Here is a 427,562-nt window from a genome sequence, read left to right as displayed (position 1 = left end):
CTTTTCAAAATGTATTGGGGGTGCTAAGCCCAATGGAAATGACCCCTCCCTGGACACATACAAGGAATTTTCTCAATATTGGTGACTGGGCTCCAATGCATAGTACTACTACTACTACTTAACATTTCTAGAGCGCTACTAGGGTTACACAGCGCTGTACAATTTAACAGAGAGACAGTCCCTGCTCAAAGAGCTTACAATCTAATAGACAAGTGAACGGTCGGTCCGATAGGGGCAGTCAAATTGGGGCAGTCTGGATTCACCGAACGGTAAGGGTTAGGTGCCGAACGCAGCATTGAAGAGGTGGGCTTTAAGCAAAGACTTGAAGACGGGCAGGGAGGGGGCTTGGCGTAAGGGCTCAGGAAGGTTGTTCCAAGCATAGGGTGAGGCGAGGCAGAATGAGCGGAGCCTGGAGTTGGCGGTGGTGGAGAAGGGTACTGAGAGGAGGGATTTATCCTGTGAACGGAGGTTACGGGCGGGAACGTAAGGGGAGATGAGGGTAGAGAGGTAGTGAGGGGCAGCAGACTGAGTGCATTTGTAGGTAAGAAGGAGAAGCTTGAATTGAATGCGGTATCTGATCGGAAGCCAGTGAAGTGACCTGAGGAGAGGGGTGATATGAGTATATCGGTTCTGGCGGAATATGAGACGTGCAGCAGAGTTCTGAACAGACTGAAGGGGGGATAGATGGCTAAGTGGGAGGCCGGTGAGGAGTAAGTTGCAGTAGTCCAGGCGAGAGGTAATGAGAGCGTGGACGAGAGTTCGGGTGGTGTGTTCAGAGAGGAAAGGGCGAATTTTGCTGATGTTAAAGAGGAAGAAGCGACAGGTCTTGGCTATCTGATGACAGGCTGGTACCTGCGCTAGGTCCACTTTTAAAGCTCATAAAGAGACAAGAAAATAATAGGATACTGTTTGTTATTAAATTAACAGTACATTATTTCATTAGTTTTTGAAGGTAAAACCCTTCTTCAGATCAGAAATAAGCATAAATAAGTGAAACACAAACGCCTTCCACTGACAGTCTCACAGGAAGACGTTGGGGTGGATGAGAGACAAGGACAGATGGATGATAGATAACAGGTTGACAAAGGAGTAGACTTACCATATTTGCTCCCCCACCCCCACCACACCCTCACCCCTGTCACGCCCACTAAGGGTGTCCTATCCTCCCCTCCCCTTACTGTATTGCCCTGGTGGTCTAGTGCCCCCTCTTTCCTTCCCAGAGTGGCTGCAGACTGTCTTGTTGCTTCCCGTACCGGCGCCAATTCAACATGGCTGCTGAGAGTGACCATTCAAGACTTCTGCCGAAGTCTCGTGAGGCCGCTGCTTGACACTTGGCCTTGCAGTCACACGTGCAGAATAGAGATAGCACCTCTTCAAATTCTTCAAAAATTAACCTGAAATCTAAGAAGCTAGATTCAGCATGCAGCACAATACCAGAAAAACTGAAAGAAACACATTGCTGTATATTGCAAAATAAGGCAGCAGATGTCAGTTCTCAAATTGGACATATTACAAACACTAACATTAAAATATGTTTTTCTATCTTTGTTGTCTGGTGACTTTGTTTTTCTGATCATGTTGGTCCCACTCTCAGATTCTGCTACTCTCTATCTGTTCCCTTAACTCCGTTTCCAGGGCTTCCTTTCCATTTATTTCTTTATTTTCCTCCTTTCTTCTTCATTTCTTGCCCTACATCCATTGGTAAAAGCTGGGCCCTCTGCAGCCTTGACTGGAGGAGGATAGAGTATAGAGTGGATCCAGCTTTTGCCTATATTCTCCACCCATGTGTAGTTTTTCTCCTGTTTTTTTCTTTCCCTCCTCTCCATCAGTATGCATCTCCTTCCTCTTTCTTCCCTCCCTTACATCCATACTCCTTCCTCTCTCTTCCTTCTCCTCCATCCATGTCCAGCATTTCTCCTCTCTCCTCCCCTCCATCCATGTTCATCTCACTTCCTCTCTCTTCCCTCCCCTCCATCCATGTCCAGCATTTCTCCTCTCATCACTCCATCCATGTCCAGTATTTCTCCTCTCTCCCCTCCATCCATGTGCATGTCCTCCTGACTTCCCTCTCCTCCATCCAGGTCCAGCATTTCTCCTCTCACCCTTTCCCTCCATCCATGTTCATCTCCTTTCTTTCTTTCCTCCCCTCCATGTCCAGAATTTCTCCTCTCTCCCCTCCATCCATGCATCTCCTCCTCTGTCTTGCCTTCCTTCCAGCCATGTCCAGCATTTCTTCTCCATCCATGTGCATCTATTTCCTCTGTCTTCCCTTCCCTCCATCCATGTCCAGAATTTCTCCTCTCTTCCCTCCATCCATATCCTTCCTCTCTTCCCTCCCTTCCGTGTTCAGAATTTCTCCTCTCTCCCCTCCATCCATGTGCATTCCCTCCTGATGCAGGCCTAACGGCTGAAACACGACATTGTGTCGTCTTTATACCTCAATAAACATCTTTATTATTATATATCCTTTCAGTCTTTGGAATCCTTGGTCGCCCTCCCACTTTTATTTCATTCCCTTCCTTCCATCCATGTCCAGCATTTCTCCTCCATGTTCAGCATTTCTCCTCCATCCTTGTGCAACTCTCATCTCTCCCCTGCCCTCTCCTCCATCCATATCTAGCAATCTCCTCTCTCTCCTGCCCCCTCCATCCATCCAAGTCCAGCAATTCTCCTCTCGCCCTTGCCCTCCCCTCCATGTCCAGCAATTTCTCCTCTCTCCCCTCCCACCCATGTCCAGTGATTCTCCTCTGCCTTTTCCTCCCATCCACATCCAGTGGTCTCTCCTCTCTCCCCTGCCCTCCCATCCATGTCCAGCGACTTGCCCCAGCCCCCACCTGCCCTCCTTTTCAGCCCCCAAGGTCCAGTTCCAACCCCAGCACCACCTGCCCGCCTTCTTCTCCCACAACATTCCCCTTTTCCTTCCTGCCGCCCAGCGTTTAAATCTTTTACCTGAAGTCGCGGCGACAGCAGCGGCTGTGAAAGCAGGCTCGCCTCCTTCCCTCTCAGTGTCCTGCCCTTGCAGAAACAGGAAATTACATTAGAGGAGGGCAGGACACTGAAAGGGAAGGGAAGGCTGGAGGCGAGCTTGCTGCTTTCACTGCCGCCGCCGCCACCACAACAACTATGAGGTAAAATACAAATTTTAAACGCAGAGTGGCAGGAAGGAAGTTGCGCCAGCCTTGACCGTGCTGTTGCTGTGCAGGTCATGTGACCGAACTGGGAAATCTGGACCAATAATGAAAAGTGGGAAACCCACCCGAACTCCCGACAGTGCCCTCAAAAAGAGGACAAGGCCAGGGAAACCTGGACATATGATAACCCTAACAAAGGAGTAGAATTTTATGATTTATAGTGAGATAGAAAGCCTAGATCTTTGCTAAATCCTGTCTAGTGGGTGTCAAAATATTTCATAATTTTGACTTCAAAGGTCTTACGTTACTGGATTGTCTTCAACTTTCCTTTTAGTATTCTTACCATAAAATTATTTATACACTGTTCTGGTTTTGTAAAGTGCTGTCCCACAGAGGGCACTGTGATGTTTTAATATGACGTCTATGTAAATCAATTCTCATCTTTAGCATTGGGCTTGTTGCTCCAATATACCATCCTTCTTTACACATTTTGCTTTGAATGATGTATACTACATTTGAGGATGAGCATGTGAAGGATTCCCTGATGCTGAGTGTTGTTTTTTTTCCATGTGAGTGACTGTGGGATCCTGTGAAATGTGTTGGCACAGTTTGCAGTTTGGTATATTGCAGGGATGTGTGCTATTCTCTTCTTTTTCAGCGTGTATTGGGCAGAGATGGGTTTGTTACTTTTTACAAGTACTTAAGTAAAAAGTAAAAGTACTTTCTTCAAACATAATGAAGCAAGTTGGGCCACTGAATCTAGCATATTTACAAGCAAACTTCCAGGGTGTCACACAAGGTCCTTCCAATAAAAGAAACACCCCGAGCATTGCAGTGGGCAGAAGAACATTAATATACAGATTGGAAAACAAAATGAGCTGGATTAGTACAGACAAGTTCTACACAGACACTTGATTCTAACACAATACCCGGCCTTTTTCACACATGAACAGAGGTAGCCCCTCATCAAGTATAGAATAAGTAACCGCAAATTAACATAGAAATATGTAGACAAAAATTAAACTGAACCCCCAAGAAGACAAACTCTGCATATGGAGCACAACCAAAGAAACAGAGATATGTCCCTTTGTAATGTGCAAAATATAAAGAGAGCAGATGTAAATTTAAAAAGCTGACATATTCCAATTGCTACATTAAAAAATAATAAATAAAACAAGAACAGACAATAAGTGATACATTTTTATTGGACTAACTTTCTACATTTTTTAGTAATTTTTGGAAGCGAAAACCTCCTTCCTTAAGTCAGGACAATTATACTATTACAGCAATATAGTGTCCCGACCTGAAGAAATAGGTTTTGATCTCCGAAAGCTAGTAAAAATGTTTTATATAGTCCAATATAAAAGTGTCACCTTATTTTTTTTCTTTTCTTTATATTTATTAACTTTTAAAGTGGACTAATACCACTACCGTATTGCTTTATCCTAAATGAAAATGGGGTTTTTTTCTGTCTTTGTTGTCTGGCCATTTAATTTGCCTAATTTTGTTGGTCTCAATCTCTGGTTACTGCTCTCCTGTCTTTTAACTTTCTTTCCAAGGTTCTCCTGTTCATGTGTCATTTTTTTTTTTTTTATCTTCTGTCTTCACCTCTTCCACTATAACCAACTCCAACACTGATCTGTTCCAGCTCCCAATATTGAGCAAACCCTGTGTGACCAGGAAGGGGTAACTTCTATTGGGTTTAGTGTCCCCAATAATTTGAAAAGTTGACTCCTACTTATCCAGTCTTGCCCAATTTCTCTCACTCTCCCCCCCCCCCCCCCCACCTTTTATCCAGTATTGTCCTATCTCTCTGTCACTCTCTCTCTCTCCTTCCCCTCCCATCCAGTCTTTCGTAATTTCTTGTCCAATTTCTCCCTCCCCCAGTCCATAGCATCTGTTTCTCCCTCCCCTTTTATCCAGTATTGTGCCTTCTCTCTGTCACTCTGTCTTCCTCCCTACCCATCCAGTCTTACCTAATTTCTCTCTCCCCCTCCCATCCACTGCAGCCTGCAGCACAGTCTCACTCCCAGGACCCAGCTGTCTGGAGCGCCACTAGTGCTTCCTGCGCTGCGTACGTCTAGTAGCACTATAGAAATGATTAGTAGTAGTAAGTGTACATCAGAGGAGGCAGACCTGCTGCAGGACACAGTAATGGCACTGCAGAGAGCCAGGTCTCGGAAGTTCAGGCCAATCAGCTGCAAGTTGCATCTGACATCACTTGGAAATCCTGTAGAGGGGGAAATGCAGAGTGATGGAAAATACTGTGGGGGGTTTTTAAATTACTTTCCAAATGTGTTCTTTCCTCCTCGAAACTACCTGTTCCTCTGATCCTATTCCCACCCATCTACTTAACACTATCTCTCCTACTTTCATCCTATTTGTCTGTCATATCCTAAATCTTTCACTGTCCACTTCGACTGTTCCTGATGCCTTCAAACATGCCGTAGTCACACCACTCCTTTAAAAACCTTCATTGGGCCCTACCTGTCCTTCCAACTATCGCCCCATCTCCCTCCTCCCTTTCCTATCCAAGATCCTTGAATGTGCTGTTCACCGTCGTTGCCTTGACTTTCTTTCATCTCAAGCTATTCTTGATCCACTTCAATCTGGCTTTCGCCCCCTTCATTCAACTGAAACAACACTTGCTAAAGTCTCCAATGATCTGTTCCTAGCCAGATCCAAAGGTCTCTATTCTATCCTCATCCTTCTCGATCTATCTGCTGCTTTTGACACTGTTGATCACAGCCTGCTCCTTGATACGCTGTCCTCACTTGGATTTCAGGGCTCTGTTCTTTCCTGGTTTTCTTCTTATCTCTCCCAGCATACCTTTAGTGCATACTCTAGTGGATCCTCTTCTACATCTATCCCACTGTCAGTTGGTGTACCTCAGGGATCTGTCCTGGGACCTCTTCTCTTCTCCATCTATACTTCTTACCTTGGTACTCTGATCTCATCCCATGGTTTTCAGTATCATCTTTATGCTGATGACTCCCAGATCTACCTCTCCACATCAGAAATCTCAGCTGAAACCCAGGCCAAAGTATCAGCCTGCCTGTCTGACATTGCTGCCTGGATGTCTCAGCGCCCTCTGAAACTAAACATGACCAAGACTGAGCTTCTTAACTTTCCCCCTAAACCAACCTCTCCTCCTCCCCCATTCTCTATTTCTGTGGATAACACTCATCCTTCCTGTCTCATCAGCTCGTAACCTTGGGGTCATCTTCAACTCCTCCCTCTCCTTCTCTGCACATATTCAACAGACTGCTAAAACCTGTCGTTTCTTTCTCTATAATATCAGCAAAATTCGCTCTTTCCTTTCTGAGCACACTACCAGAACCCTCATCCACGCTCTTATCACCTCTCGCTCGGCTTAGACTATTGCAACTTGCTTCTCACAGGTCTCCCACTTAGCCATCTCTCTCCTCTTCAATCTGTTCAAAATTCTGCTGCACGACTAATATTCCACCAGGGTCGTTATGCTCATATTAGCCCTCTCCTCAAGTCACTTCACTGGCTTCCTATCCGTTTCCGCATACAGTTCAAACTCCTCTTATTGACCTATAAGTGCACTCACTCTGTAGCTCCTCAGTACCTCTCCACTCTCATCTCTCCCTACATTCCTCCCCGGGAACTCTGTTCACTGGGTAAATCTCTCTTATCTGCACCCTTCTCCTCCACCACTAACTCTAGACTCCGTTCCTTTTATCTTGCTGCACCATATGCCTGGAATAGACTTCCTGAGCCGGTACGTCATGCTCCATGTCTAGCCGTCTTCAAATCTAAGCTAAAAGCCCACCTTTTTGATGCTGCTTTTAACTCCTAACCCTTGTTCACTTGTTCAGAACCCTTATTTTATCATCCTCACTTTAATATTTCCTTATCTCTTGTTTGTCCTGTTTGTCTGTCCTAATTAGATTGTAAGCTCTGTCGAGCAGGGACTGTTTCTTCATGTTCAAGTGTACAGCGCTGTGTACGCCTAGTAGCGCTTTAGAAATGATAAGTAGTAGTAGTAGTAGTAGTAGTACTTTGTTACTAAGTACAAATTATAGCTTAAATGTACAAGTAAAAAGTAACTAGTTACAAGTACTGCCAGTCGTAATTAAGTACTTTGTTACTAGCCATTTCTGGTCGTGGGAGTTGGCTTTTCACTAAGTTGTGTTTCAAATGAGGGGGCTCATGAGGTCATGTGACACATCGAGAGCCAGCAGTGGCTGAAAAGTGAGGCTCCTCCTTGCTGTGCTTCCCTGCAGTTTTTCTGGCTGAATTATTTGATTAGCTGCACAGTAGTTGGACGGTGCCGACTGTACAGATACTTCTTATATATGAAATCCTGGAATGAACTTGTCATAACAAAACCCTGTAAGCCACATTGAGCCTGCAAATAGGTGGGAAAATGTGGGATACAAATGCAATAAATAATAATAATAACCTTCTAAGCGGTCACACTCTGCTATAACCCCTCATGGTGATAACAACTTTAAGAAAGGAGCAGGATAAACAGCTTCTCACTGGGGGAAGATGGTGGCTTAAAGAAGGCGACCAAAATGATAAAGGGGATGGAACTCCTCTGGTATGAGGAAAGGCTAAAGAGGTTAGGGCTCTTCAGCTTGGAAAAGAGACGGATGAGGGGGGATATGATTAAGGTCTCCAAATCCTGAGTGGTGTAGAATGAGTAGAAGTTAATCAATTTTTTACTCTTTCAAAGTACAAAGACTAGGCAGCACTGAATGAAGTTCTTAGATGTCATTTCTAGTATGTAAGCTGCCTACACGTATGCTTGATGGATGGGATAGCAAATCCTAATTATACTTGAAACTTGATATACTTTTAAAACTAAAAGGAGGAAATATATTTTCACTCAGTGAATAATTAAGCATTGGTACGCATGGCCACAGGATGTAGGAACAGCGATTAGTGTATCTGGGTTTAAAAAAAGGTTTGGACAAGTACCTGGAGGAAAAGTCCATAGTTTGTTATTGAGATGGACATAGGGGAAATAGAAGCCACTGCTTGCCCTGGGATTGGTAGCATGGAATGTTGCTACTAATTGGGTTTCTGCCAGGGCCTCTGAGTGAACCGGGCCCAGGATAACAACACTATCTCTCCTGCTGTCATCCCTTTCATCTGTCAAATCCTCAATCTTTCACTTTCCACTGCGAGTGTCCCTGATGCCTTCAAATATGCCATAGTCACCCCACTCCTCAAAAAACCTGGATCCTACCTCTCCCTCCAACTATCACCCCATCTCCCTCCACCCTTTCTTATCCAAGATTCTAGAATGTGCTGTCCACCCTCGCTGCCTCAACTTTCTTTCATCTCAATCTATTTTTGATCCACTCCAATCTGGCTTTCGTCCCCTTCATTCAACCGAAACAGCACTTGCTAAAGTCTCCAATGATCTATTCCTGGCTAAATCCAAAGGTCTCTATTCTATCCTCATCCTTCTCGATCTTTCTGCTGCTTTTGACACTGTTGATCACAGCCTACTCCTTGGCACGCTGTCCTCATTTGGATTTCCGCTTTTTCCTGGTTTTCTTCTTATCTCTCACAGCGTACCTTTAGTGTATACTCTGGTGGATCCTCCTCTTCCTCTATCCCGTTGTCAGTGGGTGTACCTCAAGGATCTGTCCTAGGACCTCTCCTTTTCTCCATCTATACTTCCTCCCTTGGTGCTCTGATCTCATCCCACGGTTTTCAGTATCATCGTTACGCTGATGACTCCCAGATCTACTTCTCCACACCAGAAATCTCGGCAGAAATCCAAACTAAGGTATCTGCCTGCCTGCCTGCCTGTCTGACATTGCTACCTGGATGTCTCACCGCCACCTGAAACTTAATATGTCCAAAACTGAGCTCCTTATCTTCCCACGTAAACCAACCTCTCCCTTTCCCTCATTCTCTATTTCTGTGGACAACACGCTTATTCTTCTGTCTCATCTGCTCGTAACCTTGGGGTCATCTTCGACTCCTCCCTCTCCTTCTCTGCACATATTCAGCAGATTGCTAAAACTTGTCGTTTCTTCCTCTATATCATCGCCAGAATTTGCCCTTTCCTTTCTGAGCACGCTACCAGAACCCTCATCCACACTCTCATCACCTCTCACTTAGACTATTGCAACTTGCCTCTTACAGTTCTCCCACTTAGCCATCTCTCTCCTCTTCAATCTGTTAAAAATTCTGCTGCACGACTAATATTCCGCCAAAGTCGCTATGCTCATATCAGCCCTCTCCTAAAGTCACTTCATTGGCTCCCTATCCGTTTCCGTATACAATTCAAGCTCCTCTTATTGAACTATAAGTGCATTCACTCTGCAGCCCCTCACTACCTCTCTACCCTACTTTCTCCCTACACACCTTCCCAGGAACTCCGTTCACTAGGTAAATCTCTCCTAACTGCAACTTTCTCCTCCACCGCTAACTCCAGACCCCATTCCTTTTATCTTGCTGCATCTTATGCCAGGAATAAACTTCCTGAGCCGCTACGTCAAGCTCCATCTCTAGCCGCCTTCAAATCTGGACTAAAGGCCTACCTGTTTGATGTTGCTTTTGACTCCTAACTTTTCACTTGTTAGTAACCTTTATCTTGTCTTCCTCTCTTCAATAGTCCCTCATCCCTATGTGTCCTATCTGTCTGTCCTACCCTTACCCTTAATTGTCCTGTCTGTCTGTCCTGATTTAGATTGTGAGCTCGAGCAGGGACGGTCTCTTCTTCATGTTCAATTATAAAGCGCTGCGTATGACTGGTAGCGCTATAGAAATGATTTGTAGTTGTAGTAGGATAGGGCCGTAACTGCTGCCCCCCCCCCCCCAGAACTGCCGCTGCTGCCCCCCTCAGGAGCAAAACCGAGCTTCTCATTTTCCCCCCCAAACCCACCTCCCCGCTCCCCCCGTTTTCTATTTCTGTTGATGGCTCTCTCATTCTCCCTGTCTCCTCAGCTCGAAACCTTGGGGTCATCTTTGACTCTTCTCTCTCCTTCTCTGCTCATATCCAGCAGACCGCCAAGACCTGTCGTTTCTTTCTTTACAACATCCGTAAAATCCGCCCCTTTCTTTCCAAGCACTCTACCAAAACCCTCATCCACACCCTTGTCACCTCTCGTTTAGACTACTGCAATCTGCTTCTTGCTGGCCTCCCACTTAGTCACCTCTCCCCTCTCCAGTCGGTTCAAAACTCTGCTGCCCGTCTCATCTTCCGCCAGGGTCGCTTTACTCATACTACCCCTCTCCTCAAGACCCTTCACTGGCTCCCTATCCGTTTTCGCATCCTGTTCAAACTTCTTCTACTAACCTATAAATGTATTCACTCTGCTGCTCCCCAGTATCTCTCCACACTCGTCCTTCCCTACACCCCTTCCCGTGCACTCCGCTCCATGGATAAATCCTTCTTATCTGTTCCCTTCTCCACTACTGCCAACTCCAGACTTCGCGCCTTCTATCTCGCTGCACCCTACGCCTGGAATAAACTTCCTGAGCCCCTACGTCTTGCCCCATCCTTGGCCACCTTTAAATCTAGACTGAAAACCCACCTCTTTAACATTGCTTTTGACTCGTAACCACTTGTAACCACTCGCCTCCACCTACCCTCCTCTCTTCCTTCCCGTTCACATTAATTGATTTGATTTGCTTACTTTATTTATTTTTTGTCTATTAGATTGTAAGCTCTTTGAGCAGGGACTGTCTTTCTTCTATGTTTGTACAGCGCTGCGTATGCCTTGTAGCGCTATAGAAATGCTAAATAGTAGTAGTAGTAGTAGTAGCTGCTGCCCCCCCCCAGGACCGCCGCATAGCCAGAACACAAAAATTTTTTTTGGGGGGGGGGCAGAGCCAAAGGGGGGTACATTTTGCCCCACCTCCCTGCCCCCCCCCCCCCCCCCCCCCACAACTCCATATACCTTGGCTGGTGGGGTTCCCTAAGCCCCACCAGCAGAAGCCTTCCTCCAGCACTGTTCTCCGCTGCATTGCCTGCCTTGCGGCTGCTTTTCTTCTCACATCGCACACAAGTGATCTGAGGGGAAAAGCAGCTGCAGGGCAGGCAATGCGGCGGAGAACAGAGCTGGAGGAAGGCTTCTGCTGGTGGGGCTTGCTTGGGGACCCCTGCCAGACAAACAAGAGGCCCCAAAGCTCTGTATCTGTTCCTCCTAAGCCTCTAAGGGGGGCCCAGCGCAGGAGTTTTCTCTCTCCTACACATGTCGGGACGTGATCACCTGGATCCTGTCAGGAGCAGAGACAGAGTCCGGCGCCAGATTCCCCTCGGAGGCTGGGCCTGGGGCAATCTTGCACCCCATGCCCCCCTCTCGGCAGCCCTAGTTTCTGCCAGGTACTTGTGACCTAGATTGGCCACTGTAGGAAACAGGATACTGAGCTAGATAGACTATTGGTCTGACCTAATAATGCTATTCCTATGTTCCACATTCTCTGTCAAGTCCCACCATCAGCTCGGCATGGTCTTCTGAGATCACTGGACTTGGACAACAAACTTAAGCAAATCTTTGACAGGGCAGAGGAGGCCCACGAGCAATTAGATGCTTTTGGTTTGGATCTTGATGCGCAGCTCCAGAAGCCCGGAGAGCTAGAAGACCAGGCCCTCACTCACTCACTCAGACCCAAAGGTAGCTGCTGGAAAGAATAGCTGAGCTAGAACAGAAGATGGATGACCTTGAGAATCGGTCGTAATGGGCCTCGTGGGCCTCCCTGAGTCCTTGGCTGGAGAGAGATCTGCAGACCTTCTTAGAGACCTGGCTGCCACAATTACAGCTCAGTAAGCATCTGGGGCCCATAAACTGTAACAGATTGCCTGTGAGCTGTTATATTTAAGGTGCTTAACTATGGACATAAGCAAGCCATTCTGCAATCTCTCAGTTCAAGAAAGGAACTTATTCGTAATGGGAAAAAGATTTCTGCATTTCCAAGACACTTCCACACTGTTTCAGTCCCAGCGCAAAGCATTTGCACCCATGTGCTCGGCTCTTCACAGTAAGCAGGTCAAGTTCGCCTTACATTACCTGCTGAAGCTACGGGCCACATACAATGGTTAAATAACCTTTGATACAATGTCCTCTGCCCAGGAGTTCTTACATTATTACATAAGTGTTGCCATACTGGGACAGACCGAAGGTCCATCAAGCCCAGTATCCTGTTTCCAACAGTGGCCAATCCAACAGTGAGTGAAGAAATATTTTCTCCAATTCGTTTTAAGTTTACTACTTTCTAGCTTTTTTGTGTGCCCCCAAGTCCTAGTATTTTTGGAAAGAGTAAACAAGCGATTCACATCTACCTGTTACACTCCACTCAGTATTTTATAGACCTCTATCATATCTCCCCTCAGCCATCTTTTCTCCAAGCTGAAAAGCCCAAGCCATTTCAAGCCTTTCCTCACAGGGAAGTCACATCCCCTTTATAATTTTTATTGCCCTTCTCTGTACCTTTTCTAATTCCACTATATCTTTTTTTGAGATGTGGCAACCAAAACTGCACACAGTATTCAAGGTGCGGTCACACCACGGAGCAATACAAAGGCATTATAACATCCTTGTTTTTATTTTCCATTCCATTCCTAATAATACCTAGCATTCTATTTGCTTTCTTTGCTGCCACAGCACACTGAGCAGAGGGTTTCAAAGTATCGTCAACGATGACACCTAGATCCTTTTCCTGGTTGGTGACTCCTAACGTGGAACCTTGCATCATGTAGCTATAGTTCGGGTTCCTCTTTCCCACATGCATCATTTTGCACTTGCTTACATTAAACATCATCTGCCATGTGGATGCCCTGTTCTTGAATGGCTTGGTGGGAAGTTCAGCAGCTACTTGATCCTGCTCAATTTGGCACGGTTTCTCATTCACCTTATGGTGGTTTGGGATATAATTTCTGGGCCTTTTGCTATGTTTCCTGCAAACTGGATGGACTGAAGGTGTGTTTGAGCCATATTTAGGATGGTGCCTTAATATACTTGAGTTTGACAACTGGCTGAGGTAGGCCTTTCAGGCTACTTGACCTGAATCATCTTTGGGAGAACCTGGTGCCAATGCAAACTTGACCAGGACTCCAAAAACGTTCAGTCCTGGCCCTCCAGAGGCAGCTGCTGTGCATGTGGCACCTTATCTCACCTGCCAGTTGATTTGCTGGAAGGACTATTCGAAGCGTTTCATAAAATAATTTTAGATTATTCTCAGGTTTTGTCACGTCTGTGGCCGTGACCACCCTCAGCCTTACCTTGTTTCTGGGGGCCAGCCTCTGTGCTGGTTTCTGTCTGTCTCTGGCTCTGTGTGCTGATTACCTCACTAGACCTCACCTGTGTGGGCTATGCCTCTTTGGGGAGCCAGCATCTAAGATAGCTGCCGCCTACTCTGTGCCAGCTTCCGAGATGGCTCCTGCTTGTCTTTCCTGTGTGTTCACTTCCTATGTGTTCCCAGCCTTCCCTTGGTGTGAGTGTGTTTCCTGCTCCTGTCCTGTGCAGGTGACATCAGTGAGGACCTTCATAAGGAAGTGCTGTGCTAGCATTCAGGGCCTTTGCATGGTGTTATGCCTTTAGGCCAGGTCAGGTTAGTTAGTGTTCTGTTGCTAGCCTTTCTCTGGGTTCTGGTCCAGCTTCTCTTTGTGTCTGTGGACTGCTAGTCCTTCTGTGTGGGCTCAGCCCTTCTGTTTGTGTCTATGGACTGCTAGTCCTTCCGTGGGGGGCTCTGCCACTTTCCCTTGGTTCATGGTGGGAGTCTGTAGCTTCAGCCTGACCTCTGCTGGGTCCTGTTGAACCCTGCTTCTGCCTAGCTAGGGCGTTTACCCTGAGTGTATATCCTGAACCCTGCTTGAATATCCTGAGTGTACATCCTGAATCCTGTCTCTGTCTAGCTAGTGTGTATTTCCTGGGTGTTTATCCTGTATCCTGCCTCTACCTAGCTAGTGGGTTCACCCTGTGGGTATTCCATGAACCCCGTTCTGCCTAGCTTGCTGCGTGCCCTAGTCCTTGCTTCTGTTACACTTTTGTTCGTCTTGTCTCCCTGGTCTGTCTTGTGTTCCTTGCTAGTGGCAGCGCAGCAGCTTTTAGTCTGAGTCTAGTAGTTAGTCTAGCTTCCTCATGTTCCCTGACCCAGGGTGGGTCCTCTGGATCTCCAGTGCCGGCCTCGTCCTGTAAGTCCTGCCGGCCACCTGCACGCTGGAGCTCAACTCCAGTGGAACGGTGGTCAAGTGCAGGTGAAGCTGTTCCTGTTCTGCTGGTTCCAGTTGCCTGCCTCAGTCCCGACTCCAGTCCAGAGGTCCAGCCCTGTCCTTCCGTGTATCCAGTTCCAGGGTGGTCTTGCCTGCCGCTGCCGCTCCTCGGCGGTGGTCCAAGGGCTTATGTATTCCGGTTCTGCCTTGAGGATCTGACAGAATGCAAAGGCCCTCGAGAACCCGACAGGTATGGTTTGGTTTGTGGATACTTAGGGTTTTGTGTTGGTTATTATTATTTGTTTTTGTTCTTTTCTCTATGTTCAAAGGTAATCAATAGTAACATAGTAAATGACGGCAGAAAAAGACCTGCATGGTCCATCCAGTCTGCCCAACAAGATAAACTCATATGGAGGCATATTTTCAAAGCACTTTGGGAGGCTAAGTTCCATAGGTTTCTATGGAACTTTGGGAGGCTAAGTGCTTTGAAAATGAGCTTGATGGTCTACTTTTTGTGTATACCTTACCTTGATTTGTACATGTCCTTTTCAGGGCAAAGACCGTGTAAGTCTGCCCAGCACTATCCCCGCCTCCCAACCACCAGCCCCGCCTCCCACCACCGGCTCTGGCACAGACCGTATTAGTCTGCCCAGCACTATCCCCGCCTCCCGCCACTGGCTCTGCCACCCAATCTCGGCTAAGCTCCTTAAGATCCATTCCTTCTGAACAGGATTCCTTTATGTTTATCCCACGCGTGTTTGAATTCCGTTACCGTTTTCATTTCCACCACCTCCTGCTGGAGGGCATTCCAAGCATCCACTACTCTCTCCATGAAAAAATACTTCCTGACATTTTTCTTGAGTCTGCCCCCCTTCAATCTCATTTCATGTCCTCTCGTTCTACCGCTTTCGCACCTCCGGAAAAGGTTCGTTTGCGGATTAATACTTTTCAAATATTTGAACGTCTGTATCATATCACCCCTGTTTCTCCTTTCTTCCAGAGTATACATGTTCAGGTCATCAAGTCTCTCCTCATACGTCTTGTAACGCAAATCCCTTATCATTCTCGTAGCTTTTCTTTGCACCACTTCAATTCTTTTTACATCCTTCGCAAGGTACGGACTCCAAAACTGAACACAATACTCCAGGTGGGGCCTCACCAACGACTTATACAGGGGCATCAACACCTCCTTTCTTCTGCTGGTCACACCTCTCTCTATACAGCCTAACAACCTTCTAGCTATGGCCACCACCTTGTCACACTGTTTCGTCGCCTTCAGATCCTCAAATACTATCACCCCAAGATCCCTCTCCCCGTCCGTACCTATCAGATTCACCCCGCCTAACACATACGTCTCCTGAGGATTTCTATTCCCTAAGTGCATCACTTTGCATTTCTTCGCATTGAATTTTAATTGCCAAACCTTAGACCATTCTTCTAGCTTCCTCAGATCCTTTTTCATGTTTTCCACTCCCTCACGGGTGTCCACTCTGTTACAGATCTTAGTATCATCCGCAAATAGGCAAACTTTACCTTCTAACCCTTCGGCAATGTCACTCACAAATATATTGAACAGAATCGGTCCCAGCACCGATCCTTGAGGCACACCACTACTCACCTTTCCCTCCTCTGAGTGAATTCCATTCACCACCACCCTCTGGCTTCTGTCCGTCAACCAGTTCCTAATCCAGTTCACCACTTCGGGTCCTATCTTCAGCCCATCCAGTTTATTTAAGAGCCTCCTGTGGGGAACCGTGTCAAAAGCTTTACTGAAATCTAAGTAGATTACGTCCATAGCTCGTCCCTGATTCAATTCTCCTGTCACCCAATCATAGAACTCAATGAGATTCGTTTGGCACGATTTCCCTTTGGTAAAACCATGTTGTCTCGGATCTTGCAACTTATTGGCTTCCAGGAAATTCACTATCCTTTCCTTCAGCATCGCTTCCATTACTTTTCCAATAATCGAAGTGAGGCTTACCGGCCTGTAGTTTCCAGCTTCTTCCCTATCACCACTCTTGTGAAGAGGGACCACCTCCGCCATTCTCCAATCCCTTGGAACCTCTCCAGTCTGAAAGAATATATTAAACAAATCTTTAAGAGGACCCACCAGAACCTCTCTGAGCTCCCTCAATATCCTGGGGTGGATTCCATCCGGTCCCATGGCTTTGTCCCATGGCTTTGTCCACCTTTAGCTTTTCAAGTTGTTCATACACACTCTCTTCCGTGAACGGTGCTCTATCCACTTCAATCTCATTTGTACTTTTTGCAGTCCATCGCAGTCCTTCTCCAGGATTTTCTTCTGTGAAAACAGAACAAAAGTATCTATTTAGCAAATTTGCTTTTTCTTCATCATTATCCACATAGAGGTGTATTTTCAAAGCACTTAGCCTTCCAAAGTTCCATAGATTACAATGTAACTTTGTAAGCCTAAGTGCTTTGAAAATACGCCTCATAGCGGTTCGCATTATCTTTTAGTCTCACAATTCCCTTTTTAGTCATTCTCCTTTCACTTATATACCTGAATAAATTTTTGTCACCCCTCCTTACATTTCTAGCCATTTGTTCTTCCGCTCGCGCTTTTGCCAGACGTATCTCTCTCTTGGCTTCTTTCAGTTTCATCCTGTATTCCTCCTCGTGTTCCTTTTCTTGAGTTTGAGTGTATTTCTGGAACGCCAACTCTTTAGCCTTTATTTTCTCAGCCACTTGCTTGGAGAACCATATCGGTTTCCTTTTTCTCTTGCTTTTATATACTTTCCTTCGTGGCCCTATTTATAGCTTCTTTCAGCCTGGACCACTGTCCTTCTACTTCTCGTATTTCCTCCCAGCCCATCATCTCCTTCCTCAGGTATTCCCCCATTTTACTAAAGTCAGCACGCTTGAAATCCAGAACTTTGAGTTTTGAGTGGCCGCTCTCCACTTTAGCTGTAATATCAAACCAAACCGTTTGATGGTCACTGCTGCCCAGGTGGGCACCCACTCGGATATTTGACACGCTATCCCCATTTGTGAGCACCAGAACCAGTGTCGCTCCCTCCCTCGTGGATTCCGTCACCATTTATCTGAGCAAATCACTTTGTAAAGCATCCACGATTTCTCTACTTCTTTCCGATTCCGCAGACGGAACCTTCCAATCTACATCCGGCAGATTGAAATCTCCCAGCAACAGCACCTCTCTCTTGTTTCCCAACTTTTGAATATCTGCGATGAGGTCTTTATCTAATTCCTCCAATTGTTTCGGAGGTCTGTAGACAACACCCACGTGTATAGAGGTTCTATCCTCTCTTTTTAAGGTGATCCATATTGCTTCTTCCTTTCCCCAGGTCCCTGTCATTTCGTTCGCCGTGATATCATTTCTCACATATAGAGCTACTCCTCCACCTTTACGACTCTCTCTATCCTTCCTAAACAGATTATAGCCTGGTATGTTTGCATCCCATTCATGGGAACCATTTAGCCACATCTCCGTGATTGCAACAATGTCTAAGTCTGCATCCAACATCAGGGCTTAAAGGTCATGAACTTTATTGCTTAGACTGCGAGCATTTGTGGCGATCGCTTTCCATGTACATTTCCTGGTATGTGCTTCAACATTTGTGATTTGGGGTTGTCTTTTCTCTTTGGGTACCTTCATATCCTTTTGTTCCAACTTCATTTCTTTCTCTTCTGCCTCAGTTCTATTTTCAGGATCATCACCATGCTGTAATGGAGCAAAAGAATTCTGTAGGGGCAACACTTGTGAGGGCGGATGCCTCTGTGTCACATAGCGAAGTCTGCCTGAGCCTACTGTGAACCATCTATTCCTAGGTGGTTTTATCCTTGGAGGCAGTGGTGTGAATTTGGCTTGATTCTGTGCTGCATAGTTTTGTGTAGTCTTAGAAGCTGCTTTAAGTGCATCTAATTCCTGTTTTACCTTACTGAGCTCCTGTTTTAAACTAGCAAGCTGATGACAGAGAGGACAAGCCTTAAGTCTCCAGATAATTGGCCTTGAAACTGAAACACCACAATTATTACAGAGAATAAAAGTCATCCTGTTTGTTGGAATGGGAATGAACAGGTATGCTATGATGGGGTTAATACTGTGCAAGATTAACTTTACTCCTCAGCCATACATAGGCAACCAGAGGCAGTTGTAATTTGGGTGGAGTTAATTTGTAATAAGTAGAATAGTTAGGAAATTTATTTAGGAAGTGTCAGACTTGGGGTGGGTGGGGCTTAAAGTTTAAAACCTGTGGAATGTGTTTGTTGTAAAACCTATCTCCAGGAAAGGAAAAAAGTTCTAATACTTGCTAGCAGTTTTGAAACCTGAAATCTCCTTTTCAGATTTACAGATATCAATAAACCAGTTAGAAACAACAACAATCAAATCACAACAGGCAGAGCAGATTAAACAAAGCACACTATATGCAGAGCAGAATGAAACAGTCAGATCACACTATTTTCAGAGCCAAACCTGCAAAAGAAAATAAGATGATACCTTTTTTATTGGACATAATACATTTCTTGATTAGCTTTCGAAGGTTGCCCTTCTTCATCAGATCGGAAATAAGCAAATGTTGGTAGATGACAGTATATATAAGTGAAACATCAAAGCATTTCAGTGACAAGTCTAACAGGATGGGGGTGGATAGGTGAGAGACAGGAAGAGGGACAGGTGAGATATGCATAGAGACAGGAGGGTGACAAAGCAGTACAATTTTATATTTTACAATGGGCTAGAAAACCCAGATTTTTGTTAAGTCCTGTCTGGTGGGTGTCAAAATATTTAATCATTCTGACTTCAAAGGTCTTATGTTCCTGTATTGTTTTAAAGTCCCCTTTTAAGATTCTTACCATGAAGTCACTGGTACAGTGTTCTGGTTTTGTAAAGTACTGCCCCACAGGCGTGACATCTTTATTAGTACTGGCATTTTTCATATGGTGTCTATGTAAATTAAATCTCTTTAGCATCTGACTGGTTTTGTTGCAGGAATTACCACTATTGTTAGCAGAATCTGTGGTACTTCAGGAGTCAAACAGCACACACCAGAATGAGAGAGAAATCTTCTTTATTTGCCAGCAAACAAAGTAGGACATCAGCTCTAGCTCTCTTCTTCTCTTTCTCAGCTCTCTGGATCCTGCGTCTTCTGTCTGTCCTCTTCAGCTCTCTTCTTCTTAGCTCTCTCCTTCTTCTTCTGACGTAAGCTGCCTCTGCTCCCAGTTATATACAGTTCTAAACCCCTCTAGCCCCCCTTACTTTCCAGATGGTAAAGAATAGATTGATTACCCTGTCTGAACCAATCATCTCTACACATATATTCAAAATATCAGTTACATAGGTTTCAAACATTTCCTAAACTGACCTATGACCTGGGGCCTCTCACACTAGACAATATGGCACCTATCTCTAGCATTTTATTATTATTCACATAATCCCAGTCATAGCTTAAACTGGGTTCATTTAGGGGCTAAGGAGCCAGTCTTGCTTAAATGGCATAGTCCTACATTTTGCTATAATCCATCAAGGAACTAAGTTGACTTTTCCTGACCTCTTTCACCTAGCTAGGACTGTGGATAATTCAAACCAGATGTTGACCTTTTCAACTGCAATCTTACTTGAAAAGTCAGGCAAAGATATAACACTGGATTGAAAAGATATTCTACATAGAATTATTAATTACACAGAATAAAACATATTCTAAAATAAGCAGAAATCAGAATTCCTTATAAGACATATTCTAAATATCAAGAACTTCTAAAATCTAACTATTTTCTTCTAACCAGCGTTCAATCTAATCCTTTAAACTACAATATGCCTTCCTTTGCTGATCCCCTCAAGATTTAATGGCCTCCAGATGTGGTAAAATAATATCTATGAACTAGCCTTAACCATCCATCACTCACAAGGGGTCAAAGAAAGTTTCTCTCTCTGACCTTTCTAACCTTTAGCCTAGCAAAAGCTAGATTTCTAAGTAATTAAAACCATATGGCATTCCTCACTTGCAGAATTGAACCAAACTTTAAACACCAAATTTCTCTGCCCAAGCTGCCTCAGTTTCTCCAATGTAGCAGCCTTTGTTGCATTTTTTACACTGAAACATCTGCATAAATTTGATCAAGTAATGGTTCTGGTTGGAGGAAACTTCAATGATGTTCTTGATCCACTTTTGGACAGGTCGTACCCTAAGGGATGGGACCTGTCTAGACAACAGCAGGGTGTTTCGCTGCTTTGCGACTCCTTGGACATGGTGGATGTGTGGCATACACTGCATCCTAAGGATAAAGACTATACATATCTGTCCCAGGCCCATTCCACCGTGTCCAGGATTAACTACCTCCTTCCTATGAAGTAGTCAATCCTGGACATGTCACTGTTATTGCTTCTATTGGGCCTATAGTAATATCAGTTCATGCCTGCCTGGGTGGAAGTGCAGCTGTGTTTTTGCAGCAATCCCGTTACAGCCCCGTAGTGGCAGTTCCCGATTAGATTTTACAAAGATGAAAAAATTGTTATCATTTTTAACATCTAAGTTTAACATCTACAAGGACAATAACCAGGCACATAGAAATACCCCTATTCTATATTGGGAGACTGCAATGGCAGTATTGAGGGGTGACACGATTGCTTATACTAGTTACCAGAAGAAAGCTCAGAGGCAGGAGATTCTGAGGTTGTAAAGGCAGGTTACCTTGAGGCGGCACTATAGTACTCATTCTACCCTCACCAATAAGGCACGGTTATTGGAGGTCCGGCAGGCATTGAATGAGTTATTGCATCAAAAAACCCTGCCCTCCTGGTACCTTTAAATTCTTTAGGTCTTCACCAGCAGCGAACAGCAACTCATTCCTCTTCGTTTGCACTGGCTCTGAGCCTTCCCTCTAATGCAACTTACTGGTCCCACAAACAGGAAGTTGCATCAAAGGGAAGGCTCGGGGCCGGTGTGAGCACAAGGAATGTGTTGCTGCTTGCTGCCGGTGAAGAACTAAACGATTTAAAGGTAAAAAGGGGGAGGGTCAAGGGAGTGGAGTTAAGTGATCCCCCACAATCTCCTAGAGGAAGAGATGCCTGGAATCTTCAGCTGGCAGGTCTTGGGGATCCCCGCCAACCACATCACTGCTGTACTTCTGCTGGGTGGGCCTGTGCCCACCTGGGCCCACCCATGGCTACACCACTGGTTCTGTCTGTTGCCAGTACTCCTTGTTACTGGAGCTCCAGCCATAGTCTTGCTCCTTGACCTGACCACTCCCTGTACCCAGATATTCTCTGCTTGCTTCTTGACCTGACCATTGCCTGAATCTGACTATTCTCTGCCCGCTGTCTGACCTGCCTACTGCCTGGACCCGGTTATTCTCTGCCTGTGGTCAGTCCTGACTATTGCCGGAACCCGGACATTCCCTGCCTGTCTGCCTTGCTTTCGCCTAGGTGCCTGGGGGCATTTCTGTATCCTGACTCCTGTTGTTCCTGCCTGCTAGTTCCAGGTCCGATTTTCCTGTAAGCCCTGCCGGCCGCCCAAACCTGAGGGCTCAACCCTCGGGGAACGGTGGCTAAGCGTAGGTGAAGCCTAGGTCCAGTGTGTTCCTGTCCAGCAGGTTCCGATCCCGTGGGTTCCAGTCCAGTGGGCTCCACTCCAGTGTGTTCCAGTCCAGCGGGCTCCACTCCAGTGCGCACCCGTCCGGTGCGTTCCAGTCCTGTGTATTCCTGTGCAGAACTCCAGTCCGGGGTTCCAGTCCAGTCTTGCCTCGTCTCTACCTTGAAGGTGACCTTGCCTGCCACTGCCGCTCCACGGTAGTGGCCCAAGGACTCACGAACCCAGTGCTCCCGGGGAAGAAGCCTGACACTATGCCAAGGTCCTCGAGAACGCGACATCATCATTGGAGATGGACACCTGAGTTTCAAGCTCCGTTGGAGCGTTGTATAAACCTGCTTTGTCCCCAATTCCCTGACCCTACCAACTTCGGGGCTGTTACCTGGTCCAGATCACGTGGCTGGCTCAGGTGGGACGCCAGCAAAGCTGTGTGCTAAAGTGCCGCCCGTAGACTCGGGGTCCGATACAGAGGATCCGGTTGAGCTTCCAGAAAGTGATGGCGAACTAACGAAACAGGACGTGGCCAGGTGGTTTAAGGAACTGAATGCGGAAATGTTGGAACTGTAGAAAATTATTCAATCGGCAGTGGCTGACATGCAGAGAGAAATGCATGAGGTTGGGAACCGTGTGGAGCAGGCGGAGGAAAAGCTTGAAAGCATAGATGGAGATGTGCAGGAGATGCGTGCAGAGCTTCATAATGTAAAACAGGAGCGAGATACCATGAAGTTGGCACTCGAGGATTTGGAGAACCGCTCTAGGCGGTGCAATTTGCACTTTAAGGGAATCCTCACATTGGAAAAGAACAATAATTGTTCCCAAATAATTTGGGAGATATGTATCAAGCTTTGGATTTTGGCATCTGGAGAGCAGTCTGGGGAACCCTGCCTGAGATTAAGCTTGATCGGGTTCATAGAAGCCTAGGGACATTGTGGTCTGCTTTCATGATTACACTGTTAAAGAAACAATATGGAAGACGGCAAGATCCTTGGGGGAGGTCCCTTGGGAAAACCATAAAATTGAAATATTTCAAGATTTGGTGAGAGGAACACTCCAGAGACAGAGGGAATTTTGAGATCTCACTAAGTATCTCTAACAGTCTAACTCCCGCTATTGTTGGCTCTATCCGTTTGGGTTGCAGTTTACAGTGGCAGGACAATCCAGGCAAGTTACCACTGTGGCGGAGTTTTGGAAAGTACTTTTAGAACTTGGTTGTAAAGACCTGCCGGCTGGTGTGCTTGCGGGGTCCCCTCCTGCAGCAGTGCAGGCAAGGAAAAAGTCCACATGGCAGAAAGTACGCTCTGGTTGGGGTCCCTCGGTGCGGTCCCAGGATTCTGGATGTGGGGCAGCGGAACAGATGACCTGAGACATTTTGTTTACTTTAAATATTTATCTGTGCCTCTTTCGATGCAAGCTGTTTAATGTTTTTTTGACTTGGCTTCACACTTTTCTGGCTATGATGCAAGCTGGGGACGGGAGCTGGGGTTGATTTTGCTTGTTGGGGATCTGATTTTCTAGTATGAATGATTGGGGGTATGAATGGTGTTGGTTTGGAGAATTGGGAGATGGGGGGAGTAGGGGGAAACTTTTTGTGGAAAAAAAGGTGTTCTGCTCTGGCAATGAGCCATGTCCTCAGGGTTTTGAGCTGGCAGGCAGTGGTGCTGTTCAGCTAGGGAGTTTTTTTTTTTTGAGGGGTATAGCTGGGTTGGGGCAGAAGGGGTTGAGTTTGGGTTCTTGGAATGTTAATGGGTTAAATTCGCCAGGTAAACGAAGCCTGGTCCACCGTGAGTTGCAACGTCTCCATTGGGACATAGTGTTTCTTCAAGAGACTCATATACAAAATAAAGATGTACATTTACTTACACACAGGGCCTATAGTGAATGCTTCGTACATTCAGATGCTGGAGGGGGGAGGTGAGAGGACTGGTTATCTATATCCGTAAAGGGGTCCCATTTGTAAAAGATACTGTATATAGAGTTGAATTAGGCAGATGCCTTGCAGTGTGTGGTTTAAGTAGCCTAGTGGTTAGTACAGTGGACTTTGATCCTGGGGGACTGAGTTCGATTCCCACTGCAGCTCCTTGTGACTCTGGGCAAGTCACTTAATCCTCTATTGCCCCGGTACAAAATAAGTACCTGAATATATGTAAACCGCTTTGAATGTAGTTGCAAAAAACTCAGAAAGGCGGTATATCAAGTCCCATTTCCCTTTATGGGCAGGCAGTTACATTTATAAATCTATATGCACCTAATGCTGAGCAGGGGGAATTTTTTGGGACAATTAGGGAGCCTCTCCTCCAATTTTAAGCAGAGATGAGTAATAATTGGGGGGGGGGGGGATTTTAATCTTTCCTCTTCTGCAATGGATCACTCTAGAGAAGTAAGTAGCTCAAGTATAACACATTGTAAGAAATTGAGATTACTAACCTCTGGTCTGGATTTATTGGATGTTTGGCGACTCCAACATCCTGGGCAGAGGTCTTACACTCTTTACTCTCACTCACAATCTGCATACACTAGAATAGATATACTGTGGTGTAATTGCCAGTTGTGGGAGCATGTGTTGGATTCAGCAATAGGTCCCATTTCCATTTCGGATCATGCCCCTGTAGAAATAGCTGTGGGAGGACTGGAGGAGGAGAGACGCCTGGTGTTTTGGAAATTGAATGGTCATATTTTAGATAACAAAAAGGTGTGTAATGAGTTAAAGGATGTAATTCAGAATTATCTTATATCTAATGACATGGGGGAGATATCTGATAGGATCTTGTGGGATGCCCTGAAGGCAGTGGTTCAGGGCCACTTAATTAAATGGGGGGGGGGGCGTAGGAAACAGGATCGTGAGAGACAGGAATAGGAGTTGAGATCCTGATTGGTGCATTTGGAGTGACTACATCAGGGGGGAGAATTTGCTGAGTTTTTTTTGGGAGTTGCTACAATGTCGTATGGAGCTTAACAAGTTGCAGGTTGGGAGGGTAGAGTATATGAGGAGATTGGTGCAACAATTTTTTTTTAAATTTTGGCAATAAATCAGGCAGAATGCTCGCTAATTATCTTCGCCATCGCCAACAGGCATCTATTATAACAAAAATTAAAGGTCCCCGGGGGACAAGTTGTACTACTGGGATAGCGACATTCAATAGCAGTTCACCCAGTTTTATCAATCTTTATATAGCAGAGGGGAAGGGTGAAAGATAACATCAATCCAAGATTTTTTGCATGGGCTGGAGTTACCAAATTTAACTAATAAGGATTTTCCAGAGCTGGAGGCCCCTTTCCATCTAGAGGAACTTATGACAGTAATAAAGGGTCTTAAGGGGGGAAATGCTCCGGGTTTAGACGGATTCTCTGCGAAATATTTCAAAATATTTGCGGGAGAGGTAGGCCCATTATTGATTAGGGTGGGGAATGCATGTTTCAATGGTCAATCTCTCCCAATCAGTATCCATGAAGCGGGTATATCTGTGCTTTTGAAGCCGGGGCAGGATCCGGCACTATGTGGATCTTACCACCCAATCTCTTTGATAAATTTGGATGTTAAAATTTTTATCTAAGGTATTGGTGGATAGGTTGGGATGGGTACTCCCCAAACTGATACATATACATAGTAACATAGTAGATGACGGCAGAAAAAGACCTCCACGGTCCATCTAGTCTGCCCACGATAAACTCATATGTGTATACCTTACCTTGATTTGTACCTGTCTTTTTCAGGGCACAGACCGTATAAGTCTGTCCAGCAGTATTTCCCGCCTCCCAACCACCAGTCCCGCCTCCCATCACCGGCTCTGGCACAGACCCCGTATGTCTGCCCTCCCCTATCCTAGCCTCTCAACCACCAACCCCTCTTCCCCCCGCCACCCAATTTCAGCTAAGCTTCTGTGGATCCATTCCTTCTGCACAGGATTCCTTTATGCCTATCCCACGCATGTTTGAATTCCGTTACCGTTTTCATGTCCACCACCTCCCGCGGGAGGGCATTCCAAGCGTTCACCACCCTCTCTGTGAAGAAATACTTCCTGACATCTTTCCTGAGTCTGCCCCCCTTCAATCTCATTTCATGTCCTCTCGTTCTACCGCCTTCCCATCTACGGAAAAGATTCGTTTGCGGATTAATACCTTTCAAATATTTGAACGTCTGTATCATATCACCCCTGTTCCTCCTTTCCTCCAGAGTATACATGTTCAGGTCAGCAAGTCTCTCTTCATACGTCTTGGAGCGCAACTCCCATACCATCCTCGTAGCTTTTCTTTGTACTGCTTCCATTTTTTTAACATCCTTCGCAAGGTATGGCCTCCAAAACTGAACACAATACTCCAGGTGGGGCCTCACCAACGTCTTATACAGGGGCATTAAAACCTCCTTTCTTCTGGTCACACCTCTCTCTATACAGCCTAGCAACCTTCTCGCTACGGCCACCTGATATAGATCAATCAGGTTTTGTAGCTCGTAGGCAAGTTGCAGATAATATTTGCCACACGCTACATGTGTTGTGGGAGGCCCAGCAGAAGGAAGTCCCTGTGGCTCTCTTGAGTACAGATGCCGAAAAAACCCCACTCTCTGTTTCCTATCCTTCAACCAGTTTTTAATCCACAATAGGACATTTCCTCCTAACCCATGATCCTCCAATTTCCTCTGTAGCCTTTCATGAGGTACCTTGTCAAATGCCTTTTGAAAATCCAGATACACAATATCAACCGGCTCCCCTTTGTCCACATGTTTGTTTACTCCTTCAAAGAATTGAAGTAAATTGGTCAGTAATCCATGTCCTCAGATGTGCTCTGTAATTTTGTTTTTGATAATAGCCTCTACCATTTTCCCCGGCACCGACGTCAGACTCACCGTTCTATAATTTCCCGGATCTCCCCTGGAACCTTTTTAAAAAATCGGCATTACATTGGCCACCCTCCAATCTTCTGGTACCATGCTTGATTTTAAGGATAAATTGCATATCACTAATAGTAGCTCCGCAAGTTCATTTTTCAGTTCTATCAGTACTCTAGGATGAATACCATCCGGTCCAGGAGATTTGCTACTCTTCAGTTTGTTGAACTGCCCCATTACGTCCTCCAGGTTTACCGTTAAGTCAGTAAGTTTCTCTGACTCGTCTGCTTGAAATACCATTTCTGACATCGGTATCCCACCCAAATCTTCCTCAGTGAAGACCGAAGTAAAGAATTCAACTGAGGCCACATAAAACTAAATTAGTATGGTAAAAATGGGAAATAAACGATCTCTTTTACCTTATTGCATGCTACAAGACTCCTTAAGTTAATATACTAGTTGGAATCTATGTAACATTTTATAGAGCATTCTATGTAGCAAATTAGTGTAAACTCACTGAATCATTGTTTAATTGAATTGTCTGATGACTCTAAGCTTTAACTACCGTTTCAAACAATATAAACATCTCATAGTATTATATTGAATTTTATGTAGCATTTTATGTAGCAAATTTAGTGTAAACTTATGGAATCATTGTATCACTGAATTGTCTGACTACTCTAAGCTATAACTGCCATCTCAAACAATTTAAACATCTCATAGTATTATACTATACATCATATATATTATACTGCGGGGATCTTACTCCACACGCAGTCAACATGAACATCAACAACCTACTCATTATAATCTACTTCCTCCCCCTAATCCACCATGCATGGACCACTCCCAATATAAACAACAATCTACCCATGGCATACAAACCTTACAGACAACCCAATAACAACTCACCAGACCAAAAGAATAATAACCAAATAAAAGGAAAAACAAATACATTCGGAAATAACCAACAGAAAGGGAAGAAAGGACACAACAAAACCAGACACCAAGACAACAGGCAACTAATAAAAATCAATACATCCACTTCCCAAACTGAACCTTACCGACCAATCCAAATAGGATACGTAAATGCCAGATCAGCAGTAAATAAAACAGAGACTATAACAGACTGGATTACTTCAGACAATCTTGACCTACTATTAATCACTGAAACCTGGATTCATGACCTCAAAGACCCCATAATCTTAGATTTATGCCCACCAGGATACAAAATTATCCACTGGACAAAAAACGGAAAAAGAGGAGGAGGAATAGCCATAATATACAAATCCGAGTTCACCATCACAGCCACAGCCGAATCCATCCTGCCACAACTTGAAATCGCCTCGGTAAGAATTAACCACCTAAATCTACAAGACCATCTTAACGCCATCCTGCTCTACCGACCGCCAGGCAATTGGCAAGATTCCCCAAACATACTTCATGGACTTTATTTCAAACACTTGTGTTTCTACCTCAAATCTTATCATAATAGGAGATATCAACCTGCACCTCGAGGATCTCAACTCAACAAACACCCAAGAATGTGAAGAGTTCCTACAACTATGGGATCTTCACAAGACAAACATGCAACCAACTCACATCAAAGGACACACACTAGACATCATCACATACAAATTCGATCCCAACTCAAACCTTATATTAACAGACACAAAATGGACACCGACACCGTGGTCTGACCACTATAAAGCAAACATTTCCCTCCAATGGCGAATGAAAAAATCACCGAATAAACTAGAACGAAAAACCTACAACAGACCCGGTAATATTCTGGCAACAGATCTACTATAACGGATGGACAATAAAAACAGATACAAGCCAATTCCTCCTAGATTGGGACGAGAGATGCAGATCCATATTAGACAATATTGCCCCAACCCAAACCAGAACCTCACACAGAAAGAACTCAATACCATGGTTCAATGAAGAACTGAAAAAAATTAACACACAAGTTAGAAGGTTAGAACGTGCATGGAATAAAAAGAAAGACAACCCCACACTTAACGCCTGGAAACAACTCCAAAGGAAATACAAATATACCATAAGACAAACTAAAAGACTATATTACAAATCTGTAATTGGACCAAACTTCAAGGACACACATAAACTCTTCCAAATCGTGAATAAACTAATAGATACTACAACAATCACAACCAACAGCAAAGATGCACCAGGAGCAGACAATCTCGCGAAATGAGAAATGAGAAAATCGTACAACTACGACTTAAGATACCTGCCAATAACATCGACTATGCTGAACTCCTTGACTGCCTAGACCCAGACCCTGGCATATGTCCAGCAGACAGAACCTGGACCAACTTCGAAACACTATCAAAGGATATCATCTCTCAAACGCTCAAAAGATTTGCCAAATCTCATTGCAAACTAGACATATCCCCAAACAACCTTATGACATCTGCTCCCCAACAATGTATAACAGACATAACGAAACACCTGAACTACATGTTACAAAACGGAATTGTCCCAAAGGAGAAAGGAAATATTCTACTCATCTCCATACCCAACGACGCAAAGAAAAACACCAGCGAACTAACCAAGTACAGACCAGTAGCATCCATTCCCTTACTAACCAAACTAATGGAAGGAATGGTGACCAAACAACTCACAAACTATCTATACAAATTCTCAATACTCCACGACTCCCAGTCAGGATTTAGGTCTAACCATAGTACTGAAACAGTATTAGGTACACTTATGACTAAATTCAAACAAACGATTGCAACTGGAAAAAACATACTACTCCTACAATTTGACATGTCAAGCGCTTTCGACATGGTCGATCATGGCATACTACTACATATCCTTGAGTACTTTGGAATCGGAGGTAACGTTCTCAATTGGTTTAAGGGTTTCCTAACCACATGATCATACCAAGTGACATCTAACTTGACTACTTCAGCCACATGGACACCTGAATGCGGAGTCCCACAGGGATCCCCCCTCTCACCGACTCTATTCAACTTAATGATGATACCCTTGGCCAAACTACTATCAAACCAAAACCTCAACTCATATATATACGCAGACGACGTAACGATCTACATCCCATTCAAACAAGATTTAAAGGAAATTTCCAATGACATTAACCAAAGCCTCCATATCATGCATTCATGGGCAGATGCATTCAAGCTGAAACGTAATGCAGAAAAAACCCAATGTCTAGTACTTACCTCTCAATATAACACGAACAAATTCACCACCATTAACACACCAAATCTGAACCTTCCAATCTTGGATACCCTAAAAATTCTTGGAGTAACCATCGACCGACACCTAACACTTGAAAACCATGCAAAAAATACAACCAAGGAGATGTTCCAATCAATGTGGAAATTAAAGAGACTAAGACCTTTCTTCCCAAGGAATGTTTTCTGCAACCTGGTACAATCAATGGTGCTTAGCCATCTAGACTACTGCAACGCACTCTATGCCGGTTGCAAAGAACAAATAATCAAAAAACTTCAGACAGCCCAGAACACTGCAGCCAGACTCGTATTCGGCAAAACAAAATATGAAAGTGCTAAACCCTTACGAGAAAAGCTACACTGGCTCCCACTTAAAGAATGCATCACATTCAAAATTTGCTCCCTTGTTCTTAAAATCATTCATGGAGAAGCACCAGCCTACATGTCAGACCTGATAGACTTACCACCCAGGAATGCTAAAAGATCATCCCGCACATTCCTTAATCTGCACTTCCCAAACTGGAAAGGCCTAAAATACAAATTAATGCATGCGTCAAATTTCACCTACTTGAGTACACAGCTATGGAACACACTGCCATGCAACATAAAAATGAGTTACGAACTAACCAACTTCCGAAAACTACTGAAGACCCATCTCTTTAATAAAGCATACCACAAAGATCAACAAATGTAAACATACACTACTTTTCACAGATATTCAGAACTGCCTTATAATATCTGCTTGTTATATTACTATCCTGTTATATCATTATCATGTTACCATGATTCTTCTGTTAACTAAATTGTCTATTTTTCTATTATATCTTCACCATTTATGATGTATTGTAAGCCACATTGAGCCTGCAAAAAGGTGGGAAAATGTGGGATACAAATGCAATAAATAAATTCATTCAATCTCTCCGCTATGTCTTTATCTTCCTTGATCGCTCCTTTTACCCCTCGGTCATCCAGCGGCCCAACCGATTCTTTTGCCGGCTTCCTGCTTTTAATATACCGAAAACATTTTTTGCTATGTTTTTTGCCTCTAATGCTATCTTTTTTTCGTAATCCCTCTTGGCCTTCTTTATCTGCGCCTTGCATTTGCTTTGACACTCCTTATGCTGCTTCTTGTTATTTTCAGATGGTTCCTTCTTCCATTTTCTGAAGGCGTTTCTTTTAGCCCTAATAGCTTCCTTCACCTCACTTTTCAACCATGCCGTCTTTTGGACTTCTGTCTTTCTTTTCTAATTTGCGGAATATGTTTGGCCTGGGCCTCCAGGATGGTATTTTTGATCAGCGTCCATGCCTGTTGTACAGTTTTTACTCTCTCAGTTGCCCCCCTAAGTTTTTTTTTTTTTTAACTGTTCTTCTCATTTTATCATAGTCTCCTTTTTTTTTTTAATATATCTTATTTATTGGCAAACCAGTATAGTCAGTAACCAACTTGAACATTTTACAGACATCATTGCTTGTAACCAATTTTACACTTTAGTGAACTTGTGCCCTTTTCAATTAAACCCCCCCCCCCCCCCTATCCTAACAGTTCAAAATTCTACTTCGTGCAACAGGTGTCAGAGTGTCCCAAAAGGGTAACCATATCTTACAAAAGTGGTCTCCCTTCTTGGAGGCCAGATCCAGGACCCCCTTTTTCTCCAGCGAGCAGCATTCCATCATGGCTCCTCTCCACTGGGCAACAGTCGGTGCCTCCGGTTTCAACCACAATTGCAGAATATTTTCCCCATCAGTGTTGTCCTTTTCAAAAATGCAGTCATGCCCTCGGGTGCATGACCCCTAATCATAAATACAAACAAATGTCCCGGAGCAGGTACTCACTTTACTGACTACATTAGAGACTCGCCTGCCTAATTCCATCCAAAAAGAGCGCACCACTTTACAGGACCAGAACATGTGGCCCAGAGTGGAACCCTCACTCTCACATTTTGGACAGTCGTCCGTCTCTCTTAGTGTCGCCCTATAGGCCCTCTCGTGATTAATTTATATTGCATTTCCCACCAAGTTGCATTTGTGGTCATTCCATAGACTGCTTTTATGCAGGCCTCGAATTGCCCAGGGTCAGGGCTCCAGTGTAGTTCTTGTTTCCATTGAGTCAGCACCACAGAGTAATCATTTTGTATCATTGAGTCTCTTAAATGTCGGTGAAAGTATTGCAACGGTATTCTTAATTGCGCTTCGAGGCCCAACAGTTAATTCAAAATGTCCCATTTTTCCTGGGTCAAGTGGCAAGAGGGCAAAGAGCTGACATAATGTCTAAGTTGAAGGTAGGCAAAGAAGTCTCTTTGATCTAAATGAAATTCAGCACACAGGGACTGAAATGATTTTGTGGTCTCCTGCTCCGTTAGGACCTGGAACAAATAGAGGATCCCCCGAGCAGTCCACCTCTGAAACAACCGGGAGGACCCTCCCTCTGGGAAGGCCAAATTGCCCCCAATCAAGAGCAATGGGGAAACCTCTTTGCTCCAGCCCAACAGTTTACTGAGCCATCACCACACTTTGCGTAGGAGATTTAGAACATATCCACAAGGACCAAGGGAAGGTAATTTGTCCGGCGGGGCCTGGAGCCAGTAAGCAAAGTGAAGTGGTGCCATCAGAGAAATCTCGATGGGCGTGCAAGAAAAGAATTCCTTTGCCCGGAACCAGTCGGACAAATGTCGTAGACAGCTAGCCACCGAGAAAAGGGTCAAATCAAGAAGGCCCAGGCCCCCCTTGGCGCGGGGCCGCATTATCTTCTTTAGCCCTATGCGCGCTCTCTTACCCTGCCATAAACAATTGAGAGATATTTGCAGCCACCGCTCTTCTCTTACACCCAGAATAATAGGAAGCATTTGTAATACAAAGGTCCACTTGGGAAAGAGGATCATATTAAATAACGTGATTCTTCCCAGCAGTGAAATGGGGAGCCCTTGCCATCCCTGTAAAAGCTTGTTCGTTTTCCTCTGAAGGGGGCCAATATTCTCCGAGCGGAGATGGGCCAAATCTGCAGGCACGTAAATCCCGAGGTATTGGATTACCCCCGTAACCCACTGGAAAGGGAAAGGGCCCTCCCACTCTGAGTGGATTTCTGTTTGGACCGGTAACGCCTTCAATTTTTGCAAATTTAATTCCAGCCCAGAGAAAAAAAAACAAACTCGTCTATTACTTCCAGTAGGCGGGGGACTGATATATGCGGATTAGTGAGGGTGAGAAACATATCGTCTGCAAAAGCCAATACCTTTGTCAAGCTCGCCCTCATCTCTACACCTCGTATGTCTGGATCTAATAGTACTGTGCGCAACAATGGTTCCAAATACAGTAGAAACAAGAGGGGGGGAAAAGGGGACATCCCTGGCGAGTTCCCTGTTCCACCCGAAAAGTCGGGGACCTAACACCCGGGCTGACATGTCTGTGTATAGGGATTTTATTGTATAGACTCCTTTTTTTAAAGTTAAGTGCTAACGTATTTGACTTCCTGTGTATAGTTACTTCAAGGTTGATATCAAATCTGATCATATTATGATCACTGTTATCAAGCGGCCCCAGTACCAAATGTCCCTCACCAGATCATGCGCTCCACTAAGGACCAAGTCTAGAATTTTTCCTTCTCTCGTTGGTTCCTGTACCAGCTGCTCCATAAAGCTGTCCTTGATTTCATCAAGGAATTGTACCTCTCTAGCATGTCCTGATGTTACATTTACCCAGTCTATATTTGGATAATTGAAGTCACCCATTATTATCACATTGCCCATTTTGTTTGTGTCTCTGATTTCTTTTATCATTTCTGCGTCTACCTGCTCATCCTGACGAGGCGGACAGTAGTACACTCCTATCACTGTCCTTTTCCCTTTTATACATGGAATTTCAACCCACAATGATTCAAAGGTGTGATTTGTGTCCTGGTGAATTTGTAATCTATCTGAGTCAAGGCTCTCGTTAATATACAATGCTACCCCTCCACCAGTCTGGTCCACCCTATCAGTACGATATACTTTGTACCCCGGTATGACAGTGTCCCACTGGTTATCCTCCTTCCACAAGGTCTCAGTAATGCGTATTATATCCAATTTTTCATTTAGTGCAATATATTCCAACTCTCCCATAAAATCTTCAAAGATGGAGAGGTAAATAATTCTTCCAAAGTAACAGTAAAGATATCTTTATATAAGATACCAATACCACCCCCTTTCTTCCCTTATCTTGATACAGATAAAAATTTATATCCCATAGGACACAAATCATTTAAAATTGGATCATTATCCGAAGTAAGCTAAATTTCTGTAAAACAAACAAGACCAGGTTGTTATTCACCAGCCCAATCACTTATTAAATTAACTTTGTTGTTCAGTGAGCAAGCATTCATATAAAAAACTGATATAGGAATTAAATCATAGACATGCAGGTTATATGGTTCCGTTAATTGACAATATTTTCTAGTTTAATGATTTATTTTACCTCTGTATGATTATTGTTTCCTATCTTTATCAGAACCTCAATGGGTTCGGACATATGGAGGGAACAATCTAACAGGGCTTGTCTATTTATAGTGTCAGCTGTAAACACATTGTTAGTAGAAAAAAATCGGAAGACCATAGGTGACTAAGAATGCTGTATCAGTGATCTCACCTATAATTAACAACACAGATAAAGAAGGCCAAGAGGGATTACGAAAAAAAGATAGCATTAAAGGCAAAAAAACATAGCAAAATTTTTTTTTTCCGTATATTAAAAGCAGGAAGCCGGCAAAAGAATCGGTTGGGCCGCTGGATGACAGAGGGGTAAAAGGGGCGATCAAGGAAGATAAAGACGTAGCGGAGAGATTGAATTAATTATTTGCTTCGGTCTTCACTGAGGAAGATTTGGGTGGGATACCAGTGTCGGAAATGGAATTTCAAGCGGATGAGTTGGAGAAACCTACTGACTTCACGGTAAACCTGGAGGACGTAATGGGGCAGTTCAGCAAACTGAAGAGTAGCAAATCTCCTGGACCGGATGGTATTCATCCTAGAGTACTGATAGAACTGAAAAATGAGCTTGCGGAGCTACTGTTAGTGATATGCAATTTATCCTTAAAATCGAGTGTGGTACCAGAAGATTGGAGGGTGGCCAATGTAATGCCGATTTTTTAAAAAGGTTCCAGGGGAGATCCGGGAAATTATAGACCGGTGAGTCTGACGTCGGTGCTGGGGAAAATGGTAGAGGCTATTATCAAAAACAAAATTACAGCGCACATCCAAGGACATGGATTACTGAAACCAAGTCAGCACGGCTTATGTGTGGGGAAATCTTGCCTGACCAATTTACTTCAATTCTTTGAAGGAGTAAACAAACATGTGGACAAAGGAGAGCCAGTTGATATCGTGTATCTGGATTTTCAAAAGGCGTTTGACAAGGTACCTCATGAAAGGCTACAGAGAAAATTGGAGGGTCATGGGATAGGAGGAAATGTCCTATTGTGGATTAAAAACAGGTTGAAGGATAGGAAACAGAGAGTGGGTTTAAATGGGCAGTATTCACAATGGAGAAGGGTAGTTAGTGGGGTTCCTCAGGGGTCTGTACAAGGACCACTGCTTTTTAATATATTTATAAATGATTTAGAGATGGGAGTAACTAGCGAGGTAATTAAATTTGCTGATAACACAAAGTTATTCAAAGTCGTTAACTTGCGACAGGATTGTGAAAAATTACAGAAGGACCTTATGACACTGGGAGGCTAAATGGCAGATGACGTTTAATGTGAGCAAGTGCAAGGTGATGCATGTGGGAAAAAAGAACCCGAATTATAGCTACGTCATGCAAGGTTCCATGTTTCACAGAGAGAGCGGTGGATGCTTGGAATGCCCTCCCGCGGGAGGTGGTGGAGATGAAAACGGTAACGGAATTCAAACATGCGTGGGATATACATAAAGGAATCCTGTGCAGAAGGATTGGATCCTCAGGAGCTTAGCCGAAATTGGATGGCAGAGCCGGTGGGGGGAAGAGGGGTTGGTGGTCAGGAGGCGAGGATAGTGGTGGGCAGACTTAAAAGGGCTGTGCCAGAGCCAGTGGTGGGAGACGGGACTGGTGGTTGGGAGGCGGGGAATAGTGCTGGGCAGACTTATACGGTCTGTGCCAGAGACGGTGGTGGGAGGTGGGGCTGGTGGTTGGGAGGAGGGGATAGTGCTGGGCAGACTTATACGGTCTGTGCCCTGAAAAAGACAGGTACAAATCAAGGTAAGGTAAACACATGTGAGTTTATCTTGTTGGGCAGACTGGATGGACCGTGCAGGTCTTTTTCTGCCGTCATCTACTATGTTACGTTAGGAGTTACGGACCAAGAAAGGGATCTGGGTGTCGTCGTCGATAATACACTGAAACCTTCTGCTCAGTGTGCTGCTGCGGCCAGGAAAGCGAATAGAATGTTGGGTATTATTAGGAAAGGTATGGAAAACAGGTGTGAGGATGTTATAATGCCATTGTATCACTCCGTGGTGCGACCGCACCTTGAGTATTGTGTTCAGTTCTGGTTGCCGCATCTCAAGAAAGATATAGTGGAATTGGAAAAGGTGCAGCGAAGGGCGACTAAAATGTTTGGCCTACTTAGTACTTTTTTCCAGTTGTTCTAGGCTGCATAGCTCTACCCATCACTATTCCAGTGGTAGATCTAAAGCCAGGCCATATATTAACATTCCCCTCTTCACCCTATCCCATAGGGTGACACCAGGGTTAACGTACCTTGGTACCATCCGTTCCAGAAGGTATTCTATGAGGCCATCAAATTATCTGAGTCTTAAGATCAACTGGTACAATTTGTTTAGTTTTCGGTTGAGACTTACTCAAACCTGTAGCGAGAAATGTTTTTATGAATGGGACTAATCCATGAGCTCATTTACAAAATCCCATGAAATATAGGTATGCGGGTAATAGCAATTTCAGGTGGATCATACTAATAGGCTGTTTAAGGTTGTAGGTATTCAGAATCCTTAAACAGGTCGGGATTCCTGGACCTTACTAGTACTCATCATTGGCATCCAATCATGAGCACTAATAAGTGGATAGCAAGTATGAGGTTGCCTCATACAGCAAAAATGGTCAATCCTAGGAAAATTTATATTAACCAAGGTCATGCATGGATCTTGACATATGCATAATGACCTGGAAGTATGGGAAGCATTGTATATATCCGTTACCCCTCTTGGAGCTTAGTCAGACCTACAGAAAGACATGCAGCTCAAGTAAGCCTACACCAAAGTTAAACAATTGCATAACAGGTTGATACTAACAGGGTTTACACCTACATTATGATATCAGAGCCAGTATTAGGGTTTGATGTTACCCTTGTATCTGAGCAATATCAACTTCAATTTAAATTACATAAACAGAAATGACGGGGAAACTCGTGGAAAAACAATTAGAACAATTAAAGGAAATAATAGGAAAATAAAAATAAAATCTTTTCAATATCTAGACAGGATTGCTGCTAAACTGAAAATAAAACATAATATGAATTTATAATGTCCATAAACAGCAACAGTAGTTCTCAAATTAAGTATCAGTTCAAAAGTTTCTTTCATCGAACATGGTCGAGGCGGTGGAAGCGTTGAAGAATCTGGACGGAGTTCTGGAAGATCTAACAGGGCTGGGTTTTCAGGCTGGCTTGCTGAAGGAAGTTGCCGGTCTTGAGATGGTTAGGCTCGTAACATCTGGTTCTGCGGCTGAGTAAACACGTATATCTTTCACATGTGGTCCAGTAGTTTGCAAGGTGTAAAGATTATTGCCACAACCTTGGGGGATCTAACAGCATTTGGACCTTAAAGACGTACTTATGGTGTACAAATTGGGATCTTTCCATGTCTTTATTCTACCATCAACTTAAAATTAAATAAAAAAAAAATTGGAATTGGGATTTGGAATTGGGATTTGCATAATATATCCCCACTTCTGGCTTGCATAATGTGCGAGACAGATTGGTAATTTTTAGAAAGACATGATCAAATAACAATGGTAAAGTATATGGAACAAAAGAGAAAAACAATTAAAATTTAGAGATGATGGTAAATGTTCAATTATTGATGTATGGAGGGCAATGCGTCGCCATTTATCGCCAATAGATATGGAATCTTCACCTACGATGACTACCATTCACCAAGGGTTGAGCCCTCAGCTGCAGGAGGCCAGCAGGACTTACGAGCTAGATGATTCAGAAAGAAGGGTAGCTTAGGAAATAGTCATATTCAGAGCAGAAGTCTAATGTGCAGGAATTTAAAATGCATAACTAGTCCAGGTGATGGAAGTATCTTCTGGAATCACGATCGCTGTCTGTTGTAATAGAGAGCTCGTATGTAAAGTGCCATGTAAGTTCTGGAAAAGATGAGCCTGCAAAAATATTTAATATAGCAGAATATTTAAGAGCATAACCGAGAAGGTCTAAATTAAGGACATCATTTGGACAAAAGAAAATTCTCATTGGAGAAGTTGGTGCTCCTTCTTCTTGTCAGAGGTCAGTTGCAGCAGAAGTACTAAACTGGAATAGAGGCGGTAGATCAGGAATTGGATTTGCAGTCTTCAGTCAACCTACAGTACTGATTAAATAGAGATGACATACGAGTAATGCCTAGTATTTAAATCTTAGTACAGGATCATTAGAAAGAAAAAATCAAAGAATGCATTGTTAGTTCCTTGGTGCACCAGTATGTGGAGTATAGACTCAATATATAATATCACAAATTACAAGTAGAAAACAAGTTTTCTCTGAAGAGTTGATGGTGCTGGCACAGGAAGTCAGCAGAGTTTGAGGAAACATTGTGGTCAAAGTCTGCTCCAGGAAAATGTAGCCTTTAATATGATATTTAGAGAGATAGAGAAAAGCCAATATCAGAAAAGAAAGATGTAAAAACTATATATTTCTATGAGGCCTCCTCACGTGACCTTTACAAGGTTTAAATAGATCAAATGAGAAGGACAGTTACCTATAGTCCTCTGTAATAGTTCAGAGCCAATTTGGAAAATAAAAATTATATTAAATTTTAAACTGATCCTTTCTATGCTTTCACAATTTGGGCCCTAAATTATGACAGCATATCAAGATTCAATAGCAACCTGAATTTCTTTAGTTCTGATTTACCAGTTAGTTATGTTATGCAAGGGTTAATCATGCAAGGGTTAATCTCCAAACCCTATTGAGAACCAGAAATGCTGGAACTCTGTCTTAAAACCATAAATCTTTAAGAGGCAGGGAAGGAAGTTTGAAAGTTGTAGATAAGACGTGAAAAGAAAAAATTAAAACAGTTAATTCATTCTTACGGAACACATCCCCAATAGAGAACCAGGAAGTGAACATCAGCACTAGTTATTTCAACCAACATCACAAAGAAACAGTGTTTTAGATGGCATATAATATAGAACCTTTCATAGGAAATATCTGAAACAATTATGCAATTTTCAAAGAACACATACACGGACATACACTTATAAAATTAAAACTAAAAAGTGCTTGTTTTTCTAATGAAAGCAATTTATCAGAAATCAAAAACAATCAGATATTTAACATCATGTCACAAATCAAACAAACATTTCTTAAATGAAATAATATACAATCCTGGAAAAAAAACACTCCTTTGAGATTTACTACCACTGCAGTTGATAGGTAATCTCGCAGAGTAACCTTAAAGCACACATTTAAAACTAAAGAAATGATTCCTTAATAAATAGCTGGTGTAATTTATGCTATTTACCACAGGACACACAGGAGCATATAGACGTAAAATTAAAACAGTAACCTAATCCTGATACGTTGAAAACTTAAAGCTCAGAAGAGGAAGCAAGATATTTTTAAATGTAGTTCAAAACCAATCATTGGAATTGTGCACAGTTAAGGAATTGTTTAGGGTTTCAAAAAACAAAAAATATAAAAATAAATATTCCAGTAGCCAATTACAAGAAAAGGAAAATTACACTCATACACATACACAGTTATTGTCCCATATACAGAGGTATTGAGGACAAAATCTTAATCCTAAATTTGGTAAAATAAAACATTTAAATTAGAGATAATCCAACAGGCCATGAAAGTATACAACGGCAAGTTCAATAGCAACACATACAATAAATGAAAATATACTCACGATTCGTGCAATGTAATTTCCAGCGCAGAAAATCAATTGAGAAAGAGGACAGCTGGCAGGATCACTATGCCCTTCCGAACTCTCGGTGGCATAGGGAGGTCAACCGCAAAATAGAAAGGTTTGTTTCGGAAAGTCCTTACCAGAGATCTGAATAGATGTCAGATCACCAGTATCTTGGTGTTGGGTGCGGAGAGGAAGATATGATATAACGGGTAGTGAACAACATCACCCAATATGTATAATAACGGGACCTAGTGAGCAAGTGGTCTATAAATAAGCTTCAGACCTGTAACATGCTATAGAACAATGAACTAGATTAGTAATATATATATTTACCAGTCCTAGAACCTGGTACAAGGTTAGTGGTTCAAAAGGCAGCTTCAGAGATAGCAGGGAGATCTAGAAATGATAATGTGCTAACAGTTTACAAAAACATGCAATGATTATCCTAATAGTAAAACATGCAGAGACATAACACAATCATACTCATGCATCTATTAATGTGCTCCAACAAAGGGATCCAAAATAAAAATTACGAATTGGCGGAAAGCTCAACGCTTTGACCGCAAGTGACATTAGGAGAAAGCAAGACAAAAGCTGTAAACAGAAATATGCCTAGCGAGACAGTACAAAAGTAAATAAATACGTAGTGTCAGCTATTATATATTTATACTACTCTATCCCAAATTAATAAAAACTACTCCCCAGAGTGTGCTTCTAAAGACAGGAATAAATCTCGGTTTCTACTGCCTGCCAAGAATTATTCCGGTTACAATTGGCCATGAGCTCCAGCCCATGATAGAGCCCCCAATAAGGGACATTGCAAACACTCCCAAAAAACTCAAAAAAAACCAGCGAATAAGGTCCTATGAGTTGAAGAGCAGCGGTCCAATGGATTTCCGCAGATTAGGAATCTTCTCTTTTACCACTAATCCCTCTAATGGACCTACAGTGGTTTGGAATGTTTCTCGTTTACAACAAAACACTGAAAAATTTATGGTGAGGAATTTTCTCTGTTGCCACTAACCCAACTAAAACATTGAAAGACTATGAATTTTCTCTGTTACAACTAGCCGTTCAAAAATATTGAATGCCCTAGTCAACCTGTATACAATCTCAACTAATGTCTTAGGCGTCCCTGTATTGCCACAGCGATCATCTATACAGGTAACCCATAGGTGGGCAATAATGCCGAAACCGCAGGCCACTCCGAAAATGGAATGGAAGTCTGACCCTAATAATTAAGATGCCGTCATCCATTGAAGGATCCCCTTCAATGCATGTAAATCCCAGACATCGGTATCAAAGTTAATTGCATGACACTAGTAGAATAAAGTAGACAGAAATATTAAGAAATAAAGGAAAAAAGGGAAAAGGAAATAATAAATATGGCATGTTCCTAGAAAGAACCTCTGAAATCTAATCCAGAAGTAGCAAGCAAAAAAAATTATTTTAAGGGGAAAAAAACATGTACGTTCTTTGGGTGAGGCACCTTAACTTTACCGTGTATACTAAGGTTGCCACACAGCAAACTATGAAAGGAAAGCTTGAAGGTGGTAGAGCAGAACAGGAAGGTATACGTAGCTTAATGTTTTCTTGTATGGCTGATAAGATTAGTGTTGAAAACATGTAAAGATTATAGATGAGCAGCGGACATATATCTAGGAAGTGAGTAATACCATTTACCGTATAAGTCATGGGGGGGCCACTAGGACAAAGAAGGAGAAAGCCGGTTTTTAAAGGGGAAAGTCAAGTAATGTATGTTTGAAGGAAAGATACCCTTTTAACACTTTGTAAGCACATGGTGTAGCACAATAAGGTCTATCAAGCTGTCAATTGCAGTACCAAAAGAAAGAAAAACCTGTCTCGGGGTTAAAATCATGGCTCAGAGACAGAATGAGAAAGCCTTTGTTTAAGGGAGATGGAATGAAATAGAGAGCAACGCCCAAAAGTCAAAGCAGTATGAGCAGTGAATTTTGGGGAGTGGGAGATAACGTCCTAATAAAATGACACAAAAGAGGAGAAAAAAGTATGCCCTGATAAAAGGAGAATGCAGAGTAAGACTAAGATACAGTGAAAGCAAAGAAATACATCCGTACATTCTTACATGCTCAGAAGTGCACTTACAACGGACTTGGCAGCATGAGGCATGAAAAGATAAGTCATTTTACAATTATGGTGCCTGCTTAAGGAACCAATTTTGAGGGGAAACCGGAGTTGAAAGATACCTGTGTAAAAGACTGTTGTACCACTTCAGCATAGAACAGGGATAAAAACGAACGGAAAAGGGGGGAAGGAAAAAAAAAATCACTTTTTGAGCTTTTAAAAGTGAACTGTAGAGCCTCCTCTGCCAAAGCAGTGCTGGACTGATAAGGCAGCTAAAGTGGGCAATCTTCCCAGATTCTCATGTCCTTGAGATAGTGAACTACAGCACTTGTTAGGGAAAACCTTTAAAAGCTACCGAAAGAAATGGCAGTTTCGGAAGCCTGGATAAGGATATTAAAAAAATGTGAGAAAAAGGGGTTTAGAACTTACAACTCCTCGGGCAAGTTTAAATAGATTTACAAAGGCAGATTCGAAGCCCAAGAGGGAGTATATATATCAAATATGACAGTTACTAGTAATGTAATAAGCTTTGTTCCGGAAAGAGAATCAAAACTGACACCACATGGGACTGAGAAGGAAAAAGAAAAGTTTTCTAGGAAATCAAAAAATAAAAAAAAATGATTTCTGGTTTGCACAAGAAGCCAAAAAGGTGTATGTAAGGTATTAAGTTACCCCAATTGGTACCGTGCGGGCCACACCCTTATAAATTTTACACGGACCACAGACATATAGTGTAGGAGTCGGTAGAGCATCAGAGAGGAGGGCAGGGAGGATTATTGTGGCAGAAAAAGGGGGACAAGAACAAAATGTTGTGGAGGAAAGGATTCAGATTGGACTTAAGGAAAGAAAAATGGATATGGGGGTGGGGTGAGAGCACAGGACTGAACAGCTGTGAAAAAGAGCAATCAGTTGAACCACGCAGTAAATAATAAAGATTTTGACAGGTGGAAATGAGAAATAAGAAAAGCAGAGACGGCAGACAGAGTGCAAAGACACACACAAAGATGCAAAAGGAAAAAGAACGGAATAAGAGATACTACGCAGTTATTCATGCTGCACTATGAAAAAGAGCCGAGAAAAGTGTGGACAGGAAGGGGGGGTGTGGGCTGAGTGGTTAGAGAGAAAGCATAGTTCAGAAGACTGAAGGAACTGATTAGATAAGAGGAAAACAGCAGTTGGACGACGGTAAGCAGCTACAAAGCTGAACACCGTAATTACTGTTTTCAGCTGAATAGGAAAGAAAGTTATAGGAAGTCCAACAGAAAGAATGAGGAGGAATCAGCACAAGATCAAAAGTATGTGTCGCACACACAGAGTGAAGGCAATAGCAGATGTGAAAAGGTGGGGGCTGTCAGGTTTGAAGAGTGATTATAAGAACAGAGAAACCAGAAGGATTTTTAGGGGAGAGCAATCTGAAAGCGTGCTGTTCCCCTAGAGTAAAGGAAATTCCCTCGATACGGGAACATACAGAAGAGAAAAGAGCAGGATTAGACCCAGGGGACTAATAGGAGAGGTAGGTAGAAGAAGTATAGATGAAGGAGAATAGGAAAAGGGTTTGGGGAGGAAAGTAAGGTCGACAGAAGAAGAAAGAACAGAATACATGATAAGAACAGGGGAACAGGGATTTGAAAAGGAGGGATTAAGACGGAACACAGGGTGGGATTGGAAGCAGAAAATGCGCAATCTCTAAGGATTGTTAAGCGAGAATTGCTAGCATAAAGACCAATCCAAAGATTTTGAACATTGAAATAAACTTACAGCAAACCCCAAATCGCAGTCGCCTGGATTCGTTGTTATGCACCATTCACACAACAAGCACAGTCTTGCGCACATCACGCAAATCAAAGAGACGGACAGGATAGAAGAAATTTAGGGAAGCAGGTGAGTTAGTTCAGCGCAGGGCATGAAGACAGCAAGAAGGTAAAAGAATATGTAAGATAGGGGTCAGAAAAAGTGTGCAAGTGTAGTGCTAAAGAAGGGAACCTGCAAAGAACAAAGGGAGAAGACAGAAAAAATAGAAAGACAGGGGTAAGAACAAGAAAATTGGACAGAACAATAGTGCCCAATACCCCTGAAGTGGGCAGTGTCCGTGATAGGGAGAAGGAGAAAAAGGAAGAGGAACAAAATGAAGGAATAACAGCAGGGAAAGATAAGAGAAAGAAAACATAGAACCTTTGAACGCACAAAATTAAGTATCCCCTCTTGCGTTCAAAAGAAGATAAAGAAGGATAGCGAGTACTGTCAGCGTTCGGGGCTCACCACTGTTTTAAATCCCCCCTCTTGTAGACCTCTTTCTGACTCCGTCACACGGGGGACTAAAGGTACTTAGTTCATATATCAGGTTCTGTATAGTTTCTCTAACCTCCATTGTCACCCAATCATAAGGGGGTCTGTTCTGGGGTGGCATTAGGAGCCGTAATTGAAAACTAATTCCCATAACTACTGCTTTCTGTCCAAAACTGAGTGTCACTTGTATGTGATCTACCTTAGGCTAAATGTTAGGTAAAGAGAAGATAGAATCAATAAAAATAGAGACAGAGATAGGTTTAGATAGATAGGTACATTTTATTTCTTACCCAAACACAAGTCTTCAAGTTGATACAAATACAGACATCAGATTCTGGGTTTATCTGCACAGCGCCCTGCCGTCTGAGAGAAGCGTTGGGGAGGAGTTCCAAACTAAGGTAAAATCTCCCCTCTTTTATACTCTATCTTCTCCATAGAAGTGAATGGTGAGAAACCTTGCTCCTAATCTTTCTCACTTTCTGAGATCATACTTTCCCACGCGGTCTGCTGTCTGATGTGCCCACCTCCTTCCGTTCTCAGCTACTGCTAATTATCAACATGTTTTGGGAAGCGTTGAGATAACAGTTTCACATCTTCCGGCTGCAATACTTTTCATACCATCTCATGAACTCTGTATTACCTCTGTATCATTGTATACCAAAACTAATAAGCTCCATTTTATTCATCTGATCTTTCATTACAGGTGCTATATTTGATTTAAAAATTGTACCAATTTGTGGCAGGACTCATTGTTCAGACCTGCTTTTTGCAGATTCTCAAATATTAAATCACTTGCTTGCTGTTTGGCCTACTTAGTACTTTTTTCCAGTTGTTCTAGGCTGCATAGCTCTACCCATCACTATTCCAGTGGTAGATCTAAAGCCAGGCCATATATTAACACTTATGAAGAAAGATTAAGGAGGCTAAGGCTATTCAGCTTGGAGAAGAGACGGCTGAAGGGAGACATGTTAGAGGTATATAAAATAATGAGTGAAGTGGAACAGGTGGATGTGAAGCATCTGTTCACGCTTTCCAAAAATACTAGGACTAGGGGGCATGCGATGAAACTACAGTGTAGTAAATTTAAAACAAATCGGAGAAAGTTTTTCTTCGCCCAACGCATAATTAAACTCTGGAATTCATTGCCGGAGAACGTGGTGAAGGCGGTTAGCTTAGCAGAGTTTAAAAAGGGGTTACACGGTTTCCTAAAGAACAAGTCCATAAACCACTACTAAATGGACTTGGGAAAAATCCACAATTCCAGGAATAACATGTATAGAATGTTTGTACGATTGGGAAGCTCGCCGGGTGCCCTTGGCCTGGATTGGCCGCTGTCGTGGACAGGATGCTGGGCTCGATGGACCCTTGGTCTTTTCCCAGTATGGCATTACTTATGTACAATAAAATAATACCAAAACTTATCCATTTTAAACGCCATGTTTCTTCCTAAGGATAAAATAATTATAACGGTATTAGTGCCGCACGTGCCTTCGACTTGCATCTTAGATGTTGTGCTATGCAGCTTGCACCTGTTTAAATCCCAGCGCACCTTATGTCAAGCGGGAATGGGTGTAGCCTAACTCCCATGCCGAAAGCCAGTTGATAATCAACATCATCCTCCATTAGGGCTAATATACTATATAGGGTTTTTATATTACAAATATGTTCTTACCTACATCTCAGCACAGCCTTTTTCATAACGCATATATACTTCTTATTGTCGTGCTATGATGCTGCCTAGTTCTCTCTTTCTGTATATATATATATATATATATATATATATATATATATATATATGTATGTTGTCAGAGCCATGTGTGTTTAGTTTTATATTATGCAACTATTATCTGTCAAGTGTATATATATATATATATATATATATATATATATATATATATATATATATGTATGTTGTCAGAGCCATGTGTGTTTAGTTTTATATTATGCAACTATTATCTGTCAAGTGTCTATTTCCTTACAATGCAATCTTCTATATTATCTACCACTCTCAGCTTTGGAGAGATTAAATAATGAAAATTCACCTTCTCCATGTGCAGAATATCTTTCAATACCAGGCCAGGTGTTTATAAGTTATAATAATTGGGTCTAATGGTCCTGGAGGGACCCATTCTGATTTCTCGCTCACTAATGATCTATCTATCCCTTCATTTCCGGTGGAAGCAAAAAACAATTTCAATTGCAATTTTATAAAAAAAATTGTTCTAAATTAGTTTTTAATAGAAAATAATCAGATTTACTATCTGGAATACATGAAAGACCAAACATATTTGGAGATTTTGATATTGCAAATTGTTTTGCTGTTCAGATCTCATGTTGTATTGTTGATGTCCCCTGTTGCTGCGTTGCCCTCTTCTTCGCTGACCTCTTCGATCTAAAAAAATCATTGATTCTGTCTGTAGTCATCACCACTAGATAAAGAATCTGAGGACAAATGAATCCTCACCATTTTCTGTTTATTCTCATTCCCTTCAGTTACTGGTTTCATCCAAATGTATACATGTCCTTCAGAACAGACCTTTTCATCGTGTCTAAATTTCTTAATTTTCTGCATTTTTAAATCAGATGGCAGAGGGCTTCCTCCTCTTCCTCCAGGACAGTCTAACCATCCCTGCCTCCCTTGTAGGCAAGGCGAGAAGACATCAGCAGCTAGAAGATGGAGGGCCACTGATGCTTATCTGCTTTAGGAAGCATATATACAAGGCCTGCAGGAATGGCCCCAGCAGCAAGGTGAATGGCACTGAAAATTGTCTTCAGAAAGATCAAGTGTTTTGATTATGGTAGCAGCACTAGAATTGGAACCTGTTTCATATGTTTCAGTCACTAGCCCTGTCACTTTTTTGCTTGCTCCTCAAGCACATACAAAAGCAGTTAGAGAATAAAACTCTGGAAAAAGAAAAGTACCATACAAATTAATTACAAAAAGTATTTTATTTCAGAGCAGCAGGTAAAAAACCCCCCCCAAAAGAAAACAAGCTCCTCCCAGACAGTTGTAAACATGTTCAGTAGAAACAATTGCAACAGGATTCTAATCTGCAGCCCCATAATAAAACACTACAAATGTGCAGATTAAAATGTTCAAACTTTAACAAAAAAACATAAAAATAATTATAGAAAATAAGGCATTACATTTTGAAAAGCTAGTGACAACTCCTTCATAGACCAGGCACTTTCAAAGCAGCCATGGGAGCTGGGAGGGGCTGCAGCCCTAGCTTTGACTCCTGTACATAAAGTGATAGGTTAACATTGAAATCAAAGGATGAACAGTACCATTATGAGCAAGAGAAATACACAGAACCGTATTAATAAATATGTAGGTTCCTTAGTGTCCTAATATAAAACAGCTTAGTATGGAATGATTAATACACAATGTTCTTTCTAAAATATGTACATGCAACAATGAGCATGTGCCAGAGAGCACACAAACTGACAAATGCAGGAACCTACATCCCAGGAGAGAAGCACAGAATTCCAATGCTGGTCTCCTGATAACTGGTGATGATGAGAAACTCCAATGTACTAAAACATGCAGGAAATCTACATTCAGGAGAGGCACAGAGATCTCCTGACCAGGGAGAGCTTGCACTTGACATTTTTAAGAAAGCTGGTGGGTGGTAGCATACAAAGTAATGTACGTGGGAACGAGAAACCCGAATTATAGCTACGTCATGCAAGGTTCCACGTTAGGATTCACGGACCAAGAAAGGGATCTAGGTGTCTTCATTGATGATATGTTGAAACCTTCTGTTCAGTGTGCTGCTGCGGCTAAGAAAGCGAATAGAATGTTAGGTATTATTAGGAAAGGAGTAGAAAACAAAAATGAGGATGCTATAATGCCTTTGTATCGCTCCATGGTGCGACCGCACCTCGAATATTGTGTTCACTTCTGGTGGCCGCATCTCAAAAAAGATATAGTGGAATTAGAAAAGGTGCAGAGAAGGGCAACGAAAATGATAAAGAGAATGGGACGACTTTCCTATGAGGAAAGGCTAAAGCGGCTAGGGCTCTTCAGCTTGGAGAAAAGGCGGCTGAGGGGAGATATGATAGAAGTCTATAAAAATAATAAGTGGAGTTGAACGGGTAGATGTGAAGCGTCTGTTTACGCTTTCCAAAAATACAATGTAGTAAATTTAAAACGAATCGGAGAATATTTTTCTTCACTCAACGTGTAATTAAACTCTGGAATTCATTGCTGTTAGCTTAGCAGAGTTTAATTGGGGTTTGGACGGCTTCCTAAAGGAAAAGTCCATAGACCATTATTAAATGGAGTAGGGGAAAAATTCACTATTTCTGGGATAAGCAGTATTGCCAGGTATTTGTGACCTGGATTGGCCACTGTTGGAAAGGGGATGCTGGGCTTGATGGACCTTTGGTCTTTCCCAGTATGGCAATACTTATGTACTTAAGTAAATCAGTATACATAAGATTATAATCCTGCATGCAGGGAAGTTTATCTGCAAAGTCCATGGAAAACACAACTACTAACCAGTCACCAGGGTGAGCACAGCAAGGCAGGAAAAAAGAGTCAAGTATTCATTGCCTTAAACAAGTGAACAAATTAAATTTCTTCTAACCCTCTGCAAGTGTGTGTGTCTTGTACCTGTGTTTTATCTGCAGATAGTTTTCAAATGTGCTAACTATCCTTCTAGTTTCTGCAAGCGAATGTAAAAATCCATAGAATCTTTAAAAAAGCCAGATAGTTATCAATCCTAACTTTCTGAGTCCTTAGCACATCTGACAAACCTCTGCTAAATTCTGATGTTTCTAGTCTGTCAATGTCTTTATCTAGTCCTGCCATTGGAAAAGACTATTAGTTGGCAGCAAATATAGCAACCAATAAGAAAGCAGTACAATTCAGTCAGAAACAACAAAGGAAATGAAATATACATCTGAATAACTTAAAATGAAGTCCAACACAGCTAGGGAATTATTTGCATCATATGTTGTGTCTGCTGAGTAGCTGGGAATGGTGGAGTAGTTGTGGGATGAGGAGAAGTTTGCAGGGGTAGATTTTGTGCATAGGTGCAGTATGCAGGAAGTAATTTTTGAGAGTAGAGACCGTTGCAGGGTGGTGAGGAAGTTGCAAAGGGTAGGTTTTGAGGTGGTATGAAAGCTGAAGGAGTATTTTTTTTTTGGGGGGGGGGGGGGCAGTATGGTAAGTTGAAAGAGTAGAGAGCAGGAAGATGTAGCTTGAAATGAACAATTCTTTAACTGTTAAAGAAGCTGGAACTCTCTCACTCACAGAAATGTACTGGGGCCATTTTTTTGTAAAGGTTCATTCCATTCAGTTAAATATTCAGAGTTATGTTGCCCCCCTAAGACATTCTAGACCAGGTGTGTGCAACCTCAGTTCTCAAGGCTCACAACCTAGTCGGGTTTTCAGGATTTCTCCAATAAATGTGCATGAGATCTATTTGCATGTCCTGCCTCCACTGTATGCAAATACATCTTATGGATATTCATTGTAGAAATCCTGAAAACCTGACTGGGTTAAGGCACGAGGTTGCCTACCCCTGTTCTAGACCCCTAATGTATAATTTGTACTAAGTTCCACTGGGTTGGAAAGAAAGAATGTAAAATAAACTAATGGGTTTACTAGAAAGCCCTTGTGGCAGCCATTTAGCTTTATTTTCAGCTTTCAGATCTATCTGCATAAGGACATTCACTGAGTCTGAGTCTTTCTCTAGCCCGAATCAATGAGTATCTTTAACAGATTTTTGAAAATTGAGTTTGGAATGAAAGGAAAGAACCCTCTATGAAATAGGACATGCTTGAGGAAAACACAACTAGGTTAAATGATAGAAAGTGCCCTAAAGACACAAAGGATGCAACAGAGCTAAGACTCGATTATGGGAGAACATGCCCCTGGAAAGGATGAAATAGGTGCAAAAGGGTCAGGAATAGCGGTAAAGAACAGCCATAACACAGAAGAGGATGGAGACAGCAGAGGTGGGAACAGCAAGTAAGACAGAAAACTGGTTGACACCTTTTTTGGGGATTTGTTATTATCCTGTTGGTCTCTGATGCTGACTTCCTCTCTCATGTACACTGATTGGTGAGTATAACTCTGGTATCGGATTACAATACTGAGCCTCTCCTTGGTTTGATCTAGAATGATTGACACGTGTAACCCTGGTTTCAGAAGACAGCACTGAGGCTCTCCCTGGTTTCCAGTATGCAAAGATAGGACTGTAGATTGCTGAGGTATTCTGGGCTGCTGCCAGAAGCACAGGAATGCAAGTTCACTGTTGTCCTCTGAATAGGAAAGGCCACGGCAGGCAAGAATCCTGCAGAACAATCTGCAGAAATATGTCTTTGAAAACTCTTGAGTTTTAAGTCATTCATCTGATTTTACGGGTCTGTAACTAAATTCAGACACTGAGGCTTTCCTCCTTCCACCTGCTAATTAGATTTTGCTGTCAGATGGGGTATCTCCAAGTGTGTTGGCTATCTCACTAAACGATGGACGGTCTTTGGGGCTGGAAGCCCAGCAGCGCTGCATTAATTTGTAGAGTTTGGATGGGCAGTCCTCTGGAGACGGCAGCTTCATCTTCCCATTCTGTAACCCTGAAAGTAAAGAACAGGTGTAGATGAGAGGTACATAATCTGTTACGTTCACATAAAGTACAAGCTGGTAGGTTCACAGTTTGTTCTTTGAACTAGGGATACTGGTGAGGGCCAGGAGGGGGGTGATGGGAGTTCTAATTGCTTCTGGTGACATCTAGTGGCTGGATGTAGGATTCTGGTGCATGGCCTAGGATAGTTGATCAGACAAAATAGGCTGGGGCTGGTACGGAGGAGGAAAGGGATAGAAAACAGAGGAAAAATATGACGGTAGTTGCACATTAAGTCTTATGGGCATAGGTACCCCATACAGGAGGCTTGGGGTGACTAAGCTTCCCCAAAGGCAATCATGACCGCCACAAGAGGACCCCCTGATTCTTATTTCACCAACTGTCCTGGGTTGCCGGCAGCTTTCCTCTCTCCCTCCTGTTCCATGTGGTCTGATTGTGCTTGCTAACCTACCTCAGTTGCTGCTAGGAGAGGCACCATGGCGATAGAAAAGTGCTGCCTCGGTCTACCCTGTGACGTGTCCTGCCCATGCGGAACAGAAAGTTGCATTGGAGGAGGCAGGATGCATCACCGGGAAGACCATGGCCCCGAGGCAGCTCCTTTCATTTACCACGGTGTCTCTGCCAGCAGTGATTGAGGCAGGTTAGCGAGCACCACTGAACCATGAGGGGAGGGAGGGAGAGAGAGATACTGGAACTGCATGGAGGTGGGAAGAAAAAGGGAGACACAATGGACTTGCAGGTGAGAGGGAGGAAGAACTAAGTGCTGCTGTGTTGGACTGGGAGGGAGGGACAGAGATTATTTATTTATTTATTGCATTTGTATCCCACATTTTCCCACCTTTTTGCGGGCTCAGTGTGGCTTACAATACATTATGAATGATGGAATTACAATTTGTTAGATTACTACTACTACTTATCATTTATAAAGCGCTACTAGACGTATGCAGCGCTGTACACTTGAACATGAAGAGACAGTCCCTGCTCGACAGAGCTTACAATTTAATTAGGACAAACAAGAGATAAGGGAATATTAAAGTGAGGATGATAAAATAAGGGTTCTGAACAAGCGAATAAGGGTTAGGAGTTAAAAGTTGCCTGGGCTTTTAGCTTAGATTTGAAGACAGCCAGAGATGGAGCTTGACGTACCGGCTCAGGAAGTCTATTCCAGGCATATGGTGCAGCAAGATAAAAGGAATGGAATCTGGAGTTAGCAGTGGAGGAGAACATAGTAACATAGTAGATGACGGCAGAAAAAGACCTGCACGGTCCATCCAGTCTGCCCAACAAGATAGACTCACATGTGCTACTTTTTGTGTATACCTTACCTTGATTTGTACCTGTCCTTTTCCAGGCACAGACCGTATAAGTCTGGCCAGCACTATCCCTGCCTCCCAACCACCAGCCCCGCCTCCCACCACCGGTTCTGGCACAGACCGTATAAGTCTGCCCAGCACTATCCCCGCTTCTTCCCTATCACCACTTTTGTGAAGAGGGACCACATCCGCCGTTCTCCAATCCCTCGGAACCTCTCCCGTCTGCAAGGATATATTAAACAAATCTTTAAGAGAACCTGCCAGAACCTCTCTGAGCTCCCTCAATATCCTAGGGTGGATCCCATCCGGTCCCATGGCTTTGTCCACCTTTAGCTTTTCAAGTTGTTCATACACACTCTCTTCCGTGAACGGTGCTCTATCCACTTCAATCTCATTTGTACTTTTGCCAGTCAATTGTGGTCCTTCTCCAGGATTTTCTTCTGTGAAAACAGAAGTATCTATTTAGCAAATTTGCTTTTTCGTCATCATTATCCACATAGCGGTTCGAAGTATCTTTTAGTCTCACAATTCCCTTTTTAGTCATTCTCCTTTCACTAATATACCTGAAGAAAATTTTGCCACCCCTCCTTACATTTCTAGCTATTTGTTCTTCCGTTTGCGCTTTCGCCAGACGTATCTCTCTCTTGGCTTCTTTCAGTTTCATCCGGTATTCCTCCTTGTGTTCCTTTTCTTTTTTTGTATTTCTGGAACGCCAACTCTTTAGCCTTTATTTTCTCAGCCACTTGCTTGGAGAACCATATCGGTTTCCTTTGTCTCTTTGCTTTTATTTACTTTCCTTACATAAAGGTTCGTGGCCCTATTTATAGCTTCTTTCAGCCTGGACCACTGTCCTTTCACTTCTTGTATTTCCTCCTATCCAATCAGCTACTTCCTCAGGTATTCCCACATTTTACTAAAGTCAGCATGCTTGAAATCCAGGACTTTGAGTTTTGAGTGGCCACCCTCCTCTTCAGCCGTCATATCAAACCAAACCGTTTGATGGTCACTGCTGCCCAGGTGGGCACCCACTCGGACATTTGACACATTATCCCCATTTGTGAGTACCAGATCTAGCGTCGCTCCCTCCCTCGTGGGTTCCGTCACCATTTGTCTGAGCAAAGCACTTTGAAAAGCATCCACAATCTCTCTACTTCTTTCCGATTCCGCAGACGGAACCTTCCAATCTACATCCGGCAGATTGAAATCTCCCAACAACTGCACCTCTCTTTTCTTCCCCAACTTTTGAATATCAGCGATCAGATCTTTATCTAATTCTTCCAATTGTGTCGGAGGTCTGTAGACAACACCCACGTGGACAGAGGTTCTATCCTTTCTTTTTACGGTGATCCATATTGCTTCTTCCTTTCCCCAGTTCCCTGTCATTTCAGTCGCTGTGATATCATTTCTCACATACAGAGCTACTCCTCCACCTTTACGCCCCTCTCTATCCTTCCTAAAAAGATTATAGCCTGGTATGTTTGCATCCCATTCATGGGAACCATTGAGCCATGTCTCTGTGATCGCAACTATGTCCAAGTCTGCCTCCAACATCAGGGCTTGAAGGTCATGAACTTTATTGCTTAGACTATGAGCATTTGTGGTCATCGCTTTCCATCTATATTTCCTAGTATGTGTTTCGGTTTTAGTGATTTGGGGGTGTCTTTTCTCTTTGGGTACCTTCATATCTTTTGTTCCACCTTCCTTGCTTTTTCTTTTTCTTCCGTCTCAGTTTTATTTTTAGGAACATCACAGTGCTGTAGTGGAGCAAAAGAATTCTGTAGGGGCAAAACTTGTGAGGGCGGATGCTTCTGCGTCACATAACGAAGCCTGCCTGAGCCTACTGTGAACCATCTATTCTTAGGTGGTATTATCCTTTGAGGCAGTGGTGAGAATTTGGTATGATTCTGTGCAGTATGATTTTGTGCAGTCCTAGAAGTTGCTTTAAGTGCATTCAATTCTTGCTTTACTTTGCTGAGCTCCTGTTTTAAACTAGCGAGCTGGGGGGGGTCATATGACGCGATGAGTGGGAGAAGACGCTAATTGCGCAACTCCTGCCTTCCCTGTGAATCTTTATCGAAAATTCGTCTTCAAAATTTGATATAATACCCCACAAACGAAGGTAATCGAAAGACTTTCAAACGAAGAATAGTTTAATACTATTTTTATTGACGAGAATGACATCTAAGATTACCAGAAAAGAGAGAGAAAAGACCCGGCCACCCAAAGACAAGATGGCGGCTCTGGCGAGCCCGGGGACATCAGCGGTGGGATCCGCGTGGGCAGCCGAGATCGTCGGGGATGTTACTCAGGCATTGAAAGCCATCCTAGAAAAAAAGCTGGGAGCGCTGGATAACAAATTGGAACAATTACATGACAGCGTAACGCAGATACAATTGGACATGGGGCAATATCAACAGCGGGCAAGCGACACGGAAGACCGTGTGGGTAAGATGGAAACAGAAGTAAGCTGCTTACAAAAGCTAATCGCTACTTACTCTGACAAGCTTGAAGACCTCGAAAATAGATCGAGGCGTAACAACCTTCGCCTCGTGGGGCTCGCAGAAGACCTGGGAGAACGAGACCTGGCCAAATACCTTGAGACATGGCTCACTAAAGAACTACAGCTGCCGATAGCGCTGGGCCCGCTGCGTATTGAAAGGGCACACTGGCTGGGCCTTAAGCAGGGAGCAGAAGGGCGGCCCAGGGTGGTTATATGCCGCATACTTAATTTTGCCCTTAAGGTAGCCATTTTGCAGGCGATGCGAAGCGGAAAAGACTTGCACAGTGGCAATCAGAAGGTCTTATGCTTTCAAGATTATTCGGCCGTGGTAGCAGCGCAACGAAAGAAATTTTCCTCAGTGTGCTCGGAACTGGTACAGCGAAAAGTTAAATTTGCATTGATGTATCCTGCGAAGCTACGAGTGAATCACCAAACGGGAAATAAAATATTTACCACAGCAGAGGAGGCGAAAGAATTTCTAGAACAACTGGAAGGAGAGAACTGAGGCGCCACTTTACTCACACGAGGGAAGTATAAAATTAGAAGAGCTAAATAACTAGAGCACCAATCGATGGCACCAGATTCAAGAATCTGAGGAAAGGGGGAATAGGAGGAGTAGGCTCTTGAACAACACTAGTAGGCCTACTAGTGTTGTTCAAGAGCCTACTCCTCCTACTCCCCCTTTCCTCAGATTCTACTTTTCGTAGGAATTTGTGTACCTCCACCCTTGTGGTGGTTTGGCTTGCTTACCAGATTCAAGAAACCTCAACTTTCACCTTAGAGTTGAAATTGGGTTAAACAAAAAATAGCAGAACTAACACTAAGATACAGAAAGGATATAATACAGCATTCAACTGTGAACATGGTCCCACTAGCTGACTCTAGTGCCCTGATGGCGAACCTATGACACGCGTGCCAGCACTGACACGCGCAGCCATTTTCGATGACACACGGCGCCGCCGCAGTGTGGTCCACCCTCCCTCCTCGCTCCCGGAAACTGACCTTGGGGCCTCCTTTCGCGTCGCAGCGGGCAGCGGCAAGGCAGGCCACTCCTTCCTTCCGTGTCCTGACCTCGCCTGACGTAACGTCCGCGAGGGTGGAGCACAGAGGGAAGGAGGAGGGGTCTGCCCTGCTGCTGCTTGCTGCGACGTGGAGGGAGGCTTTAAGGTTAGTTCCGGGCCCGGTAGCGGGTGGAGGGGGGGCCCGGCGACCTTGGGTGGGCAGCGATCTCGGGTAGAGGGGGGCCCGGGGGCGGTCCTAGTAGCAGTGATTTTTCTTGAAGTGACACACCACCCGAGTTATGCTCGGTTTTTTGGTGAATTTTGACACACCAAGCTCAAAAGGTTGCCCATCACTGCTCTAGTGTAAAAGAAGTGGGAGAGCGACCAAGGATACCAGAAACTGGAGGATGTTCGATAATGAACAGTTTTATTAATAATTTAAAGACTCGACACAACGTCATGTTTCGGCCGTCAGGCCTGCATCAGGAGTCTATAAAAACATACATTTATATAAAAAAGTGGAAAAGACAAAGTATAATACACGCAAAAAAATGTAAAACAATAAGTTTGTAAATTAAATAAACTTATAAATTTTGAAAATTTATGTGTATCAATATGGTCGAAGAATTTTTAAGGAATACACACAAATACAAGCTAAAAACATACTATATGTGAAATGGCGATGCAATAGATGTATTTCAAAAGCAAAAAACATCATGCAAAAACACACATAGAATTGAGCAAAAAATAACGAAGAAATATAAAGCACACGTGTGTTGATTAGGGGAACAAATAGTTAAAAGCCTTGATGTCATAACATAAAAACTTAGGTGCCATTATATGTACAGCATTAAAATGACATACATATTAAAACTATTTAATGTAAAATACATGTAATGTGATGTCACTGATATGAATAAGTGAATGACGAGATGCAAAGTTAATGGATAAAATTATATAGAAAAAATGGCAAATTTAGATATCTGAGATAAGGATAACATCAGACAATAAAAAATAGAAAATACAAATCAAAAAACAAAAACTCCAATATTCTATTTAAAATAACACTGACCTGCTTTGCGCAGTGCTGCGTAGCAATGGTGACGACAGACCTTTTAAAATTTTACAGCTGTCAGAAGATATGAAACATAAAATGTAAGAATGAATGACACCTGGTGATTTGATATAAAAATTGTGTGATATGTTGGGAGACACTGACCTCTAGGGCAAAATAGATAAGAAGATAATAAAAAAGGAGGAAAATACTGGTGGAAAAAATACTGATTGTATGGGTATTCGTTAAATATTGACTGTGTTAAAAAGAATGTTCATAGAAATGGCCGGTAGTCAATCTCGTTGTTTAATCCATCAGGTGTCAGGGTGTTAAGATCAAAAATAAGTTTCTGTTCTTCCTGTAGCAGTTGTCTATCCAGGTCGCCTCCTCTCCATTTCCTGATCTTGGTTTTAAGTGATTCAAGTCTAACCACTGCCCCTGTTCCCTTATATTTCTGGTAGTGTTTGAGTTCCCTGGTTTTCAACTCTCTGCATCATCTTTGTTTTTCAAGCACATTTAGTTGTGTACATATTTCTTCATTATTCTTTTCAACAGACTACAACGTTACGTCCGAAGGATTATCTTCAACGTTATTTTGCAATATTTTGCCCTAGAGGTCAGTGTCTCCCAACATATCACACAATTTTTATATCAAATCACCAGGTGTCATTCATTCTTACATTTTATGTTTCATATCTTCTGACAGACAGCTGTAAAATTTTAAAAGGTCTGTCGTCACCATTGCTACGCAGCACTGCGCAAAGCAGGTCAGTGTTATTTTAAATAGAATATTGGAGTTTTTGTTTTTTGATTTGTATTTTCTATTTTTTATTGTCTGATGTTATCCTTATCTCAGATATCTAAATTTGCCATTTTTTCTATATAATTTTATCCATTAACTTTGCATCTCATCATTCACTTATTCATATCAGTGACATCACATTACATGTATTTTACATTAAATAGTTTTAGGTTTAATAATTTTTATTGATGAATGCATCTCCAAAACAATTCCATATTAACATAACATCTCAGGCATTTAACATTGCCATCCTGCACTAATACAGCAAAACCGCTATCATCAATTTTTCTTTTCTCCCCCCCCCCCCCCACCTTCCCTCCCCCCCTCCCCTCCCTCCTCTAAATTACTGTATTAATTAACCCTGGCTTATGCAAGCAATAATGTCATAAATAGCTATTATCAACATCTCTGTCTGCGATTTCTGAAATATATCCATTAGTGATCAGAGTATTATGCAATGAGATTTGTGAACAATAAATGCAAATCCCTGATATCATTCTGTGTGCTTGGTTTTATTCATAATGTAATAAAATTTAAAAATAAATATATATCACTGATGTCGTTCTGTGTACTTAGCTTCATTCCATTACTCTATTATATCAGCCTCCGTCAGCCAGCAAGTCATCACTCCTTAGCAGGAGAATCACAGCAGTCCTGCATTATGTCAGTATCTCAAACAGGCTTTACTGGTTATAAATTAAATTGATCTGCATCTTGCATATCCAGGCTCCGCTTACCAAGCTGTTCCATTGCCATCCCATAATACACCCAGAACATCACTCTCAGAATCCTCCATTCATACCAATAGATACATATCGATACGATAATACACTCTTTCCCCCCTCATTGCATGTAACCCCCTTCCTTCAGAAATCACATTCCTTTATCTGGTCTCAGTTTCATCAATTGCAGCATAAGCCCAGCACACATCCCCCCCTTTCCCTCCCTCCTCCCTCTTCCTCCCATCACCTCACCCACCCCCCTCCCTCCCACTCCAGCCTACTCTACCCAGTCTTCTTCCTTATCCCAAGCTACAATGAGAGTGAGTTTACTAGTAAGCTGCGGGCTCTACCTGACAGGGCCTGCACATATGGCTCCCAAATCTCCCAGAATCGTTGTTTACTCCTAGGGCTTCGATGTACCTCACGCGCCTCCAGCAGCACCAAGGCATGAAGTGAATTCCTCCACTGCCAGAAAGAGGGTCCACTTTCCTGGGTCCAAAATTGCATAATACATTGCTTCCCTATTATTATAGCCTTATACATAAATATACCTTCTGTATGTTTCAGATTTAGCCCTCTCCCCCCTGGACCCAATATTAGATTTTTAGGTGCCCATCTAATTGTCTTATGAATTAATGTCTCACAAAATTTCCTAATATTATCCCAAAATTCCTTAATGTCCGGACACTCCCACAGCATATGATAAAGTGATGCTCTCTGAAAGTTACACTTGCTGCACTGTGGTGTTGTAAGTCTACCAGCATGGTAGGCCTGTACAGGGGAGAAGTATGCTCTCATAATAATTCTAAATTGAATCTCCCTATGTCGTGCACTGGTCACTTTATATACTATCTCCTTCAGAGCCTGGGCTATATCTCCGCTTCGAACCTCCACTCTCATATCCGCAGACCACCTCCGAGCAACCTCCTCATATCCACGGGGCGGGAAAATCATTCTCAGCTGTTTATAAAGTATTGAGATTGAGGTCTGTTCTCTACCTTGTGGCAGAAATAAATTCACCAATAAGTCATACATCCCTCTCTCGCATCCAGCAGAATTTAGCTGCTTAATGTAACTATGTAATTGATAATAATCATACCATGTCACATTCTCAGCTCCCACTATATTCTCTAAGGCCTCTCTAGATATAATCTTCCCCGAATCCTGCATAACATCGGCCACTAATACTATCCCTTCCCGTGCCCATTTTCTGAATCTCGGTTGTGTATTCCCAGGATCAAAGGCACTATTCCCCACCAGAGGAAGCAGATCTGTATAATGTGGATTCTTATTTAATCCCTTTAAAATATATCGCCATACCCGTCGCATTGGTTGTAACAAGAGATGCTGACTCCATCCCTTAGGTATCCACTTTCCTTGAACATGCATCATATAGTAGGGGTGATAAGGCTCAAACAGCACACACTCCGTACTCCACGCCGTATGTTCCTCTGAATCTAATATCCAGTCCGCTAAATGTCTGGTCAAACATGCCCAATTATATTGTTGGATATCAGGCATCCCTAAGCCTCCCTCTTTCCTACTCCCATACATATATTCCAGTTTAACTTTGGCCTTCTTTCCACCCCAGCAGAATCTAGTCACCATTCTCCTAAGTTTCTTTACATCCTTGATCTGTAGCAATATTGGCAGCTGTCTTAAGACATATAGCCATCTCGGGAACAGCATCATGGCATACATACCAATTCGGCCACTCAGTGTTAACGGCAGTCCTTCCCATAGATCCAATTGATTCCTTGTATAGTTTAATAACTCATCAACGTTTCTTCTATATAATCTTCTCAAGTCCCCCGTTAATTTTATACCCAAGTATTTAAATTCCTGATCCGCCCACTTCAATGGAAATGATCCCTTCCACCTCTCCCTTACCATGCTGCTAGTGGGTAGTCCTTCTGATTTTTGAAAATTTAAACTAAAGCCCGAAAAAGCCCCGTATTCTGCAAATACTTCCATCAGCACCGGCAACGTTTCCTCCGGTCTCGCCAAATGGACTAAAATGTCATCAGCAAACGCCGCAACTTTAAATTCTTGGTGTCCCAATTTAATCCCCTCTATCTCCACATTCCCCAGAATTTCTCTAATCAGGGGATCCAATGTAATGGCAAATAATAAGGGGGACAGAGGACAACCCTGTCTAGTTCCCCGATTTATTGGGAAACATCGTGAATAAGTACCATTAACCAACACCCTTGCTGTCGGGTTCTTATACAGAATGGATATCGCTTGTGTAAAAAATCCCTCAAAGCCATATGCCCTGAGCGATGCGAATAAAAACTCCCATTCAACCCGATCGAACGCCTTTTCGGCGTCGAAGCTGATCAAGAGGGATTCCCCTCCTTCTCTTCGCACTCTCTCCATCGTGGCCAATATCAACCTAATATTCTTCCCACTCTGTCTTCCCTGTATAAATCCCACCTGCGGGGGCGCCACTATATGTGTCAGCACTGTTGCCAGTCTAGCAGCCAAGATCTGAGCCAATAGTTTAGCTTCATAGCTAATAAGTGATATAGGCCTATAGGATTCTGGTAAGATCACATTTCTTCCTGGTTTCAAAAAAACCATAATATCCGCTAGACATAAGGATTGCGGTAATTCCCCCAATTCCACCGACTTGTTAAAGGCATCTGCCAGTGGATCTCCTATATCTTGCATTAAGATCTTATACAGTTCTGCCCTGAACCCATCTGGCCCCGCAGCTTTATGTAATGCACTGCCTCTAATTTCTCTCAGGACCTCTTCTACTTCTATTGGCTTGTTTAGCTCTTCTTGCTGCTGCACTGTTATCTTCGGCAGTTTAACATTCTCAAGATAAATATCTGGATCCAAATCCTCCTTTTCATTCTTAGTGTACAACTTAGCATAATAGTCATGAAATACATCTAGTATCTCTGCATCAGTATGTACCAATCCCCCTTCCTGTGTCCGAATGGCTAGCACTCTCCTCTGTCCCTTCCCCCTTTTTACTAATCCTGCCATCATCCTCCCTGTCTTATTACCAAACTTATACAATTGGTATCTGTAATACTCTGCTGATTTATTAGCACGCTGATGTAATAGCTCATTCAGAGATGTCTGCGTGGCTAATAATTGCTCACGAAGGTGGTCCGCGGATTGCTGTCCGTAAGCTCTCCTCAACCGTATCAGGCTATCTCCTAATCTTATGATCTCTTTATCTCTTCGTCTCTTTTTTCTGATGCTATACGCTATTATCTCTCCCCTTAGGACAGCCTTTCCAGCTTCCCAAAACAATATCGGGGTATGCCTGTGAGATGCGTTGTGTAATGAATATTCTTTCCACTTTGCTCTGATATAAGTCCAAAACTCCGAATCCTTATATAGATCCATAGGGAATGCCCACCTATACTGTCTATTATGTGAGGTATTATCTTGAAATTTGATATATATAGCCGCATGATCTGATATAATCGTAGGATCAATATCGGCCTCCGCTATATGTGTGAAGCTCTCTTCATCTATCAATAGATAATCAATCCTTGATTGAGTGTGATGGGCTCTTGAGTAGTGTGTATAGTCTTTAGTATTTGGATGCAATACCCTCCACACATCAACCACTCCCAATGTTTCACATAGCAGTTTTATGCCTTTACCGGCCCCCACCATCGTGCTTGCTGTCCCGTGTGATCTATCCAACATTGTGTCCGCCACCACATTAAAATCCCCTCCTATTATCTTATTTTTGACGTTGAAGTGTTGTATCTTACTAATGATTAAATGGTAAAATTTCTTACAATACACATTGGGAGCATATATATTACTAATGAGACATATATTGCCATTCACTTTTACCTGTGCTATTATATACCTCCCTTCAGGATCAACACACACCTGTTCCACCTCCACCTGTAGAGCTTTATGAAATAAAATAACAACGCCCGCTTTTTTCCCTACTGCCGGGGCCTCCAATATGGTCCCCACCCACCAAGTTCTCAGCTTCTCATGCTCCTGCTTTGATAAATGTGTTTCCTGAAGGAGCGCCACATCTGCCCTTTTCTTTTTAAGACTATGAAGGATTTTCTTTCTTTTAATGGGGGAGGAAATTCCCCCCACATTCCAGGAGTATACTTTAAGGCCCATCAACCTCCGTCATCTCTTACATGTCCCCGCTCATGCCTCTTATCCAAAAGCAGGTAGACATGGTGTCCCAGCAGCACCACCCCCACCACTCTGTGTCGCAGCCATTCAACGTTCCACTCACTCACATATCTCCATCTATCATTTTTTGGTAATCGTTCCCCTACTTCCCGCCCTCTAATCCCTCCCCCCTCCCTCCCATATGTATCCTGTCTATTCCCTATTCCCCTATCCTTCCCCCCTAGCCCTCCTGTTCCCAGAACTAGTCACGCTATAACACCTGCACTCACCCACCAACATATCACACATCCCCCCCTCCCTCCTGATTCTTCCCCCAGCTTCCCCAACTTCCCCAACATACAAAACTTTATGTGTTATATCTCTAGCATCATATCTTAATTGTCTCACACTTCCATTCCTGTGTAACTCCTCCGGTGGCCAATGTTACTTAGTTCTTATATGATCAGACCCTGTAGACTTCTGACTTCTACTTCATTTCCAAGAGCCCCAAAGCAGTTTATTTAGCTCTGCCATGTCGTCATCTCCTGCAGTCAAATGGCGTCGAGATGTGCTAGGTACATCCAGAACACTGTCTTGGGCGCACTCCAAAAACACCCGCACTCCCGAAATATATCTGTCCAATCTATCAAGAGTCCATCAGTCATGTTCTCAATCCAAAAGGTCAGGTCAATATTCTCCCAATCTGCTTTCCACTATAAAGCTATAATATAATCTCCAGCGTCCTCTTTTATGCCGCTGTTCCATCCTGCACATTACCTCTGCTTCATTTAAGCTCTCCATGTTGTTGTATATATTCTTTAGCTGCCTCCACCTGTTCAAAAAATTGAGTTACACCATTTATGGTGAGTCTGAGCTTGGCAGGGTATAGGAGTGCAAATTTTATCTTCTTGTTATATAACTCCGTGCATAATGGCGCGAAGGATTTCCTCTTCAATTGCACCTGATGTGAATAATCTTGGAAGCAAAGGATTTTTCTCCCTTCATAGGTAAGTGCTTGCCCACCTCGAAGCGCATCCAATATGTATTGTTTATGCCTGAAATTAAGAGTCTTTAGGATCACCACTCTTGGTCTGTTCCCTGACTGCCTCGTGGTCCCCACCCGATGGGCTCGCTCCACACAGAATTGTGATACTTTATCCTCTATATGTAAAGTCTTTGGCAGCCATCCTTCCAAGAAGTTGGGCAGATCCCTATCCAATAAGGATTCTGGTAGTCCAATCAGGCGCAGGTTATTGCGCCTGCTGCGATTCTCCAAATCATCCAATTTAACCTCCAGATCCTGCACTTTCTTTTCCAGTTCTTTGTTTAACTCCTTCTGTGCCTCCACGCTCTCCTCTACCTCTGATATGCGCTGCAGGCCTTCATCCAACTCTAAGCTCATGCTATCAATACGTTCATGAGCCTCCTCTGTGCGATCGTAAAGTTGTTGAAGCTTCTTGTCCAGCGCTGTCTCAACCGCTGCAGTTACCTCCGCGGTAATTTCTGCTAACCACGCGGATCCCACAGCTAGCTCTCCGATCTCACGCTGGTCGGCCATCTTGGCATCGGCCGGCTTAGTCTTGTCTCTCTCTCTGCGAACTGTTTTCGCCGCCATGCCGTGCCTCTGCGCCGTTTTATCGATCGCTATCGATTTCCGCTTCTTTCATACACCAGACAGCGCCGTTTCTCTCCTCGGGACCGTCGAATTTGCTGATTTTTGGGCGAATGTGCGCGGAGCCTAGCTATCCAGCGTCAGCCCTGCATCATGGCGTCACGTGACCCCCCATTAAATAGTTTTAATATGTATGTCATTTTAATGCTGTACATATAATGGCACCTAAGTTTTTATGTTATGACATCAAGGCTTTTAACTATTTGTTCCCCTAATCAACACACGTGTGCTTTATATTTCTTCGTTATTTTTTGCTCAATTCTATGTGTGTTTTTGCATGATGTTTTTTGCTTTTGAAATACATCTATTGCATCGCCATTTCACATATAGTATGTTTTTAGCTTGTATTTGTGTGTATTCCTTAAAACTTCTTCGACCATATTGATACACATAAATTTTCAAAATTTATAAGTTTATTTAATTTACAAACTTATTGTTTTACATTTTTTTGCGTGTATTATACTTTGTCTTTTCCACTTTTTTATATAAATGTATGTTTTTATAGACTCCTGATGCAGGCCTGACGGCCGAAACACGACGTTGTGTCGAGTCTTCAAATTATTAATAAAACTGTTCATTATCAAACATCCTCCAGTTTCTGGTATCCTTGGTCGCTCTCTCACTTCTTTTACACTATTGTTTTTACCGTGGGGCGTTTGAGTTCTCCGCTTTCCTGGTGGATTTCCTCTCCCACTAGCTGACTCTGCATTTATAGTGGACAGCATTGAGACACAGATTGAACAAGTTTGAATAGGGACCATGAAAACCACCTAGGATCACTAACTTAACCATAGCCATAAAAGACATCTTGATCTAAACTAGCAGCAGTTATTACAGAGATGAAGAAAGGTATGATGAATAACTGTGTCAAGCTGTACTGTTGTTACTTTTAAATGGAATTGCAGGATCTCAGATTAAAGATAAATATAAACTATGGTGGAGATAGCAAAACATAAGAAGAAACTTTAAAGAGAGCTATAATGTGAATGTTTGGGCTCAGATAGAATGACCCACAATATACACGTGGGACTATAATCGAAATAGTTGACTTTGCTACCAGCACAGGAACCTTGGATTACAAATGAAGCTGCAACATGGCAGCAGCGAGAAACAGATGGAATAACATTGGTTTGGGCCTGTGGAAACCATATAAGTTTATGAAGATGATCACCATAGACTTACTGAGCTAATCTAATAGTAGATAATACAGAGACGAAGAGAGGAATGTTGAGTATTCATATAACACGGTATTGATGTTCATGTTAAATTGCACTGAGTTGTTAAAGATTGAAATCTGTTACTCATCATTATAGGGGACATAAAACATATAAGAGACCCATCATTGAGTTAATACACAGAGGGAAGCAATAACAAAGTCACATAAAACAGGGGATTAACGGTATAAGGGTAGGAACTACAGGGAATGGCTAGAAGAGTATAAGGAGGGGAGGGGAAATAAAGATGATTAGAGGATGACGAATATATTAAATACAAATTAGAACAGAAAAAAAGGGAGAGGCGTTGATAGTGACCTGATTCCAATAGGAATAGAAAGGGATAGTAGGGGGGGAGAGGGGATTCACAGGGAGAGGGGAGGAACAGGGGAGGGGAAGAGGGAGGGGGGTTATAAGAGAATTTACCAGAAAACACAAATGATATCTGAAAAGAGGGATAGATTGCTCGCTCGAATGTCAAGAACAGAGGGGGAGGGGCTGGAGGCTGGGCTGGCTCCTCTCGGGCACCAAGATCACACAAAAATATGGAAATGGATGGGCAAAAACAGACGCACTAATTAAGGTTGTGACATGGAACGTGGGAGGTATCCCTTCGCCCATAAAAAGATCAAAAATCTTAAGACACCTCCAACGGCTTAGAGCTGACATAGCCTTTTTACAAGAGACACATTTATCTGAAGAAGAACATGCTAAGCTGAATAAATGGTGGGTGGGGGAATGTGTGTCAACAGCAGCGATAGGGCGAAAAAGGGGTGTGGCAATTCTCATTAGAAAAGGTATAGCAAGCCATATTCATAAGATAATCCAGGACCCAGAGGGACGATATGTGTTAGCTATTGTCACAATTAATAGACAAAAACTCTTACTGGGCAGTGTATATGCTCCAAATGTCTTAGATCTTAAACTCTACAAGAAACTTGTGGCAAAAATAGTACACTTAGAATCAATACCATAATATTGGGAGGAGACTTTAATATGACCTGGGACCCACAATTAGATCGCTCGCACCCTTCGGCAACAACCCACCGGACACAAACTAGAGGGTTACCTAAATTCTGCACCACACTAGATCTCATAGATATATGGAGGACATTGCATCCTGGGATTAGAGAGTATACACATATGTCGAGGGCCCATGGCACCTCTTCCAGGATTGATTATCTACTAGCATCAAGCACACTATTTCCCACAGTTAGAGACGCAGACATAGGACCGTGCGTAATCTCGGATCATGCGACGGTACATATGAATTGGGTGGGGGGGTCGGAAGAAGAGAAGTTTCGGGGGTGGACGTTCCCAACGTATCTAGTAAATAATGTGAAATTTCGAGAACATTTACAAACGAAATGGGCTGAGTACAAACATTTTAATGAGGAAACAGCATCAACCTCAACTAACTTTTGGGAAGCCGCAAAGGTGGTCTTGCGGGGAGAAATTATCAGTTTCACTACCCAATATAAACGTGCAAGAGATAGGGAAATTTTGCGACTTGAGAAACAATTGCGAGAAGTGAATAGACACTATGGCTTAAATCCTTGTCCTTGACTTAGACAGGAGGTGCTGGAGATACAGGCGGCTCTCAACTCCTTACTTCATGACAGGGAAGTGAAATCCCAAACATATTATCGATTTCAATTATATAAATTTGGGAATAAGGGAGGGAAATTTTTGGCAAGAATCATTGCCCCTAGATACGCTTCCAGAAATATCACTAGTTTAAAAACACAAGAGGGGAATTTGATACATTCTAATAAAGAAATCAGACAGGCATTTAAAACATATTATCAACACTTATACAGCTCCACAGAACAGGAAGGATTATCAGGCAAGCAATATCTTCAAAACCTTACGATCCCAAAGATAAACGAGCACGACCGCAATTTATTGAATGAGGAGATTAGTGAGGATGAGATCACATGGGCTATAGGACACAGTAAGAAGGGCAAAGCGCCAGGTCCCGATGGATACAAAGCAGACTTCTACAAATTAGTGGGAGAGTCGATTGTACCTACATTAACTAAAGTGTTTAATGAATGGATATCAAATGGTACACTACCTGAGCATTTAAATCTAGCACGTATAATTGTGTTTCCAAAGCCTAATCGAGATGCGCAACTAGTAACGTCGTATCGACCTATATCGCTTATTAACCATGAAGCAAAAATATTCGCAAAAATTTTAGCAAATAGACTAGGCCGTGTTCTACCAAAAATAATTCATGAAGCTCAAGTTGGCTTTGTGCAGGGCAGGTCGGTTGCCAAGAACATCCGACGAATCTTGACATCATTGGAATATCTAGGGCACACTAATGAACAAGCTTTAATGATTAGTTTTGACGCTGAAAAGGCGTTTGACAGAGTGGAATGGTCTTTCTTATATGAGGTGATGGAGGGGTATGGTATACAAGGCGAGTTTGTACAGGCGATTAGAGCTCTGTACGCAGCCCCTCGAGCGCAAGTAATGGTTAATGGGAACCTATCTGAGGAAATTCATATAGGCAGGGGAACGAGACAAGGTTGCCCGTTATCGCCCTTACTTTTTGCATTATATTTGGACCCTCTAATTAGGGATATTCGGGATTGCCCAGCGGTGCCTGGAGTAGACATACAACATCAGATGTTCAAATTGGCTGCATTTGCTAATCATTTTAAAGAACCCAAAAGAAGCGCTGGGTAATGTATTAGAAATTTTTAGTGAATTCGGAGATTACTCGGGATTCACGCTAAATCTTGACAAATCGGATGCCCATAGTTTATGGCCCATAGATTTCCCGTTAAAATGGGCAACTAAATGTTTTAAATATTTGGGCATCTTGCTTCCGGTAAATACAAGAGACCTATATGTTTTAAATGTTAGCAGACCATGCACCAGTTAGATTCCTGGCACAACCTTACGATATCTTTGGCAGGGAGGATATGTTTAGCGAGGATGGTAATAATGCCGAGGTGGCTGTATGTTTTACAGGTTTTACCACTAAGACTCAAGCAAACTGACATAAAATGCTTTTATAAAATCCTGATGAAATTCTGTTGGGCGGGGAAAAGGGCCAAACTTCAACAGAAATTCCTACTAGGCGGGTGGAGACAAGGGGGAATGGGGATTCCAAATATTAAATACTACAATATGGCTTGCTTGCTACGACAGGTTAGAGATTGGTTATTGAACACATCAGCTCATACACCACTTGAGTATGAGACAGCGTACTTTGCCCCATATAATTATATAGCGCTATTACATACTCAGAATAAAATACTCCCCCATAGATTTAAACATAGTGTATTGCTACAGCCCATCAGGGAAGCATGGAGATATATAGGGAAACTCCTGGGGGGGAGACCCATCTATCACTGAGCTACTAACTATTCGGGGCAACCCGATGTTTATGCCGGGGATGGAGAATCAAACCTTTGTCACATGGGAAAGAAATGGCATAGTAACCATGAAAGATATACTGGGGGCTGACGGGCATATCAAAGCGGTAACACAAATGCAAATTGCTGCACAATGTAGGGACCATTTTGCGCATTGCCAACTCACACATTATGTGCACACACTAAATACAGAAGAGATTAGGAAGCAATTAGGTAAGAAAGTAAGAACATTCTTTGAAGAAATAGCTGAAGAGGTCCCATCGATCTCCAGCATACATTTGAAACTGTGGGGACTGATGCCTGGGAGAGAGGTTAGCCAACTCCGTCAGAAGTGGGAAACAGATATAGGCAGGGCATTGACAGAATGGAATATTGTAAAACAAATACAGGATATACCCAGAATAGTAGGAGGGGCAGGCCTTAGGGTATGTGCGTTTCGTATTCTACATAGGGCTTATTTTACCCAGACACAATACAACGATACTGGAGACAAATAGCTGTATTTCTGTCTACAATTGTGAAATGTAACATAGCATTGAATCCCTTGTGTTTAGTATTAGATAAACATGACGCCTATCCCAGATTAAACAAAGACAAAATAATGCTGTGTCACAAATTATGTCTCATCGCAAAAAAATGTATAATGCAGCACTGGACCTCCGCACACCCTCCGACCTTCTGGCATTGGCGGAACCAGGTACACCAATTGCTAACTTGGGAAGCGAGAGAGGCAAAAGGAACATACAAGCGAAAAATGCGCTTTCTAAAGATTTGGGGAGGTTATTTGGACGGGATGACTCAAAGGGAGAAGTCGAATTCTTAATACTTTGTAATATATAAATATATATATATATATATATATATATTTTTTTTTGGATGTCAATTGTGGTAATAGAAGACTTATCTATAGGTTAATAGGGGGGGAGGGGGGGTCTATTGACCAAGTTGTAATAGGGGGTATATCATATAGCTGAGATCAAAGGGTAACAAATGAAAAACATAGGCAGTGGAGGATGATAATATTTATTTTATTATGTAAATGATGTTATAAATATATATATTATTATTTTTTTGTTTTTGTCAACAATCTTACAATAGTATGTCAGTTTATCGGAAGGGAGGGTTGGGAAGGGAGGGAGGGGGGGAAGGGAAGGGGGGGGAAATTGTTATTACAAAATATTGTTGATGTTATACTTAACTGACTGAGATGTATATGTACTAAATTTGGTATATGTATAATGATTTGGCATTATGATAATATAATAAAAAAGTTGAAACAAACTAGCGAGCTGAAGACAGATAGGACAAGCTTTAAGTCTCCACATGCTTGGCCTTGAAACTAAAGCACCACAATTATTACAGAGAATAAAAGTCATCCTGATTTGTTGAAATGGGTATGAACATCGTTGGAGGGAGCTCCATCGCCGCCGGTGCGGGAGTCTTCCTCTCGACGCTCCCACCGTGGCCATTTTCCTATGGAGTCAAGGCGGGCACGGCTTTGGACAGAAGTTCATGAACTGGTGTCCGACACCGATGGTGAGGCCTCGTGGGAAGCAGAGGAAGACATCAGATATTTCTCAGATGAGGAGTCTGACGGTCTTCCTTCTGATCCCACTCCCTCTCCTGAAAGACAGCTTTTTCATCCCGAGAGTCTATCTTTCGCCGTCTTTGTCCGGGAAATGTCTACGGCCATTCCCTTCCCTTTGGTTACGGAGGATGAGCCAAGGGCTGAAATGTTTGAGCTTTCGGTCTATCCTTCACCACCTAAGGAATCGTCCACAGTACCCATGCATCATGTCCTCAAGAAGACACTGCTGGCGAACTGGGCGAAGCCGCTAACTAATCCCCACATTTCCAAGAAGATTGAATCCCAGTATTGGATCCATGGGGACCCGGAGTTGATGCGGACTCAGTTGCCTCACAACTCTGGTGTGGTGGATCTGGCCCTTAAGAAGGTCAAGAGTTCTAGAGAGTATGCTTCGGCGCCCCTGGGCAAAGATTCTAGGACCTTGGATTCTTTTGGGAGGAAGGCCTACCATTCTGCTATGCTGATTTCCAAAATTCAGTCCTACCAGCTCTACATGAGCATTCATATGCGGAATAATGTGCGGCAGTTGGCAGACTTGGTGGACAAGCTCCCCTCTGAGCAAGCCAAGCCTTTTCAGCAGCTGAAGGCGTGTCGTAAATTCCTGGCCAGGGGTGTTTACGATACTTTTGATGTCGTGTCCAGGGCCGCTGCTCAAGGTGTGGTGATGCGCAGACTCTCATGGCTGCGCGCTTCAGACCTGGAGAATAGACTCCAGCAGCAGATAGCGGACTCTCCTTGCCGAGGGGATAATATTTTTGTAGAAAAGGTCGAACAGGTGGTAGAACAGCTCCACCAGTGGGACACCGCTTTCGACAAATTCTCCCGCCGGACGCCTTCAGCATCTACCTCAACTGGTAGACGTTTTTATGGGGGATGGCGGACTGTTACCTATTCTTCTAAGCGTAGGTACAATCCTCCTTCTCGCCAGCCTGCTGCCCAGGCCAAACCCCAGCGCGCTCGTTCTCATCAACAGCGTGCGCCTCCATAGGCCCCTGCAGCTCCCCAGAAAAAGCAAGAGATGGGCTTTTGACTGGCTCCAGCAGAGCATTGCTGCAATCAAAGTGTCTGTGCCGGACGATCTACCGGTCGGGGGGAGGTTAAAATTTTTTCACCAAAGGTGGCCTCTCATAACCTCCGACCAGAGGGTTCTTCAAATAGTCCGGCTAGGATACTCCCTCAATTTGGTCACAAAGGCTCCAAATTGCCCACCAGGAGCTCAGTCCTTCAGCTTCCAGCACAAGCAGGAACTTGCAGGGGAACTCTCCACCCTTCTCAGCGCCAATGCGGTCGAGCCCGTGCCACTGGGGCAAGAAGGGCTGGGATTCTATTCCAGGTACTTCCTTGTGGAAAGAAAACAGGGGAGATGCGTCCCATCCTAGACTTAAGTGCCCTGAACAAATATCTGGTCCGAGAAAAGTTCAGGATGCTTTCCCTGGGCACCCTTCTTCCCATGATTCAGGAAAACGATGCTTACACTCATATCCTGATACTGCCAGCTCACAGACAGTATCTTCGATTCCATCTGGGAACACGGCACTTTCAGTATTGTGTGCTACCCTTTGGTCTCGCCTCCGCGCCCAAAGTGTTCACAAAATGCTTGGCGGTAGTGCAGCATCTCTACGCAGACTGGGAGTGCACGTGTTTCCTTACCTCGACGATTGGCTTGTGAAGAACACCTCCGAGGCAGGAGCTCTACAGTCCATGCAGATGACTATTCGACTCCTGGAGCTACTAGGGTTTGTGATAAATTATCCAAAGTCCCACCTTCTTCCAGTTCAAAAACTCGAATTCATAGGAGCTCTGCTGGATTCTCAGACAGCTCGTGCCTACCTTCAGGAACAGAGGGCCGACAATCTCCTGTCCCTCGTTTCATGGGTGCGGGCGTCTCAGCAGATCACAGCTCGGCAGATGTTGAGATTGCTTGGCCACATGGCCTCCACAGTTCATGTGACTCCCATGGCCCGTCTTCACAGGCGATCAGCTCAATGGACCCTAGCTTCCCAGTGGTACCAAGGTGCTGGGAGTCTACAGGATGTAGTCCAGCTGCCCACCAGTTTTCTTCAATCCCTGCAGTGGTGGACAATTCGATCCCATTTGACTCTGGGACATCCCTTCCAAATTCCTCATCCGCAAAAAGTGCTGACGATGGATGCATCCCTCCTGGGATGGGGAGCTCATGTCGATGGACTTCACACCCAAGGAAGTTGGTCCCTCCAGGAACAAGGTCTACAGATCAATCTCCTGGAGTAACGAGCGGTCTGGAACACTCTAAGGGCTTTCAGAGATCGGCTGTCCAACCAAATTATCCAAATTCAGACAGACAACCAGGTTGCCATGTATTACATCAACAAGAAGGGGGGCACCGGATCTCGCCCTCTGTGTCAGGAGGCCGTCAGAATGTGGCTTTGGGCTCGCCGATACGGCATGTGTCTTCAGGCTACATATCTGGCAGGCATAAACAACAGTCTGGCCGACAGGTTGAGCAGGATCATGCAACCTCACGAGTGGTCGCTCAATTCCAAAGTGGTCCACGAGATCTTCCAAGCGTGGGGCACCCCCTTGGTGGATCTCTTTGCTACCCGAGCCAACCACAAGGTCCCTCAGTTCTGTTCCAGACTTCAGGCCCACGGCAGACTAGCGTCAGATGCCTTTCTCCTGGATTGGGGGGAAGGCCTCCTGTATGCTTATCCTCCCATACCTTTGGTGGGGAAGACTTTGCTGAAACTCAGGCAAGACCGAGGCACGATGATTCTGATCGCTCCTTTCTGGCCACGTCAGATCTGGTTCCCTCTTCTTCTGGAGTTGTCCTCCGAAGAACCGTGGAGATTGGAGTGTTTTCCGACCCTCGTTACTCAGAACGAGGGGGCGCTTCTGCATCCCAACTTTCGGTCTCTGGCTCTCACGGCCTGGATGTTGAGAGAGTAGATTTTGCCTCCTTGGGTGTCTCTGAGGGTGTCTCCCGGGTCTTGCTTGCTTCCAGGAAAGATTCCACTAAAAAGAGTTACTTCTTTCTATGGCGGAGTTTTGCCGTCTGGTGTGACAGCAAGGTCCTAGATCCTCGCTCTTGTCCTACACAGACCCTGCTTGAATACCTTCTGCACTTGTCTGAGTCTGGTCTTAAGACCAACTCTGTAAGAGTTCATCTTAGTGTGATTAGTGCATACCATTACCGTGTGGAAGGTAAGCCGATTTTGGGACAGCCTTTAGTTGTTCGCTTTATGAGAGGTTTGCTTTTGACAAAGCCCCCCTTCAAACCTCCTACAGTGTCATGGAATCTCAATGTCGTTCTCACCCAACTGATGAAACCTCCTTTCGAGCCACTGAATTCATGCCATCTGAAGTACTTGACCTGGAAGGTCATTTTCTTGGTGGCAGTTACTTCAGCTCGCAGAGTCAGTGAGCTTCAAGCCTTGGTAGCTCATGCTCCTTATACCAAATTTCATCATAATAGAGTAGTCCTCCGTACTCACCCTAGGTTCTTGCCGAAGGTGGTGTCGGAGCTCCATCTGAACCAGTCAATTGTCTTGCCAACATTCTTTCCCCGTCCTCATACCCGCCCTGCTGAACGCCAGCTGCACACATTGGACTGCAAATGAGCATTGGCCTTCTATCTGGAACAGACACAGCCCCACAGACAGTCCGCTCAAATGTTTGTTTCTTTTGATCCCAACAGAAGGGGAGTGGCTGCCGGGAAACGCACCATCTCTAATTGGCTAGCAGATTGCATCTCCTTCGCTTACACCCAGTCTGGGCTGACTCTTGAGGGTCATGTCACGGCTCATAGTGTTAGAGCCATGGCAGCGTCAGTGGCCCACTTGAAGTCAGTCACTATCCAAGAGATTTGCAAGGCTGCGACGTGGTCATCTGTCCACACATTCACATCGCATTACTGCCTACAGCAGGATACCCGACGCGACAGTCGGTTCGGGCAGACGGTGCTGCAGAATCTGTTCGGGGTTTAGAATCCAACTCCACCCCCCTAGGCCCATTTTTATTCTGTTCCAGGCTGCACTCTCAGTTAGTTGAATAAGTTAGGTCAATCTCAGTTATGTCCTCGCCGTTGCGAGGCCCAACTGGCCAATGTTTGTTGTTTTGAGTGAGCCTGGGGGCTATGGATACCCCATTCGTGAGAACAAGCAGCCTGCTTGTCCTTGGAGAAAGCGAAAGCTACATACCTGTAGACGGTATTCTCTGAGGACAGCAGGCTGATTGTTCTCACCAACCCGCCTGCCTCCCCTTTGGAGTTGTGTCTTCCCTTGTCTATGTCTTTGCTGTGTACTGGACTGACAAACACGAGCGCGTTCGGGCAGGAAGATGGTCTCGCGTGCGCACGCGAGGGCTAGCAAACGCTGTTGGCTAGTGACGATCTCCGATCGGAGGGGCTGACATGAACGTCACCCATTCGTGAGAACACTCAGCCTGCTGTCCTCGGAGAATACCTTCTACATGTATGTAGCTTTCGCTTTTCAGAAGGCGTTTGACAAAGTACCTCATGAAAGACTCCAGAGGAAATTGGAGAGTCATGGAATAGGCTTTTGACTCCTAATGTGTCACTTGCTCGTAACCTTTATCTTGTCTTCCTGTCTTCAATAGTCCCTTTCCCTATGTATCCTTCTGTGTGTCCTACCCTTATCCTTATTGGTCCTGTCTGTCTGTCTGTCCTGATTTAGATTGTAAGCTCTTTTGAGCAGGGACTGTCTTTTCTTCATGTTCAATTGTGAAGCGCTGCGTAAGACTGGTAGCGCTAGAGAAATGATTTATAGTAGTAGTAGTGTTCTATTGTGGATTAAAAACTGGTTAAAAGATAGAAAACAGAAAGTAGGGTTAAATGGTCAGTATTCTCAATGGAGAAAGGTAGGGGTCTGTGCTGGGACCACTGCTTTTTAACATATTTATAAATGACCTAGAGATGTGAGGAACTAGTGAGGTAATTAAATTTGCTGATGACACAAAGTTATTCAAAGTCGTTAAATCACGGGAGGATTGTGAAAAATTACAAGAGGACCTTATGAGACTGGGAGACTAGGAGTCTAAATGGCAGATGACGTTTAATGTGAGCAAGTGCAAAGTGATGCATGTGGGAAAGAGGAACCCAAACTATAGCTACATCATGCAAGGTTCCACGTTAGGAGTAACAGACCAAGAAAGGGATCTAGGTGTCGTCGTTGATGATACGTTGAAACCTTCTGCTCAGTGTGCTGCTGCGGCTAAGAAAGCAAATAGAATGTTGGGTGTTATTAGGAAAGGAATGGAAAACAAAAATGAGGATGTTATAATGCCTTTGTATCGCTCTATGGTGCGACCGCAACTTGAATATTGTGTTCAATTCTGGTCGCTGCACCTCAAAAAAGATATAGTGGAATTAGAAAAGGTGCAGAGAAGGGCGATGAAAATGATAAAGGGGATGGGACGATGTCCCTATGAGGAAAGGCTAAAGTGGCTAGGGCTCTTCAGCTTGGAGAAAAGGCAGCTGAGGGGAGATATGACAGAGGTCTATAAAATAATGAGTGGAGTTGAATGGGTAGATGTGAAGCGACTGTTTATGCTTTCCAAAAATACTAGGACTAGGGGGCATGTGATGAAGCTACAATGCAGTAAATTTAAAACGAATCTGAGAAAATGTTTCTTCACTCAACGTGTAAATAAACTCTGGAATTCGTTGCCAGAGAATGAGGTAAAGGTGGTTAGCTTAACGGAGTTTAAAAAAGGTTTGGATGGCTTCCTAAAGGAAAAGTCCATAGACCATTATTAAATGGAGTAGGGGAAAATCCACTATTTCTGGGATAAGCAGTATAAAATGTTTTGTACTTTTTTGGGATCTTGCCAGGTATTTGTGACCTGGATTGGCTACTGTTGGAAATAGGATGCTAGGCTTGATGGACATAAGTACATAAGTAATGCCATACTGGGAAAAGACCAAGGGTCCATCGAGCCCAGCATCCTGTCCACGACAGCGGCCAATCCAGGCCAAGGGCACCTGGCAAGCTTCCCAAACGTACAAACATTCTATACATGTTATTCCTGGAATTTTGGATTTTTCCAAGTCCGTTTAGTAGCGGTTTATGGACTTGTCCTTTAGGAAACCGTCTAACCCCTTTTTAAACTCTGCTAAGCTAACCGCCTTCACCACGTTCTCCGGCAACGAATTCCAGAGTTTAATTACACGTTGGGTGAAGAAAAATTTTCTCCGATTTGTTTTAAATTTACTACACTGTAGTTTCATCGCATGCCCCCTAGTCCTAGTATTTTTAGAAAGCGTGAACAGACGCTTCACATCCACCTGTTCCACTCCACTCATTATTTTATATACCTCTATCATGTCTCCCCTCAGCCGTCTCTTCTCCAAGCTGTATAGCCCTAGCCTCCTTAGTCTTTCTTCATAGGGAAGTCGTCCCATCCCCGCTATCATTTTAGTCGCCCTTCGCTGCACCTTTTCCAATTCTACTATATCTTTCTTGAGATGCGGCGACCAGAATGGAACACAATACTCAAGGTGCGGTCGCACCATGAAGCGATACAACGGCATTATAACATCCTCACTTTCCCAGTATGGTAATAATGTACTTATGTATGAAGTAAGTTTACGTTTTTCTGAGACTGAAAACAGTGGTCTTTAAGACTATGAACTGCGAGTGCTTGGCTTAGGCTAATTGTCTATTGAACCAAATTTACTAGCAAAAGACCTTGAAACCTAGGCCTCAAAGAAAGAGAGAAAGAAAATGTCTGGAGCATAGCCAAAGAAGGATGTGTGTGGGCCAACATGATATGGTGTACCCATTGATAGGGCAGAGCTAGAGAAAGGAAAAAGTGTGTTGCTTGCCAATTATGTTCTCATGCCAAAGAATGAATTTGTATTCTAAAATTTTATTTCTTCGAACACACTTTGCTATGTTTTTTTATCTACATTTTTATGCACAGACTAAGGACACTTAGTTGGTGTTGTGCCTTCAGCCTTTTAACATGTTTCATTGTTTTGTCATTATGTATGCATATTTATTGTTTGCTTTTTGTTTATAGTGCATGTGACCCCTGACGCAGGTGGCTATCCGCCAAAACATGGTCCTGTGTTGGGTCCTTTTAATGTGAGGTGTTTTATCAATAAATATTTTACATCATTCACCAGCTGCTGGAGGTCTGTTTGGTCCACCTCTACAACTCTGTGTCCATATCTATTGATGAAATAGACAGAGCCTGAGAAAGAAAAAAGTGCTTGCCAATTATGTTATCATGCCAAAGAATGAATCTATATTCTGAAATTTGCTAATAAAAGTAACTCAGTTAAAGGAGAGATCAGAGACTTATCTGGCAAAGCTGCTGGATTTTGAAGCTGCGTGATAGTCTCTCCTGAAGCTGGCTTTAGTTTTAGCTGTAACCTGTGTTGTGTATTTATTTTCTCAAACACACCTTGGGGTCTGAAATCTAAAAAACGAGGTAAGGGCAAGGAGTCCCCCAGGTTCCATCAGCCATCATGATCAGGCACTGTCACAGCCTCCTTGGAGGAGGGGGGATTGAGGAATGGGAGGATATCCAATATTTCTGCCCTAGGTTCCATCTCTAACCAAAATGAGATGGCCTGAGTCATCTCCTGAACAAAGTCAATGAAAGAGAGCTCCTCTGGCTGGGATTTGCATCTCTCATGCAGGGAGGGATCTGATGGTAGGCCTGTGGACTTCTCCTCTGAGAAGACCTCTGGTTCCTCATGGGTGTGCTTTAACTCAGAGAAAAAATCTGTCAGTGATAGCCAAGCCTCTACCTGTATTGTATGACCAACTGCTTCGTTAGGCCTTCTGAGACAATGAGGACTCTCAGTGCATCGACAAAGCTGCCTCCCCTGAGGCACTGGAAATGGACACTGGTGCAGCCGACTGACTCTGAACATCTTTGAGGCTTCAGCGCCAAGGCATTTCTTTCAGGCAAAGCATGGGTCTCAAATATCTGCTGGATCATGTCTGTCCTCAACGCTAACAATGCTGAAGCTACAGCACTGCTTGGATTTCTGCATGAGATGCTTCTCATAGGCCACCATCAACAAAGGCATGGGAATCGCATTAGGAGTGAATACGTCCTCCTGAGTTACTTGGGGTGTTATCCAAACTGGGGTTTCAGTTCCATGAAGGTTGTCATCTTTTCTGATGCAAGAATAATAAATTGTCCTGGTGTTGAGGGTGCTTTGAGGATATCGGTGACCTCAGTCCCAAAGTGCTCTAAATATCACGCTTCGACAGTGCGTGGAGACATCTTGGCCTCTGGCCAATATCTTACATCACACTCCCTTAGTGCCAATGAAGGTAAGGATAAATCCTTTCACTTCTTCAGATGAAAATTGGACAATGAGTTCCCAGTGGGATCTACTCATGTTCAATGTCGAGGATGATCGACACACGCTCTATGTCCATGCAGCTTCTGGACTCACGGAGACTGATCTTCTTAAAGTTGATGGACTGATCTTTTCTTGTTTCTTTTCTACACCATGAATCCCTCTCTGACACTTGTGAACTAAGAATACAATGAGAGGTATCATGGTTGGGTCCCAGGCATTGCAGGCATCAACAATGAATATGACCCTTTTGCATAAGGAACACATTTATAAGTGGCTGGGGATCTAAGGCCTACAGGCAGCTTAAACTGAGCTAACACAGAAAAAGAAATAAAATTTTGAAATGGATGAACTTGTAATTCAACTCTGGAATTTGTTGCCAGAAAAGGTGGTTAGCGTAGCAGAGTTCAAAAAAGGTTTGGACGGCTTCCTAAAGGAAAAGTCCATAGACCATTATTAAATTGGACTTGGGGAAAATTAACTATTTCTGGGATAAGCAGCATAAAATGTTTTGTACTTTTTTGGGGATCTTGCCAGGTATTTGTCACCTGGATTGGCCACTGTTGGAAACAGGATGCTGGGCTTGATGGACCTTTGGTCTGTCCCAATATGGCAATACTTATGTACTTATCAAACAAATTAGTGAGTGGAGGAGTGGCCTAGTGGTTAGGGTGGTGGACTTTGGTCCTGGGGAACTGAGGAACTGAGTTTGATTCCCGGCACAGGCAGCTCCTTGTGACTCTGGGCAAGTCACTAAACCCTCCATTGCCTACCACATAGAGCCTGCCATTAGTGGGAAAGCGTGGGGTACAAATGTAAAAAAAATAAAATAAAAATAAATTAAGGAGTCTTGTACACCCAAAGTAAACTTGCGTGACAGTGACAAGACTTACATAAGAAGAAAGAAAAAAAGTTTGAGAGTTGAGGTGACTGTGACACACACACAAAAGGTCCAATCAGCTCTTTGGAAAAGAGAAGACAGAAGAGGTCCTGAATGACAGTGGCAGATGGGAAAGGGCATGCATGCATGGTAAGCCTACTCAAAAGCTTCCAGAAAATGTAGCTGGAGAATTGCTTCCCACACTAGGCTCCATCAGTGATGTCACTCATGACTGAGGATTCATTAGTCCTGTTTGGACAAAAAGGCTGCCCTCTTTTCATAGTGAAGGGGTCCGCCTCTCCCAAGACAGGCTGCCTCAAATTCACAGTTTGAGATCTTATTCTCAGGACAGAGGGAAGTTTAAAGTGATGCTATTTTAGAAAGTACAGATTAAGATTCCACAGCCAATCAGACTCTTCAGAACAACTTAGAATCTTTATGGGTGATGGTCCTTAAAGCTGACTTCTAGTCTTGATTCTGTGGGGAAAATTGTGCAGACAGAGCCCTGACATATTTTTAAGTTGAACCTTCCATTCATACCTGCCAGCACCTCATCATCTTCCAGCTTAGAGTACGGCAGTTCTCCCAGGGTGAAAACCTCCCACATGAACACTCCAAAGGACCACACATCTGACTTAGTAGAGAACTCATCTTCCAGAACAGCTTCTGGGGGCATCCAGCGTAGAGGGATCCATGCTTGATGGAAGTGATAGTACTCGCTAGGGAGCAACACACATATCATTAGTAAGTCAGATCTGGAGGCTTGCCCTTTTACCTTCCCCAAACTATCCATCCCATTCACCCCTCTCCCAAATATTTGAAAGGTATTAATCTGCAAATGAACCTTTTCCGGAGAGGGGAAGGCGGTAGAACGAGAGGACATGAAATGAGATTGAAGGGGGGCAGACTCAAGAAAAATGTCAGGAAGTATTTTTTCACAGAGAGAGTGGTGGATGCTTGGAATGCCCTCCCGCGGGAGGTGGTGGAGAGGAAAACAGTAACGGAATTGAAACATGCGTGGGATAAACATAAAGGAATCCTCCTCAGAAGGAAGGGATCCCCAGAAGCTTAGCTGGCGGTGGGAAGCAGGGCTGGTGGTTGGGAGGTGGGGATAGTGCTGGGCAGACTTATACGGTCTGTGGCCTGAAAAAGACAGGTACAAATCAAGGTAAGGTATACACAAAAAATGACACGTCAGTTTATCTTGTTGGGCAGACTGGGTGGACTGTGCAGGTCTTTTTCTGCTGTCATCTACTATGTTACTATGTAGATAAAGAGTATCTGGCTTTTCTGACCTTTTTCTTTCTGTTAAACATTTCTGAATTCAGATACCATTTTTCCCTCCACACTATTTCTTTTTTTTTTTTCCAAGATTTTTTTTATTGATTTTAGTACAATGTAAATAGTACATAACATTAACCAAAAGAAATAAAGATGCATTATGGAGATATATAATGGATTATAGTGTGCCAAGGAATTATATAATTATAGTTATAATAGTAATCTAAGATAAGTAGTTATCATTTATGTAGTTTCATTTGTAATGGAATCAAGATAGGAAGCAATTGGAGACCATACAGTATTTGTTTTAATTACTGATCCTGTGAATGTGGCGGAAGCCAATTCTAGCTTGTGGTACATTAGAACAGATTGCCACCAGAAATGTTCATTTAACACTGAAGAGGTTTCCCAATTATTTAGAATCATATACATTGTGCTATAGTAACTAATATGTCAAACAATTTGTAATTATTGGGAGAGAACGTGAATTCTGGAGAACAGGATTTCAAAATTATTAATGAGGAAGTTAGTGGAATATCTGAATCAAATATTTTACTAATGATGGTCCATATTGCTTTCCAAAATTTTTGAATATGAGGGCAATCAAATAACACGTGCAGTAATGTTCCACATGTTCCATTACAATGCCAGCATAGGTTTGTGGGGGTTAGACGTGCAGAGTGTATTTTTTCACGGAGAGAGTGGTGGATGCTTGGAATGCTCTCCCACAGGAGGTGGGGGACAGGAAAACGGTAACGGAATTCAAACATGCGTGGGATAAACATAAAGGAATCCTGTTCCGAGGGAATGGATCCTCAGAAGCTTAGCCGAGATTGGGTGGCAGAGCCAGTGGTGGGAGGGGGGGCTGGTTGGGAGGCGGGGATTGTGCTGGGCAGACTTATATGGTCTGTGCCAGAGCTGGTGGTTGGGAGGCAGGGATAGTGCTGGGCAGACTTCTACGGTCTGTGCCCTGAAAATGACAGATACAAATCAAGGTAAGGTATACACAAAATGTAGCACATATGAGTTTATCTTGTTGGGCAGACTGCATGGACTGTGCAGGTCTTTTTCTGCCATCATATGGTAAAATTATGTATCATACCTGATAATTTTCTTTCCATTAATCATAGCTGATCAATCCATAGACTGGTGGTTGTGTCCATCTACCAGCAGGTGGAGATAGAGAGCAATCCTTTTGCCTCCCTATATGTGGTCATGTGCTGCCGGAAACTCCTCAGTATGTCGATATCCAAGCTCCATCCGCAGGACTCAGCACTTAGAGAATTACACCCACAAAGGGACACTCTGCCCAGCTCACCACCGCCGAAACGGGGGAGGGGAATTAACCCAGCTCATCCCCACACAAGTGGGGGAGGGGAATCCGTCCAGCTCATCCCCGCGGAGCGGGGGAGGAACACCACCCCGCCGATGCGGGGGGGATCTGGCTTATCCTGCAACCGCAACCGCGGGAGGAGCTGACTGACCCTAACACCGCCGAAGCGGGAGGGGTACAAAGCTGCCCTACAGCCGCACGAAGCGGGAGGGAGCGCCGGCAGAATTTATGTCTCAATCCAGCCCCGTAAAACGGAGGGGAGAGGAATGCAGCAGCTCACTGTAACACAAACTCGTCTCAACTCTTGAAGAATCCAATTGAAAAAACTTGAACACGAAGTCCTCCTGAACAGGAACTGAAGACTAAACTTGAATCTGAAATGCAACCAGAATATAAACAGTACAGATATCTGGGAGGGGCTATGGATTGATCAGCTATGATTAATGGAAAGAAAATGATCAGGTATGATACATAATTTTACCTTCCATATCATCATGCTGATCAATCCATAGACTGGTGGGATGTACCGAAGCAGTACTCACCCAGGGCGGGACATAGAAATCCCTGACCGCAACACTGAAGCTCCAAACCGGGCCTCCGCCCGAGCAGCCACAGTCAAGCGGTAATGCCTGGAGAAGGTATGGGCCGATGCCCAAGTTGCCGCCTTGCAAATCTCTTCCAAGGAGACGGACCCGGCCTCTGCCATCGAGGCCGCCTGAGCTCTAGCGGAGTGAGCCTTCAGCTGGATAGGCGGCACCTTCCCCTCGGCCACATAAGCCGCTGCAATGGCTTCCTTGACCCATCTTGCCACTGTAGGCTTAGCAGCCTGCAGACCCTTACGAGGACCTGCAAACAGGACAAACAGATGATCCGATTTCCGGAAATCATTGGTCACTTCCAAGTATCTGATGATGACTCGTCTCACATCCAGATATTTGAGAGCAGAGTATTCCTCTGGGTAGTCCTCCCTACGAAAGGAAGGGAGACAGAGCTGCTGATTCACATGGAAGCGAGAAACAATCTTGGGCAGGAAGGAAGGCACAGTGCGAATAGTCACTCCTGCCTCAGTGAACTGCAGAAAAGGCTCTCGACATGAGAGTGCCTGGAGCTCGGAAACTCTTCTGGCTGAAGTGATAGCCACCAAAAAGACTGCTTTCAACGTCAGGTCTTTCAGAGATGCCCTCGACAAGGGTTCAAAAGGCGGCTTCTGCAAGGCTCTTAGCACCAGGTTGAGATTCCACGCAGGCACCACTGAGTGCAGAGGAGGGCGCAGGTGATTAACTCCCTTGAGAAAACGTACCACATCTGGCTGCGAAACCAGGGAAGCACCCTTCAGGCGGCCCCTGAAGCAAGACAGCTACCTGGACTTTAAGGGAACTGAGCGACAGGCCTTTCTCCAGACCTTCTTGCAGGAACGCCAGCACTGAAGAAATTGGAGCAGTGAAGGGAGAAAGTGAGCCTGCTTCACACCACGCTGCAAAGGTACGCCAAACCCTGGCGTAAGCAGTAGAAGTAGAGCGCTTCCTCGCTCTCAGCATAGTGGCGATGACCTTGTCTGAGAAGCCCTTCTTCCTCAGACGCTGCCGCTCAATAGCCAGGCCGTAAGACCAAAGGGGGAGGGATCCTCCATCACCACGGGACCCTGATGCAACAGGCCCTGCTCCACTGGCAGCCGCAGAGGGTCGTCCACGGAGAGCCTGATCAAGTCCGCATACCAGGGACGTCTGGGCCAGTCCGGACCCACCAGGATTATCCGGCCCGGATGCTTTGCCACCCGGTCTAGTACCCTGCTCAACATGGGCCAGGGCGGGAACACATAGAGAATCTCTTCTGTCGGCCACTGTTGGAGAAGAGCACCTACTCCCAGAGATCGAGGGTCCCGTCCTCTGCTGAAAAAGAGCGGCACTTGGCAATTGGCCGATGACGCCATCAGATCTAGGCTCGGCTGGCCCCAGCGCTTCGTGATGTCCAAGAACGCCTGAGCCGATAACTGCCACTCTCCGGGATCCAAGGTATGGCGACTGAGAAAGTCCGCCTTGACATTCATGACTCCGGCAATGAGGGCCGCTGACAGCTGCTCCAGGCTCGCTTCCGCCCACTGGCATAAATTCATGGCCTCCTTGGCTACAGGGGCGCTCTTGGTACCTCCCTGGCGGTTGACATAGGCCACAGCCGTGGCATTGTCCAACAGGACCCGTACTGGCTTCAACGCCAGTACCGGGAGGAACTCCAAAAGCGCCAACCGAATGGCTCTGAGTTCCAGGAGGTTGATAGACCACTTTGCCTCTGCAGGAGACCAGAGCCCCTGCGCTGTCCTTCCCAAGCAGTGGGCTCCCCAGCCCGTCAAAGAGGCATCCGTCGTGACGACAATCCACTCCGGGGTCACAAGAGGCATCCCTGCAGACGTCTGTCTTCAGCCACCAGCTCAGCGCCTTGCGCACTGCTGGGTCCAAGGGAAGGCGCACAGCATAATCCTCCGACACCGGAGTCCAGCGCTGCAGCAGAGAGTGTTGTAGTGGTCTCATATGAGCCCTGGCCCAGGGCACATAGTCCGAAGCCCGAAGCGGAGAGGCTACTAGGAACTGGTCCACCTGAGCCTGAAGTTTGACAATCCGATTGTCCGGCAGGAACACTCTGCCCACTTGGGTGTCGATTCGAACTCCCAGATACTCCAGGGACTGAGTCGGGCGCAGCTGGCTTTTCTCCCAGTTGATGATCCACCCCAGGGAGCTCAAAAGAGCAATCACCCGGTCCACAGCTTTGCCGCACTCTGCATAAGAGTGGGCTCGGATCAACCAGTCGTCCAGATAAGGATGGACTTGTACTCCTTCCTTTCACAGGAAGGCCGCGATGACCACCATTACTTTGGAGAAGGTCCGCGGAGCAGTAGCCAACCCGAACGGGAGGGCTCTGAACTGGAAGTGTCGGCCCAGGACTGCAAAACGCAGAAAGCGTTGATGAGGAGGCCAGATGGGAATATGCAAGTACGCTTCCTTGATGTCCAAGGATGCCAGGAACTCCCCTGCCTTCACTGCCGCTATAACAGAGCGGAGAGTCTCCATGCGAAAGTGCCGAACTTTCAAGGCCCGATTGACCCCTTTGAGGTCGAGGATAGGCCGTACAGAACCTCCTTTCTTTGGTACCACAAAGTAAATGGAGTAACGTCCCTTGCCAAGCTGATTTTCTGGCACCGGAACGACCGCACCCAGGCGGATCAGATTGTCCAAGGTCTGCTGCACTGCCACAGCTTTGACCGGAGACTTGCAGGGAGAGAGTACAAACCCGTCTCTTAAGGGTCGGCAGAACTCTAGCTTGTAGCCGTCTCTGATGACTTCCAGCACCCAAGCGTCTGAAGTTACCCTGGTCCACTCGCCCAGAAACTAGGACAGGCGTCCTCCAATCTGCACTGGGCCATGGACCAGGACCCCGTCATTGGGTACGAGACCCTGGGGGAGGACCGGAGGGCGCACCTCCGGGACGGCGGTCTCTGAGAAAGGAATGCTGCTTGGGGGAGAAATTCCTCTTGAAGGAAGAGGGGGCAGAGGAGCCCGACTTGCCCGGGCGGTACCGACGGGCTTCCTGAAACCGTTCTCTGGAGATACCGGGGCGAGCACTGACCTCTGGTAACCTCTTGCCCTTAGACGTGCCGAGATCGGTCACAATTTTGTCCAGCTCGACCCCAAAGAGCAGCTTGCCTTTAAAAGGCAACTTAGCCAGGTGGGACTTAGAGGCGTGGTCAGCAGACCAATGTTTCAGCCAAAGCCACCGCCGCGCAGAGACTGTCTGAGCCATACCTTTAGCCGAGGCTCTCAAGACATCATACAGTAAGTCTGCCAAATAAGCCAAGCCCGATTCCAGGGCCGGCCAATCAGCCCTCAAGGAAGGATCCGAGGGGGAAGCCCGCTGGACAATCGTCAGGCACGCCCTGGCCACATAGGAGCCGCAAACTGAGGCCTGCAAACTTAAGGCAGCCGCCTCGAAGGACGACCTTAAGGCCGCCTCCAATCTTCTGTCTTGGGCGTCCTTTAGGGCCGTGCCACCTTCCACCGGCAACGCCGTTTTCTTAGTCACCGCAGTGATTAAAGAATCCACGGTAGGCCAAAGAAAGGCCTCACGTTCACCTTCAGGCAAAGGATAGAGGCGGGACATAGCCCTAGCCACTTTGAGGCTCGCTTCCGGGACATCCCATTGAGCCGAAATTAAGGTGTGCATGGCATCATGCACGTGGAAGGTTCTAGGCGGGCGCTTCGACCCCAGCATAATGGCGGAGCCAACAGGGGCTGAGGGAGAGACGTCCTCTGGAGAGGAAATCTTCAAAATGCTCATGGCCTGCACTAACAGGTTGGGCAAATCCTCTGAGCGAAAGATCCGCGCTGCAGAGGGGTCATCCGCTCCATCCGAGCGGGAATCCGTCTCCTCCAAGGAATCCCCAAAGGACCGTTGGGAGAACTCAGATACGCTGCCCTCATCTACATCAGAGGAAACAGAGTCCTCTAAGGCCTGGGAATCCACCCGAGGGCGTTTACTTCCGGGGGCCTCAACCCCTTTATCGGACAAGGGAGAAGGGACAGCGTTTTGCATAAGGAAGGCCTGATGCAGCAGCAAAATAAACTCGGGGGAGAAACCCCCCAGACTGTGCACTTCAGCAGCCTGGGCCACTGCCCTAGACGCACCCTCAACCGGCGCTTGCAAGAGCGGGGGAGAAACATGCTGCGCATCCAAGATGGCGTCCGGCGCGACACTCCGCGAAGGAGCCGCGCGGGAAGAACGGCGCTTAACTTTAGCCGCTTTTTTGCCGTCGCCCAAATCAAGGGCGGCCATGGCATTAATGTCTCCCAGCTCAAGGGCGGCCCAAGAAGAAGCCGTCCGAGCAGAGTGGCCGGCCAAGATGGCGGAGGCGAGCAGCGGGGGATGGGCGTTTATGGCGGGAAAAACCGCCGCACCGGAGGAAGACCCGGGACACTGACCGGCCTCCAAACTGACACCCAACAAGGGCGAATCAGACTTTAAGACCCCCGCATCCCCGCTAGAAGCGCACACGCGGTCCGGGGAGCGATTCTTCGCGCCCTCGCCCTCCGACGCCATAGGCTATGTGGAGATCGATCGGGGAACCCCCTGCCCGCTATAAAAAGGTAAAAATTACCTGCTTCTCGCTCCGAGCTCTAACGACCTGGTGTCCCAGTGAGTAGCTGCAATAAACGTTTAAATAAACGTCGAAATAAACGCCTTTAAGGACGTCCAAAAATTTTTTTTTTTTTTTAAACGGAGCCAGCGGGAGGTGGGAGAAAAGGAGTGACCTGGCGCCACCAGGTTTGCACTTGCTCAAGAAGAGCCCTCAACCCCAGGTACTCAACAAAACCTAAAAATTACGCTTGGAGACCTAGCCAGAGCTGCTGCTGTGTGTGACCACCACCTGCTGAGATAGAGAACATACTGAGGAGTTTCCGGCAGCACATGACCACATATAGGGAGGCAAAAGGATTGCTCTCTATCTCCGCCTGCTGGTAGATGGACACAACCACCATTCTATGGATTGATCAGCATGATGATATGGAAACTATGTTACTATGTTATCTGGTAAGCCCTCCTCATAACAGCTATTACTGGGTCTATATCTCTGGACAAGTAGCCTTGAAACTGGATGCAGTACTACAGATGAGATCCATATTTAGGGAATATTAAAAATACTGCAAAAAGACAGTTACTGACCTGTTGTAGACATCCTTACTGAGGCCAAGTGCTGATACTTTCACTTGCCGCTGGGCACTAACAAGACAGTTCCGAGCTGCCAAATCTTTGTGTACAAATCTGCTGTTTGACAGGTGCTCCATTCCTAGGGCCACCTGGGTACAAATAGACACCTGGAGCAAGAGGATGAACAAGAAAAGCATGAAGTCACCAAGTTCCTGCTAGTTTCAAAGAAATGCACTACAGTCATGAGGTCCATTCTACAACTATTACTAATAATAATTTCTATAGTGCTACTACAGTTACGCAGTGCTGTACATATATGTAGCTACCCGGGCAATGAAACCTGCCAAATCTCTCGCATTCAGCGGGAGACTCCTGCTTTGATGGGTCATCTCCCGCACTTCCGCCAAAGTGGGAAAGTCTCCCACTTAGACACCAGGTCAGGTGATCACTTTTTTCCCCACACTGCCACCACCGCTGCTGCTTCTCCTGATGCTTCTTCAGCTAGCGGGGCTTGAGCGGCTCTGCCAGTGATTCAACTAGTGCCACAATTATGGGATGGATTTACATTCAAAGTGGGAGGGCCTTTCGCTATTATGTCCCTGGGGAGAATAGATGCTAGTTAGGGGGTGTAATAGAGTGAACTGGAACACTCCCTCTTACCATCCCTGCTGTCACTGGTGTAAATAAAATATTTTCTGGAATGGCCATGGAATTGAGGTGTGCGAAGGTGCGGAGCCATGAGACAGAGTGGGCAGACCCAGGGGTGTGTACTAAAATCACCCTTTCAAAAATCGAGACCCCTTGGCAGCTCTGGGCAATGGAGGGTTAAGTGAGTTGCCCAGAATCACAAGGAGCTGCAGTGGGAATTTAACCCAGTTTCCCAGGATCTCAGTGCACTGCACTAAACATCAGGCTACTCCTCCAGTCCATACAATATATTATTCATCTAATCCTGGTTTAATATTTCTAATTCCATGCAAAGTACATCTGTATTCGGTGCAGGTCACCTAACACATAATGAATGTTAGTTATTTTTATGTATTTATTTTATTATTGAAAAATATAAGTGGATTATGTCAGCAATCGTTGTCTAGGGATGGTCCCGAGTTCAGTTCACAGAGGCAGTGGGTTCCCAAAGAATACATACGAGTTTGGATATATAAAGTACTAGCCGTTAAGCCCATAAAAATGGGCGAGTATTGCAGGTAATATATTGATTATGTATGTCCAGATGTCCATACACACACAGATACAGCCCTGTACCAGTTACCTGTACTATCTGTGTGTGTATGGACATCTGGACATACATAATCAATATATTACATTAAACAATCAAACAGAGGAAACAACATCAAACCACTCACAGAGTAAATTGTCAAACATATGTCAGTCCTAAAACCTAAATTATCAAATATATATTAAATAGTCAGTCCTGTCCTACTGGACAGGATGCATTATAGTTGCAATAATACATCCTGTCCAGTAACAATAGTTCTGAGCTCAGTGAAACAAAATGACAGAAAAGACCTACGTGAATAAATGTGCTTTCATTTCTTTCTAAAATTGGTCAATTAATTACCCTGAATTATTGATCTGCATAGATCACACTGATGAGTCAAACAATGTCATATGCTGAATCAGCATTTATTAAAAAAAAGGAAGAAAAAAAAAAACTTCATGTAAGGGCCTGTGATGAAACGAATAAATGCAAGAGTGAAGAGGGAGTGGAAAACATGAAAAAGGATCTGAAAAAGCTAGAAGAATGGTCTAAGGTTTGGCAATTAAAATTCAATGCGAAGAAATGCAAAGTGATGCACTTAGGGAGTAGAAATCCAAGAGAGGCGTATATATTAGGCGGGGAGAGTCTGTTAGGTAAGGACGGGGAGAGTGATCTTGGGGTGATAGTATCTGAGGATCTGAAGGCGATGAAACAGTGCGACAAGGCGGTGGCCGCAGCTAGAAGGTTGCTAGGCTGTATAGAGAGAGGTGTGACCAGCAGAAGAAAAGAGGTGTTGATGCCCATGTACAAGTCGTTGGTGAGGCCCTACCTGGAGTATTGTGTTCAGTTTTGGAGGCCATATCTTGCTAAGGATGTAAAATGAATTGAAGCGGTGCGTGCAAAGAAAAGCTACGAGGATGGTATGGGATTTGCGTTACAAGAAGTATGAGGAGAGACTTGCTGACCTGAACATGTATACCCTGGAGGAAAGGAGAAACAGGGGTGATATGATACAGACATTCAAATATTTGAAAGGTATTAATCGCCTCACCCTATGCTTGGAACAACCTTCCTGAGCCCTTACGCCAAGCCCCCTCCCTGCCCGTCTTCAAGTCTTTGCTTAAAGCCCACCTCTTCAATGCTGAGTTCGGCACCTAACCTTTACCGTTCAGTGAATCCAGACTGCCCCAATTTGACTGCCCCTATCGGACCGACCGTTCACTTGTCTATTAGATTGTAAGCTCTTTGAGCAGGGACTGTCTCTCTTTGTTAAATTGTACAGCACTGCGTAACCCTAGTAGCGCTCTAGAAATGGGAAGGCGGTAGAACTAGAGGGCACGATATGAGATTGAAGGGGGGGCAGACTCAAGAAAAATGTCAGGAAGTATTTTTTCACGGAGAGAGTGGTGGATGTTTGGAATGCTCTCCCACGGGAGGTGATGGAGAGGAAAACGGTAACGGAATTCAAACATGCGTGGGATAAACATAAAGGAATCCTATTCCGAGGGAATGGATCCTCAGAAGCTTAGCTGAGATCACGTGGCAGAGCCGGCGGTGGGAGACGGGGCTGGTGGTTGGGAGGCGAGGATATTGCTGGGCAGACTTATACGGTCTGTCCCAGAGCCGGTGGTTAGGAGGCAGGCATAGTGCTGGGCAGACTTCTACGGTCTGTGCCCTGAAAATGACAGATACAAATCAAGGTAAGGTATACACAAAAAGTAGCATATATGAGTTTATCTTGTTGGGCAGACTGGATGGACCATGCAGGTCTTTTTCTGCCGTCATCTACTATGTTACTATGTTACTGCTAGGCACTTTGGGTACAGACGCCAGACCAAAAGGCAATACGCGGTACTGAAAGTGCTGTGTTCCCAGCCGAAATCGAAGATACCGCCTGTGAGCTGGAAGTATTGAGATATGTGTGTAAGCATCCTTTTTTTGTTACATTTGTACCCCGCGCTTTCCCACTCATGGCAGGCTCAATGCAGCAGGCAATGGAGGGTTAAGTGACTTGCCCAGAGTCACAAGGAGCTGCCTGTGCCGGGAATCGAACTCAGTTCCTCAGTTCCCCAGGACCAAAGTCCACCACCCTAACCACTAGGCCACTCCTCCACTCCTTTAAGTCCAGAGAGCATAGCCAATCGTTCTCTTCAATCATGGGAAGAAGGGTGCCTAGGGAAACCATCCTGAACTTTTCTCGAACTAGGAATTTGTTCAGGGCCCTTAGGTCTAGGATAGGATGCATCCCCCCTGTCTTTTTCTGCACAAGAAAGTACCTGGAATAGAATCCCAGCCCTTCTTCCCCTGGTGGAATGGGTTCGACCACTTGGGCCTTTAGAAGGAAGGAGAGTTCCTCTGCAAGTACCTGCTTGTTCTGGGAGCTGTACGAATGAGCTCCTGGTGGGAAATTTGGAGGTTTGGATTCCAAATTGAGGGTGTATCCTAACTGGACTATTTGAAGAACCCACTGGTCGGAGGTTATGAGAGGCCACCTTTGGTGAAAAAATATCAACTTCCCCCCAACCGGCAAGTTGTCTGGCATGGACACTTTTACTGAGGCTATGCTTAACTGCAGCCAGTCAAAAGCCCGTCCCCTGCTTTTGCTGGGGAACAGCATGGGCCTTAGACGCACGCTGTTGATGAGAATGATTGTGCTGGGGCTGAGCCTGGGCAGGCTGCCGAGAAGCATAAGTGTACCTATGCCTAGGATAGGAATACGGAGCACTCGTCTTCCTTCTAAAAAACCTCCTAGATGAGGAGTTAGTAGCAGAAGACGTCCGGCGGGAGAGAGAATCCATAACATCATTATGCTTCTTGATCTGATCAACAAGATCCTCTACTTTCTCACCAATAAAGTTGTCCCCCCCCCCCCCCCCGGCAAGGAACATCCGCCATTCGCTGCTGGACAGAAAGATCCAGGTCAGAGACATGCAGCCATGAGCGTCTGCACATCACTATAGCTTGAGCTGGAATTCTGGATGCTACATCAGAAGTGTCGAACGTAGCCCTGACCAGGAACTTTCGACACGCCTTCTGCTGCCTGACCACCTGGCGAAAAGGCTCGGCTTACTCCGGAGGGAGTGCAATCAAGCTGGACAGCGGCCTCGAGTTCCGCAAGGGTACGCTCGTGAAGAGCTGGTATGATTGAATTTTGGCGGCAAGCATAGCGGCCTGATACATCTTCCTCACAAAAGAATCAAGAGTCCTAGCTTCTCTGCCTGGGGGCGCCGAAGCATAGTCTCTAGTACTCCTGGCTCTCTTGAGGGCGGAGTCCATCACCATAGAATTGTGGGGTAACTGATACCTCATCAATCCAGGTTCACCGTGGATCCAATACTGGGATTCAGCTTTCTGTGGGATCACGGGGCCAGACAGAGGGACCGACCAGTTTCGCATAAGGACTTCCTCCAGTACCTTATGCAGAGGAACTGTTACAGCCTCTTTAGGTGGCGAAGAATAGTCCAGGACTTCGACCATCTAAGCCCTGGACTCACCCTCAACCTCCACAGGGAAGGGAATAGCCGTAGCCATTTCCCGGACAAAAGAGGGAAAGGATAGACTCTCTGGTGGAGACAGTCTCCTCTCTGGTGGAGGGGAAGGTTCAGAGGGAATTCCATAGGAAGAAAAGTACCCGGGATCCTCCTCTGACTCCCACGAACATTCACGTTCAGTATTGTATAAGACCTCTCTTAAGGTACTCTGAGACTGAGCCTGCCTCGACGCGGAGGAACGACGTCCTCGATGGCGATATTGAGAGGCCGACTCCCGCTCAGACTGCAGCGAAGCGTCCTCCACCAACGTCGAAGGGGAGTCAACCTGGGTGGCAGCTGACGCCGAAGCCTTAGGCAGCACCGGGGCCCTCACTGTAGGAGAAGGGCCAGACACTGCTGCAGCAGACGGTATTGAAGGCGCAAGCAGCCCCGACACCGAAGCTGACCGATGTACAGTCCTTCCAGAAGTTTTGGAAACAAGGCTCGGATGCATTCATTAAGAGCCGCCATCAGGCGGTGTCAGAATCTGTCGAGGCTCGGGAGCAGGTAATGGGCTGCTAGAAGACCGACGCATCGGCACCTCCTGTACAGAGGGGGAGCGATCCTCTCAGTGCCGACGTTTCTTGGGTGCCGACTCTCTCGACACCCCAGAGCTCCCGGGATCCTGAGTTGAAGGAGAACGATGATGGTGCTCTTCGTCTTTGTTCGACTACTATTACTACTACTATTTAGCATTTCTATAGCGCCCGTCATCGAGACTCCTCGGTACCAATGAGGAGGACGTGGAATCCTCACATCTCCTCGGGGCCAAGTCCGATGAAGGTTGGTTCCGCGGGGCCTGAAAAACAGGAGGCCTTGCAGGTGGAGATCCACTAGACGCCTCACTGCTCCCAGCGCAAGTTGGTCTATCTGCAGCCATTACCTCTGCTCCGGACGTCGATGCTCCTTGTGATGTCGACGCCACTGACCTTGGTACTGATGTCGAAGGACCGAGCTCCAAAAAGCTTTTCTCGTTGGACTTCTCGAGACGCTTGGGTCCATTTCTTCGTATGAAGACACAGACTACAAGCGGCTGGGTTATGGTTGGGCCTAAGGCACTGGATACACCAGGCGTGGGTATCTGTAACTGAGAAGGTCGCTGGGTGTCCTCGATGACATAGAAGGAAAAACGGCTTCGGTGAAATCAAAAGACGCGATTGTGCCTTTAAAAAGAAAAAGAGGGCACAAAAGAAAGGGAAGAACCTGACCGTGCGGCCTAAAGCTGACCGTGTCAAAAAGAAAGAAAACTTAGAAAAGGACTAAAACTAAGAAAGAACTACGGGATTAGATATGTTTTTTTAGAAATGACCTAAAATAAAAGAAAATAGAAAAAGAGACTAAAAAAGTTGTCAGACTCTGTTCCTGGGCCAAAATGAGGAGAACAAGAAAAATTCTTTCACCTCATCGCGGACAAAAAAGAACTAAAGGGGCATGTCTGCGCACACGCAGTGTGTGCGATTCGCGTGCCAGAAGACTCTGGCAAAACTTTTATATATTTTTTGCTTGAAAAAATTACCGCTTCCTGGACCGGAGCGGACGTCTGCCCACATGTTACAACAAGCAGCCTGTTTGTCCTCGGAGAAATATACTAACTCACTTAGCCCTCCCATCCAATGAATCACTGTCTTCACCAGTCCCACTATCTACTAATAATCCTCCATCTACTGCACCAGTTGGCCTATAGGAGCGTTTGCTGGGCACTCCACTACTCACCTTTCCCTCCTCCGAGCGAACTCCATTCACCACCACCCTCTGGCGTCTGTCCGTCAACCAGTTCCTAATCCAGTTCACCACTTCGGGTCCTATCTTCAGGCCGTCTAGTTTATTCAAGAGCCTCCTGTGGGGAACCGTGTCAAAAGCCTTGCTGAAATCTAAGTAGATGACGTCCATAGCACGTCCTTGATTTAATTCTCCTGTCACCCAGTCAAAGAATTCAATGAGATTCGTTTGGCACGATTTCCCTTTGGTGAAACCATGTTGTCTCGGATCTTGCAACTTATTGGCTTCCAGGAAATTCACTATCCTTTCCTTCAGCATCGCTTCCATTACTTTTCCAATAACCGAAGTGAGGCTTACCGGCCTGTAGTTTCCAGCTTCTTCCCTATCACCACTTTTGTGAAGAGGGACCACCTCCGCTGTTCTCCAATCCCTCGGAACCTCTCCCGTCTCCAAGGATTTATTAAACAAGTCTTTAAGAGGACCCGCCAGAACCTCTCTGAGCTCCCTCAGTATTCTGGGGTGGATCCCGTCCAGCCCCATGGCTTTGTCCACCTTTAGCTTTCCAAGTTGTTGATACACACTCTCTTCCGTGAACGGCGCTTTATCCACCTCATTCTCAGGTGTACTTTTGCCAGTCCCTCTCGGTCCTTCCCCAGGGTTTTCTTCAGTGAAAACAGAACAAAAGTATCTATTTATCAAATTGGCTTTTTCTTCATCATTTTCCACATAGCGTTTTGTTGTATCTTTTAGTCTCACAATTCCCTTTATAGTCTTTCTCCTTTCACTAATATACCTGAAGAAGTTTTTGTCTCCCCTCCTTACATTTCTAGCCATTTGTTCTTCCGCTTGCGCCTTCGCCAGACGTACCTCTCTCTTGGCTTCTTTCAGTTTCATCCGGTATTCCTCCCCGTGTTCCTCCTCTTGAGATTTTCTATATTTCTGGAACGCTAACTCTTTAATCTTTATTTTCTCAGCCACTTGCTTTGAGAACCATATCGGTTTCCTTTTTCTCTTGCTTTTATTTACTCTCCTTACATAAAGGTCTGTGGCCCTGTTTATTACTTCTTTTAGCCTGGACCACTGTCCTTCCACTTCTCGTATGTCCTCCCAGCCCATCAGCTCCTTCCTCAGGTATTCTCCCATTTTGTACGAGACTCTAAGTCCTTCCCTCCCTCCCAGATTGCCATCTGTTTCATAGCAGCGTACCATTGGGCAACAGGCAGTGGCGCTTTGTCCACCCAATGCTGTAATATAACTTTCTTGGCAAGTACCAGGGCTAATAACACAAACCGAAAATGTAAGTTGGTTATCCCCTGTCGTGCCAGCTCTGAGTCTAATCCCAACATTAATATTTTGTAGTTCCATTCTACCAGGAAACAAATTACCTCTTCCAAATGTGCCAATACTCCCCTCCAAAATGTCTGCAACATCATACATTCTAAAAAGTGATGTACCATAGTGCCCTTGTGATTGACACATTTATCGCAATCTGCTGAGTTCCATAGACCCATTGCCTTGCCCCTGCTCCATGTAATGTAAGCACAGTGTAAAATTTTTAGCTGAGTTTCGTGACAGCTTACATTAGGAGTTATCCTATATGCCATGTCGAAGCCTTTCTGAATCTCAGCTACTGAAACTTCCATCCCCAACATGTCACTCTATTTATGCGCCAGTGAGAGTATAGGTACGTTGGGCATCTTTGTTTTGCCCAGGTGGTATCAACTAGAGAGTCTGTTACTTCCCTCTGGCATCTGCTTAAATACATCTAATGCTGTGAATGTGGGGATCTGCTTATCTTTATTTCTCACTGAGAGTAGATAATGCCTAAGCTGCAAGTACGAGAAGGACAGCGCTTTGGGTATATCCCATCTATTTTGACATTCTTCGAAGGTTGGGGCTGACACCTTCCCCACCGAGCCCATCTGCCCCACAAACCTACATCCCTTCTGGGCCCAAGTTCTAAATTGAGAGAGACCTTGCCCCGAAGGGAAGTCTGAATTATCTTGGAATTCTATGAATGGGGAGGGTCCCCTAGCTCCCCCCACTCTCTGTCTCCACCAGTCCCATGCTAAGCGAAGCGGTTTCAATAAGGGGGACAGTTTGATCCCTGCCTTCTTAGCGTGAAGGGCGTTAAAAACTGACCAAAGGTGAGCAGCGGTTTCCCAAACCTCTGGAGATGCAAATCTATAGTGCCCTGTGTAAATTTCGTGTATCCATCTAATGAGTGCACATACGTTATACATCCTGAGATCTGGTAAATTAACGCCCCCTTCCTGTCGTGCCCGGATAAGCTTCTGATATCCTATTCTGGCCCTGCGTCCCTTCCATATAAAAGACGAGATCACTCCTCTGTACCCGGCCTCATCCTTACTAGCTATCCACAGCGGCATCATTTGTAAAGCATATAGGATCTTTGGAAACAACACCAATTTAACAAGTGCCACTCTCCCCAAGACCGACACTGGGATCTCTCGCCATTTAACGCATAGTTGTTTAATCTGGTCTAATTTTTCACATACATTTTTCTTATACATGATTGCTGTGTCCAGGTGCAAATAGACCCCCAGGTATTTCAATGCCCCTTTTGTCCAAGATAAAGGAAAATTTGGAAGTCCTATTCAGACACAATTGTCAGACAGTGCCATAGCTTCCGACTTGTCAAAGTTGATGCGCAATCCCGAGAATGCTCCAAATTGCTGGATGAGGTCTATTAGTATGGGAATCCCTTTAGACACCTGCCCTAGGAATATTAGCATGTCATCCGCAAAAAGGTTAATTTTATATTCACATTTCTCCACTCTTATGCCCTTTACCTCTAGTGATTGTCGGATTTTTCTTGCCAAAGGTTCCAGGGCCAGCACAAAAAGCATGAGCTACAGGGGGCATCCCTGCCTGGTGCCTCTTTGTAGTTCAAAAGACGGAGATGTAGGCATTACATACTTTGAGAAGTAGCACGGGCGTCAGTGATTGCGCTGTTGTTGTCGACAAAGGCCTGCTGGATTTCTCCTTCACTACCTACCCGCTGCCCATTCCCTCCCTTAATATGGGTTATCACTTGTTTCACTGCTCTGTCTCTCACCATATTGGCCAATAATTTCCCCGTTTTATTTCCCCATCAATGAAGGCGATACTTATACAGTTGAATATCTCCTAAGGCCCTTTGATTAAGGATGTCATTAATCTTAGCTTTTATCTCTTTGAATTTGTTCTGAGCTTCTGCTCCCCCTCCTTGCTACTGCTTCTCTAACCTCTTGCAACTGTCTTAACTTCTCTAACAGCTCCTTTTCCCTCCTCTTGCGCGAGCTCGCTGTGTAGGCCAAGATTTTCCCTCTCAGTACCGCCTTCCCTGTTTCCCATAGTATCAGCGGATCAATTTCACGTGTTCTATTGTCTGCCAAAAATAGCTCCCACTCCTGTGATAAGTACTTCTGTTTCCTCCCTCCCCCTATGCTTATCTCCACCCATATCAGACTATGATCAGACACCACTCCCACCTCAATTTCTGTTGACCTGCTCACCGAAAACAAAGATGGAGAAATCAATATATAATCTAGTCTAGCATGGCATTTGTGTACATTTGAAAAGTAGGTGTATTCTCGTTCATCTGGGTGCAATGCCCTCCATATGTCTACCATTCCCAATTCCCGTTGTAAAATTCCTATGCCCCTCTCTTCCATTCCCTTAGGCCAACTCTTTGGTGGACTGCAGTCGATTAGGGGGTCTGCAGTTATGTTGAAATTCTCCGAGGACAAGCAGGCTGCTTGTTCTCACTGATGGGTGACGTCCACGGCAGCCCCTCCAATCGGAAACTTCACTAGCAAAGTCCTTTGCTAGTCCTCGCGCGCCCGCGCGCACCGCGCATGCGCGGCCGTCTTCCCGCCCGAAACCGGCTCGAGCCGGCCAGTCTTCTTTTGTCCGCACTCGGTACGGTCGTATTTTCGCCGTGTCGAGCCCCGGAAAGTCGACCTCGCGCGTCCAAATTGTTTTGAGCGTGTTTTTTCTTCGGAAAAGCTTTTGCTTAAGTCGGGAAGTGCTCCGGAAACCCTCCACCGGGTTTCGTGTCAATCCTCCCCGTACTTCCAGCTTTTTGCCCCGGTAAGTTTTCTTTCGTCGTCGGGGTAGGCCTCTTTTCGGCCTCGGTCGAGATTTTCTCCCTCTAAAGTTTTGGTGCTCTTTTTCCGTCATTTCGGATTTTGATTTCGCCGGCGTGATTTTTCCGCCCATGACATCGAAGCCTTCCAGCGGCTTCAAGAAGTGCACCCAGTGCGCCCGGGTTATCTCGCTCACTGATCGACACTCGTCGTGTCTTCAGTGTCTGGGGGCCGAGCACCGCCCTCAGAACTGCAGTCTGTGTTCCCTGCTTCAGAGGCGGACTCAGGTAGCGAGACTAGCCCAGTGGAACGTGTTGTTCTCGGGCTCTTCGTCGGCATCGGCACCGGGATCTTCGAGTGCATCGACGTCGTCAGCGTCCAGACCATCTTCCTCGGCCGCCCCTGCATCGAGTGCATCGAGGCATCGGGCCTCTGCATCGGCGCCGAGACATCGGATAGCTGCATCGACGTCGGTGGTACCGGGACCTCGTCTGCTGATGTCGTCGGACGGTGGTGCATCGTCAGGAGTGCAGGTGAGGGCTGTCCATTCCCCTGCTGGTGGCGGTGAGCCTTCGGGTGGGTCTCCTCCTACCCTGAGGGCTCCTGCGGTACAGCCCCCCCGAGACCGACCTCCTTCGGTCTCGGCCCCGAGGAAGCGACGGATGGATTCTACGTCCTCCTCGTCGGTGCCGGGGAGCTCCGGTGACATGCTTCGGAAGAAATCGAAGAAGCATCGACACCGGTCTCCTCCCCGTGTCGGCACCGAGAGCTCTGGGTCGCCGAGGGATTCGGCACCCAGCAGGCATCGGCACCGAGAGGACCGCTCACCCTCTGTTCAAGAGGTGTCGATGCGCTCCACTCTGGACAGCCCGGAACAGCCTCCTCGCCCGGAACAGGTTCTGACGTCGACGCCTGCATCGACCTCTCAGCCTTTTTCTGCAGCCACTCTGAACGAGAGCCTCCGGGCCGTTCTCCCAGAGATTCTGGGAGAGCTGTTGCGCCCTACCCCTCCGGTACCGGCGGTGCTTGCGCCTCCGGTACCGTCGAGCGTGGCGCCGGCTGGCCCATCGCCCAGGTTGAGGTCCCCGACGTCGGTACCGCGTGCGGTGCCGACCGCGGCCACCTCCCAGGAGGGCTCCCCGACTACGTCGGCGGAGGGAGCTTCGCCGATGCGGGCCAGGGAGTCTACCTCTCGACGCCCCCATCGTGGACGTGGCTCCACGGAGTCGAGCAGGGCGAGGTTGCAGACACAGGTCCGTGAACTTGTGTCTGACACCGAGGGTGAGGCCTCGTGGGAGGAAGAGGAAGATCCCAGATATTTCTCTGACGAGGAGTCTGAGGGTCTTCCGTCTGATCCCACTCCCTCTCCTGAGAGACAGCTTTCTCCTCCCGAGAGTCTGTCTTTTGCCTCCTTTGTCCGGGAGATGTCTACGGCCATCCCCTTCCCGGTGGTTGTGGAGGACGAGCCCAGGGCTGAAATGTTTGAGCTCCTGGACTATCCTTCTCCACCTAAGGAAGCGTCCACTGTTCCCTTGCACCATGTCCTGAAAAAGACATTGCTTGCGAACTGGACCAAGCCATTAACTAATCCCCACATTCCCAAGAAGATCGAGTCCCAGTACCGGATCCATGGGGACCCAGAGCTGATGCGCACTCAGTTGCCTCATGACTCTGGAGTTGTGGATTTGGCCCTAAAGAAGGCTAAGAGTTCTAGGGAACATGCTTCGGCGCCCCCGGGCAAGGACGCTAGAACCTTAGACTCCTTTGGGAGGAAGGCCTACCATTCCTCTATGCTCGTGTCCAAGATCCAGTCTTACCAGCTCTACACGAGCATACACATGCGGAACAATGTGCGGCAGTTGGCGGGCTTGGTTGATGCTCTTCCCCCTGAGCAAGCCAAGCCTTTTCAGGAGGTGGTCAGGCAGCTGAAGGCGTGCAGAAAATTCCTGGCCAGAGGAGTTTATGACACTTTTGATGTTGCGTCCAGGGCCGCTGCTCAAGGTGTGGTGACGCGCAGGCTCTCATGGCTGCGTGCCGCCGACCTGGAGAATAGAATCCAGCAGCGGATTGCGGACTCGCCTTGCCGTGCGGACAATATTTTTGGTGAAAAAGTCGAACAGGTGGTAGAGTCTCTCCACCAGCGGGACACCGCATTCGACAAATTCGCCCGCCGGCAGCCTTCAGCTTCTACCTCTACAGGTAGACGATTTTTCGGGGGAAGGAAGACTGTTCCCTACTCTTCTGGCAAGCGTAGGTACAATCCTCCTTCCCGACAGCCTGCGGCCCAGGCTAAGCCCCAGCGCGCTCGCTCTCGTCAGCAGCGTGCGACTCAGCAAGGCCCCGCGGCTCCCCAGCAAAAGCAAGGGGCGAGCTTTTGACTGGCTCCAGCAGAGCATAGCCGACATCCAAGTGTCCGTGCCGGGCGACCTGCCAGTCGGAGGGAGGTTGAAAGCTTTTCACCAAAGGTGGCCTCTCATAACCTCCGATCAGTGGGTTCTGCAAATAGTCCGGCAGGGGTACACCCTCAATTTGACCTCAAAACCTCCAAATTGTCCACCGGGAGCTCAGTCTTACAGCTTCCAGCACAAGCAGGTACTTGCAGAGGAACTCTCCGCCCTTCTCAGCGCCAATGCGGTCGAGCCCGTGCCATCCGGGCAAGAAGGGCTGGGATTCTATTCCAGGTACTTCCTTGTGGAAAAGAAAACAGGGGGGATGCGTCCCATCCTAGACCTAAGGGCCCTGAACAAATATCTCGAAAAAGAAAAGTTCAGGATGCTTTCCCTGGGCACCCTTCTCCCCATGATTCAGCAAAACGACTGGCTATGCTCTCTGGACTTGAAGGATGCCTACACACACATCCCGATACTGCCAGCTCACAGACAGTATCTGCGATTTCAGTTGGGCACACGCCACTTCCAGTACTGTGTGCTACCCTTTGGGCTCGCCTCTGCGCCCAGGGTGTTCACCAAGTGCCTAGCTGTGGTAGCAGCGGCGCTTCGCAGGCTGGGGGTGCACGTGTTCCCATATCTCGACGATTGGCTGGTGAAGAACACATCCGAGGCAGGAGCCCTGCAGTCCATGCAGATGACTATTCGCCTACTGGAGCTACTGGGGTTTGTGATAAATTATCCAAAGTCCCATCTTCTTCCAGTGCAGAGACTCGAATTCATAGGAGCTCTGCTGGATTCTCGGACGGCTCGCGCCTATCTCCCAGAGACGAGAGCCAACAACTTGTTGTCCCTCGTCTCGCGGGTGCGAGCGTCCCAGCAGATCACAGCTCGGCAGATGTTGAGATTGCTGGGCCACATGGCCTCCACAGTTCATGTGACTCCCATGGCCCGCCTTCACATGAGATCTGCTCAATGGACCCTAGCCTCCCAGTGGTATCAGGCCGCTGGGGGTCTGGAGGACGTGATCCACCTGTCCACGAGTTTTCTCGAATCCCTGTATTGGTGGACCATTTGCTCCAATTTGACTCTGGGACGTCCCTTCCAAATCCCTCAGCCACGGAAAGTGCTGACTACGGATGCGTCCCTCCTGGGATGGGGAGCTCATGTCGATGGGCTTCACACCCAAGGAAGCTGGTCCCTCCAGGAACGCGGTCTACAGATCAATCTCCTGGAGTTACGAGCGATCTGGAACGCTGAAGGCTTTCAGAGATCGGCTGTCCCACCAAATTATCCAAATTCAGACAGACAACCAGGTTGCCATGTACTATGTCAACAAGCAGGGGGGCACCGGATCTCGCCCCCTGTGTCAGGAAGCCGTCAGCATGTGGCTCTGGGCTCGCCGTCAAGGCATGGTGCTCCAAGCCACATATCTGGCAGGCGTAAACAACAGTCTGGCCGACAGGTTGAGCAGGATTATGCAACCTCACGAGTGGTCGCTCAACTCCCGAGTGGTGCGCCAGATCTTCCAAGCGTGGGGCACCCCCTTGGTGGATCTCTTCGCATCTCGAGTGAACCACAAAGTCCCTCAGTTCTGTTCCAGGCTTCAGGCCAACGGCAGACTGGCATCGGATGCCTTCCTCCTGGATTGGGGGGAAGGCCTGCTGTATGCTTATCCTCCCATTCCTCTGGTGGGGAAGACTTTGTTGAAACTCAAGCAAGACCGAGGCACCATGATTCTGATTGCTCCTTTTTGGCCGCGTCAGATCTGGTTCCCTCTTCTTCTGGAGTTATCCTCCGAAGAACCGTGGAGATTGGAGTGTTTTCCGACCCTCATCACGCAGGACGAAGGGGCTCTTCTGCATCCCAACCTCCAGTCTCTGGCTCTCACGGCCTGGATGTTGAGGGCGTAGACTTTGCCTCTTTGGGTCTGTCAGAGGGTGTCTCCCGCATCTTGCTTGCTTCCAGGAAAGACTCCACTAAGAGAAGTTACTTCTTTCATTGGAGGAGGTTTGCCGTCTGGTGTGACAGTAAGGCCCTAGATCCTCGCTCTTGTCCTACACAGACCCTGCTTGAATACCTTCTGCACTTGTCTGAGTCTGGTCTTAAGACCAACTCCGTAAGGGTTCACCTTAGTGCAATCAGTGCATACCATTACCAAGTGGAAGGTAAGCCGATCTCAGGACAGCCTTTAGTTGTTCGCTTCATGAGAGGTTTGCTTTTGTCAAAGCCCCCTGTCAAACCTCCTACAGTGTCATGGGATCTCAATGTCGTTCTCACCCAGCTGATGAAACCTCCTTTTGAGCCACTGAATTCCTGCCATCCGAAGTACTTGACCTGGAAGGTCATTTTCTTGGTGGCAGTTACTTCGGCTCGTAGAGTCAGTGAGCTTCAGGCCCTGGTAGCCCAGGCCCCTTACACCAAATTTCATCATAACAGAGTAGTCCTCCGCACTCACCCTAAGTTCTTGCCAAAGGTCGTGTCGGAGTTCCATCTGAACCAGTCAATTGTCTTGCCAACATTCTTTCCCCGTCCTCATTCCTGCCCTGCTGAACGTCAGCTGCACACATTGGACTGCAAGAGAGCATTGGCCTTCTATCTGGAGCGGACACAGCCCCACAGACAGTCCGCCCAATTGTTTGTTTCTTTTGATCCCAATAGGAGGGGAGTGGCTGTAGGGAAACGCACCATATCCAATTGGCTAGCAGATTGCATTTCCTTCACTTACGCCCAGGCGGGGCTGGCTCTTGAGGGTCATGTCACGGCTCATAATGTTAGAGCCATGGCTGCGTCGGTAGCCCACTTGAAGTCAGCCTCCATTGAAGAAATTTGCAAAGCTGCGACGTGGTCATCTGTCCACACATTCACATCTCATTACTGCCTGCAGCAGGATACCCGACGCGACAGTCGGTTCGGGCAGTCAGTTCTTCAGAACCTGTTTGGGCTTTAGGATCCAACTCCACCCCCCGAGGGCCCTGTTTGTTCTGTTCCAGGCTGCACTCTCAGTTAGTTGGTAAATTTTTTAGGTCAATCTCAGTTATGTCCTCGCCGTTGCGAGGCCCAATTGACCTTGGTTGTTGTTTTGAGTGAGCCTGGGGGCTAGGGATACCCCATCAGTGAGAACAAGCAGCCTGCTTGTCCTCGGAGAAAGCGAATGCTACATACCTGTAGAAGGTATTCTCCGAGGACAGCAGGCTGATTGTTCTCACAAACCCGCCCGCCTCCCCTTTGGAGTTGTGTCTTCCCTTGAAGTGTATTGTCTTGCTACATACTGGACTGGCCGGCTCGAGCCGGTTTCGGGCGGGAAGACGGCCGCGCATGCGCGGTGCGCGCGGGCGCGCGAGGACTAGCAAAGGACTTTGCTAGTGAAGTTTCCGATTGGAGGGGCTGCCGTGGACGTCACCCATCAGTGAGAACAATCAGCCTGCTGTCCTCGGAGAATACCTTCTACAGGTATGTAGCATTCGCTTTCCCCCCCCCCCCCCCCACTAGCAATTGATATTCTTGTAGCTGCGTTAAGGTCGCTAATAGATGAGAGAAGAATTTCCTCGAGTAAACATTAGGGGCTTATACCGAACAAAGTGCTACTTTCATTCCCTGAATAACCCCAGCCCATACCACGAACCTTCCCTCCGGGTCTTGAATTGTTTTATGACAGACTGTGTCGAGTCCCTTGCGCATAAGGATAGCCACTCCTCGTTGTCTACCATTGTATGATGAAAACACTATGTCTCCCACCCAGCCCTGTTTTAATTTGAGATGTTCCGGGGCAGACAAGTGGATTTTCTGTATCATAAAAACATGTTTTCATTTGCTTCCCATATTGTAATATTTTCTTCCGTTTGATCGGTGAGTGCACTCCGTCAAGATTTAGTGAGGCCACTCGCATGCTACCCATTATCCCAATTTACCAGCACGCTATCCTGAAGCCAGTAAATCTGTATGTTTATTTGGGGCTCCGTCCCAGCAACAGCGCCCCTCCTAATTTCCCAGCGAACCCCCTGGTGTGTACTAAACTTCTGTTGTAATACCATTGGTGTTTGAGTCTTTAGTCTCTTCCTGTGCAAGTCTCCTCCGTATCCCGGTCCCCACTTCACTCCCTCCCAGGCCCCCCGCCTACCCTCTGCCCTCCCTCCCCCCACTTCCCGCTGACTCAATACTGCCATCTCTCTGTCCACCTTAGAATCCCCTCATCCAATTCTCATTCATTCTGCTACACATAAACCCTCCCTCTCCAACACAACATCCCAACAATCCTACCACAACCCACATCCCCCACCCTCCTGTCCCTCCCAATCGGTTAAAGACCCCATGTCTCAACCACCTCCCTCTTATCAATAAGTGTCAGGCTCCATCCCCCCTGCCTCCCCCCTTCTACCCACTTCAATACACTCACCAGTACAGCGCAACCCTTCCTCAACTCCCACCCCCACCCTCGTATTAGAAATCTCCCACCCACAAAATACAGTTGAAGTATGCACAGCTATGATCCAAAATTACAGCATCAACCAACTAATAACACTTAATCAACTTTGTTGTATCGCTGGTATGCGTTTACCTCCATAGACTGTTAATTCTGTCCTAGAGAAACTAGTACAAGTGGGTTAAGTAGTCTCAAAAGTTAGTTAGTCACCCGCTTCTGCTACTGCCCTCCGGTGCTTCATCACTGCACAACTGAAACATCAATATCACTTCACCGGCCATCTGCCAAACTCGGGGTGGGGTGCTAGACATCCTGGCCGATCTGGATTCCTCTACCATCCAGGGTGCATGTCCAAAGTTCACATTAGGGGAACATTCTCGAGCCCAAACCCTTTCGAATTAAACCAAAAACAACTTAGAACAAACTTAAGCAGGCCCCTTCAAATCCGTTACTACTCACCACCAGGCCTCTGCCGGATTTCATCGCACTTGTCCACCTGAAACTTTATCCAAAAAAGCTCGTAACTCCTCTACTTTTGTCAACATGCAAGAGCTGTTGTTATGCGTGATCCGTACTCGAGCTGGATACTGGAAGGCAAACTTAATTCCTTTCTCATAAAGTTTAGTGCAATACGGGGCTAATAGCCTCCCCTGCTCCATTACTCTGGCTGAGAAGTCTTGGAAGAGTAAGATCTTTATACCCTCGTACTCCACCCGACGTATCTTTTTACATTTCTCCAGGAGTGTTGCTTTAACCTTATAGTTCATGAATCTGGCGATTACCAGTCTTGGCCGCCCCTCTGCTTCTCTCCTTGGCCCCACGCGATGAACTCTCTCCACTTGCCCACAGCCGAACTCTGCGCTCAATCCCAGCTGCTGTGGGAGCCAGCTTTCTGTAAGTTCTTTGAGCTCTGCATCGGTGACGGACTCAGGTATTCCCACTATGCGGATGTTATTTCTCCGCCCTCTGTTCTCTTGATCGTCTACTCGATCTCTCAGTACGGTTATTTGTGCCTCCATGTCTCTTATCCGGCCCTCTGCTGCTGTCATATGTTCTTCCTACGAGGAGATTCTTTCCTCCACTTCTTGCAGTCTGGCCGCGTGGTTATTGATGCACTCTTATTTCATCCATGCCTTCATTTAGCTTTGCCAGCTTATCATCCAACAATTGTGACGTGTTTCAAAGATATTTGTACCATATCCTCGTGCATCGGGGCCAGATTCTGGGACTGTTGCAGTGGGGTTGGTGGGCTCAGGGTGCTCGATGGGCTCAGCGTAGCCATCTTTGTTTTCAGCACGCTGCCCTTTTCTTTCCCTGATTTTGCCAATTTAATTAGCATTCCGCTCCTCCGCCGACTTTGGTAATGCGCTTTTCGCTTCTTCTTATTCTCCTGTACTGTTCAGTACCTTTTCGAGCCCAATTAGGGTCCTGTAGATACCATCAAAAATGGGGAGAGGAGCCGAGCTTGCAGACGTCCGCTCAGTCCTGCAGCATCACGTGACCCCCCCCCCCCCCCCCCTCACCATCCCTTTCCTAATAATTCCTAGCATCCTGTTTGCTTTTTTGGCCGCCACCACACACTGAGCAGAAGATTTCAGCATATTATCTACAACAAAACCCAAATCTTTTTCTTGAGTGCTGACCCCCAAAGGTGGACCCTAGCATCAGGTAACTATGATTCGAATTATTCTTCCCAATGTGCATCACCTTGCTTTTGTCCACATTAAATTTCATCTGCCATTTGGATGACCAGTCTTCCAATTTCCTAAGGTCTTCCTACAATATTTCACAGTCTGCACGTGTTTTAACAACCTTGAATAGTTTTATATAATCTGCAAACTTGATCACCTCACTCGTCGTTCTGATTTCCGTATCATTTATAAATATATTAAATATTACTGGTCCTAGTACAAATCCCTGCAGCACTCCACTGTTTGCCCTTCTCCATTGAGAGAAATAACCATTTAACCCTACCCTCTGTTTTCTGTGCAATAACCAATTCCTAATCCACATCTGAACCTTGCCTCCTATCCCATGACTCTTTAATTTTCTCAGGAATCTCTCATGAGGAACTTTATCAAAAGCTTCCTAAAAATCTAGATGCACTACATCAACTGGCTCACCTTTATCCACACGTTTATTCGCACCTTTAAAGAAATAAAGCAAATTGGCAAGGCAAGACTTCCCTTGGCTGAACCCATGCTTCTTTCAGTGATACATCTCCTTCATGCTCTTGCTTCCCACCCCTCTTACCTTTTGCTTAGTGCTGATGGGCTGTAGCTTGACCTTCTCATCTTTACTTTTGGAGATTCTCAGGTACTGCTTTAGGTCCCCCTGAGATAAAACAGAATGGCATTAGTTTCTAACATGTGAGCCTGCTCTTGGTTCACACAGCTCGTATGTGGCCATCAGAGCAAGGAAAAGGAAGCAGCTGAAAGTACAGTATGGTTGACATGGAAGATGCTGATCATGTTAAGTGTTATGACATGATGAAGAAAATGAGCAAAAAAAGAACTAGATAATAGTATAACTACACAAGGATCTCTAACATATGAGAATAAGTCCCTGTTTTGAGATCCCCAGGCAGAGGATGAAACACTATGACATTATACAATGATAATGGAAGCCTGATGGAAGCATTCAAATCGGTCTGGTACTGAAACTGGGATAAACATGATTAAGTGACTTTGCAGTAGGATGACTAGTTTGTGAGTGGCAAACAGCAAAAAAGAAGAAGAGCAGGTGAGGTAAAAGAAAAGTTATTCAACACAGGTGAATTAAAATACTCACCTACATTGAATAAATGTTTTTCTACCTCACCATGTTGGTCTGCTCTTCTTTTTTGCTGTTCTGGATCTTGCAGACCCTTTGCCTGTGTGTTTCCTGGGACCTAGTTTGTGGGTGGGCCACAAAATATATGAGTGAGATGTTATAATAGCAGCATATGAATTCTAGAATTATACATTGTCTCCTGGGTACATACAGTGATGCAGTTAGTGTGGCATTTCATGCTGTAGTTTGGCTTCTGAGTGGTGTACAGTATTCCAGAGGTGTAGCGAGATAGTTTTACATATAATGCTGGGGCTTAGTTTTTTGGGACTGTAGTGCAACAGAAGTATAGTGCCAGTGAGTAGTCAGTGTGTTTCAAACATATAAGATAATACTGTACCAGATCAACATACTCCAGGATCATGTAATGAGGTTCCACCTCACGGCACAGCCCCAGCAATCGGACTACATTGATGTGATTTAGTTTGGCAAACATTTCAAACTCTCTACGGAAGTTGAGCTGCAGCTGTTCATCTTTTGTCTGGAGGCTTTTCACCAGCACCACTGTTTCCGTCTCACCATCCTGAATGCCTTTTGCTTTTGCGAGGAACACATCTCCAAAGTCACTTTTCCCTGAAAGTACACATAATAACTTTCCTCTGAATCACTTTTCCAGCTGCCTCTCTCATATATCCATCCCTCATCTTCTTTCAGGGGCTCCCTGCTCCTGTCCCTCATCCTATTGCCCCTTTGGCATACATTTGCACCTTTCCTCCCCAGTTTTCTTCCCTAAGTTCCATCCCTCTCTCACCCAGACTGAGCCCATGGCAGCAAGAGGTCATGTGTCTTATAAATACTCCTCCTGTTCTTGGTGAGGTTGGGGGTCAGAGTGCACGGAAAGGTAATAGGACCCCCATTACACAGCTCACTGAGTAAGCCTTTTAGGACCTTGACAAATGAATCAGTATGTCAAGCTCCAGACGTCTTCAAATCTGGGCTAAAAGCCCATCTTTTTGAGGCTGCTTTTAACTCCTAGTCACTTGCTCAGTACCCATGTCTGTTTTATCATTCCCACCTTAAGTAATTCCCTTATTTGTCCTGTTTGTCTGTTTTGATTAGATTGTAAACTCTGTCAAGCAGGACTGTCTCTTACATTTTCAGTGTACAGCGCTGTGTACATCTAGTAGCGCTATAGAAATCATAAGTAGCAGTAATAATAGTAAATGTGACCATCTCTGGAAAAACATGAAAGTCATGGATCCAAAATGTTGAGTGTGATCAATTTTCACATCATGGGGTCAAATCAAAATAGAGTTAATGAACTCAGTTTCCTAACCTCTATTCTATTAGGTTGTTTCTATTCTGCCTTGAGCTATATTGGGTAGATTCTACATCAGGCGCCTAAAAAATCCATGCAGTAAACATTTCCACCTAAGTGTATTGTATAAGCAGCACCTAGATTTAGGCCTGATATATAGAATACGCTTAGTTGATATCCCAGCGCCTAAAACTATGCGCTTCTATTTACACCAATGAAAACATGGTGTAAATCCCTGTATGTAGATTTACGAGCAATGGACCATATTCTATAACTACGTGCATAAATTTGGGAACGCCCACAGAATGCCCATTTCCCCACCCATAGCTACGTCCCTTTTACACTGCGCATATTAGAATTTAGGCGCAGTTCATTACAGAATATGCTTAGTGAGTTAAGCAGGTAAATTCAAATTATTGCCAATTAGTGCTCATTATTGTTTGTTAAGTGCTGTTAAAAATGTTGATTAGCTTGTTAAGCCAGTTAAGTTACGCGCGTTGTTATAGAATATGACTGGATTTCGGCATGGATCTCTAGGTGCACTATATAGAATCCAGCAGATAGTACAAAGTGGATTACAATAAGAGACTTCTAATCAGAAGAAATTTACCAAAATCAATCATACAGTACTACAGTAGAAAAAAAAAAAAGCATAAAACCAGCATGTCAGATTACTGATTTAAGAACAAGTAAGTTTTCAATGCCTTATGAAAGGAGATATAAGGCATGACGACTCGTATTTCAACAGGAAGCTTATTCCAGATTCTAGCCTCTTGAAGTCCAAACAAGCAATCCCAATAAACCTTTGAGTTCATACTCTGTTTTATTTTATTTATCGTACATTTATACACTTTTCCCACAGTTGTACAGGCTCAAAGTGGCTTACAATGTTTCAGATCAGAGGTGATACAATTACAATCAAATCAGATAGAATGGAAGAAACAGGCAAAGAAGAAAATAGGGAAAAGAATAACAGAGTCCAAAAATGGTCCGTAGCTATGTTGTTAGGATGGGCTTCAGGCTGTATGTTGACTCCTTGGAGTAGACAGAAACTCTAGTGGCTGGAAGAGAAGAAATTCGACTGGACACCAAGATGACCTTGCAGGATGTAAACGGAGCTGAAATCTGCTCCTGTATCTGTCCACAAATTATAGTATTTTCGGTCTTATTCACCATCCCTTTTTAATAATTCCTAGCATCCTGTTTGCTTGTTTTGGCTACCACCGCACATTGAGCAGAAGATGTATTATCTACGACGACACCCAGATCTTTTTCTTGAGCACTGACCCCCAAGAAAATCCTGGAGAAGGACCATGACTGGTTGGCAAAAGTACATATGAGAATGAAATGGATATAGCACAGTTCATGGAAGAAAGTGTTTACGAACAACTTGAAAATTTGAAGGTACACAAAATCATGGGACCGGATGTAACATAGTAGATGACGGCAGAAAAAGACCTGCACGGTCCACCCAGTCTGCCCAACAAGATAAACTCACATGTGCCATTTTTTGTGTATACCTTACCTTGATTTGTACCTGTCTTTTTCAGGGCACAGACCGTATACGTCTGCCCAGCACTATCCCCGCCTCCCAACCACCCGCCCTGCTTCTCACCACTGGCTCTGGCAATGACCGTATAAGTCTGCCCAGCACTATCCCCACCTCCCAACCGCCAGCCCTGCCTGCCACCACCGGCTAAGCTTCTGAGGATCCCTTCCTTCTGAGCAGGATTCCTTTATGTTTATCCCACGCATGTTTGAATTCCGTTACCATTTTCCTCTCCACCTCCTCCCGCGGGAGGACATTCCAAGCATCCACCACTGTGATCCATCCCAGGATACTGAGGGAGCTCAGAGAGGTTTAGTAAATCCTTGGAGATTGGAGAGGTTCCATGGGATTGGAAAAGAGCAGTTGTGGTTCCTCTTCACAAAAGTGGTGACAGAGAAGAAGCTGGAAACTACAGGCTGGTAAGCTTTACTTAGGTTATTGGAAAAGTAACAGAAGCAATGCTGAAAGAAAGGATAGTGAAGTTCCGGGAATCCAATAGGTTACAAGATTCGAGACAACATGGTTTTTTTTAGTAAAGGTAAATCGTGCCAAATGTATCTGACTGAATTCTCTAAATGGGTGACCAGAGAACTGGATTGAGAACGTGCACTAGATGTAATCTACTTCGATTTCAGCAAAGCCTTTGACACAGTTCCTCATAGGAGGAGGAGTGGCCTAGTGGTTAGGGTGGTGGACTCTGGTCCTGGGGAACTGAGTTTCGATTCCCACTTCAGGCACAGGCAGCTCCCTGTGGCTCTGAGCAAGTCACTTAACCCTCCATTGCCCCAGGTTCAAATAAGTACCTATATATGTAAGCCGCATTGAGCCTGCCATGAGTGGGAAAGCGCAGGGTACAAATGTAATAAAAATAAATAAATAAATAAACTTGACAGGCTGAAGAGTCATGTGATGTCGAGCTACAGAGCAGACGTCAGTGAGAACAGCTCTTAGGCCCTGAGGATATCATCAGTCTCCCTACTGTCACATTTTTACTGGAGGAGTGCACACGAGATAGGGAAGATATCCAGACAAGGAAAGAATACAGATTGTGTTTCTGATGGTGGAGACAACCTTGAAAAATCCCTGAGCAGAGAGGCAGTGCATGAAGACCGGTAAGCCCAAAACGTCGGAGAAGGACCATGCTCTCCCTTTCTCAGAATGTTGCCCAGTTCCTACAAAACCTAAATCCTTCATCCCTGCCTACCTTTTGGGTCCTGCGTATGCAAAGATGAGCATTTCTGAAAATGCTACCCTGGAGGATCTGGATTTCAGCTTTCAACCTAAGAGCCTAAATTTATCTTCCAGAACCTCCCTCCCACATTTTCCTATGTCATTGGTAGTTGGCTCCTCCACAGCACTATCTAAAATTCTAAATAGGTGACACGTGATGTCCCCTACCTTCGCACTAGGCAGGCAAGTGACCAGGCGATCCTCATGTCCACCAGCCACCCAGCTATCTACATGCCTAATGATCAAATCACCAACTACAACAACTGTCCTCCCTTCCCTCCTGGGCAGAAGCCCCTGGAGACACATCCTCAGTGCAAGAGGATATTGCATCCCCTGGCAGGCAGGTCCTGACTACAGGATTACTTCCTACTTCACTGAGGTGGTGCTCTCCTTTAGGAGACCATTCTCCTCCAAAGTTGAGGTGGGACTTTCTCTATGTACCTCTCTGTCTCTCTCAGGCTACTCTAGTCTCAAGAGAATGGACTCATTCTCTGATAATCATACATATGACACTCAATGCAAAAGTCTGGATAAGCACTCCCTTGCTGCCGTCTGCATCTTCGTATTATTGAGTTGTTTAATTAAACTTCTTAAGGTACTAGGGATATTAGATTAAATAAAAAGCGTTATGTTTATCCTATATAATAATTCTCACCTCCAACCTTCTGTCACTGCCTGGGACCCTAGCTTCCGCCGTGGTCTGCTAGGCGCTGTAGATCAAGATGATGTCAGGAATCCCACTGACTGGCTGCGCCTCGGGTGAAGTCACCAGCCTGACATACAGCAACACAACACGACCCAGCCAGCAGCTAACAGCGACCTAGGAATCGCTCGACACTGGCTGCCAACCTCCCGACCCACCCGCGCACAATAACCGCAGTCAAATAACCGCTAACACCCTCCCTCTCCAAGTCTGGATTTGGACTGTCGGAGACGATGAAGAGGGAGGACGGCGACCGAGCGGCTGCGGCGACTGTACAATGTGGAGGAGGTGGGTGAAGGCTCAGGGCAGCGGGTCCGAATCCAGCGCAGCCGTCATCTCCGTTCACTCAACACAAAGCAAGCAAACCTATGAGATGCTGCAGGACGTTTCATATACAGGAGTGGAAGTGAGCAAAGCAAGTCTACGGTAAGCAAGGAAGCCCATTGGTTAATCTCTGTTTCCACTACCCTACGCAGCCGTCATTGGTATACACTCAAAAACCAGCAAACCTAGGAGCTGCTGCTTCACACTGTCGTTTTTTAATTGTTGTTCCATCTGAAACAAGTCTAAAGCTGTTTCAACTGGAAAGACAGTGCCTTAAAACGTGGAGGACAAAAGGAAGGAGGGAGGGAGGAAGACCCTGCAACTGGGAGGGAGGGAGACCCTGCAACTGGGAGGGAGAGAAACCCTGCAACTGGGAGGCAAGGAGAGAGGGGGGACGACGACCCTGGAACTGGGAGGGAGGGGGGACCCTGGCACATACTCTCATTCACACACACACACACTCTCGCAACCAGTCTCACTCTCTCTCTGTTACACACACAGTCACTCTTACACACACTCTCTCTCAAACATACACACGAGGAAAACCTTGCTAGCGCCCGTTTCCTTTAAAACAGAAATGGGCCTTTTTTTACTAGTATGGTATATTTTGTGATTTATTTAGTGTTTGCTTCTCAGATTACATCACTCACACGTAAGAATGTCCTCGAAGAACATGAGGCTGTTTTCTGCAGCTACAGTATATGTTAACCTGATGACACAGGTTTGAAGGAGAAAGGAGGACATAAATGACTGTTTTGCGCTCCACATTCTCTCTATAAGGCCCTTTCTTTTGACTGCCCTCCTGTGTCCGCTTATTCTTACCCTTGTTATATCACATCTTGACTACTGTAATTCCCTCCACACCGGTATCCCTTTGTATTCCCTTAAGCGCATGCAACTTGTTCAATCAACTGCTGTGAACCTCTTACACAACTCAGCTATTTGACCACATCACTCCCCTTCTTAGCATTGAACACTAGTTCCCTGTCACTGCTCACATAAAATTCAAAAATTTTCCTCTTATCTACAAGTCTTGGCTGCCCCCTGCACCCTTATCTAAACAAACTCCTTATTCCTTATACTCCCCTCCGCTGCCTCTGATCAACTGATAATAATCTTCTGCCCCTTCCTTCACTCTCTTTGCTCCATCTCAATATTTCCCAGTATCTTGGTCCCAAACTGGAACTACCTACCCCTTCACATAAGAAATCAACCAACAATCTTTGCTTTCAAACAAGCATTAAAACATTTTTCTGTGTCTTTCCCGCCATCATTCTTTTTTCTTTTCATTTTAATGTTGTAAACCGCTTGATACCTATGTGTAGGCCTATTGGCGGTATATCAAAACTGCTGAAATAAATTTAAAACAAAACGTGGAAGTGAGCAGACCAATGTGGGTCAGTTTTTAAGAAACGAAAGAGTACAAAAAGGGTAAATCTGAGTAGCTTTCATGGACCCTGGATGTTTGGGTGGGATTTGGATTAGATTTGATTATTCAGTTTTTCAAACCTGAGCTCAACGTGAATGACTCTGGAGAACTAGATCTACAAGCCTTCTTTTAGTAACCTGCATTAAGCAGTCAACATGCATTAGTACCTATAAATTGAAACTGTAAACCAATAGGTCTAGGCGGTATATAAATGCTAAAAATGAATGAAAATGAATTAGTGCACTATAGCTTGTGCTAATTCAAGTTAAGTGCACAGTTTGTACCTAAGCAAACTAAGGGTGGGGGGGGGGGGGGAGAGGGGATTAATGTTAAGTTATCCAAGGTCATAAGGAATGTCCATGGGTAAAATGTGATTTGAATCCTGGCCTTTCCTGGTTCTCAGCCTGCTGCTCTGATCACCAGGCTACTCATGGATTGAAAAAGGGAGTCTGTATGAAAAAGAGAACAGAATGAGAAAAGGGTGTATGGTGACAGGAAGCAATGAGAAAGAGAGAAAAGGGGGAGCACGTATTTCAAAAAGGACAACGGCAAGAAGATACAGTAATACTCATAGGATGCAACAAAAGACAAGGAAAGATATGCAGTAAACCAAAGGGGAATGCTACATAGATTAAATATAGGGCAGAGATTATGAACTACAGTACTGGATGAGAGTAGCAAAATTACATTAGCGAGCAGAGTAAAAGGATGTGGATTTGGAGCTGAGAGGAAAGTGTGCAGATGGTAACTATGAAGTACAGTATTTCTGTTTCACATACCGTTCAACTCTAAGGGTACAACAATAAAGTGAGGCTGGGTTAGCATTACCTCAGTGGCAATTACAAAGATTTTTCTAGGCTCTGTACTTGCTTTATAATCATACTGTAATACAATGATGTATTTTGTGTGTGACTTGTTAAGTCATCTTTTTCTTTACAAATTTTTCTCTCTTTACTAATTCTGGAAACAAGAGAGAAAGGGAGTAGAGACAGCAGGAAAAAGATCTTGGTCTTCTACTGCACACTGACAACAGCAGCTGAATTGTCCTGGATTTCTCTACAGAGCTCCCTGTTTTTCAGTTTTTCTTTTTAAGTTTTCTGGACGCGATAAGAAGCATGGTTTTAATCTGGAGGGACTCTGATACCCTGGACTACATCAGTATAACTATACCCTATCCTTTACCTACTATCAGAAATCTTTGTGTGACTTCAAACACTCAGGAGCTACTAGACCAGGGTTTTTTCAAAAGGTGTCACAACCTAGCCTGAAGTACAGAGGTGTGTCAGTTTGATGAACTTTGAAGGGATCACCGGCATCACTGAAGCCACAAAGCCTCAACCATGGGGTCATGGCACAAAAAAGTTTGGTAAGCTCTGTAACATTGTTCTTCTGCCCCCCCCCCCCCCCCCCCCCTCATTGAGCACTCAGTTACTGCAAGTGCTCCTAAGCCTCCTGGTGCATGTATACATACCCAGCATGGTAATCTTCTGTAAGTTGGCACGAGGTAAGTGCATCTTATCAGTTACACTGTGTTGCTTGTTGGCTGATGAACTGTTGCCCAGATTGGTGAGGGCCACTTCTTCCTGTATCTCAGATGTGGTTTGCCCATTCTGCAGAAGACCACCACCTAGAAAGAAAAGGAGAAATTGATTTTGATGGTGCACTAGTGACACTGTCACAATCTCAGAAATGATGCAGTCATTGCTGAAAGGCCCTGTCAGTTCTGTGGGCTGTTTGGGAGGAGGCCGTCTCTGCATTGCCTCTGACATTGCTCAAGAGTGGCAGGGTATGTCTAAAATGCTGCTGTTGGTGTTTGGGATGGGAGATCCTCTACATCATTGGTAATGCTTAGGGTAGGAGCAGGTGCTCAAGGAAGGGAGGTCTCTGCATCCCTGCTGGTGGACCTCGGATGGTATCCTCTGCAGCCCTGCAAGTGGTGATCATGGAAGTTTCTACAGTATTGTTTATAGTGCTCTTGGGGGAGAGCAGGAAGGGTTTTTGCTGTACTGCTAGTGGTTTGGCGGGAGGGGGACTACAGAACTGCTTATAATATTCTTGGGGGGGGGGGGGTCTCTGCACCACCACTGCTGTTGCTTACAAGTGGTGGTGTCTGTATCATACATGAGGTTTTCTGCATTGTCACAAAGTCTGATGCTGCTGCTGCCGCTCCTATGATGCTAGTACAGTAAAGTCTCGATTATCCGACCCAAATAGGACCAACCTGTTGTCAGATAAATGAAAAGTTGGATAATATGGAGAACAATGGTAACCCCTCAAACAATGCAGAAACAAAAGCAGCAAAAGCAGGGTCCCAGCTCACAATGGTGGTAAAATAAGGGTCCTGGGTTCAGAAAATGGAAAAAGAAGCCACGTAACATCACTGAGGGTCTGCTGGATATGCTGGATCAGTGAAGGTCAGATAAGCGAGGCTGTACTGTACTACAAATAACATATTGCTACCTCTAGTCTATGTTAACAGAAATGCAAAAAGTTTACACCACCAACATTTTGAAATAACTATATTATTGGGATAATTTCTATAGAGAATGCAGTATTTGCAGGCCCATGAATAAAGTGTTGCTATGCGCCTAAAAAGCACATTTTCAAAGGGAAATCCCTAATATGGGGAACAGTATCTCTGGAAATGTGGTAGGAAGAGGCGAGAATGCAAAGTAGGTTACTGTTTTGACACTAGTTAATAATCATTTAGCTGTAGGAAAATTTTTGAAAATTAGCTTCTGTATGATAGCCACACAGCATGATGATTCAATATTGACATATGACAGAGTAGGAGGAGTGGTTAGAATAACGGACTAGGAGGCAAGGGATTATCCATACACAGAAATATCGGCACATACATAACAGAGGTGACGTGGACAGTTCTCTTGCCATTCAAAAACCAAACCACCAAAAATATTTTCCAAACATGTACGGAACCTCCTGAGCAGCTCCTACCTCATGAAGTGCCTCCATCTTTGTACAAAGCATAGGAATCAACTCCCTAGGAAGGGGAAGGGTGTGGGTATGTGTGTCAATGGATAACCTCTGCTTTCTCTGCTACATATAGGATAATCAGCTACACAAATGGCAAATCTTGAGATAAGGGCTGCCTTACTTTCATTAGCTTTAGGTTTCATAGGGCAATCCGGACAGATATACAGTGGGGGAAATAAGTATTTGATCCCTTGCTGATTTTGTAAGTTTGCCCACTGACAAAGACATGAGCAGCCCATAATTGAAGGGTAGGTTATTGGTAACAGTGAGAGATAGCACATCACAAATTAAATCCGGAAAATCACATTGTGGAAAGTATATGAATTTATTTGCATTCTGCAGAGGGAAATAAGTATTTGATCCCCCACCAACCAGTAAGAGATCTGGCCCCTACAGACCAGGTAGATGCTCCAAATCAACTCGTTACCTGCATGACAGACAGCTGTCGGCAATGGTCACCTGTATGAAAGACACCTGTCCACAGACTCAGTGAATCAGTCAGACTCTAACCTCTACAAAATGGCCAAGAGCAAGGAGCTGTCTAAGGATGTCAGGGACAAGATCATACACCTGCACAAGGCTGGAATGGGCTACAAAACCATCAGTAAGACGCTGGGCGAGAAGGAGACAACTGTTGGTGCCATAGTAAGAAAATGGAAGAAGTACAAAATGACTGTCAATCGACAAAGATCTGGGGCTCCACGCAAAATCTCACCTCGTGGGGTATCCTTGATCATGAGGAAGGTTAGAAATCAGCCTACAACTACAAGGGGGGAACTTGTCAATGATCTCAAGGCAGCTGGGACCACTGTCACCACGAAAACCATTGGTAACACATTACGACATAACGGATTGCAATCCTGCAGTGCCCGCAAGGTCCCCCTGCTCCGGAAGGCACATGTGACGGCCCGTCTGAAGTTTGCCAGTGAACACCTGGATGATGCCGAGAGTGATTGGGAGAAGGTGCTGTGGTCAGATGAGACAAAAATTGAGCTCTTTGGCATGAACTCAACTCGCCGTGTTTGGAGGAAGAGAAATGCTGCCTATGACCCAAAGAACACCGTCCCCACTGTCAAGCATGGAGGTGGAAATGTTATGTTTTGGGGGTGTTTCTCTGCTAAGGGCACAGGACTACTTCACCGCATCAATGGGAGAATGGATGGGGCCATGTACCGTACAATTCTGAGTGACAACCTCCTTCCCTCCGCCAGGGCCTTAAAAATGGGTCGTGGCTGGGTCTTCCAGCACGACAATGACCCAAAACATACAGCCAAGGCAACAAAGGAGTGGCTCAGGAAGAAGCACATTAGGGTCATGGAGTGGCCTAGCCAGTCACCAGACCTTAATCCCATTGAAAACTTATGGAGGGAGCTGAAGCTGCGAGTTGCCAAGCGACAGCCCAGAACTCTTAATGATTTAGAGATGATCTGCAAAGAGGAGTGGACCAAAATTCCTCCTGACATGTGTGCAAACCTCATCATCAACTACAGAAGACGTCTGACCGCTGTGCTTGCCAACAAGGGTTTTGCCACCAAGTATTAGGTCTTGTTTGCCAGAGGGATCAAATACTTATTTCCCTCTGCAGAATGCAAATAAATTCATATACTTTCCACAATGTGATTTTCCGGATTTAATTTGTGATGTGCTATCTCTCACTGTTACCAATAACCTACCCTTCAATTATGGGCTGCTCATGTCTTTGTCAGTGGGCAAACTTACAAAATCAGCAAGGGATCAAATACTTATTTCCCCCACTGTATTATGGGAGGAAATTAACTATCAACTGAAAAGACCTTGTAGAACTGCGTGTCCAAAAACTCAATATCTTATTGAAACAGTTGTGAGATGTGGAGAACCATGCAGCACATCTATATATGAACAAAGACAATTGATGAACAACACCCACCATTTGCTATACTCAACTCCCCCCCCCCCCCCCCCAAAGTGCCTCCACTTCCAATCTCCCCTTGATTCTCTGCCCAGACTATGGCTGAATACTTACATGATAATGTTTATCTCAAGTTCTCTACCAGGTCACCTACATGTCCTCTTCCCCCAACTTCATCCCCAACCTTTCTTTCAAGCCCTTCCATCCATTGTTCCTTATCTAAAATCACAGAGGAGGGAAGTATACATTTTCTCTCCACCTCCAAACTCACTACCTGTTTCTTTAATTCCTACCCTACTATTCAGCTCTATCTTGCCTGCTGTCACCCCTTTCAGCTAAGGACTGAAGCTCAAAGAAGCATCTGCAAAAGTTAAGATGTTAAATCAGACATGAATATATTGTTTAAAAACAAACCAGATGTATTCCACATATTTAAAAAAGGTGGCAAAGAAGGCCAAACAACTGGCATAGTTAAAAGATGAGATGAAAGAAGGGATTAGAATCAAAACAGTTTCTTTCAAAAAATGGAAAAAAGGATTCAAATGAAATCAAGAAGCAGAACAAGCACTAGCAAGTTAGATGGGAGGCACTGATAAGGGGAGCTAAAAATAATTAGCTTGCTGCAGTGGCAACAACTCATAATAAAATCTTTTTCAGGTACATTAGAAGCAGAAAACCTGTGAGGAAGTTAAAAGGGGCACTCAGGAAGGACAAGAACACAGCGGAGAGACTACATGAATTCTTTACCTTTGGTCTTCATTGAGGGGGGGATGCAAAGGCACTATCTGTGACAGAAATGGTATTTAAGGATGACAATATAAAAGAAATGAAGCAAATCTCAGTGAACCTGGAAGATGTAATAAGCTAAATAGACAAGATAAAGAGTAGTAAACTGCCAGGACCCAATAGTATACGCTCCACAGTACTGAAAGAACTCAAAAATGAAAATGCAGATCTACCATTAGATATCTATAAACTTAGGCCCCGATGCACAAAGCTTACTGTGCTCAGAATGTCTGATTTTGACTGGTTCAACCAGTTTAGCATACACGTTATTGAGCGAGTAATGAACTAAGGGGTCCTGCATGGTTTCTATCGTTTGATGTAGCAGCCAAGAACTGTATGCAAATGTATTACAATAAACTGATTAGTATTTAAATGTGTATTCTGAGCAATGCACAGCCGTTTCCGAGTGATGCACAGAAAGGAGCGCCTACCTTTAATGAGGTAACTTTTACAGGAGGTCAGGAGTTGTCATAGCATAATGGTGGCTTCTTGGTGGAACAGTCTGCTGTCACATTTAAATAGTATTTGCACGTATGTGTGTCCCGTATGTAATAGTACTGTGAAGAAGTTGACTTGGAACAAAAAAGCACATTGTGGAGGTGTGCCCACAGCACCTGCACTTTTGAACAAAAGCTACATAAAGCTTTCATACAAGCACATATAAACAATAACCCCCCTCCCCCCCCCCCCCCGGGGGGGTGTGAAAACTGGTGCGGAACCCGACTGTTCTGTCCTCCGACAGCCTCGCACTAGTTTATAACGTGATCCTAAAATGTGTGTAATGCCTTTACTGTTATTCTCATTTCTAAGGACTTCACTGCTGCAGTCTCTCATTGTAAAGATATATGAGCAAGGCACTGTGGGTAATATAGTTCACAGGCAGTGCAACTATACTTGCTTGGTTGTGCAAGAATTGTTACCACTGGTTGTGAGGCTGCCCAGACCTCCTTTCTCTCTCTGCCAAGCTTGGCTCCTTTGTCTTCCTGCCATCATTTCCTGTTCAGTCTTACTATCTCTGTCCTGAGAGGTCAGCCAGGTATGACCTTTCCCTCCTATCTCTAGGACCACCCCTTGCTATCGATGGCAGGCTGTGTCCCCATTGGTCTCTATCCGCTCCTCCCTGTGTGAAGCCCCACCACTTCTTTGTCCTTTCAGCCAAGAGGGGCTTCTTTCACCATTCAAGCCAGGGACATGGAGCTACCGTGTTTCCCCGAAAATAAGACACTGTCTTATATTAATTTTTGCCCCCCAAAATGCGCTAGGTCTTATTTTCAGGGGCTGTCTTATTTTTCGGGGAAACATTGGGGTTGGATCGGGGTTGGCCCGCCCGCTCTCCGTCGCTCCCGGAACTAACCTTAAATGCCTCCTTTCACCTTCGCAGCAAGCAGCAGCAGGGCAAGCCACTCCTTCCTTCCATGTCCCGGCCTCGCCTGACGTAACGTCCGCAAGGGTGGGGCACGGAAGGAAGGAAGGAGAGGTCTGCCCTGCTGCTGCTTGCTGCAAAGGTGAAAGGAGGCGTTTAAGGTTAGTTCCGGGAGCGACGGAGGGTGGGTGGAGGGGGGCCTGGCGACCTTGGGTGGGGGGGGGGGGGGGGCGCCTTGTCCGGCTCTCGGCGGCCCTGCTTTCAAACAAAAATTTGTTAGGTCTTATTTTCGGGGGAGGCCTTATATCTACCAATTCAGGAAAACCTCTACTAGGTCTTATTTTCGGGGGATGTCTTACTTTCGGGGAAACAGGGTAACACCATCTTGCTCCAGACAGCTCTGTCCTGCTGAGAACTCCCTGTAAAGAACCTGGATTTTTACCCTGAGAATATCTCCTTCCAAATGAGATATCGCACATTCTAGTCACCCAGCTTTGAACTATTTCTACCTGTTCAACTACCCTCCCCACCTGCAATACAACTACCTCTCTTCAGATCTCCACCCCCAAACAGCCTCCAGATTAAGAAGTCTCTGTATCCTGAACATCTATCTGTGAGTAAATTATCTGTGATATATTAAATAAAAGAGACTTCATAAAAAGAATAGAGACTTCAGGTGATTTGATGTGCCAGGGTTATACTCCACGGCATTGAGCTTCATGTAACAAGCCTCAGTGGCCGGAAGACCGACCCCCCCAAAAAAATCCATGGCCCAGGGGGTTTATTATTTTTATTTGCATGTATGAACGCTATGTGTAGCAGTGGAATGCCGTGGAGGCATGTCCATAGCATGTGCTGTTCTGGGCATGCGCATAGCATCTCCTCAGCACTATCCAAACTCTCCAAGTCCCACTGCCACTTGGACCTATGCCCCAATTATCTCATGAAAAATGCCCCAGAACGATTCATTACAGAACTCACCACCCACTTAAATTTCCTACTTCAACAAGGCTCCTTCCCCTCCGAACACGGTAATATTCTACTTACACCAATACTGAAAAACCCCAAGAAACCAGCGAATGACATCACTAACTATCGACCTGTAGCCTCCATCCCTCTTCTAATCAAACTGATAGAAAATAGAGTGACCTCCCAACTTAACAAATTCACTCAAAAGTTCTCCATATTACATGAATCACAATCGGGTTTTCGACCAGCACAGAAACAGTGCTGCTCACCCTGATATCCAGGTTCAAACAGGACATTTCAATTGGCAACAAAATACTTTTTCTACAGTTCGACTTATCCAATGCATTTGACATGGTAGACTATAATATTCTCACAAAATTACTGGACAAACTAGGGATCGGCGGAAATATCATTAAGTGGCTAAAAAGTTTTATCACCACCAGATCATATCACCGGATGGTATTCATCCTAGAGTACTAATAGAACTGAAAAATGAGCTTGCAGAGCTACTGCTAGTGATATGCAATTTATCCTTAAAAATCGAGCGTGGTACCGGAAGATTGGAGGGTGGCAAATGTAACGCCAATTTTTAAAAAAGGTTCCAGGGGAGATCTGTGCATAGGGTTTTAGACCTTCAGGCTGTCTTGTCGGGAGTGGAGGAGTGGCCTAGTGGTTAGGGTGGTGGACTTTGGTCCTGGGGAACTGAGGAACTGAGTTCAATTCCCACTTTAGGCACAGGCAGCTCCTTGTGACTCTGGGCAAGTCACTTAACCCTCCACTGCCCCAGGTACAAATAAATACCTGTATACAATATGTAAGCCACATTGAGCCTGCCATGAGTGGAAAAGTGCGGGGTACAAATGTAACAAAAAAAAAAAAGTTACAGGGTCTGGACTGTAAGCTGGAAGGGCTGCAAAGTAATATGGTGCAGCTGAGCCAAGATCTTGTGTCCTTTCAACAACGCGCAATCCCCATACCATTTCTATAGCAGCCGATTCAATCCTTGTGTGTGTGTGTGAGTGAGACTAACAAGTTAGTTACTTCTTCCATTAAAGGCTTGGTTGAAGAGCCAAGCTTTCACCTGCTTCCTGAAGAAGAGGTAGTCTTGTATTAAGTGCAGCCTTTCAGGCAATGCATTCCAGAGTGTGGGGGCTACTCTGGAGAAGGCTCGCTTGCGGGTATCACATCATGTAATGTCTTTTGGAGAGGGTGTAGTTATTGACAGTCCTTGGGAGGACCTTAGTGTCCTTGGTGGTGTGTGGAGGATCATCCTATTCTTCAGATACTCGGGGCCATTTCCTTTCAGGGCCTTGAAGATCAGACATAGAGTTTTAAATTTAGCCCTGTATTGTACTGGTAGCCAATGAAGTTTTTGCAAACATGGTGTGATGTGGTCACATTGCTTGCAACCTTCTATGAGTCTTGCTGCTGCATTCTGAACCAACTGGAGCAGGCCCTTTGTAGTCAGACCATTGTATAGTGCCATTGCAGTAATCCAGTCTTGATGTTACCATGGCATGCACAACTGGGATAAGATTTACCATCTCGATGTAAGGCGAGAGGCAGCGTAGCTGTAGCAAATAGTAGAAGCAGTTCTTGAAGGTTGCCATTGCAGTAATCCAGTCTTGATGTTACCATGGCATGCACAACTAGGATAAGATTTACCTTCTCTATGTAAGGCGAGAGGCAGCATAGCTGTAGCAAATAGTAGAAGCAGCTCTTGAAGGTTGCTTGGATTTGGGGAATCAGAGTAAGTGTTGAATCTAACTGTATTCCAAGGTTCCTGACTTGTGATTTGAGGAGGAGTTCATACTTCACAAAAGGGATTTTGATGTCAGGTATGTATCCACTTGTGTTAGGGACCCAGAGAAGCTCGGTTTTACTTGGACTCAGGCAAAGTTTGTTGTGTTTAACCCATTCTTGAATTGATGTTAGACAAGTGATTAGTTTATTTAAGGCGGTAGGTAAGTCAGGTTCAATGGGTATGAGTAGCTGCACACCATCCGCATAGATGTAGAACTGAGTGTCCATTGACCAAATCAGTCCAGCTAGTGGCTTGAGGTAGATATTGAACAGAATAGGTGACAGTATCGATCCTTGTGGTACCCCGCAGGTCAGTGTCCATGGTGGTGATGAGTTGCTGCCAATCATTATGGATTGTTGCCTGATAGATAGGATCTGAACCAGGCAAGTACTGTTCCATTGATACCTGTTTCTGTCAGTCATGCTAGCAAGATATCATGATCCACAGTGCCAAAAGCTGCTGAGAAATCTAGCAGTACTAACATCGAGGCAAATCCCTTGTCTCGGTTTCTGTGAAGATCATCTAGCAGGGATACAAGGACTGTTTCTGTTCCATAACCGGGTCTGAATCCAGATTGGCATGGATCTAGCCAGTTACTCTTTTCTAGCCATTCATTAAGTTGAACACAGACTGTTTGCTCTATGAGTTTCCCTAGAAACTTTCAAGTTTGTCCTGGTCAAGGTTGTTTTTCTTCAGCAGAGGGTGACCCACTGCCCTTTTTAATGCTGTTGGTAGTTGCCCATTAGAAAGAGAGGTGTTCACATTTTGTGGCGCCTTCCATAGGCTTCTTTGATTGGATTTTCTTTAATTACTAGTGCTATATACTAGTGGACGGAAATGGTTTAGATATAGCCAGTTGAGGTGATTCAATATATGGTTGGTCTGACCGACTGATTCCCGGCGATGGCATGTTATAGAGAAAATTTGGTTGTGGTAAGTTGTTTGATATGTTTTTTGGACATGTATAATTTTGACAGATAGTTGATGTTAGATGTGTTTTGATTTTATATACACAGAATAACAGCTCCTGAAGACGCCTAGCGAGCGAAACACATGATTGGTACGCCAATTGTGCGAGACAAAGTGTTTGTGTCGAGCTGAAAATGAGAGCTGGAAATGAAAAGTAAAATACATTGAAGCCCATTTGAAAATCTTATAAGACAATAAGGACTTTGAGATGGAGTATTAGAGAAGAACTATGACGGATTGACTATTGGATTATAAATGTTTGAATTGTAGTTTGTGCTCTGTGGATAAAATAAAATAAGAAGTGGAAATAGAGCAGCCAGCTGGAGGTGGAATGCTGAACCCTGAATGCTGCTGAAATATTTCGGGTTTGAACCTGATGATGAACTTCCACGTGAGGATTTTGACAGACTATTTGCTTGTTCTAATTATTGGTCTTTCCATGATTAGAGAATTTTAAAGATAGGTAATGTGTGTGCGAGTATGAATGGGGGTTTTGTATTTAATTTTTATGGGTGATTTGTGATGTGTATTTATAAAATAGGTTTATTGTATACACTTTTCAGTATTTTGAATACGAATAAAAATATGTGAATTATATATGATATGTTTATATTCTCCTGATTTGTAGATATTAATATTTGGAGGGAATTTAGATTGTCGAGATGCCTATACTATTTGAATTGCCTTCTATAAGGCCCATACTTGCCTGATGCACTATCTTTGATAGGCAGGGATCGAGGGAGCAGGTAGTTGGTCGAAGGTCTCTTAGGATTTTGTCAAGGCTCTCCTCTGTCATTAGGTTAAAAGTGTTCCATCTGTCTCTGTTAGGAGGGGGCGAGTTTGTGCACCCCTGGTTGACTGGTTGGGCACTGGGTGGGACTGCCTGTAAATCCTAGTGGAGACTTTTAATTTTGTTGGCAAAGTATGCAGCAAAATCACTGCAGTTCAGTTTAGACTGGGCAGGCTGGTTTTGTTGTGGGGGTTGTAGTAGGCTGTTTACTATACTGAAAGCTGCTTGGTTGAATTGGCAGCCTGTGCAATGCATTGAGAGAAATACTGTTTTTTGGTTGCAGTTAAGGCTTGGCGGTACTTTGCCATGTGCTTCCTGCAGTTTAGCCTGTCTTCATCCAGGTGAGATTTGTGCCATCTCCTTTCTAGTTTTCGTCCTTCGCGTTTAAGGATCCGAAGTTCTGGAGAAAACCAAGGTGAGCATTTGTGAGTGAGGCATAAGACCTTTTTTAGTGGTGCTGTTTTCTCTAAGGTCTTGGTTAGGTGTGTATTCCAAATGTCAACCTGTTATGACATGTAGTTGTCTTTTCATCTATATGCAGATAGTCCAAGGCCTCTAGGAAATTCTCAGCGGTCAGCTTTTTTTTTTGTCTCTGATCTCCTTCCAAACTCTGGGAGGTGCCTTTTGTTTCAGGTGGTCACATAGGGAAAATTTAATTAGAAACGGTCTGACCATGATAGGGGTGTTATGTCAATACTGGTATCCCAGAATATCCACCCCTTTGTAGAATACCAGGTCTAGTATGTGACCCTTTTCGTGGATTGGAGAATTGATCACCTGTGTAAATCCTAGTACTGTCATCATGTCCAGAAAGGTAGCTGTGGTGGAATAGTTTTGTGTCGTCTGCAAATTTAATCACTTCACTCATCATTCCTATTTCCAGATCATTAATAAATATGTTAAATAGCACCGGTACCAGTACAGATTCCTGATGCACTCCACTATTCACCCTCCTCCACTTAGAGAACTGGCTATTTAACCCTACCCTCTGTTTTTTACCCGTCAACCAGTTCCTAATTCACATAATAACACTGCCTCCTATCCCACAGGTTTTTAATTTTCTCAGGAGTTTCTCATGAGGGACTTTGTCAAAAGCTTTCTGAAAATCTAGATAACCTACATCGACCTCACACATTTATTCACACCTTCAAAGAAATGAGGCAAATTGGTGAGGCATTTTCTAATTTGCTAAATAGATACTTTTGTTCTGTTTTCACTGAAGAAAATCCTGGGGAAGGACCACGAGGGACTGGCAAAAGTACACCTGAGAATGAAGTGGATAGAGCACCGTTCACGGAAGAGAGTGTATATGAACAACTTGGAAAGCTAAAGGTGGACAAAGCCATGGGGCCGGACGGGATCCACCCCGGAATACTGAGGGAGCTCAGAGAGGTTCTGGCGGGTCCTCTTAAAGATTTGTTTAATAAATCCTTGGAGAACGGGAGAGGTTCCGAGGGATTGGAGAACGGCGGAGGTGGTCCCTCTTCACAAAAGTGGTGATAGGGAAGAAGCTGGAAACTACAGGCCGGTAAGCCTCACTTCGGTTATTGGAAAAGTAATGGAAGTGATGCTGAAGGAAAGGATAGTGAATTTCCTGGAAGCCAATAAGTTGCAAGATCCGAGACAACATGGTTTCACCAAAGAGAAATCGTGCCAAACGAATCTCATTGAATTCTTTGACTGGGTGACAGGAGAATTAAATCAAGGACGTTCTATGGACGTCATCTACTTAGATTTCAGCAAGGCTTTTGACATGGTTCCCCACAGGAAGCTGTTGAATAAACTAGAAGGGCTGAAGATAGGACCCGAAGTGGTGAACTGGATTAGGAACTGGTTGACGGGCAGACGCCAGAGGGTGGTGGTAAATGGAGTTCGCTCAGAGGAGGGAAAGGTGAGTAGTGGAGTGCCTCAGGGATCAGTGCTGGGGCCCATTCTGTTCAATATATTTGTGAGTGACATTGCCGAAGGGTTACAAGGTAAAGTTTGCCTTTTTGCGGATGACACCAAGATTTGCAACAGAGTGGACACCCCGGAGGGAGTGGAAAACATGAAAAAAGATCTGAAGAAGCTGGAAGAATGGTCTAACATTTGGCAATTAAAATTCAATGCAAAGAAATGCAAAGTGATGCACTTAGGGAGTAGAAATCCAAGGGAGGCGTATGTGTTAGGTGGGGAGAGCCTGATAGACACAGACGGGGAGAGGGATCTTGGGGTGATAGTATCTGAGGACCTGAAGGCGATGAAACAGTGCGACAAGGCGGTGGCCGTAGCGAGAAGGTTGCTAGGCTGTATAGAGAGAGGTGTGACCAGCAGAAGAAAGGAGGTTTTAATGCCCCTGTATAAGACGTTGGTGAGGCCCCACCTGGAGTATTGTGTTCAGTTTTGGAGGCCGTACCTTGCTAAGGATGTTAAAAAAATGGAAGCGGTGCAAAGAAAAGCTACGAGGATGGTATGGGAGTTGCGTTCCAAGACGTATGAAGAGAGACTTGCTGACCTGAACATGTATACTCTGGAGGAAAGGAGGAACAGGGGTGATATGATACAGACGTTCAAATATTTGAAAGGTATTGATCCGCAAACGAATCTTTTCCGGAGATGAGAAGGCGGTAGAACGAGAGGACATGAAATGAGATTGAAGGGGGACAGACTCAGGAAAGATGTCAGGAAGTATTTCTTCACAGAGAGGGTGGTGAACGCTTGGAATGCCCTCCCGCGGGAGGTGGTGGATATGAAAACGGTAACGGAATTCAAACATGCGTGGGATAGGCATAAAGGAATCCTGTGCAGAAGGAATGGATCCACAGAAGCTTAGCTGAAATTGGGTGGCGGGGGAAGAGGGGTTGGTGGTTGAGAGGCTAGGAAAGGGGAGGGCAGACTTATACGGGGTCTGTGCCAGAGCCGGTGATGGGAGGCGGGACTGGTGGTTGGGAGGCGGGAAATACTGCTGGACAGACTTATACGGTCTGTGCCCTGAAAAAGACAGGTACAAATCAAGGTAAGGTATACACATATGAGTTTATCGTGGGCAGACTAGATGGACCGTGCAGGTCTTTTTCTGCCGTCATCTACTATGTTACTATGTTACTAAAACTTCCCTTAGCTGAATCCTTGTTGAGACTGTCCCATTAAACCATGTTTGTCTATGGGTTCAGCGATTTTATTCTTTATAATAGTTTCCACTATTTTGCCCGGCACCGACGTCAGGCTTACCGGTCTGTGGATCCCTTTCTAAAAATAAGCATTACATTGGTTACCCTTCAAGTTTCTCTTTCATGCACAGAAGTACTTCACCCCCTAAACTGTTCCCTCAGCGTTTGTAGCTCAAATGTATGACTCAGCATTTTTTAGCATTAAATCTTAGCTGGTAAATTCTGGACCGACCATTCTTCAAGTTTCGCTAAGTTCCTCCTCCTGTTAACCACCTTCAGGGGTTTCTACCTTATTGCAGATTTCAAAATCATCTGCAAAGAAGCAAAACTTACCAGATAGCCCTCCAGCAACATCGTTTACAAAAATGTTAAAGAGAACTGGCCTAAGAACAGAACCCGGGGAAGCAGAACACCACTGGAAACATTTACCACTATCACCACTCCTATTCGCACTATATATAGAGCCTCTAGCAGAACTGATACAACACCATCCAGATATTCGGGGTATCAAGGTTGGAAAGAAGGAACATTGTATCGTTTTGTTTGAAGACAATGTGCTACTTTATGGGGTGGATCCCGAGCAGACACTTCCTGCTGTCTTGCGGATCCTTCGGGAGTTTGAGAGATATGCAGGCTTACGGGTTAATATGGATAAAAGTGAATTATTAGGGATTTCTTTAACCCATAAGGAGGAAATAAGTTTGAGAGCAAAGTTTGCCTTTAAATGGGCCAAGAATAATATCTGATACCTGGGGATCCAGATACCTAGGGATCTGGGGAGGGTGTATAGCCTAAACTATGGGAAGATAGTGGACCAAATTCGGGTGGAGTTGTCTAGATGGAAGAGAGTGTGGCTATCCTGGTGGGGGACATATGGCAGTAGTGAAGATGAACGTACTGCCCAGACTGTTATTCTTATTTCAATCATTGCCGGTGACGGTCCCAAAGCAGACACTTAAACAACTACAGGGTTCCATACTGCGGTTTATCTGTGGAGGTAGACAACCCCGCCTGGCAGGACGGGTACTATGGGGGGCAATGGAGAGGGGTGGTAGAGCAATGCCTAACGTAGAGTGGTATTATTTGGCTGCTCAACTTAAGTCGATATTAGACTGGGAGCAGGGGAAATTAAAGCCAGCTAGCCAGGTGGAACAAGCGTATTATCCTGACCGCCCAATGAGCTCGTACCTATGGACCACCGAAGGAATGGGAAAGGTACAGAATCCATTTATAAGGCATCTAATGGAGTTATGGGGGGAAATGGGATTATGGGGGGAAATGCGGAACAAATGGGGACAGAGTGATAGAATTTCCTCTCTCGCATCCTTGAGATGGGAGCCAAAGTTTGGGGCTGGGAGGGAAAATGCCACATTTGCGCGATGGGAGTCAGCAGGGTTGATGTGTGTTCGTGATGTGCTACAGGGGGGCAGGATAAAACGTTTTGAGATGCTGCGCTCCATGTATGGCCTACCTGAAGGAGGTATTTTTTCCTACCTACAGGTCCAGCACTTTGTGGGTACCTTGGGGTGGAGGGGGGAGAGTCCTCAGGAGACAGAAAGCTTGGAAAACCTGTGGAGGTTATTGAAATAGGTGCCAAGACCATCTCTGCGGTGTATATATTTTTTCGGGGTTGGGATCCAAAACCATTTAGCTATCAGGGAGCATGGAAAGTAGACTTAAATTATCGCTTTAACGATCAAGAATGGGAAATAATTTGTCAGGAGGTCCAAAAGGCTTTGGTATGTGTACTGGTACAGGAAAACACATACAAAGTACTTACTCGATGGTACTATACACCTGAGAGATTGAAGCGGATGTACCAGGGGACATCAGATTTATGCTGGAGGTGTGGGTCCCAGACGGGTTCCTTCCTACACATTTGGTGGACCTGTCCTAGGGTGGTCCTTTTTTGGCAGGCTACTATGAAAGCAATAGTAACTATGACGGACACATCTTTGGTGTGCAGTCCCTTGGTTTGCCTATTGGGCTTGCACAATGAAAGGGACTCCTCCCAAGAGTCCCAGTGTTGCGCTATGAGGCACTTAGCTGCCGCTAACCCCCAGTGCATCAGTTTGCTCTTCTCCCAAGAGTCCCTTTCATTGTGCAAGAGCAAACTGATGTGATGGGGGTTGGCGGCAGCTAAGTGCCTCATAGCGCAACACTGGTAGACCCCCCCCCCCCCCCGACACTGGGTGAATGGAAGTGTAAATTGGGACAGCTTCTACATATGGAACGCCTCACGGCGTATCGTAGGGCTGGAGACATGCGACGCAAAGGGGGGGGTGGACTCAAATTCAACAATGTCTAGCAAGTATATAGGATGGGGGGGTTCTGGAAGTACGATTGGAGCTCGAAAAGAACGGGGGAGGAGGGGGGGGTGAAGGGATAAGAGGAAAGGGAGTTTGCCACCAAGAACCAGGAGCTTAGTGGAGATTGGATGGTAGAGGCGGGGCTGGTGGTTGGGAGGCGGGGTTAGTGCTGGGCAGACTTATACGGGCTGTGCCCTGAAAAAGACAGATACAATTCAAGGGGCTGGTGGTTGGGAGGCGGGGCTAGTAATTTTGAACAGATTGAAAGAGAGAGAGATGGCTTAGTGGGGGACCTGTGAGAAGCAAGTTGCAATAGTCTAAGCGAGAGATAGTAACATAGTAGATGACGGCAGAAAAAGACATGCACGGTCCATCCAGTCTGCCCAACAAGATAAACTCATATGTACTACTTTTTGTGTATACCCTACCTTGATTTGTACCTGTCCTCTTCAGGGCACAGACCATATAAGTCTGCCCAGCACTATCCCCGCCTCCCAACCACCAGCCCCACCTCCCACCACCAGCTCTGGTACAGACTGTATAAGTCTGCCCAGCACTATCCCCACCTCCCAACCACCAGCCCCGCCTCCCACCACCAGCTCTGGTACAGACCGTATAAGTCTGCCCAGCATTATCCCCGCCTCCCAACCACTAGCCCCCGCATGGACCATATAAGTCAGCCCAGCACTATCCCCGCCTCCCAACACCTGCTGGGGAGAACTTATACGGTCTGTGCCCTGAAAATGACAGATACAAATCAAGGTAAGGTATACACAAAAAGTAGCACATATGAGTTATCTTGTTGGGCAGACTGGATGGACCGTGCAGGTCTTTTTCTGCCTTCATCTACTATGTTACTATGTTGGGGATAACCATAGAAGGGGGACCAGGAGAGGGGGAAGCTTGCCAGGTGCCCTTGGCCTGGATTGGCCGCTGTCGTGGATAGGATGCTGGGCTTGATGGACCCTTGGTCTTTTCCCAGTGTGGCATTACTTATGTACTTATATACCTGCAGAGTGGATAATGTTAGGAGGGGTATGGTTAGTAAGTTCAAAGAAGAAGAGTATGCATGGGCGGTATGTATCTATTTTCATTTCGTGCAAAAATTTCAGCAATTGTTTACTTTAGTGAAGTTTATAGTGAACTAGCAGAAAAGGCCCGTTTCAGGGAGAAATGAAATGGGCGCTAGAAAGGTCCCCCCCTCCCCCAGTTCCAGACTCCCCCATCGGAGTTGCAGAGCCGTCCCTTTCGCTCCAAGTTGCAGACCCCACCTCCGTGCCTTTGTCCCTCCGCTTTCCGCCCCCCCCCCCCCGAGGTGTTGCCCCCCGTGTGGCCGTCGCGTACCTGTGGTGCCGGGGGACTCCAACCCCCGCCAGGGTTGTCTTCCGAAATGCGTGTAAACAGGAAGCGGGGCACCGCTGGCAGCCATCCGCGGCGATGTGGTGTGAGCTGTGCCTTCCGCTCCTCGTGTCGGAGCCGTGGGGCTTTTTTCGTTTTGAAGACAGCTGACATCGGAGGGAGGGAAGGTGGAGGGGCGGCGATGTGCGTGCTGTGAATCCGCTGCTGCTGCGCTCATAGCGGTGGGCGGCTTCGTTTTTAACATAGGTGACGACGGAGGGAGGGGGGTTGCGGCGGCAATGTGTGAGGTGTTCCTCGCTGCTGCTGTTGGTGCGGTGGGCTGGTTCGGTGTGAAGACAGCTGACGTCGGATACAGGGAGGGGGGAGCGATTTGCTGAGTGTCATTGCCCCGCCCACAATGTCATCACGTTGTGACGCGAGGGCTGGGCAGACACTCATGGTGAAAAAGAGACATTCCTATCTACACCACCATGCAAGAGGAAGTTGCAGCTTCACTTAGAACGTTGGGGTTGCGAATTATGTCCGGAAGGGGCGTGTCTGAGGGCGGGGCTATGAGTGAGAGTGAGTGGTGCATGAGTGAAAGTGAGTGGTTGTGACAGCCTGGCCTACCAACTGCAGGGCTTCACTGTTTCCCTGCCACAGACTGAGCTTCAGAATGTTTGAGGTGAGAATTATTTATATAGATAAGCTGTTTACCACACTTTGTGTAAGTTGTTTGCTTAAAATTATAATAAAAATTTAAAGATGAAAAAAAACCCAAACATTTACCACTATCCTCTGTTGCCTTCCAGTCAACCAGTTCCTGACCCAGTCAGGACTTTAAGGCCCATACTGAGGGAACTCAGTTTATTTATGTCACCTGTGTGGAACTGTGTGAAAAGTTTTATTAAAATCTAAGTACACCACATCTAGCCCTCTCTCTTGATCCAGGTCTCTGTTCACCGAGTCAAATAAATTAATCAGATAGGAAAACCATGCTGCCTTGGGTCTTGCAATCTATTGGATTCCAAAAACTTTACTATTCTCTGTTTTAGAAGCATTTCCACTGATTTAATTACCACAGAAGATTTGGGTGTGATCATAAATGAACAGGAGGAGAGTCTCTTTCAATTAAATGGAAGCTCAGGCATGAAGGGGCATAGGATGAAGGTGAAAGGGGCCAGACTCAGGAGTAAACTAAGGAAATACTTCTTCATGGAAATGGTGGTGAATTCATGGAATGGTGTCCCAGTGGAGGTGGAGAAGAAAACTATTTGAATTCAAGCAAATTTGGGACAATTGCGTAGGATTTCTAAGGGAAAGGAAGGGATAGTAGATGGCATGGCTAGGCCATATGGTTTTTATCTGTCTTTTTTCTCTGTTTCCATGACTTTTTGCTATTCCTCTTTATTGCCAGACACCATCCTCTCTGAAATTTTTGGCAATAATCCCTTCCATGCTCCAGATACTGCTAGAACAGTTCAGGAGTCTGATTCTTTCTACAAAGTTCCTAATTCTAATTCTTACTAAAATGCTATGAATCTCTGTTCATAATGCCATCAGTTACCCCCAGCTTTGCAATGGCACAGCTTTCTGTCGACATCTGACAACTTTAGCAGAGGACTCACCATTTAGGCACTCCATTTCTGGCTCCTCACCATCGGGGTGTTTCTGCAGTCTCCGTGCCTTTCTGCGTTTCTTGCAGTAGAACATGAGTCCCAGCACAATGATGATGTAAGCTACAGCAGCTCCGACTGACAGTCCAATGGTCTGGATCATTTTATATGGTGTGTGGCTTCCTGGTTCCACACTGTCAGCAATGGGTTTATCTGTGGAACAGGAACAAGCATCAATTAAAAAAAAAAAAAAAAGGGTATTTATGCTTTTGCTTTGAAAATTATCCTTATCCCAGGAAAAACTATGCACACACACTTATACCCAGCATTTGGGGTGCATAATTTTCTGTTTAATATACATACATGCATTTGAAATCAAAAGTATGAACGTAAGTGCAAACCCTGCCCCAACCTCCACTACCAGTAAAACCTTCTCAAGCTACAAGGAAACTTATGTGCATGCAGGCTGTACATGTGTGACTTTACCTACATAAAAGCAGGCAATTTAATAATTTACGCAGATGATGTTACAATCTACATCCCCTTCAGACATGACTTGACAGAAATAACCAATAAAATGAATGATGGCCTGAACGTCATGGACTCCTGGGAAAACTCATTCCAACTGAAACTGAACATTGAAAAAAACACATTGCCTCATCCTTTCCTCTCAACATAACACGATTCGAAAGTGCCAAACCCCTTTGAGAAAAGCTGCATTGGCTCCCAATCAAAGAACGGATCATCTTCAAAATCTGCACTTTAGTCTACAAAATTATATATGGCATAGTACCTGGATACATGATAGACCTTATAGATCTACCAGTAAGAAACAGAGTCGGATCATCAAGATCATACCTAAACCTTCACTACCCAAACTGCAAAGGACTGAAATACAAAACAACTCACGCATCCGGCTTCTCCTACATAAGCGCACAACTATGGAATGGCCTCCCGAAAGTGGTGAAAACAATCCATGATCACCTGAACTTCAGGAAATCACTAAAAACCAACCTCTTCAAAAAGGCCTACCCCAACGACCTCACATAAACTTCTTCACCCAGGAACATAACATGACTAATGATCGTACTGGAAATCACGCAATCTTCATCCATTCCGATCCTCCACATTTACCTCATTTGATCACTATACATCCTTGTATACAACCGACTGAGCAAATGTCTTTGACGGTACAATGTAAGCCACACTGAGCCTGCAAATAGGTGGGAAAATGTGGGGTACAAATGCAACAAATAAAAATAAATAAAAGCCCATTTGGACCTATAAAATGAAACATTAAACTGCAGAAATAGTTCTGAAATTTACCCTCCTCTTGACTGATATTCAAAGGGTAAAGGGCAACTACTAAAATTATCAGTGGTCTTCATCATAAAGTTAATGGGGGACAGACAAAGATCTCAATATGTATACTTTGGAAGAAAGGAAGGAGAGGGGAAATATGATGGAGGCATTTAAATACCTACGTGGCATAAATACACAGGAGGTGAGTCTCTTCCAATTAAAAGGAAGCTCTGGAACGAGGGGGCATATGATGAAGGTGAAAGACTCATAAGTAATCTGAGGACATTCTTCTTCATGGAAAGGATGCTGACTTCCTGGAATAGCCTCCCAGAGGAAGTGGTGGAGACAAAAACAGAATGTGAATTCAAAAGAACTTGGGACAAGTACATAGGATCTCCAAAGAGGGATAAGGTGAGTAGATGGCATGGATGAGCAGAATGGACAGGGCATTTGGTCTTTGTCTACATTTTTCTAGGTACGGTAGATATTTTCCTGTCACTGAAGAGCTCACAACCTAAGGTTGTATCTGAATCAGCAGAGAGTTAAGTGATTTGTCCAAGATAATAAGGAGTGGCAGTAGGATTCAAACCTGTCTTTCCTGGTTCTCAGCTTACTGCACTAACCAACCACCTACTCCTTGATACGCTGTCCTCACTTGGATTTCAGGGCTCTGTTCTTTCCTGGCTTTCTTCTTATCTCTCCCATCACACTTTTAGTTTATACTCTGGTAGATCCTCCTCCACTTCTATCCCACTATCAGTTGGTGTACCTCAAGGCTCTTCTTTTTTCCATCTATACTTCTTCCCTTAGTTTTCAGTATCACCTTTATGCTGATGACTTCCACATCTACCTCTCCAAACCAGAAATTTCATCAGGAATCCAGGACAAAGTATCAGCCTGCTGTCTGACATTGCTGCCCGGATGTCTCACCACCACCTTAAACATGACCAACACTGAGCTTCTTATCTTTCCCCCTAAACCAACCTCTCTTCTTCCCCATTCTCTATCTCTGTGGATAACACTATCACCCTCCCCGTCTCATGAGCTCGTAACCTCGGGGTTATCTTGGACTCCTCTCACTTTCTCTGCACATATCCAACAGACTGCTAAAACCTGTCATTTCTTTCTTTATAATATCACCAAAATTCATCCTTTTCTTTCAGAGCACATTACCAAAGCTTTTATCCACACTCTCATCATCTCATGTGTTAGGCGGTGAGAGTCTGATAGGTACGGATGGGGAGAGGGATCTTGGGGTGATAGTATCTGAGGATCTGAAGGCGACGAAACAGTGTGACAAGGCGGTGGCCGTAACTAGAAGGTTGCTAGGCTGTATAGAGAGAGGTGTGACACAATATTCAAGGTAAGGTAGCACCATGGAGTGATACAGAGGCATTATAATTAGAGAATAACAAGGGGATGGAGACCCGCAGTAACTACAGGGACAGGGACAGAGCAAGCAGGGACGAGGCGGGGACAGATCCCATGTGGATGGGGCGGGGATGGGGATAGAGCCCGTGAGTACAGGGACAAACTTTGTCCCCGTGTAACTTTCTACTTTGAAGCCTGTAAATGAACTAGCCTGTTATTTATGTTTGATTGATGCAGATGACAATATTTTATATTTTTTGGAAAAACAAGCAAACATGTTGGCCACAGCTAGCAAAATTTGCATGAGGGATCCTGTACATCCTGCTACCAGCACATCTTCTAAGAAAACATCTTCTAATGCAGGAGGGACTGTGGAAGACAGGAGAGCTAGACTGAATCCTGAGATTGTTGATGACTTCTTATTCATCCACAGATTTTAAAAAAATCATAACAGTGCTTCATAGGGCATATTTCTCCCCTCTAGGGTTGCATTTTGTACCCCTGGACATTTAAAGAGGATGGATTAGGAATCCATGGGGTAGTAGAAGTCATCTATTGTTGGGATTGGAAGGGTAGAGGGTGGTGGTGGTAGGGTTTATTATAGCTATCATTATTAAGAATGTTTTCTATTTGTAATTTATACACAACATTTGGCATAGCATATTGTTCCTTTTTATACTTCAATAACAAGATTTAAATATAAAATCATAAATGTTCGAGGCTTCTGTGGGTGAGAACAGAGCCCACGGGGATGGGGAGGGAACGGAGACATAGAAACATACTTAAATAGTAACATAGTAGATGACGGCAGAGAAAGACCTGCACGGTCCATCCAGTCTGCCCAACAAGATAAACTCATATGTGCTACTTTATGTGTGTACCTGACTTTGACTTGTATCTGCCATTTTCAGGGCACAGACCGTAGAAGTCTGCCCAGCACTAGCTTGCTTCCCAACCACTAGCCCCGCCTCCTGCCACCAGCTCTGCCACCCAATCTCCGCTAAGCTTGAGGAACCATTTCTTCTGAACAGGATTCCTTTATATTTATCCCACTCATTTTTTAATTCCTTTATCGTTTTCATCTCCACCACCTCCCACGGAAGGGCATTCCAAGTATCCACCACTCTCTCCGTGAAAAAAATACTTTCTGACATTTTTCTTGAGTCTGCCCCCCTTCAATCTCATTTCAAGTCCTCTAGTTCTACCGCCTTCCCATCTTCGGAAAAGGTTCGTTTGTGGATTAATACCTTTCAAATATCTGAACGTCTGTATCATATCACCCCTGTTTCTCCTTTCCTCCAGGGTATATATGTTCAGGTCAGCAAGTCTCTCCTCATACGTCTTGTAACGCAAATCCCATACCATTCTCGTAGCTTTTCTTTGCACCGCTTCAATTCTTTTTACATCCTTAGCAAGATACGGCCTCCAGAACTGAACACAATACTCCAGGTGGGGCCTCACCAACGACTTATACAGGAGCATTAAAACCTCTTTTCTTCTGCTGGTCACTCCCCTCTCTATATAGCCTAGCTACCTTCTAGCTACGGCCACCGCCTTGTCACACTGTTTCGTCGCCTTCAGATCCTATCACCCCAAGATCCCTCTCCCCGTCTGTACATAGCAGACTCTCACCGCCTAACACATACGTCTCCCGTGGATTTCTACTCCCTAAGTGCATCACTTTGCATTTCTTCACATTGAATTTTAATTGTCAAACCTTAGACCATTCTTCTAGGTTCTGCAGATCCTTTTTCATGTTTTCCACTCCCTCCTGGGTATCCACTCTGTTACAAATCTTAGTATCGTCTGCAAAAAGGCAAACTTTGCCTTCTAACCCTTCGGCAATGTCACTCACAAATATATTGAACAGAATTGGCCCCAGCACCCGATCCCTGAAGCACTCTACTGCTCACCCTTCCCTCAACCGATCGAATTCCATTTACCGCCACCCTCTGGCGTCTGTCCATCAACCAGTTCCTAATCCAGTTCACCACGTTGGGTCCTATCTTCAGCCCATCCAGTTTAAGAGCCTCCTGTGGGGAACCGTGTCAAAAGATTTGCTGAAATCTAAGTAGATTACGTCTATAGCACGTCCATGATTCAATTCTCCAGTCACCCAAAGAATTCAATGAGATTTGTTTGGCACGATTTACCCTTGGTAAAACCATGTTGTCTCGGATCTTGCACTTATTGGCTTCCAGGAAATTCACTATCCTTTCCTTCAGCATCTCTTCCATTACTTTTCCAATAACCGAAGTGGGGCTTACCAGCCTGTAGTTTCCAGCTTCTTCTCCCTATCACCACTTTTGTGAAGAGGGACCACATCCGCTGTTCTCCACTCCCACGGAACCTCTCCCATCTCCAAGGATTTATTAAACAAATCTTTAAGAGGACCCGCCAGAATCTCTCTGAACTCCCTCAATATCCTGGGGTGGATCCTGTCTGGTCCCAATGCTTTGTCCACCTTTAGATTTTCAAGTTGTTCATACACACTCTGTTCCGTGAACGGTGATCTATCCACTCCATTCTCATAAGTACTTTTGCTAGTGAATCGTGGTCCTTCTCCAAGATTTTCTTCTGTGAAAACAGAACAAAAGTATCTATTTAGCAAATTTGCATTTTCTTCATCATTATCTACATAGCGTTTCACAGCATCTTTCAGTCTCACAATTCCCTTTTTAGTCTTCTTCCTTTCACTAATATACCTGAAGAAATTTTTGTCACCCCTCCTTATATTTCTAGCCATTTGTTCTTCCGCTTTCGTCAGACCTCTCTCTCTCTTGGCTTCTTTCAGTTTCATCCAATATTCCTCTCCGTGGTCCTGTTCTTGAGTTTTTCTGTATTTCTGGAACGTCAACTCTTTAGCCTTTATTATCTCAGCCACTTGCTTGGAGAACCATATCGGTTTCCTTTGTCTCTTGATTTTATTTACTCTCCTTACATAAAGGTTTGTGGCCATATTTATAGCTTCTTTTAGCCTGGACCACTGTCCTTCGTCCTCCCAGCCCATCAGCTCCTTCCTCATGTCAGCATGCTTGAAATCCAGGACTTTGAGTTTTGAGTGGCAGCCCTCCAGTTCAGCTGTCATATCAAACCAAACTGTTTGGTGGTCACTGCTGCCCAGGTGGGCACCCACTTGGACATTTGACACATTAACCCCATTTCTGAGCACCAGATCCAGCGTCGCGCCCTCCCTCATGGGTTCCGTCACCATTTGTCTGAGCAGAGCACTTTGAAAAGCATCCACGATCTCCCTACTTCTTTCCGATTCCGCAGATGGAACCTTCCAATCTACATCCGGCAGATTGAAATCTCCCAGCAACAGCACCTCTCTCTTCTTTCCCAACTTTTGAATATCTGCGATCAGATCTTTATCTAGTTCCTCCAATTGTGTCAGAGGTCTGTAGACAACACCCACGTGGACAGAGGTTCTATCATCTCTTTTTAAGGTGATCCTTATCGCTTCTTCCTTTCCCCAGGTCCCTGTCATTTCAGTCGCTGCGATATCATTTCTCACATACAGAGCTACTCCTCCACCTTTACGACCATCTCTATCCTTCCTAAATAGATTATAGCCTGGTATGTTTGCGTCCCAACCATTGAGCCAGGTGTCCGTGATTGCAACAACGTCTAAGTCTGCCTGCAACATCAGGGCTTGAAGGTCATGAACTTCATTGCTTAGACTGCGAGCATTTGTGGTCATCGCTTTCCATCTACTGCTGTGTTGGTAAGAACTGATTTGCTAAGATTGTTGTTTTCATTGCTTTCCTTTATACTAACACATCTTGTGTTAGCTTTAGCTGGGGGTGACCACTTGAAGTGAACTGCTTCCATATGAGCCTGTGGGGGAGGGGGGGCAGGAACAGGGCCTGTGGGGACGGGATGGGGATAGAGATGGAACCCACGGGGACAGGGACAAATTTTATCCCCGTCTCATTCTCTAATTATAATAGTCTTGGTTTTGCCATCCCTTTCCTAATAATTCCTAGCATACCTGTACCTGTATATAATATGTAACCCGCATTGAACCTGCTATGAGTGGGAAAGCGCGGGTACAAATGTAACAAAAAAACAATACTGTATGATTTTTTTGGCCGCTGTCGCACACTGGGCAGAAGATTTCAGCGTATTGTCTACAATTACACCTAGATCTTTTTCTTGAGCGCTGACTCCTAAAGTGGACCCCAGTATCAGGTAACTATGATTTATATTTTTCTTCCCAATGTACATTTGTCCACATTAAATTTTATCAGCCATTTGGATGCCCAGTTTTCCAATTTCCTAAGGTCTTCCTGCAATTTTTCACAGTCCACATATGTGCTTTGACAACTCTGAATAGTTTTGTGTCACCTGCATATTTAATCATCTCACTTGTTTCCCATGTCCAGATAATTTATAAATGTTAAATAGCACCGGTCCCAGTACAGATCCCTAGGGCACTCCACTATTTATCCTCCTCCATTGAAAGAAATGGCCATTTAACCCTACCCTTTGTTTTTTGTCTAGTAACCAATTCCTAATCCACAAAAGAACATCGCCTCCTATCCCATGCCTTTTTAATTTTCTTAGGAATCTCTCATGAGGAACTTTGTCAAAAGCTTTCTGAAAATCTAGATATACTACATCAACCAGCTCACCTTTATCCACGTTTATTTACATCATAAAAGAAATGAAGTAAACTGGAAATGCAAAACTTCACTTGCCCGAATCCATGTTGACTCTGTCCCATTAAACCATGTTTTTCTACATGTTCATTAAATTTATTCTTTATTTTATTTATGACATTTATATCCCGCATTAGCCCGAGTAGAACTCAGGTTCAATGTGGCTTACATAACAATTAGAAAAGCATGAACATGTTCAAAATATATTAACAGAAAGTAAAATACATCATATAACGAAAAACTGGTTTCCACTATTTTGCCCAGCACTGAAGTCAGGCTTACTGGTTATTCAAAGTCATTAAATCATGGGAGGATTGTGAAAAATTACAAGAGGACCTTACAAGACTGGGTGTCTAAATGGCAGATGACGTTTAATGTGAGCAAGTGCAAAGTGAAGCACGTGGGAAAGAGGAACCCAAATTATAGCTACGTCATGCAAGGTTCTACGTTAGGAGTCACAGACCAAGAAAGGGATCTAGGTGTCGTCATCGATGATAGGTTGAAACCTTCTGCTCAGTGTGCTGCTGCGGCTAAGAAAGCAAATAGAATTTATTTATTTATTTGTAGCATTTGTATCCCACATTTTCCCACCAATTTGCAGGCTCAATGTGGCTTGCGGTTGCCATTTCTGGATAATAGAATTACAAGTGGTAATGCGTTAAGTTGCATACATACATGGTAACATACATTTAGCATAACCTACTACTACTACTTAACATTTCTAAAGCGCTACTAGGGTTACGCAGCGCTGTACAGTTTTACAGATAAGGATAGTCCCTGCTCAAAGGAGTTTACAATCTAAAGGACGAAATGTCAAGTTGGGGCAGTCTAGATTTCTTGAATAGAGGTATAAAGGTTAGGTGCCGAATGTGGCATTGAAGAGGTGGGTTTTGAGTAGGGATTCAAATTAGGGAGGGGGCTTGGCATATGGGCTCAGGGAGTTTATTCCAAGCATAGGGTGAAGCGAGGCAGAAAGGGCAGAGCCTGGAGTTGGCGGTGGTGGAGAAGGGTACTGAGAGGAAGGATTTGTCCTGTGAGCGGAGGTTTCGGGTAGGAACGTAAGGGGAGATGAGGGTAGAGAGGTAATGACGGTCTGCAGATTGAGTGCATTTGTAGGTTAGTTGGAGAAGCTTGAACTGTATGCGGTACCTGATCGGAAGCCAGTGAAGTGATTTGAGGAGAGGGATGATATGAGTATAATGGTCCAGACGGAAGATAAGACGCGCAGCAGAGTTCTGAACGGATTGAAGGGGGAATAGATGGCTAAGTGGGAGGCCAGTGAGGAGTAGGTTACAGTAGTCAAGGCGAGAGGTAATGAGTCAGTGGATGAGAGTTCGGGTGGTGTGCTCAGAGAGGAAGGGGTGAATTTTGCTGATGTTATAAAGAAAGAAGCGGCAGGTCTTGGCTGTCTGTTGGATATGCGCAGAGAAGGAGAGGGAGGAGTCGAAGATGACTCCGAGGTTGCAGGCAGATGAGACGGGGAGGATTAGGGTGTTATCGACTGAGATAGAGAGTGGAGGGAGAGGAGAAGTGGGTTTGGGTATAAAGACAATGAGCTCAGTCTTGGCCATGTTCAGTTTCAGGTGGCGGTTGGACATCCAGGCAGCAATGTCAGATAAGCAGGCCGATACTTTGGCCTGGGTTTCCACAATGATGTCAGGTGTGGAGAGACAGAGCTGGGTGTCATCAGCATTGAGATGATATTGGAAACCATAAGATGAGATCAGTGAGCCCAGGAAAGAGGTGTAGATTGAGAAGAAATGGGTCCAAGGACAGACCCTTGAGGAACTCCAAGAGAGAGCGGGATGTGGGTACTACTACTACTACTGTTTAGCATTTCTATAGCGCTACAAGGCGTACGCAGCGCTGCACAAACATAGAAGAAAGACAGTCCCTGCTCAAAGAGCTTACAATCTAATAGACAAAAAATAAAGTAAGCAAATCAAATCAATTAATGTGAACGGGAAGGAAGAGAGGAGGGTAGGTGGAGGCGAGTGGTTACAAGTGGTTACGAGTCAAAAGCAATGTTAAAGAGGTGGGCTTTCAGTCTAGATTTAAAGGTGGCCAAGGATGGGGCAAGATGTAGGGGCTCAGGAAGTTTATTCCAGGCGTAGGGTGCAGCGAGACAGAAGGCGCGAAGTCTGAAGTTGGCAGTAGTGGAGAAGGGAACAGATAAGAAGGATTTATCCATGGAGCGGAGTGCACGGGAAGGGGTGTAGGGAAGGACGAGTGTGGAGAGATACTGGGGAGCAGCAGAGTGAGTACATTTATAGGTTAGCAGAAGAAGTTTGAACAGGATGCAAAAACGGATAGGGAGCCAGTGAAGGGTCTTGAGGAGAGGGGTAGTATGAGTAAAGCGACCCTGGCGGAAGACGAGACGGGCAGCAGAGTTTTGAACCGACTGGAGAGGGGAGAGGTGACTAAGTGGGAGGCCAGCAAGAAGCAGATTGCAGTAGTCTAAACGAGAGGTGACAAGGGTGTGGATGAGGGTTTTGGTAGAGTGCTCGAAAGAAAGGGGCGGATTTTACGGATGTTGTAAAGAAAGAAACGACAGGTCTTGGCAATCTGCTGGATATGAGCAGAGAAGGAGAGAGAAGAGTCAAAGATGACCCCAAGGTTTCGAGCTGAGGAGACAGGGAGAATGAGAGAGCCATCAACAGAAATAGAAAACGGGGGGAGCGGGGAGGTGGGTTTGGGGGGGAAAATGAGAAGCTCGGTTTTGGTCATATTTAATTTCAGGTGGCGTTGAGACATCCAGACAGCAATGTCAGACAAACACGCTGAAACTTTGGTTTGGATGCAAGGTGAGATATCCGGGGTAGAAAGGTAGATTTGGGAGTCATCAGCATAGAGATGGTAGGAAAAGCCATGGGATTACATTAATGAACCAAGGGAAGAAGTGTAGATAGAAAAGAGGAGGGGACCAAGAACAGAACCCTGAGGTACGCCGACAGGCAGAGGGCTAGAAGTAGAAGAGGATCCACCAGAGTGAACACTAAAGGTGCGGAGGTAGAGGTAGGAAGAGAACCAGGAAAGGACAGAGCCCTGGAATCCAAGTGAGGACAGGGTATCGAGAAGTATGCTGTGATCGACAGTGTCAAAAGCAGCGGAACGATCAAGAAGAATGAGGATGGAATATTGACCTCTGGATTTAGCCAGTAATAGGTCATTGGAAACTTTAGTAAGCGCAGTTTCGGTTGAGTGGAGAGGGCGAAAACCAGATTGTAGTGGGTCAAGAATAGCATGTGAGGAGAGAAAATCAAGGCAGCGGCGGTGAACAGCACGCTCAAGTAATTTGGAGAGAAAAGGAAGGAGGGAGATGGGTCGGTAATTAGAGGGACAAGTAGGGTCGAGTGAAGGCTTCTTAAGGAGAGGTGTGACCACAGCATGTTTAAAGGCAGCAGGGACAGTCGCAGTGGAAAGTGAGAGGTTGAGAATGTGACAGATAAAAGGAATAAGAGCAGGAGAGATGGCATTAAGAAGGTGGGTGGGAATGGGATCAGAGGAACAGGTGGTACATTTTGAGGAAGAAAGGAGAAGTGTAGTTTCCTCAATAGTAACTTCAGGAAAGGAGGAAAGGGAATGAGGGGAAGGAGAGAGAGGGGAATGGACTAGTGGAGGGAGAGGTAGTGAGGTAGAGAAAGCAAGGTTTATCTTTTGAACCTTGTTGTGAAAGAATTCAGCAAGGGTCTGAGGAAGATCCATGAGAGTGAACTCTGAAGGTACGGTGGGAGAGATAAGAGGAGAACCAGGAGAGGACAGAGCCCTGGAATCCAAATGAGGATAGTGTGGTAAGGAGTAAATTGTGATTGACAGTGTCAAAAGCGGCGGACAGGTCGAGGAGGATGAGGATGGAGTAGTGAGCTTTGGATTTGGCAAGGAACAGGTCATTACAGACTTTAGTGAGTGCCGTTTCTGTCGAGTGTAGAGGGCAAAAACCGGATTGAAGCGGATCGAGGATGGCATGAGAGGAGAGAAAATCAAGGCAACGGCTGTGGATGGCGCGTTCAAGTATCTTGGAGAGGAAGGGAAGGAGGGAGATGGGACGGTAGTTGGAAGGACAGGTAGGGTCTAGTGATGGTTTTTTGAGGAGTGGTGTGACTACAGCATGTTTGAAGGTGTCGGGGACGGCTGCAGTGGAGAGAGAGATTGAGGATATGACAGATGGGGGGGGGGGTGACAGTAGGAGAGATGGTGTTTAGTAAGTTGGTGGGGATGGGATCAGAGGCACAGGTGGTACATTTCAAGGAGGAGAGAAGGTGGGCGGTTTCCTCCTCGGTAATATCAGGAAAAGAAGAGAAGGAGGCATGGGTTGGTTGGTTGAGGGAGTGGGTTAGGGGGTGAAGAGGAGGAGGTGGCTTGGTAGTAAATTCAAGGTTGATCTTCTGCACCTTGTCACGGAAATAGTCAGCCAGTGATTGAGGACATATATATCATGTGCATATACATGGTAAGGAAGAATAAATTATGGTAATACATGAAAGTTTCTGAGTAAGAAATTGGGTTGTATCATACTTTAGATCATCGGCTATGGAGTGACCATATTCAACATAAAGTTTGAAGTGGTGATGCTAATTTATTAATGGCAAAGAGGTTAATCAGTCAAGTGATAAGATTCCAGTTACGTCTATGTTGTGTAAAGTCTTATTATTTAGTATTTAAGCTGGATGTTAGGTATTATTAGGAAAGGAATGGAAAACAAAAATGAGAATGTTATAATGCCTTTGTATTGCTCCATGATGCGACCGCATCTCAAAAAATATATAGTGGAATTAGAAAATGTACAGAGAAGGGCAACAAAAATCATAAAGGGGATGGGACGACTTCCTTATGAGGAAAGGCTAAAGCGGCTAGGCCTCTTCAGCTTGAAGAAAAGGCGGCTGAGGGGACATATGATACAGATCTATAAAATAATGAGTGGAGTTGAACTGATGTACCTGAAAAAGTTGTTACTGTGAGTTTTAGCCTCTGCGGCAAGTTTCTCTTTATAGTCTCTTTTAGCCTTCTTTATTAATGCTTTGCATATGACTTGCCAGTGCTTATGTTGTTTCTTATTTTCTTAATTTGGGTCCTTTTTCCATTCTTTGAAGGACAACCTTTTGACTGTAATGGCCTCTTTTACTTCACCTTTTAACCATGCTGGATAACGTTTTCTCTTCTTTTCACCTTTGCAAATACATGGAATGCATTTGGACTGGTTTTCCAAGATGGTATTTTTGAATAACGCCCACGCCTGATTTAGTGTCATAATCTTTGCAGCTGATCCTTTTAGTTATTTTCCTCATTTAATTATAGTCGCCCTTTTGAATATTAAATGCAGCTACAGTAGATTTACTTTGCGGGTTCATCCCAGATAGTAGCTCAAACTTGATCATCTTACGATCACAGTTTCCCAGGTGAACCAACACCACCTCTCGCACTATGCCCTACAAGCTACCAAGGAACAGATCCAAATGGCTCCTCCTCCTGTCGTTTCCTGGACCAGCTGCTCCAAGAAGCATTCTTTTATTACATCTATAACTTTTATTTCCCTGGCACTCCCTGATGAAATATTTATACAGTCAATGTTGGGGTAATTGAAAATTACAAAGAAATCTTTTTTGGCGGTGGCTAGGATGCTAGGAATAATTAGGAGAGGGCTGCAAAATAAGACCAAAAATATTATAATGCCTCTGTATTGCTCCACTGTGTGATGTGATCTTGAGTATTGCGTTCAATTTTGGTCACTGTATCTCAAAAAAAGATATAGCAGAATTAGAAAAGGTTCAAAGAAGAGCAACTAAAATGATAAGAGCAGATGAAACTGCTTCCTTATGAGGAAAGGCTAAAGAGAGGGGATATGACTGAGATCTACAAAATCCAGAGTGGTGTAGAATGGGTATAAGTGAATCAATTTTTCACATTCAAAAAGTACAAAGACCAGGGGACACTCAATGGATTTGCAAGGAAATACTTTTTAAAAGAAATAGGAGGAAATATTTATCACTCAAAGAATAGTCAAGCTCTGAAACTTGTTGCCACAGGATGTGGTAATGGCAGTTAGCATATCTAGTTCCAGGAGTAAATATCCCTAGCCTGCTATTGAGATGGACATGGGGGAAGCCACTGCTTGCCCTCGGATTGGTAGCACGGAAAGGTGCTACTAATTGGGTTTCTGCCAGGAGCTTGTAACCTTGATTGGCAACTGCTGGAAGCAGGATACTGGGCTAGATAGACCATTTTCTGACCCAGTATTGCTATTCTTATGTTCCATCCACAACTTAGGAGAAAGAGAGATCCAAGGAATCAGAAATTAACATTCAAGAAAATACGGTGTCAATCAGTCAGACACAAACACCAACAACCATCCCAAGCCTGCCTCTAGTAGTGTACATACAGGATTATGTTATAAATTTGAACTCCTTTTTATCAACAAGAAATTCATCCAGCTGTTTACAGTGAAAGAAATGTAATTGTTTACCCTCATAAATTAAAAAACACATACAAGGAAACCTAAGCACAAAGTTGGCTCCCAAAGCTTGTACCCTAGGCTGAAAGGCCAGAAACATTTTGCACCACATCTATGTCTCTCTTGAAAGATCAGGAAATATGCGCTCTTTCGAACCCAACAACTGCGTAATCAAATGTCTAAAGGAAAGTTTCAGAACTATATTGTGGTATGGCTCAAAAGCAAAAATCACTACCATAAGTACATAAGTATTGCCATACTGGGAAAGACCAAAGGTCCATCAAGCCTAGCATCCTGTTTCCAACAGTGGCCAATCCAGGTCACAAATACCTGGCAAGATCCCAAAAAAGTACAAAATATTTTATACTGCTTATCCCAGAAATAGTGGATTTTCCCCAAGTCCATTTAATAATGTCTATGGACTTTTCCTTTAAGAAACCGTCCAAACCTTTTTAAAACTCCACTAAGCTAGCCGCCTTTACCACATTATCTGGCAACGATTCCAGAGTTTACTTACATGTTGAGTAAAGAAACATTTTCTCCGATTCGTTTTAAATTTACTACATTGTAGCTTCATTGCATGCCCCCTAGTCCTAGAATTTTTGGAAAGTGTGAACAGATACTTCATATCTACCCGTTCAACTCCACTCATTATTTTATAGACCTGTATCATATCTCCTCTGAGCTGCCTCTTCTCCAAGCTGAAGAGCCATAGCCGCTTTAGCCTTTCCTCATAGGGAAGTCGTCCCATTCCCTTTATGATTTTTGTTGCCCTTCTCTGCACCTTTTCTAATTCCACAATATCTTTTTTGAGATGCGGCAAACAGAATAAAACACAATATTTGAGGTGCAGTCGCACCATGGAGCGATACAAAGGCATATTAACATCATTATTTTTGTTTTCCATTCCTTTCCTAATAATACCTAACATTCTATTTGCTTTCTGAGCCGCAGCAGCACACTGAGCAGAAGGTTTCAACGTATCATCAATGACGACATCTAGATCCCTTTCTTGGTCCGTGACTCCTAACATGGAGCCTTGAATGACGTAGCTATAATTCGGGTTCCTCTTTCCCACATGCATCACTTTGCACTTGCTCACATTAAACGTCATTGCCATTTAGATGCCCAGTTCTCTCAGTCTCGTAAGGTCCTCTTGTAATTTTTCACAATCCTCCCGCGACTTAACGACTTTGAATAACTTTGTGTCATCAACAAATGTAATTACCTCACTAGTTACTCCCAACTCTAGGTCATTTATAAATATGTTAAAAGGCAGCGGTCCCAGCACAGAGCCCTGGGGAACCCCACTAACTACCCTTCTCCATTGAGAATACTGACCATTTAACCCTGCTCTCTGTTTTCTATCTTTTAATCAGTTTTTAATCCACAATAGAACACTACCTCCTATTCCATGACTCTCCAATTTCCTCTGGAGTCTTTCATGAGGTACTTTGTCAAACGCCTTCTGAAATTCCAGATACACAATATCAACCGGCTCACCTTTATCCACATGTCTGTTCACCCCTTCAAAGAAATGTAGTAGATTGGTGAGGCAAGATTTCCCTTCACTAATCCATGTTGACTTTGTCTCCATAATCCATGCTTTTGAATATGCTCTGTAATTTTGTTCTTAATAATAGTCTCTACCATTTTCCCCGGCACCGACGTCAGACTCACCGGTCTATAATTTCCCAGATCTCCTCTGGAACCTTTTTAAAAAAACGGCGTTATATTGGCCACCCTCCAATCTTCCGGTACCACGCTTGATTTTAATGATAAATTACATATTACTAACAATAGCTCCGCGAGCTCATTTTTCAGTTCTATCAGTACTCTGGGATGAATACCATCCAGTCCAGGAGATTTGCTACTCTTCAGTTTGTAGAACTGCCCCATTACATCCTCCAGCTTCGAATACCATTTCCGGTATCCCACCTATATCTTCCTCGGTGAAGACCGAAGCAAAGAATTCATTTAATCTTTCTGCTACGGCTTTGTCTTCCCTGATCACCCCTTTTACCCCTCGGTCATCTAGCAGTCTAACTGATTCTTTTGCCGGCTTCCTGCTTTAAATATACCTAAAAAAAAATTTTACTATATGTTTTTGCCTCCAACGCAATCTTTTTTCAAAGTCCCTCTTAGCCCTCCTTATCAGCGCTTTGCATTTGACTTGACATTTCTTATGCTGTTTCTTATTATTTTCAGTCAGTTCCTTTTTACATTTTCTGAAGGATTTTCTTTTAGCTGTAATAGCTTCCTTCACCTCACTTTTTAACCACGCCGGCTGTCGTTAGGTCTTCCGTCCTCCTTTTTTAATAAGCGGAATATATTTGGCCTGGGCTTCCAGGATGGTGTTTTTGAACAGCATCCAGGCCTGATGTAAATTTTTGACCTTCGCAGCCGCTCCTTTAAGTTTTTCTTTCACCGTTCTTCTCATTTTATCAGTCTCCTTTTTTAAAGTTAAACGCTAACGTATTTGATTTCCTATGTAAACTTACTTACTTCAAAGCTAATATCAAATCCGATCATATTATGATCACTATTATCAAGCGGCCCCATTACCTCACGCACCAGATCATGCGCTTCACTAAGGACTAGGTCTAGAATTTTTCCTTCTTTCTTCGGCTCCTGTACCAGCTTCTCCATAAAACTGTTCTTGATTTCATCAAGGAATTTTACCTCCCTAGCGTGCACAGATGTTATATTTAGCCAGTCAATATCGGGGTAATTGAAATCACCCATTATTATCGTGTTGCCCAGTTTGTTTGCGTCCCTAATTTCCTTTAACATTTCTGCATCCGTCTGTTCATCCTGGCCAGGTGGACGGTAGTATACCCCTATCACTCTCTTTTTCCCCTTTACACATGGAATTTCAATCCACAGTGATTCCAAGAAGTGTTTTGTTCCCTGCAGAATTTTTAATCTAATTGATTCAAGGCTCTCGTTAATTTACAATGCTACCCCTCCACCAATTCGATCCACCCTATCACCACGATATAATTTGTACCCCGGTATGACAGTGTCCCACTGGCTATCCTCCTTCCACCAGGTCTCAGAGATGCCTATTATATCTAATTTTTCATTTAGTGCAATAGATTCTAAATCTCCCATCTTATTTGTTATGCTCCTGGCATTCGCATATAGACATTTTAAACTATGTTTGTTGTTCCTATTTACATCATGCTTAGTACTTGAGAGTATTAATTTGCAATCTTTTGTCTGATTTTTATTTAAGGATACCTGGTCTACTACGGTCTCTTTGCAAACTCACTATCAGGATACCCTATCTTCCCTGTTTTGGTGATATTTTTGAAAGATACCTTATCCTGAACCGTGCGCTTTTGAGCGACTGTCGGCCTTCACCTCCCTCCCTCCCCCCCCCCCCCCCCCCCCGTTTCTAGTTTAAAAGCTGCTCTATCTCCTTTTTAAGTGCTGATCCCAGCAGCCTGGTCCCACCCTGGTTAAGGTGGAGCCCATCCTTTCGGAATAGGCTCCCCCTTCCCCAGAATGTTGCCCAGTTCCTAACAAATCTAAAACCCTCCTCCCTGCACTATCGTCTCATCCACGCATTGAGACTTCGGAGCTCTGCCTGTCTCTTGGGCCCTGTGCATGGAACGGGTAGCATTTCAGAAAATGCTATCCTAGAGGATCTGGATTTGAGCTTTCTACTTAAGAGCCTAAATTTGGCTTCCAGAACCTCTCTCCCACATTGTCCTATGTCATTGGTACCCACATGTACCAAGACAGCCGGCTCTTCCCCAACACTATCTAAAATCCTATCTAGGTGACGTGTGAGGTTCGACACCTTCGCACCAGGCAGGCAAGTCACCAGGCGATCCTCACGTCCACTAGCCACCTAGCTATCTATATGCCTAATGATCGAATCACCAACTACAACAGCTGTCTAACCTTTCCCTCCCGGGCAGCACTTGGAGACATATCCTCAGTGCGAGAGGATAGTACATTCCCTGGTGACCTGCCAATGTGTGACCTGTTGAGAGGCTCAAATTTTGGATGCGAGTGCAACAAGAGTGTTTGCTCTCGTAGCCAGAAGGTAGGCTTGAACCCTCTGTGTATCGAGATGGGCTTCTATGAATTCCAATCACTGGACAGAGCGAAGATGGGACAGGGTAGTTTAAAACAGACTAGTAGCTCAAGCACCCAAATAGTCATTCGCATGGACTCCTGAGCTCCTTCCAGAGATGTGCTCTTAACCAGAAAATCGCTGAGATATGGGAACACATGGACTCCCAGTCTGCATAGCAGTGCTGCAACTACTGCTAGACATTTGGTGAAGACCCTGGGTGCTGACGGGAGGCCAAAAGGCAACATGTGGTACTGAAAGTGATGTGATTACAGCCAAAATCGAACATACTTCCGGTGGACTGGAAGTATTGGGATGTGAGTATATGCACCTTTAAGTCCAGAGAGCACAGCCAATCGTTTTTCTGAATCACTGGGAGAAGGGTGCCCAGGGAAACCATTCTGAACTTTTCTTGGACTAGGAATTTGTTCAGGGCCCTTAGGTCTAGGATGGGACGCATCCCCCCCATCTTCTTCTGCACAAGGAAGTACCTGAAATAGAATCCCTGCCCTTCTTCCCCTGGTGGAACGGGTTCGACCTCATGAGCCTTCAGAAATTTTGGCTAGTTCCTCTGCAAGTACCTGCCAGTGCTGAGAACTTAATAAATGAACTCTTGGTGGGCAATTTGGAGGTCTTTGATACTGATACCAACTCAGTGCATATCTGAGAGAGACTATTTGAAGAACTCACCAGTCGGAGGTTATAAGGGACCACCTTTCATGGAAAACCTTCAGCTTCCCCCTGACCGGCAAGTTGTCTGGGATGGACACTTTTACTGCGGCTCTGCTGGAGCCATTCAAAAGCTCGTCTCTTGCTTTGAATGGGAAGCAGCAGGGGCCTTAGGTGCACGCTGTTGACATGATTGTTCACACTGGGGCTGAGACTGAACAGGATGGTGAGCCGAGGGGTTGTACCTACGCCTCTAATAGTAATAGGTACTTCTCCTTGGTTTGCTAAAAATCCTACTAGCTGAGGAGGCTGATGCAGAAGGCGAATGGCGGGAGAGAGGACAGAAGGTATCAGTATGTTTTTTAATTTGGTCAGTGACCTCTCTCCAAAAACGTTATGCCTCCGGCATGGGGCATCCGCCAACCTCTGCTGAACAGAATGCTCTAAGTAAGAAACACGCAGCCATGAGAGTCTGTGCACTGCTATACTCTGAGCAGATATCCTAGATGCCATGTCAAAGGTGTCATAGGCGTCCTTGGCCAAGAACTTTCTACACGCCTTCTGCTGCTTGACCTACTGGTGAAGCCTGCTCAGGAGGGAGCGTCTCAGCCAGGTACGACAATTTGCATACCATGTTTCGCAAGTGGATGCTCATAAAGAGCTGATATAATTGTATACGGGAGATGAGCACTGAAGCCTGGTACATCTTCCTCCCTAAAAAAATCCAGGGTTCTGGCTTCTCTACCTGGGGGCGCGAGGCATAGTTCCTGGAACTCTCATGGCTGCGTGTTTTCAGAGCAGACTCCACCACCATGGAATTGTAAGGCAACTGAGGCTTGTCAAAACCAGGTGCGCTGTGGATCCCACACTGGATGTCGACCTTCTTGGGCATGACTGGGACCAGCAGAGGGGACTCCTGGTTCCTAATGGGGACTTCCTGGAGTACCTCATGGAAAGGGACAGTCACAGCCACCCTAGGAGGTGATGTGTAGTCCAGGACCTCGAGCATCTTGGCCCTGGGCTAATCCTTTCTTAAACCTCCAATATCCCAATTGCAGAGGACTTAAATACAAATCAATTCATACATCTAGCTTTTCATACATCTGTACACAACGATGGAATGAATTATTATTATTATTGCATTTGTATCCCACATTTTCCCACCTATTTGCAGGCTCAATGTAGCTTACACAGTTTTGTTATGACATTGACATTCCAGGTTATCAGATACAATTAGTAATGTGCAAAGATTAAGTAAGGGAAGAAAGCAGGAAAGTGTTAGGCGGATAAGTATAGAAGGTGGACTTTCATAACTGGGTGGGTTGGTGAGGTGGATTAGTAGGGCTGTAGGTTCTCTTTGTAGGCCTTGTTGAAGAAATATGTCTTCAGAGATTTGCGAAAGTTGGTTATTTCGTTGATTGTTTTCAGGTCTGTAGGTAATGCATTCCATAGCTGCGTGCTCATGTAGAAGGTAGTGGCGTGCATCAGCTTGTATTTTAGTCCTTTACAGCTGGGGAAGTGTAGATTGAGAAATTTGCGGGATGATCTTGTGGCATTTCTGGGAGGTAGGTCCACGAGGTTTAGCATGTAGACTGGGGCGTCTGCGTGAATGATTTTGTGTACAATCGTGCAGATCTTGAATTACCAACCACTATAAGAAAAACACGCGACTTGATGACCTTCCGGAAACTACTGAAGACTTACCTGTTCAAAAAAGCGTACAAAATGGATCCCTCATAACGATCTGACTCCTAAACTACACCAGACACAATTTTATATTGGAACTCTTATTTTGCCTATTTTATTTACACCCTAATTACTGATAATCATACCCAGTCCTGATATCATTATGTTATGTTGTTATCCATTTATCCTAATTACTGACAATTATACCTTGTCCTGATATCATTATATTATGTTGTTATCCACGTACCCACTTCTTAATCAACATAATTTTCGTATGAACCTTAACAGCAATAATTCTGAATTTCTTCTCCGTTAATGTGATTGCCATAATATTCATATGCACCTTATATGTACTCTGATTCTCTATTCCATCAATGTGATTGTAGTTGTATTATATTGTAAGCCACATTGAGCCTGCAAATAGGTGGGAAAATGTGGGATATAAATGCAGCAAAATAAATAAATAAATAAATAAATCATCCACTTCCAAAGGAAAGGGAATAGCATCAGCCATTTCCTTTACAAAAGAAGGTAATGAAAGGCTCCCCGGAGGAGCTTTTCTCCTTTCAGGTGGAGGAGAGGGTTCAGGGGAAATTCCATAGGAGTCATCAGAGGAAAAGTACCTTGGTTCCTCCTCTGAATCCCATGAGTGCTACCGTTCAATGTCAGACAATACCGCCTGATGAGTGTTCAGACCAAACCTGCCTCGACATGAAGAAACCATGTCCTCAAAAACGGCATCAAGAAGTCAGTTCCTGCCTTGACTCTGGCGAAGCTTCCTCCACAGACGTCGGAGTGCCTGCTTGGGTGGCAGTCAACACTGGAGCCGCACCACAGACTGAGGACCAAGCGGGGCCGCAACGGGAGGCAAGGTAGGTGCAAGCAGGCTCAATGCTGAAGCAACCCGTTGCATGAGAGCATCCAGCAGCTCAGGAAGCAAGGACGGGATACACTGATTGAGGGCCAACACCAGGAAAGGCTTGGGTGTTGGCTCAAGTGCATGTTGCAGAACCACTGGTGTCAATGCAGGAGCAGGATCTCGGCTTCTTGGAGACAGGCACATTGGTACCTCCTGTGTGGAGGGAGAGCAATCCTCTCAGCACAGACTCTTCTCGGGTGCTGAATCTTTCGATGCCCCAGAGCTCCAGGCACCATGCATCGTGGTTGATCGATGATGATGCTTCTTGGCTGTCGTCCGAAGAACATCACCGAGGCTCCTCAGTGCGGACATCGAATCCACACATCGCCTCAGGGTCGAGTCCGACTATGGACTGTCCCTGTGGACCTTGCACAGGAGGAGGCCTCGACACAGGTTTAGACTCTCTCGATGCTTCACTGCTCCCAGTGTCTAAGGGTTTAGCAGCAGCCATGCTTACTGACTTGGCTCCAAAAATCTTCTCACATTGAGCCTCTCTGGAAATCTGGTTCCTCTTCTTCATGTGAAGACAGATAACACAGTTAGTGGGGCTATGGTCGGGCCCAAGACACTGTAGACACCAAGAATGGGTGTCTTTCCCAGAGATTGTCCGATTGCACTGGGTACAGCACTTAAAGCCACTGGGAACTTTCGTGGACATAGAAAGAAAAACTTCCTTGGCTAAATTAAACAAATCGATGGTGACTGAAAAAGGGGCAAGGAACGACAAAAAGAAAGGGAAAGTTCCCGGCCAAAGTCGAGGCCTAAAAGTGGCCCAATGATGACGAAAAATAAAGCAAACTCAAACCCGGGGAAAATGAACTAAAAAACTTAAGGGTAAACAAAGAAAGTAGGTGCCACAACAGGAACAAAATAATGAGAGACAAAAATATACGAAAAATAGCCAAAAGGCACCAAAAAGGTCTTCAGGACCAAGCGATGTGAGGAGACAGCAAAAAAAAAAAAACATGCCGCAGAAGAAAGAACTGAGACCACATTCACGCAGTGGGCGGGAAGGAACTTGCACATGTGCGGTGAAGTGTGTATCACGCTTCATAAAGTTCTATTTATGCTTTTATAAATCCTGGACTGAGCGACGCAGTTCGAAGTCACCCATTTGTGAGAATTAATAAGCCTGCTTGTCCTTGGAGAATACAAAATACAGCTGCTAGAATGATATTCTCTGCACAATCTAAGGTAAAAGCCCACCTTTTTGATGCTGCTTTTAACTCCTAACCCTTGTTCACTTGTTAAGAACCCTTATTTTATCATCCTCACTTTAATATTCCCTTATCTCTTGTTTGTCCTGTTTGTCTGTCCTAATTAGATTGTAAGCTCTGTCGAGCAGGGATTGTCTCTTCATGTTCAAGTGCACAGCGCAGCGTATGTCTAGTAGCGCTATAGAAATGATAAGTAGTAGTAGTGCACAAAAAAGGGCGAAGGTTACCTCTTTATTAGTAAATTTGCAGTCGAGGCACATATTCAGTTTAAGTTATGTATAATGATTTTTAACATTCTATATGAGAATATGCCCGCTTATATGTTGTATCTAATTTATTTCCCAGATATAAACAGAGTTGAAGTATCAATATTCGAGTCCTAAAGGTGTCCGTCTTACATCTATATTTTCATCTAATTTTCCATTTTTAGCAGCACGGATCTGAAACGATTTACCAATACAGGTTAGAACTACGATTAATAATAGTTTATACAGGAAACTCCTGAAAGCAGTTTATTTAAGAAATTTTTGCTATGTTAAGGTTTATTTTTATGTCTATTATATATGAATTTTTGTAATTTTTCTGGGAATTGTCTAGAATCTCAAAATGTTGTAGTCCGCATGGAACTCAATGGTTATTGCAGAATATAAGATTAGTAATCTGTAACTTTTCTGTACATCTGTACTTACTCTTGATCACTCCAGCTCCTACAGAAATCAATCCCTCTCACCTGTCTACCAATGTTGACAAACAATATCCCCAAGACAACAACTCTCACTTACCTACAACATACAGGAATGCATCTTTATGCTTGATGTTACAGATGTTTCCAGCAATGCAGGTATACTTTCCAGAATCCTCATTGGTGACATCATAGATCACTAAAGAACCATTAGACATGAGCTGGATCCTGTCAACAAGTCCCATAAAATATAGACTAAAGGCATATTATCAATAAACAACTTCTTGAAACAGTTATCCTAGCAGAAAGCATCACTAAAGGCAACCTTCTTCCCACTTCTCTTAAGAATAAGGTTATGACAAAAGCTGCCACCATTTTACTGTCCTATCACACACATCCCAAGACGTCAAAATGTAATTTCTTTATTCAAAAAGTGTTCTGTAAATCACAGTTGGTAAATTGAGACATCTTATTGAGCCTGATTTTAAGTCTGAAAAATGTTTATTACCAGAAAAATAATGTGGTGACATTTGTGCAGCCTGTGCTTTAGGTTTCCATAAAAAGTGCAACAATCAAATTAAAATGACTACAGAAATTCCTACCCAATCTCCTAGATTCATTTGGCTGACTCAGAATAAAAACATAAAAGACAAGGTGAATAGATGAAGATCCATTGAGTCCAGCATCTTGTCTCCAACAGTGGCTGTTTCTGGGTCACAAGAACTCAGCAGATCCCAAAAAACAGATCTATTTCTCATAGGCTATTTCCAGGATCAGCAATGACTCTCTCAAATCTATCTGGCTAATAATTATTTATGGATTTTTCCTATCCTCTTTTGAATCCTGCTATGTGAGTTGCTTGATCACATCATCTGGCAACAAATTTCACAGCTTGTGTGCACTGCATGAAAAAAACATTGCTACAGTTTCACTGGCGAAAGTTAGTTGCTTAGAAAAATATAAATATTTAAATTTCATCCGTTAGTCTGGCCAATTTTTAAAAGCTTTGATCTAATCAGCTAAGTAAAGACTTAGCTGGGTAGATCCTTTTGAATACTGAGCAAAGACCAAAATAGTCCAATCCACATGGATGAGATTTTTCTACTTTAGATAGATGAAAACACAAATTCTCATGGAACCTCTACCTTTATGGGTGTCATCTACACACCTGGGAAAAAAAGAGGAGGTGGTGTTGCTGGGAGACTTCAACCTGTTAGAAGTGAATTGGATTCAGAAACAGAAAGTACAGAGATCACGGAGGCCTATCAAAGTGCTCTGCTCAAATGGTGACAGAACCCATAAGGAAGGAGTGACACTGGATGGAGAAAGTGTGTTGAACTTTGGAGTGCTCACCTGGGCAGCAGTGATCATCACACGTTATGGTTTGATATAAGGTAAAAGGGAAGCGCAGACACGCTAAGCTTAAGAGTCCTGGAATTCAAACATGCTGACTATAGTAAAATGAGGGAGTACCTGAAGAAACAGCTGGTGGAATGAAAAGACATAGGAGAAGTGGTAACACAGTGGTCCAAGCTGAAAGGAGTTATAAAAATGGCAACAGTTCTTTATGTAAAGACAATAAACAACAAGAGAAAAAGGAAACAGAAATGGCTCTCCAAACAAATGGATGAAAAAAGAACGGCAAAAGTAGTGGTGTTCATGAAATGCAGAACACAAGAAGAGGAATGCAGAAAAAAAATTCTGGAAAAAAACTCAATGAAGAGAAGAGAAATAAGGCTGCTAAAATCATGGGCAGAGCAAAAAAATGGCTAGAGATGTAATAGAGGTGCCAAGACACGTTTTCAGGTATATTAGTGAAAGGAGGCAGGCTAGAAATGGAATTGTAAGACTGAAAGATACTGGGAACCGCTATGTGGAGCGCGATGAGGAAAAGTGGACATGAAAAAAGTTAGGGCTTTGTGAATCTCGAGTGCGTCGGCAATTAAAAAGGAGAAAGAGCAGCTTTTAAACTAGAAATGGGGGGAAGGCCGACAGTCCCTCAAAAGCGCACGGTTCGGGATAAGGTATCTTTCAAAGATCAGGTATCCTGATAGTGAGGTTGCAAAAGAGACCGTAGTAGATCAGGTGTCCTTAAATAAAAATAAAAATCAGACAAAAGATTGCAAATTAATACTCTCAAGTACTAAGCATCATGTAAATAGGAACAAACAACATAGTTTGAAATGTCTATATGCGAATGCCAGGAGCCTAAGAAATAAGATGGGAGAGTTAGAATATATTGCACTAAATGAAAAATTAGATATAATAGGCATCTCTGAGACCTGGTGGAAGGAGGATAACCAGTGGGACACTGTCATACCGGGGTACAAATTATATCGTGGTAATAGGGTGGATCGAATTGGTGGAGGGGTAGCACTGTATATTAACGAGAGCCTTGAATCAAATAGATTGAAAATTCTGCAGGAAACAAAACACTTCTTGGAAGTCTGACGTCGGTGCCAGGTAAAATGGTAGAGACTATTATTAAGAACAAAATTACAGAACATATTCAAAAGCATGGATTAATGAGACAAAGTCAACATGGATTTAGTGAAGGGAAATCTTGCCTCACCAATATACTACATTTCTTTGAAGGGGTGAACAAACATGTGGATAAAAAACATGTGGATAAAGTTGAGCCAGTTGATATTGTGTATCTGGATTTTCAGAAGGTGTTTGACAAAGTACCTCATGAAAGACTCCAGAGGAAATTGGCGAGTCATGGGATAAGAGGTGTTCTATTGTGGATTAAAACTGATTAAAAAATAGAAAACAAAGAGTAGGGTTAAATGGTCAGTATTCTCAATGGAGAAGGGTAGTTAGTGGGGTTCCCCAGGGGTCTGTGCTGGGACTGCTGCTTTATAACATACTAGTAAAAAAGGCCCGTTTCCGAAACCAATGAAACGGACGCTAGCATGTGGTTTTTTTGTGTGTGTGTGTGTATGTGTCATAGAGTTATTTTGTGTGTGTATGTGTGTGTGTGAGTGTGTGAGGGTGCGGTGTGTGTGCAGGTTGTTGATGTGTGTCTTTTTTTGTTTTGTTTTTTGCTTGGGAGTTGGGGGATGTGCTGTGCTGGCAAAGTGGGTTGGATTAGTGTGTGGCTTTGAGGGTGTGTTTCTGTTGTATTGTGTGTGTGTGGTTTTGTCTGTCAAGGAGGTTTGTAGAGGGGGGTCTTTCTGTTGGTCAAATGTAAATGTGGTTGTAGGGGGGGGGGTCAGCCTTTGTTGAGTGTTTTTTTTTTTTTTTTGTGTTGTGCTGAGGCAGCAGTGTTGTTTTAGATGTGCGGAAGGTAGAGGAGCACGTTCTTTGTCTGTCGGTATTTTTTGGCCGGAATGCTGGAAGAGAAATGTGCTGTTGGAAGCTGCGCCATCTTTTTCCATTGTGCTGGGGTTCTGGGCATCCTGGAGGTGGGTGACAGCTTGCCTGAGGACGGGGATGGTTGTTTTAAGTTGGCAGAAGGGAGAAGAGCACGGTCTTGGGCCATCGGGGGGTGATCGGGTATGTTTGGTCCATTTCAGGCCGGCTGCAGGGGAATGCTGGAACATTTATGTGCTGCAGGAATCAGCGCCGTCTTTTTCCAGGTGCTCGGGGAATCCCCGAGGTGGGAGACTGCTTGCCTGAGGCTGGGGATGTTTGGGCACGTCCTTGGCCGCTTCGGCAAAAGGGGAAGAGGAAGGGGGTGGGGAGTTACCTGCAGCCGCCTGAGAAACCATGTATTCTTTGTTTGTTTTGTATTATTAGTTTGCATTTCTGTTGAAGAAAGAGTGGATGCCTTTCAAATGATGGAGGTGGTGCGTCGGTGTGCGGTTGTTTCGTTAGTTTGGCAGCCAGTCTCCAGCGATTCCTAGGCAGGGAAGGAGTACTCCTCCCCCTTCCTTGGTCGCTGTTCGCTGCTGGCTGGGTCGCGGGTAATCCTTCCAGCTGGGCCGCAGCTTGTCCTGTTCGCCCACGTCCCAGATGGTGACGGGCACGTTGTTTTCCGGCTCCTCTGACTCCATGTCAAGCGATCCCAAATATAGTCTGTGCTATAGGCCCTCTGGCACTCTTCAGTACTGGCATTAGGCATTTAAAAATTTCTCCCCCCACCCTCCCCTGGTCTATTTTTGCACATACCCACAGCAGGAATATTCTTCTCTCGTTCCAGCGGTGGTTCTGTGCTCTCCGTGCTGCACAGATAATGAGCCATTCTGCTGGGGAATGCTCCTCCCTTATTGTCACGTAGTTTCCTCTGATTGGTCCGTCTTACGTTGCCTAGTGTTGCCTGGGAACGGTGTTGTCATGGTCCTTTGTGTTTCAGAATGTTGAGGGTGTTTTTTCTGATTGGTTCGTCATGCGAGGGCGGGGCAGAGAGACATGGTCAGTGTTATGGCTTCACCACCATGAATCCATGAACCCTTCAGTGAGTGACTGAGTGACTTCAGAACGTTGTCTTCAGAACGTTGAGGGTGAGTTTTATTATAGTAGATTTATAAATGTCCTAGAGTTGGGAGTAACTAGTGAGGTAATTAAATTTGCTGGTGACACAAAGTTTTTCAAAGTCGTTAAATCGCGGGAGGATTGTGAAAAATTACAAGAGGACCTTATGAGATTGGGAGACTAGGCGTCTATATGGTAGATTACAATTAACCTTTTAGTGTCCAATGTTCCCATCAATCTGTTCCCATATGGCTTATCACGAGGAACACTGGACACTAATTTAATGTGAGCAAGTGCAAAGTGATGCATGTGGGAAAGAGGAACCCGAATTATAGCTACGTCATGCAAGCCTCCACGTTAGGAGTCACGGACCAAGAAAGGGATCTAGGTGTCTTCACTGATGATACGTTGAAACCTTCTGCTCAGTGTGCTGCTGTGGCTAAGAAAGCAAATAGAATGTTAGGTATTATTAGGAAAGGAATGGAAAACAAAAATGAGGATGTTATAATGCCTTTCTATCACTCCATGGTGTGACTGCACCTCGAAAATTGTGTTCAATTCTGGTTGCCGCATCTCAAAAAAGATATTGTGGAATTAGAAAAGGTGCAGAGAAGAGTGAAAGAGTGACGAAAATGATAAAGGGGATGGGATGACTTCCCTATGAGGAAAGGCGGCTGAGGGGAGATATGATCGAGCTCTATAAAATAATGAGTGGAGTTGAACAGGTATATGTGAAGCGTCTGTTTGCGCTTTCCAAAAATACTAGGACTAGGGGGCATGCAATGAAGCTACAATGTAGTAAATTTAAAACAAATCAGGGAAAAGTTTTCTTCACTCAAAGTGTAATTAAACGCTGGAATTCTTTGCCGGAGAATGTGGTAAAGGCAGTTAACTTAGCAGAGTTTAAAAAAGGTTTGGCTGGCTTCTTAAAGGAAAAGTCCATAGACCATTATTAAATGAACTTGGGGAAAATCCACTATTTCTGGGATAAGCAGTATAAAATGTTTTGTACTTTTTTGGGATCTTGCCAGGTATTTGTGACCTGGATTGGACACTGTTGGAAACAGGATGCTGGGCTTGATGGACCTTTGGTCTTTCCCAGTATGGCAATACTTATGTACTTATGATGTCAAGACCAGTCCTCTAACCACTAGGACTCTCCTTTAACATTGCTTTTGACTCGTAACCAGTTGTAACCACTCGCCTCCACCTACCCTCCTCTCCCCCTTCCTGTACACATTAATTGATTTGATTACTTTATTTTTTGTCTATTAGATTGTAAGCTCTTTGAGCAGGGACTGTCTTTCTTCTATGTTTGTGCAGCACTGCGTACGCCTTGTAGCGCTATAGAAATGCTAAATAGTAGTAGTAGTAGTAGTGAAGTGGGATTACTTTTATTCATCAAACCATTGGTTATTTTTGTTGACACAATTATTGGGTTTGGTGTCTTGTATTTGGGAAGAATAGGCCTCAATTTGCCACCTCAGATTGTTAAAATGTTTGGATTTACTCTTCAGAGGGAAAGATGTTGTAATATGCTGAATCCACAGCGATATGAATTAGTATAGGCACTTTTTGAGACGGTAGAGCCCAGTTAAATACAATGAGTAGAAAGAAACTTTCAAACTATCTCTGTGACAAGAGCATGAAGTGCTGCTCCTCAGGTGGAAATGCACATGAGGATCTGATATGGTGAACACGCCTATAAGGTAAAATTATGTATCATACCTGATAATTTTCTTTCCATTAATCATAGCTGATCAATCCATAGACTGGTGGGTTGTGTCCATCTACCAGCAGGTGGAGATAGAGAGCAATCCTTTTGCCTCTCTATATGTGGTCATGTGCTGCCGGAAACTCCTCAGTATGTCGATATCCAAGCTCCATCCGCAGGACTCAGCACTTAGAGAATTGCACCCACAAAGGGACACTCTGCCCAGCTCACCACCGCCGAAACGGGGGAGGGGAATTAACCCAGCTCATCCCCAAACAAGTGGGGGAGGGGAATCCGTCCAGCTCATCCCCGCGGAGCGGGGGAGGGACACCACCCCGCCGATGCGGGGGGATCTGGCTTATCCTGCAACCGCAACCGCGGGAGGAGCTGACTGACCCTAACACCGCCGAAGCGGGAAGGGTACAAAGCTGCCCTACAGCCGCACGAAGCGGGAGGGAGCGCCGGCAGAATTTATGTCTCAATCCAGCCCCGTAAAACGGAAGGGAGAGAAATGCAGCAGCTCACTGTAACACAAACTCGTCTCAACTCTTGAAGAATCCAATTGAAAAAACTTGAACACGAAGTCCTCCTGAAGGAACTGAAGACTAAACTTGAACCTGAAATGCAACCAGAATATAAACAGTACAGATATCTGGAAGGGGCTATGGATTGATCAGCTATGATTAATGGAAAGAAAATTATCAGGTATGATACATAATTTTACCTTCCATATCATCATGCTGATCAATCCATAGACTGGTGGGATGTACCGAAGCAGTACTCACCCAGGGCGGGACATAGAAATCCACGACCGCAACACTGAAGCTCCAAACCGGGCCTCCGCCCGAGCAGCCACAGTCAAGCGGTAATGCCTGGAGAAGGTATGGGCCGATGCCCAAGTTGCCGCCTTGCATATCTCTTCCAAGGAGACGGACCCGGCCTCTGCCATCGAGGCCGCCTGAGCTCTAGTGGAGTGAGCCTTCAGCTGAATAGGCGGCACCTTCCCCGCGGCCACATAAGCTGCTGCAATGGCTTCCTTGACCCATCTTGCCACTGTAGGCTTAGCAGCCTGCAGACCCTTACGAGGACCTGCAAACAGGACAAACAGATGATCCGATTTCCGGAAATCATTGGTCACTTCCAAGTATCTGATGATGACTCGTCTCACATCCAGAAATTTGAGAGCAGAGTATTCCTCTGGGTAGTCCTCCCTACGAAAGGAAGGGAGACAGAGCTGCTGATTCACATGGAAGCGAGAAACAATCTTGGGCAGGAAGGAAGGCACTGTGCGAATAGTCACTCCTGCCTCAGTGAACTGCAGAAAAGGCTCTCGACATGAGAGTGCCTGGAGCTCGGAAACTCTTCTGGCTGAAGTGATAGCCACCAAAAAGACTGCTTTCAACGTCAGGTCTTTCAGAGATGCCCTCGACAAGGGTTCAAAAGGCGGCTTCTGCAAGGCTCTTAGCACCAGGTTGAGATTCCACACAGGCACCACTGAGTGCAGAGGAGGGCGCAGGTGATTAACTCCCTTGAGGAAACGTACCACATCTGGCTGCGAAGCCAGGGAAGCACCCTTCAGGCGGCCCCTGAAGCAAGCCAGAGCCGCTACCTGGACTTTAAGGGAACTGAGCGACAGGCCTTTCTCCAGACCTTCTTGCAGGAACGCCAGCACTGAAGAAATTGGAGCAGTGAAGGGAGAAAGTGAGCCTGCTTCACACCACGCTGCAAAGGTACGCCAAACCCTGGCGTAAGCAGTAGAAGTAGAGCGCTTCCTCGCTCTCAGCATAGTGGCGATGACCTTGTCTGAGAAGCCCTTCTTCCTCAGACGCTGCCGCTCAATAGCCAGGCCGTAAGACCAAAGGGGGAGGGATCCTCCATCACCACGGGACCCTGATGCAACAGGCCCTGCTCCACTGGTAGCCGCAGAGGGTCATCCACTAAGAGCCTGATCAAGTCCGCATACCAGGGACGTCTGGGCCAGTCCGGACCCACCAGGATTATTCGGCCCGGATGCTTTGCCACCCGATCTAATACCCTGCCCAACATGGGCCAGGGCGGGAACACATAGAGAAGCTCCTGTGTCGGCCACTGTTGGAGAAGAGCATCTACAACCAGAGATCGAGGGTCCCGTCCTCTGCTGAAAAAGCGCGGCACTTGGCCGATGACGCCATCAGATCTAGGCTCGGCTGGCCCAAGCGCTTCGTGATGTCCAAGAACGCCTGAGCCGATAACTGCCACTCTCCGGGATCCAAGGTATGGCGACTGAGAAAGTCCGCCTTGACATTCATGACTCCGGCAATGTGGGCCGCTGACAGCTGTTCCAGGTTCGCTTCCGCCCCCTGGCATAGATTCATGGCTTCCTTGGCTAGAGGGGCGCTGTTGGTACCTCCCTGGCGGTTGACATAGGCCACAGCCGTGGCATTGTCCAACAGGACCCGTACTGGCTTCAACGCCAGTACCGGGAGGAACTCCAAAAGCGCCAACCGAATGGCTCTGAGTTCCAGGAGGTTGATAGACCACTTTGCCTCTGCAGGAGACCAGAGCCCCTGCGCTGTCCTTCCCAAGCAGAGGGCTCCCCAGCCCGACAAAGAGGCGTCCGTCGTGACGACAATCCACTCCGGGGTCACAAGAGGCATCCCTGCAGACAACTTGTCTGTCTTCAGCCACCAGCTCAGCGCCTTGCGCACTTGCTGGGTCCAAGGGAAGGCGCACAGCATAATCCTCCGACACCGGAGTCCAGCGCTGCAGCAGAGAGTGTTGTAGTGGTCTCATAAGATCCCTGGCCCAGGGCACTACTTCCATCGTGGCCGTCATAGAGCCCAACAGCTGCACATAGTCCCAAGCCCGAAGCGGAGAGGCTACTAGGAACTGGTCCACCTGAGCCTGAAGTTTGACAATCCGATTGTCCGGCAGGAACACTCTGCCTACTTGGGTGTCGAATCGAACTCCCAGATACTCCAGGGACTGAGTCGGGCGCAGCTGGCTTTTCTCCCAGTTGATGATCCACCCCAGGGAGCTCAAAAGAGCAATCATCCGGTCCATAGCTTTGCCGCACTCTGCATAAGAGGGGGCTCGGATCAACCAGTCGTCCAGATAAGGATGGACTTGTACTCCTTCCTTTCGCAGGAAGGCCGCGATGACCACCATTACTTTGGAGAAGGTCCGCGGAGCAGTAGCCAACCCGAACGGGAGGGCTCTGAACTGGAAGTGTCGGCCCAGGACTGCAAAACGCAGAAAGCGTTGATGAGGAGGCCAGATGGGAATATGCAAGTACGCTTCCTTGATGTCCAAGGATGCCAGGAACTCCCCTGCCTTCACTGCCGCTATAACAGAGTGGAGAGTCTCCATGCGAAAGTGCCGAACTTTCAAGGCCCGATTGACCCCTTTGAGGTCGAGGCTAGGCTGTACAGAACCTCCTTTCTTTGGTACCACAAAGTAAATGGAGTAACGTCCCTTGCCAAGCTGATTTTCTGGCACCGGAACGACCGCACCCAGGCGGATCAGATTGTCCAAGGTCTGCTGCACTGCCACAGCTTTGACCGGAGACTTGCAGGGAGAGAGTACAAACCCGTCTCTTAAGGGTCGGCAGAACTCTAGCTTGTAGCCGTCTCTGATGACTTCCAGCACCCAAGCGTCTGAAGTTACCCTGGTCCACTCGCCCAGAAACGAGGACAGGCGTCCTCCAATCTGCACTGGGCCATGGACCAGGACCCCGTCATTGGGTACGAGACCCTGGGGGAGGACCGGAGGGCGCACCTCCGGGACGGCGGTCTCTGCGAAAGGAATGCTGCTTGGGGGAGAAGTTCCTGTTGAAGGAAGAGGGGGCAGAGGAGCCCGACTTGCCCGGGCGGTACCGACGGGCTTCCTGAAACCGTCCTCTGGAGATACCGGGGCGAGCATTGGCCCGAGCCCTGACCTCTGGTAACCTCTTGCCCTTAGACGTGCCGAGATCGGTCACAATTTTGTCGAGCTTGACCCCAAAGAGCAGCTTGCCTTTAAAAGGCAACTTAGCCAGGCGGGACTTAGAGGCGTGGTCCGCAGACCAATGTTTCAGCCAAAGCCACCGCCGCGCAGAGACTGTCTGAGCCATACCTTTAGCCGAGGCTCTCAAGACATCATACAGCAAGTCTGCCAAATAAGCCAAGCCCGATTCCAGGGCCGGCCAATCAGTCCTCAAGGAAGGATCTGAGGGGGAAGCCCGCTGCACAATCGTCAGGCACGCCCTGGCCACGTAGGAGCCGCAAACTGAGGCCTGCAAACTTAAGGCAGCCGCCTCGAAGGACGACCTTAAGGCCGCCTCCAATCTTCTGTCTTGGGCGTCCTTTAGGGCCGTGCCACCTTCCACCGGCAACGCCGTTTTCTTAGTCACCGCAGTGATTAAAGAATCCACGGTAGGCCAAAGAAAGGCCTCCCGTTCACTTTCAGGCAAAGGATAGAGGCGGGACATAGCCCTAGCCACTTTGAGGCTCGCTTCCGGGACATCCCATTGAGCCGAAATTAAGGTGTGCATGGCATCATGCACGTGGAAGGTTCTAGGCGGGCGCTTCGTCCCCAGCATAATGGCGGAGCCAACAGGGGCTGAGGGAGAGACGTCCTCTGGAGAGGAAATCTTCAAAATGCTCATGGCCTGCACTAACAGGTTGGGCAAATCCTCTGAGCGAAAGATCCGCGCTGCAGAGGGGTCATCCGCTCCATCCGAGCGGGAATCCGTCTCCTCCAAGGAATCCCCAAAGGACCGTTGGGAGAACTCAGATACGCTGCCCTCATCTACATCAGAGGAAACAGAGTCCTCTAAGGCCTGGGAATCCACCCGAGGGCGTTTACTTCCGGGGGCCTCAACCCCTTTATCGGACAAGGGAGAAGGGGCAGCGTTTTGCATAAGGAAGGCCTGATGCAGCAGCAAAATAAACTCGGGGGAGAAACCCCCCAGACTGTGCACTTCAGCAGCCTGGGCCACAGCCCTAGACGCACCCTCAACCGGCGCTCGCAAGAGCGGGGGAGAAACATGCTGCGCATCCAAAATGGCGTCCGGCGCGACACTCCGCGAAGGAGCCGCGCGGGAAGAACGGCGCTTAACTTTAGCCGCTTTTTTGCCGTCGCCCAAATCAAGGGCGGCCATGGCATTAACGTCTCCCAGCTCAAGGGCGGCCCAAGAAGAAGCCATCCGAGCAGAGTGGCCGGCCAAGATGGCGGAGGCGAGCAGCGGGGGATGGGCGTTTATGGCGGGAAAAACCGCCGCACCGGAGGAAGACCCGGGACACTGACCGGCCTCCGAACTGACACCCAAGAAGGGCGAATCAGACTTTAAGACCCCCGCATCCCCGCTAGAAGCGCACACGCGGTCCGGGGAGCGATTCTTCGCGCCCTCGCCCTCCGACGCCATAGGCCACGTGGAGATCGATCAGGGAACCCCCTGCCCGCTATAAAAAGGTAAAAATTACCTGCTTCTCGCTCCGAGCTCTAACGACCTGGTGTCCCAGTGAGTAGCTGCAATAAACGTTTTCAATAAACGTCGAAATAAACGCCTTTAAGTACGTCCAAATTTTTTTTTTTTAAACGGAGCCAGCGGGAGGGGGGAGAAAAGGAGGGACCTGGCGCCACCAGGTTTGCACTTGCTCAAGAAGAGCCCTCAACCCCAGGTACTCAACAAAACCTAAAAATTAGGCTTGGAGACCTAGCCAGAGCTGCTGCTGTGTGTGACCACCACCTGCTGAGATAGAGATCATAGTGAGGAGTTTCCGGCAGCACATGACCACATATAGGGAGGCAAAAGGATTGCTCTCTATCTCCACCTGCTGGTAGATGGACACAACCCACCAGTCTATGGATTGATCAGCATGATGATATGGAATATATTTTTTTTATAGGGCTTTCCATGATTTATACAACAGATGGGAATGCATTCTTTGGCTCTTTTCCGCTTTCCTTAGCATGGACTGTTGCTGCTTTTTGGGTTTCTACCAGGAACTTGTGACCTGGATTGGACACTGTTGGAAACAGGATTGATGGACCATTGGTCTGACCCAGTATGGCTATTCTTATGTTCTTCTGCACAAGAAAGTACCTGGAGTAGAATCCCTGCCCATTTTCCCCTGGTGGAATGGGTTTGACCGCATGGGCCTTTAGAAGGGTGAAGAGTTCCTCTGCAAGTACCTGCCTGTGCTGAGAGCTGAATGAATGAGCTCTTGGTGGGCAATTTGGAGAGCCAATTGAGGGCAAATCAGAGACAGACTATGAGGCAGATGCACCAAAGCTTAATGAGCCTTTAACGACCCTCCAACGAGGAATTTTGAGCCGTTGCATGCATCAAAGGGCTTTTACCGAGGAAGCTAGCAGCTAACGAAAACAGAGTGCAGATGAGCAATTAGTGTAAAAACCCCATTGAAACGAGATGCACTAACCTTTTCCGATTGCCTTTACGCAGAAAAAAGGCAGGAAATCTAACAAGAGGTCTGGACCTCTCGTTAGGACAGCTCTGTGCCAGGAAAAATCGTAAAGTGAAAAAACAAACAAACTTTGAGCCAATCCCAGCGCATTAGCAGAGCTAAAAGCTCTGTGATTGGTCAAAAGGACGTTGCATTACATATGTCTAAAAGAGCTGTGTTTGAGCTGTAAGAAAACTTGTCATAAAACACATCAAATTAAAAAAATTTAAAAAAGGATCGGGAGGGGGCAAGGGCGCTCATCAAGAACGTCCTGTATGGACGGCCATGCCCCCCCCCCCCCCGCTGCTCCCCACTGTCCGCCACTCCCCCCCCCCCCCCCGAAAAAGCGAAATTCTAGCAGCCCCGGTCCCTCTCCCCCTCCCTTCCTGTTCTTCTGTTTTGCAAAAGCTAGCTCCGCCTCCCATCATTCCTCCGCCCCGTGCACCCCCCCACTTTCCACCGCTTTCCCACCCACCAAGAAAAAGCGAAATTCTAGCAGCCCCGGTACCCCTCCCTTCCTGTTCTTGTGTTTTGCAAAGCTAACTCCGCCTCTCGTCATTCTTCCGCCCCGTGCCCCGCCCCTGCTGCCCCCCCTGAGGTCGACTACGCCGCTCCCCCCTCCCTATTACCGACCAGCGCCTCTCACCTCTTTCTGAAGCGCTGCACGGGCAGGAAGATCTGTTGTGTTGGTCGCAGAGTCTCCATGACGTCTCTTCTTCCCTGGCCTAGGCCCCGCCTCCTTCTGAGGAGGGCCTAGGCCAGGGAAGAAGAGACGTCATGGAGACTCTGCGACCAACACAACAGATCTTCCTGCCCGTGCAGCGCTTCAGAAAGAGGTGAGAGGCGCTGCTCGGGTCGGTAATAGGGAGGGGGGTCTCGGTGGAGGGGGGGGAGCGGCGTAGTCAACCTCAGGGGGGCAGCGGGGGCGGGGCACGGGGCGGAAGAATGACAGGAGGCGGAGTTAGCTTTTGCAAAACAGAAGAACAGGAAGGGAGGGGGACCGGGGGCTGCTAGAATTTTGCTTTTCGTGGGGGGGGGGGGGGGGGAAGCGGCGGAAAGTGGGGAGCAGCGGGGAGGGGGGGGGCAAGGCCGTCCATACAGGACGCTCCGGACGAGCGCCCTTGCCTCCTCCTGATCCTTTGTTTTTGTATTTTGCTGACCGGGTAGCCACGTGTATGTGTTGTGGCTTTTTTTTTTTGTTTTGACGTTTGCAGCATGCGCAGAGCAGCCAGCAAAACGCTTGGCTGCTCTGCGCATGATTTAGGGGCCGAATACCGACGTGTATTGTGATTCTTTGATACATTGTACGTTTCAATACCGATCTGAGCATGTGTGACTTTTTCTTTTGGTGCATTCTTCGTTTTTTTAAAATCGTTAGGGACTTTAACGATTTAGATTTTTTAACATTTGGTTGATGCATCTGCCTCTATTTGAAGAACCCATCAGTCGGAGGTTATAAGAAGCCACCTTTGATGAAAAACTTTTAGCCTCCCCCGACCGGCAAGTCGTCCAGGACAGACACTTTTGCTGCAGTTATGCTCTGCTGGAGCCAGTCAAAAGCTTGTCCTTTGCTTTGAATGGGGAGCAGCAGGGGCCTTAGGCACATGCTGTTGACGTGAATGAGCATGCTGGGGCTGAGTAGGCTGAAGGGTTGTACCTATGCCTAGTATACTAGTAGGGACTGCTCCGTGGCTTGCCAAAACACTCCTAGATGAGGAGGTGGCTGCAGAAGACGCCCGGTGGGAGAGAGAATAGATAGTATCAGTGTGTTTTTTGATTTGGTCAGCAACCTCCTCAAAACTTTCTCCAAAAAGTTTATCCCCCCAGCAAGGTGCATCTGCCAACCTGTGCTGAACAGACTGTTCCAAGTCAGAAACACGCAGCCATAAGAGTCTGCAAATTGCTATACTTTGAGCAGAGATCCTGGATGCCACATCTAAAGTGCCCCTGGCCAAGAACTTTCGATACACCTTCTGCTGCTTGACCAACTGGCGAAAAGGCTTAGTCTGCTCCGGAGGGAGCGCATCCACGAAGTCTGACAGCTGTCGCACCGAGTTTAGCAAGTAAATGCTCATGAAGACCTGGTAAGACTGTATATGGGAGATCAGAATTGAAGCCTGGTACATCTTCCTCCCAAAAGAATCCAGGGTTCTAGCGTCTCTGCCTGGGGGGTGGGGGGGGCAGGCACATTCTTTTGAGAGCGGACTCTACTACCAAGGAATCATGATGCATCTGATGCCTAACACACCCAGGTTCATTGTGGATTCGACACTGGGTGTCAATGTTCTTGGGCATGACAGGGATCGACATAGGGGACGTCCAGTTCCTGACAAGGACTTCCTTGAGTACCTCATGGAGAGGGGAAGTCACAGCCTCCTCAGGAGGAGATGTGTAGTCCAGGACCTTGAGCATCTTGGCCCTGGGCTCATTCTCCACTTCTAAAGGAAATGGAATGGCATCGGCCATTTCGTTAACAAAAGATGGGAATGAAAGGCTCTCCTTTGGAAATTGTCTCTTTTCAGGTGGTGGGGAGGGTTCAGAGGGGATCCCATTAGACTCATCTGAGGAAAAGTAACTAGGATCTGAATCCCACAAGTGCTTCTCCACGGTGTCGGAGACTATCTCCCTATGGGATGATAAAGATCAAACCTGCCTTGATACTGAAGAACCATGTCCTCGAGAGCGGTGTCGAGAAGCCGGCTCCTGTCTTGACTCCAGTGAAGTTTCCTCCACCGATGTAGAGGGGGTGGCGGTCAACACCAGGGCCACAAGCGGTGCTGGAGACCACACGCAGGCTGAGGGCCAGGCAGGGCCACAGTGGGAGGTATGGCAGGCACAAGCACCCCCGATATCGATGCACACCAGTGCATAAGGACATCCAGCAACTCATGTAGCAAGGCCTGGATACGCTCATCGAGGGCTGACACCGGAAAAAGCTAGAGTGCCAGTTGAAGTGCAGGATGCAGAACTGCTGGAGTCGATGCAGGAGCAGGATCTTGGCTCCTTGGAGACAGGCGCAACGGCACCGCCTGTATGGAAGGAGAGTGATACTCCCAAGCACAGACGCTTCTCGGGTGCTCAATCCTTCTATGCCCCAGAGCTCCCGGCACCATATCTCGAGGGTGACTGAGGACGATGCTTCTTGGCCTTCACCTGAAGCATGTCACCTAGGCTCCTCAGTGCCGTTGAATCCTCATGTCACCTTAGTGTCCAGTCCGATGTTGGACAGTCCCGGGGGGCCTGCACAGCAGAAGGCCTCGAGACAGGTGGAGACCCACTCAATGCCTCACTGCTCCCAGTGTCTAAGGGTCTTGAAGCAGCCATGATTACTGACACTCCCGATGCTGGTGCATACTTGACGTCAATGCCGTCTCCAATCTTGATGCCAATGTCGAGGAACCATATGTGGCTCCAAAACTCTTCTCTTGTTGAGCATCTCAGGAAACCTGGGTCCTCTACTTCATGCTAAGGACACAGTTAGTGGGGATATGGTTGGGCCCAAGACACTACAGAAAGCAAAAATGGGTGTCCATTCCCAAGATAGTTAAATTGCACCGGGTACAGCGCTTGAAGCCACTGGGAGTCTTTGTGGACATGGATGGGAAAACCTCATCGGCCAAATTAAATGACTCGATGGTGCCTAAAAAAGGGGCAAGGCACAGAGAAAAGGGAAGAATCCGACCGGAGTCAGGGCCCAAAAACAGCCAGATGACATTGAAAAAGAAGGCAAAATAACCTAAGCAAACTAACCCCGGCAAAAGAAAAAAAAAGAAGGGGTTTAAAAGAAGAAAATAAAAGAATCACAGTAAAAATTGAGGAAAAAAATAGTCGAACGGCACTGAAAAGCACTTTTGAACTGGGCGAGTGAAGACTGAAAAAGCGCACTCTCTCCTCACGCAAAAAAAAAAAAAGAACTGAGACTGCATTCGCTTGATGGGCGGGAAGTTCTCGTGCTCCACAAAGCTCTGTTTTTAGCTTTGGCAAAATGCCGGACCAGGTAATGCGGATTGGAGTCACCCACTTGTGAGAAGATGGAAGCTTGCTTGTCCTCCGAGTAACATGGTTTAATGGGACAGAGCCAGCATGGTTTCAGCCAATTTGTTTCATTTCTTTGAAGACGTGAATAAACATGTGGATAAAGATCAGCCGCTTGACGTAGTGTATCTACATTATCAGAAAGCTTTTGACAAAGTTGCTTATGAGAAACTCCTGAGAAAATCAGAGTCATGGAATAGGAGGCAATGCTCTGTTGTGGATTAGGAACTGGTTACTGGACAGAAAGCAAAGTGTAGGGTTCAATGACCATTTCTCTCAATGGAGGAGGGTGAATAGTGGAGTGACGTAGGGATAAGTATTGGGACAGGTGCTATTTAACATATTTATAAATGATCTGGAAATCACCGAAGAGTGAAGTGATCAAATTTGTAGATGACACAAAACTATTCAAGGTTGTTAAAACAGAAGCAGACTGTGAAAAATTGCAGGAAAAACTTAGGAAATTGGAAGACTGGGCATCCAAATGGCAGAAGAAATTTAATGCGGACAAATGCAAAGTAATGCAGACTGGGAAGAATAATTGGAATCATAGTTACCTAATGCTAGGGTCCACCTTGGGGGGTCAGCATCCAAGAAAAATATCTAGGTGTTGTTGTAGACAATACGCTGAAATCTGCTGTGTGTGTGGTGGAGGCCAAAAATGCAAACCGGATTCTAGGAATTAGGAAAGGGATGGTAAATAAGTCCGAGAATACTATAATGCCTCTGTATCACTCCATGGGTGCGACCTCATCTTGAGTATTGCACTCAGTTCTGGTCACCGTATCTCAAAAAAATATATAGCGGAATTAGAAAAGGCTCAAAGAAGAGCAACCAAAATGATAAAGGCGATGGACCTCTTCTCATATCAGGAAAGACAAAAGAGGTTAAGGAAAGGGGAAAGGGAAATGGAACTTGATATACCGACTTTCTGAGGTTTTTGCAACTACATTCAAAGCGGTTTACATATATTCAGGTACTTATTTTGTACCAGGGGCAATGGAGGATTAAGTGACTTGCCCAGAGTCACAAGGAGCTGCAGTGGGAATTGAACTCAGTTCCCCAGGATCAAAGTCCACTGCATGAACCACTAGGATAGATACTCCTCACCTCCAGGTTAGGGCTCCTCAGCTTGGAAAAGAGATCACTGAGTGGAGATATGATTGAGGTCTACAAAATCCTGAGTGGTATAGAACAAGTAGAAGTGAATCGATTTTTTATTCTTTTAAGAAGTACAAAGACTAAGGGACACTCAATGAAGTTACATGGATACACTTTTAAAACAAATAGGAGGAAATATTTTTTCACACAATGAATAGTTAAGTTATGGAATTCTTTGCAGGAAGATGTAGTAACAGCAGATAGTGTATCTGGGTTTAAAAAAAGGCTTGGACACGTTCCTGGAGGAAAAGTCCATAGTCTGCTATTGAGACAGACAAAGCCACTGGTGGAAAAAGGATACTGGGCTAGATGGACCATCGGTCTAACCCAGTATGGCTATTCTTATGTTCTTATGAGAGATAACTGCAGGCATCATGTGGGGGTTGGGGGGAGGGAGGGAATTGAGAGAGAACCACATGTACCATGGGGATGGGGGGTAATTGAAAGAGAACCACAGGCACCGGTGGGGAGAGGCAATTGAGAAAGAACCATGGGTGGGGCCAAAAGAGGAGAGAGAGCTGTTGGACTGTTCACCGGGGGGGGGGGGGGGGGGGGGGAGAGAAAGCGAAAGATACATATCTGTAGCAGGTATTCTCCGAGGACAGCAGGCTGATTGTTCTCACTGATGGGTTGATGTCCGACGGCAGCCCCAGGTCCGGAATTCTTCCTAGCAACAAAGTTTGCTACAGCCCTCGTGCGCACACCGCGAATGTGCGGCCGTCTTCCCGCCCATCGCGCGAACGTGCCCCTCAGTCAACTTACAAAGCAAGACAAGGGAAGAGACAACTTCAAAGGGGAGGAGGGCGGGTTGGTGAGAACAATCAGCCTGCTGTCTTCGGAGAATACCTGCTACAGGTATGTACCTTTCGCTTTCTCCGAGGACAAGCAGGCTGCTTGTTCTCATTGATGGGGTATCCCTAGCCCCCAGGCTCACTCAAAACAATTGGGCCTCGCAACGGTGAGGTCATAACAAGAATTGACCTATGAACCAGAACATCTAACTGAGAGTGCAGCCTGGAACAGAATAAAAATGGGCCTAGGGGGGTGGAGTTGGATTCTAAACCCCAAACAAATTCTGGAGCACCGACTGCCCGAACCGCCTGTCGCGTCGGGTATCCTGCTGAAGGAAGGCAGATAGTGCGATGTAAATGTGTGGACTGAAGACCATGTCACAGCCTTGCAAATCTCTTCGATAGTGGCTGACTTCAAGTGGGCCACTGACGCTGCCATGGCTCTGACATTATGAGCCGTCACATGGCCCTCTAGAGTCAACCCAGCTTGGGCATAAGTGAAGGATATGCAATCTGCTAGCCAATTAGAAATGGTGCGTTTCCCGACAGCCACTCCCCTTCTGTTGGGATCAAAAGAAACAAACATTTGGGCGAACTGTCTGAATGGGCTTGTCCACTCCAGATAGAAGGCCAATGCTCTTTTGCAGTCTAATGTGTGCAACTGACGCTCAACAGGGTGGGTATGAGGACAGGGAAAAAATGTTGGAAAGACAATTGACTGGTTCAGATGGAACTCCGACATCACTTGCAGGGGTAACTCGGATGGTGAATAGTGCGGAGTGACAAGAATGCCATTTCAGGACAGTGCACAGATCCTATTTCTCTCAAAAGAGGGCATTTCATGCGGGGGTAGTGGAAACAGACCAGTGTCAGAAATGTGCGCTTCTTTTTTGCATTGCATGTGGCAGTGCAGATGCATCAGACTGTTTTGGTCAGCTCGCTCCAGTTTTTTCCGTAGGGTATTAGGGTATCCAATAGTTCTCACAGTTGAGAAGGTGATGTTCAGCTATAATAACCTGTGGGGAGCGGGAACGCAAGGGGAGCAAAAAGTTTTGAGCACAGTTATGGAACGCATTGCCGCTCAACTTAAAAACTATTTATGAACTAACTAACTTTCGTAAATCTCTGAAGACCCACCTCTTCAACAAGGCATACCACAAAGATCAGCAATTGCAAATGTAACACATCTCCACCCTACCTATAATCAGAACTGTTCTTTTTCTCTTATATCTGCTTGTTTAATTTCTTGCTTAATTCAATTGTTTAATTTCTATTATGTCATCCATGTTCTCTGTGTAACACTAATTGTTATCTTCCAATCTATTATCCACCAATAACGATACATTGTAAGCCACATTGAGCCTGCATATACGTGGGAAAATGTGGGATACAAATGCAACAAATAAATAAAAATAAAAATATTAGGGAAGAAGTGCATTCTTAACCATTGGGTGTCGGACAGATCCCCCTCCTACTGGTACTGGAGGAACAAATTGCATCAGCTCATGCTGTGGGAATCTTATGGGGCACGACTTTCACCCAAAAGGCGGCAGAAATTCTTAGAAGTATGGGGAGCTTACTTAAATAAGGTATCCCCAAGGGCATGCAGTTAAGTCTTGAATAGTTTCCCGTGGGGAGTCCAATAGGATATAGAACTGGGGAACGAGGTACGCATGCAGGGTTGGGGAGAGAGGGATGGGTAAATAGGAATAATGAGATGTAGGTAGGGTGGGAGGAAGGAGGGAAGGGAAGAAAGAGGGAGATATAGGGCAATAGGGGGAGGGTTATTGGCTTTTCAATACTGGTTGAAATTTCCAAGTTTTACAGTTGCTGCTTAGTTATGAGGAACGGTTTGTAAAGAGTTACTACTACTATTACTACTACTATTTAGCATTTCTATAGCGCTACAAGGCGTACGCAGCGCTGCACAAACATAGAAGAAAGACAGTCCCTGCTCAAAGAGCTTACAATCTAATAGACAAGAAATAAAGTAAGCAAATCAAATCAATTAATGTGTACAGGAAGGAGGAGAGGAGGGTAGGTGGAGGCGAGTGGTTACAAGTGGTTACCAGTCAAAAGCAATGTTAAAGAGGTGGGCTTTCAGTCTAGATTTAAAGGTGGCCAAGGATGGGGCAAGACGTAGGGGCTCAGGAACTTGCTGCTTAGTTATGAGGAACTGTTTGTAAAGAGTTGACATTTATTAACTCCCTGTTTGCAGGGACCAGTTAAAAAAGAGAAAACATATGACCGGAGAGTCTCGGTTTTATTAAGGGAGGAAGGAGGGGGTTGGGGATTTAGGGGCTTAAGGGTCTAGTAGTTATAGGGAAGAAGAAGAGAAAGAGAATGTATTATAAAAAGTTAAGATCAAGATAGAGTATATGGGCGCAGTGAATGGCATTATGGTCAATATCTGTACAGCATTATGGTAGCATTGTGTATTGATATGTCATGCTCAATAAAAAAATTGTTAAAGTTAAAAAAGTTTTCCACTGCGTACAGCAGCCCGCAAGTGTGCAATCATTGCCAGCAAAGAAAATTACCATCCTCAATAGGATTACTTTTCCTTTATGTGCATCATGTTGTGCCTGTCCACATTAAATTTCATCTCCCAAACAGATGTCCTCCTGCAGTTCCTCATAATCCTCAGCTTTTTTAGCTACCTAATCTGTAGTTTGGATCACTACAACTCATTGGTCACTTGTCTAAATCATTAATGACCAAGTTTGACAATGCTGATCACATTACAGTAACTCAGACAATCTACTGTTTACCTCTTTGTGTTGGGAAGCTATTTAGTTTTACTCTGTTTCCTATCTTTTAATTAGATGTGAACAGAGTGGAAGCACTTGGATAGTGAATGACCTTCAAGGGGAGCTTTAATACAGAGTCTCAGATTTCAATGATGTGAGGCGACAGAGAGGCACATACCTGGGAGCATATTTGCTGGAATCCAGGATACCGTCCTTTCCCTTCCATTGTATCTGTGGTAGAGGATCTCCCATAGCCTGACAGTGCAGAACAGCTGTGTGACCCTGATAGACAGTTGTGTTCTCTGGTTCCAGCTTAAAGCTTATAAAAACTGAATAAAATAAGCAAGAAACAGTAAAAACAAAAAACATCTTAATACCATTCAGAAAACAGAGCACTACCATGCTCTCTTTCATGCTGGCAGTTGATTTTGAGGCACAGTTGACTACAAAGTACATTTAACACAGCCAGCCCTTTCCTTTCTGATCAAATACTGCATGATCTCATCATAGTCCCCCCCATCTCCACTGAATTCACACAGCATTGACTGAAGAGTCGCTACTCTATCAAAATTGAGGCTGACTGAATTTCGGTTTTGGTGCCAAAACTGGCCCAAAATCTTTTTTCTGATTGTTTTGGTCAAAAGGCTAAGGCCGTGGTTTTGTTTCTGCCAAAACAGACCGTATGTTTTTGGTAAAACCAAAAATTTGTGATTTGTCCTGTTTTCCCTCCCTCCCCCTCCCCTATCCACCTGTAGGTGCCTCCCTCAGGCCTATCTTACAATCCCTGGTGGTCTAGAGGTGTATTCAGGGCAGGAATGATCCCCAGTGACTCCTGCCCATGCTGATTCTGCTCTCAAAATGCAATCTGACAAGACTGCCGCAAGAGGTTACAGCAGCCATTTTGAGAATACAGCTGACATGGGCAAGAGTGACTAGGGATCACTCTTGCCCTGGTTACACCACTAGACTGCAAGGGACTGTAAGGTAGTCTGGGAGAGTTATAATGCGAAGTAATGTAGTTATGATCTTGCATAGTAGTTTCTATGGTAAAGAGACTGCTCCAAAAAGAAATGCTTTTCATACAGATGTTTAGTAGGAATTTAAGTCTGTAAATTTGGGATGATAAGCTCTTTAAGAATTAGGCTCTCTGTGGAGATATCACATCAGCTGTCACTCCAAATGTGGCTTTTAGTTTCAGTTTTCATTAGCTAAGATCCTTGCGTGCAGAGGCTATTTTGCTTGGAGGTAAAATATGGTCTTTCATTATTTAAATTTTTACATATATTCTGCTTGGATACTATTTAGGTGATTCTAAAGAATTTCCAGGCTCTGTTAGGTATGATGAAGATGCAGCATTTTAATCAAACTTGTGATGTGCATAGGGTTGCCAATATTTGCTCCCCCAAAAAAGTGGACAAATACCCCACACCGACACACACTACCCCGTCGCATACTGCCTCACCCAGCCCCCGTCACAGCCCCTAAGGGTGTCCTATCCTTCCCTCCCCTTACCTTACTGTACTGCCCTGGTGGTCTAGTGACCTCTTCAGGGCAGGAAAGAGCCCCCTCTTTCCTGCCCGGAATGGCTGCAGACTGTCTTGCTCCCTCCCATAGCAGCACCGATTCAAAATGGCCACCAAGAGTGACCTTGGAAGACTTCTACAGAAAGTATTTTTTCATGGAGAGGATGGTGGATATGTGGAATGCCCTCCCGCGGGAGGTGGTGGAGATGAAAACGGTAATGGAAAACATGTGTGGGATAAACACAAAGGAATTCTGTTTAGAAAGAATGGTTCCATGGAATCTTAGCGGACATTGGGTGGCGACGCCGGTAACTGGAAACAAAACGGGAGCTGGGCAGACTTCTACAGTCTACGCCCTAATCGTGACTGAATAGAGAGGGATGGGCTGGAGTGTAAATTTTAAGAGGCTTGACATTAGCTTTAGAACATAGTACATAAGTATTGCCATACTGGGACAGACCAAAAGTCCATCAAGCCCAGCATCCTGTTTCCAACAGTGGCCAATCCAGGTCACAAATACCTGGCAAGATCCCATAAAAGTACAAAACATTTTATGCTGCTTATCCCAGAAATAAGCAGTGGGTTTTACCCAAGTCCATTTTAATAATGGTCTATGGACTTTTCCTTTAGGAAGCCGTCCAAACCTTTTTAAAACCCCGCTAAGCTAACCGCCTTTACCACATTCTTTGGCAACCAATTCCAGAGTTTAATTACATGTTGACTAAAGAAAAATTTTCTCCCCTAGTCCTAGTATTTTTGAAACAGTAAACAGATTCTTCATGTCTACCCTTTCCACTCCACTCAATTTATAGACCCCTATCATATCTCCCCCCTCAGCCGTTTTTTCTCCAAGCTGAAGAGCCTTAGCGGTTTTAGCCTTTCCTCATAGGGAAGTCATCTCATCCCCTTTATCATCTTTGTCGCCCTTCTCCGCACATTTTCTAATTCCACTATATCTTTTTTGAGATGCAGTGACCAGAATTGAACACATTATTCGAGGTGCGGTCGCACCATGGAGCAATACAAACGCATTATTGAATTGCTATGGATTTACAGCCTGCCTCACTGACACAGACTGCTCAATAATTACTGTGGATTCTTTTGGATTCATATCAAGTAAATAAGACCTTTATTAGAGGAGCTAAATTCTACAATGATTAAGATATATACAACGGTTAGCACATATACAATGATTATATACAAGAAATTTCAAATGACATCAACCAAAGTCTCAATATCATGCACTCTTGGGCAGACGCATTTTGGCTAAAACTCAATACAGATAAAACCCAGTGCCTAATACTCACCTCACAACACAACAAGAAAGAATTCACCGCCATTAACACACCAACTCTAAACCTTCCTATTTCAGAAACCCTAAAAATTCTTGGAGTCACTATTGATCGACAGCTAACACTAGAGAACCACGCGAAAAACACAACTAAGAAGATGTTCCACTCAATGTGGAAATTAAAAAGAATAAGACCTTTCTTCTCAAGGAGTGTTTTCCGCCACCTGGTACAATCAATGGTGCTCAGTCATCTAGACTATTGCAATGCACTATATGCCGGCTGCAAAGAACAAATAATCAAGAAACTCCAGACAGCCCAGAACACTGCAGCTAGACTCATATTTGGCAAACCAAAGTTTGAAAGTGCCAAGCCCCTACGAGAAAAATTACACTGGCTCCCACTTAAGGAACGCATCTCGTTCAAAATATGTCTTCTAGTTCATAAAATTATCCATGGAGACGCACCAGCTTACATGTCATAGTAACATAGTAGATGACGGCAGAAAAAGACCTGCAAGGTCCATCCAGTCTGCCCAACAAGACAACTCATGTGTGCTACTTTTGTGTATACCCTACTTTGATTTGTACCTGTGCTCTTCAGGGCACAGACCGTATAAGTCTGCCCAGCACTAGCCCTGCCTCCCAACCACCGGCTCTGGCACAGACTGTATAAGTCAGACCTGATAGACCTACCACCGAGGAATGCCAAAAGATCATCCCCCACATTCCTTGATCTGCACTTCCCCAGCTGTAAAGGAATGAAATACAAAATAATGCATGCGCCAAACTTTACCTACCTGAGCACACAGTTATGGAACGCACTGCCGCGCAGCTTGAAATCGATATACGAAAGAATGAACTTCTGCATATTACTGAAGACACATCTCTTTAATAAAGCGTACCACAAAGATAAACAAATTAATATGCACAACGCGCACATCTATATTCAGAACTGTTTCATAATATCTGCTTGTATACTATGACTTCTTTATTTTGTTTGTTTTATTAACATCATGCTGACCAAGATCCTGCAATACCAAATATTTATCTACTAACATTCTTCCACTACTCATGATGTATTGTAAGCCACTTTGAGCCTGCAAAGAGGTGGGATAAGGTGGGATACAAATGCAACAAATAAATAAATAAATAAATTAATTAATTAGCTCTATACACACAAAGTGAAGATACATACCTGTAGCAGGTATTCTCTGAGGACAGCAGGCTGATTGTTCTCATGATTGGGTCGTCGCCCGCAACGGCTCAGAAGACTGGCAAACTTGCATAGCAAGCAAGAACTCTCGAGAACGCTCCGTCGCGCGGTTAGAACACAACACGCATGCGCAAACGGCTTCCCGCCCACGACGTGAGCGTGCCCTCCTCAGTTGAATAAAAAGCAAAATAGAGAACTGGAACAACTCTAAAGAGGAGGAGGGTGGGTTTGTGAGAACAATCAGCCTGCTGTCCTCGGAGAATACCTGCTACAGGTATGAATCTTCACTTTCTCCGAGGACAAGCAGGCTGCTTGTTCTCAAGACTGGGGTATCCCTAGCCTCCGGGATCACTCAAAACAATAAACACTGGTCAATGACATAACATAGATTGACCTGAAAAGAAACACAACTAAGTGAGAGTGCAGCCTGGAACAGAACATAAATGGGCCTAGGAGGGTGGAGTTGGATTCTAAACCCTGAACAGATTCTGCAGCACCAACTGCACAAACCGACTGTCGCGTCGGGTATCCTGCTTAAGGCAGTAGTGAGATATGAATGTGTGGACTGATGACCATGTTGCAGCCTTGCAAATCTCTTCAATAGAAGCTCACTTCAAGTGAGCCACTGGCGCAGCCATGGCTCTGACATTATGAGCCGTCACATGGCCCTCTAGAGTCAACCCAGCTTGGGCATAAGTAAAGGAAATGCAATCTGTTAGCCAACTGGAGATTGTGCGTTTTCCGATGGCGACTCCCTTCCTGTTGGGATCAAAAGAACCTGTAATTGGGCGGAGTGTCTGTAGGGCTTAGTCAGTTCCACGTAAAAGGCCAATGCTCTCTTACAGTCCAAGGTGTGCAACTTGTCCTCACAAGGGCGGGTGTGTGGACAGGGAAAAATGTTGGCAAGACAATTGACTGGTTCAGATGGAACTCTGACACCACCTTCGGCAAGAACTTAGGATGAGTGCGGAGGACTACTCTGTTATGATGAAATTTAATATAAGGAGCATGAACGACCAGGGCCTGGAGCTCACTGACTCTACGAGCTGAAGTAACAGCCATCAAGAAAATGACCTTCCAGGTCAAGTACTTCAGATGGCAGGAATTTAGTGGCTCAAAAGGAGGTTTCATCAGCTGGGTGAGAATGACGTTGAGATCCCATGACGCTGGTGGAGGTTTGACACGGGGCTTTGATAAAAGCAAACCTCTCATGAATCGAACAACTAAAGGCTGTCCAGAGATAGGCTGACCTTCTACATCTGATAAGCACTGATAGCACTAAGGTGAACCCTTATGGAGTTAGTCTTGAGACCAGACTCTGATAAGTGTAGAAGGTATTCAAGCAGGGTTCGTGTAGGACAAGAAAAAGGATCTAGGGCCTTGCTGTCACACCAGACGGCAAACCTCCTCCATTTAAAAGAATAACTCTTTTTCGTGGAATCTTTCCTGGAAGCAAGCAAGACTCGGGAGACACCCTCTGAAAGGCCTAAAGAGGCAACTTCTAGGTTCTCAATATCCAGACCATGAGAGCCAGAGACTGGAGGTTGGGATGTAGAAGCGACCCCTCATTCTGGGTGATGAGGGTCGGAAAACACTCCAATCTCCACGGTTCTTCGGAGGACAAGTCCAGAAGAGGAGGAAACCAGATCTGACGGGGCCAAAAAGGTGCTATCAGAATCATGGTTCCGCGCTCCTGCCTGAGTTTCAGAAGAGTCTTCCCTTTTAAAGGTAATGGAGGATACGCATACAGAAGGCCTGTCCCCCAATGTAGGAGAAAAGCATCTGACGCTAGTCTGTCATGGGCCTGAAGTCTGGAACAGAATTGAGGGACCTTGTGATTGGTCTGAGTGGCGAAGAGATCCACCGAGGGGGTGCCCCACGCTCGGAAGATCTTGCGGACAACGTCCATGTTCAGTGACCACTCGTGAGGTTGCATTATCCTGCTCAACCTGTCGGCCAGACTGTTGTCTACGCCTGCCAGATAAGTGGCTTTGAGAAACATGCTGTGATGGCGACCCCAAAGCCACATCTGGACGGCTTCCTGACACAGAGGGCGAGATCCGGTGCCCCCTGCTTGTTGGTGTAGTACATTGCAACCTGATTGTCTGTCTGAATTAGGATAATATGTTTGGACAGCCGGTCTCTGAATGCCTTTAGAGCATTCCAGATTGCTCTTAATCCCAAGAGGTTGATCTGAAGACCGGTTTCCTGAAAAGACCAAACTCCTTGAGTACGAAGTCCATCTAAATGAGCTCCCCACCCCAGGAGGGATGCATCCGTCGTCAGCACTTTTTGTGGCTGAGGAATTTGGAATGGATGTCCCAAGGTCAGACTGGAGCGAATGGTCCACCACTGAAGGGAATTGCAAAAATCGGTGGAAAGATCCCCCGTAGCCTGACACTACTGGGAAGCTGATCTCATATGTAGACGTGCCATGGAGTCACATGAACTGTGTAGGCCATGTGGCCTAGAAGCCTTAACATCTGCCAAGCTGTGATCTGTTGAAATGTTCGAGCTGAGGACACTAATGCCAGAAGATTGTCTGCCCTTGCCTGGGGGAGATAAACTAGAGATGTCCATGTGTTCAACTGAGCTCCTATGAATTCCAACTTCTGTACTGGAATCAGGTGGGACTTGGGATAATTTATGACAAACCCCAGCAGCTCGAGCAGTTGAATAGTAATTTTTTTTTTTTTGTCATATTTGTACCCCGCGCTTTTTCCCACTCATGGCAGGCTCAATGTGGCAGGCAATGGAGGGTTAAGTGACTTGCCCAGAGTCACAAGGAGCTGCCTGTGCCGGGAATCGAACTCAGTTCCTCAGTTCCCCAGGACCAAAGTCCACCACCCTAACCACTAGGCCACTCCTCCACACTCCTCTGCATGGATCGTAGAACTCCTGCCTCCGAGGTGTTCTTTACCAGCCAATTGTCGAGATAAGGGAACACATGCACTCCCAGTCTGCGTAGCGATGCTGCGACAACTGCCAAGCACTTTATAAAGACCCTGGGCGCAGATGCTAGACCGTACACAGTACTGAAAGTGCTGATTTCCCAAGCGGAATCAAAGGTACTGCCTGTGAGTTGGGAGCACCGAGATGTGAGTATAGGCGTCCTTTAAGTCCAGAGAGCATAGCCAATCGTTTTCCTGAATCATGGGAAGAAGGGTGCCTAGGGAAAGAATCCTGAACCTTTCTCGGAGCAGGAATTTGTTCAGGGCCCTTAGGTCTAGGATGGGACGCATCCCCCGTTTCTTTTGTACAAGGAAGTACCTGGAATAGAATCCCAGCCCTTCTTCCCTTGGTGGTACGGGTTCAACTGCATTGGCCTTTAGAAGGGTGGAGAGTTCCTCTGCAAGTACCTGCTTGTGCTGGGAGCTGAAGGATTGAGCTGCCGGTGGGCAATTTGGAGGTTTGGATACCAGATTGAGAGCGTATCCTAACCGGACTATTTGAAGAACCCACCTGTCGGAGGTTACAAGAGGCCACCATTGGTGAAAAAATATCAACCTCCCTCCAACAGGTAGATCGTCCGGCACAGATACTCTTACCACAGCTATGCTGCTCTGGAGCCAGTCAAAAGCTCGCCCCTTGCTTTTACTGGGGAGCGGGAGGGGACTTAGGCGCACGCCGCTGACGAGAGCGAGCCTGCAGGGAGTGAGCTTGAACAGGCTGTTGAGAGGTAGGAGTGTACCTACACCTAGTATAGGAATAGGGAGCACTCTTTCTCCCTCCAAAAAACCTCCTAGTGGAGGAGATAGTAGCAGAAGGTGTCCGGCGGGAGAGAGAATCCATTGCATCATGATGCTTCTTGAGGGTATCTACCATATCCTCAACCTTCTCTCCAAAAAGATTCCCCCCCCCCCCCCCCCGGCAAGGAACATCCGCCATTCGCTGCTGGGTCTTCTGATCCAGGTCCGAGACACGCAGCCATGAGAGTTCTGTGCATCATGATACCCTGAGCAGCTACTTGGGATGCGTCATCAAAAGAGTCGTAAGCCCCCCCGGCCAGGAATTTGCGACACGCCTTCTGCTGCCTGACCACCTGGTGAAAAGGTTCAGCAAGCTCTGGAGGGAGAGCTTTAACTAAATTGGACAGTTGCCTCACCGAGTTCCGTAAGGGTATGCTTGTGCACAGCTGGTATGTTTGGATCTTGGCAGCGAGCATTCCAGCCTGATACGTACGCCTGCCAAAAAAATCCAAGGTTCTAGACTCTCTGCCCGGGGGCACCGAGGCATAGTCTCTACTACTCTTGGCTCTTCTGAGAGCAGAGTCCACCACCATAGAATCGTGAGGAAGTTGGGCCTTCACCATCACAGGCTCACCATGGACTCTGTACTGGGACTCGGACTTCTTGTTGACAACTGAATTAGAGAAAGGCCAAGACCAATTCCCCAACATTGCTTCCCTGAGCGTATTGTGCAGGGGGGCCAGTTGCAACCTCTGCAGGTGAAGGAGGATAATCCAGGACCTCGAGCTTCTCCGCCCTGGGTTCATCTACAACCTCCATGGGAAATGGAATGTCCTTAGACATTTCCTGCACAAAAGATGAAAAAGTAAGACTCTCAGGTGGAGACTGTCTGACTTCAATAAGTGGAGTAGGATCAGAAGGAAGCCCACAGGAGTCTTCCTCCGAAAAATACCTGGGGTCTTCCTCTTCTCCCCATGAACGCTCCCCTCCTCGGTATCGGACAAAAGCTCTTGAAGAGCAGCTTGAACCCGAGCCTGTCTCGACTTCGAGGATCGACGTCCTCGTGGGGGATGTCGAGAAGTCGACCCCTGCCTGGACTCCAGCAAAGTTTCCTCCACCGACATCGAGGGAGAGTCGACCCGGGTGGCAACCAGCTCCGGTACCGTAAGCAGTACTAAGGGCGGGGACCTCCTCACAGGAGATGGGCCAGACACAGTCTCAGCAGTAGGAACGGGAGACGCAAGCACCTCCAGTACCGAAGCAGATAGACGGAGCAGTCCTTCCAGAATTTCTGGAAGAATGGTCCGAAGACGCTCATCGAGCGCTGCCATCGGAAAAGAATGTGGGGCCGGAGCAGGAGTCAGTGCCAGAATCTGAGGGGGCTCAAGAGCCAGTACCAGGCTGCCGGACGACCGATGCATCGGCACCTCCTGAATTGAGGGTGAGTGGTCCTCCCAGAGCCGACGCTTCTCGGGTGCCCTACCATGTCTGGAAGGAGATCGATGGCGATGCTTCTTAGCCTTCGCCCGACGCCCGTCATCGACACTCCTCAGTACCGATGAGGAGGACGTGGAATCCTCACGCCTCCTCGAGGCCGGGTCTGACTCAGGTCGGTCCCGTGGGGCTTGCATAGCACTAGGCCTCGAGACGGGTGGCGACCCGCTCGATGCCTCGCTGCTCCCAGCTTGAAGTGGTCTCTCGGCAGCCATTACCTGGACTCTTGGTGCTGCTTCCCTCTAAATCGACCTCAGTACCGATGCCGACGTGGAAGGACCGGACTGATCCGAAAAAAGTCTCTCGCGTTGAGCCTCTCGAGCTACCTGGGTCCTTTTCTTCATTAATTTACACAGCTTGCAAGCAGCTGGAAGATGATCGGCCCCAAGGCACTGGAGACACCACGCGTGAGGGTTGGTAGAGGAGATGGTCCGGTTGCAACGAGTACAGCGCTTGAAGCCACTGGGAGTCTTCGTTGACATGGGCGTGAAAATAGCGTCCGCGAAATCAAACAGCTCGATGGTGCCACTTAAAAAGGCACAGGTGAAAAAATAAGAAAAAACTGAAAATCAAAGGAAAAAACTACTTTTTAAAAAAAAATATTAAGTAACTATTAGAAAAAGAAAGAAAAAAAAGACTCGATACATGCGAAAAAACGATCTCCTGGGCAAATACTGACAGGGAGCAGCGAAAAACACCACCCCTTTGCAGTCGCGGAGAAAAAGAAACAGAGAAGTGCGCGGGCGTCACGGGTGGGAAGTCACTCGCGCATGCGCGGTGTGTTGTCCCCGTGCGCGCCATGCCGCTTCTGGAACTTTTGAAAGTTTTTTGTTTTGACTTCCGGTCTCCTGCGTGATGATGTCCAGCCTGCTTGTCCTCGGAGAATGTTTACGCCTGCCAGATAAGTGGCTTGGTGAAACATGACGTAACGGCACGCCCAAAGCCACATCCAGACAGCTTCGTGACACAGAGGGCAAGATCCGGTGCCCCCCTGCTTGTTGGTGTAATACATCGCAACCTGATTGTCTGCCTTGATTAGAATGATTTGATGGGACAGCCGATCTCTGAAAGCCTTGAGGGTGTTCCAGATCGTTCGTAGTTCCAGGAGGTTGATCTGAAGCCTGTTTCCCGGAAGGACAAGGCTCCTTGAGTGTGAAGTCCATCTACATGAGCTCCCCACCCCAGGAGGGATGCATCCGTCGTCAGCACTTTTTGAGGCTGAGGAATTTGGAATGGACGCCCCAAAGTCAAACTGGATCGTATGCTCCACCACTGAACGGAATGGCAAAAGTCGGTGGAGAGATGGATTACATCCTCTAGATCCCCTGTAGCTTGGCACCATTGGGAAGCTAGGGTCCATTGAGCTGATCTTATATGTAAGCGTTTGCTTTATAAATTTGACTGCTTTATAAATTTATTATTGGTTGCCTAGGTTTGCATTATTCATGTTTTATATTTGTTTATAGACTCCTGAAGAAGGCACCACGGTGCCGAAACACGGCTGTGTTGAGTCAACTTGTTGTAATAAACATTACTTTTTATTCAGTTTTGGAGGCCGTATCTAGTTAAGGATGTAAAAAGAATTGAAGCGGTGCAAAGAAAAGCTACGAGAATGGTATGGGATTTGCGTTACAAGACATATGAGGAGAGACTTGCTGAACTAAACATGTATACTCTGGAGGAAAGGAGAAACAGGGGTGATATGATACAGACATTCAAATATTTGAAAGGTATTAATCCGCAAACGAACCTTTTCCGGAGATGGGAAGGTGGTAGAACGAGAGGACATGAAATGAGATTGAAGGGGGGCAGACTCAAGAAAAATGTCAGGAAGTATTTTTTCACGGAGAGAGTAGTGGATGCTTGGAATGCCCTCCCGCGGGAGGTGGTGGAAATGAAAACGGTAACGGAATTCAAACATGCATGGAATAAGCATAAAGGAATCCTGTGCCGAAGGAATGAATCCTCAGGAACTTAGTCAAGATCGGGAGGCGGGGCTGGTGGTTGGGAGGTGGGGATAGTGCTGGGCAGACTTATACGGTCTGTGCCAGAGCTGGTGGTGGGAAGCGGGACTGGTGGTTGGGAGGCGGGGATAGTGCTGGGCAGACTTATACAGTCTGTGCCAGAGCTGGTGGTGGGAGGCGGGGTTGGTGGTTGGGAGGCGGGGATAGGGCTGGCCACACTTATACGGTCTGTGCCCTGAAGAGGACAGTACAAATAAAAAAGTAGCACATATGAATTTATCTTCTTGGGCAGACTGGATGGACCGTGCAGGTCTTTTTCTGCCGTCATCATCGTCATCTACTATGAAGACACCTAATTCCCTTTCTTGGTTGGTGACTCGTAATGTGGAACCTTGCATTACGTAGCTATAGTTCGGGTTCCTCTTTCCCACATGCATCACTTTACACCTGCTTACATTAAATGCCATCTGCCATTTAGATGCCTAGTTTCCCAGTCTCGTAAAGTCTTCTTCTAATTTTTCACAATCCTCTTGCAATTTAACAACTTTGAATAACTTCGTGTCGTCGGCAAATTAAATTGCCTCACTAGTTACTCCCATTTCTATATCATTTATAAATATGTTAAAAGAGGGAGGGTCCAAGGAAACAAAGGGGCAGACGATCTGCAAGCTCCAAGATGGAAAATATACAAAGCAGATCATTGATGGATAAAAATGATTTTAATAATAAATTAGAATATGCATACAATAGCCCGACACAGGCCGTGTTTCGCCCTATTGGGCTGCTTCAGGGGCTACAAAACAAAATAATATATAATAAATAATCAAATATAAAGTTAAAATTGAAATTAGAATTAAAAAATTCAATCTAAATCCCACAGAATTTACATGTATATAAAAGAACAGATAAATCAAAACATACATATATATATAGTAAAATATCACATAAATCAAAATATACATATATATATCGTAAATATCATATATATAAAAAAGAACAGATAGATTGAATTTTTTAATTCTAATTTCAATTTTAACTTTATATTTGATTATTTATTATATATTATTTTGTTTTGTAGCCCCTGAAGCAGCCCAGTAGGGCGAAACACGGCCTGTGTCAGGCTATTGTATGCATATTCTAATTTATTATTAAAATCATTTTTATCCATCAACGATCTGCTTTGTATATTTTTCTAAATATGTTAAAAAGCAGCATTCCACTGACAACTGCCCATGGTGCGGTGTGTCTCGCGCATCACTTGGCCACATGTTTTGGTTTTGTTGTTATACATCTAACTTGTGGTCTTGTATTCTCAATGAGATAAGGAGATGTTTGAGACAGCCTCTTCTGTTATTTGGCGCATTTGAACTCTCAAAACCCACCCTCCCAGGCATTCGTTCTTTCCTTCAGAGGGCCATTTTGATGGGGAAACGAGTTATTCTGCTCCACTGGACAGACAACAGGGCACCGCTCATAGGTGTCTGGAGGATACAAATGATAGAATTGTTGGGGAGAGGAAGTGACGTCATCAAGCAGCATGGACGCTTGAGTTAATAGCTCCGGTGGCCTCGCAGCGAAAACGACTACAATCGCAACTTAAAACAACGCTGGAGAGCTAAAATCATCAGCAGCACTAACTTGTGTAACGGCGCCACGATAGCGTATGAATCATCGTCGGACAGCAGCTGATCTTTCACGGTTCGCATTTGCGGGAGATGCGACAACGCCAAAAAACAAAATGGCGGACGCACGAAAAGTGAAAGGAACATGTTTCCGTAAGAGCAAGCGGAAGATGTTTCTTGTTTTTGCAGTTTACTGTGACCACGTACAGGGTTGCTAGTTGTTGTTAGTGTTTTTTGTTTCTCTGCTTTGTCAGGGTTATACTGGCTAGTGGAGGTTCTGCACAGGTTATATATACAGGCTTCAAAAGCTTAGTGTTTTCTCAGTCTCCCTCTGCTGGTAGGAGGACATAACCTGTGAGGGCGATATGTATCATATATGGTGGTCATGTGTACATGCACAGAGATACTGGAAGGCAATTGTGGACTATTTAAACTTAGTGACTGCCGCACACTACCAGCTGAAGGCAGAATGTTGCCTACTCCACTTCAAACCGCCGGCAATCCAAATACATGTGCATCAGTTTGCCACACAAGTGTTTGTGGCAGGTAAATTAGCGCTGGTGGCGTCCTGGAAAAAACCTAGCCTACCTAACATTTTAGTGGTACTGGAAAAACTGAAATACATACAACTGATGTCCAAGCTCACAGCGATGAATAAAGGACGAATGGCCCAACACCAGAAGATATGGGATTCATATCTCACTTGGTCGGCATCATCAGTGAACATACAAGGACATAGAGACTGCTAACAAGGAAAGAAGGGGGGGGGAAGAAGGGGGGAGGGGAGGGTGGGAGATGGAGATTAGCACAATGATGTTAATAGCTGAAGAGAACTGTAAAAAGCAATCATTCCAAAAGTTATCTAATTTGTGAAAGGTAAATGTTTAATGTTGATGTTATATGGTTATGGAAAAAATATAAATAAAAAACTAAAAAAAAACAAAAAACAAATGATAGAATTGCTGAAGCTGGAGAGGCGTGGAGTTCATGATTTGACGTCACCAGAGGGTCAGACCCTCCAAAACACGTGGGCGAACTTTTGGGACACTCTGCAACCCACAGCACGCAGTAGAATTCTAAATTAACAAATTGCAGACAAAGCAGCGATTTCCCAGAGATTGAAGTCTTGTATTGAGGGAGGGGAAAGGTGCGGGGGGAGGGGGGAGTTTAAGGAAGGGGAGGGGGGAGGGATAAGAAAGGGGAGGGGGGAGGGATTAGGAAGGGAAGAGGTCAACAACCGGTTAGATTTGCTAATTTATTTACCAGAAACCTGAAGATGTACGCCAGAGGTGCCAATCTTCGGCGAAGGATCACAAGAGTAAGGGCCTGCAACAGCTCAAGGCACTAGATGACAGGCACCTCAGGCAAAAGAACACCATGCACGCTGTCAAGGACGCTTTGCAGATAACTTTATGGACCCTTTCATAACTTGGCACTGTATTAAAAGCTTTATACTTTTGGTAACAAGGCACATGATGTTATGATAGTAGCATTTAGGGGAGTAATAGAGTTGGGGGGGGGGAGGGAAAGTAAAATGTACATGGATGTTGTTGTTGAACAGATGACTGCAGATGTACAGACGTGTCTAAATGTTTTGTAAAGTTATGTTATCTATCTGTGCAAATAAAAACAATTTAAACATAAAAAGCAGCACTCCCAGCACAGACCCCTGGGGAACCCCACTATCTACCCTTCTCTGTTGAGAACACTGACCATTTAACCCTACTCTCTGTTAACCAGTTTTTAATCCACAATAGAACACTACCTTCTATCCCATGACTCTCCAATTTCCTCTGGAGTCTTTCATGAGGAACTTTGTCAAACGACTTTTGAAAATCCAGATACATAATATCAACCGGCTCACCTTTATCCATTTGTTTGTTCACCCCTTCAACGAAATGTAATAGATTGGTGAGGCAAGATTTCCCTTCACTAAATCCATGTTGGCTTTGTCTCATTAATCCATACGAGTGGAGGAGTGGCCTAGTGGTTAGGGTGGTGGACTTTGGTCCTGGGGAACTGAGTTCAATTCCCACTTCAGGCACAGGCAGCTCCTTGTGACTCTGGGCAAGTCACTTAACCCTCCATTGCCCCATGTAAGCCGCATTGAGCCTGCCATGAGTGGGAAAGCGCGGGGTACAAATGTAACAAAAAAATATATATATAGTCTGTAATTTTGTTCTTTATAACAGTCTCTACCATTTTGCCCGGCACCAACGTCAGGCTCACCGGTCTATAATTTCCCAGATCTCCTCTGGAACTTTTTTAAAAAATCGGTGTTACATTGGCCACCCTCTAATCTTCTGGTACCATGCTCGATTTTAAAGATAAATTACATATTATTTTTATTTATTTGTTACATTTGTATCCAATAACAACTGGAGAAACAGCGGAAAAAAACACAATAAATTGTGAGATATGAATATTAATCTCAGAGGGGAAGAGGACCTCAGACTCGTGACAGTTTCTGATCAATAAGATCGTATCAATATGGTCACCTTAATGTAATCACTGATCCTCTACGACCAACTTCCTCCTAGATGTTTCATTCATGCGCTTCTAGCATCTAATGTCTATGGATGCCATACGTCACTGCTAAATGACAAAAACCACAGCTACTTAGCTTGTTTGCCGCTTTAATTACGGGCCTCCCCAACGGTCCCGTTTCGCCAACTGGGGCTTCCATCAGGGAAGAGGACCCAGCAACACCAAACTGTGGTACAAACCCAACAAGCTGTTCGTGCCGTAAAGGAAAGCAGCGTTTTCAAGGATTTTTATAAAAAGAGTAGCGTGTCACAAGAAAACTGAGCCCGATAGGCAAAAACTGATTTCATTTTCGAATTCAGCACCCGTGACTTAGCTAAGAACACCATTCACATTCTTTGTAACAAAAATGCCGTTTACCAGTGTAATGGGAGGAGATTTTAATTTGACGATATATCCCCCTTTAGACAATTCAGCGGTACAAGTGGGATATGCTAAGAAAGAGAGAGCGGTTTTGGCAGGATTCATGGCTAGGTGGGGCCTGATTGATCTGTGGAGGGTAACCCATACCAAGGAAAAGGACTATACATATTATTCTCCAACACACAATACATACTCTAGGATAGACTTCTGGTTGGAGGATGGGGTAGTGGTTAAGGCTCTGCAGAAAATACAAATTGAACCATGCACATGGTTGGACCACGCTCCAGTACTAATGAGGTTAAGGGTAGGAAGAGAAGCAGGTGGGCCACGATATTGGCGTCTAGATGAGGCAATGTTTAACGATCCGGAGAATATTGGGAGGATAGAGCAATATATAAAAGAATACCTTGAATTTAACGATGTGGGGGAAGTCCATCCAGTGAGCCTGTGGGAGGGCTTAAAGGTAGTGCTGAGGGGGCAGTTAATTGCACTCCTGCCTGCCTGCTAGCCAATCAACCAACCTGCCTGCCTGCTATCAGCCCTTCAACTTGCCTGCTTATCTGCCCATCAACAACCTGCCTGCCTCCTAGCCTGCACAACTACCTACCTGCCTCCCCGCCTGCCTCCTAGCCTGCACAACTACCTACCTGCCTCCCCTCCCGCCTCCTAGCCTGCACAACTACCTCAGTCACTACTTATGGCCCCCATACACATTCTCTTCCTTGCCCTATCCCTTCCTAAACTTTTCCCCCGCCCCCCACCGCTGTATACCGCACAAACTCACTACCCATCTATGTCCTCTCCCGTCCTGCTCACTACTGCAATACCCTACCCATCCCCGTCCCCCACCACCTCACCATCTCTATCCTCCTCCTCCTTCCTAGCTCTCAACCTTCAACACCTCCTTCCTGCCATGAACCCTTCCCCATTCCTCCTAAGCGCATCCCGCCTTCGTCGCCCTACCTCCCCCACCCTCCTCCGCACTCTCTTGCTCCTTCTCCTGCTATCCGCGGGAGACATCAATCCCAACCCAGGTCACCCACACCTGTCCTCGTCTCATCCATGCAAACGTTTCCGCGATGTCTCCAATCTCATCTCTATTCCCCTCCTCCCCCCTCCTCTTCTCGTGTGCCCTGTGGAACACCCACTCGGTCCGCAACAAACTTTCCTTCACCCATGATCTCTTCATCTCCCGCACCCTTCAATTGCTCGCCCTAACTGAAACCTGGCTCACCCCCGACTACTCTGCCTCAGTCGCGGCCCTATGCCATGCAGGTTATCTTTTCTCCCATTCTCCACGCCCAGTTGGCCGCGGTGGCGGCGTCGGGTTACTACTTTCGCCCTCCTGCAGTCTCAACCTCTTCTCCTACCGCAGTCTCACTCCTTCTCATCCTTTGAAGTTCACTCCATTCGTCTATTCTACCCGCTGCCATTCAGAGTTGCAGTCATTTACCGCCCCCCTGAGAAGTCCCTCTCTTCCTTCCTTACCGACTTCGATGCCTGGCTCTCCGTTTTTCTTGAGCCCTCATCCCCATCCCTCATTCTTGGAGACTTTAACATACACACTGATGACCCATCCGACTCTTACGCTTCTCAGTTCCTCACTCTAACCTCCTCTTTCAGGCTCCAACTTAGCTCCATCACCCCTACTCACCAATCTGGCCACTGTCTTGACCTCGTCCTCTCCTCTATCTGCTCACCCACCAATTTCTGCGCCTCAGCTCTTCCTCTCTCTGACCATCACCTGATCACCTTCACACTTCACCACCCTCCCCCAGTCCCGCCCAACACTAACCACTACTTCCAGGAATCTCCAGGCTGTCGACCCTCCCACCTTATCCTCTAGTATCTCTAATCTCCTCCCTTCCATCATTGTCCTCCGAGTCTGTCGACAAAGCTGTCTCCACTTACAATGCAACTCTCTCCTCTGCTTTGGACACCCTTGCACCATCCATCTCCCGTCCCACAAGGCATACTAATCCCCAGCCCTGGCTGACCCCTTGCACCCGATACCTTCGCTCCTGCGCCCGATCGGCTGAACGCCTCTGGAGGAAATCTCGCACCCATACTGATTTCATTCATTATAAATTCATGCTTTCCTCCTTCCAGTCCACCCTATTCCTTGCCAAACAGGACTATTACACCCAACTGACTAATTCCCTCAGCTCTAACCCTCGTCGTCTCTTCGCCACCCTTAACTCCCTCCTCAAAGTGCCCTCCGTTCCCCCCCCCCTCACTCTCTCCTCAATCACTGGCTGACTACTTCCGCGACAAGGTGCAGAAGATCAACCTCGAATTCACCACCAAGCCATCTCCTCCTCTTCACCCTATAACCCACTCCCTCAACCAACCAACCCAGGCCTCCTTCTCCTCTTTTCCTGATGTCACCGAAGAGGAAACCGCCCATCTTCCTTCCTCCTCGAAATGCACCACCTGTTCCCTCTGACCCCATCCCCACCAATTTGCTTAACACCATCTCTCCTACTGTCACCCCCCCCCCCATCTGTCATATCCTCAACCTCTCTCTCTCCACTGCAACTGTCCCTGACACCTTCAAGCATGGTGTAGTCACACCACTCCTCAAAAAACCATCACTTGACCCTACCTGTCCCTCCAACTACTGCCCCATTTCCCTCCTACTCTTCCTCTCCAAGATACTTGCCTTGATTTTCTCTCCTCTCATGCTATCCTCGATCCGCTTCAATCCGGCTTTCGCCCCCTACACTCGACAGAAATGGCACTATCTAAAGTCTTCCAACCTGATAAGTGGAGCTTGATGTGAAAATATAGTAAGTTTGGAGGTGTCCCTTTAAGGAATGGGGAACAACCTTAACAGACTTTATCTAACAAATGGAACCTCAAACCTCCAAACAAGGGACCATACCAAAGTATTCATAACACCTTGTATACACAGGAGTAAATTACTATCATAGGTTCCTACTAAGGAGGGAGAAGAGAAAAAAAGCCCAAACGCAAAAACTCATCTTAAATGAGAAAACCGTATGGGATGAAAAACTCTCCTCCCCCCTCTAGAGGTTTTCTCATTTAAGATGAGTTTTTGCGTTTGGGCTTTTTTTCTCTTCTCCCTCCTTAGTAGAAACCTATGATAGTAATTTACTCCTGTGTATACAAGGTGTTATGAATACTTTGGTATGGTCCCTTGTTTGGAAGTTTGAGGTTCCATTTGTTAGATAAAGTTTGTTAAGGTTGGAGTTTTCCCCATTCCTTAAAGGGACACCTCCAAACTTACTATATTTTCACATCAAGCTCCACTTATCAGGTTGGAATATTTTATTTAGAGCTTGAATTCTCCAGTAATTGTTAGATTATTACTATCTAAAGTCTGCAATGACCTGTTCCTTGCCAAATCCAAAGGTCACTACTCCATCCTCATCCTCCTCGACCTATCCGCCGCTTTTGACACTGTCAATCACAATTTACTTCTTGCCACACTGTCCTCATTTGGGTTCCAGGGCTCTGTCCTCTCCTGGTTCTCCTCTTATCTCTCCCACCGTACCTTCAGAGTACATTCTCATGGTTCTTCCTCCACCCCCATCCCGCTCTCTGTTGGAGTTCCTCAAGGATCTGTCCTCGGACCCCTTCTTTTTTCAATCTACACCTCCTCCATGGGCTCCCTGATCTCATCTCATGGTTTCCAATACCATCTTTATGCCGACGACACCCAGCTTTATCTCTCCACACCAGACATCACAGCGGAAACCCAGGCCAAAGTATCGGCCTGCTTATCCGACATTGCTGCCTGGATGTCCAACCACCACCTGAAACTGAACATGGCCAAGACAGAGCTTATTGTCTTCCTACCCAAACCCACTTCTCCTCTCCCTCCACTATCTTAGTTGATACCTTATCCTCCCCGTCTCATCTGCCCACAACCTCAGAGTCATCTTCGACTCCTCCCTCTCCTTCTCTGCGCATATCCAGCAAATAGCCAAGACTTGTCACTTCTTCCTCTATAACATTAGCAAAATTCGCCCTTTCAAGCGGCAATGTGATTTACAATAGTTAGCTGTTTCTCAGCAGGAGCCCCTTGTTGTTAGCAATGAATTGTATACACATCACTCTCTGATGTTGTTTGCTCCTACTACAGGGACTAAGATCAGCACCTCTATATATTTTTTTGCAGCACATGGTTTTCTTTAGACACATTATGGTTAAATCTCTGGATGTAGACTCATATACAGACGCTTTAGTAAGCACATGCTAGGTTATTTTGAACGCGACGTTTGATTTGCATGTATCAAAGATGATTCACAATTGACAGTTCTGTGAACTTGTTAGAGCATCATCGTATATTATATATAGTTTACACATTTGTTGTTGGTATTATAATGATGATTCCATCATTCACATCACTTATATATTATATTGCACATTAGTCCATAATCTATCAGTTTTTCTCATACATTTGCTTTCACTTCATTATTATTTTATTATTATTTTTTCATTATTGTTTTATTACTTTTTTATTATTACTATTTTATCATTTTTCAAAAAGAATTTCATTCTTTATTTATTATACATTTATTTATTTTTATTTTGTATTTTTTATTATTTATAATTCTTTATCATTTTTACTCATCCAGGGATATTCTATTTTATGCTGCTCATGCTGGTTTTTTATGAAGAAGGTTCCTTATATCCTTGTTTTGACATATAATTTGATAGTAAGTATTTTACATTTATTTGTTTGGCATTTTTTAATTATTATTTTTATTTTTAATTTTTTTTAATTATTCTGATTTTCTGAGCTGTTTTACTATTCCTAAATATTTGAGATAATTATGGGTGCTCTATATATTTGTTCCTTTTTCAGCTGATCTTATTTAAGAAAGATACAGACTAGGTAGGTGTCCTCAATTTTTTGGTTTTTTCCTAATGGTTTTGTTTTTTAATGGTTTATTCAATTTTTATGTTCGTGCCCTTCTTTTACTGGTATTTTGGAATATATATGTAGTACATATGTTCTTATCCTGTTGGTTTTTGACAGATTTATATATTTCTCCGAGGACAAGCAGGCTGCTTGTTCTCACTGATGGGTTGACGTCCTCGGCAGCCCCCTCCATCGGAAAGTTTACTAGCAAAGGCCTTTGCTAGTCCTCGCGCGCCCCTGCGCACCGCGCATGCGCGGCCGTCTTCCCGCCCGAAACCGGCTCGAGCCGGCCAGTCTTCTTTCGTCCGCGCTCGGTACGGTCGTGTTACGCCGTTCGTGCCCCAGAGAGTCGACCTCGCGCGTCCTTTTCGACGTGTTTTTTTGCTGTTTTTTCCTTGAAAAAGTTCGGGAAGCGCTCCGGTAGTGTTCCGGAAGACCCTTTCGGGTTTTCTGCCCTTCCCGTATTTCTCAGTTTTTGCCCCGTAAGTTTTCTTTCGTTGTAGGGGTAGGCCTCTTTTGGCCTCGGTCGAGATTTTTCTCCCTCTAAATTTTGGTGCTCCAATTTTCGCCATTTCGGCTTTTGATTTCGCCGGCGTGATTTTTCCGCCCATGACATCGAAGCCTTCCAGCGGCTTCAAGAAGTGCACCCAGTGCGCCCGGGTAATCTCGCTCACTGATAGGCACTCTGCGTGTCTTCAGTGTCTAGGGGCCCAGCACCGCCCTCAGAACTGCAGTCTGTGTTCCCTGTTACAAAGGCGGACTCAGGTAGCGAGATTAGCCCAGTGGAACGTTTTGTTCTCGGGCTCTTCGTCGGCATCGGCACCGGAGGCATCGAGTGCATCGACGTCGTCAGCGTCCGGACCATCTTCCTTGGCTGCCGCTCCATCGACTGCATCGAGGCATCGGACCTCTGCATCGGCGCCGAGGCATCGGGCGACTGCATCGACGTTGGTGGTACCGAGACTTCGTCTGCTGATGTCGTCGGACGGAGGTGCATCGTCAGGAGTGCAGGTGAGGGCTGTCCATTCCCCTGCTGGTGGCGGTGAGCCTTCGGGTGGGTCTCCTCCTACCCTGAGGGCTCCTGCGGTACAGCCCCCCCGGGATCGACCCTCTTCGGTCTCGGCCCCGAGGAAGCGACGGATGGATTCTACGTCCTCCTCGTCGGTGCCGGGGAGCTCCGGTGACATGCTTCGGAAGAAGTCGAAGAAGCATCGACACCGGTCTCCTCCCCATGTCGGCACCGAGAGCTCTGGGTCGCCGAGGGATTCGGCACCCAGCAGGCATCGGCACCGAGAGGACCGCTCACCCTCTGTTCAGGAGGTGTCGATGCGCTCCACTCTGGACAGCCCGGAACAGCCTCCTCGCCCGCAACAGGTTCTGACGTTGACGCCTGCATCGACCTCTCAGCCTTTCTCTGCAGCCGCTCTAAACGAGAGCCTCCGGGCCGTTCTCCCAGAGATTCTGGGAGAGCTGTTGCGCCCTACCCCTCCGGTACCGGCGGTGCTTGCGCCTCCGGTACCGTCGAGCGTGGCGCCGGCTGGCCCATCGCCCAGGTTGAGGTCCCCGACGTCGGTACCGCGTGCGGTGCCGACAGCGGCCACCTCCCAGGAAGGCTCCCCGACTACGTCGGCGGAGGGAGCTTCGCCGATGCGGGCGAGGGAGTCTACCTCTCGACGCCCCCATCGTGGACGTGGCTCCACAGAGTCGAGTCGGGCGAGGTTGCAGACACAGGTCCGTGAACTTGTGTCTGACACCGAGGGTGAGGCCTCGTGGGAAGAGGAAGAAGACCCCAGGTATTTCTCTGACAAGGAGTCTGAAGGTCTTCCTTCCGATCCCACTCCCTCTCCTGAGAGACAGCTTTCTCCTCCCGAGAGTCTGTCTTTTGCTTCCTTTGTCCGGGAGATGTCTACGGCCATCCCCTTCCCGGTGGTTGTGGAGGACGAGCCCAGGGCTGAAATGTTTGAGCTCCTGGACTATCCTTCTCCAACTAAGGAAGCGTCCACTGTTCCCTTGCACCATGTCCTGAAAAAGACATTGCTTGCGAACTGGACCAAGCCATTAAGTAATCCCCACATTCCCAAGAAGATTGAGTCCCAGTACCGGATCCATGGGGACCCAGAGCTGATGCGCACTCAGTTGCCTCATGACTCTGGAGTTGTGGATCTGGCCCTAAAGAAGGCTAAGAGTTCTAGGGAGCATGCTTCGGCGCCCCCGGGCAAAGACCCTAGAACCTTAGACTCCTTTGGGAGGAAGGCCTACCATTCTTCTATGCTCGTGGCCAAGATCCAGTCTTACCAGCTCTACACGAGCATACACATGCGGAACAATGTGCGGCAGTTGGCGGGCTTGGTTGATGCTCTTCCCCCTGAGCAAGCCAAGCCTTTTCAGGAGGTGGTCAGGCAGCTGAAGGCGTGCAGAAAATTCCTGGCCAGAGGAGTTTATGACACTTTTGATGTTGCGTCCAGGGCCGCTGCTCAAGGTGTGGTGATGCGCAGGCTCTCATGGCTGCGTGCCGCCGACCTGGAGAATAGACTCCAGCAGCGGATTGCGGACTCGCCTTGCCGTGCGGACAACATTTTTGGAGAAAAAGTCGAGCAGGTGGTAGAGTCTCTCCACCAGCGGGACACCGCATTCGACAAGTTCTCCCGCCGGCAGCCTTCAGCCTCTACCTCTACAGGTAGACGATTTTTCGGGGGAAGGAAGACTGGTCCCTATGCTTCTGGTAAGCGTAGGTACAATCCTCCTTCCCGACAGCCTGCGGCCCAGGCTAAGCCCCAGCGCGCTCGCTCTCGTCAGCAGCGTGCGCCTCAGCAAGGCCCCGCGGCTCCCCAGCAAAAGCAAGGGGCGAGCTTTTGACTGGCTCCAGCAGAGCATAGCCGACATCCAAGTGTCAGTGCCGGGCGACCTGCCGGTCGGGGGGAGGTTGAAAGCTTTTCACCAAAGGTGGCCTCTCATAACCTCCGATCAGTGGGTTCTCCAAATAGTCCGGCAGGGATACACCCTCAATTTGGCCTCAAAACCTCCAAATTGTCCACCGGGAGCTCAGTCTTACAGCTTCCAGCACAAGCAGGTACTTGCAGAGGAACTCTCCGCCCTTCTCAGCGCCAATGCGGTCGAGCCCGTGCCATCCGGGCAAGAAGGGCTGGGATTCTATTCCAGGTACTTCCTTGTGGAAAAGAAAACAGGGGGGATGCGTCCCATTCTAGACCTAAGGGCCCTGAACAAATATCTCGTAAAAGAAAAGTTCAGGATGCTTTCCCTGGGCACCCTTCTCCCCATGATTCAGCAAAACGATTGGCTATGCTCTCTGGACTTGAAGGATGCCTACACACACATCCCGATACTGCCAGCTCACAGACAGTATCTGCGATTTCAGTTGGGCACACGCCACTTCCAGTACTGTGTGCTACCCTTTGGGCTCGCCTCTGCGCCCAGAGTGTTCACAAAGTGCCTAGCTGTGGTAGCAGCGGCACTTCGCAGGCTGGGAGTGCACGTGTTCCCATATCTCGACGATTGGCTGGTGAAGAACACATCCGAGGCAGGAGCCCTGCAGTCCATGCAGATGACTATTCGCCTCCTGGAGCTACTGGGGTTTGTGATAAATTACCCAAAGTCCCATCTTCTCCCAGTGCAGAAACTCAAATTCATAGGAGCCCTGCTGGATTCTCGGACGGGTCGCGCCTATCTCCCAGAGGCGAGGGCCAACAACTTGTTGTCCCTCGTCTCGCGGGTGCGTGCGTCCCAGCAGATCACAGCTCGGCAGATGTTGAGATTGCTGGGCCACATGGCCTCCACAGTTCATGTGACTCCCATGGCCCGCCTTCACATGAGATCTGCTCAATGGACCCTAGCCTCCCAGTGGTATCAGGCCGCTGGGGGTCTAGAGGACGTGATCCACCTGTCCACGAGTTTTCTCAAATCCCTGTATTGGTGGACGATTTTCTCCAATTTGACTCTGGGACGTCCCTTCCAAATTCCTCAGCCACAAAAAGTGCTGACCACGGATGCGTCTCTCCTGGGATGGGGAGCTCATGTCGATGGGCTTCACACCCAAGGAAGTTGGTCCCTCCAAGAACGCGATCTACAGATCAATCTTCTGGAGTTGCGAGCGATCTGGAACGCTCTGAAGGCTTTCAGAGATCGGCTGTCCCACCAAATTATCCAAATTCAGACAGACAACCAGGTTGCCATGTACTATGTCAACAAGCAGGGGGGCACCGGATCTCGCCCCCTGTGTCAGGAAGCGGTCAGCATGTGGCTCTGGGCTCGCCGTCAAGGCATGGTGCTCCAAGCCACATATCTGGCAGGCGTAAACAACAGTCTGGCCGACAGACTGAGCAGGATTATGCAACCTCACGAATGGTCGCTCAACTCCCGAGTGGTGCGCCAGATCTTCCAAGCGTGGGGCACCCCCTTGGTGGATCTCTTCGCATCTCGAGCGAACCACAAAGTCCCTCAGTTCTGTTCCAGGCTTCAGGCCCCGGCAGACTGGCATCGGATGCCTTCCTCCTGGATTGGGGGGAGGGCCTGCTGTATGCTTATCCTCCCATTCCTCTGGTGGGGAAGACTTTGTTGAAACTCAAGCAAGACCAAGGCACCATGATTCTGATTGCTCCTTTTTGGCCGCGTCAGATCTGGTTCCCTCTTCTTCTGGAGTTATCCTCCGAAGAACCGTGGAGATTGGAGTGTTTTCCGACCCTCATCACTCAGGACGAAGGGGCTCTTCTGCATCCCAGCCTCCGGTCCCTGGCTCTCACGGCCTGGATGTTGAGGGCGTAGACTTTGCCTCTTTGGGTCTGTCAGAGGGTGTCTCCCGCATCTTGCTTGCTTCCAGGAAAGACTCCACTAAGAGAAGTTACTTCTTCCATTGGAGGAGGTTTGCCGTCTGGTGTGACAGCAAGGCCCTAGATCCTCGCTCCTGTCCTACACAGACCCTGCTTGAATACCTTCTGCACTTGTCTGAGTCTGGTCTCAAGACCAACTCTGTAAGGGTTCACCTTAGTGCAATCAGTGCATACCATTACCGTGTGGAAGGTAAGCCGATCTCAGGACAGCCTTTAGTTGTTCGCTTCATGAGAGGTTTGCTTTTGTCAAAGCCCCCTGTCAAGCCTCCTACAGTGTCATGGGATCTTAATGTCGTTCTCACCCAGCTGATGAAACCTCCTTTTGAGCCACTGAATTCCTGCCATCTGAAGTACTTGACCTGGAAGGTCATTTTCTTGGTGGCAGTTACTTCAGCTCGTAGAGTCAGTGAGCTTCAGGCCCTGGTAACCCAGGCCCCGTACACCAAATTTCATCATAACAGAGTAGTCCTCCGCACTCACCCTAAGTTCTTGCCAAAGGTTGTGTCGGAGTTCCAGCTGAACCAGTCAATTGTCTTGCCAACATTTTTTCCCCGTCCTCATTCCTGCCCTGCTGAACGTCAGCTGCACACATTGGACTGCAAGAGAGCATTGGCCTTCTACCTGGAGCGGACACAGCCCACCAGACAGTCCGCCCAATTGTTTATTTCTTTTGACCCCAATAGGAGGGGAGTGGCTGTAGGGAAACGCACCATATCCAATTGGCTAGCAGATTGCATTTCCTTCACTTACGCCCAGGCGGGGCTGGCTCTTGAGGGTCATGTCACGGCTCATAATGTTAGAGCCATGGCTGCGTCGGTAGCCCACTTGAAGTCAGACTCCATTGAAGAAATTTGCAAAGCTGCGACGTGGTCATCTGTCCACACATTCACATCTCATTACTGCCTGCAGCAGGACACCCGACGCGACAGTCGGTTCGGGCAGTCAGTTCTTCAGAACCTGTTTGGGCTTTAGGATCCAACTCCACCCCCCGAGGGCCCTGTTTGTTCTGTTCCAGGCTGCACTCTCAGTTAGTTGGTAAATTTTTTAGGTCAATCTCATTAATGTCCTCGCCGTTGCGAGGCCCAATTGACCATGGTTGTTGTTTTGAGTGAGCCTGGGGGCTAGGGATACCCCATCAGTGAGAACAAGCAGCCTGCTTGTCCTCGGAGAAATCGAATGCTACATACCTGTAGAAGGTATTCTCCGAGGACAGCAGGCTGATTGTTCTCACAAACCCTCCCGCCTCCCCTTTGGAGTTGAGTCTTCCCTTGAAGTGTATTGTCTTGCTACATACTGGACTGGCCGGCTCGAGCCGGTTTCGGGCGGGAAGACGGCCGCGCATGCGCGGTGCGCAGGGGCGTGCGAGGACTAGCAAAGGCCTTTGCTAGTAAACTTTCCGATGGAGGGGGCTGCCGAGGACGTCAACCCATCAGTGAGAACAATCAGCCTGCTGTCCTCGGAGAATACCTTCTACAGGTATGTAGCATTCGCTTTAATGCATATTCTTATATATTTTTATATTATATGTTCAAATATTAATTTGATGTCTGTTATTTTAGATGTTCACTGTATATATTGTATGCATATGTATATGTATTTTTATATTATCATAATTTTCTCTGATATATTAATGTCCAATGTTATTTTATAAAATTTTGAATTAAAAAAGCACTTTTAGTGTTTATAATTCATGTCTATGTTTTACACGTACAGTATAATTCATGTTTTATATTTTATATATATTTTATGTAATTTTATGTTTTATAATTTCACATATTTCTAATTTTATACGTTTGTTATTTATTATAGCCCCTGACGCAGCCCTATTGTTGGGCGAAACACGGCCTGTGTCGGGCATTTGTTTCATACACGGTATCCTCAATAAAGTCTTTTTGGATATTATACATCTGCTGGTTTGTTTTCCACGTTGGATTTTGCAGATCGTTTGCCTTGTTGCTTTCTGGGACCCTCATCATTAGGTACCGCATACAGTTACTACTACTACTACTTAACATTTCTAGAGCGCTACTAGGGTTACGCAGCGCTGTACAATTTAACAAAGAGAGACAGTCCCTGCTCAAAGAGCTTACAATCTAATAGATCAAGCTTCTCCTACTGACCTACAAATGCACTCGATCTGCAGCCCCTCCTTACCTCTCTACCCTCATCTCCCCTTACGTTCCTACCCGTAACCTCCGCTCTCAAGACAAATCCCTCCTTTCGTTACCCTTCTCCACCACCACCAACTCCAGGCTCCACCCTTTCTGCCTCGCCTCACCCTATGCTTGGAACAAACTCCCTGAGCCCATACGCCAGGCCCCCTCCCTGCCCATCTTCAAATCCTTGCTCAAAGCCCACCTCTTCAATGTTGCCTTCGGCACCTAACCACTATACCTCTATTCAGGAAATCTTGACTGCCCCAACTTGACATTTCGTCCTTTAGATTGTAAGCTCCTTTGAGCAGGGACTATCCTTCTTTGTTAAACTGTACTGCGCTGCGTAACCCTAGTAGCGCTCTAGAAATGTTAAGTAGAAGTAGTAGTAGATGCTCAGGAATTGAAAGTGGGGGAAAATATAAGGCAAGCACAGCGGCAACATAAAGCAGACCCCACGGATAGGAGAGCCCTGAGGGAGCGTCATAAGAATAGATTACAGCTTAATGAGTTACAGATGGCGGAGGTGGCCAGTCAGTTACAGCAAGTGCAACAGGAATATTATGAATTTGGGGAAAAAGCGAGCAGGTTGCTAGCCAACAAACTTAAAAGCAAGCCCATTGTAATTTTATCACTAGTCTTATAACCCCGCAAGGCAGGATAGTCACCCAAACAGGGGACATTCAAGCAACCTTTCATGAATTCTATTCAAACCTCTATAAATCGGAAGTGGAATCTGGCCCCGTAAATATAGAGGAGTATGTACAAGGGGTAGATGTCCCCAGGCTGTCACAGGGGGAAAGGGAAAAACTATCGGCACCAATAATGTTGGAAGAGTTCAAAGAAGCTATCAGGGATCTTCCGCAGGCCAAGGCGTCGGGTCCAGACGGGTTCCCCACTACAGTGTATAAGTTATATGTATCTATATTGGCGCCGTTATTACTAAGGTTTTTTAAGTCATTTGATCAGGCGCAAGAATTGCCTTACTCATGGCGACCGGCAGCTATAATACTACTGCTTAAACCTGGGAAGGATCCACAGCAGTGCGGATCCTATAGGCCGATATCTCTCTTAAACGTAGACTATAAAATTCTCACAAAAATTCTAGCAAAAAGGTTGCAAATAGTATTGCCTAAGCTAATCCATGAGGATCAGACGGGGTTCATATCAGGGCGCCAGGCCTTTGATAACACCAGGTGTTTGTTGCATGTGATACAACAGGTGAGGGATGAACAGGAGCCGGCTGTACTGCTATCGGTCGACACCAAAAAAGCGTTTGATCGAGTGGAATGGCCGTTCCTGTTTGCTATGGTGAGAAGAGTAGGGATAGGGGGATGCTATCTGAAATGGCTGCAACTACTATACCAGGCCCCACTAGCGATCTTAAAAATCAATGGTACGTAATCTGAGCCAATAAAGCTCCAAAGGGGAACTAGACAGGGATGTGCAGTGTCACCTTTACTGTTTGCCCTGTCTATTGAACCCCTGGCCTGTACCATTTGGGCAGATTCAGGAGTCAGAGGAGTGGTTAGAGGGAAGAGGGAGCATAAGCTGATGCTGTTCGCTGATGATATCCTGTTGACACTGACGAATCCCGAGCCTTCTGTGAGGAGAGCTGTTGAATTAATGAGGCAATATGGGGAAAGGTCGGGATTTAAGGTAAACATCAATAAGAAATAGCTACTCAATATCACGGTGCCTAGGCAGGGGTTACCACGGATGACAGCAGCGTTCCCTTTTGTGTGGGCAACTAAATCTATTAAGTTTTTGGGGGTACAGATAACTCTGAAAGTGGAGGAGCTCTCTGAGGCAAATTTTCCAACGAAGATAGCAGAGTTATTAGCAGAGCTTGATAGATGGGAGGGACTGAATATTTTGTGGATGGGGCGCATTAATGCTTCCTAAATTGCTGTATCTTTTTATGGCACTCCCCATCCCAATTCCTCAGAGCTTCTTTGCTCGCCTCAATCGAAAGGTATTTGCTTTTATCTGGGGGAAGCGCCCACCGCAGGTGAGGCGTGCCATAATGTTACAACCTCCGGCGAGGGGGGGGATGGGAGTTCCAAACTTCTTTCTATATTATCAAGCGGCCCAATTGAGAATATTGGCAGACTGGCATCCTACAGTTAACAAAAAATGGCTACACTGGGAAAGGGCCTGGCTGGGGATGCATGCAGTGGGGGATATACTGTGGATACCGGGGAAGGACCTGAGGGACATATGGCGAAGGGTGCCAATAGGAGTAAGTCATATACTGTCCACCTGGTATCAAATAAGGAAGCGATGGTTCCCAAAGCGAAAGTATTTTCTTCAGACAGCTATATGCAGGGCCCCGGGCTTTCCACTAGGGGACACTGAGTTGGTATACAGGCATTGGGCCCAAGCGGGGTTACACACATTGAGCCAGCTATGGGACAATGATAGGGTAATTGGATTTGCAGAATTGCAGGAGGAGTATGGGCTGTCGCCTAGGGATCAAGGGTTTTACTGTTGTGTGCGTAATTATATTCACTCCCAGGCACGGGAGGAATTGGGTCTGGGGGAAACTTCTTTGGATATAGCATTGAGAAAGGGTGGTGGCAGAGGGAGTGTGTCGTGCCTTTACCTGGTGCTGCTACAGCGAACAGACTCCCAGGTATATTATGTAAATAGATGGGAGATGGCCTTGCAATGCTCATTCTCAAAGGAGACCTGGAAGAGAGGCTACCGGTATCGGTTTAAACCATCCATGGCACAGGGTACGACTGAGAATGGATTTAAAATATATTACTAGTGGTATTATACACCAGATAGGCTGCAGCGCATATACCCAGAGTTATCGGCAGAGTGCTGGCGGGCATGTGGAGCCAGAGGGTCATTCATGCATATCTGGTGGGAATGCTCAAGGATACAAGATTTTTGGAGGACTGTGACTGCGCTGATCAGTAAGGTTCTTCAGCAGCCCTTTCCATGTAGAGCGGAAAACTGTCTTTTACATTTTAAGCCGGCATCAATTGCAGCAGTCCAGCATAAGTTGGCTATTCAATATCTGGTGGCGGCAAAAATAGCTATAGCCAGAGCCTGGAAACAGCAGCAGCCACCTGAGGTACAAAGAGTACTTCAAAAAGTGGACTTTATTTACCAAATGTCAAAATTGACTGCAGTAAAGAGAGGTGAAATGGGAGCCTTTAACAAAGTTTGGCAACCATATGAACAATTTCGAGAACAGAGATCAGCACCACCATGATACGGGGAGGGAGGGAAGGGGTGGAAGGAATACAGTTGGGGGTTGTATTAGCCTAGAGCATGGAATCTTAGTACTGTTGTTAGACGATATTAGGGATATCACCCCAATATTGTATACTGTAAGCTGTGGAGACTCAATACAAGTTTTTGAAAATCAAAAAAAATAATTTGTAAACCCTAGTTCTGATAGCTTGAACAATAGAATTTTATGGTCTACTGTATCAAATGCCACCGAGATGTCAAATTGCAGCAAGGCCATTTGACCACCTTTACTAAGATTACTTTTCACTTAGAGGTCAAAACAAGTAGTAGGGTCTCAATACTGTGAAAATGCCTGAATCCATATTGAGAAACCCGAAGTAGATACATTTTTCAAGGTAATCAGACATCTGAAGGCCTGCCAAAAATTCAATCAATTTTGAAAGAAAAGGTATAGTTGGTATTGTCAAAAATTTACAACCTGGGACAGATCTAGGCCAGCTGCTTTAGGAATTGGCGTCAACACAATATTGCCAATGGATGAAGAGAACCAACCAAGACTCAAGGTCAAATTTCTAAAATTAACTAACCAATTCATTACTGCCAAAGGAGGTTTTGTCCAAAAGAAAAGGAGGTCCCAGAAATAGACATAGAAGCAGACACAGTTGAAGAAATTAAAAACCTTTTTTGTAGAATCATAGTGGCCAATATTCAGACTGCGACAGTTAGCCAGGCTAGGCTGACTCTCGTGGTCAGAGCTGAGCCCAGATATTCAGTGCCGGGCCATTTCTGGTGACTGGCACTGAATATCTGGTTGATTTTTGGCCAGTTTAAACATAACTGGCCAAGTCAATATTTAGTGCTAACCGGTTGAGTTTAAACTGACCAAAGATAGACCTGCTATTTCAGCAGCCCAATTTGGCCACTAGACTTAGCTGGCAATGCGCTGAGTATTTGCGGATAGCTGGCTATATCGCATGATGTAGCCGGTTATCTGCAAAGCACTAACTGGGAATATCTGGCGGGAGATAACCGGCTCTCTCCCGCTGAATATTCCCAGATAACCAGTTAAGCGCTATTTGACTGGTCAGAAGACATTCCTGGCCAGTTAAATAGTGTTGAATATCAGGCAGATAGTTGATAATTTCTCCCCCTTCCCCTTCCTCTGTATTGAAACTGGTCTCTGACTCTTCGTGGTAGTGGACTGTCTGCTGTGGACTTCCTCCACAGCTTCCCTAATTGAAAAATGTTTTTAATATCCTTCACTGTGTCTGCTCCATGTCTACTATTTCCAAAAATACTAGGACTAGTAAATTTAAAACGAATCAGAGAAAATTTTTCTTCACTCAACGTGTAATTAAACTCTGGAAATCGTTGCCAGAGAATGTGGTAAAGGCGGTTAGCTTAACGGAGTTTAAAAAAGGTTTGGACGGCTTCCTAAAGGAAAAGTCCATAGACCATTATTAAATTGGACTTGAGGAAAATCCACTATTTCTGGGATAAGCAGTATAAAAAGTTTTGTACTTTTTTGGGATGTTGCCAGGTATTTGTCACCTGGATTGGCCACTGTTGGAAACAGGATGCTGGGCTTGATGGACCTTTGGTCTGTCCCAGTATGGCAATACTTATGTACTTATAAGCCTGCTTGTCCTCAGAGAAACCTGTCAAGATCCCTTTTTCCTTGTATAACATATGTGGGCTGTCCTAGGCCGGTGGCAAGCTTCAGTACTCACCCGCAACAATGAGCTGCACTACAGCTCTGATCTCCCCCTGCTGGCTGTTAGATGCAATGCAAGTGTAGTTGCTAGCATCGCTCCGAGTCACATTGCGGAAGTACAATATCCCTGAGTTTGGCTGAACATGAGTTGGCATGCTGCTTCCGTCTGAGAGAGAGGGAGAGAAAGAGAATATCAAGACTGGTGAAACAGATGTTCTTTTTGCTTCCCATATAGGACTTATCCTCAAGTTACAGCCTGACCTACACTTACCCAATTTTGTCCAGTAAATGGAGGGCTTTTCCTGTCCTGTGGCAGAACATAGCAATGTTGCTGGTCTCTCAAACTCCAGGCACTGCTGGGGCTGAGGGGGAGGAGTAAATTTCAGCTTCTCTAAAAGAGTACAGAAATTATTTTGCACATTGTTAACATCCAGGATGCCCTAGAGAAGAACCATACCCTAAAAAAGGATCAACATCTACAGTAACTGACAGAGGGACCAATGCAGAAAGTTTCACAGTAGAGCTGAAATTAGTGCTGCAAAATTACTGCGGCATGCTATAAGCCAGTGGTTCCCAAACCTTGCTTTAGAGGCACCTCAGTCAGGTTTTCAGGATATCCACAATGAATATTCATGAAAGATTTGCATGCACTGCCTCCACCTCATGCAAACCTATCTCATGAATATTCATTGTGGATATCCTGAAAACCTGAGTGGCTGGGGTGCCTCCAGGATCAGGTTTGGGAACCACTGCTATAAGCAAAGAACAAGTAAATTACTGTTCCGTTAGAATCATGGCACCAATCCAAAGCTCGTTCAAAATTTCACTCTTCCTGTGAGCGGTGATTGGCTCAGACACTGACAGAAACAGCAACATATAAAAACAGAAGCATACGACAGAGCCAAGCTGTCGGTATCTGCATCGTAACACTTCCTTCTGCTGAACTCCCAATACCTGGTTTCTAGCTGCATCCACCACTGACCTGACTACCCTCTGCTTCAGAAAAAAAATTCCCCCACCCAACATGGACCTCCCCCTCCCTCTTCTGACTCAAAAAACTAATCCTTGGTGTCTAGTGGCACCCCCATCCACCATGTCTCCCTTCTCTCCCGAGACACAAAAAAAAACCAATTCCATGCTATCTAGTAGCAACCTCCATTCTCTTCCTCCCAACTCAAAAAAAACTAATCCTTGGTATCTAGTGGCACCCCCACCTGCACTGCCCCTCTCCCAGGTATCCCCTTCCCCGGACATAAAAAAAACATTCCCTGTTTACTGGCATCCTTCAGTCCCTTCCTCCCAACTCAAAAAACTAATCCCCAGTATCCAGTGGTACCCCTCCCCCCACCCAATCCCTGCCCCCCCCCCCCCCCCGTCATACCTTAAGATGCAGGAGCAATGCCCACTTGCTCCTGCCTCCAAGCACTGCCATCTTTTCCCCTTGTATGGCAGACTGACCCATGGCGGAACATTCCCAGGATACACCACACAAGGCAGGGTGCCAGTTGAGAGGGTGCCACTAGACACTAAGATAGTGTTTCTCAACCCCGTCCTTGAGACACACCTAGTCTCATCAGGTTTTCAGAATTCCACAATGAATATGCAGGAGATAGATTTGCATGCACAGCCTTCTTGGTATATATTCATTGTGAATACCCTGAAAACCTGATGGGACTAGATGTGTCTCAAGGACTGGGTTGAGAAGCACTGCATTAGTTGTTCACATTTTTTTAGTCGGGGAAAGAGGCATTCGGCTGAGAAAGGGCCACTAGACTACCAAGAAAATGTTTCTGAAGTGTGGGTGAGGTGGGGGGCACTAGACTACCAGGGAAAGATTTTTGAAGTGTGCATAGGGGGGGTTGGAATGAGATAGGAGCCAATGCAAAAAAAAAAATCTGGGGCAGGGTTCAGGGGAGAGAAGGGGTGACGGTAGACACCCACTCCTCTCAACCAACCCTTCTACACTGCCCCATACCTGGTAAAAATATTCCCGTGTTGGCAGAATGGCAAAAACATTTTTTTTCTTGCATGGCCAAGGAATGGGTAATCACCACATTTACATTTGTTTTAATTCAGTGTAAGGTCAGGGTTTCCGCATGCATTAACACCCACGCTGAAACTCTTTCTGCACTGCTAACCCATGGTAATGCGAAGTTACTCAGCTGTAACAGATGTTCTTCGAGGACAGCAGGAATTCTCACATATAGGTGATGTCATTGATGGAACCCAGAATGGAGATGCTTCTCAGCTTAATTTCCAGAAGCCTTTATAAGCATGCCTTACTGCCTGTCATCACCGCATGGGACCAGGGCAGTCTAATTAAATAGCAAATAGACTTCAACTCCTAGGGGAGGTGGGCGGGTATGTGAGAGTATATGTCCTTCTGTCCTTGGAGACCATCTGCTACAAGTGAGTAACTTTACTTTCTCTGAGGACAAGCAGGACAATCTCACACTTGGGAATCCCTAGCTACCAGGCTGCCTGAAATAAAAAGGGGAGGAAAAAAAATAGGCCTGCAACATTCAAGGACTAAGATGTATTTATTTTTAATTTTATAATGATTTGAAGTTTTTTTTTTTTTTTTACAGAACCATCTGGAACAGAAAAATAATGGGCTGACAGGGAGGAGTTGGATTCTAGCCCCAAATAAATTCTGAAAGACTATTTGACCAAACTGTCTATTGCGTCAGGAATCCTGTTCTAAACAGTAATGAGATGTGAATGTGTGGACCGATGACCATGTTGCAGCCTTGCAAATCTCCTCTATGGCAGCTGATCTTAGGAGGGCTACTGATGCAGCCATAGCTCTAACTCTGTGAACTGTGATAGGACCCTCCAGTCAGCCCAGCCTGGGCATAAGTAAAGGAACAGTCCGCTAGTCAAATGGATTGTGTGCGTTTCCCACTGGCTGCTTCCATACTGTTAGGCTCAAAAGAAACAAAAAGCTGGGTGGACTGTCCATGGGAGCAATTCCCAACCCAGTCCTCAACGCACAACTAGTCCCATCGGGTTTTCAGAATATCCACAATAAATATGCATGAGATAGATTTGCAAGCACTGCCTCAATTGCATGCAAACCTATTTAAACCCCCCTTCACTTAAACTTATATGAACTCTTTACTGGAATCTTTCTTGAAAGCTAGCAGGATACAAAAGACATTCTCATGCAGTTGAAGAATCCAACTCCTAGCCTCTCAACTTCCAAGCCATGAGTACTAGGGATTGAAGGCTGGGGATGCAGAAGGGTGCAAAGAAAAGCTACGAGAATGGCATGGGATCTGCGTTACAAGACGTATGAGGAGAGACTTGTTGACCTGAACATGTATACCCCGAAGGAAAGGAGAAACAGGGTGATATGATACAGAAGTTCAAATATTTGAAAGGTATTAATCTGCAAGCGAACCTTTTCTGGAGAGGGGAAGGCGGTAGAACTAGAGATATAGGTAAAAAGTGGGATGTTTGACTACGGAAATACAAATCCTGGAGACAATATCATAAAAACTTCTTTATTGAAGAAAAGACTCGACACAACTGTTGTGTTTCGGCCTTCAGGCCTGCATCAGGAGTCTATAAAAACATAAATCAAATAAATCTTTCAAACAAATACATATACAGAATCAAATAAATACAACATTAAAATAAGTAATAAATATACAATAAGAGGTCAACATATAATAAAATACAACAATAAAAATAATGATAATAAATAATGATGAACGTAAAGTCTCTAAGTAGAACTAGAGGCCATGAAATGAGATTGAAGGGGGGAGACTCAAGAAAAATGTCAGGAAGTATTTTTTCACAGAGAGAGTGGTGGATGCTTGGAATGCCCTCCCACCTGAGGTGGTGGAGAGGAAAACGGTAAAGCGAATGCTACATACCTGTAGAAGGTATTCTCCGAGGACAGCAGGCTGATTGTTCTCACTGATGGGTGACGTCCACGGCAGCCCCTCCAATCGGAAACTTCACTAGCAAAGGCCTTTGCTAGTCCTCGCGCGCCCATGCGCACCACGCATGCGCGGCCGTCTTCCCGCCCGAACCGGCTCGTGTTCGTCAGTCCCATATGTAGCAAAAACAAAGGCAAGGGAAGACACAACTCCAAAGGGGAGGCGGGCGGGTTTGTGAGAACAATCAGCCTGCTGTCCTCGGAGAATACCTTCTACAGGTATGTAGCATTCGCTTTCTCCGAGGACAAGCAGGCTGCTTGTTCTCACTGATGGGGTATCCCTAGCCCCCAGGCTCACTCAAAACAACAACCATGGTCAATTGGGCCTCGCAACGGCGAGGACATAACTGAGATTGATCTAAAAAATTTACCAACTAACTGAGAGTGCAGCCTGGAACAGAACAAACAGGGCCCTCGGGGGGTGGAGTTGGATCCTAAAGCCCGAACAGGTTCTGAAGCACTGACTGCCCGAACCGACTGTCGCGTCGGGTATCCTGCTGCAGGCAGTAATGAGATGTGAATGTGTGGACAGATGACCACGTCGCAGCTTTGCAAATCTCTTCAATAGTAGCTGACTTCAAGTGGGCTACCGACGCTGCCATGGCTCTAACATTATGAGCCGTGACATGACCCTCAAGAGCCAGCCCAGCCTGGGCGTAAGTGAAGGAAATGCAATCTGCTAGCCAATTGGATATGGTGCGTTTTCCTACAGCCACTCCCCTCCTGTTGGGATCAAAAGAAACAAACAATTGGGCGGACTGTCTGTTGGGCTGTGTCCGCTCCAAATAGAAGGCCAATGCTCTCTTGCAGTCCAATGTGTGCAGCTGACGTTCAGCAGGGCAGGAATGAGGACGGGGAAAGAATGTTGGCAAGACAATTGACTGGTTCAGATGGAACTCCGACACAACCTTTGGCAAGAACTTAGGGTGAGTGCGGAGGACTACTCTGTTATGATGAAATTTGGTGTAAGGGGCCTGGGCTACCAGGGCCTGAAGCTCACTGACTCTATGAGCTGAAGTAACTGCCACCAAGAAAATGACCTTCCAGGTCAAGTACTTCAGATGGCAGGAATTCAGTGGCTCAAAAGGAGGCTTCAACAGCTGGGTGAGAACGACATTGAGATCCCATGACACTGTCGGAGGCTTGACAGGGGGCTTTGACAAAAGCAAACCTCTCATGAAGCGAACAACTAAAGGCTGTCCTGAGATCGGCTTACCTTCCACACGGTAATGGTATGCACTGATTGCACTAAGGTGAACCCTTACGGAGTTGGTCTTGAGACCAGACTCAGACAAGTGCAGAAGGTATTCAAGCAGGGTCTGTGTAGGACAAAAGCGAGGATTTAGGGCCTTGCTGTCACACCAGACGACAAACCTCCTCCATAGAAAGAAGTAACTCCTCTTAGTGGAATCTTTCCTGGAAGCAAGCAAGATGCGGGAGACACCCTCTGACAGACCCAAAGAGGCAAAGTCTACGCTCTCAACATCCAGGCCGTGAGAGCCAGGGACCGGAGGTTGGGATGCAGAAGCGCCCCTTCGTCCTGTGTGATGAGGGTCGGAAAACACTCCAATCTCCACGGTTCTTCGGAGGACAACTCCAGAAGAAGAGGGAACCAGATCTGACGCGGCCAAAAAGGAGCAATCAGAATCATGGTGCCTCGGTCTTGCTTGAGTTTCAACAAAGTCTTCCCCACCAGAGGTATGGGAGGATAAGCATACAGCAGACCCTCCCCCCAGTCCAGGAGGAAGGCATCCGATGCCAGTCTGCCGGGGGCCTGAAGCCTGGAACAGAACTGAGGGACTTTGTGGTTCGCTCGAGATGCGAAGAGATCTACCAAGGGGGTGCCCCACACCTGGAAGATCTGTCGCACTACACGGGAATTGAGCGACCACTCGTGAGGTTGCATAATCCTGCTCAACCTGTCGGCCAGACTGTTGTTTACGCCTGCCAGATATGTGGCTTGGAGCACCATGCTGTGACGGCGAGCCCAGAGCCACATGCTGACGGCTTCCTGACACAGGGGGTGAGATCCGGTGCCCCCCTGCTTGTTGACGTAATACATGGCAACCTGGTTGTCTGTCTGAATTTGGATAATTTGGTGGGACAGCCGATCTCTGAAAGCCTTCAGAGCGTTCCAGATCGCTCGTAACTCCAGAAGATTGATCTGCAGATCGCGTTCCTGGAGGAACCAGCTTCCTTGGGTGTGAAGCCCATCGACATGAGCTCCCCACCCCAGGAGAGACGCATCCATGGTCAGCACTTTTTGTGGCTGAGGAATTTGGAAAGGACGTCCCAGAGTCAAATTGGACCAAATCGTCCACCAATACAGGGATTTGAGAAAACTCGTGGACAGGTGGATCACGTCTTCTAGATCCCCAGCAGCCTGAAACCACTGGGAAGATAGGGTCCATTGAGCAGATCTCATGTGGAGGCGGGCCATGGGAGTCACATGAACTGTGGAGGCCATGTGGCCCAGCAATCTCAACATCTGCCGAGCTGTGATCTGCTGGGACGCTCGCACCCGCAAGACGAGGGACAACAAGTTGTTGGCTCTCGCCTCTGGGAGATAGGCGCGAGCCGTCCGAGAATCCAGCAGAGCTCCTATGAATTCGAGTTTCTGCACTGGGAGAAGATGGGACTTTGGATAATTTATCACAAACCCCAGTAGCTCCAGGAGGCGAATAGTCATCTGCATGGACTGCAGGGTTCCTGCCTCGGATGTGTTCTTCACCAGCCAATCGTCAAGATATGGGAACACGTGTACCCCCAGTCTGCGAAGTGCCGCTGCTACTACAGCCAAGCACTTTGTGAACACCCTGGGCGCAGAGGCGAGCCCAAAGGGTAGCACACAGTACTGGAAGTGACGTGTGCCCAGCTGAAATCGCAGATACTGTCTGTGAGCTGGCAGTATCGGGATGTGCGTGTAGGCGTCCTTCAAGTCCAGAGAGCATAGCCAATCGTTTTCCTGAATCATGGGAAGGAGGGTGCCCAGGGAAAGCATCCTGAACTTTTCTTTTATGAGATATTTGTTCAGGGCCCTTAGGTCTAGGATGGGACGCATCCCCCCTGTTTTCTTTTCCACAAGGAAGTACCTGGAATAGAATCCCAGCCCTTCTTGCCCGGATGGCACGGGCTCGACCGCATTGGCGCTGAGAAGGGCGGAGAGTTCCTCTGCAAGTACCTGCTTGTGCTGGAAGCTGTAAGACTGAGCTCCCGGTGGACAATTTGGAGGTTTTGAGGCCAAATTGAGGGTGTATCCTTGCCGGACTATTTGAAGAACCCACTGATCGGAGGTTATGAGAGGCCACCTTTGGTGAAAAGCTTTCAACCTCCCTCCGACCGGCAGGTCGCCCGGCACTGACACTTGGATGTCGGCTATGCTCTGCTGGAGCCAGTCAAAAGCTCGTCCCTTGCTTTTGCTGGGGAGCCGATGGGCCTTGCTGAGGCGCACGCTGCTGACGAGAGCGAGCGCGCTGGGGCTTAGCCTGGGCCGCAGGCTGTCGAGAAGGAGGATTGTACCTACGCTTGCCAGAAGAGTAGGGAACAGTCTTCCTTCCCCCGAAAAATCTTCTACCTGTAGAGGTAGATGCTGAAGGCTGCCGGCGGGAGAACTTGTCGAATGCGGTATCCCGCTGGTGGAGCTGCTCTACCACTTGTTCGACCTTCTCTCCAAAAATGTTATCCGCACGGCAAGGCGAGTCCACAATCCGCTGCTGGAGTCTATTCTCCAGGTCGGAGGCACGCAGCCATGAGAGCCTGCGCATCACCACAGCTTGAGCAGCGGCCCTGGACGCAACATCAAAGGTGTCATACACCCCTCTGGCCAGGAATTTTCTGCACGCCTTCAGCTGCCTGACCACCTCCTGAAAAGGCTTGGCTTGCTCAGGGGGGAGCGCATCCACCAAGCCCGCCAACTGCCGCACATTGTTCCGCATGTGTATGCTCGTGTAGAGCTGGTAGGACTGAATTTTGGCCACGAGCATAGAAGAATGGTAGGCCTTCCTCCCAAAGGAGTCCAAGGTTCTAGAGTCCTTGCCTGGGGGCGCCGAAGCATGCTCCCTAGAACTCTTGGCCTTCTTTAGGGCCAAATCCACAACTCCAGAGTCATGAGGCAACTGGGTGCGCATCAGCTCTGGGTCCCCATGGATCCGGTACTGGGACTCGATCTTCTTGGGAATGTGGGGATTAGTTAGAGGCTTGGTCCAGTTCGCCAGCAATGTCTTTTTTAGGACATGATGCATGGGTACTGTGGACGCTTCCTTAGGTGGAGAAGGATAGTCCAGGAGCTCAAACATTTCAGCCCTGGGCTCGTCCTCCACAACCACCGGGAAGGGGATGGCCGTAGACATCTCCCGGACAAAGGAAGCGAAAGACAGACTCTCGGGAGGAGAAAGCTGCCTTTCAGGAGAGGGAGTGGGATCAGAAGGAAGACCCTCAGACTCCTCGTCAGAGAAATATCTGACGTCTTCCTCTTCTTCCCACGAGGCCTCACCATCGGTGTCAGACACAAGTTCATGAACCTGTGTCTGCAACCGCGTCCGGCTCGACTCCGTGGAGCCACGTCCACGATGGAGGCGTCGAGAGGTAGACTCTCTCGCCCGCATCGGCGAAGCTCCCTCCGCCGAGGTAGTCGGGGAGCCTTCCTGGGAGGCGACCGCAGTCGGTACCGCACGTGGCACCGACGTCGGAGACCTCACCCCGGGCGATGGACCAGCCGGCGCCACGCTCGACGGTACCGGTGGCGCAAGCACCGCCAGTACCGGAGGGGTAGGACGCAACAGCTCTCCCAGAATCTCTGGGAGAACGGCCCGGAGGCTCTCGTTCAGAGCGGCTGCAGAAAAAGGCATGGAAGTCGACGCAGGCGTCGACGTCAGAACCTGTTCCGGGCTGTCCAGAGTGGAGCGCATCGACACCTCTTGGACAGAGGGTGAGCGGTCCTCTCGGTGCCGATGCCTGCTGGGTGCCGACTCCCTCGGCGACCCAGAGCTCTCGGTGCCGACCCGGGAAGGGGACCGGTGTCGATGCTTCTTCGATTTTTTGGAGCAAAGCACGTCACCGGCGCTTCCCGGCACCGACAAGGACGTAGAATCCAGCCGTCTCTTCCGCGGGGCCGAGACCGGAGGGTCGATCTCGGGGGGGCTGTACCGCAGGAGCCCTCAGGGTAGGGGGAGACCCACCCAAAGGCTCACCGCCACCAGCAGGGGAATGGACAGCCCTCACCTGCACTCCAGACGAAGCACCACCGTCCGACGACATCAGCAGACGAGGTCCCGGTACCACCGACGTCGATACAGTCGTCCGATGTCTCAGCGCCGATGCAGAGGGTCGATGCCTCGATACACTCGATGCACTGGCGGCCGAGGATGAAGGTCTGGACGCTGAAGACGTCGATGCACTCGATACCCCCGGTGCCGATGCCGACGAAGAGCCCGAGAACAAAATGTTCCACTGGGCTAACCTCGCTACCTGAGTCCGCTTTTGTAAAAGGGAACACAGACTACAGGCCTGAGGGCGGTGCCCAGCCCCCAGACACTGAAGACACGACGCGTGCCTGTCAGTGAGCGAGATTACCCGGGCGCACTGGGTGCACTTCTTGAAGCCGCTGGAAGGCTTCGATGTCATGGGCGGAAAAATCACGCCGGCGAGATCAAAACTCGAAATGGCGAAAATTGGCACCAGAAAAATAGAGAGAAGAAAATTTCGACCGAGGCCTAAGTAAGGCCTACCCCGACGACGAAAGAAAACTTACCGGGGCGAAAAGCTCGAAATACGGGAAGGGAAAAACCAAAAGAGGTCTTTCCGAAACACTTTCTATACTTTCTCAAAAGAAACGAGTCGAAAACAACGCGCGAGGTCAACTTTCCGGGGCACGAACGGCGAAACACGACCGTACCGAGCGCGGACAAAAGAAGACTGACGAACACGAGCCGGTTCGGCCGGGAAGACGGCCGCGCATGCGCGGTGCACATGGGCGCGCGAGGACTAGCAAAGGCCTTTGCTAGTGAAGTTTCCGATTGGAGGGGCTGCCGTGGACGTCACCCATCAGTGAGAACAAGCAGCCTGCTTGTCCTCGGAGAACGGAATTCAAACATGCGTGGGATAAACATAAAGGAATCCTGCTCAGAAAGAAGGGATCCCCAGAAACTTAGCCGGTGGTGGGAGGCAGGGCTGGTGGTTGGGAGGTGGGGATAGTGCTGGGCAGACCTATATGGTCTATGCCAGAGCCGGTGGTGGGAGGCGGAGCTAGTGGTTGGGAGGCGGGGATAGTGCTGGGCAGACTTATACGGTCTGTGCCCTGAAAAAGACAGGTACAAATCAAGGTAAGGTATACACAAAAGATGGCACATGTGAGTTTATCTTGTTGGGCAGACTGGGTGGACCGTGCAGGTCTTTTTCTGCCGTCATCTACCATGTTACTATGTTTTGAATGATGAGAGTTGGAAAACATTTCAGTCTCCACAGGTTTCTGGAGGCTAGCTCCAAAGCAGGGGGAACCAGATTTATCTCAGCTACACCCAGGCTGACACACCAGTCGTCCAGGTTGGATGCCCAACACCACATCCTCACTTCCTGACACAGGATGTATGACCCTGTGCTTGTTGACATAATACTTTGCAACCTGATTGCCCATTTGAATAAAGATAATTTGGTGATTTAGCTGATCTCTGAAAGCCTAAATGGCTTGTAGTTCCAGAAGGTCGATGTGATGTTGAATCTCCTGAGAGGGACCACCTCCCAGGGTGTGGGACCCATCTACATGAGCTCCCCAACCCAGGTTGTATGCATCTGTCATCAAAAGTCTTGTGAAGAGGAGGAATTTGGAAAGACACTCCCATGGTCAAATTGCTTCAAATTATCAACCCAGACCAAGACTTTTCAGTGATGGTATCCACTAGGTTCCCTGGGGCTTGGGACCACTGAGAAGCTAGAGTTCACTAGGCTGGCCTAAACTGGAGGTATGCCACGGGTGTGACATATACATTTGAGGCCAAGTGGCCTAACAGTCTGAACATCCTCTGAGCTGAAACCTGCTGCCTCTCAAAAAACTTGAAGTGCTACAACTCCTCCATTCGTTGTTCATTGTAGAGGAAAAGATGGGACTTGGGGTAGTTTATAATGAACCCTAGTAGCTCCAGCACCCAAATAGTTTATTGTTCTGATTTTTGAGCTCCTTCCTTTGATGTGCTCTTTATTAGCCAATCATTTAGGTAGGGAAACGCACACTCCCAGTCTGCTCAGCAATGCTCAACTTCTGCAAGCTATTTTGTGAATACTCTGGGAGCCAAGGCGAGGTTAAAAGGCAGGAGGCAGGACACAATACTGGTGGAAGTGGTGTTTCCCTATTCAGATACTTCCTGTGACTAGGATGTATCTGAATGTGGGTACAGGCATCCTTTAAGGTCAGCGCATAGCCAACCGTTTTTCTGAATCATGGGGAATCAAGGTGGGCAGGGAAATCTCATTTGGAGCCAGTCAAAAGCTCACCCCTTGCTTTGATTGGGGAGCCAGCTGGGACTTCTGAGCTCTCTATTGCTGCTGGCAGGGGTGGAAGCTCGTGGCGGAAGCTCTCAGCTGCCTGGGGTGAAGGAAAGAACCTACACTTTTGAGTACCTCCAATTGAGTACCTTACATAAGTACATAAGTACATAAGTAGTGCCATACTGGGAAAGACCAAAGGTCCATCTAGCCCAGCATCCTGTCACCGACAGTGGCCAATCCAGGTCAAGGGCACCTGGCACGCTCCCCAAACGTAAAAACATTCCAGACAAGTTATACCTAAAAATGCGGAATTTTTCCAAGTCCATTTAATAGCGGTCTATGGACTTGTCCTTTAGGAATCTATCTAACCCCTTTTTAAACTCCGTCAAGCTAACCGCCCGTACCACGTTCTCCGGCAATGAATTCCAGAGTCTAATTACACGTTGGGTGAAGAAAAATTTTCTCCGATTCGTTTTAAATTTACCACACTGTAGCTTCAACTCATGCCCTCTAGTCCTAGTATTTTTGGATAGCGTGAACAGTCGCTTCACATCCACCCGATCCATTCCACTCATTATTTTATACACTTCTATCATATCTCCCCTCAGCCGTCTCTTCTCCAAGCTGAAAAGCCCTAGCCTTCTCAGCCTCTCTTCATAGGAAAGTCGTCCCATCCCCACTATCATTTTCGTCGCCCTTCGCTGTACCTTTTCCAATTCTACTATATCTTTTTTGAGATACGGAGACCAGTACTGAACACAATACTCCAGGTGCGGTCGCACCATGGAGCGATACAACGGCATTATAACATCCGCACACCTGGACTCCATACCCTTCCTAATAACACCCAACATTCTATTCGCTTTCCTAGCCGCAGCAGCACACTGAGCAGAAGGTTTCAGCGTATCATCGACGACGACACCCAGATCCCTTTCTTGATCCGTAACTCCTAACGCGGAACCTTGCAAGACGTAGCTATAATTCGGGTTCCTCTTACCCACATGCATCACTTTGCACTTGTCAACATTGAACTTCATCTGCCACTTGCACGCCCATTCTCCCAGTCTCGCAAGGTCCTCCTGTAATCGTTCACATTCCTCCTGCGACTTGACGACCCTGAATAATTTTGTGTCATCGGCGAATTTAATTACCTCACTAGTTATTCCCATCTCTAGGTCATTTATAAATACATTAAAAAGCAACGGACCCAGCACAGACCCCTGCGGGACCCCACTAACTACCCTCCTCCACTGAGAATACTGGCCACGCAATCCTACTCTCTGCTTCCTATCTTTCAACCAGTTCTTAATCCATAATAATACCCTACCTCCGATTCCATGACTCTGCAATTTCTTCAGGAGTCTTTCGTGCGGCACTTTGTCAAACGCCTTCTGAAAATCCAGATATACAATATCAACCGGCTCCCCATTGTCCACATGTTTGCTTACCCCCTCAAAAAAATGCATTAGATTGGTGAGGCAAGACTTCCCTTCACTAAATCCGTGCTGACTTTGTCTCATCAGTCCATGTTTTTGTATATGCTCTGCAATTTTATTCTTAATAATAGCCTCCACCATCTTGCCCGGCACCGACGTCAGACCTCACCGGTCTATAATTTCCCGGATCTCCTCTGGAACCTTTCTTAAAAATCGGAGTAACATTGGCTACCCTCCAGTCTTCCGGTATTACACTCGATTTTAGGGACAGATTGCATATTTCTAACAGTAGCTCCGCAAGTTCATTTTTTAGTTCTATTAATACTCTGGGATGAATACCATCAGGTCCCGGTGATTTACTACTCTTCAGCTTGCTGAACTGACCCATTACATCCTCCAAGGTTACAGAGAATTTGTTTAGTTTCTCCGACTCCCCCGCTTCAAATATTCTTTCCGGCACCGGTGTCCCCCCCAAATCCTCCTCGGTGAAGACCGAAGCAAAGAATTCATTTAATTTCTCCGCTACGGCTTTGTCCTCCTTGATCGCCCCTTTAACACCATTTTCGTCCAGCGGCCCAACCGACTCTTTGGCCGGTTTCCTGCTTTTAATGTATCTAAAAAAGTTTTTACTATGTATTTTTGCTTCCAACGCTAATTTCTTCTCAAAGTCCTTTTTTGCCCTCCTTATCTCCGCTTTGCATTTGGCTTGGCATTCCTTATGATCTATCCTGTTACTTTCAGTTGGTTCTCTTCTCCACTTTCTGAAGGATTGTTTTTTGGCTCTAATGATTTCCTTTATCTTACTGTTTAGCCACGCCGGCTGACGTTTAGTCTTTTTTCCCTTTTTTCTAATACGTGGAATATATTTGTCCTGAACCTCCAGGATGGTGTTTTTAAACAGCATCCACGCCTGATGCAAGTTTTTTACTCTGCGAGCTGCTCCTTTCAGTCTTTTTTTCACCATTTTTCTCATTTTGTCGTAATCACCTTTTCTATAGTTAAACGCTAGCGTACTTGATTTCCTAGTTTCACTTCCTTCAATGCCAATATCAAAACCGATCATATTATGATCACTGTTATCAAGCGGCCCTCGTATCGTTACCCCCCTGCACTAGATCATGAGCACCACTAAGGACTAAGTCTAGTATTTTTCCTTCTCTTGTCGGCTCCTGAACTACCTTCTGGAAATGGAAGCCATGCTTCTTGATGAGGTCAGCAAACTCCGCCACCTTGTCAATGAAAAGATTGTCACCCCAACATGGGATGTATGCCAGCTTCTTCTGAACCAAAGGTTCCAGGTCTGTGGCACAGCGCCAGATGAGTCTGCACATCCTAATACACATGGCAGAGGACCTAGACGCTACATAAACATCACAGGTTGCCTGTGACATGTGCTTTCTACACTCCTGCTGCTTAGCTACTAGCTGGCAAAGCTCTGCAGTCTTCTCTTGGAGTACAGTGTCTGCAAACTCTGCTACACTGCATTCTAAGTTCTGCAAGAGCATGCTCAAGAAGAGCTGGTAAGAATGCATGTGGGAGACTAGCATATCCTTCTGAAACACTTTCCTCCCAAAAGTCTCCAAGGGGAACCGAAGAGTGAGTCCTGGAGCTATTGGATCTTTTGAGAGTGGATTCCACCACCATAGAGTGGTGAGGAAGCAGAAGCTTTTTGAATCTGGGAGCCCTCTGGACCCTATACATACAGCTGGCCTTCTAAAGAATAGGCTTGGGGGGGAGGGAGTCTCCCACTGCTTCATCTGTAAAGGATCCAGTGCACATGCATTGTCACAACTTCCTTTTGGGTGGGGGGTATTAAAATCAAGGACGTCCAGTTGGGCTCATCTGAAATAGGATGGACAGAGCCATCTCCTGTAAAAAAAAAAAAAAAAAAAGAGGTGAAGAAACTTTCCTCTCATGGGGAGGGGAGTGGTCCAACAGAATACCTAGGGATCCCTCCTCTAAGAGGACCTCTGGTTCCTGGTTAGACTCCCAGGATTAGTCTGAATCAGACTCATACCTGCCTCGGTCTACTGGACTGCTGCCAGGCAAAGGGTAGGAGCGCCAAAGAACAAGGGTTCTCCCGAGTCCAGAGGAATCGCCCTTCCCCCCCTCCAAAGGGACTGGACAGGAACACCTCCTCGACTGGCACTGACTCTGATGCACTGCCAAAATAATAAATTCAAAAAAGGAGGAGATATATAGAAAATATCATCAGCTCAATTTACTGACCAAAAAATACACTCAATTGATTAAGGGAGATGTTGCCTCAAGAAGCCCCCGGCTCTATTATATATGGAGCTCATGGGGGCTGGATTGCTTCATCACCAGCAACACCACCACACATATAAAGCAGCCTATACCCAACATATATTTAATTCTTTTTTTCTATTTTGTTGAATTTTTAGCTTATGATGGGCATTTGTAAAGTTAATATATAACGGCTACTTAGCTTTTACAAGGTCCGATCCCTCTTACAGTTAGTTACATCCATGACGCGACCAAGACCAACAATGGCCAGCGTTTCGTCGCCTGTGTCAGGGTCAAATGGTCTGCGTCTAACTGAAGAAGAAAAAACACAAATGTTAAAGTATAAGGACCGCCATCCAGCGCTGCATTACTTATTTCTCTCAATATTTTTCAGTTAACCACCTCCGTTGAAGGATCTAACATCTACAACGGACCAGCTCAAAGTAAAGATGGCTTCACTCATTTAAAGATTTTATTACGTCAGACGCCAATGATCAGATAGACCAATCAGCTTGTGTTTTTCACTTTACCTTCTACTTACACGGAACACAATTTGTCAAGCAGCTATTAATAATCTGAGCACACTACCTAAAAAAGTATGTTTCTAAATAGTATTATCAACTATACAGAATATCCAAATGCTCTCAAAAAAAGGATATTCAAGTTAGAAAAAATGTCCCCATTCAATTCTTGCATTTAAACCCATAGGGGTTAATGAGTTCAAACGGTATATCCACTTTTGTTCACATTGGAAAAGGATCCTTTTTCTATCAACCCCAATGCGAATTCGGGATGCTTCTATTTGTTGTAAGACAAAGCATCTTAATTCGGCAAAGGAGTGTTGTGCTGTGTTGCAATGGAGTACCAGAGGTGTAAGCATTCTTTGTGTGTTTAACACACTCCGGTGCTCAATCAATCTAACATACAGGGTCCTTGAAGTCTGTCCCACATACAGTAAACCGCATGGGCACACTAAACAATAGACAACATAGTCAGATTTACAGTTAGTGTTCACTCTCAAATCAAATTCTCGAAAAGATTTTGGATGGATAAAAGTCTCTTTCTCCAGCATTATCCCACACATGCAGCATGAACCACATTTTTTATGCCCTGCATATATAGGGAGCATATCTCCGTTGAATGGTAATACTGACGGACACAGTAATTCCTTCAGGTTTTTTGATCTGCTGTAAGCAAAGCAGATCCTCTTATTGGTGAATACTGGAAGGGTCTGTAATATCCCCCAATGGTTATTAAGGATTTTACTAACCCTATGTACATCTTTATCAAAACGTAAAACGCATGTGATAAAGTCTTCTTCATCACTAGATCTTTCATTGTTATCATTCGGGCATAGTAATGTATCTCGATGGTTAAATTTAGCTCTTCGATATGCCTGTCTCACGATATTCTTCGGGTAGCTCCTACCATGCAGTCGCTTGCTCAGTATTCTTGCTTGTGCTTGAAAATCTGAAGTATCTGAGCACAAGCGGCGATATCTCAGCATCTGCGAAAAGGGGAGACTATCTTTGAGACACTTAGGGTGACAGCTTGTATATTGTAACAAGCTGTTAACGTCAGTCTCTTTCCGGTAAATTGTAGTGACAAAAGACGTTTCAGCTTTACTGATTTGCACATCGAGATAACTGATGGTGTGTATTTCATGATGTCCTGTGAATTTAATCCTGGGATGGCATCGATTTAGAAACTCAATAAACAGTTCCAAAGTGTGTATATCGGCCTCCCAAATAAAAAATATATCATCAATAAATCTACACCACATCTTAATGTGGGACCAGAAAGTGGACTTGTATACAAATTTCTCCTCGAAGACTGACATAAATAAGTTAGCCACTGAAGGTGCTAGAGTTGCACCCATCGCTACACCCGAAATCTGCTGGAAAATCTTTCGATCAAATTGAAAATAGTTCTTCTTCATAGCCAATGTAGCTAGTTTCAGTATAAATGACGTAAGCGCCGTTCCATGTTTCTCCAATAGTGACAATTCTATCACTTCCAGAGCCTCGTCTTGAGGAATAGATGTATAGAGTGCAACCACATCTAGGGTTACTAACACAATATCCTCTAGATCTTTATTCCACATACTCAGCTTCTGCATGAAATGCGTCGAGTCTTTAATGTATGATTTGACAGCAGGGACTAATGGACGCAGAAAGGTATCTATATAAATGGAAAGAGGTTCCAGCAACGAGCACTTCCCTGAAACGATCGGGCGTCCAGGTGGATTGCATAAAGTCTTATGTACTTTAGGTAACATATAGAAAACAGGTATGTGTGGGGCATTGGAATTGAGAAATTGAAATTCTTTCTGAGTAATCAAATTATCCGCATAAGCAACACCCGTCAATTGAAAAATGACAGACTTCAACATCTCAGTGGGGTCAGTATCCAGAGGTATATAGTCATTCGCATTGTTTAATTGCCTATATACTTCATATTCATAGGCAGAACGATCTTGTATCACCACCGCACCTCCCTTATCTGCTCGTCGTATTACTAATTGAGTATTATTCTTTAGATGATTTAAAGCTTTCCATTCTTCTTTAGATAAGTTGCTTACAGCAGATCAAAAAACCTGAAGGAATTACTGTGTCCGTCAGTATTACCATTCAACGGAGATATGCTCCCTATATATGCAGGGCATAAAAAATGTGGTTCATGCTGCATGTGTGGGATAATGCTGGAGAAAGAGACTTTTATCCATCCAAAATCTTTTCGAGAATTTGATTTGAGAGTGAACACTAACTGTAAATCTGACTATGTTGTCTATTGTTTAGTGTGCCCATGCGGTTTACTGTATGTGGGACAGACTTCAAGGACCCTGTATGTTAGATTGATTGAGCACCGGAGTGTGTTAAACACACAAAGAATGCTTACACCTCTGGTACTCCATTGCAACACAGCACAACACTCCTTTGCCGAATTAAGATGCTTTGTCTTACAACAAATAGAAGCATCCCGAATTCGCATTGGGGTTGATAGAAAAAGGATCCTTTTCCAATGTGAACAAAAGTGGATATACCGTTTGAACTCATTAACCCCTATGGGTTTAAATGCAAGAATTGAATGGGGACATTTTTTCTAACTTGAATATCCTTTCTTTGAGAGCATTTGGATATTCTGTATAGTTGATAATACTATTTAGAAACATACTTTTTTAGGTAGTGTGCTCAGATTATTAATAGCTGCTTGACAAATTGTGTTCCGTGTAAGTAGAAGGTAAAGTGAAAAACACAAGCTGATTGGTCTATCTGATCATTGGCGTCTGACGTAATAAAATCTTTAAATAAGTGAAGCCATCTTTACTTTGAGCTGGTCCGTTGTAGATGTTAGATCCTTCAATGGAGGTGGTTAACTGAAAAATATTGAGAGAAATAAGTAATGCAGCGCTGGATGGCGGTCTTTATACTTTAACATTTGTGTTTTTTCTTCTTCAGTTAGACGCAGACCATTTGACCCTGACGCAGGCGACGAAACGCTGGCCATTGTTGGTCTTGGTCGCGTCATGGATGTAACTAACTGTAAGAGGGATCGGACCTTGTAAAAGCTAAGTAGCCGTTATATATTAACTTTACAAATGCCCATCATAAGCTAAAAATTCAACAAAATAGAAAAAAAGAATTAAATATATGTTGGGTATAGGCTGCTTTATATGTGTGGTGGTGTTGCCGATGATGAAGCAATCCAGCCCCCATGAGCTCCATATATAATAGAGCCGGGGGCTTCTTGAGGCAACATCTCCCTTAATCAATTGAGTGTATTTTTTGGTCAGTAAATTGAGCTGATGATATTTTCTATATATCTCCTCCTTTTTTGTATTTATTATTTTGTTGAGAAAATTAGAGGGAGATTTCCTTTTGATTATTGATTATAATTTGTCTGATGCACTGTCAACAGGCAGAGCACAGGCCGCCAGGATGGGCAGAGGTTCTACTGGATCCAACATTTAGGCCCTCGATGCCTCGGTCTTGCACTGAGCGAGAAGGTGCTCCATCTCTTCCTGAAGCAGCACCCAGACTGATCCTCGAGGTTGGCCATCAGTAAAGGATGAGACCCAGCCAGTGTGATCATGTCTGCAGAAGACATCAGACACCAGGTCCCGGCTCAGTGGAAGCTGGCATGCTGTGGATGCTTTTTAGGTATCGAGGATGTTGATACCCTGGTGCTCCTGATATTGTGCCTCGATGGGGACTGACATCGATGCTTCTTGGCTTCCGCCTAGAATGGATGTCTGTCAGCTCCAATGAGGTCAATGTTGAATCCTTACTTGTCCTCAGATTGAATTGCAGGATATATATGAATCATAGGTTAAGGACAAACTTATTCTACATAGAAGGATGGAGTTTTTAGGGAATCAATCAAGGAAAAACACCTTAAGATTTTTGAATTTCCCTAAGTCTCCCTTAGTGGCTCCTTTGGATATGGTCCCTAAATATTTGTGAGAAATTTGAAGATGCCATTGGAAACATTACCACCTTTGGTGAAAGCCTAATATTTAACAGTAGTGGGTCAAACTGATTCTGCAATTCTAGTGCAGGGTGCAGTTTCTGTAATGAATTTAGTGGAGCTTTTAGTCAACTTTGGAAATAAATTACCCAAAAGTCCACTTTGGTGGTGACATCTGCATTGGAAAAGGACCATAATGTAGTTCTTAGACTTTTTTTTTTTGCTTTATAGATTAATTATTTTTGGAATCAAAAGTTACAATATTTCTTGACTTGTCGGGACTACTACTACTACTACTAATAGCATTTATATAGCGCTACCAGACGCACGCAGCGCTAACTCAGAAGTTATAAGAAGTTCTTGGCTTAAGGAGTGGCCTAGTGGTTAGGGTGGTGGACTTTGGTCCTGTGTTCGATTCCCACTTCAGGCACAGGCAGCTCCTTGTGACTCTGGGCAAGTCACTTAACCCTCCATTGCCCCGTGTAAGCCGCATTGAGCCTGCCTTGAGTGGGAAAGTGCGGGGTACAAATGTAACAAATAAAAAATAAAAAAATAAAATAAAACAAAGGGCTTTGATAGCAACTCCAGTAGTTGGAACATGAGGACAGAGGTCTATGTCTCTGAAAGACCAGGATCAAGTATTTTATACCACATGAGTGTGACTGCTGAACAGACTGGATATACAATTCAAGTCTATCTCCCTCATCTGCTATGCTACTATGTTACTGTTGTGATCGAATTATGGAAATTAGAAAAAATAAAATAGAAAAACATTTTTACACCACTTCTCATGACTCCTAATACTTCTTTTTGCCATCTGTGAACACAGTTTACAAAAGGAGGATTATGGTCAGGCCGCAGACATGACAGGCACCAGTCATGGGTGTCTGCTAAGGACATGATCCTGCCACATCAGAAGCACTCTTAAAATCACTGGGAGTTTTCTGGGACATGTCGGGGAAGACAACCAGGGCAAAATCAAATGACTCAATTATAGAAAAAAGGTACCCAACCAGGATGCTTGAGGCTTAAAAGGGTCTAGTGATACGCGGAAAATAAAGGAAACTTCAAAAGTGCTGAAAAAACTATGGGGAAGGTGTGATATACACTAGAAGGAAAAAGAAAATTGCCTGAAAAAAAAAAATCAGAAGATAAAAGCTAAACATCTTCTTTGCTCCGAAAATGAGAAGAGACTGCCCTGGCCCCACACAGCAACAGCAATCAGGAAGGCGCACCCATATTGTGAAGAATAAGGGGCTGTCCTATCCTGGGTAGGCCACTAGGTGGTGCTGTTCCCATAGGAATGGGGGGAAATGCTTATACTTAGCTACTTAGTCACTAGCCAGTAGGGGAACATCTAGATGGAGGTCACTAGGACCTGGGAGAGTCCTGGGTTGGAAACAGGTGAAGGTTGTTATGGGCTGGGTCCTGCCTGGAATTAGGGGGAAGAGCCTAAAGGGGTGTAGAAGCTAGTCACCCATTTTATACCTGCCTGAGTTTGGAAAGGAGAAGAGAAAGGAACTGGAGAGCTGGCAGCTAAAGAGGATTCCCTGAAGGTACTGGCTGGGCTCTAGAGAGACTGTTGTGTTAATCTGTTGTATATATAACTGTGTAAGAAGACCAGGGAACTAGCAGCCAGGGGCTGGAGGACAGAAGGCTGTTAGCACTGAGCCCAGGTGTCTATGGGTGTGTGGCTCAGTGGGAAGATCTGTGAAAGAGTTTTAAGCTTGTGATAATGTTTTAAGCTGGAAGACGGACAGTGTTTATAAGCTGGAAGAAGTGTGCCCAGGGGGTTGGAATAAAGAGCTGCTTGGTGAATATGCTGTGTTGAACTTGAGTGATTTGCATCTAATCTGCATATTTCCTGCAAGCTCACCCTGAGTGAAAAAAGGGCCCAGGATCTTGAGGTTGGAGTGTTCAGGATGCTGGGAAGAGACCGGCTGGAGTCCTGCTCAGGAGCCAGTGAGGCTTGCTGGAAAGCGGGAGGAGAAGCCTGGTCTTCACAATATGCAATATAAAAGAACATAAGAGTAGCCATACTGGGTCAGACCAAAGGTCCATCCAGCCCAGTATCTTGTTTTCTAAACAGTGGCCAAGCCAGGTTGCAAGTACCTGGCAGAAACCCAAATCGTGGCAACACTCCATACTACAAATCCCAGGGATAGCAGTTGCTACTCATATCTGTCTCAATAGCAGACTATGGACTTTTCCTTCAGGAATTTGTCCAAACCTTTTTTAAACCCAGATACACTAACCGCTGTTACCACATCCTCCGGCAAAGAGTTCCAGAGCTTAACTATTCTTTGAGTGAAAAAATATTTCCTCCTATTTGTTTTAAAAGTATTTTCATATAACTTCCTCGAGTGTCCCCTAGTCTTTGTACTTTTCAAACGAGTAAAAACTCAATGTACTTCTACTCGTTCTACAGCACTCAGGATTTTGTAGACCTCAATCATATCCCCCCTCATCTGTTTCTTTTCCAAGCTGAAGAGCCCTAACCTCTTTAGCCTTTCCTCATATGAGAGGAGATCTATCCCTTTTATCATTTTGGTCACTCTTCTTTGAACCTTTTCTAATTCCGCTATATCTTTTTTGAGATACGGTGACCAGAACTGAACACAATACTCATGGTGCAGACAACCATGGAGCGATGCAAAGGCATTATAGTTTTTTCAGTCTTATTCACCATCACGCTTCCAAAGCCTTCTGGAAATTAAGCTGGGAAGCATCTACACGTTGGACTCTGTCGATGACAATATCCATATGTGAGATTATGTCCTGCTTCTTCTTTGAGAAAAAAAAAATGTTAAAGCCATGGTAAATTGTGCAGAAAGATTTTTGCATCTGCCCCCCAAAAACAAAAAGTAGGTGTAACAGAGCTAAACAAACATAACTAGGCAGGTACAAGAATACTAACAACAGAAAAGTATAGTACATCTCAGTCAACTGAGCTCCCCACATGGTATTAGAAAAAGCCTACCCAGCACAGTGACGCGTGCTTGAGCATCAATGCTTCCAGCTCGGGTGCTGCTCACACACTTATACACAGTCCCATCGTATACATCTACACTGCTGATTCGCAGTGTCCCATTCTCGAAGATGAGAAAACGTGAATCCTGCTAGAGAGAAAAGAACCAGATTCTAAACAATGAAATTCATGGTATAGCACCAAGCACCCTCCCTTTATAGAAGCTACATACTTCCCCATCCTTTGCATGGCTTTTCCTACAGGGACATCACCCCCCCCCCCCCCCTTGCATGATTCCTTTCTCTACAGCAACTCATTACTGGAAACCTGGGGATTGTTGCGTTTCTACACCGAAAACCCTACGAGTAGCCTAATGGTTAGTGCAGTGGCCTGAGAACCAGGGGAACTGGGTTTGATTCTCATTGCAGCTCCTTGTGTCTCTGGACAAGTCACTTAACCCTCCATTGTCCCAGTTACAAAATAAGTACCTGTATATAATATGTAAACCACTGTGTAACCACAGAAAGATCCCCTTTCCATGGTAGAACTATCCTTGCAGTGTTCTGCAGGAAATGGATAAATTACTCTGAGCTGATAACATTTCTCCTCCCCATCCCAAATACTCAATGAAGTGAGAACTAGGAACTAGAAACCTCAAGATTCTGCACACTTCTCCCCATCCCAGAATGCTAGCAAAAAGAAACCCCAAGCACTTGCACAATACTCAGTAAGAAGTAAAAAGGGCCCCTAAGTTTCCTCTGAGCTCTTACCCGTTTCCTCCAAACCATCTCCAACACTTAGTAAGAAGGGCTTCTTAATTCTCCTTTCATATCCACAACACAGTGCTCTACAGGAATGTGAGGAAGATTTCTGGGCTTTCGCACTCTCCATTCCCTGTGATACCACCCCACTTTTACTGCTCAGTAGGAAGAAAAATGCACCCCTTAGCTCTTGCTAAGGGTCCTTAAGCTATGCACTCTATAGGTTTGTCCCGGAGACGCAGGTCAAAACATTGAGGACTTCCACCAAAGGGAGAGAAGACCTTGGGCAGACAGAGCACAGCTGGAAGCAGGTCACCAAGACCCACAAGATCAATCCTCCAACTCCATCCTCAACTAAAGAATCGGTTCACAGCCCTGGAGGTAGAAGAGCTAGAAATATCTAAAAAAAAACAGGAGGAAACAATGACCAAAAATGCCATCAGTCAGACAATTGGCTGTCTGCCTGGTGCAAAAATTCGCGATATTGTGGAAAGATTGCCTAGACTCATCAAGCCTATGGACCACGCTCCTATGCTATTCATCCATGTTGGCACAAATGATACAGCTAAATATCCTACTGAACATATCATATGAAACTTCGTGGCTTTGGGTCAGAGGGTGAAGCATCTAGGTGCGCAGGTGGTGTTCTCATTGATCCTCCCTGTCGAAGGTAAAGGTCGAATGAGAGAAGCTTGCATCTTGGAGATACAGTAAATGTGTGGCTGCGTGGTTGGTGCCGACAAGAGTGCTTTGGTTTCGTAGACCATAGGATGATTTTCCAAGAGGTACAAAGCGGTGATGGTGTCCATCTGTCAAGGAAGGGAAGGAGTGTCTTCAGCAACAGGCTGGCTAAAGTACTAAAGAGGGCATTAAACTAAAATTGATGGGGATGGGTATAAAAGGCCACGAAGCCATAATTAACCCCAAGGAAGGTAGGACATCTAATGCCTCTATAGAAGAGAATAAAAAGAGTAAAATCTGGAAAGCCTTGTATACCAATGCCAGTAGTATGGGAAACAAACTTCAAGATCTTAAGGATACAATGATGGAAGCGGACTTGGATTCAGTGGCGGTCACGGAGACGCGGTTCACGGAGAACCATGACTGGGATGTTGCTATACCTCGCTATAATCTATTCAGGAAGGACAGAGTAGAAAAAAATGGAGGTGGTGTGGCATTATATGCTAAGAATCATATCCAAGTGACAGAACTGCAGGACGTGGGGTATAGAAGAAGCGCTGTGGGTTAAACTGGAAAGAGGGAAAGGAAAATGTATCTATATCGGAGTGATATTCAGACCACCCTCACAGTCGGAGGAAATGGACAGGGATTTAATTGAAGACATCCGCAAGATAGCTAGGAAAGGGGAAGTACTACTGATAGGTGACTTCAATATGCCGGATGTTGATTGGGGTGTCCCGACTGCGGGGTCGTCTAGAAGCAAAGAGATCTTAGATTCCCTACAGGAAGAATTGTTCCAGCAGTGGGTAACGGAACCGACGCGGGATGGAGCTCTTCTGGACCTGGTGCTTACGAATGGAGAGTACGTTTCTGACGTCAAGGTGGCAGACCATTTGGCATCTAGTGATCATCGTATGGTATGGTTCAATATTAAAACAGAAGAGAGGACTCATTCGAGATTGAAGGTCCTGGATTTCAAAGGAACTAACTTTGACGAGATGGGGGAATTTCTCAAGGAACAGTTAGCGGATGGGAACAGCTGAAGTATGTAGAACAACAATGGACGAGACTGAAAGTAGTTATATTAAAGGCAACTAACCTTAATGTTAGAGGAAAAGAAGGCTTCTCTGGTACTCGAATGTAGTAGCTGAAAAGATAAGGGGAAGGAGGCTAGCCTTTGCATGTTATAAGACGACTCAGAAAGATGAAGACAGGAGAGAATACCTAAATAAGCGAAGAGAAGCTGGAAAAGCTATCAGGAAAGCGAAGCGTCAAATGGAGGAAAAGATAGCTAATATGGTAAAATTGGGGGATAAGACCTTTTTCAGATATGTAAATAACAAGAGGAAGTGCCATAATAGCATTGTGAGGCTCAAAGCTGAGGAAGAGAAATATGTGGAAGATGATAAGGATAAAGCTGAACTGCTTAACAATTTTAGCTCTGTGTTCACGAATGAAAGACCGGGGGTAGGGCTGCAGAAAACAAAGGCTAAAGGGGTGGATGTATGGTAGACCAAGACCCGTTTACTTCGTGAGGAGCTTGCCAAACTAAAAGTAGACAGAGCGATGGGGCCTGATGGGATACACCCGAGGGTGCTTAAGGAACTCGGCTAGCTGGCTTTCGGCTATTCTTCACTGTTGAGCTGTTTTCTGTGACTGACAGATGGAAGACTGAGCGATGAGTCATTCTTCCTTTTCGATGGAGGTGTGGCCCTCCCTAGGTTGCGAAAGAGTTCAGAAGGCCTCCCGTTGGGGTATAGATGACAAGGAAAGAGACAATATAATATTATCCATTCCTTTCCTAATGAGCACAGAACTAGGTGAAAAGTTTCTGACAAAAAGGTAGGTCTTGAGCAGTTTCTTGATATAATGGTTGGGTGGTGGATTGGCTGGTTTCTAAAGTGTGTGTGTGTGGGGGGGGGGGGGGGGCAGGTCATCCCATCTGCATATAAACCGAGAACATATACAGGAGGAGTATGGAATTACGAGGGTGAATTTCCTTACTATGTTTCAACTACGCCATTATATAAGGTCTTTGCCTGATGTGGTTTTGACACCGCAGACATGGGAAGTATTTCTGACCATCCAGGTCTCTTGGCCCCAGCCTCCTCCCGTTCTTAATATTTGTGCAGGCAAGAGCTTTCTTCGCTGTGAAGTGTGGGGAAAGAGTGTTTGGAGACCTGGGAGAGACAGCCACACTGCTCTGAGAAAAAAAAAAGCGCGAACAAGCAGGGTAGCTCCTTTATCTTGTTAGGAGGTGTTGCAGCCTACAATAGCTCATTGACTGAAGAAGACAGTTGTATCTACATACTTGCTGTATGGTAAGGTGCCTCTTTTGGGAGTCAGTGCACATTCCACTAGAAAGATATCCAAGTTCTGGGCGAATGCTGGGTGGTATCACCTTTGTCAGGTGGCCATTTGGTCCATATTGCATACTTTGCCAAGCATTATAGACTGTATGTGGCCTCATGTCAGGCAGTGGTATTAGGGGCCAAAGTGCTTTAGGAAGGACTTTCTCAGACCCACCCTTCTGTCAGGCTTCTTCCCTGGAAGCACTGGGTTTATGAGCCCTTGGGGCCACTACCGTGGAGCGGCAGTGGCAGGCAAGATCACCTTCAAAGCAGAGATTTATGCTCTTTCTTATTTTCCGTATTTGGATCTGCCTTCCATGTGCAGTGTTTCTCTTTTAAAGCTAGGGGGGATAGCAGTACGAAAGGGTCACATGTGGATTGAGGAACAAAGTCATAGCTTGTATACTATTAACATACTCACATCAGAAATGCGGTTGCCATTGCGATACCATTCAACTGTTGGCTTCAAGGAGGCTTTGGTGAGACAGTGAAGATATCCTGGCTTACTCTCTTCCAGAAAGCTATCTGCAGGCATCTCCAACCATTTAGGAATTGCTGTGGAGAAATATAAACAACAGACATTTGTAGGACTCCAAATTCCTATGCTTCTGTGGTAAGGAGGTCCAATATTATTCCTGGATTTTCTGCAGTCTATATTTTATATCACACTAACATAAGAATCATCTAGAGATTAGGCTATATAAAAGTATATATAAATCTTAGTGTCATAAACAATCTGCCTATTTAACTTCTACACAAGTTGTTACTGCTGTTTTGTTCTCTTGTAAAAACTCACCTACCATGGTAACAAAGAAAAACACTTAACTACCTGTAAGAAGACAATCGGATGAAGACTGAAGCTACAGCACTTTAGAAGTGCACATCTATCTGAGGGTACTATGAGAAATCCCTCACCCATGCCACTGGCTGCTGGTTTTCTAAAATTAACTCCTAAGATGAAGAGCATGGTGACGAAACAACTTAATGATTACCTTGACAAGTTTTCTATTCTCCATGAATCCCAATCTGGCTTCCGGCCCCTTCACAGCACCGAAACCATGCTCATCACTCTACTCAATAATTTTAGGCAGGAAATAGCTCTAGGCAAAAGTATACTGTTGCTACAGTTCGACATGTCGAGTGCTTTTGACATGGTCAACCACAAAATTCTACTCAACCTTCTCGATAACATAGGGATCTGTGGAAATGTTCATAGCTGGATTAAGAGCTTTCTCTCCTCTAGATCTTATCAAGTAATCACCAACTCAGATGTATCACCACCGTGGAAAGCAGACTGTGGAGTCCCTCAAGGCTCACCTCTATCTCCCACACTCTTCAATAAAATGATGATTCCATTGACCAAGACCTTACGTAACTTAGGACTTAACTCGTTTATTTATGCTGATGATGTTACAATTTATATTCCCTTCAGATATGATTTGACCGAGATATCTAATGAAATCAATCACAGTCTGAACACGATGTACTTTTGCGCAACTTCTTTCCAACTAAAACTGAATGCTGAAAAAACGCACTGCCTTATTCTATCATCTCAACACAACAAGTTTAGACCTTCAACCTTAATCACCTCCACCCTTACCCTTCCCATCTCAGAAAGCCTAAAAATATTGGGAGTCACCCTTGACCGCAACCTTTCACTTGAAAGCCAAATAAATTCCACTACATATAAGATGTTCTTCTCGCTGTGGAAACTAAAACGGATAAAACCTTTTTTCCTGAGAGAGGTATTTCGTACCTAATAGTCAATCATTTTATGTCACTTGGATTATTGTAATGGAGTTTACGCAGGATGTAAAGTGCAACTTATTAGGAAACTGCAGACCGCCCAAAACACAGCGGCCAGATTAATCTATGGAAAATCCAAATTTGAAAGTGCCAAACCCCTTCGAGAGAAATTACATTGGCTTCCTGTCAAGGATCGAATCACCTTTAAAATTTGCTCCCTAGTCCATAAAATTCTCTATGGTGAAGTCCCGGGCTACATGACTAATCATTCTACCAAAGTATATCAAATTAGAAACTTCCCTTATTATATATGTAAAAAATTAGATCATATTCATCATACAGTGGTGTCTAATAGTGAATAGTTGTGCAGATTGCTATGCATGTAGCTCAGCCATAAAATAGCATATGACATGCCAGTGGGACCCACCATCATAGCACAAACCTTCCTCCCTGCCTATAATCATTCTACCACCCAGGAATGCATTAAGACTATCCCGTTCATACCTAAACCTTCATTACCCAAGCTGCAACGGTCTTAAGTATAAATCCACATATGCTTCATCCTTTTCCTTCATCAGCTCGCAACTATGGAATGCTCTGCCAAAAACCATAAAAACCATCCAAAACCATCTAGATTTCAAGAAATCTCCTAAGACCATCTTATTTGGTAAAGCCTACCCCAAGGACTCAGCCTGTGTCTCCTTCTTGATACACATCAATTTAATGACAATTTTGGACACATCCACTCTTCCCTCCGCTCCCCTGGTTTCCCTGTTCCTTTCGTTCCTTCCCCATTCTCGCCATTATTTCTTATGTAGGTTTTATCTTGGATTAGCTTAATTTACTATATTGGCGTCTGCCTTTGCGGTACGATGTAAGCCACATTGAGCCTGACAAAGTTGGGAAAATGTGGGGTATAAATGTGATAATAAGTAATAAATAAATAAGATGCCTTTATTCTTAAAGTTTTACTCAGAGTAACATTTCTCCTTACCGTTGACTATAAGGTACCTCTTGAAAGGCTACAGAAGAAATTGGAGGGTCATAGGATAGCAGGAAATGTCCTATTGTGGATTAAAAACTGGTTGAAGGATAGGAAACAGAGAGTGGGGTTAAATGGGCAGCATTCACAATGGAGAAGGGTAGTTAGTGGGGTTCCTCAGGGGTCAATGCTAGGACCGCTGCTTTTTAATATATTTATAAATGATTTAGAGATGGGAGTAACCAGCGACGTAATTAAATTTGCTGATGACACAAAGTTATTCAAAGTCGTTAAATCGCGAGAGGATTGTGAAAAATTACAGAAGCACCTTACGAGACTGGGCGGCTAAATGACAGATGACGTTTAATGTGAGCAAGTGCAAGGTGATGCATGTGGGAAAAAAGAACCCGAATTATAGCTACGTCATGCAAGGTTCCACGTCAGGAGTTACGGACCAAGAAAGGGATCTGGGTGTCGTCGTCGATAACACGCTGAAACCTTCTGCTCAGTGTGCTGCTGCGGCTAGGAAAGCGAATAGAATGTTGGGTATTATTAGGAAAGGTATGGAAAACAGGTGTGAGGATGTTATAATGCCGTTGTATCACTCCATGGTGCGACCGCACCTTGAGTATTATGTTCAATTCTGGTCGCCGCATCTCAAGAAAGATATAGTAGAATTGGAAAAGGTGCAGCGAAGGGCGACTAAAATGATAGCGGGGATGGGACGACTTCCCTATGAAGAAAGACTAAGGAGGCTAGGGCTATTCAGCTTGGAGAAGAGACGGCTGATGGGGAGACATGATAGAGGTATATAAAATAATGAGTGGAGTGGAACAGGTGGATGTGAAGCATCTGTTCACGCTTTCCAAAAATATTAGGACTAGGGGGCATGCGATTAAACTACAGTGTAGTAAATTTAAAACAAATCAGAGAAAATTTTTCTTCACCCAACGTGTAATTAAACTCTGGAATTCATTGCCGGAAAATGTGGTGAAGGCGGTTAGCTTAGCAGAGTTTAAAAAGGGGTTGGACGGTTTCCTAAAGGACAAGTCCATAAACCGCTACTAAACGGACTTGGAAAAATCCAAAATCCCAGGAATAACGTGTATAGAATGTTTGTACGTTTGGGAAGCTTGCCAGGTGCCCTTGGCCTGGATTGGCCGCTGTCGTTGACAAGATGCTGGGCTCGATGGACCCTTGGTCTTTTCCCAGTATGGCATTAATTATGTACTTATGTTTAATGTGAAAAAGTGCAAGGTGATGCATGTGGGAAGAAAGAACCCGAATTATAGCTACGTCATGCAAGGTTCCACGTTAGGAGTTACAGACCAACAAAGGTATCTGGGTATCGTCGCTGATAATACACTGAAACCTTCTGCTCAGTGTGCTGCTGCAGCTAGGAAAGCGAATACAATGTTGGGTATTATTAGGATAGAGAACAGATGTGAGGATGTTATAATGCCGTTGTATTGCTCCATGGTGCGACCGCACCGTGAGTATTGTGTTCAATTCTGGTCGTCACATTTCAAGAAAGATATAGTAGAACTGGAAAAGGTGCAGCGAAGGGCAACAAAAATGATAGTGAGGATGGGACGACTTCCCTATGAAGAAAGACTAAGGAGGTTAGGGCTTTTCAGCTTGGAGAAGAGATGGCTGATGGGAGACATGATAGAGGTATATAAAATAATGAGTGGAGTGGCACAGGTGGATGTGAAGCGTCTGTTTACACTTTCCAAAAATACTAGGACTAGGGGGCATGCGATGAAACTATAGTGTAGTAAATTTAAAACAAATAGGAGAAAATGTTTCTTCACCCAACACGTAATTAAACTTGGAATTCATTGCCGGAGAACGTAGTGAAGGCGGTTAGCTTGGCAGAGTTTTAAAAGGAGTTGGACGGTTTCCTAAAGGATAAGTCCATAGACCGCTACTAAATGGACTTGGGAAAAATCCACAATTTCGGGAATAATTTGTATAAAATGTTTGTACATTTGGGTAGCTTGCCAGGTGCCCTTGACCTGGATTGGCCGCTGTTGAGGACAGGATGCTGGGCTCGACGGACCTTTGGTCTTTTCCCAGTATGCAGCAAACTATCTTTAAAGCATTTTAAAACTGTAAATTAAAACATGGCTTTTCCAGCAAGCCTACTAAATTGAACTTGGGGGTGATTGTGTCTGACAACCTTAAAGCTTTCAAACAGGTAGAAAAAGCGACGGTCAAAGCCAGAAGGATGCTTGGGTACATAAAGAGAGGCATGACCAGCAGGAAAAAGGAGGTGATAGTGCAGTTGTATAAGCCTCTGGTGAGGTCTCATTTGGAGTACTGTGTGCAGTTCTGGAGACCACACCTACAGAAAGATATATACAGGATGGAGTCGGTCCAGAGGGCGGCTACGAAATTAGTAAGCGGTCTTGAATACAGAAATTATAGGGACAGGCTTATGAACCTCAACATGTACATGCTGGAAGAGAGGAGGGAGAGAGGAAACATGAGACATTTAAATATCTCAAGGTCATTTATGTACAGGAAGAGAGCCTTTTTCAAATGAAGGAGAGCTCTGGAATGAGGGGGCATATGACAAAGTTAAGAGTGAATAGGCTTAGGAGTAACCTAAGGAAGTATTATTTCGCAGAAAGGGTGGTGGAGGCGTGGAATGGCCTCCCGGTGGAGATGGTGGAGTCGAGGACTATTCCAGAATTTTAAAAGGCATGGGATAAGCATGTGGGATCGCTTAGGAACAGGAAGAATTAGGGGTAACAGAGGATGGGCAACTGGATGGGTCACGTGGCCTTAATCTGCCGTCATGTTTCTATGAAATGGATTAAGACATGCTTGACACCACCGTGTACCATCTGTTTGCTGGGATGAATGTTTGACTTTCCTGTTATACCACTTTGCCCTACTTGTTAGTTAAAGCAGTATAGCAAGTCTCGAATAAATAAAAAAAATATTAGTCACAGCTCTGGTCCCAGCTCCACATATTCCCTATCATGAGAACATCACTTTAAATCAGTGCTTCTTGTCTTCTGTTGCGTGGCTTATCAATCCTAACTAGAAAGTAAGCTTCAACAAGCAGAAACCGTTTCATGTCTTCCCATAAAATGCACAAAGCCAATGAACAGTAGAAGTGTCCCCCTAACAACGGTCCATAACACAGCAACGAAAATGAGAAGGGGGCAGACCAACGTAGTTCCAAAACAGGTGGTTTATTGAAGAAAAGCGATAAAATGACAACGCAGTCCCGCGCTTTGGCGCCACGTGCACCTGCTTCAGGAGTCAAATAAATTGTTTCAGCCACAGATGACAAAATGCAAACGTGAGAGTATAAAATTCCAAAGATACAGCATCCGAAGTGCTGAGAAACCAATTGTCAAAGTAGAGATGCATGTCTATTCACACACTTCTCTACTTCGGCACTTCATTTGTCAGCACTTCAGATGCTGTATCTTTGGAGGTTTTTGCTCTCGCATCTGCATTTTGTCATCTGTGGCTGAAACAATTTGACTCCTAAAGCAGGCACATGTGGCGCTGAATCGCAGGACTGTATCAAGTCATTTTATTGTGTTTCTTCAATAAACCACTTATTTTAGAAACACACTAGTCTGCCCCCTTCTTCTCGTTTTTGTTCACATAAAGCGCTGCACACACATTAGTGCTACACAGATAAATAGCTCCAGAGCAACCCAAAGAATTTAAACTCGGGACTCCCACCCTGTCAGACTGTCATAGTAATGCTTGAATGTTTTCACTTATATACACTGTCAGCTGGCACATTTGCTTATTTCTGATCTGAGGAAGAAGGGCGACCTTCGAAAGCTAATCAAGAAATGTATTAAGTTATGTCCAATAAAAAAGGTATCATCTTATTTTCTTTTCCATGTTTTATTTTGTTTGATTTCTATTGATAACTCGGGACTAGAAATTCAACAGTGAAAATCTACACTTATGAGTGAACTTTTTTCACTAAACTGAATCACCTCTCGGTCCCTCCTACTACTATTTTCAGAACAGCAAACAGATATCTCAGATCAACCTGCTGTTTTTACTGTGAAATTACTTCAGGAAGCATGGTGTTTTGGGGACTACCACTGACCCTTGATGCAGGCATCATGCCGACACACGTGCCGTCAGGTCCTTCAATAAAATCTGCATCTTTTGAAATTTGGACAACAACAACAATCATTTCTAAAGCGCTACTAGGGATACGCAGCGCTGTACAATTCAAACATAGAAGGACAGTCCCTGCTCAAAGAGCTTACAATCTAAAAGACAAGAGAACAATCTAGAGGACGAGTGAACAGTTAATCTGATAGGGTGGATAGATTCGGGTATTTTATATTTCTCGAGCGGTTAAGCGCCGAAGGCAGCATTGAAGAGGTGAATTTTAAGCAGAGATTTGAAGATGGGGAGGGAGGGGGCATGGCGTATGGGTAAAGGAAGATTATTCCAGGCATAGGGTGAGGCAAGGCAGAATGAGCGGAGCCTGGAGTTGGCAGTAGTGGAGAAGGGTACTGAGAGAAGGGCTTTGTCCTGTGAGCGGAGGATGCAGGCGGGAACATAGGGGGAGATGAGGGTGGAGAGGTAGTGAGGAGCCGCAGACTGAGCGCATTTGTAGGTAAGGAGGAGGAGCTTGAATTGTATGCGATATCTGATCGGAAGCCAATGAAGTGATTTAAGGAGAGGGGTGGTATGAGTATATCGGTTTTGGCGGAATATAAGACGAGCAGCAGAATTCTGAACGGATTGAAGGGGGGATAGATGGCCGAGTGGGAGGCCGGTGAGGAGTAAGTTGCAGTAATCGAGGCGAGAGGTAATGAGAGCATGGACGAGAGTTCTGGTGGTATGCTCAGAGAGGAAAGGGCGAATTTTGCTGATATTGAGGAGGAAGAAGCGACAGGTCTTGGCAGTCTGTTGGATATGTGCAGAGAAGGAGAGGGAGGAGTCGAAGGTGACTCCGAGGTTGCGGGCAGATGGGACGGGGAGGATGAGGGTGTTATCAACAGAGATAGAGAGTGGAGGAAGAGGAGAAGTGGGTTTAGGAGGAAAGACAAGGAGCTCGGTCTTGGACATGTTCAGCTTCAGGTGGCGGTTGGACATCCATGCCGCAATGTCGGATAAACAGGCCGATACCTTGGTCTGAGTCTCCGCAGTGATGTCAGGTGTGGAGAAGTATAGCTGGGTGTCATCAGCATAAAGATGATACTGAAAACCATGAGACGAGATCAGCGAGCCCAGGGAAGAGGTGTAGATTGAGAAGAGAAGGGGTCCAAGGACAGAACCCTGGGGAACTCCAACAGATAGTGGGATGGGAGTGGAGGAAGATCCATGGGAGTGTACCCTGAAGGTGCAGTGGGAGAGATAAGAGGAGAACCAGGAGAGGACAGGGCCTTGGAACCCAAAAGAGGACAGCGTGGCAAGAAGTAAGTCATGATTGACAGTGTCAAACGCGGCGGAAAGATCGAGGAGGATGAGGATGGAGTAGTGACCTCTGGATTTGGCCAGGAGCAGGTCATTGCAAACTTTAGAGAGTGCCGTTTCAGTGGAGTGCAGAGGGCGAACACCGGATTGAAGTGGATCGAGGATGGCGTGAGAGGAGAGAAAATCAAGGCAGCGGCTATGAACGGCGCGCGCTCAAGTATTTTGGAAAGGAAGGGTAAAAGAGAAATGGGGCGGTAGTTGGAGGGGCAGGTAGGGTCAAGTGAAGGTTTTTTGAGGAGAGGTGTGACAACGGCGTGCTTGAAGGTGTCGGGGACAGTTGCAGTGGAGAGAGAGAGGTTGAGGATGCGACAGATGGCGGGGGTGACGGTATGGGAGATGGTGTTGAGTAGGTTGGTGGGGATGGGATCAGAGGAACAGGTGGTGCATTTCGAGGAGGAAAGAAGGCGGGAAGTTTCATCCTCGGTGATCTCAGGGAAGGAGGAGAAAGAGACCTGGGTAGGTTGGATGGGGGAGAGGGTTAGAGGGTGAAGAGGAGGTGGTGGCTTGGTCGTGAACTCAAGGTTGATCTTTTGCACTTTGTCGCGGAAATAGTCGGTCAGTGATTGAGGAGAGAGAGAAGGGGGAGTAGGAGCGGGGGGCACTTTTAGGAGGGAGTTAAGGGTGGTGAAGAGACGACGAGGGTTGGAGCTGAGAGAATTGGTCAATTGTGTGTAATAGTCCTGTTTTGCACGGAATAGGGAGGAGTGGAGGGAGGATAGCATGAATTTGTAGTGGAGGAAGTCTGAAAGGGCACGAGATTTCCTCCAGAGGCGCTCAGCGGATCGGGTGCAGGAGCGAAGGTAACGGATGCAAGGAGTCAGCCAGGGCTGGGGATTGGTGCGTTTTGTGGGACGGGAGATTGATGGTGCAAGGGTATCCAACGCAGAGGAGAGAGCGGTATTGTAAGCGGAGACCGCTTTGTCGACAGTTGTGGAGAACGTGATGGAGGGGAGGAGATTAGAGATAGTAGATGATAAGGTGGAGGGGTCAATAGCCTGGAGGTTCATGGAGGTGGTGGTTAAAGTTGGACGGGGTGAAGGGGGGGGGGTGAAGAAGTGTGAATGTGATCAGGTGATGGTCGGAGAGAGGAAGAGCTGAGACGTGGAAATTGGAGGGTGAGCCGGAGGAGGAGAGGACGAGGTCAAGACAATGGCCGTCACGGTGAGTAGGGGTGGTGGAGCACAGCTGGAGGTTGAAGGAGGATGTTAGGGTGAGGAACTTAGAAGCATTGGGGTCAGATAGGTCATCAGCATGTACGTTAAAGTCTCCGAGAATGAGGGACGGAGATGAGGGGTCAAGAAAGACAGAGAGCCAAGCATCAAAGTCAGTAAGGAAGGAAGGGAAGGATTTATCAGGGGGGCGGTAAATGACTGCCACTCTGAGTGGTAATGGGTAGAATAGCCGAATGGAATGGGCTTCAAAGGATGAGAAGCAGTGAGACTGCAGAAGGTGGAGGGGTTGGAAACTACAGGAGGGTGAGAGTAGTAGCCCAACACCTCCACCGCGGCCAACTGGGCGGGGCATGTGGGAGAAGAGATAGCTCCCATGGCAGAGGGCTGCAACTGAGGCAGAGTCTTCCGGGGAGATCCAGGTTTCGGTTAGGGCGAGCAGTTGAAGGGAGCGAGAGATAAAGAGATCGTGGGTGAGAGGCAGTTTGTTGCAGACTGAGTGGGCATTCCACAAAGCGCATGAGAAGGGGAGGGAGGAGGGGGGAAGGAGGGGAATAGAGACGAGATTGGAGACGTCCCGGGATCGACTGCCTTTGTACCATCTTTGGGGCCACTGAACTATTTCCCTGTGCCTTTAAATGAACCAACTGTTTTTCCATTAAAGTTTTTCATAGACATTGATTATAGGTTGTCTTCATTTTTTTTTAAATATATGTAGAAATTGTTTAGAAAATAGGCACATAGATTAAGATCCTACAAAATATTTGTAGTTTCCAACGCCTAGAAGTAGTTTAACACAGCCATTTTAAAAGGTTTTGATAGTCCATCATCCAACTACATGCAACGTCTAAAATGCATCACAACCAGCTAATACAATTTATGATCTGCTCATACAAATAAATGCATGGAGCTCATGACCTAAATAGCAATGGACATGACAGCCTTCAATTTCTGAAGCAGCATTTTTTTAGGCGAGTGCTTAATGATGCAGTGACTAACAGCGATATGAGGGCACCTGCTTTCACCAGGCTCATAAATCCGGATGTTAACCAAGCACTGGTGGTGCCTTATCACTTGAAATCATCCCCAATTTCTTGCTGTAATGAACAAAGCTGTGACTGACAAAACATTTCCTTGACAGGGTTCAATGCATCTATTGCCTTTGTGGCTGCCAAAATTAGTCTGCAGTAAAGGAACTGTTCCTAGATGAAATGCCAAGTTACTTACTTGTAGGTGGTGTCCTGCTCACCAATGGTTAATGTTTCAATGGAGTCTGAAGTGGGAAAGCTTTTCTAGCTTAGATTTATCTAGACACTCTTGAGAGGCCTATTTGTTCATGAGAATCACTTCCAACTAGAAACTGGAGGAAGGCTGACAATCGCTCAAAAGCACTTGGTTCGGGATAAGGTATCTTTCAAAGATATCACCAAAACAGGGAAGGCAGGGTATCCCGATACTGAGGTTTCAAAAGAGACCACAGTAGATCAGGTGTCCTTAAATAAAAATAAAAATCAGACAAAAGATTGCAAATTAATACTGTCAAGTACGGAGCATGATGTAAATAGGAACAACAAACATACTTTGAAATGTCTATATGCGAAGGCCAGAAGCCTAAGAAATAAGATGGAAGAGTTAGAATATATTGCACTAAATGAAAAATTAGATATAATAGGCATCTCTGAGACCTGGTGGAAGGAGGATAACCAGTGGGACACTGTCATACCGGGGCACAAATTATATCATAGCAATAGGGTGGATCGAATTGGTGGACGGGTAGCATTGTGTATTAACGAGAGCCTTGAATCAAATAGATTGAAAATTCTGCAGGAAACAAAACACTTCTTGGCATCACTGTGGGAAAAGGATAGTGATAGGAGTGTACTACTGTCCGCCTGGCCAGGATGAACAGACGGATGCAGAAATGTTAAAGGAAATTAGGGATGCAAACAAACTGGGCAACACTATAATAATGGGTGATTTCAATTACCTCGATATTGACTGGGTAAATCTAACATCAGGGCACGCTAGGGAGGTAAAATTCCTTGACGAAATCAAGGATTGCTTTATGGAGCAGCTGGTAAAGGAATTGATGAGAGAAGGAAAAATTCTTGACCTAGTCCTTAGTGGAGCGCATGATTTGGTGCGGGAGGTAATGGTGCTGGGGCTGCTTGATAACAGTGATTATAATATGATCGGATTTAATATTAGCTTTGAAGTAGGTTTACATAGAAAATCAAATATGTTAGCATTTAACTTTTAAAAGGAGACTATGATAAAATGAGAAGAACAGTGAAAAAAAAACCAAAAACTTAGAGGTGCGGCTGCGAGGGTCAAAAATTTACATCAGGCATGGATGCTGTTCAAAAACACCATCCTGGAAGCCCAGGCCAAATATATTCTGCATAAAGGAGGGTGGGGACTTCCGGTTGGGCTATGGAGTAACGAAGTCACACGGGAGAGCTGCTCCAGGACACCCGAACATCTTGCACTCAAAACCCCAGAAGCTTAGCTGAGATTGGGAGGCAGAGCCGGTGGTGGGAGGCGGGGGCTAGTGCTGGGCAGACTTATACAGTCTGTGCCCTGACAATGGCAGATACAAATCAAGGTAAGGTATACACAAAAAGTAGCACACGTGAAATTATCTTGTTGGGCAGACTAGATGGACCGTGCAGGTCTTTTTCTGCCGAAATCTACTATGTTATGAAACGCCACCCTTCTCTGAAGTGCAGCAGGGAAATTAGTATATAATCTGACCACGCATTGAGAGTGTACGGCAAGGTGCTTAGTGAGGAGCTGAATGGTGACTAAAGCGACATGAAAAGACTTGAACGATAAGGCGCAAACAGGAGAAGCCAAAATGGCAGACAGAGGAGCGCCGTCTTCGCCGACCCCCAGCTCCTTATGGGCGGCCGAAATCACAGAGGAGGTCAAAGCGGCAGAGGAACAGGCAGTGGGACAAAAATTACAGCTAACACTTGATAAGTTGGATGGTATGGAAGAAAGACATGTGGCTTTGGTCACAGAGTTGAAGGCGACACAGCAGCAGCTGGGTCAAGCAGAGGAGGAAATCCAAAAGATAACGTCAGAGCAACCAAAGATGGCAGCGCGTCTTTCAGAGGTGGAAGACAAATTAGAAGACCTTGAGAACCGCTCCAGAAGAAACAACTTGAGGTTTGTGGGGCTCCCAGAGACTTTAACAGACAGAAATCTTTGCAAGTTCCTGGAGACATGGCTGCCCTCAGCATTGTCATTACCGGATCTAGTGGGAGCCCTGAAGATAGAAAGAGCTCACAGGCAGGGGCAGAGGAGAGAAGTTGTAGAGAGACCTCGAGAGGTCATATTTAAGCTTCTTAATTATGCCCATAAAATGGAGTTATTACAGTCCCTGAGAGTGGGGAAAAATCTTGAGTATAATAATTCCAAAGTCTTATGCTTCCAGGATTACTCCACGAAAGTTTCAGCAGCAAGAAAGGAGTTTGTGCCCATATGCTCTAAACTGTTCAGTCTAAAATACAGGTTCAGCCTATTGTATCTGGCGAAATTGAAGTTGATAGACAATGGGAAAGTGATCTTTTTTTATAAAGTTCAGGAAGCTAAGGCTTATGTGGAGAAGCTTGAACCGGCAGCGACAGCGTCAACTGAATGAGGATTGGAGTCAGCAGAAGAAGGACATTCACAAGGGCGTTTTTCTAAGGGAGGACAGAGGACGCTGAGGCTCCCACTGTACTGGGGGTGAGACTTTATTTGAATCGGTAAGGACTAAAAGGTATTGGTGTGATGTTAACTGGGAAAGTCAAAACTACTGGACTTCTATTGTTGGAGAACTTTGCACGGACTACTGTGGTAATAAACACAATAGATATACTACTGTTGGCGAAATATGGAGATAAAAAGGTTGGAGGGAAGGACTGAGGATTAGCTTCCTCCACATCGCTTTCGGATGTTCTGAGCTCAGAGACTGGAAGTCAGCTGCTGAGAAGCAGGCGCTGGGTAAAATGTGGGAGGAGATAGAGGGAGGTGGGGAAGGTGGTTGATATGGGGGGAAAGGAAGTTAAGGGAGGGGGGGAGGGAGGGTAGAGAAAGGTTCCTTCAGATTGAAAGGTTGTAGTGCTGCGGAGCTCTTTGCTATCAGGTGTATCAGGAAAGAGTAGTCCTATTATGGTGGGGGTACTGGAGGGGTGGAAGCTGGGACACTCCTCTGGTGTGAATGGAAGTAGCAAGTGGAATGAAGGCCTATGGTTGATTGAGGAATGACTGCTTTGAATATTGTTACTTGGAATGTAGGGGGTATACACTCTCCTATAAAGAGGCAAAAGTTGCTAAAAGTACTTAACGACCAGAATGCCACAATAGCCTTCTTGCAAGAGACACATTTATCGCATATGGAACATGAGAAATTGAAGCGATGGTGGGTGGGTGAAATTTTTGATTCGCCAGCAATGAGTGGGAAAGGAGGAGTGGTAACATTAGAGAAGGAATACATGTCCATCTGCCTCAACCTGTTCCAGTCTACTTGATCCAGCGTGTTACAGCCTGCCTGCTCCAGCTACTCCCTTACTCCAGGCCCTCTCCTCCAGCCAGCTTACTCCAGTCTGCCTGATACAGCCTGTTCCAGTCCGTCTGCTTCAGCTTGTCCCAGCCTGTTCCAGTCTGTCTGCATCAGCTTGTCCTAGTCCGCCAGCTCCTGCTTCAAACCACTCCAGCCTGCCACTCAACCTGACTACTAGCCAATCATTGACTTACCATCAATCACCTGACTGTCTACCACCCACCCTGAAACCCGCCTGCCTCCCAGCCCATCCTCCTACCAGCTCATCACTCTCCTGCCCGACTGCTTACCCTCACCTGCCTGTCTCCCAGCCCACCTACCTTCCCTTTGAACACCTCAGTCACTACCCATGGCCCCCATTCACATCCTATTCCTTGCCCTGTCCCTCCCTAATCTTTTCTCCCTCTCACCGCTGTCTTCCACACGATCTCACTACCCATCCCTGTCCTCTTCCGCCCTCCCCTACCTACCCCTGTCCCCCACCACCTCTCCATCCCTACTGTCTTCCTCCTCCTTCCTAGCTCTCAACCTTCAACACCTCCTTCCTGCCATGAACCCTTCCCCTTTCCTCCTAAGCGCATCCCGTCTTCGTCGCCCTTCCTCACCCACCCTTCTCCGCACTCTCTTGCTCCTCCTCCTGCTATCCGCGGGTGACATCAATCCCAACCCAGGTCCCCCACACCTGTCCTCGTCCTCATCTCATCTATGCAAACGATCCCGCGATATCTCCAATCTCATCCCTATTCCCCTCCTCCCTCCCCTTCTCGTGTGCCCTGTGGAACGCCCACTCAATCTGCAACAAACTTCCCTTCACCCACGATCTCTTCATCTCCCATTCCCTTCATCTGCTCGCCCTAACTGAAACCTGGCTCACCCTGGACAACTCTGCCTCAATCACAGCCCTATGCCACGGAGGTTATCTTTTCTCCCATTCGCCCCGCCCAGTCGGCCACGGTGGCGGCGTCGGACTACTACTTTCGCCCGCCTGTAGCTTCCAACCTCTCCACCTACCTCAGTCTCACAGCTTCTCATCCTTTGAAGTTCACTCCATCCGTCTATTCCACCCACTGCCACTCAGAGTTGCAGTCATTTACCGCCCCCCTGATAAATCCCTCCCATCCTTCCTTACCGACTTCGATGCCTGGCTCTCCGTCTTTCTTGAGCCCTCATCCCCATCCCTCATTCTCGGTGACCTCAACATCCACACTGATAACCCTTCCGATTCATATGTTGCTCAGTTCCTCACTCTTACCTCCTCCTTCAACCTCCAACTGAGCCCCACCACCCCTACTCACAAATCTGGCCAGTCTTGATCTCGTCCTCTCTTCTTCTTGCTCACCCTCCACTTTCTGCGTTTCACCTCTCCCTCTCTCCGACCACCACCTTATCACATTCACACTTCAGCACCCTCCCCCTCACTCTCGCCCAACACTAACTACTACGTCCAGAAATCTCCAGGCTGTTGACCCCTCCACCTTATCCTCTACTATCTCTGATCTCCTCCCTTCCATCTTGTCCTCCACATCCGTTGACAAAGCTGTCTCCACTTACAATGCCACTCTTTCTCTGCTCTAGACACCCTTGCACCGTCCACCTCCCGGCCCACAAGACGTACCAATCCCCAGCCCTGGCTGACCCCTTGCACCCGATACCTTCACTCCTGTGCCCGTTCGGCTGAACGCCTCTGGAGGAAATCTCGCACCCTTACTGACTTCATTCACTTCAAATTCATGCTATCCTCCTTCCAATCCTCCCTATTCCTCGCTAAGCAGGACTATTATATCCAATTGACCAATTCCCTTAGCTCTAACCCTCGTCGTCTATTCGCCACCCTCAACTCCCTCCTCAAAGTGCCCTCTGCTCCCACCCCCCCCCCTTCACTCTCTCCTCAATCTCTGGCCCACTACTTCCGTGACAAGGTCCAGAAGATCAACCTCGAATTCACCACTACTCCCTCTCCTCCTCTTCAGCCTATATCTCACTCTCTCATCCAACCTACCCAGCCCTCCTTCTCCTCCTTTCCTGCTATCACCGAAGAGGAAATCACCCATCTCCTCTCCTCCTCGAAAGCCACCACCTGTTCCTCTGACCCCATCCCCACCAACCTACTTAACACCATCACACCTACCATCACCCCCACCATCTGTCATATACTTAACCTCTCTCTCTCCACTGCATCTGTCCCGGACACCTTCAAACATGCTGTGGTCACTCCACTCCTCAAAAAACCATCACTTGACCCTACCTGTCCCTCCAACTACCGCCTCATTTCCCTCCTACCCTTCCTCTCCAAGATACTTGAACGCGCCGTTCACAGCCGCTGTATTTATTTTCTCTCCTCTCATGCCATCCTCGATCCGCTCCAATCCAGCTTTCGCCCCCTACACTCAACAGAAACGGCACTATCTAAAGTCTGCAATGACCTATTCCTCGCCAAATCCAAAGGTCACTACTCCATCCTCATCCTCCTCGACCTCTCCGCCGCTTTTGACACTGTCAATCACAACCTACTTCTTGACACACTGTCCTCCCTTGGGTTCCGGGGCTCTGTCCTCTCCTGGTTCTCATCTTATCTCTCCCATCGTACCTTCAGAGTGCACTCTCATGGTAAGTCCTCCTCCCCTATCCCGCTCTCTGTTGGAGTTCCTCAGGGATCTGTCCTTGGGCCCCTTCTTTTTTCAATCTACACCTCTTCCTTAGGCTCCCTGATTTCTTCTCATGGTTTCCACTATCATCTTTATGCCGACGACACCCAGTTTTATCTCTCCACACCAGAAATCACTGCGGATACCCAGGCCAAAGTCTCGGCCTGCTTATCCGACATTGCTGCCTGGATGTCCAACCGCCACCTGAAACTGAATATGTCTAAGACTGAACTTATTGTCTTCCCACCCAAACCCACTTCCCCTCTCCCTTCACTCTCTATCTCAGTTGAGAACACCCTCATCGTCCCCGTCTCATCTGCCCGCAACCTCGGTGTTATCTTTGACTCCTCCCTCTCCTTTTCTGCGCACATCCAGCAGATAGCCAAGACCTGTCGCTTCTTCCTCTATAACATCAGCAAAATTCGCCCCTTCCTCTCCGAGCACACCACCCGAACTCTCATCCACTCTCTCATTACCTCTCGCCTTGACTACTGCAACCTACTCCTGACCAGCCTCCCACGTAGCCATCTACTCCCCATTCAGTCCATCCAGAACTCTGCCGCACGTCTTATCTTCCGCCTTAACCGATATACTCATATCACCCCTCTCCTCAAGTCACTTCACTGGCTCCCAATCAGATACCGCATACAGTTCAAGCTTCTCTTACTCACCTACAAATGCACTCAATCTGCGGCCCCTCCGTACCTCTACTACTACTACTATTTAGCATTTCTATAGCGCTACAAGGCATACGCAGCGCTGCACAAACACCTCTCTACCCTAATCTCCCCCTACGTCCCTACCCGTAACCTGCGCTCTCATGACAAATCCCTCCTTTCAGTACCCTTCTCCACCACCTCCAACTCCAGGCTCTGGGGTTACAACCGAGCTTGCTTATTGAGGCATTTGAGGGATTGGATACTGGGCTCCACTACGTACACAGATGTGGCCCTTTGGTCTGTCCCAGTATGGCAACACTTATGTACCTATGTTGCTGCCACTTTGGGACTGCTTCACTACTTTAGTTCCCAGCGCAGCTCCTTGTGACTGTGGGCAAATCACTTAACCCTCCATTGCCCCAGGTACAAAATAAGTATCTGTATATATGGAAACCGCTTTGAATGTAGTTGCAAAATACCACAGAAAGGCGGTATATCAAGTCCCATTTCCCTTTCCCTTTACAATACAACTCTTCGGGAAAGAGGGTATATATGTGATGACTTTTACCCTGTTGTCCATGGAAAACACCTGCTACAGGTAAGTAACTTGAGAGCCCTTCTATTAAAATGAATTTAATTCTTGGGCTTAATGTACTATAATGCAGAATTTTAATGCATAGCAAGCCCCTGTCAAGCAGATTGTATGACATTGTTTCAAATCTAAGAGACTTTCATGAAACCAGAGAAAAAATTTCCTACAAGAACCAGATCTTTTCTTTAAAGAGGCAATATTTTCCAAAGTTGAGCTAACAGAGATTCCAAGCAATCCGGTTTAAGATGGGCTGAAGAGAGCTTCAACGGAAATTCCAGTAATTTGGAATGTGGGGACAGTGCCAGGCAGATGTTTACAGTCTTTGTCCCGCAAATGACAAGACAGATTTGGATACGGTGGAATGAGCTTTGACAGGAACTCCAGTAGGAACATAAGGACAGAGCCGGGCGGACTTCTATGGTCTATGTTCCAGATACACCAAAGAAAGACCATGATCAAGTTTATAATATCATGTTCATTGTCGATTGATGGACCATTCAGGTCTTTATCTGCCATCACTATGCTAAGTGTTTTGCATAATCTGAGGGCTAGACTCTGCCGTATCTAGAACTAAGGCTAATTCACTCAAAAACTTGGTATGTCAGAGCCTTCTCTTGGTTCTGTCCGTACCCTTTGGACACATGCAGTGGTTCGCCCAGTTCTAAAAAAGGATATAGCCCTGTCTCCAATCTGTGCTTTGTGTCTAAATTATTAGAGAAGGTTGTCATTGACCAGCTGTCCTGAAAATACCTTATCAGTATAAAATTAGATAGGAAATTATCAGACCAGGGAATCAGTAACCAATCTATATCACATATTAATACACCATGAAAGTTGCTTCTGTAAACAATATCTAAGTTTACTTATTTTTTATATAAATATTTCTCCTACACCTGTCATTTTTATGAGAGGGCTTAAATTTAGCCATTTCAATACCAAGTGATTAAAAAAAAAAGCATTTAAAATTTTAAAATCCATCACATTTGTATGTGAATTATCTTCTAAGTAAATATTTATACCTCCTAGTAATAAACATCATACTAAATATTCAATAAGATCAAATAGATCAGAATCCAAGATGGAGCCTGGAATAGGAGGACGTGTCTCTAGTCCCTCCTGACTTATGCTTTAAAAAAATAATAGTAGGGTCCGAGCTCACTTACCCACGGAGAGAGGTGAGATGGTGGACGCAGCGGTGAGTGGCTAGGAGATGCTGTTTTAGTGAGATTGACAACGGGGAGCGGCGACGATCGGGAGAGAGAAGTCGTGACTGCACGTGGCGAGCGCGGCGCGAACCCGAGAGAGTGTGGAGCGGCAGGTATGGACGGACAGGTGCGGGGAACTCTGAGAGCGGAGAACGAAGTGCCGATGAGGGTAAGACAGCCGCTGTGGAGCTTAGGAGAAGTGTGGCAACATCAGAGGGCAGTAGTCGGTGCCGCCGGAGGACTGGGGCCCGGCGGTGTTGTCTTCCCCCTAAGGGGAGGAGGTGCAGGCCCAGTTTGGACTGCAGAGAAGAGAAGAATTGCCATATTGGTGGAGTGAGAGGCTAAGACACTGCTGGGAGAGGAGTTGTGGAGTACTGAGGGCAGTGGGTTCTTTATTAAAGGACAGCATTGAAAATAATATTGCCTGGTCCAGAGCTCAGTTGTGGCATTGTGCGGAGTGAGTATACCATATAGAAGTAAGTGGCAACCTGAACTGTGCATTGAAGGGAAAGGTCCCTGAGGAACGCCACCAAAGAAGGGATTGGAGCGTTTCTGTTTATCAACGGAGAACAAAAAAAAAACTCCGATGGCGTTGAAGGGGACAGAGCAGAGCGAAGCAAAGATGGCGGCAAGTCCAGCATCGTTTGGGGAGGAGCATGCTGATGACAGCTCTGAGCTTGTTGAAGTCGTGAAAAGGGAAATGGTGACTTGGTTTCAAGACCTGAATGGCTGATTTGGCAGGGGTTTGACTGGATATACAATCTGCCCTCAGAGAAATTAGGGCTGGCATTCGCAATTTGGGAATGCGTGTTGGTGAGATGGAGGAAGGGATGGAAAATTACAAGCAGGACTTGGGGAAACTGCATAAAGTGGTCAATGAGGAGATGCGGGAATTGCAACAACTCAGGGAGCAGGTGGAAGACTTGGGAAAATAGGTCACGCCGCAATAACTTGCGATTTAAGGGAGTTCCTGAGTTGGATAGGTCCAGCAATTGTGCATCAGTGATTCAAGAATTGTGCGGGTTCATTTTGAATTCTGAAGATGGAAGTCAATTGCCGGACTTTCGTATCCAGAGAGCACACAGAGTGGCTGGCCCGCAGCGGGATTCTCGTGTTTTGCAGATTTCCCCTTGAAGGAGAAAATTTTGGCTAAAGCCAGGCAGCAAAAAGAGATTCTTTGGAAAAATTGTAAAATTGAAGTATTTCAGGATTTGGCCTGGTCTACCTTGCAAAAGCGTCTGTCCTTCCGAGAAACCAAAAAATTTATGAGATCAAAAGGGATTAAGTATAAGTGGCTCTACCCGTTTGGGATGTGGCTAACCATGGATGGCAAATCGCGTAAGACTCCGGATGAGGCGTGGTCAGCATTGCGCTCTTTGGGGTGCAGAGATGTTCCAGTTCAAACGGAGATACGGGGAACCGCTGGAGAGCTCAGAACGGATTCGGCATGGCAGAAAGTGGTGAATCGAGGGAAGACTTCTGACAAGCAAGCTTCCTGAAGGAATACAGATTTGTGTGGACTAGTGGTGAATTGCATGAATCAATGGAGGATTTGGGGGGGTGGAGTGTGGGATGTTTGAATGTAAGAAATATGGGTGTAAGTAGGGCGATGATAGGGATGAGGATTAGCGTTGGAAAGGTTAAAGTTCAGGGAGAGGGTGTGGATTCCTAGTGAGATGGTTGATTTTCTAGCAGAGAGATCAGTTACAGGGAAGGGGAGGGTAGGAGAGGATGGGCGAGAGATTGGGAGTAAAAGAGAGCAGAGGTGTGCGGGTTTGGGGCAGGGGGGAGGGCAGAGAAAGCTTGAGGGGGAGGTAAGTGGGGGGGTGGGAGGGGAGAAAGGTGATATGTTGTTGGTGGGAACATGGAATGTGAATGGGTTAAACAATCAGGGGAAACGTAGTAGAGTATTTAAGGAGTTGAGTAGGCTGACGTGGGATGTAACGTTTTTGCAAGAAATACATTTAAGGCTGAGGAACATTCAATTGCTGAGTCGTAAGCCTTTTCGGGAAGTGGTGGTACATCAGAGTATAGGGCCAAAAAAGATGGGGGGAGTGGCTATTTTGATCAGACAAACTTGTGGAATTGTGATTAAAGAGGTGTTTCGAGATACTAGTGGACGATGTGTGGGTCTTAGAGGGTGGCTACAGGGGAAGGAGTTGACATTAACATCTATGCTCCGAATGTAGGGCAGAGGGAATTTTTTCAAAAGTTAAAAGAAGAAATCCCGGGATTTGTGAGAGGGCAAGTTGTGGTAGGAGGGGATTTTAATATTGCCCCAGATGTAAGGTTAGATCATTCGACAGGAGGAGGGCAGCAGAGTGGTCCTGGGAGGAAGGCACTGCTACAATTTTTGAAGGGGTTGGAGGTGGTGGATTGTTGGAGGTTGATGAATGGGGTACTCACATGCAGCTCAGACGTACCCCCGGATAGATGGGCTATGGGTGCATCGTAATGGATGGCATATGATGGGGGCTGCTGAGATAGAGACCATTTGCATTTCTGATCAAGCGCCAATGTGGATTAAATTACTTGGGCTGGGCCAACGCGGGAGACAAGGAGTCTGGAGACTCAATGAATCATTGCTGGGGGATGAGAAAGTGCTGGAAGATATTCAGTGTACTATTCAGGAATTCCGACATTTTAATGATAATGGAGAAGTAAAGGATGGGGTGTTATGAGATGCGTTGAAAGTAGTGGTGAGGGGGTGCTTTGATTAAGTGGGGGGCACGTAAGAAAAGGGAAAAAGGACAGCTGTCATAGACCTTACAAAAGAAGTTATTGCATTTAGAACAGATGCACAAAAGGAACCCTACACCGCAGGTATGGGCAAACCTAAAACAAGTGAGAGGGGAATTAGCACAATTGCAGATGGCAGAGGTGGATTTTATGAGAGCTAAGCTCAAGCAACAATATTTTGAATTTGCTAACAAATTCACTGCAATGTTAGCCCATTATCTGCGGGCGCGAAGAGGGTGTTCCCTGATTCAGAAGTTGAGGGATGAGAGTGGAGGATGGCACTATACTGACGTAGATATAGGAAATTGTTTTGTGGAATATTATCAAAAGCCTCATATTGCGTCTGGAGAACTACAGATGGTAGATTTGGCTCGGTTTTTGGATCAGATTCGTTTACCATGTTTGGATGAAGTTGACAGAGCCCAAGCTTAGGGAGTCCATTAGATTAGGGGAAGTTCAAGGGGTGATAAAACGACTCCCTAATGGCAAGGTGCCTAGTTTAGATGGATATTCGGCAAAGGTTTTATAAATGTTTTGTGGGGGAAGTAGGTGACCTCTTGGTGCGAGTGGGAAATGGGCTAGATTGACCATTGGTCTGACCCAGTATAGCTACTCTTATGTTCTTATGATCACTGTTATCAAGAGGCCCCAGCACCATTACCTCCTGCACCAGATAATTTGCTCCACTAAGGACTAGGTCTAGAATTGTTCCTCGTCTTGTTGGCTTCTGAACCAGCTGCTCTATAAAGCAGTCCTTGATCCCATTAAGGAATTTCACCTCTGTAGCAAGCACTGATGTTACATTTATCCAGTCAATATTGGGGTAATAGCCGTCCGCCATTTTCTGTTCCAGTGAGATTTGGAGACGGAGATATTTTAAAGGCTTGGATTTGCTGTTATTTTGAAAGATTCCCCTGAAGCAGCTATATTATTTAGCGAAACAGGGTTTCCCTGTCGGGACTTTTTGAACGTCAAGAGCACATCGGATAAGGCTGGACTTTTCAAGAATTCATGAATAGAGATAAGTACTCTTGCCAACCTTTAATATATGAAAATTGTGTCTCCTATGCATCTGCTTGTTGGGATTCATGGTAATGTTTATGAGAAATTCAGTAATGTGGAGGTTTTTTTTAAGACCTATGACTGATATGGCTTCCTCGTTATATAAAAGGCTTGTCCTTTAAGAATGAGGAGTAGCCGAATGACCCGAGGTCTTTTTTTCTCTCCACTTTTTTCTTGTGTTATCTACCAGTGTGTCCCTCAAACACGTTGCATAATAGGTAGGATAGTGAAATATTATTGGTAATTGACATCACCCATTATTATTGTGTTCCCCAGTTTGTTAGCCTCCCTAATTTCTGATAACATTTCTACATCTGTCTCTTCACCCTGGCCAGGTGGAGCGGTAGTACACTCCTATCACTTCCTCTTCACACACGGAATTTCAATCCATAGGGATTCCAAGATGTGTTTCATGTCCTGCAGAATTTTTAGTCTATTCAATTCAAGGCCCTCCTTAACATACAATGCTACCCCTCCACCAATTTGATCAACCCTATCACTGCGATATAATTTGTACCCTGGTATGACAGTATCCCACTGGTTATCCTCCTTCCACCAGGACTCAGAAATGCCCATATCTATCTATTGTTTTTCATTTTCTAACTCCCATTTTATTTCTTAGGCTTCTGGCATTCGCATATAGACATTTCAGACTATGTTTGTTGTTTATATTTACATCTTGCTCAGCATTTGACAGTGATAATGTTTAATCTTGAAAATCTGTCTGCTTTTTATTTAAAGACTCCAGGTCTACTATGCTCTCTATTGCAACCTTGCTATCGGGATGCCCTAATTTGGTGATATGTTGAATGATACCTTATTCCGAACCATGCGCTTTTGAGTGACTGTCAACCTTCCTCCAGTCTCTAGTTTAAAAGTTGCTCTATCTGCTTTTTAAATACCGATGGCAGCAGCCTGGTCCCATCCTGGTTAAGGTGGAGCCCATCCTTTTCGAAATAGGCTCCACCTTCCCCAGAATGTTGCCCAGTTCCTAACAAATCTAAAACCCTCCTCCCTGCACCATCGTCTCATCCACGCATTGAGACTCCGGAGATCTGCCTGTCTCTTGGGCCCTGTGCGTGGAACAGGTAGCATTTCAGAAAATGTTACCCTAGAGGATCTGAATTTGAGCTTTCTACCTAAGAACCTAAATTTGGCTTCCAGAACCTCTCTCCCACATTTTCCTATGTCATTGGTACCCACATGTACCAAGACAACCGGCTCCTTCCCAATACTATCTAAAATCCTATGTAGGTAATGTGTGAGGTTTGCCACCTTTGTACCAGGCAGGCAAGTGACCAGGTGATTCTCAGATCCACCAGCCACCCAGCTATCTACATGCCTAATAATCGAATCACCAACTACAACAGCTGTCCTAACCCGTACCTCCTGGGCAGTAGTTCTTGGAGACACATCCTCAGTACGAGAGGAAATTGCATCCCCTGGTGGGCTGCTTCTGACTACAGGACCAGCCTACCAGGTATTCTTTGAGGACAGCAGGCCACTTATTCTTACATATAAGTGACGTCATCCAGTGCAGAAACATTGCCCAGACTACTGGAACTTTAAGAGCTTGAGGCAGCACTCCCACCACGCACGTGCAGATGCTTTCCTGCCCGACTCAAAAGCGCGGGACCAACCAGTACAATAACACAGCTTTCAAGACAACTCCAACAGGGGGTGGGAGTGTATGTGAGAGTAAGTGACTTGTCAGGGGCATGTTAAGGGTGGGATCTGGGCATTCCTAATACTTGGACGTTTTTCAGCCATAATGGAACAAAACCACCCAGGACTAAAACTTCCTGAGTTAGACCTGTTTTTATAAGGCACAAGAAGGTGCTCTAAATGACCAGATGACCACTGAAGGGAATGAGAAATGACCTCTCCTTACTGCCCCAGTGGTCACCAACCCCCCCTCCAAAAAAAATGTGATTTAAAACATTACTTGCCAGCCTCAAATATTATACTCAGGTGCATTAGAGCAGCATGCAGGTCCCTGGAGTAGTCTAGTGGTGGGTGAACTGCAGACGGTGGACCCAGGCCCATACCCCCCACTACCTGTTACAGTTGTGGAGGAAACTGTGAGCCTTCCAAAACTCACCAGAAATCCACTGTACCTACATACCCAGAATTGTCTTTACTATCTGCTTGTTATATTAATATCATGCTTCAACATTATCATGTTACCCAAGATCCTTCTATAATACTAAATGTTTATTTCTTACATATCTCCATTATTCATGATATATTGTAAGCCACATTGAGCCTGCAAAAAGATGGGAAAATGTGGGATACAAATGCAATAAATAATAATATAGGTGCCCCCTTCACTTGTAAGGGTTATAGTAGTAGTATACAGTTGGGGGTAGTGGGTTTTGGGGGACTCAGCAAACGAGATAAGGGAGCAATGGTGAAATGTGTACCTAGGAGCGTTCCACTGCAGTGTCCCCTAGGGTGCCCTATTGCTTTCCTGGGATGTCTGGGGACCAGTTTACTAAAAATGCTGGCTCTTCCTACATCCCAATGGCTTGATTTTGTATGTTTTGCACTTGGACTCTCCCCCCCCCCCCCCCCCCCAAAAAAAAAAAAAAGACCAAAAAACAAAACATCCAAACCACAAAACCTTGTTCAAAACAGTATTTTCTTTAAAAAAAAAATACGTTATTCTTTTTTCAAAATGTATTTATTTATTTTATTTATTTGTTGCATTTATACCCCGCTCTTTCCCGCTCGGTAGTAGGCTCACTGCGGCTTACATAGTATGGAATTACATAGTATCACAGAAAGAACACAGCTGTAGCAATAGTAGCGGTATGATGTAGTTGTTAGGAAATAGGTTGAGATAGGTGAAATGGGCAGGGGATGTAGGGGTAGGAGAGGTAGGAGTGCTGTAGAGTGGGTTCATAGTTAAGCGTTTTTTTGCAAAACGTCCAGGCTTAGACGTCATATTGAAAATGCCCCTCCACTTGTCATCAGTAAATTTAATTACCTCAATAGCAATCCCCATCTCTAGATCATTTATAAATATGTTAACAAGCAGCGGTCTCAGCAAAGACCCCTGGAAAACCCCACTATCTACTATTCTCCATTGAGAATGCTGACTATTTAACCCTACTCTCTGTTTTCGATCTCTTTATCAGTTTTCAATCTACAATAGGAGATTACCTCCTATCCCATGACTTTCTAATTTCCTCAGGAGACTTTCATGAGGTACTTTTGTAAAATGCCTTTTTGAAAATCCAGATACATAATATTGACCGGCTCACCTTTATCCAAATGTTAATTCACCCCTTCAAAAAAATGTAGTAGATTGGTGTGGCAAGATTTTCCTTGACTAAATCCATGTTGGCTTTGTCTCACTAATTCATGCTTATGAATATACTCTGTAATTTTGTTCTTTATAAGAGTCTATCATTTTGCCCGGCACCAATGAGCTCACTGGTCTGCAATTCCCCAATCAACTCTAAAACACTTTTTAAAGATTGGCATTACATTAACCCCCCTCCAATCTTCCAGTACCATGCTTGATTTTTTTTTAAATTTATAGAAGTCTTTATTGAGAATTGTTAAACCAGTACATTAATTTCTCATCTCAAAACATTTCAATATACCATACTTATACATAACCACCTCCATGGATAATCATATAATTAAACACCAGCAAAACAATAATGCTATCAGAAATACAATATCTACTTCAAACTTTTTCAGTTTTATGATTCATAAATCCCCTGTACCCCAATCCAAATCCCTCTCCTTGTATCGCCTCCCCCTTTCCCCTTCACCCATCCTTCCAACATATGAATGCACCTCTCATCCAGAGCATCTGGTTAAGAAAGGTTCCCACACTCTTTCCCATTTAGACAAGGTTTTTCTCTTTACTGCAGTTAATCTCTCCATCTCACATATGTATTGCACCTTTGTTATCCATCTCACCCGCGAGGGTACTAACGGTGACTTCCAATTCTGTGCTAAATTTATTCGAGCTGCGTGCAGCAGACCCTTCATCAAAGACCACTGATCAGATGTTAAGCCCTCCGGCCTCTGTCCCAACAGGAAAATTAAAGGATGTCACCGCACAGACTGGCCCAACCACATTTGCAAACGATACTGTACCCCTCTCCAATATGCCTGCGCTTTAGGACAAGACCACCATATGTGTCCCATGGAGCCTTCTGCGCCACATTTCCTCCAGCACTCCTTTGGTACCTGAGCACACATATGGTGTAGCCTTACCGGGGTTAAGTACCATCAATAGAATACCTTAACAGCATTCTCTTGCATAGCCACCGCTATTGAGGATCTCAAAATCCTCTTCTCCAGGATCGTCCAACTTGCTTCCGACAGAGAAAACTTTAGCTCCTGCTCCCATCTCTTCCTATGTAACAGGGAAGGTTTAGCAGTGGTCACCAGATGTTTATAAAGGAAAGATATCAAACCACGCTTAACCCTCAGGTCTACACACACCTCCTCCAGCGGATGGACTTCACGCCGCATGCAGCCTATATAGGCTGGCCCTTTCAGAAACTACAGCAACTGTAAATGTGCATAACGGTCCCCTGGCCTGAGCCCAAAGTCGTCCATCAGTGTTTCAAAAGGTACAAGATTCTCTCCCATATGCAACTGCCCTAACAGCTCCAATCCAGATTCTGCCCACCTGCCAAAAGTATTATTGCCTATACCCGGCTCAAACAAAGGATTATCCACTATTGGAGCCAGATCTGACACTATGGGCTGACGGGCTGGGAACATAAGGTCCCAGTAATAAAAAGTAGCCTGCACTGTTGGTGGAAACCTATCTACCCGTCCCCTGTATTTACCTACAATCCACATCAAGTGCCCAAAAGTCCTGGTTCCTATCAGGGATTGTTCAATGTCCACCCACAATTTATGATCTTCTTTCCTAAACCAATCCACCACCGCTCGCGCCTGCGCTGCACAGTAATACCAAAACAGATTGGGCACCTCCAATCCTCCCATACGCTTAGTCTTATATAGCAAAGCGCGGGGCAACCTCGGTCTTTTCTGGTTCCATACAAATCTAATCAAAATATCCTGTAGGCCAGATAAGAAAGACCGAGGCAGCCGCATTGGAAGAACCTAAAATAGGTACAAAAGACGGGGCAAAATGTTCATTTTAATCGCCGCAATCCGCCCGAACCAGGATAAGCCTGCAGACTGCCATCTAAGTCCCCCTGTATCTCCCGCTTAAGAGCCGGGTAATTTACAGCAAACAGCTCATGTATGTAAAAACAGCTCAGACAAGTCCCCTGGAATCTTCACCTCCAAATAACTCAATTCACTAGTCGTCCACTTAAAGGCAAATGACGTCTTCAGCGTATCCATCAGTCTCTGTGGAACATCTACAGCAAGTCCAACAGATTTACTAGCATTTAGTTTATAGCCCGAGATCCGGGTGTAGTTCGCAATCTCCTGCATTAAGTTAGGAAGAGAGATTAATGGATTTGTGAGGGACATAAGCACATCATTTGCAAATAATGCAATTTTATATTCCCTTGCTCCCACCCGCACTCCAGTGATACCATTATTTTCCCTAATAGCTGCCGCCAAGGGTTCCATTGCCAGATCAAAGAGCAAGGGAGACAATGGGCACTCTTGCCGAGTTCCTTGTCCTAATGTGAATGCCCCTGAATTTCCGCCATTGACTCTCACACACGCCTGCGGCGAGGAATATAATGCCCGAATCCACGTTCTAAAAACCTGTCCAACCCCCACCCTGTGCAATACCTTATCCAAATAACCCCAGTGCACCCGGTCAGATGCCTTTTCCGCATCAACCCAAGTAACACCAAGGGCCGATTTTTTGTCTGAGCTGCATAAATGAGATCCACCGTACGGCGTATATTATCCATTGCCTGTCTCCGTGTTACAAAGCCAACCTGGTCCAGGTGAACCAGGCTAGGAAGTACCTGCCCCAAACGATTTGCCAATACCTTTGCCAGTATTTTGACATCAGCATTAAGTATCGATATGGGTCTATAGGAGGCACATTCGGTTTTATCCTTTCCAGACTTTGGTATTACCGCTACCCACGCCACCATCATAGTCTTGGGAAAAGAAGCCCCTTCTCTCACTGCATTGATGATTATTGTCAAATAAGGTGCTAACTCCATCACATATGCCTTGTAAAACTCATTTGTAAACCCATCTAGCCCCGGCACCTTCCCTGCAGGTAGCTCTTTAATAGCCCGAATAACCTCATCCACCTGCACCGGCTCTTCAAGCTCCCCCCGCTGCACTTCTGATAAGACCGAGAGTCCCCTTGCCGCCAGATAATCATCAATGTCCCCAGTCTGTACAGCAGCATCCTCCTTATACAGTGTCTCATAGTATTGGGCGAAGCGCTCTCTGATCTGAACTGATTTATGTAGCAGGCCCCCCTTAGTGTTTTCTACTCTCAAAATGTGTCGGTCAGATCTCAGTTTTCTTAATTTAGTGGCTAGCAACGTTCCAGGTTTATTAGTACGTTCACAGTAAACCTGATTCAACTGTGCGTGTACAAATTTCAAACTTTCCTCATGTAAAGCTGCTATTTCTAGCCTCACTGCTTGTAGTTTTCGAAAGTCAGACACTGAGCCAGAAGCCCTGTATCTATCTTCCAAAACCCCCAGCTTTTCCACACATTGGGTCAAGCGTGTTTTGTGGAGTCGGGCCTTAATACTCGCCCACTTAATAAAGTGCCCTCTCGAAACCGCCTTAAAGGCATCCCACACTGTACCTACTGTCGGTCCCGAGTCCAGATTGAGATCAAAATATTCTTTCAAGACTGGGAGAAAACTGGCCCTGATATTTGGATCTTGCAGCAAACTACTATTAAGTGTCCATCTCTTTTCTCTAACCTCCTCCCGTATGGTAGGAATAATTGTCCAGGCCGGAGCATGGTCCGAGGTGGTAATGTGCCCTATAAAGGAGTCTCCCCCCCCCCCCCCCCCCCCGACAAGGATTTGTCAAGAAAGATATAGTCCAATCTGGAGTATGTGAGATGCACCGGGGAGTAAAAAGTATAATCCCGTACTCTAGGGTTACCCAACCTCCACACATCGTACAAACCCAATTCATCCACAAAGTTTTTCAAGGCCTGAGAAAGCTTACGATCTACCGGAGCAGGAGGAGATGACCTGTCCAAGCCAGGTTGCATGGTAGCATTGAAATCACCCGCCACCACCAGTTTACCTTTTGCAAAGGTCTGCAGCTCCCTCTGAAGACGCAAGAAAAAATGTTCCTGGTTCTCATTGGGTGAGTATACATTGACCAATGTAAACTCCTCCTGCTCCAGCATGACATTCAGAAAAAGAAATCTGCACTCCCTATCCTTCGAGTGTAAAATCTGCAACTGCACATCTTTAAGGAACATTATAGCCACACCCCTTTTTTTATAACCTGTTACATCTGAAGCACAAGCCACCTGTGGATATTGTTTCGAGGCTAGAAGCCCCTCATGTTTCCTTAAAAGATGAGTATCTTGTTAAAAAAACCACCCGTGGCTGCATCAAATGCAACTCACGCAATAGAGAATGTCTCTTGTAAAGAGAGTTCAGCCCCTTTATATTGTAAGTAAAAAACTTATAGTCTACCATTAAATATTCTCTTATCAAACTCTACTTTTGATGAAAGGTACATGGTGAGTTCTGAGTCCCTACTGTCCCCTAAATTCCCCCACCTCCCTAACCCCGCCCCCCCTCCCCACCCAACCCCCCCCCCCGTCCTTCCACCCACCAAACAACACCCTCCAGTGCTGCATGGGAAATGAGAGGAAGGGCCCCCACAGAACAAACACACTACCCAAACTTCCCCCCACACTTCACACACACCCTACCCCTTTATTACAATACTGTTGCACACCACCCTTTGCCCCCATGTAATCCCGCCATACTAGATTCTTCTTACGATCTCCTGGCATTCATCAAACAAACCGTCTCTATTCCACAGAATAGAGGAACTTAGAAAATTAACTTCATAGTCCTGTTTGTAGCTTCAGGTCTGAGCTTTCGATGTCTTTGCTTTCTGCGGAACCCTCTTCCACTTCTGCAGTCGTTCCTTAGTCGCAGAAGCCATCCCAGTGGGCAGCATCTCGGCCGTAGTCAGACCGGCCTCATATAGACACTTCCATGCGTCTGCCACCTTCCAGTTCCTGCATTTCTGTCCCTTAAGCTCAAAACAGATGGCAAATGGGAAAGCCCATCTGTAAGCAATTTTTTCCTTATTCAGAATCTCAGTCACCGGCCTCATAGCACGCCTTTGTGTCAATGTGAACACTGATAAGTCCTGGAACACAGAGACCCTTGCATCCTTGAATTCAAGAGTGGGAAGTGTTAATATGGATTGGAACTTGAGTATCCACTGGAATGGTGGTAAGCCAGGTTACAGGACTTAGGTCAGCAGAGAAGCCTTGACTAGGCCTGATGACCCACTAATGGCATAACAGTTGAGAACCTGCAAACGCAGGACCATATGATGAAGTCTTAATAAAACCTGAAACAAATTACAAATTGAATATAGCATATATGATGATAGAATAATAGACAAAAATGGTTTGTAAAATCTAGCTTGTATTTCTATAACATGGCACACAGGTCATAAGATTATATAAAAATAGATTGTGAAACTGGATGTTTCTATAAAAGATAAAGACAAGATGTTCAGGGTGACGGAAATGATGCGAGGTTTTGAAATAGCAAAAGAAAGAGATGTTTACCGGAAAAGACAGTTGGGTAGAGATGGACACCTGGCCGGAAAAAAAAAGAAATGTTTCAAAATAACTAGAACAGGAAAGAAGTTGGTACAAGATGTTACAAAAAGTACAAATGACCATCTGCCGGAAAAGGGAAAAAAATTGGTACAGAGATATTGGGCAATAAGATGAAAAAAAATTAAGATCTGTGCCTATAAAAGAGTTAACATTCAGACAGAAAAGTTAGAAGCTTCTACAGCACTTGACCGACGGCAGAGCTCTGTGCATTTGAACCCAGATGTATGTATTAAACTGAAGACTTTATCTTGGTAAGAATAAACAAGATCTTATTCCTGAAAACTATCTTTGTCTTTATTCCTACATACTGTATTATATGTACTCTTTCCTTATTATCTACTATACACAAATAAACCACACTCACTGAACTACAAAGAGTAGATTAAACCATATATATATGTGGGAACATAAATGGCCCAGAATACACCTAGATCCAGAAAGGCAAAAAGCAGTGGTTATGGGAATTAATTTAGAATTGCGGCAGTTGATGCCTCCCCAGAACAGACCCCCATGGGACGGGGTAACCCTGGAGGTTAGGGAAACAATTCAAAACCTTTTGGATGAGCTAACACTCTTTACCCCTCCGTGTAGAGGGGTCAAGAAGGGGTCTAAAAGAGGTACAGGTAAACAGTGGTGACCCGCCGATCGCTGACCGTTCCCGCAGCCCTACTTGTACGCCATTTGAACGCAAGAGGGGATACTTGATCTGTGCGTTCAATGTTCACTGTTTTCTTTCTGTCACTTTATTTTACTTTCTCTTTTTCTCTCATATTTCCCTTTTCAATGTCTTCTTCTTTCTCCTTCTGCCTCTCACGGACATTGCCCACTTGAGGGGTATTGGGCACTATTATTCTGTCCGTTCCTTTTTTTTCCTCACCCCTCACTCTAATACTCTTCTATTTTTCTGCCTTCTTCCCCTGTTCCCTGCATGCCTTATTCTCCTGCGCTGGACTGGCACTATTGTATTTTCGGTTCCTGTCCTTTTGTCATTCTGTCCATCTGATAACCACCTTATATGTCCTCTCTTCTTCCTCACCTATATACTGTCACTTTTGAGTGTTTGGTGTATGAAAGGGTATGAATGGCATCTCGGTTCTGGGCAGGGAGACCTAGCCTAGCAGATGCTGGCTGTTTTTTCTTATTTCACCACGATTGTCATTACGCGGTCTTATGCTGGCTATTCTTAGCCTAACGCCTTGACATTTCGTGTCTTTAGTTTCTGTCCTCTCTTTATTTTTTTTTTGCTATCCGGTATATGGTGAACTCTATGTTCCTTAAATTCTTTGCCATCCCTATCTGTTGCTCAGCTGTTCATTCTTCTCCCTAAAATCTTATATCTCTCCATCCTGCAATTCATTCTGGTCTGCACTATGCATTCCAACCCCCCCACTTCTTCTTGCTTACACACTTCAGCCTGTCTATTCCTCTCTGCCCTGTGAAAGTACTTCGGCTCCTTTTCTTAACGCTGCACTGAAACCTCCGCTTTGATTTTCTCCTCATGCACGCTTTAAACTCTATTGCAGTCCTTCTGTGAAAGGTTTATAGTTTCAATCATTGATTCTCTGTAATCTCTTCAACTGTTATGCACATTTCCTGGTCTTTAATAAAAACTGCGTAGTAACTCTTATTTCCCCTTTTCCACCTTGTTGTCCGTGGGCGTCTCCGCTCTCTTTTACATCTTTCTATACATCTCTTAACTCCGTCTGATTTTTCAGTGAGACTACTCGGCTCTTCTTATTTCTCATCTCAGTATGCCATAACTGTAGGAAGCACCTGTTTCTGCTCGCACTGCTTTGACTTGTGGGCGTTTCCTTCTATCTCATTTCATTTTCCCTAACACAATAGACCGACTGATAGTTTCATGCTTTTTCACTGCGTTTCTGAGGCTTGATTTAAACCCCGAGACAAGTTTTTTCCTTTTTTTTCCCTGTACGCTATAATTGACAGCTTAATAGACCTTACCATGTTCCACAACGTGCTTACAAGGTTTTATAAATGTATTTCCCCTTCAAACAGAAAATTATTGTACTGTCCCTTCAAAACCGGCTTTCTCCTTCTTTCCTCTGCCTTGGTTTACCTCTCGCATGCCCGATGATGCTTCTTTAATTTATTTTTAGTATAATGGGTAATTGATGGCACATGTACTTTATTATGTATATTTGCATGGCCCCCCCATCTCATTATGTTAATATTTTGCTTTGATACTTCATGATTTCAGTTCTGAACTGTAATAGTGTTCGTTTATTGTTGGATCTGTAACATTTATTTTGCCCTGTAGAGATACATGTCTTACTAATCCGCAAGATTGTCACATTTTTCCTTGCTATGATTGATATGCATCTATTTCCTGTAGAACGTCTAACCGATAGCGTTCCAGGATGCCCGTGGCATATTTAACCACATGTTTTGTTTTGCTGTTACGAAGCTGCCGTTTTTTTTATTAAATGATATCATATTGTGCTGATGTCCTATGAAAAAGGCTGTATAGCATTGTTTCCCAGCCACGCGTTCAACCTACTTTCCTACTTTATTCCCCTATATGCATTATGTTCTTTATTTTTAATAAGACACAAGCTCTTTCTTGAAGACACATGTGTGCTCGAATACTCTTAAGTTTTACTTTCATGATGGCAGTGCTGGTTCGCTGCTCATCTATAATCTTTCCATTTTTATAGTACTAATCTACAACTCGTTTTGCTGTAATAAAATCAGTCTATACATTTATCCTTTATTTTTATAACGTATGTTAGCTATAGAAGAAAATATTATGCTGCTTGTTTAATGTTCTACAATGTCAAGTATTTCTCAGACTTTTGCTGCTCTGCTCGTTTTGGATGATTGATTTCACACTGCTTGCCCTACCTCCCTTCCTGTCAGCTGTTCCGCTTTATTGCTTTTGAGTTTTCCTTTCATTGTTCGTTGTGTGGCAATCTTATTATATACTGTATAGTGAATGTTCCTTACCCGAAGAGCGTACATGTTTTTTTATATATAGTTTTTTTTTTAATTTTTTCCTTCTCTTCCTCTTCTCTCTTTCCACTAATTTTGCTTACTACCTCTGGCTTAGATTTCAGGGATTCTTTCTAGGAACATGCCAAAATTTTTTTTTATTGTTTTTTTCCTTCCTTTTTCCTTTCCCTTTTTTTTTTATTTTAATTTAATTATTTCCTCTACTAGTGTCATGCTATAACCATTGGTTTTGATACCGATGTCCGGGACTTACATCCATTTGAGGGCCACAAATCCTTCAATGGATGACGGTATCGCAATTACTAGGAGCAGACTTCCATTCCATTTTTCGGAGTGGCCTGCGGATTCGGCATTATTGCCCACCTAGGGGTTACCTGTATAGATGATCGCCGTGACAATAAAGGGACGCCTAAAGACATTGGTTGAGATTGTATACAGGTTGACTCGGGCATCTAAAATCTTATAAAGGTTAGTTGTAGATGAACTCCTAACCAGGGCTTTTAGGACAGTTAGTTGTAGATGAACTCCTGACTGATTTAAATTTATTAAAGGTTAGTTGTAGATGAACTCCTAACCAGGATCCAGGGGAGGTTTTAGTTGTAGATGAACTCCTAACCAGCGGAGACCCCTGAGACCCGTGTCCTCCGACTATGGGAGCCTTTCTTCCGCGTCTCCCATATTCTTTAAGGGTAGTAGCAACCCCCATTTGTTTTTTTGGGGTTCTAACATTTGCAGTCTACTTTGGAGGATAAGTAATTTGGGATAGAGTAGAATATATATAATTGCTGACACCACTCACTCTGGTACAATTTTCTTACCCTCTCCTTTCACCTCTGTGACTTTTAAGTGTCTGTTCCTTTAACCTGCGGCAAAAGCATTGAGCTTTCCGCCAATTAGTAATTTCTGTTCTAGGTTCCGCCACCGGGACGCTCTTGAAGACACGTGAGTATAAAAATGTTTTCTATATGCATGATGCATGTTTTTGTTTAGATAATTTTTCCCTGCACGTTTTTATTTGTATCCCTCAATTGCCCCTGTTATAGATTTCAGAAATTTGACTTAAACCATCTTACTTATAGATATTGCATTATATTGATTACACCTTTCTATGAGTTCCTATGTGGATTGTCTGCCCCCTATGTCTTCTTCCTCATCTCCTACTCCCCTGGAAAGAGTTCTTAACTTTTTCCCCGCTGATAGAAAAGAACTTACCCGTTTATGTCAAACCTGGCATACTGCTTGGTCCGCTAAGGATCAAGGACTGGAATGGCCATCAAAGGGCTCATTTGATCAGGGCAAACTCCAAGCTTTGGTCTGCTACAATGAGTCCCACAAAACAGGAAAATCTAGGGATAAACATTTAGCTGCCATTAATAAATTCATACTTATTGCACAAAACCAGCATGATAGAGCTCTAGGTAAGTCCGATTGCGACCAAGCCCCCTACCAAGATCCAGTAACACCTACCGCCCCACCACCTTATGACGCAGCTGCTGCCGCAAGCTCTACTAAGCTGCTACCATGTGCAGTGGGATATACCCCAATACCCCCTGGATATTGTGATAAACCTGCCACAAATCCTCACCTACAGAATTCTCAGGGATCCCAGACAGAGACCTCCTCATCTCAAGGATCACAGACGGTGACACCCCCGCTGCCTGTGGTATCTCCTGCCCCTATGATATTTGACCCACCTACCACTGTGCACATTGCTGGTGTTGTTGATCTATCTCCTCTTCCATCTCAAAAGAACCCTCTCCCTATGTCCCAGGGGTCGGCACCAACTCAGCCGCCCGTAACCCCTGCAATAATACCAGTGGCTCAGACTGTTACTCAGTCGCCCGCTGCTATAACTGCCCCAACGATGCAAGCAACTACCCAAACGCTAACTCCACAACCTCATGTCTATCGTACTATTGGAGGTTATGAGCTTGACATACCCCCCCCCCATTATTGAACATTACCCTTGTGTCCAGGACCCATCGGTTCCGGTCACTATCCATCACCCAGACATCAGTCAGATTGATGCGGCTGCCCAGACCTCCACCTGTCCTGTGCCAGGATCAGGATTGACCTCACACATGACTACTCAAACGGCTACCTACCCATACATGGGACATTCAACTCAGACATCACCTCCGCCGCCACATTTGGACTCCTCCGTCCAAACTGGTTCCTTGCCTCCCGCATCCCTGCATTACCCTATCCTGTCTCAGTTACGACAGATGGGCTTCATTCCATGTAGTCCTGCTACGCAGACACGGGCTATTTGTCAGGAACTCTATGATCGGGGTTTCATTAAAGCGCCCCCAGTTCCAGTGAACCCTTCCATGCCGACTCTAGAACCTGAGTGTTCTACTCCTCCTAGATGGGATCAATTGGGTGCGCGACCAAAGGTTAGACCCTCCCCATTAGAAGAAGCATGGGAAGTTTTAAAACAACAACTCCCAACTAAATCTGACCTACAGGATATTCGAAATGAACCTCCCCCGGTGCTAAGTTTCTCCTCCTCAGTGGAAGGAGATTCATCTCACCTTGAACTACCCAAGACCCGTCCCCTTGACACTCCCATTCCTTCAGAGGCATGTTGTATGCCACAACATGGCATCACATTGGCCAGTATGGGAGATGACCTCGCATTCGTTTCAGAAGGACTTCGTTCCTTACGTAAGTCCATTTCAGCACTCCCGGATACTACCGCATCTGCTATATCAAAATCCGACATACCCCAACAACATGATGTTATTTCTCATCATACCAGACAGCGCCACCCTCAAAGTTATCTTACTGATGAGGGATCTAGCCGCTGCCTTGCAGTCATTGACAGTCTCTGTCACCCTACAGGTCTGAATATCTGTACAGAACCTATCTTATCTGGTCCGCCTAGCACACCTGCCCAATATGTGGCATTACATGAAAATTCATGGTATTATGTTCAACCATGGATTGATAATCTTGCAGGATGGTCCGAGGCGCTTCAACCCCAGTCCGCCCTCTTCCCACGTGAAGGATCCTTGCGGTCTGACAAACTCTCACTAGTGAGAGATCTTATTTATGACCACCCTGATCCCCATTGGGATCAGAAAACAACCCTCTACCTAGTCCAAGGTCTTCAGGTTTGGAAAAAGTACGAGAATCAATTTCCCCCAACCGCATCAATCGATCTTCTTACATCTTCATTGATTAAACCCTTTGAGAAAGCAAGGGTCTTTCCCCTGCTAAATAAAATGTCAGGTGGTGTTCCTCATACGGAGTACACCCCACTTTCAGCTGTTGAATTAAATAGCCTCATACTACAACTCCCAGATATTGCAATGGGAGGCAACCGATGGTTAAAGAAATTACAAGACATTACCCTGGGTACCACTCTGTCAGTCGGCGATATGAAAGCGCTTCTAGGCAGAACCCCACACGCTAGCGTCACCGATATATTTACTCAATCAGGCTATGCTAAATTTGTAACTGACACCCAATATGATGGCAACCCATTGACAGAGATTCAGACCAAAGTATTCCAGGAAATCCGGACCATATATCCGGCCCTCAAAGATTTTTCAGTTATCACTTCTCAGAGATGGGAAATGGATTCAGAGCCTATTGAAGCTTACTTACTCAGGCTCCAAGACCTCTTTAAGGAAGAGACGGAGGAGAAATTTGACTCCGATAATGCCCTCCCAGTGTTTTACCATTTGCTTAAGGGTACCTTACCTACGGAGATTAGAAATAAGCTGGAGAACACAGTGGGTCTCCAACTTGAAAAATGGCCTAAAATTCGCGAACATATCCTTCACCATTGTAGAAGGCTTGTTAAAAGCAAACAAGATGAAGAGCAAAATCGCAAAACAATACGTACTAATCTAGACGTATTGCAGACTGAAGACCTCAAAGATAAAAGAGCCTCTAAGAGCTCTGACACTGATACCAATACCCCGGAGACCTCTCCCCCTGTTATCGTCATGTATGCCGATCAACAATATGACAATAACACCCGCAATCAGGGCACACGGCCCTACCGCCCCGACCGTAGAACAGATTATCCTGAGGAGCGAGGCCGTCGCTCCCAACCCCAGAGAGGTCCCCCAAGGGGCCCTCTTGATGATAACAGACGATCCAGAGACTATCGTTCTCGACCTAGTCCTGATCGCTATCCGGATGTCCAGTGTTATCGCTGCCAGCAGTATGGGCACTATGCTGCTCAATGCTCTCACCCCCAACGACTTATGCCTCGTCGCACGCGGCAGAGGTCTCCAGAACGGCAGTCTTTCCCTTTGTGGAACCCAGACCAACGCCGCCCACAGTGACTAGGCGTGGTCCACACTACTGCAGGATTGGACGATCCTATGATCACCTTGCTAATCTGTGATATTCCCGTCCCCTTCTTAATTGACACAGGCGCTTCTCGTTCTGTGCTGGCCCACGTTCCGCATAAACTGCAGAAACTTCTCAAAGTTTCCCCTAACAACATTACCACCACTGGATTTGATGGTGTCCCAACGGACACACCCCTGCTTGATCCCCTGCCAATTACATATGCAGATCAACAACTATCTGCTCCTTTTTTGTATGCTCCATTATGCCCTGTCAATTTACTTGGGAGAGATCTATTGACATTGTTTCACTTTGAAATTCATTTTGATTCTTCCCCTGATGAGAGTACCTCACTCATGATGGCTGTCACCTCTATGGTTGAAAAACAAATAGAGATTGCACTAAATGACCTACCAGGTTTTCTTTGGGCGACACCGGAGAAACCCTATGGTGAGGTTACCGGTCCTCCCCATCGCATCCAGCTTTTACCTGGCTGCAAAGGCCCCAAAATTGCCCAGTACCCGTTAAAACCAGAAGTTATTGCTGGAGCTCAAGAACAAATTGATTCCTTATTACAGCAAGGCATCATTGAAAAGTGTAATTCACCATACAATACTCCATTATTCCCAGTGCCAAAGAAAGAGCCTGGCGCCTTCCGTATAGTACAAGACTTACGGGCGCTAAATGACCTCACTTACGCGGTATTTCCAAACGTGGAAAACCCAACTACACTCCTCAATAGTATCTCCTTGCAGACATATCATTCCACCATTGACCTGTCCAACGCCTTCTTTTCGATCATCCTTGACCCTGTAAGCCGCCCGTTAACGGCTTTCCAATTCAATAACACAACATATCAGTGGACTCGCCTTCCCCAGGGATTCACTGACAGTCCTACCATCTTTTCCCAAACTCTAGCAGAACACATACATGAATTTAAACATGACAGGTATGTTCTCCCACCACATACTTCTATTGTTCAGTATGTGGATGACATGCTTATCACATGCCCTGACTTTGACACTTGTGTTCAAGTCACCTGTGACTTTCTAGGCTTTCTTGCTACGAAGGGCTACAAAGTTAACAGAAAGAAATTAAAAGTTGCTCAGACACATGTTACCTTCCTTGGCCATCACATTGGCCCCCGTCAGAAGGGCCTAGGTCCCGATACCCTACAACACGTTTCTTCTTTGCGTATGCCCACCACAGTTTCTGATCTCAGAGGTGTCCTTGGCATGCTAAACTTCTGTCGCCTTTGGATACCCAATTATTCCGCCCGGACTCAGCCATTTTACATGAAGCTACAAGGTAAACAGAAAGTAAAACATGAACCCTTACACTTTACAGCTCAGGAAACAGCTGATCTTATGGCCCTTGTAAAGGATGTTATGCTTTCCTCACCATTGGCAACCATTGATGTTTCTCAGGATGTGCACCTTTGGGTTGTGCATACTGAGGATACTTGGTCATGCCTAATCACACAAGAACATGATGATCTTGCATGTGGTTACCTTTCAGGAACTTTTTCACCCGTTGAAAGAGCCTTTGCAACTTGTGAGAAAGGTCTTGTTGCCGCCAGTACGGCTGTTACCAAACTTTACAGCTACATTCCTCACCTTCCGGTGATTCTCCACACGTCCCATGATGTTAAATATCTGTTGGATAAACAGATTAGTCACATGACTGTCTGCCGGTTACAAAAGTATCAAGTACTTTTGTTCAGTGTAGTGCACTCTATTCACCCATTAACTTTAACTGACCTTCAACGCCTAGATCCATTACTCACCGTAACAGAGACAGCACAGAATGCTATCTTTCCCCATGAGTGCACTACCCAATTGTCTGTACCCGCATCTCTCCATCTGCATTCAGAAATATTGCAGAGTGGCGAGGTTTGGTTTACAGATGGTTCTCAGCAAAACGGAGTTGCCGGTTTTGCCGCCCTCCGTTATACACCAGAAGAAGATATACTGGATCCTGTACAATTCAGGTTACCGGATGCATTCACAGCCCAAACCGCAGAACTTGCAGCGGTTTTGTACGTCTTATTGTTTAAAGCACTACACTCAGATTTGAGCATTGTCACCGACTCGGACTATGTTTTTGCTTCCTTGCATTCCCATGTTCGCAAATGGAACCAGAGGGGTCTGATTTCCTCTACTGGGCAACCTCTCAGTCACTTACCTTTGTGGACTGCACTTTTTGATGCGCTGGAGAAGCGCCATCAAAAAGGCCTCCGCACCAGTATCTCCTGGATAAAGGCACATCAGGAGACAGTCTTTTCTTTTGCCATTAACGGCAACCATGCTGCTGATGAACTAGCCCGTGAGGTCACTTCCCTTTCCAGTCCTCCTTCCGGAACCGCTGCCAATGCGGTACTTCCGGTCATTGTGTCCGAAGCACCACTTCTTGACACACCTCCTTCAACTCCTTCCGATTCCACACAATCTGATTCCTCCTCTCTAAGTACTCCTCCCCTTTTTCCTACTCCTCCCATCATTACCCCTCCCTTATCTCCAGCACCACAGTTTCCTCAGAACGAGCCTACTCCTCCTGTCATCTCTGAATCCCTAACTTCCGACTTCTCTTCTACCCTCACGTCCTCACTTACACAAGCAGAAATTACCTTGTGGAAGCAAGCAGGCTGTTTTCTTAATCCTAATGGTATTTGGACCCACCCCAACGGTCAATTATGTGTTTCACAGCATGTTCTTTCTCTCCTCTTGCATGCACTCCATTACCCTTTGCATTTGAATGCTAATACATTATATAATCAACTGTCTCCCAAATTATGGGCTCCCCAAATGATGCCCATGTGTCACACTGTAGTTCATAATTGTTACAAATGTTTCCTGTACACACCTAAACGAGGACCTGTCATTCCTTCAGGTCATTTGCCTGTTGTCCAGGGACCTGGCCAACATTGGTATATAGATTTCACAGATATGCAGACACCTGTTCGTGGTAAACGGTATCTGCTTGTCTGCATGGACGGTTTCTCCAAGTGGGTGGAAGCTTTCCCTTGCTCTAGAGAAACCGCACAAACGATGGCACAGTCACTGTGTAATGAGATTATTCCTCGATTTGGTATTCCTGCCAAAATTACCACAGATAATGGTACGCATTTTGTGAATGAACTTTTACAGAACCTCCTTCCTGCACTTGGCATTACTCACAGAACCGTCTGTGTTTACAAACCCACCAGTAATGGTTTGGTTGAAAGATACAATGGATTGCTTAAAACAAAATTGCGTCAGCTTATGGCAAATGGGATAAAGAATTGGCTTGATGCCCTCCCTTTGGCACTATTATCTCTCCGTGCCACCCCATCCTCTTCCCTTAAGCTGACGCCGTTCCAATTATGTACAGGTCGCCAGATGCGACTCCTACCTGGCAATCCAGACACTCAAGTGCCCGATCAATACTCAGTATATTGGGATATCTTGCAGACTATTGTAAGTTCTCTGTCCTCAATTCCACAGGCCATTTCGGACAGAAGAGGGGATTGTGATGCCAATAGATCCCCCCCTTACAAAGTGGGCGATCTAGTGCATCGGCGTTATTACACGCACAAAACCTGGCGAGACCCCATCTACGTTGGGCCCTTCAAGATAGAAGCCCTGTCAGCCACAGCTGCTAAGCTGGAGGACCACACATCCTGGGTCCATCTGAAAGATATACGAGCCTACCCGAATACCGAATCAGGCCTCCTGGATGTTTCCATTGATGTTCCCAGCACAGCAGCCACTGGAGAGACCACGAACCCCATCTCCACCGCCACTGAGCCCAAGACCACCGACCCCACACCCGACTCTCTTTAATCATCTTGATCAACTCGATCAAAGACTTAATCACTTAATCAACCAAGATCATCCATCTCCTGAATCGCACCTCCTTGATCTTGCTGATATCATCATCCAAACAATCCCTGAATCTCCAGAGTCACCACCTGAACAACCACCAGTACTCGAACCTGCATTTGAGTGGCCATCCTCACCTCCACCTTCCAGTGTTCCAGAATTCCCACTTCCCTACGTTGATCTTCGTATCCGCCTCATCAGAATCCGCAACTTTGCAGCAGATTTGGAAGAAATAGCTCCGGGTGAACCTGGCTCTATTCACTTTTCAACAGTACAGAAATTGAAGAGCAACATCGGTGAGCTGCTTGACATTCTACATTTGTATTTCCCGAATCAAGCCAGATAAATGCCACAAGTAGTTCCGCCGCTGTTCACTCCAGAAGAACTAATTCCCTTACAGACTATTTCTCTACATAAAGTTCCTATTCCTATACCACCTTTCCCTACCACTCCTGTGAAAGTTTTGATACCACCACTCTCCCCCGCTGGCAAAGTTCTCCGCAGGGAACCGACTGCTGAGAATCTTGCTGCCCTTGACGACATCAAGGAACCAGATCCTCAGAACACTGAACTTTACCCTTACCCTGTTGATAAGTGTGACTCAGAACAGTTATCTGAAACCAATTCTCATTGGTCCAACGACTTTGATGGCACTTTTCTGGAAGACGACACCGTTCCAGACGATACGGATGCCAACAGCACCCGTACAAGTGTTGTTTCAGCAGCAGTAACGGTGTTACATCAGTACACCCTCTTCTTCTGCTTTCCATCTGTTCGACTGTTTGCTGTTGGACTTGTGTGCATGATCATACTTTGTATAGGTTTGGTTTTGTTTTTCACTACCCTGTTTACCTATACTGCTGACAGTAACCTCTCAGATCTTTGGATCTCACTCACGGCCTTTCCCACTGGCAACGTTACTTTGCCCGTTGGAAACGCCACGGTACTTGCAACTACTTCGGTACTTGCAACTACCCCAGCGGTACTTGCGACTACTTCAGTACTTGCAACTACCCCTGCAGTACTTGCAACTACTTCTGTACTTGCAACTGCTACTGCTCCCCCATCTACTACAGCAGCCTACACAGAGCCCCAACAGAACACCACATTCACACGCCTGTTTAGACACACATCCTTCCAAACGATCACAAAGATCAGTCCCATTGCCACCAGTAATCCTACCCCCTGGGCAGACACATCTGCCACAACAGACTTTTCAACTGGCAATCCTACAGTGCCTATTGAAAACCCTGCGACTACTCCTGTCCTCACTAATTCTCCTGTTTTTCATGCTACAAGTGTTCCCAATAATATCAGTAGCTCGGTCCATATTGTCCCCAATCGTACCATTACTTTTGAGGATAATATTACCTTGCCTGGATTACGACCCACCCCTCCTCCTTATCATCTGGTTCCTACTAGTGACGTTCCTTCTCCCACGAATACTACCTTAGCCACTCCAAATATCACCGTCCCAGCTACTCGTCCTCCCAGATAGCTTAACATCCCAAAGGAGCTACCAATATATGTCCCGTGGAAGAGAATCTCCACCATTGTCGCCTTTCAATTTAGGTGAACAGATAATCCCTGTACCCCCAGAATACCTTCTGGATCCTCGTGAATTATTATTTCCCCATTGGGACCCCGCTCCAGAAGACAATCCCAATTGGGATCCCCTCACTCGATATCAGACACTGTGTGAACCTTTACTTGAGAATTGGACACTTGGCCCCAGTCGAACTGTTACTCACACTCTGGTATTGTTTGGAGGAAGTTTGGGTCTACAAGTGGAACAGACCGACGATCTCCTAATAAGACCAGAAACTGGTGACGTGGTAGATTTTTGGTTATTCACATACGCCGTAATTGACACTGATTGGATACCTTTTCTGTTTCTCAGAGAGGTTGGATTGGGACCTTTGGAAATATATAGTCTCTTTGAAGTACCCGATCCCATTGAAAGAGGGGCTATTAGAGTTTACCCCCCATACTCAAGTTACGCCTAATGATATATCCAGCCTTGATATATTTTGGAATACTGATTGTTGTGATAGCAGCTCTTGCTAAGACCCTAGGGATAATTTTGTTGCTTACCTTAATCATTAGCCGTCATTTACCCTTCGTACAATCTTGATACAGTGTTTGATTATGAAAACGACCAACATGAAGTGCCTGGCCCTTTTCTTGTGTGTGCTCACCATGCCCATTGTACATGGAGCACAGGATTTAGAAAAATTTCTGCAACAATTTACGACCACTTATGAAATAACATTACCCACCACAAAAGACACGACCACAATAACCCTTGATGTGTGTGCTTACACAATGTGTGGGGAACATCCTGTACAGCAATATTTGTCAGCTTTTGAGGTATACCTGTGTCCCTTCTCCAATTGCGGAAGTTGGGCACAAGTATGGTGGTACACAGGTTCATGGATTCCCTACTCAGGTAGTGAGATTCCAGATCTCAAAAAGAGCATTTCTATCATGAAATTGCGAGTGAATGGCCTCTGTCCCATGACCAAATGTAATCAAGTGGCTATCACTTTCAGAGGAGTAACGGCTGTTACCTACAGAACTTATTCCTTAGGAATTGATGCCTCAGGTAGAGACCCCGTTGGAAAATTCAAGATTGTTCCACCCCCAGCCCAACCAGAAAAGAATCCTTTGATGCCAACTAAAATCCCAGAAGTAAAGATTCCTTACCAGATTGTGCCGATTAATAATTCCAAAGATTTAGTGGCACTAGAAACAGGATTTGGGGAGACAAACCTATGGCTCGAATGGGCGCATTATACTACAAAGAGTTTGAATGTCTCTAATTGTTATTTTTGTTCCCATGCAAGAGCAGAACCAACAGTAGTTCCTTTCCCTTTAGATCTCCGCAATGATCCAGATGGGTTTTGGTGTATGTTAGAGTTATTGCAGGTAAAAGAAGAAGTCAATCAGTCTTGTCAGCATCTTGACGAGCACCACCCCTACCTACCCCCTCGGATGAGGGTCCCGCCCGCATTCAGGATCCCAGATCCTGCAACCAGATATCATACATGTCTGGAACGATATGGGGTGAAAAATACACGGTTTCTAGGAAATTTGACCAATTGTAACACAACCCTAGAAAAAGGGACTCTACGAAATCTAAATCTCACAGACTTTTCACAAGCTAGAGCAGACATATGGTGGTATTGTGGAACCCGTACTATCCACCATACACTTCACAGAAGTTGGACAGGCAGATGTGCTTTAGTCAAATTGGTAATTCCAATTGTAATAGCATCTTTGCTCCCTCCTCATAGCAGCTCTTCCTCACGAGTGAAGAGAAATGCAATGCCTGGATCTTTTGATGATCGGGTCTATATAGATGCAATTGGAGTTCCAAGAGGGGTTCCGGATGAGTTCAAAGCCAGAAACCAAATAGCTGCAGGTTTTGAATCAGCTTTCTTTTGGTGGGCTACTATAAATAAGAATTTAGACTGGATCAACTATATATATTACAACCAGCAGAGATTTGTGAACTACACTAGAGATGCAGTTCAAGGAATTGCAACACAATTAGATGCCACCAGCAGGATGACGTTGGAAAATAGATTAGTTCTTGACCAGATTCTGGCATCAGAGGGCGGAGTGTGCCGGAAAATAGGTACACAGTGTTGCACCTTTATCCCCAACAACACTGCTCCAGATGGATCAATCACCAGAGCTTTGGAAGGCTTAACCTCACTGTCACAAGAGTTGGCAGAAAACTCTGGCGTAGATACATCCTGGACAGGTTGGATGGATAGAGCTTTTGGTAAATGGAAAACATTTATCATTTCAGCAGCCACGACCATAATCATAGTGGTAGCAATTTTTGTATTAGTAGGATGTTGCATAATCCCTTGTGCTAGAGGCTTGGTAGAACGCTTAATTGAAACTGCAATAATGAAAAAGACAACAGCAGGACAATATGTCCTGTACGAAAATCTCCTTCCCAACACCACAGGAGATAACACATTGGACTATCTCCCTCTGAGAAGGACCAATCGCTATGCAAATGCTAGAGACATGGTAGAAATGTCTGCCACTGTATAATCAAATATAGCACACAGAGATACAATATAGAACGTTAAGCTTTATGAAATAATGCAATAAAAACAAAGAATATAACTATATAATCAATGCAAAACTATATATATATAACCTATAATCAGTATATAACCAAAGGAATGATTGATTGTTATGAATATATATACACACCTATATAAGAGTAAGAATAGAACCTGCATACTAATGGGTTGAGCAAAAGTATTGGTATAAAAGAAATGACTGAAGTAGTGCCTATGTTATGATCTGAATCTCAGTAATTTGACCATATCAGGTTTTAGAATAGACTCTGCAGAACAACAGTTTTACAAGGATACCTTCTGGAATGGATGGTACCATGGTACGTTAACCCTGGTGTCACCCTATGGGATAGGGTGAAGAGGGGAATGTTAATATGGATTGGAACTTGAGTATCCACTGGAATGGTGGTAAGCCAGGTTACAGGACTTAGGTCAGCAGAGAAGCCTTGACTAGGCCTGATGACCCACTAATGGCATAACAGTTGAGAACCTGCAAACGCAGGACCATATGATGAAGTCTTAATAAAACCTGAAACAAATTACAAATTGAATATAGCATATATGATGATAGAATAATAGACAAAAATGGTTTGTAAAATCTAGCTTGTATTTCTATAACATGGCACACAGGTCATAAGATTATATAAAAATAGATTGTGAAACTGGATGTTTCTATAAAAGATAAAGACAAGATGTTCAGGGTGACGGAAATGATGCGAGGTTTTGAAATAGCAAAAGAAAGAGATGTTTACCGGAAAAGACAGTTGGGTAGAGATGGACACCTGGCCGGAAAAAAAAGAAATGTTTCAAAATAACTAGAACAGGAAAGAAGTTGGTACAAGATGTTACAAAAAGTACAAATGACCATCTGCCGGAAAAGGGAAAAAAATTGGTACAGAGATATTGGGCAATAAGATGAAAAAAAATTAAGATCTGTGCCTATAAAAGAGTTAACATTCAGACAGAAAAGTTAGAAGCTTCTACAGCACTTGACCGACGGCAGAGCTCTGTGCATTTGAACCCAGATGTATGTATTAAACTGAAGACTTTATCTTGGTAAGAATAAACAAGATCTTATTCCTGAAAACTATCTTTGTCTTTATTCCTACATACTGTATTATATGTACTCTTTCCTTATTATCTACTATACACAAATAAACCACACTCACTGAACTACAAAGAGTAGATTAAACCATATATATATGTGGGAACATAAATGGCCCAGAATACACCTAGATCCAGAAAGGCAAAAAGCAGTGGTTATGGGAATTAATTTAGAATTGCGGCAGTTGATGCCTCCCCAGAACAGACCCCCATGGGACGGGGTAACCCTGGAGGTTAGGGAAACAATTCAAAACCTTTTGGATGAGCTAACACTCTTTACCCCTCCGTGTAGAGGGGTCAAGAAGGGGTCTAAAAGAGGTACAGGTAAACAGAAGCTATCTAACCTTCTGCCATACTAGTTCCTTGAATGCATAGGAAGAGAAGCGAGCAACAATGTCCCTGGGCCTGTTATCTGCTCGAGTGCCCTGCACTCTATGTGCCCGATCCATGGCCGCTTCAGCTGGGTCCCATGTCTCACCCATTATTCTGGCACACAAGGCCCGTACCACCGCCTGTACATCTTCCCCGCTGCCATTTTCTGGGATCCCGCAGAACCTCAAGTTGTGCTGCCTCCCCCTGTTTTCAAGATCGTCAAGCTTATATTTAAAGTCCTCCAATTGTTCTTGCAGCAGGGCTACCCTTTTTCCAAGCCCGCCATGTTGCTCCTCCTGCTCGTCCACGCGTTCCTCCAGGGATTCCACTCGGCCTCCCAGCTCTCTTAGATCTAGGCTTATGGCATCCACGTGTTCTAAAATTTCCACTCGGGATGCTTTAATTTCTGCTCTGATCGCTTCCAACCAGCAAGTAATATCTTTCGGCTGGCTATCCGTTGACGCGGGACAGCACGACGTCACGTGGGAGGTAGCTGAATCGGAGTCCGACATCGCCGGGGAAGCGGGGCGTGAAAGGCTCCTCGCCGTCCGTTTTCTCACCTTACTCTCGTTCCCCCAATGCTGCGACGCCGGTAGTTTGCTCATGTTAGCCCGCTGGGTTCCCTTAATGTTCCCACGATGTTTCTGACGAAAACAAACAACTATGAGCGCGGATGGTGCTGCAATCGGGTAGGGAAGTGTCAGAGCTACTAGTCTAGGCAGCCATTCGTCTCCGTGACGTCACTTCCACCACCATGCTTGATTTTAAAGATAAAATACATATTACTAAAAATACCTCTGCAAGTTCATTTTTCAATTTTATGTTTCAACATTTTTATTGGTGACGTGTTTAAATTTATAAGGTCCACATTCTGATGATACACAAGAAAAAAAAATTTTCCTATATTAAAGTACACTGCGCAATTATGTGTCATTGCTTATCGGCACCAATCTTTTAACTTTTTTATCCCCAACCCACCCCTTTTTATTATATTCCAAGCTTCTTGCAAGGACCAAATTCAAACTGCCTCCCCATCGGTATTTGCAAAGCATAACATGTAGCCAACCCTTATGGAATCCCCCTCCCCCCTTTTATCCTCCCCCCTCAACCCTCCCCTCCCTCTATTTCCCCCCTTCCTCCCCTCGAATCCCTGTCCCCGATGTCCCCCCTGGGCTTGTGTTCTGATAGCCCAGGTGAGCCCCTACCCCCCCCCCCTTGTCAACCCACTCCGTGGAGATAGATTATCACTTAACCATTAGTCCCCCATTCAGGTCTACAACATATTTAACAACAAGCTACGTCCTCGTGGGCTTAACCCTTGTATACATGGATTCCAGATCAATAAGAAGTGTTTTTTCTTTTTCGGGTTCCTTTTGCCTCCTTAGCTTCCCAGGTAGCTAGCTCGTGTATTTGGTTCCGCCAGTGCCAATACTCCAGCGGCTCTGGGGATATCCACCGCTGTAGAACATTTTTACGGACCACCAAGCATACCTTGCGACACCACATCCTAGCACCTTTAGCCTTGTTTTTAAATGCAGATTGCGTGTCTAGCACAAAGTGGTCCCAAGTTCCACTCACTGGTGCCCCTATAATTTTGGACATAAATCCCTGGATCTGGCTCCAAAAGATCCGCACCCCTGGGCAGTCCCAAAAGGCATGATGTAAGGTGTGGGGTGTATGGTCGCATTTAAACACACTTCGCCTCCCGTGTGGTGCTAGTATGGCCCCACTGCTGTCCCGACATATACGCCAGCATGATCACCCGATATCCACACTCTCTGAGTCTCTCATCTATAGTAATAGTTAGTAGCGATTTCAAGGTGGCCTGTATATCCCATCTATCTAGGGCCCTCCCCGACTCCCTTTCCCATTTATGTTTAATGCAGCTAAAAGTTTTGGAGGGGCTACGCATCACCAAGGCTTTGTATAGGGAGGACACTGTCATTCCTACTAGCTCCAAGGTTTGGAAAAAAGTCCCTATTTTATGACCTATTTTCTGTTGCAAACTAGGTTGATCCAAATGTAAAATATAATGTTTGACCTGAGCATAGGCAAAACGGCTTCCCCATGTAATCCCTAATTTCCCTTGCAGCTCTTCATAGGTTTGGAGGCCCCCATCCCTTCGAAGCAAGTGATCCACCTCAGTGATGCCACACTTCTCCCAGTGCATGAATGTGGTGTTACTCTGCCCGGGTTCAAAATTCGGATTGCCTCTAAGGGCTAGTAACTCTGACACTGTCGGCTTCCCCCCCATACTTTAAACCAACACCCGCCACACCACGCACAGTGGTTGTAGTAACGTACAACGCTTGAATTGAAGGGGGATCTGATCGTTCTCTACATGCAGCAGAGTGAGAACATCGTAAGGAGCAAAATAAGCACGCTCCGTCTCCAAAGGTGTGAATACACTAGTTTGGCCCACCCAATCTCCCACATGCCTCAGTAAGCAAGCCTGGTTGTATAAGGCTATGTCCGGAAGTCCTAATCCACCCTCTCCCCAACCTTCCAACATCATTTTAGACTGAATTTTAGGTTTCTTATTTGCCCAGCAAAACCTACTGAAGATCCCTGTGATCTGTGCTAGGTCTTTCCACAGCAAGCAAAGAGGGAGTATCTGCAGCAGATACAGCCATCTGGGGAATATCACCATTTTAATTAAGTTCACCCTGCCTCTCAGAGATATGGGAAGGCCGTCCCATTGTCTCAGCTGATTTTTTGTCCCTACCAGCAAGGCGTGGACATTCAAGGCGTAGAGCTTCTCTAAATCCATAGTCATCCAGATCCCTAAATACTTACATGACCCCTCTGCCCAACTCAATGGAAATTCCCTGTCCCATATCTTTTGTACCTCTCCAGAGGAGGCCAGAGCCTCTGATTTGGTCAAATTTAGGCGAAAACCCGCATAATCCCCATACTCCTTTATGGTCTCCATAAGCACCCCCAAAGATGTCTGTGGCGCTGTGATCATCAGTAGAAGATCATCTGCAAAAGCTGCTATTTTGAATCCCAGGTGTCCCATCTGTACCCCTTGTATTGCTGGGCTAGCTATTATATCTCAGATCAAAGGGTCCAGGGAGAGTACGAACAGCAGCGGTGACAACGGGCAACTCTGTATCGGGACCTCCTCCGATTCCATCCCATTAACCCGCACCTTCTCTTTTGGATTATAATAAAGGGCCTTGACCGCCAATACAAATCGTCCGTCAAATCCATATTTCCCTAATGCTGTAAACAGAAATGCTCACCGTACCCTGTCAAATGCTTTTTCCGCATCGAAGCTGATAAGTAGGGACGGTATGTTTCTGTGCTTCCTCATTTCCAGGGCTGCTATAATTTTCCTGAGATTTTTAGCTATAGTTCTGCCTTCTACAAAACCCACTTGCGCCTCATGTATTAGCTTGGGCAATACTTTCTTCATCCGACTGGCCATGACTTTTGCTAATAGTTTAACCTCTATATTTAATAACGATATTGGGCGGTATGATTCCGGCAGTAGTGGGTCCCTCCCTGGCTTGGGTAGTTCCACAATCTGTGCCAGGGACAAATCCCCCGGGAGTTTCTCATTGTCCACGATTTTGTTGAAATATGTAGTTAGGGTTGGCGCTATATTATCACCTAAGCTTTTATAAAATTCTATGCATAGGCCATCGGGGCCTGGTGCTTTGAGTGTCTTCCCCTGCGCTATAGCTAATCGTACTTCATCGATCTGGATTGGCTGGTTCATCTTATCTTTATCCCGGGGACTGAGAGATGGAAGGTCTATAGGTAAAGGGACTCAGATAATCCCTCGTCCGCTTCCTTTGCATACAAGGTACGATAAAATTGAGCAAAGGCCTCGCAGATCTTCCCCTCTTGCCGTTCTACCACCCCCTGGGCCCCCCGAATTTGCAGTACCAGCTTTTTGTTGCCCCGCGGATTAGCCAATCTAGCCAAAAGGCGGCCGGCTTTATTGCCAAACCTATAGAGTTGATATTTATAATACAATTGGGATTTTGATGCTCTTTGGTGTAGTAACATATTTAAGGCAGCCTGCGTCTCCAATAATCTACTGCGGTGGATATCTGTATGTGTCTGGCCATATGCCCTTCGAGCTTTGCACACTAGTGCACTCAGCCTGAGGATCTCTTGGTTTCTAGCCTTCCATACGTGATGATAGTAGCTAATGATCTCTCCCCTAAGTACAGCCTTTGCTGCCTCCCAGAATAAAAGAGAGTCGCCCTCATGTTGTTTGTTTAGGGTTGCATAGTCTTCCCATCTTTTTTTAAGGTTCTCCTTAAAGACTCCATCTCCCGACAATTCCAATGGGAATTGCCATGAATTACCCTTGGGTTTTCGAAGGCCTATGTCCCAATCCATTAGTACCCATGCATGGTCTGAAATCGTATATGGGCCGATATTCACTGCCTGCACCATCCCAAATAGAGCTTCTGAGGTAAGTATATAATCAGTTCGGGCTTGTGATGCATTTGCCCACGCATGGTGTGTATAGTCTCGTTCTCCTGGATGTAATACTCTCCATGTGTCAACTAAATCCAATATCCGTCCTATCCGTTTCAAGCCTTTGTTCGATGCTGTAGTGTCACTCCTCTTCCCTTGGGAACTGTCTACTTAAGGGTCCCACACTGTGTTAAAATCTCCTCCCATTATTATATGGGCCCCTGTGTAGTTAAGCAGGTGACCAATGATCTGGTTGTAAAACTGCTTATCATAGTGGTTGGGGACATATACATTGCATATTAATACTTGTTGACCAGAGACTTCCAACTCCACGAAAACATATCTACCCCCTGTATCCACCACATAAGGATGAACCTTTGCAAGCACTCCTTTACGAATAAGCACTGCTACTCCCCCCTTTTTTTTTTCCTTGAGCTCCTGCTGAGATGCACTCCTCCACCCACCATTTGTTCAATTTAGCATGTTCCTCTGGGGTTAAATGTGTTTCTTGTAGTAAGGCAATGTCAATTTTGTGCCGCTGTAATTGTTGTAAGATTTTTGTTCATTTTATTGGCGAATTGATCCACATTCCACGTGACCAACCTAACCATAGTCTCTAGGCAATCTAGTACGCAATTGTAACTCTACAGGATTAGTTCTTCCCCCCAAGAAGGCATCCCAGCCTATGCCCTTCCCAGGTTCTCCCACGTCTTCCATCTAGACCTCTTCCTATGAACCTTGTCTCTTCCTATGAACCTTGTCTCCCCTCGGCAAATAGGTTGACTCCCCTCCCTCCCCTCTCCCCCCTCAGCCCCGCAATCTTCCCTCCTCCCCCCCCCCCCACACTCTCCTCCCCCCATCCCCCCTTCCCAGTAACCCCGTTCTAACGCTCCCAGAATGGGAACCAGCCACATTTAACACCTCCCAATCTCTCCTCCCCTTTTAGCTATACCAAAACAGAATCCGAAACCATTCCCCCTTGATGTTCTATGGTACATATTGTTCCTTTACATATCCAGTCACACATTCATCCCGTACGCACACATCCCCTCATACAAAACAACATTACACTAACATAACACCCCTAATCTAATGTTCCTGGAGATACTAGAAGTCTTTGCCTCATTGCTTTGCCACATGTAGTTAAACTAAACTCTCATAAAGTAATATCATTTTCCGTCCATTGAGTCCCAATGCTCCCGTTAAATGTGAGATATATCTGGGCCATGCATCTCACGGTTCTCCAAGCATCCATCTGCAGCGCGAGCCTGGAACACCTGCACTCTGTCTCCCCATCCACTCAGTCTGGCAGTGCGAATTATAGCTACGTCATGCAAGGTTCCACGTTAGGAGTTACGGACCAAGAAAGGGATCTGGGTGTCGTCGTCGATAACACACTGAAACCTTCTGCTCAGTGTGCTGCTGCGGCTAAGAAAGCGAATAGAATGTTGGGTATTATTAGGAAAGGTATGGAAAACAGGTGTGAGGATGTTATAATGCCGTTGTATCGCTCCATGGTGCGACCGCACCTTGAGTATTGTGTTCAATTCTGGTCGCCGCATCTCAAGAAAGATATAGTAGAATTGGAAAAGGTGCAGCGAAGGGCGACTAAAATGATAGCAGGGATGGGACGACTTCCCTATGAAGAAAGACTAAGGAGGCTAGGGCTATACAGCTTGGAGAAGAGACGGCTGAGGGAAGACATGATAGAGGTATATAAAATAATGAGTGGAGTGGAACAGGTGGATGTGAAGCGTCTGTTCACGCTTTCCAAAAATACTAGGACTAGGGGGCATGCGATGAAACTACAGTATAGTAAATTTAAAACAAATCGGAGAAAATATTTCTTCACCCAACGTGTAATTAAACTCTGGAATTCGTTGCCGGAGAAAGTGGTGAAGGCGGTTAGCTTAGCAGAGTTTAAAAAGGGGTTGGACGGATTCCTAAAGGACAAGTCCATAAACCGCTACTAAACGGACTTGGAAAAATCCAAAATTCCAGGAATAACATGTATAGAATGTTTGTACGTTTGGGAAGCTTGCCAGGTGCCCTTGGCCTGGATTGGCCGCTGTCGTGGACAGGATGCTGGGCTCGATGGACCCTTGGTCTTTTCCCAGTATGGCATTACTTATGTACTTATATATGTCTCAACATCTGGGACTGACATAAAGCAACATTCCTTGATATTCTACTGTGCTTATATGTCCCTGTGTAATCCATTGTTACGTGAAGTTCCCATCTGCTTGGCCCCTCAGGAACCCCGTTGGCATGTGGGCTAGTACCGCAAATCCTATCAGCCATGAACTTACATGTGGCAATATTTAACTGTAAAACAACAGATTTGTTAACTTAACCCTCATAACTTGAAGCAGCGTCAGTCCCGTGCCTCCTAGACCTTATCTGGTCCTGCAAAATAGTAATGCGATTCAGTTTTTCCTCCTGCTGGGATCCTGGTCAGGTCTGTGTTGCGTTGCTTGGTCCCGCCGCGCCTTCTCTCTCCAGTTGCCGCAGAAATCCTTTCGCCTCCTCGGCCGATTCAAACACTTGTGTTGTTCCATCATGCGTGGCTTTCAGTACAGCCGGATAGATTAACGCAAAGCGTACTTTCATATTGTACAGTTGTGAGCATATCGGAGTAAAAGTCTGTCTCTTCTCCGCAACCCCTGCAGAGTAATCTTGGAAGCAGAGAATCCTCTTCTGCTCATACAAGGTATCCTCTTTCCTGGATGCCTGCAGGATCTTCTGTTTGTGAGCAAAGTTCAGTATCCGCATGATTATCACTCGTGGTTTGGTGCCTGTATCTGGGTGGGTGCCAAGGCGGTGGGCTCTTTCAATCCGCAGCGGTACCATCTTATCTGGGAAGGTTACTCTTGCTGTAAGCCAGCGTTCCAGGACGGTGACCAGGTCTCTGCCTCCCAGAGCTTCAGGGAAACAGACTAGCCTGAGGTTATTCTGTCTGGAGCGATTTTCAAGATCCTCTATCTTCTGCTCCAGTGCTGCCAGACATTTAGAGTGCTGCTTTTGTCCCTCCTCCACCATGCGGTTTTCCACCTCACTCGTGTGTATCTAAAAGGCCATGCATTCGTGGGCCAGATCTTCCATGCAAGTGTGTAGTTTTTTTAGTTTGGTGTCGATAGGGGTGACCCTTCTTTCTAACAAGTCCTCCAGGACCGTGGTTCATTTCTGCAGTGATTTCGCTTACCCACGTGGAGAAGACCGTAGCGCCTGCAGTTCCAGGTGAAGCCGCCATTTTGTAAACCGCCTGCTTTTGTCTTAAGCATTCTTTAGCGGCCGATTTCATTGCCATAGCCGCCCGCTGTTCCCGCAGTCAGCTGACCATAGGCGTAGTTTGACTGTTTCATTTGGGGGGGGGGGGGGGGGGCAAAGAATGGGCGGGGCATATTAGCATATCATTTGCATATATACATATGCAAATGAATATGCTAATATGGAGGAAGGAAATGAAATTTACAGGCAAAATATCACAGATGCACATTTCAAAAAGCTGACACATTTCAATTAATAAATTATGAATAAAATACTTTTATTTACCTTTGTTGTCTGATCATTTAGTTTTTCTATTTGCTTTGATCCCAGTGTCTTCTGTTTTATGCAGTGTCTTCTTTCCAGTAGGCTTCCTTCTGCTCCCCACCCTCCCAGTCCCATCCATCTCTTGCTCCTTCCCTCTGCTCCCCACCCTCCCAGTCCCATCCATCTCTTGCTCCTTCCCTCTGCTCCCCACCCCTCCCAGTCCCATCCATCTTCTGTTCCTTCCCTCTGCTCACCATCCCTCCGTCCCATCCATCTTCTGCTCCTTCCCTCTGCTGTGCCTGACCTCTCCCAATCCCATCCATCTCCTGGTCCATCCCTCTGCTCCCCACCCCTCCCAGTCCCATCCATCTCTTGCTCCTTCCCTCTGCTCCCCACCCCTCCCAGTCCCAACCATCTCTTGCTCCTTCCCTCTGCTCCCCACCCCTCCCAGTTCCATCCATCTTCTGTTCCTTTCCTCTGCTCACCATCCCTCCGTCCCATCCATCTTCCCTCTGCTCCCCCCCCCCCGCGAGGTCCAAGATGGTGACTCCGTTTACCCCCTCTCTTCCTCCCTCCGGCGCAGGCAGCAGTCTTTTCCAGCGTTCCTGGCAGCGGTAGCGATGTACACGCTGCCTTCGGTCTGCCCCGGAAGCCTTCTCTTCAAGTTCCTGGTCCCACCTATGCGGGAACAGGAACTTGAAGAGAAGGCTTCGGAGCAGAGCCAAAGGCAGCGTGTACAACGCTACCGCTGCCAGGAACGCTGGAAAAGACTGCTGCCTGCGCCGGAGGGAGGGAGAGGGGTAGACGGACACGCTCCTCTCCGTCCGCTTGGCTTCCCTGCCCTCTCTGTCTGCGTCCCGCCCGAAAGGAAATGACGTCAGAGGAAGGCGGGATGCAGATAGAGAGGGCAGGGAAGCCAAGCGGATGGAGAGGAGCGCATGCCTGCATGTGTTTTTTTTTTTTTTTAACTAATGGCGCGGCGGCGCCTCGCGTCGTTTGGGGGGGCATTGCCCCCCCTCGCCCCCCCCAGTCTACGCCTATGCAGCTGACAGAGCTGCAGTTGAACTTCCGATACTGTTCGACGTTGCGGTTTTGAGGGTCCAATGAGTCTGAATCTCGAGGGGAGAAGAATCGGGGCCGGAGAGCGGCTTACTTGCGACCGCTCACCAGCAGAGCGTCACGTGACCCCCTCATTTTTCAATTTTATCAGTACTCTGGGATGTATACCATCCAGTTCAGGCGATTTCCCACTCTTCAGTTTGTCAAATTGTCCCATTACATTTCCCAGGCTTACAGAGATGTTTCAGTTTCTCTGACTCATCGGTACTAAATACAGTTTCTGATATTGGTATCTCTCCCACATCTTCCTCAGTAAAAACAAAGCAAAGAATTCATTTAATCTCTCTGCGTGCCCCTTTTACCCCTCGATCATCTAGCTGTCCAACTGACAACCAAGAAAGCCAGGGTTCAAATTCTGCTGCCACTCCTCATGATTAGGCAAACAACTTAACCCTCCAATACCTCAGGTACAAGATTATATTGTAAGCCCTCTGTGGACAGGGAAATGTGTAGCATATCTGAATATAACTTTCCTCGAGCTGAGCTACTTCAGAAAAAGTATTAACTAAATCCAAATAAGTAAAAAAATATAGTCTAATATTTAAAAATATGAGATATTTTAATGCCTTTTTGCAGGATTGTTCTGGGATGGGTGTTGTTGGGGATTATCACAATTCCTGAGTTTTAAGGGAGGTCTAAGGGCACAAAAACATTTAGGTGAGGGAGACACAAGGCTGAAACTTTGCTTAGGACATCTAATACCCTTCCTGCTCTGGAACAGAGATATGATCCTGCTCCAAGAAGTAACTGACTGATCTATCAAGGAGTGTGCCCTACTCCTGAAAGATGATCTAAACTAACCCAGAAACCAGGGACCATTTATGTGGTTTTAAAAACATGATTCAGTTTTGCCTGCCAAAGCACTGTTCTTCCCTGCCAGATACGTGGCCTTGAGGCTCAGCTCCACATTACGACAGTTTCCCCAGCACAGGAGGTAGAAACCTGTTCCTCCCTGTCTGTTGATATAAAGCATCACAACTTGATTGTCAGTCTGTATTAACAATTCTGTTGGCCAAATGTTCTCTAAAAGGCTTCAGATTACTCCTTACTGCTCAATTCCAGAAAGTTTATCTGATAACATTTTTCCTAGGAAGATCATAATCCCCAAGTGTGACATGCATATATATGGGCACCCAGCAAAAGGCTGAAGTTGACATGTGAAGTAGGTTTCTCAAGAGCTTCTACATGTATCTAAGCTGGAGAAACGTTCCTGCTTAGTAACATAGTAGATGACGGCAGAAAAAGACCTGCACGGTCCATCCAGTCTGCCCAACAAGACAACTCATGTGTGCTACTTTTGTGTATACCCTACTTTGATTTGTACCTGTGCTCTTCAGGGCACAGACCGTATAAGTCTGCCCAGCACTATCCCCGCCTCCCACCACCGGCTCTGGCACAGACCGTATAAGTCTGCCCAGCGCTATCCCTGCCTCCCAGCCTCCAGTCCCGCCTCCCACCACTGGCTCTGGCACAGACCGTATAAGTCTGCCCCGCACTATCCCCGCCTCCCAACCTCCAGCCCTGCCTCCCACTACCGGCTCTGCTATCCAATCTCGGTTAAGCTCCTGAGGATCCTTTCCTTCTGAACAGGATTCCTTTATGTTTATCCCACGCATGTTTGAATTCCGTTACCGTTTTCCTCTCCACCACCTCCCGCGGGAGGGCATTCCAAGCATCCACCACTCTCTCCGTGAAGAAATACTTCCTGACATTTTTCTTGAGTCTGCCCCCCTTCAATCTCATTTCATGTCCTCTCGTTCTACCGCCTTCGTATCTCCGGAAAAGGTTCGTTTGCGGATTAATACCTTTCAAATATTTGAACGTCTGTATCATATCACCCCTTGTTTCTCCTTTCCTCCAGGGTATACATGTTCAGGTCAGCAAGTCTCTCCTTCAGGCTCTATTGTTAATAACACTCAATGGTGAGGACTTGTTACCCTGCTTTTCTTTGGAGAAGCACAGTTCACATAATTGCACAAAACCCAGCAGCTGAGTACTCTAACAACCATCCTTATTTCCTCTTCAGTAGAAACGGCAACATCTGTTTTCACTGGCATCTGGGTAAGAGGAACCCGAATTATAGCTACGTCTTGCAAGGTTCCGCGTTAGGAGTTACGGATCAAGAAAGGGATCTGGGTGTCGTCGTCGATGATACGCTGAAACCTTCTGCTCAGTGTGCTGCTGCGGCTAGGAAAGCGAATAGAATGTTGGGTGTTATTAGGAAGGGTATGGAGTCCAGGTGTGCGGATGTTATAATGCCGTTGTATCGCTCCATGGTGCGACCGCACCTGGAATATTGTGTTCAGTACTGGTCTCCGTATCTCAAAAAAGATATAGTAGAATTGGAAAAGGTACAGCGAAGGGCGATGAAAATGATAGTGGGGATGGGGCGACTTTCCTATGAAGAGAGGCTGAGAAGGCTAGGGCTTTTCAGCTTGGAGAAGAGATGGCTGAGGGGAGATATGATAGAAGTGTATAAAATAATGAGTGGAATGGATCGGGTGGATGTGAAGCGACTGTTCACGCTATCCAAAAATACTAGGACTAGAGGGCATGAGTTGAAGCTACAGTGTGGTAAATTTAAAACAAATCGGAGAAAATTTTTCTTCACCCAACGTGTAATTAGACTCTGGAATTCGTTGCCGGAGAACGTGGTACGGGCGGTTAGCTTGACGGAGTTTAAAAAGGGGTTAGATAGATTCCTAAAGGACAAGTCCATAGACCGCTATTAAATGGACTTGGAAAAATTCCGCATTTTTAGGTATAACTTGTCTGGAATGTTTTTACGTTTGGGGAGCGTGCCAGGTGCCCTTGACCTGGATTGGCCACTGTCGGTGACAGGATGCTGGGCTAGATGGACCTTTGGTCTTTCCCAGTATGGCACTACTTATGTACTTATCTTATGATCCCTACATACACAAAGGTTGTAAGTTTCAAGAAACAGGCATATAGATACAAGGGCTATACGTGCAAAAGAGAATTATGTTCCTATCTACAAAGACTGCAAGGCCCCAAGATGCTACTTACAAATTCCCATGGCCCTATGGAAGGTCTGTTCACTCCTTACTTGCCACTGTGATGTTCAAGTCTTGTTTCCTTTCTCCAGCCTTGTTTGCTGCATGACAGGTATATATTCCAGCATCCTTTTCTGCTATAAGGCTAAAAACCAGATCATTCCCATCCTGGTATACTCGGTTCCTTTGGGGGATCTTTACTCCCTTTCTTTCCCACCAAACAGTGGGCTCAGGCAGTCCCCTAGGGGGACTACAGGCTATCCGCTGTACTGTGTTTGCTGTGAACTCTTTCCCAGAGAAGGGATTCATGTCCTCAATTTCTGGAAAAAAAAAAAAAAAAAAGTTAGGTTTATTTTACATATCTATTATATATCTGTAATCTGCCAATTTACTATGTTCTCAGCAGAGTACAGCATACGTTGATAAAGCGAATGATACATACCTGTAGCAGGTGTTCTCCGAGGACAGCAGGCTGATTGTTCTCACGACTGGGTTGACGTCCATGGCAGCCCCTCAAACTGGAAGAAAAAATCTCGCGGGAGGTCCCGCACGCCCACCGCGCACGCGCGGCCATCTTCCCGCCCGTGCGCGACCGTTCCCGCTCAGTTAAATGACAAGCAAAGAAATGAGGAAAAACGCAACTCCAAAGGGGAGGAGGGAGGGTAGGTGAGAACAATCAGCCTGCTGTCCTCAGAGAACACCTGCTACAGGTATATATCATTCGCTTTCTCCGAGGACAAGCAGGCTGCTTGTTCTCACGACTGGGGTATCCCTAGATCCCAGGCTCACTCAAAACAACAAACATGGTCAATTGGGCCTCGCAACGGCGAGGGCATAACAGAAATTGACCTACGAAGAACAACTAACTGGGAGTGCAGCCTGAACAGAATAAAACCGGGTCCAGGAGGAGGGTGGAGTTACTACTACTACTACTATTTAGCATTTCTATAGCGCTACAAGGAGTTGGATTCAAACTCCAAACAGATTCTGCAGCACCGACTGCTCGAACCGACTGTCGCGTTGGGTATCCTGCTGAAGGCAGTAATGAGATGTGAATGTGTGGACAGATGACCACGTCGCAGCCTTGCAAATCTCTTCAATAGTGGCTGACTTCAAGTGGGCCACTGACGCTGCCATGGCTCTAACACTATGAGCCGTGACATGACCCTCAAGAGCCAGCCCAGCCTGGGCGTAAGTGAAGGAAATGCAATCTGCTAGCCAATTGGAGATGGTGCGTTTCCCGACAGCGACGCCCTTCCTATTGGGGTCGAAAGAAACAAACAATTGGGCGGACTGTCTGTGGGGCTGCGTCCGCTCCAGATAGAAGGTCAACGATCGCTTGCAGTCCAAATTGTGCAACTGACGTTCAGCAGGGCGGGTATGCGGCCTGGGAAAGAATTTTGACAAGACAATTGACTGGTTAAGATGGAACTCCGACACCACCTTCGGCAGGAACTTAGGGTGAGTGTGGAGGACTACTCTGTTATGATGAAATTTGGTATAAGGAGCATGAGCTACCAGGGCTTGAAGCTCACTGACTCTATGAGCTGAAGTAACTGCCACCAAGAAAATGACCTTCCAGGTCAAGTACTTCAGATGGCATGAACTCAGTGGCTCAAAAGGAGGTTTCATCAGCTGGGTGAGGACAACGTTCAGATCCCATGACACTGCAGGAGGACAACTCCATGCAAACGCTTCCGTGATGTCTCCAACCTCGTCTCTATTCCCCTCCTCCCCCCCCTCTTCCCTCCCCTTCTCATGTGCCTTGTGGAATGCCCACTCGATCGGCAACAAACTGCCCTTCACCCACGATCTCTTCATCTCTCGTTCCCTCCAACTGCTCGCCCTAACTGAAACCTGGCTCTCCCCTGACGACTCTGCCTCAGTCGCGGCCCTCTGTCATGGAGGCTATCTCTTCTCCCACACTCCTCGCCCAGATGGCCGCGGTGGAGGCGTCGGGCTACTTCTCTCACCCTCCTGTAGTTTCCAACCCCTCCTCCTACCGCAGTCTCACTGCTTCTCGTCCTTCGAAGCTCACTCCATCCGGCTATTCTACCCATTACCACTCAGAGCTGCAGTCATCTACCACCCCCCTGACAAGCCCCTCTCTTCATTCCTTACTGACTTCGACGCTTGGCTCACCGTCTTTCTTGATCCCGCATCTCCTTCCCTCATTCTTGGTGATTTTAACATTCACGTCGACAACCCATCCAATGCCTACGCTTCTAAATTCCTCACTCTGATATCCTCCTTTAACCTCCGACTATGCTCTACCACCCCTACTCACCGTGATGGCCATTGTCTCAACCTCGTTCTCGTCTCTTCCTGCTCACCTTCCAATTTCTGCACCTCAGTCCTTCCTATCTCAGATCATCACCTAATTACCCTCACACTTCATCACCTTCCCCCTCAACCTCGCCCAACTATAACCACAGCCTTCAGGAATCTCCAAGCTGTCGACCCCCCTACCCTATCCTCCCACATCTCCAATCTCTTCCCTTCCATCTCGTCTTCTGAATCTGTCGACACGGCTGTCTCCACCTACAATGAAACTCTCTCCACCGCTCTGGATACCCTAGCACCATCTGTCTCTCGCCCCACTAAGCGCACTAATCCTCAGCCCTGGTTAACCCCCTGCATCCGTTACCTTCGCTCCTGCACCCGATCTGCTGAACGACTCTGGAGGAAATCTCGCACCCTATCAGACTTCACCCATTACAAATTCATGCTATCCTCCTTCCAGTCCTCCCTATTCCTTGCCAAACAGGAATATTATTCTCAATTAACCAATTCTCTTGGCTCCAACCCTCGTCGCCTCTTCGCCACCCTCAACTCCCTACTTAAAGTACCCTCCGCTCCCACCCCCCCTCACTCTCTCCTCAATCACTAGCTGACCACTTCCGCGATAAAGTGCAGAAGATCAACCTTGAATTCACTTCCAAGCCTTCTCCTCCCTGTGACTTCTTAACCCACTCCCTCAACCAACCTAACCCGGCCTCCTTTTCCTCCTTCCCTGAGATCACCGAAGAGGAAACTGTTCACCTTCTTTCTTCCTCCAAGTGCACCACCTGTTCCTCGGATCCCATTCCCACCAATCTGCTTACCAACATCTCTCCTACAGTTAACCCCTCAATCTGTCACATCCTCAACCTCTCTCTCTCCACTGCTACTGTCCCTGACACCTTCAAGCACGCAGTAGTCACACCACTTCTCAAAAAACCATCACTTGACCCCACCTGTCCCTCCAACTACCGCCCCATCTCTCTTCTACCCTTCCCTCTCCAAATTACTTGAACGTGCTGTCCACAGCCGTTGCCTTGACTTCCTCTCCTCTCAGGCTGTCCTCGACCCGCTTCAATCTGGCTTTCGCCCACTACACTCGACAGAAACAGCACTCTCTAAAGTCTGCAATGACCTGTTCCTCGCCAAATCCAAAGGCCATTATTCCATCCTCATCCTCCTCGACCTATCCGCCGCCTTTGATACCGTCAATCATAATTTACTTCTTGACACACTGTCCTCATTTGGGTTCCAGGGCTCCGTCCTCTCCTGGTTCTCCTCGTATCTTTCCCAACGCACCTTCAGAGTATCTTCTAATGGCTCCTCTTCCACCCCCGTCCCGCTCTCTGTTGGGGTTCCCCAAGGATCTGTCCTTGGACCACTTCTCCTCTCGATATACACCTCTTCCCTAGGCTCGTTGATCTCATCTCATGGTTTCCAGTACCATCTCTATGCCGATGACACCCAGCTTTACCTCTCCACTCCCAACATCACAGTTGAAACCCAGGCCAAAGTTTCAGCCTGCCTTTCCGACATCGCTGCCTGGATGTCCAACCGGCATCTGAAACTGAACATGGCAAAGACTGAGCTCCTTATCTTTCCACCCAAACCCTCTTCTCCTCTTCCCCCACTTTCCGTCTCTGTTGACAACACCCTCATCCTCCCCGTCTCTTCAGCACGCAATCATGGAGTCATCTTCGATTCCTCCCTCTCCTTCTCTGCCCATATCCAACAGACAGCTAAGACCTGTCGCTTCTTCCTCTATAATATTAGCAAAATTCGCCCATTCCTCTCTGAACAGACCACCCGAACCCTCGTCCACTCGCTCGTTACCTCTCGTCTTGACTATTGCAACCTTCTCCTCGCTGGCCTCCCGCTTACCCACCTATCCCCCCTTCAATCTGTCCAAAAATCCGCCGCACGTCTTATCTACCGCGTGAACCGATACTCTCATATCACCCCTCTCCTCAAGTCGCTTCACTGGCTCCCAATCCACTACCGTATACAGTTCAAGCTTCTCCTATTGACCTTCAAGTGCACTCAATCTGCTGCCCCCCATTACCTATCTACCCTCCTCTCCCCGTATGTTCCCACCCGTAACCTCCGCTCTCAGGACAAATCACTCCTATCTGTACCCTTCTCCACCACCGCTAACTCCAGACTCCGCCCCTTCTGCCTCGCAGCACCTTATGCCTGGAACAGACTTCCTGAGCCCTTACGCCATGCGCCCTCCCTGCCCATCTTCAAGTCCTTACTCAAGGCCCATCTCTTCTCCCTTGCTTTTGGCGCCTAACCACCTTCCCCATTCCTGCTACCTACACTGACTACGTAGTCTGTTACTGTTAGATTGTAAGCTCTCTTGAGCAGGGACTGTCCCTCCCCGTGTTTAAACTTGTACAGCGCTGCGTAACCCTGGCAGCGCTATAGAAATGCTAAGTAGTAGTAGTAGTAGTAGTATAAGGAGCATGAGCTACCAGGGCTTGAAGCTCACTGACTCTATGAGCTGAAGTAACTGCCACCAAGAAATGACCTTCCAGGTCAAGTACTTCAGATGGCATGAACTCAGTGGCTCAAAAGGAGGTTTCATCAGCTGGGTGAGGACGACGTTCAGATCCCATGACACTGCAGGAGGCTTGACAGGGGGCTTTGACAAAAGCAAGCCTCTCATGAATCGAATGACTAAAGGCTCTCCAGAGATGGCTTTACCCTCTACACGATGATGGTAAGCACTAATTGCACTAAGGTGATTCCTTACTGAGTTGGTCTTGAGACCTGACTCTGATAAGTGTAGAAGGTATTCAAGCAAGTTCTGTGCAGGACAAGAACAAGGTTCTAAGGCCTTGCTCTCACACCAAACGACAAACCTCCTCCACTTAAAAAAGTAACTCTTTTTAGTGGAATCCTTCCTAGAGGCAAGCAAGACATGGGAGACTCCCTCAGACAGACCGAAAGAAGCGAAATCTACGCCCTCAACATCCAGGCCGTGAGAGCCAGAGACTGAAGGTTGGGGTGCAGAAGCGCTCCGTCGTTCTGCAAAATGAGAGTTGGAAAACACTCCAATCTCCAGGGTTCTTCGGAGGACAACTCCAGAAGAAGGGGGAACCAGATCTGACGGGGCCAAAAGGGTGCGATCAGAATCATGGTGCCACGGTCTTGCTTGAGCTTCAGTAAGGTCTTCCCCATCAAAGGTATGGGAGGATATGCATACAGGAGGCCCTTCCCCCAATGGAGGAGAAAGGCATCCGATGCTAGTCTGCTGTGTGCCTGAAGTCTGGAACAGAACTGAGGCAGCTTGTGATTGGTCTGGGAGGCGAAAAAGTCCACCGAGGGAGTGCCCCACACTCGGAAGATCTTGCGTACCACCCGGGAATGGAGCGACCACTTGTGCGGTTGCATGAATCTGCTCAGCCTGTCGGCCAGACTGTTGTTTACACCTGCCAGGTACGTGGCTTGGAGAAGCATGCCGTGCTGGCTTGCCCATCGCCACATCCTGACGGCCTCCTGACACAGAGGGCAAGATCCGGTGCCCCCCTGCTTGTTGATGTAATACATTGCAACCTGATTGTCTGTCCGAATTTGGATAATCTGGGAGGACAGCCGATCCCTGAAGGCCTTCAGTGCGTTCCAGACCGCTCAGAGCTCCAGGAGATTGATCTGAAGACCGTGTTCCTGGAGGGACCACACCCCTTGGGTATGGAGCCCATTGACATGAGCTCCCCACCCCAGGAGAGATGCATCTGTCATCAGCACTTTTTGCAGCTGAGGAATTTGGAAGGGACGACCCAGAGTCAAATTGGTCCGAATCGTCCACCAGCGCAGCGAATTGCGACAACTGGTGGGCAGGCGGATGGCATCTTCTAGATTCCCTGTGGCCTGGCACCACTGGGAAGCTAGGGTCCATTGAGCTGATGTCATGTGAAGATGAGCCATGGGAGTCACATGGACTGTAGAGGCCATATGCCCAGGAGTCTCAACATCAGCTGAGCTATGAGCTGCTGGGACGCTCTGGCCTGGGAGGCGAGAGACAGAAGGTTCTGAGCCCTCGCCTCGGGAAGATAGGCCTGAGCCGTTTGTGAATTCAGCAGAGCTCCTATGAATTCCAGAGATTGGACTGGCTGGAGATGGGACTCCAGCAGCTCCAGAAGTTGAACAGTGCACTGCATGGACCGAAGAGCTCCCGCCTCTGAAGTGCTCTTCACCAGCCAATCGTCGACATACAGGAACAAGTGCACCCCCAGCTTGCGCAGGTACGCCGTAACCACCACGAGACACTTCGTAAACACCCGTGGTGCAGAAGCGAGCCCAAAGGGCAGCACACAGTACTGGAAATGACATGTCCCCAGACGGAATCGCAGATACTGTCTGTGAGCTGGCAGTATCGGGATGTGAGTATAAGCATCCTTTAAATCCAAGGAACATAGTCAATCGTCCTTCTGAATCATGGGGAGAAGGGTGCCCAAGGAAAGCATCCTGAACTTTTCTCACATCAGATACTTGTTCAGGTCTCTCAGGTCTAGGATGGGGCGTATCCCCCCGTTTTCTTTTCCACAAGGAAGTACCTGGAATAGAACCCCTGCCCTTCCTGCCCGGGTGGTACGGGCTCGACCGCATTGGCGCTGAGAAGGGCGGAGAGTTCCTCTGCAAGTACCCGCTTGTGGTGGGAGCTGAAGGATTGAGCTCCCGGTGGACAATTTGGTGGGGTGGAGGCCAAATTCAGGGTGTATCCGCACCGCACTATTTGGAGAACCCACTGGTCGGAGGTTATGAGAGGCCACCTTTGGTAAAAAAAACTGTCAACCTCCCCCCCGACCGGCAGGCCGTCCGGCACGGCTACTTTGATGGCGGCTATGTTCCCATGGATCCAGTCAAAAGCCCGTCCCCTGCTTTTGCTGTGGAGGCGCAGGGGGCTGCTTAGGCGCACGCTGTTGACGGGAACGAGCGCGCTGGGACTGTCCCTGTGCCTGAGGAGGCCTTCGGGCCGGGTGGTTGTACCTACGCTTGCTGTAAACGTAAGGTGCAGCCTGCCTGGTCCGGGAAAAACATCCCCCCAGTGGGGGCGGATGCTGAAGGTGCCCGATGGGAGAGCTTGTCGAGAGTGGTTTCCCGCTGGTGTAGTTGGTCCACCAACTACTCGACCTTCTCGCCAAAAATGTTATCCCTCCGGCAAGGGACATCCGCCAGCCATTGCTTGGTGCGGTTGTCCAGGTCAGAGGCACGCAGCCATGAAAGTCTGCGCATCACTATACCCTGGGCCGTGGCTCTGGATGCCACATCACAGGTGTCATAGATACCCCTGGACAGGAATTTTCTGCACGCCTTCAGCTGCCTGACCACCTCCTGAAAGGGCCTGGACTGCTCCGGGGGGGGGGGGGGGGGGGGGGCTTATCAACCAGGTCCGCCAGTTGCCGCACATTGTTCCGCATGTGGATGCTCGTGTAGAGCTGGTATGATTGGATTCTGGTCACGAGCATGGAAGAATGGTAGGCCTTCCTCCCAAACGAGTCCAGAGTGCGAGACTCCCGCCCTGGGGGCGCCGAGGCAGTATCCCTCGAACTCCTTGCCCATTTGAGAGCAGAGTCCACGACCGCTGAGTCATGAGGCAGCTGTGGCCGCATCAACTCCGGGTCTGTGTGGACTCCCAATAGACTCCGCTTTCTTAGGGATGGTGGGATTAGATAAAGGCTTCAACCAGTTCCGAAGCAGTGTCTCCTTGAGGACATTGTGCAACGGTACTGTGGAAGACTCTCTAGGTGGTGATGGATAGTCGAGGACTTTGAGCATCTCCGCCCTCGGCTCATCCACGGTGACCACTGGGAAGGGAATGCTGATAGACATGTCCCGGACAAAAGAGGCGAAGGAGAGGCTCTCTGGAGGCGAGAGCTTCCTCTCCAGTGAAGGCGTGGGGTCGGAGGGAAGACCCGCAGACTCCTCAGAGGAGAAATATCTGGGGTCTTCCTCCTCCTCCCACGAGGCCTTCTCCTCGGTGTCGAACATAAGCTCTCTGAGCTCCGACCGCAACTGGGCCCGTCTCGACCCCGAGGAACCATGTCCTCGACGATGGTATCGAGAGGTGGACTCCCGCGCCGGTGGGGACGAAGCTCCCTCCATCGACGTTGATTCCACCTGAGTGGCAATCGAGACCGGTGTCGAAGACCGCATCACAGGGCCAGAGCCAGCCGGCGCTTCCATCAACGGCATCGCAGGCGCAAGCACCCCAGGTGCCAGCAAGGCCTGGCGCATCAGCCCCTCCAGGATCCCTGGGAGGGTGGCTCGGAGGCACTCATCTAGGCCCGCTGTCGGGAGAGGCTGGGGAGCCGGTGCGGGCGTTGGTGCTGGAAGCTGCCCGGGCCCAGGAGACGGTACTGGGGTACCCGACGACCTGCACATCAACACCTCTTCGATAGAGGGGGAGCGCTCCTCCCAGTGTTGGCGCTTCGTAGGGGTCATCTTCTCTCGACGTCCAGGAGCTGCCAGTCCCATGTGCTGTGGGCGACCAATAACGGTGCTTCTTCGCAGCTTTCTATCGATGCCCGTCATCGGCGCTCCGCAGCATGGAGGAGGAGGAGGTGGAGTGTCCCCGCCCTCTAGGGTTCGGATCCGACAGGGTTCGGTCCCGATGGCCCTAAGCAGCGAGAGCGGCTGGGGCGGACTGCCCACGCAGTCGCTCGCCGCCGCCGTCGCTGGCAGGTCGTCGGGCCAAGGGAACCTGTACTCCTGGGGTCAGTGCCATAGTCGGCGTCGAAGACGTCGACATCGGTACCGAAGACCCAGCCGTCGACACCGATGCCGCCGAGGTCGACGTCGAAGGGCCGGCGCAAGTTCCAAAAAGACAGTCCCGAAGAACTTGCCTCGCCACCTGCGTCCACTTTCTCAAGCCGAGACACAAGGTGCACGCCTTGGAATTATGCTCCGGATCGAGGCACTGGAGACACCAAGCGTGAGGATCGGTCTGCGAGATCTGCCGGCCGCACCGACCACATTTCTTGAATCCGCTCGGGACCTTCGAGGACATTGACGGAAAAATCACGCCGGCGAGGTCAAAATCGTCGATGATGGCGGTAAAAAGGAACACACAAATTAAAGAACGGACGCGCGGCCACAAGGCCGCGATGAGGCGAAACAAACAGAGAAAACTTTACGAAAAGGAAAGGAAAGTCTTTTTTTTTTAAAGGGGGCGCGCGAACGCGCGGAAAGCGAAAGAAAATAAAAGAAAATCGCGGACTAGGCCGCAAATCGGTTTTCCGGGGCTGACACGGAGAGGGACGAAGATGCGTCTCTCTCCAGCGCAGAAATCAAAAAAACTCAGCAGAAACAGTCGCGCACGGGCGGGAAGATGGCCGCGCATGCGCGGTGGGCGTGCCCCGCGTGCAGGACCTCCCGCAAGATTTTTTCTTCCGGTTTGAGGGGATGCCGTGGACGTCAACCCAGTCGTGAGAACAAGCAGCCTGCTTGTCCTCGGAGAATGAAAAATAGATAAACAGAAGACAAAACACACAATCATAGATATGTAATCAGGATACTCTCTGAACAAGGAAATAGGTCTTGGATGAGCTTTGAAGTAAACAGTCAAAAAATCCTGATAAATTAGATAAATTTAAAATGGAGCATTCAAAGAGGATGGGGATCATGGAAATAAAAATATCAGTGGCCACATCTGGATCTTCCTGTATTCTTTATGGATTTCTAGCATTGTTTCTCATATCAGCATTCTGCCACTATTCTTCATTTGGAACCAGCAGTTTCTGACTGCCGCTTTTGGATTGAGAACCTTAAGTCTTTCACTTGTAAGTACCTGGGTTTTTTTTTTACAGCGTTTGATCTGACTGATCATAAGCTTTTATTGCAGTGGCTAGGTGTGGTAGCCGTGTTAGTCTACTCTTAAGGTTATCAATAGAAATCAAACAAAATAAAACATAAAATCGCTTGGTATTACTGACACGGTCTACAGTTGGTTTTCTTAATTTCTTGATGATCGTTCATTCAGGGTTCTTCAGCCCCATTCTACTTCTCAGTCTTATTCCCTTTTGTGTGGTGTCCCACAGGGATCGGTTCTGTCTCCGCTATTGTTTAAATTATATGTAAGTCCTCTGGCATTGCTTATTCTGTCAAATAGGATTACTTACACAGATGACTTTTTACTAGTACATTACACAGATCCACTCTCCATTGACTTGACAAATGTTCAGATCTGTCTCCAGGAGGTGGTTAACTGGCATGCGGAATATCATCATCTTAAATCCAGAAAATAACAGTAGCCTCATGGATTACAGGCTCCCGTCCAATACCATTGCTAGTTCCTACTTTACTTACTTGATAGACAAACTGCACCTGTGTCTTCATTTAAATAGCTTGGAATTACCACTGATTCAGCCCTTTCCTTTAGTCCTCAGATCTCAGATGTAGTAAAGAAGTCTTTTTATTTCCTTCGTCAACTGCAATCAGTCAGAAATATGCTGGACTTGGGAGGAAGTGACGTCACCAACCTAGATGGACGCCTGAAAGGCTAGCTCCGGTCTCCCCGCGGCGGCAATGGCGAAATTAGCGTTTTTAAGCGAAGCTGGCGGGCTAAAAATACAACTCACCAGACAGTGAACACAACGAGAATCCGCATATGCAACCGCCACCCTCGGGGGTGGATCTATCCCGGTTTGCGTTCGAGGGAGCAGGATCGCAGCATACAAACAAGATGGCAGACGCGAGAAAAACGATGAGCTTAACGGAGGCGGGAAGCGCCCAACCCCAGGGCAGCCAGCTGGGGAAACAAGCAGCGGCAGAGCCATCTGAGATGGATCAACTGAGCCTGCAGCAGTGGTTACAAAACATCAGCTCCGATCTCAAAGCCCTACGGGCAGAGGTGGCGACAATGGGAGCTGATTTGAGAGGAGAGATCAGAGAGCTGGGAACACGTCTGGAAGAGACAGAAGCGCAGGTAGAGGCATAAGGTGAGGCTCTCGGGTCGCTGGACCAGCAGGTCGCGGGGCTGCAGAACGACCAACAACAGCTGCTGGACAAAGTAGAGGACTTAGAAAACAGGGGGCGCCGCAGCAACCTCAGATTCCGGGGCCTCCCTGAAACCCCAACCTACCAGGACTGTGAGAAGGTGGTACAAGAAATAGTGCGTGACTTGTACACAGCGAATGGCGAATCGGTGGAGCCTGAGTCTATCCAGATAGAAAGAGCACACAGGGCACTAGGAGCAATGCGCAACAATAAACCAAAAGATATTATTGCCTGTTTCACCAACTATAAGCAAAAAGAAAAAGTGCTGAAACTAGCACGCCAAACACAGGAATTTAAATGGGACTCATATAATATCGAAATATACCAAGATCTGGCGGCGGCGACGCTAAAGCGGAGAGGGGACTTGAAGCCATTTACGCGACATCTCAGAGATCTCAAGATCCAATACACATGGAGACATCCCTTTGCACTGGTGTTCTATAAAGATGGGAAGCAGCATCAAATTAGATCACTGATGGAAGCACAAGAACTTTTCCCGGAGACAATGACCACAGAGACTGGGCCGGACACGAGCTCCAGACCAAAGCTTGGATCTCACCCACCCCCACCGAAATGGCAACGGGTTGGAAAGGGACCGAGAAGACTGCAGCGCCAACAATCTGCAACTAGAATTACCTGAAGAAACAAGGACATTATTGTTGGTAAAGTTATAGGATGTTAAATAAGAGTTGTATTAGAGGTTAATTATGGTGAGCTGTTATCCAGTTCAGGCAATAAGAGAACGTTGGGAAGCTGTTGTTGCGGTGGGGGGACTGGATTGAGACAGGTTGTTCCTTCCTCCTAGACTAGGCATCCTCTGAGTTATAAGGGATGCCTAAACCTTATAGAGGGGAAGGGAGAGGGAAATCTGGGATGGGGGGTGGGGGGTGGGGAAGAAACAGTTTAGCATGGCATGGGATGCAGGCTGATTATAGGATAATGAATCAAAGGGAAGGGAGAAGATAAAGAAATGATTCATATATGTTAAGAGGCATGGGGGACATTAAGTGTTTGGTGCTCAATGCCAGGGGGCTAAATATACCCAGGAAAAGACAGCTGCTGTTCCAGGAACTGCAGCGCCATGGGGTGGACATAGGGTTGATACAGGAGCCCCACTTAAAAACCAAATATGAGCGACTATGCACACACAAAGCATATCCTATTATGCACTTTGCCTCGAGCACAGATAACACGAAAAGTAAAGGCGTCCTTATAGCATTTGGTAGGGGGAAGCCATGGGAGATTTAAAAAGTTATCAGGGATAAAGGGGGGCGATACTTGCTGATTGTCTTTGCTCTGGCGGGGCGAACATATACTTTAGTGAATATATATGGCCCAAATTCACAACATGGGGAATTTTTCAAAGCACTAGACCAAATACTCACCAGACACGTTGAAGGGTCCCTATTGATCGGAGGGGATTTTAATCTTACACTGAACCCACAATTAGACAATACGGTAAGAAGGATAAACTATGCAAAAAGTGATAGAAGGCAATTTCATGAATTTATAACCCACTGGCAACTACAGGACTACTGGCGGAGAGACAATCCTAACCAGAGGGCATACACATACTTTTCCACAGTACATCAATCCGCATCCCGAATTGATATGTGGTTGGGGGACTCATCTTTATTAGGAGCAATAGGAGAACATTCTATTTTGCTGCGGACCTGGTCGGACCACTCCCCGGTGCTCCTGCGTCTCCGGGGGGTGGGCCCGCCGGGGCCAAGGAGGCTATGGCGCTTGGATAACGCCCTGTTGTCAGACCCAGCAAACATAATACAGATAGAGCAACATATCCGGGAATACATCCAATTTAATGATACCGAGGAAGTCTCCCCGACCATGGTCTGGGAGGGGTTCAAAGCAGTGATCCGAGGTCATTTGATAGCGTTGCGTTCTAAATGCTGGAAGGAAAGATGCGCGAAAGATAAAGATCTACATTCGAGGTTAACACAAGTAGAAAGACAACTGCAAGAGGGGACAGCCCAAAACCCGTTACAATTAAGGGGACAGGCATATGAATTACGTACTCAGCTGCAGGAACTCGAGTTAGCCGAAATAGCGGAAAAATTACAGAGTACACGCCAAATGCATTTTGAATTTGGCGACAAACCAAGCAGGCTTTTGGCCCACAAATTAACACAACACACCAATAGGAATATGATAGGGGGACTTAGAAATGCCGGGGGGAGGGGGGGGGGATACACTCGGAACCAGAATTCCTGGAATCGGCATTCAGAAGATATTATCAAAACTTAAACAGGGCAGAGGAGGGAGGCGGAGAAGAGTAAATAAGGGAATACTTGGCGAGTGTAGACCTCCCGAAGTTACCAGAACAGGCCGCGCAAACCTTGGGCACACCCATCACATTAGAGGAGGTGGAGCAGACAATTCGAGCATTCTCCCCAGATAAGGCCCCAGGACCAGACGGGTTTACTCCCAAATTTTATAAAATTTATGTAAAGCTACTTGCCCCATTGTTACTACAAGTGTTTAACTCACTAGATAAAAACACGAGCTTGCCCTCTACATGGAATATGGCCACAATTACGGTTCTACATAAACCAGGCAAAGACCCCCAATTATGCAGTTCATATCGACCCATTTCTTTATTAGGGGTGGACTACAAAATATTTACAAAGATCATGGCCACACGACTCCAGAAAATTCTCCCACAGCTTATACATGAAGATCAGACAGGCTTTGTCCATACCCGTCAGACGTTCGATAATATCCGGAGAACACTACAGGTGATCCAAGGGGCCCATATACTTAACTCCCAATTATGTATATTATCTTTAGACGCAGAAAAGGCCTTCGATAAGTCAGCTGGCCTTTTCTTTTTGGTGTGCTCGAAAAGATGGGCATAGAAGGGAAGTTCATGGAGTGGGTACATCTTATCTACCAGACCCCATTAGCAGCAGTACGCGTCAACGGGACGCTGACGCGCCCGTTTTCTTTACAAAGAGGCACCAGACAGGGGTGCGCACTGTCGCCCTTACTGTTCGCATTGGTGATGGAACCATTGGCTATTAGAATCCGAGGGAATGGAGAGATTAGGGGCCTTCGGGGAGGGGGTATAGAAACCAAGATACTCCTCTTTGCCGATGACATTCTGCTGACGTTAAAAGATCCTCGGGTAGCCCTACCGGTGGTGGGAGAAGAGATACAAAAATATGGTGAGCTGTCGGGCTTTAAAATTAACTTTGATAAATCTGAAGCACTCGACATAAATATACCAAACTCTATCCTAACCTTTTTGAAAAAACGATTCCCCTATAAATGGGCTAATAAATATATTAGGTATCTGGGGATAAATATACCTCGTCGGGTAGAAGATCTATTTGAATACAATTTCCCTGGGAAGGTGCGAGAACTATTTCAGGAAATAGAAAGATGGGAGGGATTGACAATATCATGGGTAGGCAGAATCAATGCTATCAAGATGGTCATACTTCCGAAACTGCTTTATCTGTTTATGGCATTACCAATAGAGATACCAGATAGCTTCTTTAGGGGCTTGCAAGGCAGAGTCTTTTCCTTTATTTGGAGAAAAAGACCACCCAGGGTGAGGCGTGATACGATGTATCAACCTCGAGATAAAGGGGGTATAGGAGTCCCGTCATTTTATGATTATTACTGCGCGGCACACCTTAGACTATTAGCAACTTGGTACCAGAGCACAGAGAAGTTATGGGTTGGCATAGAACAACATTGGCTAAGTCCGTATCCACTTAGAGCAATTCTATGGTTGCCTAAACGCACACAAGGAGTTAATTAGAGGAAGCCCCTCTCTCCTACAGTGGCCTTTGGCAGTTTGGAGCAAGATCAGGGAACAGTTCTTTCCAGAACGCACTTACTTTCAACACACTTACCTTAGATTTGCCACCCAATTTGGCCTGGGCAGATACGATAGAATATACAAGGATTGGGAAGAATTGGGATTGTGTGAATTGGGACAAATGTGTAATGAAGAGACGATCCCCACATACCAGGAGTTATGTCAGGACTATGGGCTTTCCCCGCTACAGGCTTTTCATTACCATAGAGTGCAAACCTTTCTTAAACGAACAGTGGGAGAGGAACTGGAGTTAACAGAAACACAACTGGAAAAGGGGATGACGGGAGGGGGTGGTCGGGGGAGTATCACTAGAATCTATGGAGCTCTGTTGGCAAGGGAGTGTCCAGTAGAACATTATACACAAAAATGGGAGCTAGCAATCGGAACAACATATGATCCCCCACAATGGGCACAGATATTTAAGTCCCTGCTACGGGTATCGGTGTCCAGCAAGATGGTGGAAAATGGACATAAAATATTATATAGCTGGTACTATACACCCACCCACTTGGCTAAAATGTTCAGATTAAGCTCGGCAAGTTGTTGGCGAGAATGTTGGGAAGATGGGGATATGTCTCATGTTTGGTGGTCATGTATATATGCACAAAGATACTGGGCAAGCATCATAGACTTTATCAGCTCAATGACTGCTATACAATATCAACAGAAAATGGAATACTGTTTGCTGCATCTTCGGCTGCCCAAGGTACCATGGCATATACATCAATTTGCCATACAAACATTTGTGGCGGGCAAATTAGTATTAGCAGCAGCATGGAGGAAGCCAAGATTGCCAGACATATCAACCGTGTTAGAAAAGTTGGAGTACATTCAATTAATGTCTAAACTCACAGCTATGAGGACAGGACGTATGGCTAAGTACCAAAAGACTTGGGAATCTTACACAGCCTGGAGGGAAACCTCTGTGGAATCCTAATGCCACATACTCAGTAAGGGAGGGAGGGGGGAAGGTGGGAAGGGGAGGGGGGATATTAAGTGAAATACCAGAAGACATTTTATGGGTAATGAATCAGAAAATGAGACTATGTATGCGTGTTAGAATGTTGTATTTCGGAGAAAAATGATGTTTAAATCTGGTTTTGTACAATTTTGCAAAATGTATAACTAAATGATTCAAAAAAAAAAAAAATATGCTGGACTTGATTCATTGTGTACTTTATCATATGCATATATTACTACACGTTATGATTATTGCAACATTATTTATGCTGGTATTACAAAGGCCAATTTAAAATGATTACAAACTATACAGAATACTACAGCTCATAAGATTTGCCATGCCTCTAAGTACAACAAGGTCACGCCTCCTCTTCAGCACCTACATTGGATTCCCACTGAATTCCCACTGAATTTTATCGCCCCTAAACTACCATTGCTTCCTTCCAAAGTTGCAATGCCTATGCCACATTAGTACATCCCTAACGACACCTCAACTGCTTCGCTTAACCCTGCATAATCTAATCTCTAACTATCTGTAACAAATTGTATTTCCAACATTCAAATCATATTGTAAGCCACACTGAACCCGCAAAAAGGTGGGAAAATGTGGGATACAAATGCAATAAATAAATAAATACATTGGATTCCCACTGAATTCAGGATTAAATTCAAAGTCTTAACCTTAACACATAAGGCACGCCATAGTCTAAACTCCATCATATCTTGCTGCCTTAACCATTGCTGCGTTCACTTATTCACAATAGACTGGCAATACTATCTTCTTCTAAAGTGAGATCGGAATCTACACGAGCGTCAGCCTTCTATTTTTTGCCACTGGCACTATGGAACTCATTGCCACATCATTGATCCTTATCAACTACTTTCCTATCCAGTTCACCCCTCTCAGCTTATTCATGAGTCTTCTGTGAGGGACTATATCAAAGGCTTTGCTGAAATCCAAGTAGATTACATCTAGTGCATGTTCTTCATCCAGTTCTTTGGTCACCCAGTCGAAGAATTCAATATGATTCATTTGGCAGGATTTTCCTTTGGTAAAGTATTGTTGCCTCGATCCTGTAACCCGTTGGCTTCTAGAAAGTTAAGTATCCTTTTCTTCAGCAGTGACTCCATTATTTTTCCTACCACCGATGTGAGGCCTATCGGCCTCTAGATTCCCACTTCTTCACTGTCTCCGCTTTTTTTTTTTTTTTTTTTTAAAGTAATTTCTTTATTATTTTTTTAAATAAATTGTGAACATCTTTGACCTCACGGTCTAAGAAACCTCAAATACAATAACTGTGCATATTTTTACATTACAACCAGTTCACATATCCCCTCTTACTACCCCTCTACTCTTTCCATCCAATCCCCCCTCCCTCCTTCCCCTGGTGGCAACCATATTAGCTCCCTTTTCCGTTCATATGGCTCCCAGATTTTCTGGAACACTTGAATCAGACCTTTCCTCATCGTAGTCAGTTTAGACATCTGATAGATATATTCAGCTTTACATCCTACTCTTTGCATAGAGGGCATCTCCGCTTTTTTCCATGCTCAGGCCAGTTGCATTTCGGCCGCAAAAATTTGGATCACTAATTTATGTTCCTGCACCCTACTCTCTTTAGGTCATGCATGGAGTAAGCAATCTTCTATCTGTCGTGTATATCCTTCCTTTCCCAACTCATTGACCACCTCCACAATCTTTTCCCAAAACGTTTGCACCTCGGGGCATTCCCACCAAATATGCACGAATGTCCCTCTTTCCCCACACTCTCTCCAGCAGTCCCCTGAGACATTCGTGTATATCCTATGGAGCCTTTCTGGTGTATAATACCACCAATATAGAATCTTATATCCGTTTTCCACCAATGGCTGGGTGATTGAAGATTTCAGGAAAAAACCTAAAACTGCTAGCCCACCATCCTGCTGAGAAATTTTTATGTAGTGCTTTTTCCCATCTATCTGTATAGTAGCCTTGTGGTGAGGTCAGTAGCAATAGTGCCTTATATAGTCGTGTTATACACCCCTTTCCCCCTCCTCCTCTCAGTGCCCTCTCTAGTCCTGTCTCGGCCAACTCTAGCTCCTCTCTTGCCCTCCTCTGAATGAAATTCCTCAAACAATGATAATAAACAAGGTCTTTATCATCCAGCTCATATTCCTCTTTCACTGCCTCAAAACCCTTTACCTCCCCATCTTCCCACAACTGTCCCAGCATATATAATCCCTTGTTGGTCCATACCTGGTAGGTTTTTTCCTCCTCTCCCAGTGGGAAGCCTGGGGCACCACATATGGCCATTTGCAAATAGTATTGTCGCTCAGGAAAAACTTTCGTTCTTATTTGGAGCCATGTATTAAGCAGATGATTCATCCCCATCGGGAGCTTCCGTGCCTCCGCCATAACCGTTGCTTTCGGCTTCCACAATATATTTCCTAGAAAACGGGAGCCCATCCATGCCCTTTCCCAATGAAGCCATTTCTTGGTGCTACTCGGCGACCAGTCAGCCAAAATTTTTAGTTGGGCCGCTTGGTAGTATAGGTAAAAATCAGGGACCACCATACTACCCATCGCTGGTGACTGATGCATAGCCCCCCTACGGACCCTCGATGGTCTCTTTTTCCAAATATATGTAAACACTCTGCAGCGAAGATGTTGGAAAAAGGCTTGCGGAATCGGTACCGGGAGGGTCGCAAAAAGGTACAACAATTTGGGTAATATTATCATTTTTATTGCATTGCTTCTACCTGCCCATGACACTGTTAATCCCTCCCATCTGTCCAATTCTATGGGTAGTTAGCCTGATATAACTTCTCCACCTTAGGGGTAATCTGAACCCCCAAATATTTGATAAATTTTGGGGCCCACACAAATGGATATCTCGCTTTTATCTCCTGAACCTCTATTTGGGATACTGTCAAATTGAGAATTTCCGATTTTGCTAGATTAATTTTAAATCCTGACATCTGCCCATATTTTGTTATCACCTCCATCACCCCTTGCAATGATTGGCTCGGGTGTGAGAGAGTCAATAGAATATAGTCAGCAAAGAGCATAATCTTATGCTCTCATTTGCCCCTAATCACGTCCTTAATTCCTTTATATTCTCTAATTTTCCAGGCTAGGGGTTCTATAGTCAATGCAAATAACAGGGGGGAGAGAGCACCTCCCTGCCTCGTACCTCTATATAGCCGTACCAGTCTAGACTGCATACCATTGATTTTTAGGGTTGCCGTGGGCTCAGCATACAGGAGTTGGATCCATTTGTAAAATCTATCCCCCATTTCCACCCTTTTCACTAGTGAGAGCAGAAAAGTCCAGTCTACCCAGTCAAAGGCCTTCTCTGCATCTACTGAGAGCAGGAGTACCAGGTCTGTCTCTTCCTCTACCTGCTGTATCACATGCATCAGGCATCTAATATTATTGCAACCTTGGCGGCCCTCTATAAACCCAGTCTGATCATTATGTACCAAGTGTGGCATCACCCCCCTCAGCCTACGCGCCAATATTTTAGTAAAGATCTTGTAGTCGGTATTTAAATTACGTCCGTGCTCACCTCGCCCTCTGGTGGCCAGAACCGGTGGCTGCTATGAACTGCTATAGACTGTCTTGCTGTTCCTACCCGTTCCAGATTTCAGCCTACTCCGGTCCGGATCTTCCAGACTGCCAGACCTGCTTGTTTTGTTTGAACCTGCACAGCACCCTTAGTTGCCTGGTGATTGCTGCAGCTGAGCTCCAGGTGCTGCTGGGCTTATTAGCCATTTGGAACCTCTCTGCCTTGGCCTTTGCATTGCGTCTAAGGCCCTGGTATGTTGGTGCTTTTGCACTTCAGCCTGAGCTTGTTTCCTTGCTCTAGTTCTTGCCTGTTCTAGTTAGTCTATGTTTAGTTTAGAGCAGGGGCGTAGCTACGGGTGGGCCAGGCTCACCCAATTTCAGCCCAGGCCCGCCCAGCGCCAGCTCCCATTGCCGGCCACTGCTGCTTTTCCTGATGAGCAGCAGGGCCGGCGCTACAAAAAGAAGAAGCGCTCAGCTGACTGAGCTGAGCGCCAACGCGTCGCTAAGAACGAGAAAAAATGTTTTTAAAAAAACGCGGCACTGGAGCGAAGCAGGGGCAGTGACGTAAGAGACGGAAGGAGCCTGCAGAGCCAGCAGCCAATGCTTCGAGCTGCCTGCAGTGCTGCGTTTTTTTTTAAACATTTTTTCTTGTCCTTAGCGATGCGTTGGCGCTCAGCTCAGTCAGCTGAGCGCTTCTTCTTTTTGTAGCGCCAGCCCTGCTGCTCATCAGGAAAAGCAGCAGTGGCCGGCAATGGGAGCTGGGGCTGGTGGGCCTGAATGGGAGAGGGAAAATGGATGGCAGGTTGGGGAGAAAGAGGGAAAATGGAAGGATGGGGAGAGAAAGAGGGAAAACAGATGGGAGGATGGCAGAGAAAGAGGGAAAATGGAAGGATGGGGAGAGAAAGAGGGAAAACAGATGGGAGGATGGCAGAGAAAGAGGGAAAATGGAAGGATAGCAGAGAAAGAGGGAAAACAGACGGGAGGATTACAGAGAAAGAGGGAAAACAGACGGGAGGATGGCAGAGAAAGAGGGAAAATGGAAGGATGGGGAGAGAAAGAGGGAAAACAGATGGGAGGATGGCAGAGAAAGAGGGAAAACGGAGGATGGGGAGAGGGAAAACAGATGGGAGGATGGCAGAGAAAGAGGGGAGATGGATGAAAGGATGCAGAGAAAAAGGGGAGAGACTGGAAGGATGTGGAGAGAGAAGGGACACTAAACAGAAAAGGGTAGAGAGATAGACACTGGTTAGAAGGAGGGAGAGAGACATTAGATGGAAGGATCAGGAGAGATGGTAGATGGGTGGAAGGATGGGGAGAGAAAGAGGGAAGACGCTGGATGGAAGGGTAGGGAGAAAGAGGTGACACGATGGAAAGATGCAGAAAGAAAGAGGGGAGACTATTGGAAGGATGGGGAGACAGAGGGGAGAGACTGGAAGGAGGGGGAGAGAAAGAGGAGAGCTGCTGCATGGAAAGGGGGAGTAGTGAAAGATTGGAGAATAAGAGGAAGGGGCATGGGGAGAACAAGGGTGAGAAAAAGATGAAAAGCCATAAGTAGATGAAGGAAATTAAAGAATGGATAGTAAGAATGAATTAAATCTGGACACAGAGAGAGGCAGAAAAATATTGAAGAAAGCAAAGAAAAAGGAGAGAAAAATGACAAATGGCCAGGAAACCCTGGCAGAAGAGTTAAGTGAAAACAAAGGAAAGCAGAATCTAGAGACTGGGAGCAACACAATGAGAAAAAGTAAATGGCCATACAACAAAGGTAAAGAAAATAATTTTATTTTTAATTTAGGATAAAGTAATATGGTGTTAATAAAGTTTCAGAGACCAATACTTCCTTCCTTAGGTCAGGAGAGGATACCGTAACAGCATTATACTGACCTGAGGCAGGAGGTTTTGGCCTCTGAAAGCTCACTGAAAAGGATTAGGCTATTAAATAAATTGTCTGAAATCAGATGCACTGAAAAGCAGCACTTTACCCTGTGTGACAAATGCATCTGAGTGCGACTACATTTTGCTGGGGGGGGGGGGGGGGGGTAAGAGAGAAAATTTTGTGCCCACCCACTTTGGGTTCAGGCCCACCCAAAATTGGCAGTCTGGCTACATCACTGGTTTAGAGTATTGCTTGTTTCCTGTATTGCTTGTTTCCCAGTCTTGTCTCTTGTTTGTATGTCTTGCCTAGTTCTGGGTTTATCTGTGTTTGTTCCCTGCTTCAGTGGCTGCTTGCAGCTTTCAGTTCAGTCTTGTGTCTGGCTGTGTTTGTTCCCTGTTTCAGTGGCTGCTTGCAGCTTTCAATCCTGTCCTTTAGCCTATCCTTTCCCTGCCTTGCTGTCCCTGTGCTGCCTAGCTGTTAGCCAGTCCTGCCCTGTCCAGTACGTCCTGCCGGCCACCTGAAGCCTTGAGCTCAACTCTTGGTGGAAAGTGGCCAGGTGCAGGTGAAGCCTAACTGTTTGTCAGAGATCTGCCCTGTCTCTAGCGTGGGGTGGTTTTGCCTGTCACTGCCGCTCCTCGGCAGTGGTCCAAGGGCTCACAAACCGAGTTTCCAGCTTTGAAAACGTGACATTAAAAGCGATATTGGCCTATACGAACCACACTGCTGCAGGTCTTTCCCTGGTTTCAATATTAGTACTATTTCCGCTAGCCTCCAGGAACAGGGTATCTCACTCGCTTCGTTAAAGGAGGTGATCACGTTCAGCAACAAAGGGGCCAGCCACTTCCTGTATATCTTATAGAATCTCACTGGAACTCCATCCGGCCCCGGGGCCTTATGATTAGGAAGACTGGTTATTGCCTCCTCTACCTCCTCTAATGTTATTGTTGCTGAAATTCTCTCCCATTCATCCTCCAATACCCTCTGTAGTTCTATCCCCTCCACATACCTCTCCAGTTCCTTCCTAGTGGCTGCCTGCTCCCCCTTATATAATTGACTATAGAATTCCCAAAAAGGTTCTTGTATATTCTCAGTTTTAGTAAGCATCTCTCCCCCCGTGTTTTTTATTGCAGCTATAAAATTACGCTGTTCTCGTTTTTTAAGTTTGTGAGCCAACAGCCTGCTGGCTTTGCCAAATTCGAAATGATCTTGTTGCACTGACTGTAACTGAATTGCTATCTCAGCTAGCTGCATTTCATTGAGTTGTCCTCTTATCTGTTGTAGTTTCCTCTCTTTTTTACTATTGGTGGGATCAGCCTTATGGTCTCTTTCCAGCCTTTCCAGATGTCGTCTTAATTTAGATTCCTTATCCTTTTTTTACTTATTTAAGTGTGCCTGCAAGGCAATTATTTGGCCTCTTACCACTGCTTTCATTCCCTCCCATATACTCGCAGGTTGGACCTCCCCTGTATCATTAATCTTGATATATTCTTCTATGCATTTTTCAATCTCTCGTACATTTTGGGGATCCAATAATATAGTTTAATTCATACACCAATTTCTGTGCCCCCTCTGTTCTCCCCTTATAGCTAATACCAAAATCACCATACAATGATCTGTCCAGGAACAGGGCTCAATCTAGGTCTGCATTATTTTACCCCTTATGGCTCCATCACCCAGCCAATAGTCGATTCTCGAGTAGGTTTTATATTTGGGCGAATAAAACGTATATAGTCTCTCTCAGTCCCATGCAGCTCTCGCCAAACATCCACTAGACCTTCCCGTGCCATCCCACTTCTCAGTGCCCTTCTATCTTTCTGAGCATAGCCCGCTGTACCTCCCGAGTTATCCACTTGTGGGTCTAATGTGATGTTAAAGTCGCCTCCTATCAGGAGATGCCCTTTAGCTTTCTTCTGAATTATCTTTTCCAACTCTTCTATAAATCCCCTTTGTTCATCATTAGGAGCATACACGCATATCAAGTATATTGTACATTATATAAAGATGCCACTAGAATTAGATATCTCCCCTCAGGATCTCGTATCGTTTCCTGTATGATCCACGGGCACGCACTGGAAAACGCTATTAGAACCGCTTTATTTTTTTTTCCATCTCTATTGGATGCATAATATATCATGGGATATCTCTAGTGCCCTACAAGCCGTTCATGTCCTCGCTTCAAGTGCATCTCCTGGATGAACATTACATCTGCCTTCATTCGTACCATTTCTCTAAACATCTGAGAACGCTTTTGAGGAGTGTTAAGGCCTCTCACATTCAAAGTCACACAGTTAAGAGCCATCTTGTCTACTAACATACTGCCCACCTAACATGCCACTCCCCTGCACACCCAGCAGTCACATCCCCCCCTTAATCTATCTCTTCTTCCCCATCCCCTCTCCCTCCCCCTCTCCTCCCCCCCTCCCTCCCCTATTCAACATAAGCACCATTACTTTAATCAGTAGGTGCTACCCAGGTAGGAAGTGACCTCCATTCACCCCCCTGCCTCCCTTACTATAGGCTTCACATTTCCTTGATGTATTAACAACTCCATGGGGGAAATTTACCTTCCTCCCCTTATGTTTAACTCTATACATACATCCCCCCTCCCTGTCGAACTCAACAACCAGCAACAACTGTCCTCATTCCTGCTTCTTCTCTGTCTCGGTCCGCTGGAATGCTGTGCATTTCAACCCGCCTTCCGGCTTGGATACATCCGCCTCCAGAAGTTTCATGTCAGCTGGCCCGTTGATTGCTGGCGCTGCAGCCTCTTGCGCCCCACTCTCTGCCATTTTGGGTGGGTGGCCAGTGCTCCCAGTGGTCCTCTTTTGTCGCCCGCTATTGGTGTCTCCAATGGGTCTCCCTCCGGGAGCACCTCCCGCACTTCTGCCACCGATCGGACCTGGTGTATCTTTCCATCTTTATAAAACACAAGCGCAAATGGATGCCTCCATCTATATCGAAAGCCCATCTCTCGCAACTTGCTGTCACTGGCTTTAACTCTGCTCTTCTCTTTAAAGTTGCCGCTGCCAGGTCTTGATTTACCTCTATATGGTAGGTATCCCACTTAAAGTCAGCTACTTGGTGAGCCACTTGAAGGACTTTCTCCTTCATCTTATATTCCCTGAAGCAAGCGATGATGTCTTTAGGTAAGTTCTGTCGCGTCGGGCCCAGTGCCCAGTGTGCTCTCTCTAGCCTTATTTCCTCCAGTTTCACTACAGTTCCAACGCTGAGAGAAGCACACCCACCATTTTTTGTACCACTGCCTCAGCGTCCTGGTAGGCCCGAGTTTCCGGTAGGCCTCAGAATCGCAAATTACAGCGTCTGCTTCTGTTTTCCAAGTCCTCCAGTTTATCATTTATTTGCTGCTGTCCCAGTCTGACATCTGAGACCTGCATATCTAGTGAGTGCAGAGCTTCCGTTTGATCTTCCATCCGATTCTCTACCTCATCCACTCTGTGGCCCACCTCTGCGATTTCTCCTCTCAGATTGGCACCCAGAGTTGCTAGTTCAGCACGGACTGCTTTTAAATCAGAGCAGATCTCTTGAAGCCACTCGCTTAGCTCCGGTAACAGTTCCCCCAGACGATCTGTTTGTTCCTGGGAGGGAAACATCTCCCTATCAGACTCCTGCGTGTTCGGGACCATCTCTACTTGCTCCGCCATTTTTTTTTTTTGGCGCGCAGCTCTCAAATGCGAATTGGGAGAGATTTATTGCACCTCCGCTCGCCTGCATGCCTTCTCCGCCTTCCGTGCCTTTTAGCAGTGTTCCAAAGCGAGTTGCCCCCAAATTCGCCGCTGTAAGGAGGGGGGAAACGCTCTTTTTATCGCGGGTGTGCTGGAGCTCAGCGTTTAAGCGGCCATTTGCTCCGCTGACGTCACTTCCTTCCCACTGTCTCCGCTTTTTTCAAGAGGGGACCATATCAGCTCACCCTCAGGCCTAAGGAATTTCTCCAGTCTCTAAAGATCTATTAAATAAATCCTAAAGAGGTCCCGCCAGGACTTTGAGTACCCTCAGTATCCTGGGATGTATCTCATCCAGCCCCATAGCTTTGTCCACTTTCAGATTCTCAAGCTGTTTACAAATGTTTTTTTCTGTGAACGGCACAATATCCACATCATTCCTAGATACTCCCTCGACAGCTGACTGTGGACTTTTTCCAGGATTTTCTTCCGTGAACATCCAACAGAAGTATTTGTTTAGCACGTTCGCTTTATCCTCATCACTCTCCACATAGCCATTCTGAGAATTTTTCAGTCTACTATTTCCATTTCTATATTTTTCTCCTTTCTCCAAAGTTATTCTGTCTTAACATCTTTTAGCCATTTTTTTCCTTCCGCCTGCGCTTTCGCTAGCCATATTTCCATCTTTGCTTCTTTGAGTTTAATCTGATAACCTTTTCTGTGATCCTCTTGTTATGTTCTTCTGTATTTCTTGAATGAAGCCTCTTTTGCCCTTATTTTTTCTGCCACTTGTTTGGAGAACCATACAGGCTTGTTTCTCTTGTTTTTGTTTACTTTCCTTGCATAAAAATCAGTTGCGTTATTTAAAACAGCATTCAGCTTATACCACTGCATTGCTATTTCACCTTTGCCTGCCCATGCTATGAGCTCCTTCTTCAGGTATTCTTCCATTCCACCAAAATCAGTACACCTGAAATCCAGTACTTTGGAGTTTTGTGCACCTGCACTCTATTTTTGCTCTTATAACAAATCATATCGTGTGATGATCATTATTACATAGGAGGGCATCCACACGGACATTGGAAACACTTCTTCCATTTGTGAGCACTAGATCCAGCTTTGACTCTTCCCTCATGGGTTCCATCACCATTTATCTGAGCAATGAATACATCTGGTGTTCATGGTAAAATTATGCCCTACCTGCTGATAATTTTCTTTCCTTTAGTAGCAGCAGAAGAATCCAGGAACTGGTGGTTTTATCCATCTACCAGCAGGTGGAGATAGAGATTACAAAGCTGAAGACAGAGATACCAGATGGTCAGCTCCTCCTTCACTTCAGTATACGTCGCATCACCAAGCAGAATCAGACAAGAAACCAGGAAGCCTCCTTCACCAACCAAACACAACAGAAATTCATCAAGAACAACAAAGAGAAGATCCGAACACTGAAAAACATGTGACATCTGCGAATGACGGAGAACCCCCCAAACATCCAGAAGATGAAGTGCCGCATACTCTGCGTTAAAATCCCCCTCTCAAAAGGAGGGAAGAAAGAGAGGTTGATAAAGAAGAAAAGCCAAACCACAGCCGGTAAGAAAAGGAGGAATCATATGGAAGGGCACTCCATGCTTAGCAAACTGCAGAAAAGCAGATTGGCTCGGCAGCACTAAAAATTCAGACACAATGCGTACCGAAGAATTGGCAACCAAAAACATCGCTCGTGAGTAAGCTCCCAAGAGAAGGCTTCTGCAAAGAATCAAAAGGAGTCCGTAGCAATGCTTGGTAGATAAGAAGCCCTAAGCTAGGCTTGGAGAACAAGAACGAGGAGGTTTCAGGGTGAACAAGGTTGCAGCAGCAAAGGAGAAAAAGCACTCTGCAAGAAATGAACTACATCTGGGTGCGAAGACAGAGAAGAGCCCGACACTTTCTCCCAGAAGCCGGCTACCGCCACCTGCACCCTAAGCAAATTAGAGGCCAGGCCCTTCTGCAACCTGTCCTGCAGAAAGGAGTGGCCTAGTGGTTAGGGTGGTGGACTTTGGTCCTGAGGAACTGAGTTCGATTCCCGGCACAGGCAGCTCCTTGTGACTCTGGGCAAGTCACTTAACCCTCCATTGCCCGCCGCATTGAGCCTGCCATGAGTGGGAAAGCGCGGGGTACAAATGTAACAAAAAAAAAAAATCGTTCAGGAACAGACACCTGCAATGGAGACCAAGCGTGGGCCGCAACTATGGCTCAAAAATCCTCTACACCCAAGAATAAGCGGTCAAAGTGGACTGCATAAATGCTCGCAATAGAGCAGTAATCACTGTGTCCGAAGAAATCTGTTCCTCAGATTCGACATCTCAAAAAACCAAGCCATAAGACCAAAGCAAGAGGAATCCTCCACTCTTTAACAGACGCTGAAGGAAAAGCCCGGAATCAAGCAGAATCCGAAACGGAGGCACCACATCCACATACCAAGGGCAATGCGGCCAATCCGGAGCTACCAGAATGACTCGACCCCGGCAGCGAGCAATCCAAAAAGAACTCGGCCGCAGAGTGCTGGAGAAAGAGATATACTGAAGTGAAGGTATCACTGCCTTCAGCTTTGTAACCTCTATCTCCACTTGCTGATAGATGGACACAACCCACTAGTTCCTAGATTACTACTACTACTACTAACTAACATTTCTAAAGCGCTACTAGGGTTACGCAGCGCTGTACAATTTAAACATAGAAGGACAGTCCCTGCTCAAAGAGCTTACAATCTAAAAGACAAGAGAACAAACTAACAAGTGAACAATCTAGAGGACGAGTGAACAGTTAATCTGATAGGGTGGATAGATTGGGGCATTTTATATTTCTCGAGCGGTTAGGCGCCGAAGGCAGTATTGAAGAGGTGAGTTTTAAGCAGAGATTTGAAGATGGGTAGGGAGGGGGCATGGCGTATGGATAAAGGAAGATTGTTCCAGGCATAGGGTGAGGCAAGGCAGAATGAGCGGAGCCTGGAGTTGGCAGTGGTGGAGAAGGGTACTGAGAGAAGGGCTTTGTCCTGTGAGCGGAGGTTGCGGGCAGGAACATAGGGGGAGATGAGGGTGGAGAGGTAGTGAGGATCTGCAGACTGGGTGCATTTGTAGGTAAGGAGGAGGAGCTTGAATTGTATGCGATATCTGATCGGAAGCCAATGAAGTGATTTGAGGAGAGGGGTGATATGAGTATATCGGTTTTGGCGGAATATAAGATGTGCAGTAGCGTTCTGAACGGATTGAAGGGGGGATAGATGGCCGAGTGGGAGGCCGGTGAGGAGTAAGTTGCAGTAATCAAGGCGAGAGGTAATGAGAGCGTGGACGAGAGTTCTGGTGGTGTGCTCAGAGAGGAAAGGGCGAATTTTGCTGATGTTGAAGAGGAAGAAGCAACAGGTCTTGGCAGTCTGTTGGATATGCGCAGAGAAGGAGAGGGAGGAGTCGAAGATGATTCCGAGGTTGCGGGCAGATGGGACGGGGAGGATGAGGGTGTTATCAACAGAGATAGAGAGTGGAGGAAGAGGAGAAGTGGGTTTAGGAGGAAAGACAAGGAGCTCGGTCTTGGACATGTTCAGCTTCAGGTGGCGGTTGGACATCCATGCCGCAATGTCGGATAAACAGGCCGATACCTTGGTCTGAGTCTCCGCGGTGATGTCAGGTGTGGACAGGTATAGCTGGGTGTCATCAGCATAAAGATGATACTGAAAACCATGAGACGAGATCAGCGAGCCCAGGGAAGAGGTGTAGATTGAGAAGAGAAGGGGTCCAAGAACAGATCCCTGGGGAACTCAACAGATAGTGGGATGGGAGTGGAGGAAGATCCATGGGAGTGTACCCTGAAGGTGCAGTGGGAGAGATAAGAGGAGAACCAGGAGAGGACAGGGCCTTGGAACCCAAAAGAGGACAGCGTGGCAAGAAGTAAATCATGATTGACAGTGTCAAACGCGGCGGAAAGATCGAGGAGGATGAGGATGGAGTAGTGACCTCTGGATTTGGCCAGGAGCAGGTCATTGCAAACTTTAGAGAGTGCCATTTCAGTCGAGTGCAGAGGGCGAAAACCGGATTGAAGTGGATCGAGGATGGCATGAGAGGAGAGAAAATCAAGGCAGCGGCTATGAACAGCGCGCTCAAGTATTTTGGAAAGGAAGGGTAAAAGAGAGATGGGGCGGTAGTTGGAGGGGCAGGTAGGGTCAAGTGAAGGTTTTTTTGAGGAGAGGTGTGACAACGGCGTGCTTGAAGGTGTCAGGGACAGTTGCAGTGGAGAGAGAGAGGTTGAGGATGCGACAGATGGCAGGGGTGACAGTATGGGAGATGGTGTTGAGTAGGTTGGTGGGGATGGGATCAGAGGAACAGGTGGTGCATTTCGAGGAGGAAAGAAGGCGGGAAGTTTCATCCTCGGTGATCTCAGGAAAAGAGGAGAAAGAGACCTGGGTAGGTTGGATGAGGGAGAGGGTTAAAGGGTGGAGGAGGTGGTGGCTTGGTCGTGAACTCAAGGTTGATCTTTTGCACTTTGTCGCGGAAATAGTCGGCCAGTGATTGAGGAGAGAGAGAAGGGGGAGTAGGAGCGGGGGGCACTTTAGAAGGGAATTAAGGGTGGTGAAGAGACGACGAGGGTTGGAGCTGAGAGAATTGGTCAATTGGGTGTAATAGTCCTGTTTTGCACGGAATAGGGAGGAGTGGAGGGAGGATAGCATGAATTTGTAGTGGAGGAAGTCTGAAAGGGTACGAGATTTCCTCCAGAGGCGCTCAGCGGATCGGGTGCAGGAGCGAAGGTAACGGATGCAAGGAGTCAGCCAGGGCTGGGGATTGGTGCGTTTTGTGGGACGGGAGATGGATGGCGCGAGGGTGTCCAAAGCAGAGGAGAGAGCGGTATTGTAAGCGGAGACCGCTTTGTCGACAGTTGCGGAGGACGTGATGGAGGGGAGGAGATTAGAGATAGTAGATGATAAGGTGGAGGGGTCAATAGCTTGGAGGTTCCTGGAGGTGGTGGTTAAAGTTGGACGGGGTGGAGGGGGGGGGGGGTGAAGAAGTGTGAATGTGATCAGGTGATGGTCGGAGAGAGGAAGAGCTGATTCATCTGCTGCAAACGATAAGGAACTTTATTTTTTTCTGAAACAACTTTAGTCCCTGTACCAGGGTACAAAATGTAAGCCAGGTTCTTGAAGCCTGGATTGGCCACTGTCGGAGACAGGATGCTGGGCTTGATGGACCCTTGGTCTTTTCCCAGTATGGCGGTGCTTCTGTACTTATGTAGAAGCAGCTGTTAGGCTCAACCAAGCAGTGTAGCTGTGATCAGCAGAGAGGAGAGCTAGGCCAGGGGATCAGGAGCACAAGACAGTATGACCTACCATCTGCAGAGGTAGAGAAAAATACTGAACCTTTCCAGGGAGCACCACCGGTTAATACTGGTTAGGTCACTGGTAAAGATCAGTTTTTCTCTACCTCCATAAAGCTGGTAGGAGCAGATAACACCCACTTGTGCAGAACAGTGCAGCTAGATGCTAAGGAAACAGTCTTTCATTATCTAAAATACATATATTGTCTTGGATATTGCTGGATTAGCAGAGGGATGCAGACTGAAGGCTCTGACAATCCCCAGCAGCCCTCACTGGTTCCCATTTACACAACCAAACTTGCGTTTTGGCTGCAGTTTCGGTTTCAGTCAGAAGCTTTCAGATAGTTTCAGTGGCAATTTCAGTTTTGGCTGAAACTGAAAAAAGCAATTTAGCCCAGCCACTACAGCAATTGTCATTAACCAGAGGCAAAAGACCATAGCTCTTGCTACAAACCAGTAAACATGTAGCCCAACCTTGGACACCAAGTGACACTATGGTGGAAAAAAGCAGATCAATATCCCCCTCCCTCCCCAATTAGGCAAGGGTAGAAAATCAGGAACCGACCCTTGTCTTCATGGGTAGCGTGGGCAGACAGCAGAAGAGGGCAAAGGACAGTTCTTATGGGGGTAGGGGAAAAGAGCAAGCACTGTTCCCTCTTCTCTACTGAGTAGGGAGAATATGACCTTAGTTTCTTACCTGCTAGTTGCAGAGTTGCCTCAAGCACAATAGGCTTGCCTCGCTGTCCTCGACCCTCACAGCGGTAGGTTCCAGTGCGTGGTGTTTTCACAAGTAAGGAACCATTAGGAAACACAGTGAATCTGTGCACACAACAGGAGAGAATTAAGTGAGCAAAAGACAGCACTGAGGAATGATGAACAGCCATGCACATCTTTACTATCAACATCCATAAATGTAAAATGCACACAAGCCTTCAGAACATATCCCCACCATACTATAACATTTTGCTATACATTCGGTCTATAGCCCCATTAGTGGGAGCAGCACTATGGGAAAATGGAGTAAAATAAGAACCACACTCCCTAGATTTTTAAAACCCAGATGGCATTATGCTAGAGTATCCTGTCACCAGCTCTTCCCTACAGTGATTACCTCTGAGATTTCAATCCACAAGAAGATCAGACAAAGCCTTCCCCTCCTCCAAGAATGACATTTCCCTCCTCTTCCTGTCCCTTAACATTCCACCAATGTTGGGGAGGCAGTGATCAGAAAGTCATCCTGTAAGGCTTCTCAATGCAGCCCTTCCGTCTAGTTTTTATTCAAGCACCATTGTACCTAGCTCCAATAGCACCTAGTCTGCAGCAATTTTCATTTCCTCCAACATATCAGTTGGATTCACCCTTGCTAAGATACCATGCGTCATCACAGACTATCACAGACCACAGACTATCATAGACCACAGATCTTCACATATGAACCTACAGACCCTGACTCTTAAAACAGTGTCCCATCAAACAGCTCTGGGATAAGGGAGAAACCTAAAATCAGTCAGCTTCCAGGAGCCTGAGCCTGTTCTTGGAGAGATACGTACTGGGTCTCGTTGCTGATGGGAGAGTTCTCCTCCTCAAAGTACCACACCTGTAAAGGCGGTGGCATGGCTGTGAACTGACAGTGAAAGATGGCTTCCTCATTCTTATTCACAATCTGACTCTGTGGGATATTCAAAGGACGTGGGAAACTTTCATCTAAACAAAAGGAAAATGAGTCACTCAGAATAAGCAAAAGCAACCTAGCAGCACCAAGACATGTCACAATTCTCTGATTTTTAGTTCTCAGTACAAACAGATGACAACAATAAGCAGGGACACATCCGTGAAGGCCAGAAGTGGCAATGGTACAGACCACCTGTAACAGTTAAACAACTTTGCTTTCTCTATGGAGGATGACAACCTGTTCAATGTTTATTGATGGGCCATTGATAAAGAGTACTTTTCATATGCAGATGATACAGAAATTTAATTTCTCATTAGGTTCACCTTAGAAGCAGGTTACAAAACTAAGTTACTCACCTTTAGCAGGTGTTCTCTGAGGACAGCAGTCTTACATTCTCACAAATGGGTTACGTCATCCGACGGAGTCCATTGTGGACACTACCAAAGTATATTGCCACTTTAAATCTATAAGGCAGTGCCCCCACCATTCATGCGCAGGTGCCTTCCCACCCCACGCACAAGGGTAGGACCAGCAGTATAGTGTTAAAGTTAAGAAGTGTTTTTATGTACCCCTCTCTAGACCTCCGTTAGACCCGGGCCCACGGAGGTGAAGAGAGGATTTCAGAAGGCTCATTCTAAGTCTGTTCAATGAGATCTCGGTTTTCTGACTCCAAGTGCATCTTTGTGTATCTACGCTCACACATTATGGGTAATTAGGTAGGAGTTTCCTCACTTATGTGGATATCATAGAGATTAATTTTGTCTGTGTAGGTGTATTCAGAGAAATGAATATGTAGCCAAGAAATGACAAGAGAGATAAGTGGTGATAATAATTTTAATTCTTACCCAATGCAAGTTCAATCACTCTGGCACGCTCATCAGTCTAAGTCTCAGGTTGACCGACCGTAGTTCTGCCCTCTGGGCAGAGTTGGGGAAAGCTCCAAACTCCGCCTAAATTGGCAGAACTTAAATACCCTCTCCTTGCCCATTAAACCTAATGGGCACGCATTTTTTTTCATATGTGAATCATATTTTCTGACAGCTTGGCTCAACCGCAGATCGGAAGCCCATTCCTCCCTCCTTTCACCTATTTCTTCATAACTGTAACTTCCTGAGTTGTAAACAACTTTTCTAAGATACAGAGACAAGTATTCATATTTCATGAACAGGACGCCATCTTTACAAAACCAAACTCCATTTTCTTGACCTAACTTTCCAATATCCTAGCCATTTATTCCTTCATCTTGGCCCTTACACTGTATTTGGATGTCACACCAGATCCTGATAAGGCTTGCCAACCAGGCCCTGCTTCAGCAAGTACTTAGCTGCGAGGCCATCATCAGATTTCTGGCCTAGTCAGTGCTTTTTAGCAGCCTAGGCTATAGAGCTCGGCCCACCACTATTCCAGTGGAGGGGTCTCAAGTTGTAACACATATTAACATTCCCCTCTTCACCCTATCTCATAGGGTGACATTAGGGTTGTCTAGCTTGGTTCCATCTATTCCAGAAGGTATCCTGCAAAGCTATCAAATTAGAGAGTCTGAATGAAATCTGGTATGGCAAAAATTTTGGAATCCTAGTCACAACATGGATACTATCTCTGCCTCATTCTAACCCCTCTTGGGACTAACCCATATCTGCGGTTGAGCAACAAAATACAATTGCAAGGTTAATATCTTTTTAACCTATTAATATGCAGGTTTGATAATACTTTTACACACACACACACATATATATATATATATATATATATATATATATATATATATATATAAATCATCAAGCTAATTAATTCCTTGGTTATATACTGATTATACGTTTGCATTGATTACATGGTTATATTGATTATCGATTACATGCTTGCATAGCCTCCATAATTGTGTTATACAACATTGCATTCCCACGTGCTTTATCCTATTATATAGTTGCAGGTACATCTATAGCTTCTCCAGCATTTGCATAGCGATTGGTCTACCTCATAGGGAGATAGTCCAATGTATTGTCTCCTGTGGTGTTAGGAAGGAGATTCTCGTACAACACATATTGTCCTGTTGTTTTCTTCGTTATGGCAGTTTCAATTAAGCGTTCTACTAAGCCTCTTGCACATGGGATTATGCAACGTCCTACCAATATGAAAATGGCAACCACTATAATAATGGTGGTGGCTGCAGAGATGATAAATGTCTTCCATTTACCAAAAGCTTTATCCATCCAACCAGTCCAAGATGTATCAACACCCGAGTTTTCAGCCAATTCCTCTGAGAGTGAGGTGAGGCCTTTCAGGGCTCTGGTGAATGACCCATCTGGGGCACTGTTGTTGGGGATAAAAGTGCAACACTGGGTACCTATTTTCCGGCACACCCCTCCATCCGCCGCTAGCAATTGGTCAACAACAAGCCTGTTCTCAAGGGTCATTCTGCTAGTGGCATCTAACTGTGCTGCAATATCTTGAACCGCATCTCTAGTGTAATTCACAAATCTCTGTTGATTGTAATATATGTAGTTGATCCAATCTATGTTCTTGTTGATGGTAGCCCACCAAAAGAAGGCAGATTCGAATCCTGCAGCAATCTGGTTTCTGGCTTTGAATTCATCAGGGACCCCTCTCGGAACACCAATTGCATCAATATAGACCCGGTCATCAAAGGATCCGGGCACTGCATGTCTCTTCACTAGTGAGGAAGAGCTGCTATGAGGAGGAATCAAAGATGCAATAACTATTGGGATTACTAATTTGACCAAGGCACATCTGCCTGTCCAACTTCTGTGAAGTGTATGGTGGATGGTGTTGGTTCCACAATACCACCATACATCTGCTCGAGCCTGAGCAAAGTCTGTAATGTTCAGACCTCGCAGGGCCCCTTTTCCTAGAGTGGTAATGCAATTGGTCAAATTTCCCCAAAACCGTGGGTTATTAACCGCATATCGGTCCAAACATGTATGATATCTTGTGGCAGGGTCTGGAATTCTGAATGCAGGTGGCACCCTCAGCCGAGGGGGCAAGTAGGGATGATGTTTTTCAAGGTGTTGACAAGACTGATTAATGTCCTCTTTTACCTGCAATAGCTCTAGCATACACCAAAAACCATCTGGATCATTATAGAGATCTAAGGGGAAAGGAACTGCTGTAGATTCTGCCCTTGCATGTGCGCAGAAATAACAATTGGAAACATTCAAACTTGCTGTGGTATAGTGGGCCCATTCGAGCCACAAGTTAGTATCTCCAAACCCAGTTTCAAGTGCAACTAAGTCTTTGGCACTGTTAATCTGTACAACCTGGTAAGGAATCTTTTCTTCTGGGGCCTTTGTTGGCATTAGGGGGTTTCTTTCCGGTTTGGGAGGGGAGATAATAAGAAATGTGCCAATCGGATCCCTGCCTGTGATAACTATTCCAAGGAAATAGTCTCTGTACGTGACAGAGTTTACTCCTCTGAAAGTGATAGCCACCTGATTGCACTTGGTCATTGGACAATTGGTAAATACCTGTGGCTCCATAATGGAAATACTCTTCTTGAGTTCAGGAATGGCTTGACCTGAGTAGGGAACCCATGTGCCTGTGTACCACCATACCTCTGCCCAACTCCCACATGTAGAGAAGGGACACATGTATATCTCAAAGGCTGAATAATATTGTTGGTAAGGCCATTCACCACACCTCGTGTAAGCACACACATCGAGGGTTATTGTAATCGTTTCCTTGGTTGGGGCTAATACTATCTTGTATTCAATCAAGCGATCTGGTAGTTGCATTACTTGTGACTTGGAAGGTACCATGATCATGGCTAACACACACAGTAGGGGGGCAAGGCACATCATGTTGGCAGTTTTCTTGATTGAACACTGCATCAAGACTGTAGGAATGGTAATTGGTGAGCAATGAATATTGTAAGTAGCAAGATTAACCCTAGGGTTTTAACAAGAGCTGCAATTATGACAATCACTACTCCAAAATACACCAGGAACATAAGTATATAAGTACATAAGTACATAAGTAGTGCCATACTGGGAAAGACCAAAGGTCCATCTAGCCCAGCATCCTGTCACCGACAGTGGCCAATCCAGGTCAAGGGCACCTGGCACGCTCCCCAAACGTAAAAACATTCCAGACAAGTTATACCTAAAAATGCGGAATTTTTCCATTAGGCGTTGCTAGTGTAAGGGGGATAGATTCTGGTAGCTCCTGTTTCGGAGAGACTAAATACCTCCAAGGGTCTTGATCCTACTTCTCTAATGAATAGAAAGGGTGTCCAATCAGTTCTAAGCACACTGTATGTAATTAACCAGAAATCTGCTACCTCACGAGTTTCTGGTCTAACTAGGGGTACTTCGGTTTGTTCCACTTGTAAACCTAGACTTCCTCCAAACAAAGCAAGGGTGTGAATGATAGTCCGATCTGGGCCAATAGTCAAGGTGTTGAGTAAGGGTTCACACAGTGTCTGATATCGGGTCAATGAATCCCAACTGGGATCGTCTTGCGGAGCCGGGTCCCAGTGAGGATATCTTAGCTCACGGGGATCTAAAAGGTGGATCGGGGGTTTGGAAATTACTGAATCCCAGAAGTCTGAGGGTGACAATGGTGGTAAATCAAGGGAGGGTATCGTCTGTGGCGGAGAAGGCTGGTTATCTGCTCCTCTGTTGGACATGTACTTGTGTATTAAAGGTGTAAACGGAGAGCAGCGAAGGAACCCCTACCGTCTGGTGAAATACAATACTTCTCAAGGGGTCTGTTCCCGACTTTTCTCAAGAAAAGCCAAGGCAACCAATCTGTACAGTAAAGCTTATAAGTGACAATCCAAAAGATTACTTCTTCTCCTGCTTGAGGTCTAAAAAATGGGAGAGTACCTCGTGCTACTTTAACTGTAACTGCGTTATGAAGTATTGAGGAGAGGTGTTGTATGACCCTGGCGGGGCCTGGACCTGAGGCTTGCAATAAAGGTTCACACAACAGATGGTACCTATCGGTGGGATTCCAAAGGGGGCAATCGTCGGGCGCCGGATCCCAGTACCCAACACCACCTTGTTGGAGGTTACTCTGGCTCATATGGGGGTCTGTCACACTTAGTAGGGGCTTGTGGTGGAAGGGTAAGGCCAATAGATTTGCTGTAATACTCTGGCTAGATGGGAAACCTTTTGAAGGCAATAAATTAGCGAGGTGGTCTTGTGGGGCGTCTGCGTGAGCTGGTAGTTGGTACCTTCAGTATACTGGGTATTCAGGGTAATATGTGTGGAAGGAGTAGGGTCGCTAGGATGATTAGGAGGGGTGGGTTGAAGTTCAGACAAGGTAATATTATCCCCAAAAGTAGTTTCAGAAGTGGGGACAATAGTGTCCTGGCTACCACTAATATTGGGAGCACTTGTAGGATACCGGGTAGGAGGATCGGTAAGGATAGGAGTAGTCTCAGAATTTTCAACTGGCAATGTATAATTTCCAGCTGGAAATTCATTCTCAGTGGGTGTATCTGCTAACGGGGTGGTGTTCCTGGCAAAGATGGTACTAACCCCTGTGGACTTGTGGTGGGAGGTATTTTCAGGTGAGTGGCTTGGTGTGGTGTTTACTTGGGACTTAGTGTAGGCTGCAGGAGTGGTGTAGGCTGCAGGAGTGTTTGCTGCTACAGTAGCGTCTCCAACGGGTAAGGTGAGGTTACCAGTTGGAGAGGCACTGAGTGTGTGCAGATAGTCAGCAAGACTTTTGTTTCTGGTTGTGGTGAAGGCAAACAGTGCAGTAAAAAACAACACCAAACCTATGCAAAATATGATAAAACACACAAGTCCAACAACAAACAACCGAACTGACGGGAAGCAGAAGAAGAGGGTGTACTGATGTACCATCGTGACCTCTTCTGATGCAATGCTTTCAGCGATGCTTCCTTCGTCAGTGTCCTCAATGTCGTTGGACCACTGGGTGATGGTTTCGGACAACTGCTCGGAGCTACACTGATCAACAGGGTATAGTTCAGTTTTACTTGGATCAGGTTCCTTGATGTTTTCAAAGGCGGTTAGGTCAGCTGCCGTAGGTTCTTTGTGAAGTACAACTTACGAGGGAAACAGGAGGTGGCGGTACAACAGCTTGGATGCACAGAGGAGGCGGTGATGGACTTGAAACTTTCTGCAAAGGGATGGCTTCAGGCTTGGACTTTGGCTTAGATTGTTGTGGCATCTAGCTGGTCTGATTAGGGAAATATAGATGCAAAATGTCGAGCAGATCGGTAATATTGCGGTACAGATTCTGCAGTGTGGAATATTCAGCAGACTCTGGCTCACCCAGATCCAATTCTCCCGCTAAATTGCGGATTCTAATGATACGGATGCGGAGATCAACGTAAGGAAGTGGAAATTCAGGAACACTTGGAGGTGGAGGTGTGGATACCAACTCGCGAAGAGCAGGTGCAACTTGGGGTGAGAGTGGTGGTGGTGGTGACTCTGGTGTTTCTGCAATCTTCTGGACAGAGATATCGGACAGATCAAGCAACTGTGGCTCTGGGGAAGGTTGGTCGTCAAGGTGATTGAGAAGAGTTGGGTGCAGTGTTGGTGGTCTGGGGCTCAGTGGCGGCGGAGATGGGGTCTGTGATGGGGCTGGTTTCTCCAGGGGCTGCTAACATCAAGAAGGCCTGACTCGATATCCGGGTAGGCCCGTATATCTTTCAAATGGACCCAGGACGAGTGGTCCTCAAGCTTGGCAGCGGTAGCTGACAGAGCTTCGATCTTGAAGGGCCCAATATAGATGGGATCTCGCCAGGTCTTGTGCGTATAATAGCGGTGGTGCACCAGATCACCCACTTTAAAAGGGGGGGATCTGTTGTCATTAACACATATTAACAGAAGACAATTCCAAGCGGAGGTGGGCAGGTTGTAAGAATATGCGTCTGCTGCTTCAGGTGAGTAACTTACCTTTCTCAGAGGACAAGCAGGCATGATATTCTCACAAATCTGACTCACTAGCTAACAAGCTCCCTAAGGTCGACATCAAGCCGATTTACGGGACCTCTCCCATGAATCTCTCTCCGATCTATCCATATAATCTATCCTGCTCGTACCTCACTCTCCATTACCCTGCTTCTCGTGGCCTCAAATATAAGGCCATCTATGGCTCCTCTTTTCCTTATCTCAGCACTCAACTGTGGAACGGGCTGCCTCGGGAGATCAAAATCACTTCAGATCACCCAACCTTTAAGAAACGTCTCAAGACCTTCCTTTTTGGCAGAGCGTTTACCACGAGTCCTGCAGGAGCTGCAGCCTTTTAGCCCACAGCTCACTTTGTGATACCCAATCACCCACCCTCTCTTCCATTCCCTCATCAGACTTCTCTTTCCCCCTCCTGTGACTCTGTCCACTGTACTTTGTGCTATTGTGTTATGGTTTGTTTATTAACTATTGTACGTCACATTGAGCCTGCCCATGGGCGGGAATATTGTGGGATATAAATGTTGTAAATAAATAAATTAATTAATATGCTGGATTGAGGCAGGCGCAAGCACCTTGTATGCCTGTAGAGACTGTGACTGCAGTAGCCCTGAAAGCTCTTCCTTGAGCACAGCCCAGATTTTCTCATGTAGGGTAGGCGTTGGTATCAGCTCAGAAGCCAGTGTGGACGTAGCCCGAGATGTAGCCTGTGCAGGCGTAAGAGGTCTTAAGGTTCTCAATGCAAAATGAGCTGTAGAGATGGAGAGAAATCACTGCAGTATGGATGCTTCACTTGTATCGATAACAGATGCAGGGGAGGTGTGAGATGAGTGTGACATTGTTTCTCAAATACAGAGTTACTCCTCCAACTTTATGACCATCTCTATCCTTCCTAAATAGATTGTAGCCTGGTATGTTCACATCCCATTCACGGGAACCACTGAACCATGTCTCCGTGATAGCAACAATGTCTGTCTGCCTCTAATAACATCAGGGCTTGCAGATCATGAACTTTGTTGCATAGACTGTGAGCATTTGTGGTCATTGCTTTTCAACTACATTTAAGTGGCAGTCTCATCTTCTGTTTAGTTTTTTGTTTAGTCTAACTTCCTGTCGTGTTGGTAAGGAGTGATTTCACAAGACTGTTGTTTTCATTGCTTTCTTTACTACTGTCACATCATTTTTTTAAATTTTTTTTTATTAATAATAAAGTCATATATCCATATACATAGACTTAGAAATAACAGAATTAACTTTGAAGGCAAAAAAGAAAAAACCAATACTTACAGCCAAATGGTTAAAATATAACACACTAAATTTACATTTGTCCCCAATAATAGGATCAAGATACTAGGAAATATTACAATCAACAAACAGAAGAGTTAATAATTAACGGAGGGGGCAGCTCGAATATCTACAGCCAACTTAACAGCGCTTAAATTAGGGAGGCAAAGCAACAGATGATCTAACTGTTTCCTTAGATTATATGAATTGTAATAATTTTAAAGGGGAAAAAAAATATATAAGTATTTGCTTCATACATTATGAAGCATTTACAAGAAAACTTTAGCAAGAAAGTTGCACCCAAATTAATCACTCTGGTTTTATAGGATAGAAATTCCTTCCTTCTTCTTTAAGTGCTTCTTGCCAGATCTGGGAAAATTTGAATTTTTTCCCCCAAAAATACATCATTTAAATTACGAAAGTAAAGTCTTAAAACGTTATTTCTATCCAGTTCAAGAGCGAAGGAGACAATCAGCGTAGTTCTCTCTGTGACTATCTCCAAAGAAGTTTCCAGAAACTCAGTAAGATTTAAATCAGTCACAGAGACATGGCTCAATGGTTCCCATGAATGGGATGTAAACATACCAGGCTATAATCTTTTTAGGAAGGATAGAGAGGGACGTACAGGTGGAGGTGTAGCTCTGTATGTGAGAAATGATATCCCAGCGACTGAAATGACAGGGAACTGGGGAAAGGAAGAAGCGATATGGATCACCTGAAAAAGAGAGGATAGAACCTTGGTCCACGTGGGTGTTGTCTATAGACCCCCGACACAATTGGAAGAACTAGATAAAGATCTGATCGCTGATATTCAAAAGTTGGGGAAGAAAAGAGAGGTGCTGTTGTTGGGAGATTTTAATCTGCCGGATGTAGATTGGAAGGTTCCGTCTGCAAAATCGGAAAGAAGTAGAGAGATTGTGGATGCTTTCCAAAGTGCTCTGCTCAGACAAATGGTGAACGAACCCACGAGGGAGGCAGCCACGTTGGATCTGGTGCTCACAAATGGGGATAGTGTGTCAAATGTCCGAGTAGCTGCGCACCTTGGAAACAGTGACCATCAAACGGTTTGTTTTGATGTAACGGCTCATGTGGACGGCGGCCACTCTAAACTCAAAGTCCTCGATTTCAAGCGAGCTGACTTTAACAAAATGGGAGAATACCTGAGGAAGGAGCTGATGGGCTGGGAGGACATACGAGAAGTGGAAGGACAGTGGTCCAGGCTAAAAGAAGTAATAAACAGGGCTACAGACCTTTATGTAAGGACAGTAAATAAAAGCAGGAGAAAAAGGAAACCGATATGGTTCTCAAAGCAAGTGGCTGAGAAAATAAAGATTAAAGAGTTAGCGTTCCAGAAATATAGAAAATCTCAAGAGGAGGAACACGGGGAGGAATACCGGATGAAACTGAAAGAAGCCAAGAGAGAGGTACGTCTGGCGAAGGCGCAAGCGGAAGAACAAATGGCTCGAAATGTAAGGAGGGGAGACAAAAACTTCTTCAGGTATATTAGTGAAAGGAGAAAGACTATAAAGGGAATTGTGAGACTAAAAGATACAACGAAACGCTATGTAGAAAATGATGAAGAAAAAGCCAATTTGCTAAATAGATACTTTTGTTCTGTTTTCACTGAAGAAAACCCTGGGGAAGGACCAAGAGAGACTGGCAAAAGTACACCTGAAAATGAGGTGGATAGAGCGCCGTTCACGGAAGAGAGTGTGTATCAACAACTTGGAAAGCTAAAGGAGGACAAAGCCATGGGGCCGGACGGGATCCACCCCAGAATACTGAGGGAGCTCAGAGAGGTTCTGGCGGGTCCTCTTAAAGACTTGTTTAATAAATCCTTGGAGACGGGAGAGGTTCCGAGGGATTGGAGAACGGCGGAGGTGGTCCCTCTTCACAAAAGTGGGGATAGGGAAGAAGCTGGAAACTACAGGCCGGTAAGCCTCACTTCGGTTATTGGAAAAGTAATGGAAGCCATGCTGAAGGAAAGGATAGTGAATTTCCTGGAAGCCAATAAGTTGCAAGATCCGAGACAACATGGTTTCACCAAAGGGAAATCGTGCCAAACGAATCTCATTGAATTCTTTGACTGGGTGACCGGAGAATTAAATCAAGGACGTGCTATGGACGTCATCTACTTAGATTTCAGCAAGGCTTTCGACACGGTTCCCCACAGGAGGCTCTTAAATAAACTAGACGGCCTGAAAATAGGACCCGAAGTGGTGAACTGGATTAGGAACTGATTGACGGACAGACGCCAGAGGGTGGTGGTGAATGGAGTTCGCTCGGAGGAAGGAAAGGTGAGTAGTGGAGTGCCTCAGGGATCGGTGCTGGGGCCGATTCTGTTCAATATATTTGTGAGTGACATTGCCGAAGGGTTACAAGGTAAAGTTTGCCTTTTTGCGGATGACACCAAGATTTCCAACAGAGTGGACACCCCGGAGGGTGTGGAAAACATGAAAAAAGATCTGAAGAAGCTAGAAGAATGGTCTAACGTTTGGCAATTAAAATTCAATGCAAAGAAATGCAAAGTGATGCACTTAGGTAGTAGAAATCCAAGGGAGACGTATGTGTTTGGCGGGGAGAGTCTGATAGGCACGGACGGGGAGAGGGATCTTGGGGTGATAGTATCTGAGGACTTGAAGGCGACGAAACAGTGCGACAAGGCGGTGGCAGTAGCTAGAAGATTGCTAGGCTGTATAGAGAGAGGAGTGACCAGCAGAAGAAAGGAGGTTTTAATGCCCCTGTATAAGACGTTGGTGAGGCCCCACCTGGAGTATTTTCAGATTTGGAGGCCGTATCTTGCGAAGGATGTTAAAAAAATGGAAGCGGTGCAAAGAAAAGCTACGAGGATGGTATGGGATTTACGTTCCAAGACGTATGAAGAGAGGCTTGCTGACCTGAACATGTACACCCTGGAGGAAAGGAGGAACAGGGGTGATATGATACAGACGTTCAAATATTTGAAAGGTATTAATCCGCAAACGAATCTTTTCCGGAGATGGGAAGGCGGTAGAACGAGAGGACATGAAATGAGATTGAAGGGGGGCAGACTCAGGAAAGATGTCAGGAAGTATTTCTTTACGGAGAGGGTGGTGGACGCTTGGAATGCCCTCCCGCGGGAGGTGGTGGAGATGAAAACGGTAACGGAGTTCAAACATGCGTGGGATATGCATAGAGGAATCCTGTGCAGAAGGAATGGATCCTCAAAAGCTTAGCTGAAATTGGATGGCGGAGCAGTTGGGGGGAAGAGGGGGTGGAGGTTGGGAGGCGAGGATAGGGGAGGGCAGACTTATACGGTCTGTAACAGAGCCGGTGATGGGAGGCGGGAAATACTGCTGGGCAGACTTATATGGTCTGTGCCCTGAAAAGGACAGGTACAAATTCAAGGTAAGGTATACACATATGAGTTTGTCATGGGCAGACTGGATGGACCATGCAGGTCTTTTTCTGCCGTCATCTACTATGTTACTATGTAAGATTCTGTGGTTGATTTTCCCCTTTCTCAGTTCCTGAAATGTATTGAGTTCTCGTAATAGGAGGACAAGCCTCCATAGGTATCCCCAATATCTCATTAAAGTATTTTTTTTAACATATCAGTAGCTGAGATTAAGGGAGATTTAGGAAACCTCAAAAACCTGAGATTATTCCTTCTTCCGTTATTCTCCAAATATTCTATTTTTCTCTCTTGAATTTCTTTATTCTTTATCATAGTCACTGTTAAATCCTTCAATTGTTTAACTTCTTCTTCAATACCCCCAAGTTTTTGTTTATGTTCCTGAACTTCTGTAGACAAATTTTGGGAAGTCTGCTTTAATTCCTTAATTTCGCCAGTCATAGAAACATTCATCTGTAGTAACGTTTTGTTCACCTGCTGGATTGCGTCCCACAATGCTTCCATTGTCACCCGCATTGGTCTTACCAAATCTCCACTCTCTCCAGGAGGTAGTCCTCGGGGAATAGGTGCAGCGGCCTGGAACTGACCCTGCATAGTTGCTCCGTTCACCGGGATAGTAACGCTGAGAGATCCTCCATCCACAGGAGACACACACTCGAGCTGCTGTGGTATCGCCAGCATCAACTTACTTCCGGGCTGTGGAGGAGGGGTGAAATTGGGAGTACTCAACGTCGCTCCCTCAGCGCTGCACTCAGGCCCCTGCGGGGTCCAGCCCGCCGAAGTAGAAATCCGACCACCAAGAGTGCTGATTTCGAAGCTCTCAAGAGGTGCCTGCCGCGAGACTGGGGTTGACATCAAGGCCTTGGAGGTAGAAGCCTGAGTTTTCCCCTTTCTCTTCCCCATCTCGATTAAAAAGAGATGGAGTAAGAGCTTCTGTTGGCCCCACAACTCTCCTTGGATTCAGGAACTCAGCGCTCACACGACCGTTAGCGCCGCCATCTTGATCCTTTTTTCTCACTACTGTCACATCTTGTCTTTAAGATGGGGACAACCACAAGAAGTGACCTGCCTCCATATACAACTCCCACGTTCTAGTTTATATGCCTAGAAACATATTGTCTAAATTTCTCACCAAGGATTCTTTTTCCTGTCATAGTGAGATTCATCCCATTGGTACAATACAGTCTTTTGTTTTTCCATGTATTGGTTCATCCTCCTATGTATCTAAAACCTTCTGGAAGCAGTGAATGCAAATCAAGAATGCATAGTCATTGTGGAAATCTTAAGTAGAGGAGTGTGGCAGCCGTGTTAGTCCACTCTTAAGGTTATCAATAGAAATCAAACAAAATAAAACATGGAAAAGAAAATAAGATGATACCTTTTTTATTGGACATAACTTAATACATTTCTTGATTAGCTTTCGAAGGTTGCCCTTCTTCCTCAGATCGGAAATAAGCAAATGTGCTAGCTGACAGTGTAACATTCAAGCATTACTATGACAGTCTGACAGGGTGGGAGGAGGGGGGTGGGTAGGAAGTATGCATGGGGACATCAAAGCATATCATTGATATTCTATCAGGATGGGTGTGGATAGGTGAGGGGTGGGGTGATCAACAGAGACATACAGCTTTATGGTTTATAATGGGCTAGGAACCCCAGATCCTTGTTAAGTCCTTTCTGTTGGGTGTTAAAATATTCAATCATTCTGACTTCAAAGGTCTTACGTTCTTGTATGGTTTTAAAGTTACCTTTCAGGATTCTCACTGTGAAGTCACTGGTACAGTGTCCTGGTCCTGTAAAATGTTGACCAACAGGCGTGGGAACCCTGCTGGCACCAGTATTGTTCATATGATGTCTATGTAAATTGAATCTTGTCTTAAGCATCTGGCCTGTTTCTCCAATATAGCATCTTTCGTTACATTTTTTACACTGAATGATATATACCACATTGGAAGATGAGCAAGTGAAAGATCCCTTTATGTTGAATATCTTTCCTTTGTGGATGACTTTGGGGTCCTGTGAAATATTTTGGCATAGTTTGCAACTGGATAAATTACAGGGAAGTGTGCCCTTCTGTTCCTTTTCAGTCTGTGATGGAAGTTTACTTCTGATTAGCTTGTGTTTTAAATTGGGTGGCTGTCGGAAGGCCAGTACTGGTGGGGATGGGAATATCTCTTTCAGTAATTCATCCTCCTGGAGTATAGGTTGTAGATCTCTTATGATTTTCCTCAGTTTTTCCAGCTCTGGATTGTATGTCACTACAAGCGGGATTCTGTCTGTGGATTTTTTCTTTTTGTACTGTAGCAGATTCTCCCTGGGTGTTTTGAGGGAGGAGGCACTATTCTTGGAGATTATTTTGGGGTTGTAGCCCTTCTGTTTGAAAGATTCAGTCAGGCTTTTAAGGTGTCTGTCTCTGTCCCCTGGGTCAGAGCAGATATGGTGGTATCTTGTGGCTTGGCTGTAAATGATGGATCTTTTTGTATGTGAAGGATGGAAGCTGGAGTTGTGGAGGTAGCTGCATCTGTCTGTGGGTTTCTTGTATATAAATGTTTGTATACAGCCATCACTGATTGAGACCATGGTGTCCAAAAAATTGACTTTTTCTGAGGAGTAGTCAATTTTGAATCTGATTGTAGGATGGTATGTATTGAAGGCAGAATAAAATTGTTTCAGAGTTTCTTCACCCTCCGTCCAAATCATAAAAATGTCATCGATGTACCGGTAGTATTTTAGAGGTTTGGTCTGGTATGTATTCAGAAATGTCTCTTCCAGCTCAGCCATAAAAAGGTTGGCATATTGGGGTGCTGTCCTGGTGCCCATCGCAGTGCCCATTATTTGCAGATAGATATCATTGTTAAAGTGGAAGTAGTTGTGAGTTAAAATGAATTTGATTAATTTTGTAATAGTTTGGAAATCTTAAAAACCCAACTGGGTCTCGTAAGATCCTCTTGTAATTTTTCACAATCCCCTTGCTATTTAACAACTTTGAATAACTTTGTGTCATCAGCAAATTTAATTACCTCACTAATTACTCCCGTCTCTAGATCATTTATAAATATGTTAAAAAGCAGCATTCCCAGAACAGACCCCTGGGGAACCCCACTATCTACTCTTCTCCATTGAGAATACTGACTATTTAACCCTACTCTCTGTTTTCTATCTTTTAACCAGTTTTTAATCCACAATAGGACGCTACCTCCTATCCCATGACTCTCCAATTTCCTCTGGAGTCTTCCATGAAGTACTTTTGTCAAACGCCTTTTGAAAATCCAGATACACAATATCAACTGGCTCACCTTTATCCACATGTTTGTTCACCCTTTCAAAAGAAATGTAATTGACTGGTGAGGCAAGATTTCCCATTAATTAAATCCATAATGGCTTTGTCTCATTAATCCATGTTTTTGAATATGCTCTGTAATTTTGTTCCTTTTAACAGTCTCTACCATTTTGCCCAGCACCAATGTCAGGCTCACCAGTCTGTAATTTCCAAGATCTCCTCTGGAACCTTTTTTTAAAAAATCAGCGTTACATTGGCCACCCTCCAATCTTCCGGAACTATGCTTGATTTTAAAGATAAATTACATATTTCTAACAATAGTTCCGCAAGTTCATTTTTCAATTCTATAAGTACATGGGGATGAATACCATCCGGTCCAGGAGATTTGCTACTCTTCAATTTGTCAAATTGTGCCATTACATCCTCCAGGTTCATAGAGATTTTAATTCAGTTTTTCTGACTCATCAGCATTGAATACCATTTCTGGCACCGGTATCTCTCCCTAATCTTCCACGGTGAAGACCGAAAAAAAGAATTCATTTAATCTCTCCGCTATGTCTTTGTCTTCCCTGACTGCCCCTTTTACCCCTCGATTATCTAGTAGCCCAACCGATTCTTTTGCCGGCTTCTTGCTTTTAATATACTTAAAAAAAATTTTTACTATGTGTTTTTGCTTCCAACACAATCTTTTTTTCAAAGTCCCTCTTTGCCTTCCTTATCAGTGCTTTTTTTGACTTGACATTCCTTATGCTGTTTCTACATAAGTATCGCCATGCTGGGACAGGCAAGGGTCCATCGAGCCCAGCACCCTGTCACCGACAGCGGCCAAAAAAACAAGCAATTTCTCCCGCCCATCCCAGAAATAGTGGATTACTCCTCGTCCATTCAATAACATTCTATGGCCTTTTCCTCCAGGAAGCCGCCCAACCCTTCCTTAAAGTCCGCTAAGCTAACCGCCTTAATCACTTTTTCCGGCAATGAATTCCAGAGTCCAACTACGCGTTGAGTGAAGAAACATTTCCTCCGATTCGTTTTAAATTTACCACACTGCAACTTCATCGCATGCCCTCTTGTCATAGCATTTTTGGAAAGCATAAAAAGACGCTCCACATCGACCCGTTCCATTCCACTCATTATTTTATAGACCTCTATCATATCTCCCCTCAGCCGCCTCTTCTCCAAGCTGAAGAGCCCCAGCCTCTTCAGCCTTTCCTCATAGGGAAGTCATCCCATCCCCTGTATCATCTTTGTCGCCCTTCTCTGCATCTTTTCCAATCCCACTATATCTTTTTTGAGGTGCAGCGACCAGAATTGAACACAATACTCGAGGTGCGGTCGCACCATGGAGCAGAATAATATGGCAGAATAATATCCTTATTTTTGTTTTCAATCCCTTTCCTAATGATACCCAACATTCTATTTGCTTTCCTAGCCGCAGCAGCACATTGAGCAGAAGATTTCAACGTATCATCAACGATGACACCTAGATCCCTTTCTTGGTCCGTGACTCCTAATGCACCTTGCATGATGTAGCTATAGTTTGGGTTCCTCTTTCCCACATGCATCACTCTGCACTTGTTCACATTAAATGTCATCTGCCATTTAGACGCCCAGTCTCGTAAGGTCCTCTTGTAGTTTTTCACAATCTTCCTGCGATTTGACGACTTTGAATAACTTTGTGTCATCAGCAAATTTGATTACCTCACTAGTTACCCCCATCTTATTATTTTCAGTTGGATCCTACTTCCTTTTTCTGAAGAGGGGGGGGGGAAGAGGGGTTGGTGGTTGAGAGGCTAGGATAGGGGAGGGCAGACCTATACGGGGTATGTGCCAGAGCCGGTGATGGGAGGCGGGACTGTTGGTTGGGAGGCGGGAAATACTGCTGGACAGACTTATACGATCTGTGCCCTGAAAAAGACAGGTACAAATCAAGGTAAGGTATACACATATGAGTTTATCGTGGGCAGACTAGATGGACCGTGCAGGTCTTTTTCTGCCGTCATCTACTATGTTACTATGTTACTATGAAGGATTTTCTTTTAGCTCTAATAGCTTCCTTCACACCTCACTTTTTAACCTTTTGCATCGTCAGTCTCATTCTCATCTTTAGTGCCATCGGGCACCCTGCGGGCTCTTAAGTTATTTCTGCATGCCCGATTTTCTCTGTCTTCTATCTTAGTTAATAGTTCCTCATATTTAATATGACAGCCACACCACTTATAAAGATCAAGCACATCTTGGCCATGAATAATGACATGCTCCTCAAAATCATTTATCCTCTGCTCCATCTCATCAATTTTCGTGTGAAGACCTTCCACATTTTATTTATTTTATTATTGCATTTGTATCCCACATTTTCCCACCTATTTCCACATCTGCATGCAGCTCATGTTTCATGCCATAAATTGCCTCTTTAAGCTTAGAGATCCAAGTATAAAGCTCATCTTTAGTAGCGGGTGCCTGTTGCAGGATAGCGTCCCTCCACTCTCAGGCCGACCTTCCCAAGAAGCTGCATGATGCGGCTCTAATGCGGCCGCCACCACTGCTCTTTAAGGAGGCCCGATGCATTCAACGGGGTGTATAAGCAAATATCTGGAGATCAGGACACATTTTTTTGCCCACCATCAGAGTGTAGCTGAATTCCATCAAGTGATTAATGGTAAATGTCGTATTTGTGGCTAATCAGGAGTGCTTATTATATAAAACGAAACGATTGGAAGGAGCTCAAGAGCTAAGCAGCCACCCAGTTGGATGATGTCACTTCCTCCTCCCCCCCCCCCCTGGATATACGTTTACTAGTAGCGGTAGTATAGGCCAAAATATCCCCACAAAGAATTACCTGTGCAGTTTCCCAAAATAATGCACTATCTTGTACATGCTGCGCATTGAAGATGGCGTAATCAGCCCACTTTTGGGTCAAATATTGCAAGAAAGGGTCTAAGTGTAAAGGAAATCAACATCCCCTAAGTCCACTGTGTGCACCCTGCAAGTCCACATCCACCCAGATAATAGCATGGTCTGTGATTTCTATAGGTCCAATCTACTTCTACTACTTGTCATTTCTATAGCGCAGTATAGTATGCAATACTGTACACTGAACATGTAAGAGACAGACCCTGCTCGACAGAACTTACAATCTAATAAAAACAGACAAAAAGGACAAATAAGAGATAAGGGAATTACTTAAGGTGGGAATGATAAAACAGACATGGGCACTGAACAAGTGAATAAGAGTTAAAAGCAGCAGCCTCAAAAAGGTGGGCGTTTAGCTTACATTTGAAGACGGACAGAGCTGGAGCTTGACGTACTCATTCAGGAAATCTATTCCAGGTATATGGTACACCAAGATAAAAAGAACAGAGTCTGGAGTTGGCAGTGGAGAAGGGTACAGATAAGAGAGATTTACCCGATGAATCGAATTCCCGGGGAGGAGTGTAGGGAGTGATAAGATGGAGAGGTACTGATCGATGGAAAAAGTGGGAAATTAGGATGTAGACTATTCTGGAAAAGGTACCATGCGCCCTAGAGAGGTGGGTGTAGTCTCTTTCCATGGGATGTAGTATGCGCCAAGCATCCGTATGCCCCAGGGAGCAGCATAAATACGGTAGCCCTTTACCGTCGTGGAATCAGGAGTGCATTTGGACACAGATTTGTCCAAGGTCACATCAAATACTTGATTGAAATCCCCTGCCAAAACAGAGGGGACAGTTTATCCACTGCAGAACTCACTAACTTTTTGAAAGACTACACAGGAAATTGGAAAGTTATGGGAAAAGGTAGTATTTTATTGTGGATTAAAAACTGGTTAAAAGAAAGAAAACAGAGAGTAGGGTTAAATGGTCAGTATTCTCAAAGCGAAGGGTAGACAGTGGGGTTCCGCAAGGGTCTATCCTACTACTACTACTATTTAGCATTTCTATAGCGCTACAAGGCATACGCAGCGCTGTACAAACATAGAAGAAAGACAGTCCCTGCTCAAAGAGCTTACAATCTAATAGACAAAAAATAAATAAAGTAAGCAAATCAAATCAATTAATGTGAACGGGAAGGAAGAGAGGAGGGTAGGTGGAGGCGAGTGGTTACAAGTGGTTACGAGTCAAAAGCAATGTTAAAGAGGTGGGTTTTCAGTCTAGATTTAAAGGTGGCCAAGGATGGGGCAAGACGTAGGGGCTCAGGAAGTTTATTCCAGGCGTAGGGTGCAGCGAGACAGAAGGCGCGAAGTCTGGAGTTGGCAGTAGTGGAGAAGGGAACAGATAAGAAGGATTTATCCATGGAGCGGAGTGCACGGGAAGGGGTGTAGGGAAGGACGAGTGTGGAGAGATACTGGGGAGCAGCAGAGTGAGTACATTTATAGGTTAGTAGAAGAAGTTTGAACAGGATGCGAAAACGGATAGGGAGCCAGTGAAGGGTCTTGAGGAGAGGGGTAGTACGAGTAAAGCGACCCTGGCGGAAGATGAGACGGGCAGCAGAGTTTTGAACTGACTGGAGAGGGGAGAGGTGACTAAGTGGGAGGCCAGCAAGAAGCAGATTGCAGTAGTCTAAACGAGAGGTGACAAGGGTGTGGATGAGGGTTTTGGTAGAGTGCTCGGAAAGAAAGGGGCGGATTTTACGGATGTTGTAAAGAAAGAAACGACAAGTCTTGGCGGTCTGCTGGATATGAGCAGAGAAGGAGAGAGAAGAGTCAAAGATGACCCCAAGGTTTCGAGCTGAGGAGACAGGGAGAATGAGAGAGCCATCAACAGAAATAGAAAACGGGGGGAGCGGGGAGGTGGGTTTGGGGGGGAAAATGAGAAGCTCGGTTTTGGTCATATTTAATTTCAGGTGGCGTTGAGACATCCAGGCAGCAATGTCAGACAAGCACGCTGAAACTTTGGTTTGGATGCAAGGTGAGATATCAGGGGTAGAAAGGTAGATTTGGGAGTCATCAGCATAGAGGTGGTAGGAAAAGCCATGGGATGAGATTAATGAACCAAGGGAAGAAGTGTAGATAGAAAAGAGGAGGGGACCAAGAACAGAACCCTGAGGTACGCCGACAGGCAGAGGGATAGAAGTAGAAGAGGATCCACCAGAGTGAACACTAAAGGTGCGGAGGGAGAGGTAGGAAGAGAACCAGGAAAGGACAGAGCCCTGGAATCCAAGTGAGGACAGGGTATTGAGAAGTATGCTGTGATCGACAGTGTCAAAAGCAGCGGAAAGATCAAGAAGAATGAGGATGGAATATTGACCTCTGGATTTAGCCAGTAATAGGTCATTGGAGACTTTAGTAAGCGCAGTTTCGGTTGAGTGGAGAGGGCGAAAACCAGATTGTAATGGGTCAAGAATAGCATGTGAGGAGAGAAAATCAAGGCAGCAGCGGTGAACAGCACGCTCAAGTAATTTGGAGAGAAAAGGAAGGAGAACCTTTGCATTACATAACTGAGACCATTGCTTTTTTAACATATTTATAAATGGTCTAGATATGGGAATAACAAGTGAGATTATTACATTTGCTGATGACACAAAGTTATTCAAAGCTGTGCCAGAGCTGGTGGTTGGGAGGCAGGGATAGTGCTGGGCAGACTTATACGGTCTGTGCCCTGAAAATGACAGATACAAATCAAGGTAAGGTATACACAAAAAGTAGCACATATGAGTTTATCTTGTTGGGCAGACTGGATGGACCATGCAGGTCTTTTTCTGCCGTCATCTACTATGTTACTATGTAAGAGGACTGTGAAAAATTGCAAGAGGACCTTACGAGACTGGGCATCCAAATGGCAGATATTTAATGTGAGCAAGTGCAAAGTGATGCATGTAGGAAAAGAGGAACCCGAATTATAGTTATGTAATGCAAAGGTTCTGCATTATGAGTCACCGACCAGGAAAGGGACCTAGGCATCATCACTGATGATACACTGAAACCTTCTGCTCAGTGTGCTGCAGCAGCAAAGAAAGCAAATAGAACGTAAGGTATTATTAGGAAAGGAATGGAAACAAAAATGAGGACGTTATAATACCTTTGTATCGCTCCATGGTTTGACCGCACATCAAATATTGTGTTCGATTCTGGTCACCGCATCTCAAAAAAAGATATTGTGGAATTAGAAAGGTACAGAGAATGGCGATGAAAATGATAAAGGGGATTGGATGACTTCCCTATGAGGAAAGGCTGAAGACGCAAAGGCTCTTCAGCTTGGAGAAAAGACGGCTGAAAGGAGATATGATAAGAGGTCTATAAAATGAGTGAAGTGGAACGTGTAGATATGAATCGCTTGTTTACTCTTTCCAAAAATACTAGGACTAGGGGGCACGTAATACCGATACAAAGTAGTAAATTTAAAATGAATCAGAGAAAATATTTCTTCACTCAACATGTAACTAAATTCTGGAATTCGTTGACAGAGGAAGTAATAAAAGCAGTTAGCGGATCTGAATCAAGATGGCGTCAGGAGCGGAAGTCGGGACCTGCAGTGAGTTTTTAACAACACTCTGATGAAGGATTAATCTTTCCGATCCTAGGATGGGGAAGAGACAGGGGAAGAAGGCGGTTCCACCGCCAATCCCCACCTCTCGCCAGATGACTTTGGAGAGCTTTCGAGTCGGGATCCCTAGAGAACGAACACCCACTTTGATTGACTCGGCTCCTTCGAGAGTCGAGTGGAGCATTGGAGTGACGCTGAGTCCTCCATCTTACACAGCACCTCCGCGACCCAGAGGCGATTCGATACGCGTGGGGTCACAGCGTTCTGAGGCCTTGGAACTTCCTAGATCCTCAGTGCTTGTAGAAGGAGGACCCATGAGTACTTCAACCCCAGGTAAAGAGACATCGACGCAGGACTCTTTACGAGAAACTGCTTCCACTGCCCAGGAGATCGGGACCGTGGGTACCGGAGGATTAATGAGACCTGCAGTGGTGACTATGAATACATCATGGGATGCCATTCAGGGCATGAACAATACCTTACTTTTGATGAATACTTCAGTCAAGGGTGAAATAACTGATTAAAAAAAATCTAATCAGATACTGTCCGATCAAATTCAAGAGCAGAGTGTTAAAACTTAGAAAATAGAAGGAGAAATTGATAAATTACAAAATCTTACAGAGGCTTTAATTAAAGAAAGAGAAATCCATGAAAGAAAGTTAGAATTTCTTGAAAATAATGGACGCAGGAACAACTTGAGATTTTGAACTTTCCGAAATCTCCTTTGATAAATGCTTTGGATATGCTTAAGAAATATTTCAATGAAATATTGGAGATTCCAGTGGAGGGTTATCCCCCCATAACGAGAACCCAATATATAACAGGAATATCTGGACTATCTAAAGATAAACCTCAAGCTGCTCCTCCTACTAATTTAAATCTAACAGAATTCCTGGAAACCTCTCTTGAACATTTCTTTTCCATGAACTTATTTCTGAAAGAACGACATTATTGGTAACATTTGCACTTGAGCCCGATCGAAATAACATTCTTCAGTCATATTTCAGGCATATTAATGGCTCTTTCTTGGGACAAAAGATACAAGTTTTCCCCGATTTGGCACGTGTCACTCAAAAGAAAAGAAAAGAATTCCTGACATATAAGTCAAGGGTTCTAAAGTTAGGTGGTACTTTTATTTTGAAATTTTCTTGTAGATGTTGTATTTCTTTTGATTTGGTGAATTACATTTTTTTTAATCCCAAGAAACTGTTAGAGTTTATTGAATCAAAAGAAAAGGTTGCTCCGTCTCTGGAACCACTCCCGTAATTTTGAGAATGCTGTTAAATCGGCTGTGAATGTTCGTTTCTCCCATTCGCTGATAAATAGTTTAATTTATTAATATATTTCCTTTTGTTATAATTTCTCAGCTCTTGATTCAAATTATTGTGGACAAATGTAAAAGAAAATTTTCTTTATAGTAATATATATATTATTGTAATGCCTTACAATCATTTATTTCTGAGACTGCCATTACATTTATGTTTTTAGATATAAATGTAAAATGAATAAATAAGTTTTGGTGTTTTTTTATTTTTAAAGCAGTTAGCTTAGCGGGGTTTAAAAAAGATTTGGACAGCTTCCTAAAGGAAAAGTCCATAGACCATTAATAAAATGGACTTGGGGAAAATCCACTGCTTATTTCTAGAATAAGCAGCATAAAATATATTGTACTGTTTTATATCTGGCATCTTTTTTTGCAAGCAGCGCATCCAGGCCTTGAGCATCAGAGTTTAAGAAAGTACATTGTGCCTTGCAGCCTCGGGCATCTGATCACCCACATGATATTATTGCATGCTTTCTTTGCTTCCCTCAGAAGGAGTGACTACTCCAAGCAGCCCGACAAGTGGGCCATTCCACACTCTGGAATGCACTGCCTGAAAGGCTGCGCTTAACACAAGACTATCTCTACTTCAGAAAGCAGGTGAAAGCTTGGCTCCTCAACCAGGCCTTTAATGGAAGAAGTAACTAACTCGTTAGTCTCATTCACACACACAAGGAATGACTCGGGCTGCATATACTGCAGCAGGACATGTTTATCCACTCCTACCCTAGCTGAGATAATATTTAGCCATTTCTCTGACCTCATGTGCAACTTTCTTTAAATCAATCATCTTACTTTCTAACTCTTCCTACTTTCTTACCTATCTATATGTTACATCTTTGCTTTACCCTTCACTATCAATTATAATGTTCTATTACATATTGTGTTGACATTGTAAGTAGTATATTATGCCATACTTTGTATTATTTTTAAATATTTTTACCACTGTAATTGTCTATTGCTCATGTCTGATCTATTCTTACTGTACACCGTCTTGAGTGAATTCCTTCAAAAAGGTGGTAAATAAATCCTAATAAATAAATAAATATGTTGGCAGGAGCAAAGGTTGAACTCTTTGTAGATTTATCTGCCATCACTTTGCATTGGAGGTGGGAGTTCCGAGAGGTCACGTGCTGCCTCACTCAACACAAGATTCATTATTGATGGCATTACCCCTTTACCCTATCTTTTGGGCTGAATAATAAACTGATTGAAATCAGGCAACCATCAAATGTGCAGCATATGTTACAGGAGGTCAATCTGTGGCCAGATGAACCACCCCGCACCAGATCTGATCAGCTGCTGTCTCGTTTACCTACTTTCAGCGAAGGCATCGGGGAGGCCAAAAGAGGCGACTGCAGCAAAACTCGGATACCCTTTTACCTGCCACAGCTCAGCCCAATTGACTAACAAAACCATGTGCTGATTTGGTGAAGCTAGGACCTGAGCAGTTGGAGCTTGTGGTGGAGTTATTACTCTCAATTTCTTGTGCAGACTCTACCTTTGCTGGTGAGAAATTGTTGTTCTGTAATACACTGCCTCATATCTACTTGTTGTGATACTTGCTTTGCTCAACATTTGATGTATTAGTGATTCACTAGGAAAAGCACTGTGGAATGCTGGGTTTGTCATTGTTGGGGGTTGGAGGATCAAGGGGGTGGGATTGCTTTTCTCCTGACCCGATATATGGATGGCCACATTTGGCGAAGGTGGGGGGGGAATCTTGGGGTGGGCAAGGGATGGAAGGGAAGAGGATAACGCAGAGAGTTACTTATAGGGATCTTTTCTGCAGAAAGGGGGTGACATGGGAGTCTTCCATAAAGGGAATTAGAGGCTTTTGGGCTTTTTCCTATTATTTATCAGATTCTTCTAGTGCTATATGGAATCTTTATGATTATCAGTGCGCTGCTGTGGCTAAGAAAGCACATAGAATGTTAGGTATTATTAGGAAAGGAATGGAAAACAAAAATGAGAATGTTATAATGCCTTTGTATCACTCCATGGTGCGACCGCACCTCAAATATTGTGTTCAATTCTGGTTGCCGCATCTTGCTAGGTATTTGTGACCTGGATTGGCCACTGTTGGAAACAGGATGCTGGGCTTGATGGACCTTTGGTCTTTCCCAGTATGGCAATCCTTATGTACTTATCTTTCCCCTGTGGTGCATGACCCAGAGGGGAGATACCTAATGCTCAAAGTAGAACTAGGTGGATCTTTATATACTTTAAATATTTATGTGCCAAATAGTGATCAAGAGCAAGTCTTTCAGCAGCTCGGTTGGCTCTTTCTGGAGAAAGCAGAAGGCAAACTAGTGGTGCGGAGATGGGGGATTTTAATAAGACACAATACCTCATATGATAATACAGCTCAGGTAGGGGACTATGGCAAGGCAGATAGAAGACAATTGCATCTTCTGCTACAGGAGTGGGATCTTATTGATATCTGGCGATTTCAACATCCTCTGGTGAGAGATTTCACTTCCATTCAGGTGTACATGATACTTTTTCTAAGACTGATATGTGGCTAGTGGAGAAAGATATAATACCCTCGGTGAACTTCCATCGAGGCCAACATCCTGTATGCATGGTCCTACCCCTGGAGGAGGCTCCTACCAGGAGATGATTTTGGAGTCTTGCCGATAGCATCTTTTTAGATCCTTAGTTGGAGAAGGACTTAAAAGAATATTTTGAGTTTAATGAACCTTCAGATTATATCCCTGCAGTCTTCTGAGAGGCTCTAAGGGCAGTGCTCTGTGGTAAGATTATAGCCTTGAGTACATCGCAGCAGCGGCTTAAGTCGCAGCAGAGGGCTAATTTAGGTCAGCAACTATATTAATTTGAACATACCCATAAAACTTGGAGTTTGACCACTGAGCAAGCTCTAGTGATTAATAAACTCCATACTGCCCTCCAGGTGTTGGACTTGGAGGAGATTAATGCTAAGTTACAATCCTTAAGAATATTTTGAAACTGCTAATAAGTCAAGGAGGCTACTGGAGCAAAAGCTGAAAAAGCAACAACTCCGCATTTCGGTGCTAAGCGTTCGTGATACTCAAGGGCGAGATTGCACTTCCCTATCTCAGATTCAGCAGGCTTTTATGCCATTTTACAAAACCTTCTACACACCTGAACAATCCACACCTTCTTCTGTTATAACTCAATTTCTTGATTTGATCCCTTTGCCTAGTGACTAGATGAGCTATTCAGGATATGCCGCTGGGGAAGGCACCTGAGTTAGATAGTTTCACAGCCAAATTTTACAAACTTCTTAAAGCATATCTAGTGTGGCTCCTGACCAACCTGTTTAATAGCTGGGAGGAGGGGACTGTTCTCTCCGAGTCCTGGAGACTGGCGGGTGTCGCAGTGCTTTTAAAACCAGGGAAGCTCCCACATCAGTGTGGCTCTTACAGACCAATTTCACTCTTGGATATTTCTTTACCAAGATCCTCTCACATCGTCTGCAACGTTACATGCCCCAGTTAGTACATGATGATCAGTCGGGCTTCATTAGAGGTCGCCAAACATTTGATAATATTAGGAAGGTGTATCATCTCCTCTGGCAAGCAAAATAGTGGCCTGAATCTCTCTAGAGAAACTTTGTCAAAAGCTTTCTGAAAATTTAGATACACTACATCTAATCGGCTCACCATTATGTGGGACAGTGTTATAAAAAGATCATTTCCAAACACACACAAGAAAGCATACACAGCTGCCCCACCCCACCCAATACTTAGAAATGTCTTCACGTGCCAATGATCAATAAGTCCCTTCCCTCAGACCCATTATCCTTTACACTATAAAGATTCCTCCATTCAGCCCTTCACCATCCATACCAACTCTCCTGTTAGAGCCCTATCTTTTCTGCCAGTGGATCCCCCCCCCCCCCCCCAATTCCACTTTTTGCAACCCACCTGGTCTTCTTACCTTCATAGTTTTACTCATCACATCTTGACCCCTTTTTTTATCCTCTTTCACCTACCTATGATGTTAAGTGTAAAGTTGTCATTACTGCACACGGAGCCCATGGCATTACGGGCACAGCAATAATATAAGCCATTATCCTCAGGGCTCACACTCTTCAGAGTTAATGTTCGTGCCTTATTGTTGATAGAATAGTTGATGCCATCACCTGTAACCTGTGAGCCATCCCGGAACCACTGGCAGGTTGGACTACACAAAAGAGGGAGAAAAATCACAGCTTTAAATGGAGATACTGACACTGAAAAAGAAAGAAGAACTGTATACAGCTCTGTACAAAGATGCTGAAATAGAAAACAGGGAAAGAGAAATTATAACCAAGCATAAAGATGCCAATTCAGGACAGAGGGAAACAAGTTATAGAATTAAGGACAAATGTAATAAGCCATGCATTACAACAATGAAGAGATTCAGTGCACAGTGTTCTAACTCAGGTGCTGAAATGTTATTTTATTTCATTTATTTTTACGCCTGATGAAGTAAACTAATGGCATGTTACCACAATGTTTAAAAAAGGGCGCTGACATTAAAAGCAGCAAACCTCAAAGCAATAATATAAAATGTTTGATGTCTGAGCCTGCTAAACCATTTTTACCCTCTATCCCATCCAGTTTCTTCAGAACTCAGCAGCTTGCTGCCCTTATTAATTATCTTGTCTCTACCTATCTTCTCTTCTACTTGCTACTCTACACTGACTCCTGGTTAAATCTTTTTTTTTCTTTTTTACATAAGTATTGCCATAATGGGAAAGAAGAAACGTCCATCAAGCCCAGCATCCTGTTTCCAACAGTGGCCAATCCAGGTCACAAATACCTGGCAAGATCCCAAAAAGTACAAAACATTTTATATTGCTTATCCCAAACAAAAAAACAGCACCACGGGCCTTTAAAATGGAACAAAGTTCTTTAATGAATGAGCCTTGACCCGACACGGGCCGTGTTTCGGTGACTAGCACCTGCGTCAGGGGTCACAGTGATGACGTGGAAAACTTGGGGAATAACTCGAATATTTTCATCTACAATATTCCTTACCCCACGTCTCACGTAGCAAAAGTTATAAAGCACCAAGGCACCTTCACTTTCTGTATCCAAATGGATGTTTTTCATCCATTTGGATACAGAAAGTGAAGGTGCCTTGGTGCTTTCTAACTTTTGCTACGTGAGACGTGGGGTAAGGAATATTGTAGATGAAAATATTCGAGTTATTCCCCAAGTTTTCCACGTCATCACTGTGACCCCTGACGCAGGTGCTAGTCACCGAAACACGGCCCGTGTCGGGTCAAGGCTCATTCATTAAAGAACTTTGTTCCATTTTAAAGGCCCGTGGTGCTGTTTTTTTGTTTGGACTTTAGTTTGTACTTTGTTCCCTCTCTTTTGTTATACCCATATTGCTTATCCCAGAAATAGTGGATTTTCCCCATTTAATAATGGTCTATGGACTTTTCCTTTAGGAAGCCGTCCAAACCTTTTTAAAACTCCGCTAAGCTAACTGCCTTTACCACATTCTCTGGCAACAAATTCCAGAGTTTAATTACACGTTGAGTGAAGAAACATTTTGTTTGATTCGTTTTACATTTAGTACATTGTAGCTTCATCGCATGCCCCCTAGTCCTAGTATTTTTGGAAAGCATAAACAGTCGCTTCACATCTACCCGTTCAACTCCACTCATTATTTTAAAGACCTCTATCATATCTCCCCTCAGCTGCCTTTTCTCCAAACTGAAGAGCCCTAGCTACTTTAGCCTTTCCTCATAGGGAAGTCGTCCCATCCCCTTTATCATTTTCGTCGTCCTTCTCTGTACCTTTTCTGATTCCACTATATTTTTTTTGAGATGCGACGATCAAAATTGAACACAATATTCGAGGTGCGGTCAAACCATGGAGCAATACAAAGGCATTATAACATCCTCATTTTTGTTTTCCAGTCCTTTCGTAATAATACTTAACATTCTATTCACTTTCTTAGCCGCAGCAGCACACTGAGAAAAAGGTTTCAACGTATCATCAACGACGAAACCTAGATCCTTTTCTTGGTCCGTGACTCCTAACATGGAACCTTGCATGACGTAGCTTTAAGTGGGGTTCCTCCTTCCCACATGAACCACTTTGCACTTGCTCACATTAAACATCATCTGCCATTTAGACGCCCAGTCTCCCAGTCTCGTAAGGTCCTCTTGTAATTGTTCACAATCCTCCCGCGATTTAACGACTTTGAATAAAACTTTGTGTCATCAGCAAATTTAATTACCTCACTAGTTATTCCTATCTCTAGGTCATTTATAAACATGTTAAAAAGCAGCGGTCCCAACACAGACCCCTGGGGAACCCCACTAACTACCCTTCTCCATTGAGAATACTGACCATTTAACCCTACTCTCTGTTTTCTATCTTTTAACCAGTTTTTAATCAGCAATAGGACACTACCTCCTATCCCATGACTCTCCAATTTCCTCTGGAGTCTTTCATGAGGTACTTTGTCAAACGCCTTCTGAAAATCCAGATACACAATATCAACCGGCTCACCTTTATCCACATGTTTGTTCACCCCTTCAAAGAAATGTAGTAGACTGGTGAGGCAAGATTTCCCTTCACTAAATCCATGTTGACTTTCAGGCTTATTTTTGAAAGAGAAAGACGCCCATATTTCGGCCCAAATCGGGAGATGGGCACCTTTCTCTCATGGGTGCCCAAATCGGTATAATCGAAAGCCGATTTTGGGCACCTCCAACTGCAGTCTGTCGCGGAAATGGACAAAGTTGACGGGGAGCGTGTCGGAGGCTTGGTGAAGGCGGGACTGGGGCGTGTTTACTGGCCGAAGAGAGATGGGCGCGCTAGGCCGATAATGGAAAAAGGAAGGGCGCCAGAAGCAAGAATTTGGGATGCTTTTTTTCCACGAAGTCCCCAAAACGTGCCCCAACTGCCCAGATGACCACCGGAGGGAATCGGGGATGACCTCCCCTGACTGAGCATTTAGTTTTTCTATTAGCTTTGAGCCCAGTATCTTCTGTTTTATGCAATGTCTTCTTTCCATTTGATGTTTTTTTTCTCACCATGTCCACTATCCTTCCTGTGTCCTTATACGTCCTGTCTACCATCTGTAGCCCTGTTCCTATCCTTCATCCAGTTTCAGCATCTGCCCTCAAAGTGTTCCGAATCAGCCCGTAAATTCTTCAGTTTCCCCTCCATCCATATGGTAAAATTATGTATCATACCTGATAATTTTCTTTCCATTAATCATAGCTGATCAATCCATAGACTGGTGGGTTGTGTCCATCTACCAGCAGGTGGAGATAGAGAGCAATCCTTTTGCCTCCCTATATGTGGTCATGTGCTGCCGGAAACTCCTCAGTATGTCGATATCCAAGCTCCATCCCCATCCGCAGGACTCAGCACTTAGAGAATTACACCCACAAAGGGACACTCTGCCCAGCTCACCACCGCCGAAACGGGGGAGGGGAATTAACCCAGCTCATCCCCACACAAGTGGGGGAGGGGAATCCGTCCAGCTCATCCCCGCGGAGCAGGGGAGGGACACCACCCCGCCGATGCGGGGGGATCTGGCTTATCCTGCAACCGCAACCGCGGGAGGAGCTGACTGACCCTAACACCGCCGAAGCGGGAGGAGTACAAAGCTGCCCTACAGCCGCACGAAGCGGGAGGGAGCGCCGGCAGAATTTAGGTCTCAATCCAGCCCCGTAAAACGGAGGGGAGAGGAATGCAGCAGCTCACTGTAACACAAACTCGTCTCAACTCTTGAAGAATCCAATTGAAAAAACTTGAACACGAAATCCTCCTGAACAGGAACTGAAGACTAAACTTGAACCTGAAATGCAACCAGAATATAAACAGTACAGATACCTGGGAGGGGCTATGGATTGATCAGCTATGATTAATGGAAAAATTATCAGGTATGACACAATTTTACCTTCCATATAATCATGCTGATCAATCCATAGACTGGTGGGATGTACCGAAGCAGTACTCACCCAGGGCGGGACATTGAAATCCCTGACCGCAACACTGAAGCTCCAAACCGGGCCTCCGCCCGAGCAGTCACAGTCAAGCGGTAATGCCTGGAGAAGGTATGGGCCGATGCCCAAGTTGCCGCCTTGCAAATCTCTTCCAAGGAGACGGACCCGGCCTCTGCCATCGAGGCCGCCTGAGCTCTAGTGGAGTGAGCCTTCAGCTGGATAGGCAGCACCTTCCCCGCGGCCACATAAGCCGCTGCAATGGCTTCCTTGACCCATCTTGCCACTGTAGGCTTAGCAGCCTGCAGACCCTTACGAGGACCTGCAAACAGGACAAACAGATGATCCGATTTCCGGAAATCATTGGTTACTTCCAAGTATCTGATGATGACTCGTCTCACATCCAGATATTTGAGAGCAGAGTATTCCTCTGGGTAGTCCTCCCTACGAAAGGAAGGGAGACAGAGCTGCTGATTCACATGGAAGCGAGAAACAATCTTGGGCAGGAAGGAAGGCACTGTGCGAATAGTCACTCCTGCCTCAGTGAACTGCAGAAAAGGCACTCGACATGAGAGTGCCTGGAGCTCGGAAACTCTTCTGGCTGAAGTGATAGCCACCAAAAAGACTGCTTTCAACGTCAGGTCTTTCAGAGATGCCCTCGACAAGGGTTCAAAAGGCGGCTTCTGCAAGGCTCTTAGCACCAGGTTGAGATTACACGCAGGCACCACTGAGTGCAGAGGAGGGCGCAGGTGATTAACTCCCTTGAGAAAACGTACCACATCTGGCTGCGAAGCCAGGGAAGCACCCTTCAGGCGGCCCCTGAAGTAAGCCAGAGCCGCTACCTGGACTTTAAGGGAACTGAGCGACAGGCCTTTCTCCAGACCTTCTTGCAGGAACGCCAGCACTGAAGAAATTGGAGCAGTGAAGGGAGAAAGTGAGCCTGCTTCACACCACGCTGCAAAGGTACGCCAAACCCTGGTGTAAGCAGTAGAAGTAGAGCGCTTCCTCGATCTCAGCATAGTGGCGATGACCTTGTCTGAGAAGCCCTTCTTCCTCAGACGCTGCTGCTCAATAGCCAGGCCATAAGACCAAAGGGGGAGGGATCCTCCATCACCACCGGACCCTGATGCAACAGGCCCTGCTCCACTGGCAGCCGCAGAGGGTCAACCACTGAGAGCCTGATTGTCCGCATACCAGGGACGTCTGGGCCAGTCCGGACCCACCAGGATTATCCGGCCCGGATGCTTTGCCACCCGGTCTAGTACCCTGCCCAACATGGGCCAGGGCGGGAACACATAGAGAAGCTCCTGTGTCTGCCACTGTTGGAGAAGAGCATCTACTCCCAGAGATCGAGGGTCCCGTCCTCTGCTGAACCAGCGCGGCACTTGGCAATTGACCGATGACGCCATCAGATCTAGGCTCGGCTGGCCCCAGCGCTTCGTGATGTCCAAGAACGCCCGAGCCGATAACTGCCACTCTCCGGGATCCAAGGTATGGCGACTGAGAAAGTCCGCCTTGACATTCATGACTCCGGCAATGTGGGCCGCTGACAGCTGTTCCAGGTTCGCTTCCGCCCACTGGCATAGATTCATGGCTTCCTTGGCTAGAGGGGCGCTCTTGGTACCTCCCTGGCGGTTGACATAGGCCACAGCTGTGGCATTGTCCGACAGGACCCGTACTGGCTTCAACGCCAGTACCGGGAGGAACTCCAAAAGCGCCAACCGAATGGCTCTGAGTTCCAGGAGGTTGATAGACCACTTTGCCTCTGCAGGAGACCAGAGCCCATGCGCTGTCCTTCCCAAGCAGTGGGCTCCCCAGCCCATCAAAGAGGCGTCCGTCGTGACAACAATCCACTCCGGGGTCACAAGAGGCATCCCTGCAGACAACTTGTCTGTCTTCAGCCACCAGCTCAGCGCCTTGCGCACTGCTGGGTCCAAGGTAAGGCGCACAGCATAATCCTCCGACACCGGAGTCCAGCGCTGCAGCAGAGAGTGTTGTAGTGGTCTCATATGAGCCCTGGCCCAGGCCACTACTTCCATCGTGGCCGTCAAAGAGCCCAACAGCTGCACATAGTCCCAAGCCCGAAGCGTAGAGGCTACTAGGAACTGGTCCACCTGAGCCTGAAGTTTGACAATCCGATTGTCCGGCAGGAACACTCTGCCCACTTGGGTGTCGAATCGAACTCCCACATACTCCAGGGACTGAGTCGGGCGCAGCTGGCTTTTCTCCCAGTTGATGATCCACCCCAGGGAGCTCAAAAGAGCAATCACCCGGTCCACAGCTTTGCCGCACTCTGCATAAGAGTGGGCTCGGATCAACCAGTCGTCCAGATAAGGATGGACTTGTACTCCTTCCTTTCGCAGGAAGGCCGCGATGACCACCATTACTTTGGAGAAGGTCCGCGGAGCAGTAGCCAACCCGAACGGGAGGGCTCTGAACTGGAAGTGTCGGCCCAGGACTGCAAAACACAGAAAGCGTTGATGAGGAGGCCAGATGGGAATATGCAAGTACGCTTCCTTGATGTCCAAGGATGCCAGGAACTCCCCTGCCTTCACTGCCGCTATAACAGAGCGGAGAGTCTCCATGGGAAAGTGCCGAACTTTCAAGGCCCGATTGACCCCTTTGAGGTCGAGGATAGGCCGTACAGAACCTCCTTTCTTTGGTACCACAAAGTAAATGGAGTAACGCCCCTTGCCAAGCTGATTTTCTGGCACCGGAACGACCGCACCCAGGCGGATCAGATTGTCCAATGTCTGCTGCACTGCCACAGCTTTGACCGGAGACTTGCAGGGAGAGAGTACAAACCCGTCTCTTAAGGGTCGGCAGAACTCTAGCTTGTAGCCGTCTCTGATGACTTCCAGCACCCAAGCGTCTGAAGTTACCCTGGTCCACTCGCCCAGAAACGAGGACAGGCGTCCTCCAATTTGCACTGGGCCATGGACCCCGTCATTGGATACGAGACCCTGGGGGAGGACCGGAGGGCGCACCTCCGGGACGGCGGTCTCTGAGAAAGGAATGCTGCTTGGGGGAGAAGTTCCTCTTGAAGGAAGAGGGGGCAGAGGAGCCCGACTTGCCCGGGCGGTACCGACGGGCTTCCTGAAACCGTCCTCTGGATATACCGGGGCGAGCACTGGCCCGAGCCCTGACCTCTGGTAACCTCTTGCCCTTAGACGTGCCGAGATCGGTCACAATTTTGTCCAGCTCGACCCCAAAGAGCAGCTTGCCTTTAAAAGGCAACTAAGCCAGGCGGGACTTAAAGGCGTGGTCCACAGACCAATGTTTCAGCCAAAGCCACCGCCGCGCAGAGACTGTCTGAGCCATACCTTTAGCTGAGGCTCTCAAGACATCATACAGTAAGTCTGCCAAATAAGCCAAGCCCGATTCCAGGGCCGGCCAATCAGCCCTCAAGGAAGGATCCGAGGGGGAAGCCCGCTGCACAATCGTGAGGCACGCCCTGGCCTCATAGGAGCCGCAAACTGAGGCCTGCAAACTTAAGGCAGCCGCCTCGAAGGACGAGCTTAAGGCCGCCTCCAGTCTTCTGTCTTGGGCGTCTTTTAGGGCCGTGCCACCTTCCACCGGCAACGCCGTTTTCTTAGTCACCGCAGTGATTAAAGAATCCACGGTAGGCCAAAGAAAGGCCTCCCGTTCACTTTCAGGCAAAGGATAGAGGCGGGACATAGCCCTAGCCACTTTGAGGCTCGCTTCCGGGACATCCCATTGAGCCGAAATTAAGGTGTGCATGGCATCATGCACGTGGAAGGTTCTAGGCGGGAGCTTCGTCCCCAGCATAATGGCGGAGCCAACAGGGGCTGAGGGAGAGACGTCCTCTGGAGAGGAAATCTTCAAAATGCTCATGGCCTGAACTAACAGGTTGGGCAAATCCTCTGAGCGAAAGATCCGCGCTGCAGAGGGGTCATCCGCTCCATCCGAGCGGGAATCCGTCTCCTCCAAGGAATCCCCAAAGGACCGTTGAGAGAACTCAGATACGCTGCCCTCATCTACATCAGAGGAAACAGAGTCCTCTAAGGCCTGGGAATCCACCCGAGGGCGTTTACTTCCGGGGGCCTCAACCCCTTTATCGGACAAGGGAGAAGGGGCAGCGTTTTGCATAAGGAAGGCCTGATGCAGCAGCAAAATAAACTCGGGGGAGAAACCCCCCAGACTGTGCACTTCAGCAGCCTGGGCCACAGCCCTAGATGCACCCTCAACCGGCGCTCGCAAGAGCGGGGGAGAAACATGCTGCGCATCCAAGATGGCGTCCGGCGCGACACTACGCGAAGGAGCCGCGTGGGAAGAACGGCGCTTAACTTTAGCCGCTTTTTTGCCGTCGCCCAAATCAAGGGCGGCCATGGCATTAACGTCTTCCAGCTCAAGGGCGGCCCAAGAAGAAGCCGTCCGAGCAGAGTGGCCGGCCAAGATGGCGGAGGCGAGCAGCGGGGGATGGGCGTTTATGGCGGGGAAAAACCGCCGCACCGGAGGAAGACCCGGGACACTGACCGGCCTCCGAACTGACACCCAACAAGGGCGAATCAGACTTTAAGACCCCCGCATCCCTGCTAGAAGCGCACACGCGGTCCGGGGAGCGATTCTTCGCACCCTCGCCCTCCGACGCCATAGGCCACGTGGAGATCGATCAGAGAACCCCCTGCCCGCTATAAAAAGGTAAAAATTACCTGCTTCTCGCTCCGAGCTGTAACGACCTGGTGTCCCAGTGAGTAGCTGCAATAAACGTTTTCAATAAACGTCGAAATAAACGCCTTTAAGGACGTCCATTTTTTTTTTTTTTTTTTTAACGGAGCCAGCGGGAGGGGGGAGAAAAGGAGGGACATGGCACCACCAGGTTTGCACTTGCTCAAGAAGAGCCCTCAACCCCAGGTACTCAACAAAACCTAAAAATTAGGCTTGGAGACCTAGCCAGAGCTGCTGCTGTGTGTGACCACCACCTGCTGAGATAGAGAACATACTGAGGAGTTTCCGGCAGCACATGACCACATATAGGGAGGCAAAAGGATTGCTCTCTATCTCCACCTGCTGGTAGATGGACACAACCCACCAGTCTATGGATTGATCAGCATGATGATATGGAACCAACATTTCTTCTCACTCCCCTCCCCTCCATCCATCCATGTGCATTTACTTCCTCTGTCTTCCCTGCCCTCCACTCCATGTCCAGCATTTCTCCTCTCTTCCCTCCCCTCTATCCATGTGCATCTCCTTCCTGTCTTCCCTCTCCTCATAAGAGTAGCCATACTGGGTCAGACCAATGGTCCATCTAGCCCAGTATCCTGTGTTCCAAACAGTGGCCAAGCCAGGACACAAGTACCTGGCAGAAACTCAAATCATGGCAACATTCCACATAGAATACTAAAGAATAGCACGATTCTGGAATCCTAGAGTGACAAGATTCCATGCAGAATCTCAAAGAGTAGCAACATTCCACGTACAACCCCAAAGAATAGCAACATTCCTGAATCCTAAAGAGTGTCAAGATTCTATGCAGAATCTCAGAGTAGCAACATTCCATACTACAAATCCCAGGGCAAGCAGTTGCTTCCCATGTCTGTCTCAACAGCGGACTATGGACTTTTCCTCTAGGAATCTGTCCAAACCTTTTTAAAACCTAGATACGCTAACTGCTGTTACCACATCCTCCAACAAAGAGTTCCAGAGCTTAACTATTCGTTGAATGAAAAAGTATTTCCTCCTAATTGTTTTAAAAGTACTCCCATGTAACTTCCTCGGGGCTGCCTCAGGGGCTCTAAATACCAGCGTTCGAAAACTGGAGGCAGCTGAGACGGAAAGGTGCCCGGTGGCAGTTGTTGTCGGGTCCCGTGCAAGTTCATTCTTTATACCTTACTGGTATTTATAGCCCCTGAGGCATCCCCAAGTCAGATGAAACTTGGTCAAGTCAAGTACAGTTCTTACCCCTCCTCGTCTGTTGCCAATAAAAGTTCATGTTTTGGGATCTTGCCAGATACTTGTAACCTGGATTGGCCACTGTTGGAAATAAGATACTGGGCTTGATGGACCTTCAGTATAGCACAATATTCTTATGATTAGCAGGCTGCAATTTTTAAAGAATACAGCAGTAAGTCTGATTTTTGGGCTAGATAGATTTGAGATGGTTACCCCACTGTTGCAAAAATTTCACTGGCTTTCTATTGATGTTAGGATAAAATTTAAACTGGCTTGTTTGATTTTTAAATCTTTATATAGTGATAATGCCAGTTTAGTTCATTATTTGGATTTTCCATCATTTTTCAGTTCAGCACATAAAGAATGTTCTTTAAAATTAAATTATCTGTAAGGAAGGTACAGTGTAAATCTTTTCTAGAGTCTTCATATCTGTACCAAGGAGTATTGAGTATTCAACCAATTTAGACATATCTCACCTTCCAAAAGGCTCTAAAGACTTTTACCCTTTTACTTTTTTCCAATATTAAAGATGACAAGTATTGTAATTCTCCTATTATGCAGGATCTATATTGATGTGATCCACTTAGAATCTAATTGGAATGTAGCAGTATAAAAGAACTACACAGCATAGCATGGTAAAAACATTTTAAAAAGAACACTAAAGAGGAGAAATAAAACAATGAAACAACTGAATTTAGACAAAGAAAATCCTTTAAACTAGCAGAGTCTGCTTACCGTGGATGGCCATCAATGTGGCAGCGCAGAGTAACAGCTGCACCACTCTGGATTTCCGTAATAGTAGCAGGATTCTTCAGGACAACACTACCACTTTCAATCCCTGTAAAAATCAAGATGAGAAAAAATTAAATCCTCTTTTCTTAAACCGACTCCGAGAAGCATCAAAGGAGAACAGTACTGCTCAATCCTTGCCCAAATAAGAAACAGGGAATGGGAAAGCAGAGTGTATGTCACAGAGCAAGTGACTGCATGCTGCCTCTCCTGAGAAGGAAAACGTGAGAAGCAAACAGCATGACACTGACTGCAGGCAACACTAACCAAGGGATGAGATGGGAGGTGGCGATATTAACAAGTGGGGAAACAATGCAGAGCACAGCTCATGAAATTCTTCACAACCTGTTTGTGTGCGTGAGGGAGGAAGGTAAAATTATGTCTTACCTGATAATTTTCTTTCCTTTAATGCAGCAGATGAATCCAGGAATTAGTGGGTTAAGTCCGCCTACCAGCAGGTGGAGATAGAGATAAACAACCTAAAGGCAGTGATGCCAGTTGGCCAGCTCCTTCCTCAGTTAGTATGTCATTCGTAAGCATTTGCCAAGGCCAAAAATATGAAACCAATAACAACCAGAAACCATCCTCATAATTTATTTTATTTTAGTTACATTTGTACCCCGCGCTTTCCCACTCATGGCAGGCTCAATGCGGCTTACATATACAGGTACTTATTTGTACCTGGGGCAATGGAGGATTAAGTGACTTGCCCAGAGTCACAAGGAGCTGTGCCTGAAGTGGGAATCGAACTCAGTTCCTCAGTTCCCCAGGACTAGAGTCCACCACCCTAACCACTAGGCCGCCACTCCACTCCATGAAAAACAGAGAATCAAATAAGAACTTCGAAATAACTGCAACTTAATCCACAAATCAGAATCCTTTCCGTGTTCCCATATCTGTCTGAACTCTGCAAAAGAGAACCCAGGAGGAAAAAATAGCCACACTGCACGGAAAATGAAAAAAACCGTCGGCTGAACTAGGGAGGGATCCTGGATTCATCTGCTGCGTTAAATGAAAGAAAATTATCAGATAAGACATAATTTTACCTTCCTTGTCACTTGCAGCAGATGAATCCAGGAACTAGTGGGATGTACCAAAGCATTCCTTAAGTAGGGTGGGAAGCCGACGCTCCCCACGCCCACACTCCCACCCCAAAACTCGCATCCTCCCGAGCAGAAACTTCTAGCCTGTAATGCTTCGCAAAAGTATGACGGGATACCCAAGTAGCTGCCCAACAAATCTCTTCCAGAGATAAGGCTGACGCCTCCACCCAAGAAGCCGCCTATGCCCGAGCAGAATGTGCCTTCAGGGCCACTGGAGATGCCCACCCTTGTAGCAAATACGCCGCTCCAATGGCTTCCCTAATCCAGCGAAAAATGGAAGCCTTAGAAGCCGCCTCACCTCTTTTCGATCCCACAAGAGCACAAAGAGATGATCCGAGCGTCGAAACTCGTTAGAGATCTGCAAGTACCGAAATAAGGCTCTCCGCACGTCCAGGAAACGTAGCGAGGCAAACTCCCCCGGATAATCCTCTTTTCAAAAAGACGGAAGATAAACCGCCTGATTGACATGGAAAGCCGAAACCCCTTTAGGTAGAAACAACGGCACCGTCCGGATCGACATCCCTGCTTCAGAAAACTGCAAAAAAGGATCTCTGGAAGACAAAGCCTGAATTTCAGAAATCCTCCTAGCCGAAGCAATGGCCACCAAAAACACTGTCTTAAGTGTTAGATCCTTCTCAGAAACCTTATTCAACAGCTCAAACGGTGGGGCCTGGAGGGCTCCCAGTACCACATTCAAATGCCACACCGGGCATGGCTGCCGCAGAGGAGGCTGAAGCCGAAGAGCCCCACGTAGGAAACGGACCACATCAGAATGAGCTGCTAAAGAGGAACCGTCCAGTTTGCCCCTAAAACAAGCTAGCACAGCCACCTGCATTCGAAGGGAATTATATGCCAATCCCTTTTGAAGACCATGCTGAAGGAACTCCAAAATAACCGGAATGTCCACCCGAAAAGGCGATTCAGCACGCAAAGCACACCACGCCGAGAAAGCTTTCCACACTCACGCGTACGCTGCTGAAGTAGACTGCTTTCGTGCCAAAAGAGTGGCAATGACTGGTCCTGAAAATCCCTTCTTCCTCAGCTGCCGCCTCTCAATAGCCAGGCCTGAACTGGCCCTTGATGCAGCAGATTGGGAGTCACCGCAAGTCGCAATGGTGGCTCTGAGAGTGCTCGAACGAGATCCGCATACCACGGCCGTTGGGGCCAGTCTGGGGCCACTAGAACGACTGGCCCCCGATGCTGCCCTATGCGGCAAAGAACTCTCCCTATCAGAAGCCACGGAGGAAAAACATACAGTAGCTGTTGTTCCGGCCATGGCTGGAGAATAGCGTTCAATCCTGCGGATCCTGGCTGCCGTTTGCGGCTGAAGAACTGGGGAACTTTGGCATTGCAAGCCATGGCCATTAGATCCATTACTGGTCTTCCCCAACGTTGACAGATCAGCCAAAAAGCCGAGTCCAACAGCGTCCATTCTGCTGCGTCCAAAACAGTCCGGCGAGTCCGACAGCGTCCATTCTGCTGCATCCAAAAGAGTCCAGCTTGAACATTGCCTTGACCCGCAATGTGCACTGCCGACAGACTCTGAACATGCGCTTCCACCCTTATTAGAAGATGAGACGCTTCCCACTGCCAAGGGAAGACTGCGAGTGCCCCCCTGCCGATTGATGTAGGCCACCGTCGTGGTGTTGTCCGAGAATACACGAACTGCCTACCCCTGCAGAAGATCCTGAAAACTCCGCAGCGCATTCATGACTGCTCGCAACTCCAGACGATTTATTGGCCAAGTCGCTTCGAGAGGGGTCCACGATCCCTGGGCTACTCAATGAAGACAATGGGCTTCCCAACCCGCAAAACTGGCACCGGCACGACTACCACCCAATTGGGAGACGCCAGAGAAACACCCTTCTGCAAATTGGATGACCAGAGCCAGCACGAGAGACTGTCCCTGGCCCAGCTCGACCAACGAAGGCATCGTTGATAATCCAGCGACGTCGGCGACCATCTGCTCAAAAGGAAATTCTGAAGAGGCTGCATTGACCTCCAAGGTCGCCGTCATGGAACCAAGAAGCTGAACATAGTCCCACACTCGGGGAGCAAGACGACTCAATAAGGTCCGTACCTGAGAAAGCATTTTGATCCTTCACCCCTCGGGGAGAAACATCTTCCCCCGCTTCATATCGAATTGCACTCCAAGATACTCCAGACTCTGAGTAGGAACCAGATGACTCTTGTCCATATTGACCACCCAACCTAAAAATTGCAACACCGCAATCACTCGGTCGGTGACCACTCGACTCTCCTCTGCTGTCGTCGCCCGAATCAGCCAGTCTTCAAGATATGGATGCACTCGAATCCCCTCCTTCCGCAGGAACGCCACCACCACGACCTTGGAAAAAGTGCATGGGGCAGTGGCCATTCTGAAAGGAAGGGCCCGAAACTGGAAGTGCTGACCTAGCACCGCAAATCTGAGAAATCTCTGATGGGGCTGCCAAATGGGAATGTGCAGGTAAGCTTCCCTCAAATCAAGAGCCATCAAAAACTCGCCTGGTTGAACAGCAGCAATAACTGCCTTTAATGTCTCCATACGGAAGTGACGAACCTGCAAAAACTGGTTTACTTTTCTGAGATTGAGAATAGGACGAAAAGCCCCTCCCTTCTTTGGAACCACAAAGTAGATGGAGCACCGACCTGTGCGCCTTTCGAGAGGAGGAACAGGCACGATAGCCCCTATCTTTAGCAGGTCTCGCAAACACTGCAGAATCGCTGTCCTCTTGGCCCGCGATACACAGCGGGACTTCAGAAAAATGTCTGTGACAGGAGAGAAGAATTCTAGCTTGTAACCTTCTTGCACATCGAGGACCCACTAGTCCGAAGTAATTCTGGCCCACTCTGGAAGAAAAAGGGAAAGCCGACCACCTATCTGCTCTCCTCCCGAGTGGACCTGTGCCCCATTCATTGGGAGGCCCAAGAAGGAGCCCCCTGATGAGAGGGGGGTCCAGCCGGACGCTTCTCGTTGCGAAAGTAAGAACGCTGCCCAAAACGAGGCCGATGAAAGGCTGCGTTGGACCGCACCAGGCGATACCGTTGCGTCTCTCTGAAACATGACCTTGAGGCTCCCTGCCTGGAAGTAGACTTGGGTCTATCCTCCAGAAGGCGCTGAGATTTGGAATCCCCCAAATCTTTAACAATCTTTTCTAGGTCTTCCCCAAAAAGCAATTTCCCTCAGAAAGGCAATTTAATGAGCCGTTGCTTAGAGGCCATATCTGCAGCCCAATGACAGAGCCACAGAAGATGCCAAGAGGAAACGGTCAAGGCCATGAGTTTGGCGGAAGCACGGACTAAATCATACAAGGCATCCATCAAGTATGTCAGCCCAATATCCATCAGCAACATCTGAGGCATTCTCGGCATATCAGACTCCGAAATCGAATCCATCACAGAATGTAGCCTAACTGAGACAAGCTCTAGCCGCATAAGAACTACAAGCAGAAGCTTGAAGTGTCAAAGCAGCCACCTCAAAGGCACGTTTTTAAAGAGGCCTCTAGTCGTCTGTCTTGCATATTCCTAAGTGCCACACCACCTTCCACTGGTAGAGTAGTCTTCTTAGTGACCGCCGTCACCAGGGCATCCACCATAGGTAGAGCAAACTGCTCTAAACGGTCCGTTGAAACCGGATACAGCCTGGCCATAGCCCTGGCTACTTTCAGTCCCCTATCTGGATCCGACCACTGGGCCGAAATCAACTGTTCAATAGCTTCATGTACCGGAAAGGCCTTAGAAGATCATCTGGTACTAGCCATCTTGGTGTTGACCGCCTGAGAAGCCGCAACCTCAGGGTCCTCTATATTCAGGGCTTTCAGCACCTGAGAGATAAAGGAGGACAACTCCCCCTTATGGAAAATCCTCACGGCAGAAGAGTCCTCCGATTGGTCAGTGAGGACACCGTCCTCCATGTCCTCTACCCCCGTCTGCTCCGAGACAGCCACCACGAAGGAAGCTGCAGGCAACCGTATGCAGGACCCCTCCTTAGACCCCAAAGAAAGCCTAGGCATTCTAAGGGAGGAGAAATCCTCTGGGGGAAAACCCAAAATCTCTTGGTTACCCCCAGAGAGGATCAAAGGCCGAAGCTGTCGCAGCTGCGTGAGGGGGGCGGCAAGGCCCTTTTCAACAAAAACGCCTGATGGAGTAGCAAAATAAACTCTGGCGAAAACCCCTCCCCCGCAATGGAGGAAGTCACAGCCATAGCACCTGCACCACCGCCCACAGTGCCTGACGCCCCCCCCCCCCCCCCCCCCCCCGACTCCCCTACCAGCAAAGAAAAAGCTTTGCCCAAAACCACTACCGGAGCTCTGCAACCCATCGCAAAATGGAGCGAGAATCGCCAGGCTCTGGGTGGGAAAGCACCGCTCCGTCGAGTCCTGCCAAATCAGCGCAACCCGTGCTGCAAAGGCCCGCCACTGAACGCCGTTTCCCACGTCGGGAACAGCATTTTACCACCTGGCTGCCATCGCCCGTCCCCAAACAGGAACCTAGCAGGACTTAACCCGGACCAGGAAAGCGCAGGAACTGAAAGCTGAGCCGAAGAAAAAAAAAAAAACTCTCAGATTCCACTTCGAAGGAGGCTCAGACAAGCAGGCAACAGAAAACAGGACTCGGACAGCAGTAACACAAACCTGCTCTCAGCAAACACACACTTCCCTCTGCTTCTGTGTTTCTCTTTTAAATAAATTCTATGGTTTTCTCTTTTTTTTTTTTTTTTTTTAAGTGAGGAGGCAGAAACAAACAGGGAAGGAAAGGAACAGCAAAAGCCTGTTCAGAGGGAATTTGAGGTGCAGCAGGGACCCAGCAACTGTGTATGCTGCCAAAGGGGACACCACCAGTCCGTCACCTCCGGCTCAAACTGGCCACCGGCCAAGGAGCACCCTCAGAGGCCTTGGGCCCAGGAGCTGGAGAAAAAGCCGTCCACCACCTGCTGAAATAGGGTATGATACATACCTGTAGCAGTTGTTCTCCGAGGACAGCAGGCTGATTGTTCTCACGACTGGGTGACGTCCGCGGCAGCCCCCACCAACCGGAAAAAAGCTTCGCGGGACGGTCGGCACGCAGGGCACGCCCACCGCGCATGCGCGGCCGTCTTCCCGCCCGTGCGCGACCGCTCCCGCCAGTTGAATAACTAGCAAAAGATGAAACACACAACTCCAAAGGGGAGGAGGGAGGGTAGGTGAGAACAATCAGCCTGCTGTCCTCGGAGAACAACTGCTACAGGTATGTATCATACCCTTTCTCCGAGGACAAGCAGGCTGCTTGTTCTCACGACTGGGGTATCCCTAGCTCTCAGGCTCACTCAAAACAAGAACCCAGGTCAATTGAACCTCGCAACGGCGAGTTTACAACAGAAATTGACCTACGAAGAACAACTAACTGAGAGTGCAGCCTGACCAGAATAAATTCGGGTCCTGGAGGGTGGAGTTGGATTTACACCCCAAACAGATTCTGCAGCACCGACTGCCCGAACCGACTGTCGCGTCGGGTATCCTGCTGGAGGCAGTAATGTGATGTGAATGTGTGGACAGATGACCACGTCGCAGCCTTGCAAATCTCTTCAATAGTGGCTGACTTCAAGTGGGCCACTGACGCTGCCATGGCTCTAACACTATGAGCCGTGACATGACCCTCAAGAGTCAGCCCAGCCTGGGCGTAAGTGAAGGAAATGCAATCTGCTAGCCAATTGGAGATGGTGCGTTTCCCGACAGCGACCCCTAGCCTGTTAGGGTCGAAAGAAACAAACAATTGGGCGGACTGTCTGTGGGGCTGTGTCCGCTCCAAGTAGAAGGCCAATGCTCTCTTGCAGTCCAATGTGTGCAACTGACGTTCAGCAGGGCGGGTATGCGGCCTGGGGAAGAATGTTGGCAAGACAATTGACTGGTTAAGATGGAACTCCGACACCACCTTCGGCAGGAACTTTGGGTGGGTGCGGAGCACTACTCTGTTGTGATGAAATTTGGTATATGGAGCATGAGCTACTAGGGCTTGAAGCTCACTGACCCTACGAGCTGAAGTAACTGCCACCAAGAAAATGACCTTCCAGGTCAAGTACTTCAGATGGCAGGTATTCAGTGGCTCAAAAGGAGGTTTCATCAGCTGGGTGAGGACGACGTTGAGATCCCATGACACTGTAGGAGGCTTGATAGGGGGCTTTGACAAAAGCAAGCCTCTCATGAATCGAACGACCAAAGGCTCTCCAGAGATGGCTTTACCTTCCACACGATAATGGTAAGCACTAATCGCACTGAGGTGATTCCTTACTGAGTTGGTCTTGAGGCCAGACTCTGATAAGTGTAGAAGGTATTCAAGCAGGTTCTATGCAGGGCAAGAACGAGGTTCTAGGGCCTTGCTCTCACACCAAACGACAAACCTCCTCCACTTGAAAAAGTAACTCTTCTTAGTGGAATCCTTCCTAGAGGCAAGCAAGACCCGGGAGACACCCTCAGACAGACCCAACGCAGCGAAGTCTACGCCCTCAACATCCAGGCCGTGAGAGCCAGGGATTGAAGGTTGGGGTGCAGCAACGCTCCGTCGTTCTGCGAAATGAGAGTCGGAAAACACTCCAATCTCCACGGTTCTTCGGAGGACAACTCCAGAAGAAGAGGGAACCAGATCTGACGGGGCCAAAAGGGCGCTATCAGAATCATGGTGCCGCGGTCTTGCTTGAGCTTCAGTAAGGTCTTCCCCACCAAAGGTATGGGAGGATAAGCATACAGGAGGCCGGTCCCCCAATGAAGGAGAAAGGCATCTGACGCTAGCCTGCCGTGTGTCTGAAGTCTGGAACAGAACAGAGGCAGCTTGTGGTTGGTCTGAGAGGCGAAAAGATCCACCGAGGGGGTGCCCCACTCTCGGAAGATCTTGCGTACCACTCTGGAATGGAGCGACCACTCGTGCGGTTGCATGACTCTGCTCAGTCTGTCGGCCAGACTGTTGTTTACGCCTGCCAGGTATGTGGCTTGGAGAAGCATGCTGTGCTGACATGCCCAGCGCCACATCCCGACGGCTTCCTGACACAGGGGGCGAGATCCGGTGCCCCCCTGCTTGTTGACGTAAAACATTGCAACCTGATTGTCTGTCCGAATTTGGATAATTTGGTAGGACAGCCGATCTCTGAAAGCCTTCAGTGCGTTCCAGATCGCTCGGAGCTCCAGGAGGTTGATCTGCAGATCCTTTTCCTGGAGGGACCACATACCCTGGGTGTGCAGCCCATCTACATGAGCTCCCCACCCCAGGCGAGAGGCATCCGTCGTCAGCACTTTCGTGGGCTGTGGAATTTGAAATGGACGTCCCAGTGTCAAATTGGTCCGAATGGTCCACCAGAGCAGTGAAGTGCGGCAGCTGGTGGAGAGGCGGATGACATCTTCTAGATTCCCGGTGGCTTGGAACCACTGGGAAGCTAAGGTCCATTGAGCAGATCTCATGTGAAGACGAGCCATGGGAGTCACATGAACTGTGGAGGCCATATGACCCAGAAGTCTCAACGTCTGCCGAGCTGTGATCTGCTGGGACGCTCTGGTCTGCGAAGCCAGGGCCAGGAGATTGGCGGCCCTCGCTTCGGGAAGAAAGGCCCGAGCCGTCTGGGTATTCAGCAGCGCTCCTATGAATTCCAGAGACTGGGACGGTTGGAGATGGGACTTTGGGTAATTTATCACAAACCCCAGCAGCTCCAGAAGTTGAATAGTGCACTGCATGGACCGGAGGGCGGAGAGTTCCTCTGCAAGTACCTGCTTGTGATGGGAGCTGAAAGACTGAGCTCCCGGAGGACAATTTGGAGGCAGGGAGGCCAAATTCAGGGCGTATCCGCACCGCACTATTTGGAGAACCCACTGGTCGGAGGTTATGAGAGGCCACCTTTGGTGAAAAAATTTTAACCTCCCCCCGACCGGCAGATCGTCCGGTACGGACACTTGTAGGGCGGCTATGTTCCCGTGGATCCAGTCAAAAGCCCGTCCCCGGCTTTTGCTGTGGAGGCGCAGGGGGCTGCTTAGGCGCACGCTGTTGACGGGAACGAGCGCGCTGGGGCTGTCCCTGTGCCTGACGAGGCCTTCGGGCCGGCTGGTTGTACCTACGCTTTGCAAAAGAATAGGGTGCAGCCTGCCGTGCCCGGGAAAAAACGCCCACCAGTGGGGGCGGATGCTGAAGGTGCCCGGTGGGAGAGCTTGTCGAGAGCGGTTTCCCGCTGATGCAGTTGGTCCACCATCTGCTCGACCTTCTCACCGAAAATGTTATCCCCCCGGCAAGGGACGTCGGCCAGTCTCTGCTGGGTGCGGTTGTCCAGGTCAGATGCGTGCAGCCATGAGAGCCTGCGCATCACTATACCTTGGGCCGCAGCACGAGATGCCACGTCACAGGTGTCAAAAATACCCCTGGACAGGAACTTTCTGCATGCCTTCAGCTGCCTGACCACCTCCTAATAAGGCCTGGACTGCTCCGGCGGGAGCTTCTCGACCAGGTCCGCCAGCTGTTGCACATTGGTCCGCATGTGGATGCTCATATAGAGCAGGTATGACTGGATGCGGGTCACGAGCATGGAGGATTGGTAGGCCTTCCTCCCAAACGAGTCCAGAGTGCGAGACTCCCGCCCCGGGGGCGCCGAGGCGGTATCCCTCGAACTCCGTGCCCTCTTGAGAGCAGAATCCACGACCGCTGAGTTATGGGGCAATTGGGGCCGCATGAGCTCTGGGTCGGAGTGGATGCTGTACTAGGACTCTGCTTTCTTGGGAATGGTGGGGTTAGTTAACGGTCTCACCCAGTTCCGGAGCAGCGTCTCCTTCAGGACATTGTGCAGCGGCACCGTGGAGGACTCTCTAGGTGGTGATGGATAGTCGAGGACCTCGAGCATCTCGGCCCTCGGCTCTTCCACAGAGACCACGGGGAAGGGAATGGTGATCGACATATCCCGCACAAAGGAGGCAAAGGAGAGGCTCTCAGGAGGTGAGAGCTTCCTCTCCGGTGAAGGCATGGGGTCCGAGGGAAGGCCCGTAGACTCCTCTGAGGAGAAATATCTAGGGTCCTCCTCTTCCCCCCACGAGTCCTCATCCTCGGTATCGGACATTAGCTCATGTAGCTGAGTCCTGTACCGGGCCCGGCTCGACGTCGAGGCACCGAGGTCTCGGTATCGTCGAGCGGTGGACTCCCGCGCCGGCGGGGACGGAGCTCCCTCCATCGACGTCGACGGGGACTCCACCTGCGTAGCAGTCGAGACCGGCACCGCAAGCGGCGGCGGTGTCGACAGCTCCGGCGCCGGGCTAGAGCTCGCCGGCGCCACAGTCATCGGCGCCGAGGGCGCAAGCACCCCCGGCGCCGGCACAGCCTGGCGCATCAGCCCTTCCAGGATCCCCGGAAGGATGGCTCTGAGGCACTCGTCCAGGCCCGCTGCCGGGAAAGGCGGTGGGGCCGGTAAGGGTGTCGGTGCCGGAAGCTGCTGGGAGCCAGGAGACGGCACCGAGGTGCCGGAACCCCGACGCGTCGGTACCTCCACAACCGACGGGGACCTCTCCTCTCGACGATGACGCTTCGGCGTCGACTCCTCTTCAGGATGCACCGAGGGCGTCCGGTGACGACGCTTTTTGTCCTTCTTTCGATGCACGTCACCGGCGCCGGAGGGCATGGAAGAGGAGGAGGTCGATCCCCCTCGGTCTCGAGGCACCGGGTCAGACAGGGTTCGGTCCCGTGGCTCACGAGTTGAGGGAGTGACCGGGGCCGACTGCCCACGCGGCCTCTCAACCCCACTCTCACCGGCGGACCGGCGGGCCGACGGGACCTGTTCTCCTGGGGTCGCTGCCATCGGTGCCGATGTCTCGGGCATCGATACCGGTACCGAAGAACCGGCCTTCGATACCGATGCCGTCGAGGTCGACGTCGAGGGGCCGGCGCAAGTTCCAAAAAGACGGTCCCGCAGAACTTGCCTCGCAACCTGAGTCCGTTTCCGGAGACCGAGACACAAAGCACACGACTTGAGATTGTGCTCCGGCCCGAGGCACTGGAGGCACCAAGCGTGGGTGTCGGTCTGCGAGATCGGCCGGCCGCAGCGACCACACTTTTTAAATCCACTCGGGACCTTCGAGGACATCGACGGAAAAATCGCGTCGGCGAAGTCAAAGTCGTCAATGGTGGCTAAATCACACCACGAAAAAATAAACGACCGAGCGACCACTAGGCCGCAATGTAGCGTCCCCGCTGGAAGCGAGGGAAAAGGGGAGCGCGTGCTCCACACGCGCAGTCTTTTTTTTTTTTTTGTAAAAAGAAAGAAAATAAAAGGAAATTAAATTAAATTAACGAAGCGCGATCCGCGTATACGCGATCGCAAGAATCCGGCGGCTGAAGTAGAGAGAGCGGCAAAGCACGACTCTCTCCAGGCGCGGAAAAAAAGGAACTGGCGGGAGCGGTCGCGCACGGGCGGGAAGACGGCCGCGCATGCGCGGTGGGCGTGCCCTGCGTGCCGACCGTCCCGCGAAGCTTTTTTCCGGTTGGTGGGGGCTGCCGCGGACGTCACCCAGTCGTGAGAACAAGCAGCCTGCTTGTCCTCGGAGAAAGAGATATACTAACTGAGAAAGGAGCTGGCCGTCTAGCATCACTGCCTTTAGTTTATTTATCTCTATCTCCACCTGCTGGTAGGCGGACTTAACCCACTAGTTCCTGGATTCATCTGCTGCAAGTAACAAGGAAGTAGTTTTTTTTTAGGGGGGGAGGCAGTTTGCAGAGTAGTGGGGCAGTTGCAGAAGATAGTTTGGAAAATGGTAGGGCAGTTACAGAAGGTAAATTTGCAGGATGATAAGTTTTTGAGGGTGGGACAGTTGTATGAGGAGGTGGATTTCGGGGTTGGGGCAGTTTGTAAAGTGGTAGGGCAGGAAGTTGCTGGGAGGTAGTAGTTTATGGATTTGGAGCAATTTGCAAGAGGAGTTAGCTATTCAGGTTGAAGCAATTATGGGAGGTAAATTCTTGGGGTGCAGGGAGTTTGTGGGGTGGTGGAAGAGTTGTGGGGATAGTTTAAAGAATGGTGAGGGAGTTGCAAAGGGTAGATTTGAGGGGGTGAAGGTAGATTTTGGGGGTGGTGGCAGTTTACAAACTTGTGAAGTAGTAGTAGGCATGGTTTTGGGGATTGGCCAGTTTGTGGAATGGTGGGACAGTTCTTGGGCAGGGATAGGCTTTGGGCATAGATAGGGCAGTTTATAGAGACATCATTGGGGAGAACCCTAACAGAGTTGTTTTTTAGTGATGTAAGGAGGGACAAGAAAAAGGTTCTAGACCAGCGATAAACCAGTCCTGGGGTAGCCCCGGGCCAGTTGAGTTCTCAGGATATTCACAATGAATCAGGGGCGTAGCCAGACCTCGCGGTGGGAGGGAGCCAGACCTCGAGGTGGGGGGGGAATTTTGGTCTCCCCCACCACCACCACCACTCCCTCCCTACCCATTGCTGCAGCAAATACCTTGGCTGGCGGGAGTCCCCAACCCCCGCCAGTTGAAGCCTTCTCCAGCACCAGTCTCAGGCGCTGCCGCATTGACTGTTCTGCTCTCTCTTCCCCCTCACGTCCTGTACGCTTTTTAGTGAAGCTGAGCATGCTCAATTTCACTAAGGAATGTGCAGGACGCGATGGTGAAGAAAGAGCAGGGCCGGAACCTGGCACTGGACAAGGCTTCAGCTGGCGGGGGCTGGGGACCCCCACAAGCAAAACCAGGGCCCTAGAATAAATTTAAGGGGGCCCAGACCCCCGTGGCCCCACTTAGCTACACCACTGCAATGGATATGCATGCAAGATATCTCATGAACATTCAATATGTGCATTCTGAAAATAATAAATCTTCTCTATTTAAAGTCATAAGATCTTCCACTGGAGTCTCTTCTAGAAGCTAGACTGTCCCTCTTCTCTGCCCCCCCTCAAATACACAGAGACTATCTCACTCTATCCCCGCACCAATATATACAGCATGTCTCTCTTTGCTCCATCCCACCCCCAATACACAGTTAGACTTGCCCCGCTTTCTGCCCTGCTCCATCAAATCCAACCAACAGTGGCAATAAGGGCAGAGGCTCATGCAATGCACAGCAGCCTCTTACTACACCAGCATTTGAAGGAGTACAGTGGACAGAGGGAACATAAGAACGTAAGTCTTGCCAAACTGGGACAGACCGAAGGTCCATCAATCCCAGCATCCTGTTTCCAACAATGGTCAATCCAAGTTACAAGTACCTGGCAAGATCCCAAAACAGTACAATACATTTTATGCTGCTTATCCTAGAAATAAAACAGCTGATTTTCCCTAAGTCCATTTAATAATGGTTTATGGACTTTTCTTTCAGGAAGTTTTCCAAATCCTTTTTAATCCCTGATTGAAAGGTATTAATCCGCAAACGAACCTTTTCCGGAGATGGGAAGGTGGTAGAACGAGAGGACATGAAATGAGATTGAAGGGGGGCAGACTCAAGAAAAATGTCAGGAACTATTTTTTCACAGAGAGAGTAGTGGATGCTTGGAATGCCCTCCCGCGGGAGGTGGTGGAAATGAAAACGGTAACGGAATTCAAACATGCGTGGGATAAGCATAAAGGAATCCTGTGCCGAAGGAATGGATCCTCAGGAGCTTAGTCAAGATCGGGAGGCGGGGCTGGTGGTTGGGAGGCGGGGATAGGGCTGGGCAGACTTATACGGTCTGTGCCAGAGCCGGTGGTGGGAAGCGGGACTGGTGGTTGGGAGGCGGGGATAGTGCTGGACAGACTTGTACGGTCTGTGCCAGAGCCGGTGGTTGGGAGGCAGGGCTGGTGGTGGGGAGGTGAGGATAGTGCTGGACAGACTTGTACGGTCTGTGCCAGAGCCGGTGGTTGGGAGGAGGGGCTGGTGGTTGGGAGGCGGGGATAGTGCTGGGCAGACTTATACGGTCTGTGCCTGTGCCAGAGCCGGTGGTTGGGAGGTGGGGCTGGTGGTTGGGAGGCGGGGATAGTGCGGGGCAGACTTATACGGTCTGTGCCCTGAAGAGCACAGGTACGAATCAAAGCAGGGTATACACAAAAAGCAGCAAATATGAGTTATCTTGTTGGGCAGACTGGATGGACCGTGCAGGTCTTTTTCTGCCGTCATCTACTATGTTACTATATGCTAACTGCAGTGGGCTTTGATCCTGAGGAACTGAGTTCGATTCTCACTGCAGCTCCTTGTGACTTTGGGCAAGTCACTTAACCCTCCATTGCCCCTGGTACAAAATAAGTACCTAAATATATGTAAACCGCTTTGAATGTAGTTGCAAAAACCTCAGAAAGGCAGTTTATCAAGTCCAATTTCCCTTTTACCACATTCTCTGGCAATGAATTCCAGAGTTTAATTACACATAAGTGCGGGAGAATTGTGCCGAGCATTCGCTCAGCACAAACCTCCCGCACTTGTTTGACAGGTCTGGGCTGTCAAACAGCATGCCGAACAACGAGGCCGCTGCCGCCGCGCAAACTGTCTCCCACCCAGCGACGGGGGGGGAGGGGGGGGCTGGAGGTCCGGTGGGTGGGAGGGTAGAATAGCGTTTTTCGGGAGGCGGCGTGGGTTCGGGGGTGCTGGAGACCCACCGGATCTCCAGCCCTCCGTGAACATGGGGGGGGGGGAGGATTGTCGGGGGGACCGGAGGTCCATCGGACCTCCAGCCCCCCGTTCGCGTTTGCCTTGGGGGGGAAGGGGGGGCCTGCCAGCATGCAACTGCATGCTGGACAGGGCTCACCATTCCTCCCCAATGATCCGCAAAATCTAACGCCAGCTCGGAGCTGGCGTTGATTTTGCTGCGGCCAGCGACCCAATCTTTGGCGCACTGGTCACTGATCATTGGGGATGAATGCATTAAGCGACAATTAGCATGCATTTGCAAGCTAATTGCGCTAGAAGCCCTGTTTAGCATGCATTTGCATGCTACTTGCGCTGAGAGCCCTCGAGTGCACTGTTTCAGGCACTCGAGGGCTCTGATCATGGGTCGGCTGCAAACTCTGGCGCTAGTATGGCATTAACAGCCTCTAGCGCCAGAGTTTGCTTTTGATCATGAGGGCCTGAGTGAAGAAATATTTTCTTAGATTCATTTTAAATTTATTATTTATTTCTCCGATTTGTTTTAAATTTACTACACTGTAGTTTAATCGCATGCCCTCTAGTCCTAGTATTTTTGGAAAGAGTAAACAAGCGATTCACAACTATCTGTTCCACTTATTTTATAGACCTCTATCATATCTCCCCTCAGCTGTCTTTTCTCCAAGCTGATGAGCCCTAGACGCTTTAGCCTTTCCTCATAGGGAAGTCGTCCCATTACCTTTATCAATTTCATCGCCCTTCTCTGTACCTTTTATAATTTTACTATACATTTTTTTTTAGATGCGGTGACCAAAATTGCACACAGTATTCGAGGTGCAGTCGCACCATGGAGCGACACAAAGGCGTTATAATGTCCTCATTTTTGTGTGGCAGCTGCTGGCTGAGTGGAAGGTCCAACTGAGTGATGCTCTCCCCGAAGTGCTGTTGTGTTGACTACAAACGAGGCTTAAAAAAAAGTGCCAGAGTGTCCAGGGCGATAACGTCTCTGTTCCCCGGAACTGGGACCAGGAGGACCCCGCGCAAAAGCCAGGCTTAGGCTTATCCTCAGGCAAACGCTGACCTTTAGCGTCCCCCGGGTCTTTCACGATCTTCTCCAGGCAACCCTCAAAAAGCTCCAGGCGAGACTTGGACACTGTAGCAGTTGCCCAATGCCACAGCCAAAGTCAACAGCAAGCTGTAACTACCAATGAAACCTCCTTAGCCAAAGCTCAAAGGAGGTCATACAGAAGATCCGCAAAATACACGAGATCTGCCTCCAGAGAGGGTAAAGAGCTGAGCAAATCCTCTGCCAAGGCCGCTTTCTGAACCCACCGCATATGGACGCCTGCAGGCACAGGGCTGCCACCTCAAAGGACATTTTAAGGGAAGTCTCCAACTTCCGATCCTGGGGATCCTTCAGGGCTGTGCCACCCTCCACTGGAAAGGCGGTCTTTTTAGCGACCGCCATAATTAAGGAATCCACAGTGGGTAACCATAAGGACTCCTATTCCCCGCCGGTAGCGGATAAAGGTGAGACATATAGACGGAGTGGCAGAGGCCACAGCTGAAGAATCCAGGGGGAAGATGTCCAAGACTTCCAGAGCTGAATAATAAGAGCAGGGAGCTCCTCCTTGCGAAACAGCCACGCCACCATGGGGTCATCACTCCCATCAGGTGGCAACTCCCCCTCTTTTAGAGAGTCTGAGGGCCAGTTGGGACCTGCAAGATAACTGGTCCTCATCCCCATTAGAGACCATGGAGGCCTTCTCCAGGTGCCGAAGGACCTCCACCAGCAACCATTTGGGCAACAGTGGCAGCGGGAGGGCCAGGGCTCCCTGATGATCCAGAGCCATAGGAGTCTGAATATTGAGGTCACAGATCTGAAGCAGGAACAGTCCCAGCCTGTGTGCCATCTGCCTACACTGTAGCAAGGCTACAGAGGAAATTGGAGGGTCATGGGATAGGAGGAAAAGTCCTATTCTGGATTAACAACTGGTTGAAGGATAGAAAACAGAGAGTGGGGTTAAATGGGCAGTATTCACAATGGAGAAGGGTAGTTAGTGGGGTTCCTCAGGTGTCTGTGCTAGGACCGCTGCTTTTTAATATATTTATAAATGATTTAGAGATGGGAGTAACTAGCGAGGCAATTAAATTTGCTGATGACACACAGTTATTCAAAGTCGTTAACTCGCGACAGGATTGTGAAAAATTACAGAAGGACCTTACGAGACTGGGAGGCTAGATGGCAGATGACGTTTAATGTCAGCAAGTGCAAAGTGATGCATGTGGGAAAAAAGAACCTGAATTATAGCTATGTCATGGAAGATTCCACGTTAGGAGTTACGGACCAAGAAAGGGATCTGGGTGTTGTCGTCGATAATACACTGAAACCTTCTGCTCAGTGTGCTGCTGTGGCTCGGAAAGCGAATAGAATGTTGGGTATTATTAGGAAAGGTATGGAAAACAGGTGTGAGGATGTTATAATGCCGTTGTATCGCTCCATGGTGCGACCGCACCTTGAGTATTGTGTTCAATTCTGGTCGCCGCATCTCAAGAAAGATATAGTGGAACTGGAAATGGTGCAGTGAAGGGCGACTAAAATGATAGCGGGGATGGGACGACTTCCCTATGAAGGAAGACTAAAAAGGCTAGGGCTTTTCAGCTTGGAGAAGAGACGGCTGAGGGGAGACATGATAGAGATATATAAAATAATGAGTGGAGTGGAACAGGTGGATGTGAGGTGTCTGTTCATGCTTTCCAAAAATACTAGCACTAGGGGGCATGCGATGAAACTACAGGGTAGTAAATTTAAAACAAATCGGAGAAAGTTTTCTTCACCCAACGCGTAATTAAACTCTGGAATTCGTTGCTGGAGAACGTGGTGAAGGCAGTTAGCTTGGCAGAGTTTAAAAAGGGGTTAGACGGTTTCCTAAAGGAGAAGTCCATAAACCGCTACTAAATGGACTTGGGAAAAATCCACAATTCCAGGAATAACATGTATAGAATTGTTTGTACGTTGGGAAGCTTGCCAGGTGCCCATGGCCTGGATTGGCCACTGTCGTGGATAGGATGCTGGGCTCGATCGACCCTTGGTCTTTTCCCAGTGTGGCATTACTTATGTACTTATATGTGTGCAGGGGAGGGGAAAATATGGCACCCGACAAAGGGTGCAAAACAGAAGGCCAGAGGCTGCCACCAAAACCGGTTGAGCAAGATTCCCCTCCATCAGTGCTTCAGATCCCGCTGACACATGCGGGGAAGCTAAGAAAACGGCGCGAAGATGAAAGGCCAGAGGAACCCACCGATACCAGCTCCGATGCTAGTGCACACTCCCCTGCCCTCCATGCTTCTTGACCGCTGACCGATGGCAGAGAGGTCTTTGCAGAAGTGCATTCAGCACAAGACCCCAATGCTGCTCTCCACATCCCACACAGGGAGTAGCACTTCACTGACTTGGAAGGTACCGCCATGACACGTGGCACCTGGGTCACAACGAAGCCCCCCTCATACGCACTTGCAGCCGCTCCCCATGCTCCAAAATGGAGCCTTACTTTTTTCTTTTTTTTTCCAGCACTGCAAGCTGCACTGCAAGCTGTACTGCACTGCAAGAACTCCTTTTTTTTTTTTTTTTAATTCATTAGCTGAAGGCAGGAGAGAACAGCAGAGCCCTCAGCAACACTTCAGGTGACCACCGGGGGGGGGGGGGGGGGGAGGCAGGTGGGAGGGAAGACAGGGAGGGACCTGGCACCACCAGATGCACCCTTCTCACCACGCAGGGAGACATCAACCCCAAGAAATGCTCAACTCGGCCCGGGGAATGGACCAGGAGCCTATCAGTGCAGAGCTGCATGATATGACCCTCCACCTGCTAGGTAGAGAGAATACTGAAGTTTAGGTGACTGCACATGACCACATATAGTGGAACCTCAGAAGTTCTTTCCATCTCCACCTGCTGGCAGAGGGACCCTGGGCTCGGCTTCCATCTCTAAACAAATTGGAATGACAGCCGCCATTTTCCTGACAAAAGATGGGGTCAGATGGGATACTATAAGGCCTCCTACTCCAGGAAGTACCATGGATCCTCATCAGACTCCCCATGAGCACTCCTCATTGGTGTCGGCAAAGAACTTATGGGAGGGCAGAGATCGAGCCTGCTTTGATAAGGAGAAACCATGTCTTGACCTCGAGAGGGGCATCAAGGTGTCTGTTCTACCCTCGACTCTTGACGAATGTTCCTCCACCGACATCAAGGGGGTGCCAGCATGGGCAGCACCAGTGTTGGAGACCTCACCTCAGGCTGAGGGCTTTGCAGGACAGCAGCAAGAGGTATGGCACGTGCAAGCACCCCAGATGCCGATGCACTCTGTAGTAAGAGGCCCTGCCAAACGCTCACGGTGCATGGACTGAATGAGCTCATTGACAGAGGCCATGGGGAAAGGCTGGGGTGTCAGATCAGAGACAGGCTGCTGAACTACCGGAATCAAAGCGGGTGCCTGGTCCTGGCTGCATGGAGACCCACACATCGGCACCTTCTGTATGGAGGGGGAGAAGTACTCCTGGCGCCAATGCTTCTTGGAGACTGATACTTCTTGGCTTTCACCCAATGCTGTTCATCAACACTCCTTGGTGCCGAGGACATCATTGAATCCTCACGTCACCAGGTGTGATGCTAACCAGTCCTGAGGCCCAGCACAGCAGTCAGCATCGAGGCAGGTGGAGACCTACTTGATGTACACCCACTCCCAGTGTCCAAGACAGACCTAGTAGCATATGAACTGACGCATCCAATGCTGGAGCAACTTTTGATGTAGATGTCAACACAGACATTGAGGATTCAGACCATGTCCAAACCTTTTTCTCACTGAGTTTCTCTGGCCAGCTGAGTCCTTTTCTTCATACGAAGGGAAAGAGCACAAAGGTCCGAAACACTGAACACTCCAAAAATGAGTATCTTTTCCAGAGATGGTCCTACTGCACCGGGTACAGTGCTTAAGGCCACTGGGAACCTTCAATGATATGGAAAGGAAAACAGCTGTGGTTAAATCAAACACCTTTATGGTGTCAGAAAAAGGGGCAAAGCACCAAAAAAAGTACAGGGGACAAAGTCCTGACCAGAGCTCAGGCCTTAGAACCGATCCTTTTCAACCTCATGATGACTCCACTAGCCAAAACCCTATCCACCCAAGGCCTCAACCCATTTATCTACGCTGATGACGTTACATTATACACATCCCATACAAACATGATCTGGTGGAAATCACCAACGAAATCAAGCTAAGCTTAATCATGAACTCATGGGCAAATGCATTCCAACTGAAACTCAATACAGAAAAAACACACTGCCTCATCATCTCATCCCAATACAATACATACAAATCCACAAACATTAACACCCCAGGATACACCCTCCCTGTCTCAGACAGCCTGAAAATTCTCGGAGTTACAATCGACCGTAACCTATCACTAGAGACCCAAGCGAAATCCATCAAAGAAAATGTTTCTCTCAATGTGGAAACGCAAACGCGTACAACCATTCTTCCCGAGGGAAATATTTTGTAACCTGGTACAGTCCATGGTACTAAGCCACGCAGATTACTGTAATGGAATCTATGCGGGATGCAAGGATCAAATCATAAAGAAACTTCTGATCGCCCAAAACACAGCAGCCAGGTTTATATTTGGAAAAACACGTTTTGACAGCGCCAAACCACTCAGAGAAAAATTGCACTGGCTACCAAAGAATGCATCACTCAAAATCTGCACGACTGTTCACAAAATTATTTACGGCGAGGCACCGGGATACATGACAGACCTCATCGACCTGCCAACCAGAAAATCCACAAAATCTGCACGATCATATCTAAACCTCCACTACCCAAGCAGCAAAGGACTCAAATACAAATCCACCTATGCAACCAGCTTTTCCTACCTAAGCGCACAACTACGGAACGCAGTGCCAAAAGCAGTAAAAACTACGCTCGACCACCTAAATTTTCAGAAAGCACTAAAGACAGACCCTCTGTTCATTAGAGCATACCCCACCGACCCAACATAAAAACACCTATTCACTTATGACACAATGCAACCAAAGACCGTAACGAACATTACCTGACTCTTCTTCCCCCTTCTCCTCTCTAAGTTCCCCTCAACTGTACCTACCGTACATGTACCTCATTCTACCACAATATCACTTTGTATTCATTCATACCATGTAATTGTTCAGACCATAATCGGCTATCGCTGTTAACGGTTATATGTAAGCCACATTGAGCCTGCAAAAGGTTGGAAAATGTGGGATACAAACGTAACAAATAGTAATAATAATAATAAAGAGCGAAAAAAAAAACAAGAAAAGCTAAAAAGTGGGGGAAAAACACCTGAAACAATAAGGGAAAAGAGAAAAAAAAAGGGCAACAATGAAAAAACACAGAAGAAAAAGTCTTTCAAGGAAGGCATAACACGCTCAAAAAACACACACCAGACGACGTGAGGATCTACGAATTAGGGCCCTCTCCTCACAGCAGATGAGAAGAGATTGTTGTCCTGCGCTATAGTGGTGGGCGGGAAGGCACTCGTGCATGTGCAGTGGGGACGCTGCAATTGCTCTTAAAGACATATTAACTTTTTAATGCTCTGAACTGGGCGACGTGGATGGCGTCACACACACATGCGAGAATATGGCCCGCTTGACCTCAGAGAAAAAAAAAAGTTAACACCTTTTGTAGCAGAACAGGAGACTCATGCTTGTGATTTATATTATTTTTATGACATTTTCTCTTTCAGTGTATTTCCCTTGTTTGGCCAGCAGGTAGTGTCTGACCTCTGAATTATAGCAATAGCAGAGATCTATTACTTCTTACCTTATCTTCCCTGAGGGAAAGAGGAAACCCCTGGGAAAGAGTGACCTGCAGTGCCATTGGCCAGAAACCCCTCAGTGCTAATGCTCTGGGCCCTGAAGTGCAAGATCCAACCAGAAAATTTTGGATTTCCCCAGTCTCGGAGTGGGAAGATCTCTGAACCATGACCCTCTGTTCAAAACCTCTGAGCAGTTATTTTTCCTCAACTCCCCAGGCACTACTTAGATTCAGTATTTATGTTGATTCCTGTTATTTTTACTTGCTACTGTTTGCTGTTTACACCTATTTACCATTCACTGTGCTATCCTTTTCTGATAATAAACCTATTAGTTTATTAGCTCTGTTGTCCTGGAGTGACTAAAAATCCTGATGGTTTGTGTTCTGTGTCTGTGGGTGTTTTCTAGGAACTGTGGGATCCCTGGGATTGTGGGTGGAGGCTCACCCAGAGGCGTGCAGTGCAGTGGGAGAAGGGTATGCCAGTGTAGAAGCATGTGCGCAAGTGTAAGCAGGCCTGGGCAATGCTGGGACAGACCCTCTAGGTGGCCATAGGGTTAGCCCCAGGTGGATACTAGGGATAGCACTTAGGCGTTATGAGACATCTTGTATTTTTTATTATCTTACCAAGACCTGGGTCAATCCCACTCATCACTTTTACCTTAAATACGGATTCCACCAACCATCATTCTGCATTCTGTTGCTCGACCAGTTCCTCACCCCAATTTAATTTTTTTTTATTTTTTTGTGCTTACAGTTCTTTTTTCTGCCAAGCACTTGTGACCTGGACTGGCAACTGTTGGAAACTGGATAATGGGCTAGATGGACCACTGGTCTGACCCAGTATGGCTATTCTTATGTATTTTTTTATTTATTGCATTTGTATCCCACATTTTCCCACCTTTTTGCGGGTTCAGTGTGGCTTACAATAAGAGTTAAATGTTGGAAATACAATTTGTTACAGATTGGTTATGGATTACAAAACAATTGAGGTGTTGTTAAGGAATGTAACAATGGAACACAAACATTGAAACTTTGGAAGGAAACAATGGGAGCTTAGAGGGCGATAAAAAGGCATGAAGACATATGGTATATATCTTCAAACAATGGATGTCGTTTCACTGTTTTCAATTAAATGTGAATATAACTCACTAGTGAATATTCAAAGCGATTTAAGCAGGTAGGAGCCGCCATTATTAACCATTCTGTATGCTGCAGTGTGTTGTGTGAGGAGTTTTTCAGTCCCTTTAGGTAGCCCAGTTGGTTCTTGTCGGGACGTGTTAGAATGTGGCAATTAATCTAAAGTCTGAACAACTGAAAGTTTACCTGAAGTATTCAGCATGGTAGCACTGGAATGGATGAGCGGTGACATCTGCTCTTTTCAAAATAAGTAGATCGCATTATTCTTTTTGTAAAGTTGTAGAATTGTAAGAAACTGAATATTTGTTGGGTTAAGTATTTGAAGGACTGCATTTAAGAAGACTGACCTGGACATTGACATTTGTACACCTGAATAAATCTGTGGGATTTTTGAAGTTCCAGCTATTTTCTGTTATGGAGGTTTTTTTAGGACCTACAGTGGTGGAAATAAGTATTTGATCCCTTGCTGATTTTGTAAGTTTGCCCACTGACAAAGACATGAGCAGCCCATAATTGAAGGGTAGGTTATTGGTAACAGTGAGAGATAGCACATCACAAATTAAATCCGGAAAATCACATTGTGGAAAGTATATGAATTTATTTGCATTCTGCAGAGGGAAATAAGTATTTGATCCCCCACCAACCAGTAAGAGATCTGGCCCCTACAGACCAGGTAGATGCTCCAAATCAACTCGTTACCTGCATGACAGACAGCTGTCGGCAATGGTCACCTGTATGAAAGACACCTGTCCACAGACTCAGTGAATCAGTCAGACTCTAACCTCTACAAAATGGCCAAGAGCAAGGAGCTGTCTAAGGATGTCAGGGACAAGATCATACACCTGCACAAGGCTGGAATGGGCTACAAAACCATCAGTAAGACGCTGGGCGAGAAGGAGACAACTGTTGGTGCCATAGTAAGAAAATGGAAGAAGTACAAAATGACTGTCAATCGACAAAGATCTGGGGCTCCACGCAAAATCTCACCTCGTGGGGTATCCTTGATCATGAGGAAGGTTAGAAATCAGCCTACAACTACAAGGGGGGAACTTGTCAATGATCTCAAGGCAGCTGGGACCACTGTCACCACGAAAACCATTGGTAACACATTACGACATAACGGACTGCAATCCTGCAGTGCCCGCAAGGTCCCCCTGCTCCGGAAGGCACATGTGACGGCCCGTCTGAAGTTTGCCAGTGAACACCTGGATGATGCCGAGAGTGATTGGGAGAAGGTGCTGTGGTCAGATGAGACAAAAATTGAGCTCTTTGGCATGAACTCAACTCGCCGTGTTTGGAGGAAGAGAAATGCTGCCTATGACCCAAAGAACACCGTCCCCACTGTCAAGCATGGAGGTGGAAATGTTATGTTTTGGGGGTGTTTCTCTGCTAAGGGCACAGGACTACTTCACCGCATCAATGGGAGAATGGATGGGGCCATGTACCGTACAATTCTGAGTGACAACCTCCTTCCCTCCGCCAGGGCCTTAAAAATGGGTCGTGGCTGGGTCTTCCAGCACGACAATGACCCAAAACATACAGCCAAGGCAACAAAGGAGTGGCTCAGGAAGAAGCACATTAGGGTCATGGAGTGGCCTAGCCAGTCACCAGACCTTAATCCCATTGAAAACTTATGGAGGGAGCTGAAGCTGCGAGTTGCCAAGCGACAGCCCAGAACTCTTAATGATTTAGAGATGATCTGCAAAGAGGAGTGGACCAAAATTCCTCCTGACATGTGTGCAAACCTCATCATCAACTACAGAAGACGTCTGACCGCTGTGCTTGCCAACAAGGGTTTTGCCACCAAGTATTAGGTCTTGTTTGCCAGAGGGATTAAATACTTATTTCCCTCTGCAGAATGCAAATAAATTCATATACTTTCCACAATGTGATTTTCCGGATTTAATTTGTGATGTGCTATCTCTCACTGTTACCAATAACCTACCCTTCAATTATGGGCTGCTCATGTCTTTGTCAGTGGGCAAACTTACAAAATCAGCAAGGGATCAAATACTTATTTCCACCACTGTATGGTGGCTATTTTTCTTAATGGGACCCATGTTTGAAGAGCCCACGTTAATGCTGAGGTCCTTTTTCTCATTTGAATTAGATTGAGTGTCCAGTCCTTTCTGGTGTTTGGAGAACATTTTTTATTTTTACAGTTGATTTTTTTCTTTTCTCTTTTTTTTTTTTGTAGTTAGTTTTGCAGATAGCATGACAGTAATCAACCTCAATCCTAAGCCATGGTATTTGGAGTATTTTTATTTTTGTTACATTTGTACCCCGCACTTTCCCACTCATGGCAGGCTCAATGTGGCTTACATGGGACAATGGAGGGTTAAGTGACTTGCCCAGAGTCACAAGGAGATGCCTGTGCCTGAAGTGGGAATTGAACTCAGTTCCACAGTTCCCCAGGACCAAAGTCCACTAACCACTAGGCCACTCCTACGCACCTCAGTCTCTCAAATTTACTGCTAACGCTTGCTGTAGTACCTGCATAGTGCCAAAGACAGCTTCTTTCTGGACTTCCTAAAATGTTAACATTTAAAAGCAACTTATCCCAAGAGTGCTTGGATATTTTTTTATTTTTAAATCAAGCCTGTGGCTCTCAATACCATTGGAAATATTTTTCTTGGTATATAAAAGTCTCCTCCCTCTTCACTTGCTGGAGTCTGACAGTATGAACAGTGCCATTCTGGTGGGTTTTTTTTTCCTGCAACCAGTTTTCTATCAGTCAGAGTGGGGATACCTAAGTAATAACCTCTTCATCCTCCATAATTCTCTTATGGTCACGGTCCCAGTGCTTTCCCAGTACAGCAATGTAGTAATATTTATGAAGATTTCCCTGCAGAGGGTGCAACACTGACATTGCAGATGTCTGTGTACTCACATTTTATATTGAAGGATGCATTCACAGTACGAGCCTCCTCTCCTGTCATGCTGTTTCTGGCCACACACTGAAAGTTCCCAGCATCTTGTTTCCAATCTACAGCAGTAAATTGAAGGTTGCTTCCTTCCTTGAAACGGCGCTCACTGTCACTGATGGAAATGCCATTCTGCAGCCACTCAAACTGCACATGAGTAGGATCTTCCACTTCACAGCGCAGGATAGCAGCACGACCATTCAAAGCATCCTGGGAGGATGGCTCCTTAGTAAAGAGGATTGTGCACTGCATGCAAGCAGCTGTAAAAGAATGGCATGAAATGAGGGATGTGAGCAGCATATTTCATTCCCAAAGCAGCAAGCAACATTTACTGGTATTCTTCCACTGGGAAGATGTCAGGAAAATTGACTTACCCACAACTTGCTTTCTCCAACAGCAACTCATAAAGTCACGAAAGGATCATGAAGAGAGCTTTTAATCATATTTATACATATTAACTACCTTCCTGAAACAAAACATTTTGCCCAAAGCAACCTACAAAAACACTTCAGCACATACATGGTCAGGTTCCTGCACTGTCAATTATCCAATCAGTTTAAGGATTAGTACAGCAAAAAAATTCAAAAAGAAGCAGAAACACTGCTAAAACAGGGTTATTTAACTTCAGCGAGCTGTTGTTACTAGAGAATTCAATTTCTGGCAAATAATTCATTTTCCCTCAGCAAAGCAATTGTGGAACCAGTTAGTTAAGCCATGGCGTCAAATCAAAAAGGAAAAGGCAATAGAAAGACAAACGAGGAAACACAAAACCATGCTTTTATGGAATATTTTTGATTTGCACAAGCACCAACATCACACACACAGAAAAGATAGATAACCTTGGAACCAAATAACATAGGTTCTAGGAGGGAAACAACTGTGCTTTATTCAGCAATCCATATAAAATCTTTGAATCCTCACGAGAGGCAGTGTCAAGCATTCTTGGTGAAATTCTGTTCTCAATGCGCACTACAGAACTTGCGCACAATTCCCCTTCTATGCAGAATTCTGCAAGGGACCAAGAAAGCAGCATCTGTTTACTGCAGGACCCTTCCCACCACCTCCCCTCCATGCACATTTCTTGAACTTGGCCCCTCTTTATCTCCCACAGTACACTCCCACCATAGGACAAGCTATATCAAATATTTTTCCCTTACCCAAGACCTACAGGCTCATTTTTGAAAGAGAAGGACGCCCATCTTCCGACACAAATCAGAAAATGGGCGTCCTTCTCCCAGGGTCGCCCAATCGGTATAATCGAAAGCCAATTTTGGGCGTCCCCAACTAAGTTCACGGGGCATGTCTGAGGCTTAGCAAAGGCGGGACTTGGTCATGCCTAACATATGGACGTCCTCGACCCATAATAGAAAAAAAAAAGGGTGTCCCTGGCGAGCACTTGGACAACTTTACCTGGTCCTGTTTTTCTTACGACCAAGGTACAAAAAGGTGCCCAATGGACCAGATGACCACCGGAGAGAATCAGGGATCACCTCCCCTTACTCCCCCAGTGGTCACTAACCCCCTCTGACCCTCAAAAAAAATGTTTAAAAATATTTTTTGCCAGCCTCAAATGTCATACTCAGGTCCATCACAGCAGTATGCAGGTCCCTGGAGCAGTTTTAGTGGGTGCAGTGCACTTCAGACATGCGGACCCAGGCCCCCCCCCCCCCACCACCAGTTACACTTGTGGTGGTAAATGTGAGCCCTCCAAAACCCACCACAAACCCACTGTACCCACATCTAGGTGACCCCTTTCACCCATAAGGGCTATGGTAGTGGCGTACAGTGGTGGGTAGGTTTTTTTTTTTTGGTGGGGGGGGGGGTTGGGGGGCTCAGCACACAAGGTAAGGGAGCTATGTACCTGGGAGCAATTTCTGAAGTCCACTGCAGTGCCCCTAGGGTGCCTGGTTGGTGTCCTGGCATGTGAGGGGGACCAGTGCACTACGAATGCTGGCTCCTCCCACGACCAAAGGGCTTGCATTTGGTAGTTTCTGAGATGGGCGTCCTTGGTTTCCATTATCGCCGAAAATCAGAAACGACCAAGTCTAGGGACGACCATCTCTAAGGACAACCTAAATATATAGTAACATACATAGTAGATGACGGCAGAAAAAGACCTGCACGGTCCATCCAGTCTGCCCAACAAGATAAACTCATATGTGCTACTTTTTGTGTGTACCTTACCTTGATTTGTACCTGTCCTTTTCAGGGCACAGACCGTATAAGTCTGCCCAGCACTATCCCCGCCTCCCACCACCGGTTCTGGCACAGACCGTATAAGTCTGCCCAGCACCATCCCCCACCTCCCAATCACCAGTCCCGCCTCCGGCTCTGCCACCCATTGTAACGATCCATTGTCAAGATTTGGACGTCCCCAACCGTATTATCGAAACGAAAGATGGACGTCCATCTTGTTTCGATAATACGGGTTTTCCCGCCCCTCCATCGGGACGTTTTGCGAGGATGTCCTCAGCAAAACTTGGGCGTCCCTTTCGATTATGCCCCTCCTAGTGTGTTAACAGTGGTGGAGGAGGAGGAAAGCGGCTGCATGTCAGTCCTTGTCATCCTCCCTCTATCATCCTGATCATGAGCCGAACCAAAGTACTTGAACCACGCATGACACAGACAGAACCCCACATCCTATATAATAATTCTCACCTCCAACGTTCTGACTTGCCTGGGACCGTGGCTCATTCCAAGTTGGTCAGGACGGCTCCGTAGACCAGGCTGACATCACCGCAGCCATTATGATATCACTTCAGAACCCGAGGGAGAGAAAAAAAAAAAAAACATGCCTCACAGCTGATCCATGTCCAGAGGAGGGTCGTTGGACATGGGTGGCTGGAGGGGGGGCAGGGGAGAGAGGGTCGCTGGACATGGATGGCTAGAGGGGGGCAGGGGGTTGCTGGACATGGGTGGCTGCGGGGGGGCAGGGGAGAGAGGAGGCAGGGCTGTGGAGTCGGTACAAAAATCCTTCGACTCCGACTCCTCAGTTTATGGTACCTCCGACTCCTCAGTTTTTAATATGTATTTTTTTTTGCATGTTGACTGAAAGAGTGCAGCATGCAAAGCTGCATGTTAATGTTTGGGTTTAAAATCTATGTCATTGTGACTTTTTATTTTATTTATTAAAGAAACTATAAATATTCATTAATCTTAAAGTTTAAACAAAAAAACACACATAAAAAAACAAGGTTATGTTTATTGTTCTTTTTATCAAGTATAAAGTCATCATAGCATTAGCAAGTATAAAAATCTGGAACAACCACATCCTTTGGAAATTCTAGAACAACATCCTTTGCAAATTAAATCAAAATCAAAGTTAACCTATATAAATCAAAAACATTTGGAAAACCTAAAACAACTTATATATTATTTAAACTTGGCATATATAGCTGTAGAATAGCTGTTAAACATAATCCAACATTAGCTACTATATTGTTCTTAGAAACAGAATTGCTTCTGCCAGATCCTCCTTCATAGAAGCCCTTAAATCTGATTTGATTATTTTCAGTGCTGAAAACAGTCTTTCAACACTGACTTGGGTGGGTGGCTTTGCTGTTATGGTTCTAGCTGCATCACTGACAATCTCTGGATAAACAATGATGGCTTCTTCTATAGTCAGTTTTGATGAGCGGTCAAACTTTTCCACTTCTTTTAATCCTTTAAAAAACTCTTGCGTGAATTTCTTTATATGGACATTTACAGGTTGCTTTTCCATGCTTAACCGACATCGCTGTGCTTTTGAAGCTTCCATTTTGTCCAAATAGGCTTGAAAATTCTCTTCTTCATTTGAAGAGGATGAACCTGAGTTACCATTACCACCAGTATTTATAGCTTTAGCTTCATCCAGTGGTTTATGAGTTTCAGGTAGCAACACTTTCATGCGAACTGCTATGTCATAGAGTGCCTGTTTTCCTGTAGCAATTTGGTCACTGCTCAACAAAATTCGGCTCTTTGGATCAACATAAATAGCAGCTAAGAGAATTTGATTATCCAGCAAGAGCTCCTCTCTTTTCCTTATTGAAGATACAATGCCATCAGCAATTAACCCCCCACTTTTGTTAAGGTTATATATCAAGCCCTTCCATTCCAAGAAGAATTTACCTGGTGTTAAATCTTCATATTGCAGCTTCTTGGTAAGAGCAAAAGGGTAAGAAAGTAGCCTAATTCTGTAACTTGAGCCCACTGGTTTTCTTTTAATGAAACATTTACATTGTCCAGTTCTTCAAGAAAGTCTTTTAGTTCAAGCAAACGCTTTATCATCAAGTGCTTCCCCAGCACGTTGCTTGATCCAAAATGGCTCTTTTTCCAGCACATCTCTTCAGAATAGCATCTGTTTTAGGGATCCTGGCTGCAACAGCTACTTGCCTCAACTTGCTAATTAGTGTAGCCGCATGACGATCCTTCAATCCATTGCTAGTTATGAACAGCACAACGCATATGTTGAATGGTAAAAAGCTTAGATGCTTCTTCAGCAATATCATCCAAACTTTCACAGCTTTCTTGAATTGCAGAACTGTCATCTTCTGATATTTGTATGCTGCTTTCTTCATCAACTTCCTTCATTTTTTCAATTGTGCTTAACATATTTGAAGCATTATCAGTTACAATACATAGAATGTGTTCCTTTTTAATTTCAAAATCTTCTAAAACACCTTCCACTAACCTGCAGATACTCACTGGTATGATGTGCCTGAGTGTCCCTTTACTCCTAATGTCCGGGTTATTGTTTTTTTGTTTTCATCAGCAAATCTAACATTAATTGCAAAATAATTGACTCTGTGACGTGTGCATGCATCCATTTTAATAAAGACAAAACGTCCCTTCAGACTTTTTCTTAGTTCTTCCTTCTTACATTTGGCCTCTTCAAGTATAAGTTTCCTTATACTTTCTCGTTCCAGAGAAACTCCAAGCTTTTTAGCCATTTCTCCATTAAGCCTAAAATGGCTGGTTGTGGAAAAAAAAGGATAGTGGTATACTATTCTTTACTGCCATTTCAATGATGTGGTTTTTGAATTTTTCTGGTGTCATTGTTATAGTAACTTTGTCAGCTGTAAAAATTCTTGATAGTTGTGTCTGGCCTCCAGTAGATTTCTGATCTTTTATTGACCCTGAAGTAGATGGAATGTTGTCTTTTTAAATTTGATGCTCTTGTAGGTGCATTTTTTTCACAACCACTGAAACTGCTAATTTTTGCATCACATGCTTTTTCACCATCATCATCGTCTATAATACATTGACATACATAATGTTTCCCATCTGTTGATATTGTAAAGTGTTCATAAACAGCAGACTTTGTCATGTTTCCTGACATTATTTTTGCCATTGTGAATGGTGTGCCACTTCCACTAAAATATAAAGCTCTTCTTGCAGAGAGAGAGGAAGTTGGGTGGAGTCTCTCTGCTGCCTTATCTGTGTGTGCTGAAAGATCTTCTCTTGATCCTTAAGTTCACTGTGGGGTCAGAGAGGAGGTGCTCTACAGCAGGTCAGTAAATGCAAAGGGAGACTGAGCAGAGGGAAGTTCTCCAGCAAAATAGTTCAGCTGGACTTCACACTAGTGAAACAACTAGGTACTAAGCTTTATTCACAGCAGAGAAGTACTTTATTCAAATGTATGAGGAGTCGGAGTCGGTACATTTTTGCCGACTCCAACTCCGACTCAATGTACCCAAAATTGCTGTCGACTCCACGACTCCACAGCCCTGTATATATCAGCTGGCTTTAGTTTGCTTCTCTCTTTCAGAAGCATTGGCTTGGTGCCAATCCAGGTTCTATTCATCCCTAGACAGAAATCAGAGTATTTTGCTTGCAAATATTTCTGTAATTGGGACCTGGGCGCAAATGAGACTGGTGGGAGGTGTTTTCCTATAAGTATCATTTGTGACTACCTACAGAGGGGAATGAAGGGATCAACAGACCACCATGCTGTTGTTTAGAGTGAGGAGGTAGTTGGGAGGCAGTCCACTGGAAAACCAGGGATTTTTTTGTTTCAGGGGGGGGGGCAGGAGGGATTTTTGTTTGGGGGGGGGGGAGACAAAGGGGTCCACTGGACCACCAGGGATTTTTTAAATGGATAAACTGCAGTGAGGTAGGGAGTACAAGCAGGCAGCCTTTGCAGTAGCCTTAAGTCCCATTTACCTGGTGGGTTCCTCTCCGACAGCTCCAGAGCAGACGTAAAATCTAGCTCATTAAAGTTAGGTGCACCTTTCTGTGCATGGCACGGAATGCTCATTATAATACTAATGAGCTTGTTGTAGTACATTTGCATAGGACTCTCGGTAGCTGCTAGGGCACAAGGTTGGAGCCACGCAAAACCCCTTTGTGCATTACTCGCTAAATAACATTTGCTTTAGATCAGCTACAACTGGTCTAAAGCAAACGTTGCAAGCTTGGTAAACTATGTGCATTGGTCACTAGGTTAGCCAAGGTAAAACTAAAATTAAACAGACATAAGACCAAGTTTTTATGGTTAGGATAGGATCTTCGGTCCCTTTACCATCTCTTACGATGGAATCTAAGTTACAAATATAGGAGTCCTACTGGGCTCAGAACTAACCATGGAACCTCTGATCAACTCTTTGATAAAGAAAGCATTTTTTTAACATGAAAAGTCTTTGTTGAATTCAGAAATTCTGTTTGATCATTTCAGGGTATTAGTACAAGCAATAGTCATCTCACAGCTTGATTATTCCAATATAGTGTTATGTTGGATGTCCAACTTTTGAAAAGATTACATACCATCCAAAATATCACTGCACATCTGAGTTATGAAAAACAAATTGGAAAGGGTCTTTTTTTATATATTTATTTATTGAATTTTAATATGCTTTAACAGAATATATCTGTCAAATGAAATACAGCCACTTATTACAAAAAGAAAATTACATTTTTAAATTAGGAATATAGTAGCAAAAAACATATTCAATATAATTAAACTGAACATATATATTATGTGGCTTTCTTAGACCACAGTCTAGTGGGGGGGGGCGATATGAATTAGAGAAGATTATAAGGAATAAGATTATGTTAACTAAAGCGTTGTACTCCTCATCTTTTTTTTTCTGTTATTATTTAAGTTGTTTTGAATCCAGAAAAGATTTCAGCTGATCAGGTAAATAATCACATGTTTAGTCTGCCCCAACCTTATACATTTACAGGGATAAGCTAGAAAAAAGGATCCCCCCCCCAATTCTATTGTCCTCTTTTTCAAAGCCAAAAAAGCTTTCCTCTTCTGCTATGTTGATTTCTTAACATCGGGATAAATCCATATTTTCTCGCCACCAAATGTATTAATATTTTTGAAGTAAAGTCTCATAATTGAGTTCAAATCTTGTTCAAAGATAAGAGAATCAGTGGCCCTTTCTGCTGTATTGTCCAAAGATTGTTCTAGAATGGCAGAAATATTATTCACATCAATATTCTCATTTTTTTTCTCCCATTTCTTCTTCTGCTCCCTTAGGGCTATTAGGTATGTAGAAAATCTTGTTAAATGGGGGAATGGCTTCAGGAGGAATTTTTAAATTTTCTATTAAACATCTTTTAAATAAATCCAATGAGCTTGACCCAGGAAGCTTAGGGAAATTCAACAAGCGTAAATTTAACCTTCTATTATAATTTTCCAACTGTTTAATTTTCCTTCTAATGTCCATATTATCCTTAGCAACTGTTGCTTTAAATTCTTGAATTTGTGTCATTTCATTTTGTAACGATGTAACTCTCAATGACAGTTCTTGTTTAACTGATTCAACAGTAGTGTTTAGTTCTTCAAATTTAACATTTAACATTAAGGGTCTTTACCGGGTTCTTGAAGCCTGGATTGGCAGCTGTCGGAGACAGGATGCTGGGCTTGATGGACCCTTGGTCTTTTCCCAGTATGGCAGTACTTATGTACTTCTGTAAGGTCCAGTTCATTTCAAGCAATTTTAGCCAAATCTTCTTGACATTTACCTCAGACTTTCTCTCCGAGGCATCAGAAATTTTCTGAGCCTCAGGTCTCAACGGCTCTTGCAGCGTTCCTAGTTCCCCGCTGAGCGAACCACTCGTCACACTTCCGGTAGCGTTCTGGGTTCCCTCGGTAACTCCTCTTTTAATGGAACTTCACTAGTTAACTATTTAATCACGAGTTCTGGTCAAACTTTGTACATTTGTATTTCAGATGTTTTACAGCATGGCGCCAGATTACATGACCTCTATTTCTAGTCCCAAGAAGGAGCTGTTATGCAAGATAGTCTTAAACTCTTCAGTTTCCACCTTTTGCACAAGTTAAGATTAAGTTTGGGAATGTAGGGTTGTTGTTTTTTGTTTTTTTTTTGCTCATCAGACTCCTGTTTGCCTGTTATTTGAAACTTATTAGCAAAATGAAATTTTTTTTAATTTTCAGATGTTACTGAATTGTTGTAAAGCTATGTTGATTGTTATCAATACTTTGCCTGTTATTTGAAACTTCGGAGCAAAATGAAATCTTTTTTTAATTTTCAGATGTTACTGAATTGTTGTAAAGCTATGTTGATTGTTATCAATACTTTGCCTGTTATTTGAAACTTCGGAGCAAACTGAAATCTTTTTTAATTTTCAGAAGTTACTGAATTGTTTTAAAGCTATGTTATCAATGATGTACTCTCTTCCTAGTATTGTACTAGCTTCTTTTATTGTGAACCGCACAGAACCAAATTGCTGGGTGGCAGAGGTATACAAAGACCATTATATTGAATTGTATCCACTACAAACATTTATGCAAATTCATACAAAGATCCTTATTAGTTTTCCAGTTTCTTGTCTTATTCTTCAGTTTTTTTGTTCCCCTTTGTTTCAGCTTCACACATCACTGTTGTTGCTCAATCAATATCCTGTCATTATCAATCTTTTTAAATGGTACGTTATGGTTTGTTTTGGGGGTTTTTTTTACAACACATTGTTCTTCTGTACCCTAGCTTATTGTTCATTTTAATCTACATTGATCCATTTCTCATCTCTTCATAGATACATTTCTCTCACTAGAGTTCTTCTATGCTTTTGTCTCCAAAGATTTTCTCTTTAGAAATTGTGTTCTCTTTTCGACACCGATATATTACAGCACACTACCCCACTACTACAGACATCAATTCTGTTTCTGTTCTCTTCCTATCATTTCCTTGCCATTTAGGATGCACAGTAATATTATTCCCCTTAGCTGTTTATCTCTCTATATAAAAAGCAACACCAACGTTCTATGAAGCCTCCAGCCGGAAGTGTGAAGGGGGAAAGATATCCGGTTTCCCTATGAGTGTCTGCCCCGCCCTCTCTGTAACACAGTCAGTGAAGGAAAACAGCAGAGCACGAAATCAAATCGCTGGCTCTGTAACAGTGAAGGACTCAGAGGGGGGAGGGGAGAGAGCCCAGAGGGCAGGGACACACACACTCCCACATGCACACAGAAGAAAACATTGCTAGCCCCCGTTTCATTTGCATCAGAAACGGGGCTTTTTTATTAGTTAGTTTCTATTTTCTGTATTGTTTTGAAACCATTACCTTAAATATGTTTTGATGTTTGGTTTCCTACCCATTTTGTAAATGATTTTTTCCTCACCCTGACATTCTATATCTACCTACCTATTTATTCCCGTTATGTTCACATAAACTTAGATGTATATCTACCGCCCTATGAATAAACCTGTTATTTTTTCACTGTTGACTCAATCCTGTTTTACCTTGCTATCTCTGTACAACATTACAGTTTACCATTTGGTTGCAAATAAATAAAGGCTAGCCTCCTATTTAATCACAATTTATCAATCATTTAGATTCCTATATATGTTTTTGGTATCATACTTTAATGAGATAATTAATGGTTTTTCATTGATACCAATATTCTTACTTTACAACTTATAGGCTCATTTGAGACTTCTTGTGCTTTTATATAATTTTTTATACAAAATATATACGTACACGTTTTAATTATCATTTATTTTTAATTCTCATTCTTTATTGTCCTTATTAGCATGTATGTCCATGTATACAAATTTATTAGTTTTATGTTGTGATTTTTAGACTCCTGAGGCAGGCACTTTTGCCGAAACACAGTGCAGTTTCAAGTCCCACCCTAATACAGAAAAAGCACATCTCTCATCTCATCGGTTTTCTGGAAGTCTTGTTGGTCACGCTACTTGCCCTTCCTTTATTAATTTTTTTGAAAGCAAGTATGCATAAGCATCATAAGTACATAAGTATTGCCATACTGGGACAGACTAAAGGTCCACCAAGCCCAGCATCTTACATAGTAACATAGTAGATGACGGCAGAAAAAGACCTGCACGGTCCATCTAGTCTGCCCAACAAGATAAACTCATATGTGCTACTTTTTGTGTGTACCTTACCTTGATTTGTACCTGTCCTCTTCAGGGCACAGACCGTATAAGTCTGCCCAGCACTATCCCTGCCTCCCAACCACCGGCTCTGGCACAGACCGTATAAGTCTGCCCAGCACTATCCCCGCCTCCCACCACCAGCTCTGCCACCCAATCTCAGCTAAGCTTCCAAGGATCCATTCCTCGCAACAGGATTCCTTTATGTTTACCCCATGCATGTTTGAATTCCGTTACCGTTTTCCTCTCCACCACCTCCCGTGGGAGAGCATTCCAAGCATCCACCACTCTCTCCGTGAAAAAATACTTCCTGACATTTTTCTTCAGTCTGCCCCCCTTCAATTTCATATCATGCCCTCTAGTTCTACCGCCTTCCCATCTCCGGAAAAGTTTTGTTTGCGGATTAATACCTTTCAGATATTTGAATGTCTGTATCATATCACCCCTGTTTCTCCTTTCCTCCAGGATATACATGTTCAGGTCAGCAAGTCTCTTCTCATACGTCTTGTAACGCAAATCCCATACCATTCTCGTACCTTTTTTTTGCACCGCTTCAATTCTTTTTACATCCTTAGCAAGATACAGCCTCCAGAACTGAACACAATACTCCAGGTGGGGCCTCCCCAACAACTTATACAGGGGCATTAAAACCTCTTTTCTTCTGCTGGTCACTCCCCTCTCTATACAGCCTAGCAACCTTCTACTTACGGCCACCGCCTTGTCACACTGTTTCGTCGCCTTCAGATCCTCAGATACTATCACCCCAAGATCCCTCTCCCCGTCGGTACCTATCAGACTCTCCCCGCCTAACACATACGTCTCCCGTGGATTTCTACTCCCTAAGTGCATCACTTTGCATTGAATTTTAATTGCCAAATCTTAGACCATTCTTCTAGCTTCCGCAGATCCTTTTTCATGTTTTCCACTCCTTCCCGGGTGTCCACTCTGTTACAAATCTTAGTATCATCCGCAAAAAGGCAAACTTTACCTTCTAACCCTGTCACTCACAAATATATTGAACAGAATCTGTCCCAGCACCGATCCCTGAAGCACTGCACTACTCACCTTTCCCTCCTTCGAGCGAATTCCATTTACCACCACCCTCTGGTGTCTGTCTGTCAACCAGTTCCTAATCCAGTTCACCACTTCGGGTCCTATCTTCAGCCTGTCCAGTTTGTTTCCAACAGTGGCCAATCAAGGTCACCAGTACCTGGCAAGATCCCAAAACAGTACAATACATTATGCTGCTTATTCTAGAAATAAGCAGTGGATTTTCCCCAAGTCCATTCTAATAATGGTCTATGGACTTTTCCTTTAGGAAGCCATCCAACCCTTTTTTAAACCCCGCTAAGCTAACCGCTTTTACAATATTCTCTAGCAACGAATTCCAGAGTTTAATTACACGTTAAGTGAAGACATATTTTCTCTGATTTGTTTTAAATTTACTTCTAGTTTCATTGCAAGCCCCCTAATACTAATATTTTTGTAAAGAGTGAACAGACGCTTCACATCTACCCGTTCAACTCCACTCATTACTTTATAGACCTCTAGCATATCTCCCCTCAGCCGCCTTTTCTCCAAGCTGAAAAGCCCTAGCCACTTTAGCCTTTCCTCATAGGGATGATTTCCCTATGAGGAAAGGCTAAAGCGGCTAGGGCTCTTCAGCTTGGAGTAAAGACGGCTGAGGGGAGATATGCTAGAGGTCTATAAAGTAATGAGTGGAGTTGAACGGGTAGATGTGAAGCGTCTGTTCACGCTCTCCAAAAATACTAGGACTAGGGGGCATGAGATGAAGCTACAATGTAGTAAATTTAAAACGAATCGGAGAAAATGTTTCTTCACTCAACGTGTAATTAAACTCTGGAATTCGTTGCCAAAGAATGTGGTAAAGGCGGTTAGCTTAGCAGAGTTTAAAAAAGGTTTGGACGGCTTCCTAAAGGAAAAGTCCATAGACCGTTATTAAATGGACTTGGGGAAAATCCATTATTTCTGGGATAAGCAGTATGGAGAAATTAGATCTTACCTGCTAATTTGCTTTCCTTTAGTCCCTCCGGACCGGACCAAGATTGGACTGTTGGGTTGTGCCCGCATACCAGCAGGTGGAAACTGAGAAAAACTCTGACTCTAGAGAGCCAATAGGAGCCCTGGCCATGTGACCTTAGCCTCAGTATTTGAATAACAAAGCAGGAAAGAAAGAAAGAACTTCTGTGCCGTATGGAATCCTAGCAGCCACAAATTACTTGGCAAAACCGAGTACTAGAGCTCGCCAGCAACTCTCACCAGAGAAGTGGTATGGCCCATTTGTATTAGAGCTCGCCAGCAACTCTCACCAGAGAAGTGGCATGGCCCATTCATATTAGAGCTCACCAGCATCTCTCACCAGAGAAGTAGTATGACTCACTTAAGGTTTCATATATATTCCATCAACTGAGCTCACCAGCAACTCTCAACAGAGAAGTGGTATAACATATTTAAGGCTTTATATCTATTCCAGCAACTCTCACCAAAGAAGTGGTATGACCCATTAAGGTTTTATATATATATATATATATATATATATATATATATATATATATATATATATATATATATATATATATATATATATTCCAGCAACTGAGCTCACCAGCAACCACCAGAGAAGTGGTATGGACCACGCAAAGTCTTTTTTTTTTTTTTATATATATATATATATACAGTATCATCTGTTTGTTTTGTTTTTTGTTTTTTTTTTGAAACATTCCACTTCCAAACTTAAAAAAAGAATCTAAAGAGTTGATAGAACATGGGAGGGGCCTGGTCCGGTCCGGAGGGACTAAAGGAAAGCAAATTAGCAGGTAAGATCTAATTTCTCCTTCCTTAGCGTCCCTCCGGACCGGACCAGGATTGGACTGTTGGGAAGTACCAAAGCAGTAATCTTACGGGAGGGACAGACATTGAGAATGCGGTAGAGTCCCTGAAAACACCCAAACTAGGATGAATACGAAGCCAAAAGCTTGACGATCCAAGAATCTCCAATAAACTAAATAGAATAACTACAAAGCAAAAAAGCTGAAAAGTCCAAGCGACGCTGAACGTTGTCCCCTACCAAGTGGCCGCTATATAATGTCCCCCTATTGCAGCGCAAAGGACAGAGAGACTCGAGAAAAACAAAAAAACGACTGAAAGGAAGATGGCAAAGGTAGAAGCAGAGCCGCCTGTAAACAAAAAACTGCAATGAATCTACCTCAGCTGAGAAAGTGGAAACCAAAATCCTGAAGTACAATACTCCCGATATCGTAGACTATTGCTGACCTAGCAACAGATTGGAAGTATGTAAAGCCTGTCAGTGAGAAAGTACCTGATCACTAGAAGCTAAATAGGTAAAAACAAGAATGCAGTTAAATACTATGCAGAAGAAGAAGGTACCTAAATCCCTGCTGCAAACTAGACTGAAGGTGCAAATAAACTGACAGCCGCTGCAGTTACCCAACATGAAGAAAACTATCTCAGAGCGCAATTCAAATGAGAGAGAAAGAATCATCTGTAGCTGTTGCCTCTGCAAGCAGATCACCTGAGACTCTTGTCGTAAACCCCAATTAGTGAAAACGGGAATAAATCAACAGTAGACATTTGTTAGTACCTTTCATCTGTTAGATACATATAGAAGTCCATAAAACACTACACAGTTCCAGGAATAACATGTATAGAATGTTTGTACGTTTAGGAATCTAGCCAGGTGCTCATGGTCTGGATTGGCCGTGGACCGAAAGGTGGGCTCGATAGGACCTTTGAGCTTTTCCCAGTGTGGAATTACATATGTACTTATGTAGTAGAACTATAAATATACATATATATTTTCACAGATGCAGCCATCAAAAAACTGCTCATTGTGTATATGCTCCCGGCATACTTGCAGGAAGAATGCTCAATCTCAACCACCAGATCCAAGTGATGCACTAGTGAGAATACAGAGGCCAACTGAGCGGAGGTAATCCCATCCGAGATAAATATCTGGATACGAGAGGGCATCTATCTCTGCCGCTGACAAGTCTTTTTAGCAAGAGAGTAAGCGAGGCACATGGAAGGTCAGAGCGAAAAGAAATAGTTCTAGAACTGGGACCTCCCCTTAAGGTACTATCCACTGAGAACTCCCAGAAGTTTTTTTTTTTTTTCCAATGGTCACGAAATTGACGGAGTGAAAAGCTGCCAAAAAAGACTACCGAGACTCCAAAGAGAAAGAAGAAAAAATTCCTTCTTGGGAGCTAGAAAGTAAAATTTTACTCTGCAAAATAGAGCAAGGTAATGGCCGAAGGCCCAAGAACATCCAGAGAAAACAGAAAGTGGGATGCTTGTAGAGAAGACAAAAACAGTCTGCGCCAACTTGACTAAACAAAGAGAGAAAAAATAGAGACATGCTACGAAATCTAATGAGATCACACGAGAGCTCAAAAGAGAGATCAAATGAGAGACCTGGCTACATGCACCCCGTAACCTAGAGTGTGCCCGAAATGCACCACCCGTTGCTTGACCTGACAACTCTGCCAATAAGACTGTCTGTAATGAACCAGACATCTAGGAAAGGATGAAACGAGGAGACGTTGTTTCATGAGCGCTGCTGCTACTACGACCATAACTTAAGAAAAAAGTGCGCGGAGCCGACGCAAGACGAAAGAGCAGGGCAAGAAAACTGGTAATGAGGACCTTCTCATCATCCTCGTATCGTGGACATTACTCCTCCTATACTGAGATGTACTAAGATCTACCGACCCACACCCATAACAAATGAATGTGGTATTTGCAACCTGGATTGACCACAACTGAGGACAGGATGCTGGGCTTAATGGACTCTTAGACTTTCCCCGTATGACAATACTCATATACTAAGCAAAAATGCAAAGGAAGTGAAAGAATCCCCTTCCAATTGAAAGGAAGGTCTGGAGTGAGGATGTATAGAATGAAAATGAAAGGATCACCATATGTTGAGCGTGGACTGAGACACACTGGCCTTTAATTTTACCGGATCTCCCCAAACCTTGTATCATGTCATGCCTCCTTCCTCACTGAGAGTACAGAGATGAACAGACGCACACTCACGAGATATGAATGTTGTATTTGCAATCTGGACTGACCCCATCTGAAAACAGGATGGGGACTCTTGGCCTTTCCCATTATGGCAACACTTATGCCCTTATGGCAAAAAATGCACAGAAAATGAGTGAATCTCCTTCCAAGAGAAAAAAAACTCTGGAGAGAGGAAGAATAAAATGAAAATGAAATGAAATAGACTTGGAAAATACCTATTACGGAAAAGGTGGTGAATTTGTGCCACAGGAGACAAGACTGTACCTGACGTCAAGAAAGCTTGAAACAAGACCCTAAAATCTGTAAGGAAGAGAAAGGGATAGCAGATGTTATGGATGGTCATACTGGACAAAACCAGAATGCTTACCATGTGCCCAGGCTGAACAGATAGAGGAAACAAAAATACAAGTAGATGGCGTGAGGACCTCCCACTATCCTTAAGTGGGAGAAAATGCAAATTGACCTGATAACTTTACTCCCTAAGTGGACATATATCTTGTAAGTCCTAGAAGAAAACTAAGATAACACATGAGAAACTCCAAGACAGTTGGAAAGTAGAGAAGACGTGAATAAAACATGCCTTCTAAAGCAGCTGAGAAAACTGGGTGCTCGGTAGACAGGACTGAGTCTCCTAGAATATGAGAACCATCTGAACCATGTAGCCTAGGCAGCTGTCATCTGCTATGCCAAAGAGAACGCATAGCCATGAAAGAAAATTGCTGAAAGGAAGTAAGACCTTATGTCCAGAATTGCAAAGTACGCAACAATTGAGTATCAGACAATGTATTTCATTGCACATGGCATCTGAACCATATAGCCTACGCTCTAGAGAACGTTTGTTAAGATCTTAAAACACAGTATAAGAACATAGCCACGGAGAAAAATTTCCTGAAAGGAATTAAGATCTTATGTCCAGCATTGTAAAGTACCAAACAATAGACTATCCGGCAATGTAGTTCTAGCCACATGGCACCTGACCCAGATAGCCTATGCCATAGAAAATGTTTGTTAAGTTCTTAAAAACACTGTATAACATCATAGCCATGAAGGGAAATGCTTGAAAGGAACTAAGATATTATGGCCAGATTTGTAAAGTACTAATCAATTGACTATTAGACAATGTAGTCCTATTCACCAGGAAATGAGAAAGACACAGAGTGACGTACACTGGACCCCCATAAAAACTGCGCTAGACCCGAGATCCAAGATGGCGTTGCTCTGCTAGGACGCTTTGAACCTCATTCCCGTTGAGATGCCTAAACGAAGAGGGAGAGTAGCGGGCAGAACTTCCCCACTTCTACCCCCCATATCTGGTCCAATTGACCGCTACATGAGATCAAGAGCAGCTGTACCTGAAGGCGGAATGCTTCCGGTAGGGAACGCCAGCGAACGAGAGATTTTGGCTTCCCCCGGACTTGAGACAACATTGAGCCCCGCTGCACGCACCCCACCACCTCAACCGCTCGGCGCGAGTTCGTTCCTCCTTGACCCGACGGGGTCTTCCTCGGAAGGAGTAGGAGACCCGGAAGAACTTAGGGGTGAAGTTTCGCTTTCATCGGAGGACGGAATGGAGGGCAGTTTGCCCATATCGACGCCGAGCAACGGGTTGAGAGAAGCTGAGGGACCAAGCGAGACGAACGTAAAGTCTTCAGCAAGGTTTGATTTTCCTACCGAATTAGTGACTAAACCAAAAGACGTGACTTTAGATTCCCTGTGGGATTTGATGTCTAACCTGGGACAATTTTTTCTTAAACAATTTAATGAAGTTTTACCTAAGGTGAATAACATTGAAAGTGGCTTGCAAAAACAAGAGGAAGAGATTAAAGTTTTAAATGAAAAAATGGAGAAAACTGATCAAAAAGTTATGAACTTGGAAACGCAACAAATTATGATGATAAAGGATTTAACAAATCTTAGGCAAAAAATGGAGGTTTTTGATAATTACACTAAGAGGCTCATTTTCAAAGCACTTAGCCTCCCAAAGTTCCATAGAAACCTATGGAACTTAGCCTCCCAAAGAGCTTTGAAAATATGCCTCTAAGAATCACAATTTGAGATTTGTTAACTTTCCTAGGTTACAAAATGTTCTTCCACTTGAGATGTTGAAATGTTATTTCCTTGAAACTTTGAATATTTTGGAAAAAGATTTTCCACCTTTTTCACAAGTTTATTACATCCCAGAAAAAAACACAAATCCAGAATCTGAAAAACCTATTGACGTTTCTCTTTTGCTTGAGACCTCTGATTCGGAATTGGTGACAGCTGCCACCCTGGTGGCAACTGTCGCATTGATTCCTGACAAAAATTGGATTTTCCGTTTGTTTTTCCGTAATAAGGATAAACCCTTTTTGGGTTTTAAAGTAATGTTATTTCCTGACGTCTCCAAGGAGACGAGACGACGGAGGAAACAATTTTTGCTCCTCAAGCCTGGGGTTCTGCACTTGGGGGGTACCTTTTTTTTAAGATACCCCTGCAAGTGCATAATCAGGCTAGGGGGAAAAAAGTATGTGTTTACTGAACCTGGACATTTGTCTTCGCTAATCACCTCAGCTAAGACGGAGAAGCATTAAAGATAATGTATAGTTCCTAGTAGAGAAGGATTTCCTTGTATTAGTTCCTGAGTTATAGTTCTCTCTAAATTTAAATTCATGGATCTCTAATTATGGACTTGAGTGTCTTATATTGCTGAAAGTGTAAAGATTTATTTGCTCTTTCTTATTTTTTTTCTTTTTCCTGTTTAAAAATTATTTGTCAATTGACTCTTTCTTAAACAAGATGGTTTCTTGTAAAAATTGTTTAAATGAATAAATAATAAATAAATAAAAAAACTGCGCTAGACAATAGCGAAGACCTTTCCTCCACACATCACGCACAAGGGAAAGGAATAGGAAAATGGTTATTTTGGAGCTGAGATACAATTTAATTCGCCCCATTGTCTAAAACAGAGAATTCCCGACTGAGCTGCACTTTGAATCGGAGTCTTGCCAAGAACAAAGAAATCGCCAACTGAGCTGCACTTTAATTCACAACATTGCTTGCAACCAAAAAGTCCCCGACGGAGAAAAAACAGAGGGAAAAACAAAATGAGCGCCATTCGCATCGTAGCATTTCTTTTTTTTTTTTTTTAATAGCTAGAAAAATACATGTAAAAATTAATTTCAGGGAAAATATACTACCAATTGCCCCAACTACCGGAGAAACAATATCTCCTTTCCATTGCACAAACAGCCAAACACAGTAAAAGCAGAAAAAACGCTGTCACGTCAAGGGAAATTGCAGCTGCATGCAAAACAATGACGGCCAAGCGCGCCAAAATGAGAAGAATAAAGTTCGGAGGAAGAAAACCACTGACCGGATCGACGAAGAAGCAGGAAATCTGTGCCGCCGAAAAACAGATAGCCTCCGAGGCCGCACAAAACATGGTTTAGCCTGTGGCCCGAACAGGAACCGTCAATACAGCTCCCAAGCTATACAGACCCGTCCAAGAGCGAGCACGCGCTTAACAGTTCGCGCCTTTTTTTTTTTTTTTTTACAACTACTGCCGCTAACAACGCCGGATAGCAGAGGAAAAATAATGAAGATAACAAAAAACCGCCGATTAAAGTCACAGACGCTGACTTATCACTTTTTTTTTTTTTTTAAATAGCTCCGCCAGAAAAGAAAATAAAGACTCTTCAAACAAAATAAGACAGAAGAGCTACCTGCTCGTTATAAGCCTGGGGAAAGCAAAAACTACTTCCTTTAAATTCCTTTCAATTGAATTAATTCTTTTAATTTTCTTTTACTTGATTTAATTCTTTAAAAACAGCTGACTATTAAAAGTGGCTGCCTCTCCCAAAGACGGTACACCTTTCCAGAGAAAGGGACGGCCCTTCCCTGCTAAGCCAGGGAGATGGGGAGGAAGGGGGGTGGACTCGAGACACCCGAGTTTAACACCCCAGAGGCTGTCAAAGAAAGAAAAGAAACCCTGTCAAGCCTCTAATTACGATTCCAGGCACAGAAGAAGTATTATAAATATATCTGTAATATCTTATAGAGAAAAAGAGAGAGAAAGACTAATGGGCTCACTTCCTACCTGCTGAGAGACTGAGAAAATACTGAGGCTAAGGTCACATGGTCAGGGCTCCTATTGGCTCTCTAGAGTCAGAGTTTTTCTCAGTCTCCACCTGCTGGTAGGCGGGCACAACCCAACAGTCCAATCCTGGTCCGGTCCGGAGGGACGCTAAGGAAAAAATGTTTTGTACTTTTTGGGGATCTTGCCAGGTATTTGTGACCTGCATTGGCCACTGTTGGAAACAGGATGCTGGGCTTGATGGACCTTTGGTCTTTCCCAGTATGGCGATACTTATGTACTTATTTTTGTCGCCCTTCTCTATACCTTTTCTAATTTCACTATATCTTTTTGATATGCAGTGACCAGAATTGAACACAATTTCAAGGTGCGGTCCTCAATTTTGTTTTCCATTCCTTTCCTAATAATACCTAACATTCTATTTGCCTTTTAGCAGCTGCTGCACACTGAGCAGAGGGTTTCATCAATGATGACACCTAGATCTATTTCCCGGTCGGTGGCTCCTAATGTAGAACCTTGCATTACATAACTATAATTCGGGTTCCTCTTTCCCATATGCATCACTTTGCAATTGCTCATATTAAACGTCATCTGCCATTTAGATGACTCCTTTTTGGAGGAAAAAATAAAAGATTAATATACCTCCAATATGTATTACTTTGGAAGAAAGGTGAGAGAGGGGACATATTATAGACATTTTAAATACCTGTGAGGCAAAAATTTATAAGAGGCAAATTTCTTTCAATTAAAAGGACATTCTAGAATGAGGTGCGTATGATGAAGGTGAAACAGAATAGACTCAGGAGTCATCTAAGGAAATACTTCTTTATAGAAAGTGTTATGGGTGTGTGGAACAGCCTCGCAGTGGTAGAGACGAAAACTGACTTCAATTATGGGATAAGAACCTAAGACCTCTACAGAAGAGAAAGGGATAGTAGATGGTATGGATAGGCAGACTGGATACACCATATAGTCTTATCTGTGTCATTTTCTATTTCCAAATAAACTGTTTCATTTTTCCAGCTGGACTCCATAGCTAAAATTTCATCCACCAATTTTCTACAGTTTATTTGCACCCACAGAAAACTACACACCAGGAGGCTGCCGCCCCTAGCCACTGGACTCCAAGTATGAATTGAGAAACTATTCCAGTTTACATATGTGCAGAGAGAGAGGAAGGTATCTTTTTATCACTCAAATATTGAGCTGCTGGCATTTACTGTAAGTTTGTCTTTTGGCTCATTCACATCTCCAGTGCCGAGAATTACAAATGAATGTATTATTGATGTGCTGCAAGAGACAGAGCACCTCTAATGAAAGTGCTCTCAGGAGCAAGCTGGGGAAAGACCAGTTAACAACGCTATTCAAATGATTTTTGGTTTCACCACTCACAAACTAGTGTGGTGCCAAAAACAAGTACCTACAAACAATAAACTTTTTTTTTTTTTATTTGTAAGAAGTCTTTTATTGAAAATTTGCAATAAACAATGTACAATAATCATCGCTCTACATTGGAGTGTTTACAATATAGTCTCAGCAAGGTGAAGTCCAAGTAGAACAATGAACTGCTACCGTACAACAGTAAAATATAACTGTAGAAACTTCAACTTTGTATTATTATGTTTTAATAAGGAAACATTCCCCTCCCCCTAACCCTCCTCTCAACAGTCGCCCTTTCCAAAATTAAGACCTACCTAATCCCTCCCTCCCCCTGTTTTCTTCCCTGCCCTTCATGGCTGTCTCACTTTGCATCATACAGATTTTTCCCGTGCATCTATGCTAGTAATTACCTACTGCAGTAGCAAAAAACTGCCATATATCATGCCACTTGTGCAGTTGATGTCTCCTGACTGCCAAGAGTCTTTCCATCTCACACACATGTTTCAGTTTATTGTGCCATCTCTTAACCGACGGGACCCCGTGGTGCTTCCAGTGCTGAGCAATGGTTACTCGTGCAACACACACCGCCTGCCTCAGCAGCTTATGCTGCGCTGCCGGCATGCCCTCTACTTTTGCAGCAAAAAGAAACACCGTCGGGGCCCACGGAATGGGCGTTTGTAACCAGCTCTGCAACCTGTTTTGAACCGCTTTCCAGAAAGCTCTCACTTTATGGCAGTTCCACCAGAGGTGCCCCATCGTCCCCCTCATGCCGCACCCCCTCCAGCAGAGACCTGATGTGTTTGGGTATATGCGCTGGAGGCGATCAGGGGTAAGGTACCATCTGTATAGCACCTTCACAGCATTTTCCTTTAGCGGGACATGTGTGGAAACCTTTGTCGCTTCACGTTCTATTCTCTCCCACCCCGGCACATCCAGTGTCACCCCCAGCTCCCTCTCCCAACCTCTCCTATGACATTCATACACAGGGTGCTGCATAGTAATGTACTTGTAAAGTGTACCTATCAGGCCTCTAGAAGTGGTTAACTTATCACATATCTCCTCTAAGTAGCCCTTGGTCCGCTGGATTACCGTGGCAACGGCCTTGGTGCGCAGGAAGTGAGTTAATTGGTAGTATGCAAAATCATCTCTCAACACCCCAGGGTTTCGTGACTGCAGCTCTCCAAATTCAAGAAGAGTGTCCCCATCAAACAGCTGGTCCCATGTTCGTAGCCCTTCCCTGTACCACCACATGACCGAACCCTCCGTCGTCCCTGGCAGGAATAATGGGTTGTGTGCTATAGGGGCCAAACGAGTCAAGGTACATTTACCCCCCGGAAACAACTTGTCCCAGTAGTGAAGGGTAACCTCCACCGAGGGACAAACGCTCTCGTCGAGCTTGCGAAATGTCTTTGGTAACCACATAAGCGCTCCCAGCGGTGTCGTACCTGCGGAATGTTGTTCCAAGTGCACCCACTGTCTGTCTGGATATGCCTGATACCACTCCAAAGCTACCTTTCCCTGGGCCGCCCGATAGTACCAGAAGACATTCGGGACCGCCAGTCCCCCGCGGCGTCTTCCTTGGTACAACAGGGCACGGGACAACCTAGGATGCTTTCCTGCCCAGACGAAACGCACAATTTTATCTTGCAATGAGGCTAGAAATCGCCTGGGCATCATTACAGGCAGCACCTGGAATAAGTATAAGATTCGAGGTAAAACGTTCATCTTAAGAATTGCTATACGGCCAAACCAGGAGACCTCTAAATCACCCCATCGTTCCATATCTGCTGCAAGGGCTCGAACCAGGCCTCTATAGTTGGCAGAGAATAGATCAGACAGGTTGGAAGTGAGATTCACCCCCAAATATCTAATGTGTCTACCCGCCCACCGAAAAGCATGAGCAACTTTAAGTTCTGCAACTGTAGCTTCCGGTAGGGAGATATTTAGGGCCTCGGATTTTGTCATATTGACTTTAAAACCCGATACTACAGAATACTCCTCAATAAGCTGAGCAAGTCTAGGGAACGCGTCACGGGGACGGGTTATATACAGCAAAACATCATCCGCAAAGAGTGCCATTTTATGCATTCTCCCTGCCACAGTAGGCCCTGCCATCAGCGGGTCTTTCCGAACCCTAGAGGCAAATGGTTCCATAACAAGTGCAAACAAAAGGGGGGAGAGAGGGCAGCCCTGTCGTGTGCCCCTATGCAAGGAGAAAGAGTCTGAGTGACTGCCATTGATCTTAATGCAGGCTCTAGGGGAGGAGTAAAATGCTTGTATCCAGCCCTTAAACCGCGTACCAAACCCCAAGATCTCCAAGGTCCTATACATAAAAGGCCAGTGGACCCTGTCAAAGGCCTTTTCTGCATCTAGGCTTAAGAGGCATAATGGTCTCTGATTTCGCTTGGCCAGATATATAAGATCTAAGGTGCGTCTGATGTTGTCCATCGCCTTTCGGTAGGAAACAAAGCCCACTTGGTCAGGGTGCACTAGGGTTGGCATCAACGGTGCAAGCCTATTGGCAAGGACCTTAGCCAGAATCTTGACGTCGGCATTTAGGACAGATATGGGCCTATAAGAGCCACAGTCAGTGGTATCTTTGCCGGGTTTTGGGATCACCGCTATCCAGGCCTCCAACATTGTCCGCGGCAGATTTCCCCCCACCCCCACCTGGTTGAACATATCAGCAAGCAGGGGGGCCAATTCAACGGCGAATGTCCGATAAAACTCGTTGGGAAAGCCGTCAAGCCCCGGAGACTTATTTGAGGGCATACCTCCAATCGCCTCCTGGACCTCTTTAGGTGTAACAGGCTTCTCCAACAGTTCCTGGTGTTGCCTAGCTAAAGGGATGAGATCACTATCTTGCAGATAGTTGTCTATTTTTTCCCCAGGAGGATCGATCTCCTGCTCGTAGAGCTTCTTATAATATTCTCTAAAGCGCTCACGGATGAAAGCCGAATGACGCAACAAATCACCCCCTCTGTCTTTCACCTGCTTAATCATTCTATCAACTTTCTGTCTTCGCAGTCGCATTGCCAGTAGGCGCCCAGCTTTATTAGTTAATTCGTACGATTGTACCCCTTGTCTCGCCCTTATTAACTCGAGTTGTTCCGAGTACATCAGATTCAGTGCCATTCTCTCCCTACACAGGGCATCCCAGATTTGCGGCGTGGGACCAGCTTTGTGCTGTTGTTCCAATGCCTGTATCCGCCCTATGCATGTGTTTAAGCGGGATCTACGGGCTCTTGCTCGAGTACTAGCCAATTGCAAAAAATGTCCTCTGGACACCGCTTTTAAAGCGTCCCACACCACATGCATCGGTGGGCCAGAAGCTAGGTTGTGCTCAAGGTATTCTTTAAACACCTGTTTATAGCCCTCCACCACCTGCTCATCCTGCAACAGGCTTGTGTTCAGAGACCAGCGTCTATCTTTCACTTCAGTTTGAATATTTGGGAGAGTGACCCATATTGGGGCGTGATCAGATATCGTCATACTACCAATTCCAGCATTTGGGCCTAATTCCACTAGCGTGGTGTCTAAGAAGATGTAGTCAATACGGGAGTATGTTTCGTGCACTGGAGAGTAATATGTATAGTCCCTTTCTGTATGGTGTGTCAACCTCCAAAGATCTAAGAGCCCCAGGGAATAGGCCAACGAGACCAGCGATCGTGCTTCTTTGTGCCCCTCCGTCCTGACAGGCCCAGAGCGATCTTGTCCTGGGCTCATAACAGCATTGAAATCACCCCCAAGTATAAGCGCCCCTGTAGTGAAGGTCCCCAATAAGGCTTGTATTTTGTTAAAAAATTCCCCTTGTCCAGAATTTGGGGCATATATTGATGCCACCGTGAGGATTACTTGGTCTATCTTAAGTTGTAAAAATAAAAAACGCCCCCCAGGGTCCCTTTTAGTCTGCATCACCTGGGCCCCCAGTGAAGATTGCAGCAGTATCGCCACTCCTCCCCTCCTGGAGTCCGCCCCGGATGCGCAATAGACTCCTGAGTAACCAGGGCAGGAGAGAAATTTCTCGTGTTTGCGACGCAGGTGTGTTTCTTGCAATAAAACTATGTGTGGTTTTAACTGGTGGAGTTCTCCATAAAGCTTCTGTCTTTTTTGAGGCATGTTAAGTCCCTTGACATTATAGGAGACTATCTTCAGCTCAGGACACATGTCTTATCGTGTAAAAGACAGCTAATATCTGCAAAGTGTAAAAGCAATGCACCTCCCCCTTGTGAGCAGCACAGGTCAGTAGAGCAATAATTATTACCTATGTCTTCAAACAATAAACTTTTAAGAGTATATATGCTTCAGCCAAAAGAATTCCTGAGCTATACCATCAAGTGCCACTTTGTTTTACAACAGAAAATGAAGTGATTACACCATATTGTCCCAAGCAGGCTTCCTTGCTTCATCATACAGAATCAGTTATCCAAAAGAAAGTTGCTAAGCAGGTTAAAGAGTTCCAGGTGCCTCAGGCACTCCCTTCTACAGATCAGCTCCCTTAAGAAGCAAAAGCACCTGATCTCTAAGCTGCAAGCCTTCATAGGTCTATGCAGAAATGAATACCACTGCAACACAAAGAGAGTTTGCAAATGTATGTCCTTGTAAATTGTGTAAAATATTTAGATAATATAACCACCAGATGAGTCTCTAATATTTGAAGAAACAAAATCAAATACTGTGAGATGCTGCACTTATGGGTTCTTTTACTAAGCTGCAGTAAAAAAGTGGCCTTAGCATGCCCTTACACATGTCTTTCCTGCATGCTAAGACCATTTTTACCGGTATTAAAATGGCCACTTTCCTATTTTTGTATTAATGGCCGTGGGCTAATGTTGCCATTAGTGTCTAGGCATTTTTAAAAATTACACCACAAGCATTTACTGCCACCCATTTCTTTTAGGCAATAACAGTTCATGGAGTATTCCTGCATTAGCTGTTTAGAGCAGGAACACCCACTTTCTGCTCCTTAACAAGCTCACTCAAAATAAAATATATATATATATTTTTTTTAAACATACTATTCCAAGTTCATTAAAATTTTGCAACCCAGCTCAATGGAAATGCCTTCAAAGTGCCTTGCAGACTAAAAATGCGAGGTTTTGAGACAGACAGAATTGACCTAACTGCACAGTAGGGCAGGGGGGAAGAGCTACAATGTTTGATAGAAGAGACTGGGGACTCCTCAAAGGCTGATGGAAATGTCAGTGAAAGAACATATGCCAATTACCACAGGATGCCATTTTAAGTTGCATTAGGCACACATTAATGCCTAAAACAGCTTAATAAAAGGACCCTTTAATGGAAAAAAATCTAAACCAAATCAAATCAGCAAAAGCACCGTCAACATTAAAGAAACCAAGGAAATTCAACAAATGTGCTCCAGAGACTTTCAAAACTTGTTCAGTGATACCAGCTGGATCTGTCATTAAAATGTATCTCAATAACTAAAGTTATTTTAAAAAAAAAAGACTCTGGGATATACATCTCCTGTCGGTGAGGGCCAAGCAAAATACCATTACATTACTCACAGTAACAGTTACTATGTTTATCTACTTGACAGACAAAGAGACAATAGTTACAACATGAAAAGGGGCCTGGAAAGCATTTTACCCAACAGACAAACGCCCCCTCCCCCTTTTCTAGGACCTTCACCTCTTACCAAATGACCTCCTGGGGGTTCTGGACTTGAGAAAGGTCTCGGGACAGAACCCGAGTCAAGTCCTGCATTCGCTGCCTCAGACAATGGCAGAGACCCTCGGGACACTTACCCTGAAGAAGGAGGAGCAGCAGCGACCACCTTCCGCCGCACCGGCCCCGCTCCATCGCCGCCAGCAGACTCCTTCCTTCCTTCACTCAGTCACTCCATCCCGCGCGACCCCCACCGTCCCACAAACCACCGCGCGGCCAGCCCGGCGCGAGCGATCCCACTCCTCCGCCGCCGCCTCCTGCTGCTGCTTTTCCCACAATCCACCCGGACCCGGCGCGAGCGACGACGTCCCTGCTCCACGCTGCCCGCCTCCCGCGCGAGAACCCTGGAGCGAGACCGAAGGAGGAGGAGGAGGAGGAGATTACCAACGGCTTTGGAATTTGGATTCCAGTGAGTGCTGCCGGGCAAGTCAGGGAGGGCTCATTTGTATTAGATGTTGGCACCTATGACAGAAAAAATAGATAGATAATTTGTGGCAGTTCTAGTCTGATAAAAGATTTTGTATATGTAAGTGTGTGTGGTAAGGAAGGCAGAAGGAGTAAGGACCTTAAATTTACAAATCTATATTCAGAACAAATCAGCAATGCAGGGCTGTATGAAGAAAGATGTGTGAAAATCAGTGGCAGACTCCAACAAACCATGGTGCATCATCCTGAAAGCGAAGACCATCTGAGTAGCAGGCTGCACCTTAACATGAAGACAAAGAGACTGACAACTGGTAAAAATGAATCAATAATGTCATCACTGATGGAGATCTAATAGAAATACTACACAAATGGATCAATAATGAAACACAGTCAAGGCAGATGTAGGATCTGAACAAAATCTTCACGTGCAGAGACCTGTCTGATAGTATCTGAGGATCTGAAGGCGACGAAACAGTGTGACAAGGCGGTGGCCGTGGCTAGAAGGTTGGTATGCTGTATAGAGAGAGGTGTGACCAGCAGAAGAAAAGAGGTTTTAATGCCCCTGGAGTATTGTGTTCAGTTTTGGAGGCCATATCTTGCTAAGGATGTAAAAAGAATTGAAGCGGTGCAAAGAAAAGCTACGAGAATGGTATGGGATTTGCGTTACAAGATGTATGAGGAGAGACTTGCTGACCTTAACATGTATACCCCGGAGGAAAGGAGAAACAGGGGTGATATGATACAGACATTCAAATATTTGAAAGGTATTAATCCGCAAACAAACCTTTTCTGTAGATGGGAAGGCGGTAGAACTAGAGGACATAAAATGAGATTGAAGGGGGGGCAGACTGAAGAAAAATGTCAGGAAGTATTTTTTCACAGAGAGAGTGGTGGATACTTGGAATGCCCTCCCGTGGGAGGTGGTGGAGATGAAAACGGTCTTTTTCTGCCGTCATCTACTATGTCACTATGTATACAAAGATATAGCTTGTCCAAGACACACCGTATTCAATGTCATATGAATGTAAAAGTTGGAAGAAAATCGATTCCTTCAAATTATGGTACTGGAGAAGAGTAGTTCATATAGGCGTATACCGTGGATTGGCCCAAGAACATATCAATCAGTATTGGAGAACTGGAGATCAAACCTAAGCTTACTTTGGAAGCTCAAATGACAAGATTTCAACTTTCATAGTTTGGATATGTTGGCCCTCATTTTACAAAACATACGATATGTGCATAAACTAGCATTTGGACGTTTGTGCAAGATAAACTGTTAAGTCCACATTTTACAAAGCCAGGATATGCATGTATCAAACTTTAGTGCATGTAAATGGCAAGCGCCTGTGGGTGGTCTGGGCATTTCTTAGTGTGGCAAGTTCATAGATGTTTATTCTGCAATTCAGAAGGGGACTAACCCCCAAATTCTACATATGGCACTTTGAGTTGGATGCGCAAATTTGGGTGCACGCAACTTAACTGAACAAGCCAATTAGAACTGATAATTGCAGCCTAACAAGATAAACTCATATGTGTTACTTTGAGTGGAGGAGTGGCCTAGTGGTTAGGGTGGTGGACTTTGGTCCTGGGGAACTGAGGAACTGAGTTCGATTCCCGGCACAGGCAGCTCCTTGTGACTCTGGGCAAGTCACCTAACCCTCCATTGCCCCATGTAAGCCACATTGAGCCTGCCATGAGTGGGAAAGCGCGGGGTACAAATGTAACAAAAAAATTAGTGCTAATTGGATTTAATTAGCAGTTATGCACATACATTTAGGCACCAATCTGAAAAGGGGGCCTGGAAATGGGAGGGTCACAGGCAGATGGGGCATTTCTAGACATATGCAATCAAACTGAAGTAGAGGTTGACCAACAGACACTCCATCGCAGGAAGTAGTGCTTATAAGATGCTTTATTTGCTGGTTGGACAAGGTGACCCAACACAGTCCGTGTTTCAGTGTAATCAAACACCTGCCTCAGGGGTCACAATAATGTTCTGAAAAACATACCCATGTATATCAAACATCAACAAATATATTTTTTTATTTTATAAAAAAAATGCATGCTATACGAAATAATAAAAAATATATAAATTTAAACAATAAAATATTTAAAAAATTTAAAACAACAATTTATAAAGGGTTAAAATACATGACACGTTATAAGTAATGATAAATAACAAGAAAACTTAAAGGACTAAAATGCAATCAAACAAATTAAAAGGAAATAAGCTACATCGGACTGAAATCACAACGGACCATAATCCTTGTGTAAACTGTATGTCAGGTTCTCAGTTTCAGAGCCCGCGGGGCCGGGCTCTGGAGCAAACGTGAGCCCTTGGGCAGCAGGCAAAACCCACCAACCAACACTGGGTAAGCACACTGGCAGGGACTGCAAGCACTGCCCAGCGATCCGGAACACATGGACTGGAATCCCCCGGACTGGAGGACACAGGACTGGAACACACACCGGACCGGAACACACTGGACTGGAGCACACCAGACTGGAACACACTGGACTGGTCCGCACAGCTTCACCTGCGCTTAGCTACTAAGCCCCCCAGGAGTTGAGCTCCTGGGTTCGAGTAGCCGACAGGACTTACTGGATACCGGATGACATAGGGACCAGGACTGGAAACAGAAGTGCTCCTAACCCTAAACTGATCTACGTGCTCCCCAGCCCTAAACCAGCAGGAGTGTTCCTAACAGTAAACTGACAAAAGGACTTCCTAAGCCCTATACTAAACACGAGCTCCTAAGCCCTGCTCAAGAAAGGGACTTCCTAAGCCCTAAACTAACAGAGCAGGGAACTAAACACAAAGCTAACACAGGTTCTACTAAGCACCAAGCTACAAGCAGAGCTCTACACTAATAAGCTAAACACAAAACTAACAAGCTACCTAAGCACTGCTCTAGCAAGCTAGATACAACTAACCAGGTGCTTCCCAAGCACTACTCTGGCAAGCAACCAGAAGAGCTCCTAGCACTAAAAGGGAAGACAGGGGAGCCACAAGGAAAAAGAAGGGAAGCTAACACATAAGCCAAAAGTGATTCTAAAGCACCAAACACCAACAGCAAAGACTGCAATGCTCCCAATAGCACAAACACCAGAAGTACTTCTAACAGCAAACTCTGCAGTGTTCCTAACAACACCAAACCCTGAAGTACTTCTATCAGCAACAGAGCTTACAAAGCCCTACACACAGCAATGCTTCCAAAACCAAGAGGGAAAAGCAGGAACGCTAAACACACAGTCACCAGTGCACACTGCACTAACACTAACCTGGCCCTTAGCAAAAGCAAGCAGGGAAACTAGACACAAAGTCAGAAGTGCACACTGCACCACCCTACCTAAAGCAAACACCACTGTTGCAAAGGCCCTGAAGGAAACACCACCACTTCCTTATCAAGGCCCTCCCTGATGATGTCACACTCCCTAGACCTAGGCAAAAGCACACTGACCCAGAGAGGCCCAACCCACACCAATGCAACACTGTGAAGCACTTGAAGCCAGTACACCCAAAGAGAGGTAGAGCAACTCAGGCAACACACACACAGGTGCAGTATAGTGAAACAATTAGAGCCATGCTGCTGGAAGCTGCCAGCACAGAGAGACAGAGCCAGCTCAGAAAGGACAGAGAAAAGAAACAGAAGCCAGCTAAGAAGCTGACCCCCAGGAAAGAGGTAAGTTTGAGAGGGGTTCAGACCCCAATCATAACACTGTACATGTATAAAGGAACCATATTAAGCCTTATTGATGGCCATAATTGGAAAAATGGCACATACAATTAGGACCAAACTGCAAAATGTATGTTAAATAGTGTATAATTATGGTACAGCCAGAGACCCCCCACTGGAATGGTGGCGGGCCCAGTCATAGAGCTCAGGCCATTACAGACCTTGGCTGAGTCAGAAATCTGATGGCTGACATAACTGGGAGCTTACTGGAAAAGTATGGCCTAGTTTGTAGCCCGGATTAAGGCCTAAATAAGCTAAATTAGGAAAAGTTAGGTCAATAGATATGGAAACAAAATGGAGAATTTCAGCACAAAATGGAAGCCGTATCTGTTTCAAAGTGGAATTTTCTCTAATGTAAGTTAGAAAAACAAGTTGAGAAATGAGTGAGTCATGCCAGGTGTAGCTGGATGCAGGGTCTTGCTTAAGATTTGTGGTCAAGCGAGCTAAAGACAAAACCATGTTAGCAAGATAGAAGCTACTCATTAGCATGAGCCAATCAGTGACAACCATGACATTAGCATAGATCCAATCAGGTATATCTACTGTCATATTATCCATATCCTGAGGGCACCTATAAAAATCAGGGTATTTCCTGGTTTAAGTTAGAGAGAGAAAAGGGTTGCCACTCTCTCTCTCCAAGGGAAACCAATGTGTCCAGCAGAATTGACAAATTACCTAATTGCTTTCCCTTGTAAAACCTCTAATTGGTAAAAGAAATTATAAAAGATTAGGAATTAACACCTGTTTGCAGCTGGATTATTATATTCCTATAATTAATTGATTGTACGTGCCTGTTGTCAATCACTGATTTGACTTGTATCTTGGTAAATAAACTCCTCATCCCAAATGATGATTTGTGGGCTTCACTTTAAGATCAGAGGCTGTAAGTATAAATGCTTTTGCTGTATCAGCCTATCTTTCGCTGCATTGTATAACTTGTAATCTAAATCCAGTTTGTCATAAGGCTGGTATCTTTTCCTTAGACCTAACGTCTCTCTTAGTGGCAATTCCTTTTAGAACTTCACAACTCCTTGATTACCCCAGTACTAGTGCTATTTAGAGATGGAGTCAGATTTAAGGTCACTCCAGCCTTCTTGGGGGGGGGCTCGGGACCCCTCAATTCACAACAATAGCCATGCTAATGTACAAATAAATGACAATGTATATGGACTGGAAAAAAAAACTAATCAAATAATGAGACATGGAAAGAACACTATGATATTGACCAACAAAGTGGAAAAACTAAAACACAGAATACCTTTCTTAAAAAAGGTTATAAGTACATAAGTAATGCCACACTGGGAAAATACAAAGGGTCCATCGAGCCCAGCATCCTATCCACGACAGCAGCCAATCCAGGCCAAGGGCACCTGGCAAGCTTCCCAAACGTACAAACATTCTATACATGTTATTCCTGGAATTGTGGATATTTCCCCAAGTCCATTTAGTAGCGGTTTATGGACTTGTCCTTCAGGAAACCGTCTAACCCCTTTTTAAACTCTGCCAAGCTAACCGCCTTCACGTTCTCCGGCAATGAGTTCCAGAGTTTAATTATGCGTTGGGTGAAGAAATGTTTTCTCCGATTTGTTTTACATTTACTACACTGTAGTTTCATCGCATGCCCCCTAGTCCTAGTATTTTTGGAAAACGTGAACAGACGCTTCACATCCACCTGTTCCACTCCACTCATTATTTTATATACCTCTATCATGTCTCCCCTCAGCCGTCTCTTCTCCAAGCTGAAAAGCCCTAGCCTCCTTAGTTAGGGAAAACTAATCAAACCAGTAGAAAAAGTCATAAAATAAGTGAAAAAGTGGATGAAAGTATCACAAAAATGACTAGCTGCAAAGAAACAATGTATACAAAAAAAAAGCCAAATTGAAAAAAAACTTATAGAACTATGAAAAGAGCAGGATCAGCAGCACTTACTTGGGAGGAAATCAAGCAGCCCAAAAGTTACCATGCTGGAAAATAACAAAAAATACAAAATAAGCCTTGAAAAAGTTAAAACCTAAAATTAGGATGAGCATCAGATATAATACGCGGCAAACTCAGATTTATTTATTCAAATTCGCAAGGAAGCTGCAAATCATTCACTCCTTTTCTAAAAACATAACACCATCCACAGATGTTTCACTTGTGAAGAAACCCTCTAAATGGATACCCCCAGGCCAGACATCCACATATCCACTCCTTTATGGAATGTGTACAATGTGATGTCTCGCGTCTAGAGAAGATGAAGAGACAATGATATTACAATCTATCCAGAGAGGAAAAAGAAGCAGTACAAGCCTCGTCAGATAATAAAGATATTTTTATAAAACCAGCTGACAAAGGAGGAGGGATCATTATAAGACAAAATGGATTATGTGGTAGAGGTTAAGAGGCAACTTGATGATAGACGATATTACACCATCCTAGATACAGGCCCTACTGTTGTTATACAACAGGGCATACAGGAAGTTGTCTCACTGGCATCAGCTAGAGGTTTTCTGACAACGAAAGAAAAAGATGTTCTCATTTATTAAGCATCCAGTCGTTCCTATGATATATACTCTACCCAAGATCCACAGATCGCTTATTAATCATCACAGAAGACCTATCGTGTCAGGAAAAGGTTCGGTATTCGAACCATTGTCTATTTTTCTAGATTTCTTCTTTCATCCTATGATACCTACCGTTGATTCCTTTTTGAGAGATTCCGGCCATATGATTAATCTCCTAGTAGAATTTGAAGGCGATCTTTCAGATCTCACGTTAGTCACGTTGGACATAGACTCACTTTACACAAACATACCTCAGTTGGAAGCTTTAAGGATAATAGAAAGCACCTTACAGACCTGAACAGCCAATCTTCAAATACCCAGTTGGTTCATTATTACATTGATGACTTTAGCTTTAACTAAGAACTATTTTTGTTTCCTTGATCAGTTTTATTTAATTGGTTTCAACAAAACGTGGTGATGAAATGCTCAGGGTAACTTTCCTATGGAATCATGGAGAAGGTAGTGAGGATGTAATGTAGCAAACAAATGTCTCTCTATAGACCAAGGAGTGTATTCCTCTGATCCATGCACCCAATCATTAAGATGACGTAACAGGCATGCAATGTTATAGTTCTGCAAGTGTGGTACACCCAAGCCCCCTCTCCCCAGGCCCAGTTCCCTAATAATTCCATCTTGAGTTTAAGTTTCTTCCCTCTCCAATAAAATTATGCCAAGAGTCGATGCTGTAAGTTATACTTAGTCAACCATAAACGAATGTGTCTAAAAACATAGAGCCATACGAGGAATATAATCATGACAGAGGCTTGTTCTGCCAGACAGAGAAAGTGGAAGGACAATCCAATTGGTAAGTTATTGGGAAGTCTGCTTTAAAAGGATCTCTATATTGGAATGATAAAGAGTCTGTGGGTTAGCTGGTAAATAGATGCCAAATAGATAAACCCCCCAGAGGCCGACTTTAAGGAAAAGTCTTTATTTATTAGGATTTATTTACCACCTTTTTGAAGGAATTCACTCAAGGCAGTGTACAGTAAGAATAGATCAAACATGAGCAATAGACAAATTACAGCATTAAAAATATTCAAAAACAATACAAAGTATGGCATGGTATACTATTTACATTGTCAACACAATACATAATAGAACATAATTCATAGCAAAGGGTAAAGCAAAGATGTAACATATAGA

General features: G+C 45.8%; 1 protein-coding gene across 2 annotated transcripts; it reads right to left on the bottom strand.

Annotated features, from left to right (window-relative positions):
• Positions 1-49,837: 49,837 nt before the first annotated feature.
• Positions 49,838-419,965, bottom strand: PTK7 (protein tyrosine kinase 7 (inactive)). Of its 2 annotated transcripts, none has more exons than XM_030195698.1 (20): positions 419,788-419,965; positions 393,127-393,420; positions 367,546-367,648; positions 356,929-357,119; positions 330,189-330,342; positions 329,336-329,457; positions 298,165-298,431; positions 238,119-238,252; positions 233,917-234,055; positions 211,633-211,752; positions 211,378-211,527; positions 179,028-179,178; positions 157,658-157,785; positions 134,525-134,725; positions 116,009-116,164; positions 108,385-108,617; positions 107,469-107,549; positions 87,862-88,013; positions 80,079-80,257; positions 49,838-50,962 (listed from the first exon to the last, which is right to left on the bottom strand). In XM_030195698.1, exons 1-20 carry the CDS (start codon positions 419,840-419,842, stop codon positions 50,802-50,804), a joined length of 3,171 nt encoding a protein of 1,056 aa, XP_030051558.1. In that variant the 5' UTR covers positions 419,843-419,965; the 3' UTR covers positions 49,838-50,801. The 2 variants fall into 2 exon arrangements, with proteins under 2 accessions (XP_030051558.1, XP_030051559.1); XM_030195699.1 differs by having other exon boundaries at positions 233,917-234,052.
• Between the last annotated feature and the right edge of the window lie 7,597 nt (positions 419,966-427,562).

Source organism: Microcaecilia unicolor, chromosome 3 (assembly GCF_901765095.1).
Source record: "Microcaecilia unicolor chromosome 3, aMicUni1.1, whole genome shotgun sequence".
NCBI lineage: Eukaryota > Metazoa > Chordata > Amphibia > Gymnophiona > Siphonopidae > Microcaecilia > Microcaecilia unicolor.
The sequence above is the reverse complement of the archived record's forward strand: the minus strand, read 5'-3'. Positions and strand labels throughout refer to the sequence as shown.

What these genes read in the sequence shown, in the direction of transcription:
- PTK7 (XM_030195698.1), bottom strand. Translation starts at nt 419,842, where the DNA reads ATGGAGCGGGGCCGGTGCGGCGGAAGGTGGTCGCTGCTGCTCCTCCTT. An exon ending in ATGGCAACCGCATTTCTGAT is followed by an intron (nt 234,056 to 238,118) that starts GTGAGTATGTTA and finishes TTTTCTCTCTAG; the next exon opens with CAGGATTCACGTTTTCTCAT. An exon ending in TCCAGCAAATATGCTCCCAG is followed by an intron (nt 157,786 to 179,027) that starts GTATGTGCCTCT and finishes ACTTGTTGACAG; the next exon opens with GATCCAGCTCATGTCTAATG.